This window comes from Falco punctatus (assembly GCF_963210335.1).
Source record: "Falco punctatus genome assembly, chromosome: 8".
NCBI lineage: Eukaryota > Metazoa > Chordata > Aves > Falconiformes > Falconidae > Falco > Falco punctatus.
Genome location: NC_137588.1, coordinates 52,782,225 through 53,345,105, shown reverse-complemented (window position 1 = coordinate 53,345,105; position 562,881 = coordinate 52,782,225). Strand labels below are relative to the sequence as shown.

The 562,881-nt window shown below is 50.7% G+C and overlaps 13 protein-coding genes and 2 long non-coding RNA genes across 60 annotated transcripts; 11 read left to right on the top strand and 4 right to left on the bottom strand.

Annotated features, from left to right (window-relative positions):
* The first annotated feature begins 7,831 nt into the window (after nt 1-7,831).
* ABLIM3 (actin binding LIM protein family member 3) lies at nt 7,832-63,959 on the top strand. 15 transcript variants are annotated; one of them, XM_080398041.1, is made up of 23 exons: nt 7,838-8,481; nt 39,947-40,087; nt 42,647-42,830; nt 43,253-43,365; nt 45,781-45,907; nt 46,040-46,133; nt 50,875-50,962; nt 52,748-52,806; nt 53,349-53,420; nt 53,777-53,932; nt 55,069-55,098; nt 55,677-55,806; nt 56,691-56,789; nt 58,212-58,262; nt 59,670-59,804; nt 60,058-60,122; nt 60,486-60,633; nt 61,339-61,368; nt 61,817-61,875; nt 62,395-62,455; nt 62,682-62,689; nt 63,258-63,338; nt 63,789-63,959. In XM_080398041.1, exons 1-23 carry the CDS (start codon nt 8,469-8,471, stop codon nt 63,900-63,902), a joined length of 2,058 nt encoding a protein of 685 aa, XP_080254167.1. In that variant the 5' UTR covers nt 7,838-8,468; the 3' UTR covers nt 63,903-63,959. The 15 variants fall into 15 exon arrangements, 1 of the variants encoding a protein (XP_080254167.1); XR_013929841.1 differs by having other exon boundaries at nt 7,835-8,481; nt 59,685-59,804; nt 62,682-63,338; XR_013929842.1 differs by having other exon boundaries at nt 7,835-8,481; nt 62,682-63,338.
* Nucleotides 63,960-64,094: 135 nt separating this feature from the next.
* AFAP1L1 (actin filament associated protein 1 like 1) lies at nt 64,095-90,745 on the top strand. 5 transcript variants are annotated; one of them, XM_080398040.1, is made up of 19 exons: nt 64,095-66,627; nt 81,095-81,223; nt 81,801-81,879; nt 82,233-82,330; nt 82,491-82,602; nt 82,989-83,087; nt 83,795-84,006; nt 84,359-84,538; nt 85,257-85,343; nt 85,603-85,696; nt 85,843-85,995; nt 86,460-86,671; nt 87,095-87,240; nt 87,597-87,675; nt 87,797-87,911; nt 88,125-88,289; nt 88,536-88,717; nt 88,982-89,110; nt 89,505-90,745. In XM_080398040.1, the coding sequence occupies exons 3-19, from the start codon at nt 81,813-81,815 to the stop codon at nt 89,526-89,528; spliced, it is 2,154 nt and encodes a 717-aa protein (XP_080254166.1). In that variant the 5' UTR covers nt 64,095-66,627; nt 81,095-81,223; nt 81,801-81,812; the 3' UTR covers nt 89,529-90,745. The 5 variants fall into 5 exon arrangements, with proteins under 5 accessions (XP_080254166.1, XP_080254165.1, XP_080254164.1 ...); XM_080398039.1 differs by having other exon boundaries at nt 81,796-81,879; nt 85,603-85,687; nt 88,539-88,717; XM_080398038.1 differs by having other exon boundaries at nt 81,796-81,879; nt 85,603-85,687.
* A 138-nt stretch (nt 90,746-90,883) lies between these two features.
* On the top strand, nt 90,884-104,647 carry GRPEL2 (GrpE like 2, mitochondrial). Of its 2 annotated transcripts, XR_013929849.1 has the most exons (5): nt 90,884-91,862; nt 97,183-97,351; nt 98,234-98,315; nt 100,356-100,806; nt 102,300-104,647. XR_013929849.1 is itself a non-coding variant. In XM_080398043.1 (4 exons), exons 1-4 carry the CDS (start codon nt 91,795-91,797, stop codon nt 100,709-100,711), a joined length of 675 nt encoding a protein of 224 aa, XP_080254169.1. In that variant the 5' UTR covers nt 90,884-91,794; the 3' UTR covers nt 100,712-104,647. The 2 variants fall into 2 exon arrangements, 1 of the variants encoding a protein (XP_080254169.1); XM_080398043.1 differs by having other exon boundaries at nt 100,356-104,647.
* A 1,931-nt stretch (nt 104,648-106,578) lies between these two features.
* Nucleotides 106,579-110,186, top strand: PCYOX1L (prenylcysteine oxidase 1 like). The gene is made up of 6 exons (XM_080398042.1): nt 106,579-107,090; nt 107,345-107,551; nt 108,043-108,217; nt 108,307-108,518; nt 108,620-108,760; nt 109,362-110,186. Exons 1-6 carry the CDS (start codon nt 107,000-107,002, stop codon nt 110,018-110,020), a joined length of 1,485 nt encoding a protein of 494 aa, XP_080254168.1. The 5' UTR covers nt 106,579-106,999; the 3' UTR covers nt 110,021-110,186.
* A 105-nt stretch (nt 110,187-110,291) lies between these two features.
* On the bottom strand, nt 110,292-114,167 carry IL17B (interleukin 17B). Its single transcript, XM_080398044.1, has 2 exons — nt 111,797-114,167; nt 110,292-111,564 (listed from the first exon to the last, which is right to left on the bottom strand). Exons 1-2 carry the CDS (start codon nt 111,931-111,933, stop codon nt 111,306-111,308), a joined length of 396 nt encoding a protein of 131 aa, XP_080254170.1. The 5' UTR covers nt 111,934-114,167; the 3' UTR covers nt 110,292-111,305.
* An 8,271-nt stretch (nt 114,168-122,438) lies between these two features.
* LOC308068083 lies at nt 122,439-131,680 on the top strand. The gene is made up of 2 exons (XR_013929850.1): nt 122,439-122,625; nt 130,883-131,680. It is a non-coding gene; the product is annotated as an uncharacterized lncRNA (long non-coding RNA).
* Nucleotides 131,681-147,290: 15,610 nt separating this feature from the next.
* CSNK1A1 (casein kinase 1 alpha 1) lies at nt 147,291-184,481 on the bottom strand (the record flags this gene model as incomplete). Of its 5 annotated transcripts, none has more annotated exons than XM_080398031.1 (11): nt 183,917-184,481; nt 182,969-183,075; nt 169,897-170,023; nt 168,079-168,177; nt 165,587-165,670; nt 162,116-162,255; nt 158,733-158,811; nt 157,627-157,701; nt 156,228-156,334; nt 155,244-155,356; nt 147,291-149,974 (listed from the first exon to the last, which is right to left on the bottom strand). In XM_080398031.1, the coding sequence occupies exons 1-11, from the start codon at nt 184,037-184,039 to the stop codon at nt 149,967-149,969; spliced, it is 1,062 nt and encodes a 353-aa protein (XP_080254157.1). In that variant the 5' UTR covers nt 184,040-184,481. The 5 variants fall into 5 exon arrangements, with proteins under 5 accessions (XP_080254157.1, XP_080254155.1, XP_080254159.1 ...); XM_080398029.1 differs by having other exon boundaries at nt 155,208-155,356; nt 183,917-184,479; XM_080398033.1 differs by lacking the exon at nt 183,917-184,481 and adding an exon at nt 183,176-183,842 and having other exon boundaries at nt 155,208-155,356.
* A 179-nt stretch (nt 184,482-184,660) lies between these two features.
* On the top strand, nt 184,661-217,191 carry ARHGEF37 (Rho guanine nucleotide exchange factor 37). 2 transcript variants are annotated; one of them, XM_080398028.1, is made up of 14 exons: nt 184,661-203,485; nt 203,807-203,869; nt 205,870-206,087; nt 206,510-206,633; nt 207,034-207,181; nt 208,092-208,291; nt 208,851-208,981; nt 209,570-209,674; nt 211,729-211,839; nt 213,071-213,400; nt 214,350-214,478; nt 214,838-215,033; nt 215,472-215,644; nt 216,022-217,191. In XM_080398028.1, the coding sequence occupies exons 1-14, from the start codon at nt 203,428-203,430 to the stop codon at nt 216,229-216,231; spliced, it is 2,196 nt and encodes a 731-aa protein (XP_080254154.1). In that variant the 5' UTR covers nt 184,661-203,427; the 3' UTR covers nt 216,232-217,191. The 2 variants fall into 2 exon arrangements, with proteins under 2 accessions (XP_080254154.1, XP_080254153.1); XM_080398027.1 differs by having other exon boundaries at nt 184,661-206,087.
* A 20,391-nt stretch (nt 217,192-237,582) lies between these two features.
* On the top strand, nt 237,583-294,403 carry PPARGC1B (PPARG coactivator 1 beta). 4 transcript variants are annotated; one of them, XR_013929853.1, is made up of 13 exons: nt 237,583-237,798; nt 273,291-273,464; nt 275,939-276,151; nt 278,047-278,163; nt 278,954-280,100; nt 280,720-280,756; nt 281,169-281,233; nt 281,672-282,443; nt 282,930-283,005; nt 283,837-283,958; nt 284,346-284,500; nt 286,229-286,521; nt 294,293-294,403. XR_013929853.1 is itself a non-coding variant. In XM_080398061.1 (12 exons), the coding sequence occupies exons 1-12, from the start codon at nt 237,715-237,717 to the stop codon at nt 286,330-286,332; spliced, it is 3,066 nt and encodes a 1,021-aa protein (XP_080254187.1). In that variant the 5' UTR covers nt 237,583-237,714; the 3' UTR covers nt 286,333-293,779. The 4 variants fall into 4 exon arrangements, 2 of the variants coding, with proteins under 2 accessions (XP_080254187.1, XP_080254188.1); XR_013929854.1 differs by lacking the exon at nt 294,293-294,403 and adding an exon at nt 293,966-294,034; XM_080398061.1 differs by lacking the exon at nt 294,293-294,403 and having other exon boundaries at nt 286,229-293,779.
* A 72-nt stretch (nt 294,404-294,475) lies between these two features.
* LOC308068093 (E3 ubiquitin/ISG15 ligase TRIM25-like) lies at nt 294,476-306,132 on the top strand. Of its 2 annotated transcripts, XM_080398096.1 has the most exons (7): nt 294,476-297,566; nt 298,200-298,295; nt 299,392-299,625; nt 299,721-299,743; nt 300,737-300,879; nt 302,064-302,160; nt 304,815-304,996. In XM_080398096.1, the coding sequence occupies exons 1-7, from the start codon at nt 296,943-296,945 to the stop codon at nt 304,849-304,851; spliced, it is 1,254 nt and encodes a 417-aa protein (XP_080254222.1). In that variant the 5' UTR covers nt 294,476-296,942; the 3' UTR covers nt 304,852-304,996. The 2 variants fall into 2 exon arrangements, with proteins under 2 accessions (XP_080254222.1, XP_080254221.1); XM_080398095.1 differs by lacking the exon at nt 302,064-302,160 and having other exon boundaries at nt 296,857-297,566; nt 304,815-306,132.
* Nucleotides 306,133-306,879: 747 nt separating this feature from the next.
* On the top strand, nt 306,880-339,273 carry SLC26A2 (solute carrier family 26 member 2; the record flags this gene model as incomplete). Of its 9 annotated transcripts, none has more annotated exons than XM_080398083.1 (10): nt 306,880-307,497; nt 309,444-309,539; nt 310,124-310,357; nt 310,474-310,496; nt 311,659-311,786; nt 312,256-312,286; nt 312,524-312,555; nt 313,152-313,303; nt 314,484-314,534; nt 315,318-316,343. In XM_080398083.1, the coding sequence occupies 9 exons, from the start codon at nt 306,880-306,882 to the stop codon at nt 314,484-314,486; spliced, it is 1,317 nt and encodes a 438-aa protein (XP_080254209.1). In that variant the 3' UTR covers nt 314,487-314,534; nt 315,318-316,343. The 9 variants fall into 9 exon arrangements, 8 of the variants coding, with proteins under 8 accessions (XP_080254209.1, XP_080254207.1, XP_080254208.1 ...); XM_080398081.1 differs by having other exon boundaries at nt 313,110-313,303; XM_080398082.1 differs by having other exon boundaries at nt 311,659-311,795.
* A 103-nt stretch (nt 339,274-339,376) lies between these two features.
* LOC308068089 (sulfate transporter-like) lies at nt 339,377-369,221 on the top strand. Its single transcript, XM_080398076.1, has 3 exons — nt 339,377-343,151; nt 344,095-346,855; nt 347,634-369,221. Exons 2-3 carry the CDS (start codon nt 346,211-346,213, stop codon nt 349,230-349,232), a joined length of 2,244 nt encoding a protein of 747 aa, XP_080254202.1. The 5' UTR covers nt 339,377-343,151; nt 344,095-346,210; the 3' UTR covers nt 349,233-369,221.
* A 503-nt stretch (nt 369,222-369,724) lies between these two features.
* On the top strand, nt 369,725-519,870 carry HTR4 (5-hydroxytryptamine receptor 4). Of its 5 annotated transcripts, XM_080398101.1 has the most exons (9): nt 369,725-369,854; nt 397,194-397,347; nt 412,182-412,263; nt 434,782-434,907; nt 435,916-436,116; nt 450,589-450,742; nt 452,630-453,198; nt 502,308-502,362; nt 502,643-519,870. In XM_080398101.1, the coding sequence occupies exons 3-9, from the start codon at nt 412,238-412,240 to the stop codon at nt 502,676-502,678; spliced, it is 1,167 nt and encodes a 388-aa protein (XP_080254227.1). In that variant the 5' UTR covers nt 369,725-369,854; nt 397,194-397,347; nt 412,182-412,237; the 3' UTR covers nt 502,679-519,870. The 5 variants fall into 5 exon arrangements, with proteins under 5 accessions (XP_080254227.1, XP_080254228.1, XP_080254224.1 ...); XM_080398102.1 differs by lacking the exon at nt 502,308-502,362 and having other exon boundaries at nt 509,540-519,870; XM_080398098.1 differs by having other exon boundaries at nt 502,308-519,870.
* On the bottom strand, nt 498,553-500,998 carry LOC308068103. Its single transcript, XR_013929859.1, has 2 exons — nt 500,887-500,998; nt 498,553-499,670 (listed from the first exon to the last, which is right to left on the bottom strand). It is a non-coding gene; the product is annotated as an uncharacterized lncRNA (long non-coding RNA).
* Nucleotides 519,871-522,700: 2,830 nt separating the features above from the next.
* Nucleotides 522,701-548,897, bottom strand: FBXO38 (F-box protein 38). 6 transcript variants are annotated; one of them, XM_080398056.1, is made up of 22 exons: nt 548,241-548,893; nt 545,378-545,563; nt 544,373-544,506; nt 543,076-543,239; nt 542,514-542,679; nt 542,026-542,163; nt 541,587-541,724; nt 541,073-541,166; nt 540,520-540,650; nt 540,029-540,199; nt 539,635-539,777; nt 538,530-538,752; nt 537,724-537,843; nt 536,462-536,641; nt 533,395-534,114; nt 530,239-530,339; nt 528,429-528,531; nt 527,210-527,376; nt 525,957-526,102; nt 525,017-525,120; nt 524,633-524,746; nt 522,701-523,342 (listed from the first exon to the last, which is right to left on the bottom strand). In XM_080398056.1, the coding sequence occupies exons 2-22, from the start codon at nt 545,503-545,505 to the stop codon at nt 523,164-523,166; spliced, it is 3,564 nt and encodes a 1,187-aa protein (XP_080254182.1). In that variant the 5' UTR covers nt 545,506-545,563; nt 548,241-548,893; the 3' UTR covers nt 522,701-523,163. The 6 variants fall into 6 exon arrangements, 5 of the variants coding, with proteins under 5 accessions (XP_080254182.1, XP_080254184.1, XP_080254185.1 ...); XM_080398058.1 differs by lacking the exon at nt 548,241-548,893 and having other exon boundaries at nt 543,076-543,163; nt 544,373-544,490; nt 545,378-545,537; XM_080398059.1 differs by lacking the exon at nt 548,241-548,893 and having other exon boundaries at nt 543,076-543,163; nt 545,378-545,515.
* Nucleotides 548,898-562,881: the final 13,984 nt, after the last annotated feature.

The following is a 562,881-nucleotide window of genomic DNA, read 5'->3' as shown; positions in this document are numbered from 1 at the left end:
CATAATCTGGAAAAAATCAGTATTTTTGGGCTTTCCTCTGGAAGAAAAAGGTAAATATTGATGAAGATATTAATTGCTTATGCTGATCCAGGGTTGTTTTTTTTTTAAGATTTTAATGATCCAAGCTGTTTGTAAAGGTGTTGGTCTTCATGCCATTTCCTTTTAGAAAGCAACAAAGCAACTCAGTGAGGCTAAGCATCTTGTTTTGATATTTTCAGAGTGGAACATTTTGATTTTTCAACTTACAAAGATTTGCTGCTTTAATTTTTTGAATATAAAGCCAAGATTGAAATCAGAATGAAAGCTTTCAGTTTAAGCCAATTAATCCAAACACTTTGATTCAAATCCCATTGTGTTTCCTCAGTTTTGTTCTCTGGGAATTTATTTTAAGTGTCTGCATTCCATTTTTAGACCAAGGTAAAAAAGAGAAGTGAGATTTCCTAGAAAAGAGATAACCCGTTGCTTTCCCGGGGCTAGCCATTGTGCAGTATTTCATACGCTTAGAAGTGTAAAAAGAAATTATCTTTTCTTAATGATGTTGCTTGGTCTCCTGAACTGCACAGGCAGCACGGTCTGGAGACCTGGTCTGAGATTTGCTGCCAGCCCCCAGAGCGAGGAGTGCCATGCTCCAGCCTGAAGATCCCCCAGATTCTCCTGGAATCTCCCTGATTCTGTTTCCCCATGAAACAATATGAGGAACAAAAGGAAAAACAAATTGTCGTGATAACAGCACTCCAGCAATAAGTAAGAAGCAGCATTTGCCAAGGCGACGTTGCTCTTTCTGAGAAGGTGGTGCTCCCTGAGGAGCTCTGGGAAGACGGGAGGTGTGCCAGCCAGCTTCCACGAGCAGAGAGGTCCAAGGGCTGGGCTTCTCACAGGCAGCTCGTGACGGCCAAGGCTGTCCATTAACAACATCTCGGGATCCTGCCCTAACGGCTGATGGGAGGGAGGATGTTTCTTCCTTCCATCAGTCTTCACTGCTTCAGGGCAACTTAAAAGGGAAAACTAAAAATAAACCCAACTTCCGATGACCTTTAATGGGTTGAAACATAGTTGGCAATGGGAAAGCAGGTCAGGTACCTCGGGGGCCAGAGCTGCAGCTGGTATAAATCTCCCTTTGCATTGCTTTGCTGATGCTGCTTGGCAGGAGCCGCCAGCCAGGCTTTGCCGGGCAGCTCTCCCCGGAGGGTCCCTGCTCACCCTGCAGCGGGGCCGGGAGCAGGGCTGCACCAGCATGGTGTACACCAGCTCAGCTACACACAGCGGGCAAGACGCAGCAGCCCGGAGATGCCTGATCTCAGGCAATAAGCCCTGATATTGCCCAGGAACCCCAGCCTGGCTGCGGGCCACAACAGCGTGCTCGTTGGCTTTTTCAGCACGCTGCTGTGGCAGAGGTCTGCACAGGGACATCAGCTCTCCTGAAGGGCTAGGGAGTGAAAGATTCTGGCAGGTTTTAGGACAAACACTGGTTTCCCATGTCCTAAGGCCTTTGCCATTACTCCTCCCTTAGGCAGGTCATGCAGCACCTCTCGTCTCCGGGTGTCCTGATCTTTCAGGCAGGGAGGAGAAGGCCCAGCACTCCTGACATGCAGGACGAGTCACTCTAGAGGTTCTGCGGCACTTGTTTTCACTCATCTGCTTTTGATTTGGGAACATTTGTTTCACTTGACCTAGGGACTCAGTCCCTGTGGTAATGAGATGGGTAATGCCAGAGGACCTGTAGCTCCTCCCGTGCATGGCGCAGGCATTCCTGCCTGGCTTTGCAGGATGGTTCCAGGTTACAGCTGGGCTACGGTGCACACCAGCTTCGCCTGAAGCAGATCCAGCTTCACAACCATTCTCCACTGTGGATATTTATTTTCTGCTGAAACTATTTGCACAGCACTAAAATTAATGACTGAAAATGTGAGTTTGCTTCAAAATAATCTATCATTTGATTATCGCTTTAATGCAGGCAGCCTGAGGAACATCTGCCTCTGCCTGTCTGTGTCTCCTCCTGCCGACACAGGGAATTGCTGGGAAGTGCTGTTGTGCTCCTGTGTAAACTGGAAGACAGCCAAACACTGGTGAATGACTTGGTGGTTGCTGGGACTGAGGAACAGGAGCGGGGTCCTGCGTGGGCTAAGGCACCAGCTGCGCTGTCAGGTCCCACCATAGCCCCCTCGTAAAACACCCACTGCCCAGTTCACTGCTCTGGTCCCAGTTGCTCTTCTCCAGGCACTCCCGAAGTAAAGTGACTATCTCCATCATCTGAAAAGTAATTCTGTCATCACTGGAAGAGTGAGTCGGGCTTTGCAGTGGGGCAGCAGGCAGCAACATCTGACCACTCCTGACTTCACTTCTGCCAGATCCCACCTCACAGGGGAAGCAGGGGACAAGAGAAAAATGGGTGGGGAACTGTCCAGCAAGGCGGAATTTCCTCCACCCCATGACGCAGACCATGAGCTGTGGTATAATGGGGTCTCCAGACCCCTTAGGCTTCTCTGCTGCCTTTTGGGAACATTGCAGCCCTGGACTTACAGGCTTTTTTTGGAAAATGTCACCAGCTTCCGATGAGTCAGAGTCCTGCTTCTCTGCAGCCTGCCCAGTGCTTCGTGCGAGGCAGCGGGCTGTGCTGTGCTGGGGTCCCCACAGGCATCTCGCTGCTGTTGTTTGGACTTAAATCTTCTCGCTAAGAAAGGAGAGCCTTTTGCTGCCAGCACACATGCAGGCACGTCTGCCAGGAGCTCGTGTTGGCAGGGGTGGGTTTGGCCAGCTGGTGCCCCTGGGACACACAGACACACTTGTGCTACGGCACTCTGGAGCAAGGGCTGCAGCTGGGATCTCTGGCCAAGGCATTTCCACTCCTCCTGAAACTGTGATTCACAGGGCCCAGCAGTGAAGGCTGTTCACCAGGATGACTACCAGTTGAAGGGGAAAGAAAGCAGGTGGAAGGCCTGGGGCTCCTACAGAGAGACCTCTGAAAACTGTTCCATGTGACTGTATGTGTGCGTGTTTGTAAACACGTATGTATGCATATGTCTGTACCTAGGGGTGCTGAAAGGGATGTTATAGCTTCAAATAAACCAGAAATGCCAGAGCTAAGGCTGCTGCTGAACCATTCCCCCTGGTGCTTTGGGGACAGATATGCTTATATGATCTTGTAGCTCTCTGACCTCTCCTAATCCTTTCTGCTGGCTTTGGGACCTGCTATCTGATATTCCCCTTGCAGCCTCTCCATTCCTCACCTGGTCCCCAAGTCACTCAGGAATGAGGAGGGATCCCCTTCCCTGGGCTTTTCCCCAGGCATCCCACTCTGCAGAAGCGGGATGGGACCTGCCCCTCCAGCCTTGAGGACCTTCCCAGGGACAGTGGCTGAGTGCAGCCTCACACAGAAATATGTGCTTGGTGGCTTCCCGAGCCACTGGTGAGAGAGGCAGTGAGCCTGGTATCTCCAAGTTCCTAGTGCTGGTATAGCACAAGATACATTTCGAGCCCAGCTCCTGATGGTTCCACATGCAGCCACCAACTTCCAGCTCTCTCAATGATGAGCCAGTGTCGGGGAAAGAAGAAAGACAGTTATCAACCAGGTGAGGAAAGTTTGGTTCAGGTCACTCTCTTAGCATCTCACAAAGGCGTGGAGGCAGGGAGAAGAAACCCAGTGTCCAGGGAAGCTGACAGTAAAATTAAATTAAATTAGCACTCTTCTGTCGAGCCTCTTACCCTCACCAGTGCAGTGTCCCTTTTCACTGAACGGTGCAGGGTCCTGAAGGCAGCAGCTTCCTCTGCACAGCCTGAGCTACGTGGCACATGCTGGGTACCGAATGAGGCAGGCGCCTTATGGGAAAAACACGCATCTAATAATTGCTGTGAAAGACCGTGTTGCAATGCACAGGCACAAAGGGATGAAAGGAGGCTGCGTTAACATCTTGACATTTCCTCATTTCTGACTTCTTGTCTCAGGCATCCCTAACATCCTTTTGTGACAGCTTTTGCAGCCAGTTTCCTCAGTCAAAGAAAAGGAAATGGGATTTCCAAAACACCCTGGGCAGCGCTGATGGTGAGGGGCTCCAAGCAGCACCCTGCACCACGGGCCCTTGCTGCAGCCTGGCTGGGGTCAGGCCCCTGTGCAGTAGCTGCTGGCTGAGGCAGGGAGGTGACAAGAGTTAGAGCTCCCTGCTGTCAGCTCACCGCTGCCAAAACCCAAAAATCCCATGGCAGGGGGCACCTGATGCCCTGCCCACCTCCCTACTGGCAGCACCCCCTCTCCCTTCCCCACGGCACAGTTCTGCCATGCCAGCACCACCCTGCTGGGAGGGGACCAAGGCGAAGAGGTTCTGCACTGGTGCCCCCTGAGCTCCGCCAAAGCACCCTGTCCTCCTCTGCAGCCCTCTGCAATCCCAGCCTGTCTGTGCTGGAAATTTCAAGTTGCTCTGAAGGCAGCAAGTTAACAAGATTTGGAAACCAGGTCAGCGGAAGAAGCTTAATTAGCTCGCTGAACCGTGGGGACCAGCTCACATCATGTCTGCTTTATTGACTCCCCAAATGGACATTATTGATACGATGGGTGTGAGCCTAGCTGCGATTGGGGTCCTGCGTTCTTCCTTGAGGAGGGGACACCTGGGCACTTGTCATGCACAGGGAAACTTCACAAAGGGCCCCAAATTAGCACCACGGGACAGCCCGAACCATCCTGCTGAGCCATATCAGCAGCACTGCTCTCTGCTTGCCTGTTCCCTCCAGCCCTGCTGTTCACACACACCCACTGCCTCTGGGAAGGGGACAGAGCCAAAGGGGACAGGCAGCAGGGCTTGCAGCGAGCTGGCTGTATCACCGGCAGCGCAGGCGTAGCTCACACGACCTGCTACCTGTCTTGTCATGTTACCGCAAACATCTGCTGCTGCAAAAAAAACAGCAAGAGAAAGGGAAAGCAAAAGGCCCTCTCTGAGCAGCGCTCCAGCCCCAGGAGCGGGAGAGATGCGGCGCCTGTCACGCTACATGAAAAACCCCTTTCATTAGCGGCACGATTGTAGCTTGCCTCTTTGAATCGCAGTGCAGCTTCTCGGGGGCTCCGCAGGCAGGGTGGGCACAGCCCTGTCTCTGCTCACATCCTGGGAGCAGCTCCACTGGGTGAGGCTTTATTCTGATAAATAGCATCTCACAAACAAAACAATGATCTAATGGCTTTGAAGCCCTTCCAGGAATCCTGATGTGCTGCTAGCAGAGAAGGCTGCTAGCTCAACGCATGGGAAGAGCCCCCCTTCTCCATCCTACAGCCAGGTGCCGTGCAGACACCCACAGCCCCTCCTTGCTCCTGGCATGGGACTGCCAGGACAGCTGGGGCAGGCAGCCTGGACAGCTGCTGGACGGGAACCTTGGCACAAGAGGAAATCCAGGTTTTAGCATCAATTGCTAAATGCCTCTGTCCTGGGACAACGTTTCTTTGCATGCTCAGCCACCACTGGGCCAAGCCCATGAGTGAGCAGCATGGGACTGGCAGCTGGCAGCGCCATGCTGGGGGGGAGCCCTGTGGGGCCTGTGGGGGGAGGGGTGTCCCAGGTGAGGAGGGACCAGTCCGGAGGCCCCGGAGCCGCAGGCAGAGCCACAGGCAGGGCAGCTGGTTGGCCACCAGGCAGGGCAGCGTGCAGGGTTGAAGGCAGGCTAGAAAGAAGGGCAGGGCAGCAGACAGGGATGGACCACGGGCGGGAATGCAGGCAGGGCAGCGCAGCAGGCAGGACTGGACCACAGGCAGCACAGTGGGCAGAGCCAGACCACTGGCAGAACTGCAGGCAGGGCAGGGCAGCAGGCAGGGCTAGATGGCAGGCAGCACTGCAGGCAGGGCAGAAGAGGAAGCAGGGCCAGCAGTGGGCAGCACTGCAGGCAGGGCAGGGCAGCGGGCAGGCAGGGCAGGGCAGCACTGCAGGCAGGGCAGCAGGCAGGCAGGGCAGGGCAGCACTGCAGGCAGGGCAGGCAGGGCAGGGCAGTGGGCAGGCAGAGCAGGGCAGCACTGCAGGCAGGGCAGGGCAGCGGGCAGGCAGGGCAGGGCAGCACTGCAGGCAGGGCAGCGGGCAGGGCAGGCAGGGCAGCACTGCAGGCAGGGCAGGCAGGGCAGGGCAGCGGTCAGGCAGAGCAGGGCAGCACTGCAGGCAGGGCAGGCAGGGCAGGGCAGCGGGCAGGCAGGGCAGGCAGGGCCGGGCAGCGGGCAGGCAGGGCAGCGGGCAGGCAGAGCAGGGCAGCACTGCAGGCAGGGCAGGCAGGGCCGGGCAGCGGGCAGGCAGGGCAGCGGGCAGGCAGAGCAGGGCAGCACTGCAGGCAGGGCAGGCAGGGCAGGGCAGCGGGCAGGCAGAGCAGGGCAGCACTGCAGGCAGGGCAGGCAGGGCAGGGCAGCGGGCAGGCAGGGCAGGCAGGGCCGGGCAGCGGGCAGGCAGGGCAGGCAGGGCCGGGCAGCGGGCAGGCAGGGCAGCGGGCAGGCAGAGCAGGGCAGCACTGCAGGCAGGGCAGGCAGGGCCGGGCAGCGGGCAGGCAGGGCAGCGGGCAGGCAGAGCAGGGCAGCACTGCAGGCAGGGCAGGCAGGGCAGGGCAGCGGGCAGGCAGAGCAGGGCAGCGGGCAGGCAGGGTAGGGCAGCAGGCAGGCAGGGCAGCGGGCAGGCAGGGCAGGGCAGCACTGCAGGCAGGGCAGGCAGGGTAGGGCAGCGGGCAGGCAGGGCAGCGGGCAGGCAGGGCAGCACTGCAGGCAGGGCAGGCAGGGCAGGGCAGCGGGCAGGCAGGGCAGCGGGCAGGCAGAGCAGGGCAGCACTGCAGGCAGGGCAGGGCAGCACTGCAGGCAGGGCAGGCAGGGCAGGGCAGCGGGCAGGCAGAGCAGGGCAGCAGGCAGGCAGGGTAGGGCAGCAGGCAGGCAGGGCAGCGGGCAGGCAGGGCAGGCAGGGCAGGGCAGCAGGCAGGCAGGGCAGCGGGCAGGCAGAGCAGGGCAGCGGGCAGGCAGGGCAGCGGGCAGGCAGGGCAGGGCAGCACTGCAGGCAGGGCAGGCAGGGCAGGGCAGCGGGCAGGCAGAGCAGGGCAGCAGGCAGGCAGGGTAGGGCAGCAGGCAGGCAGGGTAGGGCAGCAGGCAGGCAGGGCAGCGGGCAGGCAGGGCAGGCAGGGCAGGGCAGCAGGCAGGCAGGGCAGCGGGCAGGCAGGGCAGGCAGGGCAGGGCAGCAGGCAGGGCAGGGCAGCAGGCAGGCAGGGCAGCGGGCAGGCAGGGCAGGCAGGGCAGGGCAGCAGGCAGGCAGGGCAGCGGGCAGGCAGAGCAGGGCAGCGGGCAGGCAGGGCAGCGGGCAGGCAGGGCAGGGCAGCACTGCAGGCAGGGCAGGCAGGGCAGGGCAGCGGGCAGGCAGAGCAGGGCAGCGGGCAGGCAGGGCAGCGGGCAGGCAGGGCAGGGCAGCACTGCAGGCAGGGCAGGCAGGGCAGGGCAGCGGGCAGGCAGAGCAGGGCAGCAGGCAGGCAGGGTAGGGCAGCAGGCAGGCAGGGTAGGGCAGCAGGCAGGCAGGGCAGCGGGCAGGCAGGGCAGGCAGGGCAGGGCAGCAGGCAGGCAGGGCAGCGGGCAGGCAGGGCAGGCAGGGCAGGGCAGCAGGCAGGGCAGGGCAGCAGGCAGGCAGGGCAGCGGGCAGGCAGGGCAGCGGGCAGGCAGGGCAGGCAGGGCAGGGCAGCAGGCAGGCAGGGCAGCGGGCAGGCAGAGCAGGGCAGCGGGCAGGCAGGGCAGCGGGCAGGCAGGGCAGGGCAGCACTGCAGGCAGGGCAGGCAGGGCAGGGCAGCGGGCAGGCAGAGCAGGGCAGCGGGCAGGCAGGGCAGCGGGCAGGCAGGGCAGGGCAGCACTGCAGGCAGGGCAGGGCAGCGGGCAGGCGGTGCCCAGCAGATGGCGGCGGTGCCGAGGCGGCGTGTCCCGCAGCCGCCCCCCGGGGCCGGGCCGCCGCCGCCCCCCGCGCCGCTCTGCTCCGCGCTGCCCCGCCCGGCGCTGCCGCCCGCCCGTCGGTCCGCCCGCCGCTCCGTCCGTCCGTCCGTCCGCGGGCTGCGCCGTGGGGCGGGGTGGGCGGGGAGCGGCGCTGCGCGGCGCTGCGCGGCCCCCGCCGCGGCTCCACACCCCGCTATAAGAGGAGCGGCCGCGGCCGCGCTGCGCAGTGCATGGCAGCGCCTCGCCCGGTACGGCGCGGTTGGGACCCTCCCCCGGGCCGGTCCCGGGCGTCCCCCGCCTCGCGTCGCCCCCTCCCCGCCGCCGACACCCTTGACCTTGCCATCCGGCCGCTCGGCAGGGAGCGCAGCGGCGGCCACGGAGGCAGCCGTGCTGGGTCGCGGAGCTGCCTGGGGATGCGTTAGCTGGCGGATCGCACCGAAATATTTTTCCTAGGAAAGGGAGAGGCAGCCTCCTCCCGCTGACGGGGGAGTGGAAGAAAAAGGATTTAAAGAGCATCTTTGCCCCCTTTGTTGAATGAGGAGGACGGAGGAGGACCGGCAAGATGAGCACTAGCAGTAAGTACGGCTTTCCCTTGCCTATGCTTTGGGGTTGGGGCTGGTATGGCACTGACTGGCTGGAAGAATTGGAAAGAAAATGTCACGACAGGGCTGATGAGCCTAATGGGATGATTTGGGGGTTTTATTATTATTTTCCTGCCTGCCTTTTGCTTTCTGACAGGGTCTGGCTTTGCTGGCACCCTTATTTCATGTGAGCTAAGCCATGGTGCTTATCTCCACCGAGTACTTTTCTTGGCTTTATTTCTGGGGCTTGGAGGGCAGATCATGGACTAAAATGTCGATATGCAACATGGTGAGGAGTCTGGAGCACTCTTGACAGGCAGCAGGCTCACTTGCTGATGCTGCTGCCTACATATAAATGGACATGGGAGCAACAGCCAATGGGGAGGAGGGGCAGGGTAAGGAGAGACCCAGAAACCAGGGACCTGAGCAAAGCACAGGTGTAATCCTGAAAGACGTGTACCTTTTGCAGCTGGGGATGTGCGTGTTTCTGTTGTGTGAGAGAGACAGGGACAGAGGCACTCATGTGCTGTGTATGAATTTCTAAAGAAGCAGAGCTTGGAAATGTGCTGCATAGGATGAGAACTGGCACCTGGTACTAGTCTGGTTACTTCTGGTTTTGTGTCCTTGTTGCAGAGTCTGGAAAAATTGATCAGGGTTGATTAAGTGACAATCAGTTTTTCTTTCCTCACTGATCTGATGTGTGGTGGCTGTACCCACCTTGCTAGCACAGTTTTGATCCATTCCTTTAAAAGTGGTGGGCCCCCAGAGTTAACACTGATGGCCATCTGAGGGTCTTCCTCCTGGAATAAGTTGCCCTCCCTCCTGTAGGTCCTAGAGGCTTTGTGAAGAAAGGAGGACTCCCCCAGGCAGAAAGAGAAATGACTTCTCCATTGCATTGGTGTGTTGAGGTTTCTCAATCCGAGGGCTTGGGGTGGTTCCCAAGCAAAACACTGTGAAAAATGCCTTGGCATGCTGCAAAGCAACAGAACAGGTGATTCCAGCTCTGTTGGGCTGTGTCAGAGGCAAGAAAACTTTCCAGGTGCCCTCTGCACGAGCCACACCTGGGACAGGAGCTAGCCCCCTTCCCGAGGGTGCGGAGCTGGTGGTGCCCAGGTAGGAAACAATAGGGACTGATTCTTTCTGAGCCTGCTGGATGCCTGGTAACAAAGGGGCCTCCCTCAGCCTCTCTGGGTGATGAGCTTGGGTCTGGTGCAGAGGGCTGGGATGGCACACGGTGCTCGCTGGGGTCAGTGATCACAGCGGTCAGGTGGGACTTAGCTTCCTCTAAGCCAGTTTTGACAAATGCGTGTTTGTTCCTTTTGGGATTCCTTTCCAGCTCTCAATAGCTAGGCTGGCTGCTGGTAGCGATAAGGGTTGTTTATGGGACTGGTGTGTTAGAACTATCTGATTGCACCGCAAAACTCCTTTATTGGGTCCTCCCACACACAGATTGGTGCCAGCAGACCCAAACGTGCTGCCTGCCTGTTGCTCTGACATGACTCACAGGAGGAGGCCACTGGGCAGGCAGCGAGTGCACAGCTGGCAGTCTCTTGGGAGGTGCTCCTCCTTCTGCCACTGCCTTGCTCAGACCTTGGGCGCATCACTCAGCCTTGCCTCGGCTTCTGGATTTGCCAGCAGCAGGCTGCCACCACAGCGCTCGCCTAGCCGTTTGGATGGCTCGGCAATCTTTGCCTAAATATTGCCATTACTAAGTAGTTGTGTGTTTTAGTAAAGGTTTGGGAACTTTGTAATATCTGCTGATTACTTCCTGTGCTATAGGTTGGTTACTTGGGGTCCCAAAGGGACCACAGCTGCTACCAGGGCTGGGCAAACCCTGCAAGGCAGCAGATTCTACCCTGTTAGGCTTCCAGACTTCTTCCCAGTAGCTGAGGGGCTCAAAGCAGGGTTTGTCATAGCCAATGCTGGCTTGCGTCTGTTCTTAGCAATGGCATGATTCCTCTCCCAGCTGGTTCTGTAAGCAAGGCATGGGGTGTGGGGCACTCTCTTCTGTCAGCATGTTCTATGACTGGTGTGAATGTTGCCAGAAACTGTTTCCCCTCTTGCTGCTGCCTCACCCAGCTCAGTGCATCCCTACCCAACCTGTACCCTTCAGGTTTGCATGCCTGCAAGGCAAAAAAGGAGCCCAGGAGCCTTGTGTCAGGGCCCTCTGTGCCATCTCTTATGTTGCTCTACTGATGCTACCTGGCAGTGACCTGCAATGGCTTTTGCAGCCTTTTGCTAGTGGCCAGTGGCTCAGGGGAGCTCAGTGCTACTTGTTGGTCAGAGGCTTCCCAACCCTGCTTGAGGCTCAGCCTCCCAGGCATGGCCAGCTCTGCTGATCTCTGCATTGATTTTTTTTTTTTTGGTTTGTTTTATTCTTCCCTAGTTCCTGTCGTGGCTGAGGACTTGGATGTGGTAGGTTCAAGCCAGCAGGCTCAGTTGTACTCCAGCCTGCCCATTCTGGTCTCTGTCCTGGTGCACAGGACCCTAGCTGTGCAGATATGAGAGGGAGGTGCAGGAAGAGGATGATGGGTGATGAAGCTAGAGTGTGCATGGGGTGATGACATACAGGTGTACCTGCGGCTGCAGGACCAAATTTTGGGACTGGCAAACCAGGGAGGACAGCTGAGGATAAAATGCCACCATCCAATCTGTGAATTCCTACATTTTTTCCATTTTACTTGGTGCATTTTGATAACACTTCTGTCCTGTCTGAAGCTGATGTGAGTCAGGAAACCTGATGCTGTGGCCACAGCTATCAAACCACGTGGTTGTGAAAAACTGTGAGGCCTCTGGGGAGCTCCGTGCAGGATTTGCTGGGCTGTATGGGTGTATCTCCGAAGATGCCTTGTGCACAGCATGCCAGTCACCTGCCCTTGTTAAGGGAACAAGGGTTTGCTTTTCACCCTGGTATGGGTCCCAGGGTTGGAGGTCCCATGTTGTCATATCACATGATGCAGGGAAGGCAAAGCCATATGGAAATCTTGCTTTTAAGGTGAAGAGGCCCTTGATTTTTTGGGTGTGAACTCATATCCTGAGGCTGCAGAGCAGACCAGGTGGCCCTGAGGGTGCAAGGGCTGTGCTGGCCAGGAAGGTGGCCTGTCCTGGGCTTACCAGGTGTGCAGCAAGCATTTGGAGGGCAGAGTGTTGATATTTACATTAGCTATACTATTTATACCTCCCACTGGTTAGCACTGCTAATTGGTTGCACGTGGATTCATAATTCATAAACAGGTCTATCAGTGCTGCTCTGCATTTCCATTGAAGCTGGATCCTGTAGTACAAACCCTTGCCCAAGAGAACATCCCTTAAAATCACCCCTGAAATCTATGTTCTGCACTCAACCTCTCCCTCAAACTGGCCTGGTGCGGGGAGTTTAATGTGACCAAGGCTGTGTTTGTGCTCATCGAAAGGCAAAGGGTTGAAGCTGTCAAGTGCCCCAGGGATTTAAGATTCTCTGAAATGAGTGTGAATAATCCCTTCTGCTGCTTTGAAAGTAGCCATGAGCTCTGGGTCACTGCAGGTCCATGCAGTGAAGATGGTCTGTGAGTACCTGTGGGACCCATGGGACCCATTTGCATGTTGTCTCTTTTGACCCAGCTCTGTGGGGAGTGGGGGGCTGCTGGAAGTCTTGGCACTGGTCTTGTCAGGAGCAAGGTGCCCCTTGTTATGGGCAACACAGATCTGAGTGACTCCTTAGGGAGGTGAAATCCTGGCGAACTCCTGGGTCAAACCAAGGTTTGCAGGCTCTGGATCAGTGTTGCAATGGGTGATTGAAGCTGGTTCACAAACTAGATATTTTCCAGAACCCTTTTTGTCTCCAGTGTGCACCCCTGAAGAGGGAGACCAGAATCTGTCCCCATGGCAAGTTAATTCAGGGTGGAGGGAACCAGTACAATTGATCCGCCATCCTCTTTCCTCTGAGCAGCTGACAGCCTGTCAGAGCACGGAGAGCTCTGGCAGAGGGCTTGGTATGCAAAGTGGAAAGTTTCCCCAGACTATCCCAACCTCTGGCGTCTCTCATTCCTGTTTGGAGGCTCCCATAGTCTCAGAAAGCTGGGGAAGGAGACATGACAGGAGGCTGGCCAGCTTGGCATTTGGGCAGGAAGGCTTCATGGCAGTTACTGATGAATGTAGCATGTTTGCTTGGTTATTTTTGTCTTCCCTAAACCATGCTCCCTGTTACATGGTGATCCACTAAGCGTAATTACCCAGTAATCTCTAGGCACATGTGGTTACAAGGTGTTTACCAGCAAACTCTATTAAGTGCCTGTGTAATTAAAGAGGAATCACATGGTGCTGCACATCTCTGGGAGCTCTAGCTCAGCTCTGTACAGCTCATCAGGCATGGTGATTCACCAGGTCTCCCCACCCAGTGGGGTAGGACCTGCTGAGGAGGAACATGGTGTTTCTCCTGTGCTCAGAAAGTACAGTGAACCCAGAGGGACCAGCCTGTCAGTATGATGAGCAGTGTTGGTCTCCTCCCTTGGAGGAGGCCCTAGTGCTTGCAAGGGTGACACCAGGCCTGAGGGGTTGGGGTGCAGATGAGTCTTTCCAGTCATAGCATTCACGGTGCCTGGTCACCACTGGTTCCTGTTTCATCTTAGCAATGCTGGAGGCTGCCACAGGCATGCAGTTAACTGGGGACAAAGCACAGCTCCCATGAGGGAGGGCCCAGCAGAGCAAGATGCTGACTAGAGCAGTGGTGCCTGGGTCCTTGGTGAGATGACCTCTGGCTCTGGGTAAGCCCTTGTGCTCCTCACCCCTGCTCCCCCAAGAGCTTCTGAACAGGCTTTTCACATGCAGTGGCGAAAGAGGTCTCCAGTCAGAGCTCTTCCTTGTCTGGCAGGTTATGGAGGAGGCTTGTAGAAGGAGGAGAGCTTTCAGAAAGGCTGGAGTAGACTCAGTTCAAGGTGCAGGTGGGACAGAGGAGAAAGGAGGGACACAGGTGCAAGACAGTCTTGCAAGAGATGAAAGCTACCTTCCCACTATGTGCTCTCAAAACCCACCCATGGGCATGACCTACCATCTATGCCTCTCCAAAGAGGGCTCTAGCACCGTTTTGCAGAATTTGGGCAACAAGGGGAACTCCAGGTTCTCCACCCACATCTTGGTCCTCTCAATTAACACCCCAGCTTGACTCTGCTGCCACTACCAACCTGATACGAATTGTCCCCTCTTCTCCCAGGCTGCCTAGCAAAGGGGCGATCACCCGTTGCATTCACTTTGGTGCCAGAAAATTTGAAGCCCAGGCAGCTTTTCTCTGTCCTCAGGCTAGTGGATGGACTCTGTCCCCTCATCAAGCTTCATTCAGACTCTTCTGCAAACCATCTTTCTTGGCAGCCTGCCCTTTGAAGAACAGGAGCCATGGGAAGTGGCCCTGCAGGCCAACGAAGTGCATGCTGGAAGGTCAATTGAAGCAATTTAATTATTTCAAGGGCCTACCATGCTCTTATAAAATAAATAGCAAGTTTTCTAATGACAAAGTGACAATCAGTTTAGCCAGATAACTGTATTTGTGGTGCCAGCAGGCTGGACTAATGACAGACTGACCTGTTGTCAGCATGCAGTCAGTGTGGTGCTGCCTTTGCTCTCGGCTAAGCTGCGAAGGAGGAAAGGCAAACTCCCCACGTTCGTGCCAGAGCCTGCAGTCCTATCATGATGGTGCCATAATGAAGTGTTTGGAACATCTAATTGGGTATTTTTAAATTAAATACATCAGCACCTTTCAGTTGTGAACACTACGGCACCTCTAGAAAGCATCCTGGGGAGAGACTGGTGATGGCAAGGATTTGGGTGGAGAGCGATGGGGAAAGGAGAGAGCTTTATAGGATGAAAGGGGACTAGGAGTGACCATGGTGGCTGTAGGGAAGGCAGAGGCCAAGCCCAGATGTTTCAGGTCCAGGAAGTTTTCTTGTAAGCAGCTCGGGGCAAGTATGGCAGGGTGACTGGCAGCCTGCAGCAGGGAAGGTGGTTCTTGCTTGGAAGATGCCAAGGCTGTCCCAGGTCCCCCTGTGCCCAGCATCTGCCTCTTGAGTCTGTAGACTCAGTAAATCCCTGGGGAAGAAGAGCTTGAGCGCACTGATGCGCAGCCCTGATGGATATGCCTTGCTTTCTAGAAAAGGGCTGTCTGAAGCTTAACAGGACCAAACTGTTCTAGCGTGGCAGCCAACTCAGGTGCACAGTTCCCATTTATTTGACAGGGGCTCAGGTTTTTGGTAGGCCATAGTATATACCCACACTGAAAAAAATGCATGTGTAATCTTCTGAATGCTTTATCAGTATCAGCCATAAGCCCTGGCCTGGGAATTGATGTGCCTTCTTTGCTGCCTGCGGCAGAGATCTGAAAGAAAAAGGAGCTGGTGCTATGCTTTTCTTATGCAGCCTGTCTGACCTTCCTTTCTTCTTACCCTTTCTACCCTGGCAAGGTCCTCTGAGCCCCAGGCATCACTCATTTTTCTGTTCATGGACATTTTACTCCACTCCTGTTTTGAATAATCTTGTTCTTGAGATTTGGATAACTGGGAAAGTCCTTGTGGAGGGGAAGGTTTCTCTGAGAAACAGGACAGTGTAGGACAGGAGCATGTGCTTGAGGGTTTGAAGCAATCCTGTTGGCTTCTGTGTTTTTTTTCGTGGCAACAAGTGGCACATTCTGGAGAGCATTGTGCTGCTGTGAGGCAAGAAAGGCATTGCTGGTGCAAAGCCAACCCCAGAGCTCTTCCTCAGCCTGACTTCAGTCCACTGCAATCTAAATTAAGTCTCGGGGTTTGACTTATTCTCACAGCAATGGATTATACGACTGTTTCTCAGATACATGCAGCCAGGCTGCGGTCTGCTGCTGGACAAGATGAGCATAACCTAGACCAGGACTCGAGGTGTGAGCTCCCAAAGTGCACGTGCCAGGCTCTGCAGTACAGCACCCCTCACAAGCATGCTTATAGCATCTTGCTCGTGAAAACATATTGCAAGGCCCTTCCTGTCCTTCCAGCATCTGTCTTGCACTAGCAGACCCTGAAGATCTTGCTGCTTTACTCCTGGCATCCATCCCCCTGCCAGCCCTGGGGACCCCTTCGTGCAGAGGCGTCCCGGGGAGGACCGCCCAGCCCGGGGACACTTGCTGTGAAGGAGAGCTATTTTAAAATCAGCTGGGGGACAGGGTGGGTTGTTCCCTGGCTCAGCAGCACTTGCTGGGACATGTCGGGCGCCATGGTAGGGATCTCCCAGTCGCAGCTGCTCCCCAGCCTGGATTCTCAGCAGAGCAGGGTGGCCAGCTCAAGGTGTTTCACCCCACCCCAGTCAAGGACTTTTTCCCTGCTAAACCCTTTAAAGAGGAGGGAAGGAAGCTCTGTGGGAAACCTATTTCTGTTGCATGTCGGGAGCTGTAGCCCATCCATTGCAATCTAAATTTAAGTCTTGGGGTTTGACTTGGTTTTGGAGCCTGTTCAAGCCCCCAAAAGAAGGGGCTTTGGCTTCCTTGCCTTGGCCACAAGGGCTGGATCAGGGCTGGTCTGTCTGCCACTGCTGCCCTGCCTGTCTCCGGCTGCACTGAATGACTGAGTGCTCTTCCCAGGGAAAATAACCTCTGGTGGCTTGGCCACAGTGGTGCCCAGCTGGGGTGGCAGTGTGGCTTTCTCAGCAGGCTGGTGTGGCTGCAGGGTCTGCATCAGATGGGATGCCTGTGCATGACCACAAGCAAACATGTCTCTGGGCTGCCAGGAAGGACCTGCAGCTGGTCCCCATGGTTCATGCTTGCCCTCCAAACTGGAGATCAATGGTCAGGTGCTGAGTACAGCAAAGGCATGGGAAGGCTTTCTTGCCTGGCCTGAAGAAATGGGGGCTGGGGCACACAGAGGTCCCAGAGCCCCTCTGGAGGTGGTGCAGACCCTACTTGCTCTTGGAACTGAGCAAAAATGCAGCCCACATAGGGAGGCTGCCTGTGTGGGGCTGTGGCAGCCAGGTCTGGGCAGGCAGTGTGCTGTGCAGCTTGGCCCCAGCTTCTCCTGCCATCCAAGCGGGCGACTTTGCTCCATATTTTCCCTCTCTCTGCTCTTATCACAGCAGTCCTCGAAGTGTGACAGAGTACAGGCTTCCCCAGCTCTCATCTGTGCTCAGATCACAGCACAGTGCTGGTCCCTGCAAACCCCTCCCTCCCTCTGCCTTGGCTGCCCTGCGCTGTGCCAGGGGCTGGAGGGTTTCCTTCCACATCACTCTGCTTCCTCCTCTGCCCCTTCTGCATTAGTTCCTGGTCCTCAGAGGATGAAGAAGGTGGAGCAAGGTAAGATGAGTTCATTCTAACCTCCTACATGCTGTAAATAGCCATGTCACCTAAGCATCATCTGAGAGTGATGTCACCAAGTTCGGGCACCTGGGGACTTGCTGCTGCCTTTGCAGACACATCCAGCACTTGGTCAAAAGGGTTCCTTCAGGTCTCACTGGTGACACGGAGCATGTCATCGCATTAGCACACTGCCAGACACCTCTCAGGTTATGCACAGCCTAATCCCATCTGGCAGCTGCTGAGGCTGGCGTCCTGCGGCTGGATCAGCGTGCCCACACCTCGCTGGCAGCAGCAGTGAGACAGCTTGCACCAGGGAGCCTTCCCCCTGCAGCAGAGATTTAGAGAGCTGCCTTTGGCTCTTGCTGAGCTGTGCTTGGCGCAGGTGGTGTGGGTGGGCCAGGGCAAAGGGGTGTAGGTGTGTCAGGTCTCTGGCCAGACCATTGGGAGGGAATGGGGAGGCTGTTCTGTAGGGAATAACCAAATCGGGGAGAAAAGTGGGTTTTGTGGTGCTGGTGCAGTGCCTATGTGGTCCTTGAATCCTTCACTCTCTCCATCCAGGCTGGGCTGGAGGCTGAGCAGGTAAACTTTGGTCCTTGCTATCTGTCCAGGCTGTCACCAGAGATTCAGTTTCTGGGACAGGCTGTGCCTTTGGAGGGAGTTTTGCTGGCAGCACCAACATAACCCCAACCTCTTGACCATCAACCAGCATGGGAACCAGGCAGTACAGCAGCTTACATGTGTATGGGCATCCAGGGAGAAACGGCCATCTTCTCAGCAAGGAAGCCCTCCTTCTTCTGGTGGTAGATGCTGAGGCATGAAGCTGGATGATCCCCAGCTTTGGAGCCTTTTATTCAGTGAGAAAATCCATCCCTTTGTACACCCACAGATGCTACTTGAGAGAACTGGTGCTGTTGCCCCACCATCTGGCCCAGCTGCCCCCTTGGGAGAAGAGTGGGTTGGAGCTGATCGTTCCCCTCTGGGACCCGAGGTGCCCAGCAGTAGTGCTGGCCAGGGAGAGCTCAGGGACTGAGCGTGGATGTTCTCCCCTCCCCTCCCTTTGAAAAAAGTCACTGCCTGCATGGTGAGTTATGTGGTGATGACTGCTCGTGATGGGTTACATATAAAATCCCTCGCGTCCCTGAGGATGCTACCAGTTGAAGGCTTTTATGGCATTTTAAAAATAGCCACAGAGGGGGAGAGAATGAGAAGATGGATAGGTAGGTGGATCCCTAATAAGGAGAGGAGAGGAAACAGCTAGAGAGGGAATGGAAAGACTTTAGTGAACGGCATGTGAGTGATTACTGAGGGAGGGGGTAGTGTGGTCATACTGAGACACTGAGCCGCATGCCCAGCGGGAACAGGAAACCCTATAAAAAGCTTGGCTGTGAGATGTTCCTTGCACATGCTGGGGAGAAGGATGGGGTGAGCATCAGCTCGGGCTGTCTCTCCTGCAGGCGCTCACTGCTTTCTACAAGTAGCCATTAAAAATAATCCATGACTCTTGGATGGCTGGCTGCTGCTGCTCTTGCGTGATTCCCTGAACAGCTCCAGGCTCATCTGTGCTCCTTTCCTGCCTTGAGCCTCAGGCTGACGGCCTTGCTTGGGAGTGATGGATGAGGTTGATCCTGGCCCTGGCTTTCCCCAAGGTGGCCTTTCCCACCTGGGCTGTGCTCCAAGAAAAATGCTGAGAGCTGCCTTTCTGCTATGTCTTCTGGCTTTCTGCTGCCTGACAGCTTGCAGCACCCAGAGGCAAGATCTGGTGGTGGTGGGGCTGAGTGAAGGGGCAGTTCTCCAGTGTGTGGCTGGAGCAGCAGTCCCTGAGCCACTGTCAGGAGGTCCCTTCAGCAGGACAGCCATGCTCTGCGTTGTCACTGCCAGCACGATGTCTCCCCAGTCCCAGGAAGCAGCTCCAGGCCCTTCCCTGTGCTTGTGGCAGCGCTCCCCATCACTCAGGGAAGATTACACAGAGTGTCTCCAAGAAATGCTAATTGCTTTGGCTTGTGCTTGGTACGGCGGAGCCACTGGGCACTCGGAGCTCTTAGTCAGCTTAGAGATCTGCCAGATCCTTCCTCTCCCTCCCCTGGAGAGCTGGTGGAAGTCTGCTGTGGCTGGTCCCCGCATCCCTGGGCCCCAGCTGAGCTGCTGGCCCAGATCTGCAGTCCCAAATAGCCGGCAGCACAAGGCATGGTGCATTGTCACCGGGGCACTGCAGGCTCGGGGTGAAACACCCCAGGCTCAGCCCCGGGCAGGCACAGTGCGGGGGCAGATGCACCCCTTGTGCCGGAGGAAGGGTGGCTGTAGAGACACGGGCATTTCCCATCCTGGGGGAGGAGGATCTAGCTCATGCTGCAGCAGAAGCTATCAGCCCTGCTCTGATGTCTGTCCTCCCAGACCCCTCAGCTGCTGCTGCCCACCCCTGCTCTACCACTGGCAATTAAAGCTCTGTACAGCCGGGCTCATTTGGTGCGGGCTGCTGGGAAGCATTTCTTGGCTTTGCCCTGGCTCAAACTGCAGGGAAAAAACACTGCTAACAAGACTCCTCTGTCAAACTTGCCAGGCTGTCACATCCAGGCTGTCTTCCTCTTGCTTGCTCTCTTGTCTTCACCCCCCTTCCCTCGTCTGCTAGGCAAATACCCAGGGAAGCAGAGGCTGGTGATGGGTTAGCACTGCCAGGCTGGAGAATGGTGAAGCTGGTGAGCGTGTGCTGCCTGGTCCTTGTACTGGCCTCTTGCAAAGGATTGCCACTCACCCGTGCGTTGATCTCCCTGTATTTCTCAAGCCTGCAGCTTTTTTTTTTATGTTCTGGCATGGGAGCTGAAGTCCAAGGCCAGCCACCCTCTGCGGGTGCTGAGGTCTCTACCTGGGGCAGCCCCTAGGCTGGGGAGGGTGGAGAGGTGCCTCCTGCCCTGGCTGGCTGCTGCCGAGTCTGAGGAGCTTCTCACCTGGTCTGTAATAACATCTGGAGGAGCAGCAGGTGGTTCTGAGCCAACTGGGCAAGTTGCTGGCAAGTGCCTGTTACCCTCCCCAAGGTGGGGTACCCCCAGCCCCTGCTCCCACCTTGCCTGCCTTTAACTGGGCTGCGGTGAGAGCACCCTGTGGCTGTGTGGCAGAGCAAGGGCTTGCCAAGAGAGGTGGCTGCCCCAGCCCTTGCTCCCCGCTCGGCTGGTCAGGTGGCATAATGGGTCTGGTTTGGGAAATAATTCTGTTCCTTGGCGGGCAGTTCTTGGCTCATTTAAGCCAAAAGCATGTACAACAAAGCCCATGTTTGCTTTCCCCTGTTGAAAGCGGGCTTGTTCCCTGGAAAGTGCCGGCTCTGCTGGGCCTGTTAATTGTCACTAATGAGGAGCTGGGAGATGTGGCTTCCAGAGGCTACTGGGGACAGACTGTTGCTTTGGCTTGGGAGGCACGTCTCTGCAGGGAAGGGAACGGTGACCTCAGCATGGGGGAGTTATGCTGTGTGAATGGGTTTGTTACTGGAGAATGCCCCAATTGATGGGGTGGCAGCGCTTACCATGACTCCTGAGAGAGGAGAGCATGGAGGGTTAAGAGGATCTCTGGTGCTTACTGTACACACATGGATTTATTTACATATATATATATATAGCAGGGAGGTGGGATGTGGAGACCTAAACCCACCCTGTCCAGGAGGGAGGGTTAAATCTCTGTGGCTGGCCCTTGCTGGGAGCACAGGGCTGGCGGGTGGCAGGACCTGATGCCAGGGCTTGGCCATTCACCTCCAGCCTGATGGTTGAAGGCTTTTTTCCCTTGGCCCTGATGAAAGGCACCAAAGGCTTTTAGCAGGAGACAGCCACATCTGCCTGCCTGCCACTTCCCATGCTGGCAGCCCCCCCCTCCTTTTGAAGTTTGGTTTCTGGGCATATGCAAGAGCCAAGGAGAGAGCACAAGTGTGGGGAGGGGGTTATGTCTGTGCTGAAATCCCTCGTATGCTCCTGGGAGTTTATTGTTCTGTATGTGCCTTGGCCTGCCATGTCCCTCACTGTCCGTGGGCCAGTTTGTCCTTGCCCACACCAAGCCCTGTTCGGTGCCTCTTGACCGCATCACTGGGCCACACATGTGCTATCAGCAGAGGCTCAGGATGTGGCTGGGGGGCAGATATTAAGCTCCCTTACAGTGGTGCAGAGGTGTGCTTTTACCTGCCAAGACAGCCCCATGCCACAGTGAGGAAAAGTGCTCCTCTTCCCCCAGCAGCAGCAGCGTTCTGGGTGCCCGTTGCCTGCTGCCCTGCTCCAGCTGCTCCTGTAGCATCTGTGCCAATTACTTCGGTGGTTTCTCTCATCTTTGCCTAGCTAAAATGGCTGAGCTGTTTCACCCAGTGCTATTCCTGGGAGTTTTCTCATTCTCCCATTCCCACCAGGCTTTCATGTATGGCTAGCCCTGTCGACTACCTCCTGCTCCCCAGGTACCCACTCTCATCCCCCTCAGTGGGCTGAGACACCACCCCAGCACTCGCGATCTGCCTGCAAGAGGCTGTTTCTGTGTTTACTGTTCAGCTATCGCGAGGGCGGCTCAGCAGAGGGGGAGCTTCCCTTTGGGATTTGTTATTTCATTAGAATAAACAGTCAAGTGGGATGTTATTTTCCATTCCAGCTGAGAGAGGTTGTAGTTGCTGCTTTTTGACCCAAACCGTGATGTCTGTTTTTTAATTCTCTGCCTTTAATGAAGTGGGATGCAGAAGTGAGAGCAGAGCATGCTTTGGCAGTGGACGCAGCTTGCGTTCTTGCAGTACAAGGGCTTATGTCAATGTGCGTGCAGTTGCATCTCTGCCTCCTACTCCAGCCTTGCCTTAGGGATTCGGGTGAGCTGCAAGCCATACAACCGAGTGTACTTTGTCCCCTACTGCCTCCAGGCTCCTTTCATAACCAGCCATGGAGATGGCCCACCGTTGTGGGGCTGGGGCTGCTGGTTATTGCTCTGAAGGACCTTGTGCTCCACTTGAGGGGCTTGGTAGTCTGACCACCTTGGGGGTTCAGGGGACACAGGCAGCCCTGCTTCGCTTGGGAAGTAGCAGAACAAAGAGCTGGCACAGCTGGTCTGAAAAGTGGGCTCATACCTCAAAACTGAGGTGGAGTGGGGGTGCGGGCAGTGCTGTTGGCATGCTGTTTGATGTGCTGTGACCCAAAAGCTGAGCCAATCCATCTGTGCTAGTGGAATAAGGAAGGTGCTGAATAACCTGGCCCAAGATACTCATCTATCCATCACCTTAAGGGTCTCTTCAGCTGGGGGTTTGAGAGCTGCCCTGGAGCATGGGAAGGGCTCCTTGCAGCCTTCTGGGTGCCTAGCAGGGTGCTGCCTGCCTGTGCCACGGTGCAGCCTCAGGCTGCCAGCCTAACTGGCAGGGAGGACATGCCATGTCCCAGAGGGACGCTTTGCTGGGACAGTTGGAGCAGGTCTGACAGACAAGGTCTTTGTGGTGCACTCGGTGCACACCCTGGGTTGCCTTGCTGAAGGTCATCCCAAGGTGAGCAGCCTAAAGGCAGCTCTCCCTCTTCCACAGCACTATGCTTTCCCACCCCATCACTCCCTCCTGCCCCAGCCTTCACTCCATGACTCTAGACTGTTTCCCTTTACTTTTTTTGCTTCCCCTCACCACCTCTTTCTTTCCTTTTTTCTCATTTTCTCCTGTCAGCTTTGTTCGCCCCAGCTGTGTACCAGGGTTGCCATGGTGACTGCCAGAGCATCTCTACACCCTGGAGTAGTGGTCCTGTGCTTGCCCTGCCTATGGGGAGTGGCAGGGTACCATCCTGCCCCTCAGAAAGGCCAGCTGCTGCCACCTCCCAGCATAGAGGTCCTTGGGGACATCCCTGTGACACATCCTGGCGTCCAGAGAGAGGGCAGGGCATGGGGTGGCCCTCGCTAGCTCAGGATGGGGCTGTGCAGCACCTTGTGCAGGCAGCTGGGGGAAGACCTGGCAAGGCTGGCTGCATGGCACGGCTTTATTTGCCTCTAGCTGCCAGAAGTGATGATCTTCAATAATGTCTTTTAATGAGTGCGCACTACTTAAGAAAACTAGAGGAGCTGCTGTAGCACAGGCAGTCGCTTAGGTTTAATGGGGCACCACCACCTGCCAGCAGAGGAGTATAAAACTGTATAAATAGAGAGCTGTACCCTATTGCAGGACACGTGTACCTTTTCCTCTTGCTTTTGGCAATAACCTTCCTTTTCCCATCCTAGGAGCCATGCTATTTCTTCTCTTGATATCATCACCTGCCACCATGCAAGTGACTGTGGTGACTTGACCTTGCCTTGGCCAGGCTCAGGGCCCCAGGGTGCAAACCTCCCTGTGTCTTTGGGCAGAGTGTCACCTGGATCATTGATCTAGTCTTTGCCCATGACACGTGGCGGACTAAGGCTGGCAGATGGGACTTGGATGCAACCCCTGGCTGTGGTCTGGCGTTGGAAGACACAAGTGGAGTCATGGTTTGGAGGCAGTGTGGCTTGTGGCCTTCTGGTGCTGATTTGCAGACAACAATATATCTTTTCAGTATTTGTCAGAGCTTCTGTGCCCCTTTTATGAGATAACTAGGATGACATATTATTAGCTGATTACTGGAGAAACATAGATTTACTGAGGATTTATTCTGGAAACAACATTAATCTCCTGTATAGTTGCTAAACCCCCATAAATAATCTGATTTTGATAATCAATTGCTATTGCACACACACCCCCCACAAATCTCAATTAAATGCACAATTAATTCACATGAAGTTGCCAGATTTGCTTGTACGTTTCTGTCCTGCTGTTTGCCTTGGGCAGATGTCTGTATGTGCAAGCTCAAGTCTGTTTATCAGACAGCCTGAAACAGAATATGGTTTGCCAAGGCGGAGCAGTTACAGTAACAGCAACACTCTTCTCCTGTGGTCCCACATGGAGAACCCAGCACATCCCAGCTTCCTGCTGCCAGAGCCGCTCAAACACGAGTGCTTTGCAAACATCACTGTGCATGGCACTTCCCCGGCCATTGTCTTTGTGCTGGGGTTTGCGGTGAGGGCAGCAGGAACAACCATAGGAGTTTCTGCACCTGGAGTGATCCAGGTCCTGCGAGTGTGCTCGGGAGGGGCAGGGAGGAGAGGTGCAGTTGCTGAAACCCACGCAGAGGCTTTCAACAGTGCTAGCCTGGGATGGAAACTGAGGTCTTGTTGGGCTTGGTTGACTCCTGACCACCCTTGGGCCAGCCAGGGTGATTTTCCAAGCCTTAGTACTGCCAGATAGGTCAGAGGGGGAAGAAGTGGGGGCATCCTGCAAGGAGGAGGCAGCTGGCCCTGGACTAGTGGGACATGGTGCTGCCAGCATCCTTCAGAGCTGGAGGGAGATTCCAGGCATCATCTGAGCTCCATTTGTTGTCAGGGCCACAGTGACTTATTTTGTTGTATTGTTTTGGCAATTAGTACACAGCTAGCCGCAGTGGTGTGCAGCCTGGAGAGGGCAGGGAGAGCTGGGCTCGTTGTGGCAGAGCTCTGGAGGTGCTGGTGATGTGGGTTCATGCTGGGGGGACCTGGCAGGAGTGTGGCAAACCTGCTGCCTTTCATGGTGTGGGGTTTCAGCCTTCACCTGTGCTGCTTGGGTGCCGGCCCCTGCAGCTGCAGAGGCTGATGCTCTTTGGAGTGCAGCCTCCCCATCCCTGCTGCCTGTGCTGGGAGTGTTGGCTTGGGCTCTCATGATCTTGGTGATGGGGACTGCACTAGGGGAGCCATAAAAGAAACAATAAAGCTGTTCAGATTGCTGAGAAGATGTCTACTAAGATCTCCTCCTGAGCCTGGCTGGAGCCCAGCCTGCTAATTATGGTGGTAGGGGAAATACACAAACACACAGATGGCAAGAAGAACAAAAACTGCTGTCTTTTAATATCGAAAGCTCAGTTTCCGGCCAACTGAAACAGACACATGGCAGAAGCTAAGCGCTAACAGCTTTGGGTGAGATGGGAGCACCTTGCCAGCCTGTGCAGGAGCTCTTGGAGCCCTTGTAGAGCCCACAGGGGGATCTACCTCTCCCAGGGCAGCTGCCAGCTGGGAGGCCAGGCTGTGGTGGTGGCTGGCCGTGCACACCTGTGAGCACACACCTGCATGTGCTAGGAGACAGCCATGGGCAGGGCTTGCAGCTGCAGGCTGCCAAGAGCCACGTGCTGGCTCTGCACCAGGGGTGACCCGTGACCCATCCAACTTGCTCTGTCCCAGGGACTCGTTAGTGCATCCCTGCATTGCAGTGGCAGGGGTTTCCTCCCTCTGAACCCACCTTTCACCTCTGCTAGGTGGGTTAGGCAGTGGCTTGCAGAGAGGCTTTGGATGCTGCCATCAGGCACTTGTCACCTCTGTTGGCCAGCCCAGCATCACTGTGTTCAGGGGTGCTGCTGGCAGGGGAGCAACCCCTCCAGGGTATCTTTCTGTTGACCCTTGCAGTGCCAAGGAGCTGTGCTCTTCACAGCTTGTAAAAGATGCTCTGTCCTACAGGGTTTTGTTTTACCCGGATCACAGGCACTAAGGATGGGGTGGTCAAGACAGACATCAGACAGCCAGGGGCTGGTGATGTGGTGTTTAAGCGGTGCTTCTAGCATAGTTCTGATAAGCTGGTGGATCAGTGTGCCTGTCTGATGCTTTGCACCCTCCTGCAGCACCACAAGCACTGTTGGTGGCCATGGGGCTGTCCCTGACATGGTGGTGTCCCCCATTGTACCCCAACTGCACAGCCTTGGTGCCTTCTGTGCTCCCCTCTCTGCCACCCATATGCATGGCCAGGTGTCTCAAATAAGCTCAAATAATAAGGGGTGGGTGGGTGGGATGAGTACAATCTTTTTATGACCACTTAAAGGCTCCATTTGGTACCTTTAACAGAATTAAGAGGGGGATCGTGGTAGATTAAGAAAAGCAGTAAACACCCTCTGTGCTGCAGGGACCCTGCTGGGGCACTGCTGAGCCCTCCTCGGAAAGAGGGTTTACACAGTTTTTGTGGGAAGGACTGTATTAATTGGCTGCAGGTGTATGTTTTGTGTCTTTTTGACTCCACGATTTGCAGGCGGTTTGATGGTTCAGCAGGGCTCTAAGGGAATGTGGCAGTACCCTTCATGCTGCAGCCCTGGGCTGTGTTGCCCCCCTACCAGGAACACAGCTGTTGAGATCCCAGTTGTTTTAGAAAGCACCTTCCAAGGATATAAGATTGGATAGAGGAATTTGGAGCCTGCCATGGAAGCTCCTGATGGTGTTTTGCTGCCAGCCCCGAGGTGTAATTCATCCCCTGGAATGGGACTGGCTGGGGGGTGGTGGGTCTTGAACCTCCTGTCCCTCTGAGCACGCGCTGATGGCATTGAGATTGCTCTGTAACATATACCCCTTCCATGCATCCTAATTATGGGGAGATTGTCCCTCTGACGCCAGGGCTCGCTTTGCCAGCTGTCACCTCCAGTCCAAATTACCATTTCGTTGCATTAATATCTATACAGTGTCTCTGGATAGAGATTTGATTTCAGCTCCCTCCCTGGAGTAGAAGGAGTTAAAAATAGCAAATCCAACACCCCTCATTCCCTGGCTATGACGCAGTCTCCCAGGTTGGAGATACAATGCCAGCGTGAATATGGTTTAAAATAAAACAAGTGAGTGTACTGCACTCTGCAGAATAGGAGAACAAGCTCCAGCCTGGAGAAATGACACGGAGTAGTCTCTGGTCTTCTAACCTGTGCCTGCAAAAGGCAAGAATTTCTCTTCCTTGCAATGCTTGTATTGGCCAGATAAATGATGCTACACACAGAGTAATTAGAGTACTACAGGAGGTATTCAGCCCATCAGGGAATCAAGTGATTGCAGAAGAAACCAGGAGGAAATTAGCTCAGTGCATTATGGTTTGGGGCTGTCTTTCTAGAGCATCGCGTACAGACCACCTTGCCAAGTATGGCCGGATGCTGAACTGAATGATCGGGGCAGAGGGATGCTGGACTCAGCAGCACTGTGGTCCCTCTGAAATAGCAGGGTGCAGACGTGCGGGCTAACTGGGTAGATCTTCTCCCAGAAGTGGGTACCAGACTATGTAAGCAACAGTCTGCTGCAAGGTGGCAGGTTGCCAACCTGGCTTTATCTGTCTAATGGGGCTGTTTCTCTGATCTGGTATAGAAAGTCCTAAATCCTCACATTTTTCACTCTCAGACACTGCCCTAGATTAAAAATGCTGGCTCCTGACTCGCTTTGTAATATTTTAAATATAGCATCCTTTATGTTTTTGATGTATGCACCATATGTTTTGAAAACTGCAACAAAATCCATTGGGCTTGTGGGTGGAGGTTAAAGGGAAAAAGCATTTCCATACGGGAAGCCGCAAATACAAAACACAGCAGCAAACAGAAAATCTCTCCATGCATCAGCCAGAAATAAGCTCCTTTTCTGTCCTGGCTGTCTCCAGCGTGTTCGTGTGCGTGCAAGGAACCAGCCTGAATGTTTCCATTGTGTCAGCTCCCGTCCCGGACACCCTGGCACAGACTCCATAGCCCCCTCCAAGGCCCAGCAGGAGATGCCACTGTGTCGGAGACCATTTGACAGCTCCTTTGCCCTTTCCCTTCCTCAGAAAGACCCTTTTCTGCTTTCTGTGTGTTTTTGGGGTGGTTTGGGTGGGGTTTTTTTTCAGCTGGGGCTGATCCCTCCTGCTAAAGCTCACCTAGGCTGCTGCATCCCTGGCTGGTGGCAGCGGGTGGGCTTTGGCAGCAGCAGGGAGAGTCCCCCTGGGCTCCCTGCACTCCCACGCGGCACAGACTGCCTTCCAGCATTGAACACAGACTCTGTTTAGCATGGAATTTGGCCTCAGCAAAATGATGAGCTAATGGCTTTCATCTCTTGGCTAGGACCTCAAGTTTAGTCTCTTCTACCACACACATCTGGCACCTCTTGACTCTAGGACCCAAGGGCATCCTCTCACATGGACACCCCAAACCCATCCAGCCTGGTTAGAGTAGAAAACAGCATCGTGTGGGCTGGGGCTGGGTCCAACCCCAGCTGAGGCACGCTCCTCCTTGCATTCCTGCTGTCTGAGGCTGCTGGGTGAGCTGTTTGGCTGGCCATAGCTCACCCACTTGTCATGCCTCATGAATAAAATCCGGGGGAGGAGATGGGCTCCAGCTGGTGCCTGGCTGCCAAGTGGGCTGCCTTCCTCTGGACCACCCTGCCAGGTCCCCTCTCTGGCCAGCATCATCCCAGGTGAGCCAGAATGAGGCTGGGGTGGCCAAGGGCAGCAGTGGGGGCTGGTGGGACCCATGTGGCTATTGGGTGGCCTGCAACTTCTGCTGGGGGTGGCAGCTCTGGTTTGACCCTGCACTTGGAGGATGGATAGGATGCAGTGGATGTGTGTACTGAGTGAGGGGGATGTCATGGGATGGCCACAGGGGACGTGGGGAAGGCTTTCATATTTGTTCTTGCCCTTCAGCATCCCATTGCACTGGAGGTTCAGGGCTGGGACTGTGCCTCACCCCATGGGCCATGCGTATCTTGGGGATGGCAGCGTCCAGAAGCATGGCAGAGGGGGGCTGCTACCTAGGATTTGACTGTCTGCTGTGACATGGTGTTCTCCAGAGAACCTCCCATACCTGGGATCCACAGAGGGCCTTGTGTCCCTGATGGCTCCGGTGAGTTTGTGCTCACCCAGATACCAGTCCCAGTGTTGTCCCCAGCCCTGCTTTGGGACACAGGCAGAACTCAAGCCATGGACGTGTGATATGTCTGTGTGCAGGATGCACTCATCTACCTTGTGCCTCTTTGCTCATACACTATTTATTTGTATCTATAGCAGCTCAGGCAAGATCATTTTTTGTAAGATAAACCAGATGTAAGGATGAAACCTCATCTTCAGCCTCTCAGCAGGGATTTCTCCTCACCTGCCTCAAATAAACCTTCCTGCAGCCCAAAACGCTGATCTCTGAGATGCTGGACATCTGCTGGGGAGGTGGTGGCCGGTGGGAGTTTGCCAGCAGCGGGATCATCCCCAGTGTGGTGCCCTGGCTGCACACAGCTGGCTGGTGACCCATAGCTGTGGGTCAGGGCTAGGATGCTGCAGAATGTGCACAGGGGCCGGAGGGCAGAATCGTGTGTCAGCTCACCATGTCCCTGGCCAGATTGTCATTGGTTTTGTCTGTAAGGGTGGGGGTTGTGCAGCACCATAGGAGCCTGGCCTCACCTCTCCCAGCAGATGCTATGGAGGGCTCTGGACCTGGAGGGCTGTGACCACCCTGTGCAGGATGAGATGCACAGCATGAGGCCAGGGGCTCTCAGCAACTCCTCACTAGCTCCTGCATCTGTGTCACTCTGGGATTCACTCCTGCTGTTTATGGCTTCATCAGACCTCCTAAATTGTGGCTGACCCTCTGAATCAAGAGGCGATCCCTCAAGAGGGACCTGTTCTGGCTTTCTGGGCCCAGATCCAGCATCTTAGCAGCCTCTCGAGTGAAGAGCTGATGTGTGTGCATGCATTCATCTGCTTGGGATGCCTGAATGAATGTGTCCCCCCGTGGTGGTGGAGCACCTCTGTCAGCTTCTGCTGGCGTGAGAGGGAGAGAGAAGAGCTCTGGCCAGTGCCTGTGCTCTGGATTCATCCCCTGGGAATGCCTGTTTGCTGTCTGCATCCTCCATCTCTCCTTCAGCTTGCACACACTCCTCTCCCCCATGGCTTTACTGCTCCATTTTTATTGAAAGCTAAGCAAACAGATTGTTGTCTGTGCTGTAGGGTGGGCTCCGCGCAGCTCCCTGGCCCTACACCAGCGTGTGCTGCCACTGTGCCCTGCCTGGCTGCTGGCTCGGTGGCAGTCCCTGCGCAGCTTGGCTGGCTCCCAGACCACAGGTGGAGTTTGGGTTCCTGGCTCTGGCTGTGGGAGCTGCAGGGTGCTTCGGGGTGTCTGAACCAAGCCCTTGGCAGCCCTGCACAGCCTGTAAGGAGCGGCTTGTGGCACCAAGGCACCCAGGCTTGGGGTGAAAGTGCCTGGTGCAGGGACCAGCGGAACTGGGACCTGTTCCAGCTGTGCTGCAGTGATGCTCCATGGCCCTGGAGGCTTGCTCATGTGGCCAGAGCAGCTCTGATCTGATCCCATTCACCCCTGCTGCACCTGATACCTGTGCAAGTCAGGGTGCTTTCCTGGCCAGGTTGCTGTTGCAGGGGGTGGCAGCACAGGTCACCTTGTAGCTGTCAGGGGATGGAGACACATATCTCACATGCTGGGGGAAGAATCTCGCTTCCTAGCTCTGCTAGTCTTAAGTTGCTGGTGGGAACTTCGTACCGCTGCAGTGGATCTCAGTAGCAGTTGGATGGCCAAATGCTGGGGAGCTGCACCAGCAAGGAGCAGTCATGCTCACCCCAAAAGTATGCTTGAGACTGCTGTGGTCCTTGCTGGTGCCCCGCTGAACCTGAGCACTGGCAACCAAGAGCCTCAGCCACCTCTGGATGCTGTAGCTGGGGCTGGCCACGTGGACAGCTACCACTCCCCAGCTTCACCACTGGGCAGCTCCCCCTTCACTGAGATATTCTGGGACTCCTTCATGAGTCTGACCTCATGTCAGAGCAGGATGTGAGCTTCAGGGCTGTGAATAGCTAATGTCCTTGCAAAGATTGTAAGAGGAAGAAGGTAGCCACCTGGCTTGCCAAGGTGCAGAGCATCCTTGTTTCTGCTTAGGAATGGGCCAGAGGGGGCTGCTTGCAGCTGTCCTGCCAGAGACACCCTGGGGCAGGACCCAGCACCAGCCATGTAGCACCTGGGGACCACCATGCTGTCCCCTCCAGTTTGGCCTAACTCCTTGCTCCGGGCTCGCCATAGCTCCTGCCATGGACAGCCATGCATTTCAGCCATTATTAATTAAAATGCAATCTATCCTTTCTCTTCCTCTCCCCAAGACACCGAGAGCTGCTAAAATATTCTCAGGGATAATAGGGAGAGGAATTGTATAGTTACTGTGAAATTTCAGCTGTGCCTTTTGAAGATTTATTGCCATTCCTAGAGCCTGCGATTCCCTGTTGAATACTCCGTCTCCAGCCCCGCGCTCAGTGGAAATACCGTGCCTGCCTGGGAGACTGGGCACGCCGTGTAAGATACACAGGCAGCTGTGGCGCATTCAGCCTGCGTGCAGATATGGTGCACCAGGTGCTGGGGGATTTCTTTTCTACAAGCTGTCAGAGGGGCTGAACTCCTCGTCTCTGACCTGCACGGGTATCTGCAGCACTTGGTGTCAGTTTTGGGGTGCAGCCCAGGGCCCCTGTGGGACAGGCACTGTGGGTGTGATACTGCATGGTAGGATGAGTATGGTATTGCTTGTGGAAAGTGGCTCCCGGTGCAAGCACGGCGCTGGGAGCAGAGGTGGGGAGCAGCCAAGAGGATTTTGCCTGTAGCTCTGAGTGCTGTGCCCAGGAGGGTGACAGTGGGAAAGGCAGCAAGGAGGGGGCTGCTGAGTGCACAGCCCTTCTCCCACATCGCCCGGTTCTTCCATTCCTTCTGCAAATTGATGCTGGGGGGGACAATGTGGAAGCTGGGGAGCAGCTGACCCAGTGCAAGGGGGCTGAGCATCCCACAGACCCTATTTGGAGGGGTTAAAATGGGAGGAACTGCCTGGTCCTGTCTGTTAGTCATTGCAAAAAATCCACAAATCCCAACTGCATCCCAGTTGGGGACCAGTTTGGGCCTGGCACAGGAAGGCAGGCACTGCCCTCACTTGGGGGTCCCTCTTGCCACCCAGTTTGGAGGTCTGTGGAGCCCAGAGCTCTGCTTGGAAAGGGCTTCCATGATGTCTGCACACAGACAAACATGCTAGCACCAGGCATCTCTGCTGCAATTGCCGTTCAAGGAGATCTTGTTGCCATGACAAGCTGTACAAGTATTATCTGGGAAAAAAAGACCCCAGCAGTGTGTGTTGGAGATGGGAGAAAAGCAGCTAGCACAGAGGGCATGTACATACCATGCAAGCCATGCACTAGTGGGGCTGCAAGCACGTGTGTTCAACTGCACATGTTAAACTCCTAACATGCGTGACCTTCAGTGTTACACACCAAGACCTCCTGTCTTGCTCCAGCCCGCTCCTGAGCTCCATGCCCCCCAGGCTGCCATGCACAGGGGTGCAAGCCACACTCCTGGCCCCTTGCCCCCTTCCAGTCCCCACGCAGCAGCCCCAGCAGAGCTCTTGCAGGAAAGGGAAGATATTAGCGAAGCTCTTGGTCCCATGCTGCAGCACTTGCCAGGCAGTGGAGACTTGTGCCCACCAAGCCCTCCACTTCTTCATTTATTTAGTAGCAGGGGCTGGTGAGCACCAATTAAGCTTTAAATGATGGTTTCAGCGCTGGGAAGCAAATGCTGTTAAAAATGACGGTGCCTCAGAGCAGGTGGTGCTGCTGAACATCAGTAGCGAGGGGGTGCAGCACAGCTCTGGGCACCCACCCCGTGGCACAGACCAGTGTGGGACTGGGGATGCTGCCTGGCTTGCCAGCTCTGGGCAGCCCAGCTGCCAGGCCAGGGAAGCTTGTGAGCACTACACAAAGCCTCCTGTTGTGCTGCTCTGCACCAAGCTCTAAACTTCCCTGCAGCTGCAACAGCTAGAAGAGCAACTTTTTCCTCTTTTTTTTTTGGGTTTTTTTTTTTTTTTTTTTTTTTTTTTTTTTGAGAATCTGGAAAAATCAGGACTGCAGCAACTGGGGCTTTCAGCAAACCATCCTGGGTACCCTGGGGCCCCTTGCCTAGCATACCCCACAGCCCTGCTGCCAGCAGGGCTGGGGGTGGGGGTGCTGGCAGGGGTGTTCCCCTGGGGGTTACAGGTATTTGCAGGGGAGGAGGTCCCTCAGCCAGCAGTGGGGTCTCTGGGTTTCTCCAGCATGTTACAGCCCTGCCTGGGCTCCCTGTGCTGGGGAAGTAAACATCCTGCAGGCAGGCATGGGCAGCTGCCGGCAGCTGGGTCACTGTGGGGAGACAATCGCCAGCTTCCTCAGTGCTTGCATTTGGAGAATAATTTCCATGAATGCAGCCAGAAACAAACTCTGCTGTGCAGACAGGGCCCTCGCTATTCACTGCTCCATCTTTTTTTCCTTTTTCCTTCTTTCCCCTTTCTTTTTGTCTTTCTCTCCTTCCCTCTTTATCCTTCTCCTTTATCTCCTCCAACTGTGTTTTTGACCTCCCTCTTCTCTGTTTTCGGAGCAGTAGCAGTGTGTCCTCCCTACAGACCAGCTCCCACCCCAGCACATGGTCCTGCCATGCCTTTGCTGTTAGCATGAGGCTTTGGCACCCATTTGGGCACCTTCCCATGTCACTGGCCAGCCACAGCAGCTGCCACCACTTGAGTCTGTGTGACAGTGACAGTTCGCTGCCTCCTCCCAGTTCCAGCTTGACATGAGCTCTGGGGGAACCCTCCAGCACTGGCTGCTTTGCTCCCCAGCGCTGTGCCGGGGGCCTGGGGAGCAGAGCAAGAGGAGAGGCCGGTTCTGCCCATTCCACCCCTCAGCATGGGCAGCACTGATGATGCAATGCAAAGCACGGTGCTGCCAGCTCTCTGGGCTGTGCCCACCCCTCCCTGGCTTTCCCACCTGCCGTCCTGCCAAGGCAAGGCGTGAACCTTCAAGCATCCCAAGGTTCAAATCCTCAAAGAGCCACAGGGCTGGGAACTGGAGCAGGACCAGAGCATGTATTTGAGCTGAAGAGGAGCCTGTTGTAGTGGTTTCACCCAGCTGCCTGGCACGTGGGGAGCAGCAAGGGTGCCGCTATGGGGTGGGGGTGCAGGGCTGGCATCTCTGCCCACCATCCTTGACCTACCTCTGCAAAGAAAGGACTTGCACAGAGCTTAGCTGCCATTATCCTCTGTGATATCCAGCCATGCTTGTTAAGGTCCTTCCCCGTGATACCTGGATAAAGAGAACTCCCTGCCCTGTGCAATGCCAGCGCTGCCCCAGCCTCCCCGACTCAGCCCTGTCCTGCTGCCGGCAGCCACGTGCCCTCACCCATGCTGGCATCTGCCACTCCAGCTCTGCTGGCTGCCGTCCTTGCAGCACCCACGTCTTGTTTGTGTCCTGTGTCATGCTGAGGAAGGTGACGAGGTGCAGAAGTGACAGCGGTGGGGGGCAAGGGGACAGCGTAAGGCAGGTGGAAGCAATAATTGGTTGTGATCTAATTAGGGAAGCCTAGGGTTAGATTAGGAGCTGTGACACAGTGGAGGTTTTTTAGCCGTAAGCTGCAGATGGTTCTGCCTGAGAGCTGGGAGAGGAAAGGTTGGCATGGACTTGCTGGGGTGTTCGTAATCCTGCCTGCGTGATGCTCCATGCTGACTAACAGCACATGTTTTCTGATGGCTTGGAAATATCTCAGTGCTTGGTCTGTGTAAGGCAGGTGGTCTCCCTTGCTCCCAGCCCATGCTCCCCACACTGCCCCGCTCCCTGCCTGCCCTCCCTGCTGGTGCCCATCACAGCCCGCTCCTGCACTGCAGGCATGGGGACAGCAATGGGTGCAGCACAAACATTGGGAGAAGCAGCCAGAGCCGCTCCAGGCTCAAACTATCCCACAGCAGATCCATGGTACCTGCCCTTGGCCTGTGCCTTTATCAGGAGCACCTCACCTGCCCCAGCTTAAAAACGTAAATATTAAGTAAGGAGTCATGTGATAATTCTGGATTTTACTTAAGGGAAAGATCAGAAGAGAAAATACTTTGACCAAGGGTAAATATATAATTTTCTCCTTGATCAAAATGACTTTTATCTGTGGAAGCTGGATGGAAAGCAGTGGCCGGCAGCCTGAGCACGGAGATGGCCATGCCAATACCTCAGCAGGTATTAAATTTGCCACCAGAGCTGAGCATACCGACTGTTGGCCCGTTCCTTTATTTCAGAGGTAGCTCGACCGATCTTTCAACTGGGTCACCAGCACGGCAGGGTGCACGTGCCCACACTGTGCCCCTTGCCCAGCTACCTGCTTGCTGACAGCCCCCAGCGCCCTTCCCATCACCACCTCAGCAGGGAGCTGGGGCAAACAGGCAGCCACAGTGCTGGGGCCAGCTCGTTCCTGCATGCTGTGGTCGGAGGCAGCCCCGCAGGACAGCTGGCTGCAGCACCAGCATTGTTTGGCCCCAAGCCCATCTTTCCCTTCCTCCCCAAGGCGTTTTTGTGGCTGCAGCCGAGCTCTTTGGCCGCTGCAGGAGAGCAGGCAGGAGCCCTCGGCCCCGCTGATGATGAGAAACCCATATCCCGAGACCGCTGGAGCTCCCACCCTTCCTCCCCGGCCACCCTTGGAGCACAACACAGGTCCTGCCTGGAGGGGAAATCCTCCCTCTTGCCTCCCTGGGGGCTCGGAGCCGGCCAGGTTGCCTTGCATCCCTGCTGCGGCAAGAGGAGCTGGGGTGCAGGGTCCCGGACATCGCCTCTTTCCCCCCACATCCCAGCAGGGGTTTCTTTTGCGCTCCCTCACTCTCCACCCCCAGCCCGGCACACCGTGTCCCATCACCAGCGCTTCACCCCAGCCTCTCCCTCAGCCTCCCGTGCTTCCAGCAAAATTCCTTTCTGGCCAGTCATTGCCGCCCCGTGGCCTCAGCACCTCCTGGGCGGGTGCACTGGCGGGGCCAGGCTTCCCCTTCCTGAGCTGTCCCAGCTCCACCATGCTCCTGGCCCCTTCCTCATCTTCGCCCAGTGCCACGGCATCAGCCCTTCACCAGGGACACAAGGGCATGGGGTCTGCCAGCCAAGCGCCCCTCAGGGTTTGGGTGCCCAGCTTCCCTCACCCTCCCCAGAGCAGCCACGTCCTGCGCGCACCCTGTGCCACGCTGGTCCCACCAGTCCCAGTGGGTTTTTGCGAGAGGATGACTTACAGCCCCAGTTAGCGCAGGGAGCGTGCAGAGGATGGCTGTGGTGAGTCGCTCACTGGGAGGCAGTGGGGAGTGGGAGGCAGAGGCTGCTGGAAGGGGGCTCAGCCCCGTGGAAGCGTGACAACTCCTGACGGCATTGTCTGCCCTGACACACTGCTGCTGCTCTCCCTCACCACCTGGCACCCACCCCACCTCGGGTCTCACCCAGGCACACACCCAGCACCCACTGGAGCTGGACCCCACGCTGACACCCACAGCACCCAGCGGGGACATCGCCCCTATGTGCAGCCGGCAGCTGCACATGCCAGTGCTCAGTCCCAGCAGCACCCACCCACCTCTTGCTTCCCACAGTGGTACTGCCTCTCGTTATTAATTAAAGGATGACTGCTTTGCTTTTCCAACAGTCCCCTTCACCTGTGCCTCTCTGAGCATTGTGCAAATATTAATTACTGGTAATTAATTAAATCAGGCCTCCCCATCCCCCTGTGGAGATGCTGTCTCATAAACATGCTGACAGCAAACACAGTGTCAGGGCAATCTCTCCAAGCTGGGTGGGAACTTCAGTTACCTGTTGCTAATGATGCAAACCCCACCTGCAGCAGTTTTTACCTAACTGACCTTCCTGGAGGGCTGATGGGCTGGGAGAGAGAGATAGGTGGGAAACCAGCAGGACCTGATCTGGTGCTAGTAAGGGATGATGGATGGATCTTTATAAATGCTCCTGGGTGTCCTGTTCCTTGCTGCTTGTGTTCCTGGAAGCTGCTGGTTGGGTATGGGACTGCAGTTAGGTGAGGCTGGCTGGTAGGAGGTGGAGGGCCCCAAGCAGCTGGTGGAGCTTGCTTTGTGTCAGCCGTTCAGTCCTGAGCTGCCTTGTGAGGCTGTGCCCTGTTATTTGTGTTGGTGCTGAGCTACCATCCTTCCATGGTAGATGGGGATCACCTCCTGTCAGCTCCCTCACTGCCGGGCTCAGTGTTTCAGAGGCAGCATAAGACTTTGGCATTCCCTATCCCACAGCTCCTCAGTGGAGGGCTGGGACACTGTGCAGGAAGAGGACAGGAAGGCAAACAAGGTTGTTGACCCTCCTGAATCGGAAGGTGGGTGCTCGGGGAACAAAGGAGGAGGATTGCCCGGGGATGCACAGCAGGAACCTGCAGATCGCTTGCTGCAGCATAGCCTGGAGGATCTCTTGGGCAAGATCCCTTTTCCCTCCCGGGGAGGGGGGGACAAAGCTCCTCTATGCAGCCTTGGGTGTTGTCTGGGGGCATGGTCTCTCCCCCCATCCAGGTTGCAAGCTCGCTTGCTTGCGTATGGCTGCTGCTGTCTGTTCCTAAGTCTGCGCAGGGCACCGATCCCTGACCGGAGGTGCCGCCTTAATCCAGATCAATGGGAAATCTGTTGAGTGCCCACGCAGCCGGGTGCAGCCGCTCACTGCCTGGCTGCAGCGGCTCCTCGGACTCTGCGGATCAAGCTCCAGACAGGACACGGGGGCAGCCCTGCAGGATTCAGGGCCTGGGCAGCCTTTTGTGCTGCATTGTGGAGCACAAATGCATTAATCGCTGAATGAAACCAGCTTAATTTCCCACTCCGCAAGCAAAAGCGGGAGCAAACCAGGGTGAGATTAAGGCATTCCTTGGGCAGCTTCCACCCCCTCACCCTGACTGCTGTATCTCGGCCTGCGAGGCCACTAATGCTACTTACATTATTACTGGATTATTTTGGTGTAATGAGCTTTGCCCTGCTCAGCTGTCCCTCTGCTCAGGCGTGTTGTGATGTGTAATACTTCCTGCACAAGGCCACGAGGCGGGCAGCTGCCTGCTCAAAAACAAGCAGAGCCCCAGCAAAACAATGCATTAATGTTCCCAGAGCAAAATTCCAGCATGGGCTGGAGGTTAATCGCAAATCAGGGAGCTTTTGGCATAGTGCTAAACAAAGCCAGCAGGCAGGAGGGCAGTGGTACCCTAAGCTGGGTCCTGACCCATCTCTGTGGATGCAAATAGGAGTGACCGTATCAGTGTCATCTGTGCCAGTGGTGTAACACAGCTGTAAGCATCTCTTCCATCCTCAGCTCCTTTTCCTCTGCCTTCCTTCCCATCAGACCTGCCAGTGCAGGGGCTGGGCGATGTGTTGCTATGGTCACCAAGAAGTTTCCCCTAGAGACCACAAGCCCGGAATAAGCGATGCCTGCATTTTCTGACATTGATTTCCCCCCCCCCCCTTTTTTTTTATTATTAATGTTTGTTTAACTGTTGATTAATTCCCAGCCTTTCACCCCACCTCCTTCTGGCTTTTTTCTCCGAGCTTTGTGGATTGCCGTGGCTGTGTCCCAGGGCTTGGCTTCTGCTGCTTCTTGGGGAGGGTGCAAGCATGGGGTGTGTGGGAGGAAGTTTCAGCGCCGTAACTCTTGCTGTGCCAGAGACCCCTACAGAAGAGATCCCCCATTTACTCCAACCTGGGGAGGTCCTGGACACCTCTTCCCAGGGTATTTTCCTCTTCCCTGCAAAATGTTCCTGCAGAAGTATGGGTGGGGGTACCCTGCTTCCTTTGCAGGTGTCCCTCATCGTATTTGGGACCACAAAGTGATTTAGGTCTAGACTAATTAACGTCTCCACTGGTCTGAGCTCCAGGCCTGGCTCAGGTTTTACAGCTCCTCTGTTGGCACTGTGGTGCTTTTCCATACCTCGGGTACCCCTGTTGGCCCTGGGAGCTCTTGGGCTGCAAGAGCACCATCAGAAGTGAAGTCCCAGCAGCTCCTGGAAGTTGGCAAAAAGGCTGGAGCCTGAGCTTTGCTGGGGGGCACTCATAGGAAAGCACCCTGGCTTTCCTGGCAGCCCTCTGGTCGGGCTTGGTGAGGCAGCCAGCCCCCAGCATAGCCCCAGGGGATGGAGCAGTGGCCAGGGAGGGTCAGCCCATTTTCCCAGTGGCAAGAGTGCTGCACATCCACAGAGTGTGTCTCTGGGCACTTGGCATATGGGATGGGATATTACTGTGAGATAGTCTCAATGTCATTTTGACTTCTCTTTCTTTGCTTTCGAAGTCAATAATGGGCTGTTTCTGTTCCCTGTCACATGATCTGCCCCATGGTGAGCGAGGAGCCTCTCTAATGACTGATCTTCTCTGTCCTATGCCCCTTTCTCCCTGCTCTGGAGGGAGTTCACATACCAGGTTTCAATCAGCTGCTTCTCTTGTTCCTGGGAATGCAGTTCAGCACTGGGTCAGAAAGTCTCTGGTCCATTGAAATGCTGCCCTTCGCTGCTCGAGCTGCCCAGCTTGCAATTCCCTCTCTGAATGAAGTCTCACAGCAAACGAGTCCTTTGCTGCTTGGTCCCTGCTTGCAGCAGTTAGCATGGTTTGGCCAGCCCAGAGCTCCTGTGAGCAGCCTGTGCACTTGCAGGCGGGGCAGGGAAAGCAGGAGCTTCTTCTTGAAATGTTTTCTGTGTCTATTTGGGGATTGTGCTGAGGAAGTAGAAAGACCCCTTGCTCCATACAGTTCCTCCTCTGGAGCGTGGGGCGAGGCTGCAGAGCATCAGCCCTTCGTGGTGGTCTGCAGAGCTGCTAGAGGAGGACGAGGAGTGGAGGTGAGTCCCAGGACCATCTGCAGCAGGGGAAGCTCTGGGGGAGCCGTGCTGCCCTCCCCTCCCCTCCAGCCCCCTGCATGGCGCAGAGCCTGCACGCGACCGCAGTGCTACTCCGGAAGGAGCATCGGGGCTGGGATGCTGCTCCTTGCTGAGGAGGTGAGAGTCCCACCAGGGCCAAACACTCAATTGCTGTGATGTTTGAAAGCTCCTTGAAAAATGACTTCTTCATCGGGCTCCTAACCAAACAAGTGGAAGCTCCGAAAAAACAACAGTTCCTTCCCATGCTGCTGCCAAACCGGTGCTCGCTGGTCTGTTTCTGAGCAGGTCAGCAGCGAGCCAGCATTGCCTGAGGGCTGTGGGGAGCAGAGCCGGTGGGTGGCTGGTCCCTGCGTTGTCTTCTGCACCTGCTTGGGAGATAGGAGAGCATCCAGGGAGCTCTGCATGGCTTTGGGCAATGGTAGAGATGACCTGGTTATCCATGCAGTGACAGGGAGCATTGCCCAGGCCCTTGCACTGCACAGCACTTAGGACCGCAGACCTGAGAGCCAAAGGTGGGTAGTGGCTCTTTTGTGGGGACAGGGAAATCCCACATCCAGACAGGGATGTGCACCCAGCTCAGTCACTGGGTACCGGCATGGTCTCAGCTGTCCTTTGACCTTAGCGACGGCCTGATGTCCGGCTGCTGTGTCACAGTTGCTGGAGGGCCCTTCTGCAGCTACCAAGCTGAGGTCAGTGCCATGACACCTGGCTGTGTCCAAAATGCTAACAGATGCTTCCCCTCTTTTGCTTTTCCCTCCCTTCTTTCTGCCAGCAGTTCCCTATCAGCAAAACCCCTACACCCCTGGAAGCAGCTCCACTGTCATCCAGTGCTACCGCTGTGGGGACACCTGCAAGGGCGAGGTGGTGCGTGTCCAGAGCAATCACTTCCACATCCGCTGCTTCACCTGCCAAGGTAGGATGGTGCCACCTGAAGAGCTGCTGGCTGGGTTGCCCCACAACCTTGGGTGCAGTCTGGAAAGCAAAAGGCTGGGGACAGACCTACCTGGCCCACTGAGATGTGGTCACATGCCGGGGGGTGGCAGCTTCCCACAGGGGTGGATGTGGCACGGTGCAGGTGGGGAGATAACGGCACGGGGCTGGCACTGTGCAGGCAATGGCCCTGCATGATGCCAGGGCTGGCAGGCTGGGAACAGTGGTGGCCGAGACATGGGTACCATCACTGCGCTCGAGCTGCCTGAATGCCAACGGCCCATGCTGTGCCAGTCCCCAACATACCCATGGCCCATCTGTGATCTGGGCGGGCCACCACGTCCTTCAGGTACTTGCCTGCTCCCAAATCGGGGGGAGGAGGAGGTGTGGCCAGCCTGGCTGAGAGGCAGCAAGGTGGGGGAGATGCCCAGAGCAGCTCCTGGTGGGGCTGAGGGTGGGCAACAGATCACTGCCACCCATGCATGGGATGCGACCAAGATGCCGTGGGATGCAGCTGGGGCTCAGTAGCCCCCGGGGGCTGGTAGAAATAGAGAGGTTGCTCGAATCCTCCCTGAGCACAAGAGGAGAGCTGCAGAGCCGTAAAAGCTAACGGCCCAGAGCTGATGCTGAAGGGCTCCTTAGCGTGTTTATTAAAGCAGCAACTGTCAGCCAGGCCAGTGGCTGCTTCTGTAGGTTGTGGAGCATCCCATTACCAGGGCTTTTTAAAGGTCTCTGGTCTTCCGAGCTCCCAGCACCCTGTGCTAGGCAGGACATAAATCCCCATCCCCTTGGCCATGCTTTGCTGCTCCTCCCTGGGAAAGAGGGTTTGGCTAGAGGGGACTCTTCCCCTGGGCTGTCACCAGCCCTCCTGCAGCCCTGTCCCCCATGCTGTGGGCAGCCCTGGATCTCTGGGGCAGGGTGTGAGCCCCAGGTTGCCCTCAAGGCTGACCTACATGTGTGGGGCACCATGCTGAGCCCCCTGTTCCTTCCCAGCTTGGACATGGGGGACCGAGCAGGAGCTTTCGTGTTCAGACAAAGAGCTCAGACAGCCGTCAGCTTCAAAGGGTCCAGGAGCTGGCAGGGAGAGCTTGGCAGTGCTCGTTGCCTGATTTCCAAGTGAAAGGGAATAAATAATGAGAGGAAATCCTCCTGTCTCACCTTCCCTCACAGCTCTTACCCACTGCCACCTCCGGGTGGCTGCCACTGGCTTCCACACCAGCCCCGTGGCTTGTCCCTGACATGTCCCCAGGAGCCTGGCACAGCTAGGGATGTGCTATGGGTCCCACAGCTAAGAGGGCCCAGATCTACTTCAGTTTTTTCTTGCATCTGCTTCCTGATGCTGTCCCAGAGCTGGTGGCCTGTCCCTTGTTGCTTGACAAATAAGAACTGGCAGGCTCTTTTGGAGAGCAGCGGATGCTGGCCCTGCACCCCCAGCTATCTACCCAGAGCTCCAGGGAGCCGCTTTGCCAGGGGATGCTGTGTGGGAGAGGAGCTGCATCTCTGCCCTTGTGGGTCCTGCACCCAGCGGGTCCAGCTGTGCCCTGCGGAGGTGGCTGCTGTGCAGGCTGGCCCGTGGGTGCGGATGAAGTGTGCAAGGACAGGACAGAGAGGTGCTTGGGGGTGAAGGGTAAAGCAGAGACCAAGATGGGCTGTGCCAGCAGGTGCTCAGTTGCTCTGTAGTTTCCCCTCTCTACCCCATCACCTTGCAGGACAGGTGATGGGCATAGAGCAAAAGCTGCGGGACCTGGTCCCTGTGCCACTCCTGAGGTGCCTTCCAGGGTCCGATGCTCTCGAGGTCTCTCTGTGAATGGAGGAGACGTAGGAGGGAGATGACACTAAGGGCCAGGGCTTGCCACATCTCCTTGGATTACTCTGATGGGCTGTGCACCACCCACGGTTCCCACAGCAGGGAAGGAAGCAAGATTGGGCTGGATAGCTATGGAAAAACAAGCATGAGAGCCCCGACCCCAGTGTGTCCCAGGGTCTGTTCCTAGGGCACAGCTTCGTGTCCAGGCCAGGGAGTGGAGAGTGCTCATCACAGAGAAGGCCATGCAGCAGGGCGTGGAGAAGACCTCTCCCCAGCCAACCCTAGGGCATGCCCAGCTCTGCGCCAGTCCTGTTCTCAGCTTCCTGACATCATGAGAGTGTCAAGTGGAGGGGCTGAGCGCCATCCACATGCCGTAGGTCCAGGAGGGGATGCCACGGGCCCTCCCAGGCTGTTTGTGCATGGTGAGTGGGGACTGCAGGGGTTCCCTTCCTGGCGCTGGGGTTTCCTCTGGGAGTGCCCAGCCCTGGCTGTCCGGGCAGCACCATCCTGCACCCTGCCACAGCCCAACACTGACATCTTGTGGTGCTGGGGGAAGGCCCCAGCGTGTCTGGTGGGAAGGGAAACCCTCTGAGATGCCTGCAGAAAGCTGTGTCTTCAGAGATGCCCAGGGACCACTGCTGGTGAGGCAGCAGAGGTAGGCTCAGAGATCCCAGCCGAGCCCTGGGGCTGGACCTGCTGCTGCCCCCTTGACGGGTGCGTGTCCTCCCCCGGCAGTGTGCGGCTGTGACCTGGCCCAGTCGGGCTTCTTCTTTAAGAACCAGGAGTACATCTGCACCCATGACTACCAGCAACTCTATGGGACCCGCTGTGACAGCTGTGGGGACTTCATCACCGGAGAAGTCATCTCTGCCCTAGGGAGGACCTACCACCCCAAGTGTTTTGTCTGCAGCACCTGCAGGTGAGCTGAAGCAGCCACCAAGGGTGCATGCCCCCCCTGCAAGAAGCTCTGTACAGCCCTTGGCTGTGCACTGGGGAGAGGGCTGTTTGTTCCCTTGCTCGGCACCGCAGCCCCTTGTTCCCTGCTCAGCACCGCAGCAAGCACCTCCTCTGTGTTTTCTTAGCGGAGGCCCTTGGGATGCAACAGAATGGCTCCAACCCTTTCCTTTGCAGCCTGGAGACCTGCCTTAATGCCTGCCTTGGTTCTCCTGCCCCAGCACACACGCACACTTGCTGCCTGCCCTTGTAGCCCTTGCCTGGAACCCCTCTGTTCCTTGGCACCACGGGTCCTGCTGGCCCCTGGGGAAGGAGTGCGCAGGCAGTCCCAAGCACTGCATGGAGTGATTTAGCAGCTCACACCTCCCCACCTCTCCTTGGCCACAGGAAGCCGTTCCCCATCGGAGACAAGGTCACGTTCAGTGGGAAGGACTGCGTCTGCCAAAACTGCTCCCACTCTCTCATCAGCACCAAACCCATCAAGATCCACGGGCCCAGCCGTAAGTTGACTGCTCTTGCACTACGTGATGGCTGCAAGGAGAGGGGCCACGTACCCCTGGATGGTGGTTGGTGGGGTGATGGGATGGGCTTTAGGGCCAGCATGCAGCGCTGCATGGAGCTGCGGGCATTCGCAGAGGTTTTGGAGGAGAGAGAGTGTGGTCTGGCTCTAGCCAGGACTGCAGGTCACCCCTGGTTTCAGAAACTCCCTGGGCCTGTTTGTGACCTGGGCAGGTGCTGCCATGCTGGCGGGCACTGTCTGGGGCAGCAGCGAGGTTTTGGAGCTGGGTTTGTTCTGAGGCAGTGCCCAGGTATTGCCTTGTGTCTGTGTCCGGGTGCCAGCCCCAGGACTGCTTGCCCAGTTTTCCCAGCATTGGCATTACTCACTGCCTGTATGAGCACTGAAAGGCTTCTTAGGCTTATCCCTTTGCACTGATGAACCCAAGCTAAAACTCAGCAAGAGCAACGGACAGGCTCTTCTGCATGGATTTGGCCTTGCTTTTGACCCCAGGTTGGTTGCTGGAATACCTTCTCTTCATGCCATGCTTTGTCTCCCCTCGCCCCCCCAGTTTTTCCTTGCTGCAGGCTCTCTGTCCCAGGCCGCTGCAGAGCATCCTGTGGGTACTGTGCTTGGGGGCTGGTAGAGTGTCCCTGCAGCGCAGAGCTGCTGCACACAGGGCTTGCTTCAGCCCATGTCGGGAGCGAGGGGACTGCAGCATGAACGTGTGATCCATGCTTCACTGTCTCCCATATGCCCCGTGTTTACTGCTGTCACGTCCCAGGGGCGCTGTCTCAGCGCAGCGCGTGGGCAGGTGGCAGAAGGCAGGGAGAGCTGGGAGCTGTGCCACACCGTGGTGCCCAAACCCTGCCACGTCAGCAGGCTGAGCTGCGGCGGGGCCGGGTGGGAGCCCTTGCTGTTGGAGCTCAGCAGCTCCTGGAGCATCAGTGCCTGGAGCAGAGTCGTGCAGCGAGGACCAGACCCAGGACCATGGTGTCACCTGTGGTCCTCGTCACCCTGGTGGCACTGGTGGTGGCTGTTCGGGTTGAGTTACAAGCTGGTGCTGATGGGTCCCTGGGAGCCATCCCGAGCTGCCTCCCCCCAGCTCTCACCATGACCTCGATGGGGTTAAGGGATGTGGCGGGGTTTGGATGAGCCCCAGCCAGAGGACAGCACCCCACTGTCTCCCATAGCAGGGCCAGGGCAGCGGGCAGGGGGAGGACAGCTGCATGCTCTGCCTCTCTCCTGCTGCTTTCTCCCTTCCCATCCCCTTCCTGCCAGCGCTCCTCCCCAGCCAGAGCAGGGTTACCTGAGGGCACCATGCTTTATTCATAGGCAGCTGCCAGATGTAGCCTGCTGCCTGCATGTGCCCCTTGTGACACAAGTGACCCTGGCAGGGCCACCCAGAAGGGGTGGCAGAGGAGGTGTGCCTGCTGGAGCCCATGCTGGTGCGCTCTGCAGGGAGGACATCCCTAGAGGAAGGATGCTGAGCCTCTCCCTGAAGCCCCAGCCCTGTGAGCAACTCAAAAACCAGCAGGACCTGTGTGACACAGGGAATGGATCCTGGCTGACGTGAGCTGGCCAGCCTGCTTTTTGCCAGGGGTCAAAAATCCTCCCCCCTTAGCATTGCCCAGCAGGCAGGGACTTGGTGCAGAGCTGCCTGGGGGTGGGCTGAGTGGGAAAGCCTGCCTGGTCAGGCTGCCTGTGCTGCAGCAGGGACGGGGTTAAGGAGAAACCCCATGTGGGCAAACCTGCTGCCCAGGGGGAGAAGAGGACACGGAGGAGTCAAGGTCAGGGGTCTGAGGCCCATGTGCTTCCTGCTCCCAGCCCTAACAGGAGCCAGGGGAGGTGGGGAAGGAAGGGAGTCTCGTAAATAGTGCAGCGGGGCCGGACGCGGCTGCCGGAGAGCACAGCCCTTCCTCTGCTGCGCTCACTGCGGACACTTCCCACCACTCCTGCCCGGAGGGGAGCCCCCGGGGACCTGCCGAGGCAGCGTGGCCCCAGCAGCCCGTGCAGGACCCTGGCCCAAGCGCATCGCCCAGCAGGGGGACCTGGCTCTGTGCTGCGGTGGGTGCTCGGCCAGGGTGGCTGGGTGCCAGCAGTGCCTCGGAGGTTCCAGCTCCAGCAGGAGGCTTTCCTCTTGGCTCCTTTGCTGGGAATGAGCATATTCCCATAAAGAAATCATCCCCAAGAAACTGGCCCTGGAGTGGGCTCAGGAGCAGGGTGTTTATAACAGCAGCATCCCCTAGAAAACGGGGTTCTCTGGGCTAGAGCTTTCCTCTGGGTGCAAGAAGTGTGCCTCGGGTTAAAAGACCAGGGTGCCTCAGCATAGGCCAGCAGATGTGGGTGTTCCTGCTGCACCACCGAGCCCCCCACCAGGGAGCTGCAATGGTCCCACACTCCCCTTCTGTCCTTCCAGACTGCGCCGGCTGCAAGGAAGAGATCAAGCAAGGCCAGTCCCTTCTGGCCCTGGAGAAGCAGTGGCATGTCAGCTGCTTCAAGTGCCAAACATGCGGGATCATCCTCACTGGCGAGTACATCAGCAAGTGAGTGCCACCATCCTGGTGGCAGGCTTGGCTGCCCTGGCCATTGCGGAGCTACACCCCCTGGGGCTGCAGTGAGGGGGTGCCCAGCACAGCTCACCTACCGCTCACCCCCTTCTCCTCCCTCTCCCAAAGGGATGGCATCCCGTACTGCGAGTCTGACTACCATGCCCAGTTTGGCATCAAGTGTGAGACCTGCAACCGGTACATCAGCGGCAGGGTCCTGGAGGTGAGTCCTGGGGCCGTGGCCACCCTGCACTAGTCTGTAATAGGGACCACATGTGTCCTGCCCAGAGGTGCACACCTTAGCTCTTGGTGTGGGGGTTTCATCGTCCTACACACTTGTCATGGTTTCTTGGGGTCATGGCTTCTCCTGCAGTGGGTGTGTGGAGACAGTCTGACCACCTTCTCTGGAGGGTGGGGGCAGGAAGGAGCACCACCATGCTGCAGAACTTTAAAGAGATGGCTTGGGTACTGGACCTCGAGAAGCAGCCAGAGCACACAGTGGCCTGGGTCTGCTGGGACATGTCTGGAGTCCAGGATGTGGGGACACTAGCCTTAACCAACTGCTACCATGCCCAGCTCTGAAGTGTCCCCACCATGCTCACCCCAGCCTGCCTTCTGAGCATCCCTGTGCAGGCAGCCTGCCTGTTGCCTTGGAAACGCATCCAGCACGGCTGCCCGCTGCGGAGCCCATGTGAGGGGCTGCAGCACCCTGCCCATGGGCAGCCATCCCCATGGCACACCCCTTTGCAGGGCGACAACCAGAGCAGGGGGTCCCCCTCCCTGGGCCACATCCAGCGGCAGCTTTGTTCATCACGTTGCTGGCCAGCAGGATCTGCTCTGGCAGAGCCTCCGAGGGGTGCAGGGATCCCACGGGGATCCCACAGCAAGGCGTGGGTGGGTGCAGGTGGCCTTGAAGCATGTTTTGGGTGACGGTGGAGCTGCACAGCTGGTGAGGGGAGTGGGGGTTGTTGTTAGGGAGGGACAGATAAGTTTGTTAGGGCTGGTGCTTCCTGTCGTCAGGTTGTCAGGTCCTGGCTTGGTCCCTGCTCCTGGAGGTGAGGTGTCCCGTCAGGCTTTCTGTTTCTACCCCAGTGTTTGCAGGGGCAGGGGGAAAGCCAGAAATTCTGATCTGAGGTTAAACTAAAGGCTCTGGAGGCGTAGAGAAATATGTTAGAATGAAGCCTGTTGTGATTTTTAGACCCCCTAGTGATACTGTGGAGTTGGGCTGTGGCGGCACTGGCTGAAAGCGTGCTCAGTTACTCCCGAGACCTTCCCTTCTGCATGGCTGAGCAGGAGAGAAGTGCTCCCAGGGCAGCATTGGCACCCACACCTCTGCCACCTGCAGACAGCAGCAATAGGAAGCTGTATCCCAAAACCGGAGACAGCAGGTGCTGTGGGCTGGAGTGGCGGTGGCTGTGTAGATCTCCAGCCTGCTGAGAGCTGTTCCAGGACATCTCCAGCCTGTTTCACTCACAGCCTACCAAGAAGTGGTCACCCGCTCTGGTCCTGCCAGTGGGGCTGGCCTAAGAGCATCCAGCTGGCCAGGGAGCCTCTCGTGAAGCAAGAGCCCTCCAGCATCTTCCCCCCTCTTCAGGGAGCGGCCTTTGCCTGTGAAGGCTTTCTGCTGACTCTGGGCTTCAGCAGCAGTCCCAGCGCTGGCTTCTGTGAGCATGAGCTCAGCACTGCAGCGGCTGCCATGGGCTGGTGGATCATGGGGGTCACTTGGTCAGCAAAAGTCTGAATAGAGCAGGGCAAAGCCAGAGGCTCCCCTGACATCAAATCCCTGCCACTGCTCCCCTGAGCAGTCTGGTCCCTGATAACCCCCTGCCAGGACAGAGCATCCTCAGCCATCCGGGCAGGGCAATCAGGCTGGGTGTTAGTGGGATGCTCGGTGTGTGAGGGTGGGTGAGAGGAGCCAGAGGGGACCTGGCTGGCGCCATCGGGCACTGCTGACTCTGAGCCATTTGTTGCACTGCTCTCGGGGTTTTCCTCGCTCAGTGCAACCACATCAGAGTCAGGACAAGTGTAGGACGTTCCTGCTGCTGCACATCTAAGGGGATGGACAGAGAGCAGCTCTGCAGGGCGTGACAGATGTGGGGGTACCAGCAGCCTGGCTGCAAGCTGGAGATGGTCTTGGGGCGGTGATGAGGGAACAAACCTCCCTGCTCTGCCTCACCTCCATCTGCCCTGGCTCTTCTTCTGGCAATACCTCTAGGTCTTTTCACCTCCTCCAGTGCCCTCCCTCCCCAGCTTTGCTCCCAACATAGGCTTTTTCCTGGCTGGAGGGGCCAGCCAGCTCTGCCCACCCATACTGGGCCATGGGAAGAAGACGACTGAATCCCACGAGATATTCTGGACTGTAATCATCTCACATTAGCATCTTGTGTGCCGCACCCGTGCCTGGACATGGGAGACCTCCTTGTGCAGTGGGACTCTATGGGCTGGAAGCCACATGCCTTGGAACTGGTGTCCCCACGGGCAGAGCCGAGGTGCCACCTCCTTGTAAGTGCTGTCACAGAGTCGAAAGGAGCATAGGGTTTGGGTGCTGGAGGGCTCTGGCAGGCAAGCACCATGAAACCTGCAGGCACCATGAAACCTGCAGGCACCCTTTCCCTCCCTGCGGCCGGGGCTGAGCCCGTGCTCCCCACCCTCCCTGGTTATGCACCTGCTGGCAGTATTGAAAGATCTGTAAAACCAGAGGCTTTAATTGTCTTCTCTGGCAAAGCGTGAAATGGAGAGGGTGCCTTTAAATATTTTTAGGCCTTAAGGAGCCTTCTCATGCTATCCCGGCAGCCTCCAGGCTTTCCCAGCTGCTCTGAGCTGTGCAGCCAGGCTTGGATGATTAATGAGCCTTTAAGGGACCCCAAGTGATAACGAGCAGGTCTCTTCCCTCGCAGCTTCCCTACCTTTTATGAGCTGTAATATTAACCAGTGTAAAAGGAACAAGGTTGGTGCCTGGTTTGGAGAGTTGTTCCTCGAGGAGGAGTGGAGGGTGTTGAGATGCTGGGTGGCTTTTGGAGATCTGCATTGAAATGAAAGTTGGGACTGGCTGGTACCACTGGGGGAGCTGCCAGCCTCCCCCTGCATCCCCGCGCAGATCTGAAAAGCATCCCCTTTTGGCAGTCTGACCTGTGACAGCAGCCCATATAGTCTAGATAGGAAAATATGTATGTATACAGGGTTTTTTTTCCTTACTATCAGCACACCAAGCCTTTGGGGGTACTGTGAGGATCCAAGAGCACTAAACCCATCCAGATTCAGAGGGGGACTGGGAAGGCAGCACATCAGTCACCAGGGCCCCATGTTCCCTGCGTTAGCTGTCTCTGGCCAGCTGGAAATATAAGTGGTGGGAACTGCAGGCACGCTGTCCTGAAGTGTGTAGGAGCTGGGCTTTAGCTGAGTTATTTTTCATCTTTTTCCCTGTGTTTACAGCTGTCTCCTCCAATTGATGCAGCTCAGTGTGCTCGCCGTGGGTGCACAGCACTGGCTGGTGGGTGCTGACGTGGTGCTGCACTGGGCAGCTGCCCAGGCAGGGCTTTGTGTACAGGGGCTCAGGCAGAGCAGGAGGAACTGGACATCCTTGGGGAGCTTCTGCCTTGGTGGGGCGGTGGGTCACCTCCCTGGGGCAATGGGCGTGAGACATGATGAGCCCGTTGGCACAATGTCAGCAACACTGGAGATTCTAGATGAGGTTTTTAGGAGTAAAACTGGTTTAGAATCTGTATAGCCTGGATGTGTTTGCTCAGGCTGGTGAAGCATTTAGTGCCAGCTCCTGCCATGGGGCACTGCAGCTGGGCCAGGGTGCAGGGCTGTCCCTTCCCTGGATTGGGGTGCACTGCAATGAAACGTAGAGGGGCCCAAACTCTCCCATTCACCTCCCCTGCCTGCCCTAAAACCTTCCACTCAGTTTTGGCATAAATTGGAGGGGAAAAGCCATTGGCTTCCATCTGCACCCCAAAGATACTGAATTCCAGGTTGATTTTTGTGTGCAATCAACTGGCAGATTCTCAGTTATCTTTGCAGCAAATTTTCCTGATGATCCTCCCTGTTTCAAACCAGTTCCAGCCCCCTCTATCATAACCCCCTTTTATCAGCGAGAGCCTCATCTTCCCTCTGCCGCCTTAAATTATCCTCCTTCTTCTCTTGGATTATTATGGGAGTAAAATGTCCTTTGGGATTGAGCTCTAACTGTGCAGCCCAGATTCCTCCTACCCTGAGCCAGCTCCTGCCTCCCAGCCCAGAAAACAAGCCTATAATTGAAATGCTAGCAGACACTTTGAGTGGAAACAAGCTACCAATTAAAGCTATTATCCCTGTCAAAGAGCAAAGGGAGCAGCCCAGCTCCCGCTCAGCTGGGGAACAGTGTGGCGCTAGTGCTGAAGTTTGGGCATGGCTTCACAGAAGGAGAAAAGTTTCTTGAGGGAGAGGCGCTGGCAATGGTAGCCAGGGAGGATATGACAGCAAGAGGAAGCCTGTGCTTAGTGAGATTTATCTTTGGGGCCCTTCTTCTCCCTTTACCGCTTCCCTGCTGACATCCTGGGCCAAATTTGCTCTTTCTCTTCAAAGCTGTAGAGGGAAGGAGCTAATATAAAGCATGGCTGCTTGGCTGAGTGTTACTGCAGAGGGTCTCGGTTATTTCCAGAGTGCAAAGATGATTTATTAGGGTGAGGTTTTTAGGGGTACCTCCTGGATCTGTTTTCCTGCGTGTTGGATGGTTCAAGGACAGCAGAAGGTTCCCAGTCAGACTCTTAGTCCAGCAGGTCAGAAGTGTTAGTGATGAAGTGGTCTCTGGTGTTTTCCATGTATTGCAGTGGGCTCCGAGGCCACCCTGGGCAGTTTGTCCCATTCACCTTGTCACTGTCTGCAGCAGCAAGTGGTGCCAGGGCCACCTGTCCTCAGGGACGTGAGCAGGTCACCATGTCCTGCCTTGCTCAGGGGCCCCTTTTCTCTGCTCACCCTTGCAGGCAGGAGGGAAGCACTACCACCCCACCTGTGCCAGATGTGTCCGCTGCCACCAGATGTTCACAGAAGGAGAGGAGATGTACCTCACAGGTAGGCATCCCGTTGCAGCAAGGAGGGACTGCCCTGCCCCGTGTCAGGGCACGGACCGGCGGGGCCTTGCAGAGGTGTGCTGGCTGCGGGGCGTGTGGAGTTTGGCTCCTTACAGTGATCGTTGCTGAAAGGGTCCCTCTGTGCAGCAGTGCCAGAGGAGACCCCCTTGTCTGCTGCTCCCCAGCCCCTGCGCTCTTCCTGGGCTGTGCAGTGACAATTTCTCTGCCTGAAAGCTTCCCTGCCGCTGAGCTGGAGGAAACTTTGTTCCTTGTCAGCAGCTTTTTGCTCCCTGCAAGTCTCCCTGCACAGGAGAGAGGGAGCATGGGCGGGCATGCCTGGATGTGTCCCTGGCCTGTGCCCGGCTAATAGAGGCTGGGATGGGAACAGGGTGCCTGGCTCCCCACGCTCCCCAGCCCCAGGGGACCTCTTCCCCACTGTCCCCAACTCCCCACATCCATTTTTTCCTTACTGTCAGCACACCAAGCCTTTGGGGGTACTGTGAGGATCCAAGAGCACCAAACCCATCCAGATTCAGAGGGGGACTGGGAAGGCAGCACATCAGTCACCAGGGCCCCATGTTCCCTGCGTTAGCTGTCTCTGGCCAGCTGGAAATATAAGCGGTGGGAACTGCAGGCACGCTGTCCTGAAGTGTGTAGGAGCTGGGCTTTAGCTGAGTTATTTTTCATCTTTTTCCCTGTGTTTACAGCTGTCTCCTCCAATTGATGCAGCTCAGTGTGCTCGCCGTGGGTGCACAGCACTGGCTGGTGGGTGCCTGCTGCAGTGGGTGCTGGCCTGGTGCTGCACTGGGCAGCTGCCCAGGCAGGGCTTTGTGTACGGGGGCTCACTGCAAGCAGCACCAGAGGGGTTAGGCTTTCACTTGGCACATCCAGACAGTTTGGGTTTGGTTTCGGCAGGAGCTCCTCCTGCCTGGAGCTGCCTTAGGGGCTATTTCCAGCACAGAGGGAGGGTTTGTTTTGTCAGTAACCTGTGCTTACCCGCCACCCTGAGTCACTAATGATCCCATGGGTGGCAAAGGGGGAATTGTGCACTGAGAGTGAGTGAGAGTGGGGGTCCCAGCAAGGCCCTGTCATGGGCAGGATGATGGCTGTGCTCAGCATCCATCCTGGGGCACACCTGGGCAAAGCTCGGTGGCTTTGCTGGTTCCAGCCTGGAGGGTGTGGAGGGCTGTGGATGCCCTGGACTCGGTGTTACCCCAGTTTAACCAGCAGGAGCTGCCTGGCTGAGCACTGGCTGGGCTGCACCGAAAACACACCTGGGTTTGCTGTCACAGTTTAGTAGTGTTGGCCACTACACCTCAGTCTTGGGAGCCATTTCATTTCTCAGTACGGACACCCAGTCCCCGCTGCCCTGCCTTCCCAATGGCTACCTGCTTGTGGCCGTGCTATAGCAGAGAAGGCACCTGGGAAAGCTGGTGGGATGCAGCAGGTGAGCCCCTCATCCTTGGGGCTCACCGCCTCCATGCTGCTCTGCTCCTCCTGGAGAGACCCCAGTTCCTACCTCCTGCCTCTGCAGGGCCCCCCAGGAGCTGCCCCCCCCAGCACACAGGCACTGCGCTCCTGTAACACTGGTTGGTCAGTGCAGCTGCTGCTGGGCAGAGCGCTGCCGCATCCCCCCCAGGGGACCGCGGGTTGAAGGTCAGTGCTGGAGGCAGCAGGGATGCAGGGATGGGACAGGACTCCCCATGGCAGGTGGAGCTGGACAATCCCTAGCAGCAGGTGTGAGCTGCGTGCAGAGCTGAAACACTTTCCCTTTGCTGCGTTGCAGGCTCCGAAGTGTGGCACCCTATCTGCAAGCAGGCAGCCAGGGCAGAGAAGAAACTAAAGGTAGGCAGCATCTCTCAGAGGTGGTACATCCCAGGTGATGTTGCTCCTGAGTCCCTGCTGGAAGTGAACTGTTGTGGCAGTGTCCAAGCCCAGGGTGGCTTCCCGAGGCTGGCACAAACTCTGTCCCCACTGCCCGGAGGCTGGTGGGTGGCCATGGCCAAGGCTGTTAGGGGGGACCTACCTCCTGGCTGACACCAGCCCATGCCACAGCCAGGGAGGGGGCACAGCAGTCCCCCCACCAGCCCCCCACGCCCCTTGAGCTGTGCGCTCCCTTTCTGCTCCCGGCTGGCCATGCTGGTCTGGCCAGGCCACTCACCCGACTCCAGATCTGGCCCCAAGAGAGGCCAGGGCGCAAAGCTGGATGGCAGGACAGCCTGCAACAGCCATGGGCACTGGCAGCAGGTGGATGAAAGGGCGGAGAACCTGGGCCTTGGGTGAAATTCAGCCCCAAAACCAACAATGTGCTGCACCCAGCACTGTGCCTGCTCAGGGGTCCCTCCTCACCGTGCTCTCACGTGTCCTCCACCTTTCTGCCTCCACAGCACAGGAGGACGTCAGAAACCTCCATCTCGCCCCCCGGTTCCAGCATCGGCTCCCCAAACCGTGTCATCTGCGTAAGTACAGCTCTGCAGGATGGATGCTCTGGCCCCAGGGAAAGGTGTGGCAGTTCCTGGTGCTGCTCTGCAGTGTGAAGCGTCCCCCAGGGACAAGCCCAGCATTTGAGGACAGCACAGACAAACCGTTCTCCCTTGCCCAGGAGTGCTCGGAGGAGCACGGTCCCACCCTCCCAGCTCCTCTGCCCCTTCCCACTGCTGCCTCTTGGGCATCTCCTCTTACTTCTTCCTGCTGCTGGGGTGGCAATGGGCTCTGTCTGCTCTGAGCTGACTCCACACTGTACGCTCCAGCCTCCCCTTCCTTTTCTCCTCCTCTTCCTTTCTGTCTCTCTGTCTCTGTCTCTCCCTCTCCCTAGGCTAAAGTGGATAATGAGATCCTTAATTACAAAGACCTGGCAGCTCTTCCCAAGATTAAAGCCATCTATGAAGTGCAGCGTCCTGACCTCATTTCCTACGAGCCCTATCACAGATACACGTCGGATGAGACACTGGAGAGATATAGCTATGGGGAGGTACTGAGTCTCAATACGCCCGATGCCGGGCTGCGCAGGGAGCCAAGCCCCGGTTTGGGGCAACGAGGAAAGTTGCATGTGGGTTTGCTCACTCCAATGGGAATACTACAGGGAGGCAGGAGTGGGAGTAAGACCTCTCCTGGAGGCTCCCCATCACTGGGAAGAAGGCCTGGGCTGGAAGGGAAAACTTGATGCTGCTGCTGGAGAGTAAGAAAGAAACCAGTGACCTTATCAGCTGATGGCAGCGCCCTGTGCTGCAGACCTGACGTGCAGGGACAGGCAGTGCTGTGCAGGAGGAGATGTCACCCTCAGGAGTGATGTGGTAGGGAGCTCGCCCATCGTAGCATGCAGCAGGAGAGGAGGAGAGCACTCAACACACATGTATCCATCTGGGGTGGAGGGACAGGCAGCCAGCAGGCTCAGCCCAAAGCCTGGCCCCTGGCAGGCAATCCTCCTGGCCACCCAGCCCCAGCATGGCATCTCCAGAGCATGGCAAGGCTGCCCCTGTTGGGTGCTGTCCCCGCAGCCAGGGGAAGGGGGCTCGGTCAGTGCATTTTTGCAAACGTGATAAGATGATGCCCAAGCAGCACGTGGCGCAGGACTGCCCTGCCCTGCTCCCCCAGGCAGGCTGGAACTGCTGAATGATTTCACTAATTCCGTGGAAGAGGAACGAGCAGCTCACACAGAGATGGGAGACTTGGAAGAGGACTTTGCAATGGCCAGCAGCAGCATCTCTTAAGTCTCCAGTCCCAAGGCTTGTCCCAAGTCTGGTTTCCTCCAGCCCACGCGGTGATGGTGCAGTTGGCACTGCCATGCCCTGCTGTGTAGTACTATGGGGCCAGCAGCCACCTTGTCCCGCTTGCAGCTGCTCCAGCAAGGTCTCCAAGAAGGGGTCCAGGCTACTGATAGAGGAAAGGCCATCCTCACGCCAGCTCCCCTCCTGGCCGGGGGCTCCCTGCCCAGCATCCTGCCACAGTTTGGCTCTGGCTGTACCAGCAGCCACCTTTGCAGCCTGACAGCTGTGATTAGGCTGTAACATGGGAAAAACGAGCCACTGAGGGACACCAGTCTGTCACTGCTCCCCTTAACTGTGTACTGTCTCTCTTTCTCCCCCTTTTGCCTCCTGCTGCCTCCAGTCCCTGGGGACCCTCTCCCCGTACTCACAGGTAATGCCCTCGGCAGGCACTGGGGGGTCTGTCACCCGCTGCTGCTCAGCATTCCTCTGCCCAGGGATGCTGGGGCTCTGCTGAATGTGCCCCCACCTAGATGCTGCCCTGAGGTGTGGGGAGACGGGGGGACCCTGTCCAGGAGGGTCCTGTGCTTTGGGCCCCAGGGAGAGCTGCATGCAAGCCTTCCCTGGCAGAGAGGACCCAGGGTGCAGCTTTTTCCTTGTGGAAGGGGACACCAGCAATTGGGAACAAGCACAGGGAAAGGGGACAATCTTCAGGCAAGGGGCTGAAAGCCTCTGGCTGGACTTTGTCACCTGGTCCCAAACCCTGGGCTTTGTTGCCTGCATTTTGGCAGCAGGGAGGCAGAGCAGCCTGGGGACGCGCTCCAGCTGTGGAGGACACACATGATGCCCAGCATGTCACACCGCAGAGCATGCACCCTCCTGAGCTGTCACAAGCATGGGGACCCCCATCCGTGGGACACCTCCCTCAGGGCTGCCAAAACACTGACTTGCCTCATCCCTCATCTCGCCAGCTCTAACCCCACTTCTCTCCATGCTTTTCCCTGTCCCCAGGACATCTACGAGAGCTTTGACATGCGGCAGAGGCGAGCCTCCAGCCCTGGCTACATCGACTCCCCCACCTACAGCCGCCAGGGCATGTCCCCCACCATCCCGAGGTCCCCCCATCATTTCTACCGCTCAGGTGAGGACGTCAGCTGCAAACCCAGGCTGGGCTAAGCTCAGACTCCCAAGTGGAGCCGGGATCACCAAACTGTCCCCTGCTTCTCCAAGGGGACCTCAGTGGTCCCACCTCTGGCAAGCAGGCAGGAGGCCTGAAGGCATCCATGGAGAGCTGACAGCAACAGGAGCTGTGGGGCACTGAGCAATCCTGCTGTGTGCACCCTCTGGTTCCCCTGACTCTTCATCTTACAAGTAGCAAGGAGAGGCTGAGGGGGCTGTGCCCTGGCTCAGACCTGAGCTGAGGCTCATAGAGGATGGGGTGGGGAAGGAGGGGACCCCCAGGTCCAGTGAAAACCCCTCGGCTGGCTTGGTGGCTCTGGGAGAGGCATGCACAAGAGCGCTTGTGCCCAGCCAGTGCTGTAAGGCGGGTTCTTACACACACACGTGCACACCCTGGAGCATGTCAGGGGGAAGCAGAGTGTGTCTGTGCCGTATCTCCTGTCCTTTGGAGATGGGGAGGAACAACTGGGAAAATCCAAGGTCAGTAAGTCCGGAGGTCCCGCATTCCCCAAGTTACCCCCACGCTGCACCACCAAGGGCCCATCACCGTTTGCCTCTGCAGCATGCTCGGCTTCCCTCTCGCCAGCAGTGGGGCGGCGGGCTGCTCTGTAATAGCACCTGCACATGGGGTTTCCTCTGCATCCCACCTTCTTCCAGAGATGCGGGAAATCTCACCCTGCTCCATCACGCCCCATCCTGGACCACGGCCCGGCACACATCCTTGTCACCCCCACCACATGGGTTGCCCCCGGCTCTTCTAACACTGCTGCATTTAACACCCATTTTCTTCTGCCTCTTGTTCTCTCCCTTGGTCACTTATGGCTGCTTCTGCTCGGCACCGCGTAGGCACGGAGAGCGGGCGCAGCTCCCCGTACTATAGCCAGTTAGATGTGAGGTCCTCCACTCCAACCTCATACCAAGCACCCAAGCATTTCCACATCCCAGGTAGGCTCTGGAGCACACCGGTCCCTGGGGAAGCGCCGTGTCTGTGGCATGCCCGCATGTGCCGTCCCCGCTGTGTCGCATGCGTAGCTCCACCGCCTGCCTAGAGCCAGCTGGCAGCAGGATCTACCCCTGGTAGAGGCCATCCATAAACAGGACCTGCAGCTTGAACCCTCCTCCCTCCCCATCACCACCCAGACGTCCCAGAGCTGCCCAGAGTCTGCTTGATCCTTGCAAGGTCCCTCTTGTCCCTCCTCTTCCCTGACCTTCCTCCACCCTCACACAAAGATGAATCCCCTGCGGAGAGCCTGCCCCTCTCCCCTGCCTCCTCCCCAAGGTCATGAGCCAAAGCGTGTCTGCTGGAGGCCTTTCTGCACACCCATCCACTACAGATGACTATTTTATACTCCCCCTAGGGCCCGCTGCTCCCTCCCCCCAGAGTCTTCTGGGCTTGCCAGATGCCTGCTCCCCTTCTGCAGGGATTGCAGGGGGCCACCAGGTAAGGGCCACCACCCGCTCCCGGCCACGCAGAGCCCACGGGGACGGGGACGGAGTGGGCAGAAAGGGAGAGTGGGGAGGGAAGCAGGCAGAGCTGCCCATCCATCCCTCAGTACGCACAGGGGGGCCAGAGCCCCGGACCACCGTGCTCAGCTGTAGGCATCTCCCGCTGCACTCGTCCTCCTCCACAGTGTATAGCTGATGCCCTGGGACAGCACCGTGAGGACACCCAGAGGCTCTCCACCATGGTCCCCTGCTCCCACCCCATCCTAGCCAGGGTTCGGCCCTGCTGCCTGCCCTGCCCTGCCCTCCCGCTGACGGTCGGTGGTTTATGGATGGCCCCCTCCCTGCTCCGCCAGCTCTGCTGCCTGGCCCCTGCACAGGGGCTGTAGCTCTCGGCACCAGGCTCCAGTTCGCTTCCCTTCCCAGCTTGCTCTTTTCTCTCTCTGCTGCAGAAAGAGGCTTTGGCTGATGTTGTTTCGCCCCAGGTAGCTCGCAGGTGGTTCTTCCAGGCACTGGCAACCCCGAGAAACCGTGCCAGCATGAGCCGTGGGTGCATTGCTGCTGGCTGGCAGGGGTGGCCGGTGGTCCCTGGCTGTGCCGGTCCCTCCCGGGGCTGGCAGCACCCACGGCCCCACGGTGCATGCTGAGCTGGGGCTCTCACTGCATGTTCTCTGTGTGCACCCCTGCCCCAGGGCAGCCCTGGGACCGTGATCCTGCTGCCCTCCGGGAGCCTGCCTGGCCCTGGCCCGGTGCTGCGCTCCCGTGGAACGCGTGGACCCAGAGGCGGTTGTGTGATGGAAAGATGGCAAGGGGGTAGTGTCTCCTGCAGGACCTCTGTCCTGTCCACTCAGCATGCCCACGCTGGCCTCCCCTTCCTCCCTTCTTTCCTTCTTTCCTCCCTTTATTTCTTTCTTCTTCCACCAGCTGCTGGCGAGAGTAACATCTACCGGAAACCCCCCATCTATAAGCGACACGGTATGATGTGCTGGCTGCAGTGGGGCTCTGCCCCGTGGGGGAGGTGGGGCGGGGTACCAGCGTGGGGCTTGCTCTGGCTGAATGGTGTTTAGGGGCAGGGTGGGAGATGGGAGCCAGCATCAAGGCAAGATGTTGGGGTGCTGGGCTTTGCTGGGCTGATGCTCCTGCTTCCCTTCCAGGCAGCGGAGTGCAGGGTTCAGTGCAAGAAAAAGGAAGCTTTGGACCACACCTGTGTTGCAAGGGATGGAGGCAAAGGCTGTCAGTGGTGCTGGCACCAGGGACAGCTGTGGGAGGGGGAGCGAGGCCATGGAGGGATGCCAGAGGAGACAAGGGTGGCTGTTGCTTGCTGATGCCAGGAGCCAGAGCAGCCTCGAGAAAGGGATGAAGGTGGTCATTTGCAGTTTCATGTGGAGCTTTGGAGAAGAATCACAACCCATCTTGGATGGATGCTCTGGGGTGAAACAGGCCTGGGGGTGTTGAGGGATGGGGAAAAGGGGAGGGCAGTTGGTATCTCTCAGCGGGGCTGGCTTGCACTATCCCTGCTTGCTTCTGTGCGTAGAGGGATAGCAGCTCCCCTCAAGCAGTAACTGTGTCTCCTCTCTCTCCCTGGGCTCTTCCTTCCCACCTGCCTGACTCCTACTGCCCTGCTGCTGGCTGCACCCGCTGCTGTAAGTACCTGCCATGTGCAGGGTCCCCTGTGCCCGCTTGAGGTGGTGGGATGGCTCTGCCACACAGCCTGTCCTGAGTGTTCTTTCCCCTGCAAATCTTCTGGCATCTGGGAGAAAGGAGCAGAGCTCACTCGCATTTCTTACACGTGCCACCAAGGCTCAGTCCCCACTCTGAGCAGAGCTCTGTGTGGCCCTGCCATGGGGACTGAGCCCCAGCCAGAGCTGGAGCTGCTGGGGTCACCCCTCTGCTCCCCGCGGCTGCACAGCCCACTGCCGCCTTCCCCTGGCAGTGACCCACCAAGAGCCCTTTCCCTGCTGGGACTGAGCCTCCGTCCCCTGCTGCCTGTGCAGTTATAGCCCTCTGGGAGATGGGACAGCCTGGGGCACAGGGGCATGGTGAGGTTGGTGGCATTGGTGGTATTGGGGTGAGCACTGTGCAGGAGCCAGAGCTTGCGGTGGTGCCGAGTTGTTCAGGTCCTTTCACAGCCACATCAGTGACAGCCCCTCTGCTTGTCACCATCCCTACTGTCTGCCTCTGCACACTTGTCTCCAGGAGGTGTCAGCATTTTGAAAAGGGATTATTCCCAGCTCTGCTCCATGCTGTCCCGAACGTAAACTGCTGGAGGCCACTGGGGAGAGAGGAGGGAAGAGGTTTTGCCTTCATCCTGGGCTGGATCTTTGCAAGTCCTGCTGACAGGACTCAGGGTTGTTGTGACAGCTCTGCCTGCTCCTTTTGCAGACAACCCCCCTGCAGCCACGAAAAGCAAAACCAGCGAAGACATCGCACAGTCATCCAAGTACAGCCCTGCCTATTCCCCAGACTTGTACTACCACTCCGAGTCAGAGTACTGGTCCTTCCAAGGCTCCCCCAAAGGTAACAGCCCCCCATAGGGCTGGGGGAAAGGGAAACCCATTCCTGCCCCCAAACCCAGTCGTTCCCTGGGAGGGAACCGTGCCCTGAGTTGGGTCTGCACCTGAAGGTGGAGTTGGGCCAAGATACCTGCCAAAGTGACACCAAAATCCTAGCAGCCCTTGGGACTCGGCTGTCCCCATGCAGCTGGGGACTGTCTCCTCCCCACCTGCCTCCACTTTTGTCCCCATCTGACCCCCCACATGTCTCCTTGCAGCCCCCCGCGCCCGGAGGTTCTCATCAGGAGGCGAGGAGGATGGGTATGACCGGAGCATGCACAAGGTGAGCGATCTCCCTGCCCGCAGCCTTACGTGGGAGAGCCAGCAGCAAGCTGCCCCCGCCGGCGGTTGGCTTTGGGGAGGAGACCCAGCCAGCTCTGGCACCCAAGAAGGGGCCACCACCATCCCTGCTGCCCTCTGTCATCTCTCCCCCCTTGGCCACCCCCAACGTGAGGTCTGAAGGAGGGGGAGTGCACCCCCTTGCCGAGTCACCCCACCCCAGCAGCTTGTCCCTAGGGATGGGGGAGCAAATGGGAGATGCTGAGCCCATGCTGGGAGGTGCCATGCCCTGCTACCGTGTGCCAGCTGTCATGGAGGGCCAGACAGGGGAAGGAGGGGTGCGACGCAGCTTTTTCCCCCTGCCCAGATCCAGAGTGGCATCGGCAGGCTGATCCTGAGGGAGGAGATGAAGGCTCGGTCCAGCTCCTACGCAGACCCCTGGACACCCCCTCGCAGCTCAGCCAGCAGCAGAGAAGCCCTGCACACGGCTGGCTATGAGGGCTCCCTCAACGGCTGTAAGGATGACCCTGTCCGTCTGTCTGTCCTAGCCGGCATGGCTCTAGCCCCTGCAGGAAGTTTGCTGGGGTGGAGAAGGAACAACAGGGCACTGGGAAGGGGTGTGGGAGAAGTGCTGGGCACCGGAGTTGGACCTCAGAGGCTCTTTTCCTCTCTGGAGGGCTCCATCCATCCTCTGTGCCCTGGTTAGGTTTGGGCATCGCCCGGCGGGTGTTTGCAGCCTGTCCAGGCAGCCTGGTGAAGCGCCTCAAGGCGAGGTTGAAGGGTCCCTTGGGAATCTCACAGCACAGCCACACTAGGTTTGCTCTGACCTTTCTTGGGCTCATGCATGTGTACCTCCTCATTAATGGCACATCTGGGACCTCCTGGCCCCCCAGACCTGCTGACTGGCCCCAGGGTTGCCCTCCTCGCTTGAGCTGCTCTTGCTGCACAGCACCCAGGGCACCCAGCCGCTCTCCCTCAGGGCTGCAGGGTGGGCTGGGCATACTGGGGAATCTGGCAGAACAGATGCCCCTGCCCGCTCCATGCTCTCCTTCCTCATGGCACATCTGCCCTCGTGGAGCTGCTGAGGCTGTTTGGAGATGCTCAGGGGGCCCCTCAGCCCCTTTGGGCTCCCAGGAGGACCCATGGACTGGCAGCCAGGCAGCTCTGCATGGCACGGGGCACTTGGTCCTCCCTGACACCCAGCTCTGCTCTCCTTGCAGCTCCTCGGACGCACTACCTGGCTGACAGCGGTGAGTGTGTGAGCCTGCAGCCCTCCACGGCTGGTCCCCCGTGGCTGTGGGGTCCAAGAACCTGAGCTGGAGGAGATGCTGGGACCAGGAAGGGAAAAAAGGGAGAGAAAAAGGAGCTGAAAGGATGGGACAGGGTAGAGCTGAACCAGGGCAGAGCTGGTGGCAGTGCCAGGAAAGGGCAAGACGGAGAAACTGAAAGAGGAGACTGTTGCACTGAAGGGTGAGGTGGGATGGCTGCCGTGGGAAAGGGATTTTGGGAAGAGGAATATCAGCATGGGAGGAAGCCAGGCTGGAAATGAGTTGGAGCTGGAAGGAGACAGAGCTGGGTGAATGTGGAGCTGGGTAGCGATGTGGGAGCACAGGGGTAGGGTGACCCAGTGGGTGCTCTTCCAGGGTGTGGGGCTCACCCCTGCATTTTCCCTTACGCACTTCGGTGGCTTTTTTGCAGATCCCCTTATTTCTAAGTCAGCCTCCCTCCCTGCCTACAGGAGGAATGGGCTGCACAGGGTAAGTGTCTTCTGCCTGCATTCTGCTGCTGCCAGGCATCTCGGCACCCTTCCTTATTCTCCCCAGGCTCCTCAAAGCCCTCAGTGCTCCCCTTTCATGACTAGGGTGTCCTGCTTCCCCCTTCTCTGCACCCCAGCTGTCACTGCTGGTCTGTGCCAATCCAAAATGACCCTTACTGGGGACCTAAGTGCCCTGTCCAGGCACTGCAGGACAGAGGTGCCTGCCCTGAACATCCTGCAGAGCACGTTTCAGAGGGATGCAGGTGTTGCTTCCCAGCACATGAGCTTTATACCCTGGGGCAGCGATTGCTGGGGGTCAGCAGCCCTGGTCCTGCCTCCATGTGACCTGGGCTCATCACTTCACTGCCTCATGCCTCAGTTTCCCTGCTGCCAGGTGTGGGGAGTGGGTTCTGCTTTGGCAGGGTGGGTGCCTTCCCCATGCCAGGGACATGGGAGATGCCATGCTGAGCGTCTGGAGGGAACCCCCTCTTACTCCTCCCTCCCTGTGTCCCTCCTGCAGCCTCCCAGTGCCGAGCTTTTCCACTATGACAGCACGAACGCCGTCAACTGGGGGATGCGAGGTAAGGCGCGGCAGGGCTGGGGAGCAGTGTGGGCAGGGGACCCTGTAGGCACAGAGCCAGACACCATGGGGCTGCCTACTGGAGTAGGCAGCTCTGGAAAATGAGTTCCAGGCTGGGGGGACAAGTGGGGAGAGAAGTAGGGGTCCCCACAGCCCCAGGGGGAGGATCCTGGCAGTGGAGGGGTCAGTGTGGCTCATGTCTCCCTTGTCTTTTTCTCTCCCCACAGAGTACAAGGTAAGATGCTTCTGCTCCAAGAAGCAGCTGCCAGCTGGAGGTGCAAGTACCACCCAGAGGGAGTCCCACGGACATGTCCGGGTGTCCCCAGGCCCTTCAGGAGGAAGCTTTGCCCTGTGCCTGCAATGCCCACACCTCCACCCCACTCCTGACAGCCCTGTCCCAGGACTGTGGGGCTTGGACCAGAGTCCTTCAGCAGGGACTCTGCAGCAGGGTCCCAAGCACCTGGCCAAGCAGAAATGTCTCCTGGCTGAGGAACAGAGAAGGGTGGTTGTGCTGGTGGTTCCCTACTCACACTTGTCCCTGGGTCACTCCTGGTTTCTCAGAGTGAGCAGGTTATTCCAGAGCCACCAAGGTGATTCAAGGTGGATTAGGGTCACCCTGAGAGCAAGTCCCTGCTCTGCCTTGTCCCGTCCAAGCCCTGGAGGCAGTTGTGCCACCCAGACCCTGCTAAACATGGCAGGAGGAGGCTTTACCCTGGTGGCCCCTATGACCTTGTGCCCAGGTGTGCCCCAGCTGTCCTCTTCTGGCTCCAGAGCTACCTCGTGGTCTTCCTGTCCCTGTGCAGATATACCCCTATGAGCTGCTTCTGGTGAAGACGAGGGGGAGGAACCAGCTGCCCAAAGATGTGGACAGGACTCGGTTAGAGGTGAGGAGAGCCTTTTCCACCAGGGACAATCTCCTCGGGGCTCAGAGGGACCCAATCCCACAAGGTGTCCCCTTAGCCCTGGCAGGCAGCATGGGGCTGCAAGGGGCTTGTGGATGTGTGAGGAGCATCCCCATAGCTCCCCAGGGGTACGCGTGGGCCAGCACACTGTCACGGTGGTCCTGCTGCTCTGCTGGTCGGGCAGAGCTGTTCCTGTGCCATCAGCATGAGTGTGTTGGGCAGGAGCAGGAGGGAGCCAGGTGCTCCCCCCCTCCCAAGTGTGCACTGCTGGGGGTTGTAGCACCCCATTGCACCCAGCCAGACAGTGGGTGCCATCAGACCCTCTCATGTGCCCTCCCACCCCACTGCAGCCACACGGCCTGCGTGGTGACTGTTGGCCCCGGGTGGTGGCCGCAGTCCCCAGCCCTGGCTCAGCATCCTGTCTCTCCCCAGCGGCACCTCTCCCAGGAGGAGTTCTACCAGATCTTTGGCATGACCATCGCCGAGTTTGACCGCCTGGCCCTGTGGAAGAGGAATGAGCTGAAGAAGCAGGCCCGGCTGTTTTAAATGCAGTGCACTATAAATATATACATACCTATAAATATATACATAGAAAGATCTCTATACTGCAGCTCTGTATGATTCTTGGTGCTGTATGTGGCAGAGGCGCCCTCTGCACCCCTGAGAGTGAATTGGAGTCTAGCAGATCATTTTATGCTCTTTGTTTCCTTTTCTTTTCCAGCCCTGTTTCTGTACCAACCCTTGGGTTCTCCCAGGAGCTAAAGCCATGTGGGACCTGAAGCAGGAGGTGGCATCTGTCACTGCTGCCCCATGGGGGCACGGGGGGGGGGGACTTTCCTGCTGCAGCCACAGCACCCAGCGCTGGGGGAGGCTAGGGCTCTGTGATGGGGCGGGTGGGATGAGGGTGTCCCGTCCCCTCTGCTCAGGTGGTCTGTGTATTTACTTCTGGGTTGGAAAACACCCTGGGTACAATTGCAAGAAAGCGGGATCTCACCCTGGGCTCCTTAATGCCTTCCCTGCCTTTAACATGGCCATGCAAAGGGCGCACCTTCAGCCTCACCTTCAGCATCAGAAATACAGAGATTTGGGCAGGGAACAAGGAGGAGAAGTGGTGGGGACCCTACAGGGAGCAGGGTATACCCCCGTGGGTCAAGGTGCAAACACCTTTCCTGGTGTCTGTGGTGCTCCGATTTCCTATTTGCCTGTCTGGCACAATTTTCAGGCATGTAGCAGGACTGAGCAGTCCCAAAGAGGCCGGCAAGGCATGGGACACCTCTGCAAGAGCTGAGTCAGCAGGGTTTCTCCAAGGGGACAGCAAGGGTCTCACCTTCACTGTGCCACGGGCCAGCTCTGGGTCTGCCTGTTCTGGTCCTCTTCAAAACCTTCCTGTCCTGGTGTCTCCTATCAGGTGGACCAAATGCCCTCCCTGCCATCAGCACCACCACCATTGTGTGCTGAGGCTGCCCAGCTTTTTGCCCAAAAAGCCGTCACCGGGCTCCTGGGTGAGGCAGCAGGGGCGTGCAGGGCCCCTTATGAGGGCTTGGGGAGACCTCCCAGCAGCAGCCCCGGCTCTGGGAGCTTTGTGCTGCTGTGGAAAGGGGCTGGGGACTGAGGTGGAGCTGGCAATATTGCACTGGTAATTGCTTCTGCCTGCTTTAGTGCAGGAGTGAATGAACAATTTTATTTACAATGATTTTACTCATATAAACTACGTCTCCCTAAATCAAGCTCAACCATTTGTGGCTATAAGAAACTTCCATTTCCAGCAGCAGCTTCAGTGATAAAGCCTGGAGATTGTTATTATTAATAACACAACAGCGGGAGTCTTTTCATTTTCAAAGCATTTTATGGGCAGCAACTGTTTCCCCACAATTACCCTGCATGGCAAAGATGGGGAAACTGAGGCAGGGCCCAGTGCTACCTCTCAGAGCTAATGAAGCCTCTCTGGCCCCTGCCATCCAGTGGACACCCTGTGGGACCCCCACAGGCTCCCATTGCCCCCAGGTGTGCAGAGAGCACCCATCTGCATGGGGCGAGCAGCGGCGGGGGCGTTAGCTCCTGCCCTGGAAGCCGGCGCTGCCTCAGCCCATGCTGTCCCTTGGCTGTTTGTAAGTCCCCACCACAAAGCAGCCAGAGCCTGGCGTGCGGCAGCCTTGGCAGCCCTGCCTGTGGGTGCCATGTGCCCTGGCTGCAGCCCCGGGTTACAGGAGAAAAAGGAGGCTTGATCCAGCAGGGAGGGACCAGCCAACAGCAGCCGGGCAGGGAGCAGGCTCCGGGTTGGGAGGGCACGACAGGTCTGGCTCCCAGCTGGGCACAAGAGGGGCCACCGCCTCCGAACTGTCCTGGGCTAAGAGAGCCCCAAATGGGGAATCCCTCCAGGTCAGTTGCTAATGCACATCTAATATATCAATTATTGCTTTCCCAAGCGAGAGGTGGGTATGTGTGAAACCGAATCCCATTTCTGTCGTAGCCTGCTGTCCCCCGAGGGCTCAGCCGCAGCCCTGAGGCTGCGGGAAATTGTCCTGGGGGTGCCAGAGGCCGCTGCCACGTGCTGCCCACCCACGGGATGCTCCCTTGCACTCCCCGTGTGTCTCCCAAGCCCAGGTCTCCCCTATGGTCCTTGCTGGGGAGATTGTCACCATGGCCAGAGAGACACTGGGCACATGAGGGACATCAGGAGGGAGCAGACAGGAGGGGTTTTGGGGGGGCGCAGGGACAGGGAGCGGGGTGGGAAGGGGGAGCTGTGCTTGCTCACCCCCTGTGCGTTGAGATGGGGGAAATTGTTCCGGATCTTTGCCCAAACTGAAGTTGCCCAAAGCAACGACCCCCGTGGGCAGGCAGGGGGGACATGGCCGCCACTGGCCCCGCACCCTTCGCGAAAGATTCTGCCGGTGCTGCTGGGGGTGCTCAGTGCCCGGTGTGGGGCAGCACCGGGGGGAGATGCACGGGGTAGGGGGGGAACCCCCGGACACCCTCGGCCGTGCAAGGGGTTGGAGGGAGGTGGGTACCGCACACGGGGCGTCACCAGCCGTGGGACAAACCGGCCGCCCGCTGGCGGCGGGGACACCCCGGGCGGCCCGCCGGTGCCGTGCCGGGCCGTGCCGGTGCTCGGCGCTGCCGTGCACCGAGGGAGGGGCGGGCGGAGCCATTGGCCGCTCCGCAGCCGAGACCCGGCCCCGCCGGGCGGCCGCTGCCGGTGACACTCGCCCGCCCGCGCCTCCCGGGGCGGCCGGTGCTGCCCGCGGCTCCAGGACCATGGACCGTCTCAGCGGTAAGGGGGACCGGGACGGGACCGGGACCGGGACCTCGACCGGGACCGGCATCCCCTCACCCTGCCGTGCGGGGTGGAGCACACCCGGCACGGTGGAGAGGGGATGCCGGTCCCGGTCCCGGGGAGCTGGGGGTCGCACATCCCTTCCTAGCCGAGTGAGTGCAGCTCACCGGATCGATGTGGGACCCTGCCACCTGGGTGCTTTCGCCCCCCATGAGCCTTGTGGCAGGGCCAGCTGGGACACGAACTGGTGCCAGTTTCCCTTTGCTGGTCAGATGGGTGAAAAGCTGGTGTCTTGTAAACAAGTCTATGGGGTGTAAGCACTTGTTAGGGAAAATTATGGTTGGGGAAAGGGAGGTGACTGGTGTTTCCAGATGGAGCTGATTGGATCCAGAGAGCTTCCCTAGCTGGGGAAGATGCTGGTGGTCTCGTAAAGCCATGGAGGGCCTGATCCCCACCCTGCTGGGAAGCAGCTGCATTCCCACGTGTGTGATTCTTGCCTTCAGCTTGTGGCATCGGGCTCACGTAGCTGTTAGGCTTTGATCTGGGATATGAATAAACCTGCCAGGGCTTTGGGCCAACTTTGCAGAGAAGGTCCTGGCTTTCTGCTGGAGCTGGCAGGTCCCTGGAGGGAGCAGAGGAAGGCTTTTGGGGGATTGCTGCTTGCTGCTGCTGAACAGTGGCTTTGGGCTGCAGAGGAGGTGCAGGTGGTGGCATGGTGTGGCCTGGGAGTCCTGGCCCTTGATCAGTCCTCAGGTGCTACAGAAGCACCAGCCAGAAATGATAACACGGGGGCCAGGGGCATCACTCCAGCTCTGTGGGCTGGACCACGCTTCAGTCCCAGGATGGTTCAGGCAGTGCTGTGTCTGCAGCTCTGGGTCAGCACCAGAAAGACCCGAGGGTCAAGAGTTCCCTTTCCCGATGTAAAAGGATGGGGTGGTGTTTCCGCAGTGGAAGTACAGTCATGAGGAGTTTGACTCTTGGGCTGCAGCTTGTGGTGTCAGGGCTGGGAGAGCGGTGTCAGTGCCCAGCGGCACAGGAGGGGACAGGGACGACGGTGACAGGGACAGCCTTCCCCCATGGCTGTGGCTCACCCTGCCTGCCAGCAAGACAGGGTGGCTTTGCTAGCTCAGAAGGGTGCTGCTGCAGGAGGGGGATTGTCGTCAAAAGACATGCAATGCCAGAGCTGTCCTTGAAGGCCCCAGAAGACCCCCTTGATGGGGAGAGAGCAGATGGTCTTGGCTTCCCCATTCTTCTGCTGTACGAACTGGTGGGAGTCTACCCTGTTTGCATCCCAGCCCACACTAAAAATCAAACCTGGGACCTCACTGCAGGAAAGGGCAGGAGGTGCCTGGCATGCTGTGGAAACCATCCTGGACTGTCACAGAGATGGAGAGCATGGTGTGGCCACTCCATGGGGAAAGCTGCTCTGCTGTTTTATCCCTCTCACTGGTGTCTGCTATGGTAGCAGCAGCAGTGCCTGCCTACTTTGCTTTGAGCCTTGTAATGGATTGCAGTTGGCACTTGGATAGGTCTTTACCAATGTAAACCTCATCCAGACCCTCCTGCTCGTCACGCAGAGCTGCTGGATCCCTCTGGGGGGCTGTGGCTCATGGAGGGAAGGTGTGGGGGTCTCACCAGGCTCCCTTTCCCAGCACAAGGGGTGCTGATGATGGGTAGGAGCTCTGTGCCCCATTCCCAGCTTCTGCCTGCTCTCTGACAGCCCCTTTCCTTCACCTGGAGCTCTGCTCAGGCCCTGCATGTATCCTAACTTGCTCTTGCTTTACGATCTGCCAGCTTCTTCATCACTTTCTGTGCTCCATCTGAGCCTGCTTGCTTTCCTCAGCAGGCTGGGCAGCACCTCGTGTGGGGCTCAGCCTACACCAGCAGCTAACCAGGGGAACCGGTGCCCTCAACTGCTTGTGGAGTTGTTTCAGGTTGTGCTGATGGAGAAATGCATATATGTGTGATCTGGGAGGTGATCTGTGCCAGGAGCCTTTGCTCTAGCAGGGCTGTGCTTGCACATGGCTTCTCATCATTAGTGACTTTTCCCTGACCTTTTGTGCCACCAGAATTTAGGTCCTGCACCAAACTTATCTGGGGTCTAAATCCAGCAAAGCCAGTGGAGATGTGTCAGGGATAAACTTGGCTCCAGCTTGCCCACAGGAATGGGGAGGCCATGGGGTTGGTGGGAGGGAGGCCAGATCATTCCTGACCTGCTGCCTGCGAGCTGGCAGCAGGAATCCCACCCGCCCTGCGAACATAGCCCAGTGGAAGGGGGTGCAGTGGGTGAGAAACACAGATCGGGCCAGCTGTTAGTGCGCCAGGCAAGTGCTGAGCTCTCCCCCGCATTGCAGCCATTCCTTCCGCTGAAAACTCAGCTGCCCAGGCCACCGCCTGTTTATAGCCAGGGAGCGTGTGGGGAAGGGGGCTGAGCCCACCGCAGGCTGCCCTGGCCCCACCATGCCAAGCAAAGCTGGGTGGGAGGGCAGCCCCAGGGATGCTGATGCCGAGCAGAGCAGGAAGGCACTGGAGCTCTTTGCCCCTCTGCATCTTCCGATAGCCTTCTGTGTGCAACGCTGAACTTAACAGGGGGAAATGGGTCTCACTGTGGGTACTGGATCTCTGTTGAAGCCAGCCTGGCTGCTCTGGAGGGACACAGACCTGCCCTGCTGCGCACATCACAGATGCCTGCTGTGGCAGGGGCTGCTGGAGAGGGGAGGGAGCAGGCTGGTGCCCTTAGTGACTGCTGCAGGGGTAGCGTCCTCCAACCAGGGACCCTGGGGACTGTCCTATCTGCCTGAGCTGTCTGGAAAACCTGCTTTTTTCCCGCGTTTGCTCTTGACCTGGAAATGCTGTTTTCCGGCACAAATGTTCTGAGCTGCAAGGCTGACATGCCCTTAGCTATGGAGCAGCACCGAGCCCCGATGTGCCTGAAATCCCCTGGCCTGCAGCCGGTGGGTAGCTCTTATCCCAGCCCAGGAAAACTTTGTTTAAGGTTTTGAAAAAGTTGTCTCATCTCAAACAGTGGGAAGGCTTTTCAGAGGAGGACAAGGAGCGAAAACTGGGCTGGACTCAAGATTTGCCTGTTGTTCAGTAGCCAAATAACTTGCTGGGAACAGAAGATAACGATTTAGCAGAGTGAAGGCTTGAAGTGGTTTCTGGCATCCCAGGCTCAAGTCCTAACCCCTTAACCCTTCCCTACACCAGCTACTATCCGGTCTGGCACAGCTAAAGCTCTCCCCTGAGAAACACACATCTTCTGGATACAAGGAACCTTAAAATTAATGACACAACTGTCAGCCCTGCAAAATATCTATTAGATGTCACTCTCCCAGGGCAGCAGCAGGACAATTGGGTTGGAAGCCTCCCAAGGAGCTCTGCATTGTCTCTGCCAGCCCAGCCCCACCGCCATACAAACGAGGGGCTGGCACCCCCTGCCAGGGCACCGGCTGGATGAATAGAGCAGGTCCTGCCACCCGCGGTGAGGGCACCCACGCAGCCACCAGCAGCCTGTCTTTTGTCACCCTGCGGCGCTGAAAGCAGAGGCATTCGGAGAGCTCAGGTCCCTCTGCAGATGCTGTGCTGGCAATCTGCAGCCCCCGCAGTGGGGAAGGATGAAAATAACTTCTTTGGCCTTCCCTCCCCCAGGGTCGTGTCCCATCCGTCCCCCCACCCCAGCAGCATGGCTGCTGCACTCCCTTCCATTTTTGCTCCTGATATGCCTCCCATCGCATCAAAGGCAGGCTCTCTTACATTTCGTAACAGTTTGGAACGAAAACAGATCTTTGCTGCAAGGGATTTCCATGCTCAAAATACTTTTTTTTTTGTTTGAAGTGGGTTTTATGTGCATGTGATCCTGGAAGTGATAAGGGGAAGCTCTGGGAGACGCTGGTATTCTCTGATAGCTGGCAATTAACAGGAGATGTGTAAGGAACAGCTTGAAGAATGACTTTGACTTTCTTCTGGGTTTTTTTGAACATTAAACCCACCCAATTCGGTGATGGGGGAACAGCCCCTTTTTGGCTCCTCATCCGTTGGGTTCAGCCTCCCATTTTATGTGGTCCCAGTGTCATCTTATGCTTTGGGAAACCAAGGTTTTAAAGGACAGAGCCAGGAATAGAAGGTAGGTAGCAACAGGTCTGATAGCTGGCTTTTGTGTCCTGGAGTTAAAAGCAGATATGGTGAACCAGTCCCAGCACTGACGGAGCCATTGGCAATAACCAGACCAGTCACATCTTCCCCTGTGCTCAAGCTTGTCCTCTTTCCTGTGGGGATAAACTGGCTTTCCTGCTTCTCCACCCCTGCCCCGCAGGGGTTAAGCGGGTAGGAAACGCTGTCGGTGGTGGCCTTGCTGCTGCACCTGATGCTCCCGGCAGAGCTGGGCAAGGGAAGGAAACGGAAGGGCTGTTCTCAGCTGAGAAAATACACTTATCCTGCCCTCCGAGGGTCCTCCGGGGCAGCACGGCCCCAGTCCCCAAATGCAGGACTCTCTGCCATGCCCTGGCTCAGGAACATCGCTTTCCTGCAGGGACAGGGCTGAGGTAGCCACTGCGAGGGTCCCGGTCCCCAGCCAGGCAGGGGGGACTAGTGCCCAGCACAGCTCCCGAGCTCCTGGGCATTGCCAGGGGCAGGGCAGGGATGCTAACGCAGGAAGCTGGATGCTAGTCTCCCTCCTCCCGACTCTGTGGAGATATTTCTCCCACAGCGGGTCTGTGGTTTCTTCTCCCACTGCTTCTGAAAAGAGGGGTCCACATCATGCAATGCAGCTGAAAGCATTTGGGAAAGTGGAGCTGGCTGGTGGCTAATCCACCAGCTCCTTCCTGCAAATCCCATGTCGTCCCTGCCCAGACCCACCTAGGTGAGGGTCCTGTACCCTCCTTTGCTTCTGAGGGTCAAGGCACAACCACCTCGTATAACTTTTCTTCCTAGAATGTGTCTCCCTGACCAGCCTCCCCACGTCTCGCTCCTGCAGGTTAGGTATTGCATCCGAGATATTTTGGATCTGTGCTTCAGGGAATGGGGACGTACAGGACACAGAGAGCAGCCTTTTGGGATGCAGCAAGCTTTTCACCTCTGTCCGTGGGGCTGGGGTGTCCATTTTTGAGACTGGGGGGCTGGAGGTCCCATCCAGCCCTGGGTGGTAATGTGGCCGTGCCTGCCTGGGTGCAGGGCAGTGGGGGGGGCATGCCCGCAGGAGAGCTGTCATCAGCACCTGGGTGCTGAGTCAGTGGGTTCCCTTCCCAGCACCGTGCCTGCAATTAGCTGTAATTCCTGCTGTCCTGGAGACTGAGGTTTGGTGGAGATGAAGGGCTACAGAAAGGTGAGAGCTGCTGTCACCCCCAGCTCCAAGAGAGCAGCAGGCAGGAATGTATGACCCAGGGAGGATGCCCGGTGCTCTGCCCACCGCCGACGGTGGCTACAGGGGTGGGCAAAGGGCTGTGGCACCAGTGCCAGGGCCTCTCCTGATGCTGGAGGCAAGCCCAGGCCAACCTGCTGCTGTCTGTGCTGTGGAGTTTGTTTGGAAAAGGCCGACACCAAAATTTTGGTTGGAGAACACACAGTTTATTCTGGGTTCTGACTAATCCTAACATCTCCCCTCTGCCTGAAGCTTTTTTTTTATACATTACTCAGCAGGTCTCACCCCTGCCTGACTATTCCTTTAAAGGGCATCTCAAACCTCTCTTTTTCATTCATTATTTAAACACATTCTCTAGCCAGCAGCCTCTGAGCCCAGCTCCCTGGCTGGCCCAGCAGAGCATCTTGCCATACGCTCACTGAGGCTGGCACTGAGGTTTGAAGCATAGCCTGGAAGTACTGAACCTGTTCCACATTTATTTGTAGAGTTAATTGTGTTGACTGGGCTGAGCTGTGGCTGCAAACAACTCATACTCCTGGGGCTAGGAGCCCCCTGAGGTTCAGGAGTGCAGGGCAGGCAGAGGGAGGAGGCTGCCAGTGCCCTGCCTGGGGATGCAAACAGAGTCACTCAGCAGCATCTCACTTAGGTGCTTTTATTTGCTCAACTTCTTGCTGTGCTCGGCAGTAAGAAAGGACGATTCAGAAACCACCCCCTCCTCCTCCTCCGGGGTGGGGGCAGCTGCAGTCTCTTTAGGTCAGAGGGGTAAAGTTTGCTTTTGGTGAGCTAAAGCAAACCACCAGAGTCTTCTCCAAGAGGTGAAGAAAGGGCTGCTAAGCCATCAGCAGAGGGGGAGCAGCCCCTGGAGAAGGGGTCCTGCTGCAGTACGGGGCACTGGAGGGTCATTATCTGCCTGGGTCACAGAAGGTGTTTGTGGGTAATTTAATCAGCCTGTTAATTATTACCTGTACCACTTGTGAAGCTGCTCTGCTTTGATGCAAGCTGCTGTGAGGAAGGACGTACCCTGCAGCCCAGCAAGGGCTGCCCTGGGGGTTTCTTCCAGCAACCATACCAGTTCAGAGAGCCTTGGCCCCTCTGATACCCTGTGGCTGTGCTGGGGGCTCCCTGGGGAGGTGACACTCCTCTGTGAGTCACTGCCCCAGGGGACTGGGGCACCAAGCAGAGCACACCGGGTGTGGATGCTGCAGCCCTCAGGGAAGGCTACAGCACTGGGCATGTGGTTGCTGGAGCTGAGCGGGAGATTTTTCACCTGAAGCCATGCTCTGCATGTAGGCATCACCAGGAGACCCTCAACCCAGCTTGGGGCTTCAGCTGCAGAGCAGCACCCCTCCCTCTGGGCCGTGCTGCGAGGGATGGGCTGCTGGCAGAGGGCTGGGTGGGAAGGGAACTACCATGATCCCCTTGTCCTCCAGCTTCTCTTTTAATCCAGTTTTATAGAGAAGAGGCTTGACTGGCCCCACAGCAGTGAGCAATGGTTTCTGCCGTGTGTGAGCTGGCAGGGGTGTGAGTGTGGGTGGGAATCTTTGCCCTTTGCAAGCTCTGTCAGCCTGTAATTACACTTCTTTCTATTCAGGACTCCTGTTTTCTAGTTTAAGACTGTGAGGAAGATGTGGAACTCTACCTTCTCCAGAAAAGAGTGCACTAGGATAGGGATGTTTGGAGTCCTGCTTCTGTGTCTGATTCCCTTGTACCTGGCTGGGTGCATTGGGCAAAGCACCAACCCCAGGCATGCACTGCAGCTCCCCTTGCTCCTCTCCCCATTTTGGGATGTGGTGTGGACTCTGAGAAACCCCTTCTGTGCAGAGGGCCAGGGTGAAGCAGGAAGACTTGAGGAGAGCCTGGCTGAGAGGTGGCCCTGCTGCTTGGCCCCAGGTTGGACTTGCTTCTCGGCTGGTCTCTGCTGGAGCAGGCAAGCTGCTGGGAGCAGGGCCACGCGATAAGGCTTTCTGCAGAGCTATTTATACTGAGGAGATGAGCTACTGCTGGCAAAGGAGCTGGGCCAGACACAGGACCCTTCACACAAGCACTGCTGAAAGTGGCTGAGCTGGCTGTGCCACTGGAGCTGTGCTAGGAAAGGAATCCCTCCCCAAACTGGTGTCAGCATCGGGGTGGGCATCTGGAGCAGATGGGGCCGCAGATGAAGGAGGTTCAGCAGGCACAGCCAGGGCAGCCTTCCTGCTATTTAAGCTCTCTGGTTGCTCATCTCCCTGTCTCCCAGGGCTGAAGCAGGATGGGGGGGCCCTGCAAACCCTGCGGGCTCCTTTGTGTAAGGGGGGAAGCCAGCCGGGGTCTGCACTGTGAGGGAATGCTGGCGGGGGGACCTTCTGCTTCCTTGAGCAAGCAGGTTTCACGTTCATCTCCCGGGACTGATTTGCCAAGGTTATCAGCTAAGGATATTAGTTACTGCAAGGTCACGATGTTGAGAGCCCCAGGATGTGTGTGTCCCTGCCCTGTCTGCTGCAGCCTGGCTTGGCGGGGCACTGGGTGTGCTGTGGGGAGGTGGTTGGGAGGTGCTGGGAGGTTGGGGTTCAAGTTAAAAGGTTTGAGCTCACCTTGTGCTGTGCAACATTCAGGGATGCTGCAACGCCTGAGTTGGGAACTGCTGGGGTGCAGGGACATCTGCCAGGGTCCTGGGGCTAACAGCAAGGGGGTTAATCACAGCGAGGGGTGAGAAGAGGCACCAGCTGGGGCATTTGGAGAGCCAGGAGGGGTGGAGGGCTCCTGGCTATGCAGGAGCCAGCCCCAAGCACTCAGGCTCCTGCTGACATTGTTGGATTCAGAGTCAGAGGCGCTTCCCCCATCCACCCCACTCAAGGGGCCCTTGTTTCCAGGGAGGAGATGATTCATGTGCATTGAGTGGCCCCTTAGCAAATCTTCCACTGTTACGGGATGTTGCCAGAGCCCAAGTGTGAGCGTTCACAGTTGGCTGTTCTCTAAAAACCCTCCGGGCTGGAGCACACCAAATTGCTCCGTAGCTGTATGGGGGCAGCTGCACTGGGAGGATGAGGTACTTTCCAGGCTGGCATCCCTGGCCCCACCAGCCCATCCCAGTCATCCCAGTTTGCCCCACACACAGCTGGTGATGGCTGGCTGGGAAGCTGAGCCTGGCTGGCAGGGATGCCCTGCTTGCCCCTGGCACCTCCCAGGGGCTCAGCGCTGCCCTGCCCCTCTCCTGCCTGCTTGGCAGGGTGCTCCTCCTGCCCGCACCAGAGGAGGAGCGGTAGCTGCAGGCAGGGTGCAGGCAGGCAGCAAGTTTGTCCTCCTGTCTTCTGCACAAAGGAACAATTCTGGGAGCCCTGCGCCACCCCTGCCGAGGCACTTCCTTGCCGGCTGCATGCCTGCCTCCTCCCCATCGGAAAGAAACCTCCTTAGGAATGGGTATGGGAACAGGAACTGCCCCGGGAGCTCAGCAAAGAGCTCGGGAGGCCGTGGCCTTCCTCGGGGAGCAGTGCTGGGGAGCGCTGGCCCTGCTGGGGTGGGAAGCAGCATGCTGGGGCTGGAGGGGGCTGTCAGTACCCACTTTGGGCATCATCCCTCTGGTGATGCCCACAGCCCGTGCTGGGGGCAGGAGAAGGCTGGGGGCAGGCAGCGAGGTATGGAGGCACGTCCCAGCGCCCGGGTGGCTCTTGCAAGTGGGTCGACATCAGCCTGTGGAGAGGTCAGAGTGGTTTGTGTGCTGCAAGCAACTCCTGCAGCGCTGGGTCTGTTTGTCCCACAGGGTAGGTGACTTCTCTGCAGGGCTCCTCCTGGGGCTGGGGCGCCTCCACCACTGTCACTGGGTGCTGGGATAGCCCTTGACTATGCCCCCTTCCCTGGCCCACTCCCCACCTATTTATGGCATCCCAGGAGCTATAAACGTTTGTTTACTGCTGGTGGTGGTTCTAAGCAGCCCTGCGCAGGCAGCAGTGTCCCAGGGCCCTGCCCGCACCAACAGGAAGGATTTATTTTTGCTTGGTTTTTATTTTAGTTACAAACAATGGCTGTTACATCCAGCATCCGATTTCCCCCTGCCCCCCCTCAACCCCAGCCTTCACCTGGTGTTGGAGGAAGCATGGCTGGGGCAGGCAGAGGACAGGGGCCCCAGTACATATCCCACTGCAGCAGCCTCGCAGTGTTAAGATGCTGTGAAACAGCATCTCCCCTCCTCGGGGCTCTCTTCCAGGCTGCAGACCAGCTTTGCTTGGGGTGACAGCTCCACGTGCATTGTCTTATCCCTCCCCCTGCAAAAGCTGGGTCTGTACAGCAGGAAACTTCTGCTTTGGCTTGGCTGGAGCCTCTTCCTCCTCCTCCTCCTCCTCTTCCTCCTCTCTGCAGGTTGCTGGAGCAAGACCTGATTTTTGCTCCTGTGATGGAGCAGAGGCCAGGGAGGGGGAGATGGGCTCTGCAGCTGCAGGCTACACCCAGCCTCTTATCTCCATGCTGTGGAAGCAGGTCCCTGAGGCGGGGGAGTGCTCATGGGGTCTGAAAATAGAGCTGGCCTGGGTGCAGAGTTGAAAGAGGTGGTAGGGTGCTGCAGGGGACACAGCTCCTCTGCCAGCAACATGCCTGGTGCTGCTTCTAGGGCAGACTTTAGCAACAGAGGAAATGCTGCCTTGTCCTGAACGGCAGCAGCATCCTAGTGCTGGTGCCCCAGCTCACCCCATCCCAGCAAAGCTGCCCTGGGTCCCCAGCCCATCCAGCCCAAGTTAGCTAATGCTAAAGCCATCTGCTGCCACAGCTCCTGGCCTTACCAGGCTCAGAGACCTCACTGACACCTCCTCATCCTGCCACGGCAGTGAAACAGGCTGCAGAAGTGGAGTGGAGTGAGTTTCTGGAAGGGGATGCTGGTGCCTCTCCCTGTCCTGCAATGTCCGTGTCCGAAGCCTGAGCCCAGCAGAACAGTACAACCCCACAAGATTTCAGCTGCAAGAAGCTCCAGAAGAAAGCAGCAGGTGGAAGCCATTTGTTAGCACCAGTGACAGGCTCGAGGCTGGAGGTGTCCCACCAGTGAGGCAGTGGCTCAGCAAGTGGGGGACGCAAGGTCCCTTTTTGCCTGCATCACCTGCTCAGCACCTGCGGCCACTCTGCCATGCTGCCTTCCCCCCAGAAGCCCTTTGATGTCCTGCTGTCCCCTCGGTTCCTGGGCTCCATGGTTTCACACAGAGGTTGCCAGAGCCCCTGCGGGCAGGGCTGTGCACTGACACCAGCACCCACCCTCAGCACATGAGCCCAGTCCCCTGCCCGCCATGGCGTGGGCACGAATACCCGCTGGTGCGGGGTCTGTGCTCACTCCTGCCGGCTATTGCAGAAGTAACGTGCTGGCCCTTGATCTCCAGGTGACCCTGGGTTGGTCACAGTGCCCCCCCCCTCCCCTCCACAAAGCAACCCTGAAGCAATCTCCCCTTGCTTCCTGCAGTCACCCCATTAACCTTATTTAGGCTGGAAGCCTAACGAGCATAGGAAATTAATTCCTTCCCTTTCTCCACTCCCCCAGGCAGAGGCTGGGCTCAGCAGGCTGTGCACACTCCTGGGATCACAGGCCTCTTTGACTGCCCCCCCCCCCCCCGCCCCCGCCCCTTGTATTTTGGAGGATGTTTAACAAGGGAGATGGAGGGGACAGCTCAGCTGGGGGGAAACAAAGGCGCCTTCAGTGCTCGCCCCGCACCGCACCGTGCTCCGTGCGCCCCGGCTCAGAGCTGGCGCTTGGGGCATTGCTGATGAGCTCACCCGCCTGCCATGCCGGGCGACAAGCCTCACTTATCAGGCACTCTCATTTCTTGTGCACAGTAAGGTCTCCTCGCCCCCCTCGCCACACACGCCACCTGCTTTGTCACTATTAATTGCAATCTGCTTGCAGTTTTGCCCTCTGTTGGTCTGAAGCCTTGACACAAGAGCTGGTGGCTGTGATGGGAGATGTCCTGAACACAGCAGGGGATGGGGATGCTGGTGAGCGCCATGGCCTAGGTTTCTGTGTGTTTTGGGAAGCTGATGTAGGGAATGTGCATGGTCCTCATCTCCTCTGTGGGAGCTCATGGCCAGCTGAGAGCCTGCTGAGCTAGGGCGGCAGGAAGATGGGTGTCTCCAAGATGCTTGCAGGCACTGGGCAGACAGGGAAGCATCTTGCTTTTTGTTCCAGCTGCTTTCTTGCTGGTCCCCTGCCCTGCCAAGCCTCGCAGGGGAAGATGCTCACTTGGCCTTGAGACCACCGCACTGCTGAGCAGGAGTCTGTGCAGCACCAAACATCCCAGGGAGGATCTTCCCCTCTTCCCTTCCTGCCTCTGCAGAGGGACAAGGAGAGGGCCATGGGAGCCGAGTCCTCGCCCTTGCTCATCATGCACGTGAGGTTCTCATATGGCCACAGCAGGTCCCCAACCCGGTAGGTGCATGTTGGAGGGGGGCAGCAAGCAGACCATCACCAGGACCTAGGTCCCACAGCTGCCTGTCTGCTGTCGGATGTGTTTCCAGCTCAAGGAGCAGAAGCCCCATTCCCCCTGTGGTTGTCCTCTCCTTCCCTGTGGGCTGGGGGATGCTGCCAGCTCTCCAGGTTTGCTTGTTCCTTCTGGAACTGTGCTGAGGCTTCACCCCCTGCCTGGGGAATACCTGTCCTGGTTTGGCCTGCCCATGGGAGAGGGGCACCGGCAAAACTGCTTTTGCTGAAAGGGCTGAGGCTGCTGTTTAGCTTGGCACTGGGGAGGGAGGAGGAAGCAGAAGGTCTGTGGAGATAGAAGCCCATCAGCTGGGATGGCAGGAAGAGACTTGTGAGCCACATCCTGCCTTGCATCCTGGGGAGGCAGAGATTTGGGGCTGGGCACGCTGCCTCCTTGCCCAGAGGCTCATCTTGGCTGGGCGCTGATCTGCACCAACCCACTCATGTTGGGCTTCCCTTCAGCCAAAAACCTTTGAAACAGCAATTGGTTTTACTGCACTGGCGCAGCAGTGCTAGCCTGCTTCCACCAGTCCTGTGAGACTCGCTCCGTGCCATGGCTTGCAGGTGGACACCCAAAATCCTGGGTCAAACCTGTAGCAGCCCAGTTTTTGATGGGTGTTGGGTAGGGTGGATATGGTGTTTGGATAGGGCCCAGCAGAAGCTCATTAAAAAATATGGGTAATGAGGATCCCATCAGCTGCAGCAGCACAGCATCCTGCCCTTCCCCTGGGAAATATGTCCCATGCCAGCCCTCGCTGCTGCCCAGCTCTGCTCTGCTGGGCCCCTTTCCCTGGCAGAGCCCGGAGGAGCTGGAGTGGGGACAGGTACAACCTGAGCAGGGTGTCCCTGATGCTCCATGCTGCCAGGGCACACAACCTCCCCTCCTTGCAAGCAATCCCCATCAGTCAGCATGTCCAAGCTGCCTCTGTGGCCACCTCCTCCCCGGGAGACCCAAAGCCAGCTGTGTGCTGCCCCAGCTGTGCCGCAATGACTTTTTGTCGTTGCCAAGAGAAGGGAACCTGCTCACGCTTGCACTGGAAGAAACGGCAGCTTCCCCACACACACACACCCCAGCCCCTCCATAGTCTCCAGGGCTGTAGGTTTGCTGGTGTCCCTGAGCTTGGCCTCTCCAGAACAGGTCGTCTCCTGCAGGAGCTACCCCTGGATGCAAGTGGAGCTGGGCAGGTGCATGGTCCTGGGTAAAACAGGAGCTTGGCTTTGGATCCACCTTAGTTTTGTCTTATCCTGCTCAGAGAAGATAAGTACAGGAAGACACCTGGGATGAGGATGTCGATGAACATGCAGAATTGAGGCTGTGGGAGCTCATGAGAGATTTGGAGTCCAGAACTTGCCTTGTTCAAGTCCTTCCCATCCTTCCCATCCCTGGCCAACACGTTTTCCCAAAGCTGCCAGTCAGGTGCTGCCAGCACCATAAATACTGCTTTTAGTGATGAATTTCTTTTGTAGCCCTGCTCTGATATGCAAAAACCCAAGTGTGTTCTGGAGTCTTGCTGCCCAACCCCACAGCTGCACTGTGCTTTTGGTTTGTAAAAACTAACCCATGAGTCAGCATATCAAAGAGAAGACCCACAATTTTATGTGCTGTGCCTGTGATCGTGATTTGCAGTAAATCGTCTTTTCCTGCTTTTTGCTGGGCTCTCCCTATCTCCCCTGCCTGGTTCTACCTGCTGGGCTGATGCTGTATTCAGGTGTAGCAGCAGGCCAGGAGCTGGCGGGTACTGGGATCCCATACACTGAGAAGTGGATGAGTGGTGGCTTCTGGTGTGGTTCCTCTTTGCCAAGATTTCAGCTGCTCTGACCCTCTTGGAAGTCTCTGGGGCTGTGTGTGTTGGACTGAGGCTCAGCTAACACAGAGCTGGGTGGGGAAAGCCCCTCCTGTGCTGCAGTTCCTGTCCCATCCCCGGGGGTCTTTCAGGTGCCTGTGTAGGGCAGGGACTGTCCCTAGGGGCAGTGACTCCATGCCCGGAGGGAAGAGTGGAGTGGCCTCTGGGCAGTGTGGATGAGTTGAGATGATACAAGGGAAGAGTGACAGCAGGGCAGGGGAGCTGCTGGTGGTGAGCGTGGGGAGGAAGGCTATAGCCTGTGTATGAAGACCCTGTGGAGGTGGCACTGGGCTGGGGGATCATGGGCGGTCTGAGCACAGCAGGGGCATATGAATATTCCCCAGCAGGCAAGGGGTGGGAGGATGTCTCCCTGGGCAGCATTGCCAGGTGGCTCTGGAGATGGCATCTGTGTTTCCTTTCCTTCCTTCCTTCCTTCCTTCCTTCCTTCCTTCCTTCCTTCCTTCCCTCCATCACCACCCAGTGCCCATCACAGTGGGGGGACACCAGTAGCAGTACACTGTCAGGCAGACAGAGGTGTGGTTTTATCTGCATGGAACAACGTGTGTGCTGAGCCCTTTGATAGCAGTCCAGTAACCTGCAGAGCTGGTGTTTCCATTCACAGGCTCAGCAGGCTGCATCCCAGCGTCTGCGTGCAAGTGGTAGAGCTTGTGCATGGAAGGAGCACGTATGCACTTAGCAAACACCACCTCAACCATGCTGGACCAGCTGGCAAAGACCCCCATCCTGGGCTCTTCCATACATTCCAGACCCTTCTGCTCTGTCTTAACCCCAGCACCCTGACACCACCCTGGGTGACGGGCTTTTTCCTGCTCCCCCCAGTACTGGACCAGCTCGTGCCAGAGCTCAGTGTCTTGCTCAAGCTGCTGGACCATGAGTACCTGAGTGCCACCACACAGGAGAAGAAGCTCGCCGTTTCCACCATCCTGCAGAAGCTGCAGCCACCCACAGGTCTGTGTCCTGCTCCTGCAGCACCCAGTGGCTGTCCCCAGGGGCAGTGGGTGTTCCCAGCAGCTGCCCCAGGGGGTCCTGGCCAAAACCCCAGCAGGGCAGGGAAAAGCTTCTGCAGGGCAGGGATGAGCTGCCTCTGTGCCCAGCACCCGGCACCTGCTCAGCCCCCTCCAGTCACTTTACTCCCCACGCTTGCTTCCCAGCTTCTCCCCGCCCCGGGTGCAGAGTCTGGCGTCAGCCCTGCCATGGCTGCAGGGGGCTGCTCCCTGCGGAAAGGCTGCTTCGCAGAGGTCTTCCTGCCACCGGTTTCTGCTGAGCGCAGGGGTTTCCGCTGGAAGGCCAGGAGGGCTGTGCACCTGGGGCTTCACAGCCTCCCCACCTTCCTGCCCTCCTTGGGGCGGGGGCAGCATCCCTGGTGGCTTCTCCCCTCCCTGCATGCCTGCTCCAGAGGTGACACAGCGGGGTGAACTGGCCTGTGTCCTTGGGCTGGTGTTTGTGGGGAGGAGGAGTGCCATTGCTCACCCCGGCCGCCCTGCCCACCCTCGAGCTGACGGCATCCCCCTCACTCCTAGGGAAGGATGTGGACTACATGTATGTCAACACGGCATCCCTGAGCAATGGCACCAGCTTCGTGGAGTCTCTCTTTGAGGAGTTTGGTATGTGTGGCCAGCTAGGAGTGATGGCCCAGGGGTCCCACTGGGTGGGTGCAGTGCTGGTCCTGGTGTCCCCGGTAACAGCAGAGGCTCTTGAGGCACCCCAGGGAAGGAATGTGAAAGCTGTGTCCTGGTGTCTGGGGTGGGCATCATCACCCTGGGTGCTTGTTCCTCCTTCCCTGTAGCTGTTTGGCAGCTGGCCACAGGGGATCCATGCACCACCTGTGTTTACCAGTGGTGCCCATCTCCCAGCACCTTTCCAGTGAAGGGCCATGGGGGTCTCTGGAAGGCATGGCTGGGGAGGCCAGCTGGGGAGTTCCCTGCTCCCTTCACTCTCTTCGCTTACCCTTGGGCAGATTGTGACCTGCGGGATCTCCAGGACATGCAGGAAGAGGATGGGGACACCAGTGATGGTGTTGGCTTGGAGCTGGCGAGGAGCCAGCAGGCAAAAACTGTAAGTCCCTGAATGCCAGCCTGCGAGGTCTGCTCTGCACCTGCATGGGGAGGTGGCGGTGGCTGGGGCTGGGACCTCCTCCTGTCCCTTACCACAGTAGCTGCTGGGACTCTTGACCCTCTCCACTGCCGGGCTAACACCGGTGGTGTTTCTGCTGCAGGTTCCTGTGGACCCTGCTCCACCGCTGCCCACCACCCCCCCGCCCGAGGATTACTACGAGGAAGCCCTGCCCCTTGGCCCTGGCAAGGCCCCCGAGTACATCACCTCCCGCAGTGAGTCCCACTCTGCACCAGGGTGTCAGGAGGGTGGGAAGAGCCCCACAAGCTGCCCACTGCATCCCCCTGCCTGCCTGGCAAAGCAGGCAGCCTTTTGGCAGGCATGACAGCTCGTCCTGGGGAAGGAAATGTCGCTGCTCCCACCGGCATCGCTCAGTCCCACTCCCTTCCCATCCTGCTGTGCTGTTATTGCAAGGAGTTGTTTGCTCCAGCTCAGCTGGGAAGGTGTGATGTGGAGAGATCAGAGCCATGGGGGGACCGATCCTGAGATGCCCTGGGAGGATGTGCTTTGCTCTGCCCCAGCTTGCAGGCTTGCTGCTTGGAGCATGGTTGTGGGGGAAAACAGGTGTAATAGCCCCAGCTGCCCTCTGATTCCTCTGCAGACAGCTCCAGCCCTCCCAACTCCATTGAGGATGGCTATTACGAGGATGCAGACAGCAACTACCCTGTGACCAGGATGAACGGGGAGCAAAAAAACTCCTGTAGGTATCCCAGTGCCCTCGCCAGGGAGGGGAGAACTTCAGCAAAGTTCAGCCCCGAGTTGGGGACTTGAGCACTGGGCTGGGAGCCCATGGGGTTGAGGCTGGAGAACCTCTTGCATGTCAGAGAGCTTTTTGCTGGGCAAAAAGCAAGGAGCGTGGAGTGCTGTTTGTCATGCAAGCCAGAGCCGTTGTGCTGTGGAAGGGATGTAGTCAGTGCCATGTCTGTCACCAGCATGGGGAAGGGATGTCCCTTGCCTATGCAGCTCTCATGCCCTGCATGAGCTGCCCTTGCCACAGCAGAGGAGGTCTAAGGCAGGGATACCACTGCAGAGACCGGCTCCTCCGTGTGCAGGAGGTGTGGGGCAGAGGGCCAGCAGCTGATCCTCTGTTGCAGGTAGAAGGTTTAATCCAGGCTTTCGAAGTTTGAGCCTTGCAAAGAAATAAGCCAGCCCAGGGATTCGGATAGATGCACCTGGGACTGGCATTTGGCCCACGAGCATCCTGCCTGGTTTGGAAGGGAAATGGAGATGGCTGGGGTCAAAGTGCTGCTGTCTTCAGAGGATGACATGGAGTCCATCCATCCCAGCACCCAGCGCAGGCTCTGTGCTGGAGCCCTCTGGGCATGGGGAGCCCTGGTAGTGTGCGAGCGTGCCTGGCAGGCAGGGCCCCAGGGTGCCATTCGGGGTGACTCGCCTGCTTCCTTCCAGACAATGACTCCGATGCAATGAGCAGCTCTTATGAGTCGTATGATGAGGAGGAGGAGGAGGGGAAGGGCCAGCAGCTGACACACCAGTGGCCGTCAGAGGAAGCCTCCATGAACCTGGTGAAGGATTGCAGGATTTGTGCTTTCCTGTTGCGCAAGAAGCGCTTCGGACAGTGGGCCAAGCAGCTCACCGTCATACGGGACAGCAAACTGCTGGTGAGCCCAGAGCTAGTGGGGGACACAAACCCATTGGTGGGCTATGAGGGTGGTTGGGTCCAAGCTGAAGAAAAATAGCACTATCCAAGCCAAGACCCCACCACAAGGCTGCCGCTTCCCTGTAGCACATACAGAGACTGCCCTCACTTCCCTTGCAAACAAATGGAGGGCTCCCTTTTTTGGGATTCCGTGGAGTGAGAGGGCACCCTGCAGCCCTCCACCACCGAGGCAGTTGTGGAGACTGAACCACCTCTATCTGTGCCACCTGTGAGGGACCCCAACTCTGCCCAGCACGGCAGTGGGACAGGCAGGTTTTGGCTGAGCCCTGAGCAATTCTCTTTGCTTCCCCTAGTGCTACAAAAGCTCCAAGGACCGACAGCCACACATGGAGGTGCCTCTGGGCACCTGCAACGTTATCTATGTCCCCAAGGACGGGCGGCGCAAGAAGCACGAGCTGCGGTTCTCGCTGCCCGGGGCTGAGGCGCTGGTGCTGGCGGTGCAGAGCAAGGAGCAGGCTGAGGAGTGGCTGAAGGTACCACAGCTGCCCCACACTTCGCCTGGGGGGCTGCAGACTCTCCTTGGCATCCTCCCTGGCTGAGGTGGGGAGGGGACTGCCTTGGGAAAGGGGTGCAAGACCTCCCTGGCTGAGGTGGGGAAGGGGGCTTTGTTCCTGTCTCTTATCAGCTGGGGGTGGGGGTCCTGGCCAGCCACTTCCCAGGGCCTGGGCGTCTCCGGCGCTGATAGCCCCCACGGGGTGGGGATGTTTGCTCTCCTTCTCTTCCCCATGGCCCTTTCCTGCCTTTGTTCAGGGGCAGGAGGCGGGGGCCACAGGGAAGGGGCCATGGTGGGAAAGGAGCCTCTGTGCACACCACAAGCCTAGCTGTTACCCCAGATGTGGGAGAACAGGTTTATTTTACGTGGCCAGGGCAAGCCACACTGCGCCTGACTGAAACAGAAGGTCATGAGGTGTCTGTGCTGGCAGCGAGGAGCCCAAGTTCCTCACCTCTGAAATTTCCAAAACCTCTGACAAAATCTGCAAAACTGGTTGCAGTTTTGAAGGGGCCAAGGTGTGTGCAATCCCCCAGGCAAGCTGGGCTTGTGCCCCAAGCAGGGCTCGCTGTCCTGTCCTGCAGAGACCAGGACCTCTCTCCCCATGGTTCAGCCCCGTGAGATGGAAGTGTACTGAGCTAGGGAAAGTAGCCCCGGCCCTCGGGTCTGTTTTAAATGGCTGCTGGGGCCTGTCTCCGCAGGTGATAAAGGAAGCCAGCAGTCCGGCAGTGGGTGGGATGGAAGCCCCTACCTCCCCGGTGATGCCGTGCAAGATGGACCTGGATAAGGTAATGGTTTCTAACTGCCCTGCCGAGGTGCTGTGTGGTGGCTGAGCCTGAGGAATGTGGCTGGGGGAGCACTGAGCTCCTGGTGCTGTGTCAGGAGTCCTTCCCATTCTCACAGCAGCTCTGTGGGACCGATGGGGCTCCCCTGATGCCAGGGACACCCCAGCCTTGAGCAGAAGGGACAAGCGGCCAATGGTGGCCTTTGCTAGGGGCTACACAGGGGCACACTGCTGATGGGGTGCCTGCTCTGCTCCCCCCACAGCGGCTGTCGCAGGAGAAGCACACCTCCGACTCAGACAGCGTGGTGACGGGTGAGACCAGCTCCCCAGCGGCCCGCAGAGAGCCCAGTGAGCACGGTACAACCCCTTCCCCAGCCATGCAGGCTGTCCCCCTGGCTGGGGCAGCCAGCTGTGTGCACCACAGCTGGGGAGCATCCTCTTGCAGTGAAGGGGGATGCCGTGACACATGCCAGGGGCACACAGCTACCCTGTTCTCCTTCCAGGGAAAGGCAAAAAGAGTGGCTTGGCTGACCTGAAGGGCTCGATGAGCCGGGCAGCAGGGAAGAAGATCACCAGGATCATCAGCTTCTCCAAGAAGAAGCCTTCCCCTGAGGACACGCAGACCTCCTCCACTGATGAAGATATCCCCTGCTGCGGTTTGTGTGGGCTGGGAGCAGAGACAGAATTCAGCTCATGTGGGGCTGGGAGCAGTGGGGAGCTGCCATCCTTCCCCCCAGCCTGGCTATACAGGGGGCAGGAGAGGTGTAAGGGGGTGGTGGGGTCGGAGCGAGCTCACTGAGCTGCTGGATGGCTGTGACACTGCCTCACACTGTGAAATGTTGCCCAGTCTTGGGCTGCAGATTCCTCTGGTGCATGGGGAAGGGGCAAGGGGTCACCTGTGTCCCAGAAAACAGGGCCAGGTGACTATGTGGCACTAGGCTGGCACCTCACCTGGTCCAGGGTGTCCCAGCTGGCTCTCTCTGGGGAAACTGAGGCACAGAAGGACCAGGTGAGTAGGGAGCCATGCCATAACCTGTGGGCAGCCATGTCTTGTTAAAGCCTGCCCAAGGTCTGGCTGAACAGGCGCTGAGACCCTTCCCTCGGCTCTGCCACCCCCCAGGCTACCTCAGCGTCCTGGTTAACCAGTGCTGGAAGGAGCGCTGGTGTCGCCTGAAGGGCAACACCCTCTACTTCCACAAGGACTGCACCGACCTGCGGACCCATGTGAATGCCATTGTCCTCCGGGGCTGCGAGGTGGTCCCAGGGCTGGGCCCCAAACACCCCTTCGCCTTTCGCATCCTTCGCAACGGGCAGGAGGTGGCTGCGCTGGAGGTGAGCAGGCAGCAGGGCAGGTCGGGTGCGCCGATCCAGTGAGGGGGGTCGCCAAGCTGGGGGAGCATCTCCTATGATGATCAGCACTTGCATGCAAGCAGTGCCTTGTTTTCTCCTCTCCTCACATTCAGGAAGCCCAGGGCATCATTTGAGTGAGCCAGGGGCAGCCACAGGTGTTTGCCAGCTGGAGGCAGGGAGGAGGCTGGCAGGGCTGAAGCAGGCAGGGTACAGGGGGTGGCAGCTGGTTTGGGCCTGGGACCTCCTGCATGTGCCTTTGTACTTTCTTTTGGACCCTCCTAAGTCTTGCACATATGCTTCGTGTCAGAGAGTGCTCCTCCACAGTGGGGCTTTGCAATGGGAGGCAGGAGCAAGGGCAAGGGGCTGGGAGCTGGGCATGCACCCCAACCCTTTTCTTTCCTGCAGGCAAGCTGCTCTGAAGACCTGGGCCGCTGGCTGGGTCTCCTCTTGGTGGAGACAGGCTCGCAGACAGCACCGGAGGCCTTGCACTATGACTATGTGGATGTGGAGATGATTGCCAACATAGTGACAGCCGTGAGGCACTCCTACCTGTAAGGCTGTCCTCCTGCTGGGCCACGGGCTGGGGAGGGGCTGTGCTGGGGGCAGAGCCTTGGGCTGGGGATGGTGACCCTCAACCCTGTGTGCTCCTTAGGAAAGGCATGGGCTGAGACATGGTTTGTGCTGTGATCTTGGGGACAGCCAGTGTCCCAGGCGTTGGTGGTTCTCAAAGCAGGGCGGTTTCCCTTGGGCAGGATGGAAAGCAGGTGTGTAGGGTAGAGTAGGGTAGGGTAGAGCACTCATGAGCAAAGCTGGGAGAGCAATGCAGGAATCCCTCAGAGATGGAAGGGCTCACTGAGGAGCTGTCAAGGATGCCCTGGAATGGAAGACCCTAACCCTCTTCCTGCAGGTGGGCCAGCTCTTCCCAGGATCACCGGCCAGACTCCTCCCGTGTGGTGTACGATGATGTCCCCTATGAGAAAGTTCAGGTGAGTGCAGCTCCATGGCTTGCCCTCTCCCTCCACTGCAGAAGATGACCTGGGGAGCCTTGGCCAGGCTGTGATGGCCCTGCAGGCATTTCACATGCTCTCCCTCCTGTCCCTGCCGCAGGCCGAGGAGGAGCCAGGGCGGCCAGCAGGAGCCCAGGTGAAGCGCCATGCGTCCTCCTGCAGCGAGAAGTCACGGCGGGTGGACCCGCAGGTGAAAGTGAAGAGGCATGCATCGAGTGAGTGGGGGACCTCAGCCACAAACCTCTGTGGGGAGACCCTGGCTAGTGCAGGAGGATGCTGTTTCCCCAAGGGCGTCTGCAGCCAGGCTGGGGCTGGCTGGCTCTGGCGCATGGGTGATGAGTTGTGCTGCCCCAGCTCAGCTGGACCGCAGGTGACACTGGCACAGCCGGGGCCAGAGCCTTCATGATGGGTTCCCCTTGTGCATGCAGATGCCAACCAGTACAGGTACGGGAAGAACCGGGCTGAGGAGGATGCCAGGCGATTTCTGACAGAGAAGGAGAAGCTGGAGAAGGAGAAAGCATCGATCCGCAGCGAGCTGGTGTTGCTGAGGAAAGAGAAGCGAGAGTTGCGGGAAGCCATGAAGGGCAGCACGGGTAGGTTGGTGCCATCCAAGGGCTGTGGCTGCTCGAAGGCACTCTGGTGCAGGGGGAAGGCTGCAGAGCTGGGGTGGGATGGGGATGCTGGGCTGGCCACGGCATTGCGGCCGCGCTGGGCTGGCTACCGCGTGCTGCCGGGCTGGCAGCTCCATCTAGCGTCCCTGTCCAGGACGATGGGTGGCTTTTCCATCCCCATGGCCTCACGCCCGGGCAAAGGCGCTGAGCCGGGTGCGCTTCTGCAAGCAGGGACGAAGCTGCAGGACCTGGAGCAGCGGGTGGTGGTGCTGGAGGAGCAGTGCCGGCAGAAGGAGGAGCGCCGCGTCGACCTGGAGCTCAAGCTGACAGAAGTGAAGGAGCGGCTGAAGCAGTCGCTGGCAGGAGGGCCAGCCCTGGGGCTGGCTGTGACCAGCAAGGCTGAGAATGGGGTACGCATCCGTTCTTCCTCGCCCTTGTAGCCCCAGCTTCCTTCAGCAACAGTGCTTGGGGTGACAGGGGGAGCAGCACGTGGGGAAGAGGGGGCGTCCCTGCTACTTTGTCCCATTGTGGACAGAGGTGGGAAGCAAAGCATCAATTAGGTTTGGCCACATCAGTTTTGACCTCATGACAGTTTGTGCTTTTATTTTTCCCTGGCTGTCCTTGGCCTTGGAGTCTCCTAAGGCCTCCTTCTTCTCACTCTCCGTTTTGCACAGGAAGCTACAAACAAGTCAAACGGGAACCCCCCTGAGCACCTGGTCCCTGTTAACTGTGCAGCTGAACTGAGGAAAAGAAGTCCCTCCATCCTCCCTGCCAACAAGGGAAACGTGCTGCGGAAGGCCAAGGTCCTGTTTCACTCTCCCTCTCCTCCCTGGCCCCTTGAGAAATCTTGGCCTTCATCCTGTCCCCCCCTCTTGACCATGAAACCTGGGGACTGGGGATGCTCCCTACCCCAAGAGGAAGGAGTATTGCCAGGGTCCCCTGCATCCAGGCTGACCCAGCACAGTGGCACTCACTGCTGGCATGAGCCCAGCTTGTGGGGAGATCTGGGGGGACAGGGCTGGGGGAGGCAGGGGGAAGAGCAGCACTTCTACAATGCCTGGGGCAGCAGTGACCCCAGCCTTTGAAGATGTTGGAGCGGTCCAAAGCCCCCAGTAAGGAGGGATGCCCTTGAACGGCTCAGTGCTCGCTTCTCCAGTGTTGTGTCCTCATCCTCTGCTTTTTTTCATTGCTCTGCAGGAATGGGAAAAGAAGCAGACTTAAGCCGGGCTGCGGGAATGCTTGCCAAGCCCCTGACAGACACTGGGGCTCACGGAGGAGCTACAAGCCCCCTTTCTCTGAGGCGCTGGGAGGGTGCTGGGAAGGCATGGGGGAAGAGATGCTTTCCCACACCCCACCAACTGCAGCACCATCTGCCTTTACACTATAAACCATGGGGAAGGGGGCGGGAGGGTGATTTGGGAGGCGGGTGGGAAAGGGGAGTCCTTTGTGGATCAAGGTCGAATACTACTGGGAAATCCATTTCTGGGGGGAGCCTCCTCCAGGCCAGGAGTTCAGCACAAGGTGTGTGTGCCCGTGGTGGTGCATAAGGAAATGGGGGAGAGCCCAGGGGCTGGCAGTGGCACTGCCAAGCAGGTGCTCCAATTTATCACGATCAGTGTGTGCCATCCTGGGGATGCTGGGGGTCAGACTAACACTTTCCAAAGCAACCACGGACTTGCTGGGCTTTTTTTGGCCCCCTCAGCGTTGGAGTTCACAAACTGTTCAGGACTGGATACTTTGGAGACGCCGATCATTTGCCCCGCTTGCTGCTCACAGCTCTGCAGGATTTCATCTCAGGGTTTCGCATGTCTCAAGCTTACTATGCCTCAACCAAGTGCCCTTGTCCAATATTTCCTTCTTGTCCTCCAGGCAGAAAGGGTGAGGGCACGCTGGCTTCCTCTGGGAATGAACAAAGCTCAAGTGTCAGCATCTGAAAGCAGATCAACAGTGGACACCTTTCAACCTTGCTAAACAGCTTAGAAGTGCCACAAAGGGCTGAGGCTGGAGGCAGCCTGGCTCTCTCTGCCCTAGCCCCATGCTAGCTTTCGGGGGAGCAGGGCAAAGGACAGGGTTGTCTCCGGGCCAACAGTGCATTCACACTATTGCTGCTGGAGTCAGTCAGTTTGCCAAGGCATGTGATGAAAATGGAGCGAGGGGAAGTTTAATTATTTTTTTTTTTAAGGTGCTTTCAAATGCAGGATAGGAACAGAAAAGAGAAATAGAGGAAGGTCATTTAGCAGAGGCAGAAACAAGGGACAGGAATGTAAAGGAAAGACCCAGGCTTTTGTGCCGGGAACAAGGAAGCGGTCCCATCACCCACTCATCCTAATGACTGCCACAATTAACCTTTGGAGCTCCCTCTTTCAAAGCCCTCTTGTTAGTAACTAGGTAAGCAGCTTTTAATAAAAATGCTGGCACTGGCCGGCTGTAGGGAAGCACAGCGGGTAAACCACTCCTGCTCACAGTGAAATGGGCCAGGGTGGGCCTGGGGTGGGCTTGGCACCCCTGCAGCAGTGGCTGCCAGGGCAGGCAGGCTGGGTGAATCTCATACACTGGGTTAGTGATGGCAGCTAGCTCAGAGCTGTGAGCTTAGCTGCCTACTACCCAGGCTGGAGGGGCTCCCCAGCTCCCAGGGATGAGGTGCTCCATTCCCCAACAGTGCTTGTCCTCTTCTCGGCAGCAGCTTCCCTGTGCTGATTGTCATTGCTCTTGTCAATGTCTTGTCCCCTCTGGGACCAGGAGCCACACCATCCTGTTTCACTTTGAAAAGCGGTAAAAACCTTCTCTTCAAAGCATCACTTCTCCCACTAAAGAAATGAGGAGCCTATGTGCACAGCAGGGAGAAATGGAGCTAGAGCACCACAGCCTGTGGAAGCACGCCAAAGAATCATAGAACGGTTTGGGTTGGAAGGGATGTTGAAGACCATCTAGTTCCCCCCCCTGCCACGGGCAGGGACACCTTCCACCAGGGCAGGGTGCTCAGAGCCCCGTCCAGCCTGGCCTGGAGCATCCCAGGGATGGGGCACCAACAGCTGCTCTGGGCAGCCTCACCACCCTCACAGTGAAGAATTTTTTCCTCATACCTAATCTAAATCTACCCTGTTTCAGTTTAAAACCACTGCCCCTTGTCCTGTCACTACAGCCCCTAACAGAGTCCCTCCAACCCTTCCTGCAGGCCCCCTGTGGAGGCAGCTCTCAAAGGCACGCTACGCCAAGGGTTTAGGGGTTTTTTAACGCTTATCCACCACGAGGTAAGAAACACCGTGCCTTCCACCTCAGGCCGGCCTGCTGGCCCCGGCCTCTCCGAGTCTTAATCGCACGAGGGGCGCAGCCCGCTCCGCCAGCGCCCCAGGCGCCGGGCCGGCCGGGGCAGCCGCGCTGCCTGCCGGGACTCGTAGTCCGCGCAGGGGCTGCTGGGAGCTGTAGTTGGCGGGCGGTGCCGGCGCGCCGCGCGCCTCCGTCAGTCAGACCGTCGGCCTGCGGGGCGATGGCCGCCCGCTCCCTGCGGCGCTTCGGGACCGTGCTCCCCCTCGGCGGCGCGGCGCGGCGCGGCAGGTACGTGAGGCGGGCCGGGGGCGGGAGGGGGACTGTGGCGTCCCTCTCCTTCAGCCGTTACCGGCCGCGGCGCTGACCCCTCCCCTCCTGTGGCGGGCTCGCAGCGAGACGTGGCAGCGCCCCGGGCCCGGCCTGAGGGCCCGCCGCGGCGGGCCGGGGTCCGAGGCGCCCGCGGGGGTGCGGGCCGGCGCGGGGCTCCGCTGGGAGGGCGCTGTCCCCGCCGGAGGCCTCTGCTTTACCCCTCGGTTGGGGGGCACGCTGCCAGACCTTTGCTTCTCGGAAGGCCTGGAACAGAAATAGGCTCTCCATAAGCAAGCTGTTTCCTGGAAAAGTGACCTTTTGAGGAAAAACATTTTAATTTTTAGGGAAAAGCGTTTCTGAGGTCAGTAAGTCACGTTGTGAGGTCGCTTCCTGCCGTTAATGCATACCCACGAGTGGTTTATCCCTTCTTGCCCATCTGAACCGTTTATTCATGGACCGTATCTCTAATGTGCTCCTCAGGTTTTATTTTTGGTAGTGATGTAGCATCTGTACCTTCAGCATGTTTTGGATGGTCGAGGAGGGAGGGTCCATTTAATTGTCTCCATATTTAGACAGTAAAACAGCGTACACTCCTATTTTTGAATGTTGTGGAACATGGCTTATAAAAGGGAAACCCATAACAAGTGCTTTGGTTATGTGTGTGAAGTGTGGGCAGGTGAAAAGAAAAACAGTCAAAATGCATGTTAGCTTATTCTAGAGGGTTTTTTTTCTTCCCTGGGTGGGGGAAAAAAGCCTGAAAAGACCACTTAAAATGTGGTAAAATCAATCTACAACACATAATAGAAGCAACTGTGTTTGGGACTAAATGTAAAGTCTTGTGTCTGAAAGCTCTTGCTCTTATATGTGTGAAAGCTGCTTTGCTCCTCTCAAGGTGTGCACCAGGTTTCAAATGGGTGACTGATGGGAGCTGTGCAGCAGGCTTCCTTCTTGGAAGATCATCAGAACTTGCCGTCAGTGCGAAACTCCTCTGTACACCAGTTCTCTGCGGCTGTGCCTGTGTCACCCAGCAGAAGCGGCTCTGTACAGCAAAGCGATGGGTGGTGGGGCCCAGACACCGGTGCTGCACATGTCTCAGGGGCTTCTTAGGCTGGGCTCGCTGCCGTCTGAGAGCCTACCGCCCAGTTTACAGCCATCCCCCTTTAAGGTGCCCTGCACAAGCTTTTTCTCAGGTTTCATGGAAGAGGAATCTACATAGTATTAATCTCTGGTATCACTCCCTGATTAAACAGAGTGAAGTAATTGGGCATAATTAGGAGATTTCCATCCAAAGCACACTCATCCAAAGCTAAAACACTAACGCAGATGTTTCCGTGTGTCTCAGCATTTGCATGTTTTGTTATGCTGATTTGGGAGGAGGAGGAAGGAGTGTTTTAGGAGAGGTGGGGTAGGGGCCGTGTGTTCAGAAGGAAAGTGACAGAGTCAGTTTGGGATGTCCTTGTATCGTGCCTGTGCTCCAGAAAGAGGTGATACTATTGTTCTGGCCAGAGTCCTGTTCTCATCATTAAATTCATTAAGAGTAATTGGCTTAAACCATATGGCTTCAGTCAACTTCTCTGCTACATCTCTCTATTTGCCTTTCTGTGACATCACTCTGTAAATCTTTCTGTATCACCAGATTACTTGGATAAGCCTTTCACACAGTCTGGGGCTTCCACGTGTCTGTCACTTCAGGATGTGTCAACTTCCTCCAGTGGGATTTCTGCCTATTTTTAGGGCAGCTGTGATCAAGACTGGTTTTAGAAGATGGAGCACAGTGCAGTGGACAGACCATAAATAGCACTTGCCCTTTTTAGTCATGTGTTTCTTTCATCCTGAAGGAACAAGTAAATTGAGCGGCATTTTCAATTCTGCATAATAGTCTTTCTGAAAAATTCCTTTTGGAGTCGGTCTGTGGTTCTTGTTTCTTGCCTACAGCTTTTAAGGCAGTCTCATCTGAACGGCATCTGATACCCAGGGCATTTCACTGCACGAGGAAGTGTTCTGTGACTTGGTTTCACAAGCTGGAGAAAGGAGTCCATGCAGGCAGCTCTCTGCTTCACGTAGGCAGGTCCCTGTAGCTGAGGCACCAACTCGTGCATTCCCTTCTCCTCCTACACACCGAAACACACCCATTTGTTGAGTGTAAATCACTTGCAGAGGAGAATGACTCACTAACCTTTGCTCTTGGATGCAAAAGAGTTAACTCATTTGTGTAGTTTAAGACACAGGAGTCTAACCTGTGAAGTACCTAGCAAGACTGCTTTCTCAGCTGCATTTCAGGTTTTTTGGCTGATCTGTAGCATGGCTAATTTCCATCCCTGCAGCTCCTTAAATGAAACGCAAGACAGTGAAGGACAAAGCTTGTAGCTGGTGCTTACCATGGACACACCTTTTATTTACAAAGAAGGCTTTGCAGTTGTTTAAAGCTTCACAGATCGATTTTGAAGACTTGGTGGAGGGGATCCTTCTCTGTCCTCACCTCTGGTTTAGTCTACTTTCTATAACTGAAATACCAGTCAACAAAATGAGTGTGACAAGCATCTTAAAAATCATTCAAGATGGGCTTTTGTGCCCCAAACAGATCTCTCTGCAGCCAGGGATAAAATATGGAGTTTTCTTCTGTGTTGGGTTTCCTGGAACCCAGAAGTGCAGTGGCTGGGCAGCTTTTTGAAAAGAGCCTAGTGACCACCCCTCGTCTGGTTCTTTGAAGACCAATGTGAGGAACATCCTATTCTAGAGCAAGTGTACGCAGCAGAAGCGTTCAGGCTTCTATTTGGCATGTAATGTGTCAAAAAGGAGTGGTTTGACATACAGATCATGTTTTAAGTACCCACTTAATGAACAAATTGCATATGCAAATGTCTTCAGGTAGGAGAAGGAAGTTTGCCATTAATGTTGTAGGATGTTTAGCAACCTTGTATTAAAAATAAAATGAGGGGAAATTGGGCTGCTGAGCACAGATTGGTAGGAGATGCTTGATGGTCTTTGGGCTGATGTAAATCTCTTCAACTGTGCTTTGGTCATAGAGCTGAGCCAGTCTCAGCCCTGGTTGCCACTCAAAGGGGGACACCCTTTCCCCATATTCTCCCTCCCACATCTCACCAGGCTTCATGTGTTTGTCTTCTCTTTTGTACTGGCACTTGCTCTCATCTGATCTGTCAGCAAACCTATTCAGGGATACAGCCGGAAAAGCCTTTTTGTTTGTAGGGTTAGTTTTCAGCTGGTTTAACTCCTGAACCTTTATTCCTCACAGTACTGCAATAAGGGGAGCAAACCTGTCCGTTCCAGTTGCTGCTGTAAGCTTAGCTTCCTGAACTGCTGAACTAACACTTAGATCTCATGACCTATTTGAGAGACCCAGAAACAAATGCTGTGCACTTCTGCAACATTGTACCCGAGCAGTAAAGCCCTGCTGAAAAGTAAGAAAGCTTAATGGTGCAGGCTTGGTAATGTGAGCTCAGCTGTATCGATTCTGGAGCCTAAATTAGCAGCTCTGTGCAGTGTTGAATTGTGCTATATGAAGACAGACATTTGAGTCAGTGCCAGTGCAGTGATTTCTGTGCCATGCTGTGTTTCTCTCGGTAGATGTGCACTTAGTACATGCAAAACCCCTCTATGAAAGGGGATGTTGAAAGACCCGCTCAGTGGAAGAGCCCAGGTGTTCCCAAAAAAAGAAGACACCCTCCCTTCTTAAGTATATACTAAAATGTTTCCTAAATTGAGCTGGTTTGGAAGTAAATTGAACTTTCTTCTGCAGACTGTTCCTGGAGAGGGAGGTAGGCTGAGGCTTTAGCCTCACGTTGGCAGGAGTGGGGGCTGTCTAGGTTGGTTTGTAAAAGCAAGTGGAGTAGGAGGGGGAGTGAAAATGCTTGGTTTTGCTCTTGGAGTGACAGCATTGTTACTGCAGGTGAAGGGCTTTCTGGAAAAGAACAGAATGAACTGAAAAATGTTTTCTCTACTTTTCAAAGTGTCTAGCATGCTGGTTTTGATCATCTTCTGACCAAATGGTTTTCAGACAGACTTCTGTTATCTAGTCTTTGGGAAACCTGTGAGATTGTTACAGTATAGAACAGGCTGCTAAGCACCTAGGTGGTGTTTAGCTCAATCCAATTATATCTGACTCTTTGGTTGTTTCATCATTTCATCTGCAAGTTGTGGAGTCAGCCTCCTGGGTGAGCTCCACCTGCTGTATCAACACAAAACACGGGGAAGTGTGCTTTTTAGTTGAAAAGCATACTTGGGATGAAGAAGTCATTGAAATAGGGTAGGCTTCAGCACTTGAAGCTTGGGCTTGGTTTGGGTTTTTTGCCTTTGGGACTCTTTCATTGCCAGTAGAGATAAAAACATTTGAACTGCTTACAACTGTTGCAGAATATTAGGGACAATGTTCAGTCCCTTTTCCAAATACATCTAATAGAGATGTGAAGGTCCTGGCAGAAGGCTGCAGAATATTTGGGGTGCACAACACTTGGTCATGTCTCTTGACAGTTCTCATTGGTTTCTTAGACATGAAAACTTAGCAGTAGACATGAAAACTGGGCAGGAGTCTAGCGATTGCTACTTTGTAAGTAGAACTGGTTGGCAAAAGGTTCAAGCTCTCCTCCTCTTGACTAAATAGGAGGAAAACTGAATATACCAACTACTATGTCTGTTTGCACCCAGGAGAACGAATGGGTCAGAGCATCCAAGAACTGGATCATCCGTTAGCCAGCAGTTTGAGATGTATATGTCTTTCCTTGCTTGTTGAATTGCTCCACAGAAATCCACAGCCATTCCATGGTGTGACTTTCCCTTCTGTGATCTCTGCACCATCTTAGGTAGCAGGCTAGGCTCTGCCTGGCTAGCTTAAGTGCCATGGGCTTGCAAATCTTACAGAATTTTGCTCAGAACATGTAGGGGGTTTTAAATAACTGTAAAACCATCTTTATACTACCTGCCTCCTTTTTAAGACTACCTTGCAAAAATGTTTCCGAAGTTTGTCATTCAGTATTGACCACCTGTACTGGGAGGTCAGCAAAAATGCAACCCACAACTTGTGTTCCTGTGAAAATCTGAGTCTTTTCAAGGTATGTCAGAGAAGTGGTATACAGCCTCTGCAGTGACATGTAAGTCTAAAATAAAACATTTTTTCAAAACATCTGTCTGTCTTGCTGTACTAGTTGTCCATATATTCTGAAAAGAGCTGCAATTTTATTGAGAATCCTGTGTAGCTTTTTTAAGAGAGCCTGCTTTTAGTAATGACACTAAACTAGAATTCTTGTTGGCCTGTTGTTACTTAACTTTCCTTCTTTATCACTAGTTTGTATTTCAGGGAGTCCCCCTGTGTTTTCAGCACTGCAGCTCAGCAGAGAAGTACAGGAGACGAGTGTGGCCCAGAAGATCCCCGTGATGAGCCCAGGCATCCCCTTTCTGACTGTGCCTTAGAGCACAAAACCATCAAATTGGAAGAACAAGTCCAGGATTTAACTGTGAGTATGCTGCTGGTGGCGTCATGTTATCTTTTGTTCAGTCCCCTTGACTTGGTCTCTCTTTCAGCCCTAGGTTTTTCTGTAAGCCCTATGACATGCACACAGCACTGCTGTGCTATGCAGATGTGCTATGCAATGTGCTCTAAGTGTGAGAGGGTGCAGTGTGAAAGTACAGTCTGCCTTCCCCAGGAACACCACCTGTCAGTAGCACCTAGGAGCAAGACACTGACAGTATGATCGTGGCAGGCAGCACTGTACATTGAAGATGGTCTGGTCAATTCTTTCATTGCATTGTGCAGAGGGAATGGCAGTAGCTTCATCCTGATTATCATCACACGTTGTGTCACACTGGATCCAGATTGTCCAGGGAGGAAAGTCCTCTTTAGTGACAGTGATGTGGTGGAATTGGTAGGGATCATGTCATAGGGACTTCGAAGAACAGATGTGATTAAGGAGAGGATTAAATACCGCAGCACCAGGCAATTCTGACAATAATCACCCTGAGAATATTACTGCACCAAACGATAAATCAGGCAGTTGCAGATCTGTTGCTGAGACCACCAGCTTGCCTGCTAGAGAAAGGAGTGTCTCAATAGCTGCAATGAGTCATGCAAAAAGCAGCAGCCTGACAATGCGGTGTTCAATTGAGCTGTGCCTTGAATGCTTCTGGCCTTCACTTGGGTCTTTTGAGGGAGTTGCAGCTGTGCTTGATTAATCAGTAGGAGAGAGAATTCGGTTTGCCTGTAATGAGAATGCAAGAGCCCAGCCCAGCCTTCTGACATGAAGTGGGCTCCTTATAAAGTGTTTCTAAGAGATTGCCAGCTGTCAGGAGATGGGTTTTATCTCCTCGTTTGATGTCTCCCCTTGCTATTGTGGTTACAGGAGCGATACCGGAAAGCCTTGGCAGATTCTGAGAAGGTCCGGAGGAGAACACAGAAGTTTGTGGAAGATGCCAAGCTCTTTGGTAAGCAAAGTGAGGCAAAGCAATGTTGATTGCACTGGCCTGCCTGCCTGAGCATAAAATGCTGATCAACAGCTTTTCTCTCCCCCTGGGTCCTGCCCTCATTCATTGTAAAGTCTGGCATGATGTGTGGCCTGAAATCTTGGTGTCTGGGCTTGCTCACTATTTTTTTTGTATGTCCAGCTATGTCCTATCAGGTTTAGCTCAGTGAGGGTTTTGTACTTTTTTTTTTTTTTTAAATTAAAATAGGCCAGTGCAACTGAGTGTAGTTTGGCTGAAATTGCAGTCTCTTCTGTATGCTGAGAATTGGCTCTGGCAGGATGTATCTCATACTCTCAGCTGCGTCATCAGATTGTGATCTCCTTTACTATATTAATGGCCTCTTTGCTTCTGCTCTAGCTTTTAGGAGGTAGATCCTGCCTAGGAAAAAGGTTGTCAATCAGATATTGCTTAAAATTTCTGTAAGAAATATTTTAGCATCAGTGAAGTGAGCTGAATTTGTAGCTTTGGCAACAGAGGCAGGTGAAGGGGGAAGAAACTGCTGTTTAATCATTCCACTCTGTCAGCACCATCTCTGAGAATGAGAAACTTGCTCTCCACAATAGATGAATCTCAAAAGGTTTTTTGTTAGTTAATTCTAGTAGTTTTGAAATTAGAGCTGTTGTATTTTTCTTACTGCTCTACTTGTGCTATAAAATGACTGCAGAATTCTGGGATAATCAGCACCATTGGTTTTGGGGGGGTGGGGGTTGAGCTTTTTGAATTTTATATGTAGTATGCTTCAGATCTGAAGAAAAATCAGGTTCTTGATTAGAAGTTGCTCATGGAATGAGTCATGGGGGTCTGTAGAGCATTAGAACAGACTCCGGTGCAAGAGGAATACCTGAAAGGAGGTTGTAGCAAGGTGGGAGTCAGTCACTTTTCTCAGGTAACCAGTGATAGGACAAGAGGAAATGGCCTCAAGTTGCACTGGGGAGGTTTAGATTGGATATTAGGAAAAACTTCTTCACTGGGAGAGCTGTTAAGCATTAGAACAGGCTGCCCAGGGAAGCGGTTGAGTCACCATCCCTGGAAGTATTTAAAAGATACGTAGATGCGGCACTTAAGCCCATGGTTTAGTGGTGGACTTGGCAGTGCTGGGTTAATGGTTGGACTCAATGGTCTGAAGGTCTTTGCCAACCTAAATGATTCTGTGATTCTATGAAATGGTTGGTAATAGGTCTGCTTCTGTCTGCTCCTTTGTTGCTTCTCCTTCATGCTTCTTCATTCTGTGCACGTTTAAACATGTACATACAACTATAGACAACACCTATTGTTTCTCTTTCCCTGTTTTCCTAATGTCTTTCCAGTAAGTTAGTTATGGCATCTATGTAAATGAAGGGAGGCTGGTTTTCCTGAAATTTCTGTGCTGTGTAATACGCCTTCTGGAAGTGTATATAGTCTAAACCCATTTTTCTAATGAAAAGGACTGCATGACTTTTCATGACCAACTCAGGGACCATTTTGTCCAGTCCTTCCATGGTAGTTTTAACTTACGAAGAAAATTGTTGACATACTTTTGAATGGTCATGTATTATTTTTACTTCCCCCCATTGTGTTTGTTCCTATGTGCATGGGCATTTGTGTGAGTTGCTTGGAAAAACATTTATGCCCGTAAGACTGTATGAGAGGGTGTGGAACAGTGTCCTAAACAACAAGTCTTAGTTGCAATAACGTTTTGGAGTGAAATACTAATGCTCTGCTTTGTCAGATATACTAGAGAGAGAGAGATATGTTGATGTGTATAGTTGTACCTTTCCTGCATATACCTTGAGCTGGGGAGTCTTTAGATTACTACCCATGTAATACTCAAGCTTTAGCTACAGGATACAGAAGACACTGTCTGCTCTCACTAAAGTAACAGTGCAAATGAATTAGCAGCTTTAAAAGTGCCTTCAAACTGCTGTGACTTTGTGCCTGTCATTGGTACTGTAGCTGTGCATGTTCTGTAAACTGCACTTCATTTACTTTTTTTTTTTTTTTTACATTTCTTTGTGCCTGTAGGGATCCAGAGTTTCTGCAGGGACCTTGTGGAGGTAGCAGATATCTTGGAGAAGACTGCCGAGAGTGCCGCAGAAGAAGCGGAGCCTAGTAATCCAAATCCAACCCTGAAGAAAATCTGTGAAGGCCTCTCTCTTATAGAGGCCAAATTGCAAAGTGTGTTTGCCAAACATGGCCTTCAGAAGATGAACCCTGTTGGTGGCAAATATGATCCGTATGACCATGAAATAGTCTGCCATGTACCAGCCGAGGGAATGCAGCCAGGCACGATAGCGCTGGTGACTCAGGATGGCTATAAACTCCATGGTCGCACTATCAGGCATGCACTCGTCGGCGTGGCGGTAGAGTCACAGGAATGACGTGGGCTTACCCATTGGCACCTGGGACCTTACTGAGCTGAGGACCCCTCAGCACAGTCACAACTGCAGCTGCATGTCTTTATTTATTAAGCTAGGTTTGTATTGTATGTTGGCTTCTTTATAATGTGTGCAGTCATTTTGCCATTAATTCTAAGGTACTTCTGTATTTAATAATCCTTTTTGGAGTATGTGGCGTAGTACTAAGAGTCCTGCTATTTGTCAGAAACACGGCGCTGTAGCCCTTTTCTCCGTTGCTCATTTCTCCATTAAGACTTGTATGGGGAAGTGGAGAGATACGAGAGAGAAAGGGAAATTCTGTGAGAGCGAAGGAATCTTGTCTCCCGGTTCCATCTATGAGACAGACTCTTGTAGTGGCCTTCAGGAAAGTAACTTCTCTGCCTCAGATTCCATATCTGTATTAAGGGAATATAATAATACTTACTGACCTACCTCACAAGGATGTGGTGAGGCTTTTTCTTTGCAAAGCACTTGGAAGAGGAAAAGCCCAAAAGGCTGAGTATTATTATCAGACTGATTTTGGTGTCTTCCCTTGTCCCTAGACCCCTCAGGTGAAGTTGATCACTTGAAATGACATTTAGAGGCAGCTTTTTCTTAGTCAGTTCAGGAAAACAATCCAGAATTAATGAAATCTCTGTCATACTGCAGTTGAATAGGGATGAGGTTTTAAAGAAAAATCAGTTGTTAGGTCAGACTAATGTTAATAGTTGTTCTCCGGTTAAAATTGCAGCTTGCCTCCTTGCTCCTAAAGGTAAAACAAGGAGTTTTGGTTCTTGATGGAGCCAGAAAACTCTTCTCAAATCTCTTTTTCTCCAACCAAAAAGTCTGTTTAGAGGAGAGTAATTTCTCTTCCCTGATGGGTGTTTGTGCAGCTTTCAAGCATGATAAACTGTGTGCTTTTTGTTGCAGCTGCTGGCAGAATGGAGATGTGCCCTTAAGCAGGAAATCTGGACTTTTATTTTCTCAGCTCTGCAGTATTGGTACTCAGATAACAGTAATTTCCAGTTCACATTCAGATTCTACTTTTGCATGGTCATAGTAAATATTAAACCTTTTGGGTTTTGATGCAAGGAGAAAAATCTTTTCTACTAAAAGTCCCAAGTGTCCTTGAACCAATTTTAGCAGCGGTGACAAGAAAGCAAGAGAAGCAGAAGGCTGAGGAAGTGAAAGCTGACCTCAAGCTGTCCTCTTAGTTGGAGGCATGTTGTTGTCACAGCATGGCATATGTATTTCCCAGTGGTCCTTTTGCCTGGGAGTCCATTTATCTCAGCTGAAAGGATGCAGTCACTGAGTAGGATCGGAATTTAACCCTTTACAGAGCACCTATACAAGCAGTATAATGACAGAAGAGTTCTTTAACCAGCCTATGGTCTGCACTACACAAAACCAAGGCAGGAGTGGTTGTTGTCAGGTTGTTTCTTACTGATTCATTAATTCCTGCCTTTGTACTTTCTGGAATTGGATCCATGGCCTGACAGTTATTTGAGATCCACTTCCAAAAACTCTTTACTTATGGTGGATGCCATCACTGGTTTGGAAGAAAGCTTATTCTTCTCCCATTCCTTTGCAGGCTTCAGTTGCATAATCCTTTTGTGGTGGACTTCAAGATTACCGCAGCCTTCCATTAGCAGCTATGGACAGTCTTTCATCTGGGGAGACTATGTGCAGCTAGTTGGTTGTCATTCCAGAAATTTAAGGAAGATGCACATTTCTAATATGCTCCATGCAAGCTGCTTTAGTGACAACTGTATGTGGGTGACACAGTAGTGGATACTTTTTAAAGTGCAGTTTTCTGCCTCTGCATAGGTAGGTTTTCAGGCTGGTATTTCATATTTCAACCCTGAAACAGCGCTTCATGGTAGCATTAACGTTAGATCACTTTGGACAAACTTTTCATTCAATGTTCTTGTTTTATGACGTTGGAAATTTCAGAGATATACAGGACTTCCTGTTCATTGTTTTGCTGGTCTGCATGCTGACTGGGTCACTAGGTTATGCTGTTACTCAAGACAAAGAACAGGTAAAATACAAAATGTGTCAATGCAAGTCTTGCTGTTCTGCATCAAGACTGTCTGCGGCCTCTTCTGAGGAAAAAGTGTCTTCAGCTGGAAGGAGTGGCTGCGTTCTCTGCTGCTGCTTCAGCCCCTGCTATATCAGCTGAGTCTTTTTGCAATGTAAGGGGAGAGCTGGTTTTGGAAACTAACTTTGAATGTGAGACTTTATAAGGAACTAAACAAAATGAAAGGCATTTTACACAACAGGTGCGTTTTTGTCATAGAAAGGCTACAGCTTACCTGAGCCAGATTTAAAAGTAGTATGTGAACAGAAGTGTTGGGATTCAAATCCTCTTTAAACTGACCCACAGAGCCACTTGACTGTGAAAATATTTGGTCCACGTTTGGACTACTTGCCAAGTCTGCCTGTCTCCTCAGCTAGTATTCACCCATTTTTGCCTTAAAGAAATACCCTAAAATGCACTCCAGACCTTCTGTCTGTACGAAGAGGTTATTGATTCAGCTTGTATATCTGGGATCTGTTTTCTCTGAGGCACTGCTGCGTGGCCAGAGCAGGAATCTGAGGGATCTGGTTCCTGTGCAGTCTTTCTCACCCTCCCATAGGCCCTGTTTAATTACGGGCAAGCTATCTTCCCAGTTCATGCCCCATTTTTTTCAATCTCTGAAACTTCTAACAGGATCTTAGCGGGCTTTTATGATGATTACTGTTAAGATGTACCCATCGCTTAGAGACTCTTTTACAGATGTTACCAAAGAGATAAATACTGTAGCTGTTGTTTGTCCTAGTTTCTGCTTCCTTTGAATGGTGAAGTGAAAATGAAATAACGAAACCTGGATTCCATCACAGGATCCAGATTTCCTAGGCAAAATTTTATTCTCTTGCCTTTGAAGCACACTTAATGATCTCTCTTATCATGGATGAGATTGCGTAAGGGTGGATTGAATTTCTCCTTTGTAGGTTCTTGCTCCCTTGTCTGCCCTGTTTGCGTAAAGCTTGCACACTCAGCACGGTGGGGCAGAGTCCCCACTGGTGCAGTTCCGTTGCACTCTGCAGAGTTACGCTAGAGAAGAGGCCAACCCATGAGCTTTTTCTCTTCAGTCACTTTATTCAATGACTGTTTCATAGAACACAGGAGCACATTAGCAGGGACAGAACAGCAGAGGAGAGGAAGTGTCACATACCTCTTAGTCATTTCCACTCCGTTTGCCCAGCCATGAACTGAAGAGCTCGAGCTGGGAATGCAGACAACTAGGTAAGATGTGCATGTGACCATATCTGCGGACCTGCATTTCTGCTCTTGGGAAGTGGGCAGCCCCACTGAATGTGGGTATTTGCCTTGTTCTGTGACTTTGCCATGCCCTGTCAGTGGGATATCTCTGAGTTGAACTCCTGGACGCGTCTCCAGTGGCACTGTCTCGTGAGCGTGGCAGCATCTTAATTCTGACCCAGAGCAGTGCAGAATGTGAATGTTGCTTTGTGAACCTTAAATTCTCAGTGCTTCATCAGCAGAGCTTCTGTTGAGACAGCTGTGATAAATCAATAGCTATTATCAGTCCTTTAATTTTTTAAAAAATGTATTTAAGGTTTATATTGTGAATATTGTAGAATTTTTTTATTTTGAAAATTGCAATGTTTTGATATTACTTGCGAAGTCAAATGAACAAATGAACAAAGCGTTGCTAATCTCCAAAAATCTAGATCGATTTAGTAGGTGGGAAACCTGTATATATTGTGGGGTTTTGTGTTTCTGTGCTTTCTGTTTACCTAAAGCTTCTGGCTGATTGAAAGGCAAAGACTGAAGTGTGGGAGTGGTGCAAGTGATTGACAAAGACATTTGACTTAATGTTGGTTCCTTTAGATGTGCGGATACTGTCCATTTGCTAATTAAAAAAAAAAGAATCAGAGTTGCTTCTTTTTCCTTTTTTCCTTGCCCCAAACTGCTGCTCATTCCAACTGCCACTGTAATCAGGTGGAACTGCAAATTGAAAGGTTTCTCTCTGTTCTTGAGCCCATTGTCTAAAATAAGGGATATAGTCCATGGCAGTACTTTATTGAACACTTTATTAACAATGCTTTAGGTGGACTTCTGGAAATGCAGACGTGTGTGTGTGTGTGTGGTCCTTTCTCACACAGGTGAGTTGTCAGCAATTTCTGCACTGATAAACTGCCCGGGTGTGGTGTTCTGTGGTAGTTCCGTGCCTGCTTCTGTATCTATTCTAGTAGGTCTGTTTACAATGTGTAGAAAAATGCTGTCTGCCAACCTTTGGTGGTGGTTCATTCTGAAGAACGTTGCTAACAGTTTAGATTTTGATATCTGGTTTTATTTTTGCCCTTCTATCCTCCTACAGCTTTGCTTTGCTGCTTTTTTGCCCTTTTGTGTGTGGCGTGTTGTAGCAAGCATACTGTATGGCAGCTTGGTTAAGGATGGCTTAATATACTATGTATTAACGCTTGTGGTATCTGCAGGTGGGTTATGATTTCAGGGGTTTGTTGGAGAAAGCAATAGGTTTTCTCTGTAGGGGTGTGATTGCAGCAGATCTCAGTCTCTCTTCCCGCATCCTCTGCAAAAATAGCCAGGCCTCCATTCCTGGTTTTGCCTTAGTGACAGTTGGTGCCATGTCAGTGGGCCTTTGCTTGCCTTGTTCTCCTGAAGCTCTGAATGCCCCGGGCACTTCTCACGAGAAGAAAAACCTTCGCAAAAGACCATTTACAAATGGCCTTTATGGGGTGAAATCTGTGCTAAAGCCAAGTCCCCTTGTGATCACAGAGGTTGTGTCCCATTACAGGGGCTCTCCCTCATTCTGCCTAAAATGTGCAGGCATGGCTCTGCGTTCACTGTGATGGCACCACTGACCAGACTAGTCCGGGAAATATTGCTGCCTGCTGCTGTGTCTGTTAATTTCTGGCTCTGCTGCAACAGTGAGAGTTGGGAGTTCTCAAACCACAGGCACCGCCATCTGCAGAAAAGCATTGGAGTTTGTGAGCAAGGGGAAGAGCGCGGTATTGCAGAACGCCTGCAAGCAGGGCATGGTCTGCCATGAGAGGGGAGGCGATCAGGACCGGTACTGACCCGGACTCCTAGGAGCCTCGCTGTGTGTACAGCCAGATTTCTTGCCGCCCACAGCCATAGTGAAATCAGGCCGGTTAAGTAAGAGCTTGTTAAAACCCGAGGCATGCTGCAAAGATATTTGTGTGCTGTGTTTTAAGCTGCTTTGGGAATGTTGTCTCCCCATCTCTGTGGGTTGATACTGCACATTGTGAGGACTTGGGTGAGCTGAGCAACGGTACTTTTTGTCTGTGCCCTCCCAAAATGTTCATACCTGAGTTTCTGGGTTGTGCATGCTCCCCGGTGCAGGAACTGAAGTGGCTCCTCACTGGGGGAAAGGAGGAGGCCTGTGCTTCTGTTTCTCCTGAGACAAAGTTCAGATGACGGGTTCTCAAACTAAATTTTGTCACTTGGTACAGAGCCAGCCCTGGGCTACAGCAGGCTCTAGGTCTGTAATTACATGCCCTAGCTCTTCTAGAGCTTTTTGCTCAGTCTTTGCTATCCTTTGTAATCCGAGTAGCAGCAGGCTCCCAGGTGGGATCCCCATAGCACAAGCTGCTTGCTGCCAGGGCACCTTGTTTTGCCCAGGGCAGAAAGTACAAGCAGAAGCTTGAAATGCCCTTGCTGACGCATAAGCCGAGCAGGATGCAGCCTGCTCCCCTCAGCCGGGTCCCGAGCACCACGTACAGACAAAGCACATGGAAAAGGTGCTCTGGCAGCAGCCTGCGGCAGGAGGGGGGGGGGGGGGGGCTGGGTTTGGGCCCTCGGTTCGCCATCCAGCTGCTCCCCAGTGGGGTGTTGCCGGGTGTCCTGGTGGGCGAGGGGCCCAGGGCACTGAGGGTGGCCGCCCTGGCTGCGCCCGGGGCTGTCCGTGTGCCGCACCCAGCGCTTTTGGATGTGGAGGGTCTCCTCTGGCCCTCGGCGTCGTTCCCTGAGGCTGAGTGCTGGCAGATGAGCCAGGACACCCGCGCTGCTGTGTCCCCGGCCGGCCTGGCGCTGCCCGGCGGCGGAGCAGGGCTGCGAGCATCCCCCGGCGCTGCGGGAGTGGAGCCCGCGGGCCCGTTCCGGGGCGAGGCCGGGGCAGGCCGGGCTCCGCCGGCCGGGAGCGGGGCGGGGCGGCAGCGGCGGGCGCGGGGGCCGGGCCTGCGGTGGGGGCCGGGCCGGGGCGGGCGCTGCCGGGACCCGCTCTCCGCGCCGCCGCCCGCGCCATGGCCCCGCCGTCCGCCGCGCTGCTGCTGCCGGCCCTGGCCGCCCTCCTGGCCGCGCCCGCCGCCGCCCGCGCCCCGCCGCGCAGCATCGGTAGGACCGGGGGGGAAGGGGGGCGTGCGGGGGAGGGGAGGGGGCGCCCGTGCCGGGTGCCGGCAGCGCCCGGCCCTCTGCCCGCCTGCCTCCGGGGGTGGGAGCGGGGAGCTCGGCACCCCTCCGCGGAGGAGCGGGGCGTGCTGCGCTGCAGCCGGGCGACCCGGGAGGGCGGAGGGGTGGGGGGTGGGGGGCAGCGCGGCCCCCTGCGCTCTCGGGACACGCTGCTGACCCGGCGCCCCTCGCCGCCGCAGCCGTGGTGGGCGCCGGGCTGGGTGGCTCGGCCGTCGCTTACTTCCTGCAGCAGCACTTCGGGCCGCAGGTGCAGCTGGACGTGTACGAGGCGGCGGGCGTGGGTGGGCGGCTGGCCACCGTCACCGTCAACAAGCAGCAGTACGAGAGCAGGGGAGCCTCCATCCATGCCCTCAGCCTCCACATGCAGGACTTCGTCAAGATCCTGGGTGAGTGTGGGCACCGCAGCACGTGCACGGCCCCCCTCCCGCAGCTGGGGGGCTGGGGTGCCCCCGGGCTGTGCCCTAGGCACGGGGGGGGGGGGGGCTGCTTCCAGTCTGCCTCGGCACCTCTGGCATGCGGAGACCCCCTTGCTGTGTCCCTGTGCCCCCAGCCCTGTTGTGCCCTAGAAGAAAAAGGGACGGGGTGGTCCAGTAGAGCACCAGGGCAAGGGGTCCCGGTGGAGTTAGCGTGGGCTTTGTTCACAGACTCCAACCAGTTTGTCCCAGTAGGCAGCAGCAACTCCATGGGGTGCCCCAACATGCAGGATCTGGCTGGGGTCCCAGTGCCCCGGAGTCTCACGCTCCCTGATGCTCCTCCAAGAGCATCTTTGCCCACATCCCCGCTGCGGCAGTGTTTGGTGCTGGCCTGCGCCAGCAGCTGGCCAGCCCCAGGGAGGTGTGTGAGCCCGGTGGGGCTGGGGCCCCCCTGCTGCCCGCAGGCCTCAAGCACCGGCGCGAGGTGGCGGGGAAGAGTGCCATATTCAGCGGGGAGCACTTTGTCCTGGAGGAGACCGACTGGTACCTGCTGAACCTCTTCCGGCTCTGGTGGCACTATGGCATCAGTTTCCTGCGCCTGCAGATGTGGGTGGAGGAGGTGATGGAGAAGTTCATGAGGTAGGAGAGCCCACAGGGCTGGGGGGACATGGAGGGTCTTCCCTGGCATCGTGGCATCACCACGTGCCCTGTGCTCCTGTCTGTTCCAGGATCTACAAGTACCAGGCACATGGCTACGCCTTCTCCAGCCTGGAGGAGCTGCTGCGCTCCCTGGGAGGTGATGCCTTTGTCAACATGACGCAGCGTTCAGTGGCCGAGTCCTTGTTGGAGGTGGGTGTCACACAGCGCTTCGTGGACGACGTCATCGCGGCCGTCCTGCGCTCCAGCTATGGGCAGTCGGTGCTGGTGCCTGCCTTTGCAGGTGAAACTGCGGACCCCCTCTCTTCCTCCTCCTCATGTGACTCTCCTTAGCATCCCCTCTGTGGGCAGACTATTGAGCCATCCTCCTCTTCCTCTCCCCAGGAGCCATGTCGCTGGCAGGCGCCCAGGGCAGCACCTGGGAGGTGGAAGGAGGCAACAAGCTGGTGTGTTCAGGTCTGCTGAAGCTGACCAAAGCCAACGTCATCCCAGCCAGGGTGACAGGCATCTCTCTGCATAGCTCAGGTGAGTCTGGGCACGGAGTCTGCCCTGGGTGCCACTGGCCTGGGCGTGGGTCTGAGTGCACCAAGGTGGGAGGTTGGTGGTGGCAGCATGGCAGTGCTGGGGCAGAGGGGCAGTGTTGGCAGGCTGGAGAGCATCCTGGTCACGGTAAAGCATTTGGGTGAGGGCCCAGGGGTCTGTCCAGCTCCTCCTCTTGTCTGATCTGGTACAGGACTGCAGTACAGACCTCAGCACTGAGGTTCCCCTCTCTCCCTTCTGAGGTCCCTCAGGTCTCTTCTATGGCACCATCCTTGTTGCAGGCTGGCTCCTCCATCCAGTACAGCAGAAGGTCTGGATAGTTGAGGTCTGGGGGGTGGGCTGTGCTGCCCCATTCCTCCTTGCCCCGCTGGCCTGGGCTTCTCTCGAAACTTTCTCCCACAGACTTGATAAAATATTTCCACTGCCCTAAAGCATCAGTGACTCATACATAATGATCAGATGCTATGGTCCAGCACTGGTGTGTACTGGAAAACTAGGGGATGGAGGCCATGCTAGAAAAAAGGGGGCCAGGGCAATACCACCTGGGGCTTAGGGCCACTCCTAACTGTCCACCATCTTTTTTCAGAGGGGAGAGCCCTGTACCAGGTACACTATGAGGGCAGTGAAGGCCAGGGCTCAGCTTTCTACGACATGGTGGTTGTGACAACTCCCCTGCACCCCAGCAGGACCAACTTTACCTTTGAGAACTTCGAGCCGCCCATCCCCGACTTCCCTGGAGCCTTCCAGCCTTCCGTCACCTCTGTGGTGCATGGCTACCTCAACTCCTCCTACTTTGGCTTCCCTGACCCCAAGCTCTTCCCCTTTGCCAGCATCCTCACCACTGACACCCCTGAGCTCTTCTTCAATGCCATGGACAACATCTGTCCTGTCAACATCTCTGCGGCTTTCCGTCGCAAGCAGCCCCAGGAGGCTGCGGTGTGGCGTGTCCTCTCCCAGCAGCCGCTGGATAAGCAGCAGCTGAAGACCCTCTTCAGGTCCTACTACTCAGTGCAGGTGACAGAGTGGCAAACGTATCCCCGCTATGATGCTGCCAAGTCCCTCCCACCCATCGTGCTCCATGAAAACCTTTTCTACCTCAGCGGCGTGGAGTGGGTGGCTAGCTCCATGGAGATGATAGCGGTGGCGGCCAAAAACGTGGCCCTGCTGGCTTACAACCGCTGGCATCAGGAGCTGGAGAAAATTGACCAGAAGGACTTGATGCACAAGGTGAAGACCGAGCTGTGACACCCAGGGGAGGCGGTGGGCCAGGAGCTTCTGTGTGTAGTAGCTTGGGGAGTATTTATTGCCTTGGGGACACCAGGGTGTTTGGGGCTGGGGGAGAAGAGACAGGCTGTGTCCTGGATTACTTGAGTGTGTGTTGCTTTCAGGAATATAGTCCCTGCCCAGTGTTGCTGTGTGTCTGAGCCACGTGCCTCAGTTTCCCTGTTCCCCTTCCCCAGGCTCTACTGGAAAGGAGCCTGTGCCTTTTCCTGTGAAAAAGGGTCACTGTGCATCTGTCTTTGGGAGGGACCTCGGGGGGCTTTCAGGGACGAGACTGGCTGGCGTTAGTAGCAGTGGTTTCCCCCCAGCGAGCTGCCTGGCTCCTGCCACAGCCTCTCCTGCCTTCCTGGCTTTGCCCCTGGGAAACTCGGTGGTAGGGCTGGCCCCAGCTGGGGCGGGAGGTCCCATGGCCTCTCCCGTGCCGTGCGTTCATGGAGCCTAGTCCTGCTCGCTGGCCCAGCACCCCAGGGATGGGTGTGCGGGGTGGGCTCTTGCAGGTCCTGGCTTGCAGGAGAAGTGCCTGTTGCCAGGTGCTCTCTGTTTCCAGGGGTGTCTGGAGCTCCCTGAGCCTGGGACTTGGCTGTGTTTTGGGGGGCAGAAGAGACTTGCTGGGAGAAGGCTGGGCAGCACCCACCCCGGGGCAACCAGGGCCGGAGGGGCAGCATGATGAGCCAAGGCAGGGGGCGGCTCAGACGGCGGCCAGCAATGCACTTTATTGAAGACCTCAGAAGTTGCCCAAACCACCACTTGGCCCATTCGCTGGGCTGCCTGACCTGCTGCAGAGGATCTTGTAGCTAGGCTGGGGAGGACTGGGAAGGACCAGGGGCTCCCAGGGCTGTTGCACCGATGAAGTGAACATGGACAAATGGGGACTTCGGGGAGGGAGGAGGCTTGATCCTGCCCAGCCTGACTCTCTCCCCCAGCCCACCCTGCTGAGCTCCTCCCTGGAGGTGAGGGGGCTCAGGGTGGTGCCTCACTGCGAGGCCAGCTATGGCACCACGTAGCTGGGTGACTTGCAGGGGCTGCCCCCACACTGGGTGTCCCCGGAGTGGCTGCTTGGGCTGAAGCTGTGGATAGGAGTCTGCAGGGGCATTTTCGGGGAGCTCTTGGGGGTGGCCATCATCTTGTTAGGGGCTCTTCTCACCCTGATGCTCCAGGTGGCCCTCTCCCAGGGGGCTGGGCAAGCTCGGGAAGCAAGAGCAAGCTGGTTAGATGCCTGTGAGCAGCTGCAGGGGTTAGCCTTGCAGCCTTAGAAGATGCAGGTGCAGCCCACGGCAATGGTCTCCATGACCATCTGGTACTTCTTGGGACAATTCTTCTTCCCGGAGGGCTTGTGCCCCGCTTCACCTGGCGCCTGGCAGAGCAGCCGGCGGACAGGCAGCCGGCTGTAGATGGGAATGCTGGCCATGGTGCGGTCCTCCTGCATCGTGAAGGGGTTGATGCAGCCAGTGCAGAGGCATCGGGCTTCAGGGATATCTGCTGGGATCCGTGTTGCATCATGGTTTATGCTGGAGGAGAGAGAAGGTAAGACAAGGCTGGAGAGACAGCGAGATGGGGAGCAGTGGGCAGCTGAGGATGGGCAGGGCAATGCCTTTGCAGAGTGAAATGGGGTACTGCATTGCATTGCATTGCACTCCCAAGTAGCCTCTGCAGCCCCATGATGCTGGAACCGCGGCCACCATGGTGCTTGCTGGCACAGAGCCACCATGCACGTCCCCAAGGTCCCTGCCCCAAACTCACCTGTAGGTCCAGGGGGACAAGCTCCTCCGGTTGGACCTCCAAAGCCTCAAGTTGACCTGGCACTTGGTGTCACCTGGCTCAGAGCTGTTCCTCAGCTGGCGTACCATGTCCTGGATGCTGCGCTCATAGTCTGCCATGGTGGTATAGGGGTCGTCTGGGGCCCAAGCGAGGGCAGGGGTGGCCGTGGGGGGCCGTGCCAGGCCCCTTCTCCTGCCCTTTGCTGCCTTGCTTTGGTCCTTTGCTTCAGGGACCAGGACGATGGTGAAGATGCAGAGGAGAAGCTGAGGAGGAAGGAGAATGGTACATGACTATCTGGCCCACGGGGCTGGCGTGGAAGGGGAGCTCTCCCACCTCCCATGGGTCACCAGGTGACAACAGGACAGCATTGTCTTTGAGATGGCACATGCAACACCCAAAGGGCAACACTGGCCTGCAAGCGAGACCCGTGGGAGCACAAGGGCAGTTAGCGGGGACGGTGGGCACATGGTTGTGGTGAGCCCCTAGCCCAAGCCCTAGCTGATGTGTGTGGCTGCAAAGCCCCTTCCCCTGGTCGCAGCTGGCAATTTGCGTTGCCCAAAGCGCCCCTGCCCATGCTGCTGGGGCCGTGCCCGGTGTCTTCCCTACCCACCCCCAGGCACAGTGTGCTGGGAGGGGTGGGCACACCCTCAGCTCAGGCTGTACCTGGGCAGCCTCTGGTTTAAAAGGCGCTTTAGAGATGAGACAGTCAAGAATGGGATCTTTATCCGAACCCTCCTCTCCCTCCCTCTGTGCTCCAAGGACGGTAAGAGAGAAAAGATGCTTTTTCCTTTCCTTTTCCCTCTGGCCCCGCAGGGCTGAGCTCGCATGTGCTGACACCCGGCAGGCTGCCCAGCAGTGAACAAAGTTGCTTTCTGTAGTGCTGTTCCCTGCTATTTGTGTCCCTGCAGCCGGCTGCAGGCAGCCCCGCACCCTGCCCGCCATCCCACAGCCCTGCCTGCCGTCCCGCAGCCCTTCCCATGGTGTGCCGTGCCCAGCGGCAGGGACTGCTCGGCCAGGGCTGTTTTCCCCCTCCAGTGCCGGACTCTCCGATCCGACTGTCGTGGCTTTGCTCTCCGAGGCTGTTGCATCCTCACCGTGCCAGGCGTGGGAGCGATGGGCCTGGCAGGACACAACATGCATCTCCACAGCAAACAAACCCAGGTAGCCACCCGTAAACAAGCATGCAAGTAATTATATTAAAGAAAGAAAATGAGGAGCGAGCCCTGAGCCGCCGTGCAGTCACCTACCAGGTTTGGAGCCCGCTCCATCTCCACAGAGCAGCTGCCGGCTGCCGTCCTGCAGTGTGGCTGGCACCAACGAGCCAGGGAGCTAAAAAGGGAAAGCCCCAGCCCCGGCTCCACTCGGCCGGAGGTGTGTCTGGTCCCCGAGGTGCCAGGGAGCCTCGGCGCTGGCAGGGCAGGGGGCCAGCGTGGTCTGGGACTCGGCCACCCGCCGCCTCCCCGGGCACTGGCTCCACCTGTAGCTCTGGCAGTGGCTGTGGTGGGTTTCCCCCTGGACTGGGCAGCCCAGAGGGGCTTGCTGGGCAATAGCCTTCCCTGGGGAGGGGGTTTGGGCTCTGGCGGTGCCACCAGCTTGGTCACAGCCCTGCCTGGGTCAGGAAGGATGTGGCTGCTGGGCTGGGGGAGCAGGGGTGTGCAGAACGACTAGGGGTGGGCTGTGTCGGGCGCTGCCAGCAAGGTGTGCGAGTAGCCTGGGGCTGTCCTGTTGTCCCTGTGGGGACAGCTGAGAACCTGCCGTCATCTGTGTGCCACCACTAGCTCTGCTGTCCCCAGGAGCCACCAGACCCTTCTGCCCAGTGGTGAGTCGATGGCACCCATCACTTCCTGCACTGCTGGTCTGTCTGTCCACAAACCCTTCCCCTCCTGCTGTCCTTAAACCTGTCCCCAACCCCTGGCAGTGGGGACACACCAGCTCTGCTCACAGCTGGCCTAGGGGCTGAGCCCCAGAGCTGCAGGGTTGCGGGGCTTACTGGTGGGGTGCTGCCCCCAGCCATGCCCTGCTGCTTCCCAGCGGTGCGGGAAACTGAGGCACGGGGGTGCCGGCTGTGATGCCCCGTCCCGGGGGCCGGGGAGAAGGGACCTCTCCCGGGAGGGGGCTGGGCGTGGGCCGGGGCCGCAGCAGCCCGGCAGTGCAGGTCCCCCAGCCCTGGGCTGTCCCTGTCCCCGTGGCCAGGCAGCCGCTGTGCCACACGATGGTGCTGTCCTCCACTCAACCGCACCGCCAGCGCTCCGTCCTTCCCCTCTCCACCCCCGCTCCGCAAACCTCCCTCCCGGCATCCTTCCATCCCTCCCAGCATCCCTCCATCCCTCCTCCCCTCCATCCATCCCTCCCGGCATCCTTCCATCCCTCCCAGCATCCCTCCATCCCTCCTCCCCTCCATCTCCATCCATCCCTCCCGGCATCCCTCCATCCCTCCTCCCCTCCATCCATCCCTCCCGGCATCCCCCCTGTCCCTCCTCCCCTCCATCCATCCCCCCATCCCTCCTCCCCGCCCCCCCCCCCCCCCCCCCCCCGCCCCAGCCACCCGCGGAGTGGGGGTGCCCGGTGCCGCTCCCCCCGGGCACCACGGTCTGCCCTGCTCCTTTCGAGGGGCCCTTTACGTCGTTGGGGGCTGCTGCTCCCCGAGGCCAGGCAGATCTGGGGGGCTGCTCCACCTCTTTGGTGTTTTCAGCCTCCCCCTCCCCTCCCCGATCCCTCCCCAGCTTTTGTGGCAGCACTCGATGCTGAGCTTCCCTCTGCCTCTCTGTACGTCCCCAGCAGCCGAAGGCCCTTGTACTTTGTAGGGAGGTGGGAAATTTCTACCTCCTTTTCCCAGTCCACGAACTGGGCCTCTAGAAAACCCCGCAAACGGGGTAAAATTCACTGTGCCCCCAGCCGACACAGCCCCTTGCCTCCTCCCAGCCCCCCAGCCCAGGATGCAGCAGGGAGCACAGCCTGGCTGCTCCCACCCGCGGGGGAGCCCCAGCCCACATTAACAGCCTAGGGCAGCCCCAGCACAGCATTTCGGGGCTTTTGCCATCCCCTGGGGTGAGGTCTGATGCCACGCACAAGAGCACAGCATGTCCCTTTTGTTGTCACCTCGGGGGCTTGGCAGAAGGGACCTGGCCATAGCAGGGGTGCTGCAGCCACCTGCTTTTGCTGCACTGGGCATTGCGGCAGCACTTGGCCCTCTACCACCAGCCTTTTCTGGGGTGCCGAGACAGCCCCTGCCTGCACCCCAGTGATTTCACCCCCTGCTCCGTGATGCCCCAGGAAGGGCCAGTGAGCAGGCCCGGGGCACCCAGCGGGTGCTGGCAGCCTGTGTGCGCCGTGGCCGCCTGTGTTGTGTCAGCGCTCGGCAATGCTGTTTACACATGAGAGAGGCTCAGAGGCATCTGCGCCGGCAGCCAATTACCCAGTTTTGATCTTTTTTGGTGAAAAGGAAACCAGGGCTTTTCAGACATGGCCAAATTTGATAAGCTGGGGGAGGCAGGGGCGGGCAGCTTTTCCCCACCGGCTTCGCATGTGGGAAGGGACCAGGGTGCGCAGGCGGCTGGGTCACAGCCAGCCCCTGCCTCCCGGCTGGGACAGGGCACTAGTGGGCTCCGTGTGCCTGTGCTGGCTGTGGTGTGGCCCTGGTGGGAGTGGGGTGTGCTGGGGTCAGCCCTGTGGGGGAGGCGAGGGAGCGGGTGGCCAGGAAAGGCTGGGAACCCCCACCATCGTCCCCTGGCAGTGGGTTACCTGGAGAGGAGCGGGGATGTGCTTTCAGGTTTTGTTGTACATGTTCATCCTTGCTACCTCCCCACCACATTTCCCCACTGCCACGGGAAAACTGGGCGGAAAGCAGAGCCTGGAGAGTGGGAACAGGCCCCCAGACAGGGCAGGAGGGGCTGTGAAGATAGGTTCTACCTGTCCTGAGTAAAGCTGGGCATGTATTTCCCAGGGTAACCCATGGAACCCACTGCCGGCCCCCAGCTGTGCCTAAGCTGCCAGGATAGAGGATGCAGGGTGGCCACGCCGTGCTTGATGGGAGGGATGCACTGGCCAGGGAGCATGTGGCGAAGCATGTGGCAGCAGGTAAAGAAATGGGGGGAATCAGACCACAGTTACCATGTTGACAGAAAAGAGGTTTTTGCCTTTTTTCACAAGCAGGAATATCCCACCAGGGCAGGAGCTGCTGGCGTGGGGTCTGCGGTCCCCAGCACCCGCTGTGGGTGATGGGCAGCATCACTGCTGCTGCCAGGCTGCAGGGCATGGCCACTTCTCTGGGCATCAGGCTGATCCTGAGCCCGGATCCCCTATGGGGCTTGTGATGCCCCAGCCCACCTGAGCACACACCCACCCGTGGGCTGGGGGGGGGGGGCTGCTGGGAGGCTCCAGCACAGCCGCAGCACCTCCTATCTCTGCGTGAGCAACATTTTCCACTCATCAAGTGTCAGTGTGCTCTGGTGAGCTGGCCTGGCCAGAGCCAGCCCAGCACTGCAGTGGGGAGGAGGGCAGGGGCCAGGGCCCCCCGTGCCCCCCCGCCGCCCCCGGGCAGGTAGCGCCCGGCCGTGCTGGCAGCACGATGCTCACATCCATATTTGCACAAAGGCCCGCTCAGCGCGTGAGCAGCTCCAGAGACGCCCAGGCCAAAAAGGCTTATTTTAAGCTTGCGGGAAAAAGAACATTGTTTGGTGGGAATTAAAACTCCCCGTTCTCAAAAAAGGGAAAAACAAAAAGTGCTTAATTCTGCCGGCTCCTGCCCTTGCATAAACAGAGCCACAGCCCAGCTGGCGAGGGCGGGCCGGAATTCATGGCTGGCATTGAGCGGGGTGGGTGCCCTTCCCTGGGCAGCTGCCCTGGGACAGGGACCGTCCCCTCCTGCACCCCCAAGACGCCGATGCTGTCCCCACAGTCCCACCCTGGCAGGAAGGCTTTTCCCGTGGGGGGAAGGGGCATTGCCTGATGTGGATGCCGCAGCCACAGAGCCACCCTGAGGTGCTGGGGTGCCACAGGCAGGCGAGGTGACCATGGCAGCCACACAAGGGACTGGATGAGCTATCGGCAGCCTGGGGTTTCGCTGCGCCTGGGTTCTGCATCAAAGGACAGAATTATTTATATAGCCCTAATCCAGCTGTCTCGGCGGCCCTTCTGCCTCCTCAGGCGGGGAGCTGGGTGATGCTCCGGGCTGTCTGCAGATCATGCCCTTTGGATCACATGCGTGAGATAACAGCCAGGCCTTGGCGTCGGGAGGCAGAGCTGTGCAGGGTTGTCCTTTGGGGCTGGGGGCCGCCGGACCAGCAGCACCCCAGCCTGCCCGCCCCCAGGCAGGAGGCTCACGAAGAGCCAAAGGCATTGGGAGAGCAGCTGCTGGCAGCGCTGGGACAGTGGGGTGGGAGGGAGGGTGCGTGTCCAGCACATCCTGCTGCGGCCCCTTCGGCACATTCATCAGCCGCCCAGCGTTTACAGCACGTCACTGGTTACATGATCCAGACGTGCAGGTTCCTCCTGCCCCGCTCCTCTCCTGCCTTTTGTTTTCTTTTGCTTTCTGCTCCTGGAGACAGAGCACCTGATGGAAAAAGCCTACTCTCCTGCTCCCTGTGCTGGAAACACACGCTTCCTTCCGCCCCTGCCCGGCACAGCGCCCGGTGCGGTGCAGGCAGCAGCCCCACAGCTCCCTGCTCCTGCTGCCTGCACCACGTCTGGCTCACCCTGTGGCAGCAGTGGGGGGGGGACTGGAGGGGCCAGTTCGAGGCCACAGCAGGGACAGAACCTGGTTCCAGTGGGACCCCTCTGGGTGCTCTGCATGGGGCAGCTGCCCCAGCTCCCCATAGGTCAGAGCAGGGGAGAGCCACGTTCTCCAGGCAGGGAGGCTGCAGGGACAGCTGAGGCACCACCCAGGCACAGGTCCTATCAGCTTGGCAAGCCCGATGGGGCCCTAGTCCCTCCATGTCCCCTGTGCTTGCCCTCCTGCCTTCCCCAGACGTTTGGCTCCTGCCTGTACTGGTTGTGCCCCACTGCCCACGAGCACAGAGCATGGGCTGGCAGTGCTGGCCTTCCAAATAACTTGGGTTGCTTCCCTGGCCCCCCTAAGGCAGCCAACATGGGGGTTGGACACCAACCCCTGAGCGCTTTGGAGGGGTGACTGCATTTCATGCCAGATTGCAAAGGTGCGACATGGTCCTGCCAGGATGCCTTCTGCATCCCAGCTCCTGGCCATAGGATAGGCTGGCTCTCCAGCCCCGTGTGGGGTACACGGAGCAACCCAGAGCCATTCCTGCTGCTCTTCCTGCAGGGCCACAGGGCTGGAAGGAGCTCGCAGGGATGTGCTTCTAGGCCAGTGATGTCCTCTGGGTCTGTGAGGAGAAAGTCTCTTATTTTTAGGGCTTAGGGTGGTTTTTGCGTGTGAGGGGGCATCCAAGTTCCCAGCTTCCCAGGGCAAGGCGGAGGTAAATTGAAAGCTCAGCGGTGGCACTGACGTCTGCCCTGGTGGGTCATGCTGAAGTCAAACCTCTCCTCCCTGCAGCCCTGGGCACGGGGCCACTGCAGCACATGAAAAGAGCCCCTGAACTCCCGGGGAGTCATCTCCGGGTGGGAACCGGTGGTTTGAAGTCAGGCCAGAAAGTCTCTTGCCTTGGTCCCCATCCCCTGGCCCTACGTGCTGCTGTTTTAGCAGTCGGTCGGTACAGGGAAGGGGTTTACCAAAGCAGCACGGGCCGGTCCTGAAGGTCACCTTCAGAGCTGCTCCAGCCCCGCTCACCCATTAATCATGCCCCTGCAATGGAGGCGGCACGTCGTGGGGCCAGGGAGGCAGGGGCTGCCTGCTCTCGGGTGTAACAACATGCAGGCTGAGGGACACCCGCCTGCCCCCCAGCAACCCCTTTGATGTCAGGCAGCAGACAAAAAAAAAAAGCTGTAAATGTGATGTGTTTGGATGTTAGCGGGGCTTGTGGGAGAGGGGTTTCTCTTACTGCTCCCTGGGCTCTCTTATTCCCGGGAAGGTGGGAGCAGCCCCGAAAAGCCAGCCTGGGGGCTCCCCCTCCATCAGAGCCCCATGGCATCCCATGGGCTGGGAGCAGGGCTGTCCCAGCCACGTGGGACAAGCTGGGCCCTTCACACCCAGCCAAGGGGGCTGGAGGTTGACAGGAGGTGGGAAAAAAATCGCTTTTGTGGATACTGAAACTGACTCTGCCACGAGGAGGGATCACTGGGCAGCATCTTAATGAAGGAGTAACAAAAACTCGCGCCAAGGAATCCTGCTTTGCCCCAAATGTTTTTCTTATGGAGTTGTAATAAGACAAGAGTTGTAAAGATAGTAACCTCCTAAACATTACCTTATTAAGGCTTCTCAGAAACCACAGGGCATGACCCCTCTGGGTCATGGAACAAGAGAGCAGCATCCAGCGAACAAACAGAGGCTAACGTTACATTTTTCACTTCATTTAAGAAACCTGGTTTCTAATTATAGGGTTTGTTTAATGGCAGCAGTTAGTTGTGCTTCACTCAAAGCCAGCCCACTGAGAGCAGGGGCTGCATGGCCATGTGGAGGGGACAGGGGATGGAGGGTGGCAGGGGACAGGAGATGCCAGCTCCATGCGGGATCCTGGGGACACTGCTGGGCTCCCAGGGCACGGCACGGGGATGAGCTCGGTACCCACGGGCACGGGGTGCCCAGCACAGTGAGGGGTTTGGGGGTCGGAGGCAGCGTGGGAGGGCTCAGGGCCCAGGGAAGAGCACCGGTGTGTCCTGGGGACATGCCACACGTGCTGTCCCAGCTTTGTGCTGTGCACCAAGGCTTAACTGCAGCGGAGGGAGGGGGATGTCCCTGCTGTGGGGCAGCGTGGGCAGGGCTGCGCTCTGTGCCGCTCCCTTCACACGTCCAGCCTAGCCCGGGCTTGGCCCCGTGCCCCCGTGGCTGCAGGCAGACCCGCGGGACGGGCTGCTCAAGGCTCGTCCTGCCGCAGGGCTACTGGATCTCTGTGTGTGCAGGGACTGAAACAAGCAGTGAAACAAGCAGGGTTTTTTTAATTTCCCCCCAGTCTGCTGCCAGCAGCCCCAGGGAAGTCCTTTGTATTCCTGGCCAGGTACCTCGATGGTGGCTCTTGCTCCTTGGAGGACACCAGCTGCCTTTCTCCTCCAGGTCTGGGCACACTGCCAGCAGGTTTAGGCACTGCCACTCCAGTCCCTGCTCTCCTGCAGACGCTGAGCGTCCCCCAGGGCTGTGCTAGCAGCTGCTTTCCCATGTCTTGTCCTCAGCTCCACCAGGCAGAGCTGGCCTGCCAACCCTGCGCTCCCCATCGCAGAACGGGGAGCGGGGCTGAGCACATGGTGGTTCCTACGTTTACCTGGTTTGTGATGGCCAGGCCACGGTGTTCATTGCTGCAGGGTGCCTGGGGTGGAGCGAGATGTGAGTGTGTGCATCTGAGAGTGTGCGTGTGTAGTGGTGCAAAAAGCACAGCCTGCTTCCTTGTTTCTCCTTTACTGCAGCTGGCAGGGCAGCAACCTCCTGGACAACCCGTCCCCTCCCTGGGCTGAACCTTGTTGCTGGTACAACTCCTCCATGCTGGTTTTACTCCCCACTGTCCCCATCTTGCATCTCGGGGCACTGTCCCCAGAGCCAGCTGGCGTGGCTGGATGCTCCACAGCAGCCTGGCCAGCCGCTGCCTCTCCTTCTGGCCTCTTTAACACCCAAAAAGAATAGCCCACGCTTTCTCTTTCTAGCAGTGGGTGTTTCTCCAGCAGCTGAGCAAAGCCATCCCAGCCGGTTCAGAGCTAGCTTTGCCAGCTTGCTTTCTTCCACCTCCCCCAGGTGAGCTGGACAACTCTGAGCATCTGACTCCCTGCCAGCTGCAGGCAGCAGCGTGGCCTTTCCATCCCTGACCCTCCCAAGATGCCTGCAGCCATCCAGAGCTGTGCCAGGCTGGCGGCTGCCCCATTTGCATGGGCAAGGGGCTAATGGGGGGAGGGGGCTGATGGCCATCCACAGCGTCGGTATGGGAGGGGTGTCCCGGGGGGAAACGCAGAGGTGCTGCAGGGACATTCGGCTCCTGTAGCAGGGGCTTCATTGCTGAGGTGGTGCATAAGTCTGGGGGAGCAGGAGGGATGCCAAGCACTCCACACTGCTCCTCTACAAAGCCTGGCATGATCGCAGAGGCACCCTGGTCCTGGGTTTGGGCTGTCCCCAGCTCCCAGGCTCAGTTGTCTGGGGATGGCAGGACACCTCTCCTCCCATGGCTTCTCTGGGATGTGCTGCTGGTGGAAGTCCTGCCCCACCAGACTCTTACTCTACGTTTGTCCCCACTGAGGCTAAAGCCATGCATGCATGTCCCTAGGCACCAGAAGCGCTCTGCTGCTGATGCTGTGCCTGTGTGTGGCTCAGCATCGAGCTCATTCCCACAAGCCAGGGGACTGCTCAGGGCACGAGACCCCAGAGACCAGCCCTTTGCTCCCTGGAGGGAGTGACACCACCTTGGAAAACCCAGAGGAGAAGCTGCTGGTGACCCCAGTTGCTCCTCCATTCTCTCTCTGTTACCGCTTGCTGCAGAGGACCCTGCAGCAGCTGCTTCCTCCTCCTTTGCTGCTGCTTCAGTGCCCAGGGGCAGCCCAGCCCAGCCCAGCCCTGCCAGCCGGGGGGATCGCAGCAGGGCAGCAGTGCCTGGAGCAGAGGTGACCCCCTTCCTTGCCATGCCGGGGCTGATGGCCAGCGCCGGAGGATGAAGGTGCTTCACTGCTGGGTGTTTCCCTCCCAGTCTGCCACCCGGCTGCTCATTAACGGGCCCCAGCTGGAGGCCATACATGGACTCATGGTCCACTCAGGGCTGGGAGGGGCTGGGGCCAGCACAGCCCTGTTGTGATGGAGCTCCCACACCAGCTAAAACCCAGGGAAAGGTGCCACGTGCATCCAGCCCTGCAGCCCCGGCCTCGCCACCGTCCCATGGAGGTCCCAGTCCCACCGGCACTCGGGGATCTCACCCTGTGCACACAGCAGCCCAGCGAGAGCCCCACGGCCGCTGAAACGCCTTTTTTCCCAGGCCAGATGGAGCTTTTCAAAGTAATGGGAATCACAAGCCACCTCCAGCCGGGCCAGGGAGCATCTCCGCTTCCTTCCCCCCGCCGGCGGGAGCAGACGCCAGCACCACCCCCGCTCCCCAGCCCCATGGCCAGCCTGCCCTGCCAGACCCCCACCTCATTGGCGGTGGGATGCGCGTCCCCCCTGTGCGCGGTCCCGGGGCCAGGAGGAAGTCCGTTATTGCAAACAACTTTCTCCAGGCGGGATGGCCTGGGTTCCCAGGCGCGTTGCTGGCAGCCGGTGCAGCCCTGGCCGCTCTCCTCCCCACCCCCCCCCCCCGCTCCCCCCAGCCCTCCTTCCCTCGCTCCCCCTCTCTGACTTAATGACTTCCACATGGGCCTCTGGCATCCTGAGCCAAGCCTCCCAGCATTGTCTGAAATCTCCAAATTTAGAAGAAATATGAAAATTGTCAAGCGGCCCTTCCTTAGGGGGTAAAAGCAACACTCGGCTGCGCTGCGGCGGGTCGTGGCGGCGGGGCCACGTGAGGCACCCCAGCCAATGGATCCCCTCGGCGCCCCTGACAGCGGTGCCCATCGCAGCCTGGCCTCCTCCTGCAGCTCATATAAGGTAAAAAGAAAAAGGTTTTCCAGCTTCTGAGCAGCCTGGAAGGAGTTTTTCGCCGAGGGCTCCCATGCCAGCCACTTAAAAAACCCTGGCTGGCAGCGCTGGGGTCCCAGTAGCGGGTTATAATGTGCCGGGAGGAGGTGGCGGGCATGTGCCCACGCTCCTGCAGTGCCCCGCCGCAGGTGTGGGGCAGCAGGTAAGTGCCCGTGGGTGACGGGAGCGGGCGGGTGGGCATGCTGCGTGCATGGGGCAGCTGGCTGCTTGGGGCAGCGGGGACGCTTGGTGCTGAGACCCCCCCAGCAGTGGGAGTATGCCTGTGCTGCCCGATGCCTGCCCCGGGCATGGGCAGGGACAGGGAGGCAGGGGAAAGCACAGGGCTCCTCCAGCATCCCCCTCTGCCAGCCACAGGACGCTCAGCCCAGCCGGCTTTGGGGAGGTGGGAAGGGGTACCCCCGCCCCAGGTGCACGGATGCTGTGCCTGAGGAGGGAGGAAGGCAAGTGGAGCATGGCCACTGGATGCCAGCAGGGAAAGCCACTGGGCACGGAGCTGGCTAGGAGTGGCCTGAGCTGCCTCGGGGCCAGGTGGTCCTGAGCAAAGAGGTTCCCCAAAATCTGTCCCTACAGCTCCATCCTGAGAGGGGCTTGGTGGGGCTCACCCAGCTTCTCGGAGGTGGGGAAGGGCCCTGCTGGGGCTGGGGGAGGAATTGGGTTTTGTTCTGTGTACGTCTAGGATGGAAAAAATGGGAAGCCAGAGGCGAGCCCGGGCAGGCGGGCTCCCCGTGCAGCAGGGGCCATGGGCCGCTCGCTCGGCTCCTCTGGCCAGCCGTGCTGCTGCCACTTTTTGAGGATAACAGGCTGGGGAGGGGATGCAGCCAGGGCTGGAGGTTTGCAGGGTGCTGAAGTCACCCTACCCAGTGCACTTGCACTAACCAAGAGCACCCCACAGCCCGCAGCTATTGGGACCCCAGTGCCAACCCAGCCTGTGCTTCTGCCTCGCTCTGTCCCCTGGCCACAGCACCCCTGCTGTGCTCCCAGCCACTGGCATCTCCCTGGCTCTGTTGCTTACTGGGTGAATGGTTGCTGCACCCTCGAACCCCCGGGGTTGCAGCAGAGTGTGGTGACCCTGTGGGAGCCAGTGGCTGAGCCCTGGCCCAGGCACCGGGCTGGTGGGGAGGGTGCCGGGCATGCAGTAGGCAGTGGGGGGGCTGCCGGCCCCGTACGGCGTGAGGGGATGGGGATGGCTTGTTCACAGACAGCCTTCAGCCTAGGCCTTGCAAAGGCTCCCCCAGGCTCTCTGGGTCGTGCCTCCCCCCTGCCCATCCCTTGCAGGTTGCAGTGCTGCCTTTGCCTGGGTTATGGCTGGCTCCACGTGTCCCTCCACTCCCAGGGCACCGGCAGTGCCTGTCCCCTCCCGGCAGGTCACCTGGGGACACCATGCCCCGCAGGCATGTGGCAGCAAGCTGCCATGTCCCACTGCCTCCTTCCTCTGCTGGGCGGTTCTCACCAGCACAGGGACAACCACCAGCTGTCACTTGGGTCCAGCACAAGGACAGCAGGTCTGGCTGGGGCATCATGCCATCCCTGGGCATACAAGCTCCTGTATGGCCTGTATGTCCCTTTGCAAAGGGATGGTGACAGTAACCAGGGCATGTAATCTCCCAGGGCAGCTGTGGCCACCATAATCCCAGTCTGCCTCCATCCCGCTGTGCCTCAAGGGCTTCCCACCGTCACTGGCTGCTCCCAAGGAAGTCGCAGCATCTCGGCACTGAGTTGCTGCACATGGGAATGGGGAGCCACCAATGCGACATGGCATGTGTCCCCATCCCAGTGTGATGTCCCTGGCACAGGGCTATCCTGCCAGCGCCTGCCCCAGCTCCCCAGCCTCCGTGCACCGGCCAGGGTGCCCTGCTGAAGGGCAGTGCCATTGCCTCGCTGCCACCAGCTGATGGGAGAGGAGTTAATTTCCAACAAACACAGGCAGATGCCTCCACCAAAGATTTCCCAAGCAGTTATCAGCAGGAATTCGGGGAAGGCTGTGTCTAGACAGGCTGCAGCTCTGGGTGGCTGCTGGATAGAGTGGCATTTCCCTCCATGCCTGTCAAGAGGCAGTCTGGAGATGATTAAGAGCTTTTTTTTTTTTTCTTTTTTGTTCTTGGTCTCCTTTTCTATCCAAGAACAGCCTTGTTCCTGATCAGGCTTTTCCAAGGCTTGTTCCTCCACACCCCCAGCAAAACCGGCCTTTGCTCATCTCCGGCATCCCGCTGCTCCTCCTCTCCTGGTGCTGAGCTGGGGAAAGGCAGTGCCCAGGGCTGGGCAGTGCAGCCTGCCTCATGGCGAACAGGGCCACGATGAGCCATACCATCAGCCCGCGGCACGGTGAGAGCTCCTGCCGCATCCAGCAGACTGCGGGCACTGCGCTCAGCCCGTCCCCGCCGTGCCTTGGCGAAGATGATGGGCAGTGGCATGGCACAGGCATCCTGCAGGCAGGGGCACAGGCAGTGCAGGGGGCTGAGGGCTGGGCTGGGACCCCAGCGTGCTCCCCGGGGCCGCCCCAGTGCTTTAACCTGTGTGGGGCAGAAGCAGCGAAAGCTTTTTCTTCATGAGTTAAGATGGAATCGAGCGGCAAGCAGTGAGGCAACAGGCTGGAAATCTGAGAAACCATTTCACCATCCTTTGACCTTGGCCAGGAGTACACAGAGAAGGCAAGCGGAGCAGCTCCTGCGCGGGGGGAGGCTCCAGCTCGGGGGGATAAAGCCCAACACATGTCCTTGTGGCTGGAGGCCAGCAGATGCCGGGGGGCACTGCACTGCTCCTGAACCCCGAAACCCTCTGCCTGCCCAGGCCCACGTACATTCATAGGGCTCATCTCAGCCCTGCCCCCATGCCTGGCTCTGCCTTCCCCGGGCCATGGGGACATGCCACCTGCCCCACTCTGGGGATGTCCTGGGAAGCCGAGGCAGTGCCTATTTGCCAGCAGCACCTGCCAGCTGGGCACAGGGAGAGGGCAGGGGACTAGGCCTCCTCTTCTTCCTTCTCTACCAGCCACCGAGGGGGTCACTGGCTGGGGGGGTCCCAGTGCTCCCCTAGCCCCTCAGGGTGCCCTTTGGCTCAGAGCAGGGACAGCAGGTGCAGGGCCAGGCTCACCTGGCATGGTCACAGAGTCAAGGGGCAGAGGCTGGACTCAGACCCCCTGCAGAGCCAGGGACATGGTCACCTGGGGGGAGCCAGGCTTTTCTGTCCCACACCCCAGCGATGCCAGCCTGGGCAGGGAAAGGGACTGGTGGGTGATCTGGGCTTGCCCCAGGGACGGACAGGGACCAAAATTTGGCAGCAGCCAAATCCCCACTGTGCACTCAGCAGGAACCAGCAGAGCTGAGCAAGGAGCTGATGTGGCCATGCAAGGCTGTGGTGGCACCGTCCTGGGGCAGGGAGAGCCAGCGGCATCAGGGCAAAGCTGGCCTCTGCAGGGCAGCACAGAGGGAGCCCACTGTGGTGCTGGTGCAGCGGGGCCAGGCTCCAGCACCTGGGCTACAGCTGCTGCGAGCAAGCATCTTCCCACTGCTGGGTTGAGGTGAGGTACGAAGCTGCTTGGTGCTGGTAGATAAGCTGGGGATGGTCACGCTGCCTGTGGGGCTGGGGAGAGGGCTCCTGGAGGAGGAACCTGTGCCCACATTAGGTGAATGCTGTGTGTGGCTGTCAGCTGGGCGGGTGAACAGACACATGTTCGGCTGAGCGAGTGGCGGCCAGCCTGCCCAGGCTCTGTTTGATGTGAGACATCAAAGCAGGAGATGCTGAGCACCAATGCCTTCCCTGTCCCGCTGTCACCCAGGTAGGGAAGCATGGTGCTGTGCAGTGCTGGAGCCGCAGGAGATGGTCAGCATGCCGGGAGGCAGCATGCTGGTGGGGCTGCCCCGGGCACAGCCAGCCCTGCAGGGCACCAGACATCAGGCAGTGCCGCCTGTCCTGGCCATCTGCTCCCCGTGGATCTTGGGGGATTCAGCCCTCGCTAAGGCTGGCTTGGGATGGGGGTGCAACAGTGCTGTTAAGCTCCTTCCCCAACAGCTGCAGGGAAGCGGAACACGCTGGCAATGCTGGAGGCTTCCCACCCCAGGGCAGCAGGGTCTGTGTATGCCGGCTGGTGATGTGCGTGTAGCCAGGTCTTCATCTTGAGACTGCTGGGGGGGAGCACATTTCCCCTGCTCTGCAGGGACAGCCCTGTCATGGTGGGCAACACAGGGCCGCGAGGTGGATGGCACTGCCTCTCCTTGGGCTGAGCTCGGCTGAGAGATGAACAAGCAGCTTCCCTTAGACAAGGCACAGCAGTAGACAGGGCCTGGGGATGGGGCTGTGGGACCCACCGTGCTGCACATGGGAAAGATGCTTCCATGGTGGCCAACAGGTCACCCTGGTACTTGCTGTGGGACTGACTCGCTGGTCACTGGTACATAGGGCAACTTCTCTTTCTTCCAGCCTGGCCTTCTTACCTGGGATCCCTCATCAAAGATTTGCCTTTCTTTTTTTTCCCCTTCCCTTTTTAACCTTGTTTCTTAAATTTCATTTTTATTATTTCCCACCTCCAGCCCCACCATGCCTGAGCAGGGGAGCTGCACCGCTCGCCCCATGCACTGCGTGCCCCCCCGGCCAGCCTTGCCAGAGGGTCTGCCGGCACAAGGGAGCCTGGCTCCGTGGGCACTGCAGGGAAACAGCGCCTGAGTATCAGTCTTGATGTAACTTTTGTGCTCTATCTTTTTCCACATCTCATCTCCTGCTTGCTGGGAGCTCGACCCATTTAGGGCATTTTCTTTTAGTGTCTTTGGCTGGGCGGGCAGCAAGCAGGGCTGGGAAAGCTGGGGCCTGCGGGGGAAGTGAATTACTAACTGGGCTTCTCTGATGTCCAGACGATGCTGTACACATAGCCCCACTCCCCCTCTCCCTTGCTGGAGCAGAGATAAGATGATAAAGCCTGGATAAGTCGCCAAGAGCACTGGAAGCTTAATGAACTCCAGCCACACCACAGCTGTGCTTCCACGAGAGGAGAGGGAGCCTCGCTGCTCCCTGCCTGCTCCAGCTCCAGGTTCTTTGGTGGCCCTGCATGAGCTCCTGCATGCCCGCCATGCCAAGGAGCATCCCCCTCTGCCAGCTTCTCTGGTCAGCTCCGGCTGGAAGCCATGCCAGAGCAGGGTGAGGAGCAGAGCTCAGGGAGCAAGGAGGATGCTGGAGCAGCCGCCCCGCACTGCTTGGGAACAGTGTCCATGGGGAGCTCTCCCCACTGCGCTCTGGGTTCCCACCAGCCCTTCCCAGCAAGGGCTGGAGGCCGGTGACGTGATGGCCTGTCCCCACTGGGACTTCACCCCTACACCACTTCCTCCGGCCCGGGAATGTGACGTGTAAACAGAGCAGGAGAGCTGGTGCCGGCACCGCTCCCACGCTCCGTCTGCCCCGGGGCCAGCAGCGGGGACACCAGGCATTCGCCCTCCCTGCAGGCTCCTGGTGCCCCCCGCACACCTTCCAGCGGTGGGCTGGGGAGGGGGCCAGCGCTGTGCTGCCCTGTGGAGGTGGGGGCAGCTCCTGGGGGACACCAGCTAAAGATGGGGAGATGGTGGTCAGTGGGCTAGGGGCAGCGGGGAAGGGCTGAGACATGGGAAAGGCAATGACCGACCTGCTGTGTGCCTTGGCTCTTCGTTAGCCATGCTTCTTCCAGCCGTGAACCCCCTTCCTGCCACTCCTGCCCCTCCGGAGGCTCTTTCTCGCCCCCCAGCCAGGCTCTGGTGTTGCTGGAGGGTTTCATCCCTCTGCCGCAGCGGCGGGCACCTGTAGCTTTGCAGGAACCAGTGGTTCTGCGCGGTGGCACAGTACTGGGCACGGTGGTGGCCAGGCAAGGACAGGGGTCCCTGTCTTGGGGTGAGAGGGACATGGCGGCTTGCATTTGTAGCCCAAAGGTGGCAGAGGCCTCGTCTGTCCCTGGGGTCCCTCCTGCCACCGCCACCATGCCACCGCCCTGTGCCTCAGGGTGTGGAGGAGCCTGGCTCTCCGCAGAGACACCGATTTAGGCCATTTCTTCCTCCCTCCGGCACCAGGAGAGGGGCTGCCCGCCGGGGAGGAAGGAGCACAAACCAGATGCTCTCTCCCTTCTGCACCTATACCCTGCTCTCAGCCCCCCAAACCTGCTCCGTTGTTCTTGGCATTATAATTTATCCCAGCAAAACCCAGCGAGAAGGAGCAGCATCCCCCTGGGCCCCCTTGGCTCGCCCCCAGCATGGGAGATGGGGGCCGCTCGGTCTCCAAATCTGCCTTTTTGACCATAAAAGGGCAGGCACGCGGCCCGCCGGGGGATGGGAAAGGGAAGGCAGAGCTATTTATAGCTGAGCATCAGGACCTCAGCCTGAACCCGGGGTTAATCAGCCTGCGACCAGATTAGGATCTCCTTTGGCCCCTCCATTTTCTCATAAACCTTTGATTTAATACCAGCGCTGGTGAGGGAGGGAAGAGAGGAGGCACCTCTGCTCCATGGAGGCCACCATGATCTGGTGGGGGACGGGATGGAGATGCTGGGGATGGGATGGAGATGCTGGGAGAGCTGGAAGGCCCCGGTGGAAAGGAGCGTTGGAGCTGTCCTGCCACCAGCTTGTGCTGCAAAGGCACAGCGAGCAGCATCCCCGTATGATCGCTGCCTGTGAGGGACACCCAACAGCAGAAGGTGCCCTGGGGTCAGTCCCTTAAATTTCTAGAGTTGAGTAAGTCCTTCCAGCAAGAGCTCGTTCTCCTCCATCACCCCAGCCCTTGCCACCCACGAAGGGGGAGCTGGGGGGGTCCTTGGGTAGGTTTTACCTTGCCTGGTGTCACCCAGCAATGAGTCCCTCAGACAGCGGGAGGTGGCATCAGGGCTGCTTGGGGAGCTGATGACCAGAGCTGGATCAAAGCTTGGCTGGGGCAGGGATGGAGCCCCAACGGCTGGCGAAGACCAGGATTTTGGGGGCCAGGAGGAGGGGAAGAGGCACCTGCATGGGGCTGAGCATCGCCCAGTGCCTTCTGCCCTCCTCCAGAGAGTGGGGCAGCCCGGAGCCGCTGGCGGCAGAGCCCTCCTGGCCAGGGGTTCAGGCTTCCCTCAAAAGCCCAGGTCTGGCTTCACGGCTGGGGAATGTCAAGGAGAAAACAAATCCCAACTGCTATTAAAAAAGGACATTTCCTGCAGCGGCAGCCTGCCTGGAGAGGGGAAAGGGCGCTGTGTTGTAACCGTGGGGAGGGCCGAGCTCTGACTCAGCCCAGCGCCACGGGGGAGGCAGCTTGTGGCCACCGAGCACTCACCCGCCTGCTCCCATCTTCCCGGCACCCACCGGCGGTGCAGGGTGGGCCAGCAGGGTGGGCCAGCAGGGCACGCGGCTTGGCAGAGGCGAAGGCTGGAGGTGAGCAGCGGGCGGGAGCAGGGGCAGCGCTGGCGTGACCAAGAGCGTGCTGGGGGGACTGTCCTGGGTGTGCACGCCGTGCCCCAGGCGTGCTCTGCAGAGCTTCGGCTGAGGGGTGGGGTGGTGGCTGGTGGTCCCCCCAGTGTCGGCAGGGCCACGAGTCCAGCCGTTATTCTGGTTTCTCCTGAAGCCAGATGGCATGTTCATAGCCAATGTGAGCGAGGGGACGAGCAACTTGGGGCTGTAGCTCTCCTCCTGGCAGGCACTGCTCAGGGGACACTGGTGTCCCTAACATGGAGATGCCCCAGCAGCAACATGCATGCTGGGGAGCAGGGAGTGGTGGCCGCATGGCACGCTGGTGGCAGCCTCCTTTCCTCAGGAAACTGGGACAAAACCGAGCGGAGATAAGGGAGGAAGGGCAGGCCCTGCAGCACTGGCTTTTATGCCCCATCTTGGGGACATGTGATGGGGACATCAGGGGGAGGATGGGGGTGCCTCCCTTCCCCACAAGACCTCCCCTCCAGGGGCAGGGGCAGGCAAGCCCCAGCAGATGTTTTGCCTCTGACCCGGCAGGATGCGCTGCCCGGCACATTCCTCCAGCCTTTCTTGGTATTTCTTCCCCTCCCGCCACCTCCGCGGGGACGGCAGCTGAAGTCTCCCAGCCCCATGCCATGGGGACAGAGAAAGCTCCATTCCATCTTTTCCCACCAAGGCCAGGATAGTGGCAGGAGAGGACAGGGGCCATCCCCAGGCCCCCCGAATGCCTGGGGACCTGCTCACCACCACAGGGAGAGGGGAACATGCCCCACGCCCTTGGGCTTTGGGCACATACGGCTTCAAGCAATCAAAGGGAAGCCTTTGAGTGGCTATTGTAGCGTTTCTTGCGTACCCAGAGCTGTCAGCATTGATGTCCTCAGTCCCATGGGGTGCTGGGCACCCAAGTGGGCTCCAGAGCAGCTGCCCACGAAGAGACCCAGGAGCTTGTGGCTCCAACCAGTCCACACTTGACTCTGCATCATCACGCTGACTGCCATCCTCTATGTCTTGCAGGCTCAGCCGTGGGAGTCCCTGGGGACATCGAAGCTGCCAAAGGCATGTGATGACTGTACAGACCCAGAAACATGGCCAGCGGCGAGACAGGCAGAGCTGACATGCCGACACGCTGCCAGTGCGGACACCGCCACGTGCCCTTTCCCCGGGCACAGGAGGCTGCACGCTGCGGGCAAGCCTGACCCTGTTGCCCCCTGCCCGGCCGTGCAAAGGGGGGCTGACCCCCAGGGGCTGGCTCCCAGGGCATGCTGCGGTGCCGCACGTGGCTCCTTGCTGAAAGCATGGTGACGCCTTCCTGGGGGAACGCACGGGGCCAGAGTGCTGCCCAGCAGGGCCAGCAGCAGGGCAGAGGCTTTGCAAAAGCATAGGGTGGCAGGAAGGTCCCTGCAGCACCTCCCCTGGCTCTGGGTCCCTGTGGCTGTTCCCACACTTGGCTGGAGCTCAAGGCTGGCCTGGCCGTGGCTGGTATGGAGATAACCCCGCACTGGCCAAGGCTGCTCCCAAACCTCATTCCTGACTGATGGATGCCGCAAGCTTGAGGCTCCATGGGGCTGTTTCCCCCCTTCTTTCCTACCAAGAACCAGGGGCGGCAGACGGGGAGCCTGGCACATTGCATGGGGTGGTTTCTGCTCCGGTTCCCAACTGGGTGCACCCGGCCGGGGGCCGGTGCCGGATGCAGGGGCTCACGCCAGAGACACACCATCTGCTTCTCGTCAGGCTGCTGGGAGCGCCGGGGCCTGGCAGTGGGACGCGGTTGTGATAGATGGTCTGTTTATCACGTTTCAGTTCTGCTCAGGATGTTAGTGTTTGTCTGTGAAAGACATTTTTGGGCTCAGCCACTCCCTCCATCCTCCCTCTCCTCCTGCTTCCCCCCAGATCCTCACGCATGGGTCTGGATGGGCTGATACCTGTCCAGACCTGGGGGTGAAGCTCCAGGGTCTTTCCCCCTGCAGCCCCTGATCCTCATCCATGGGAAGGGGGGGCTTAGCCCTGCCACCCTGGGATAGGCTGGTGCCTGAGCTTGGGAAGCTGAGGTGCTGGCCAGCCGCAGGCTCTCCTCTGATGGGGACAGGAACAAGGGTGGGGAGGGACAGCAGGAACTTTTACATGCTCCTCAAACCTCGGGGTGGGAAAGGGACAGAGGGCAGGGAGGGATGCACTGTGTGATGCCCTCAGCTCCACACTGTACTGAGGTGTCCTGGCCCTGCTGAGTGGAAGTCCTGGGCCCTGGGGGGAGTCCTATTACCCTCACCCTCTCACCCAGCTCCACACCAGCTCTCGGAGAGGTTACACGGATTTGAAGGCAGAATCCCTTCATCTGTCCCTATCCTTCTCTGTCCCTGCAGAGCTGGGGCCAGGCTGAGCTACCAAGCCCAGGTCCGTCCTGCCATCATGTCTGGGCTGGGCATGGGGCATGTGGGCACATGGCTCTGGAGCAGGGGACACCTCTTTGCCTGCGCCCAGGCAGGCAGGCAGACACACAGCCTTGCTGTAGCATGACCCACAGACGTACTTCAGCTGCAGCAAAGGTGACCGCAGGCTCCTCGATGTCTCCCAGCCCAAGGTGCAGTGCTGCATCTCTGGTCAATTGGGAGTCTGAGATGAAGCACTGTAGCTCGGGAAGGGAGGAACTGCACACCCTGGGGACCACTGGGACCCCCCACCTGCTGGGACGAGTGACGCAAGGAGAGCCGAGCCCTGGATACGGGAAAGGGCTCACCCCGAAGCTCCTGATCCCTGCAGACAGCAAGGGGGGAGAGGAGGATGGGGAGGTTTCTCCTTGCAGCAGAGGGGCCCCCATGGCTGCTCGGGACCCCTGGCCTGGCGCTGGGCACCAGCGGGAGGAGTCACACAGAAATGTGGGAGCCTTGTGTGGTGGGGGGAGCAGCAGGGAAGTGGCAGCAGCACTCCCATCAGCCACACGCGGAGCCCAGCCAGTGGCAAGGATGCGTGAGGCTGGCGGAAAGCCCAGGTCGCCGTGCCCTCAGGGTCCAGTTTTCCCAGGAATCCCTTAGGCACTACGTTGGGGATTCCTGGAAATACTGTTCTTGGGGCCACGGCTTGGCGCCTGGAGACAGCCCATTCCACAGGGAGACACAGCGGGTGGAAGAGCTGGCGACCGAGGTACAGGGCCACTGGGTGGTGTGGGGGGGTGGCTGTGAGTGGGAGGGGGAGCCCCCTGGGTACCCTAAACTTGGGAAGGGGGGCACTCCAGCCCAGGCACCCCATGCCAGGGGGGTGATGGATGTCCCTGTGGGTCGCTGCTCACTGCAAGAGGATGCAGCTGGCAGGCAGGTAGCCTTGCACTCCTCTCCTGCCCTGCATGTGTCACCTAGCCACCCCGGGGGTCAATAAAGGTCTTGACTCCCAAGTGACTGTCCTGGCTGGTCCTTTGGGGGTGGGAGCCCTACAGCCTGGTGCCAGCACAGTTTGGGCACTACAAGAGCTGCCTGTGGAGCACAGCCCCAGGGGGCTGCTCTCTCCCTCCTGCTCCTACTCTTCACATTCCCCCAGCTCCCAGCCCTGCCATGCTCCTGCAAAGGGAACTGATGCACCATCCCTGTCCCGGCTGCTGCTGGGCAGCGTAAGCATCCCGGGCAGCGGCTGCCTTGGACAGGAGCTGGGATGTCTCCTTGTAGCCTCCCAGGCATTCGGGTTCACCCTACACTAATCACATCCCTGCCAGCACTGGAGCCCCTCAGCTTGCTGACCTGACGTGACCCCTAGCCCCGGAGCAGCAAGCCTCGTGGGGAGCGGGAGCTACCGGCACTGCACCCCTGCTCTGCCCTGCTGCCCACGGCCTGCACCGGGAGCCTGCCTGCCTGCACAGGGGCAGATACGGGCAGGCTCAGCATGGAGGCAGAGGAAGAAGACAGGTGCAGGAGGCAGGTGTGCAGGCAGGCAGGCACAGTATGAAGGTGGAGGAAGGAGAGAGGTGCAGCAGGCAGGCCCAGGCAGCAGGTAGGTGCAGGCAGGCAGGGAGGCAGCAGGCAGGTACAGGCAGGCAGCAGGCAGGTAGCAGGCAGGTGCAGGCAGCGGGCAGGCAGCAGGCGCAGGCAGGCACAGACAGGCACAGGCAGCAGGCAGGTGCAGGCAGGCAGGGAGGCAGCAGGCAGCAGGCAGGTAGCAGGCAGGCGCAGGCAGCAGGCAGGCGGCAGGCAGGCAGCAGGCAGGTGCAGGCAGCAGGCAGGCGGCAGGCAGGCAGCAGGCAGGTGCAGGCAGCAGGCAGGCGCAGGCAGGCGCAGGCAGCAGGCAGGCAGGGCGGACGGCAGGTGGCAGTGCTGCCTAGGCCGGAGCAGGCAGGCTGTGCTGCCCGCCCTGCCCACTCCTGCCCGCTCCTGCTCGCTCCTGCCCACTCCTGCCTACCCCCGGGCCCGTCCCAGCCCTGCAGTGGGGAAGCACCCTGCAAGCAGGCCCTGCAGGGGCTGGGGATGCCTCCTCCCCCCACCCCCGGCACCCTCACCCCATGCAGCAGCAGAACCACCCCCACGTCCCCAGAGAAGCCACCAGTGTCCCTTCCTTCCAGGCCAGGCCAGGCCTTAATCCTCCAGCCACCCCCACCCCCAAACGCAGACAGACCCATCCACCCACAGGGTGGAAAGACACCAGCAACAGGTCCTCGGGATGGCCATGTGATGCCAACACAGCTGCCGCCATGCCGCTGGCACGGCACACCCCGCACATCATGCATCCCCGTTCCCACCCAGCCCATTCCCGGCTCCCCAGCTTGTGCCGAAATGCCACAGGGCTAACCGCCTCCGCACCCATCCTGCTGAGTCAGCGGGGTGCAGCCGGCAGCACCCAGCCCACCCCGGTGGGGCTACGCTGACGCAGGGCTGCGCATCACCCGCACTCCCTGCGCCCAGCACCCCCCCGCCGGCACTCTCCCACGCATGCCCCTGTCCTGTCCCCACGGCTGGCAGGGAACAGCCGGGAAAGCCATGCCTGCGTGCCACGGGTGCTGCCTGCCGTGCTCGCTGCCCGTTCTGCCAGGACCCGGAGGCTGGCAGCCCACCATCATGGGGAGATGAAGGGGCACTGGGCTGGTGCTGTTCGGTTCCCCAAGGCTCCCAGTGGGTCCGGGTTGCCTGCGATGGGCAGGTGGATGGGACAGGGCTGGGAGGACAAGGAGATCCTGCCCAGAGGGGCCACCCATAGACACAGCTGGGAAAGCGCAGGGATGGGGAAGTCATTCCTGTCCCACACGAGGAGGAAAAGTGGAAATCACAAAACCTCTCTGGGTATGACAAGCCAAAAGCCAAACCCAACCTCTCCCCCCGTGACAGCACTGTTGGTTTGCCACGGCTCCAGCCGCTCCGTTTCAATCCTTTCCAAGCAGTTTGTTTTGATTTTGGTTGTTGGGGGGGGGGGTTACATGACATGCTGGTGCAGGATGGAAAGCCATGTCTCTCACACACACCCAAATTAAAAAAATACGGCGCTTCATTCAGGAAATGCCAATTCAGAGAGCTTTGATTATTTCCTTCTTTCTTCCCCCCCCCCCCCCTCCTTTTTTTCAGCCAGAAAATTTATCAGGGCTGACCCTGTCCCTGAAGGAGATTTAGGTTTGGAAAATATTGGCAATTTCTGACCAGAAAAAGCCCCTTACTTGAAGGATTCCTGACCTGCCCCTAGCCCACCTGTGAACCATCTGCCCCAGCCACTGCAGGGAAGCCCCGGTCTCCTCCTTGTCACCGAAGCAGGGCTGGGGTTCAGCTCCCTGCCTCTTGCCACCAGCTGCCAGCCAGGCGGTTGCAGAGCCCACCTGGGGGGCAGCACTGGTGCCTACGGGGGGGAGAGCAGGGAGCCCATGCTCTGCAAACATCCCCCTTGGGACTCACCGGGTGCCTCCGCCCGCCCTGTGCACATCGGTTACCCATGACTCCAGCAGCTCTGGGCGTAAAGCCTGGAATGCTGACCCACCTACCTGATAGGGAAACTGAGGCACACATCTCCTGCCTGCCCCTTCCCTCGGGAACAACACAGCCAGGGCTTTGCTACCTGCCCCAGGACGGCCAGGGGGAGGACGGCTGGGATGAGGATGGCTGCTGCATGGGATGGGGGAGCAAAGTCTTGTCCCTCCACGAAGCTCAGCCGGAGCCTCTGGGCAGCGCCGGGGTTTGCAGAGTGGGCACAGGGCAGTGCCGGAGTTGGGGGCCTGGAGGGGCAGCTGTGCCGCTCTGTGCCAAGGACAGCAAGGGGAGCCACGCTGCCCCGGGCGAGATGCCACCCCGGCATCACTCCCAGGCATCGCACATTCCCTGTCTCAGTTTCCCCACTGGTGAGGCGGCATTGCTGGGGAATGCTCAGACACTCAGCACAGCTCAGCCTCCACCAGCTCAGCACCGCTGCCAGCGCAGGACCAGCCCGCCCCGCGCCGCTGCCGGCTGTGCCGAGGCCTGCCATCCCGGGAAGGGTGTTGCTCTGAGTCAGCCGGCACAGCCGGCACCACCGGGGAGCAGCACCCGCTGGCACAGCCCCACGCCCCAGCACGGAGGAGGGAGCCAGGACACGGCAGCAATGGCAGAGCAGGGCTGCTTCCCCCAGGCCCACAGCCAGACACGGTCATTCCTCCCTTATTCCCACAGGATGAGCTCCCCTTGTTCCTTGCTCTCTGGAAAGCACCCAGGAGGGGAGGCCGAGCTGCCGTACTCCATTTTTTGGGCAGCTCTTCCCCCTCTACCCCCTCCAAGAGTCCTGCACGGTTACTGTCTTTGCAGAAACTCGGCAGCCATAAATCCTCCTCTGCCCACAGGGGCTGCCCGCTTCCCTGTCTTCTCTCCATCTCCTCCCAGAGACGTGTGTTACCTTCAAAAAAATATCGATGGTCTCTCGAGAAGAGGCACTATGCTGGAAGCCAAACCCCAGCACCCTCAGCCCCCCCGCCCCAGCACAGGGAGGCTCACACCCATGGGTGCCCAGAGTGGAGGTGGGCAGGAGGGTCCCTCGCGGTGTCCCACTGGGCCACTGAGCTGGGGCAGGACAGGGGCTGCCCACCCTCACTCCTAGAGGCCACCAGGGTGATGAACCCTTACAAGCTGTGGCAGCAAAACCAAACGGACTGGGGAAGGGGCAAAACCGCGTCCTGCCCTGCTGGGCTGCGGTGCCAGCCCCATGGCAGCCGTGCTCCCCCCGTGACCCGCCAGGGAAACCACAGCCGTGTCTCTCTGCTCCCCTAATGGGCAGCAGCAATCGGCTTAAAACTAATCCCCGTGTCCTGCGCTGGTCTCAGCACAGGGCCCCCACGGGGGCCAGGCGCTGCCACCCGCTGCCGAGGCCTGAAGGGAGACAGGGTGGTTTTAAGCAAGAGGGTGGCGGGTGCTGGTGTGACTGCCCTGGGACGGCCACTGGCATCCACACGCCTGCACCTCACCGGCACCCACAGCAGGGCATCCCGTTGTCCTCCAAGCGCCCACAGGCTGGTGCCAGCCCCCAGTGCCCAGCACACCCAGCATCATGGTGCCGTGCTCCAAAGCTTGGCCCCGAGGTGGAGTACCCCGCTTATCTCCTACCAAGGGCATGACACCCCTAGGCTGGGGCAAGGCCCCCGGGATTAGGGCTTTTTGCATCTGCAGATTTTTGAAGAGCTCAGCAGGGCAGGGAGGCGAGGGCGCGTGCACATGCACACACACACACACACCCGGCGAGCGGCAGATGAGCAGCAGAGCCCATCTACATTCCCAGGGGCCCTCCCATGCACCTTTGATCTCCTTCTCTTTGCACGGCCCTTCCAGGGGTCCTCCACAGTGCAAACACCACCATCCCACCCACCCCTGCTCTACACCCACCGCCTCCCTGGCTCAGAGAGCAGCCCCCCTGGCTCAGGCTGCCTGTTCCCCCCAGCTCCCAAGGGCAATGCTGGAAACACAGGGGTGTGAGCTTGGGCGGCTCCATCCAGGCAGGATTGTGTCCTTCAGATCTTGGGGGGGCTCACAGCATCCCAGGGCCCCCAGCTCAGAAGCTGTGCCTGCAAACCCAGCCCTGCCAGAGCTGAGCTGCTCTCGCTGAGCTGCGCTCGCTGCTGCAGTGGGACCAGATTAGCGTGTGTGTGGGAAGCTGGAGGGGAGAGGGAGGGAGCAGGCATGGCCCCCCTAGGAGCCCAGGCATGCAGGAGTCACGGAGGAGGGTGCAAGCGTGGGGGTGGCTGCCAGCCCACGCGCAGGGCTGGAGGGTGTGGGTGCTGTGCCCGCCGAAGGGCTCAGCCTGCCCAGCACCCCCCAGCTCCCAGCCTGGCTTGCAGCCACCCACCCTGCTGAGTCAGCACCCAGGAAGGTCGTGTCGGCAGCCGGCGCTTGCCAGGCCTGCCCGGCGTGCCTGAAACCTTGCGGTGCCAAATCCAGCAGGGCGGGAGCTTCGTCCTGCCTTAGCTGAGCAAAGCATAGGCAAGGCAGGCACGGTGCTGCCAGCACCGGCATCGCCAGCCCCTGCGTACCCCCACTCAGCCACGGCGGGGGCAGCACAAAGGTCCCGCTGGGAGCCCCCCCTGCACCGCACCGCCAGCCTGGGGAGCAGACCTGCCGGCACCCAGAGCCATGCCCAGCCCGTCCCTGCAGCAGGAGGCACGGCCCTGCATGCTCACCCGAGACCGACGCAGCGCCGAAAGCCCCTCTGTCAGCAGCTGCCGGCCCTCCCTGCCCTGGCGAGCTGGCCCAGCAGCTCCAAACCTGCTCAGCATGGTGCAGCACCCAGGCCGGCCGGCTCGCCCTGCCCCGCTGCCCTGGCAGCCTGGGAAAGCAAAACGCACGCAGGGAGGGAGGAGGTGGTGCGAGCCGATCACCAACAGGGCAGTTTCCCACCGCCTTTCCCTCTTCTCCAAGTCTCCTTGGGGCCTGGGACAGGGATTGGCTTTGATCCTCCTCTGGCTGGCCCAGCCCTGAGAGCAGAGACCGCACACAACTCACTGCACAGACTCAGCCCGGGCAGCAGCTGCCTGCCCCCGCGCTCCTCGTCGTGGTCGCCCAGGGGCTGTCGCAAACCACTATTGATTCAAAGCACAACTCAACCTCGGTGCCATGGGCCAGGCTCTGCCTTTATCTCGCTGCCTCCTCCTCTGGGGAAGCGGCCCAAGCCCTCCCACCAGGTCCCAAGGTTGCATTTACCCCTACCCTGGGGCTGGGGATCAGCCCCTGTGCAGGATAAAACAGCGCGGGGCTGCTTCAGCCACCCTTGGCCATCGAGGAGCGGGGTAACGACATACCCAGAGTGGCAGAACCCTCAGCTATGGCTTGTCCTGCTCCAGCAGACCCCTCTCTGGGCAGCAAAAGGTCCCGCAGCCACCAGGCAGCTGTGGCTGTGCTCCCAGCTGTACCTTGGCCCCTGGAGCCAGGAACGAGGGGCTGCAGCTGGCTCCCTCCGTCTGCCCTTGTTTGCATGGAAACAAGCAGGGAAAGCTAAACACACATACCCAGGCGGGGAGTCACAGCCTGCGCAGGGCAGGAGCGGGGAGCTGCCGGGGTGGGCCGGTGGGCAGCCCAGCCTGCGGTGCCCAGCTGCCCCGGGATCCCCTTACAGCTGGGGCACCTGCGGGGTCTGCACGGCACAGCCACAGCACACCACGGGTGAGGTGAAGAGCAAAGCTCTCCCCAGCACCGAGTCCTTGCTAGGAGCTGCACTCCTGCTCCCGCTTCCCCCAGCACGTGGCCTGGCACCAGCATCGCCGCGCTGAGCAGTTTTCAAGGGCAGGAACACACGCAGCACTTGTTTCCCCTCCGCCATGGAGGCACACAACCCCATCCCACCAGACCAGGGCTCCTCCCTTCCTCATAACAGCCACAACCCAGACTCCGGCTGTTATGATCTTCTTCCTGCAAACAAGCAAGGGTTGGGCTTTCGCATGGCTGTTGAGAAAGAGTCAGCCCCAACCTGCCATCTCCAGCTTCACGTAGCAGTGACCAAAGTCCTGGAGCTGGAGAATCCAGCCAGAGCTGCAGCAGCCAACGAGCATTTCATCACTCAGCCTTGCCCCAGGTCTCACGGCTCCTGAAGTGGGTCTGTCCAGCCTAGGAGGACTAGGAGAAACAGAACAACTTTGTACTTGCCCTCAATTAATGAGTGACCTATTTAGAGGAAAATCTGGGCTAAGAAAGAGCTGCAGCCAGCTGCTTAGGGGTGGCATGGCACAGACCAGGCTGAGCCCAGCAGCACCAGATTTGTTTGGGACAGAGAAGCCAGTTCAGAGCGTTTTAATAAACACCCTGAAAGTTTTTATAGCTGGGGAAGAGAAACCCAGTCTGGAAACAACCTCATGCTGCACCCTCCTTCCTGAGGCCATCAGCAAGGGGATGTCCCCTGCCACAGCCAGAGCGCAGCCAGCCGCCCGGTGCCTCAATGGCAGGCAGGGGGACCAGGAGCAAGGGGCAAGGTGGATGCATCGGCAGGAGCACCCTGTTCAGCATAGCAGGGAGGCTCTCAGCTCCGGGCCTGCCAGGGGCTGTGGTGATGCTCTCAGCTGGGAGGTGGGAGCCGGGGACTCCTCACAGTGCAGGAGCGGATGTCCCCCAGCGGGTGGAAGAGCCAGAGTACATGTTTGCCTGATGAAATCCTGCCGGCAGCCGGAGCGGTGTTTCAACTTGATGGCAGCTTTGAAAGGTAGGCGTTGGTCCGACCCAGCAAGCGTGTTAAAAGGAGAAGTGCTTATCTAACAGGACGTGCAAGTCAGATGGGTATCTCTCCTTCTAGAGAGGGTGCTGCCCGGAGCTGGCAGCCTCCCCTCCTGCTCTGCAGCCTGGGAAAGCCAACTGCCCCGGCCCAACCTCGGCAGGAGCAGACACTGCACCTGGGGGCCTTTCTGTAGGAAGGAGACTGGGTGGCAGCTCACACGTTTTAAGCCAAAGCACTTCCCACGCTGCGCTCAGCTTTCCATCAGCAACACCTCCATACTCCAGCTTACTGGGACAAAGCCAGACTAGACGCCAGGGATTTACCACACTCCTCCTGATGCAAGCTGAAGCAACGAGCAGCTTATTCTCTCCCTAGCTGAAAGAAAAGCAGTGTTATTCCTCAAGCTGAACTGTGGGGACCCAGGAACTGGGTGGGTGGGTTTGAGAGGGCAGCCAGACTAAGCTGTGGTACCTGGCAGATATAAAATGGTCCCTTTCCAATATTTCATTTTGAACCCACGTGCAAAGCACCACAGACGTTTGCCTATACCCCACATGGCAGCAGCCGGTTAGGCAAGCAGGCAGGCACACGGCTGATACAGCAGACCCAGAGAGGAGGCAAGCCCTGACCTGGCTCTGCCATGCTCTGCCTGTGCTGCCAGAACACCTGCATCCCCTTTACAGGCTCTTGCAGGGCAGCTGTTAAAATACTTCAGTCAGCCTCCAGCACCATTGCTAGCCTGGCACAGCAGCACCTACAACTCCTCCCCCCCCCCCCCCCCCCCGCACTCAGAGTGCTGCAGAAAACTTTTTTCTTGGGGGAGAAAAGGCATGGCAGGTCCCCCAGCAACCGTCCCACTTGGAGCACAGCTCCATGGACTCTTACAGCCCGGGCAGCCAGGCTCAAGGATGATCTTAAGGCTTCAGTTGCTTTGCGTTCACCTAAGATCATCCATAGGGGGTTTAGCAGTATCAGGGCTTTATCCAGAGAGGCAGCTGGTGCGCAGCTGCAGGTCCAAGGACAGCAGGGCAAGCCCTGCGGAGCCAGCCCTGCCAAGAACATCCCCAGCCTTCCTGCTCCCCTGGGCACGCTGGCACGCGGGCTGGGAGCAGAGCTGCCGCAGCAGTTTCAGTACCATCTCCGCAGCAGCTACCCCCATGCAGCAGGATGCTCACGGCTACTTCCCAGAACCAGGGTGAGGACCCAGCCGGGGCAGAGGGGTGCAGGGTGCAGATGGGACCAGGCTGGGCCAGCACCTTTAAACCCACTCCCAGAGCACATGGTGCGGGGCTCCATACTGGGGCAACACCCTCCAGATGCCAGCAGTCAGCTCCAGGGCAGCTGAAGAGCTGTCGAGAGAACTGACATGGAACTGGTTCAGCCTTTAGCTCCCAGGATGCTGGCAGAGAGGCTGAGATCAGGACTTCAGCCCCAAGCTCTTGATTACTGCAGTGAAAATAAAAGCAGCCATAGATCCACAGAGGAGGCTGTGCTGGCCTTCTAGAAATGGGGTTTGGGTGCAAACACTTCTTTCCTGGGAAGTGTTTCCTGGTGTTTTGGATTCCTTCCCATGCCACAAAGCTCCCCTTACAACACTGATCCCAAGTACTCCACATTCCTGCAGGACCATGGCTCAGCCACGTTAACAAACATCAGCAGCTGGCAAGCTATTTAGAGCAGCAGGATTGCTCCCAGCACTGTTTTCCTCTCCCATTACCTGCCAGAGGCACAGCCCACCAGCACGGGAGGCAACAGCCCCAGTGCAGCCCCACATATGCTAGAACCTCACAGCTTGCCACCATGGCCCACACCAGCCACCACGTCCTGCCTAGGAAGAGCCAAGTGTGCAGGAGGCTTGTCTGTGCCCCACTTGCTCCGGTATCTTGCATTTAAACTTTTTCCTAGAGGTTACAGAGAAGCTGCTGTGAACCGGGTGTTCGATAGACGCCACGGCCCGAAAGGATGCTGGCAGCTCTGGGACCCTGTGTTGGGCTGGCCAGCCCCAGCCGGGCTCAGCACATGGCTGCTCTGCCAGCAGAGCTCCTTTGGGCAGCCAGGCTGGATGCTGGGGTAGGAAACAAGCCAACAGCCCTCCAGGCTTGGGCAGGGAGCCCTGCAAAGGGTCACCGACATACACCACAGGCCTGGGGCTGGGACTCACGTTCCCAATGTTCAGTTCAAAATGCCCAAGCACGGGGCCATCTGCCCTTCAAGGCAGGTCCCTCGCTGCCACCCCGGCTGCCAGGCTCCGCTGGGCACAGCTCTGCCCCAGTTCCAGGAAGAGGGAGCAAAGGACAGCCAGCCCCCCCCGCCGCTGCCTTTGCTGTGTTTACCAGTCACCCAGCAACCTCGCCAGGGAAAGCGGCACCAGCTCCGCTTTCACTGCCTGTGGAATCCCAGGGAAGAGCAAGGCAGGGGAGAAGGTGGGAGGCCAGCGAGCAGACAGTACCAGGCTTTCCCTCGCCAGGGGACCGGGCAACTCCCCTGGGACTTCCCAAGGCAGGGGACACACCGGAGTCCTCTAGGAAAGAGCAGCGGGCAGCTGCCTGCACGCTCTTGGCACTGGGACCTGGTTTGCATTAGAGCAACTGCTTCCTCCCCCGGCTCCCCGCCCTGCGAAGGCCGTAAATATACTTAAACACACCCTGCACTGCATGTCCCGTGGGCACCCAGGTGTCCCTTGTCACCCGTGTTCAACTCCTTCCTTGGAAAAGCCAGCCCAGGAAGAGCTGTCTGCCACAGCCGAGCCAGTCTGTCCAGTGCCACCATTCTCCCTCTCCGCAGCCACCAGCAGGGTCCTGCCCACGCTGGGGCTCTGGGAGGCGCAGCACTGGGAGCAGTGGGCTGACAAGCCCCCGGCAGCCTCGCCCTAGGAGGGGCTGAGCACAGCGCAGACTGGCCCCCACGAGCTGTTTTACACGTTGGGAAGCAAAACCGAGCCACTTCCAATCAGCATCAAACTCCCCAGGCCGTGCTTTGCCTCGTGGGAACGTGCTGCCAGCCCAGCAGAGCCCGCTGGTTGCTGGCACAACGAGCCAGCCCCTGGCTCTGTGCCCAGCTCGCACCCCCCCTGTGCCACCCTGGCGCTGGGAGCCCCCCACCAGCAGGTACAGGGAAGGTCAAGAGGTGCAGTGTGAAAAGCTGTCAGTGAGAGGGAGAAAGGTCACCGAGCAGTGACTTACGCCCATAATCAGTTTATGGGATTTGTTAACAGCTTCAGGCTGGCCAGCCAGGGGCTCGCTACGACCACGTCAGCACGGCTTTAGCAGAGCAGCACCTTCCCACACCAGGGGTGCAACGCAAACAGGCTTTGTTGATGCTCCTCGGTTATCCAGATGCACGCAGCGCAGCAGGGCCATTGTAGCACAAGCCCAGCTAATGAAAGCCATTAATTAATACTTCCTGGGCAACACAAGGGAAGAATGGCCACAGCTGGGTTCCTTGCCTTTCCTCCCCCAGAAGAAAGAGGTCTCAGGAAGGCAGGCAAGCACTTCCAGGATGTGAGTCAGCAGGAGTTTCTGGCCGTACCTGCTGTTCAAACAGTGCCGTGCAGCTGGAGTTACCCGAGGTCCGACTGGCAGTCGGAGTGCCAGCCCTGAAGGAACACAGACGTGCTCCACTGTGCAAACACTCCTGATGCTGTCTGCAGGCTTCGCCCCACCAAGTAACCCCAACCCAGACCCATGTACTGCAAACAGGCCTGGCCCCACACCAGCAGCCACCACACCAGCAGCCACCCAGGAGGAACGAGCTCAGCACAAATCGGAGCTGTGCCCGGGGGGAGCTTTCGGCACACAAGAATGAATGTATTTGCTGCCTAAGTGATTCTTCTCAGCTCAGCAGACTTGCACCAGTTTGTAGCTTCACCTCTCTGCTCTCCTCCCCACCGCCCGTACACCCAGGCAGGCAAACGCTTCCTTGCTCCTCATTCTGCCTGACCTGGGCAAAGCCCTCCCTTAGAGCTGCCACCAGATGAAGATCTGGAAATGCTACCAGAGGCCAGCCAGCCTGGCCTGGCTGCGGGCCAGCAACAAGAAACTGGTTTGGAACACCGGAGGCAGCTGCAAGCCCCAAGGTGGTCCTGGGGTCAGGCCACTGCATCTACTTGGGGACAGCAGGGTTTGTGAAACACCAGTCCTTGCGGTCGTATAGAGATGGGCTCAAGGATCTTTAAAATTGCCCACGCTGCCAAGAAGGGGAGTTACCAGCCAGTGTACAAAAACCAAGGGAGAAGCATGTGCAGCAGCGAGGGCTAGCCAGGCACCGGGTACGCTATGCCAAGGAGACCAGCCTTAAACCCTGGGGGTTCCCACTGCGCTTTGGCATCAGTGTGTGCACGCACAAGGGACTCATCCAAGGTATGAGGAAGGGAAAGGGAAGGTTTGTTCGCTGTGCCCCTGGCCTGGTGGCCTGTGCGGTGCCACAAAGCACAGCTGAGTCACGCAGGTACCGCTGCCCCACCTCTGCCAGTTACTGAATTCTGCAGAGCCAAGCACCTGCCCTGGGCATTTACGAGGCTGTAAAGGACAAGGCGCTGATTTATCATTGCACACGGGGGCTTTGACTACAACAAGGAAAGCTCAAAAGCCAGTCCACCCTGTATGATGGCATGTGTACTCCTTCAATGATCTCAAATTGCTTTTGTTCTAAAAAAAAAAAAAAAAAGTTCAAAGTCCATCACCTGGAAAGTAGCTCAAGGCTCGGTATTATGTCAAGGGTGGTAGAGAACAGGGAGCAGCGCTGGGAGCCAGGAGCCTGCTCTTTGGGACACAAGCAGCGCGCACAGCGCCTCTGAAAGCTTCTCTGCCAGCTATGCGTATTGATGCTATCCTTCAATTTCAGAGAGGGAAAGAAATGAAGTTAAGACCAGCTGTGTTTACAAAAAACAATCTGCATTATCAACAAGAACAAAAGGTTCCTGGGGAGGAGAGGGAAAACAGAACAGTTAGGACTGAGTGTGCTGAGGTACTTCCAGCAGCAGCCCCTGATATCAAAATGCCAAGCTGTTCTCTGAATAAAAAAAAAAAAAAAAAAAAAAAAAAAAAAAAAAGCAGCTACATCACCTTTGCAGTTGTTACGGACAAAAATACCTAGAAACCTAGGAACTCAAGCCCGGTGTGAGAATACTCCCTAGCTCCTCCTGCTTTCCAGCTACCTGAATTCAGCACTAGCAACAGTCACATCTAAGAACGTCTCACATCATGCAAGAAGTCTAGTTAGCATCTTAATTTCAAAAGACTTCACACCTTTAGCATTGAGCTTTGCAAAGCAGTCAAACCCACTGCGTTTGAAAACAAGGACACGGTCTTGTCTTTTTGGACACAGCCTTCGCTTAGCACACCGCCTTTCCTTCGTGGCCAAGGACAACACAGTCCTGGATCTATTCTGAAAAGCTTCTTAATGCAACCGAGAATGACGAGCATCCTTGTGCCCCAGCACAACAGTCAATCTCAATTCTTCGCATACAGACCTGGTACCACCCTCCCCCCTTCCTGTTTAGCCCCAGATAACACGGATTACATTAAAGAGCCATTTCCCACATTAGAGCGTGCAGTGAAGGTAGTCTTTCCACTCAGGCCCCGTTAGGAGGGTCGGCACTTCCTCCGTCTTGTCCCTCGCCTCATGTTTCCAGAGGCATTAGTGCTTGGAGCAGACAGATCTTCCTCCCAGACCACTCTTCCTTTCTGTCTGGAGCCTGCCGGGCTCATAAACTTGTATTATGACATCAAGCTGATATGAAATCATGATGATTTCACTGCAATTAAGTAAGGCGCAGATGGGGCTGATAAAGCTGGCTAAGCAACAAATCTTCTAAATTGGAGAATGCTGTCAAGAGAAATTAAAGCCTTATACAAAAAACCAACACGGGATCACAGAAAAAAAATCCACCAGGAAGGGGTTGCCAGGAGGCATCTAGCCCAACCTCCTGCTCAAAGCAGCGCAGCTACGACTTGGGCACCCTCGCCCCTGCTGCTGCAGCCCGTTACAGGAAAAGCACAGCCCACAGAACACGTACAAGTTCCTGCAAGTTGTAAGCAACGCACCCCGAGAAAGCCAGCTCAGGGGAACAGGCAGAACAATGCAATAGCAGAGCAAGCTGACACGTAAGCTTGAAAAATAACCCCCATACAGACACAATTCAATAGAACTCAGCAAAAAAAAAAAATTAGGATGGCACACGCTGCACAGGCTTGACACACCTATCAAACATATGTAGCTTTCAGAGACTTGACTGTTCCCAACACAGCCAGGGCCTGAATCCATCACTTACTAGCAATACCCAACGCTGTGCAGAACAGCAGGCAAGGCAGGGCGCAAGAGTGATGTTACCAATGTTACTGGTAACCGAGACCTAGAGCAGCCTGCCCTTCTTTCAGAGCCTTTTATGGGAGAAGAGAAAAATGCTTTCAATTGCTTGCAACAACGGCTTAAATAGGTTAAAAATAATGAACCAGTATGCTGCACATGAGCACTCTGTGCTCCAAATTAAGCAACCCTTTAAAAGGTGGCCTTAGGACGCCTCTCAGTTGTTGTAAAGGAGGTTAATAAATTGCTTTGAAACCCTGTACACAGCTTAGCTAGGTGACTAAGAACCTGTTGTCACAGGCTAATGGCATTACCTGAATTCTAGCACTTTCCAGGGAGCATGAGGGTTTTTTTTCGTTTTTGTGCTTTACGGCCTCTGTTATGCTGATAATTACTTACAAACGGCCTGGGATTGCCTGCAGAAGTTCTTGACTTTGCATCAGGACAGTAGGTAAGAGTAAAACCTCCCAACACAAAACCTTTGCAGAGCTGCAACCAGAAGTCAAGATCCACATAGTTTTTAATGCTTTCAGGTTTAAGTCTTTGTTACAAACCAAATGGATTATACAGCAAATGAGTGTTCAGTATCACAGCATCTCTTTAAGGAAGGTTGCCATCTTGTTCGCTGTTCAGCATGCCTGGTGCAGGCTGGTTTTCTGCCAAGCAGCACAAGGCAGCTGATGGCTTAAGCTCACGCTTCTGTGCAGAAGTGAACTCTGTTAACACAGCATGTCTGAAAGACTAACTGGACTCCACGCTCCTCTGCGGGACAAGGCTTGCAGTCGTTCAGAACTACAAACCAATGCATTCTGACACACTAAGCGCATCAGCTGTTCTTGCTTACAGTGCTTATCAAGGGCAGATTTGTTTCTAAGACTTGACAACCCTCCTCAAAGTCTTGAACAAACTTTATGGACAGAGGAAATAATTTCTTCTCCTGAAACCACACGCTTTCCTCCAACTTTCAAATATCTCATGTCAAAGCAAGAAAAGTGGTGCCAAAACAATTCCAAGCAGCCACTCTGAAAACAGCTGCCAAGAATGCATTTCTTTGATGCTTCTTCCCCTTCTGCCAATGTATGTTATCAGATGCATTGCCTAGACAGTAGAAATCATATGTAAGGACATAACATAGTATTCTAGATACCAGTTCTTAGAAACATATCAGTTTTCATATGAGGCATTGCTTGTAAAGCATCCTTATTCAGATGGGGCAATACTCAAGAGTCTAGAAAAACCATCCTAGCCAGAGGAATGAGCTACATTTCTTCTTCCACCTTCCAGGTAACAGAGAGAGACCGCTCTGACTCAGAAAAGTTTCCAAATGTGCACCAGTATCTCTGAACCCAGCAGGCTTTCTGCCTCCCTGTACTCCCAGATTATCTATACAAACGTTTATTAGCACACAACGTTCTCCAGCTAAAGTTTAACATCTTCTCAGGGCAGATCCTTCTCGTAAAGAGAGTATGCATAGTGACCACACGAGACTGCGGCCTTGATCCAGATTACCACTCCGTGATGACAGAGAGTGCACAGTGATCTTGAAGAAATGGTTTCCAAAATGAGAGACCTTTTCAAACAGTAAAAATTTGAACTGTGAGCAGGAAACTCTGCTACATGCATGAAAACTGTCTAAAAAGCTAACATACAAACATTTACACAATAGGCATCTGGCAGCATTTTCAGACATTTTTTTAATTTATTCTGACATGCTATAAAGGAATAAATTACACTGTTAAAGAATTACCAGCAATAAAAGTATTTCTTTCTTTCAGCTGGGCTAGAATAGGAGTGAGAAAGAAGACAGCCTGGGGCAGTAACCAATGTGAACTCTGCGTGGTGCAAGGCTGTCCCCAAGAACAAGAGTAAATCTGGTCATATCCACTTCACAAGAAATTGAAAGAAAATGCCTTGGTTTAAAACCATCCAAATACTCCATTCAATTTTTTCTTAAAACTAGCAATCACAAGTCATTCCAGCTGATGCATGACATGGCAACGCTCGGAGGCTGCCAATACCAAGTCTGCAAAAGATGCCATTTCATTTTTAAAAAATCCAATCTTAGTACAGAGGGCTGGTCTCAAACAACAAGTTATACAAATGCAAGACTGCCCCTTCCCCCTCAAGGAAAAAATACAAAATTTATTTAAGAACAAAATGAGGAAGTTACAACACTAAATCTAAAATGATTTAGAAAGAAATATGACTTCTTTTGCTTAACAAATGGCCTCAAAACTTGGTTTAAAAACAGGGTAATGTAGATTTCTTAAACTGAATTAACAAGGCAAATTAAAAAAAATCTCATTTCCTTACAGAAACAGTTTTTAGTTTTTAATGAACTTGTAAACAAAAAAGCTCCCGCTTCAAAATAAAAACAAAATCCCAGATCATATAGATGTTTACAGTGATTACATTTATCTAAGCAACTTACATACAGGTTCAGTTGTAAGATGTTAACTAAATTTTGTGACAAATATGCTGTTTTTCCTTTTATACCAAGAACATTATAGAGTTAATGCAGAGTCCTAAAGATTATCTAGTAGTCGCTAAGTTTCTCTTAAGTCTTCACTTTAGATGCTGTTATTTCTAGCACAGGTAAGCAGGCAGAGTCTTTCATACGCTTAAAAACTGGAATCTTTGGTTACTACCATGTCAGCTGGCTTGGTATGTTGCACATAGAAGCCAACAACTTTTAAGAATGTTTTAAGTGTACAACTTTCAAAACCCAGGGAGGAATAACCAGAAAAGAGTGCACAATTGTGAGCATTTACAATTATCACAACTGTTGCCGAAGACTGTTCATGCCATTCTTCCAAAACAATGAGATCTCATAAGCAGTGTAGTTCAAAGTAAAAAGGTAACAAAACTTGGCATATGCACAATTTTCTCCACTTGTGTGTCAACCATTAGTTAACTTTTCCACTTGAAAAAAATGCAATAGAAAACTGGACACCATGTTTCACTATCTCAGTAATATTCACAATTACAGCTGCTACAACTCAAAGTGCAGCATCACTGACACTGCCCAGAGCCAGTTTATACTGATATTAAGTTCTTTACACCAAGTAAATGGTTGCCCACAGCCACTGGCAAGTGTACATATGAACTAAATTTCTAGGATTTGGGGAGTGACAAGTCCTGCTCCGATCTGCTCTGCTTTGTCCCATCCTTGCCATGCTCAGAAACCTGCAAGATAAACACAAGGGCAACTTACTGATACGGGATGAAAATGAGAAACAGCCTTCACAGCAGAAAAAAAAAATAATCAAACATCAGTTATGGTCATTCAAAGGGGAAAATGCTGTTCCATCTCAGAATTGCGGAGTTCCTGGTGTCCATTTCCAACACTAACCAGCATTGGCCATCACCCTTTAGCTCAAACACACACCTCTCTCTCACACCTACTGCTGCACTGGAAAACAAGCTCATACACCAGCTGGATGCCACATTCCTCAAATAGGAATTCAGACCAGCACTTTGAAAACAAGATGTGTTATTGCCACTAGGAAGCAGGATGTAATTTCATAGGATTGTTTTCTACTTGTCTGCAATGTCTCGTGTTTATATCCTTGAATGTCAAACTGTCATCTGATTGCAGTGGTGCTCTTCAGAGATGCAGTACAGCAGTGTCACACAGAGAAGGAAAACAAACAGGAATCACTTACCTTACAGTAACTGTTCGCTACATGCTCGCGTGTATGATGCCCTGGGGCAACCAGAACAGAACTGAGAACCTTTGACAGTGACTAGGAATCCAGCATACCTTCTGTCCTTGGAAGGGCAAGCGAAAGAACTCATGTGACAGGGGAGGTGGGGTGTGAAGAGCAGTTCTTTTAATGTTCAGTACTCCAAATGACAAGTTCAAGACATTGTGGAAAAGGGAGAGTAGAGGAATACACACAGAGATCTCGAAGAACCAGTTACTGCAAGCTAAGCCAGTCTTCCCTTCATGTGACTACTTATATACTTATTTCTGGTGACTCAGGTGGTAGCACTGTGCTTTAAAGAGGTAACAGGAATCTCAACCAAAGACTACTTTGCCAAGCAAGTTTCCGTTCTGGATGCCCTCCAAACAGTATGGTATTCTGCCGATGTATGAATTCATCTGAGCCACAGCTCTGAGTTTTTGCAGCAGAAATCTCCTCACAGTGAAATACAGACAAGGCTGACCTCAGCTATAGCTTGTGCTGTCATCCAAGAGAAGCAAGTGCAAACAAGTCTTAAACATAGCCTGACATTCAATCAAAAATGTATCTGGACAGCACTCAAAAGACAACTTTAACTCTTCCAGAACAGGCTACAAGTAACTTAGAGACTCAATACCTTTGTTTGAGCCCAGTCTTAATGCACTGAAGAACAACTCTCTTTACCCAGCACTAGCAATTCTAAAATTGACCACAACTCCACACCAGAATTAAAACAAGTCATTCCCACTTGAATGCAAATTCTCAAGGGAACCCCAGTGACTCCTTAGTTCCATTGGCATAGTTGTCCATAACCCTTACTTGATGCATACAACTGAAAGTTAAACTTTCCACTTAGTGTATTCAGCAGTAAACACTGACTCATCATTTGAACCACTTTCTCCATCAAAGCAGCCAAAATTAAGTCAAAAGGAGGAGTGTGCTTCCACTGTGGAAACAGACAGATCAACTCACTGCTTTAGACACCTGGAAATTTCAAATTAAAATAGGATCCCAACCCTGAGGATAAAGAACATGCTACAAATGATACACTATTTGTTAGAATACTTCAAATTGAAGGTATTATGGGCAGGAGTCTGACTCTACAGACAGCAATAGTGAACTGGATTCAACCCACAATATCCCTTGCAAGTCCTATTAAGACTACACAGGAGTGTTCCCAAACACACCCAACCACCGCTGTCCAACGAGATGCTGAGACATTCATGTAGTACACAAAACTTTACCAGTATGAAAAACATGCTGAAGAGTTTATGCCAGCATGTCTCTAACAAATCTTCACTACACAGGGCTAGCTCAAATCTGTACATTCATCACTCCTTGTCCCTCCAGGGTGTTACTTAAGTGTTTGATAATCTATGCTACGCAAGGGATACTCAAATTGCTTTATTATTACCATAGCTGCAGTTCTGATCAACAGGGGAAGAGTAACTGTACTACTATCATACTCCAAGAAGCTCCTCTACTTGCTCGTGTTCAAATGTTTTGTTCTATTAAGTAGCTGCAGAGACAAGCAGTGAAAAGAAGTTGTCAATTGGCCAAATCTCAAGTAGTAAACTAATAGCCTGTTCTGAGAAATACTGCCACGACCATAGGTGTCCAGTGAATGCTAATGGGCCTGCTGACAGGCTTACGGAACTCTACACTGGAGTGAATTAAAAACACTTCTCACAAATGGAACTGATAGACTTTATCCTGGAGATTGACTGCTTGAGTCAGTCTTATGACTGAGGGAAGCTGACTACAAATCACACCTGAACAACTGCTGCACCATCAAGAGATCAAGAGCTAAACTTTGCAGAGTCAGCAGAGAAGATCTGTCTGTTGAAACAGTTCACCTCTCCCAAGTTCAAAAACAGCTGATCTTGCTGTTACAAAAGACACTGCACAGGGTTCCAGAGAGGGACAGGGGGCCGGGGCGGGGAGGAGAAAGACCATTGACAGAACAGGCTACCCAGGAGCCAAACAAAATATTCAGCCTGAATAACCTTTAGGATTCAGTGAGATGGTTGAATATGGAGTTGTATCCGAGTTAAGGCAGCCAGGGATATCTACAAATGAGCACACTGTCCAAACAGCCTAGTGTCATGTAAGTCTCTGGACATTGCCTGAAAAAATTAAGATTTCACCACTCTCCCCAGACACACATCTTCCAGAGTACTTGCACTTTATACAATATACTGTAAGATTATAACCAATAAATGCACCTGTAAACTGGTATTTCCAGTACTCTTATTAAACCAGATATGGTTCCCAGAGGGGTATAATTTGATAATATGAAGCCTTTTAAGCCACTTCAATACAGGCTTTGCTACAGCAACTACCTGAGAATTTAACTGAACTCAAAAAAATACCTAGGTATTTCATTAATCTTCAATGTGACAGCAACATACAACCCATACAGCCTCCTGCTCGAGCTTAGCTGGTTTCAGAAAAATCTTCATTAACAGGCAGTATTTCCCACAAAAAGGCACATAGGATTTGAGAAATCTGGAATCTTCACTTTGACGAAGAGACTAAGCTAACTATTTTAGGAAGCTGGAAAAGTCTTCAGATGTTTGATAAGCACTACTTTAATGCTTTGGCTTACGTTACAGCTTGATTGATCCAGAGGTCACAAGCCTCTTCTTCATGATTGGGAAGGGAAAGGAGAGAGTCATTCCCCCAAAAGGCTGTTTCTCCATGCAAGAGCCAATGAAAGCCTGCTAGAAAAACAGCAACTTCTCCACAGCTGTAGCAATGGACCTCATTACCAAATGAGTGTGATGAGGAATGTTCATCAAGAAAAGGAATAGTCTACAAGGTTCAACTGCAAGACAGCTTCCCCGTTACTCATGCCTGTCAGTCAGCAGCAGATTTGCACCGTCATTAAATGACCACTAGAAGGTAGAGGCAGATAATCATTATGATGACCTTTTCTTTGCTTATGGTTCAGCACTTGGTCAGAGACCACCTGAGCCAGGAGGCTAGCACATTACGTCTCAGAATAGTTCAGCAAAACAGTATTTCAAGTGGATACAACTTGATTTTCAGGGTAGCGTCTGTTTACAGATTCATTACCTCCTGCAAGATCATTGCTTTAAGCATGAGTTATTGTGAAGAATCCACATTTTTGCTTTAGATTTATTTCCTCCTGCTCTAACAGCCAACTGCTCCAGACCCCAACATTAGGCTGCGTTTAGTAGTAGGTTCTGAACTTCAGTCAGAGCTTCTGTATTTCAGGAAGCAATCTAAGCCTAGGTGCTTAATCGTCACGTCTGCTATGTACTGGTGTTTCAGCTGAAGGAACTGGTTTACAGCCTTCCGTACTACAGTAACACCTGTCGGTTCCAGCTAAACAAGTTAGACAGAAAGAATCTGACACTTAATGGTGTCCTATGGAAATTTTTTTCTTCAAGAAACCATTTCAGACTGAGTCTTGGGGAAGACCAGCAGGTATTTTACTACTGCATTTTTCTGGATGAAGCATTATATTTTTGGATACCTATTTTGACTAGAGCCACATGGTAATGTTTGAATGCTGTCACAATACATGAGAAAATGTTTTGGTAACTTTATTGTAAATATGTCTGCATTTGACTTCCAATTCTACCATGTTAGCTTAATATATGATTTTATACATACAAAAGTGATAGTCAAGACAAGAATGTACTGAAGAGTAGCAAGTGCCAGCAATAAATAGCTCAGTATAAAACTTGAACATAGTTTCTCTGTTGTCACTTGAAGAACCTCATTAGCTTGAATTTTACCTACAGCTCATCTTGAGGAATCAATTACAAGACTGGCTGTAATGCTCAGTAGCTGTAGCTGTTTCATTCTGGTGACTTACTAGACTAACGCTGGCAGATCTACATCACAAAAAAAAATTAAAAGCTTCTAGAAAGCATTGAAAAATAAATCTTATGTGCCTTTTCAGAACTCAGTTTTCAGTTAAGTCTTGAACATTTCACAACATTTCCCTTTGAAACCATAACCTAGAAACATTAAAAATAGTAAAGAAATCTGAAACCCCTCCCCAGAGCACCCTGATACTTCAGAAAATTGTGACTTGGCAATCCACAGCAGTTCAGGGTTACTCCTTGATTTAGGCAAGGCATTTTGAGCTCACTGATCCTTTAACTCTGGACCAAATGTCTCAATGTAAAACCACTGGAGGAAGCCAGATCATTCACAATTTTCTGTTTCCAATGTTTGAGGCATACAGAACAGAAGCAAACCCACAGCACTATACCAGCTGGAACAGAGTAAAACCCAAAGTCTCTAGATCCTTACCTAGTTAATGAGAATTATCCCTTAAGAAGTGTTAGGTCTAGGATTTTGGATTGTATTATATATTTATATATATATATAAAAATATATATATGTGTATATATATAAATAAAAATAAAAATGTCACATTCCCAACACCAAGTCAGTTTCTTGTTTTTTTTGTTGGTTTTTTTTTTTTTTTGGAAAGTGGTTAATGCGGGAGCAAAAGATGCAGTGGTTAAAATGACCCAACATCCCCAGAAGAAATGATATGAAGAACAAGGACATTTTGGTATAAAGTTAGTAGTCAAATTCTCCAAGGACGTCTTTTGGTTTTGCTTTTTAAATTAACAGCCAAATATATTTTTTAAACCACCTCCTCGATCTAACACTTAAAATTGCTGACATTGTCCAAATTAGTGTAATTTTTTTTTTCTTGTAACGTCACTTGGTTCTTGGCTACTAACCTTTCATGTTACTCTTGGATTTGTCAGTTTGCTTGCCTGTGGGGGTTTGGGCCTGCTGCCCCTGCCCACTGGAAGAGGCTGCCTGCTGTGCTGCTTTCTGCTTTAACATTGTCCAGTCGAATGTGTAGTCATATTGGTGGTTCAAGGTCCTAGAAAAAGAGTGAAAGACTTTACCGTAACACATCATAACTTCCTTACTGCTAATACCAGGGCTTTGCTGAAACGCCTGAACTCTTTTTGTAAGCTGCTTTGGAGATTACAAAATGGTATATAAATGCTAAATATTACTAACTTAAAGGGATTCTTAAAGCAGGCCCAAATACCATAATACCATCAAGCATTTTCTTCACCATTTACGCAAAAGTCTGCGTTTGTAGAAGCACCTCTCACAACCCAGCTTACCCATTTGTCTGCACTGAGGTTCTCAGCTGTTGGTTTTTTTAAAATACATATAGTTTTAAGGAGACTGCAGTATTGTAGATCACTGAAAAAAAAACACGCTTTGAATTCCAAAAACTTGGAGGGAGACTGAGAGATCAGTACCAGCTCTTCTTTTGACAGATGCTATTCACTCTACTACACTGAGTTTATGTTCTGGTTTCTCTAACAAGCTCAATGTAACAGCACTATTCCCCTTCATTGAAATCCATCTCCTGGGCACCACTGCTAGTCACATCACCAATCTCCAAACATAAAAAACTTCAAACATTTCTACTGAGGAGTTGATTTCTTAAACTACTTGCAACAGAGAACTTGAAACATGAGCTCAACCCTGCAGCATTAGCGGTCAGATCATGCAATGGAAAACCAAAGGGAATCTTTTCCTTCACCTTTAAAATTGAACAGTATTTTTTAGGTCTTTTAAACAGCTTTTCAAACTCCAAAATGAAAGAAGGTCCCAGAAGAACTCCCTACACCACACACACAGAGAACAGCTTTCTGCAGTGTTAAGTCCCACAGAGCAGTTATCAACTGGTAAAGCACTGACAAATTCCTGTACTTTTCCAATTTGAAACTGACCTGAAAAGAATACGGAATAATTGCCTCAGATACATGTAATCTGGTGCCTCTTCAAAGCGCAGGCCACGACAGTAGTTCAGGTACATGGCAAATTCTGCAGGGAATCCCTGTAAATCAACAGTGTTAATCAAGCCAAGGCTTGCAGCAAAAAGCTTCTAACAACCCTACATAAGGCAGCAAAAAGCTGTATTTCTGTCTACAATGGCAGAGAAAAACTGTCTGAAGATTCATAAGTGTAAATTCTACGTTGCCTCTAGTTATTCACCTATTTTGTATTTCAGAAAGTAAGTTTGATCAGTGGGTTAGCAGGTCCATATTCTCTCCCTCCCCAGAATTGTTACTTGATGCATGTTTTGCAATCAGAAGTTCTCTGCTACCAAAACCTTCAACACACAACATATTTAGAGCACTTAATTCATCCTAATTAAACCTAGTTCTTATTAACTAGGTCTCTGAAATTAGTAGTAATTGTCTCTCCAAATTTCTACTCATGGCTCCTTGATAATCTACTTGAGCATACTAGAGGCAAGGTCAGTTACCACTATTAAATGTGAAAACTTAAACCATGAACACCTCCTTCAAAGATTCCCTGCTTTACATATTTATACATTTAATGCTATATATTAAAGCTTACATGTAAAGTAGGTAATAGCATACAGCACAGTGCTGTACTACAAGAAAGAAAACACGGGGTGTAATAGTTCAGCAGTTTGTCAGATCCTATCAGACTATAAGGGCACATAAATGTGAATGACTAGAAAGTACAATCCTTGGTGCTGCTGTTTGATGTGCAGAAACTACCATGTGTTCTCAAGGATCTTTGTTAACAAGCATGGGGCTGCTGCAGTTCAAGGGAAATCTTAAGACCCAAAGGATAGCACTGGAAAAACATCATCCTGCAACATGGCTTTAAAGACCACTTGACATCCAACTCCACTACAGCCTCTACTGAGATACACAAGGTAATATCAACGATCTTGAAGTGGCAGAAGCAAGTATATACTGGCAAGCTACACAGCTCTACCTTGGTTTTATTTATCCAAGAGGGCACACACAGAACTTTCACTGTGGAAGTTGAGGGTGAGACTTGTTCCTTTCTTAAGAGAGCTGGAGAACTCGCTCAACTGACAAGTCACCAAGAACCGGAACAATGATGGCATGAACTATGCTAAGAAATAGCAGCAAATGCCTGGCCTGTTACACACATTCACAGCCCTGCTGCACGGGCAAACACAAAGTACCCATGACTGCCAGAGAAGTATTATTCAGCAGCAAACACCCTCTGAGACTAATATATTGGCTCTAGTTTAAAAAAAAAAAAAACCAAAACAAAACCACAACCAGAACACTAAGAAAAGAACTTCCATTTCATAGCATGACATCATTTTGAAACTCTTACCTTACACAAAACCTCAACAGGAGTGGACATTTTCTTTTCACTAATCTTTTCATACTTTTGCTTCTTTGTTGCAGCCTGTGGAACATGTAGGTCACAATATAAGAGATACTGTGCAACACTGGATTAACGAGGACAGTAGCAAAAAAAATAAAAAAAATGACGAAAATCCTTTGGTCAACCGTAAGTATTTTATGTGAAATCTCCAAGTCCCACACACTTATTGCAAAGAGAATGAAGGTCAATCTGGTATTAAGATTTGGACACAGTTTAATACCATTTGTCGCAGTCTAATGCTTCCATCACATGGCACAGCTCGTGTAGTTCTGCTTTTGTCCATTAAATAGACCAGACTTGCATTTACATTTGCCAAAGTTGTATTAATTCCCACTCAGCACCCCATTCAAGGGCTGCCTGTGTGTTTCAGTAAGCAGCCATTACATTCATTTGCAGCTGAAGAGCTCTAGTTTCACAAGCTGCTTGTCTTTTTAGAAAACTTGCAGCTGCAACACTATTAAGAGTTACACAACTCTAACATGGAGGAAGAAAAACAATTAAAACATGAAAACAAATTACTGAAGTCCATGTAACAGAAATAAGAAGTACTTGCCATGCCTGTACTTGGCTACCACACATGAACATACTTGAAAAGTCTGTTGCAGCTAGTCATTATTCAGTCATGCCATAAACTGGACTAAGATACCAATAAAGCTGGACTTGCTAGCTGAGAGATTATTTCCATGCTCTCTACAGCAATTCAAAAAGCCACTAACAATGTTATTTTCTACTCTTCCCAAAAAGGGCCTCAGCCTACAACAGGACAATAATAATTTGCAAAGATGACGTAAGTTATTGTTTAGCATAAAATTTAAGGTAGTCAAACAATACACATTTTGCCTGCTACACGAGAAGCGGAAAGAACCTTTCTTCTAGCTTCTATATATATCATGCCTTGGGAAAAGCTGCTTTGTAGAACTGAAGGTAAACATTATATAAAACCACCTATCCAGACCAGCAGTCAGAAGCATGATACCCAAACATGGAAAAAAAATAAAATATAAAAAAAAAAAAGAGAAGGGTAGGGGGGGAAAAAAGGCAACATAACCTACCTTCAGTCCTTGCCAAGGCAGACTGGTTCTGTTAAAGTACATCAATACATAGCCTAAAGATTCCATGTCATCCCGACGACTGAAGAAAAAAACACAATGAATTACAAATTTTGCCTTTCATACTTTATTCCAAGTAGAGCAAGCATTCCAAAATTTAAAAAAAATAATAATCATTAAAGAATAAAACCTAAGCTTTGGCGCAAAGGAAGGTATCTTTCTAACACAGTTAAGACATCTAGGTGTTCAGAATTCCACTAGCAGGCATGTAAAAGCTCTTGAGAAGCAGGAAGGCGATCCTAATTTTTCAGGCAAGGAATAGTCAGTAGGTATTTGTGTGTAGTAAGTTTCCATCTGCAATTACATTATAATTTGGGAAACAAAACACTTTGGAACATAAGAAATGAAACATTAAATAAATGTCCTTCCCATTTAATTAAGTAGCTTGGATAGAAACTAAAGTTTTACCTGTAGGAACCATGGTATGCATTTTAAGAGATAAATGACATTAGCCTTAACTTCATTGGAAGATTTTTCCCTGAACCTTGCCTCAGTCTAGGACCGATACCGAACATTTAGCCCCAGAAGGGTGTAATTCCTTTCTTCACTTCTGTTAAGAGACCCTGAATTGTCTCTGATTTTTAACAGACAAGCAATATTTAGAAAGGTGCATGCATCAATCCGAGGTGCCTCTGTTTTCTTCCCACAAGAAGTCTGTTTTAAGACAGCTACAGAACTCCAAAGTTATCCATCCACAGACTTCACTGAGAATTTGCACGCAAACGCTCATCTAAAAGGCTTCAAATGTTTTCTGTACTGCATATGCTCCAGATCCACACTTCAGCCACACGAACGCCATCATACTTTGCTACACAGCTTTCATGATTACTAAGCCTAGTACAGTTCACTGAAATGGAAAAAATGCTCCATGATTTTTTTCCTCTTGGCAAAGCTGCCTCTTCCCAGCTGTGGTAGAATCAAATTTTTCCTCTGACTGCCTCTCTGCAGCTGACATCTATTTAAGACAGAGAAATAACTTATTTTTCTCCTCCCAGTTCCCTTATCAAGAGAACCTGACAGGTATTGCTGCTGCTTTGCCAGCCAGCCAGATCTGCAAGAAAAGCATTTAAATGGCAGCAGGAAAGATGACACACTTACTACCCCCACAAGGAAGCAAAAGGCTGAGAGCAGTATTGCAAACAGCATTATATATACGAGTGAGGGCAAAACAGCTCCCTTGAAGGGAGAACAAACAATTTGTAAGAACTCTGACAAATCTACCTCCAGATCTTGGTATGAGAGGAAAGAAGTCTTAGGTGATGTTTTGTATTATAGCCAGCCCAATATAACCACTAATAATCACCAGAATGGTCTACCCATCACCTTCTCAACTCATGTTCCAGCTCTCTGACCCTTTGAAGAACCAGTTCAGAGAGCTATCCCAGAAGAAAATCAGCTTGCCTCCCCTAAATAATTTCGCCACAAGGCCAAAAAAGCGCTATCTGTGCCCAGGGGCCAGGAAAGAGATAACTGGTTCGCTCCTCTTGACAGCAGCTAGGTCTGAGGTCATCTCAGCTATAACGTGAAAACACAGCCAAAGACAGAGGGATGAAAAATGATACAAAGACCATAAACTCCTGCAAAACCTGCTAATTCTATCAGAATTGCAGATCTTAATCATCAACAGAATTCACTGAACCGGTATCAGGCCATGATATAAAATTACATTTTCTGAGAAGGCAGTGGTAAATTCAGAAGTAAGAAAGGGACTAATAGTTTCCATCCCAAATCCAGTTCATTGTTTAAAAGTTTAATTTCATTATTTTGTATTAGGAAACACTGTAGTTCTGTAAAATCTGTAATGGATATATTACATGTGAGCATATACTGATCCAAAGTGATTTCCAAGATTTGAAAAACAGGACAATACCCTCCATTACTAAAACAAGAAATGGGTAACATTCCAAACAGCTCCTTGAGAACAGCTGTCATTACATGTAGGCAAACGTGTTCTGTAACAGTTAGAAGTACAGTACTAACAGTTGAAATATTCTGCCATCAGCTTCAGGACTGAATTCTCTTGATTACAGGAACATATTATTTGTTTGCCTCACTGTTGGCTTGATTTAGGCAGTTTAATAGCTTCCAGCATGCACCAAGCTACATTTCTAATTATTTTAGAATTCCCAGTACCAGCAGAGATGGCACAAGACCTCCAAGTAAATTCAAAAGCTGGAGCCCTTTGCAGCTCCCTCCCTTCATTGTAAGGTGCTAGCACAGCTATTCTCTTGCAAGAATGGCTTGGGCTCTACAAAATGTACTTACTTCAGAAACGATACCCATCATTTACCCTACCTGACCCACATGTCAAGTAGGCTTACATAATGATACTGACACACAATAATATACACTTAAGGAACCTTAAGGAAATTAAAGAGGAAGAAACATGGAACATTTTAAAGCACTAAATGTTTGTAAGTTACATGTTCTGTAGAAGTCAACCACTAGAAATTCTGTCATTCCCATCTTGATTAAATTGAAGGTCAGAGGCACAGACATTCACGGAAGTTTTAACTATGTCTAAGTGACCTCAGCATCATGTGGTAAAGCCACATTACACTTACACATTACAATATCTAGGCATAAAGGTAAGGAAGAGAAGAGAGGCATCACTTCGTATCTCATGAACACCTAAAATACACTTCCAAACAACCCGAAGTGCAATCTCCACTGGACCACTGCCAAGATACTGTAGTAGCAATATGCTTTTGATCCAGATGATAAAAATGTGTTTTTTGATTAAGCAAAGCTCAAACATATAAACACACACACGTGTACATATATACATAGAGCCACAACTGGCTGCATATACCAGAAATCAAAATACAGTGCAAGTGGAGTAGAAGATCTTTAAGTCTTGCTTGCAGGCAAAAGGATAAACAATAGTTTATTGTTGAAGGGAGAGTGAGGTAACAGGACACAGACACCAGCTTTAGAATACCTTTTCTGGCTACTGAACTGCATCTCAAGCCAGTCAGCAGCGGCATCAACAAGTACCAACACAATCAAGAAGAAAGTGCACCATTTTATTTGTGAACATCCTCTGACAGATCCACATGAAAGTATAGCTTATCCTTTAAAAAAAAACCTAAACCAACAGTATACAGAACATCCACCTCATGCTTGCAAGACTTAAAGACTCTCCAAGAAGCAAACAAGGTACTTGGATTTTTCCACCTACCCTTTCATAGGCAGCGAAAAAGAAAAGCACTTGCAAAGGTATATATACACTTATTCATACAAAATTAGTTCAGACACCTCAGAAGCTTACAAATAAGATCATCCTGCAGCCTCCAAAAGCACAGCAGTAATCTCCTTGAACTCACCTCTGCTCAATGCCAAGATGTGCATTGATACTGGCATATCGAGCTGTGCCAGTGAGATTTTTGTCTTCTCTGTATGGTATGTGTTGCCTTGTCCTGTTGTCCCGGTACTTTTTGGCCAAACCAAAGTCAATAAGGAATAACTTAAAGAAAAATGAAAATAGATTATATTCCTATACAATACAAGGAATCCCCAACCTCTTTCACTAGGCATTAACTACATTTTGAGACATCCACACAATGTAACAGCCTACAGTTAAGAGAAAGCAGTAACAATGCAGAGTCACAACTAGCTTTAACTAGCCAGTTAAAAAACTTAATAGTTAATTAGTTCAAGCTTTTTCCTCAATCCAGTGGAATAGATTAGATCGTGCTACTCAGCATCTGTATCTTAGTTCTCCAACTATTTTATGTTACTGTTGCAGTTTGTATCACATTAGCTCAGTAACTACAGTGCACAATTTAGGAAGGAAACTAACATGTGCAAAGGCACACTTCACAAAAACCCACTCACACTAAAGCAGTTTACACATACAGATAGCTAACGGCAGCTCAGCAGCTTAATGCAAATGATATACATTCTGTATTCTTCTCTCTGTCTCAAAGAACACTGGCCATTCTGCAGAGCAGAAGGCCAAAACCTTTAACAGCAAACAAGACATCTTGCATTCAATCATATGCTCATTTTAAGACTACCAGAACGCTACTCACAGCAGCATGACACACTTGCTGATGATATTAATACAGCCAGGAAGCTAGAGCCTAGTACATGGAATCCAATTTAGGTTTCTAATAACCCAGCTTGCCCAATGATTTGGTATTTAGCAACAACTGAGCGCGTGCTAATTAGCGTGCTAACAGACAGCCTATCTACAAAGGTTAATACAGACTGTACCTTCTTGTGACAAAATTTCAGGACTAGGCAAAAAAAGCTGAGGCAGAAGTACGTAAGGAACATTGCAGATTCTAGTAATCAGTCTTGAAGCTACAAATCATCAGGCTGAGCTCCTGATTCCAATGCTGGATTAATGCTACAGGATCAGGGACTACAACCCCCCCAGATTAACGAATACTGCAGAGTAACTTGGGTGGGGGAATGATATGATGGAAAGAAGACGCAAGGTTCAAGAAACTCTCAGTAAAAAAACCTATTCGGTATCACCTTGAAGGAGAGTCCAGAACATAAGATGCAGCTTTAAATGCAACCAAGTACCAGAGACTGATACGCAGGTATACCTGCATGCAAGACTGAAATAAAGGATCACTCTGGCACACTGGAAGTGCTGTGAATTATAAAGTGACACTTGACACAGAAGTATCACAGATGCTGAAAGAGTGAAAATTTCTGAATTGCATAGTAGGTATGTTTTAGAATTCTGACTGAGTATTTTCCAACTATAGCAGTCTATACAGGAAAAAAAGCTAAAAACTTCTTAAACTAGTGATGTTGGAGCAGAAAACCTTGAGTGGAAGTCTTGCCATGATTTATTCGCAACCACAAAGCAAAGTGGTTCTACATTTGATGTTCTAGTGAAAGTCACCCTTGGAAGCCCAGAATGCTTTGAGCAAGAGTATGTAAACCCCAGTTTAAGTCAACTACACTGGCCAGACAGTTCAGGAAAGTGAGGGTCTTTGGTGCACCCACCACAGCTACCACTAGAGGTAGTTTCTCACTTACTGGTAGTTGGAGGGCATGTCTGTGCACTAAATTGGCCGTTTTGATACTAAACTCCTAAAGCAGATAGTATAAAGCTTCTATGTGATTACTATACTGCAAATGCAACTTCCCTACAAGCAAAGCCTAAGATCAAATGCAATCCCTTATTTTCTGATTAAAGCTTTCTGATCTGATGACAGCCTCCAATGTGTATTTCTCAACAGCTACTTTTGCAGGGCCTTTGCCCATTAGTTTAAACAAAATACTATGCCCTGAAGAAGGAAAACCAAACACTATACACATCAGTCAAAATTTTTACTGCACATTTGGTTACAAACACTTTAAACAAGTCAAAGTCTCCGCATGCTTTCTGTAATCCTGGGGATCTTGCCATTAATTAATGGTATGAAGGGACAAAGTCACAGTTCATGAATCAAAATAGTTAACACAGGAAGTGTGCTTCTAATACATAAATAGCTGGCATCTAGCCCTGTTTAGCACACACAGGGTAAGACTATTTTCTTCAGAAGAGTTATAGAAGTAATGATATTCTGACTCTTCCACAGCTACTATGACCTCTCTATATGAGACCTGAACAAGGTAATTCTGCATTGTCTCAAGATGTATGGGTAGAACCTCTTAAAAAAAAAAAGAATACAGCAATGAAGACCTGTTTTATGCTAGTCTAGTAACTGGATATTATTTTACAACACTTGATTTATCTGGGGAAGTTTAATCTGTTCCCTAGCTCGAGCTCATTTTGTATTTCTCACTCTAGATGGGTGGAAGACAAAGGAGTAAGTCCATCTTGCAAAGCACGAAGTTGGAAGATACAGCCTGATTTGGATGAGCACAGAACGTACTGATGCCAGCCAGCAGGAACACAGACAATCCCACATATAACCTCATACCACCTTAATTCTGTTTGTTGCACAACCACCAGGAAACTGGATAAGTAGGGCAAGATTTTTGCCAAGAGCAACTAGAGAAGCAGATCAAAATCTGTGCCTCAACAGATAAGAAAGTTTCAGAAGCAGACAACAGAAACCTGTCAGCTTGCATACAGCAGCTAGCTGCCTGGGACTTAACACATGAAGACTATCACTGTGGAAAGCTACGGTCTGATTCTATGGCCCAACTCCTGAGCTATGATTCATATTCAGCAATTTCCAGCTGTCCTGCTATGAACTGGCATATGCCTTCATTTCTCTCCAATTCATCTCTTCTTAAAGTCAGGAGTACTACATTTAACACTACAAGATAAGCGCATGCTTCTCCAAGACAAGAGCTAGCTGGAGTCCTTTCATTTTATAAGCACAATGAATGAAAACAGGAGAGTCCTCATTACACATTTGGAAAGATTTTGAATAAAAACTGCAAGGGAAGGAGTCTGGCTGAAGCGATAAAGAACTTCACGTGCATTCAAATACACTGCTGGAATCCTACAGGAAGGCAAGCAGACAGCCCTACACAGAAGCCCTGCTACTTCACTTCAGTGGCATATCTATCCTTCAACACATTCAATATATTGCCTTTGAGTCTTAAAGGACAAAAATAAAACCTGCTTCTGCATCTGAAAGAAATCACGTACATTTAGCCCTTTTTAATATCAAGTTTAGAAATAATTCCACAATTTAAACAAGCGCCACAGGGAAACATCTTAGTAATGTTACATGTTTGCCAAGTATGTCTGAATAATGCCAACATAAGAGGTGCTTTTGCAAGGTCTACATTCTCCAGGAAAGAAAAAAACAAAACAAAACAAAAATAAAGCACATGAATTTGGGGTTGAGGTTGGAATAGGAGACAGTTCAGACCTGGTTTAATCCTGAGAAAGATGGGTCCTGAGAAGTACTAACAGTCATGCTTCTTTTCCTCTTCCCCACTGGAGATTCTAAACACTGAACAAACAATAGAGGGTGGCAGTGCATCAAACAGTATTGCTTACATTGCAACAATGGCCGGCGCAGACAGGCAACACCGAGGCGTTCGAGAAAGAACAGGGTAGCCAAATGCCATCCTTCTTCCACCAAGCACTGTAGTTTTCAAAAAATTATGTATGTTTGTATTTTTAGTTTTTATTTTATTTTTTTTTCCAAGGAGAAAATTTGAAAGATGTGGTAAGGTAAATTTCAAACTGTGAGCCGCTCCAAAATGGCACTGCCTTGACCAGGGATAGCAATGGTGACATTTGGCTCTATTAAAAAAGGAAATCGAAGTTTTGCTTACAGAAGCATCCTTTAGTTCCACAAACTGCCCTTCCCCCAAAAGACATTTAGAAAAAGTAAATCTTCAGTAAGGAAGAGGTAGAAGGCATTTAGTCACCTTAAAGTTTACTTTCATAAGCATGCAGGGCTTATTTCTAGCAGAGCTGAAAATTCATCTTTTAAGGTGGGAGCAAAGTTTCTCCCAAACACCAAATCAAAATTTGAAAAAAATTAATTTAACTTTTTGAAAAATATAACTGACAGGAAGCTACTGGAACAAGATTACCATGCTATTCTAGTTTTTGTGGCTGATTTTCTTTAAACTGTGTACAGTAATCTCTAAAAAACCCAGAAATACACTTATAAAAAGAAACAAAGTAAATACTGCACAATGGCAAGTGTTCCCTAGATAAAGCACTTGATTCTAAACGGAAGCAACCAAATCCTCACCTTGCTCATGTAAATCTATCAATTTGAACTTCCCTTCAAGAATTACCTCCCTAACATCTACCACCATGCAACAGTAACAAAGCCCCTGCCCACAGCGTTTACCACCATATCATTGTGTGGTTCCCTAACTAGTCTACTAATAGAAAAAAAAATATAATGGTTTACAGGCAATTTTGTTTTTTATTTCAGCTGATGCAAATCTAATGTGTTCCTCCACTAAAGTAAGCACAACAGCAATTTCTAGGCCATTAATCCACATCAAGATGAAACAGAGTGCAGCAATGCCAACCTAGCATGACTGTGCAAAAGTATAGAAAAATGGCCCAAAAAGAACTGGAAATCAGAAACTAAAGTTAGGGGGAAAAAAAACCCTGAAGTTTTAAGTTATACTCTAAGTCATGCCAGAAAATTAAGTAGCCTAACTGCTCTATACAGCAGAGAAAAATAGAGCTCTACAGAGTTAAAAGTATGAAACTTGGGAACAAGCAAAGTTTAACAGCAACAGGATTACATAAAGACTGTCTTTCAGCTGGACTTACAACAAGCTTTTCCAACAATGGTTGTATCTAAACATTCAGTGCAGTGCACCTCTTCAGACAAGAGCTGTTATCTCATGTTACTCAAGCTTTCCCCTTCTAATGTTCATGGCCCTGAAGTTGGCATTCATACAGGCAAACAAAGGTAAACATTTTAAATACTAGTAGTGCCTAAAGAGATGAGACAATCTCAGATGGCATATAGAGAAGTGGGAATCTTGCTTCCAATAAACAGCTTGATCACGTACATTTGTCCTGAAGTTAATTTCTATTAAGTAGCATGCTTAATGCATTGCCAATGCTGCCTGTCTGCCCGAGCTCGACATACAAATTGCAGGATTAAGCACATTTCACTCCCGAGAACTAAAAATAAAATAGTGTTTTCTTCTATATAAGGTTTTCAACAGGAAACATGCACTTCTGACTACGTTTACCCATCCAAACAAGTGCAAAAACCTCAGCCCACCCACCCCCCACCTTTTTTTTTCCCCCACAAAGTAAATTGAGAGCAGTTTTTTTCTTGTACAACATATTCAGGTACTCTACAACTTAACAGTTTTCCATCAATATATTTGCATAATTTCATTTATTTATAAAAGCAACTGATCTACATGTTGGCTATTAGTCATATCCACAATTCTGATGGCTGAAGAGTTCTCTTTACCAGTCTGTCACTGCAGGATTTAATGCCCTGATGACTGGTAGGTCAGGAGCTCCCACGTTGGCAGAAATTCTTTTCAACCCAGGAAGTCAGCCCCAAAGCCAAAGACAAGATTTGACTTTATCATTGAGGGGAAAAAAATGCTATTATAATAGTCATTTCTATAATGAAACTCCATCATTGAGAAAAGTAGCTAAGTATTCTCTAGGGTTAGTTTATGATCTTGTTGCAATCATCTTGCAATCAAATGCATCTCACAGGGTGGGTCAGAGACCCACATGTGTATGCCACTGCATTTAGAAGCAGACACTGAGAAACCCAAGTTCTCATATCAAAGCACGGTTTAGCATCAAAACCAGCAGTTTTAGCAATGAGTTTCAAGAAGGTTGTGCATCTTGAATCAACTAACATAGCCATTTCCTTTGGATCTTTTAAACAAACAGCATTAGACTAACCTTATTACAGTGACGCCCAATACCCATTAGGAAGTTATCTGGTTTAATGTCTCTGTGTATAAAATTCTTTGTGTGCACATATTCAATTCTACTGATCATCTGTAAAAAAACAGCAACAACAAAACAGGTAAAGTTTCAATGAGAGCAATACAATTCACTTAAACCTTCAATGAAAATACGAATTTTTAGTTTTACCTTCCTGGGGACCTTAAGTTTATATATTTGCTTAATGAAAACCAAGTCTTTTTTTTATGCTGTTCAAATAAATGTATCTTTCTTACATGTTAAGACTCCATAATCTTGGTCAGGAAATAGCAGATTAAATACCTGAAACAACTTCCCAGACATTCAAGTTGATGTTCTAACTATAGTGTCCCATTAGAGAGCAATTTCTTTTTCTTACTTCAAACAAAGGTTTTCTATACTTACCACAAGACAATTTTAAAGCTCCCTCCCTCCCCTGTCCCAGTTATTTATTTATCATCAAGCATCACTTGTCCAGGTAACAGTTTTCACAGAGCAAGGAACAACTTGATTGTGGCCCATACTGTCATGTCTAGGGTACTGTGATCCAGGAATAACAGTCAGCAGTGAAGGTGCAGAGAAACTCTGGCACATCTGTATCATCATATACAATCATGTGATTTCCTGTGCATGAGATCACAGCACACGCATTTACGTGGTACAGCTTTCCAGATACCAAGATACTCTTCATGCAGTCTTTAGTGCATTGAATTGTTACAACATCATACCCTTGACAGCTGTTCTACTGGATTATGCCCTAAAAACCATTTCCGTGCACTGATATCCTAATTAGAGTTCATCATCCAAAGGAATACTGCAAGAAAAACCATACAGATTCCCTGGAGATGCTCTAACACCCAGACTTTAGCTAACTGAGCAGGCAAATGGCTCTCTAAAGCAACCATACCATTCACTTAAGGCAGCTGAGAACAGGGACAGCTGACCTCATATCCACACAAATGCCGTGAGCTTCCTTGGCCAAGAGCCTGGGATTCTACAAGCATCTGGCTAAGTGACAACTTGGTACTAACGTCAATTACATAACATCAGATGAAATTTAAACTACCATTGAAAATTCAACTCAAGAAACCCTCACTGCCTTTCAAGTAGCTGAAGATAGCACAATCAAGCTATTCATTAAATAGCAAGAAATAAATATGGCTGGCTATTTCAAACGCTGTACTCTCATGACCACGTTGAAAAAATATCAATTGCTAGAAAAAGATTTAACAGCCCTCAATTTTAGAGGCCTTGACTAAGTTGGAGATAGAGTGGCACCTCCACTAACAACTTTAAGGACTGTCTTTAAGTACTGCATCAATCAAAACAGTATTTATTAACTCATGGTCTGGTACTAGAAACTGCAGGAGGTTGTGAACGCATTGTGACATTCATTAAGAACAGACCCACAGACTTGCATGTTGCCCACCCGTCACTGCAGCTGGCCAGCATACAACAGGTTTCTATTGAATCAGACCAACCGTAACTGGAGACAGCTTCAGACCTTACAGCATCCCCATGGCTGATACTGAGAATGAATCCATCCATATTATTGTCAATACATTAAAGTTACCCTCGTCAGATGTGCAACATCAAGGAGCTGGTATCTGTGCTGCCCTCCCACCACAGGCCTACATTCAGTCTGTATGTCACAGCACACAGAAGCCACCATTACTTCATTCCTTTATAGGTCAAGTGTTCACTTAGCTACATACAACACCATTATTTAACCCACTTAAAAAGAACCAAATATGTCAAGGTTTTTAACTTTCTCACAGTAAGATTTGTACATACCTGGTCTGCTAACATAAGTACTGTTTTCATTGTAAACCTGCGGGAACAGAAGTTGAATAGATCTTCGAGGCTGGGACCAAGAAGATCCATAACTAGAACATTGTAGTCCTTTTCTTGACCATACCACCTGCAACAAAGGAAATTCATTATTCAGATTAGCAGGAACCCTAATGCAGCCCACGACTGAGTACAACCTCAGTAAGTTTGCAGATGACACCAAGTTGGGCAGGAGCGTTGATCTGCTGGAGGGCAGGAGACTCTGCAGAGGGAACTTCCCAGTGGGAAAGGGCCTGGGGGTGCTGGCTGATGGCCAGCTGAACATGAGCCAGCAGCGTGCCCAGGTGGCCAAAGTAGCCAACAGCATCCTGGCTTGTATCCAAAATAGTGTGGCCACCAGGACAGGAGCAGTGATCACCCCCCCGGCACGGGCCCAAATCCGAGCACAAGACAGACACAGAGGTGCTGAGGTGTGTCCAGAGATGGGCAATGGAGCTGAGGAAAGGGCTGGAGCACAAGTCCTGTGAGATGCAGCTGAAGGAACTGGGGTTATTTAGTCTGGAGAAATGGAGGCTCAGGGGGAACTTTATTGCTCTCTACAGCTACCCAACAGGAGGCTGTAGGCAGATGGGGGTCAGTCTCTTTTCCCAAGTAACAAGCAATAGCACAAGAAACAGCCTCAAGTTGAGCCAGGGAAGGTTAGACTGGATATTAGGAAAAATTTCTTCACTGAGAGGGTGGTCAATCATTGGACCAGGCTGCCCAGGGAGGTGGTGGAATCATCACCCCTGGAAGTGTTTAAAAAACACATAGGTGTGGTGCTTTGGTGCTTAGGGACATGGTTTAGTGGTTGACTTTGCAGTGCTAGGTGAACAGTTGGACTTCATGACCTTAAAGGTCTTTTCCAAACTAAATGATTCTATGATTCTATACCACTAGCCCTCTTGGCTGCAAGGGCACATTGCCGACTAATGTTTAATCTTGAAAGCTAACCAAAAACTATAGTGTCTTATTTTTCCTGGAAACGAAGTCTGAGGACAAAACAGAATACAGAAGTGGCAAGTGTGTGTATAAATTTTCCCTTAATAGGGAACACTACTGTACTTCAGCAGCAACTGAAATGACAAACGGCAAAATGAAAATGCAATCAAAGCAGAACATCAATATACTGAGGTGCATGTACCAAGCCTGATGTGAAACTCATCTGCAGAACACCTTACGGTCTCATCATTTCCTGCATTATTTAACTTCACATAAACATCTTTACATGCTTTAGACTTTGTTTTTAGGTATGACTTCTCTGCAACATACAAAAGCAGCTTGTGCAGTTAGCTTATATACTACCTTGCTTCATTTATCCAAATTTAAACAAACAGCAATCACATTCTACTGTCCTACCAAGTAGAAGATAAACAACTCTTTACCAGGTTTTCAACATAATGAAGAGAGAATCACTTAAGTGTCATAGAAGTAAAAATACAAATGTAGCAAAGTATCAGTTGCAACCAAACACTGAAACCCACCTGTAAGTATCAGATATATCAATTCGGGGCAAAACCCCCAAACATTACCACTGCTGTGAGAACAAGCAGGAGGCCTCCCATGCATATTTTTCTTTCCAATCCATGTCTAGCATTTCCATCATAGTATTACTTTACGTATCTCTAACTGGGGGATAGTATTTCCCCACCTAAGCTGTCTGAGAAGACCTGGAGTCGCACCCTTCATTTCTGCAAATCTTGGCTGGGAATTTCCATACTTTAAACAGACACTGAAAGACAGAACCTGAACATTCTTCTCTACAGTCCTTCTGGACATTCCAGATCCCTTCAGTTAAGCAAGAGCTGTGTGAAAATCTGTTTATGAAGCTCTGCTGAGTACTGCTACATCGCTGGAAAGATTCACACCTTGTCAATCAAAGGGCTGCACTGTACCTTTGCTAGGCACCTAGTCCTTATGGCAGGGACCTAGTACCAGGTGTCAAAGGATAAGGCACTGACCAACTTCCTCCTGGAGATGTCCTAAGTTTCCAACAACAGTGATGCACAAGATATACCAACAATATACCCCATAATAAGAGTATGTAGATAAAAAAAAAATAAAAAATCAAAATTCAGCTCAAACACAGTGGTAGCTCGGGCTTAGAAGACCTATATAGACATTTTATTTCCACTTTAGGCAATGACTCCAGGAGACTAATGCATAGTTGTCTGGAAAATAGTTACCACTGATAAAGCTGACAAATTCCTTGGTACTCACAGGATTCCAAGCTTAGCCAGGATAGCAAAATAAAATGTTTACAAAATCACAGAGAAAATATTCTATATTTGGGTATGTTTCAGTAACTACTGGCCTGTACCTTCCTACTGTCAGGATTCTAGCAGAAACTATGCACTTTGTAATGCATTGTTATAAATTTGATGAAAGTTATAGATGAGCTATGGATCGTATTGTTTTACAGATCAGTCTAGTACCTTTAGTCACTCCCTGCATCAAGAGGGGATGCAGAAAATACGTATTTTTAAAGCAGTCATTCAAATGAAACATCAAAAGTTTTCCTCCATCATGTCAATGACCATACCAATACTATAAGCACTATTTTTATCAGTTTCTGCCTTCTAAAAATTCATTGAATGTACTATGATGTACAAAAATACCCCCAATTTACAAGTGACTCAACTAGGAAAGCATGCTGATGGTATTATTTGATAAAGTCTAATTTATGAAAAGGTTAATATCCACACTGCAACCTGACACCAACTCATGAAACACGCATTTTGAGAAAACCTGTCTAGCCAGGCCCTTTTAAGGAGTGATCAGAAGCTGATTTCAATTGCAAGAGCAATCAATAAAAGTATTTAAAAAATGCTACACAGAGATGGAGAAAAAGTAAAAATGAGATGCTGTTCAGATGCTGAGTGTAATTGTTCAGTACAGTAATGGTTCAGTGCCCAAGAGACTGCAGTATAAGGGAAAAGGATCAAAGATCAGTCTTCAACTGAGCTAAGAAAATTTAGTTACAGCATCACAGAAAAAGTGAAGCTGATGAAAAGGAAGCTTTTTAAAATGTAGCTCCCAAGGCAGGCATCTGGTTCCTCTATAGGGATCTCTCTGCTTAGTAAGTGCAGTAATTCAGGTTGATTGCACAACCTCCAATTGGCCTACTTCTACATATGCACAAGAAAATTTTAATCTCCTGACCATTTTGCACTGGTGGAAAGCAGAATCAGTTCTGCAAGACAAAAATAAGATGGGACCTCTTCACATTTCATTTTCATGCCTACCTGCATATAATTTCTCACAGAAGGTTGCCGCATCCATTTCACTACTGAAAACTAAAACTTCTGCTAGGGTACTGGAGTAACTTGTGCTTTATTTACTTTGCTAACACTGCAAGTAAATTTTCATTTCCCTTGGAATGTTTCCAAGGAAAACAGGATTAAGTAATAAAGGCTACATCATGTCCACTCAAAGTCTAGTAGCTGCTACTACTGGCATCTCCGAGGAAAAGTGCTGGAAGTCATGGCTCTTCTTAGGAAACCTTGAGTATTATGATAGGTAAGAGCTTGGCAAATACTCCTTACTCCCATATTTGCATATCAATATAAAATGGCATATAAGAACACGTTTTGGATGAGCACAAATTCAGAGCACTTTGGACATGCGAGTTTTAACACTACTGGACTAAAGTGCAAAACAGTATGGCAATAAACTGAGCACAATTCTAAAAAAAACCAATTACTGCCTCAAAAAAATCTTCAGAAGTTCTAATACTGTATCAGCCATGAAACCTGTAGTGAACTACTAATATGAAGGAATGATCCATACAAAGTCTTGGGCAACTGTTAGGTAACACTAACATCTCTGAGCACAAGCATCCCACATCCGTTAGAGCATCGTGGACTTTATTTTAAGCACACTTGGAGGTATTCCCTCATACTCAACTTTAGGAAGCAACAGCAGCAACACATTTTAAGCAGGGAAAGTTTTGCAGGGGAGTGGACAGTGGGAACAAGAGATTTAACTACTTGACAGTTCACTTTGGGTAGGTAATAACTCTGCATATAGTTATATATGGTGTATTATTTCAAAAAGAAAAATTACTAGGCTAGAAAAACTATTTCTCCAATTCATTTTCACTGTGCTGTATGTCCCCACTAGGACATATTTCTTAAATAGACAATTTTGATAGCACAGGTCCACTTACACCTACTCATGCCAAAAAGCCCACACAAAGTACGGATTATTATCAGCTTTCCTGAAGAACAGCAGTAGATTATCTTATTGAAGACTACACAGAACATTAATGGGACAGTATTATTATGAAGAGTTAAGACTTATTCTTGAATGGACGGCGTAACGCTGTAATACCTGACACAGCTGTTAAGAACCCCAGTCTACATTCATGCCATAAAGTGTGCCCAAGTTCATGCATGCATGAAAATGCTTTGTCACTCTCCCTTGCCTTATCTGTTTAAAGCTACAGGTAAAATTACTACAGATCAGTTAGAATACAGTAAATACCCTTTATGAAGCTGTCTGTCAAAGCATGGATAAAGATTGAACAGTGACCTTAATATGACTTCAGTGACTAGCCTAATTTGGAAGACCAAGATTCACCACATCAAGTTTCCAAATCACGTGGTTTAGCAGCCTGATGTATTGCCCCAGTATATGCACTGGGCTGAAATTCTGTAACAGCTTGATTTTCAGTATTTGTAGCTATATGCTGAACATCTAGGTCATATAACACAGGGGTCTGAAAGTATTTGGTTTCCAAATACTACATAGTAAAGTGGGTATGATGCCAGACCACATGACAAATGAATGCTTACTTGAACTCATGTGGCATGTTTTGTTTTGTTTTTTCATTTCCCTGACTAACCCCGAGACAAACAAGTGAAGTACTGCTGCACATCACTTAGTAACAAATCTAGCACTTAGTAACAAATACCATAGTTATGTCTACCCAAACTTAAGAATTCATTTGTTTTTCAGAACTGCATCAAAAAGTGTATGATGTCTACTTCAGCAATTGCATATTTTTTAAATCATGTCAATGAAAAATAAACCTTTGAGAAAATACTTGTTAATAGCTTGTTTTGTTTGGTTTGTGGTTTTTTTTTTAACTGATAAAATATTTAATTTGGTTATTATAACATTCTCTTCACATCCAGCATATCTTTCAAAGAAAGGGTCTGACTAAGGTAGGCCAACTAGCAAAGAGAGGTGGATGAAGGGCTAAAAGAATTCAGACGGGCCATGGAATTACAGTCCCAGTTTCAAATTACTGTACCACTTCAACAATTCTAGCAGACAATCGGTGGTTTCATCCATTACATTACCATTTTTATCACAACAAGGTAACAAACCCAACACAACTATCAGAGCTGTATGAGCTGGTCATGTGAGGAATAAAATAAAAGGCTTTGGAAGACTCACAGGGAAAAAATAATCTCAAATTCAGATCAAGATGAATTACTAAATAACTGTCAAGAAACCCCAAATCCCATGCATTCTGAAATCATGAAGGCAGTAAAGGCATTGTCACCATTAGCCTAATGGCCTCTCATTTTGTCTACAGCTTACTATATACAAAACCAAAACATCAATCAGCTCAGTGTCACAAGAAACTGTTCCTACTACCAGAGCAATAAGACTATTTTGTTCCAGCTTAATAAAAGCTCTCCTCAATCAACACCTGCTTTGCAAGGCAACCTATCCTTCACTAAAAGCTTCCGTTAATTCTATCACTGACTATTCCAGTGGAGGATGTGGCAACCTGGAATTACAAACAGAACTGCACAGTCATGCTTTGTGAGACAAAAAAAAAAAAAAAAAAAAATCTCTCCTAGTGTCTCACTGCAAGGAAGTACAATGTTTCTGTAACAAGACTTGAATGAACTCAAACCTTTAGACTTCCTGAAGCCCTTATAGTCAGATAAAAAAAAAAAAAGGCTGATTTTGACTTCTTCAACATTACATAAACTTTTGCCACTTTCATAACTCGTAGTATATGACCCTATGACCCTCAGTGTAGTCCTATGCAATTGTTTCCCAGCACTTGGGCTTTCAAACACCGAATAGAAGAGTTCACATGAGAAAACTGGAGACTGTCAGAACTACAGTGGATTACCAAAGCTATTAAAACAATAAGAATACGGTGAACAAGCAAGCTGGAAAGAACTTACGACCCGAATTACCTGAGATCACCTTATTAGTAAGTTTGACAAGTCAGCAGCCACACAACGGTGAATAAATATGCAAGTCTGGAAGGCCTAAAAAAAAGGATTCAGACAACCTACAGAAAACCAAATGACACTGAACTGATGAACACTCTGGAACTGTATTCCATTTCTGCAAGCACTAAGTCATTGATACAAAAGTCTCTGAACTAGGCATTAGTCAGATGCTGTGACTAAACAGAAAACACAGACCTCCCTATAATCATATAGCTCTAATATCAGACATCACTGGAAAATAGTAAGTAATCCTAACCAGTAAAAGTACAGGTATTCTACACAGAAACTGCAAAGCAATTTGTATCGATGCTTAAGGTACTGACGTGCAAGCCCTATCACCAACATTCAAGAGAGGAAATCCAAATCAAAACAGGGAGAGACAAGTGACTTCAACAAAGTTGGGAAGGCGGTGACCTCTGTGATCATGTATTCAAACAGCTCAGGAAGGCAGCTATAGAGTTATGCAACTATTCTTCATAGATATGGGAGGACTGTGATGGGGAGGTTATTAAAAAAACCTCAGAGAAGAAACAACTATAGGCTGACTGCATATGGGTACAAGGGTTTATCTTTAGGCACAGAAGCATGCTCGCTCTCTCTGTCCAACAACAGAATCATGAGCACTGCTGTGCTAGCCTAGAAAGTTTTAACACTGCACCTGATTGATTCACAGAAAGAACAGCATGTTGTCCAAAACAGGTGCTGGATTTGGACCAAAGTGGGTTTTTCTGGTCCCATGTTCCAGACTTCTCACGACAGACATCTCCTGACAAAATGGTGTTTCAGACAAATTGGTAAGTTTATTCTGCTGTAAAAATATACTAATTTGAGCCTTAACAGATACTGAAGCAATACAAATAAGAAAGGTAATTTATCATCACAAATTCATGCCTGAATTGACACATTTTATATTTCTAGTTTATCTCCCCTGAAGCTGGAAAATCACTTAACTGTTAGCCAGCTAAGAGTAATATAAATGAACTTAACGTAATATGGCATGACTGATATACTGAAGTGGAATATTTAGCAGGTGTCATCTAACATTAGTTGCCATGGTGAGTATGAATTAGGCCACCCAAGTACTAAATAAAGAAACAGCAATGAACACCCTACGTTATGAAGTTAGATAGACTCTATAAATAAAATTCTGTATCACTTTTTGTACAGTTATGAGAGAAATATGAATATGTGAAGTACAGCAGTGCAACTCATCTCCTAAGCAGTAAGGTCATTTCATCAGCTTAGTGTTATGTTGCATACATACTCCCATGTAGTTGTCTTACTGTTTTGCTAGCTGTTTTATGAAGCGCATTAACGCCTAAGTCAAGTTTCTTCCATAAAAACCAGAAGGTTCAGTTCAGTCAAGAAGGTAAGCCATTAATCTGCAACGGGTACAAGAAACGTCACTGAGGAAGACAAGTGTTTCAGTTGTACCTCTGCTGATCACCTGTTCCATAAGAGAGCAACACTGAACTGAAATGGCATACTTTTGCAGCTGTGTCTGCAAATGCTGAGCTAAGGCAAGGAGGAAAAAAAAAGAAAAAAACAAAATTGAAAAAGTTCAGCTTCATTTGTTTTCAAACTGTGGTCTCTCTTGGATGCTTCTAAGGAGTCCATGAAGACCAATTAAGACAGAAGTTTAGATAGCTGTAAAACATGAAATACATTTTGTTTAAAGACAATCTCTCAGTAGAAAAATTGTAGGTATTAATTTAAAAGACTAGCTTTCAATTTTACTTCGAGACCAGAACAAGAGGCTTCATCTTATCTGCTAGAATGGTTCTGCCCTTCAGTACGCAGCTTTAAGTAGTAACAGAAGGTTCATTAATAGGAGGTTCTATTGCTAGAACCTTCCTTCTCATTACTTGCAGACCTAGATTAAAGTATCAGTCTTACCAATGAAAAGATGACAGAAAACTTTTCAGACTTTATCTGACTACTAGTTTTGGGTTCAGGTTTTTTGTTGGGCAGGAGGCACTGAGAGGGCTGGGGTTTTGTTTGTGGGTTTTTCTGTGTGGTTTTTTTTTTTAGTGTGGATTGGGTTTTTTTAATGCTGCAGGGATTTATTGGGAAAACAGTTTAAAATGAACGTCTTTGAGAAGTGTATTTACAGATTTTTATATGCTGCTTAAAGAGATCAAAATTTCAAGTGCTCAAGGAAAAATCTGTTGTGAGAACAACCTAAGATTACCAAACTTGACCACATTTTTCCATTACACGTATTACTTTGTCAAGATGAATATAGGTAGAGTTTGTTATTAACAGATTATCTAGCAACATGGCAGTAACCAACCAGACCAAAAATTGTACATTTTTATAATTTTCTTTTTTTTTTTGCCAGAAACTTTACAATATACTTCACTATTTAGAAGATTGCGTAGTGATACATGTGTGACGATACTGAATTTCTCAGCATTAAAGTATTTGGCAAGAACTTACTACATTGAAAAGTTCAGAAGTGTAAGGATTTTCTTTTTCAGTTTGCAAGAGAACGTTGAAAAAAAAAGTGAATCTGGTAGCTTTTGGGTCTTTAACTCACGAACAACTCAATTGAATTATCACCTTGATTAGCCTCACACGCTGTACAGTATCTCTTCGGCCTTGCCCACACAAGAACACATGCAATATCTGTTTCACATTCACTATGCTCTCCCTCTTCCTGCTCTTAAGGAACACTTCCGATACATCACCAATAGCCACAGCTGGTTCCAGCACAGTTGTTTTCCATTTGAAACAAATAATGAAAAAAGTAATCCCATGATAATGTCAGAAGAAAAATATGAAGCCCACTTTTCTTTCAAAAGTACATCTGAAAGAGTACCTAAAGGTAACAGTCATAAAGGATACAAACAATAGTTGATAAAACACCATAAATGGCAAAAATCAAGAGTGACTGTCACTGGTAATTCAAATAATCGCTTTTGTCAAGAGTGCTTTAACAGTTACACTATGGACAAAACAACACACAAAAATAACCAGACTGCTGCATTCCTCCAAGCCAGAACCAAGAATCTGGGAATAAAGGTAGATAGTCCAAACTAATAGGATCAGTATCCAGTTAAAAAGATTACAGCTAAAAATGCTTTGTCACTGAAAAAGAGAGAAAAAAGAAAGAGACAGCTGATGGCTGAGAACAATGAGAATAAGCCCAGCAGAATACCACGGACTTTGCATTGTGTCCTAAAGGCAGATCAGATTGTTAAAATGTTAAGCTTGGTTCAAGAGCCTTTTGTGAAAAATGAAGGTAATAATTAAGCAAAATTTGTATATCAAGAACAAGCCACAGCTTAAAAATCTGTAGAGCAAATATTTATATAAGGTTTTGTGAAACTCAAGACAAGTTCAGAAACTTTGCTACTCTTCCAGGAAACAACAATGAGCAGCTAAGTCAAAGATTTGCAAGTCTAAAAGGGTTTAGAATATTCAGAGAATAAATAAAGCCATCCCAGCCTCAATTTTTGCTGTTTTATGTGCAAACAACATGTTCTGTTACAGTGGGAGTACCAACAGCACTTGTTCACCCTCCACGACAAGTAAAGGCTCACAGTTGATCCCACAAAATTAAGTAGTATTAAAAAACTTCTAACTCCAAAGCTGAGATTTTGCTCATTAGCTTCCCCTGCAGTCAGCCAGAAAGGCTATCAAATAAACCTTCAAGGCTATGAAAAAAAAAAAAAAGTAATTGCTTGCTTCTAGATAATTTAAGTGACACTCCAGATATGCTATCTTATCATTACAGAGTTCACAATCACATCTAAAGTGCAGAAATCAGTTTTAATAACAGGTGCCCAAAATGAATGAGCAAGCCATACTTCACCTATTATTTCAGCTTTGTGAGTCAAAGAACCACAGCAGACCACTTCAGCAAGGCAAAGCCACGTAATGCAACCTCTAGTAAGCTGACCTTGGCCACTGCATTGCTTAAGTAGATGAAAAAGAGAACAAGTCGTTCATGCTTGAATAACAAATGCAACATTACGCACCTCTGTTTCCCAGAAGTGTTGCACAGATAAAAATGCTATTGAGCCCAGCTTATACAACTGGAAAAGCTCAGAATGATTCCTTAATTTTCTATCAAATGCTCTGTTCGTGCTGTTGTTGTTTAAAGGTGTCGCATTACAGAAATTTTAACAAATATATTGAAAGACTTTCCTTCAACTTGATTCATCCTTCTACAGAGCTGAGAAGAGCTTATTCTGACTTGACAGCATATCATTATAAAACAATAGCAGAACATGTGTTATCAATTACACATGCAAAGTGACCTAAGTACAAAGTCATACATTCTCCCAGCTTCACTGCTGCCAAAAACACATCAGGAAAGCTTGAACTGTCCGAAAGAATATGCACAGTAATTTCACTTTGGTCTTAACTCTTTGCAATCACCTATTCAAAGGCGTATCCTTATTAATCCACCTCAGTGATACACATTATTTGGTAGGCCAGGTCCTCCGCCTTGGACTCTGCGTACCACGGGCTTAGTTCTACAAACATGTACATTCTAACATTTATCGCAAGAACTGTGTTGGGTTCCCTGCTCAGCATCCTCTTTCAGGAAGATAAAAATACTATTTTAGGTTTCTTCAAACATCACAAGGTACATCTACAAACATCACATCGTACAACTAGTAACATAAGCCTAGTCAAAGAACTTGTCAAGCAGCACCTGGTAGGTACAAACAGTATGTAACAAAGTACAAAAAAAGTATAAAAAGTTAACGCTGCTTCTGAAGACAATGAGAAAGGTGATTCCAAAAATTTTCTGACAGACACTATTTTAGAAAAGTGTTACTTAGATTTAACACTGAGAACCTGAAAGTGAGTAACTTTAAGACTCACTGACATTATCAAATAGATCACACACCTTTAGCAAAATGAGCCCATGAGAGTTGTTTTGAGTACTGCCTCAGCTGTCCATTCTATATTCACATTCTTGTAATCCTGTATTATTGGGGGTAGGGGGGACAGTATGTGTTAAAGAAAGGTTGTGGTTCCCCTGTAGTGGTGAGACTTCTGAACTACAGCCACTGGTTATACAGAAAACAAAGTCAAATACCAGAACACCAAACACAGAGGAAAGAAAACTTAAAAGATGATTGCTGCAATTGAAGCTGGAAGCAAGTTTCTCAACATGCAAGATTACTTCCAGTATTTCAGCTTTAGAACACTCTCACAGGGCATTTTAAACAAAACCATTAACTTAAAACAGTAATTCATGTCTGTTACATGGAAAAGTTGAAAAATTTGCAACTTAGCCTTTGTCATAGCACCAAATGTTCTTAACTATTTTAATAAAGTAAATGAATGTCTGCTTTTCCAGTTTTGTGATGAAACACCTGATATCTGCTTGCTTTGGCTGTTTTCCCAGTTATCCCTGTTTCAGCATGCAACTATACTGTGATAGCATTCCAAAATGCAATTTCTATTCCTTCAGTTGTGAAACAAAGGCACCCATATTTGAAGAAAAGGAAGCTGTAGCCCAAAATAAAGACTAAACCTGTTTTCAAGTAAGCAACTCTGTTAAAGCTGCAAGTATTCTGCTTAATTCAGGTATGTTTATTCTATTCCTGCAGGCTGTAGTGAATGAGGACAGATGGCCACGACAACACTGCCTCCTCCACTACATAGCCCCAGCTTACTTTCAGGACTACAGCCAGTGTTCAGGGGTGGCCATGGAAGGGGAAGAGCTATTAAACCCAGAAATGCAGACTTGGTTTGGGTTTTGCTAGAATTAATACATGATCTAGAATTTGTCATCGTTATAACCTTGCAATAGACCCTACAGGCCACTATAGGTGCGCATACAACAAAGTCTGGGAAGGGTTAACAGATTAAATGGAATCCACAGTTTGACCCCATATCCAAAGTGAAATAGTTTCTAGAGCTCAAGGAACAAAATTCTTTTATGACATAGTGCAAATGTAAGAAATACTAACTTTAAAAATAACTATTAACAAAGTTTCAAAAAAAGAACAACTTCTTGTACAAAGTCTTTCTGGAGAAAAATGAAGTTTCATTTAATCTATTTTGATGCATAGATTCAGTAGTTGGGAACGAACACAGCAGAACACCTCTGCCTCAAGAGAGGTAACTCCTCCTAGAGTCTGCTGCACCAGCGATTTTCTTCTAGATCAGGAAATTATTAAACACTATTGAAAGTTTCAGACAGAATATGAAACAAGGAAGCCGCATAAGGAGCAATTGGGAGGGATTAATCTTGGCACTTTTAACTGTACGGAAATCCTAGTGACGCATCTGTTGCGGGTAACAGAAAGGGGCTGCCATTTCATTCCTGGTTGAGGTTCTCTGCAGTCTCAAGCCTTGCAGCACATAACTATGAAAGGAAAAGATGCATGCCTGAGCACGTCCCTTGTCCCAACAAGAGAAGGGGGAGGGTTAATCACGTCCATCCGCCATTTTCTGAGCAGAGGAGGAAGACATGTTGGAACAAAAAAAAAAAAAAAAAAAAAGAAGAAAAAAAAGCAAGCAACAAAAGAAAGCAGCCATTTCCAGTACCGGCTCCAAACTCTCAATTCATCAAGAACAACACTGGCTCTAACTGAAAGAGTCTCTCACTGTTCTAATAACAGGAATTTCTCACAGCTCAGGAACTGCTAAAGATCTCACTTTCAAAGCACAGTACAAATGGACAAGACAAGACAGGGGGCTAGTGGGGAGAGCACCCAACTAGTAGTAAAGCTTAGAAAGAGAGCAGTTTCCCCCCCCTCAACAGCCCAATCCCTCCCAGATAAATCTGTTTTTAATGGCAATGTCCTGCCTCACCCGAACATTAAAGAAAAGTCACTGTACTGGCTTACATGAATGTTTCCTACCGTATATGTGGGATGCCAACTCCTCCCTGCAGAATCTTGTATAGTTTGCTTTCATACAGGAGCTGGGGATGTCTAGCCTTCTGAGACTCCAACTTTACAGCAACTTCCTACAGTGAGAGGGAACAAGGAGTCAGAGCAGAGTGTCCACCAAGCACAGCCTTGCCACCGAGGTTTAAGGGGCACAGCACTTCAATATTCCCCACACACCCCTGCTGCTGATTGAGGTATAATTTTTTAAGCTCTCAGTGTTCAACGTCCTGCATTTTGTTGTGTCTTCAAATAAAATCCGTATCGTGATGATTTGTACATTAATATCCATCCCAGGTCATGAAACTGAGCTGGAGATGTAGTCTTCAGATCCGTAAGTCAGGAAGAAAATACGTGGGTGTTTCTTCTTTACAGCTCAGAGCCGTGAGGGGGGAGGAAGAAAAAAAACCATGAAAAAAAGAGCTGAAGAAACAGGGGATCTTCTTTGTTTCTACTACTCTTGATGAAAATGAGATAAAGTGTTCCCCAACTGAGAGACAGACAGATGACTGGCGGGAGAGGGACGACTTTGGCCGCTCATAAAAGACAAAGTACATTTTCCCACAATGGGGGTCTCCTCTCCCTACCATTCGCAAGCGAGCTATGCACCACGACCGCACGGCTCTGCTGTCGGGAGGGGCAGTGCCACCCGCCCGGCGATGAAGGCCCTCGGACCGGGGGGAGCCCCTCACCCCCGGCTATGCACCTTCAACTCCCCCACCCCGCGGAGGGCGACTGAGCCACCCTAGCGAGCCAGGGCCGCCCGATGCCTCGCAGGCAGCGACACCGGGAGCAAGGGGAGCAAAACCACGCTTCAAGTCGGCCTCAGGAAGGTTATCGCTGGTCTCCGGTTCCCCCCGAGGTGCAGAAGGGACCGCGCCGACGGGCCCAAGGAGGCGAGGGAGTGCGAGCCGCCCTTACCTCCCCGTTGGTGATGTTGATCGCCAAATAGATGTCCCCGAAGGAGCCCGACCCGATCTTCCGCACCAGCTTGTATTTGCCTCCGACAATGAACTCGGCCTTGGAGCCGCTGCTACTCGCCATGGCGAGGGGCGGCTGAGGGGCCCTCCCGGCGCCGAGAGGTTTGGGGGGAGAAAGAGGGCTCTACCGCCGCCCCGGAGGGGGGGGGGGGGGGGGAAGGGGCAGGGGAGGGAAAAGAGGGGGGGAGGGGGGCAGAACAAGGCAGGCGGGTCCCCGCCGCTCAGCTCCAGCCGGGCCCCTCCGGCGGGCGCCCCCCTCCGCGGCTCTGTCCCGCTCCCTGGCCGGGCGGCACTCGGCTCTCAGAGCCCTCCAGAAAAACGAGAAACGGACACGGAGGTGCTGTTAAGGGTAGGAAAGGGCAGGGGGGAAGGGGAAGGGAACCGCGAAGCCCTCTGGCTCCGCCGGGTCCCGGCCGCCGCCGGTCCCTCACTCGGCCGCCGCCGCCATCTTGTCTCTCAACCGCTGCTATCGCAGACACAAAATGCCCCCAGCCTGCAGCCGCCGCTTCTTCACCGCGCGGGGCACGCTGGGAACGGGGCGGGGCGGCCGGCGCGCTTGCGCCAGGGTCAGGCCGCCTCCCTCCCTCAGCGCGCCTGCGCGGGGCTGGCGGGCGGGGCAGGGGCGGGGCTGTGACGCGCTTTCTACGCACGCGCACGCACCACCCGCCGCCGGAGCCAACGGCCGTCGTCGCTCCTCACCCGCCCCCGGCCCGCAGCGCCGGCGCCTGCAGCTGGGAGCATGCGCGCTGCGGAGGCCGGGCCCGGGCGGAAGCGGGCGGGGAGCAGCGTGCGTGCCCTCACCCGCTCCTTAAAGGGACAGGCGGCCCCGTGCCCCGCCTCGCGGGCCTCGACTGGCTTGCCCCGAGCGCTGCCCGGCTTGGGGCTGGGAGGCCTCAAACCGCGAGGCTCCCGCTGAGTCTCCCAGGTGTCCGCTCAGCCCGCCCGCCCTGGCAGCCCTCCGGGGTCAGGGAGCGCCTGGCTAGCCGGGCGGCTGCCCTTGCCAGCTGCGAGGTGGCTGTCGGGGTGAGGGAGTGGGAGATAAAGCTGGGTCAGTCACCGCCGTGACGCACGCTTCATGTCTCTTTCTGTGTGGGGTTGTGTCTGGGCTGCTGGCGCTGATTCAAGGTTCTTGTTAAACCCCAGGCCCCGCTCTGTGTGCGCGTTAGCACTCCGGGTTTGTATGTAAGAATCCACAACAACCTGTCCCTGTCCTCCCGCAGCACCCGGGCCCTGCGGTATCTGCAGCCTGGCAGGTTGCAGGCCTGGGCTGAGGGACTGGTGGTGGCTTCCCCGCTCCTGTACACACGACATCTGCTTCATTACCCTTCCCTGCTCGGCCTGCCGCGTCCGATTTATCCCTCTGACCTTCAGCCTCTGCCCGCTCGGATTGTGGTGTGCACACCGTGGATCCCAGACTGCATGCATCTCCTCCTGGGGTTTCTCAGTGCAGGTGAGGAGGCTGTGGCCCCTCACAAGGACCACACCATGGGCAGAGCCACCTGTCATGGCCACCTCTTGGCCCTGCAGCCCCCTGCTTTCACGTGGCTGTTACACACAGCTCCTCTCCTTCCCCAGATTGCTTTGACCCAGCAACTCATGCTCCAGGAGCTGTTTCTTGCTGTCTGTCAAAACCGAGATCTCCTCTGTTGCCCCCTTGCTTGGTGCTGTGAGTTTTTCCTTTGCAGGAACACAAAGCTGTGAATTCCCGGTGACTCATCATCATTCCCTGTCAGAGCAGCTTCTTCTGCTGTGCAAGCCTACATTTGGGAAATGATTCAGTCTGCAGGAGAAAGAAATGAGCTACAGTAATTCAGCTCATGTAGGTAGAAGGAAAGCCTGCTCAGGGTGTCTGTTTTTAAGGGAGGCAGTCAGAGCTTGCCTGCCTTCCAGCTTGCCCGGCACACCCAAAGCCATATGAATAATAAAGTTTGATTTTGACTGCTCTATGCACAGATTTCTTTGAATAGCTAACTAGTTTGGATAAAACTGAGATTAAGAGGTCCATGTTGGGACACTGCTATTATCTGTAGGAAGTTGTTCATGTAAAGGTAGAGAAGTCCTCTTAACAGAACAGCATCCACACAGTGATAGAGGCTTTTATTGCACTCACCATGTTGCTTTCTAGCTTGGCGAAGGCACTGTGATACAAACACTTTCTGCCTGCACAAGTGCAAAAAAGTCCTGGCTCCTGTCCATCTCACTGTTAGGCAGCGAGGAAAGTCTGTGATTTGCCTGTTTCTTCCCGAGGTGGACTCAGTCAGCTACAGGATGACTCCATAGTGAGAGACCAGGAGGAATGGAAAGGGAAGACGAGCAGCCAGCAGTGTCCTGCAATTGGAGAAAAAAAGAACTGCAAATATCAGCCCCAAGGTCCCCTTGTGTTTTAGGGACCTTAGATCCAAGGCTTTACTACAGGTCTTTCCACATCTTTAATACAAATAAAATGTGAAAGACTCAAAATCAGCCTGAAGTGTGCCAGATTGAAAATGATGCTCTGAGAGCAAGCTAGCCTCCAACTCATTCCCACCTCGGTTCTGTCAAGGAGCATTTGCGCAAGCAAGAATATCTGCACTCTTGTCACTCAAAGGGAATGTGGATCTTGTGCGGAGGAGCTCAGATACATTGCACACTAGTTAAGGGGGCTGGAGTTTCAAGGGCAAATGAGGTATCTAAACATCACACTCATTTCTAAAATCAGAGTCCCTGTGTCCTCAGTTGCCCTCAGACTGCTGTTGATGCTGATTTGCAGACAGCTTAGGACTGATGTGCACTTAGCGGCCTTCGGGGTTTTGTTGGTTTTAATGGTTGCTTTGGATGGGATTTGAGCTGTTTGGAGGCGTTCGGTTTGAGTCACGTATCCTTGGAGGAGCTGGAAAAACAGGTCTGCAGCTCCTGGCCATTAAATAGACTATGCCTGGGTACTCAGGAGAGCAGGATCTGCTGGGCTATGCAATGCTGCCACCTCCTGCCTGCCGGGGGACATCCCTGTGTCCAAGGGACACTGCCGGTGCCTTGGCCCGGGGAATATCACACGGGACCTCGACTGGCCCAGCTGAGCCCCGTGCAAACACACCCGGGCACACACCTTCCCCCAAATGTGTGCAGTCTAGGTGGGTGTTGTGCAGAAGAGGTGGCCTGAAATAATTTGGTATATTTTGTCTTTTGCTATTTTTAACACGCATTCACTAATGGGTCCTGCAGGAGAGGAGGGGGGAATGGGGGGATTCAAAGGAGGATCAGTCTAAGCAATGTGGGAAGGGCTGCAGGACAGGCTGGAGGATAGCAGAGAGAGGGCAGAAGTCAGCCAGCAGAAACCAAGCTAAAATCAGAATACAGAAGAGAAGAAAGACCTACCAGCAGAGCTGCAGCTCCACCACCCCTGGCCGGGAGCACTAAGGATACCTGTGAACGCCCTCCTGCACTGGCACCAGGAGTGTGGGGAAAACCTCCACCCCATCTCCAGCTCTGGATGCTCCATGAAGGAAGAGCTGGAAAGCCCCACGTGCCAGCATCCCACTGTTTGCCACGCCAAGATGACCTCAGCCTGTTTCCCATTTCCTCACTCCCGTGGTTGCAGGCTACACCTGTTTTTGGGCTGGGGACACCATGTTGGATCCTACCTTTTAGGTTTACGTCTCATTTGCTCCGGGGATCCGTTTAAGTCTCCACAAGGAGTAGCAAGGAAAGCTTTGTTCAGTTTCAGAGAAGAGGGAAGGCACATGTGTATTTCTGGGTAGGCAGATTTAAACCCAGTGAACAAACAACACTATCAGAGCATGAGGTTGGAGGAGACTCACAGCCTGATGGATCCTAGATGTCCAGAAACTGATCAGATCTGGAGGTGGGTCTCACCTTGTGTGGCATCCTCCCCCCATGTGAGGATGAAGTCTACCTGCGCAAGAGCTTTTGCTGGTTTTTATTTTGGCCAGTGGATCTGTTTGGTCTTGATGCCACAGTACAGGAAAATTCCCCTCCTAGACCCTTGCAGAAAACCACATCCTATGGCACCATGTTTGGGGGATGCCTCGCTGAGCGGTGACGATACTGACAGTCTGAAAGCTGTCTGCCCTTGCAGACATCCTCTGCCTTGGGGTTTGTGTCCTGAGTCTTTAAGAAAGCACAGAAATTGGTGAAGACAAACACAAACAATACCAAGATCCGTACAAACATAAACCCCATGGAGATACCGACTGGATTTAAAATTATATCAATTACGATGTACTGAAAATATAAGTTGTGAGGGGATTTTTAGGCTGTGGTTGGTTCAGCTGTCCAAGCCTACAGAAAATTTTCCTAATGTTTCTCTTGATGTTTTCTCTGGTTAATGTTCTGCCAGACTGGTGACTTGAATGGCTCAAGGAGTTCTAAGGGGACAGTGCAAGGGTTGTCCCCTGTTGGCAATGATATGCTGTCAGCCAAAACACCAAACAGGAGCGGTCAGATGGGAAAACTGAAGAAACACCTCCTGCTGCCTGGAAGGGTCTCTGCAGACCCCCAGGAGAGAACATGAGAGTCATTGAATTCACTGCTAACAGGGAGAACACCAGCCTCAGCACCACCACCAAAGAGGATGGGGTGAACTCGGACAGCTAAAGCATCCACAAGCTGTTCTTTAGCTCCTGTTCATTATTATTTTTCACATCTTTCAGGGTCATTGAGACAATGAAAATACGTTTATAGCTGCATCACTTGATAAAGTGAAAGGAATAAATCCCCTCTCTTCCCTTTCCAGAAGATAGGTCAGAAATCCTGCTGCACAACCAAGCCTCCAGTGTGACCAGCTCTCCTTGATCCCAGTGTTGCTCATCCTTTATTTGTGCTTGCTTTGCAACTGAGCATCTCCAAACCTCTTAATTTGATCCCAGCAAAGGAGTGTTTTCAGTGTAATAAACCAGCTGTTTGACGCAGCACTGATGGAGCAGCATCCTCTTTCCATGCTTGTAACTGTGTCAGCAAATACGTACTGCTGTGAAGTTGGAGCAGGAGGCAGCTGCTCATCCTCCTGGGCAGCAGGGATATCCTGGGCTCCTGGGGAGGGAGGAACAGTGAAGTGACAATCTAAGCAAAGTCATGCTTGAAAAAGTCAAAGGGCATGCAGTGCCTCGGCTCCAGAGCAGTCAGTTTGTGTTCAGGTCAAGGTGTAATCTCAGAGCCTCTCTGGAGTGGAGCTGCCATCATCCAGAGCTTTCTTCCTGCTGCTGCAGGTAGGACCTAGGAGCACCAGGGATGCACACCCTGAGCACTCTGCAATACAGACCACAGCGGGCAAAGTTGTGGAAGTTACGGACAGCAAAGGGCAAAGTTACATGGCACAGCTGAGCTAGGCTGACAGATCCCATGCCCTGCCGAGAGGAAGAGTTCTGCTCACTCCTGGCCACTCACTCTACCAGTCTGGCCCCTTTCTGAGCTGATGCACCTCCTGACCTGGCAGGAGACAATTGCCTTGTTTTGCCAGGCTAGTTTTCTAATGGTTTAGGGAATCAGATTGTCTCATGGCAAGGTCCAAAAATGCTGGAGCTGATGCAAAGGAAAAAGAAGAGTGGAATCAGCAGAAACCCAAGACCTTCAGAAGTAAAGCTACTATCTTTTGTCTTTTGGCTCATCCCTCCAACCACCTAGCACTAGCCCCTCTCTAGAGGGACATGTTTGCCCTGTGTACTCTGTGTAGCCAAGAAAAAGCAAGGTCCGTACCTTCAGCCCAAGGTCTTGTCTCTCTCTGGTGTTTAGTGTTTCAGAGAGATGGAGAAGCCAAGGCGGTTTTGCGCCCAGTTTTTCCTGTAAGTGAGCAAACCCTGGATGCACAAGCTGAGACACCACCAGTGGGTTTCACTGAGTCCTGGGCAGCCAAAGTCATCTCAGTATTTCTTTGCCCTTTGGCAGGAGGGGCAAGTGAGCTTCTGCCACGGCTGAGGGATTTGTGTTTTAAATTAGATCTGGGTTGCAGGTTCATAGACACAGCAGGTTGCTTGTCTGGGGCACCCATTCTGCTCTAGCATCTCCTCATGCTCCCCCTGCCCACACCATCACACCAGCAGTGTGCCCTTCACGAAGGGGCCTTTGCCCTCCCTCCTGAGCCCATGGGCATTGGCTTTGCACTGACCTTAGCTGATTCTCCATCCAGCTATTTTTAGCAGAGCTTACGGCATTTGGGAAAATAGCTGGAGAGGAGCAGCTTGTGCCAGTAGGAACCAAACCAGGCTTGTGCTGGGACGCCACGTGAGGTAGCTCACCTTTGGACGGTCCTGTCTGCATACCTGAGGACACCTCATGTGGTGGCTTTGCCACCCATCTGGCCAAACCCTGCTCCCCTGCAGGTGACTCTGGCAGAGCTGGGTGATGTGGGGCTCACCAGGGCATTGCAGTGGGGTGGGAGGGATCTGGTTCTTCCACATTCCTTGGGCAATGTCCTGCCTGACACCCACCCACACCAAGGGCATCCACAGGCACCAAAGAGGTGGCCCTCTGCCAGGGCCACTTGTCCCTGCCCTCCTGCTGCTCCCTCCCCTGTGCTGTCAGGGCCAGTCATGGGGCTGCATGGAGCCAGCCCAGGGAACTGGTCCAGGTTGAAAATAACTCTGTTTTTCTGGAGCAGTCTGACACCGGCTGCATTTGCCAGGCTGGCTCTCAGCACAAAGCTTCAATGCCAGTTCTGGCACAAGGCAAGAGGCACCATTATTTTTGGCAAGGGTGCCTGCTTCAAGTGTTCGCACATAACCCTCAGAAAGTTGGCATCCCTTGTGGTCCAGGGTTACAGCCAGCACCAACGATGCCTTATTGCATCAGAAAAGACATAAGCAGCCATGCCGTGTCTGACCCAGATCCTGGGATTTCATCTCTGGCACTGCTGCACGAGAAGGGCAAGGCTGGGGCGAGCCTTCTCCACTTATGCCAAACCCTTGCATTTGACCACATCGTGTCTCCAGATAGACCCCATCATCCACAGCCACGACAGTGTGGATGTAGCATTATGCCTTGCTTGTCCTGCAGCAGAGAAGGGACATGGAGAACCCTGGAGCTGGGGCACAGCTCTGGCCAGGTCCACAGAGCATGGCTGGGGCAGTGGGACAAATATTCTTGCAGTGCTTGAATTGAACCAAAGGTATCTGGGTCTGGGGAGAAGGTGTCCATAAGCTAACAGCACCATTTCCAAGCCTTGCAAGAAGTTACAGGGGAATTCTGCAGTCTGGGACGTTCTTGGCTGGAGGGAAGGTTGTTTTAAGTACTGCAGGAAAAGGGGGATTTTCAAGTAATTTTTATGATTCATAGGAAATGCCATTAGTGCACAGCTGAAGCTCTACCATTGAACTTGTTCCCTGGAAGACTCTTTCCTGCAGTTTCTCTAGTGATCATGATTGCCAAGCAGCAGTGTCTGCAGGCTGCTTGGATTGCCCCAGCTCTGCTGCAAAGCTCAGGCTACCAACCCAGGCGAAAAGGTTGAGACACGAGATCCCTAAAATTTCTTTCTTGATGGAGCTTACCTGATTTCCTTTGAGATACCTTGTTTTACTTTGCCTTAACTGTGTATGGCCACAAGATTTCTAAAAGTAGGTTCCTTCCCTAATCCAGTGCCAAGAGGCTGTGCAGCTCCAGAAGTGTTTGTAGGGAGATGAAGGAACTGCAGCTCCTTTCCTTTGGCACAATCGCTAGAGACAATTTGCTGAACGGGGGTGAAACTGAAGTCCAAACTTTGCAGTGATGTCAGATTTGAAATTGCTTTGGGTACTTGAGCAGATGCACTGGGAGGTGAGGCGAGAGACTCTGAAGAAGTCAGGGGCCAAAAAAAGATGTAAATGGCAGCACAGCTGATTCACTGCATGCCAAGTGCTATGGATAAGGCTTCAGCAGCAGTTTCTCTGGTGCTTTTGAATTAATTACCCTGTTAGTGCAGAGTACTGGTATTTGGCATCCAGGGCACATTTCCTCTGTGAGACAGCTTAAATCAGTCAGGTTCAAATCATTGAAGTGAGTCTCCTCTGACACAAAATAATTCAGCTTGTGGATGATGGCTGATACACCTTGAAGTAAATCTTCCCCTTAAATATAATTTCTTGAACCATTTTAGGGAACATGGGGTCTATACATGCCACGTGCTGTGGTTTAGGATGCCAGGGAGGATAAGAGGAATAAAAGCAGCTGGTGTAGAGTGTCTGCTGCTGCAGTAGCAGAGCAAGAGCCTGGAGTGTGGGATGTGGCCAGCTTGGTCTCGTCTGCCCAGCGCAGGTTCGGCTGTGCTGGGTGACACTGCTGCTCTCCAGTGGCCAAAGCCAGCTGAGCACAGTCCACCCCTCTTCTTGGGGTGCTCTGGATGTCCTTACACATTGCAGGAAAAATAACACAGAGCTATGAGCAGAGGCTGTGTTGCCTGTCCCCCAGGCCCCTCTGCAGCAGGGATGCTCCCTCTGCCTCCCACCTCCTCTTAAGATACCTAGAGGCTGCCTTTGGATGATGTGGGACCCAATCAAGGGCTGCTGAGTCGGGTGATTTTTATGCTAACGGCATGTCATGTGGTGGCTTTTATCAGCACCTCCTCAGGGGTCATGGAGTTAGCCCTGTGGAGTCAGGGCATTACAATTCCTTCCAATTTTTTTCCAAGCAAGTTGCTTCCTCCCAAGATTGGAAAGAAAAACATGTCTGAGAGCACCCCAGAGAGCCTGGTGCAGCGGAAAAGAGCTCCATCCCTCCTGGGGATTGTTTGTAAATGTCTCTGTGATTTTTAAATCTTATATTCCCTAGGCCACCCTCCCGATTTCTAAATCCTGGGGGAATTCAAAGGAGACTAGCTCTGATGGATGCTGAGTGCTTGCCCATCTCCCAGAAGCCATGCACAAGACATGGTACTGCGATGCTACTGGGCAAACTATCCCAGGATTTGGACTCAGACTGGAGTACCTGACTCCAGACAAATTGTAACTGGAAACCTGGGGCTCCAGCCTCTTCGTGAGCATGTCTTCCCAGGGGTAGGATCCCCTTATGTCTTTTCCCTTCCAACAGTCACCTGCAGGCCTGAACATCTCTACTCAATGGAGCAGCTTTTCGTGTCATTCAAAATCTGATTCTTGTTGCGATTAAAAAACAACATGGGCTGAGAGATGCTGTTTGATTATGCCTGATTTTTTGTCTCCCCTCCTGCAAAGATCATCACGAGCTCTGGTTCATTAGCGTTTGTGAAAAGCACAAGGTGGAAAGTGCCAGATAAGGGGAAAGGCTCATCACATGTTATTGTTGCCACAGTACTGGAAATATCACTAACAAATCAGACAGCCCCTTGATGCGCAAGGCCCTGCTCCACATCTCCTCTAGAGCAGCAGTCACGCCACTGGGTCCCACTTTATTATCTGAGGAGCAGATGAAAAGGGTGTAGGGTGTCCCGCTTTGATGCTCTTGAGAGTGAGCTCTTTCAAGGGCTCTTTTGTTGATGGGCCTTTGGCTAATTTTAGCACCAATGAACAGCAGCTCAGCACAGCTCAGGAGAGCAGGGGCTGCGGTTTTGCAGAAGCAAGTGTCCATGTTAAAGGCTCCAGCCAACATGTAGGTAGCCACAGAAAACAGCTCTGCGGGATCTCACGGGCAGCCCTGAGCTCTCCATGCCCGTGCTCCAAACCAGCCAGGGATGTGCCAGCTTCAGCCTCAGAGCTGGGTGTCAGCAAGACCCTGCGGGCACAGCTTAACTGGGGCTCTGTGGTACTGCAAGGCAGCTTTCGGCCATGGCTTTTTCTGGCCATAGACTGAACTGCTGCCTGCTGCTCAGAGACACAGGGCCAGTCATCTGGGTGCCCTGGGAAGTAGCTGGGTGTTTTGAAGAGTAGGGGCCTTTGCTGGTGCCCGTGATGCAAATCTGGGAGCAGCACCAGCTAGGTGCAAACCTCCCTTCTGCTCTGCACTGACTGCAGCTCTGGCAAAGCTCCCTCTGCATTGTCCTCTGCCGAGGGGGAGCAGCAGGCTGGTTCCTGCTGCTGAGCGGGGGGGCACCTTGGACAACCCAGGACCAGATTCATCTGCAGAGCAGCTTCATGATGGGAACACAGCCCTGCTAATCACTGCTCTGTGCCTGGCCTTGTTAGCATTGAGACTGGGTGAAAACACTGGTGTTTTATTTATCACTGCGTGAGGCTCCAGGTGCAGAGCTCTCACACCCATGCTCCTTTCTGCATCCATCTGCTTTGGGTCTGTGAGGCCACATTTGTGTGGTGGTGACTGACGTCTGGCAAAGGAATGTCACACAGCAAGGATGCCTCACCCTGATTACAGGTGCTGCTGGTTTGATCCAAAGACCACTAGCACCTGGGGAGCAGATTGAAATCTCATGTGACTCAGGCACAGGACTTATCACCTCCCTCCTAAGTGAGGCAGTTCCCTTGCTCTCCCAAGGTCCCTTGTGATCCTGCCTCCAGAAGGACACAGAGTCTGCCAGGTCTCCAGAGGAGAGGAAGGTGTGTGGTGCTGAGCCGTGGCTCCCCACAGCAAGTCTGTGCTACCCAGGCTGATGGAGCCAGGCTTCTAGGACTGGCATGCAACCTGCTGTCTGAAACAGGCAATTTACATCACTCTGAAGCTTCTCAAGAAAATTCAGACTTGTGGGACCTGCCTCCCCTCTGCAGGGAAACAAAAAATGGCCTGAGGCCAGAAGGGAAGAAATGAGTGTTTGTCGTTCACCCAAGGGTGGACCTGCCACAGCCATGCGGTGCAGCAGGTGACGGCATTTCTCTGTCCTATGTCACTGCTGGCCAAAAGGTGAGCGATGCATCCAGAGCATCCCTTGAATGCTGCAGCATGAACTGCAGCAGCAATGCATGAAGTCAAAACAGGTGCCAGGTCCTGGTTGGGAGCTCTCTGCCAGCCTTGGCACTGGATGTCCTCAGCATCTCTGTGCTGCTGTACCAGGATCATTTCTCATGGCAGGTTGGGGCAGATGCTACAAAAAGGATCATTCCTCCCTAGGTGTCCTGTTCAGTTCCCAAGGGTCAAGTAGCTTCCGGAGTGACCTACACTGTGACTGGTGTGTTCAGTGTCTGGAGCACATGAAGTCCTGTCAGTCACCTCTTCAAAAAACTATCCTGAAAACCAATGCTTCTAAAAATAGAAATTTCTCCTTGCTTCACCTCTGCTGGACCCTCTCTCATGCAACAGAGGAGACAGACCGGAGTCAGATCTTCCCATTAAAGCTGATGGTGTCACATCTCTGTACCCAGCAGCTGGTACCTGGCTTCTGAGGACTGGTGCATTGCAGGGAACTCCAGGCATATGACAGCATCCCTCTGTGTGCCCTTGCTGTGAGGTTTGTCTTATCACCCCAGGGAACTGGAGACAATGTTCTGAAATCTCCAAACTCAGACTGAATTCAGTAGTGCTGCCTGTGTGTCACAGTGATCAGATCATATCATCAGACCATGTGGCAGCAGGCAAACAGAAGACACTACAGTCAGCTGCTGTGTCCGAATAACCAGCTCCTGCCACCTCTGCGCTGATTACAACTCCTGCAAGCATTAAGCAGTGGAGACATGCACGCAGAGGTGCAGGCTGGTGAAAGAGGCGGGACTGAATCCTAACAAAAGAACTTTTTAAAAATTTTTTGTGACCAGAACATGTGTTGTGGTTTCCATGAATTCCCAGACTCTTTTCCCCTCCTCTGTCTCAAGGACATCACCAGACAGCTGTTAACAGCAGAAGTATTTGCTTTCGTTAGGCTGTATGCTGCCTGAAATCCAGAGGAGTCCAGGCAGAGGGATGTTCCCCATGGTGAGTCATTCCAAAAAGCACTTGAAGAAAAATAGTGAACTTCAGTTGATCATCATCAACAGTTCTCTTAAACCCAAAGGGAGCGGGAACATCTTTGTGATGGCAGGGCTGGTCTGGCACACGGCACAGGTGGGGCTGAGCCCCATGTGGGGCAGCCTTCCTGCAGAGCCTGTGACCAGAGCAGCCCAGGCTGCCCTTGGGTGAGGAAGCAGTGTGCCATGTTCCCAGCGAGCTGCCCGGTCTGTGGCTTCATCTCAGGGCAGCAGTTTGACAAAATGTCAGAGCCACGTGACAGCTTATCTAGGCCAATATCCTGGCTCCAGCTGTGGCCCATGGCAGAGGTTTACAGAGGCACAGAGCAAGGGCACAGCAAGACTTCCTGAGAATAGTCCCTGAGCTCCCACCAGTCCTCCAGCCTCAAGGAAGAGATGGTGGTTCTTTGTATTTAATAACGCAAAGGATTTTTCTTCCATGAATTCATCCAGTTCCTGTTTAAATGCTTTGCATCTGTCACATCCTGTGGCAAGTTGCTCCTCGCTCTAACTATACATTGCACCAAGAACCACTTCCTTTTCCTTGTTTTAAACTTCCCTCCAGGTAGTTTCGTTTGGAGCTTGTACTCCTGCACTGGAAGAGATGGTGAGTAATCACCCCTCCACACCCTCAGGTGCCTCCCAAGACGGTGCAGATCTGTATCACACCCCTTTCCATCATTCCTTTTCATGTCCATGGAACTGTTCCTCATATAGAGGCTGCTCCAGAGGTTGGGGCATTCCTGCCTCCCTTCTCTGAGCCTCCTCTGTATCCTTCTCGAGATGGAGGCAACGGGCAGAGCCAAACCCACACGCAACCTCCTGAGCATGGGCATATTGCTGGCTTATGCAGTGGCAAAGCATCCTTTCTCGTCTCCTGTTTCTTTCCTACTCACTTGCAGGGAATTTTCTGTTTTCTTTGCTCCAAACATTTTGGAAACATCATTCAGCACTAGCCCCAAGATCTCCTTGCTGGGAGGAGACGCACTAGTCAGCGCCCATCACCGGGCTACCAGCGTTAAGACAGGTTTGTGTGTCTGTTCTGCCTTCACCTGAGTTTCTTTGGCCACCTTGCTGTCCCACCGTTCAGGAGGATGAACCTGGCAGCTCCTGGCAGCCTGCCTTTGTCTGCTCTGCTCTGAAGAGCTCAGTGCTGGTGGCAAACATGGGCACTTTGCTATCTCTGCCCTTTTTCAGATCGTTTCTGGACACACTCAATGATCCTCCGTGGGTAACATCCCTTTGCTGTGAAAACTGACCCTTCGCTTCAGCCCTTCCTTCCCTGCCTGTAACAACTGATCTGCCTGGCAGCTCTTTCCCGTCTCTGTCCCGTACAGCACTGTGTCCCCAAGGGTCTGTGGTGGGAGACCTGGCTGGCCATCTCGCTGGACAGCCCACGTGAACCTGGTTTCATTCCCCACATCCTTGCTGGATGTCCCAGTGATCCCCCTTGGCCAGAGCAGGACCCAAGGCTGGGCAGAGAAGTCTCTAACTGGAAGGGCTCAAGGCTGGTGGCTCTCCACCACCATCGTGCCTATGCAGCTGGGGCGTAGGCTGGTGAGTCAAGGCGGGTGGAGGAGCTGGAGCTGGCATCTCATCTGCACATATTAATAATGGTGACGTCCTTCTGACGCTGCAGTCATCTTGAGGCTGGAGGGCAGGAGATGAAGTATTGGCTGCTGACACACAGCGGAGCTCTGCTTTCAGCCGTGGTGACTGACGGGCAGAACATGCCTCCACTGGGCGCTGCCTCTTTGGCAAGAAGCCCCATGTTGCTGGAGCCAGGATAACCGGACAGGAACGGGGGCGCTGAGCTGTACCCTGGGGTCTGGGCAGGTGCTGCCCAGGCTGCGCAGGAGGCTCTCCTCTCAGCTGCCAGACTTCAGTGCCACCGGCATGTGGGACTCCTGGCCATTGTTTTGTGTTCCACAGTATTTGCTGATGGGGTTTTCCCACAGCAAACTCCTCCCCAGAAAAATATCCTCCTTGCTAAGACATGAGGAGGTGGGTAGAGGAGGACATGTAGGCAACACCGTGGGCTGGTCCTGCAGCCTCTCTGCTGCTTCTGGACCTCTCCTTCCACCTCAGCCTCTTTTCACTGCTTCTGAGTTTGTTTGGCCACATTTCTCGGTCTTCTCAGCCTTGGCATGTGGCAGCCTCACCAGCACTGACCTGCCAGGTCAGACCACCATTCACACCAGGCAGCTGCCTACCTGCAGCTCTCCATAGCTGCCAGTGGAAAGGCCTGGTTCTCCCTGCTTGGTCATTTATCTGCTCGAGAACTGAAGATCTCCGGCATTAGGCTGCTCCCCTGAAAAGCCGCTTGGCTGTGGTCTTCCCCTGCACAAAGCTTGGGGGCTACCCACCCCTGCCCTCCCTCCCTCCCGGCAGTGCGTGGAGCTGGTGGCCTATGGCAAGGTCTTTGCTTCAGGTGACCTTACCATGCTGTGAAACACAGCACAGCGGCTGAGGTTCCTGGGCTGGGTTTCTGCCTTCAGTAATGAATCAAGCGCATGATGATCCCTCTCAAGGTGGCAGCTGTTACACTTGCCTGTGGTGGAGACACAAGCCCTGTCATGGCAGAGGCACTCCCTGTTGCGTCAGTGGAACAAGGGATGGAGAGCTTGCACACAGACTGGCTTGACAGCTTCAAAGGGCTGCTCTTGCCTCCCTCCCACCCTTTGTTTCTCTCTCAAGCAAGAGAAGTCAGCTCCTGCAACATCTCCCGCACAGGCAGCAGCTGCTGTGGTGACTCCAAGAAGAACCAGTCTTGCAAGAATTTGCCTGGATGAGCGGGTGCTGGTGGGACTCCAGAGGCACCTGATAGCAAAGGTGATGGTGAATCTCAAGGGGATGCACCTCTGCTTATCTTCTTGTGCCCCCACCGTGCGTAGGGGAGCAACTGCACCCAGGGGTGGGGTGACAGCAGTGGGGTGCCTGAGTGCCCTGGGCGTGTGGGTGGCCCAGGACAAAAGCGTGGTGTGCTGCTGGGAGGAGGTGGTGGTCACGTGGAGCTCCAGCTCCACGGGTGGGTGGTTGTAATCACTTAGCAGGAGCAGAAACTCTACAAAGTCAGGCAGGGAGAAGATGTTGGTTTGATCAGTGGAAATGACTAATTAGCATAAACCACCAGAATTTTCTAAATACTTCTTATCTCTCTTGTGTCTCGTTACTCCTCACGGCAGGCAGAAGATGCTCGGTGGGATAGCGCGCCTGCCCTGTGGATGCTTTGCACAAGGAGTGTTGTCATTGGCACTGCCCTGTGATGGGGTGTCACTGGCTCCAGCTGGGTCTGGGCAGTCCTGGAAACATTTGTCCTTCCTCCCAGAGCTGCAAAGTGCTGCAGATGCCTCCATCCTCCCTGGCACCCCTGCCCAGGTGCCCACGGACTGTGCACACCTCTGCGTGCTGCTCGGCCATGGCTTTCCAAGCCGGGCCAGGGCAGAGGCAGTGACTAAGTGCCTGTCCTGCTCACAGGTTTGGAGACACCAGCCTCCAGAAAGGGCCAGGTGCACATGTCCTTGATGGGCAGGGATGGGACACCTTGCAGACCACAGCTCTTATGAAATAACCTGTTTGCTAACTGAATAATTGTGCTCTCCAGCAAACTGTTATCCTTCACCAGCAGAGATACCAGCAAGAAAAGCAGCCACCAGCATCCGTGCATTAATGGAAGGAAGAAAAGAATAAATATCAATACTTCTTGGTCTGTTGAGCAAGAGATGGCAGAGGGCTCCAGCAGAGCACTGCTCCGCACTGGTCCTGAGAGCTGGCACTGTTGTCTGGGCAGAAAGGCAGCTACCTCAGCATTCAGTGCCCTCAAAACAGCATCTGGTTTTCTCCTCAAGCTGTCATCACCATCAGCTGGCTCAGCTGGTAACAGGGATGTGGGACAGATGGGTGAAAGGCCCAGAGTCACCAGCCCTGGGAGAGAAATGGAGATCTTGGGGTAGGAAAAGCAATTCAAGGCAGCAGGGAATCTGTGGGGAGAGGGAAGTACCACAGAGGCTGGTGGACATGAAGCTTCAAGCACTAAAATGTGGACAGAGGAGACCTGAGGTGCTGTAGCCTCAGCAAGGCTGAGAGGGGCTGAAACCTCCTCCACAAAGGAGATCTGCCTAAGACCCATAAATAATCCCCTCAGAAATAAAGAGCTGACTCAATTTATTCCACCTGGATCAAATTCTATCTGCTTATTTTTAGGCTGTGCTTCTCCTCTTGGTGCAGGCATTGCCCCTCCAGCCATGAGGCTGGAGCCTGCAGCTCCTTCCAGACCTCTGGAGATAACACAATTCATACTTGCTTAGAAGCAGGTGCAGCCCTGACCGAGTACATGGATGGGGTTATCCCAAGCAGGTACACACTGCCCTCCTTCCCTCCCATGGAGGCTTTAAGCACAGGTTACGTTAGCTAGGAAGGGAAGAAAGAAGAGGAAGGAATGACACCTATGTGGTTTTTCAGGAGTTGCTCATGCTGGGATAAAGACCTTCCATTTCATGAGTGTTTTCCTCCTTTCTCCACACCCCAGCTCAAATTCCCCTGCTTTCCACAGCATGCACACGCAATGGTGTTGGAGGCAAATTCCACTTCCTAGAACTGCAGTGTGGGAGGAAGTTTTGCAATTAGGACGCACCTGCAAGTACATTCTTGGGCTGCAATTTTTTCCCCCGTGTTTTCATTTCCACCGCGAATGGCTGATAGCGGCGTGTGGTCACAAAGTCCTTTCAAGACTGGAAAGAAATCCAAAGAACAGTAATAATGCAAAAGATTAAATAGAGGAAATGTTACTTTCCTGTGCAAACCCGCTGCTTGGAGAGGAACCCCCGCCTGTTCTTATTAGGCATAGCCTGAACTGTTGTGCTTTGCATGGCTGGAAGTTGTGTTTATTTTCTGTGTGAGCCCTGCCTAACTCACAGCTTGTCTGGTGTGTTCCCAGAGAGCCCCCTGATGGCTTTAGCTTTCATCCAAATAGTCTGAGCTTTAACATTTTGAGGAGCTAGGAAAATGCTTGTCAGCCTTCCAGGAGCCAGCAGAAGTTTGGGGTGAGATGTAGAGGGAAAATAACCACCTTTTTGGCTGAGATGGTACCTTCTCCCTGGGTGGCTGCGTACACGCTGGGCGGCCACATGAGCTTAGCTCAGGCAGCTGGCAGCCTCCTGCCCTGCAAACCTGCCTCCCTCTTGCTGATGCTTTTACTACAATGCCTGTTTGGAGCCAGAGCCCAGCACCATCAAGCAGGTGTTCCTCCAGCCTCTGAACTGGGCCTGTGGTCATCACACAAGGAGCATCATGGGGGTACCTTGTTTTACCGGCAGCTTGGGGTTGTGTTTTTTACTTAGATAGAAAAGAGCTGGCAGAGCGCTCCTGCTGTGGCAGTGGGTATGAAGATGGCCGGGCAGATCCGTGGAGGTGGCTCACCCTTGCTCTGTGAGAAACATCCTGTAACAACAGGTTTGCAATGAGGTTACACAAACCTGGGTCTGTTCTGGGAGAAGGCAGTCCTGCCTCCCTGCTGCCCTCCGCAGCGGCTGCAGGGTCCCACGCACAGTCCCATGCGCAGTCCCATGCCCTGCCACTGCTTGCCAGGTTTTGTCAGGTTGGGAGTGCTGGCTTCCCGCAAGAGTGCGAAATGCCAAGAGTGCCAGGGGACAGCCCACCCTGCTGGGACCCTTTAGCTTGGCATAACCTGAGCACAACGCCTCGCCCTGGAACACAAACAATTCTTCTTGACCAGCTGGCACCTATTTGCTTTTCCCTTGTAAGGAGAGCCAGACCAGGGAAGCCAGCCTACTCTCACGCCTCCCTGGGGAGCTCTGGAGTGGTGACAGTCCTGTGACACTGCTCCAGCTCCCCAAGCCACCCACGTGAGCCAAGCTGAGCCAAGCCAAGCCTAGCCACAGCAGCCCCAGCCCTGGGGCTGGACAGGAGGAGTGTGGGGTCAGCAGCATGGCAGGAAGGAAACGGCCATGGGGAAGGAGGTTTCAGCCACTCCCTGCAGCTCTTGGCGGCGAGGCCATCCTGCAGGGAACTTGCTGGAGCCAGGTTACCCAGCATCTGAAAAACCAGACTGGAATGGGAAATACGCCCAAGGAAACACCCATGGCATGAGCTGGTCAGGGAGAAGTGAGTGGCCAGGGATGCTGCCCTGCTGTGCCGGCCCCAGTGGGGCAAGAACACCATCCAAGGGCGGAATGGTGCCCTGCCAGGCTTCCCTCAGCAGCTGCAGGAGCGTGGTACCTGCCCTGGTGTGATCTGCCAAAAGATGCCGATGGCAGCAAAGCGGAGATGACGTACCTCAAGGGGCGACAGGTTTGTTGGACACAGCAGTAAGAGATCCTGCCCAGGGATGGAGCTGGGGAACTCCTGACCTGTGCGATGCCTGCACAAAGGCTGCCCAGCCAGGCGTTTCGCTGGTTCAGAAAGCACCTGGGCAAGGACTGAATCCCTGCTGCCACCTGCAAGGGAGGAAGGACAACGTCTGTGTCCCCAGGGCCACAGCCAGGTAAAGCCCTCACTGCCCAGCCATGTGCAGGTCTCTCTCGTGGCCATGTATCTCCCTAAATCCATATGGCGTGGGACAGCCTGGGAACCATTCTCATGCGATGGCTTTACCCCAGCCAGCCACCCAGCCAGGGGACATTGCCGTGCGTTGGCTTCTTCTCCAAAGACCTGCCTGGGCATTAATACTTCTGCCTCTTCCCATCCTTGGCTCTTCCTGCCACGTTGCTGCCCAGCTCATCCATCTGAAACCATTCCTGTGTGGTGCAGCATCCCTCCAGCACAGGGATGAGGGAGGCAGTTTCATGCTCTTGGCTCAGAGCCTGGCACAGCCCCACAGGTGGGATGGGATGCAGGCAGGGAAGGCAGTGGGGCAGGCTGCCCTTCCTGGCACCAGCAGCAGGTGGGAGCCAGCAGGGCAGGTGTGTGCGGGCCCTGTGCTGCCCTGCGCAGCCCACATCTGCCCCCACACCTCAGCTGGGGAGGGGGCTGGCTTGCACCCCCAGGAATGGTCCCAGAGGGAGGGTCTGCACCAGAGAGCTCGTCCTGGCCTGTGGGGAAGTTTGGCTTTAGACACAGGCACTGCCTGTGACCTGTGTGAGTCATGGGAAGACTCGGAGTCCTTTTTACCGTCACATTTTTCGGACACTGCAGGTCAGCATGCACAAAGCCAAGTGCTGCTGTCCCCTCCCTGTGGCCAGACCGAGGCCGAGCTCCCAGCTGCGGGAGCTGGCAGCACAGCACCATCTCCCTTCTCAACAGCTTGTTTATATGGATGCAAACACCTCACGAGCCAAAAAACAACTTCACACGAAATAGCCACTAACACCCAACGGCCAGCTCTGCGCAGCCACTTCCTCGGTTATATATTTTCGTTTCTGTTTGCTCCAAAGCCTTTTCCGCGGCAGATCAGCTGCCGGGCGATGGCAGAGCGGAGGGACGCGTGGCCAGGGCCATGCCTGCCCGCGGGGTAACAGGGTGGAAGCCCACGCGTGCAGGAACGGGCTGTGGGTGCACCGGGGCTCAGCTCGTGCGGAGGTGGCAGCCCGCTGCAGCCGTAGCAGGGCCATGAAAAGGCGCAGAGGACTTGTCCCTGTTTATTTATGGCAGGAGCCAGCCGGTGTGTCCCCGCTCTGCAGCCGGTGCCGCGACAGCGGGGCTGCCATGCTGCTGCCGGCAATGGGGGATGCCAAGGGGCAAGGCGGGGGCTGCGGCCGCCGTGCCGGGGGGTAACGCAGACCCAGGTACGGCGCTTCCCCCCCCCCCGCGCCCCGCACCGCCCCCCCCGCTCGCTTTCCGCATCCTCCCCCGCCGGGGCTGGCAGCGGAGGCGCTGAGCAGCCGCTGCCCGCCGGGCCGCCCGCCAGACCCCCCGCCGCGCCGGGCGTGTGCAGGGAGCGGCGCTGCCCATCGGCCCGGCCGCCCCGCGGCCACCAGCCCCCGCCCCGCGGCCACCAGCCCCCGCGTGGGTGCCGCCACCCCGCGCCGCGGGCTCGCCCCGTCCTGCCCACGCCGGCCGTGCCAGCGCGGCTGCGGCGCGGCGGGTTGATCATTAACTCCCCGCAGGCAGCCGGCGAGAGACCGCAGCCGGGCGCAGCTCCCCGGCGCCAGCCCCGGCCGCCTCCGCAGGTAAGAGCCGGGGCCGGGGCAGCCGGTTTCGGGGCGCGGGGGGGGGTGGGCGCGGCAGGGCCGGCGCCTGTCGCTCGGGGCGCGGGGTCGGGGGGGCCCTGCGGCTGCGGCATCCCCCTGCGTGCGGGTCGCTGCGGGCTGGCTGCGGACGCTGCCGGGTCCCCGCGGCGTTGGGGGCAGGGATGCTGGGAGCCACCGAGGCGGCAGCGACATGTCAAAGGCAGGCGGCTGCCTGGGAGCTGGGGAGTAAAACCTGCCCCCGCTCTCCCTGCCTGCTCCAGCGCTGCCCAGAAATGCTTCTTTTTGGTTTTGCGCGATTCCCTTGTTCCTCTGATGCGTCAGGCCGGGGGGGGGGGGGGGGGGGGGAGGGGAGAGAAAGAGGTTTCCCCAGCCTAGGGACCAGCCCCCAAGGCAGCAGCATGCTCTGGGGGATACTGGTGCGGGGACCAGTGACAGCCCAGCTCCTGCATGCCCCTGCGCTTCAGGACAGCTCCCCAGGCTTCGGGGGCTGTCTCAGATCAGGGCTTTCCACCTGCCTCTGCTCTGCAGCCATTCCTCTGAGCAAGGATTTTGCTTTCACCCCCAGACAGAGGGCTCTGGGCTTCTCCAACAGCCCTTAATGGGAATCCTTCTGCCTGGGCACCTCAGAAGCAACCAAAGGGGTGCAGGAAAGTGCCTCCTACTCCCCATGTCCCATAGCAGCAGTCAGGGGTGACAGCCAAATCTGCAGAGGTCAGGGATGACAGCTGGCAGGGTAACGTGCCCCTGTAAGGCAGGCGGAGGTCCGATACCTTCTCACATGCGTTTGCTTGCTGTGCCAAGCCCAGCTGTCCTCTGGTGCAGCAGTGGGCATATGCCAGGAGGGGACATTCACCCTGCCTGGTGCTCACAATTGTATCACCTGCTTGTTACCCAGACCCTTCCCCAGTGGAGGCTCGGGCTGCCCCGCCAGCCCCTCTCCCTGCTCCCACAGCTGTCACTGGCTGGGCAGGCAGCAGAGAGCAGAGGCAGAACCGCCATCCCAGTGCTGCTGCTTGTGCCATCTCACTCCTATCCTGCCAAGCCACCTCCATCCTGCCTTTGCTCTTCACGTCCTCCACAGCCTCCATGGACAGGCAGCCTGGCAGCATCTCTTTCCCTGGCTGGAGTCTGGATCCAGCCAAGCTGTGTGCTGCGCTGCTGTGGGCTGTGCTGTCTCCCTCTCAAGGCCTCCTGCCTGGGACTAAGTATTATCTGTGATGCTTTGGGAGTTTCTCCATCCTCCTCTGTATCAGAGCAGAGTGTTCCCTGAGAAGGAAATGGCATGAATCAGCTCTGATTTTTCATGCTCTCCACAGGCAGAGAGGAGAGGGGAGCAGGCTGTGCTGTGCAGGGCGCGGGCATTGCGCAGCAGGGACTGCAAGTGCCTCTGGCAGAGGTGCCTGCAGCTTCACCCACTTCTCCCCCCATCCCTGTCACTTTTAAACCAGCTCTCCCTGGCACAGAAACGCTTCTTGTTCAAGCACTGCAAAACACTCTTGGTACTTTGAATAGGACTCTTGAACGCGAGGCAACGTGCCAGGTGCCAACAGCCAAGGCAGGGAGGGATCAGCTAGCCCTGGCAGCAAGGAGTGCGAGGAGAGGTGGCAAACCCTGCTTTGCCCTCGGGGACCAGTCCCTGCGCAGCCCCAGTGCTGGGGTAGTGCTGCCAGGCCCCTGCCTGCACCCTGACCCTGCACGTAGTCGCTGGCGTTTGGGCACGTGTGTGTGGCAAGTCCACCCCTGCCTGCCGCACATGGGTGTCCATCCCCTGCAGCCAGCCCGCCCCTGGCTTGCAGCTCTTTTTATGGCTCTGGAGTGTCATCCACGCCTTGCTTGTAAATGCAGATGGCTTGAGTGTCCCCGAGGATGTGCTGTGGGGTGCTCCCCACACACAGAGCAGGGACCATGGGCATGGGGCTGGGTTGGGCACTGGAGCACCCTTGCACAGCCTGCCCCTAACCCCCTGCCACTCCCTGCAGAGTGCCCCACCAAGATGGCGAGTGCCCATGGGGCAGAGCCCAATGCAGAGGATGCAGCCGAGACCCAAGAAGCCATCTACGAGGAGATCATGCCCTGCAACAGGATGGAGCTGAGCCAGCAGCTGGCCGTGGAAGAGCTCATCACCACTGAGGCCAGCTACGTCCACAACATCCAGCTCTGTGTGTTGGACATCCGAGCACACCTCCAGAAGAAGCAGGTGAGATGGGGTATGTCCCCTTGCCCAGGGGCTAGAGACTGTAGGGTGAATCTGTCAAGAGCTGAGAGATACCCAAATCACTGCAAGGAGGTCACCACATGCTCACCTTCCACCTTCTTGGGCTCACCTCAATCAGCCAAGGTCATGGGTTGGATGGACATTGGGTCTGACCCAGTGCAGCCGTCCTACAGCTTTAACCCTGCATCTGTAACATGAAAAGGCCTCATCACCCCACTCGGGAGCACAGCCGCGTCTCAGCATACCCAGTGTCTCCTGAAACAAAGCACTGCTCCAGCTCCTCTGGTGTCATGTGGGGCAGCTGGAAGGACACAAGTGCTCAGGAGGGCATCTGTACCTCCAGAACACACGGTCCACCTGTCTGATGTATTTGGCTTACCCTGGGGCATCTTTGTTCCCTTCAGCTGCCTGATCTTGACCTGGAAGGACTCTTCTCTAACACTGATGACATCCTCCATGTCTCCAGACGGTTTCTGAAGGGGCTTGAGGCCACAGCCACCAAGGAGCATGAGCAGCTGCACTGCATCAGTAAGTGGTGCAGTGCCGAGAGCTGATCCGTGCCCACCGACGCCTTTGCTGGTGCTGGCAGTGCTGCTGCCCGGTGCTATGCCCAGGTGCAGCCTCCAGCCCACCTGCCCTGACACCTCCTGCACCTTCCTTGGCTCCGGGAAGCACTGCTGCCTGCACGCTACCACCCACACTCACCCCGGTGGGACAAGGCAGACCTGCCCAGCCTGCAGAAAGTGAGGGGGAGGGCAGCATCAGGGCCAGGTTAGCAGAGGGCCCGGGGTGCAGAGAACTGCTCCAGCGTGTTTGGCTGGCACTACTTTGCCAGCTTCACTCATCCAGCGCACTGGGGAGAAACCTCTGCCTTTCTCTGGGGCCATAGGAAAGGGCCATGCTTCCCAGCTTCGCTGTCCTTCCCCAGGCACCCTGTTCCAGGAGTTCAAGGAGGAGATGGAGACTGTCTACAAGATCTATTGTGCCAGCTATGATCATGCCCTCCTGCTGGTGGAGAGCTACCGCAAGGACTCCAGGCTGCAGCAGGAGATCTTGGAGACCCTGAATGCAACAGTGTAGGTGCCTGCTGGCTGAGGCCACCACGTCCCTGTCCCTGTTTTGCCTACTGGCCTTGTCCTTCACCTCTCTGGTCAAGCTGTCTGCACGGGGTATGTGCCCCCAGGCTGAGTGTAATATCATGGCTATGACCTTTGTGGCATTGCTCTGTCAGCCTGTCCTTCATCCTCGGGGCCACTTGCCGAAGGGGCATTGCAGGCTGGTGGTCTTTTATGGTGGACCCCAAAACAAGGAATGGGGTGGCACCCACAGCTCCTGCCCGCTCCATAGCCAAGAGGCTGTACCCACAGATGGCACGTGTATACCAGCTTGACCAGAGGGATGGGCTGGCCCCAAAGGACCTGCTGAACCTCTCCTGAACTATCAGGGGGGTCACAAACACTCCTGGAGCCAGGAGAGGCAGGTGCAGCAGCACAGGAGCTGCTGGCATTTACTGCTCTCTGTTTCAGGGCACGGGTGATGTGACTCCCAGCGAGCAATGCCTTGCGTGCAGGCAGAAGGGGAGTCCTGCCTGCAGCCGGCCCATGCTTTGCCCACACCCTCCCCTCCCCATTGCCCCTGGAGCAAGTGCTGATCCCGTGCCTTCGAGCTAGACAAGCACAGCACTGTTCAGGGAGGCAGGGCACCCGCCTGGGGCTGGCACTGCCTTCGGGGCTGGCAGGGACAGCCAGGGACAGCGTCCCCCTGCCAGTGCTCCCGGGGGGGTGGCCCTGCAGCTGGCAGAGAGCAGGAGTTCACAGCCAGAACCCGCCCCCAGCTGCTGGGCACAGCTTGTCCGTGGGTCCAAGGCAGCAAAGCTCCCCTGCAGCTGCAGAGGCGCTGCTTTCTCCCCAAAATGCTCGCAGAGAAGCTGGGGGAAGCGGCAGGGAGCCCTCCATGCCAACGTTAAGCAATTCCCCTCTCCATCAGGCCTCATACGGGCGTGTCGGATCTCAGCTTCTTCCTGGTGATGCCAGTGCAGAGAATCACCAAATACCCACTTTTGCTGGGGAAGATCCTGGAGAACACCCCCGCCAGCGCCAGTGCTTACCCGGCCCTGCAGGCAGCCGTCCGTGCCATGTCCCAGGTCAATGCCAACATCAACGAGTACAAACGGCGCAGAGAAGTAGGTGAGTGGTCAGGAGGCACGGTGCAGGCAGGGGGCATGGTGTCTGGCAAGCCCCAGCCCAACCCCATTTGTCTCCCCTCGGTCTTGTACTCATTCCCACTTCAATCAGTTCAAAGCTGTCCTGCCCACCACCCATCCTGCCTGGTGGAGCCACAGACTTGTGCGGGCAGCTCCTGGCAGTGCTCTGGTCCTGCAAATGTCACTCTGGGCAAGATCTAGAGGCTGCAGGAGCAGGTTGGCATGGCGGGGTGGAGCACAAAACTAGTCTGCCTGCATTCCTGGAACTGGGGAACAGGGATGAACAGTCCTGCCCTTGGCATAGGAGAAATCAGGCTCCCCACAAACGGGAGCTTGCTGCTCTTTTTGGTTTTCATAGTACTTTCCTCAGGGCTGCCCTTCTTTGATGTGGGTTGTGCTTATCCTGTTCATCAGGACTTGTCAGCTCTGGGCCCCTGTGCTGCTCGCCCGCCTTGCCCACTCAGGCTGCTGAGGCTGCTGCCCTGAAGTTTCCTCTTCTGATCTTTTTTTCCTCCTACCTTGTGTGCCCCAACCCGAGGCAGCCACCAAATACAACAAGGCCGAGCACCTGACACTGCGGGACCGCTTTGCACGCCTCAACACACACTCCATCGCCAAGAAGACCACGCGGCTCAGCCGGCTCTTCATGCACGAGGCCGGCATCGTGGCCAAGGTGGGCAGCGCGCACCCCACTGCCTGCACCCACGGACCTGCTGCCTTTCCTCAGGTTGTTTCTGGGGCTTTCTGCTGCCTCCCGAGATGCCTGGCTGGCTGAGCCGAGGTGGGGTGGCCAATGCTGACACCCAGTGGCCCACGCTGTCACAAGAGCCACAGTCACATTTTCGAGCAGCCTAAGGATGCCTCCCGGTCCTCCATCCCGAGGATCAGTAGGGTAGAAGGGATGCAGGTACACACCTCGCTCCTTGCCTCAGAGCGTTGTAGGGGAGAACTTTGGCCCCCAAAGGGTCTAGAGGATCCTTGGGCACCCCAGCAAAAGGAAAGGCACCCCAGTGTTCCCGGCACTGCAGCCACGCCAAAAGCCCTGTTTCTACCTGCATCCGAAGCACCCTAGATCTTGGCCCTTCTCAGACTCCTGGAGCCTCTCAGGGTCTCCCTTGCCCGTCCCCAGCACTGTGAGCTTCAGTAAGACGCCAAAGCGCCTGGCTGCTGTTTCTGTCAGCACCCAGCAAGGGGCATCAGCCCTGCCGGAGGCATTGCCTGACGTGCCCGTGCTGGTGATGAGCTGTCCCTTGCCTTGCAGACGGAGGACAAGGAGTACGACGACCTGGAAGAGAAGTTCCAGTGTGTGGTGTCCAGTGTGGCCATGCTGAAGGAGAATGTGGCCTCCTACCTGGGCCATTTAGAGGTAAAACCTTGACCACTTGACAGGGGGTTGGCCCCATCCAGGCCTCGGGACCCTTTTCTTGGGGTTGCAGAATACTTTCAAGCCCTGTGGAAACCAATAGTAGTTGGGGCTGTTCAGGGACTTGCATCTCTCAGCTAAATCGTACTGTTGTGCCAGGGACTTGCACAACATCCAACAATTGCTCAGGTCCAGGGGAGCTTAAAACAAAGTTGATGGTTCATCAGTGCAGTCTGATCTGGGTATCATTTGAGAATAATCTGTCCTTAAACCGATCATTATTTCAAGGCGTGACATGGCTGAAAAGGCTGAGTGTTGCTCAGCCTGGGAATTCTTGTGTTAGGAACAGGTATAAGGCAGAAATGCCCCCAAATCAGGCCTGACAACAAACTTCCTTTCTGAGCTCACCTGGGTCAGTAGCTGGTATGATTTTCTCATGGAAATCCCTTGGGGCGTCTGTGGAAAATGAAGTGATGGCAAAACTTGCAATCCCCAGACACAGTAGTATCAGGGAAGCCTCAGGAAATGGCAAAGGGTTCAGAAAGCAGCAATTCAAGGGCTGGAAAGACCCTGTCATGGAAATATTGAGAAGGGCTCCCCATTTAGGATTGTGAAGGAGGAAAGGGGGATTTAAAAACTCCCTGTAGCCCAAAAAGTGGATAAAATAGGGTTAGCATAGAAAGCATGAGGATAGTAATCTGTTTGCCAGTGAGACACGGCATCAGCTAGGGGAATGGGGTATATCTGTTCCTTGGGACATCATGTACTCCTGGGGACCTGCCTGGCACTGCCCCTCGCTGAGCTGCATCTCTAAGCTGGCACCTTGGCTTCAGCCAGGACATCAAGTGTCTGCAAATAGGCTGGGCAGCCTAGATAATAAGCTGTGGTTAGGAATCGTGCTGGAGCTTGGATGCTGCTTCAGAGGAGCTGCTGGTGGTGGAAGGTGGGGCTGCATGCATGCTCCACTTCTCTCCCTCTGAAAGCTTCTCACAGCCATCCTGAGGGCTGATGAAAACATCTTCTCATAGGACAGAGACAGTCTTACCTGACTTTGTGCTAACTGGTGGTTCCCTCATCTCTCTATACTGGTGTCCTCACCACAAGGAGACACAAATCTTGGTTCGTACAAATTGTCACAGCCACCTCTGCTTGTGTAAGAGCCCCTGCAGGGCTGGGGAGCAGCACAGGGGTCTCAGAGCTGCTGTCTTCCGCTCAAAGGGTCAATCCCCTTTCGTATTTCCATCTCCTTTCCCTCCTGTGGTAAGGAAGGACATAAAGGGAAGGTCTCCTAAACATAGCCACAGGCAAAAATAAGACGGGGTTTAGGACAGAGGTCAGGGCATCCTGAGAGACCCATGGTAGCAGTGGTTGATGGGAATGAAGCAGAAACTACTCCAGGACTAACTGCAGGAGCAGTGCTCCAAGCGGTAGCAAAGCTGGGCCCAGGGAAGAGAGCTGGCTTCCCTTGGCCAGAAGCAAGCTGGGTCTCAGAGCTCTGTGTTCCCTTCTGGTGGTCTAGGTGTTGTGGGTCAAAATCTCCCTGCAGGCTTGCAGGAGGCTGCTGCCCAGGGTTATCACTAGAGCAAAGCCTCTCAAAGCAGAGGAGTGCTTCCACCCAAACCATCCTTAGCTGCTTTCCTTTCCCGCCAGTCTCACTCTCCTTGCAGAGGTGGGGGGGAAGGTTTTGTGCACAAATACAAGAAACTCCAGGGCTGCTGGAACACCAAACCCAAATGTCAAAGCACCAGGCGACATCAAACTGGGGCAGGCCACCTGGGGCTACAGGGCAGCATTGGCCACCTTGTTGGGGTAGAAGTGCTTTACCAAGCCAGTGCGTGACTCCTTCCTGAGTCTCCTCTAGGTCTATTAACACCTGAGCAAGCTCCCTTGTCTTGCAGACAAGAGTAGCTAGAGCATCAGTCCCACAGAGCTGCTAGCACAGAGCACCCTGAATGGGACACCGGCGTGTCTTTGGGAACACGGGGATAAGCTATAGATGGGTTAACTAGTGTTGGGCAGCTTCTGCAGGTCAGGTCTGATGGCTTTCTCCCTTTCAGGTGTTCCTGTTGCCTGCTCCACACAAGTGCGAACTGCAGATCGACGAGGGACCTGCCCAGCAGTACCGCCGCTTTGCAGAGTACCTCCACGGCACCGTTTTCCCAGAGTTTGTGAGTGCTCCTTCCCTGGTCTCCTTCAGCCAAGCATATGCTCTCACATCTTCTGGCAGCTGCACAGCAGAGGCTGGCTTCTCCCCCAGGGCAGGACAACCAAGAGCTGAGGGGGCACCCCAGAGCAGGCAGCATCTGCACCAACAGGCAGGCCCCTGGGGCCTGAACATTGCAGGCAGAGCCGGGGGCAAGTAACAGGATCCATCAGCAGCCCCAGACACACAAAGTGGGAAACCAGCTCCAGAGTCCATGTAGGAAAGAAGAGACAGGGCCAGAGAGACAGCTACAACACAACTCTAAAGTCCGTCCAGGGCTGGAGACAAGCTGCAACATCTACGTGATGGATTCATCCAGGACCTGAACTACCTATAGCTGAGGTCCAAGGTCCACTCAGGAAACAGAGGCGGAAACACACCCATGGCAATATTCTGCAGAAACAGAAAGCCCATAGATGAGCTGTGAGCAGGGGTGGGGGTGGCCCCAGGTGAGGCTGGTCTGGGCCATTAAAGACTATTTGTGCCTTCAGGGCCCTGATGTTCAGAGCCAGCCATGCAGGCGGGGCTGTAGTGGAGGACAGGATGGTGGGAAGGCCAGGTGTACTGTTTGACTCACACAGGGTATTTGCCACCAAGCCCCAGTCCCACTTACACACATCCTGTGGACATCTGTGCTTACCTTTAGGAGCCCAAGAGACCCCCACCTGTCTCCTTCCACCACCCCTGTCTGGCTATCCAGGACTCCCTCTTGGGTGGTGGCTGCCGCTCTGAATGTCAACAGGGAGGTTTTCCGAGCAGTGAAGATGTGGCAGGGCAGCCTGAACCCCACACCTGGATGCTGGCATCCCCGGGGAGTGCCTGTATGGGGAGGGGGGATAGCTACGTGGGATAACAGACCCTGGGCTGAGGGCCTCTGTCAAACCAAGACGTTACAACTTGCATGGGACAGTCACTGCAGCACCCACCTTGGCCCTTGGGACCTTGTGCATGGGGGTCCTACCCGATCATTTGCATTTGTATTTGAATCAAGGTATGCCTGACTGCTCTGCTCGGTACCAACAGTTTGCTTTGGTTGGCATCCTGTGTGCCTTCAGGGAAGGATGCCTCAGGTGCTCCCCATTCCACACAAGCCCACCAACAGGTCCCCAGACCTTTTCTCCTCTGTACAACAGTGCCCCATGCAGACAGCTGGGCCTGCTTGGGGGCCTCACATTTTGGATTTTCTTGCCCCACAGAAGCAACGACTGGACAGGCTGGTCTGCCAGCCCCTCTGCAGCCTCTCAGACATGCTGGTGGGGCCACAGCAGCTGGTCAAGAAGCGCCTGGACAAGCTGCTGGACTACGAGGAGATCCAAGAACGGAAGAGCGAGATGGGCAGCGTGACATATGATGAGGAGGCAGCCATGAACACCTACCTTGCCATCAATGCCCTGCTCGTGGCTGAGCTCCCACGGTTCAACCAGACAACCGTGCAGCTCCTGGGGCAGATACTGTGCTCCCTCAGTGCCCTGCAATGGGACTTGGCTGCCCAGGTGCTGCGCCAGGCAGAAAAGGAGCTAGAGCAGGTGAGAGTGACCCCTTGGCGTGTGTGCCCAAACTGTTGCACGTGCTGAGCCAGGCCTGCCCCTGCCTTCTTCAGGCTTGAGACATCGCTTGGACATCGAGGCACTGAAGGTCTGCTGTAGCCCAAGCCTTCTCTTGCTGACACGCAGCTCCCTGCCTAGCATTTGTAAACGATCTCTCCTCCTCTTTGGCTGGGGAAAGCCAAATTTTCTCTTCTTCGCTGCCAGGAACTGTCCTGCTTTCTCTTTGAGAACACCACTGGTAATTTATGGATGTGCTGCCTGAGAGATCAGTGTTAACTCTGTGAGAGCTCTGTGCTGGGAAGGCAAGGAGGAGAAAAACAGCTTCTGGCCTGAGGAATGAGCATCCCTCGACCCCCATCCCCTGGGAGATGTCTCCCAGCACTCCTCACTGCACAGTACTCTCTGAGGTTGACGTTTGTGAACATGGTGATCAGGCCAGTCCACTGCCCTGGGGTAGAGCATGGCCCTGGCCTGACCCATTACAAAGATGAGAACAAGATACAGCCACGTGGAGGTATCCTTTTAGGCACTGCTCCTACGTACCTTGTCATGAGGGTGGATCCCCCTTGCTCAGTCTGGAATGCTTATGCTGCAGACACCTACCCTGGAGCTACATCTACCCACCTCCCTTTATAGTTGGGTGGGGTGGGGTGGGCTGTGGGCTTGGGGCAGAACAACGGGACCCAGGGACTGCTCTGGTGGGCTGGGTGCAGCCTAAGAGCCCCATGTGTGATGGCCCTGCTCAGGAAAGGTGGCTCAAAGACAAGAGAGGAGCAGCTTTGATCCTAGATTCAAGGTGCATCTTTAGTGACCGGGTCTGTTCTCTTGCTTTCTCACCCTTTTTCTTCTTGCTTCTTCTCTTTTGACCCTACCCACAGCTCTTCCCCTCCCCAGGGCCCTCTCTCATCTCCAGAGTCTGTCTCCACAGATGCCCCATGGCCACATGCCTCTGCCCAGTTTCTGGAAGATGGTGGAAGACAGCTTGCAGCAGTCTGGTGCTCAGCTCCGTACCTTCTGCCAGATGTTTGAGACAGTCGTGCCAAGCCCTGTGACACAGGTAGGAGCTGGGAAGGGGATGTCTCAGACCAGCTGGAAAAAGAGGTTCCCTGGTGCAGAACAGCTCTTTGGTGGGTAAATTGGCTCAGAAAGTGGCCCAGGGGCTTGCTGCAGCCCCAGTATTTCCCTCAAGCCCCTGGCTACAGCTGGGTGGGAATAACCAGGGATGAAACAGTCTTAGCTCCTCTAGTACTGGACACTCGTCTCCAAACCATGAGGTAGAGCAGATAGTGTGAAGGAGTTTCTCCTCTAACCTCTCACTGGGATGTGAGCCTGCAGAAAGCAGAGCACGCGTATATGGAAGGCCTCAGTCTCCTGCATGTCTCATCAAATGCTCCAGTGTCTCTTGCTCCCCACCAGCCTCTGAACCCTGCTGAGGAGCGGAAGGTCCTTTCCCTTGTGAGCAAGCACGGCCCAGACAAACTTTACCAAGTGACAAGCAACATCAGTGGCAGCAAAGACCTGGACTTGACCTTGCAAAGGGGACAGATTGTGGCGCTGCTGCAAAGTGTGGACACTAAGGGGAACACGAGCAGATGGCTGGTGGATGCTGGAGGTACTGTGAGCGCTATGGGGAGCCTCTCCCTGCCTTGGCACCAGGGTCAGAAACCAAACCCAGACCACATCCTCATCTTGGATGGCCATTGCCTCCCAGGCCCTCCCTTCCAGGGTTTGCTCATCCCAAACCCACCTCTGCTTTGCCAGCTACGCCCGTAGCCATTAGCTGTAGAGTTCAGGTTTCCCCATTCATTCCCCAGGGGAGCACTTGTGATGTGTTGTAGCTGGGAAAGGAGAATCCCATGCATACAGAAACATCTTGAACCCCCTTTTTGGGTGGTTTTGCTGCTGGGTATCCCCTAGCGGTTGACCAGTTTGAACAGGGCTGCTGTGCCATGCCAGGCAACAGCCCAGTTGTCATTCCTCTCTCCTGCAACCAGTCCTACATGTGCCAGGCAGCAGGGTCCCATGGCCTGTGTGTCTGCATGTCCTCCAGGTCCCCGAGGGTTTGTGCCTGCTGGAAAACTTCAGCCCTATTGTCCTGTACAAAGCCAGCAGCCCAGGATGCAGATGCCGGCCCTGGAGAGTGGCACAGAGAGGAGGCGACATTCATATGCATCACCTGAAGCTCCCAGGCCACAGATGGCCACCTTCACCCCCACTTTCCAGGTGAGAGTGGGGGACACCCCCCAGGGCCATTCCTAGCAACCTCACCAGCTCCATGCTAGTCCTTGTGTGTGCAGCCTGTGGGTGGGAAGGTGGCCTTGCTTTTCCAGCACACCTGTAGTCATACGTGTGCAGCCACGTGCCTAGCAGGGGAGTGTCGCATCCCGTGGCCCAGTGTCCCATGAGGCTGGTGTCTGCCTTGCTGAGACCTGGGGTGGACGGAGCAAAAGTGTCCTTGGTGGGGTCCCCAGTGTCCCTACATCAATGGCACTGCTGTGCTGCCCTCAGAAGTGGCCTGCTGGCCTGCCATGTGTGTGCTTTCCCCCTTTGACTCTCCTGTCCAGCAAGGGCTTCCTCCCTGCTTCCCCCACCTTTTGCAGGTGGTTGCCGGCTTCTCCTTCGCAGCCAGGAGTCCACAGGAGGTGAGCCTCCAGGCAGGGCAGCCCGTGGTGGTGCTGGAGCCGCATGACAAGAAGGGGAGCAAGGAGTGGAGCTTGGTGGAGGTGAATGGCCAGAGGGGCTATGTGCCCTCCAGCTACCTGGTGACCGTCCCTGTGCAGGAGCCCACAGGCTGGAGCTTGCCTGTGTGAGCACAGCCAGCCCGCACCCAAGGGCACAGGCTTCGTCAGATGAGAGCGATCCGCTTGGCACCCAAGGACTCGTGGCAGGAGATGCTGAAGGGCAGTAGCCCTGGGCCAGGGAGGCGGTGGGAAGCAACTGGCAGAATATGGCCCAGGGAACATGGGTGTGAGGAGGGATGGCTGTTGGGAGGCACTTTTTGGTGGGTAGGCGTGAGGATGCCATGTCCCATACATGTTTGCATGAAGGAAGGCAGTATGAGGGAGTGAGGGCAGGTGGCTGCAGTTTTTCAGGAATTTGTTGAAATCGATGTTAGTGACAAAAGTGTCCTTAGGGGTGATGAGACAACATTGTCCCCAGTTAGATCAGGACTGAGCTGCAAAGGGTAAGTGCTGCAGGGGGGGTCTTCAGCCTGGCTTGAAGCATCTGGGGCTCTCGGAAGGGGGCTCTCGGAGCAGGACTGGTGAGAGTGCAGAGGAGCAGCCCTGGAGACGTGGTTCCCTGCTACTCGCCGGGTCACTCTGCCTACCTGGTTGCCCGCCCCTGTGTGCCATTGCGGTCCCTTTGGCAGCACAGCCTTCACGTCCTGCTGAAGGGCATGGCGATGCCAGCCTGCGCCTGGCTGCACCATCAGTGATGGGAGAGCGTGGGGCTGAGGCCCACGGCCGGCGTCCTCCCAGGCCCTCCTGGCCACGTAGCCCCACTCCCGGCCTCGGTTTCCCCCCGCAGCGGGGCTGATGCTACTGACCCACGTGAGAGGCGCTGAGCTGTGGTGACCAGAAGCGCTCTGTAACACCGCCGATGCTGTTCTGTGTGACGGACTGATGCGCTGGCGTTGTCGTGTGTGACACCGCCGGTCTGCGCCAGCCGTGCTGACGGGCTCGGCCCCCCGCGCGGGGCTGCGCCGCGGCCGCCAGGTGGCAGAGGCACCGCGTGTGCCGGGCTGCGCCTCGGGGGGCGGGGCGGGGGCGGGGCTTCAGCGGCGGGGGCGGGGGGAGCGCGGGGCTGCGGGGGAGCGGGGCTGCGGAGAGCGGGGCTGCGGGGGAGCGGGGCTGCGGGGAGCGGGGGCTCGGGGGGAGCGGGGCTGCAGGGGGCTCGGGGGCTGCGGGGAGCGGGGGACTCGGGGGGAGCGGGAAGCGAGGACCGGGGCTCCGCGCTCTGGCAGCGGGGGGAGCAGGGAGCAGGGCTCGGGGCTCCGGCAGCGGGGGCAGCGGGCACCGGCGAGCGGGGAGCAGGGCTCCGGCAGTAAGGGGAGCGGGGATTGGGGCGCGGGGTGCCGGCAGCGGGGGGAGCGGGGAGCGCGGCGCAGGATGTCGGCAGCGGGGCTCGGGGCTCCGGCAGCGGGGGCAGCGGGGCGCAGGCGGGCCGTGGAGGGGTTTCACGGCTGCGGTGGAGCGTGCGCGTCCCCGACGTGGGGACAGCCCGCGGCGGCAGGGCTGGCGGTGCCGGCGGAGCACGGCTGTGCCGCGGCAGCGGCTGAAGGCGAGCTGTGCCCCGCGGCCCTGCCGGCCGCTGCTGCTCGGGCAGGGGTGCTGAGCACGGCTCCTTGGGGCGCTGGGGACACCCTGTCGCCCTTGCCCACCCCCACGAATCAGCAGTTTGACACATGCACGCTCCCGGGAAGCACCGGCCCCGTGGAAGAGGTCATTGGGACAATCAACCTGTGTCAGTCGGGCCCTGACCTGAGGCTTGGTCTGGGGATGGACACCGCGCTCCCTCCCACCACTGCCTGAGGTGTCTTGGCTCTGTGCCTCAGTTTCCCCATGGCTTGCTTTGATGCTGTGCTGTCATGCGACGCTGATGGGGCTCGGGGCTGGAAGCCATGCCCACACCAGTGCTGACATGGTGTCAGAGGGGAATTCAGGAGCTCCCAGCTGCAGCCCTCAGGAACTGGCACCACATTCCCCCCACAGGAGAGCTCAGCCCGTAGTGCCACACTGCCCACCCCTCACCCACCATGGGCAGTGGAATACGGAGGCACCCGCCGGTGCAGTAGCCTGGCGGCATCCCGACTGCCCTGGCCACCTGCCACTTCCCGCATCAAAGGTGTGATGGCTCGGCTGGCGAGCGCTGGCGTGCCAGCTCCTGCACCCTGCCCGGCAGGGAGGCAGCACACTCGGCTGCCCACAGGCTCCCCGCAGGACGTGCTTTGGCGGCAGGGTGGCTGGGTGCAGGTGCCCACAGTGCTGCCCTGCGGCTGCGGGTTGGGCAGAGGGGCAGAAGTGGCATGTCCTCATCCAAGCTTGCACCATGTGGGGAGGGATGGGGTGGGTGCCAGGCAAGTGGAGACAAGCCCCAGACACTGCTCTGCTTTTGCTGTGCACCCCACATGTGGGTCTAGGGGCCTGGTTTGAGGCAGAGCTGCCTGTGAAACTTGCCCTGCTTTGTACCTGCAGGGTCCTGAGGCTTTATCTGCTGGGAGGCTGGGGGCTTGCTATCTCCACCGAGGTGCCATTGAAAGCCCCAAGCAAATGCTCACCCAGATGAAACCTTGGAGAGGATGGCAGTGCCAGAGCTGGGGACATCACCTGGGGATGGTCCCAGCCTGGGGAAAGGCCAATAGGCTTCTCCAGATGGGCAGGCTGGGGGGACGAGGGCCACCGTGTTCGGTCTGTGTTTCTGAGGCTCACCCATCCAGCCCCAGCCCCACAGCGGCAGGGCTTACATCTCCAGCTTGCTGCTGATGGCTCCTCCAGATTTTTCCGTTCCTAATCAAATCACATCAGGTCGGATTTCCCTCCTGAATCACCTTCCTGCCAGCTCAGTGGGGTGCAGAAGCAATCAGCCCCGTGCCAGCACAGGCAACGGCAGGAGTCAGTGGTTCGGGCAGGTCCTGCTCTGCAGCCCACAGGTGCCCAGGACCCTTCAGAGGGTGAAAGGTGACAGCAGGACAAGGAGCACCAAGAAACAGCTGCTGCCTGTGCCCTGATCTGCCCATTGGAAGGAGACCTGGGGTGGGAAGGACTTGATATGCAGCTTATAAAACCAGTTGGGCTTTCCCTGTTCCACTCACCTGGACTCTGGATTTCATGTACTCTGAAACAACAGCTCCCCTTTCCCTCCATCCAGCCACTGCTGATGCTGTCTGTGTGTCAGTGCTGGCCAGAAGGAGCTGTTTGCCCTGCCTACAGCTGGCACAGGGGGTGCAGGCTGATGTGAGGTGCCCTAGACCCCTGCTGCCTCTCCTGGGTCCCTGCTCTACCCATCAAATGACCATCTACCAGTGCTTGCCAGGGCTGATGGGCATGAAGAGCAAGATGGAAACAGCCCATGCACATCACACCAGGAGATGGACATGGGCCACACACCAGTGATCTGCAGAAGGTGGGAGCACACTGGGGACATGCTGCTTGCGTCAGGCACCAGCTGCCTGCCCCCCGCCAGGTAATGTGGTTGTGCTCCAAGCTGGGTACAGCCAAGGCACCAAGAGGCTCCGCTGTACGGTGCTGAGCCAGCCAGCACCAGCACCCGGCCCAGTGGTGGTGGCAGCTGTGCCCTGCCTACCCCAAGGTCCCAGAAGTGGCTGGAGCACGCTGTGGATGTCCTTGCTAGGAAGAGGGAAATTAGCTCGTGCCACTCCTTGGGTCTTCGGATCCAAAGGGGTGAACTGGGTTCTGCAGTACCCACCAGCCCTGCTGCCAACCTTGGTGACCACGGGACCTTCACCGTGGGGTCTATTCCCACGACATGGTCTGGTACTTTGTTGCAGGACATGGGGCACCAATATCCCGTACTTTTCCCATGATTTCACCCAAACTCTTTGCACCTGCTGCTGCCCTCAGCCTGGAAGTATACCCCCTCGGAGTCACCGAAGGGCACGGGGCTCTTCCACCCTAAACACGAGGGGTGTAAAGGGCACAAATGTGCCTTTAAATAGCCCGGTGAGGACAGGCTCTCCCAGAAGGAATGCTCTGGCTGGCATGGTGGAACATGCTTGTGGCTGGGGGCACGGGGGGACAGCCAGGCAGGGACGGCTCCTTGCCAGAAGGTCAGGTCAAGGTTAGGCATCGCCCCGGCCAGGCGCCAGTGTGCCGTGGCTTGGAACCACGGGAGCAGAGCTGTGCAAGGGGGAGGGAAATGCATGCCAGGCCGGGGTCTTGCCATGCCTGGGGCTGATCTGCAAGGTGACAGCGGAGCCGGGCAGGTGCTGCTGCCTGCAACCTGCCTGCTGACCTGCAAGGGCTTTGGCACCAGCACAGCCTGGCTGCTGGAGCAGTCTGCTGGGCAGCTCGGGTTGTCCAGGAGTGGCTACTGCACTCCTGTCTGAGCTGATTCATATCCTAGACATGCAGGCATTTGGATAGCATCCACCCCTGGGGTGTGACAGTGCATGGCCCCGTCCCTAAGGTGCAGGGCACCAGCCCAGCTGCACCGCTGAGGGCAGGATGGTGGCAGCTCAGGCTCTGCTCTCCCCTGCTTTGTGGGGCATGCTGGTCTCTGGGGACATGGCAGCGGCTGTAGGCAGGGTGAGGAGCTGCAAAGCACATCTCCATATGGAGGCACCTGGATCGCAGGGAAGATGGCTGCATGCCCAGGTGTCGATACGCCCGCTGGTTCTGCTGGGGCACCCAAGTGGCTGGGAGGCATGAGGAGAAAACAGCTGCCAGGGAAGCGCCAAGCCTGGCCTCCCAAAGCCAGACCCATCCCCTCACCACAGGGTGCCAGGAGGGGAGTCGGGGTGCAGCAGGGCCGCAGTGGCCGGGGGAGGAGGGGAGCAGGGGGTCCCAGCAGGAGCAGGGCAGCTGTCCTGGGCTGAAGGGCACAGCCAGCCTGAGTGGAGCTGTGCTTGCAGGCATGGTGCTTGAGTTCCCCACCGCTGCCAGGCTGAGCTGGCTCTGAGCAGAACCAGCCTGCAGCTGCACTGCTCCCAGGCACCAGCCCGTGTGCGGGAGCAGGGTGGCCCATGAGAAGCAGCCCGCAGCCCTGGCACCCTAGCCCCCGGCAGCCCTTGCTGGCCCTGCTTGCTGTGCCACCAGCTGTGATCAGCGTGGTGCTGTGTGGCCTGAGGGAGGGCTGAGCCCCACAGAGAGTGTCCCCAGGGCTGTGGAACAGGAACAGAGGTGTGAGCAGCAGTGCTCGCTCCAGGCTTGAGCAGCCGGCACCTGAATTGTCTAATAAAGTGTGAAATTGCTTTCATGCTCTGCTACCTTTGCTGAGATGGACCGTCATTACGCCCCCCCCACCCCCGCTCCTTCCCAGCCAGCAGCCGGCTGCTGCTGATGTCCCTGCTGTTACTGCACTGCCAGATGAGCCCCTTGCTGGACCTGTGCCTGGCACGGCTCTGCAGGACCACTAGGACCACTGTGCCAGGAGCTGCCAGGTGGTACCCACCGTCCTGGGGATGAGCACCCTCCCCGCCCTCCTCAGCCTTTCCACTGTGCCCACCCCATGTAAAAGCACAAGCTGGTGGGTGCATCACCCTGGATGGGGGCAAATCTCTGCCATGGGGCTGGGGGCTGTGGAGTCTCTGCCTTCCCCCCTATCGGGTGACCTGGGGGTGCAGGTGTCAGCTCAGGTTGGAGCCCTGCCCTGGGGTTGCTCCGCTGCCCTTTCCCAGGAAGGCCTGGTGGGAAGCACGCCTGTCGGATACAGCCCACAAAGAGATAGGGCTCCCTCCAGCTGCGCCAGGAGTGCCAGGAGCCACCTCAGACCCTCACTCGGGCAGCAGAGGGTGCCCACCTTGGCAGGGACAGAGGCGCAGCCCAGCCCCCTCCCCCCACCAGTGGGTGACTAATTGCTCTTGAATCACCTGGATGTGCACAGAAACCATTCTCCAGCCTTAGTAACGATAATCAATCATCCTGCTCTGGGCAGGGGCTGTGGAAAGCTTTCCAAGACTGGGGAGCCGGCAGGGCTGGCAGGGGGTCCATGGTGCCAGCGGGGGGGCTCCCCTCAAGGGGACGCAGAGAAGTCTCTGCTCTGGTGGTGGCTTTCCTCCTGCATTGCCTGCCGTGAGGGCAATCCATGCCCAGGTACACCCTACAAGGGGAAGTGCCAGCTCCTCTGTCCTGGCACTGTGCCGGTGTGCCCGGGTCTGTGCAAACCGTGATTTTGGAGGGAAGATAGGGCCAGCTGGGACCCCAGGCTGTGTGTGGGGCACAGGGTGCTCCCTGGCCCAGAGGGTGCCCGTGCTAGAGGGCCAGATGCAAGCACCAGGGATCTGCTGAGGGGTGCTCAGGAAAAGGAGCTGCATCTGGGATTTCTGCAAGGATCACAATACTTTGCCCCAGGGAGATGGTGCCACATTTTTCCAGCCACTGATAAAGTTAAACCCTTGCTCTGGTTAAAGATTTAGCCCACAAGGCAAGCCTGGGTAGGACAACAATGCTGTTAGCATCACTGACTTGGTGACACTTGGCCAGGCAGAGGGGACTAACCCTGCTGCCCCCCTGCCTGCGGCTCAGGCCTCCTGTCCGAGCACATCCCCGCAGCCAGAACCTGCTGTCGGAGCACATCTCTGCAGCTGAACCCCACCATCCCTGGGCTGCATCCAGGCCCCCGCATGGGCGATGGAGCTGGAACATCCCCAGGCACCAAGCTGAGGCTGGGCAGGCGAATGGCATGCAGCCAGGGAGGGAAGCATCCCGCTGGGAGCTGCTCTTTCTTTGGTGTAACCTTATAACCTGTGTCCCCCGCCACCTGCCCTGGCCACAGCTTGGCCCAGTGCCACCAGTCAGGGGGAGGCTTCATGCCGCTGGGAAGCCAGCCTGGCCCTGACGTGACATGAGTCAGCTGGAGCGGCTGGGCAATACTCCCCACTGTGAATAGCCTGGCTGGCATGCCAGCCCCTGCCCCACATGCCCCTGCCCCACCGTGCCCCAGGGGGTCCCCAGGCAGGGACACTCTGAGCTGGCGGTCCCAGGGTGATGCACCCTGTCTCTTGGGGCTTGCTTAGTCCTGTGGCATGGGGGCTTCATCCACTTGTCAGCAAAAGGCAGATCCCTGTGGGCTTGTCCTGTCCCCAAGGTCACTCCTCTGGCTGGACAGCGCTCCGGGGCTTTCCAGAGGTCACAGGAGTTAAGCAGTGAGTGTGGTGGGGAGGAGGTGCAGAGCACCCTCCTGCCTTCTGCCGGCTCCTGTGACAGCTGCCCTTTCCTACTGCCCAGCCTGGCAAAGGGCACAGAGACCCACGGCCCCAGCTCTCCTGCAGCCCTCGTGCCTGCATCCTCGGGGTGGCTGCACACAGTTGTTGCAGAAGCACTTGAGACTGCAGAGGTTCTCCAAATACATCCCTGCAAAGGCATCCCAAACGCAACCCTGGTACGTCTTTGGGGTGTTGCTGCCCCCCAGGCAGCAAAGGCAGCCCTGCCTTGAGTCATTTTGGGCACAGGGGCTCTGGAGTCCAGCTCTGCTCCCCTCTCTGTGGGTGGGCATGTGGCCTCCCCTGCCTGGATGGGCTTGCTGCCCCAGGGGGAAGCTGCGTGTGTGATCTCTGCATGCCACCAGGCACTGCCGTCGTCCCCTGCTGCAGCTAGAGCTGCCATGGCTGGCCGTGCTCCTGAGCCAGGGGGTTTCTCCCTAGCCTGAGCCCTGTGGCTGCAGCCCCCCACACCCTGCAGCTCTGGGCGCAGGTTTTCCCTGTTATATGGGGAGGGCTAAAGGGACTGTTGGGTCCCAGACAGCCTGGCCCTGTGGTTTCATGCCTCCTTGGCCAGCTCCCAGCTCAGCTGGCTGCTCGCTCGAGGCATGGCCCCACTGGTGCGTGTTCTGTGCCGCTGGGGAGGCCCCACAGGCAGCTTTTTGCTAAAGCAAAGGCAGAAGGTGCAGGTGGGAGGCAGGGATGGAGAAGCTCAGGTGAGCATCTCAGGGAATTGTCCCTGCCTGCAGGTAGGGAGAGGGCAGAGGGGTCGTCCTGCCTTCTGCAGACACGGGGCTCCACGGGGTGCTAGCTGGCATGCCACGGTGGGGATAGCACACACCTCTTCTGCCACAGGCCCTTTCAAATGGGCCACCAGTTCAGTGTGAAGACCCATTTCAAAGCCCTCTCCTCTCCTCAGTCACTGGAGGCAGAAAGGCTGGCTCATTCCCACCTCCCCTCCCCGCTGCCCCTGAGCCATCCCATCTGCTAGAGAAAACCAGGAGCTGGGAGCAGCCAGGTGAACCGCGCTCCAACCCTGCAGCATTCCCTAGCCCTCCTTCATTGACATTCCTCCTCTCCCAGCCTGCACAGCCCGTTCCCGATGCCTGGACTGTTAATTGAATTACTTCCCCCAGAACTGCCGCAGCTTCAGCTTCGGGGATTCGAGCATCTGCATATGCCATGGGCAGCCAACTCCGTGCCGGCTCAGCCCTTGCCCGCACTCCTGCTTTCCCTGCAGCTGGCTCATCTGCACGGAAGAAAAATGGATCTGGCAATGGCAAATCCAGGTTGGTGTGAAGGTGCAAATGGTCCCATTGCAAAGGCTCACAGAACAAAGGGAGTTGGAGTCAAAGTGTAAATCAGAAGCCTCAGGGGCTGCGGGAGCCCCCCAGTAAGGTCTGCAAGTGTTCAGCGGGCTGAGCAGGGCTGGGAAATGTCCTGCTGCTGCTGCAGCCGTCGCTACTCCCGCTGTCGGGCAGTAGTCCATCAAGCTGTCAGTCCGAGGCTGTTACTGCATCTCTACCTGAGGGAGGTGATGTGTGGGTCTACAGTTTGCCTCCTTTGGGCTGCATCCGACTATAGCTACAAGCTGCAGACACAAACCCCCTTTGTGTGCCCAGCCCGCATCCTGGCTGGGATTTACCTAAAACAGCCCCAGGGGGGAACAGCTGGGTGGGGACAGGGAGGGGGTGGGATGGGGAGGAAGGCTGCCTGGTGTTTGTTTTTACTAATGAAGCCCCATAATCAAATCATTTCAATTTTAATTGTAAAGCCAGCAGGCAGATTTCTGTCTCCAGATGGGACGTGATAGGAATAGTTGAAGGCTGGGCACGTTCTGCTGCTCACCTTAATACTTGGAGCAAGGCCGATGGGAGCAGCCCTGGGGAGGCTCCTACCCTGCCTCAAAGAGCCTGTTTCTTGACGGGTGTGAGGACCATATGAGCCTCCTTGGCGTCATTCAGAAAAAAGGACCAAGGAAATAAACCCTAGGGAAAGAGTTGTTCCTGCACCCCGAGCCATTCCAGGGTGGAAGTGGAGGCACATCCAGCCACAGTGCCAGCAGAGCCTGGGGCTATGAAGCTGAACCTTGGCAGCGAGGTGTTCCTTGGAGCACCAGCCCAGCGAGCCAGCATCCCCTTTACACCAGCCTGGGACCTCATCTGGCCCAAACCTCCCCGCACACACACGGGGGCAAAGAACACCAGAGCCCATGGGGTTGGACAGGACAATGTGGGACTTGAGCTGGGGTCAGCCCCAAAGCATCTCTTGCTTCTCTGACCCGGGGAAGCTAATGCCGGGGAGGATGTGCTGCTGCTGTACCCGGATCCGAGCAGGGGAGGCGGGAGCCATTTCCCTTGCTTTCATCTCCCAGCTCTGTCAGGATATGTGAAATCTATTTGTAGCTTCCACTTGCCGTCTCATTTTTTGGGTGCTTGGACGTTGGGAAAAGAGAAAAATAAAGAAACTGGGTCATTTTCTATTTAGATAGAAAAGCTGAAATGTTAGCCCTCCAGCCGCAGAGATCTCTGCTCACGTTTCTGTGGGGCTCGACACACTTGGAAGCAAGCAATGCGGGAGAGGAGAAACCTCCTCATCACCACAGAAAATGTGTGTTTTGCTCAGCTCCTTGTTTAGGCTAGGGGTCAACTGGGTGCAGTGCGATTGGGGTTGACCTCCCAATCTAAAACAGCTAATTCAGGCTAAACACATGTGTTTGTTTCTCGTGATGGAGAAATGCAGCCAGGAGGGGCTGGGTTGCTCTGGGACTGATTAACTCCCCCAGGTTGGGATATTCCCTGCTGCTTGCCAGCCCTTGGCAATTGCTCAGTGGTAAGGGATGGGCAAAGAGGTTCCAGCTGGAGGTGTCAGAGGAAGGAGAAGATCTCCTCTCCTCTCTGTCGGAGAGGTTTACTCCTCCCAGAAGAGGACAGAGTCAGAGGGCTGGAGTGGTACAGCACGATCCAGGCAGGTCATGCCATACTGGGCTAGTGTGGTTGCCATAGCCATAATGGGGCAGAGCCCATCTCTTATCAAGGATGGCTGCTTCTGCTTTCACCTCCCCAAGCTGCTGCCCTCCCCATGCCTGCAGTCCTGCTCCCAGTCCCGACAGCATTTCTGGAATCCCCTGGAAGGGATCCAGGCCGGGGGGATGCCAGGCACTGAGAGCCACCAGCATCCCTCCAGCCGGGCCTCTTTGCTCTTATCTACTTTCCCTTTTTGTGCCTGAGTCATCAGAGACAAGACCATCAAATCAGAAATAAAGTCATTAGCTCACTAAGCAAATACAGATGAAAATCCTCACTTTATTTTTTTAAATTGGAGTCCCAGCTCCCTGGGGCTTTAAAGAGTGTCTTCCCTCCTCCAGCCTTCTCTCGGCCAAGTCTGTTCCAGCCCCACGTACACCCTGGGGGCAAGGAGAGGAGGGAGAGGTGGGTGCTCAGCTTTCCCCACAGCAGCCCATGCACTCGCCATCAGTACAGCTCTCCAGCTGGGATGTGGGGAGCCCTGTGCCCAGTGCATTCCCTTGCTGATCGACTCCAGCTACACAAAACCACAGCAGCTCTCCCAGCCCAGGCTCGGCGTGCTGGGCACATCCAGGGGAGGTGAGGTGTCCCTCTCCCCACCCTGAGGTTCCCATCCCTGCTGTCAGCGCAGCACCCTCTGCCCAGGGCTGGGCACATCCCTGCCAGCTCGTGCCTCCCATGTGGCTGCAGCTCAAGCATCCCCATCCCAGTCGATCCGTGTCAATCCATGATTTCACTCTTCTTCCTATTTTTTTTTTTTTTTCACCATGTACAAATGGGAATTAAATTGAGGCCACTAAACTCATTCGCACTCGCAGCTGTAATGGGGTTGCAGGCAGCATTTCATCACCAGCTCTTCACAGCAGCTGCCTGTCTCCGGCTGGAAAACCGCAGCGTGCTCGCTCCTGCTGCCGGTGCCCAGCGTGCTGCTGCCTGCTCCCTGCTGGGCCCCCGTGCTGGCAGCCCACGCGGGAAACCAGGGCTGGGGTTAAACCCAACCAGACCAAAACATGCACGAGCAATTTCTTTCTCATGTGAGCGTGCTAGGGGCCAAAAGGCACCGCTCAGCTCCTGCTTGGGCTGCCACGGCTCCGTCTGGCCCAAAGCCCCATCACACTGGGTTTACCTGGTGTCCCAGGGGTGCACCCTTGTCTGCACCCCTGCCCCAGGGAGCTGAGTGGGCTTCAGTGTGGGGGGGCAATCCTCCCACCGGAGCCACACGGTGTGGTGCTGGAGGCCCCACAGTGTGGGTCAGCCTCAGGGTGTGAGGCACCATGGCGAGGAAATGGAAATGAGTCAGGGCCCGGGAGGCAGCTGCGAGGCACCTGTAACTGGTGCAGGGGCTGGGGGTGCCGGTGAGCATGGGGGGCTCAACCTGGGGGCGAGCACCCAGCCGGCCCTGCATGACCCGCTGCACTGGGACAGGGAGGAGATGGAGGAGGAGGAGGAGGAGGAGGAGGAAAAAGCCCCTGGAAGTGCCTGTGGGCAGCAAAGGAAGGCAGGCATGAGTGTGCTGGAGGGAACAGCTGCTGGGAATTTCAATGACCGCCCATGAATGCTGGTTTTGTTTTGTCCCAGCCATGACTGTACTCTGCTCCGGCCAGGCAGCATTCAAATACAGCCGCTTGTGGGCTTGCGCCTGCAAATAAAGCTGGTTTGGAAAACCCAGGGAGAAAATGAGCTTGATAGGAGCCCTGGAGCAGCACCCTGCCCCTGCCCAGCCCTGCCAAAAGCCATTGCCCCGCAGAAGAAACCAGCGGAGCGGGACAGAGCGGGCAGAGCCGCCGTGGCAAGGGTGTGCAGGAGCCAGGCTGGGCTCGCCCTGGGGCCTCCGGTAAAGCTTTATTCCCATCTGCCAGAAAGAAGAGTGATGGAAGGAGAAAAGATGCTCAGGAAGTGAGCAAGGCGTGCTTCCTGCTTGCTTCCTGCATGCTTCCTGCTCGTTTCCCTCTCACCCTGCCTGCTGGACACTGCTGTGGGGCTGGGGCTGGGGACCAGAGGTGGACTTTTCCAGGGAAAACCTCAGGGTGCAGATCTCAGCTTGGCCGCCAGCCTGGGACATGGAAGCTGCCCCGTGACCCACCATGGCTCCCTGGGCAAGTGGAGATGCTGCCAGTCACCGCGGTTTGTGGCCTCAGCCACACGCCGACTCGACGCACGCTGCCAGATCTATGCCCTGAAAATCTAGTTTCATATGGATAAACAGCATTTCTTATTACTATTGTTAATGCAATGTCAGCACATTGCAACATAAATATTTTAATAATAGATAGTTCTTTTAATGAAGAGGCTTAACAAACTAATTTACTTTCCAGCATTTGTATATGTCATATTTGCTAATTTATTCATGCAAGAAATGAAATTAAAGTTACTAAATATTTAGAAAATAACGAGTATATATAAGAAGTGCACCTGTGTATTAAAAAAAAGGCAGGCGCTGCTTTTCCTGGCAGAGAGGCTGCCCACAGGCACACACTGCCGAGTGTTTCCTCCTCCCTGGGCAGCAGCACAGGCTGGAGGGGAGCGCAGCCGGGCACTGCCAGTCCCCCATTTCCCAGGCATGCTGACATCTGTGACAACCACTGCATTTGTATTTTTATCACCCCAACAATATCACTGTTTAGATCAGCTTTTATTAAAAATAAATAATGCTTTTTAAAATGAAGTTGGCACTGGGGCACCAAACTGTGACAAAGGCCAGGGAGGCGTTGCTGACGATGATTAACGTGATTTTTCCAGCCAAAAACTGTAGCAGCTCTCCCATGTCAAGGGCTCTGCCGGGGGCTGCGAAAAGGATGAAGGCACTCAGTGCTGCTTGCAGCCCGGTAGCTTGTCTGCAGATGGCACAGCCCGCGCTCATAAGAGGTCTGACTGCAGCCTCGTGCTCTCCCCAGGCTTTGGTGGGCACGTGCCAGGCAAAGGCAGGAGGTTGAGGCACGGAGCCCTCCCAGCTCCTTTGCAGGTCCTGGCTCTGTATCCCTTCCTCCTTCGGCTCTTGTCCCCCACGCTTGCTTCCAGCAGACCCATTTGCCCGAGCCAAGCTGGGTGATGAACACCGCTCATCTTCAGGGTAATGAAACAGGACAGATGGTGTATCCTGACAAGTGGTGTTTGCTATCCGTGGGGCTTCGGTGATGGCGTATACCCATTGCTTCACCATGCTGCCCAGGCACAGAGTGGCCCATGCCAGGCACATCCGTATCACATATGGAGACTTCCCTCATATTGCGGCTTCCAGTGCCTCAGGAAATCTGCCAAAGGCTGTGCAAGGCCAGGCTCGCTTCCCTCGGGCACACTCAGCCCACTCGGGCTTCCCAGGAGGGTGAACCTCATCCACCCCAGCGCAGATGTGTTTTACTGCGCAGAGCACCAGTGCAATGACCTAGCTGCCACCACTTATGGTCACAGGGACTGGGCTGCAGCTGCTGCCCTGGTGTGACAACCCCAGCTGCAAAACCCTTGTAGCTGATGAAGCTTGTGGCTGGAGGCCTGTAGCCCTTGCTTGGAGCTTGTCCAAGAAGTGCTCAATGCCTAAGTTTTCCCCTGCTTCCTGCTCACAGCGACCAAGTAATGAGCAAAGTCTTAGGCAAACATTTTGGGAATCAAAAAATCTCACTCTCTGAGTGTGGTTTGGCTTAACAGCTTGATGGGGGATGGCTCACAGTCAGTGTACAGATCAGGAGATGGAGATGCTGCCCCACCGAGCTTGCAGTTATCTGCTCCATCACGGAAGGGAGAAGAGCTGCTGCACGTTGTTGCTTTGTTCCTTTTGTCCTGGTCCCTTCCCTGCCTTTCCAGGCCAGAGCATTTTCCAAACTCTGCTTTATCCCATCCCTGCCGCTTCCTTTCTAGCACTACCAGCATCACTAATAATAACAGCTCTAAATCCTCCTCGCCTGATGCTTAGTCGGTGGCAACAGGCGCTGTGCTGCCTCGTTGCATCTCTCTGTGTCTCCATTTGGTCTATGCCTGTGTGTGCACCCTTAAATACATGAAATGTGTGGGCAATCGCACAACACACCCTCCTCCCCCAGTTGTGCAATTCAAGTGTTTGGATGCAAAATCCAACCCCCTGGCTCTTTGCTCATGGGAATATCGTGCCTGTCCCTGTGGCAGGCAGAGTAGCTAGGCGGCTGTATTCCTTACCTCTTGAAGGAGCTGGGAGTGCAGAGAGAGCTGGAAATAGCCCTGGCTGACACAGATACCTGTGCAAAACAGCAGGGGCCTGCACTTGCCTTGGTAATTGCATACTGCATGGCGATGAGTCACCCGTAGCCCTGCTCCGGCGGGCAGCACACGGCCTCCCTGCCTCCTGCTGCATGGTGCAGGCAGGATTTGCCATGCTCAACTTGGTACCGCTTGCCTGGGAAAGTGATGCACCCCCCTGAAGCACAGGCAGTGAGCAGCAAGGATAGCAGGAAAAGGATGGGAATGAGAGCATCTTGCAGCTTTTTAAGCTCTCGAGATGCTTTCAAGTGCCAGGAAGACTGTGTGAGCTGTGATTTTGCTGCATTATTTCTGTTGCTAGCCATCTCTGCACGGGGAGCTCCTGTGTGCGGAATAACTGCTTGCAGCAAGCAGGCATCTGTGCACTGCCTGATCCGGCAGGGGCTGAGCCCTCCGGCTGACATCACCTGCAAGGGACCAGGGACCACCCTGGGACCAGCCCTCAGCACTTTCCAGGATGGTGACCCGGGGCCTCTGCCACGGGCCCCCCTTATCTCAGCCACCAGCACAACTGTAACTGAAGCAGCCAGGGAAGGAAACCATGTGTTGACTCACGCTGAGCTCCTTGGCCATGGCAAGGCCCCACCAGCAGAGCCCTCCATCCTCCTCATCATCCCCCTCCCCATGGCAGGGGGCTCGGGGGCTGCCTTGCTGCTGGCAATTGCACTGTCAGGAGGAGATTAATAAATAATTAGCCGGCAAACTTCCACCGGGGAGCTTTGTTTCTTCTCCTCCAGCAATGCCGCCTGTTCAGAGAGCAAAATCCAGGGGAGAGCGGCTCTCTCAGGGGGAGAGGGTCTGGAGGGGGTGGCATTTTCCTCACCAGGCTGGCAGCTCCTCGAGCTCTTCTGCAGCTGACTTCACATATCAAAGGGACGCAGGAGGGAGGAGGAGGAATAGGTATAATCAATGAGAACCTATTTGGTGGGGTAAAAGAATGTGGTTTTATTTATAGTGCTGGCTGGAGCTAGAGTGTCTCCTGCCTGGGGACACGGTGCTGAGGTGCTGAGAAACAGCAGAGCGGTGTCTGTGTGGGGCTGGGAGATGTGCCAATGCCTGCTGCCCCAGCACCCCGGCCTCGAGCCCCACTGAGCCCATGGCCCCCTCCCTGATGCTCCCCAAAGTGCTGCGGGCAGCTCCGCTTGCCAAGCTGGCAAGGGGAGCAGGAGGGGATGCCTGTGGAGGGGTTTCTGCTTTAACACCAGTGCCTGCAGCTGGGGGCAGCTGGGACCTGACAGCTGGCCCCTTCCAACACCACTGGTGCCTCAGCCAGGGGTGCAGTAGCTGTGGACAGTGATGGCTGGTCACTGTGAGGGATGCTTGGAGGAGAGCTGGTGAGGAGGGCAGGGGTGCTGGGGAGGAGGTGCTGTGGGACGGGGTCCCAGGGGCAGGCAGGGCAGCCTGGCTGCCAGTTGCCCTGGGCAGGGAGCCACAAGGCAGGGAGATGCCCACGAACATCCCTGCCAGTGACAGCTGGTTGAGGAACAGCAAGTCCTTGCTCAGCAGTGCTGGGGATCCAAAGCAGCTCCCGTTGCTGCTCACCCCCTTGGCCAGCTCTGCTGGTGCAGGGGGATCAGAACCTGCTTGGATGATCCTGGTGTGTGTCTGGGAAGAGGCAGTTAGAAAGGAAGAGGAAGAGAAAATATTGATGGCAACACCCAGTCCCTGAGCAGCTCCCATGGAGAGGCAGGAGGAGTCACCCTGCTCAGAGCCAGGGTCAGCAGAGGAGGATGAGGTTGGTTTGGGTCTCAGCCAGCATCTCCTCTGCCCCTCACTCCTCCTAGTGAGCAGAGCAGAGAAGCAGCTGGCAGCAGGATGATGGGGATGGAGGAGACACCCCAGTTCCTGATGCTGTCCTGCCAGACAGGGACAGGCAGGAAAGGGAAGGGAGGCCATGCAGTGCTAGCAGGACCAGAGGCAGCCCAACAAGCAGGGATGAGGCAAGCAGGCTAGCAAGGGGACAGTGGGGAGACATTGATGGGCTGTGACAGACACCATCAGCACAGTGTGAGAGTCACCAGTAGCATGGTGTGGCAGAGAAGCTGAGTTCAGCCAGAGCAAGAGTAAGCACGAGGGACATGTGCTGTAGGTGAGGCTCCCTTTGGTCCCCGCACAGCAGCTGGCTGGTGCCAGCGCACCAGGCTGCCTCTGGGGCGGCACGTGGGGACACTGCTGGCAAAACTGGGAAGGCTTGTGCCCCCATGGTGGGATGTCAGGCAGTGCAGAAAGAGCAGTGCAGGGTCTTTGACAGCAGGTTTCTTCCCCTAGATAAAGCGAGGTATGAGGTGAGCTGGGTGCCCCAGGCTGCTGCCAGGCTCTTGTCGTTGGGCAGAAGGGGCCAGCTGGCCCCGCTGTGCCAGAGCAGCCTGGGGAGGAGGACAGGTTGCTTCAGCTGCTGTGGGTGTGCTGCTTCCCGCAGACAAATGAGTCACTGAAAACACCATAAGGAGTCAATGGGCATCCTGGTCTCCTCGCTCAGCCCACACAGCTGGTGGGCAGCATGAGCCGTTGCACAGGAGCCTTCCCTACCCTCCACCGTGCTGCCTGGCCACTGCTGCTTGCTCCGGGAAATTCCCATCTGTTTCAATAGCTCATCCACAAACGCCTTCTTACTCCTTTGTCACCACATTTCTTTCTTCATAGGTTTCCTCTGCAATAGCTGCATGCCTTTAGCTCCACAGCAAGGCTGTAGTTTTGGAGAGGAGCAGGCTGCAGAATCGGGCAGGCTGGAGCCCTGCACATCACCCTGTGTGTGTGCACCCCCCCAGCCCTCAGTGCCAGCCCTGGGCTCCTTTGCTCCAGGGAAAGACAACTGCAGCTAGCTGAGTTTGGTGGCACAAGGTGGGGAGGGACCCTCTGCTGGGTGCACTCCAGAGAGGGGACTGGGGGGTCTCTGCCCCTGCACAGGCAGATATGGTGCCTGTGTGTGCCTGCATGATGGGCTTTGCTGGCATGTTGGAGTATCGCTCCCTGATGATGCTTGGGGATGCTGGAGTGAGAACGGCAACCTCTGAATAAGCATTGCCATGGCTCTGCTCCCTGGACAAGCTGGAGTTCAGAGCAAGGAGCCCAGCCAGCACCTACGTGTCTTCTGAATCCACTCTTTTTTTCCACAAAAAATCTCCAGGTCCTCTCCAGCCCAAGAGACCACGTCCTCAGCCTTGTGGCAAAGAGGATGTCAGACTGAGAGTGGAGGGGCAGTTTCCAAGCAGGCTTGAGGGGAACGAATGTAACCCAGCAGTGCATTTCCAGAGGTTCACTCCTTGTTCACCATTAAGCATCACAGAGCCTTCATGTCACAAACGGAGGAGGAGGAGAAGGAGGAGGAGGAGGTAGCAGGAGCTCCCCCGGGTGAACACAGCTGATCATGAGCCACTGGACACAGAAAGCATGGAGGAAAAGCAACACCAGGTCCCTGTGCTCAGTGATTTCAGGTGAAGAACAAGGCTGAGCTGAGTGCTGAGTGGGGTTGAAGGGAAAGAAAAGCAGAACTTGTGGAAGGGAACCAAGCAGAGAAACTCAGCAAAACCCGGGAGTTCAGCACTGCTAACCACTGCTGCCCTGTGGGAGCAGGGCCTGCAATTAGCAGCCCACATGAATGAAGATTGTTTTAGGGGAGGACTTTGGGAGAGCCTCAGGGGCGCTTTCCCCTTTGGCTGCCCCCAGATTACCCAACCACTGCCTCCAAGAGACCCAGCCGACACAGACCCCTGTCGCCCGGGTCCCCTGCGAGAGTGGCCACCGGGGTGGCCATCCTGGCTGCCACGCAGATTTTCCCCAGGGCTGCATGAGTGCCACAGCACAGGGGGCTGGCCAGGACCCACCAGCGGCTGGGGATGATGTAACTCAGAGGAGCCCCATGTGCCGCTGCCTCTCACTGCCCACGCTGCCCAGCCCTTACAACATTTTCCCATGCACAAACAGGAGCAGCTGCAACGCGAAACCGAAGGCAGCAGTTTGCAGAGCATGGGGTGTCTCCGGCCCTGCCGCCGCTCATTGGCTCCTGCCCCACATTTGCCCTTCGCTAGGCTCAGGGTACCTTCAAACCCTGTCCCCTCCTGACCGCTGGCCTACTGACATTACTTGCTCTCTGCTGTTTTGAAAGGGCATTTGTAGACTTTTCCTGTTATAGTTTACCTTGGTAATATTATCCTCAGCCCCTCTGGGCTTAGCATCGCATTGCTGCAGCCGGCTGCAGCGCCGGCGCAGTGCCACAGTGCCATGGAGCCCTCCGGCTTAGCCAGGGTGGCCGGTACGGGGTGGGCACCAGCGGCTGATTTCTGCCCGACTGTGGCTGACACCTCTTTGGGTATATAAATACGAGGAGCAGTAGAAGCCAAAGCTCTGGCAGCTCTCCCGCTCACAAAGCTCAGGTTCTGGTTTAGGAGGAAAGCCGTGAAACTGCACCGTCACCCTGGGCACAGAGAGAGAAGGGTGCGTGCACATGGAGAATGTAACATCCCATTCACACCATCGCATTGAAGTACTGTGGATCAGATGCCCTCTCTGCCCACCGCGGGTATTTCTGAGGCTGCCACGTGACTGACTTCTAAGAAGGTGGAGACAATACCAGCTATAACATCTTGTCCTCCTTTGCCTCTCTCCTGGTGCTTTCGAAGCCCTTTTTATGAGCATTATTCAACCAATCTCCCCAGAAGCTCCAGGGCACAGGGAAGTGGTGTGATCTCCATTCTATAGGTGAAAAAAAAGCCCAAAAGACACAGAAAAATATTTGGACTGTGCAAAAGTCCAGAGCAGTCAGGAGCAGAACTTGGTTGGAGCATGTTAACACCAACTTGCAGCCATGTGAACAACTGTACTTCGTCCTCTGGGATTCCATGGAAACCCTGAAGCAGCAGCAAGCCCACCCCTCTGAGATGCCCCTGTTTTGTTTCATCTCTGCTGTCCTCTGGCCCCTTCCCAGCACAAAGGCAGCCTGACCCCAGCATCCCATCCAGTTTTGGCTATCTGGCTGAAAGAAGCTCTAACCATCCTCCATCCAGAGGAGAAATGGGGCAGCGTGGGCTGAGCTTTGCTTTCCTCACGCTCTGTGGTACCTGTGGCTGCTTGGCCGAGCTGTACTGCACGGGTGGCTGATGCCAGGGTGGGTGCCCTGCAGGCTTCTGGCGGCTGGGGGCTGGAAAGGGCTCATCTTGGGTTAGCAAGGAAGGAGGAACTGTGCTTGCACAGACACCAGAAGGGAGAAGGTATTTCTGAAACACATGGCTATGCATAACATGATTTTAGAATAACCATTCACAAGTAATTCCCATGAATGGTTACTTCCTATTTGAGTACAACTGGTATGAAGGCAATCACGAGATAATCAAGTGAGAACCTTGCCTTTTGTGCAACAAATCCCTCACAAACCACTAATTTTATGGTGGGGCCTTCTAGTCCTGCTTTTTCCCCTGATGGGGAAAGCGTCCCTCCTCTTTGCAGTTCACCTCCTCTCTCTGTAGTGTTCAGCGCTTGCGTCTTCTGCAAAGGAGGGACTGGGGGGAGGAATGCACTCCAGATCACCAGCCAGCAGCACCAACTGGGAATTCAAGTCTTGGCCTGCAAGGAATTGCACATGCTCCAGAGCAAGGCAATTTCCTTTCCCGGGCCCTCGCGGTGCAGTCTGGCAGCGCTGTGCTCCATGCTGTGCCTGCTGTGAGCTGCAGCTGTGCATCCCAGCAGCGGCGTTTCTGGGCCCAGACCTCCCACCCACGGGAAGAGAAGTTTCATCGCTGGCATAGCAGCTTGGAAAGCAACTTGGGTAACTGTTTGAGAACTTCATGACAGTAATTAGTAATAAAGTGCCGCAGCAAGGAGGAAGAGTTGGCGGCTGTCTGCTGACATCTTCTTTTGGTGCAAAGCTTGGGATCATCAGGGAAAATCCAGTGTTGCTACATTGCATGGTGTTTACAGCATGTCCTGGACCAAATGGAGGCCAGAAGGTACTACAGAGTGGCTGGAAGCAGCTCTCCCTTTGAAACAAAAGCAAGGCAAGCACGCTGACGGGCAGCAAGCCTTTCCTACCAAAGAAGCACCTTCTGTTCACCCACCGGAGCCTGACGCCGAGCTCTCCACCTCGGTCGCTCTGTATTGCTTTGCTTGGTCAGCCGTTTGCACTGATCCTGCCCGTCCATCTGAGGGAATTTGAGGATCTGGAGCCCTTAGGTTGCAGGTGTTGCCACTCGGTTGGTTGTGTATCAGCTAATTCAAGCTGCAGTGCCAAGCCCTGCTCTTACCCATGTAATTGCTACGAGTAAGTAAATAGAACATTCATGAGATTTTTGGTCCTATCATTAATTATTTCTGAAAGGGCTTTTAGTATATGCCTCAAAACCCCAGACAGAAACATGACGTGCGTGATACCGAGATGCTTGCAGCAACAGTGGGATAAGCATTGAGAAAATAAACGAGGGAAATGTGAAAATCTTTTGCTTCTTGTTACTTTTTGCCCTCAGCCACCCGGCCCCACTCCAGTGCAGACACACCGAGCCTGGAAGCAGACCCTCGGCCCCACACATCGCACTCTGCGTTGGTGTATCTCAGTGCAGGGTGACTGGGGGGCTGTTAGTGGTGCCCGGTGATGCTGAGCACCCCCACTTTTAAGAGCTGGTGCTTCTCAGGTGCGCACAGCGGTGCTTGAAGTGGGTGCGCTGGGTGAGTGCACGTCCAGTGGGAAGGTGCTGGTGCCACACGGGTGTCTGCAGGCCCTGGGGACACTCTGCAACTGTGGGGAACCCCCCTCCCCGAGCCTTGATGTGACCCTCAGCCCAATGTGCTGCACTCAGGCTGTAGTATCTCAACTCGGGGTGATGTAGGGACCGCCCAGCGGTGCTGGCAGCCCCCGGGGTGCCCCCCCGTTTTAAGAGCTGGCACTTTTCAGGTGTGCACAGCGGCGGTTAAAGCGGGTACCCCGAGTGGGCACGCGTCCCGCGGGAAGGTGCCGGTGCCCCGCGCGTGGCTCAAGCCCCCACGGGGCACCCTGCAGCGAGTGTCCCCCCTGCCCGGCTCCCTCCCACCCCCCGGCCCGGCCGCCCGCCCCGGCTCCCGCAGCCGGCGGGCGGGGGCTGCGGGCGGCTCCGCCCCGCCGGCCGCCCGGCTCCCCGCCGCCGCCGCCGCGCCTGCTGCATGCTCGGTGCCGCCTCAGCCCCAGCCGGAGGTGGAAGATGGCGGAGCCGGGGCCGGATTGCAGCTCTCTGCTCGACGAGGATCTTTCCTCCTTCGTCTTCAGTTACCTCGCTGACAGCCAGGTAGGGAGGGCGGCGCAGGGGCTTTGCTGTCCGGCTCCCCAGCGCGGTGCAGCTGCAGGGGGGAGAGCCGGCAGACCCCCCCCCCCTCCCCCGCTTCCCGGGGCACCTGGGGAAGGAGCCGGTCTCTGCACGCACCGGGGTGTGCGGGGACCGGCTCCTTCCCCAGGTGCCCGGAGGATCTGCGGGGGGTCCCGTTTACTCCGCGGATGCGCGGAGGGGGAAATGCCGGGCGGGGGGACGCGCGGAACCCTGCCGCCCCCGCGGCTCTCTGCGCGCCCCTCCCCGTGGCTTCGGGGCGGCCCCGGCGCGGTACCAACCCCGCCAGCCCCGCCGGCGCTTTCAGCACCACCCGCACGTGGACTCCCGCGTCCCCCCCACCCCCCACCCCCCCCACCCCCCAGTCCACCCCCGCGTCTGCTGCAGGGAATTTGGGGGGCGGTGGGAGAAGTTGGCGGGTTGATCGGCTTTGGGGCACACACCTCCCTTTGCAACAGACCCCCCCCACACACCCCCCCTTGCTGCAAAGGTGGGGAGGGGGACGCCGTGGTGCAGGGCGGTGGGGGTGGGGGTGGGCTCCGCAGGGGGCTGCGCGGTGGGGGCTGATAAGAGCCGGGCTGTGGGATGAGTCATGCCGAGCGTCAGTTACACGCATACGGGCTGGGATCTTGGGGGATGGAGGTTTGGGGAGGGGGGTGGTTGGCAGGGAGAGGGGGTCTCGGTGCTGCGAGTCAGCAGCTCCAAAATCTGGATGGGCTCCCTTTGGGACGGAGCTGGGTATTAAAATCAGATTAAGGCTCCTTGGCAGCTCCTGCACGATCACGAGAGCGAGCTGTGCTGGCTATAGGGCTTGCATGCTTTTCCATTTTGGGGGGTGGAAGAGCGGCGCTATACAATGAGCCGGGCAGTAGCCAGAGCTGTGACTGATCTGGAGCACAACCGCGCATTTCGCAGTCGGATTGATGAGGCTGGTGCAAGTGGGGAGAGTTTTCTGTAGTTATGTATCAGCCCTCCAGCCCTTCACTTTCATAACCACAGATTACAAAATAGCTTCGATTGTGAAGCTAGCACATTCATCCCAACCCTTGCTCTCTCACCAGTTTAGCTCCGGGATTGCAAACAGCAGGAGCATGTGTGTGGGGAATGGGATGGGGACTAATCCTGCTGTTTGGGTTCAAAACAAGTAAGGTCTCAAGACTCGGTAAATCAGATTTGCCCCTGGTGCATGTGCCAGACAGAACCAGGCAGGTCTTGCCACCAGCTAGGCTGATGTAGTCCCAGCACCTCTCCTCGCCTGCACCAGCTCCAGAGCACTCCAGCTTGGCATGGGACCCGGGCGGCTTGCTGGGGGCAGAGCAAGGGGGAGGTGGTGGCTTCGGTTGTTAACGAAGACCTGCTGACAGGTTGATTACGGCAGAAGGGTCAGGAAGGGTGAGAAGTGGGCTGAGAAGATTTTGTAAGCAGTTTGCGTTTTCTGATTTGGACGGATTTATTATTGCTGAAAGAACCGTCAGCTAGAGAAGAGGAGGCTGGTTGTGTGGGATGCCATCCCTAGGAAGTATGGCAGAAAGGCTGCAGCTCCCACCGGCCCCATTGCTCCCTGGGCAGGTGAAAGTTCTTGGCTCCACTTCCCTGCAATAACCTGCCTGTTCTCCACGTGCTTGACATGAAATGAAAAGCTTGTAATGATTGCAGCATGCGTCTGAAGGTTTGTTTCCTTTCTGCTTTTTGGTCAGTGTTTGATGTGCCAATTTAGGAATGTTATTCCAAAAAGGGATTGCTAAGGCAAGAAAAAAAAAAAAAAAAAAAAAAAAAAAATCCTGCAAATTTCCATCCTTCCCTGGTGCAAAACCACCATGTTGTGAACATCCCCTGCAAAACTGGGGACTCTGAAATGGCCTGAGATCTAGTAAGACCGTTCTGGCATCTCCTGAAATACAGTTTGCTCTGCCTGTCCCCTCTTTTTCTCTCCCTCTCCCATACGTGCACTGTATTGGAGGGTGCGGTGTAGGTACGCGCACAGTTAGTGCTAGTCTGATGTCTGTGGGGTGTATAACGTGTATAATCTTCGCAGCCCGCTGCAGGCTCCCTCGGCAGCGGTGTGCAGCCTGTGTTTGCTCTCCCGCCCGGCGCCTGCTTTTGATAATTGCATTTCCTCTCTGTCCCCACGTGCGCAGAGGGGTGAAAGGCTGGGGTAAAAAGAAAAGAAAAAAAGGAGAAGGGAAAAAAAAAAAAAAAAGCAGCTCCCCCCAGCTATGATTTGCGTGCATTTGCTTAAGAAACGCCTGAAGTTGTAAGCTTGTGTTGTGCTTGTACCTTAACCTCTGATGAAACTGCAGGGCAGGCTCCAGCCCTGGCTGCTGTCACATGCCTGCTTTATAAGTCGGGGCGGGAGGCGGACCCGGGCTGGCTGCTGACGTCTCTCCCCATTACTACTGTACGAGCTTCTGCTTACAACTGGGTTACTGACTTCTCAATGAAGCCCGAAAGCTACTTCAGCAAAGACCCCAGTGCTCCAGCACAAGATCAGGTTATCCTGAGAGGCTACAATGTCAGGAGGCCATGAGATCATGAATATTAGCCGTTTCCTTCGTGGAAATCTTGAGGAACTCTGACTCTCCTCCTCTCTCCCCCATGCTCCTCCCCAGTCCTTGCTTTTGCAGTAGGTTTGAAGAAGGGCGCAGTTGGGTGCATGCAGGTGCCAGGTGATCCCTTCCTCTCCAGGGGAGGGATCCTCAGAAGAGCTCTTGGGGAGATGCACAGTGGAGGTCTTACATGGATATTTGCATCAGTCCCTTAATTATATGGGCTTGTGCTGAGGATGCCTGCTAACCTCTATTTACATATTGAGGACAGCAATGATTCACGTGGTACCTGCATTGCTACAGAAAGAAAATCAGGGTTTTTCAATTGATATCAGCCTTTCTCCTGCCAACTCCTTTTCCCTTTACAACAACACAAAAAGTGGTTTCATTTTGCTGTGACTCAAAACCTGTCATTTCTGGGCCCGCTTAAACCTTTTTGTGCAACTCTTTGCTGCTCAGAGGTATGAAGCTGGTTGTAGCTGGTTCGTCTGCTGGCACCAGGCACTGGAGAGTGCCAGCCAGGCAGCTCTGCCGTGAGCACCGCGGAGCGGCCGGCGACTCTTGGCATCCCTGCGAGAGGCAGCAGCGGTTTGACTCTTACAGTTTCGATTTGTTTACAAACCCCAAACAAAGTGCAGTGGGGGGGGGGGGGGGGGGGGGAACCCAAAACCCCAGGCTGTTTCTCAGAGAGATGCTTAAAGATCACATGAATGGAAATACAATATTCCCTTTAACTTCCCAGCCTCCTGCTAACAGCTTAATCCACTGATGAGTGCAGGAGGCACAGGGAAGCCCTCAGTGGAAAAGCGATCTGTCGGGTGGGTTATTACCGCTAGAACTGGAGAGGGGAGATGCATCCCTAATTTCTGATAGTCCTCACTGAGCAGACCGATATTCTGCTTTTTCTGCGGCTCTTCTCTCAAAGATTTGGGAGGGTGTCTGGATGACTGAGACAGCCCAAGGGCCTCTGCAAAGTGTGTCTCCAGCCTGGCTGCATTGCTGCAGCTTGGGTTGAAGGGCTGCTGCATTGCTGGGGCTGGAGACCCTCCTCGCTCTCTCAGGAAAGCACTGCAGGGTGGCTGTGGCACGGTGGCAGTTATTGCCAGTGGCAGTTCGCCGAGGCCATGCCAGTACGTTTGCAAAGCGTGGGGCAGTGGTTGCTGGGGATGCCAGCAGCTGCCTGCGCCGCAGCGGTAGCTGCGGGAGATGGAAAGCGCGGCATGCTCCTGAGCCTACTGCTCTCCTGAGCCTGCTGCTCAGAGCCAGGAGGGAGCAGCGGGAGGGAGCAGCAGCGGGGGAAAGGAGGGCTGGCCTGATAACCGGGCCGCTTGGAGAGCATCCCTGCTCACCTGCCTGCCTTCACCCCCTGCTTTTGACTGGGTCCCCTGGTGCTCCACTGGCAGGCCCCAGGGCTGCCCCACGCTGTGGGCTTCCCTCCCTCCTGCCTGCACATCCCTGCCCCACTCTCATGCTGTAATGGAAAGGCACCTGTCCAACAGGTGAATAATTAAGGTCTCAACCTAGTGCCTCCAGCAAAGGGAGCTTTGTGAGGGAGATGGATCTCTCTCTCACATTAACCTTTCCAATGTCAAAAGCCTCTTTGTAGTTAGAAACTTCACTTGCTCCGGCACTTCAGTGCTGTCGGTTGTTCAATGAAAAATGCCCAGGGGATGCCCTTCTTGCCCCAGACCCCATCCTACCTTTGAGGAATGGGTCCTGTGGTCCCCAGCATGGGGCTGGAGACTGGGATGCCGTGGGCTGGCTCCTGGCAGGTGGTTTGCTGTGCTGCTGGCCAGTGCTGCCTGCTGCTCCCGAGGTGCAGAAGCCTGCCAGTCTCTGCAATCTCCTTTGGCGGTGCTGGGGACCAGCTCACGGCAGAGCGTGGGAGCCCTGCATCTGCACTGCCGGCAAGCAGAGTGCTGGCAAGGGCACGCATCCCGCGGCCGGCATCTGCCAGCACCCATGGGAGCTCGGGGATGTCGCCCGTTTGGCTGGGGCAGAGGCACTGCACAGGAACAGTCTGTGCCTTTGCTGCCCGGTGCCTGTGGGGCAAACCCCACCAAAGCCACCACTGCTTCTGCCTGCCCATGGCCTTGGGGAGATGGTGTCACAGGGCGAGGAGCACCGTCCCTGCAGGGCATTGAGCCAAGCACCCGTGGGGGTCTTCAGTATGGAGGGGGCCCTGGCCCTGCCGGGTGAGGGAAGAGCTGTCCCCAGAGATAAGGCTCTGCCAGGACCACGCACGTTGCACTCGCTTGTTGCCCCTGAGGAGCTGGGGACACGAGGTGCTGGCAGGGCCTTGGTCAGCAAACACGTTTGCCGGAGGAATCAGCTTCGGGCTCCCGCGCCGAGCCCCGCTCCATGGCAACCCTGCGCGGGCTTATATTTCTCGTGACTGCTTGGCAGCATGAAGTGATTTAGCAGAGGGGGAACTTTGTACGCGCTGGAGCTGCCACTGCCAGCGCGGCCGTGCCGGGCCAGCCGCCGCAGCCCTGGCCACATGGCACTGCTCCTCCCTGGGGGGCACGGGCTGGGGCAGCCCCTTGCCTGCACCCCAAGGGTGGGCAGCTGGCTCCCCAGCCCAGGTGCCATGCTGGGAAGGGACAGGTTCCCGCTGCCTGGCCAGCTACCCTCCTGCGAGCACCTGGAGAGGATGTTGTAAGCTGCCTCTGCTTGTAGTAATGAGCCAGAGACTAAAGGTTGCAGTTAATGGGGTGGGTGGTCAGGTGAGGTAGTGACCTACTTCCAGGGGCAGCCGCGGTGTAGGCACCGGGTTATGGTCCAGCCAATGTGTTTCCCTTCTCTTATCGCTTGGCTGTTCTGCTTTTCAGCACTTTTCCTGAGCTCTGGCTCGCAAATTATTATTTATTTATTTATTGCTTTTTGTAATGGGAGCTTCCAAGAAATACCGAAGGACTTTGCACAGATCTGGCTGTGCTCAGAGTCTCGTCAGCCCTGTCCCTACCCTGCTCCATCTTGGTTCACCTCCCCAGGCAGAGGCAACAGCCAGGGGTTGAGCAGCTGCAATTTGTTAAATTGAGCCGGTTCCCTTCAGAATTAAGATAGGGAGAAATAAAAGCTGGAAATCTCCTTTGGCTCTGTAAGAGTTGGACATCCCACCCCCCACCCACCCCTCCCCGCCCCCGGGGAGAGCGTCCCCATGCAACAGGTCTGGTATCTGCTGGTGGGGGTTGTGGAAACTGTGGCAGCCCTGGGGGCTCTTTGTGATGGCCCCATCCAATAGGCAGACTAACCTTCGATTGCTGCTGGCTCCTGGGCAGCAATATGGGGCTTAGGGAAAATACTTCTCTTATCTTGCATCCCTGCTGTCCCAAGACAAAGCCGGCAAGCACTGGGTGCCGGGTGCCTCCCCAGTGCCCCCCATACCCCACGAGCTTCGTCGGGGGAGCAGGATGAGGGTCCTGCTGAAGTATTTATATCTTCCCGTGGGCACCCACCCTTCCCGTGGCACCCTGCCAACCCACGCAGCGACCGGGCAGGCATTTGCCCTCATGGGCAAGGGGAACCTGGGTGATGGGGGCTGAAGCAGGAGAGCCCCCGGTGCGCTGGGAGGGCTGATGTGACACTTCTCCCCTCCCGTGGGACTGAGCCGTACATGCTTTATATGGATGCTTTTGTGCTGAGGTGGTGGAGGATAAAATGAGTGCCTCAAGCTCTTGCAGTGACCAGGGTTGCAGGGCAGCGTATCTTTACTGAGATGCATTTTCTGAATTCTTCCTCTGCGCCCGCTTCTGCGCCCTGCGGTCGCTGCAGGGCTGGGAGCACACGGCCGAAACAGCCCCTTCTGCTGAGCCAGCGCCGCTGCTCAGGCTTCTCGGTTCCTGTTTCAGTTTGCAGCAAGTTCATCACTGCAGTTGCTTCTGCTTCCCTGGCCTTTGTTTGGGGAGGCCGCAGGACCCTGTCCGACCCCGGGATATGGGGCGGCGGGTGAGGGGTGTGGTAGGTGTCATCCTTTCCCCCCCCTCCCCGCCACAAGCAGCCTTCCCCACCTAGTCCCTGAGGAGCCCTCATTTCCTAATTTTTGTGCACATCAAGAGCAAGGAAATCCTGTGTCGGGGGGAGATGGAGGGGAGAGGGCAGAGCATCCCGGCACAGGCGGGGGGCTGAGCTGAGCTGGGGCTGTGCTGCAGCCGGAGCAGCGTGCTGGGGCGGCCGGCTGTGCCTTGCAGACGGAAGGAAGCCCAGCTGCCTCTAACCGTGTTTCTTCTCCTCCCTCCTGCCCGGATGAGGGGGGACTGCAGGTTTCGAAGCCTGCATGTGACAGCTGGGGACCTGGTTGTCCTGCCGCAAGGGGACCTGCGGCCGGAGCAGCCCCAGCTGTCCCTCGGTGGGCAGAGCTGGCATGCCGGGGAGCTGCTGTTGGGAGCAGGCAGCATGGTCCCTGTCCCCGAGCCTTAGCAGCCTTCCTGCTGAGCCCTTTCTTGCTTTGTTTTTAGCCAAAGTGCCTAGGTAGGAGTGAGTTACGTTATTTTTTTTATGAAGAAAGTGCAAATGTAGCCATGGAGTGTTCCAGGAAATGTCCCAGTGGGACACCGCTGCAACCTTCTGCATGCACACGAGACTGACAGGGCTGAGCTCCAGCCGGCCCTGCAGCAGCCGGGCTGGGTTCAAGCAAAGAGCAGTGCTGGTCACAGCCGGGTGATGGTTGTGCATGCACTTGGATAGCAGCGAGGAGCTGGAGGTGTAAAACGTGGCACTCGCGCAGCTCCCCTCGAAGGCCAAAGCAGGGGCAGGCTCTGGCTTCTCTTTCCCCTGCAGAGGCCAGCCCCGCTGCCACACGGCGTGCCAGTGCCGCTGGGTGCAGGGCTGGGGTGGCCGCGGTGCCTTGGCTTCTCGCACGTTGCCCGGGCAGAGCACGTGCTCCCTGGGCTCGGGGCAGAGGGCTGAGCCGCGGCGTGTGTGCTGGGAGGATGGGAGCTCTGCCTGCCCGCGGGCAGCGCTGGCGGAGGGCAGGGCAGGACACGGGGCTGTGCGGTGGCTTGTGCCAGGCGAGCTGGCAGTGCCCTTTCCTGCCACACAGAGGTTGCTCACCTGGCACCCGGTAGTGGTAGGGCTGGACTTTGTTCCAGCTCAAGTCCCTCTGTCCTGATTTCCCCGGGACTTGCATGGCCTCGGTACAAATGTTTCCAACTTCCATGGCCCTTGGCTTCAAGCTAATTAAACTTTGCATTCCTGTCAGCTTCCTTTAAACCGCAGCTGCTTGCCTTTCCCCCTCTGCTCTGGGGCCTGCAGCCCTGCCAGCACGAGGTGTGTGCGGCTCGGAGCCACCTTCCAGCATCTTAATGATGGGAGGATTTTTAAACCTTCCCTTGAACAGCATAAACACCAGAGCTCTGCATAGCTGGAGCTGGAGATTTAAAGCAACCAGCGTTGTTTCTGCTTGTGAGCAAGCCTGCACACAGATAGTCACGACCTAACCAGGCTAATAATGAAAAGAACAAATTGCAAATGTTTTTCTTAAAAAGGAAGTTTCTGTCTTAGTGGGCCCCACCAGGAGATGGGCACATGTGGGTTTTGGGTGCTAAAATCCATTTCCCAGGTAACAGACTCAAGCTTATGAGAACTGCATGGTTTTCTCAGGCTGAAAGGTTGGATGGTATTTGAACTGCTTTTTTTTTTTTTCTTCTTCTTCTTGTGGCCATGTCCTTTTAGGAAAGAATAAGTATGTCTATTTATATATATTTTGAAAATGAAAGCACGTGGTACACGTGTCCTCAGAAACCCCCATGGTGCATGTTGTCACCTAGTTCTGGTGGGGACACTGCTTTGCTGATGACCAGCAACCAACCCTCCGCAGCAGCTCGCGCCGGCAGCTGAGCTGGGGAGCAGGAGCAGCCCCGGCCCCGCAGCCCCAGCCTTGGGGCGAGCAGCGGTGGGTGTGTGGGACACACTCACGCACGTCCGTCTCCTTTCCTCATGGGAACAGGAGCTTTGGGATGTGGAAGTGGATGCAGGAAAAAGGAAGCTGGCAGCTGTGTGGGGAGGAATGTCGTGGGGGGACTGTTAGGACAGGCACAGATGGGGAGGGCTGGAGCTGCTCCGTTTATTTACTTCTTTTGACTCATCCTGCCCATTCTTTCGGCCCTGCAGCCTGGCCTGCCTGCAGTGATGGCTCCTCTGTTTTTCTGTTAGTGCACCCGAGATGCAGTGCATGGGCAGCCCCCAGGCCCCTGCCTCCCTCTGGTGACCAGGGGCTGCCCGTGAGGGTCCGCTTGCGCAGGCTCCCTCGACTCGGGTTGCACCGCTTGCCTGCAGCCTGTCTGCCCAGAGGAGCTGGAAACCCGTCCACACATCCAGCTGAGTCAAAAAGAAATGAAAGGCAGATTATCGGGGGGAGACTGTCCCTGTCTCTGCTGCTTGCTTATGGCAGTGCAAGGACCTGGAAACACAGCTTTCAAGTTTCTCTCTGTATTTATGTAACACAAACTAACTCTTTTTTGGAAAAAGCCACTCTGTCTCATTTAGATACCTAAATATAGCAGGCGCTCTGGAGGGAGGATTAGCCTGCGAGTGCCCTGGTGGGTACAGGACCTTTGTGGACCAGTGTTAGGGGGACTGTAAACCTCATTCAGTCAGTCCCCGGGGGTTATTCCCCTGCCGTTAGCAGGGTGGGCTTGCAGCGGTCTTGGGGGAGTGGGGAGCTGGTGGCAGTGACTGTCTTCACAGGCTGGCAGGGAAGCAGGAACCTGTAGAGATGTGGATTGCAGGTTTTTTTCTAAGCGTCTCGATGTCTTGTGGTGCCAGAGTCCATCTATGCCCAAACATGCTGTTTGCTAACGTGCCATTGCCTCCCCTTGGAGGAAGGCACCAAGGCACAGAAGCAGAGCTGAGCTATGGGGCAAAACCTCCGCGTCCTGCCCTGCCAGGGGGGCCCACCAGACTGCAGCACCCCGGGGGGATGGTTCAGGGCTGCTGGAGAGGGGTCACTGCTGCTTCGTGGGGTTGGGAAGAAAGGCAAGGAAGGGCAAAGGTCCCTCTGCCCTCAGGTGTACCCAGCACTGCAGGCGTCAAAATCCTTTGAGCTCCTTTAGTGAAAGATGCGGGGCCAAGCCTTTGAAATGCCGAGCCAGGGGATGGCCCACCCGTGCCATTCCCCTTTGCCAGGGCTGTGTGCTGCCCACCCTCGTGGGCACTGGGGCCCAGACACTTGGCCGAGACACAGGTGGCGGCAGGATCTGGGTGCTGTGTGCATCCCATGGACCCATGTGCGCTTCCTCCTACACACAAGACCCCTTGTTGCCTTTGGAGTGAGCACAAGAGATGGGTTCACCTGGGTGATCTGACCACCTCGCTGGCCTGCCCACGTGGCATGGCGGGACTCTCTGGGATCAGCAAGGCTTGCACGTTGCACCAAGTATTGATGAAAACTGAGTTTCTCAAAGGTGCTCAGGGTGGCCCTTGCTTTTGCCTCATGACATCTCCGACTGCCCTGCAACGAAGGTGCCGTGGTTCCCTTCCAAGGAAGCGGGGAGCAGCTGTTTGCACTGGTGTCCCAGGGACTTGGGGCATGGGACACATGCTGCTTGAGTCTCTGCAGCTGTCTGTTCATAAGCATATGGAGGGGGCACCCCCCTCTGCTCCTCCCTACTTTGCAGCACTGACAGTGAGAGTCCAGCTGCAGGGGCTCCCTGATCTATCTTGTGATTTGGGCCCTGTGGAGATGCACAGGAGCTGCCTTATGTTTTCTGTGGGAAATCAGGGGGTCCTTCAGCTATCTGAGTCTTCATCTCTGTGCTTTTCTTGTTGCTTTCTCTGCACGTGGTGGCTCTGTCTCCCTGCACACCTCCACACCTCCCTGCTGCCCACCCCTGCCCCTCACCGTGCCCTCTGCCCAGCTCGGAGCTGTGCAGCTTCGTGCCAGCACTCAACCCAGTGTGCAGGGTCTTCTGCCACCCTTCCTATCCCACCAGGGCAGGAGCCACCTGGCTAAACGGTGGGACCCCCGGGGAGGTGTTGGTGAACACAAGCATGCCAGCTTCCCACGGTGCCCTTGTACAACCTTGCCAACACCGGCACGATGCCCCCTTGGCTCCCATCACAGCGGCAGGAACCAAGCAGGTTCAGCATTGCCCCGTGGCAGCCCCGCTGGTCCCTGCTGGGCAGAGGTGGCCTGGGTCTGAAGAAAGGACCCTGCTGTTTTGGTGATGCCCTCCTCAGGTCTGTGTTATTTGGCCCTAGGAAGGTGGAGGTGAAATAGAGAAGGTAAATGCTGTGCATTGAAATGGGAGGAGGCACTGCTGGAGATCTGGCCAGAGGGCTCGCAGCGTCCCCAGGATCCCCAAGCCGCTCCGGCAGATGGCTGCAGCCCTCCCGCCCTGCTCTAAGGAATACAAATGTGCGGCAGATACAGTTACCCAGCCCGGAGAGCAGTGTTAGCTTTCATCTAGATCGATATCCCTGCCTGCCTGCGTCTGAGGGAGCACTCAGCTGGCAACCCAAGCCTGGCCAGGAGGAGACACCGGCCAAGGCTCTGCTGCCTGCTCCAGACCCTGCCTGTCTGTCTGTCCATCTGCCTTGGCGTGGAGGCAGAGCCAGCACCAACCGCAGCACCGTTGCTGTGCTGTCGGACTCCATCATGCGTAAAATGTAATAAATAGGGCCATAAGCCTTTTACGAAGTCTATTTCCACTCTTGGATCCGGGATTTAATGCATGGCTGCTTAGAGAGGCTGAGGATTTCAGGGGTCAGCAAGGCTAATTGCACTGCTGGAATAAAAGGGCGCGCAGCAGGATCCTGCGTGTGGGCAGGAGGGGGTGCCGGGGGTCCCAGCTGCCTGCCGTGCTGCCCCTGCCCTTCGTGCTCCCTGCCAGCAGCCTGGGAAAGCAGCGGCCACGTGCAGCGGCTTGGCAGGGGATGCAGTCCCTGGGGAGCGCTCCTCGGCTGGTCACCAGTGGCTCTGGGGCTGGGGGGACCATGCCAGCTGGGGAGTCATATGCTGTAGGTGTTCGGTTCCCCACCGCTCCGTGGTGTCCCTCGGTGTCTGAGCACGTCTGGCTGAAATGCTTGATCTTAGATTACCTGGAAGCCAGGGAAAGCCTGTGTGGGGACCAAGGGCTAGTGAGGATCAGGGCTGTCCTGGTGCAGGCTGGTACTGCCAGGCACCAGCTTGGTCCCAGCCTGCAGCATCTCCTTGAGCTGCAGAGGGGAGCTGGGCGCTGGCCCTGCCAGACTGCCTGCTGTGCCGGCTGGCCCTGACACCGCAAGCTGGGGTGTGCAGGCACGTGTGGGCTCGGAGGTGGTGCTGCCGGGGAGACAGCCCCACCGGGAGTGGAAATGCAGCACTGGGGTGAGAGCCAGGGGCACGAGCCTGGCCGGGTGCTGTGGTGCTGGGTGTGCGCCGGGACAGCGTGGGGCTGGGGGTCAGGACCTGGACTGCACTTCCATGGAGGTGTTGGGGAGGGACCGATGGGATGGGCAGGCTGCGCTTCACGGGGACAACTGGCAGCCAGCACATGCCCTGTAAGGCAAGGGGGACCCAGATGCCCGGAGGCTCCCAGTGCTTCGCCCCATGCCAGCCAGCCACGCAGGACTGGCAGGGCTGTGCCGCCGGCCGCAGCAGACGGAGGACGCCAGCTCCGCTCGGTTACTTTCCTGGCTGATCCTGTCATCTCCATCTCGCGCCAAGTGCTGAAGTCGTCATGGAAACCAGCATGGTGGCAGCCTCGCCAGCAGCTCCCACGCGGGATCCTCGGTCTGAGTGCCCGGCCGGCACTGGTCTGCAGCGGTGGCGGGTGGCCGGCTCAGTCGGCCACTTGCTGCTGGTCCTTATTCCTTGAGGGTATCAGCCTGCTGCTGGGCTCCAGTGATGCATCCCTGGCATCGTAGCAGGGCCCAATCCATTAGCATTCACCAGTCCCAGAGAGCCTTGCAGAAAGCACAAACCCCCCCAATCCCTATAGTACTGCTATTAATAGTACCTGTTCACAAAGTTATTTTTAGCAGCACCGTTCCCACCTTCATTCATAACAGCCATCGCATGGGCCTGATTCTTCTCCCTGCTGCCCAAGTGGCTTTGAGATAACCCCGACCTCCTGGGGTGCCCCACTCCCCCCGTGCTTCCACCACTCGTCCAGCATTGCATTTGGCTGTGGGAGGAGATGGTCTGCAAACCTTTCCCTGTAGTGGGAAATGGAGCAGGACTTTTTTTCCAGGGTTAATTTTTCTCTGGTGACTGTAACTCTGAACTCTGCTTGCCTTTGCCTCTCCTCCCACGTTACTCCTGTCCAGCAGAGCTGTGTTGTGCCAAAGGCTTTCTCCCTGGAGCATCCCTGCTGGAAGTCTACACTAGTGCTGGGATTTTGCTTGATCAGTGGAGGAGGCAGAGCCTGAACTTGACTATTGGGGATGGAGTATTTTCCACTTGTATTTCAGTGGGTGTTTTCATAGGTTTCAAGCTATGGTCCTTCCTTCCCAGCGTCTTCTGTCTTCGAGCTCATGCAGACTCCTGGGAGGGTGCAGGGCTTTGAAAGGGCTATGAGGATTCATGGGTTCAGCCCACTGCTTTGAGGCAGCATCTCCTACCACTGTCAGGGAAAGGCCTATTTCTCCTATTCTTGAACTCGGCAGTCAGAGAGTTCCTTGGGTTCCTGGGCTAATCTGTTCCTGCCTTTAATGAGCTGCCTCATTAAAGGGTTTTTCCTTAATAACCAACCCTCTGGGCTAGATGAGAGGCTGGTGATGTTCGACTGTAGACAACCTGAGACCTGCGGGCTGCAAAGGGCTTTTCTGGCTGCTTGCAGGCATGCTGGATGAGCACCAGCCCTCTCTTCCTGTGCGGTGCCAGCAAGGCTGTGAGGAGGCAGCAGCCCAAAGCACCCCGTTCCGTACCTCCCCTGGGCTCCAGCACCAGATTTACTGGACCCACAAACTGTAACAGGGCAGCTCAGGGGGGCAGGTTGCACTGGGGAAGACATCTGTCCTTGGGGTGCAGCAGACTGGGGGTACTGGGGTCGAACTGCCCTGCTGCACAGTCTTCCTGCACAACATCCTTACCCAGTGATGCGCTGCACTGGGGCTGCTTGCTGTCACCGGTGAGCCAAACCTGTGCGTGCATGCTGCTGAGCAGGCATGCCTGTGCGCCTCGGGCCCAGGAGGTGTCTGCCCAGCCTTAATGAGGCCTTTTGAGCTTGTTGCCTTAATGCTTGGGAGCTGGGGCGGCTGGTTTTCATAAATGGAAGTGGAAATCTCCCTCCTGGGGGCCTGCTGTGTGTGGAGGAGTATGCACACAGCTTGCAGCTGTGGCCTTCTTGGAGTGTCTGTCCGGTGGACGTTGGTCCCACTTGGTCCCCCCGCCTCCCTTGTGGCTGCCATGGCCAAGCGGCCGCAGGGCTATGAAGAAGCAGGTTCAGCAGTGCCTCTGGCGAAGGAGCAGGTTCAGCAGTGCTTCTGGCAGTGTGGCAGCATCTTGTGGGCTGAGCCAGCCCCGTCTCCAGGCCATGGTTTTTAGGGTGGCAATGATGCAAGGCAGGAAGGTGCCTGGTACCAGCGCTGCTGGGGCTGCTCCATTTATATATAGCTGACCCACTTGCTGAGCGGGGGCTGCCGGCCCCTCCTGGTGCTGCACTTGGTGCGTGCGTGCACCAGGCTGAGAGGGGCTGCACCAGCATCAGCCTGGGAGCGCGGAGCTGTGTGTGCCTGGGCTGTCGTCGCCTGCAGCCTGCTCTGTGGATGGGCTGCAGGAACTCTCTGCTCACGGGGTGCAGCTCTGCTGCCGGCCACTCAGGGGGTGCAGGCTCTGTAGCCTGCCTGCTTCCTCAGCACCTCTCCCAGCCTCACCCACCCACTGGCACCCCAGCTCTCCCAGGGAAGGAGCAGCCGCCGGTGCCCCAGCAGAGACTGAAGCGGGCAGGAATCGCTGCTGGAGGCACCAGCTGTGCCTGGTCTGTGGCGGGATCCCAGCCCAGGGCAGTGCCCAAGCCCCCATCCCGAGATGCAGCCCCGTGTCCCATGGGGTTAGCTTGCCTCCTGGACGTCCCCTCCCTCCAGCCAGGCCGGGGTGTCGGGTGCTCAGCAGGCAGGGAGTTCGGGTGCTGGAGCAGCCATGTCACTGCTAGCCCCAGGTCTGTGTGAGCAGGTGTGCATGGGGCCTGCGTGTGCATGCGCCGGTGAGGCAGGAGCTGCAGCACACCTGCCGGGGCCAGCGCCCACCACGCGTGCTGGGTGCGTGCCTAGCCAAGCGTGCCCTACGCCGTGTGCCGTGTCCCACTGCCCGGCCCCTGCCTGCGCCAGTAGGAGGGTTCCTAGCCAGTGGGCAGGTAGGAGTGCTGGGGTGGCTGGGATGGGGTTGCAGGTACCTTGTCCCTGTGCCCTGGTCACCGGGGAGCTGTGCTGCACCCCAGGGCTCACATCGTCTCACAGGCACAGCCTGGTGCAGTGCGGTGGCCTCCCGGCTGGAGTTCCCACGAGAGACAGAGTACAAGGACGGGGCTGGGCAGAGTAGGGGGCAAGCACGGAGTGGGCTGTAAGAGGCAAGGAGCCCGGCTATGGGGCCAGAGGACCCAGGAAATAAAGGAGCAATAACCCACCGAAATTCATGCCCCGGACCACAGAGCACAAATCTTGCATCTCCTCTCCTGCTGGTACCAGTGGGGCTGTCCTGGTGTCCCTGCACTCCCCAGCCCCAGCTCACCCCTCCAGCTGCCTGCTGCTGTTTGTGGTGGGTGCTGCCGGTGCCCGAGGGGCTTGGGGGAACTCTTGGAAAGCACTGGGCTGCTAAAGCAGTGCCTCTCCCTGCCAAGCACCTGGGAGCCAGCTCTTCCCCAGGATGGGGAGAAGATAAAAAGAAAATTTCTCTCCAAGTGCGGCTGGTGGGACACCCCACCACGCAACAGCATGGTGCACAGGCCACCTGGGCGAGGGCAGGAGGAGGCACCAGTGCTCCGAAGCCTGCACCTCCATGGGCCTTGGCCAGTTTCTCAGGGAGGAGAAGGGGGTGCAGAGCCACCCGCTTGCGCTGTGGCCCTCCTGGTCACAGGTGGGAATGGGGTGAAGTGTCAAGGGCCAACCCCTTCTAGGTGGGCTCGTAGTGCTGCTCCTGTGGAAGGGTGGTCAGCCAAGTGGGCTGTGGTTTGGCAGGAGAGGAGCTGGGAGGCTCCAGAGGCAGCAGTTCTCTGCAGTTCTCTGTGCGGAGCCGTCTCCCTGCTGCCCCATCAGTTTTCTGCCCACCCAGAGCCCGGCCCTTGGGGCAGAGCATTGTGGAGGTGACAGCAGGTGTAGGGACAGGGTCTGGTGCCAAATGGCCTGTCACACGAGGCTGCAGGTGACAGCGTGCCTGAGCTGTCACCCACATTGAGCCGCTCCGCCGCAGGATGCCGGTGCTGGCACAGGGAGGTGGGTGCCATAAGAGCCGGGGACACAGCAGCGGGTGTCATGGGAGCACGGCAGGGTGGCCCTGGGGAGACTGCGGGACTCGGCCCGTTAACCCTGCAGCTTCCTGTCCAGGATCAGGGCGTCTGGCCAGGATGCTTTCCCGAAAAGAGACGCTATCCATGCGTAGTTGCGTCTGACAGGCTAGAGGGGACATGGTGTTCCCATCCGATGGCCTCTTGACGTCCCTTTGGCTGGGTGTTTCCAGAGCTGTTGTGGTTGGCACACCTGGAGAAAGGCAAGTCCCCAAGGTAGGTCAAAGCAAAACGCTTGCTGCGGAAAGGGAAATTAATTATAGGCGCTTTGCTGCACTCCAAGCAACTGCAAAGGCTGATGGTTCTCCTGTTGGCTGATAAACTAATTGTAATGACAAAACCTCAACAAAAGCAACGCTCTTAAATGCTTTCTTAATTAATAATTCTCTGTAATTACTTGACGTCAATGACCAATAAAAATTTCGGAGAAGGGAAGTTGCTGTTAAGTGCCCAATACCTTTGCTCCTCCAGTTGCTGTGCCTGGGTTCCTGCAGCTCTGATGAATCCCACAGAAAAGAGCAGGGAAGGCCAAGCCTGATGTTTTTAAAGGAAAACATTAAGCAGGAAAAAAGTGATTATTCATGTGCATGTCCACAGGAAAAAGAAGAGGGAAGCTGAACAATCGCTCAGCCCTGCTGCTCCCTGCTGAACAGCTAGCAAGGGATGGCAATGCTGACAGATAGGCACCCAGAGGGGTGGCACCCATGGGTCCCCATCTTGTGCCCCTCCAGTGCTGCTGAACCCTCAATGGGGTCCTTGCCTGGGGACAGCGTGACAGGGAGGGCACCTTCCCAGGGAGCCCATGTGCAAGGGGGCTTCGAGGCACTGCTGAGTGTCCCGCACTCGTGGAGGGCCACCTCCCTCCCACAGGCATCTGCTGCTGCCTCCTCCTCCTCCTCCTCTTCCTTCCCACGGCCAGTCTGAGGGCAACATCTCCCATCTCGGCACTGCCAGGCCTCAAAGCATCACCAGCTGCATTTTACTGGGTGGGAGCTGGGGAGACCTCAGTCCATCTGCTGTTAAGCAGAGCCTCAAGAAACCTGCCATTCGTCCTCACTGTGGTGCTCCTGTCTGCAGTGCAGTGCCGGGAGGGTTAATGTCCTCCTCCTCCTCCTCCTTCTCCTCCTCTCTGCTTCACAGCCATCTTAAAACCGCTGGAGCCGGAGCTGTGCAGTCCCTGTTCCCACTCCTTTTACAGTATGGGCTGGCCAGCCAGCCCGGGAGCCCAGCTGGCTCCTCCATCCATCCGACTCCTTTCCTTCTTTGGATGTCCCCTGCGCTTGCTGCCCAGGCACAGCCTCCTTCCCGCGGGACAGGGACCGGTGCCCCTGCCGAGGGGTGATGGCCAGGGTAGGGGGCTGCCCAGGGGCTGGGGGGCAGCAGGCACAGGGGCGATTTTTGCAGAGGTTTCTCCAGGACAGCGCTGGGTGTCTGCCAAGATGGATGCCAGCCGGCTCCCCGGCACGATTAGCACTTAGCGAGCCCTTTATACCTGCAAATCCCGTGGCGGATCACAGCAAAATCCTCCTGTGGGGAAAGGTGGGAGAGGGTTACTGTCGTTAGCCAGAGGAGGGTGGCACAGCCAGGGGACATGAGCTGTTTGGGGCAAAGGAGCCTGTGCAGAGCGTGCCATCAGGGATGGGGACAGGGCTCCTTCCAGGAGGATGGCAGCAAAGGCTCACCTGGCCCATGTCATCGTCCAAAATAAGCTGCAGTCCTGGGGGGGCAAAAGCAGTGATGCCACAGGAGGCCCCTCCAGCCTAGAGAGCTGCAGGCGGGCAGGCTCTGCTCCCCTCTGAGCTCTCCCTCCATCACCCCTCACATCTGGACTTGGGGGTCCTGAGGGTGTTTGCTGGCAGCCGTGGGAGAGCTGCTGGAGCATGTGCTGCTGCTGTCCTGACAGACGGCCGGCCGCAGCCATGGCTGGCCAGCCATTAACGGCAGCACGTGCTTCTGGCTCTGCATCCCCAGTGCTCCATGGCCTGTTACCCAAATACCAGCTGCTGCCCAAAGGTTTATGCCCCCTGTGAGCCTGGGGAAAGCAGGGGAAAGGCCTCTCAGGCTGAGGGGGGAGGTGGAAGTAGGGCATCCATGTGGCCCCTCTTTGCTGCTTCAGCAGATGTTGGCACAGGGAGGAGGAGGTCATCCAGAGATCACGTTTGGGGATATTTTTTGGCTTGCTGGAAGTTTTTGTGCGTAGGATGGTCCCTGATCAGGGAACAAGGGGAGAAGGAGGAGCAGCCTCCAAAGGCATGGGGAGGTCTCTGATGTGTTCCTGCCTCATGAGCCCAGATACTGCCCCAAAAGAAGAGCTGGTACCATCTGTAAGGCCTGGCTGAGGAATGTAGCATGGGACTGGTCAGCTCACTCTGAGCATGGGGATACGGTGAGGGCTGGACTGTTTCAGGCTTCCCCACACTCTGAAAACATGGTCAGAAGATGATGAGATTTGGGGGGAAAGGGTCAAAACATGTCCCTGTCTCTGGTCCCCAAACGGGGACTGAATGGGAATTTCAAGACTGGGGGCATCCTATTGTATCCAGGGTTGGGCTGAGGCATGTTCATGGTCACGGGTCTCCTGTGGGCTTGTAGAGTCTTAGCTCCCTCCCTGCTGTGCCGCTGCAGGTCCCTGTGGGCCACTGATAGCAACAGTCTTGCTGCAGCCCACATGGCAGCAGCGACACTCCATACTGGCCAAGGACCCGTCAGTCAGAAGGTGGCTTTTTTAGCTGCCCTTCACGAGCTTGTGCCTTATCCTGCCTGTCCCTGTGTGGGGACAGCAGCCTGGCATGTGAGCATCCCTTGTGTCCGGGGACCTCTGGCTGCTTCTGCAGCCACCCAGCTCAGTTTCCAGCCAGCAGCTGAGATGCTCAGGAGCAGGGGGTCACCTCTGCCCCTGCCTGGGGGATGCTTGGGGGGTTTGCATTGCACCCTCCCCGTGCTGGCGATGGGTGGGAATGCTGCAGGAGAGTGTGCAGTGGGTGTGTGTGTGGTGGGAGGTGTGCGATGGGCGGCTGTGTGATGGGTGGGTGTGTGATGAGCAGGAGTGCCGTGCAAGCCCGGCAGCTTCCCAGTCCCCATGTGAGCGGTGGTATGGGTGCGGTGGGTGCCATGGCTGCCTTTGCTGCTACCACCGTATCATCCATCCAGTTCACCCAGAGGAGCTTACACTGCCGTCCCCACTGCTGGTGGGATGAGGCAGACCCCAGCAGACCCCCGCCGCTCTGCAAGACCCGTGGGTGGTCCCAATACCAGCATGTGTGGAGTGTGGGACTGGTGCCCCTGTGGGTGCCATGGGCCGTGGGTCCAGCCACTCTCCAGCTGGGTTGATCAATGGCTTAACTCCTTCCCTCCCTCCCTACTTCCCAGCCTTCCACTTGGCCAGTGGGGTGGCTGTGGGGGAAAGGCAGGGTGGGCTGCGGGGGTGGAGGGCTGTTTCCTTTGGCTGGAGCTGTGTTCACGGGGCAGGAGCCATGGACGAGGCCAGCAGTGCCGGCAGCAGGGCGCCCTGGCCACCCTGGGAGCAGGTGTCCCAGCATGAACCGGCCAGCCGGGAGTGCCGGCGGCAGGAGGCAGGATGCCTGGAGTTCCCGTCCTGCTTGGCCCTGTCTCAATGGGACTCAGCGCCAAGAGCAGGGGGATGGCTGCTGCGAGCAACCAGCAGCGCCTGGCCCAGCCTGGCTTCCCGGCTTGGGGGCTGTCTTGCGGTGCATCCCCTCTTTTGAGCCATTTTTCCCCAATGTGGTGAGGGAGGCAGCAGGCACGCAGCCTGGCTCCCTGCCCCTCCTGCCTCCTGCGCAAGTCCCCATCGGACAGCAGCAGGAAGGATCCAGGGAGCTTGCTGTGCCCGGGCAGAACAGGTCACACCAGCCCTGCATCTCCTGGGATGGCTCTGACGGGCTGTCGGCTGGGGTCAGTGCTGGGGTTTTAGCGAGAGCCCCTTTGGGCTCTCACCGAGTCCCACCTCTGGAAGCTGCAGTGAAGGGGCTCTGCAGCTTGGCCTGGAGTGGGGGAGCTGCTCGGGGCAGTGGCCAGGGGCATGGTGCTGCGGCACGGCAGCTTGCAGCTGCCTGTGGGGGTGGGCAGCAGGCAGCAGCGGTTTACCCCTCTTGTTCCTGCCTGTGCCTTGGCCCCGTGGCAGCTACCTTCACACCATGTCCCAGAGCTGAGTCTGTCAGGATTTTGTGCTCTGCTGGGCATGTGGGATGCAGTCTCCATCCTCCCCTGCCTGCCCTACCCTGAGTGTCGACGCCCCCCCCCAGCACCACATGTCCCATCACTGAACAGGATCTCTCAGGATAACCTTGGCAAGGAGTCACGGAAGCTGTAGGTCCCCAGCAAATTTTGGGGCATATCTCCTTCCCTCCACAATGTACAACAAAGGGACAAATCCTGGTGCGACCTGCGTGTTTGGCAGAAACGATCCCTCACCTGTAGTCCCAGAGAGACAAAATGTGCAGCTGGGTCAAGCACTGGCCTCTGTGGCTGGTTTGGCGGGGAGGCATGCCTGCGTTTCATCCGTAGGGAAGCCACAGGAAAGCTGCACATCCTTTGCTGGGAGGCCTGGGTACCACTGCTGCTGTCACCAGGAGCAGGGGGAATCCCTTCCCACCCAGGCAGGACAGACCTGCTCATGCCGGTGCATCCCTAAACCCCTCCAGGATGCAAAGCAGGGGATTTGGACCCACAGCATTATACCAGCAAACCAGCCCTCTTTCTCAGGAGACACCCAGGGGGAACGCTTATGGTTTATTTTATGCTTTGCACCTTGTAGGAGCCAGTGTGAGCTTCTGCACTTGATGTTTACAGGCAGTCCCCACCTGCGGGCAAGGGGAGTGTCAGCGCAGCCCCCCAGCTCCTCTTGCACCACATCCAGCAGCCGGCAGGGTAATAAATGAGGAGTCTATATTTAGATGCAGTGACTGGAGAAGCATCACAGCATTGCCAGCGGGTTTTACAATTCAGTGCAGGCAGGTTTCCCCGCTCCTCCAGCTTAATGCCACCTTTGTGGAAAAGCTCATCAAGGACATCCAACACCAGCTGGAAAAATACCCCAAACATAAAAACCAACACCTGCGACAAGATCTTGGCGCCCACCAAGGAATGAGTGGAGTGGAGCATCCGAGGAAACCTTGGAAAGAGCTGGCTGGGGGCCCATTCAGTTTGGCAAAGGCCTTGTTTTGTTGCACAGAAGTTTGTAGTAAAGAAACATGTTGCAGGGATGAAGCCATCTCTTGTGCCACCCCAGCCCGTTGTCAGCTCCCTCTCCCAGCGCTACTGCTGGTGCAGCCAGGCTGGCGTCTGTCTTCTCTGTGTGCTGGCTGGCTGATTGCTCTCCATTTTCCAAGGACTGGCACAAAGCACTTCTCCCTCTCCATATTCCCACCCGGGCTCCCTGGGTTGGGCACTGTCCGTGGCAGGAGCGCTGCAGCCCTGGTGCAGGCAGGTGGCTGGCTTTATCCCATCCTACGTTTCAGCACAGCGTCCGGAGCTGCTAATCCATACGGTGCCTAAACCTCCGGCAGCAGCCTGGAGCTGCTGGGAGCAGCCGCGGGTGTTTAGGGAACGTTTCACTGCCAGAACCAGGGCTGCTGGGCCCTGCTGACTCAATCGGTGGCGTATGAAGTTCCCTGCGATCTGTGTTGAAATTTAAGGAGAGGCCAAAGTGTTGTGCAAAGGATGAAGAGCCCTGCACAGAGCCGAGCTGCAGGTTTCCTGCTATCCCGGAGCGTGAGATAGGTACTGGCTTGGGAAGGATGAGATTTGCCTGATGCTCAGATCTGGATTTTTTCCTGTTTTGCAACACGTTGGAGGCTGCTCAGAGCAGATGCTCTCTGTGTGCTGGCTCCTCTCCCCTCTTAGTCTGGGGAGGATTTCTCCAGGTAAAGCCAAACACTGAGCCGTTGCCATAAGATGTGAGCATGGCTGAGGCAGCTAGTGACAGACATGGTGACCAGCTCTGCCAGAGGCCCCCTTTGTGGCTCACAGCACCATTTTATCCTGGACCTTTCCCAATTTTGATTGCAGCAGGTCACAGGGAGCAGTTTGCTTGGGTCCCTGCACCGCACTAAGGACGCAGACAGGGTGGGAAATGCCAGTGCTGGCCACAGTGCTGGGCAAAACTCACCAGCAATGGGGCAAACAGCCCCTTCCCCACCTCTGCTGCACCCTGGGGCTTGCACGGCCCCAGCTCCCTGCTGCCAGCCAAGCACGATGGGTGTCGCATGGGTGCGAGCTGAGCATGGACAACCTTTCCTCTGATTGCCCGTGGTGCATGCTGTACGTTGGCAGCACCGGGACACTTGAGGACACCTCAGGGACTGTGAAACCTGCTGACTGGGCTGGTTCACAGCTGCGCTGGGGGATAACAGTGCATTGTGCCGGGGGATGGTGAGCCCCTGTGCCTGCCCCCACCTCCCGGGGTACCCCAGGGAAGGGGAGCCCCTTGTTCACAGCAGGCATGGCGTGGTCAGTGTGAGGATGGAGGCACCCGCAGGAGCCTGGGCAGCTGCCCACAGGGGACTGGCAGCCGTTTCAGGAAGAGGAGGAGAAGTAGGAGGAGGAAGGCACCTGACTGCCAGGCAGCAGTCCAACTAGTTGAAACAGCTCCCTTTGCGGTTTGCATAACCAAGCATGGCTCGGCTGGGTCTGGGTATGCGCGGCTCCACCCGGCCGCCCACGGTTGGAAACCACACTTGGAGAGGGGCGCTGGATGGAGGGACCGAGGGGTTCGCTTGCTGCGTGCCGCATCTTCCCTACCCGCTGTGCCCGTGCTGCCAGGGGCCTGGACATGCAGGGTGGCTCCAGCAGCAGTGGGACGGTGTGGAGCCAGCTTTGCCTGTGGGCTCAGCCTGTGTGGCCCGGGCAGGGTCCCCCGTGAGGTTCCCCCACCGGTGCCATGCTGAGTGTGGCTGCAAGCCTCACTGCCCTGCCTCCCTGCCAGACCCGTTGCGCTCCCCTCCAAGGTGACATTGGAGGCTCTGCCTGAGGACACCTGGCCGTGCTCCCACATGGCAGCCCCGATGCGGGGCCGGGGACGGGTGGCCTCCATGGAGCAGTGAGATGGATGGGATAAAAGCGAGGCACAGAGGTGACGGTGGGGCCAGTAACTGGAGCTGCTCACATGACTGGGGAGCGGCTGCCAGGCACTGGGACTGTTCAAAGTATGTGAAGGTGGCACACCAAGCAGACGCCTTAACCCTGCGAGCTCTGCATGGGGATTTGGGCCATCTGCAACATGGCACTGCCCGGGTAGAGGTGGCTCCCCGGGCTCAGCTCTGATGCTCTCGACCTGGAGGTGGATGCTGGGTCAGACTAGTTCCTGAGCACCAGGCTGTTGCATCCAGATTTCAGGTCTGGATTTCAGGCCAGCCTGCCCTGGGGGCTCTGGCTGTTGATCCCTGGATTAGCTAGGGAAATAGGTGGGGACAAGGCTTGGGAGCAGGCAAGCTCAGGGCAGGGTTGTGAGGGAGCTGGCACTGGACACAGAGCGGGTAGAAGGATCTGATTTAAGCATAGGAGGTCATGTTTGTGGGCTTCAGCCCCACGGGTACGGGGGGAGGAGAGGGGTCCCAGCCCCCAGCCGCTGCAGCGGGAGCAGCCAGATCCCACTGGGTGTGCAGCTCCCGTGTGCCCTGTCAGAGCCTCTGGGGCTGGGATTCTGGGGGGGGACAAGGTGTGGTCCTTCCCAGGTAGGAATTTGGAATAGCGCGAAGCTTTGTGTATGTGGGTGATCGCCTGGTTTGCATGTGCTCCCGAAGGAGCGTTTTGCCCTCGGAGGGGGGTTTCTATCTGGAGATCTTGGAGCAGTTTCTTTCCGGGGTGAGTCAGTTGTTATGTGGGGGGGAAGAGGGGAGCGCCCGGTCCTGACACTGGGGAAGGCTTGGAGGAGCAGCCGGGTTGGTAGCACCGGCTTCAGGCTGCGGCTCCCAAAAATGCTCCGGCAGAGCCCAAAAGCCCCAAGTCCCCAGGGGGCCTGCCTGGGACCCCTGCCTCTTCCCGGGACGCTGGCAGTGCTGTGGTGCGGACCCATGCACAGCAAAGCCTCGTGCCGTTTGGTGCAGCACCGGGAAATCCCCAGGCCAAACAGGTTGTGCTAGCGAAAGTGCAGCAGGCGCGGAGCACGGCAGCCCCAGAGGTGCTGCTCAGGGATCACGCCTCCACCAGGCACCTTGTGAGCTGTGTACATAGCCCGTGGTCACGGGACCTGCTGTAACCTGCTCTCATTTCACCTTCCCGTGGCTCAGTTTCCCCGCTGTAATAATTGGAATAGTATCAATACTATTGCTCAGTTAATTCTGCTGATTTCCTAGTACTGATGATGCCCACCTGGAAAATGCCCAGCTGTTCAGCATCCCCCTTGCCCACCACGTTTTTAGGTAGTCACTGAAGGGGTGACATGGCTGTGCCAGCTCTCTGCAGTTTTGGGATGCTGGGGCTGGCACAGCCCTCTCTGGGCAAGCCCAGGAGGTGGCAGTGCCCCCACCATACCTGCCCACCAATGCCCATGCTCCCCTGATCCCCCCCTCACCAGCTTTCCCAAGGTCATGCCACCACAGAGCCAAGCGGTGACTGGGCTGAGTGGCGATACATCCCCTCCAGCCAGGACACCTCCAGCCACTATGCAGAAAATGGGCAATAATTTAATCAGGGAGACTGCAGCGCCTGGCTGATGTGCTCTGCCGGAGCGGGGAGAGGAGTGAGCCCCCAATTCAGGAGGAAGGGTGGGGGGACCCCTTCTTGCTCTCACAGGGGACCCAGGTGATGGGGAGCAGTGAGGTGCAGGCAGCGTGGCCCACCAGCCTGGCAGGGGAGGCTGGGCTGGGCTGGTGCTTCCACCCTTGCTGGGATATGGGCCCAGGCATGCAGGGACTGGCCTGGCAGGAGGGAACGGACAGCTCTGAGCAGTTTAGCCCTTTCCGCAGCAGTTTTCAACCTTTGAGGCCTTGCGCTGCCAGCTGAAAATTTCATTTTTCATGTGGAAGCTGGGTACAGTGGGGGGTCCCCCAAAGAACCCCAGCATGGGGGCTAGTGCAGCCAGTGTCTGGCAGGAGAAAGGGTCTGTGCCTCGCTGGAGTGTGCCTGTGGCAGCAGAGCGCCAGGGCTGGCCCCATAGGTCAGGCTAATGTGGGAAGATCCTCCTTGCTCCTTCTTAACCCCAGCTTGAACCTTCCCCGTCTCCTGCTTCGTCTTGATTAGCGCTAAGAGGGTGCTTTGCTGCCGGCGGCACGGGCAGCACCTCACAGTGCAGGGCATTGCCCTGTCTTCCGTGGCGGGGAAGGTCTCAACACCTCTCCGAGCTTCAGTACAAAACTTGCAGGCAGGCAGGCAGGAGGCATGCTTTCCTCCCTCCCCTGCCTGCCACCTCCTTGGCAAAAGGGACTGGGAGTGCTCCCGGCAGGGGACAGGCTGCCTGCGCAGTCCCTGCTCTACTGGGGATGCATCAGACGGGAGCATCAGTGAGGTCCAAAAAGGTGCCTGTGGCTCGGGGGGGGTGAAGAGCATCCCACAGATGACAGTCACAGACCTGGCAGAGGGATAACATCAGGCTATGGTGTCCGGCACTCGGCAGGTTCTCTCCACCCGCCCATCAGATGTGTATGTAATGGGGCAGGATTTGGGCTGGCTTTAACCTCAGCTCCCGTTTCACAGCCATGGACCTGCTGACGTGGAGTGCCAGAAAGTGCCGGGAATTACAGCTCCGCACCGAGCGTGCCAGAGCCAGGCTGCGTGCCGAGCCGCTGCCTCCTGCTAACTGCCACCCAGCAAGCCCTCTGTTTGGTGTCCCAAACCCCTGTGTTTGGTGTCCCAAGCCCTCTGTTTGGTGTCCCAAACCCCTGTGTTTGGTGTCCCAAGCCCCTGTGTTTGGTGTCCCAAGCCCTGTGTTTGGTGTCCCAAACCCCTCTGTTTGGTGTCCCAAGCCCCTGTGTTTGGTGTCCCACCCAAGCCCTGTGTTTGGTGTCCCAAACCCCTCTGTTTGGTGTCCTAAACCCCTCTGTTTGGTGTCCTACCCAAGCCCTGTGTTTGGTGTCCCACCCAAGCCCTGTGTTTGGTGTCCCAAGACAGGGCAGGAGGATATTTTAGTAACGACAGTTCTCCCTGAGCTGGCCTCCCCTCCCCTGTCATTTCACAGCCTCAAGGCACCAACCTCAGAGCTGGTGGCACTGCAGGGCGAGTAGCTCCAGTGCAGCTGAGAGCCTGCCCCGCCAGCACGCTGGCTGCCCACCCCCTGCCCCTAGACCCCCAATGCCCCCCAGCTTCCCCATGCTGCCTGGGCCAGCCCCTGAGAGTAGCTCAGAGATTCCCAGGATCACAGACTGCATCTGTGGCTCCTGGCAAAGCCAAGAGGAGCTTTCCCAGCACAGCACCGCGGATGCTGAGGCTGTGGCTGTGGGTAGGGAGGACGGCTGAGGCTGGGCTCGCCTGGGCAGCTCTGGAGCTGGAGCGGGAACCTGATGTGGCACGGCACATGGGTGTCTAACACAGTCCCTCTGGGCACTGGCTCTGCTTTCCTCCTTGTGCTGCTGCAGGCTCAACCTCACTCCTAGCGTAGGGAGCTGGAGGGCCAGTTGCTCGCTGCCTGCCAGCAGGGATTTGCTCTTAGAGCCAGCTGAACGAGGTGAAGAGCCGCTGGTGCCAGGGCGAACGGTGCCCGCGGAGCGGAACTGGTATTAGCTGCGGAGGGCTGCACCACAGGAGGACATTTGCAGAATCCTCTGGACAGAAAGGGCCTCATGGAGCCCCACCAGCCCACGAGCTGGTGGCCAAACCTCCAAAGGGGCCGGTGGCTGGAGCAGGACAGGGGCAGGGCTGCTCCTCCTCTGGCCCCTACAGCCACCCCGACCCCGGAGGAGCCTCCTTGCTGGTGTCCCTTTGCCCACAGTGGTCATGTGGCTGCTGGCTGCCAGGATATCAGAAGAGGAAGGTCTGAAAATAATTGCCCCCTCATGTTTTCCTTTCAAAAGGAGGGAGTTGCCATCGTGGGGAATTTTTGTGACCAGCAGAGCTGGCTAATCATCAGCTCCATGGTGAGTCAGGTGCTTGCCCCCTCCCACGGCACAGCTTGACCCCTCAGTGCCACCAGCCTGGCTGGAGCTTGGGGACACCCCCTCTCCCAGGGCTCCCCAGCCTGTCTCATGGGGCCACAGTGCTTCCTGCCACCTTCACTTTCAGGGTCTTGATGGTCCCACTGGCCCTGGCCACAGCCCCCCCTGCTCCGTGTCCCGCTGGGCATTCTTCTGTGGGGCCTTTGGAGACCGCAGGGCTTGTGCCACCTCTGCTCTGTCCTTGCCTCGCTGGAGAAGTGCTGCGGCGAGGAGCTGCCTGCCTCTGCTGATGGGACGTTTCAGTTCCCAGTGTCCTTTTGTACCCAGCTCAGCACGCGCTGGCTGCTGTCTGTTGGTCCTGCCTTTGGTTTTGGGGCAGATAACAAGGAATTTCTTAGAAACCACCACCAGGGTTCAGGACCAGGCCCGTGCCCTGCCTGGCTGATGCCATCGAGCAGTGCCAGCGCCGCTGCCTGCAGCAGCACCCATCGGTGACTGAGGCGAGGCTGGCAGCAGCCGCGGGCACGCGCGCGTTTGGGCATCAGTGGGCAGTGTTTGCTGGGCTGGCTGCTGGCAGGGTTGGCATGGGGTGCTGCTGTTTGTCTCAAGGGGTGCAGGATAAAGCTGTGACACATCTCTTGTTATGGGAGACACTGTTATCGGCATGCTGTGCGTGCCTCAGTGTGCTGCTGCTGCTGCTGCCCAGGCAGCCCTCTGCCTGGTGACCGTATCCTGAGGACATGGCAGCAGCAGCAGCAGCCAGCATGGCATGGCGCTTGGCAGCAGCCACAGTCGGCAGGTGCTGTTTCCATTAGGCGGTGTTGAGAGAAGAGCGTCCCTCTTCGGGAACTGCCTGTTCCCCACTGCATCTACCTGCCGCCCCCTCTCCTTTCACCATTGCTTCTGCCTTTCTGCCCTTGCCTGGTGCTTGCTGGTGCCGCCCCAGCAGCGGCTGTGCCAGGGGGTGACGGCAGTGGGGGGGTGTGCTGGGTTCTGTGCAGGGCAGCTGGGGCTGCGGGGTCTCCGCGGCTTCGCTGTGGCACTAGTGGGTCCTGCAGCTCTGGGCTGGCCCATCCCAGAGCTCAGGCAGAAATCAGGTGGACTCTGTAATTTGGAGCCCAAATAAATGGCTGCCAAGTATAGTATGAACATGCAGCAACGTAACCTGTGATATACTTTGCTGTTGTCCTTCTTCCTAAACCGACACACCTTTGTTTGAAGTGTTCCAGCAAAGCGTTGTTTATTCAGGGCATTATTGCCAGTATCTCAGGCTCCTTTCTTCTGCCCTGTGACTCAGGGATAGTTTAGTGCAATTTCTTCCATCTTTCTTCCATATCAAAGATATCCTGGCAAGTTTGTGTTTATTGTTTGCAGTTAATGTTTAATATTTCCTATTACTGGCATCTCATGATTGATCTTAATTACACCCTTCTAATGTAAGACAAAAGTCAGCAAGCGAGACCGTGTTCGTGCTCAAGCTGTAGCTCAGAGCCTGGCACCAAGGTCCTCTTGTCCCGCTGGTGCCGCCGGGCTGGGTGCCCGGTGCTGCCTGAGCCCCCTCCCCTCGCCCACCCCGCACTGCCTGGGCTGTGTCGGGACGGCGGCTGCTCCATGCGTGTCGGCGCGGGGTGTCCGGCGTGGGGCTCCCACATGCTGTGGCAATGCGGCCAAGCAGCGGTGGATTTTGAGCAGCTGGAGTGGAAGAAAGGATCAACCTGCTATTTATTTTGTCCAGGCTTTAAATGCTAGGGCTGATTTTACCTCTTGCTGGCTAGGCTGAATTGTTAAAACGGATCAGTAGAAATTAAAAAAAAAATTAAAAATCAACAGAGTGCAGAGGGCAAAATGCCCTGCTCCTAGCAGGACAGCAAAAATGTTGCATGACTCTGTGCAGACTTGGGAGCCTGGAAGATTTGTGTGCTCCTTTTCCCCCAGAATTGGGAGGTAGATGAGGGAGCAGCAGCGGGATGCTGCAGAGCCGTGCCTCTCCTCTCCTCGTGCCTCTCCACTGTGTCACAGTGGTGGGCTTGCAGGCAGGGTCCCTCTGCCGTGTCTGCCTCCCAAGGAGGGACCACTCACCCTCTGCTTTGGGGCTTTCAGGCTATAAATATCAGGGGGTGGCAAGGGGTGGCCAGGCCATGGCACAACCCGACACCACCTCTCCTTCATTCACAGTGACATTTTGTCAAATGCCAGCGGGGAGGGGGGTTGCTTATCTGCTGGCACATGCTACTGTGACCTTCACAGCTCTGGCCAGGTGCCTCCTTGCTGTATTTACACTTATTTATAGCTCTCTCCTCCATCCCCACCTCTGCCCTCCTCTCCGTTACTGGAAGGTTGCTGCCTGCCCCATGGGGGTCCCTCTGGGCCAGGAGGGCTCGGAGGGAGCTGGTGCATCCTTGGGGATGATAAGGGGCTGGCAGCACCTTGCTTCACCTCCCAGGGTGCTGGTGGCCTGACCACATGGGGACTGCAGGGTGGGAGCCACCGGGACGGCAGGGTGTGGATGGGGGCTGGGTTTGGCCCCCGTGTGGGTCACAGTGGCTGCATGCCCCCGTTGCCTCCCCGCACCAGTGCTGGGGCAGCTGGGGAGAGTGCTGGGGGTCTGCAAGCACCCATCCCTGGTGCCTGCAGATCCAAGCATCCCACCTGTCCGAAGCAGCTAGTGTGGCAGGCAGCCGTGCCCACCATGCACCAGCCAGGCTGCTGCTGCCCACCTGGGGAAGAGTTCATTCCGGTGAAACTGCCGCGCGGTGCCCGTCTCCCTGCAGGGCTGTAATCCCTGTTTCAAGCAGTCTGCGATTACGGATTTCCCTGATAAGCCCGGGCGGCTCTCTCCAAAACCCCTGCCCAAGGATTTTCTTTCTTTTTTAAAGACAAGCCTGGGGTGAGGGTGAGGAGGGGGAAACTTGCCAGCCGGCTGCAAACGTGGGCACCAGGAGCCGGCGCTGCCCGTGCCACCGAGGGAGGGCTGGCAGGAGCTGGCACTCTGTGTTCTCAGCATTTCTCACCTTCTGCTGGTTTGGGTCCCAGCCTAAACGCTACCGGCTAATTTGGGGCTCTGTCTCCAGCGCGTGTGGATGTATATTTATCCCTTAGTGCTTTGGGTAGGCGCTCAGCTGTGGGGAGGGAGGAGGCTCCATGCGGGGCTGAGTCACTGCTTTGGCTCCTCGCGGAGGAGATGGGCTGCCTGTTTCTGGCTGGATCCCTCGGCCCCTCCGAGGAGCCGCAGCTTTCCTTCCTTTTTTCTGTACAGCAAAGTGGCATGTGAGTGACAGGGCAATTGCAAAGCATCCTGGGGCCGTGTATGCAGGCGGCAATGCAAATCTGGCCTCTCAGGCTTAAACAGGATTAAGTTCTCGCGAAGGCGCTGTGCACGTCCAGCAGCGCTTTCGCACCGGCAGACTTCAGAAGCTGAAATTTTGCAGCCTCACTAAGCATGAGCACAATGTGTGTGCCATCGCCCGGTGCGCTTGGAGCCTCGCTGCGGAATACTTGGCCGCAACTTCAAGGAGCCGGACCCAGGGGTTCTGCAGATAAGGGAAATTTCTACCGGTGTTGTTGTCAGGGCTGTGACAGAGGAGAGGACCTGCAGGTCTCTTCGTCATGGTCACTGGCATGTCCCCAGCCCCTCTGAGCCAGCTAAGCCCTGCAGGCAACTGCCAGCTGAGCTCTCTTGCTTGCCGGTGGTTTAGGTTGCTACTGCCTGGCAGCGGGGCTGCGGTTCGTCCAAGAACCGGCGTCTGGCAGCGGCATCGCCCCTTTGCTTCTTTCCCAGGCTTGCCACAGGGAAGGCAAAACCCCAGAGCATCAGCACTTGCCTGCAGGCTGCGGAGCTCTGGGTGGCAGGTGCCTGTTTTCAGGCTGGCAGGCAGGAGGGCAGTGCTGCCTGCTCCCCAGGCAAGCTGGCTGCACACACTTGCAGCCAAGGTCTGCTTTTGGTGGGCTCACCAGGTACGGCTGCCCCCAGGAGCCAGCAGCCTGGCCCCAGCTAGCCTCTCCAGCCCTGCTGGCCAGGGGGGTTATTCTGAGGAGCCTAAGTTGACGCTGAAAAGCAGAAAACATTTCCTGTCTCGCTAATCCGATGTTTGAGTTAGAGTTGGGCTTGGAGAGGAACTTCATGTCTCTGCAGAGATAAGACCTCACATGCTCCCGCACCGGAGTTCATGCTGCTCCAAAGGGAAATGTCCCACCTGCTGTCCCCATGATGTTGGGAGCCAGCACTGAGCTGTGCTCAGCAGGACACCCTTGGATGTGGCTCCAGCTGGTGGCTGCCCTCACGCTGCTGCAGGTCCAGCCCAGGACATGTGCCAGAGCTGCTGAGGACACTAGAGACAGCTGCCCACATCAGCCACCTGTATCAGCCACCCTCACAGATGATGGAGCTCACCCCCATGCCAGCTCCTTGTCCTGCCCTGCCTTGCCACTGCCCCAGCAAGGGCAAAGACTGGGGGCTCTGCAAGGGGACGGGGGGTCGGAGCAGCAGGTGCCCTGGTGGGTGCAGTCCCCAGAGCACTGGGAGCTCTTCCATTTGCAGCCCTGGCAGACAAAGGGATGCTGACCAAGGAGCCACCAGAAGCTCTCAGACTGATCTGCTTGCATGGGGTTCCCAGGAGAAGGCACCGTGCAAGCTGGGGGGGAGATGGCCCCTCCTCACCCACAGGGCTGAGGGACAGGGCCTGCTGGTCCTTCTCTGGAAACATTGAGGTGCAGTTGAGGCTCTGTGGGACGGGAGAGTTGGTGAGGTGATCTCTATACGTCCTTGACTCCCACTTTGGAGACTGTCCGTTGCGCTTTCTCGATGTTGCCGGCTCCGCCGTGGCAGCCACGGGTGCGGGGCTGCAGCGGAGCGGTGCAGCCGCAGCGGGCACAGAGCCCCCTGCGCTCCGGGCTGTCCCCGGGCACACACGGCACTGCCGGAGCCAGCCAGCCTCCGCAGGGGCACGAAATGAGCACAAACCCTCGGTGCGAGGGTCCCTGCCAACCTCCTGGGGCAACCCCTGCTCCCACGACTGAAGTTAATAAACCCCTCGCAGCAGGGAAGGGCTGTCCGTGCTCAGCAGTTAATGAACAAAAACGTTAATTCTCTGTCTTCCCAGCCCAGCAAAGCCTCTGCAGAGGCGAAGCTCCTTGCAACATGCAAGCCAGTATCAGCTGCCTCTTTGTCCTGTAATTGCGATTGCGTTTCTGCTGGGGCTGAGGTCAGAGTTGGTTCATGCTTTAAAGAAAGCCGAGGAGAACGTCTCAGAACAGAGGCTGTTCCCTCCAACGCCCTCCACCTTTTAGCTTTGGCTTTCAGGTGCAGCTGCCCACACGGTGTTGCTGTGGGGTGCTCCTGCTGCTGGAGGGGATGCCCAGTCTTGGGACTCTGCTCCCCAAAAGGATGTAGGTGTGTGGCATGAGGGCGCCCGCATAGCTGCCTGGGCATCTGTCTCTTCCTTGGAGCAGGGATTCATCAGACACGTCGCAGTGAGCTGCCGGCAGCTTTCTGGTCGCAGCCACACTGCAGCGCGCACGGGCCAGGTGTCTGGGCTGGAGGATGCCTCCGAATTTTTGAGCATGTCTCCATGGGTGTTTGCTGGCTGCACACCAAGAACCCATGGCTGATCTTCCTACAAACTCCCGAGTAAAATTAGAACAAAAGTTCACTCCTCTCCCAAGGCAGCAGGAAATGCAAAGGGTGGGAAAAGGGAAAGTCAGAGCAGATGAGGTCCAGTGCCCGCAGGCAGCCTCCCCATCACTGCTGCCACCCCCTACTCGGGTGGGGGGCTGGGTCCCCCCCACCCCTGCGGCCAGCCCAGAGGGGCTGTGCTCTCAGCACTCAGTGCGGGGGTAGCAGTGCTCAGAGTGACGGATTCCCTCTAGAGACTCAAGCCCTTGGTGGCTGGGCCAGTTAAATGACACTTGTAGCCGAGGGGGCTGGCTGGAGCTGTGGCTTTGCACTGGGATGTCCTGCTGGGTGCCCGTGGGGGCGGCTGCGCTTAGCAAAGGCTCTCCCCACTTTTTGCAAGGAGGAGAGGGAATGAGAGAGCTGAGTTCTTGGGCACTCCTGACCTGTGCTAGCTGGGAACCTGGGAGCACCCACTGCCAACCACTGCCTCGGGATGGCTGCACACAGCGTGACAGTGCCAGGGCACTGCTGCCTCCAGGGTGCCCAGAGAGGGCAGCTCAGCAGCGTTAGATTGCAGGAGTTTATTTTTACCCAGCCCTGTTGCCAGTGGGGACATGTCACATCTGTGGAGTTGATCAAAAGACATCCCAAGCACTGGTGTCAGCTGCTCCTTGTGATCTCAGCACCAGGATCTTTTCCCTTGTGGCATATCAAAAGGAGCAGGAGAATTTGACTGCTTTGCTATTTTTAATTGAACGCACACACGCACACACAGACACATATATATATGTATGTACGGCTTTTCTAAAAATAAAAGCCTTTGCCTGTGTTCCCATGGGAAGATTTGGGGAGAAGGGGGAGCCAAAGTTGTTGCAAGACTTTTTCTAGAGCAGGCGCAAGAGCAGTGGCAGGAAAGCAGGGACAAGCCAGAGCAGGTAAGGGACACATCTGAAAGGCCTAGGGACGTCTGATCCCAGAGCAGTGCAGGATGCCCCAAGCAAAGGGGACGGGAGAGCTAGGGGAAAGGTAACATCTGTGTCTCCCAGAGCTGGCAGTGGTGATGGCAGGGACCCTTGACCTGCTACATGTGCTCTGACAACCCAGAGAGCAAAGGTTTTTGCAGGGCAGGTTTGAAGAGCCCCAGCCCTGGGGGGCCCACGAGGAGTACCCGGATCCCAGAGCCGCTCAGGGGTTTGCTTAGATTTTTTCTGTACCCGATATACTTGGTGGCACCACACTCGTGGATGTCTTCCTGATACGCCTCCCTCCAGCAGCAGGATGGAGGGAGGACGCTGGGGAGAGCGTCACCCTGGGGCTGGGGCAGCGTCAGCAGCTCCCTGCAGCCCCCAGCCCCGCTGTGGCCATGGGCATGGCTGGGCTGGCAGTCTGTGGCTCTGGCTCACTGTTGGGCTTTGAAGCTGCTCTCCCCTCCCCTTGCTGCATCCTTGAAACTGCTTACCCTTTCCTCCACGACCCCTGGGATGAGACAGGGTGGAAAGCAGGTGAGAAATATGAAATGGGAGTGGGTTTGTGCACAGGAGTGTCCTTTGGTGTGGCACAGGGTGTCCTAGACCTGGTGGGGAGCATGACACACAGGCTCCTCAGCAACCAATAATCCCAGATTATCCCAATTACCAAAAAAGAGAAGAGAACGAGAGACACGCTTTTTTCCATTCCTGCAGCTCAGTTTGAAATCCCTTCTCCTTCCCGTTGATTGTTGAAGGAGATCCTCCCAGGGCACTTCAGGAGGGGAGGCCCCCGCATTCTCCTGCCCCTGCAGCCACTCTCACATGCTCAGATGTTTGCCTGCTCCAAAATCCATTTGCTCTGTAAATAAACTTGCTTCCCTCATCGCCAGAAAACTCCCCCCGGGCAGCCAATACCAGGAGGAGTCACACCAGACCTTTCCCCTCTGCATTTGAACCTGGACATCGCAGGGCAAAGCCGAGCCTGCCCGCTGGGGTGGGTGCAGGCAGCGAGTGGCAGCGCAGGCAGGGCTGTGCCGCAGGTCCCAGAACCTTTCTGTGGTTAAATGAAGATTTCTAGCTTGGTTCCTAGAGCTCGCGTCGATCCGTGTGTGCCCGGACATAGATTCGTTTCCATGCTGTTTTTCTCATCCTGCACATGCAATGCAGGGACCAGGGTCCACATTGCTCCGGCAGTGCTTTGGGACATGCAGGACGTGCAGCTTCCCCAGCGGGACTGTCCCTGTGTGGTTCAGTGCCATGTGGCAGGGACAGGGATGGGGTACTGAGCAGCCACGGGTACTGAGCAGTCATGCTGACCGGAGCCTGGCTCCGTGCGTTGCTGTGTCATGTGTGCCCAAGTCTCTTGCCTTGCTCTGTTATTGCTGATCTCCAGGGCAGGTGGATAAAGCTGGATGGCATCCTTGGGGCACCAAAGGCAGGAATGGCTTCAGTTTCCCCTAAGAGCACCAGCAGGTGCTTTGCCACAGTCCAGGTGACTGTGCTGTGCCCTGACCTTCTGTTCACCAGAGATGAGGCTCTTCCAGTGCAAATGCTGCTGTTCTGACACCTGCCACAGCATGGGATGTGAGAGGGCTGGTTTGGTGGCAGTTGTGGGGCAGCTGTCAATAACCAGCAGTGCCAGGCGGTGCAAACCCATTCCCGAGATGCCCAGTGCATCTCCACACTCTGCACTGCTGCATTATTGCTCCTGGAGCCCCTTGCCAAAGCTTATTTGAAAGAGGATCTGAAATGGGCTCGAGCAGAGGTGGCTCAATGTGGGGAGACGGGCTGTTTCCACAGGTGGTTGCTGCTGCCTGCCCCTCTGGCGTGGTGGGTGGCTCACCCGCTTGCTCTTCTCTCCCCAGTACGAGGTGTCTGGCGAGGAGCACCTCTACTCTGACTTCCCTGAGATTGATTTGTCTCAGCTGGATGCCAGCGACTTCGACTCAGCCGGCTGCTTCAGCGAGCTGCAGTGGTGCGGGGAGCACTCGGAGACTGACTCCAGCCAGTACAGCACCGATGACTCCGAGCTCTTCCAGGTACCCCCATCCCCCCAGCACAGGGGGCCTGGGGCTGGAGGTAGGGGGAGGGGGGAAAAAGAGAGAGGAACAAGGGGGCACACACAACTATTAATAGCTCCTCCCCAGCTGATTAGTGCTCCATTAATTTGCACACCGGTTTTAAATGGGGCAAGTGGAGTAAGGCTAATCAGGTGGTAGAAAAAGGCTGCTGGCTCAGCTTTCCTGTGATGCCTTAGTAAAAAGGAATTACAGCTGGTGTGCAGCACTTCCCATTCAGTTCCTGGGATGGCGAGGTGTGCCAGGGTGGCAATGTGAAGGTTTCAGGTCAGTCATGCGGGGTGGGAATGTTTGCTTCCCAGCAGGTGAAAGCAGCCCCCCTCTCCTGTCTTGCTGGCTTTGGCATCATCCCTGTGTTTGGGGTTGGGGTCCCCCGGCAGAGGGTGGCTGACTTCTCCCCTCACCTTTGTGCTGGGATGGAGCCATTGCTGTACCAGCACCTGGGACCACACGGTGCAAAGCAGTGCTGGGGCAGAGGATGTTCCCAGGTACAGGCAGGGCTGGTCCTTGTCCCTTGGCACTGTTTTTGCCTTTCCTTGCAGAAAAGCTGAGCATCTCATGGAGCTGTGGTACCAGGGCAGGGCTGTGAGCACAGTGCAGGCAGGTTGGAGGCAGGGAGCTGTGGAGACTGCCTGGGGACTCAGCACAGAGCAGGTTGGGTAGCCCTCTCGCCTTTCTCAAAGCTCATGCTATGCCCTGGATGTGTCCTGTCCTCAGGGGCTGGGGTCTTGGTGCCCTCCTGAGCAGCACCTAGGCACTTACCCCCTTGGACAAGGAGACTGTGATCCACTGTTCTCTGCTAGTCACCAGTTCCAGGTTACATTTTAGGAGGGAGAAGGATTTGTATTTAAACAAGGGCAAAAAAAATAAAAAAGCCCCAATATTTCTAACCTGGCCATGATAACAACCCTCTGGGTTTTATGCTGTGCTGATGCTGTGCTTGAAAATGGTCCAGTCCAGCTGAGGGACCTTCATCACGAGATGCATATTTTCCGCTGAACTTCCTGGGGAAAAGATAAACAGAAAAGAAATGCAAAAGACGGGCCCATTAGGAGCAGTGGAGTATGATGAAATGTATCCCACTGAACTTGTATGCACAGCGGTCTCGTGCCAGTAACAGGAGGAAAAGAAATGGAGCCAAAAATGGAGCATCCTGCTGCCTTTCCCTGGAGCCTGCTCTAGTAACTGCGAGCAAGGTTAGGGCATGGAACAAAAGATATTTAATTTTCAAACAAGATGAGAGAAACACGGGAGGCTGTGTGCAGTCAACAGTCCTCCTTGAGAGCCTGAATTTACCCCTGTGCCAATTTTATAGCTGGTGGTAGCCTGCTTCTTGTTGTATATGGTTTATGTTCAGAATATGATGGAGGAGGACTAAAAAGAAGGAACTCCTGGCTCTCTTCAGCCATTCCTCAGCTTCTGCATCCTCTTCTGTGCTTTTGCACTGTATTTCCAGGCGGGAGGGGGACTAGTGGGAAGCTGTGGGCTACTGGGAGGGCTGGAAGTGCATCAGCTGAGGTGAAGCCCAGATGGAAAGACAGACCCAAGGGGGCAGGGTGGGTGGTAGGCAGGGAAGAGGCAGGAGCAGCCCGTGGCCCTGTCTGGCCTTGCACAGCCCCAGCCACTCACCGTCTCCCTTCAGCATCCCCAGATCATGCTGTCTGCCAAAAAAAATGGATCAGGGAGCTGTAACGCAAGGCCCATTTTGTTCTGCCGATAGGGTCCCTCGCAGAGCGCTGGGTGCAGCCACCTTTAACTGTGAGGACTGAGAGCCCCTGTCAAGCTGGGGGTGCCCGTGTTTGGGGGACTTCAGCGAAAACAAACCCCATACTGCTTGTTGCAAGCTGTGTCATCTGGCCAGCAGCGCAGCCTGGGCTGAGCTTCCCCTGGTGCTCTCCCAGGGGTCCGTGCCCTCTTGTCCACTGGGCAGCTCTGGGCTGAGCTTGTGGCTGTGCCCCGCTGGCCTCCCAAGCCTGGTGGAGGGCAGGGGGCTCCCCCTCCCCGGGCTCCTGTCCTGGCTGGCTGCTGCTCCAAGCCCCGCTCAGCAGTGCTGTGGTAGCCAGCGCTGGGGGGACTTACAGCCCGGAGTCAGGAGGATTTGGATAAGGAGCCTTTTAATCACAGATCCTTTATCTGCTGCAGCTTGCCTCATGATGGGCTGAAGGTGACTACTGGGAGAGAAGATGCTCTGATTCATTGTTTTCCCACTGGGGGAGCAGGGGGACAGACTGATGCTGCTTTTCCAGTTGGGTCTCTCTTCTCCTGATCCCATCCTAGTGCTGTGCTGGGGAGAAGCTCTCCCAGGTCCCCTGCAGGGTCACGGGGAAGTGTGGGTGCTGGTGTGGCACCGCCGGCTCCTCTTCCCCCCTGCCCAGCATCCCCTGGTCCCTCTGCCCAGCCTAACTCCCCTTCTCTTCTTTGCACGTTCCTTTCAGATAATAGACAGCGAGAATGAAGCGCTGCTGGCAGCCCTCACCGAGACATTGGATGATATACAGGGAGATGACATGGGCCTGGCTGCCTTCCGAACTATGGAAGAGGGGGACACGCTCAACCATGTCTGCACCTCGCCTGCCCCCTCCCCCAAACCCACCGCCCCGGTCATGGGGGGGCCGCCCCCGGCCCCCGAGTTTGATGAGCTGTCTCTAGTAAGAACCCACTTCCTACTGTTTAAGGTGGATTTGGATGAGCCCCTGATAAGCCGGCTGCATGGGTATGATAGGAAGCAAAGGTCTGAATTTTTTCATTCTAGGCTTAAAACTCTCTTTAACCGTCAATACCAAAGCATATACTTGTATTGTATACGTATACATGTTCTGCATCATTGCTGTCACCTCCATCACCATCCTCACGGGAACAAGTTGTGTGTATACAAATATATATATGAAGTGGGTGGGGGTGGGTGTCAAAGGGGTGGGGGCTGCTTTGGCAAGACCCACAACTGCTTTTAATCGGATGTGTGGATGTGGGGCAGCCAGGGGTCTCCCTAGTGCATCCCAGCCCCGTGCCCATGGGCAACGGTGGCTGCTCCCGCCTGGCTCTGCCTCGGTGCCAAGCTCCCCACTGCTCTCGCCAGAGGGACAGAGGGGGCTCGGTTGGAGTGTCAGACAGCCCATGCCCTTGGCTTTCAGCGGGAGGGTTTGACCCTCCCATGCCTTCCACCACACCCCCTCAGGGGCTGCGTGGCCTCCAGTCCCTGCAGGCTGGGTGGCTGGAGCATCCCTCTTGGTTCCCTCCGATATCGGGGCTTCAGCCCCCCTCCCGCTGCTGGCCAGGACTAACTGGCAGCATTTGCTGCAAACCACTGCCGTCCCCGGGAGGTCCCCTGGGACAAGGTACCCAGCCCGCTCCCTCCTGGGGCTCACGGTCCCTGCCAGGGACCCCCAGCCTGGCCCTGGGGTCTCCCCAAAAGCTGGGGCTGTGGCGGGGAGGAGTGACATCCAGTGGTGAGAGCGTGCATTTCCACTGCCCACACCCTGCGCAGGGGGGTATATATCACACACAATATGTATGTGTATATATAGGATGTATACGTTGCAGGGGTGGGGGGGAAAAGGTGCTGGTTGCTTCCACCAACAGGAGCTGCACGCCTAAAGCTGTGGGTGCCCCGGTTGACGTTTCCCAGCAGACCCTGACCTGGGCACCCCCGATTTCTATCGCCCCTTAAAACCCCTATGCCTGCCGTGAGGCTCCGTGCCCACCGGCCAGGGTGGGAGCCCCCCCAGTCTGTCTCCTCTGTGCAGTCCCCCAGCGCCTACGCAGTCGTCTTGCTGTTGAGCTGTTGTCACTTCGGTTGTTAGTGCAACATGGGTAGAATATGAAATAATGTTGTTGCTGGGTGTGGGGTTTGGTTTTTGCCCTCCCCCTAACCAAAAATGGTTTTGAGTAGAAGAAAAATGGTATGCTGGCCTTGCCATTGGAAGTGTGGTGGCACTGTGGGTACCCCAGGGGAAACCTCACCCCCACCACTTGTGGGCTTGGCCGAGTGTGTTGGGGAAGATCCTCAACAGGGCCCACAGGGGTTTGCATCTGCTGCAAAAAGCCTTGAAAGCTCATTAATGTGTCGAGGCCCTCTTTGGATGTTTTGGCTAAATACGTCTTGCGCAGCAACCCCAGTGAGTTGTCCAAACCCGTCACTCGTGCCGATTTCAAGTCTCTGTCACCTAAGGGAAGAGCCGATGGAGTGAGAGGTTTGGATGCCACAACAGCTCCTGTGTGTCTGACAGGAGTGGGGGTGCCCCTAGGAAGTAAATTCCCTCAGGTTGTCCCCACTGTTCTGACCTTCTTGGGGGTCCCTGGGAATATGGTGTGGAGACAGCCCTGACCCCTGCGGGGCTGTGTGCGGCCGGGCGCCTCCCCCCACAGTCTCTGGGAGGTGGGAAACACCTCCCTGCCTTTTTATTTTTCCTCCCCCATTTTTGGGTCGGGAGGTCAGCGATGATGTGCTCGGTGCAGATGTGACCTGAGGGGCTGCGGCCCCACTGGTGCTTTCCCTTGCCCTCACTGCGATGCCGACTCCTTTTCTTGCTGCTTCTCTTTGCAGCTGAAGAAGTTGCTCCTGTCTCCGTCACACGTGCCTCTGAGCTGCGAGGCTCAGCGGGATGGGAGTGCCCGGCGCCCGGGGACCCCCAAGTCCCGACTCGCACGGCCCTGCACAAAGGTACTTCCTTGGCGGGCAGAGCTCGAGCCCACCCAGCACCCAGCTCCCGGGAGCCGTCCCAACAGCCGTCACCAAAGGGAGCATCGGGGAGCGTGGGCGGCCTCAGAGCTGGGCTGGGGGCAGGTGGGGACCGTCACCCCTGGCAGAGCAGCGCATGGTGTTCCCGTCCCTGGCTGTGCCAGGGCTGCAGTCCGGGCTCAGCAAAACCTTCGGACTTCATGCTGGGCTGAGAAATGTCTCGATGTCATTTGGAGCCAGTGGAGTCAGGTGTCTCCCAGCTTCCATGAGTGCTGGTTTGTGAAAGCCCCACGTGTTCCCTGGCCGCCCCCTCCCCGCTGACTCGCAGCCCAAGTGGGAGCCATCGGCTCCCTGCATGCCATGCTGCAGAGCCGACCCCAACACTTAAGCTAATCTGAAACCCAGCAGAAGTTGCCATCAAAGATTTTTCTACTTTGCTAATAGTAATTGTGCGGTGCATTAGGTCCGGCAGGTTAGATTGCCTGGGAAGAGCAGCAAGTCTCTCCTGGGGAGAAGGAACATCATTGCATGGCGGCTGCTGGAGCAGCAATGCTCGGGGTGGTTGGGCTGCCAGCCCCACATGCCCAGTGGAAACCCCCTGGGGTGTGGGGCTGACCCCCAGTCAGGTCAGGATGCTGGTGGGCTGGAACTAAGGGGCTCAGGGATATGGGGTGACTCTGTCAGCCCAGGAGGCTTCTCCCTCCGTGCCTGCTACTTATGTCAAGTCGTGGCTGTGGGGCTTGGGGCTGACTTTCTCCTCTCTTCTCCGAAGGTGGAGGGTCCCCGGGACAGGAGGGCGAGTGTCCCACAGGCACAGAGCCGCAGCTGCACCGAGCTGCACCGGCACCTCACCTCCACCCCACCTTGCCCCCAGACCAAAGCCTCCCAGACATCTGAGGAGTGCCCCAGCAGCAGCCACCACCCATCCCCAGGTGACTGCACCCATCATGAGGATGACAGTGACTCCAGCGAGGACTCACTGAGCTCTGCCGACTTGGTGACCCCCCCTTCCTCAGCGGAGGATGGCTCCGGCAGACAGTTCTCCTGTGAGGGGGAGATGCACTCGGTGGTGGAGCTCATCCGCTACATGCACACCTACTGTCTGCCGCCACGGAAGCTGCCTGCCCGCGATGCCGCTGACACCAAGCCCCAGCCCTGCAGCAGCCCCTTCAAGAGAGTCAAACCGGACTGCCCCACACAGCCAGCCCCCCCTGGCAGCGCCCAGAGCCGGCCGGGCTGCACCTGGCAGGTGGCTGGGGGCTGCAAGAAGCCTGGAGCATCCTTCTCCATCCTTAAGGAGCTGCTGGCACGGGACCTGCTGTGTGACGTGAGCAAGCCATACCGCCTGGGCAAGCCTGTGTACGCTGCCCTGGCCCGGCCGCCCGGCTACTGCTCCCCTGTGCCACTGGCCCGGGATGGGGAGGATGCCAGCGGGACCTGCACATCCAGAGCCAAAATGGCACCAGAGAAGAGTGAGCTGCAGCAGAGTCCCGGGGCTGAGGCAGAGGCACCGCAGGAGCCAGGTGGCTTCGAGGACGATGCTAGCAAGCATGTGGGTGCACTGGGCACAGCTGCGGGGAAGGTGGCCCGCAAACAGGAGAGCACCGTTTATGCCGTTCGCCGGTCCAAGAGACTCAACCCCGAGCTTGGGCACTGGCTCTCCTTCCTTGATGAGCCCCCCCCAGAGCCCTCTGTCCCCCGGGAGGCAGGGGACAGCCCCCAGGATGCCCTGGCCTGCAGAGAGCCCACACCATGCCCAGCACCAGAAGGCTTTTCTGCTGAGGAGCCCGCGGCCGAGGTGGAGGTGGGGGGCGCAGCGCCACTGGCAGAGCCTCAGCCCCTCTCCCTGGGCTCCCCAGGGGATGGTGAGGTGGGCGACGGGGCTGAGAGCCGGCGCTGTGCCCTCCTGGAGCAAGCAGGTGAGAAGGGCTGGGGGCTGTCACTCCATTCACCCCTCGCCGGTGTGCCCACGCTGCCTGTGCCGCTGCCTGTGCCGTCCCTGCCATGGGCGAGCGCTGCTGGCCGGGCGCCTGGCACTCAGTGAAGCTGTGAGCAGCCCAAGCACAGCCAAGCCCTGACCCATGTGCTGGCTGGCTGAGGGGTCCCATGCATGGGGAGTTGGGGGCCTGTTCTGGTTTTGGGGTGTGATTTCAATCCACAGGGGCCTTCTGCCTCAGTTTCCCTATCTTTACAACAAGGTGAAGGAGCTGGTGTAGCACTAGCCCAGCAGGGACTGGGCTGCCCCATCCCTCCAGCTCCCTCTTCCCTGAGGGCTCACCCTTGCACACCGGGGTGCAGCTGGTGCCCCGAAGTCGCAGCTGTCCACAAGCGCTTTGTGAGCACCAACGGCTCAACCACGGCGGGGTTGGCCCTCCTGCAGACGCTGCCACCGCGCAGGCAGGCAAAGCCCACGGTCCCCAGCCCCCTGCCAGGCCAGGGCAGGGCAGGCAGAGGGGCCCTGGCTCCCACCGCGAACGCCGCGGGTGCTGGATGGAGCACAGCTCCGCTGGTAACCCTGCTTCTCTCCCTGCCTTTCAGAAACACCCAGGTGTCTCACGCTGTCCTTGGCACAAACGTAAGTGCGCGCGGGGCTAAATGAACCACGCTGGGGCTGGAAAGCCACCTGGGCTTGTCTGGCTGGGCTTGCATCTGCAGTGAGCAAGCCAAGCTGCTTTTGCAGAGCAGACCGAGCCGTGCAGCTGGGTGCAGGGCTGTGGGGAGCCCCAGCCATCACTCGGTGCAAGGAGCTCAGAGGGCCCCAGGCCGAGGGCAGGGCATTCCTGTGTGCCAGGGGAAACGTGCCGCAGAGCTCTGGCTGGGACAGGGAGGGCACGCTGCTCGCCCTGCTGCCCCTCGCACCCCTCCGTGGGTTACTCCGTCTGGCTCTGACCATGGTGGGAGGGCTCACTCGTAGACAGTATTTTCTCAGCTTCCTTTCAGTTTTTGGGACCTACAAAATTTCTCTCTCCTTATTTTCTGCTCTTCAGTGACCCAGCCTTTGGGAAGAGAAACTTTGAGCCAATGCTGACTGTGGAGCTGTGTGGGACAGCAGGTAGGACAGGATTTTCATTTTTGATTTTGCAAAACTCCTCCCTGCGAGGGGGCAGATTTACCCTAAATTTAGCCTGGAGTCACCAGCTCCAGCCCAGCCCAGCCAAAGGGGCACGTTCATCCCCTGGTCCGGGACCCCTCTTCACACTGCAAATGCAGGAGACTTCCCGTGCACGGTCTCTGCATCCCAGCACTGCAAGCAGCTGCTCAGGGGTCCCCTGCCTGAGCCAGGAGGGAAGGGGGTGTCCTCTGGTCTTCTGGTCCCTGCTGGGATCAGGCATCCTCCTTTTTCCCCAAGTGCTGCTGGATGGATGAGGCTGTGGGGGCTGAGCAGCCTCCTCCCTCGCAATACCTGGTGCAGCCCAGGCGCTGGGGTGGGACGGGGCAGGATGGCAGGGGCAGAGCTGACTGCTGCCATTTGTTTGGGGGGGGGCTTCAGGTCTCACGCCGCCCACCACTCCGCCATATAAGCCCGCTGAGGAGGACCTGTACAAGCCAGACATCCCCCAGGAGGCAGGGAAGGAGGACGGGATGGCCCCCAGCCCTGGAGGTACAGGGGACACGGCAGCCTCCCAGAAAGCCCCCAGGAAGCACCCTGAGAGGACAGAACTCTTCGCCCACCTGAGCCGAGCCGCCGGGCGCCCTGCGCTCCCCGAGCAGCCGGGCATACTCAAGCGGCCCTTCTCCCGCTCCTTCGGGGACCACGACTACTGCCAGGTGCTGAAGCCCGAGGCCACCCTGCAGAGGAAGGTGCTCAAGTCATGGGAGCCCTTGGGCCACGTGGAGACAGAGCACAAGAGGAGGGTCCCAGCTGCCCACTACCAGGGGCTGGAACTCGGTGGCAAGGAGGCGGGCGGTGAGATGCTGTGGAAGGACAGTGCCAAGCAGCTGAGAGACCAGGAGATCAGAGCCAGCTTAACAAAGCACTTTGGCTTTCTGGACAGTGCTCTTGATGATGAGGACATGGTCTTCTGCAAGACCCCTGAGTACGACACTGTCTTTGAAGACAGCTGCAGCGAGAGCGGCTCCCCCCTGGAAGAGGAGGAGGAGGAGGAAGAGGAGGAGGAGGAGGAGGAGCATGGCGACACCAAGCTGTGCCTGCGGAGAAACCCCCTTTCCAGAACCAGTTTGCATTACTGTTCCCGAAGCAGGTCCAGCTCAGGGTCTTCGTGCTGCAGGTCCCGATCACCTGCAAGCAGACGCACCTTCAGGTACAGGGGGGCTGTGGGGAGGGCACTTGGGACTGTTCTTGCCCCTGTGTTTTTGCCCCGGTGCGTGGCAGCCTCAGCTCTCTCTACTTTGCACAAGTAATAAAGATGCTGCCTAATAAAATATAATCTATAGAAATAATTGGTAGTACATCAGCAGCTGCTGCAAATGTCAGCCATGGCCAGAGAAAGCAGCACCGGCGGCAAAGCAGCCAGGGGTTTCTGTGGTGCTGGGAGTGGTGGGGCATGGGCAGGGGCTGGCGCTGTGCCTGGGAAGGGGCAAGCACCAGCTGGGAACCCTGTCCAGCATCTATCGGAGAGGACTTTCCAGTGTTTCCAGAACCCCATCTGTCTTCTGCTGCCAGTGCTCTGGACTGCCCGCCCGCTGCTGCAGATGCTGTGTGCCTCAGCTTCTCTTTGACGCTTGAAGCTTTCCTCACCGGATCCCCCCCACCCTCCAGGGCTGACCTCCTCTCCCTCCCTTCCCAGGTGTGAGAACGGTGAGCAGTGTCAGGGCAGGAGCGGGCAGCGGGGCCAGCTGGAGAAGAGACGGGAAAAGGCCATCGTAAGTGAGCAGGGACCTTGCTCTGGGAGAAAGCAGTCCCCAGCCCTCTGTTCATCTCCTGCTCCAGAAAAGTAGTGGTGGAACCCATTAGCCCTGGCTTCAGCATCCCTTGATGTGAGGCCAGTGCTAAACAAGGACATGGGGGGTGGAGGGGGGAGAGAGAAGAACTCGATGTGAAGTGGAAGCTGCTGGCAATTGGCAATACACGGAGTCCTTGGCAGGAAATGCCCAGAGCATCCTACACGGGTGCTTCAGTGCAGTTGGCATTGGCAGTTAGTGGGGTGAGCCGGGGAATCCCTGAAGCCGCTCAGCCGATGCAGATGCAGTCCCTGCAGAGGCAGCCTCATGCACCAGGAACCTGTGGGTGGCAGCTGGGGTGGGGTGGGCACGCAGGGAAATAACATGCTCCTCCGTACTGTTGTGCGCGCGCACTCACACATGCCCCTGTGGTATTTTTCACCTGCAATGTAACTGAATTTTGCTCCTAGCAATTCTTGGGAATATTTCCCAACATCTTCACCAGGAGAAGCTGAAAAAGCTGCAAGAGTGCAGGAGAAATTTAAAAGAGAAGGGGGTGGTGGCTGCTTCAGCCTGGATATGGCTGTCCCCAGCAGCAGTGGTGTCCTGGGGGTGACACCCGTGAGCTAGCTGGAGCAGAGACAGCCAGACCCTGGGGATGTCAGGCTGTGCCTGCCGTGGCATGGCCCTGCTGCAGCCTGATTCCTGGCGCTGCCTTGCCGGGGCTCCTCCATGACCCCACATTTCCAGCGCCCGCCAGCAGCATGCAGGTGTGGGGTCCCGGAGCCTGAAACCTTTCACTTGCTTTGCCAGGGAGAAGGCCGGGTGGTGTATATCAGAAACCTCTCGAGCAGCATGAGCTCCAGTGAACTAAAGAAACGCTTTGAAGTGTTTGGAGAAATTGTGGAGTGTCAGGTCCTGTCCAGGACTAACAGGTGAGTGGGGAGCAAGCTGTGGTCCAGGGCTTCGGCAGCTGCAGACGGTCCCTCTCCCCAGGCATCACCAGCACTGCCAGGTGGTGCAGGGTCACCCCTGCACACAGCTGTGCATGTGCAAGTGATGCAGTGGTGCTGGTGGGGTGAAGTGCTCTGTGCCGTGCCAGCCCCCTCAGTCATCCAAGCCCCTACGATCTTGGCTCTTTGGGTGAGGAGATGCGAGTCCAGGGACATGGGGAGGGCTGGGGGGATGGAGAGCCAGAGGGATTCAGGGCCAGTGGGATGAAGGGACAACAGGATGGGGGGGCAGGGGCACAGTGCTGGGCAGAGCCATGTCAGAGGGGATGCGGGGCCCATCACATCTTGAATTTTTCTCTGGTTGCTCAGGGGGGATAAATATGGCTTCATCACCTACCGGTATTCAGAGCATGCCGCCTTATCTCTGAAGAACGGCACCTCGCTAAGGAAGAGGAACGAGCCTTCGTTCCAGCTCAGCTCTGGTGGCCTCGGGCACTTCTTCTGGACCAGATACACTGACTTGGGTAAGAAAGCAGGAGCTGCTTTTTCTGACACATCTCGTTTATCAGCACAGAGCTGTAACAGCACATTGCACTGGTGAACCCTAGTCACGCAAGGATCATAAGCTCTTTAGAGCTTGCAGGAAAAGCCCACTGGCTCTCCTGTGGCTCATGTAGCTGCTCTTCGCTCAGTCAGATGGCTTAGGAAACTGGGACGAGAGGAGAAAAGCAGCTGGTGTGAGGACCCGGAGTGTGTTGGCTGCAAAACGTAGCATCACATCCCAGGGCTGCTCGCTCTCAGCTGACCACAGCCCATCTTGTCTGCTGCATTTCTGCCCAGCACTGGACGCGTTCCAGCAGAGAAGTCCCTTCCCAGTCGTTAGAGACAGCAGTCAGCAATATCTCATTAGCTCAAGAGGTGATGTGGGTGGTTTGCTGCTCCACAGGATGGATTCACCACGCTGCACATGCACTTTTGAGCCAAAATGAAGGCACTGAAATGTGCTGTGGTCACATTAACTCTTTGTGTGCTGTATGGGCTTCTGCAAGACCTTCTGCCTCACTTGGTGACCACATTAGCCAGGGTCTCGCTGGGCCCCATCCCTCCACAGGGACAGGCTGCAGCCTGAGCTGAGGGGCCGGAGCAAAACCCTGTGCTAGTCCTGCAAAAGAACTGTGATCCAGGCTTTGCTAACCCCTTGTTGCTGTGATCTGCAGGTGTTTCACAAACCCTGCACATTTATTTCTGTACCCTCTGCAGGGGGTGAATTGGTACCAGTGTCCCACTTCATGCACGAGAGACTGAGGGCCTGAAAATAAAGCCCTAAGTCTTGACTTATCTCTAGATGTCCATCTGACAGTACACAAGTACTGTCTCATCTTTTAGCACCTTAGAATCTCTCATCTGCTCAGAGCAGCAATCCCTCTGACTTTGGTTATGGGTGCAAATGGCCATTCATCTAAATAAATCCCAGGGCCTCTCATTTTGGGCACGAAGAAGATAGAAAACAGATAGCACCCTGCGATGAAGATGTTGGCACATGGCTGAGCAGCGCTGTGAGAGGGGGGGGCAAAGCTGCCCCCCCGCATAGCAGCACCCCCCTCAGTGCTCCTCACCTGCAGATTGCAGCAAGGCCAGCAGTCACCCCCTCGCTGCTCGTTCCTAGAATCCCGCATGCCCTGGAACAGGATAAGATGGGGAGCCCACAGGCAGGGGTGAAACGCAACCATGCCATCCATGGCTCATTCAAAAATATACACCCAAAAGGGTTAAGCTGCTGTTAAATTAAGCAGCCTTATTTCTGGCATTTGCTGAATTTCCCAGGCTTTGCAGTGGCACTGTTTGTTCAGCTTCTGCCGGAGGGCTGGGGAGCGCGGCAGGCAGGCAGCCCCCTCCCCACGACCCGCACAGCTCCCGCAGGGCAGCCCTGTGTCAGCCCTCAGGATTCAGCTGCAGCCGGCAGATTTTTGCACAGCACCTGGAAACGGGTGTCTGCGGAGTGTGAGCTGCTGGGCTGCACACCGCTACAGCCCCTCTGCCCCGCAGCTCCTTTCGGTGGGGGGGACAGCACCGTCCCTGCTCCCTTTCCCCATCACCGCCCCGTCCCGGCTCTGCGGTGCCAGGCTGCAGCATGCCGGTGGCGGGGAAGCTGGCAGTGCCCTGCCGTGCCTCAGTTTCGCTCCCTGCCCAGCAGCGAGAGAGCTCCTGCCCCACTCCCTGACCTGGCTGCCTTGTGTCCCTGCCGTTCCCAGATTGCAGCGCGGAGGAGTCCTCCCCAGCTCCAGTGAAAAGCAAGTACGAGACCATGGATTTTGACAGCTTGCTGCAGGAGGCCCAGCTAAGCCTGCATCGGTAACAGCCTTAACCTTGGAGGAATACCTCAATACCTCAGTCAAGGCACTTCCAATATGTTTACGTTTTCAAAGAAATTATTCAGTCTATGGAAAGCAAGAGAGAGCGAGAGAGAGCGAGAGCACGCACGCACGAGAGAGAGACTGCTGTCCCTTCCGATCGATGTTTACATTGAACAAAGCTGCTTCTGTCTGTGAGTCCCCATGGTGTTGATGTCTCACTGCCACACGTTAGTCCCTCTGCTTCTGACTGGTTGTTTTAGGGTGAGCCTAGGAGCCCCCCAGCCCCTCTCCCCCCTCCCAACCCTCCTCCTCCCCGTGCTCCCGCCGCGGAGTTGCAGCTGTGTTCACCATAACATTTTTTTGTCCGTAGTGTGTGATGATGAAATTGTTAATTGTGAATAGAATCAGGATTATAAACTAATTTTTAATAGAAGAAGAGAAAAAAAGTATATACTTAAAAAAATGTATTTATGGCTCAGATGTACTGTAATTCAGATTTATTGTACCGCTTCCTTGATTTTTAACTATGCACTGTAATGAGGCATTTGCCACTCAGCAAATGGGGGGTCAGAGCAGAGTCACGGAGCTGGCATTCGCCTGTTGGCCACGGAGGCACCCGCCTCCCCTGCTGGCAAACTGGGCTGCTCGGCAGTCACTTCGGGGTCACCCACTTTGCTGTCAAAGCCATTCTTCTCGCTGGCGTGGCCCAAGGCCCCCAGCCCAGCTGGGTGGCAGCACCCAGATGCTGAGATCGGTCCTGGCGTGTGATGGAACCAGCAGGCGATGGGGCACGCCAGCCCCCTGCCCTTCTCGCCATGGGGCCAGGCAGCTTTGCAGGTGCAAAGGAGAAGGGTGGTGGAAGGATGCTCTGCCTGGGGGACCGTGGGACCAGTGCTTGCCAGGCAGCACTGCTTCAGCCCTCCGCCGCCTTTGGAGCCAGTGAAGAGGGGACGGAGCTGGCCAGGCTTGATCTGGCAGGTCCTGACAGCGCAGCCTGCGGGGTTGGTGCCTCCAGGTCTGTGCGATGTAGCTGGCTTCCCTCTGGCTCCTTGGGCAGCTGGGAGACTGGCTGGGCCAAGCGGCTTGCTCCCCGCTCGCTTCCACCGCCTGCAAAGCAAGCGGGGTGAGAAGGACCCATCTGTGATCCCCGCCTGCCCACCCACCCAAACCCCAGGGCAGCGGGAGGGGGCACAGCAGCCGTGCCGAACGCCTGCCCCAGCCAGCAGCCCGCCTGCGCTCTGTCCGGTACCTGATAAGCCATACCCTTCCCCAGCACCCAGTTGGCCCCCAGGATCCGTCCCCCATGCCACCAGTGCCCCATGGCATGCTTGCTCACCCTGCCTCGGGCCAGGGGCCCTTGGGGCTGCCCGGCAGAGCTGGATTTAAGGCATGCTCAAGCAGCACCCCCCTGAAATCTGCTTGCAAACTTGCCCTCCGTTTCCGAGCGAGGTGGGCAGGGGGAGAGCCCACCACCGGCTGGAGCAAAGCCCATCACAAGCCGGCCAGAGGTACTGTTTTCCTGAGGCAGCGGGAGTCTTCCTGCTCCTCAAGCCATTGCCATCGTCTCCATTTATTTTTCAGACCCAGAGACCACTAGGGATTCAGCCATCCTATGTAGATAGAATATTATAGCCTTAACTCTGCCAATAGATAGATTAGAGTCTCCTGGGGTCTCCCCTCAACATGACTTAGGGGTTTTATTCTCATTTCCCTGGCGTGGGTACTGTTTTGTCTTGCAGGGAGTATGACCAAAGCCTTCGAAATCACGCAAGATGTGATGCCAAGAGCTGGAGCCCTGCCGAGGTGGCCCTCGGCTCCAGGGCCGTGTACGCAGCTGGTCTCTGGCAGGAGCAGGAATGCCGGCAGCACAGATACCAGCACAGTTACCTGGCTATTTCTCCCTGCTTTCAGGGAAGCTGTGGTTCTGACAACAACCAGCCTGGCAGTGCAAGGGCCACCGCAGGGTTTGACCTGCAGGTCCCCAATCTGCCGCCGGCGACAATCCCTGTCAGGGAACAGTCCTTGTGCCATTTCAGGCTCAGCAGCAAGGTTTGGCATCTCTCCTGCCACAAGCTCCCCCCACTTGTCATCCTACCTTAGCAAACACAAGTAGCTCTGACCGAGACTGAGCATCTGCTATTGGCAATTGCCTCATTGTAGCTTTGCCTTTTTCTGTCCTAGTATTTCCTCACAATGATGATGTTTACATGTGATTGCTATAGAGCTTATGTAGAATGTATATAGCGACACATTTAGGGTGGGTAGTACTGTCCTGTGCTGTGCTGATGTTTTCCAGAAAACGATCAATCCAAAAAAACAAACAAACAAAAAAAAAAAAGCAAAGTAAGTGGAATTCTTCCATCTCCCGCACAGCTCTGGGCACCGAGCCCCCCCGGCCGTGCCCCGCTGGGGATGCATCAAGCGTGGTGGAGGGAAGGGTTAGTGCAGAGCTGGGGGGGACCTCTCCTGGGGGGTCACTCAGTCACTGCCCAAGCATTGGTTTCAGTGTACCCAGCTATAGAATTTCGCACTGTTTTCCTGCAGCTGGGTGCCCCGGGTTGGCCCACAGCCCCTGCCCATGCCCGGCTTCTGGATATTGAGGCCGGTACTCGGGAAGGGGAGGGCTCGTCCTGCACAGAGCTGATCAGTACTGCACCCATAGGGTAGAAAGAGATGCAATAAGTGGTCTTTCTGGTGCCTGAAGCCTATAAGTGGGTTTGGGGTTTGGGTTTTTTCTTTTTTTTTGGTTTAGGGTTTTTTTCTTCGTTGTTTGGTTGGGTTTTTTTCCATTAAATTGGGATGGTTTGTTTTCCCTCCTCCCCCAAGAAATTTATTCAGGATTTGCACACTATGCGCAGAGGTGTGCGAGGTGCAGAGGTGCAGCCGTGGCTGGGGCAGCCCTGTGCCACTGCCCGTCGCTGCAGCAGGGGAGAGCAGCGGTCAGGTGCTGTCACCCCAGGGCTGTGCTGTCACCCCAGGGCTGCGCTGCCTGCCCCAGGGCTGTGCTGCCTGCCCCAGCGGCTTCCCCCAACTTTTAGGACTGGGTGAGAGTGGCGGGTGTTCAGCTCAAGAAGCACAGGTCTGCTGGGTTTAGAATCCCTCACGCAGGGTTTGTAGTGAAAAATAGGTTTCTGTTTGATTATTATTATTTTTTTTAAATATAGTTGTCTTGAGCTGGCAGTGCCCGAGTCCGCAGAGGGCCAGGCAGGAGGGCTCGGGCACAAGGGCAGGTGGGAGCTCACTGCCTGAGCAGCCTGCGACTGCTTCAGATGCTCATGGGGAAACGGGGCAGGAGCAAGGCGCTGCCCGGGCGCTGTGCGGGAGAGGCAGCCCGTGCTGCTGGGGACACCCAGCCAGGCCACCCAGTCTGTGGCATTGCAGCGGGTGCCCCAGTGTGGGTGCAGCTCAGAGCTGGGCACCCTGAAAAGGGAACCCTTGCACCCCAGCCCCCGTGGCGGCCCCGGGGAGCTGCCCCCCACCACCTGCAAGGGCTGGGGCTGCAGGTGGGCAAGGAGCACTACTTCAAAGAGAAACTGGGAGCAAAAGGGTACGTTACCATAGGCAGTAAGTAAGGAGGAGATCTATTTTTTTAAGAATATATAGTTTCCTGCAGGTGATGTGGGGAAATGCTGAATGTGAAGAGTTTTCGTGATAAAATGCCCCTTTGCTTTTTTTGCACAGATTCGCCCCAGAAAAGCTCATTGTTCAGGACGGGGTACTGGGTTTCTGGCTGGAATCCAGTGGGTCCCTGGGGCTCCTTGGGATGGAGCACATGTTTCTGAGTGTCTGGGCTGAATGCAGAGGACAATCCCGGTTTTTAGATTCAACGCTGCCCCAACGAATCCCGATCCCTACTCAGCACAGCTGGCTGGGTTGCACATCTCCTTTAACAAAGCAGCAGCTCAGTCACCATGTTACAGTCCTGAGTGTCTGATTTCAGCACTGGTCCATGCAAAGGGGTGTTGCAATCGCAGACCAGCACTTTTCTTTTTTTTTTTGGTGGGTTTTTTCCTTTCTTTCTTTCTTTCTTTTTGGAGGTATGCTGAAGCTGAGATACAATGTTGTTCGTAGCTGTGCCCTGACACCCCTTCTGTTCTAAGCCTCGTAGTCCATCCCTGACAATCTCAAGCAATATAGAGCCAAATGCAGCCTTCGGGTTTCATTCCTCTTCCCTCGCCCACCCTGGGGTCAGGGGCGGCAGCAGCCCAGGGCCCACGGCCACAGTGCCGAGCCGAGAGCCATGCTGCAGTAAACACTGAGTTGGGGAGGGAGTGTGTGTATGCATGTGAGAAAGAGAGAGAAAGATTAAATTGATGCATTTCTTGAGAAAGGTGTAAGAATTTCACCTAAAAAGGGGCACATCTGCTTTGTTATTTATAAAAAAAAAAAAAAAGCTAAATTCTGTCTTTTTCTCCTTTTTTTTTTTTAAGTAAAAGGACACTGCTCATAATTATTAGGGGCCAATTCTGCCTCCCTTCCTCATACTGAGTAAGTACTACTTAACTGCAATTTTCTACTTGCAGAGTAAGTAAAAGTAGCAGAATTGATCCCTTTGTGATTAAGAATCAAGTTTTTAGTCTGTTGTTTTTTTTTTAATTGGTAGCATTTTTTTATATTTCACTTAATTTTTTCCCCAGTTCCGTTCTGTTGTGTCCTTATTTATGTAACATACTTTAACCTTAAAAGATGGCATGGATTCTTATGCCTTTCCTTTATTATTATTGTTATTATTTTTAAAAAAGAGATTTATTTCTAGTGTGATTTAACTGTCTACCTTCTAAAACGAGAGAACGTTTTCTTGTATTTTTACATTGTCAGATTCTATAGTTTCATAGATAATTTAACCAAATCGCTCAATGTATTATCTATATCTATCTGGTGGGTATAAAAGTTCTATTTTAAATTGTGTAAATACTTCAGAACTGGCTTCTTTTTCCAGACTCCCCTGCTGTGGAGTTACTTGTTTACATCAAAAAGACTGTAGGATCTCTACGCTCATGTACTGTAAATAGTGAAGTGATCTGCCTATAAATAAACGATAACATATACACTATAAAGTGGAAAGGAAAAAAAAAAGGAACAAGTCTGTGCTGCTAATACTTTAGTTTATTAGTGCAAACCTGCCCTGGGAGGAGGCGTTTTGCTTTGCAGAAGGTGCTTTCCTGCATCTGTCTGGCAAGCAGTGGGATGGTGGGGGCACAGCTGGGGTCAGGGGGGTGGCGGAGCCCCCCAGCTTGCTCACACTGACACTGCACCACTGCCAGAGATGCAGCTCCCAGGGGGAAATACCTCTGTATATTGCTATTTTAAGTGTGGCTTCTTCCAGTTTAACTTGTGCAGGAAAAGCCTGCCACTGCCACAGGACCCATCGCAGAAGAATGAAGGTTTAAAAATGAAGTGGGGCATGCACCTCGCGTTTGCTTGAGTGGGAGTAAGAGAGCAAAGGGCTAGATTGCAAGAAAAAGTGTGGAGAAGACTCCAGATGGTGGTGCAGCAACTGTACGGCTCAGGATGGTACCTGGATAGCGGTACCAGGAGAGCCGTCACCTGGGAGCCACCCTGCTCTCCCAGAGACACAGCCAAGGTGGCCAAACTGCTCTTTGCCAGCATAGGGTGTCCTGGTCATCATGGGAGCCTGGGAAGGGATGGGATGGAAAGCCTAGGCAGTCAGCAGCAGCCCGGGGGCAGCCACCCCACAGCATGCAGGAGCCCAGGGCCCAGGGCTCGCCGGGTCGGAGACGCTGCACTGAATTTATCTGGAGCATGGTGCGGTGGTGCTGCTGGGCAGGAGGACCTCAGCAGCCCGAAAGGAGGAGGTCAGCAAGGTGCTGAGCTGTCCCAGCTATTTTTTTCTTTGCCAATTTGCACCAATTTAGGTAGTTGCCTTAGACCTGCCCGTACCCAGCGCAGCACAGTGGGTGGGAGCCCAGTGTGGGTCCCCCTGCCCAGCCACAGAGCCAGAACCAGCCTCCCCCCCTGAACCCAGCCCCTGGTCCTTGCAGCTGCTGCACCCTTGAGTGGCGAACTGGCAGGAAGCCTATTTCCCAGCTTCTTTCCAAAAAAACCAGGCTTCAGAGGCACCGATATTTTTTTCTAAGACACATAAGGGCACAATGACACTGCCAGTGCCAGGACAGATTAAAACATGAAATTTCAAGGAGGAAATTTGGGGATGCAGCTGGGGTAGCCAGTGTCAGGGTGCCCAGGGTGGATGCAAGCAGGTGCAGAGGCACGGGAGCGGGGTCCCTGGCTGGCAGGGCTCCAGGATGGAGTGGAAGCAGATGAAGGAAGGGGTCTGCAGGGAGGGGCAGACCCACAGCTAAGGCTTGTCCTCCCAGCCTGACCTGTGCCGCCCAGACCTGCCTTCCAAGGCAGCTTTCTGGAAAATAAAAGGCTGATAGTGTTTATTGAGGGCTATCCTGCAAGCAGACCTAGAGACTGAAGGGACCTGTTGGTGAATCGCCACATCAGCTCTGCACCTCCGTCCCAGCAATTAGTCCCAGAAATTACTTCCAGCCATTTGGAAAAAAAAACCAATAATGCGACAGTTTTCATTTTGGTATAACGTTATGGTACAACGGCTTTTTTTCGCACAGATGGGCACTGCTTCGGTAGTAGCTTCTGTGGCTGCTCTCCAGCTGCAGGAGGGAAGGGAGGCGGTGATACCTCCTGGGACAGGCATACCGTGCCTTGTGGGAGGGGAAAATAAGTCAGTAACAGGCTTTTGTGAACAGGGACAGCTTCCGTTGCTTACCATGGCTGGCTGCCACCTGGCAGGCAGTGTGGGCAGCAGGTAGCGTGGGCAGCACATGCAATGCAGGCAGCAGGCACAGCAGGGGCTGCAGGGCCAGCGTGTGCAGTGTGGTGGTGCCCACATCTGCCCAGCTGAGATCACAACTGCCCCCAGCTCCACCAGCTTGGTGGGACCTCCCCCTGCCCCACGGGCAAGGGCCCACAGAAAGGCTGGTGGGCAGGCAGGGGCACAGCAAGGCAGGCTCATGAAACGCCTGTTGCTTGGGTTTTATTTCACTGCCTGGTGAGCTGTCCTGGGCTGCCCTTTGGAGTTTCTGTTCCCACCTGTGCCCTGGGCAATGGCATCGGACAGCAAATCCTGCTCGGGGCTCTGCTAGGCACAGGACCTCCCTGCTCCCTGACATGGACCTCAGCTTCTGGGCCACACAAGGTCTGCACAGAGGACCCTGGAGGACATACTTCAAGTAATGTACGCATTTGCCCACTAAACATTTGTCAGCCCGGGTCCATGCAGGTGTCTTTTCAGGGAGGAATAGGGACAGGCTTGGTTTTTTTGCTCCCTGCCATCTCAGGGACCTCTGTGCCTGCTGGTCCCAGTGTACTGGCCTCCTGCCTGCAGCAGCTGCCCACAAGGGACTCCTGCCAAGCCCTGCATCTCTCCCCCTAAGGCACCTGCAACTCCCACCTCCTGTGTTTGCTGCCTGTCTTTATGCCGGTGGAGAGCTTTCTCCAGGTGCTGCTGGGTTTGTGTCCTGCATTCTCTGTTCTTTCTTTCTTTCTCTCCCCCTCAGTCCTTGGCTGGATATGTTCTAATTTTTCATACGCCATCTCTGTCTCCAAATACCTTTTCAAACTCAGGCTTGGACCCCTTGTGTTTCTCAGCAGCCTCCTGCAGATAAGAAGGCACCATCCTCTCCCCACCAGCTTTTTGAGCACTAATGCTGCTCTCCCAAAACCTGATGACCTGCTGACTCTGAGGGAGCGTTTCCAGCTCCTTATGTCCGCAGGCTCTTGCTGCCTGCAGTGCACAGTGGGCCCCACTCGGTGGTGGCTGAGTGGACCCTTTGATGACCAGGGCAACATCCTCCCCGGCAGCAGGTGTGATGGGTGAGATGCTGGTGCAGGGGTCTCAGAAGGCCACCAGCTCCACGCAGCAGTGCTGGGGCTGCTGCATCTCTCCTTCTCTAAGTCTCTCTTCTTCCCTTTCAGCTTGACATGCACAAAGCCTCCTCTTTGCTCCTGCAATCCTGCTTTGATCACCACGAGCAAGCAGGAGGAGGCTAAGCACCAAAGGAATACCAAACGGCTGGAAAGACCAGGCAGCTCAGGTTTGCCAGGAGCTACCCTCTGCCTGCCTGCCTGCCAGTCAACAGCCTGAGGAGCAGAGGGAAAAGACGTCCTCGTTGCCTTAATAATAGCAATAACTGTAGAGGAAGACTCTCCACACTGCGGTAGTGCACACAAGCATGCGATGCCCCAGGCTCTCAGTAAGCCCTGAAGCACAAAGGCTGACTGCCCACACAGAACCTGCTGGAGAAGAGCACTGAGAGTGCAAAGCTTGGCACAAGCTGTCTGTCATCTGTATCTGCTCGCACTGGTTTTGGAGCACGCAGAATCTTCATCGCAGTGGATCTGCAAAAAAGCAGTGTCTGACCGGAGAGAGGCAGGGAAAGGATCTGGCTCACCACTGCTGAAAGGGAAAACTCTTGGGTGAAAGCCCTGGCTTTCATCACCATCACCTTCTCCATTCATCACTGCCAGCTACTGAAAGTCAGCCCCAGGCAGGACCTCAGCAGTCCAAGGAGGAAAGGCAACTCCTGCAATCCCCCAGGATGTGGGGCTCACCCTGGCGTGCTCACGCAGCGGAGGGAGGGACACAGCTCTGAGCATCCTCACTTCTGAGGTTCAGCTCACCTTCAAGTTTACTTCCAGGAAACACAAGTCCAGGTCTGCTCTGCTGGGTTTTTCCAATTGGCCAAAGCCAACCAGCACTGAAATACTGTTGTATTTAAAAATTACATAGAAAAATAAATGTATCTGGCAACTAGCTATTGCTCTCTCCATGCTGCTTCCAGTATAAGCTCTGTCCCTGCTACTGAATTTACCCCATTCCATGCTGCTGGGGGGGACCCCAACATCAGTGTAGCTGTGAGACCAAAGGGAAGAGTTAAAAAGCCAAACAGGCTGTGGCTGTGCAACCATTTTGCCACACAAGCTGCCCGCAAGTGGCCCAGGAGATACCAGCAGGTTATTTACAGTGGCCATTACCTGCAGCTTCCAACATCTACCGGCCATTCAAACTCCTGAAGGAAATAAAGGAAATTATTTTTTCTTCAATGAAAGGATTAAGAACTTTAATTAATGAAGGGTAAAGAAAGAAGATTTTAGGCTAGACGATTTGCAGGCAGCACACATAGCAGCAAGGCTGCAGCTGGCCGCAGCAGCATGCAGCAGTGGAGCAGCAGCTTGTCTCAGCCTCTGTCTGCAAGCAGGGCACAGTAAGTAACCCAGAGCCATCCACAAAATCCCCGCAGGCACCCACAGGGAGCGAGTCCTTCTGCAGCCCTCGTAAGCTCCAAGCAGATCAGAGGATTTTTCCTACGCAGCACCAGGTTTTGCGGTTGGGATGCACGCAGTGGCACGGCAGTCAGCTGGTGCCACGTGCACTAAGGGCAGCGTTCGCAGGTGCAGGTTGCGCCACACTGCAGGAGGTGGGGAAGGGCAACGGGAAGCAGCATTTCATGTGCTTTGGGGGAACAGCAAAGCCAGGTGAGCTCTGCATACAGTATTAGTCACATTTGGGACAACTGTGGAAAAGGGATTAGCAGGAGTGGAGTGTAAAGCCACAAACCCCAGAGAGTGGAGAAAAATAATGATGAAGGACACAGTGTAGCAATGAAAATAGGAAACATCACTTGGAAAGTACAGCCAACATCTGAAACCTCTCCATCCAGCAGGCCAAGGTCATTACAGAGCATTAGGGAGCAGGTAATAGGAGCTGAAAATGAGCTTGTGCTCTGACATGGAGGGAATTATTCTACCTACCCCCAGCAGGTGCATCGTGTTGGAGAGGGCTGAGAGGTCAATATCATCAGGAAGAGATTTGTATGATGAATTCTTGTAAAATAACTAAAATAACTATTGCTTCTCTGGGCAGGTAGCCAAGTGCAGCGCCCTTGCCTGGACAGTGGCTCAGGAGTCTCGCTCGGTTCCAGGAGGGGGTGTCGAACAGGTCCTGGGGAGCCCAGGAGCAGCTCGAGCAGCCCAGTAACCCCAGTCTCTGAGCGACCGCCGGCTGTGGGGCTGTGCCGCGGGGGTCGCGCTGGGCTGGGACAGTCACCGCCAGCGTGCCGGCTGCCAGCACCCCCTCGGGAGCTTCCTGGAACAACGGGGCAGGGAGAACAGAGCGAGTCGGTTTTAAACTGGCAAAAATAAGTTGCCTCCATCCTGCTCTCCCCCCTGCTCCTGCGACGGAGGGGTCTTGAACTCCCTCCTGTTTCTAGAAGAAACCGCAGCTTCGGGCGTAGCAACCCCCCGGCGGGACGGAGGGGGCTGCCAGGGCGCTGGACCGCGGGACCCCCGGCGGCAGGTAGCCGGGAACTGGCGTTATCCCTCCCGCTCGCTTCGCCCCCCCCGCCGGCGTCCGGGCGGGCGAGCGCCGGTGCAGGGCGGGGGCCGCGGCAGGGCCGGGCGGTGCCGGCGGCGGGGCTGGAGGAGGCAGCGCTACGCGGGGCGGCCCTGCCCGGGACCGGGGCTGCCGGCGGGGGAGGCGGGGCGGGGGGGCCGGCACTGCCGCTTTCGGTTTCTTTTCCCCTCGGTGCGCGCCCAAAGCAGGACCCGGCTGGGCGGCCCGGGCGCCATGGCTGGGCTGGGTGCTGTGGCCGGGCTGAAGGAGGAGCTGACCTGCCCCATCTGCCTGGGCATCTTCCGCAGCCCCGTGTCCCTGAGCTGCGGGCACAGCTTCTGCAAGGGGTGCGTCCAGGAGGCGCGCAGGGGCCGGCAGGGCCCCTTCAGCTGCCCGCTCTGCCAGGCCTGCGTGGATCCCCCCGCGGACCCCCAGCCCAACGTGCAGCTCTGCAGCATCGTGGAGCGGCTCCTGAACGCGGCCCCTCGCACGGGGGAGGAAGGGTGCGATGCGCCACGCGAAGAGGAGGGGGACAGCTCGGGCCAGCAGGAGGTGACCCTGTGTGATTTCTGCCTCTGGGAGCCACAGCCAGGCGTGAAGACCTGCCTGACCTGCGAGGCCTCCCTGTGCCAAGCCCACCTGAGCAAGCACACCACGAAGAGCCCCACGAAGGACCACGTACTGGTGGAGCCCTGTGATGCTCAGTCCTTGGCCGAGAGGAGATGCCCCCAGCACGGCAAACCGCTGGAGTGCTACTGCCAGACAGACTCGGTCTGCATCTGCGTGCTGTGCTGTGTCATCGGCTCCCACAAGAGCCATAAGATCATCACTTTGGAGAAGGCTTTTGGCCAAGCGCAGGTAAGAGGCTGCCAGGAGAGTGGCCCAGGCGTGGGTTGTGTTTAGGAGAACCACGGGGGGCTGTGGCCCAGCTGCCTGCAGCACGGGGATAAAACATCTCCTGAGCCTCGGATCTACAGGCTCGGGATGGGGCTAAATCTCCATCTTGGGTCACTGAGCTTTTATGCCTAGTTTTGCCCCAGATTCCCTCTGGGCTCGCCCCTTGGGGTATAAAACGAGATGTTATAAACACTTTCTTCCCATCCTGAGGAGCCAGGCTGGTGGGACTGAGTGCTTGTGGCTATGCTTTTAGTTCTTGGTGTACTTCCAAGCTGGAAGATCAGCCTGAGCTGCGTTTACGGGAAGAAAATGAATGACAGAGCAACAGAAAGGAAGCTGTCAGCACTGAAAGTAGCTTTATGCGTGGCCGTTGCACATGAACAGTTTTCAGTCTCAAATTTCTTTCTTGTGCTCAGAATTGTTATTATTTGTTCAGGGATAAAATCTTCCAGTTAAACTTTATGTAGTGATTTATCCTGAGAGCATGCGGTGAACAAACTTTTTGCAGGTCTAGCTTAACCCATTTCCATAAAATTGCTGATCTGGTGCCCATGTGTCAGTCCTATCCCGATATCTCTCTGGTTATTTTTATAGAATATTTTTCCTAAAACTCTGGAAACAATGAAAACACACGAAGCCGCACTGGATCGAAGCATAGCAAGCCTGCTGGAACAACAGGAGCAAGTAAAGGTTTGTTCCAAGGTCCCGTACTGCTTTGGGGATGGTTGCTTGCTGGTAGCTGATGAGATAAAGTTTTGTTTTGCCCTTCCCCAGATTGTTGATTCCAAAGCCTTTTTTCATTCTTGTGTGGTTTCTCAGATGTTTTCTAGGTTTCTTCTCTGAGGGAGGATGATGAATAACTTTCTTATCAGTCTGGGAAGTATATTCTTAGTTTCCAAAGGACTTTTGAGCTTGAAAGTTGCTGTTAAGTCTGTGCCTCCTGATTAGTGGGTGGCGGTTGGCTTTCCTTTTCCCAACCTTATTCAATTGGCAGGGTCTAAAACATTTCGGAAAATATTTAGGATAAATAAATTTATAGATAGTAATTTTGGAAAATATTATGGAAAAAACCCAGACCATGTTACAGTGATTTTATTCCTTTTTACAACAAGAAATCCCTTTAGGTTAGCTTGTGGTTCTAAAAAGTTGGTAGGAATTAGGTTAAATGATTGCCCCAAAGTGTTTGGGTTTTGCTCCTAGCATGCAGTCACCTATCTAAAAGCTCTGAAAGAGCAGGGAATTTAACACAAGTCTCCAAACCGTAGCTCATTCTGCTTAGGCAGAATTGGCACTTGCCTTCCTCCACAGGGAAAAGTGATGGGAGCAGAAGTCCTGGTGCTGGGAAAAGGAAATGTATATATTCTAGTATGAAGATGAAACTTTACCTGTTGGCAGTGTCCTGTCTGGCAGTATAGCTACTTTCACACTGTGAAGGAAGCTGGGTGGAGGTAGTAAGCAAAGAAACTGTTTCCTCACCCACCCTTAAAAGGACCAAAGGCAATGTATCCCAGAAAAACACCAGTGCAGAATAAGGAAATATATGCATAGTGGAATGTCTTCAGCAAGCATCATGCAAGAAGCACTACTTTTTTATCTTTTTCTGGTCAGTTGCCAGATGCTTTCTGCTGTCAGTGGGACATCTTGATTTGTTGTCATATGGAGCGGCACTAAGTTAGTGGTTACTTCTCTCAGCCCGGAAAAGACCAGGCTCTTTTCTGAGAGAGAGAGTTAGTGTGGAAAATGTAGAATTCAGTCCCTAACAGCTTTGAAAGTGTTTTCTTCATAGGCTAAGGGGAGTCTGCAGAGGGATCAGCTGAAGAGCCTCTTTGACGAGATGCGTATGCAGCTAGAGACCAAAGAAGAGCAGGTCTTGAAAACTCTCAGTCACAATGAGGAGCAAGACCTTGCTGAGATTCAGACGGAGATAGAAAAACAGAAAAAGGAGAAGGATGCTGTCAGCCGTGATGTACAGGAGATGGAGGCTCTGAGAGATCAGAAAGACCTACTTCTTTACACCAAGGTACCTAACAGCATCTCCCTTCCCAGAGATACTCAGCTCTTGGGCTGGCCTTTGCCTGGTCTATGCTAATTCTACTTTCAAAATGTCTTTTACAGACTTTTGCAGCGATTCAAGCAAGGTAAGCTCTTCCTGAGGTGGTGTACTATTGCATTACACTTTGTTTCAGGTGCCTGGTAGTCTACTAGTGCGAGTCTGCTAGCCCAGCCTGCATGCCCCGGCCCCACAGCTCCCTGGGCTTGCCCTGGCTGCCCCCTGGGCATGCTGACTGCACACTCTTGAGCCTGGCTTTGGCAGAGACCTGGAGAAGCCCCAGAATATTAGCAGAGGTCACGTGTGACTCTTCATATGCAGCATGGCTTCTTTTGCCATACTCTCCACACCTGTTCTCAAGACCCATTCTGAGGGCAGTTCCTGAATATTTAGGTCCCTGAGTGGGCATGCAAAGGGTGGATGAGCTTAGGTATCCTGAGTCATCCTCCAGTTTACGTTGCCTTCTGCTTATAAGAAGCAAATGTGGCAGAAGCCGAAACGTGCATGAAGGAGAGGCTACAAAGTTCATGGCTTTTCTGCTGAGCTGTTCCACTAGCGCCTGCCCAGCGCTGTTCCTCCACCACAGCCCACCGCTGCATGCACACAGGCGGCCCCAGCCTGGTCTGTCCCCAGCCCTGCCTTTCAGGTGCAGCAGTTGCCCCTTGGCTGTCATAATGCAGCACCTCTGGTTTGCTGTCCCAGCATCCCAGCAGCTGTCCCTGACACCTCATTAGCTCCCGCTGTGGGGACTTGAGGACTGTAATCGCAAACATGATGCTAGGGCATGTCCTGGCAAAGCTGGGGCTGAGGTGGCTGAGACAAGGTTCCCTGGGGACAGGTACTGTCCATGAAGTGAATTTCATCCTAACAGTGTTGAAGGGATTTGGGGTTCTGGGAGAAACCTGCTCAGAGGGGGAGTCCCTGGTAAAGCTGCAGAGGGAGGGGAGGATAGAAGCTGCTTTCTGTATCTCCCATCGAGGCTGCATGTGGAGCAGAAGAGGCAGTTGTTGGCTCAGGGATGGGTTTTTTGATGGTTTTCTGACAACTTGCTGGTCTTCTGATGTCTTTCTGTATGTTTTAGGAAACACAAGCCAGTTCCTAACACAGCTGGTGTACAACTACCACTGCCACCCATTATTTTGAATGAATTAACAACAAACACTGCTCTGAGGTTTTTCCAGCAATTTCTCTCAGACATGCAGTCCTTATTTAAAGCACTACCTGGTAAGTGATCATTTTGCTACGCGACAAGCAAGATGGAAAACATATTTTAAAAAGAACTGTAATAAGACACTGAGTACAAGTACCTCTAGAAGAACTGATTAATCACACTTACTAGACAATCTTTAAGGTCCTTCCAACCCATTCTATGATACTCTATGATATGATTGTATTTTCACATATGTGTACATAAAAGGGCCTCAGGGCTTTTGGGTGTGCTCTGAATACACGCTGTTAAAGTGGGCTCTGGGTAAAGAGCTGTGGATGTCCTAGGAGTTCTCTGAGAGGATTAAGACTAGCAATGCTTCTTCTGTCTGTAGCATGACTTTGATTCAAAGCACAAGGAAAGCTGAGAACTCTTCAAAGCAGCAGCAGCAGCAGGTGGAGTTTGTCTCACAGTGTAAAAAAATCTACTCTTTTGTAAGATCAACCTACTGTCCCAGTGCTGTGCACAGTGGGATGCTTGTCCAATTGAATCAAAAATATTAGGGTTCCTTTGTTATAGCTCCCATGCTGACAGTGAGCCTAGGGTCAAGACCGAGAGACAGCTGGGGTGGGAAGGCTCTACCCAGGGCACACGTGACAGTGCGCACACCTAACTGGCTGCCGCCCACACAGCCTTGGGCGCACCAAGAAGCACACTGCTCACAGCTGCTCCTCAGCTCTGTCTCTGCCATCCCTGTAAGCACAGCCCAGACCTATTCTGGCTAGAAAACCTCAGATCCAGGTTTCCTAATTATCTATGCCACCTGAGCGGTTTTGGTTAGTTGCCCAAGTCACTGCCGCTGTTTCAGTTTCCTGAAGGAGTAACTTCCAGAAAAATGTCACTATATTGAAATGCATTACATGCAAGAGAAGGTCTGAATAACAACATTCTTCAAATTCCTGAGTGTAGAACTCACTTTTTGTTACTGGCCATGGTAAGAAGTTTTGAGAGTTCTAGAAAATAACTTCACAGTATCACAGACTGGTTGGGGTTGGAAGGGACCTCTGGAGATCATCCAGTCCAACCCCCTGCTCAAGCAGGGTCACCTAGGGCAGGTTGCACAGTCTCATCCAGGTGGGTTTTGGATGTCTCCAGAGAAGGAGACCCCACAGCCTCCCTGGGCAGCCTGTTCCTGTGCTCTGTCACCGTCAAGGTAAAGAAGTTCTTCCTTCAGATTCAGATGGAACTTCTTGTGTTTCAGTTTGTGCCCGTTGCCCCTGGTCCTGTCACTGGGCACCACTGAAAAGAGCCTGGCCCCGTCCTCCTGGCACTCGCCCTGAAGATATTTGTAGCCCATGGTAAGATCCCCTCTCAGCCTGCTCTTCTCCAGGCTACACAGGCCCAGCTCTCCCAGCCTTTCCCCACAAGGGAGATGCTCCAGTCCCCTGATCATCCTTGTAGCCTCCGCTGGCCCCTCTCCAGCAGTTCCCTGTCTCTGGAACTGGGGAGCCCAGCACTGGACACAGCACTGCAGACGTGGCCTCACCAGGGCAGAGCAGAGGGGGAGGATCACCTCCCTGCCCCTGCCGGCCTCGCTGCTCCTAACGACCCCGGGACACCACTGGCCTTGGCCACCCGGGCACACGGCTGGCTCACGGGCAACTGGCTGCCCACCAGACCTCCCAGGCCACCCCCAGCCTGTGCTGGTGCCTGGGGCTGTTCCTCCCTGGGTGCAGGACCCTACACCTGCCCTTATTGAGCTTCATTAGGTTCCTTCCCACCCAGCTCCCCAGCCTGCCCAGGGCTCGCTGAAGGGCAGCGCAGCCTCCTGGGGTATCAGCCGCTCCTCCCAGTCTGTATCAGCCACAAACGTGCTGAGGGGACACTCCGTCCCTCCATCCAGGTCGCTGATGAGTAAGTTGGAGGATGGGACCCAGCACTGACCCGGGGAACACCACGAGCTACAGGCCTCCAGCCAGGCTGTGCACCGCTGTTCACAGCTCTCCGAACTCTGCCATTCGGCCAGTTCTCAGCCCACCTCACTGTCCCCTCATCTCACCCACATGTCCTGATTTTATGCATGAGGCTGTTATGGGAGACCCTGCCAAAAGCCTTGCTGAGGTCAGGGTAGACAACATCCACCACTCTCCCCTCACCTACCCGGCCACTCATTCCATCACTGAAGGCTGTCAGGTTGGTCAGGCATGATTTCCCCCTGGTGAATCCATGTTGACGTTCCTGATGACCTTCTTTTCCTCCACATGCTTTGAGGTGACCTCCAGCATGAGCTGTTCCATCACCTTTGCAGGGACGGAGGTGAGGCTGACCAGCCTGTGGTTTCCGGGTCCTCCTCCTGTCCTTGTCCTTTTTGAAGACTGGAGTGACACTGGCTTTCCTCCAGTCCTCAGGCACCTCTCCTGTTCTCCATGGCCTTTCAAAGATGATGGAAAGTGGCTTGGCAATGACATCTGCCAGCTCCCTCAGTGCTCACGGGTGCATCCCATTGGGGCCCATGGATTTGTGAGTGTCAAGCTTGCTTAAGTGATCTCTAATGTGATCCTCCTCGACCAGGGGAAGTCAGCCTTTCTCCAGACTTCCTCTCTTGTCTCCAGGGTCTAGGAAACCAGAGGCCTGGCCTTGGTGGTGAAGACTGAAGCAGAGAAGGCATTCAGTAACTCCACCTTCTCTGTGTCCTTCATCACCAGAGCACCCACCTCATTCAGCAGCAGGCCCATGTTTTCCCTAGTCATCCTTTTCCTGCTGACGTACTTGGAGAAGCCCTTCTTGTCCTTGACCTCCCCCACCAAATTTAGTTCCAAATGGACCTTAGCCTTCCTGGTTGCCTCCCTGCATGTTCTGACCACATGCCTATATTCCTCCCAAGTGTCCTTTCCCTCTTTCCACATCCTGTAAACTTCCTTCTTCTGTTTGAGATTTGCCATAAGCTCCTTGCTCATCCATGCAGGCCCCTTGCCTTCTTTGCTTGATTTCCTACTCACGGGGATGCACTTATCTTGAGCTTGGAGGAGGTGATGTTTGAACATTAGCCAGCTCTCTTGGACCCCCCTGCCTTCTAGGGCCCTAACCCACGGGATTCCTCCAAGTAGGTCCTTGAAGAGGCCGCAGTTAGCTCTCCTGAAGTCCAGGGTTGCAGTCCTGCCTACTGCCCTGCTTCCTCCACGCAGGATCCTGAACTCCACCGTCTCATGGTCACTGCAGCCAAGGCTGCCCTCAACCTTCCCATCCCCAACCAGCCTTCTTGGTTTGTGAGCACAAGGTCTAGGAGCACACCTCACCTTGTAGGCTCCTCCACCACCTGCATCAAAAAGTTATCATCAATGCTCTGCAGGAACCTTCTGGACTGCCTGTGCCTGGCTGTGTTGTCTTTCCAGTGGATATCAGGGAGGTTGAAGTCCCCCATGAGAACCAGGGTCTGTGATGGTGAGGCTACCCCCTGTTGTCTGTAGGAGGCCCCACCGGCCTGATCGGGTGGCCTGTAGCAAACACACGACGGTGTCCCCCATGTTGGCCTGCCCCTTAATCTTTACCTGTAAGTTCTTGACTTGTTCACTTTTGAAGCTTCGAATGTTCCTAAGCAAATAAACATTTATAAAATGGCTGTGCTACTGTTCACACATTTCTTGTACGTAGAATTTTCTAAGAGTTTTTAAAAATGCCTAATGAAGCTCTGCAGAGGACAATGATAGAAAACTAAAATTGAAGAGTTGCTGTAGTTGGAAACAAAAAAGGAAAAAGACACTTCAAAATTGTGAAAGAGCAGCATTTCTTGAAACGTGTTAGCAATCCCCTTTAGAATTACATAGGAGCAGCTTAGAGAGGTGCTGAGGGTGTTTCAGTTAACATATGCTTTTAATGACTTGGATAAGATGACTTGGATTGACTTTGATGAGTTGGATTGGGAAATCCAGCTTTCAGCAACAGCAAAAGGGATGTGTGCAAATCTGCACAATTATTAATTAACAATTGTAATGTGGTTTTTTTCTTTCTGCAGTTCATCAACATCTGACTTGTGCAGCTGCTCACCCTGACCAAACAATCTTTGACTCCTCATTTGGTTGTTACACATATAGTATACCACATAACCCATATTCTTTACCATACGTGCGGAGTCACCAGAGCTTCTCAGAGGGCTGTCACTTCTGGGAGGTGGACACCAGCAATGCGAGATGCTGGAAGCTCGGAATCATTCACAAGAAGATTGAGTGCTACCTGTGCATGTGTTGTGATTACCTTAGTGTGTTCCTAGGCGAAACCATGATCACAACTGAGAACTTTTCTGCAGGCTTCAAAGTGATCAGGGTAGAGCTAGACTGTAGAAGAAATACACTGTCATTTTATAACATGTCTGTCAAGGGTGGAGGTCCTGCTGAGAGACTCAAGCTTATACAGGCAGTAAGCATCCCTTCAAACTACCCCGCCTATGCTACCTTTTTTGTGTCAAACGGCTCTTTGAAGCTCCTGTAGTGATGGGGGGACAAGGTGCTGGTTTGTATTTCCAGGCCTAGGTATTGGGAGTGCTGCTGCATGGAGGCTGTGCTAAGCTGGCGTATCAGCAATCAGGGTTTGGGCTGCTGTGACCGCTCGTCTGTGTGACGGCAAGGCCTCTGCGGGGTATAGCGCAGCACACCGCCACTTACTGCCACAGCTCCTGTCTTATTAGTCCTGTGAATCACTATGAAAATGCTGCTGAGATGCACTTTGTTGCATTGGATCAAATGCTGTGTTGGCTGCATGTTATTAGTGTAGTTTGCAAAACACAATGGCAAGTTGGTGTATAAAAATGTCGACAGCACAACATTAACTGCTGCAGAACTGAGCAGCAGCAATGCTTATGTTTGCTGTAATGCATCAGCTTTTACCCCTGCCTTCCTTCACCCATCCTGCAGAACCTGAGCCGTCTGTTGCAGAAGCAGAGATGGCCTGGGAGGCAAGCAGAGACTAGGCAGTGAGACAACTGCTCTGCCTTGCTGCCGTCACCCCCTGCGAGCTCTCTGATACATCACTTACCTGCTTCTTGCCACCATTTCGATTTTCTCCTCATGTATGCAAAAATCTCACAGCAAAGGGAGTAACGAGGAAAACTCATGTGCTTTTAGCCTCTGCCATATGGGGCCTGGCCCAGTTCATTACGATTGTCCAAACACCTTGGGGAGGAAGAGATGATATTGCTGCCTTCTGACAGAGCCAGGGTATTTGCCTGAAGAGGTCCAGGCAGGAGCTCTTCACCCCAGCAGGAACAGTGAAGGGCCTTAACGAATGTTACAGTTTTGCGGATGCTAAAATAAATCCTCGTTCAGTCTTGAAAGAAAGTGGCTGTGTTTTGTCTTTTGCATTTTATGCACCAAAATGATACAGAAGACCATGTGGGCAGAGCTGGGTCTCCCAAATGCGCCTGCAGTGGCTGCTGCTCTGCCCGGTCTGGGGTGGTGCAGGCGCCAAGTGAGGTAAGCAAGGCTCCTGAGATGGTGCAGGGATGTTCCTGCCCTAAAGCACATTTCTGAGAGCCTTTCCAGCCCGTTTCCCTGTCACCTGGCTGCAGGTAGCAGACCAGCCTCAACAAGTCCCAGTAAAACTTTCCCCTGGGTTCTCCCTATTTTACCTACAGGTAACCTGTAACTGCTGTGGAAAAGAACCAGACAAAGCAGAGGGAGTTCCTGGCTTACCCCTGCTGGGCTCGTGCTCTTCTCATCCAGGGCTTACCTTTCATTTGCTGTCCCTGGCATGGGATGGAGAAGCTTTCTGGGAGGGCAGAGGGCTGCAGGAGAATTGTCCATCTCCTGCCCTCCCCAGCACTCACTGCTCCCACCAGTCTGGTGGTGGTGGCTCATCCTTGGAGCGATGCTGCATGAGACTGAGGGCAACCATCTCAAAGCGGCTGCCACAGTTTAGAGGAGCTGCGTGTGGGTGGAGCCTGGGACGGGGGTGTTATCTCTGCTGTCCTGTCACGAGGACTTGCATGCAGCCTCTGTGCTGGGTCTCCAACCATGGCACAACGCCAAGGTCATCTCTTTTAGTTTCGTTTCTCGCAGGCCAGCTAACACACCATTTCTCCAGCCATGGCGAAAGCCAAGGAAGGATATGGAAGGGGTGCGAGCCTGGAGGATGAACTCAGCTGTCCCATCTGCCTGTGTCTGTACAGGGACCCAGTGCTGCTGAGCTGTGGACACAGCTTCTGCAAGCAGTGCATCCAGAAGGCGCTCAGTGCCCAGCAGCAACCGAAGGCCACTTACTCCTGCCCCGTATGTCAGCTCCAGCTGGGGCCCATCCTGGATCTGCAGAAGAATTTCCAGCTGTGCAGCATTGTGGAGGCATTTCTGGCCACAACTTCCAAAGAACAACAGGACAAGAGCTCTGCAGAGGAGAAGGAGGTGGTTCCCTGTGACTTCTGCCTGGACTGGTCCCAGCCAGCCGTGAAAACCTGCCTGAACTGCGATGCGTCCTTGTGCCAGGCCCATCTGAACAAACACAACGCCAAGGCTTCCCAGCAGGACCATGTCCTGGTGGAGGTTGGCGCAGGCGGTCTGGTGGAGGAGAGGAAGTGCCTGGAGCACGGCAGGCTGCTGGAGTGTTACTGCCAGGATGACGGGCAGTACATCTGCATGCTCTGCTCTATCGCGGGATGCCACAAGGGCCACAACATCATCAGCCTGAAGGAGACACATGACAGACAGCTGGTAAGGGGCTCTCCTCTCCCCATGGCCCCTGCAAGGGTTGCTGCAAACTCCTGACCTGGAGGAATGGGGCAAGCTGCAGGAGGGGCCAGAAGGATTTCACCGGGGAGTGGGGATGGGGGCAGGCAAGGACAGGCAGGCAGCAGCTCCTGGGATTTCATGCCCACCCCGGCAGGGACTAGCACATTGTGCTGGAATTTGCTTTTCATTTCCTCCTTTGTGGTGTCAAAGCAGCCCGGCAGGCTAAGCAGAGGAAGAAAGGCAGAAAACGGTGTTTGGGGCTGCCTGGGACAAGGGTGGGTAAATCCTGCAGTGTGTGCTGATGTGGGTGTGCATGTGGGTAAGTGGGCGAGTGGCAGGCGCAGGGCTCCGCCGCCCCGGCTGCTGCAGTGCATACCGGTCGTGCACAGCCCCATGCAACTGCAAACTGCCACGCACCAGGGCGTGCCTGGCTGCAACTGAGAAGTATTCTTGCAGGGGTTAAGAAATTTCTTTCTCCACAGAGCCTCGGGGACCCCACCACTGCTGAACTTTGGGTTGGGAAACAGGTTTTCCCACTCTTCCCTCTGGCTCCCTACTCCCTCTGCCACAAATTTTGCTGAGCTAGGGTCCCAGAGGGCACAGAGATATGGGCCCTCATGTCCTTGGCTTTGAGTCCAGCTGCTGTCCTTGAAAAGCTCCAGAATCAGATGAGACTGAGGAGTTAAAATGTATTTTCCATTCCTTTCCATAAAATGCTTGCTCACTGCTTGCATTTGAAATTTCTGGGCTCAGTTTAAAGCCCAAACAAAACACCCTGCAGGAACCCAGTGCATGGGCAGGAAATGCCTGGCTTGCTCCCGACCTCAGGACAGGTCACAACCTCCTCAGGAATTAGCAGGAAGCATCCTTTGCAGTTACACATATTGCAAACTAACTTTCTCCCCCATGTTACATATAAAAAATTCAGGGCTGCCAAACAGGAGTGAGGTGTCTAGGATAGTAACCGTTCCCTTCATCCCTGGAGCTGGTAAGGGAGCAGTAGTGCCCTGTCTATGGGGAAGCCATCTCCATGGGTCTCAGCTGCATATTCCTCTTGTTTGCTTGTTTTTTTTTTAAACTCCCCAAGATAGCCAGAGGAATCAGGAATACAGCTTTTTAGAAGGAATTATAAAAGGGTTTTGGTGCAAGTAACCTCAGCTGAATTTGATTATTTGTCTTTTAATTTTTCCAAGAGTAAAACTTTCCAGCTGTGACAACTATCTCATGGAAAACCTAAGTTTTCTGGTATCATTTTTATTAAAGAAACAGGAGTCTAGCAGCTGTGTTTGCTGTGGCCATTCTTGGGTGCTCAAGGTGTGAAAACTGCTGGAGGCAGCCAGAAGCAACCAGAACCAAAGACTGTCTGATCCCCAAAGAACAAAGTTTAATGTCCCTTCTGAAATGTGTCATTGTGCAGTATATATAAAGCACTCAGTGATAGTGGTATCTGTTAAAAGAAACAGCTGGGTGAGTAAGTACCGCTGTTTTGCTGATCTTCAGAAAAGATGGTTGCTTATTACCTTATCCTCAGATCCCACAGCTGGTGACAGATGTGAAAACTAAGGATTTGGGTCACGTTAGGTACATGTGAAGATTCTGGCAGGAACAGAGCCTTAACGGATAAATTGAGATGTAATTATTTAAAGTGAAATTTACTTATTCAAAGGGAAAGTTGTTTACTAACCTACCTATACAAAGTTACACATCTATAAAAATTAAACACTGACTTGAAAGTTTTCAAGGTCATGTCAGTTTTCCGTTATGCCCTGTCTTTATGAGGAGGCGTTTATTATAGGACTTGCTGGTGAAAGCAGGAAGGTAGAAGGTACCTGTGCCATTTTATCAGCTCTGCAAACTGCCAGTCTGGTTTAAAGCTACCTGTGCTGCTTCCCTGCTGCAAAGTACAGTGCTGCCTTTCCTTCTTCTAGGGTGAACTCATGGACATTGTGACATGGCTGCAGGAATGTAAAAGCACTTTAGGTACTGCCCTAGAAGAGCTTCAGGAAACCAAGAATCAGCTCAAGGTTGGTACTCAGATCATCACTCACTCAGAGCATCTTTCCTCCACAATTTCCCAGAAGTAAGTGATGGCAAATACACTGTTTAGAAGCAGATGAATAGAAAGAGATACAGTCCAAAGCAGGGAGAACACCGGTGTGAGAAACTGCCAGAAGCCAAGCTTTTTCACAGCTCCCCAGCATAGCTCTACAGGAGGAACCACCTGGGAGACTCTGCCATATATTGTGGTTGCACAGATGAGGTTGCAGGACTGGCAGACCACAGATCATACCTATCATTATGTATTTTTAAAGTTCTCTATCTGTTAAATGAAAGAAAAACAAGTTGAGTCTACAAGTGGGATTCTCAGCGTGTACCAATAGAGTTCTCACATTGCTAGCTGGATTTTATCTGATTTTTTTACTATATCAGGATTAATTTTCATAACCCTGTGCTTAATCAGATATTCTAAGCAAATGTTTATTGTCTGCTTCCTTCTAAAGCCAGTGCAAAGGATAGATACAATTAATAAATAATTCATAAACAGGGACACTAAGCTGAAGTGCTGAGTTCCTGAGCCAGTGCACCATTTTCTTATCTGTTCATTTAGACTAATACAGAAACAGTGACTTCTCAGCTGCAAATGCTGTTTGAAGAGATGAAGACAGAGATGACTCAGAAAGAGAAGAAGATCCTGAGTGACATTGAATCCAATGAGAAAGAACAGCTGGCATATATTACCAAAGTGAAGAAGAAAATGGAACAGAGGAGACATAAGGCTGAACAGCATCTTCAGTCTTTGCAGAAGATGAAAGAGCAAACGGATATATTCCTCTTTCTCAAAGTAAGCAGCAGTACTCTGCTTTTCTTCATGAATATCTCTGTTTCTCAGCCAGCTGCCCTTTCTGGAAATCACATTAACAATTTTTTTCCTTTTTCTTTTGGCAATCTTATTTGTAGGAATTTAAACTGGCCAAGGACAGGTATGTTCCAACTGAAAACACTTGTTTTATTCTTTGAAAAAATATGGTGTTGATAACTGGGATCAAACCCACTGCCTGTCTGTCCCAGAACCCTACGCTGCAAAGCTGCTCTCTATTCCCGCTGAGCCAGAGGGCACCACCTCCACACAAGTAATGAAGATGCAGAGATACCCGCCTGCCATCCCAGAGTTCCCTTTAAGTTTCAGTTTCCTTGGCAGCTACATGGTTGCTGGATTCTGATGAAAACCAATGGTTTTTGTTACCAGAAAACCGTTTTTATCAGAGATTAAGCCCATAGGGTTCAGTTTACAGCAACACTCTCTTGGATGGGTATTGGTGCCACTCCTGTATGTAGGTCCCAGTGAAAAGCCTTCGGCTGCAAAGGTAACTGGCTCATTTCCCACTGAGTTTTGCTTCTGCTTGTGGACAAGCTTAATAGCTACACAGATTTATTATCCTTTCCCTTGCAAGTGATACATTTGACTTATCACATCCTAATTGACACCTGGGTGTCAGCTGCAATTCAATGGTGCAAAATCACACCAACAGTAAATTAGAGATCCACAAGAGGTTTTGCTGCAGCACTGAACTCCCCAGCCGCATGAAGGGCTAGCTCAAACATCTAGGTGGATTTTAAGATGTCATCTTTTTAACTTGTACAAATTAAAGCTGAGTTTGAACTTGGATTGTAAGGATAACTTTGAATCACTGTGTACCTAGGGGGTGTGCTGGCAGCAGCATAGTCCATTACTCACAGCTGTGCTACAAGTCAAAATCTAGACTGTGGGATCAAAGTCATTTTCCAGAAGCCTGGACACCATTTAATACGTTTGGCATTTTCTTTCTATCAGGATGGCAGTTGTGCTAGAACAGTAAGAACCTGCCTGCAGCAGGTCAAATCACAAGGGTATTAGCAAAACTCCTTCCCCTTTCTCATTTCCAGCATTTGAAAGTTCCATCCAGGTTTGGTAAGCAGAAGGCATTGCCAAAAAAATAACTACATAACAATTTCAACTCACTTAACCTTATCAGAGAGCTGTTTACATGATAATTCATGTTGCCAAAGCACCCTCCTCTTTTGTAGAGTCCTTCCTAAAAAAGGATTTGTTAACTTTCTAATGCTAAATGGTTTTCCTTGGTGAAATGACTGCCTACGCTCTAGGATTCGGAGTCAGAATTTCTGCGTTGAAGGGACGGACATGGTGGTGGTGCAGCTGGATCAGGCCAGGATCGATTGCTGCCGACGCCTGATGTGGGACTTCATGAGTCAACTGGGCTCACTGCTGGAAGATGTGCACAGTGAGTGACCTGCCCCGACCTGCCGGCCACACGCTGCCGAACCCAAGCAGAGACCACCAAGCCCCAGGGTTCAGTGAGCAGGGCTGATGGCCACTGAACGGTGGCTCCTTTATACGGGGCATGTGCATGGCCTTGAGGGGCTGATAAGGATTCAGATGGGATCTTGGGGTGTTGGAAAGGGGAGGGCAAAAGGGGCGGAAAGACTGTTTCTGGGGATAACAAGAAAGAGGTCTGCTCCTAACCAGTGTAAGGACAGCTCCTAGCTGAGGTGGTTTCCTGCTCCCACCTACCTCCCGAGTCTTTGGGTGTGCAATCATGCTTTTGAGAAATGGCCCCTTCGTTTGCCCACCCCTATCCCCACCTAGTTTACCCCCGACCATGAGATCCAGGGACACAGTACCAAATCCCAACTTTGAATGCATTACTAGCTTTGTAAAACATTCTTCTCCATCCTTCTTAGGTGAACTCACCAACCAAATTAAGTGGAACAGGTAAATCCTTTTCTTTACTTACAAAATGTTCCCTGCAAATTTCTCTAACAGTTGTTCATTTAAGGACCGTATGCCCTGTGCTCCTCTGCTTTGGTCTCAAGGAGAGCCCAACAGTCTAGAAGGCTGTCCTTCATCTCAAAAGAAGGGGTCAGATCTATTCACATGTCTTATCTTGTTATTAGCAAGATGTGATTTGTGTTTTATGAGTCACTAACATTCAACACTATTTCTTTACAGTGGGGCTTCAGACACTGGTACCTCTTCAAATTGTAAGTGTTCAAAAATACTAGTTATTCCCCAGGACTCTGGCCTGGGGCTGTGAGTCTTGCAGAGAAAACCTCCCACATAAAAATGTGAACATGCATATCTTCTCCTTGCCAGAGGTGAGACAAGCAGGCGTGCAGCCTCAGGGCACAGCTCTCAAAATCTGCCGTGGGCAAAAATCTCTGGGAACTCACCAGAGGAATCATTTCTCTTCAGCCTGAGGGAGAGATTGGGTTTGCTTCAGTATCCAGTAATCTGAGTCTGAGCTTGCTCCAAGGAAAGACCATGTAGGGTGTGCTGGGTTGACCCTGGCTAACACAGGTGCCCACCACAGTCACTCCATCACTCCCCTCCTCAGCTGGACTGGGGAGAGAAAATAGAACAAAAGGCTCATGGGTCGAGATAAGGGCAGGGAGATCACTAAGCAATGACCATCACAGGCAAAACAGACTTGATTTGGGGAAATTAGTGTTATTTATTACCAATCACCAGAGTAGGGTAACGAGAAATAAAACTAACATCTTAAAACCAGCTTTCCCCACCCCTCCCTTCTTCCCAGGCTCAACATTTCTCCCTATTTTCTCTCCCTCCTCCCCGCCAGTGGTGCAGGGGGACAGGGAACAGGTGCTGCGGTCAGTTCAGCACATGTTGTTTCGTCACTTCTTCCTGCCCGGAGGGAGGGCTCCTCACTCTCCCACTGCCCCAGCGTGGGGTCCCTCCCACGGGAGCCAGACCTCCAGGAACTTCTCGAAGGTGAATCCTTCCCACAGGCTGCACCTCTTCATGAACTTCTCCAGTGTGGGTCCCTCCCACAGGGTGATGTCCTTCAGGAACAGGCTGCTCCAGCCTGGGTCCCCCGCGGGGTCACGAGTCCTGCCAGGAGCCTGCTCCAGCCTGGGCTCCTCTCTCCATGGGTCCACTGGTCCTGCCAGGAGCCTTCCCGTGGGGTCAGAGACTCCTTTGGGGATCCACCTGCGCTGGCGTGGGACCCTCCCCGGGCTGCAGCTGGGTACCTGCTCTCCATGGGCTGGGGGCACAGCCTGCCTCACCGTGGGCTTCCCACGGGCTGCGGGGGGATCTGCTCTGGTGCCTGCAGCACCTCCTGCCCCTCCTTCTGCACTGACCTGGGGTCTGCAGAGTTGTTTCTCTTACATATGAGAGAGTGAGACACTCTTCTCTTTGGCTGCAGTTCCTCTGATATTTGGGGTTTTTTTCATCTCTTCTTAAACACATTCTCCCAGAGGCGCCACCACCGTCTCCGATGGGCTGGGCCTTGGCCAGCGGCGGGTCCGTCCTGGAGCCATCGGGCACTGGCTCCATGGACACAGGGGAAGCTGCTGGCAGCTTCTCACAGAAGCCACCCCTGTAGCCCCCCGCTACCAAAGCCTTGCCGTGCAAACCCAGTACAAGGGTTTCCCACCAACTGAGCAGGAGCTGGAGCAAACCCAGTGCCTGAAAGGTTTCCCAGACAAATCCAAATGCTGCAGGTGATATTAAATCTGTAAACAGTATTTCTCTTATGATAGTACTAATCTGATGCTCAAATAGATTTCTGCTGGGTACAGTGGTGTATCCTTTCTACATGCTTTTTCTAAGAAATGGTTTTTATAAGTTATTTGAAAGATTTTTTATATTTTTTAATTGCTGCAACAGAAGTTCTATTTGCAAACAAGTTTTTCTTAATTCATAAATTCAAAATAAAATCCTATCTTCTTCACCCCTTTTTAATTTTTGGAGGGGAAAATTACTCTCTTCTGACAAGCATTTCTTAGAGACATGTTAATGGTAAAATTTTACTTGGGAAGGGATGTGTTTGAGAAGAGCTGTTCATTGGGGGGGTTGAGAACAATGTAGTCTTGCCCTAAAAGCAAACATATTTGTTTTACCAGACACATTTGAAAAAGCAGAAAAAAATCTCGTTTTCTTTTTACAGTAATTCATGTAGCTGATGATGGCTGGAGAGCACAACAGGCATGTGGTGCAGGTAAGCAATTAAAAGGAGGATTAATTACACAGCACAGCTTAACAATACAGTTACTTTCACTTAGAATTATAGAATCATAGAAATTTTTAGGTTGGCAAAGATCTTTAAGATCATCAAGTCCAACTGTTAACCCAGCACTGCCAAGTCCACCACTAAACCATGTCCCTAAGCACGACACCTATGTGTCTTTTAAATACCTCCAGGGATGGTGACTCATCCACTTCCCTGGGTGCCTGTTCCAGTGCTTGACAACTTTTTCAGTGAAGAATTTTTTCCTAGCATGCAATCTAAACCTCCTCCGATGCAACTTGAGGCCATTTCTTCTCATCCTATCAGTTGTTACCGGGAAGAAGAGACCAACCCCTACCTGCCTACAGCCTCCCTTCAGGCAGCTGTAGGGAGCGATAAGGTCCCCCCTGAGCCCCCTCCTCTCCAGGCTGAACACCCCCAGTTCCCTCAGCTGCTCCTCATAAGACTTGTGCGCCAGCCCCTTCCCCATTAACATAATGTCAGCCTGAAATCTAGAGGTATCTTCTTCCATCAGTGTACGTGGCCATTTATTTGTCTTGTGAGCTCAGTCTTCTTCTACAGACATATTCATGTCTGTGTTCTGTACAGAACCAGACGGTTACTCAAAACAGGGGAGCAAGAGGAAGTATCTTTTCTGAGGCAATGCAAAGCTATACTTGGAAGAAACTTGTCAAATATGTTATTAGCATAGCGATAAAATATTACTTTATTATTACAGTAAGTGAAACTTTTCCATCTTGTGTATTCCTACAGCACAAACCCAACGATTGGTGCGCTTCAAGTGGCACATGTAACAAAGTGTATGGTCCACGTATGCCCAGAAGTAAGGGAGAGATGAAAAAAAAGAAGCCAGAACTGAGATGGAAAGAAAAAGTTAAATATTGTCAAAAATGCCTTCTAAAAATGGGGACCTGCCAGATGTCTTGACCTCCCCTGCATACCTGCAATTAAAAGCAATTCTGTAGCATATGCAAATTTGGAAAAGTGCTAAGAATGAACATAAGAAAATCTCCAACTGCTGGACTATATCATCTCATGGTACTAATGATACTTGTGTATTATTAGTTGTGGTGACTGTGTTGTCATTTTGTGGTTGGATAACAAAAGAAATGGCTATAGATACAGATAAACAAGGCTGGCTGATTTCATGCCATCACCAGGAATTAATTGTTGAGAGCATTGTTTGTGGGTGGTTGCAGTAGGAAGCTGTTCAGGACCATGCCACAGATTTGGATTATCACATTTAACATGAGTGATCTTTGGAGCAAAGAATTAATTATCTGTGTATGAGTTAGCCTCTAAGCCACATTTTAACACTTCCGCAGAGTGCTCAAAGAGCCATGCAAAATACACAGTCAGCAGCATACGAAGATGCTTTACTGGTCAAATCTTCATGTGTTTAGATGTTCTCTTCTGATCAAGCACATGCCGTGCTTTCCTGATGTAGCCCTTATTGCACCTGTCAGCTCCACCAAGGGATTTCATGGACACTGACAGGCAGCTAGCTCACTCTGCTTTTGTGGGATGCTCTGTGCCTAGCTGTGGTTTAGATCCTACATGCAGGTTCACAACCTGGGTGTTTCTTCTCTAAACGATAAAAATCTTTTGCTGCAAATGTGAGTTGCCAACATCAACATTTTTAAGAAATAAAGGCTAAAGTTCTGAATGCTTCTGTATGAATTAGAATTCATGGCTACAACTCTATTGTCACTTGTGGTAATCAACATATACCTAATTGCAGTGATTGAAAACAATAAACTCAGCAAAATCCATCTTGGATTTAGTGTAATGTCTCCCTTCATGGTTTAGATGGACTCACCAAGCTGTAATGGATCCTAAGCAGCCCTTGCTCTGCTGCATACATCAATTGTCAGCGTAACAGAAAGTGCATGGCCAAATTCTGGGAGCTCAGCAGTAGCTCAAGGTGACTTTGCAAATATTCCCTACTGCTCGAAGCCAGTGAGACATGAAGGACAGCTGCTCTCAACCACTGAAATGAGGCAAAAGAAATGAGCCTGTCCTTCAGCACTTTTGTGTCCTGGTCTTTTCTCTGGCTGCCAGGTAGTTATTGCTTTCACCCCAGGTGAAAGAGCCATGACCAGCCAATGCAGTTCAGTGCCGCTGCTGCATACAGCAAGTTATTGCACTGCTATAAATCACTACAGAGAGATCTACTCAAGCACGGTATCTTAAGGCACTCCCTCCTCTCCATCTCACAGCACGTCTTATGTTTGACTACATTTAGGAAACGTCAGCACCTCTGTAGCTCCTTCTGAAATACCAGTTTAGCATTTCCTCAGTGAAACCCATATTACAAACATGTATTCCCACACCTCCAGCCACAGGCTGCTGTGGGAGAACTGGAGCACCACTCTCCTCACTAGCAGAGGGAAAGGGCAACTGGCAGCAGTGTGCTGAGCGATTCCTGCACTCCCAGGCAGCTGCCCTCACCAACAGGTTTCTGGATATATGGCTACTCCCTTGTCCACAAGCAATTGTCATGTTTTTAACACCGTTTCTGACAGTCTTGGAGAAGCCATGGTATTTTCTTCTCCCAGGGAGGTTCAGGTCCTGACTTCACCTTTCCTCCAGTGCCAGCCATCAGCTCCCTGAATCTCTGAGCCCCTGGCAGAAAAGTCCGTTAACTGGTTAGAAAAGGGTCCTTCCAGAAACCTTCACCACAGGCAACCATCCAGGTTTTCACAAATGGAGCCATATTCATAAGAGGCTTTCAGAAGGGTCAGGAGCGGTTGAGAAGGGAGTATGTCTGCAGCTGGCTGGGTTGAGGCCATTCATGCTTGAAGGAAGAGCTCCACAGCCCACACTAGACAGTTGTTACGCTGCCTTTGAAGCATTGATCACAGATAACACAGTATTGCACTAAGACTGAAGTACTTTGCATAACTAAAACCCAAGATCAATGAGATTTATTGACAAAAACAAAGATAATAATTGTCTGGATGGAACTTGCCCAGCATCTAATTTGGAGGGAAAAGTGCATGTAGCTCTTTACTGCTAGGTTTATCGGACTTGAATTTGGGGTTGATGTTAAGCATCTGCCAAAATGAAGCAAAAAAGGTAATTCTATTGTAGGCAAAATTAATGTGATCCAGGAGATAAAGACCTTATTATTTCTGCTATGTGGCAAAAGCAAAGGGTTTCATTTCAAGTAGATTGGAAAAAATACTTTTTTTAATACTGCTGCAGGCTCACAAAGCTTCTGGAAGAAAACGACTGTCTAGGAAGGTAGATTTTCTGAGTTAGATACTAAGCTGATGGTGCAGTTTATTTCCCCCATACGTTTGCCTGCTATAGTATTAGCAAAGATACACTCCTCTGAATTTGAGACTTGTTGTATTTTTAATATTCCATGCATTAGCCTTGAGGAAGCAAAGAGAGGTGAAAAGACTAGGTGAAAGCAATGTAAAAAACCACACTGAAGTCCAACTAAGCAGTCTAACCCACAACAACAATGAAAATTTTAACACCTTATTAGTTTTTGACTCTAGGAGACATTATTGGACCATGGCATACATTCAGAGTATAGCAATTCTGTACAGATATTTTTGCAGAACACACTTTCTTGATAGCAATATAATTGTGAGATATGTAGTCCTGAGCTATGAACAGAGCTTATTTTTTGAGCTTATTTTTTTTTTATATCTTTATGGCTTAGGTATTTTGATTACCTCAGGACTCTCATTCATTGTGTCTTTCATTATTTATTATGCTCTCTTCCCTCCTCCTGCTTAATTTTTGCTTGGCATTTGTCTCATCCTTGAGGAAAACCTTTAGAGGGGAGGAAAGCGGAGTAGCTGATTTTATGGCTCTTTTTTTTTTTGCATTTGCCAAGTATTGCATGATGTAGCTGAATTTATAATCAAATGCATAAATAAAATAGATTTCAGAAGCTAGGACAGGCTTCTTTCTGTTACTCTAGTCTGATGGGTCTTCTAAGTAATTCACACACACTACATCTAGACCTTTATGTGTCTGACACCTAAGACCAGCAGGTTAGACACCAGACCCCAAGGATACCACTTTGATTTTACATGCTGGACACCACAGGAGGTCTTGAGGAAAGTTGTCCTAAGGGTCCTGATTGCTCCCCACAAAGGCTCAAGTTCAAGAAGCTCAGAGTAGCTCCACATTGCTTCTGCTTTTTCCCTATTTCCTGGCTTAACGTGCCTGGATGACCAGACAAGGTGCCCACATGGGGAAAAAGGTTTCTGTGAGCTCTGATACACTTTCTCACTTTCTGGGCAACAAGCTAAGCAGCTCCCACCTTCTCTATCTCCAAACTTCATGCAACATTTTGCAAATGCAGGCCTGATTCTCAGAAGACAGCAAATTGTACAGGGAAGGAAGGAAGGACAAGGAGAGAAAACAAGTTTTTAGCTGCTTTCACCACAGCCTACCTGCCCTACCATGGACTCACAGAGCCAGTGGGACCGAGGCAGTGGGCAGGGAGGTAGCAAGAGGACATCACTGAAAGCAGGAAGCTCCTTACTTAGGGTTGGGAACCAGGTGGCATAAACCAGCTGACAGCTGGGGGAAATCAGAGGGTGCCTTATCTGCTGAGTGATAAAGCAGAGCTGAAAGCCCAGAGAAGAGTCAGAAGAACCAGGGGGAGTCATTGCACACGGAGGTTTTGTTGACAATGCGGAGAGGGATGATAACACTGTCCTATGCAGCTTGTAGAGCTCTTTGCTGGGGGGACCAGGGCACAGCAGGGCTGTATGAAAGCTACTGGGCAACAGGCAAGGTGGAAGGGCTTCCCTAGCTGCAGTGTGCAGGGCTGCCCAAGAGCATGAGCCTGGTGGAACAAAACCAGTGTTTTTCAAGACTGTTTTGTAGTCTGAGAAACTGGTCTCTGGAGACTTGATATTATGAGGATGATGGGGCAATCTGGAGAACTGGAGGCAGTGGGTTTGACAGGCAGACAGAGTGGGATGGGCAGATGGCACAAACTAGCATTTGTGTGTCAGCAAGCCCCAGCTCACTGTTCCTTGGCAGGAAATTCTGGAGTGTGAGGAGCCCAGAGGCACATTTCTCCAAGGCCAAGGTCCCCTTAGCACAGAAATACATGAACCATAAAACTTAATGTACCTCGAGAAGAGGAAAGCAGTTAGAAGCTAAATGATTTACTTATCTTACATATTTACTTGGATTTCCCCCCCGCTTCTTAGAAAATCAGTGTACAGTAAAAAGAAAAAAGCCTATCCCTGATAACAGCAGTAATTCAGAAAAATATTAATGCTTGGGATTTTTTTTAGTGCCATGTTCTTTGCTTGGGCTCCAAGAAGGTATTATTTCCCCTCCATGAAGACAGGATGTCTTTGATGATCCAAGTTGTTCCACTGCCAATGCCTCTAGAACCACAATGAAAATGCTATAATGCCCACTGCATGTTTTTGTGGTTTCTTATGAGGTTTCTGCAAAATCCCCACACAAAAGGCTTCTCTTAAGGTTTTTGTCAAGATGTCACTCCTCACAAGAATTTGCTCTTGTAGTCTCGGAGTCACCATATACATCAAACTCAGTGAAAACTCCTGTGGAAGTCCCTAAGAGGACTGTGAAGTCAGATCCACTGATGCTTTTGATGGTGGGTAGCCAGAGGAAGGGAGGGTGCTCTTTTATTTCCTTAGCAGCTTGCCTGTCCTAGTTATGATGGCATCTAGTTAAACCCTTGTCGAGAGGGTCAGTGTTTGCTACTGGAAATATTCTCTATTTCTACAGCAAGATTTATAGCATTTGCCTAACACGAAAAAACACGAGCATGGATTCTGCAGGCTGGAAGCTGGCCTCGCTTTCTCCAATCATGTATTGATGGGCTTTTCAGCAGCTCAAGGTTCCACCTGAAATGCAAATATTAGGCAATGTTCGGTTTCAGACAATGTCTGCTTTTTGCACAAATGGTGAAGGCGAGGCAGAGGAGGCCAGGTACAGCCCCTCCAACCTTGAACCTCCAGCCCAGAGATAAGAGCAATGAACAAAACCCTGGTATTTTTAATACCAATATTGTCAAAGATCTCCTGTCCTTCCCAGCTGGAAGTACTCCCAGACAGATCTGGACACCAGAGCAAACACCACTGAGGGATTTTAAAAGGCTGTTTTTCACACATACTAGTGGCACCCCAAAGCAAAACGAGGGCAATTTCGCCGTCAAAACTGTTACGGGTTCCCCATCTGTGACAGCCATGGGGAGTTTAAGGTCACTTTACCTCAGGTTACCAACACAGAAATAACCTTTTAATTCAAAAGCGTCAGTACGACTGAACTGAAGCGTGGACTCCCCGTTAGAGCTCCCGCCGCTCGCGGCTCCTCAGGGTGGCTGTTTTCCTGAGGTGAGGGCCCGGGGCAGCGAGGCCCCCACAGCCCGCCCACCCTTCAGCGCCCGCCCGGCACCAGGCGATAAGCGGGGGCGGCCCTGCCCGGCCGGGCCCGGCCCTCCGCGGGCGGTGACGGAGGGGCGCGGCGGGGGCGGCTCTGCCCTCCCCCGCCCGCCGCTCCCGGCCCCTCGGCGGGGAGGCGTAGGGCTGCCGAGCCGCCGGGCGCCGCTATAGCCGGTCGGTCGCTCCCGCCCGAGGTGTGTCCGGAGCCGCCGGCGGCCCCGCGGTGAGTGGGCGCCTGCGTGGCGCGGCGAGGCGAGGCGGGCGGGCACGCCGGCAGCGCTGGGGGGGTCTGGCTGTGGGCCCGGCCCGGCTCCCCGCGGCGGGGTCCCGCTGGTGGGGGCGGGGGGGCGGCGCGGCAGACGGTGCCTCGGAATAGGAAGAGACTAGAAAACGAAAGGCGGGCGGCAGAGTGCTCGCTGCCGGGGCGGGGGTGTCTGCCCGGCGCGGGGGCCGGGCCCGGCGGCACCGTGTGGGGATGGAGGGGACGGAGCGCAGCGCTGTGTTACGGGCGTCACAACTTCCCCTTCCCTGTGCGGGGAGCCGAGGTGCCGGGTGGCTTCCCAAGTGATACGCAAGCTCTCAGCCAGAATCCACAATTTCAGGAGTATACAAAGTGCGTGGGTTTCCTCCACGTGGACGCTCTTCTTGCAGATTTTAATAATAACAATAAAACCCCCCACACAACCGTCTTTCAGGCAGCCCCTCACCCGCTGCCAGCCCCGAGCGTGGCTGCCTGTGGGGGCGGGCGCTGCCGCAGGCCGCTCGGCGGAGCGCGGGCAGCCCGAGCGCGGCCCCGGCCTGAGGGGGCGCGGCGGGGGCAGCGGTTGTCCCCCGTCCCCGCCGCCACAGGTCCCCTTCGCCGGCTAACGGTGAGGGGGAAAGGCCGCCCTTAGGAATGGCTTGCTGACGGGACTGCGCTGTGACACACCCGGTTCGGATGGGAACGGCCGGAGCGCAGCGGGAGGCCGCAGCCGGCTCTCTCCAAGCGGGATCCGCTTCAGACAGGGCAGCGCAGCCGTCCCAGCCGGTGCGCCCTGCCTTTCGACCGTCCGCCGCCGGCCCCGGGGGGGGGAGCTGGCTGCCGGGGGGCCGCCCCGGACCTTCCTGGCTGCTGGGGGGCCGCCCGCTGCCCCCCGACCTTTCCCCGGGGGGGGGGGGGCTGGCTGCCGGGGGGCCGCCCCGGCCCTTCCCCCGGGGATCTGCGGCCGTGCCGCTCGGGACAGCTGACGTTTGAAACGGGAGATGGAATATTTCACGCGAACAAGGTGCTAGTGTCCGGCTTTGCAGGTTTTCCCGCCTGGGTGACTGGCTGGTGACGACCGTGCCGGCAGTAAGGTCGCTTTGTTCCCAAAGGTGTTGCTTAAGCGTGGTGAATGTGGTGTGGCCTCTTACGGCGCTTCGGCGTTCGTCTGATTTTAAGTCTCTCGTCGAAATAAATGTTTGCACCTTGAATGTTTTAATTAATTAAGGATTGAATTGTTTTAATTAAGGATTTTGTAAAAAATCCGAATTTTCTTCCAAAGTACATACAGTGCGGTTCCAGTGCCTGTCTTAGTGTTATCGTGGCAAGATTGAATTTCCTTGTTGCTCCACAACAGTTATGAGACTATTTTGAAAGGGTGTTGTCCAACAAGAGTAAGGACAAAGACTTGTTATCTAAGTGGGGTATGCTTTCCTTTTATACTCCTAGGATGAGATTTTCCGAGGACCCAGAGGTGGTAGCTCAGATCCAGTTCAGTTCACGTGGAACATGGTTTTCTGATTCCCCTGCTGCTTCTTCACATTTCTTCAAAAATTGTTCGTATCTCTTTAGATTATGTGTTTATGCATTAGGTTTAAAGTGCATGCAGCTTCTCATGTCTAGCAAGTGGGTACGTGAGGGTGGGTAGTGATAACATACAGTGGCGACTCATGCACGTGAAACTTTGAAAAATAATCTGGAGCACTGAGATTGGCATTGTGGAAAGAACACACTTGCTTTAGTTTCTAATCTCATGTGCTCACCTCGGAAGTTTAAGCTTGCAATACATTCCTTCATCAGGTGAGTGAGCTTCGCAATCCGTTCTTCTCTCACCGTCAAGGTGGCTGTCATCTACAACGGAGACATGAACTCCGAGCCAGCAAGCCCCCTGCTGCAGGTGGTGGTTCCTGACAGACAGACGCGAGCTCACCTCTGCCGTGTCGTGTGATCAGTAAGAAAGGCCCGGATGGGATCCAGAATAGTCTGTAAAAGTCATTAGAATGCAGTACTCTCCATATCTTTATTTTATGGCAGTCACTTGATAACAGAGAGATACCGGACATTTCCTCAGTGCTGTGTTGTAGTCTTCTTATTTGTATCTTAAGTAAAGCTTTGCAGCAAGCAGACACTCCCTTGTGATCCTGCTCCGGCCAAAAGGAACGAATAAAAGTGAATTTTAGGCATACAAATCAGTTGTACCTAAATAGCAGCTTTCAAAATAAAAAATGAGTAGCTCCTTTTCCAAGTTAAATATACCAAATATCCTTCAGTATACTGAACCAAAGGGTGGTGTGTGGGTTTTTTTTCTTTTAAGAACAAAATCCAGTTTTGCTAGGCAAGCCTGGGCTAAACGGTTACAAAAATAATACAGAGCAATGCTTTCAGACAGAAAAGGGTGAAACGGGTGTTGGAAATTGTGCCATTTCCTAGTGTCCTGACATGGTGAGAGGCAGTGACACTGGGATGAAAAGCTCTTTTCATGCCACATAGAGAAAGCTGTCATGCAGGTCAACACAAAGACCCAGTATATGCTCAAGAGTTTGGTAGCCAAAAAGATTTTTACTTAGAACGTTTCTCTACTGTCTAGACATGACTGAAAAAACAGGGGTATACTCTAATACGCACGTTTTACGGCACTGCGCAGAACTAAACCGGACTATGTGGGTTATCTGTTGGAGTTCCCTGACACATTAAGAAAAACTCCCAGTTTTGAGTGAGCTGTCTGCGAGTCCTGGATGAGGGAGAGGGGAATCATTACTGATATTTTTGCTAAAAGCTCAGAAAACAAACTAACTCAAGGAATTTGTGACACATTAAAGTAGTCTGGGGTAGCTTTTCCCCTCAGCTTTTACAGTATTGATTTGCTGGTTTTTGGCTGAAAAGTTTTTTGGTTTGTAAATGTGCTTGTGAAATGAATTAAAACTGCTTGAGCAAATACAACTATAGAATGTGCTTATCCTGAGTACTGCAGACATATGCTTTTGTATGCTATATTCACTTCATTCTCATTGTGTAGTGTCTGCTCTTTTGTTGTGGTTTTTTTTTGTAGGTGCTATAAATAATCCCTGAGTGGACTTTGCAATACTGTACAGGTGGGAGAGATTAGATATCTGGAAGGTAGGGATGGGTTCTTCTCCTAGCGTGATCACTGCGATTTTGAGTGTCACTTCTTGCAGTGCACATTTTCTCATGGTAAAGATCCTAATTCTTCATATGGCTCTTCTGAGACTAATTATTCTAAAACACATCAAAGATTACTGAATTAGAAGGCATTAGCCAAGGGAAGATCGTCATTATAAGGTGTATATAGGTATATGATACAGTAATTCTGTATGGCTAGGAAGCTGTAACGTAGAAGTTTGGAATAATCAAGAAGGCAAGTAGACAAAACTGAAGCTCTTTTCTCTTACCTTCTGTTGTACTAGGTGATTGACTTGTCTAACAAGAACAAATATAGAGACAAATAAATTTGAAAATTAAATGTTAAAAATGTATATGTATTAAGAGTTCTGGGTAGACCTCTTTGGATCCAGAGCTCTCACAAGGACCAGGACGAAAAGAAGGACATAGATAGGAGAAACAGGACTTGAGTTCAAACTGTGGAATTTTTCCCTTAGATCTCACCTAACCCAGCAGTGCATTAAAGCTTCATTTTTCTTTTTTTGGAGTCAGACTTTCCCTAGGCAGCTCCTCTGCCTATGCTCAGAACAGGAGCCACAAAGTGGCACGATCTTACTGCTGTTTTCTTCTTTCTGGTTTGCAGACTGCCCTGCAGACCTCATGTGCGATTTGGAGGAATTAAGCATAGAGTTAGAAGTATAGGAATATGGAACAGGGCAGGAGCTGGAGAAAAGCCTTGATACATTGCTAGAAATAATCTGGTAGGTGTGTAGGTAGGTATTTATAAAGTATCTCACACAGAGCGTGAGACCTAGCAATGCTTCTCAGTCTGCTCCAGTGTGTAACAGAGCACGAGTTGTATAGATTATGGTGTCGTAACAGAAAGGCATACAGCCCTGATCTTATGCAGGAAATCCATTGCTGCTGATGCCGTGCTCATCAGTTTTGGAGCCAGGGAGGTCTCTGTTTGAAGCACAGCTCCCTTTCAGTAGCAGTCCTGTGGCAGGCTAGCAGAGTGTGCTGGGTTTGGTTATTTGAAAGGATGCAGGAGCTTACCCACCAAAAGAGATGCTCACTGTCTCTGGGTCTGTAGTGAATGAAAACACCTTTTGGGTGTCCCAACATGGAGCAGAAGATAAGATGTGAGCCTCTGCCTCTGGTATTTTCTGTTGGCTAGCTTCTGTCATCTGTCCTGTGTGTTGACTTTAGATAGCCCTCTGCATGCTGCAGCCTGGTAGCTCTAGGGAGAGGTATGCTACGGTGTAGGGTGGAACAATAGGATTATTTGGGCATTTCTAATTCTAATTAAAGCTTTCTAATTGGAAGGCTGTCCTAGAAGTCTCTGAGTATTTTTGTATGGAAATAGAAGCCAGTTAAATGCTAAGCACTGTAGCTGCTTCTGCTCTCCTGTGCTTTCCTTTGGTGTGGTTATGATCGTTTGCTTAGGCTGCTTTAAGACAGTAGGTACTTGGGTTCATACTGTCTTTCTAGCCAGAAGAACAAAGGTAGTTCATCTCTGTCTGAGCTAGCAGACTGGTGGAGGTACGACTGTGTGTAAACCATTACACAGGGCTGATGCACAGTGCTTTGGATACCTCTGACAGCATCGACCTGGAATAGAAGAATGGAAATGGTATGCTCCAGCCAGCTAGACCGAGGTGTAAGAGAAGGCATTTCCTCTGTGTAGCTGTGGGATCAGTGCCTCGTAACGGGCTACTGGCAGGAGAAGCAGGTAGTTTAAGCACCACACTTAAACTCACTTCTTTCACTTCTCCCATCCCCTGTTTTTGGGTGACTCACACTGAAGTGATAGTAGCAGTGAATGTTTTATAGCTACTTGTGAGATGATGATTAAATAAACAAATTTTGAGACAGACTCTTCAGTGACATCCTCAGCGCTGCTAGCTCCAATACCAATTTGGTAATTAATTCAGTGGTAAACATTGCATGGAACATTAGTTTGGTTGGTGTTTGCACTGCACAGAGAAGGTGTAATTAGCATATAAGGGATATATGTTGTTATTGGCACTCCAGGACTATGAGGCAGTGTTGGAAAGGGAAGCCTGGGAGTTAAGACTTTTCAGGGTTCTGCTGCTGCCTCTGGCCTTGACTCCATTGTAGTGGCAGATGATTGGGTTTCTGGCTGAAACGTATCAACTTCAACATACTAGTGGTAGCAGGTACTGTGGCTGAAAGAGTTTTCTGAAGGATTTGGGATGTTTTCTGGAAACCAGGAGTGCTGTATGAATGCTGGCAATCACCATTGATACCAAGTTTCATTAGGGCCTGTCTCATCAAGACTTTGCTCTTTCACATTCAGACAATAAATTTTCAATATTAGACGTGCTTTGATGTAATCACCTTGTTCTGCTGTCTGTAGGCAGATTGTACTAGAGCATACATTCTAGTAGAAGTGTTCCACTTACATTGTGCCCATTAATATGTTTTCCACTTGTGTGTATTGTTTTGGTCAGACATAATTTACTTGAAAACCAGCTTTTAAAAAGTGTGAAGAGCATTCTTTGCAGTGTGTCATTGAAATAAAGCCACTGTGTAAAGACGGCCTCTTCACAGGTAACAAATCTTTACAATATTTCGCAGGTGTAATCACTGCATTAAAAAAAAAAACTAAAATACATAAATGGGATTTAGACCAAGATGTACAATCCTAGAAGTATACGAACTGTAGTTAATTCTCAGCAACTGAATTGAAGTGACGATTGGACTACAATAAACCCTGTGTCTATCTTTGCATGTTGGAACAGGCTGCAGATAGCGATTTTATCAAGGAAGCCTCCCAGAGGGACAGTGCTGCTGCATTCTTTTCCATTTCACAACATGGCCAGCAACACGTTTATTCTACAGGATACCAGCTTCCCTCCTAGGGAAGGTGATTATTTGCTTAACAGGCAGGCTCTTTACAGCTTTGCTTGGAATTTGCTTTCTCTGTGCTGAACTAACTTTTAGCTCTTGCTTTTCATAAATACTTACTCTATTAAAAGGTCTCACGTAGCGCATGCATTTATGGTTTAATGCAAATGGTCCTTCTTCATGTTTTTAGGGAGTCATTGAGATGGCGGCAATGGCAGAATTCAAGAACATCTGTTCAGTGACTGAAATGCCAGAAGGAGACGATACTAAACGCAGTTTCCATCACAGAATGTTCTTGGAACCCCAAGAGAAGAAGAGGAGCATGAAGGCTCTGGTAGTTAAGCAAGCAAAGAAAACTTGCAGCTGCACTCCAGCCAAAGTTAAAGACTGTGTTTTTGGTTTCTTTCCCGTCTTGCAGTGGCTTCCTAAATACAAGCTAAGAGAGTACCTACTGGGAGACATAATGTCTGGTGTGATTGTGGGGGTCTTACTAGTCCCACAGTCAATTGCCTATTCTCTCTTGGCTGGACAGGAGCCTATTTATGGCCTTTATACATCTTTTTTTGCTAGCATTATTTATTTCATATTTGGAACCTCCCGCCACATCTCAGTTGGCATCTTCGGTGTGATTTGCCTGATGGTGGGACAAGTGGTGGATCGAGAAATACAGAGGGCTGGCTATGACTTAGAGCCGGCTGCACTCAGTGTCCTCACAGGTACAACAGCGTATGTGAACACCACCGTTTTGCCTGCGAATCAGACGTCACAACAGCTGCTCTGTGATAAAAGCTGCTATGCAATTACAGTGGGAGCCACCATGACCTTCATAGCTGGAGTTTACCAGGTAAGAGGAGGTGGACAAACAGGTATTATGTGGAAATAGTTTTAATTCTCCTTTAGGTGATTGTCCACATGAACAGCCTGTTGGGCTTGCATGTGTCCTCAGTCTGCATCCCAGGGGAGCGGACACAGGGAAGACTGGAAGTCTCCAGTTACAGTGCTGCCATAAACTTGTCTTTGTCCTCTCCTTTTTTTAATAGCATTTTGTGCTTGCATTGCTACTGTGTTGGGGACTGTAAGAACCAGCACATAGCCACCTGCTGCTCTCACATGATCTGCTCACCACCTTCCTCGCTGTGGCCTGAAGCTTTTTTTTTTTTTTTTTTTTTCCCCTGGCTTGTAGCTTAGGCCTCTGTCTCATTGGAAAAAATGTGGTGTGTCAACTTTTAATTCCAGGCTTCAGTCATTTGCCTTTTCTTTTATCAAAAAGTAATCTGGACAGTAAAAGTATCTCCAGTTTCTTTTTATTTGTCACTGTGCTTGTAAAACTTTGCTGTTTGTGCATTCAAAGCCAAAATGATGCCACTGTATGAAAAGGGTAATACTGAGATTGTAAAATATATTTGAAATAAGTCTTCTAATTATTACCGTATTAAAATATATTACTCAACAATATTTTACTCTCTACTTACTTCCTAGAACTCACTGCATGCTGAAATTAAAGCAGATACCTTTGTTTTTAGAATGTCATGCATTAACCAGAATGGATTTAGTTTTAACAGTACTTCAGAGCTGTGATATTTCTGTTTGTAAGTTCACATTAATTTATTCTTGCAGTGACTTCCAGGATGATAGCTAATCAAACTGTACAGGAGTAGAAAAGGAAACATACAAGTGATACTCTAAACCACTGGTTTTAGATACAGCCTGGGACTTTTTCTTGTACTGCAAATTAGTGTTAAGTAATTTCAGAAGTATTCTGGGACTCCTGAGGTACACTGGATTTTGTGTTTCATCACTGTAGGATGGATTCAGTTTTGGAATTTTGAATTGTGCTTAATATGCTTTGCAAGTACAAGTACAATTAAATTTCTTTATATGAAGAAGTCAGATTACTTTAAGTGCCTCTGAATGTTAGGCATATTCTGCTTGCTGTGTCTCTGCCTGCTACCCAATAGGTCTTCACACCCTCAAATACATTTTTATTGGAAGCTCCAACAGCATCACATATTCTTTGTATCAGAAACTTTCCAACCAAATGACAGAAAGCAGGCCTGCTCACACCAGTTGCCTACAGTGTAACTAGGTAAGACAATTATTGCTAATGCTTTACAGTTAGAAAAACCTTGAATTAACTTAATTACCAAGGCTGTGAGGGAGCCTTTTTTAGAGCTGGGCTCTGAGCTGATGTCCAGTCAGTCCAGGTCTCAAACCTGCCTTCTCTTCAGTAATGCTTCGTGGTTTTTGTGAATTTTCTAGCCTTGATCCCAGGCTTCCTTGTTTTGCCTTACAACCTAATAGGATACATCAAATCGACACTATTTAAAGTTTAATACCTGTAAGTTTTGGCCTGCAGTCTTCAGGTAGCAGTGTAGACATACCTGTTCGCCAGCGCAGAGAATTTAAAGGATTCTAGCAAACTGCTGTGAGAAGGTCCATGCTCCATTTGGCATGAGGGTTGATGACGAGGAAGGGACATCTACCAGGTGTGAAGACACATATGTAGTGGAGTAGGTGTCCATAAAACCAGTCATTCCCATGAGAGAGCACCAAGGATTTGTCCATTCAACTAGCTTTACTAAAAATGAATGACAAAACACTTCAAAAATTTATCTCTATTTATATAATCTGCATCACAAGACTTTGCAGCTGATATACTTTCTGAGTCAGATGCACCAAACTTTATACAGTGCCAAGTAGAGCTGTTAGGCCATAAGCTGTATTTTTATTGCAGGTTGTGGGCTCCAGTGTAAGATAGACAAAGACAATTTGGATTGGAAAAATTTTGGATCCCTGCAAAGTTCGCAGAGATTGTAAGAACTTGGGAGAGAAACAGCAGCAGTAGCCAGTATTTCAAGTGCTTTTTTCCCCAGGCTTTCTTTTTTGCCCACTTGGGTAACTAGAATTTACAACTGAACGACTGAGCAAACAGTAACAGGTTCAGAGTACAGAGACCCCCCCAAAAAGCCTGCTCTGTGTTAGAAATGCATTTTTTTTAAGTGCGGTGCACCAGGAGCTGCTGAATCCTGGAGACTCTTTTTTTCCATGCTCAGACCATGCCTTGTCCTCCAGGACTGTGCACAGTGGGTGTTTTTATCCCACCTTCCTCCAGAGCCCCGCAGTGATGACATCTGCAAAATTTGCATCCTAATCTGTTGTGTGTTGTTGATTCCTTCCAGGTAGCCATGGGTTTCTTTCAAGTGGGCTTTGTCTCAGTGTACCTCTCTGATTCGTTGCTGAGTGGATTTGTCACGGGTGCGTCCTTCACCATCCTAACGTCACAAGCCAAGTACCTCCTGGGCCTGGACATTCCACGGAGCAGTGGCATCGGCTCCCTCATAGCCACGTGGATAAACATCTTCAGAAACATACACAAGACCAACATCTGTGATCTCATCACCAGCTTCTTGTGCTTTCTTGTACTTATCCCAACCAAAGAGCTTAATGAACATTTTAAGTCCAGGCTCAAGGCTCCAATACCAGTTGAACTAGTCGTGATTGTGGCAGCTACTCTGGCATCTCACTTTGGGAAGCTGAGAGAGACTTACGGCTCAAGTGTTGCTGAACACATCCCAACTGGTTTTCTGCCACCCCGCCCTCCAGACTGGAACCTGATTCCTAATGTGGCTTTGGATGCTATCCCCATAGCTATTATTGGCTTTGCCATCACTGTGTCCCTTTCAGAGATGTTCGCCAAAAAGCATGGTTACTCTGTGAAGGCCAACCAGGAAATGTATGCCATTGGCTTCTGCAACATCATTCCCTCTTTCTTCCACTGCTTCACAACAAGTGCAGCTCTTGCCAAGACTCTTGTCAAAGAGTCCACAGGCTGTAGGACACAGATGTCTGGCATGGTGACTAGTTTGGTAATCCTATTAGTCCTCCTTGTGATTGCACCTTTATTTTATTCCCTTCAGAAATGTGTCCTTGCTGTCATAACCATTGTAAACCTCAGAGGTGCCTTGCGGAAGTTCAAGGACCTGCCAAAAATGTGGCATTTGAGTCGAGTGGACACAGTGATCTGGGTAGTTACTATGGCAGCCTCAGCACTCATCAGTACTGAGATTGGTCTTTTGGTTGGTGTTTGCTTCTCTATGCTCTGCGTCATTTTCCGAACTCAGAGACCGGAGGCACCGCTGCTTGGCTGGGTGGCAGAGTCTGAGACATATGAATCTTTGTCTGCTTACAAGAACTTGCAGACCAAGCCAGGAATCGTGGTGTTCCGTTTTGAAGCACCCCTCTACTACATCAACAAAGAGTGCTTTAAATCTACTCTGTACAAGCAAACAGGGGTCAACCCAGTCTGGGTGAAGGCAGCAAAGAAAAAGGCAGAAAAAAGAATGCTTAGAGAGAAAGAGATGGATTCTGGTGGCAACCAGACCAGCATCTCCATGGATTTTGTCCCTGAACCTCTAGGGTTTCACACAATAGTGATTGACTGTTGTGCAGTTCAGTTTCTGGACACAGCAGGAATACGCACGCTCAAAGAGGTCTGCAAGGACTACAGGGAGATAGATGTCCAGGTGCTACTGGCCCAGTGCAATCCTTCAGTGAGGAGTTCCCTGATCCGAGGAGAATTCTTCAAAGAGGGGGAGGACCACCTTCTCTTTCACAGCGTGCACCAGGCTGTGGACTTTGCATTGGGTGCACAGGGGCACAGTGGGACCAGCACTTCTAAGAACTAGTTGTGGAAAGGCAGCAAGTTGGAACAAAGCCTTCGGAAAAATGGCTGTGGGTCTGTATGTCTATGCAATATATATGCACTCAGAAAAAAAAAGAAGCAGGGTTGTGGTTAACACACAGGTTAATATGCAGTCTGTTTTGATGCTTTAAATTTGCCTGCCAGGTGTAGTGATTCAATAGGTGGTACCAAATGAAGACAATCCTTAACTTGATTATGGCCAATCTGTGAATCTAAGAGTTTTCATCAGCTTGTTCATCTCATTTCTCTTTTCTCTGGAGCTTTCCATGTCTCAGTTCCCCTCTGAGTTTTGATCGTCAGCATTGAAGTCTTTATTTCAATCCTGTCTTTATGGATGGGATGGGAATTTGAAATAGTTCGGGCATCCTGTCCAGCCAAATGATGAGAGGCAGCTGATTTCTTGTCCCCATTTCTGCATTGCTTTTCCGTATCGCCACAGCCTTTTATTTTCTAGGGAATGGCTGACGGGAATGGTTTGCTCTGGTCTTTACTGTGGAGTGATTGGTTGGTGATTTTGTACCCTCCCTGAATTTGAGACGGATAGAGAAAGAAAATCTAAACATGCATGTAAAGGTCTTAACGAATAGCTTCTAACTACCTGTCACCTCCACAAGCTTTGTCATTGTCTCCTGAGAGCCAGTGGAGGCATGGTTATCTCATTTCTACACAGGCCTTTTATGTGCCAGGAAACTTTGCCTCTTTAGCTTGATTTTTTTTTTTTTTGACTGATTTTTATTCAGAGGTGACTGTTTAGAAGTCTGATTCGTGCTTATGGTCAGTCATTTATTTTCTTAATATTTAAGAGCTCTTTAGAATTGTGGACATTAGATGCAGGAAAATCTCTTAATTCTTGAGTTTCGACAGAAAACAGCCCCTTATAGCCAGTTTTATGTAAGAGGCAAACAATCACAGGCACCAAAATGAAAAGGGCCAAATAGATTATCCAACATCTGTCCAAATCCGTCCATGTCGTACAGACTTCATGTGTGAATGCAGGTTTTATTGACCATAGACCCTTTAAGCATGCTCTGTCATGGACTTAGGTAATGGGGGTGGACAGGCCAAGAAATGCAGCCATTAGAAAAGGAGCCAGAGAAATTCTTTGCTGAATATTTTTTATTTACCATGTGAGTGTAAATAAAATGTACTTTGATTTTAAGTTATGCAGAACAGTAAAGAGTGCCTGTTCTTCATGCAATACAAGCACTGGGTAGGAAGAGGTTCTCTTTTCTTGTACCAGTAGAATACAATTATGAAGGCAGAATTGAGAGAGTAACAGTTTTCACTGAGTACCAGCTATACATAGCACACAGTACATCCTTGGAAGATGATGGTTTCTCCCAGGGGAGTTTACAGTCTGAATTGCAGGTTCTTCAGAGCTTTTAAAAGGGAAAAGGTGCTGTATACAGACAATACTCTCATCCTTAATTGTTCAAAAATAATGAGCCAGCAGTCGAAAAAGGAATAAAATGCAATATGAATTGTGAAACATTTGCTAAATAGAAATACATTTTGAGTTTAGGATTATTTTCTTCTTTTTCTGAGCTAGGACCAGTAACTGTTCTTTCTATGAAAGCTGAAATGTCATGTATCACTTCACTCTAGGTGCTGGGACCTCGAGAGAAGGACTAAATGGGAGAAAGATGAGTCCCAGGACCTGGCAACCTTTGTATGTTAACTGAACTTAGTACATTTTTTAGGACCTCATAAGAGAATATAGAAACACTGGGGGAGGTGGCGGGTGGCTGTAGCATATATTGAAGAAGAGCGCATAGCTGAGGTCTGTTCTAAAACTGGCGTTGTTAAGGAACCAAATCTCCAAGTATCAAAGAGAAAACGCTAAAGCTTCTGTAGTATTCAAAAACAACAAATACTGTTCTTTCTCAGCCTTAAGACATGTTTATACAAGAGGATGAATCCCAAATAGCTACTGCTGAAATTTTTCTTTTCTGCAGTAACCTCCTACATGAACTTCTTTATTCTGGGCTAAGAATCCCTTCTGCTGTTTGGATAATTACAATTACTGAATCGATATTAGCAGAGTGGATTAGCCCAAGCCGTGTAAAAGCAGTGAGTGGGGTTAACGCCTACATAGGGAGTGAGTACAGGATAGAAATTAAGATTTAATTCCTCACCATACCTGTTTTGCACTGGGTTCCCATTCAGAGCCTCTGGGTTGGTGTTGAGAGAGAGCTGGCACACTTGTGGCGGCTCCCGCAGCCAGGTCCAGCTTGGGAGGGTTTGTCAGGGGTTTGTGCCTGACCATGGTGAGCTGGCTGGTGGCAGGGGCGTGGGGCAGACCCGTACACGTGCATTTAGCTGATGGCAGTGCCATGGCCTGGGGGAGGCCCTTTTCAGCACAGTTTGTCCACATTACCAGAAAGCATCTCTAGAACTTTGACCAAAAGGCTCGATACCATTTATAAACGCTGATTTTTAACTAATATTTTTCAAGATAGCAGAACAGTGCTAAAAGCAGTGCCTTCTTCTCAAAGCCCTTATGAAAAATTACAGCTCAGTGAGCAATAAGCAGTATATGTTACTGCAACTTACCCACAGCTACTTGTTCTCACCCCTTTGCCTCTTAGGCATGGGCAGCTGAGAGGGAGAGGAGGAGTGAGCAGCTGGCCAGGAGACTTCCTCTAGGGCAGGTTGGCTGCTTGTGGGGTTACAAGTAAAGTCAAAATTGCTCTGGGTGAGTCTTTCCCATTTACACTCACAGCCTCTCTCTCCTGTACTCTTGCCACGCTGCCAAGGTGGAGACTTTTTGACCTCTCACCGCGCATAGGTTTGTGTAGCTGAATTCTAACTGAGAAGGGAAAAACAGTAATTATTCATTAAAAGATTTTTTTTTAAAATCCATTTCTGCCTGTGCCAGGAAGAGAGGAATAGCATTGTTACTTCCAAGAAGTGTGCACTTTCCACTGCTAGCAGGATTCATATTTGTAGCTCCTGGGTATTTGTTTACATAAAAGCACAATAAAACAGCCATAAATTGATTTTTCAAAGAATTAATTTAGATTACAGCTAGAAGATATACTGAAGTGATTTATGTTTAGCTAGAGCACACCGTATTTGGCCGCATTTTGCTGTTTGTGCAGCCACAACTGACAATATAGCCTCCAAATTCCATTTCAAGCAAAGCATAAGAAATGGTATTAAAATGCAACAGCAAAAGCAGCCAGCCAACCAAAATAACAACTTCTAATGTTCTTATTTAAGATAATGTCCAGAGGTCATATTATTAATAAGTCTATATTAATGCACACAGCCATAGTTAAAAGGTAACAGAAATAAATGCTGTTTGCCAGAGAGTTCAGTATAATAGAGAGTCCTTTGGAATTAACAAAAGGTTAGAGCTTATCATGGTTGGAATTTCTTAAAACAGTGGGTTTTCAGCCATTTGCATTTTAGGCCTAGAACAGTTTTTTAACAGAGACATTAATCTGATTCAAGCCTACTGGTAAGAAGCACATTTTGCTTGAATATATTTAAGGACTCTTTAGAAGTAATCCAATTTCATCTTTAGGAGTCAAGGACCACTGACTGAAAACTGTTGCCCTAAAGAATTTGTTTTATAAAGGCATTTTATATATCCTTATGTACACATCTATTTCTGCATATGTGTACGTGTATATATATACCTTTTGCTGCTGTATGACAGATGCAGCAGCTATATCTATCCAGTTAGGCTTTTGTGATACTCCTGTTTCTTCCTGGAAAGGGCTCTTCTGCCTTCTACTGTTTCAAATGAACAGTGGAAAACGTATCAGATTTTACAAGGGGAAGCCTGCCCTACTCACTGCCTTCTACAGCTTCTCTTATCCCTGCCTCACAGCTTTATTTGTAATCGATGGAAAGAAGGAATCTCAGAACGACTGTTTCTGGGTTTATGCATCTGTCCAGAACAGGAACGTTCATCCCAGGTGCAACCTTCAGAACCCCAGGCCAGACTGGAAGATGACACTAAATAAGTTGATCTCCATTCCCAAATGTATTAATCAGCAATTATCAGTCTAAATGAAGAAGATTAAGAGATCATTAGCACATGAATTAATGACAACAACACAGCATTATGGAAATTACCAGTCTCTGCTATACTAAGGACTCCTGGAAATGTCTGCAGTAGTCTGCTAAATGTCAGGCTCGCTCTATACGTCTATTGCTGCTATAGGCAGTGGTGTCAGTTCCCCGTAACGTGGCAGTTGCACTAATAAATGATTCACTTATGTGAATGTTTTGACATGGGAACAATTTTCCGTTCACTTCATAGAACAGGGAAGGATACTGCAGTGGGGCACATGGTGCTTATTTTTGTGTTTATAATGACATTGCCAACCTTAGTCTTGTGTGATATAGTGATCCCAATTCCCTTGTAAGCCATTGCAGCTTCATCTGCTCCTCTCTAATTCCCTGCAAGACCCACCTCCACCTCCTTGACACTTCTGTGTTTAGTCATAAGACATTGCATATGATTGACTGTAAATAGAAGAATCACTGCCTTTGTGTATGTTGCTATTATGTGTGACCTGCTACTCAGTTTTCATGCCAGATCTTTTGATAAGGCTAAAGCTCCTGAACAGGGAGTGTAAAACAACTCCCAAGACCCCACCAGTCCTCTGGGTGCTGGGGCTGGGAGAAAGGGGGCTGTGGGCGGCTGGCAGGGAAGCACCACTGTGCATGCCCCGTCGCGAGCACGCTGGAGCCTTAGCCTGGAGTGGGGCTGTGTGAGGGTTTGTGTAGCTGCAGGAGTAACGGTGCTGCCCAGGGATGACAGATTAACCTGGAGGTGTCTTTATTATGGGGCTACTGCGACTCCGTGGTACGCAGCCATGTGCCTGTCTCCATAACAAGTGTAATAATAACGCAGGACCTAGTTCTTGTGCAGTGCTGCTGCATGAGTCACTGTCCTGAATTACATATGTAAGGGATTTCTGCTTTCATGCTTATTTATTTTTATCTAATTTTATTCTAAGTCTGCGCATGGCTCTCCCAGCCGTGCTGGGAGCAGAGCTTCCATGACTGCTGTGCTCCTTCCCTGTCAGGCTGCAGTGATGAATGGAAAAGTACTCTCGGGGAAAAAGCAGTCATTCCTTCATCTCCATTCACTTCTGCTGGCTTGTAGAATCCCCTGCTGATGGGTCTGAAGTGCAGGGGTGAGGTGCTGCAGGCAGGAGAGCATGCTGGCTGTTGCACCAGGGGTTTAAGCCAGTTGATACCCAGCTGCCTCCCACAGATTGTGCTGAGTTTGGTGGTGAATTCTGCCTGTGCCAGGTCCTAAATGTAGGTGATACCTGGCGGGGTCCAGTCTTTCTGTGGCCAAACCTCCCTTGAGAAGACCAGCAACACTGCACATCTCCTCGGGTCCAGTTCCTGAACCTTTCACCCAAGGGCTGTGCTAACTCACTGTTCTCCACCAGGCTTAGCTACCTGCTGTCATCTCCAGTGCTGCCGGTGCAAAGCTTTTAAGCAGGTTGAAGTCAGGTCGCCCACGTCTCCATTCCAGACATGGTACAGGAACACTCATGCTGGCCTGGACCTTACCCTCCCAGTGCTCCCAGTGCAGCGAAGAGCACGGCTGGGTTGTAGGAGACTTCTGGTCTAGAACAAGATCATACTAACTGGAATGAGAAGAAACCCTTTGAGTTGAAGGTGAAACTTTTCAGGCAAATAGTTTGTTTCAGGGCATTATCTTCTGTTGTGATTTTATTTTCACATGCTTTGGGAAGGTGATTAAATGATTGAGGTGATTTACATTTTTAAATTTTCTTTTACTGACACGGCTAAGCTAATGAAGCTGTGACAGATAGTTGTCTGCTGCTCATGCCATACAAGGTGCTTTGTATCTGTGCAGCTTATTTTGCTTTGCTGAGTCTTAATGTAGGATACTGTTGTCAGACTTCAATATTGATGTAACTGCCCACACTGGAAGGGCTTTGCACTTCTACTATGCTGGCATAGATAAAATGAGCAATGCTTTTGGTGCAGACTTTGCACTGTGAATGGCCTTGTTAAGTCCCAAGAATTACTTGCACTTGGTTATCATGTTTGTAAGCTTTTGTAGGATCAGCTGCTCATGTGAAAAACTACCTGATCTTTACTATTTTAGTGAAATTCCACCTGAAGTGGAAATAATTCTGAGTCTTGCTTTTTCTTTTGAGATAATTACAACGCTACAAGTGAGGATTTTGTTTAGGTAAAATGGCAAATATTTAATATATATATATATATTTAGTTCATAGTATAATTAGTACCTTTCTATTTTGTTTTCTAGAGATTGTATAAGCTAAGGCATATTGCTGTTTTCTAATGTGCAAATAAAATATTTCAGCAGTGGATGGAGAATCAAATCTCCATTGAGAAGATTTACTGCCAAAAATATTTAAATTCCTGCTCTCTCCAGCTCTGAAAGCACTTAGCGCTCAGCCTGGCCCCCAGATGATCTCAGGACTCCACAGAAAGATAGTGAAACATTTTGCTGGACTTGGGTCCATATTTTTTATGTGTCATTTTTGACTTAAGGAAGTAAATTTTATGTATATTTGAAATGCAGCTGAAACATGGTTAAGGAGAGGTAAAGCCTCACTTTTTCTGGAAAGCACACGATGCTTTGAGTTCATCAGCCTCTTGAGTCCCTGACCATCATGTCTGGTACCTTGGTATATTCTGGGTTATGAGTTTTGGATTATTTTAAATTGAGAATAATTTTAGGTATTAGTGACTTAATGCTTTGCAGAATAAACAAAATGGCAAATTTTGCCTGGGGTAGTTTTTTCAAGTTGGAGAATCAGTTTAACCAAACAGGGACCTCAGGAATGGAATAGATCACATTGCTTTAGATCACAAGATCAAACCAGTTTACAAAATAGTTTATTTGAATAAAATGTGGAAAATTTGTATAGTATGTATAAAAGATCACCTTACTTTTTACTGTTACTTATCTGTGCAGTAAGGGTAGGATACAACATTTCCCCCAGTTTGGTGGTGGCTTCCAGGGCGCTGGGGAGTCACCTTGCTGTGTGGCATCAGTCCGTGCTGGATGGGTGTTCGCTGACACGGACTTTGCCTTGTGCCTGGTGTGGGGAGACGTGTTGCCATCAGCTTGTCATTGAGTGCTGCACTCACCGGCCAGATGTTTGTGGTGGAAGTTGTATTTTATCATTGTCTTATGTCCTGCCATCAGCTGTGGGGTGTAGCCTCTGCATGTTGCTGACCCTCCTTTACACTGTCTCTGTTAGATCTGTATCAGTTGTCATTTTGAAATTATAATGTGCCTTATTGTCATTGTAGAAGATTTGCTAGCACAAAAATTTTCTGTCAGATACGGTAAAATCTTTGGGATTTCTTTATGAGCATTAAAAGATTATATTTATGGTTTTATCTGTTGTCGGACATATGCTTGATACTTCAGAAGGTGCTGCAGCTATAAATTTTAAAAAGGAAAGCCACGCACGTTTGAGCAGTGAGTGCCATCCCGCTTTCTCCTGGCAGTGGTGCCCAGCCCGCTGCAGAGCAGGGTGAGTACACAGCCATGCGCACCCTTCTGCGCGGGGTGCGTACCGTGCAGGCACGCAGGGGAGGTCCCTGCCAGCGCGCACCAGGCCACTGACAGTATGTGGCTTTTACCTCGCCCTGACTTGGGTGCTCTGTGCAACCAGGCTGCAATTTGTCTCATGAATAGTAAGTCATAAGCAGTGTGATGACCACGATGTGCCGGTGAGCAGCACCCTCCTGTGGGCCAGGTCCATATTCCCAAGATGCAAGAAATGACACATTTGGTCAGGTTTAGTGCTAATTGTACTTTACAATATGTGTAGTTATAGCACATGGTATTACATATTCAGGCTTAGAAACTTGCTGCCATGTATTTTAATGCTACTTGACATAACAGGTTATATGACTTGGTCAGGTCACGGCCAGTAAGAGTCAGAACAAAAATTAGAGCAGCGCTGGGTACAGTTCTGAGCACTTACTGCGAGCATTATCTCTGCACACATGTCCTTGAGTTATGCAAAAGGTTTTCTTGATCCGGCGTGGCTCAGCTTTTACCTGAGGATGCCTTTTACCTTAGGAGACCTCAGCACACATGCTGTAATTTTTGTGTTGGTGCCAACAGAGTGGTAGGAACACTCAATTACAGAGAATGCCAGCACGAGCTTTCTGCTCTCTTGAAAAGCACAGGACAGCTGTTGCCTTCGGTGGAGTCACTCTGATTCCTGCCGATACAGAGCTGAGATAACCGGCTCCAATCAGCAGCACCCTTTACCCATGCTAATCAAGGCTCTACCTGACCTGGGGACAGCTAATTCTCAGTATACATGGTCCTGTACTAGATGGGATCCCCCCAGCCCTGTCTCCTGTGTCACAGCGTGGTGGAGGCAGCTTGGGAAAGGTGTTCCAGGGGTCCAGCCCATGCAGAGCCCTCCCGGCACCCGGTAAGCAGCAGGCTAGAAACTTCCTGAGCACTTAGACCTTTGTTACAGCTTTTGCGGCACTTCAGGAAGCTTCATAACCCCTTTTCTCAAACCTGCTGACTCCCATCGCACGCTGGCAGTCCATCCCACCATTTGTGTCGTGGGGAAAAGCTGCTCATGTTTAATAGCACATCCGATCTGGTTGTGTGGCAGGTAGTGGGAGATGGGCTGTGGTTTCTGGGCTTCTTACCCACCTGCTGGAGCTTCTTTCTGTCCTGTGACATTGAGATGTGACCTCTGTAGGATCCTTCCCCACTGCCTTGGTGCACAATGAACTGGTGTGGGATGGCTGCTGGTTTCGCTTGGGAGCTGGTCACAGGGCTCTGCTCGACACAGAGCCTGCTGTGCTGGGCAGGGGGGGGGGGGGGCAGGTTGTGTTAGCTGCAAATAGGGTGACCCTGTGAGCCAGCCAGCAGCTACAGAGGGAAGCAGCATCCCACCAGCACAGCCTCAGTGCCATGAAGGGCTTGTAGGCAGCACACACAGGTCAGGCCTGAAACAATGCCAAATAGCCTGGGCTGAGGGCCAATTCAGTATGAAATAGAAATGCGTCTCCCCATTTTTATTCCACTGTATTTATCTGTAATCAATTTAGTCTGTTTACAGAGCCATTATAGCGTTTTTAGTTATTAGCTTGAAAAATTGGAAAAGGATTATAAACACTGGACATTTATCATGCAGGGAAAAACATGAAAACAGCAACAAAATGCCGCAAAAGTTGGCAAGGAGTTATTTTCACCCTCCTTATATAAACTGGGAATGCTCCCCAAATCTTCTTGCTGGTGTGTTTGGAAGTGCTCTTTTATTCTGTCTTCTAGCAGTGGGTGTCAGTGCTGAGAGAAGGGCTTGTAGCAGAGCATTAGCAGGGTGGACCCAGTCTGCGGTGTCCTCGATGGCTGGACAGTTGATGGGTGGTGTGTGACCTCTGCAGCCAAAGATACTCTTCCACATCCTTTTAGATGTGCTACCTCTGCACTGAGTCTCTTTCCAAGGACGTACGTTCCATCTCACACCTTTCAGAACACACTAGAAAATGTTCCTTGTATGTCTGCCTTCATGGTTAATTGCTGGGAGCAAGCAGTAGCTTAAATAGATGCTCCTTATCATTATTTATTTGTAGGTTCCTTGATCCCTCTCAAACTTCAGTGGTGTGACTGCATTGCCGTGTGCAGTCACAGGGTGAGCGACACTTTTAGGCTGACAGTGGTTATGTCTGGAGAGAAGTTTATCTTTGCCTTGCACGCTGTGCTGTCACCCCTGCACATCAGCATAAACTGCCCTGCCAAATAACAGGAGGCTGAAAAAACTTCTATTTTCTGGGATGATCTAGTGTACTGCTTTCCGTATTGTCTGGTGTTATCTCTTGCAGAAATGTGAATAGTTGCTTTCCAGGAAACCATCGGGGAGGTTCTGTTCAGCCTTTGTGTCCTGGGGCACTTTTGTTGCATTTTGCCATATCTCAGCAGTGGGACTGATTCTGGGCTTGTCTCCTTTTCCTTGTTTTTCCCTTAAAAAAAGGTGATGTTCTGCAGATGCCTACTTATTGAAAATCAGTTTCCAAGTGGAACTGAATCAGCAGCCTTCCAATAAGACTGTCAAGTTCCAAATCTGAAGGGAAGGAAAAGCATCTCTCTTAGATACCTGACTCCACTACCTGGCTCACTTGCCTTTTGTTTGGTAAAGTTGCACGTGTTCTAAGTAACTGCGGAGCAGTGGGGTGCAGCCATACTAAGTCTGGGTGGCCCATTTATGGAGCCAAGACACCTGGGGTGCTACTTGAAAGGCTTCCAGAAGCCAAATAGTCATAGGTGTATGTGCAAGCTTTAAAGCAAATAAAAAATCCTTGTGCAGTGAAGTTAGCTCTGTTCCAAAGAAAACTGGAGATGCCAGCTTGTCCTGTTAAACAAAAACTATGCGTTGACGCAGCAGCAGAGATTTGAATTCACGACACTTCCCTGCTGCAAAATGCCTGGGGAACAATCACAAACCCAGGTCATTTCATGATTTTTTTCTACTGTAGGCTAGAAAACTGAAATTCCCGCTATTGCATTTTCCTTGAGCTTGGGTTCCCACCGCTCTGTTTCTAGCTGGCTGCAATGGCTGTTGCCTAGATGGATGTTACATTGCTGACAATCCATGTCATAAACAAAAACTTTGGATTTCATGGTTTCTGCTTGGATTAAAAGCAGAGGGTGCCATGTTACTGGCAGGCAACATCCTGTCTGCACTTGCATTGTTCAAGCTCACACCATCTGTCCAACCCAGCCTTGCCCAGAATGGAGCTAAACAGCAAAGTGAGTTTATAGTGGCAATAAAGAACAACCCTTGAAGATGCATTTGAAAACAAGCGGTTTCAGCAGGTAGCTGTGGTGACCTTGCATTTGGAAGGCAGCTCAGCCTTAGCCAGCTCAAGGTCACATGAAGTTCCGCTGGGGGTTTCTTTTTTTAAGCTGTCTGCTATACGTTTGCTAGAGGAAATGTGAAATGTCTGTGGTTTCTGCCCTGGCCTCACCTCATGCACTAAAAGCGATTTCAGAGATGTACACAGTGTTCAGTGTCACCAACTATGTTCCTACATCCTTTCTGCTGGGGAGAACATCAAATGGGCTCTCCTCAGTGCCCACAGCCTGCGTTTCCAGCACAGAGAGGACCATGCAGAAGCTGCCCTAGTATGAAGGCTTGCTGTTCCCAAGAAGTCAGTGCACAGAACTGAACATGTGGAGAAGCCAGCTGGAACAAGGGCCTTGAGAGCATAACTGCAGGGGAAGCGTGGAATATTTTAAAGTTGAGTATAAAAGCAACTGGGAGTTTGCACACAAAAAAGGGGGTGAAAAATGTGTGGGGAAGGGTGGCAGGGGAGGCACGGAGAGAGAGGAATGAAAAAAAGAACTGCTCACCAAACCTGTGCCTTGGAGAGGTAGAAGAGCATGGCTATATCAAGGCTTACCAAGGTATATCAGGTGGTAAAGGAAATCGTAACAAAGAGTTCCAGAATGTATAAGTGAGGATGGAAGTTAGAAGGAAAAGCAGCAGCCCGCAGTGAAGGCAGGGTGGAGGTTAAAGGTAGTCTAGATACTGTCACAAATGGAATAAGTGCTCTGTCCCATTTTCGTGGTGGAGACATCAGAGATCCAGAACTGGAAATAAATGCTTCCTAAATAAGGTCAAAACCCAAAGACGGATTGTGCTCAGATGTGTTTCATCCCAGCAAACCAGATGACTTAAAAGACCAGCCTGGCCAGCTCTTCAGTGACTGAATTTCAAGATGAAGGAATAATACAGAAAATGGAAATTTGGGTCATTTGCTAAGGAAGAAGATGGAAAAGGAAAATGTGTAGAGACAACATTAGACAGACCAAGACACAAAATGAACTACAACTAGGAATGATTGTAAAGCATATGAGGTGGTCATCTTTTAAGGACGGGAGGAATGATGAGTCTTAAGGAAAGATACAGTTCGTTACTGAAAGAAGGGGAAGGGAAAGGGGAACTATCACCAGATGTACCTGAAAATACATGAGCTGTGGAGGAATGGCAGAGTAAAGAATTCATATAAACAGATAAAACCATGGAGCAGCTGTCTCCCCTACCATGTGCTTTTGTTTTTTCCTGCTGTCAGAGAGCACTCATGCTTCTTATTTATTTACTTCTAATTACTGAGATACAGACTACCACTGATGAGATAAATGTAGCTCAGGATGCTGATCTTCCCCTTCTCTTCCCTCAGGGTGTCTCCCCAGCATCTAAATCAAAGCTTTGTGGAAATGCCATCCCTCCGTGCCCCACACCATCTCTCCAAACACCGTGGGCTCTCAGCCCGCTCCCCAAGCCCAGAACACAGTCTGTGCCAGGAGAAGAGGCAGGGGCCAAGCTGCCATGGGGCAATGACACGTCCAGCAAGATTTTAGAGACTAGGTTGGTGGAAAATAGATGGAAAAGAAAAAGTGGAGAATGAGGTGAGTGGGAGTATGTGCTGAGAGGTCTGATGCAGGTTGTTGGCAGGGGTCACAAGAACAGAACAGTTCCAGCTGGTATTTATGAGGCTGCTGTTTCAATTCAGGATGATAAAACGTTACCTTTCCTCCTGGCCTCTAATCCAGCTGTTCACCTTTACCTACAAAAGAAATGCAACCTTGCACTTACTGGATTGTGCTTATTTCTGCAAAGCACAATCCCTTGCTCTTTGTGCTACAAAAAAATTGTGCTGGTCTCTAAAAGACATGTGCAAGATGTGGATTGTGCAGATTTGACACGTACCGAGTTCTTCTGTCTCCTTAGAAATCACCTGTGTCACACTTCTGACTTGGCAGACCTCTGTTTTGCGAAGCCTGGGTGCAGCCCGGCGTCGCTGGTGTTGTGGAAGCGGTGAGCGCAGCGTGGCCGAGCAGGGGCGGAGGCGTGGGGAGCAGGCAGCTGAGCAGGGCCCAGGGGCTGGTGGCAGCACGCTGGTGGAGAAGCTGCCAGGAAAGAAAAGTCATCCTGGAACAGGTTTGGCTTTTTGATTGTTTTTTTTTTTTTGAACACAAACTTACACAGAATAGATGAAAACCTGAGCAGAGAAGCCTGGCAGGACTCAAGCAGTGATGCTCTCTCAGTTCAGGGCGGGGCAGAGCAATAGCACACGCAGGCAGATTTCTTTGCATCGTTCCTCTTGTTTTGCAAACACATCTCCAGATACCAGCAATACTGTTACCTGGCAGGAGCACTGCTCTAAACCCCTTCAATCATTCTTAATGGCCAGAACAAGTTTTCATCAAAAATACTCTCTCAGAACAATGTTTGTTTTCAAAACACAGCTCTGTTTAGCCCGCTGCACCATCTTCATCGGCTGGAGCAAGATAAAAGGACTGATTTCTTGGCTGAGAAACTTAGCTCTCTTCTCAAGGGAAGAAGCACAATGTCCAGAAGGAAGGCAAAGAAAACAGGTTTGCAGTTGTTCGCCTCGTGCTTTCTCTGTTCAATGCGCTCTGCAAGGTGAGGAGACGGGTCTGTCCACAGGGGACAAGCCCCAGGTAGTGAGAAAACACCCAGCATCTCCTCACAGCCAGAGGTAAGGCATTTGGGTTGGGACTAGTGGTGTGAAATGAACCCATGGGGCAGGGGAATGGGATTTCTCATCAGCCCAGTTCAATTTCCAAAGTGCAGCTGCTCTAGGTCTCCTCTCAGGAGAATTTCTCTCTGTGTGTATTGTTGTTTTGACAAATAGGTATGTTTTGTTGCAGCTGCATTTTGACTGAAAAACTCAAGAGTAGCTCTGGAAAGCGTGTGTGTTACTTAACCAGACTGAAAAAGCAGGATGCTTTCATTCTGCAGATAGGAACCCCTGTGGTGGGCCTGTTTGATGCAAGCCAGCAATGTAATTTAAAATTTTGAAACGTTAAAGGAAAACTTATTTTGAAAATTACCTCCCTTACCCAGGTGTTACATTCCTAAAGCATCACTTGGAATTTCTCAACATTTTAAAAAAGATTTTTGCTGAAGTGGAAGTGTCACCAAGAAATGCAGAGTTCCTGAAGAAGTTTTGGTTTCAGTGAAATAATATGATCTGATCTTAACCCATTCTGCTTTCCTCTTTCAGAACAAGAGGTATGTTAGGAAGGAGCACAGGGATCTCTGTAGCTCTGCTCCTGACATGGGCATCTGTGCCGGTGTGAATGCAATTTAAAGCATGGTCTCAGGACTGTGGTTAATCAGGTCCATAAGTGAAAACGAACTGGCACCATGGGAAAGTGCTTTTCTGTTTGATTTGTCTGAGGTTATTTTTCTTTATTTTATTTATCCATGCAATGAGCAAGAGCCCTGGAGCTAAGCAAAGTGCATTATGTACATGACTGCAACACGTCATGGCTGCCTGTTCTCCTGCCTTAGCAATGGAGGACACATCAAGCCAGAAGTCAGGGCAAAGCAAAGACGCGCTGGGCTCCGTAACGCCAGAAGAGACTCTTGCCAATTTTATACATGTCAAATTGGAGGAGTATGAGCCTTCAGGCTTCAGCACCAAGGAATTAATCCTACAGAAAGCCAGAGAGGTCTGCACATGCAATCATCAAACCATCATCACCTTCTTCTGTCGGCTGTTTCCAGTGCTGGACTGGCTTCCCTGTTACAATGTCAAGACGCAGTTGCTTGGGGATGTCATATCTGGGCTCCTGGTGGGGATAGTTGCCATCCCTCAGTCCATTTCCTACTCCCTCTTAGCCAGCCAGGATCCCATCTACGGCATCTACACCAACTTCTTCTGCAATATCATTTACGTTGCTATGGCCACTTCGCGCCATAACTCTGTGGGCTCCTTCGGTGTCCTGTGCCTGATGATCGGGCAGTCTGTGAACCGGCACCTCCAGCAAGCAGGGTACAGTGACGACAACGCTGGCTCTTTGGTGGTGGGCAACTCTACCTCCTCCACTAATGGGACGGGTGCCTGCGACAGGAGCTGCTACGCCATCACTGTGGCCCTTTCCTTAAGCTTTCTGGTTGGTCTTTACCAGGTACAAATGTTTGCTGTTGTACTGTTTCCCCTCCGTCCTTTCCCTGCTAGGAACTTCTCTGAGCTAAAGGTCTCTAAGCTCCAGTCTTGGTTCAGACTTACAAGTTACAAGAAACCTTTCCTGATGTGACTAGACCCTGACGCCCTTGAATCAAATGTAGAGATTTAGAAAGCTCCAAACATGGCTGAATGTGGGGGTTTGTTTCCCCCCCACCATATAACAGGCCATGTCCTTGGGTGTGTCTGAAACATCCTTAGGATCACACACAGCAAGGCAGGAGAAGGAACTGTGGACCACCTTCCCACCAACCTCAAGGACCTTGCCATCAGCAGGGGCTCCTTCACCCCTGGCAGCGTCCCCACCACCTGAGCCTAGCTGTCCCCAAACAAGCTCAGGCTCTTTCTCTGGAACAACTAAAATTCAGTGCATCACACCAGTTTTATGCCGCTGAGTGATACTTGGAGCCTATTTGATGGGGCTGCTGCCGGGACTTGCAGTGCTAATTATGTGCCCTTATTGCTTGTAAAGAGGCAGCAGAAGGGACCTTGTAGGCTTCTTTGCATGGCATCTCTAGCTACGGATGAGTGTTATAGGTAGGTTTCTTTAGTTTTTCATCCCCCAAATTAACTACTGAAGACAAAGCCCTCTGCCTCACACTGAATGCTCAGCAGACAGAATAGCCAGAGCTGCTGAAGTGTAAGCAAAATGACATAAATTACCAGTTACCTCTTCCAGCCCTTCTCATTGATGCTAAAAGTATGGCTGTCTTGCTTTTCAGATCCTGCTAGGGGTTTTGCAGCTGGGCTTTGTGGCTGTCTACCTGTCAGAACCTCTCCTCAGTGGCTTTGTGACTGGCTCCAGCCTCACCATTATCACCTCCCAGATGAAGTATCTCCTAGGACTGAAAATCCCTCGTCATGAAGGAGTGGGGTCCTTCATCCTGACATGGGTTGACCTTTTCAGATACATTCGGAACACGAACATCTGTGACCTGGTCACCAGCCTGGTTGCTTTGGCTGTCATAGTGCCTGTCAAAGAGGTCAATGAGCGGTATAAGGAGAAGATGAAGGCCCCGTTCCCCATAGAGCTGCTGGTGGTCATTGTAGCCACAGTAATATCTTACTACTGCAACTTTGAAGAGCGATACAAGTCTGCTGTTTGTGGGGAGATCCCCACTGGTTTCAGGAAACCCACTCTACCAGATATAAACCTGTTCTCCAGCCTGGCAGTTGATGCTCTGCCCATTGCTGTTATCGGTTTTGCCATGACCGTCTCCCTGGCGGAAATCTTTGGCAAAAAGCATGGCTACGCTGTCCGTGCCAACCAAGAGATGATTGCTATCGGCATGTGCAACCTGATCCCTTCTTTCTTCTACTGTTTTGCCAGTTCTGCAGCGCTGACCAAGACTCTGCTGAAGGAGTCCACGGGGACCCAGACCCAGGTCTCTGGCCTGGTCACCTCCCTGGTGCTGCTGCTAGTGCTGCTGTGGATCGCCCCACTTTTCCACTCGCTGCAGACCTCCATCTTGGGGGTGGTCACCATTGTCAACCTGCGGGGGGGCCTGAGGAAGTTCCATGACACCCCCAGCATGTGGCAGCTCAGCAAGCTGGACACGGTGGTGTGGTGGGCAACCATGCTGTCCTCCACACTGATCACCACGGAGATCGGGCTCCTCACGGGCGTCTGCTTTGCTCTGCTTTGTATCATCTTTCGCACGCAGAGACCCAGGGCCACGCTGCTGGGCAAGGTCAGCAACACGGAAATCTATGAGGACCAGTCCACTTACAAGCAGCTCAGCAGTATTGCCAACATCAAAATCTTCCGCTTCGAGTCGTCCCTCTACTATGCCAACAAGGAATATTTCAAGACTGTTCTCTACCAAAAAACTGGGGTAAATCCTACCCTGCTGGCCGCTAAGCACCAAAGGGTGGGGGCCCAGGCAAGTACAGACACAGGCAACAGCAAGAGCTTTTTTGGCACCAGGTGTGACTGCCTGAAACAGGCCAAGAAAAGGGCTGAGAAGCCTCCAGCAGATGCCTGTCCTCCCTCCACAGACATGCACACCTTAATCCTTGACTGCAGGGCAATGCATTTTATAGACACTGTGGGTCTCTCTGCGCTGAAGGAGACACGTCATGACTATAAGGAGATTGGTGTCCAGGTGCTCCTGGCCAACTGCAACCCATCCGTCCGCCACCGGCTCCGAGAGGGTGGCTGGGCTGGTGAGATGGACAGTGGTGGCCAGCTGGCTTTCCACAGCGTCCATGCAGCAGTGCAGTTTGCTGAATGGTGGTACCATGCGCAGCAGGAGGAGAGCAAGGAGAAAAAGGGTGCTCTCCCGCACCCCGAAGACCTGAACTTTCAGGTGTCTTTGTAGACCTGAGTGTGAGGAATGATTTCTAATGGGGATGGGCTTAGGGTGTGCTGGAGAGCTCAGTCTGAGCGTGCGAAAAAAGAATCTGATGAACTGTCAGCAGCAGGCATGGGGCAAAAGGACTGGGGAAGGCATGGATGTCGGGAGTGGAGTGCCAGCAGCTGAACGGCCTGAGCGGCGTTTCGGGGTCTGTCCCGTCGGTGAGGAGCCTGGACAGCTTCTAACCCTTCTCCTTGGAAGGGGCTGCGGCGGCAGGAGGTGCCGCGCAGGGGGACGGCACGCCGAGCTTCCACCAGCGGCTTCCATTGCAGGGCTCCCCCCGCGCCTCGCCGCGCCGCCGGCCACCCGGAGCCCCCGCGGCCGGGGTCGCCCCGCCGCTCCCGCGCGGGCCCGTGTCTCGCGTGGGCACTGGGGGGCACGAGTGAGCCGCGCTGCGCGGCCCCAACTGCGCTGCGCGTCCCCGCGGCCGCGCCCCCGCGCCCCCCCCCGCGGCCGCGCTCCCGCCGGCGGCTGAAGCGGCCCCCGCGGTGGCGGGCAGGGGGCGCGGAGCGGGCGGGGGGGCGCGGAGCGGCTGGCGGCGGCCGTGCGCGGCCCCTCTGCTCTCGGCGTGTGTCGGGGGAGGCTGATCCCGGCCCCCAGCCCGGGCAGGGCGGGCTGGGTCGGGGGGCGCCGGCCGGGGCGCCCTGTGGTGGGGCTTGCGCGGCCCCTGGGAGCTCACCCGCCGGCCGGGGGTCGGAGCGGCTGGGCCCCGCCGGCAGCCCGGGACAGCCCTGCCCTGTGCTACGGGTGCTGCGCGGCCTCGGGGCGTCACCGCGGGGGGAGGCTTCGCAGGGGTCTGTCCCCAGAGGTCTGTGGGCGGCCCAAGCTTTATGCCTGAAAATCCCATTTCCCGTGGCCCCCTGGCGTTAAGCACCACCTGATTGCTTTTGGGGGAGGGGGAGGGTCGAGCCGGGACACTGAGGCGAAGGAGAGAGGGGCTGCGGGCCAGGTCTGCCACCTGCTCCGGGGAGGAGCCCCGGTGGTCCCTCCCAGCCCCCCACCAGCAGGCACAGCCCAGCCGCTGTGAGCATCTCCCCTGTGCTGCGCCGCTCTGTGTGCACCCCCAGGCGGGAAGGGGCTGCCCCCGGCTCAGATCCCCCAGGAAGGTTCACAGACAGAACCGGAGCTTGTTACGTGGAGTTTCCTTCTATGTGCAGCTCCATGTCCGTATACTGGCCCAGTGCGGAACAACCAGGGAAAGAGAGGATGCCAGCAACCCCTCTCGTGGCACAGTCCCTTGACAAATTGCATTGTGGAGAAACGTGCACCCCAAGGCATCTCTGAGTGCAAGGCAGCAAAGCTGCTCCCCTGCCTCCTGCGATGTGCGGCTGTGGGGGCTTGTGGCCTGATGCCATCGGGGACGAGAACCACCTGTCCCACCCACTCCTTCACTCGCTAATCATCTTTTGCCACCTTCATTTTGGTCTGCCCTTCTCTTCCTCCACAACCACCCTGAGTCAACGCGGGAAATGAATTGAAGCAGCTCATTTATTTCCTAAACACCCTGTGGCAGGGAGTTTAACAGCCCCTCAATGGCCACAAAACAACAGCAACAAACCTGGCAACAGCAAAGCACTTCCCTTAAAAACAAAGATATTTCGGAAAACTGTTGGGAGTTTGTTCAGCTGACAGTTATTGCTCAGGCCCTGTGTGTTGCTCAGGACGGTCTGGCTGCAGGGGAGAACAGGTACTTTGCCCTGCTGTTACTTACAAACCGGGGTTCACATGACTTCCATGGCTGAAATCACAAATTTCCTCCCTAAAAAAAGGTATCTGAGATCACCAGCTGCTGTTCGTAAACTGTAAACTGGGAACACCTGTGCCACAGCTTGCAATGGCCGCAGTTCTCCCAGTGTTTGGCAGAAGCTGTGCTGCCTTCCACATGCATGGCCGGACCCTGGCTGCAGCTGGGGACACAGTGCTGTCACTTGGAGCGGTGGGACAGGGCTGCCTCGTGCCTGCAGCACCGCTGAGTGCGCAACTGGAGGGAGCCTCAGCTCTGAAGCAGATGGGGGGACCTGCCCTTTCTGCTGGGCTGGGGCAGGCAGCATCCTGCTGGCTCTGCTTCTGTATCCCAGTGGTGAGTCCTTGCTCTGAGCAATGAAGGCTCAGTGGTATTGCCAAGTACCAGAATAGCTTTTCTTCTGCAAAATCCATCTGTAAAACGCCTTCTGTGTTGCATATTTAATAGGTGACTATTCCCCTGGCCTCGCCCAAGAAACGCAGCACCAAAGATACCTTGCTGAAGGGAACTCTAGCTTTGGCAGCTGCTCAGGAGCCCAGGGACAGGAGACTGTTGTAAATAAAGTCCATGGAAGAGGAATCCTACTGGCTCTGCTCAGGGAAATGTCTTCTTGTGGTCAAAATACTATTTCCAATGGATTAAAGAGCATGGTATGCCCACCTGCTTGCAGGTCCTTGGAGCAAGGTTGTACGTGTCAGGTGAAGCTAAATTGACCGAGGAGGCCAGTAAAGCTTTGCAGGGCTGGATGGACAGGCATGCTCAGCGTGCCCTGGGTGCAGGTGTCAGCAGGTGGGAGCTGCAGCACCTCTCTCCAGGGGTCCTCACAGGGCATGGCAGCATGAGGCAACTCCCCAGGGAGGTTGCATCAGCCATGGAGCAATGAGTAATGGGGCAGGTTTGTGTCTGAACAGCAAGTCGGTAGAGAAGAAGTCTTATTACCTGCAAGGATTATGACCTTCCTTCCCCTTTGGAATAGCATTGCCGTAAAGAGCCGTTTATGGACAAAATTAAATTATTTTAGTTAGACTTTAGATGCATTTATGATCTCAGTGGGGTCATAAAGCCATAACAGGAAGTAAAACCAGTGCTGATAATTCCTGGGCACAGCTTGGTGCAAGATAGCACAGATGAGATTACTGGCAGAGCAGCAGCTCCCACAGCCCTTTGCAATGGGATATGGCTGTTTATATGAGCAGTTTTTGATCAGAGCTGGGACAGTTGTGAAAATGTCAAAGAGATACCCAGCAGTTTTTATGGGATGCCTTCCCGTGGAAGGGAGAACTGAGGTGGCAACCTCGTCAGCCCCGAGCCGCTGGATCTTGCTGGCAGTCCTTGCACAGGCTGCTTGGCCAGGTCTACCCAGCCCATCGGCTCTAGTATCACCTTCCAGCCCACAAATCAGATTGCCAAGGTAGATCAAAGAATAATTGCTATTTTTATACCGGTTCCTATGAAGAGGCCCTGGGTTGTAAATGACACGGACGAGAGATGAGGAAGGACAAATGACACAGTAAAAGGTCAGCTTATAATCAGTGTCACGGGAGATCAGGCTGGCCTCTCACCACATGCATAGGCCTGGTGGAGACAGATGTGAGGGAGAAGGGACCACAACAACTGTGGACCAATATTCGGTGATGAAGGGGTTCCTGGTGAGGGCACAGGGCACTTGTCTGCCCCAGGACCTGACTGCAACAGCCCGAGTCCCCCCATTAGCCGAAGGGCCTCAATGTCTCAGCTGGGGGCTGACCCACTGCATCTCCCACCCAAGAGGACCTGCTGCTGCATCCCACTGCTGACAGGCTGCACCCCAGGGCATCTCGCGTGCCCGTCCCCTAAAGCTTCACCAGGGGCCAAGGAAATGCCACGCAGCTGAAAGCAAATGTTATCCCTCCTGGTAAGCAGCTCACCTGTTATTCTCCTTCTTTCTCTCCCGCCCTGCCGTGCTGTGGATCTATAAATACTCCGGGAGTGTGATAAATAGAGGATTGCTGCTAAGGCTTTGTCAGCTGCAGTTGGAGCTGACTGTGCAACTGTTAATTATGCCTCAGCAGCAGCCGGACAGGTTTAAATCCTTTTGATGCTTTGAAATGCTCCCTCTGGGGAAGTTTAAGGAATAAAGGTTGTCATGGCTGATGGGTGTTTGCTCCCCTTCTAGAAAGCATACGAGACGCTGATTGCTGCATTGAGGGCTGTTCTTCTCACTCCTGTTGCCTGTTCCTGGAAAAACACAGTCTGTATAATGGCAAGAAGTTGCTTCTGCAGATCTATAACTGCAATAAAGCAGTTAGCGTGCTGCCAGCACATGCATAGGGTTTACCCATGTAAGCTTTCCCTAGCAGACAAAACTGATCTATAAGGAGAAAGCTGTAAGCTACAACCAATGGCACTGGATTTTCTGAGGAAAAAAAATAAAGGTTATGGCCAGCATTAATGCCTCACTGGAGATAACTTGGTGATGAGGGAATCAGTGGACAGCGGCTTGGGCTACCATTCTGTGGGTGAAAAGAAGTGCTTTCCACGCTTACTCTCCTCTTAGAAGATTGCTCTGGGGCACTGTAAAGCACTGTGAAGTCCTTGTCATAAACAATAGTCTGCTTTCACAGATATTTCTTCTTGGACGTAGTCTCCTTCCAACCATGATGACTGCGGGCCAAAGGCTGGATGTGATTTCTGTTGTGCAATCGAATAAATGATGTTGCTGGCAAAGGACACTGCCTTCACCGAGCCGGCAGCGTGTGCAGGTGTGGGTACCCTGCTACACCAGCCTGTATACACACGCATGCACACGTGTTTCCATGCCCAACCTCGTAGGTCTCACCCAGGTACAATGCTCCCGCACCATTTCCGAGCCCCAGCTCTCAGGCTCCTTGTGTGGAGCTTTCAGCATGACCTGGCTGTGATAATTTGCCAGCAAAGCCTGGAGTCTTTTCCTGCTATAGTCACATGGAAAAGAGTCTCCAGCCCCCAAGTCTTTAAGTCCTTCCATGACATTTGGACCCTGCTGTGAAGGCTGCACAGGTGGTGCAGCCTGAAGGCGAGAGCCTGGAGAGCTGGGGGAGGACCACAGCACAATGTTTCCTGCTCCATCCTTGGCAAGTCACTGAACATCCAAACCCTGTTTGCCTCGAGTTCCCTCCCTCTACCTGCTGTAAAAGGGAAGCAATAAGAATCACATCCCTGAAGGGAACTGCCAGTGCTCAAACCAGATAGCTTTGCAAGTGACGTTTTTGGTAGCATTGCCAGATTTTCAGAGACCAAGGACAGCAAGGGGAAGAGACACAGCAGCTTTTGAGATGCAAAATTCCCCATATTACTTGACTGGGAACGTGCTCAATTTGTTTTTTCCACAGTGAATCTAAGAGATGGGGCTTTTCTCAGGGATGTTCTTGTGAATAGAGGATTATTTTTTTTTTTAAAGATACGGTTCAGTATCCTCAGTTTAATCAGCCCTACCCAGCACCCCTGGGTAGGAGAAGGAGGGGTGACAGGTGTCTGTCACCAGCCACTGGCCTCCCAGCAATCCTCTTCTCCCTTGCTTACAACCAGCCTCTCCTCCAAAGGAGTGCAGATTTGTATTAACAGCGTCAGTGGCACCTCTTATCTCAGCAGCACCTGGAGTGATAAGGGCAGTTGCATGAGTGATTAACATTGATGTCCAAAGAAGCAGAGAAGCTTCCTGGAGAGGTTGAGAAATGCTTCCTCGTGTCTACTGGGGGAGCTGGTGCTGGCAGCAGGTTCCTGCTTCCCGTGTCCTGGCAGCATCGGCCTGGGCAGCGGCGCTGAGGCTGCGATGATGTCTGGGGCACAGCCACGTCCTCCAATTTTAGACACGCAATGGAAATTCATCTTTTCAAACCCTGCTGCTCAAGACAGAGATGTTTCTTCAGACATGGAGTTGTTTCTCTAGAGAGGAGTTCAGAGCCCTTGGAGGGAGTCTGTCTTTTCCTGTGGCTATAGAGGGGGTCCAGGGGGACCTCAGCATTCTCAGCAGGTCTCTAGGGAGAAAATGGAGCAAAGACCCTGCCCGCTTTCCCGCAGGTGTAATAGCAACCTTTGCGTTACACACCCAATGCTAGGTGCTTTCCTGAGCACTCAACAACCGTTTCCTCAAACAAATTAGCAGCTGACACATGCAGGTAATTGTACCTACAGATTGGGAGATGGCCACTCTGGAAAAATAGACATGGGGAGAATCATCTCACCTCACTCAGGCAATGCAGAAGTAAATAGGATTGGTAGGATCCTGTGGCACTGATGAAGAGAGAGGATGGGAACTTCATCCCGCGTGAGGTGAGTGCCAAAAGCAGAGAGGGTGACTTTTGGCTGGACATGTCCTGGGGATCCCAGCTCATTGCACAGCCCAGTCTGGCTGCACGTGGGGAGAAGGTGTCCTTATACATCCCTGAAAGGGAAAGCTGTGCCATCATCCCACCACCTGCACTGCTCCACTGGTAACAGTCTCATCCTGGTTCTCATATGGACCAATGCCACTCCAAAGGGAGAAACAGTCAAGTCTCATAGAGGGAAGGAAAAGTAGGAAGGACAGAGATGAAACAAGCTGATAAGGAAAATCACTCTGGGCAAAATTCTTGGCAGTGTCCAGGATACTTACAAGCAGCAGTTGCTGCTGGTCTCTGTGATCTCCCCAAAAATAGTTAAGTCAGCCCAGTGATTGGAAAATCTTTCTGCACTTGGTGGTTTGCTATTGAACTAGTTCTATTCTTTGCCCTTTTTTCATCCTTCCTTGGAGAGGAATCGGATGGAGTCAATTTGCTCCACTTTCTGTCTGATCATTTTCTGTCTTTTAATCAGAAATTCCGTCAGGGAGGGGAGGCAGATCAAAGCACCTCTATTTTACTCATCACTGCAAGTCCAGGGCCCTGTGCTGCCCAGCTAAGGCTCTTCAGTGACAAATGATGCTGCCTTCAGCCATTGCTCAGGAAATGACAATCCGCCCCCCTCGCCTGGTGGTGCTCCCGCTCCCTCCTGGTTACAAGCGGGTGCTCTGCTTCTTGACATGCCATTAGTCACTTAGAGGCTCACATCTCACTAGCTCTTGGGAGACCTTATTGGGGAAAACAGCTTCATAGTTCCAGTTCCTTGCAAGAATGATGACTCTGGCTAAAAGCAGTTTTGCAGCAGGCAGTTCCCTGGCTGCAGCCTGACCTGCGAGGACTGCTGCGGTAAGTGCATGTACTGCTCACTGCCCCAGCAGGCTGAGCTGCAGACATTGCTTTGCTGAAGACCTCAGCTGGGGGTACTGCAACACCATCCCAAAGCGCTGGGGCTCGGCTGGCCTTGGGCGGCATCTCGGTTTGGTGACAAGCATCTCCCGAGGGCCCGGGTAGGTAAGGAAGGTGCATGGAGCAGGTCTGCCAAGCCCTGTCCTCCGCCAGCGTGGGCAAGCCTGGCACAGCAGACCCCCCGTGGGAGCTTTGCAGAGGCCAGGGAGCAGCGGCACTGGTGGCAGCACGTGCACGGTGCCCATGCTGCCTCCATGCATGCCCTGCCCTGTCTCAAAGGGTCAGATGTCGCTGCTTCCCCAGGGATCGTTTAGCAGAGAGGAAAGTGGTGTTTCCAGACTGTGCTGTGTGTTTGTCCTGGGCCAGTTCCCGGTTAGATAGGATGTGTTAGGGGAAGAGTAACCCACTGAGGAAAATCATCAATGTGATGGGCGGTTGGAAGAGTAAAGGGAGGATTCTCAGGGATGATGAGGGAAGAGCGGGGCTCTGCTGGTCTAGCACAGCCAGAGCAGCTCCCGAGGAGGGGACACGCACTGCCTGGCCACCCGAGACATCCCAGCTATTAGCTAACGAACTGGCTCAGCTGCTGGCGATTATGATTTGAACAGTCCAAGCAGGGAAGCCTGTGCCAGTGAGACTGAGGAACGTGAGGAGGGGGCAGCAGGGGAGGGGGCAGGCATGGACACGCACCACAGCCCTGGGAGTACTGGGCTCCACGGTGCCTTCTTGGCAGTTGCCATCTGGCTGGCTAATTAGCGTGCATTATAATGTCCTTTGAGAGTTTGAAGTACTTGTTAGCAATAATAATAACAGCGATAATAGTCAAGATTAAAAATAATTAAGGAAGCAAACCACAGAGGAGATTGGATGCTCAGCTGTGGGGATAACTGAGGGGTCTCCCCCGGGGTCCTTCCCTGGGGAGAAGGCTGATGCTACCAGGTGATGGTCGTGGGTCACCTGAGCGGGACAAGGATTTGGAAAGATTTCAGAAGCACCACCAAACTTTCTCTCTCTGCTATATTGTTACTGTCTCCTCTGCAGGCTGTTTGCCCCAGAATACTTCAATTTCAATGAAAAGACAGTGGAGGAGAATTGACAAGCAGACCCCCGACCGTGGGGACCTTAGTATCAGGGCTGGAGAAACCAGTGAGCAGCTCAGTGCTGATAGATCTGCTTGCTCCAAGTGTGGCAATCAGTAGGTGACAGCTTGCCATGATCTAGGGGGTTAGCAGCCATGTCGTGTTGGCACAAAGTGGGGGATATTGGAATAGGTGAGTGATGGCCCAAATAGTCTGCAGCTGCTATTACATCAGGCTGTGGAGGCAAATGATGTTCCACGGAGGTTGGTGGTGTGAGCACAGCTAAGTGATGGAGTTTCTGAAATTTTTTATCTAGCAATATTACAAGTCTCAGAAACTTGGAGAGAAATGCTTTTCCTTGGTGCTGTCATCACTGAAAAAAGATGAGGAGGATAAAATTGTTTTTCAGTGCACCCCTAACAGGCTGTAATCCCAGTTTCTAGCAGCCATCAGACACGCGGCGCGGGGACACTGAAGGCAGGTCTCAGCTCAGGTGGCGAGAGGCAGGAGGTGGCATGGCGTTATCATGATGGGCAAAATAGGAGCAGAGAGAGCTTTGTGTCCCTTTGGCTGGCAGCAAGGAAAACCTCTGCGATTCTTGGCTTTCAGGAAAGCGAGAAAAGGCTCAAAGCAAGGCAGGAAGATGGTAGAGATAAATGGCAAGGCAGAGAGGGGAACTGACATGAGCTTCGTTTGCTTGGTCTAAAAAAACCTGAGACACGGAGGAGGTAAGCTTAGGGTGTGTTAAGCTGGACCCCAGTTCCAGCTGCACCGGGGCAGCTCCGGTCATCTGCTGTCCTTGGCATCTACAGCAAAATCCTGTAGTTTTGTCAGGTCTCACAGTTTTGGGACTCTTTGGTGGGTGCCCAAACAGCCCTGGCTCCTGGGAATCACTAAAGTCTGTAAAGATATCTGTTGCATCTTTAAAGGAAGAATATATTGCCCACGTAGTCATGGAAAAAAGTACAGCAAAGGTGCTTTTTTAAGCCTAAAGGCTGAAAAAAGAGAATCCAACAAGAAGACCTTTATTTTGTTTTCTTTCTTTCTTTTTTTAGTGACTGAGAAGTGTGTTTCAGCAGGTATAGTTGTGGTTCTTTATAAAGTAGAGACAAGATTAAATGTATTGTAAAATACGTGCCAGGCCAGACAGCAGCTGAGACTCACAAAGCAGGTAATGGGTAACAGATATTAAAGTTCAGTAAAGCAAAGGAGAAATAACAGCGGTGAATGCTGACATCTCAAAGTTGTTTCCATTTCAAACCATCCTTGTCACAGAATCTGTTCACCACTTTTCCACCTTAGGCTGATTTATTCTTTTAAAAGGAAACAATGTTTAATCGAACCTTTGAGCTTCCACCAACTGCTGGCCCTCTCTTCCACATCAGTATTTACTCTAAATGCGGCAGCTGGCAGGCCAAGTGCTCCCCACCGCCACTGCTCCCCTGCGAGCGAGTGGGCAGCTGGTGGGGGACAGGGTGACGCAGGGATGGGGATGCTCCACTTGGTGCATGTGCTGGTGGGAGAGCACTCGGGCACAGCAGGAGATGTACCGTGGGTGGTTAAGTCTGGAGAGTGTTTATTTTGAAACGAAGCAGTATGCCAAAAATAAATGAACAAAACAAAATCAGGGCAGGTGAATGTCGTCCCGGTTGCGGTGAGGTGAAGGTGGGGGGCGGGGGGGTGGGGGGGGAGCGCGGGCTCACCAGCCACTGGATGGCATTGTTGGTTCATATGGATAAAAGCTGTGGAGCTGCCCTAGCCCCTGGCCTGGAGCAGCTGCCGCAGGCTGGGCACCCATTTTCGATTTTTGGGAGACTCTGGTTCCTCTGACCGTGGTACGAGGGTAGCCATGGCCCGAGTGACAGCGCTCACTGGCAGATCTGCCGTTGCAGGGCAGAGTGTTGGGAAGAGCCTGGTCTGTGCCATGCTCAGATGTCCCCTTGGGTGACCTCGCTGAGGCAGGGCTGGTTTCAGCTCCCTGCCCACAGAGACTGGCTGGAGGGTTCGTATGGCCGGGGGCACTGCCCGGGGATGCCCTTCGGTGGGGCAGCCAAGGCTGATGGAGGTGTGACCGTCCTGCATGTCCTTTCCCATCCTGGCACAGACCAAAGGGATCTAATGCCATTGTTTGGTGCATTTGGGAAGAGGGAGGACTTGAGTTCTGGGAGATGAGCAGCCATGGCTTGGGTCAGCCAAAGGTTAGGGGCTGGTGGCATTCACAGGAAATATTGTGAACACATTGGAGCCCTCTGTGGTTACTCATGTCCCATGCCCACCTCATACCACCCTTCCTTCCACCCCCACCTGGCCAGGCCACCCTGTCTTGAAAGCCACGGGGTTGTTCTTCTCCATGGTCTGCTCACAGGAAAGGAACATCTTGCCCTTTTCCACGGGGAAGAGGCAGCTCAGCCAGTGTGGAGGGAAGGTCCCTGCAGCGGGTGGGAAGGTCCCTGCAGCGGGTGGGAAGGTCCCTGCAGCGGGTGCAGCAGATGATGCTGAGCAGGTAATGTTTAAAGGAGAGGAAACTTGCTCCTCTTGGTGCATTGCAGAGAACGGAGTCCTGCAGCTTGCACCTTCATGTGCAGATCGGGGGAAATGAATTTTTGAAAAGAAAATGTAGGACTGGAAGCCTTGAAGCTTTGTTGGTGGCGTGAGCTCCTAAGAGCGCTTCCTTGGAGCGTGTAGGCAGGCCTGCTATTAATACTGCTTTTTAACTACCTGCATAAGCAGCTCCTGCTTCTCCAACTAAGACCTGTACCTGTTTATAGGCTCTTAGAGCTGTCAGGATCTCTACAGCTAGTGCAAGCTGAAGCAAACAGGAACATGAGTGCGTATTAAAGCGTTAGCTGCAGGAGAAGCCCCTGGGAGTGCCTCTGTGTTTTTGTGAGCAGGGCAGGACTGTTCGCTGCTTCTTTCCACACAAGTAGTAGAAAGCACCAGGTGAAAGAGGCGTGAGGCACACTCCAGAGATGTGAAAGGGCGCTTCACAGAAGGGGTAATTAATGCAGGAACGCCTTGCTGCCAGATGCCAAAAATGTGTTGGTAATGTGGCGGGAGGAATTAATGAAAGAACAATTAACTGAGGCAGCGGTGTCCTCTCTGGCTGAGGGACGTGTTTAACTGTGGATCGCTGGAGACTTGGACAGTGTCCCAGGGATGCAGTGAGCTTGCCTGAGCCTACATGCTCAACTCCCTCTTAACCTCTTTCTTACCTAAGGAGTAAGCTCTTAGTAGCTCCTATAGGCATAACATATGGTATTAAGTGGACCACTTTTACTTCCCAAGCACTCGATAACTGGGCTGAATACTGCTGGGATGCTTTAGGCTGCTGTGGCTAGACCACAGGTAGCCATTTCTTTCTTTTCATCCATTTGTCCTCCCCCCCCGCTCCCCCCCCCCCCCGCCTTAGAAACTGTGTTCATGAAAATAACTCACTGTGTGTTGCCTTGAAGAGGAAGCGCAGCAGCTGCTGCTGCTGGTGAAAGGTGGTTTCCTCTTGCCAAGCCCTTCCACCCCTGTGCCCGGCCTGACCTACTGTGCCCGTTATTTAGCTTAAAATATCTGTTGTGTTCAGGAAGCTGCATAATGAATTCCCCTTAGGATGTGTGAATGTTGCAATATATTTTGCCAAAACCAGTGTGGAAACTGCAGAAAGAAAAAGTGAAAATGGTTGAAGGTTAAACATGGCACAACAGGTGAGTTACTTTTGGGTGAGGAATTTCTGATATTTGTTCTTGGAAGTGAAAATACTTAGTTGCCTTCTGCATTTATTAGCTCTCAGGCTGGTTCTGCATCCCCCAGCCATGGCTTTCAGTTGTAGCCCTGCAGGAGGACCAGCCGCATGTCTGTCTTGTCAAAGCCCAGCTGAAACATATGGGTATCACTGCTCTGAGATGGGCAACTCTAGTTTAACTTTTGTTCTGCTGAGCTGATGCAGATTGCTGAGTGTCATCCTGGAAACATAAAAGCATTCACCACTGTGTTTGAAAAAAAAATGTTTTGGGAAGTGCCAGCCATCACAGCTGCCAGGGTGCCAAAGGCTGCCATGGGCTCAGGCACTTACTGCACTGGGGTGGACGTTGGCTGTAACTGCTAATTGAGCATCCAATTGCCAGAAAGGGTTTGCAAACCACCTGCAGGCTGCAGTGTGTTCTCCTCTCTTTGAAGAGCTCTGAGTAAAGAAGTCTCCTTTTTTTTTTTTTTCTGTTGGTTTTGAAGATTTTTGATGGGGAATTAATGGTCAGAAATCATGTTGCTTCACTAAGCAAGTAATGGACTTAGGAAATAGGTTTTCCATCTCCAACAGGGGCCTCGATTTTCCTTCCTGGGTAGTTGAGGGCACCCCAGAGCAGTGATGGGCTGCTGGCTCCCCTCTCCACTTGCTAAATGGCCCTGACTGCAGTGGGCTCCCGTCTCAGTCCTGACCTGAGCCAAGCCGGCTGTGTTTCTGGGGCTGTGCAGTGCAGCATCAGCATGCGATGCCCTGAACACCACTGCTGCTGTTCATGCAGCTCCAGCAGTCCCAGGGAAACTCGGTGGGAAAAGCCACAGCAGCAGCCCAAGTTTTCCGGCATGGGAGCAGACGGTGAAGTCTCCCCAAAGGCCATGGAGTGGGAAGGAGAAAGTCACTCTCCGGGTTTATTTTTGTTTGTATTTTAATAGTGGGGCTGCTCACAAGTGGAATCGTCTACATGCTGCCATGTAAACAGCAGCCTTGGTCCCCAGCACAGTTCACAGCCATCTGCAAGGGAACAATTGTTGGCCTGTTTGTGTAAAATCATCCGGGGTGGTGCCAGGCGGCGTGCGGCTGGCCAAGGGGAAGCCACACTGAGACACGACAGGACGTGCTTGTCACACTGAATAATGGGATGTACAAATGCCTGCAGACAGGATTGGCAACGTCCTGTCTGGAGAAGAGCTGATGTGCAAAACCAGTGTGAATCAAATTGGTTTGAATAGGTGTTTGATTCCCAGGGGCTGCGGCACTTTGTGTGAGATGCTCGTGGGCATCCGCGCTGCCGTCTTTTTGGTTTGTGGGAACACGGGCATCTCTGTGCAAGCGACAAGGTGCATGAAGAAAAGTCTTCTGAGAGGCAACAGTGTGGGAGCACCTAGCAGGCTGCTGCTCCTGTGGAGCTGAGTTTTGACTGCTCTGGGGTGGGAAATGGAGCCAGGTTAACTTTCTGCATATGGATAGTTTGACTGAATGCACTGGGCTTACAAAGCTCTTGGCATGAAGCATGTACAGAGGACTGAGTATCAGCCAGCATTTGCCAAAACTGCTGGGAAACTAGCTCCTGGGTTTACTCAAGCATGCATTGGGTTTCAAATCTGTGAAGAGCAGGTTCTGTTCCCAGGCAGTTGCCCTACCTGAAAAGAGATGCACATGAAAAAGAAATGCATGTGAGAAATGGCAGAGAATAACCCGATCCACACTAACCTCCTCCCTGCTTGGGCAGGACTGCTAAGCCCAGGGTTGCTCTGCTGGCTCGTGACCTAAATGTGCTGGGACACACTCTGATACCACGGGTGCGTGTCGCTGAAATGTCACACAGATGCTGTGTGGAAAGCCACTGGAGAGCCCTGCCAGAGGAAGGTGTCCTTTCTCTTCTAGGAATGGGTGAGGGGATGACCCGCCAGCTGCCGGCAGAGGCCAGCTCTGCCCTCCACCCTTCAGGGGTCCCTCAGCACCATCGGTACCCAGCCCTGGCTTGGCTTCCTTCATCCTTGTGATCTGCCTGGGAGGTCAGCACAGGCAGTGCAGATGCTCAGCGCTTTGCTTGAAGAGTTCACAGAGGAGCCAATTTCCCCTTGTTGGCAGAAAGAGGAGCTCAAACAGCCTCCTAACATGTGTGCGTGGAACCTGCTAAGCTGAGCTTGCACACCCGCAGTCCTTCCCCCACCACCCTGGCAGCAGAGCGCAGCCCTGCCTGAGCCCTGCTAGCTGGTGAAACGCCTTCGTTTCTGCTTTGCCCCTGTTTTGAGCTTATTTTCCACTGAGATCCCCATGACTGCCCTTTACACCTGTGAATGTTCAGGGGGAAAGATTTTGAAGCTTCTAGGTTCAGATGCCAGAAGAGAAGACTCTCTTTTCCTGGGAGAAGTTGCAGTGGTTAACCTGACGGCAAACATCTCATTCAGCCAAGCAAAGAGGAGAAAAATTGCTTGGCTTTAATCTACTTCGTCTTCAGTCATATTTAATAAAAGAGAAAATAGATTCAGGGGGGCTTGTGGGCATCCTGAGAACAGAAAAAGAGGTAAAATTAATCCTATCAATAATCCATGATGAATGATTCACTCAGCTCCTTTATTCACAGTTGCATATAGTTATCCTTATTCATGTGGAGATGCAGTACTCATGGAAATATATACAGACTCATATGCATATAAATTATGAAGCCCAGCGAGGGCTCCTACGCAGCCGGGGTTACAGCTCGGTGCAGCTCGCACATCGCACACGGCTGCAGGGACCTGGCTCCCGCTGGGCTGAGCACAGGTCGCCGAGCTCCCTCTGGGCTCTTTAGAGCTTCAGGAGGTTTCTGCACAGGCTCATGCCAGGGCTCAGCTCCTTGCTGCTTGCATTTTCACCGCAAGTTTATCCACGTGCTCTAGCAAGGATGAAGGATGGAAGGGGTCTGGGTCACCCTCCCTCCTAGCCTGAGGGACTTACACAAAGAAGGGCTATAAAGCCAGCACAGCTCCATGCAGCTCCCCTGTGCTGAGGCTTCCCTCTCTTTCACCAGTTTATACCAGAATCTCATCTCTGGTTTCAGTGGTGTGGTCCCAACCTCCAGGCAGCAGCAGCCAGTGCCTCCTGCGGTGCAGAAAGAGAAACACCTGACTGTCCTGTGGAGCTGTGAGCCGGGAAGCTGGCTTCTCGCAGCACTGGGGGGATGGCAGGAGGCAGGAGATGCATTTCTCCCTCCTAGGCAGATCTTTTTCTTCTAAAATTTTGCAGGAGAAAAGAACCAAAGGGGAAAATTTTCGTTAGAAATAGGATTTTTAAAAACCAGTTAAAAGAAAATGACAAAAAGTTCTGTCACACCTCTGTGCTGTGCGCAGGGAGGGTGGAGATGGCCCAGGGCTCTCAGAGCCTTTCTCAGGAGGAGCCAGAGCAAACTCTGGGCGATGCTGAGGAGCAGAGGACACAACCTCATCAGTCACAGCCCCAGCTTGGGGAACACCATGAATGTGTGCATTTGAGAGGAAACCCAAAAATGTACACAGAGCCAGCATCAACGCCAGCCTGTGAGGACAAGCCTGTGGGGACAGACATGGCTTTACTGCAGGGAGGAGAAGAGACAGCCTAGGAGGACACAGCCCCAGCACGCGCACTGCCCCGCGTCCTCCCCCAGGTGCAGAGCTGTGGCAGCACCAGCACTTCTCCAGGTACCCACATCTGCTCAGGATGAAGATGCTTTGTTATCAAGAGTCATTTCACCTCTCTCATCCTTAAATTTCTGATTATTTGTTCAGTAATTTCCATCTCACAGACTGTAAATGTAGACCTTGTCTCCAAAACAATTATTTCTCATAAAAAAAGGGAGACAAACTGGTCCTCTGATATCAGACTTATTTAATATTCCACCTTGTATGACTAGAACCAGGAAAGGGGTAGGTGGTCTTAGATGTCTTTGGCCATTTAAAAGCTGGGGCTGTGTAGTTGATGGAGAAAGGTTTTTGCCAAAGACAGCTCAAGCCACCCGTCACGGAGGGGCTGCCCTGCTCTCCAGAGGGGACCCCCTGTCCCGGTGGCAGCAGGCAGCTGCCTGCCCCTGCTCCAACTCTGACTCTGGGTGGTGCTGACATGGTTGCCCCTTGCTTTGGTTTCTTCTTTGGTCTCAAGATAATAAATACCTCAAAGGGTCACTCTGAGAGGGCATTTCAATGCTTGCAAAATGATTTGCAACCCTCAGATGAAGCCTGAATTAGCAATGTCTGTATTATTGAACAGTGATAGTTGCACTGTTTAAAAATAAATGCAAATGTTCTCCTTTAAAGCTAAAAGTCAGACCTGCCTTAAACTAGATTTTAGATTGATATATCCAGGTAGTGTTATAAATAAAGTACAGTGAATAAATCAAAGTGTTCTGCAGACAGTGAGATTTCATACTATAGATGTCAGCTTGATTATTTAAAGGCCTGTTTGTTTAGGTGTCACTAGTGTGACCCTCCTCTTTTTGATCACTTCAGTTTTGAACTGCTTCCCACCTGAGCGCTTTTATCACATCTGGGATCCTGGATGGACGGCAACGCTGTACCATCCAGAGCGCTCCCTGGACCGAATAATGAGTAACGTAGAGAAAGGAGGTGGTGACAACAGTGAGATGTATTTCTAAGTAAGGACCAGCATTGAATCAGCTGATGCTGTAAACCAGATTTAGGCCAGAATCTTCCTCCTGCCTCACCTCTTCACAATGGTTTCCCTCGCAAAACGGACCGTGATCCAAACCACTGAGAACTCTGAGGTGTTCAGCTACTGCATCCGGACTTTTCAGCTTAGGTCTGGGTACCAATAGATGCCGTGGCCCAGGCAGAGCGCTTATTTCAGAGGTAACCTCCCAGCAAGACCAGAGAAGCTTGCATTTAAAATGGAATAGAAAGAAGTTATTCCCCAGCAGAGTGGGAGGACTGCATGATCTAATGGCAGGTATAACCCTAAGAAACTTAATTTATTCATGCTCTCTTTTTAATAAAATCCATCCCACACAACTGGGCAAAGGAGACCATGCTGTGTTCAAAGGGAACACACTGTGCACACCAAAAAGCTTCTCTGTTAAGTTGATTTTATCTCCCTCTCTCCGCCTTATATCTGTGCTTGAAAGCACAGCCAGTGATCTAAAGCAGCGACGGAGTTACTACTGCAGAAGCGAAGGCAGTGAATTCCACCGCATAGTGACTGTGATTCAGTCCCGATGAATCACTCAGCCACTTTTTTTCTCAACTAGATCTTTGCTTTATTATTGTTACAGAAGGAAAAAAGGAGCAGGAGGAAAAAAAGAGAAAAAGCCTTATCTCCCTCTCTAATGCTTTCCAACTTTTCTTTTCAAAAATTTAATTAAATTATTGTAGGCATCCCATTAAGGCTGAATAAACTCTTGATAATCCTGGAAGGGAACCTGCATTAAAAGGAGGTGCGATGCAGTGTGACCAAAATTGATGACAGCCCTGGGGTTTGGCATGACCTGTTTTCGGGGTTCAGAAGCACCCAGTGATGGACCGGTCTTGCACTCTGCCTCCTCCATGCATCAGAATCCATTCCCCTCACTTCATCATGGGTTGCACCCGGTAAAGCAAAGAGAGCGGCAGGATCCTGAGACCAGGGCTGCAGAGGAACAGTGGCAGGCAACCTTGATCTCCTCAGGTGCAAGGGGCTCCGTTTTGTTCAAGCTTCTGCAGATGACTCCCTCAGCTCTTGATCCACCTGGGCTGCTCTGCAGACAGCAAAACAAAACACTTTGCTGCTGTAGGTTTTGCCTTGACGAAGAGATGGCTCCTTACACACCCGATACTGGTGGTGTAGAATATTACTGTCCTCCAAATATTGGCAATACGGGCATGCCAAAGGGTCAGGAGGCGAGGAGTTGGGTGGCAGACAGAGCAACCAGGACCCCGTGGCTGCACAACGGGTGGGCGCAGGCTGGGCTCTGCCCCTCCTCCAGCAGGACATAACCAGTTTCCCACCAGCACAGAGTGGTTTACCTCTGGCTCTCACCACTGGGGCTAAGGAGATGGGGGGCCTAAGATGTCAAGACCCTCCTCTGACTTCAAGTTTTGCATCTGCCTTCTAGCATTCAGATTTTCAAAGCGCATTTCTCTAAGAGCTGCTGCAAGCCCGGCAAGGCTGGGGCAGGAGTTTGCGGCAGCACCAGCAGGAGGGGGACGGCTCAGTTCTCTTTTCCATCGCTCTCCAGCCTGACAGATGCAGATGGGCAGCTTTAATCCTGACCCACAGGGCTGCTGGTCGGCGATCCAGTGAAGCATTTAAACACCTGCTAGGAAAGGGCATAAACCCGTTTGACTTCAGTTTGCCTGCTCATGTGCAAACTGCGGCATGTGCTTGGCTTAGGGCTCTGCGCTCCGATGTTTTCCCTTTTATCCTATCAGGTTCATTAGTAGCTGCTGCTGGAGATCCTGACTCAGAGCGATGGTGAAGGTAAGTAAGCAGCTGCTCTTAGGACTCAGATCTTGTCAGGATGCTTGCTCCATGAACAGACATCAAGCCACATATGTATAAATTTAATATTAAAGCTAGAGGCTATGATAATGAGCTGTCCAGAAAGCTCAAGTTAGTACTATGGAGAAGAAAGTGAAGGCAAAATAAAATTGTTTGAGGGACGTTTTAACTTCCAGTTTTAAAAATGACCCATCTCAGGTCCACGCAGACCAGCCTCACCCACTGTGTCCTCAGTGGTGCAAGTCTGAGAAAATCCAAACTATGACAAGGAGTTTCTTCATGGGTTTGATCCCAGTTTTACTTTTCTTAATGTCATTCTTTATCTGTCCTTCAGTTACTATAGTGATGAAGAAATGCATGCAACAAACACGAGGCCTGGCAGCCTGGGAAGGCATGTTTGCCTGCAATGGCTGAAAATACCGCCAAAATTTTTTTGAGAAATCAGTTGAAAGATCTTTGCCAAAACCCCTCAGAATGGGTGCTATCAAACATGTTGATAATGAGTTGTGTTTAATATACATTTACAATTACATAATATACATATATACAATACTTACATTACAAGATACATACTTTATGTATCTTGTCAGCAAGCAACATATATTGTAACTTGTTGGGTGCTCTGGTTTCTCCTGCACCTACACAATCGAAGATGTCTCTTTTCTAGGTGCAAGAACCTCAGTTGTGGTTAAAGGGCATGAAATGGATAGCTACACACCAAAACACTTTTCTGAACTTGTGCTCTGGATCACCCCATTCCAGTGCAGTTCTGCTCTGAGAAACAACAGCCTGAGGAGTTCACAGTGACATCCCTCAGGGTGACACACAAAGCCCAGGAGGCATTATAGGAGTGCAGCAGTCTGCCTGAATCCGTGCCATAGGGCTCACTTAACAGACTCAGTCTCTTGGAATCAAATCTGCCAACGTTTGTAGCCAGAAGTTGCATCCAGATGGAGAGGTCAAGCCAAAGGGCCCTGTGGATTGGGTTTCAGTTTGTAAGCAATCCACACCGGGGTTTCAGTTTGTGAGCGATTCACACCGGCAGTGGCTGTTGGTCATGGTTCTTAGGGTACAGCGTGGGCTCCACACAGTTATGCAGCACGGATGGAGGATCCCAGTCTCACACAGACCTGGAGGTACTGGTGATGGAGGGAACCCAGCTAGACCCTGGAGCTGCAGCTGAAGCTAACTGCTGGGAGCTGGAAAAATACCGCTTCATTTCCAAGAGGAGGTCTGGTCAGGAATCCTCCCTGCAGCTGTTGGTACTGAGCCTCCTGTTTACACGAGATGTTTATTGAGGCACTTTCCAAAGGTGAAACTGCAGAACGGCACTGGGGCTTGAAACCGCGAAACCCCAAACCACACATCCAGATGTGTACGCACCTGAAGGCGGAGCTGCTCAGATCCTGCTTTTACGCTCAGTCGCATATTGCAATAAGTATTTTAAAAATTCAGATGATGAGCCAGTTGTGGCATCCACCTCTGCGAGGCTGAGGTTCGTTAAGGGTCACAGGGTCAGATTTGCAGCTGCGAAAGCTCTAATAACGCCGAAGGAACTGGGCTGATGGTGCAAGCGAAAAACGCACTTGCAGTGTGGCTCCACTTCCCTTCTGCTGTTTCGGCACGCACCCCACCCCCCCCCCCCCCACCCCCCCCTCCCCCGAGGCTGGCGTTACAAGCCGAAAGGGAGGGAAGCATCAGGACATCTGTGCCGGGATCAGGGCAGGTTTGCCCTCCCCAAAGCGCTCAGACAACTTGGGGAGCAGGTGTCGGGGAGCTGCGGGAAGCGACGGAGGGATGAGGCTGCCGGGGGGGCGGGCAGAGCCACCCCCAACCCCCCCCGGGCAGGGCAGGGCAGGGCAGAGCAGGGCCCCCCCGGGCAGGGCAGAGCCACCCCCAACCCCCCCGGGCAGGGCAGGGCAGAGGCGCAGCACCCCGGCCTGGCCCAGGCGCGTCGCGGCGGGACGGACCCAACTTTTCTCGATGCGGGCTGAGAAGGGGGCGCCGAGCTGTCCCCCCGCCACCCGCCCGCCAGCCCCCAAGCCAGCCCCCCGGCAGCCCGCTGCCCCCGGGCGGGGCGGGACGGAGGCGGGCGCTCCCCGCGGTCGCGGAGCGGCAGGGCGGGGGCAGCGGTGCCGCCGCGCCTCGGCAGGCAGCGCCGCAGCCCCGCGGGCGGCGGGCGGAGAGCGCGGCCCCCCCGCCCCGCCCCGCGCCGCACGGCACCGCTCCGCACCGCACCGCAACCGAGAGCGGCCCGGGCGGCCCCGTCCTGCCCCGCCGCCGCGATGAGGAGGCGCGCCCGGGCAGCCGCGCCGTGCGCCGCGGGGCTCCGGCACGGCAACGGTAAGGCGGCCACGGCGGGGCGGGGGGCGGCGCGTACCTGGCCCGGCCGGGCGGTTCGGCGGAGCGGGGGCTCCGGCGGCGGCGCGGTCCCGGGCGGTCCCGCAGCGCAGCCCCCCGCGCCTCGGCGGGCGGTGCTGGGAGCCGCGGGCCGCGCTGCTGACCCGGGCTGCGGGGAGCGGACCCCGCCGCCCCGGTGTGGCGGCTGCGCTGCCGTCCCCCTCGTTCGGCGCTGTCCGTAGCGCTGCGGGGCGGGACGTGCCTGGGCCGGCGGCGGGCGGTGCGGAGCCGGCACCCCGGCGTGCCGTGCCCGGCCGTGGGGGCTGCGGGGCCGCGGCCGTGCGGGTCCCCGCGAAGGGGCGGCGGAGGTGGTGGTGGGGGGGTGTTGGAAACGCTGCACAGGCGCCGGCTGAGTGCGATGTGATTGTACTGCTGGGGTTTGCTGCCAGCCTGCCGGGGTCGGTGCCGCTGCGCCTGTTCAGCTGGCGGGATTCAGCAACCGGCTGGAATTACCAGCAACCCGCTGAAATTACCAGTAACGACCCGCCGGAGGGGCAAGAAACATCCTTGCGGCTGGGACAGAGCAGGAGCCCGGTGCACACAGAAAGTTCCCAGGCAGAGAGGCTCGTCGGGCTCGGCAGGGTGGGAAACTTCGCTGCAGGAAGGTGTTTTCCAGGAACGGAGCTATGGGGGTTCAGCCAGCTCCGTGCTCCGACTGGCGTGGCCCAGGGTCCCTAGTGCAAGGCTTTCCCAGTCACATCCAGCCGAGGTGCCCGTGCGCTGTGTCTGTCCCCAGCTCGTGTGGCTGAGGGTTTCCGTGATGCTGAGCGCCCGCCTCGCTCAGACTTACTCCGAAGCCGAGGAAAGTTAGCGGGAGCCCGGCTCACGTCCGAGTGCTTTGGTGCGGGGCCAGTCTGTGGGTCTGACGCCAGGAGAGACAGAGCTGTGTCTGTGAGTGAAAGCCTGGTGTCATTTCCTCACCCCCCCGAGGCAGCTTTCCTAGCTCCAAAACAAACCTCCCCCAAGGAAACTTCATAGAAGGGTGAGTAATTAAAATATTACACAGCTGCAAGTTTCTGCGGCTTCAGGGCGGCGAGGAAGGCGCTAGGTACTGGTTTGCCAGCTTTAAGCTCCCAGGCAGCAGTGGTGGTTGGCTTGGACCATGCTTTGAAGTGTGTGATGTCATTATGACTTCATTTCTTTTTAAAAATAAAATACTTTTAATGGGAATATTTCCCTGTGCTTCTCGAAGGAGAATTATTTTCTCTGTCGTGTGTTATGGCAGTTGACTATCTTTGCTTGGGATAGCAAAGGCAAGGTAGGGGGTTTTAGGAGATTGCTTGGATTTTGTCATTGTAGTGGCGGAGGGTGGGTAGCCCGGCTGAGGCAGGTCTCCGGGGAAAGCAGCTCGGGATTTGCAGCGCTCTGTGCCCTGCCGCTTCTTTGGGGAAGACCAATGCTCGGGAGCCCGCAGGTGCACCCATCCTTACTCCCAGGCAGTGGGGACCCGGGGGCCTGGCTTGGCTTCCCGCGGTGTTCCCACCGGGAGGGGGATCTCCTGTGATGTGCAAGGAGGAGCAGCAGCCTTCCCCTCCTCTGAAAAGATCTTCACTGCTCCTTTTCTGCTCTCCCAGCCTGACCTTGGCACCGTCAATGCTGTCCAGTAATGCCGTTGAAAAACAAACAAAGAGTGAACCTGTGTATTTGCTTAAATAATAAGCACTTACACACTAAGGTATGTTTATCTTATTTCCTTAAACAGTCCCCTACTGGGGATAGACATAAATAGTTTCATTTCCCCAGGACTTTATAAACACTGATTTAAAAGTGAGAGGAGCGAGTGCACTGACTGCGCTTGCTGGCTCATTAAAGCCCTCTAGGAAGTCTCCAAATCGTACATGCAGCTCCTCTGCACCAACTGTGTTCCTGTGAGTGCCATCAGTGGTTGTCCCCCACCTCCTCCTCCCCATCCTCCCACCTCCTTCTTCCTCCCTGTCCTCTGGAGCCAGCTGGCACACCTCGAGTTTTCCACGTTTGCTCCCCTTTTCCAAGTAGTCCCAGCTCCAGGAAATCTGAGGCAGGAAATCTGAGCAAGGTACTCCTCCAGGTAAGAGTGCCTGCCAGCGTGGGTCTAAGTCCTTTGGGTGAGAACTGTCTGTTTGGACCTGGTGGAAGGGGCTGCCAGATGAATGCAAGGGAGATAGAGCTTGACGTGGGACAGAGGACTCAGCAGCCTGTGGTGACAGGGGTGCTGAAGAGGAGGAGGTGGGAATTCCCTGCCTCTCCTTTGAGGACACCTCAGGTCTCTCCTGCTTTCCACACTCCTCGGCTCCTGGGCTGGAGACAGCAGGAGGCAGTGCCTGGGGGTGTGTGGAGGACAAGGGGGAATCCAGATCCTGGTGCTGTGGTGCACTGGGATGGAGGAAGGAGCTGAGCACCTTGAGATGAGGACCATGGTGTCCTCCGTGGGGACTGGCCGTGCCGCCTACTATCTCCCACGCTGTAGGAGCAGCAAGTGAAAGGTATGGAGCATATGCCAAGAAGGTGTGAGGAGGCAACATACTGCCTTGCAAATCCAACTGTCACACTGCACAGTATGGAAATATTTGTGGGTTTGTGTTTGAAACCAAGGCTGTCATTTGAGTGAAAAGCAGCGGAGTGCCATCCCTCCAACACTTGCTGGTGTACAGAAGCGGAGAAGCGCCGTAGGATTGCCCCATGCTTGGGTTGGTTCATAGATGCAGATGTCGTGTAAATGGAAGTAATCTCAGTAATTTCATTGAGGAGCCACACTGATTTAAGCTGCCTGGGGATCTAGCACAAGGACTGCAGTGCACTTTGGTATAAATACTGAGAATTCTGCAGGTAAACATCTGGGGTGACAGTGTGCCAAGTCGATAGAGCCTCCTGTGTCAGGGCATGATGATCGCTAAGCTCCTCATGGGAAGGCTACTAATTAATTATCCTCTTATGGCTTCCCTAGCCCATTTGCTGAAAAAGACGATGAGTGCCAAGTTAGAGGCCGTCCTCTGTCCTAATGTTGTCATTCCTGTGCTTCATCCTGCAGGTAGTCTCTCAAAAAAATGTCCAGGTCTAAGAGCAATACACCAAATTAAATGGTATAGGCATCTCTTTGGAAACCCAGTTGATTCCTCTAGGAAACTGAACGCTGACTACAAGGATGCTGAGGAGCTGGGGGACCCTTTCTGCCTGCCCTGCACTGACTCCCAAAATTTTCAACCTACTTGGCAACTTCTACCTTCTACCTTCAGGCCTGCACTTGCCCTCAGCTCTCTGGTCATCTCATTCTTCCTCTGCTCTGATGTAGGAAAAAAACCTGTGTGGCATCATTTGTCACCATGCATGAATTACACCTAGGATGGGAAAGCAGAGCAATTCCTTCAGGTCTCCAGAGGACTGAACACCAGCATGTTTTCTGCTCCTGCTTGCTGCCCGCGTGTAGGCATAAAGTCCTAGGAAAGGTAAAATACACAATTAGCTTAGAGCCAGCTGCAGCTGTGAGGTTGCTGCCATGTGGGCACAAGCACCTGTTGGTATTTAGCTGGGCGGGCTGCGTTTAGTTGTGAGGATCTTTGTTGTGGCGCAGTTTATGGGGAAGAGGGGTGAAGTGCTTCATGGGTTTCACATTTCATCTCTGTGCACTTCTGTTTTCTGGGGTTCCCTGTTCTCCCTGGTGCATCTTGTCCTGGGGCTGTCTTTTTTTTCCGAAAAAGTTGGTGCTTGTCAGCATGATCTAACCTTCGCCTCAGCTGGTGCAGAGGGTGGATTACCTCCCACAGAAGCCTTAATGTGTGGGGTCAGGAGATGGGAGAGGGATGAGACACATGCTCCTTCTCTCAGCTAACACGAAACTCAAACCAGTATTTTCAAAGCATCTGACTTTAATCTGGTCTTGTGGTGTAATTCCATTAGACTTATTTTTATTAGAATAAATAATCTAATTTGGGCCTCTCCTCAACCCTAATGTATTCGAGTGGCTGCAGACACGTGGGTAACGGTGAGACACAGCCAGCAATGCATGGCGGAAAGCAAATTACTCTGTAAGAAGACAAATTGAACTTTGACAATTTTATGTGATTAGGGGAACAATTAGAGAAAATAGCTGGAAGTGAACTCGTCCAGTGGTTCATGCGCTGGTGGGGATGGGTGGTGGGGTGGCAGCTGCTCTTGAGGGCGAGAGTCATCCCTTGAGCACAGGGCACAGTGGTGCCAGGGTGCGGTGACAGCCCACCCGAGTCCTTTCTCCACACTGCACTGGGAAGATAATGGTGACAAGCCACTTGCTGACCTCCTGCCCTGGTGCTGCTGGGGTGTTTTTCCTGTGTCCTGATGCAGACAGGAGGGTTTGCTTATTCGCAGGTGACCTGGGTTTTACAGAGCCATGGTTTTACAGAGTCTGGTGCAGCAGGGGTTGGATCTGGACCTAGAACTGGAGAGCATTTTCTTCTGTGTTCTCCCCTTTGCTCCCAAGATCCCTGGTCTGTATTTCACAGAGCCGAGGCATGAGTTCAGTGCCTTGCCTTCAGCGTATGTCATCCCCACCTACTCTACCCTGCCCTCATCTCCTCTGTCTGTAAAGGTAATCACACTCACAGTATTGTTTCAAGTCTGCGAGCTCTGCGTAGGCTCAACACCTCCAAAAATCAGGCCTGCGTGGTCCCACTAACACACGCACCCCTTCCTGGCTGCATCCCCACGCACCCTCTGCCTCCCTCCCTCTGCCTCGGCATGTGCCTTCCCATCTCTGGCTGGGCGAGAGTCAGGTTTGGCCGCACACCCGAGCCGAGGTGGCGTTGGTGGCTGCTGCTCAGCATCTGCGTTAGGGTGGCACAGCTCACAGCCACACGCACCAGAGCTGCTGTTGGCTGGGGCAGAGCAGCAGGGTCAGGGCTGCGTCCGAGCTTGGAGCACGTGGAGCAAAGGGCTGGCGTGGGGTGACGGCAGGGCATTTGCTCAGCCATCTGCTCAGGCTCCGCTTGCTCGGAATCATGTTGTTGTGATGGTTGTTGTTTGCTTTGACTTTTTTTCCCCCCTTTTTGGTTTGAAATGGCACAGATAAGTTCTGCCCTTATTATAGCTCCCATGGAGACAGATTTGATGCTGTACGTTGAAGTGGGGTGAGGCACAGTCAGCTCTTGCCTGGGCCAGCAGTTCCCCCCGTTCATTTGCACAGCATCTCTCCCAGCAGGAACCCAGGCTGAGGGTGCTTCGCAGGTTCTGTGTCTTCAGGAACAAAACGCTAAACCATGTCCTTCTGTCTTATTCTTTGTGCATGGGACACAGCAGGAGTGTCTGACTCTTGCTGCCATTGGGCTCTGGCACCCCTGTGGACACCTACGCTGTGTCTAGTCCTGCCTGAAGGTTTCCACCTTTATGCTTGAAAGTCCTTGAAATGAGTAAGCTTCGACAGTATCCCTTTCAGCATCTGAGCAGCCACTCTCATAGCCTCCGTGAAAAGCTCACAATACTATTTTCAGATGCAGGAGGATTGATTTGGACTGATGGAGGGCAACAAATAAATCCATCTATTTTATGGTGTACTGTGGCTGCTTTAACATTAGGAAGGTCACAGATGCCACCATTAAAGCCTTTCTCAGAGATATCTCTGAGAAGACTTGAAGGATGCAGATGAACGTTTTGATCCAACAAATGAACTCTTCCGTGCCTGAGTCCTTGCTCATCAGGCAGGAAGGTGCCCTGACTCTTGTGGGGTACCTCAGATGAACAAGAATGTGTACGACTGGGCCCTTGTAGTGAAGTGATTGGCAAGGTGAGATCCAGGCTGGTTTCATATGGACCAGAAAAAGTTGGAGGAGAATGTTTGTGGCAGTCTTCTGAAGTGCTGGTCACTTCTGTGGTGTGCCATGGCTGCTCTGCTTTAACGTTACTGAAGTCAAGTCTGCCTGAGAGGACTTGAAGGATGCAGCTGATTTTAGATGAGTCAAAGCACTGGCGTGTGCTTCCTTTTTATGGGTCCTCCATGGGGTGTTACAAAAAGCCGTTTTCCCTAACAGGAAAAACTACTGAGCAAAATTTTTATCATTCAGCAGAGAAGGGAAAAAGGAAATAAAATAAAACCTCCAAACCAGTCAACATTGTACCCAGAAAAATAAAGGAAGGTAATAGCAATGAATATAAATTAGAAGTTAGAACATGCAGGTGTCTGATAAGGGAGGCTAAAGGAATCATTGAAATAGTAATGATCAGGAGGGTTAAAGATGAAAAGAAAGCATCTTCCAATAACATTAGGAGTCAACAGAATGCTATATCCAGCGTAGCTCCTTTGCTGGGTTCAAATGGGAGAGTCGTAACAGGAAAAGAGTGTGTTAAACTCCAGCATAGGGGTTATTCTCCAGATCACCCTTCTCCCTGGCAAGAAGTACCACATGCTGTTGCTGTCACCAGACTTCCAGAGAAAAAGTATTGGCCAGGTAGTCAAGGAACATAAATTATCATTATAATAATACCTTGGTCTTAACCTAGTGCATTTTTTACTCTGTACACTTTACTGAAGACAGGAATGCTGTTATTTTATTTTTTTAGAAAGGCTGTTGAGAGAAAAGAGGAATTCTCTAAACCAGTGTGGGTGATTGGCAGCAGAACCAGGTACAGCCCCCTGTCCTGCAGTGCCGCAGCTGCTTGCCTGTGGTGTGACCGTGTCCGCGGTGCAGGTGATGTACCCTACGTCACTGCACTGATTTATGCCAGCAAAAGGGGGCTTATCCATGGAAAAACAGGTTCCCAAGTTGAAAATCTTGCCCACCCTGAAGCTGACAGTAATATTATCACTAAGTGAATCTGTGGATTTTTAAAGACGGAAAAGGACTTCTCTGGTTGTCTTGTTCGCTCTCGTACCTACAAAAGAAAGACACAAACAAAAGAAAAAACATAGCGAAGGAAATGTCTTCCTGATTAATTCCAAAATATCAGATGGGGAATAATAAAAAAGAAGGAAACCGGTTGTTTTCTTTAATAATAATAGAAGACAAAAAACCCAACCCAACCCCAAACCCTGTTTAAATCCTCACTTGACTGAGAATTTCCAAACAGCCCATTTAGCAGCATCTGGAAGGACAGAATGAAAGGAAATGATTTCAGGCAGTGCTTTGACCCCACCTTTGCCTTCTTGGGGCAAACTCCAGGCTGTTCCTGGGAGTTTTGTTCTGTGAGAAGACACATGGTCTTCTACTGGCTTGTGCAGTGCCAGGTGGAGCACATACGGGGAGAGAAGGGAGCAAGGGCTCGCTGCTGGAGAGCAGAGCTGGCGTGCTGCATTGTGCCTCGCCGCATGAGCACGGCTGTTAATTAGTAGGGCACCTTGGGAAGTGAGGTCCTATTTAATGCGCAGAAGATTAATAGGGACCCGTGGGAATAAAGGTTCCTTATCGCCTTCTACAGCTGCCTGAAAGGAGGTTGTAGGCAGGTGGGGGTCGGTCTCTTCCCCCAGGGAAAAAGCAATAGGATGAGAGGAAACAGCCTCAAGTTGCACCGGGGGAGGTTTAGATTGGGTGTTAGGAAACGTTTCCTCACTGAAAGGGTGGTCAAGCACTGGAACAGGCTGCCCAGGGAGGTGGTGGAATCACCATCCCTGGAGATATTTAAGACATGTAGATGTGTCACTTAGGGACGTGGTTTAGTGGTGGGCCTGACAGTGCTGGGTTAACGGTTGGACTTGGTGATCTTAAAGGTCTTTGCCAACCTCAATGGTTCTGCGATTCTCTGATTCTAAGAACAAAAGGGGATGCTGGCACTGCGACATCCCCAGGGGTGGGCAGGGTGCTGGAGGCTGCGTGCGCTGCGGAGGAGCGGTGTTTCTGATGTGGTGAGCTCCCAGAGAGGAGCCAGCCTTCAGAGCCACCCTCCTGGGCAGCGATGCCGTCGTCCCTGCCAGCTGGGCAGCTCCTTTCCTTCACTGCCTTCCCTGTCCCCAGTGTGCTTTGTGCCACTGGTCACGTGGGGCTGAGTTGGCTTTTAAACCAAATTTAGTACAAGTGTCCACATGCAAAGTGTTAGAAACCAAAAGGTCCTGACAGACGATTAAAGAAAAACCTGTCTGTGCTGAGTGGATTCCAGGACTTACTCTGAAGCCAGTGTTTTCTGGGATCAACCCAGGAGAGTTAACTCATTGCCATGGCGATGGTGTCCACTGGAGACATTACCTGCTTGATGTCTTAGGAGGATATCACAGGTTTGTCCTGACTAACCTTAGGCAAATAAGTGGTATCCTGCTAGTGCCAGTGAGAATCAAACTTTGATGCTTCAGCTTCTGGCTTGAAATGTGGCAGGAAGAGCACAGCAGCTCCCCAGCAGCGATGGGAATGCCCACACTGACAGCCAGCAAGGGTGGAGCTGCCAGGTTCACCTCGCAGCATCGTGTAATGCCGTAAAACCCCACGGTGTGCATGGGAAACAAAGTTTTCTGGGCAAAAAAATAAATTGGTAAATACTCTGATGTGCACAGCCTTCATGCCTGGAGGGGCAGAAGAGGGAGTAAGTCAGAGACGGAGTGGGGCAGATGACTGAATATTTGGGGCTTGTAGTGTTCTTAATTTTGGGAGAATTCTAGGAAAATAAATACTTTCTAGAAAAAGTGGTTTGTTTTTTTTTTTTTGAGAAGGGAAAATATGTTCAGCACACTGTGGGACACTTGTAAGGTACAAGAAACTCTTCTGGGTTGTGTTTGCTTGTGATGTGCAGTGCTATGGGTCACCCCTCTGCCCTCCCTTTGAGGAGGGTGGGTAAGATTTTGGTGAAAATAAAGCAGAACCTACGGCAGAGGGACCCACTGTGCAAGCATTTAAGATCCACTTGAAGCCTGTTGCTGCTGGTTAAAGGTAAAGTTCCCTTTCCCTACTCCTCTTTTCCTTCATCAGTGTTCCATTCTGGAGTTATCCATGTTCTTGGATCTGACTTTCAGGTCATGTTGCACATGGACTTACTCTCAGAGACACAGGCAATTCAGCATCTGCAGCTTTGGAAATCTTTCAGTAGTAGCCAGGCTAAATAATCCACCCTCTCTGTTACCATAGGGGCATATCAGAGAAGTGCAAAGTGGGCATCTTGTTGCTCGTATGAGTTTAAGAGCCTTGCTGGTCAGGAGTAAATCACAGGAGCTGATTAAAAACTGATTTTTAATTATGCTTTTTATGAGTGCATGATTTTTTGTGCACTCTGTTTGGCTGCGTTATCTTATTGATTGGATCGCTTGTATTACATATAACTCGTGAAAGGAAACAACCAGTCCTATCTGCACTTCTGTTTACATTTAATAAAATGGAGCAAGTGTTGCTTGCACAATGATGATTAAAAAATAATCAGGGGAGTAAGAAATCAGAGGAAGAAGGGAACTTTGTTTCTTCTGCCCATTCAGTTCAGGATTTCCCTGATCCATTGAGTAACCATTAGCACTGAAGGAAGTAACTGCTGAAAGAGAGGAGCAAGAGTGGCTTTTTGTGAGACACCGCGGTGTGTGAGCCTTGTGGATAACAGTCTGTCGTGAAGTCAGGGCTCGGTGAGTGCAAATATCTTCAAAGACCTATGTACAAGGTAAATTACTAGCTCATAGAAGAAAAGCATGTCAGGCAGCCAGCACTGAGCATTGGCTCTCTCCTTTCTTGTCCCCACCTCTCTCCTTTCTTATCCCCATTGGCATCACAGAGCCTTGATACTAAATTCCCCTTAATACTTGCAGCTATCCCTTAAAATAGGGGCAGCGTGTTGTGCTGTGGAGGTAACCAAGTGAAGCAATTTACCCAGGGCAGCCAAGGATACCGAGGGCGCAGCAGAGACTCGAGTTCTGCCTTTCCATAACTAAAGCTAGCTATTGACCCCTGAGACTCTCCCGTGTCCATAGCTGTGATTGTCCTCAGTCTTCCGTGGCCCTTCCCTGGGCAGCTGCCAGAACACCCTTCCTAAATGCTGGGCATACACCCGGCCAGTTTCTCTTTACATCCTTCTTTGTACATATTAAAGCGCTCCATCGGGGAATATCTCCTTCTTTTGTGGCTCCCTAGAGCATCAGCTCTTGTCCATGGGTCTATGATGGGTATGAGATTGTCAGTTCAGTTTTAGGTCAGGCACTACAGGGACAGCAGAAGGAGGGATGTGAGATCTGGTCACTGGGGATTTTTGCAATTCAATGCAACACGCATCTTGCATGTGATGCTTTTGGGGTCATAACCTTGTGCTTTCCTGAGGTGTCTATTTTTGATTTATAGAGGCATGTTAGAAACGCTGAATTGGGATTTGGGTTGGTTTTGCCTGGAATTGTTGATTGCTTCTTCAACAGTGACTTTAAAGTTTTTTATTCTGAAATTATTGCCGTAGGGGGCCTGCAGTGATGTTTTATATTACAATGCAATGACAATGGGATGCCAATAAACTGCCATTAAATTCACCATAGTGTCATTGTTTGATGTATTAAAGCTGATTGGTAAACATACATTACATGAAAAAAATCTGACTGCGCTTACAGTGAATCGTTTGGGAGACATCATAGGGCATTAGGGCTCTATTAGGGTCTAGCTTCCTCAAATTAGCTATTTTTTTAAAAAAGAAGGATTTAGGGCAGGGACTTTTTTCAGTGTAAGAGCTGAAATCGTGAAGGAAGAACTGTCAAAAAATTGGAAGACTTGACTAAATGTGTTTGCATTCGAAATGGGTTAGTGCTAGCTGGCAGCTCGATTCCTGAAGTCGAACTGAACTGCAAAACGTGTTAGTCCAACCTGCCCTACTTGGGTGGAGAAGGAAAGGTGAGAACGCTTGAGCACCTTTTTCACCTCTTCCCTTTCTGCTAAATGAAGATTTCCCTTTTCCTTGAGCTACCAGCTGTTGTTCCATTACGTTTCCCTGCGAGGGCTCAGTCGTGACCCAGGCCCGTGCTGCTGGGGATGCCGCCCACCATCCCTTTGAGCAGGCGATGTTGCTCGAGCCTCCCAGTGAGGAGGGTGGTGGGTGCTGGATAAACAGGTCTCTGGCAGAACAAGGAACAGCAGCTCATGCCATCCTCTTGTTCATCGACCACCACGGTCTGGAGCAGGGCTTTTCTCATTGTATTTTAAATGAGTCGTTGTTCAGGCAAAACTCTTGGAAAGGAGGCGATGCTGGTTCCCACCTCCCACTGGTCTATGAACCAGGAAGAAGAAATGTGTAGATGGAGCTGCTGCCAGGCGAGAAGACAGCAGTGCTGGGGAGCTCTCAGGCCTGGAGCAGGGGGACCGAGGTGATGGGGTGTGGGAGCTTCTCAAGTGGTGGGAGCAATGCTTGTGTCCTTTCTTGTGAGTCCAGAGAGGTGTTTGAGAGTGTGTATTTAGTCAGGGAGGGTTTCGAGATGGACTTGGTGCCGCTGCTGCTGCTATCCCGTGTATGCAGGGGGGTGGTAGCTGCCTCTCAGCTGCTTCTCATCATGAGTTCTCACTTACCCCCTCTGGCAGGTGCACCCACGTGCGTGGTGACCCCCATGCCTGGGGTTAGGACCCCAGGGTTTACTTTGCTCAGCCAGGACATTGTCCTGGTTTTGCTTTCAAGCTGACAAGGTCTCAGGGATGAAAAAGGCACTTGAGCTGCCTTTAAGAGGGGAAAGGATCTTGGGCTAAGGAGGTAAGTCAGGGATAGCTCCGGTGTGCTCCCAGGTATCATTCATACTTTGCCAGAATGATGGACATCACAATAACTAGGAAAGGTGGTAAATGAAATAACTCTGAAAGCAAATACTGGCAGAGAAATGCCAGTGAAAGATCAAATGCTGCACCTTGGTGCCAGGAGATGGATATTCTATTAATACTAAAAAAGATTAGATAGAAGCAAGAGTGTTGCATGGGGATTTTCATCTGGGCTATTATTCTTCAAGATAGTAAATGAAGGAAAATACTATTTGGCAAATAAACAGGATTTCAGCTCTTACACCAGCCCTCAGGCAGCGCCCTGAGATTTTGCCAGAAGACCCAGCTCAGGAAGGTTTCAGCCTGGTTTATAAACTGCAGTGTTGATGAACAAATCTCGTGTCTGCAGGTCTGGTCAGGGATGGATTCTTACTGCAGTCTAAGCAGAAGACTAGGTAGATAGGGCAAGAGTTGGACTTAACTGTGGTGTAACAGAAATTTGTTCTGAATTGAAAAAGATTTGGTTACTTCTACCCAGGGAAACCCAACTAATTCCATTTTCGGGTATCGCTTGGGAATCACATTTTCCTGTCTTTAAAACATAGTCTTTGGTAAACATTGTGGAAACTAATAGATGGACCGCCCTATGAAGTGGTCAGTCCCAAACCCCAGCCTTCCAAGGCTTTGTAATTTTATCATTCACTTCTGCCATGTGCAACAGTTTGCCTCAGGCCTGTATTTAACACCAGCTATTTACAGCCGTCTCCACAGATTTTGCCTTGCTGTGATAATGCTGTTGCACAGGACTGACTGCTTGATCTCCTCTCCCCCAGCCCTTCTGCTCACACCAGCCTCACTCCTCGGTGTCTGTGCTTTGTGCACTCACATCTGTTACTGCGAAGGAAGCCGCTAGTAATGGTAGTACGCAGCTATGACTATAGTAATAGCGGGTGTCCCAGCGGCACCGTCAGTCCCTCACAAAGGCGGATTTATGGCACTGCAGACATGGGTCTGGATTGCTCTGGGTCTCCCTTTGCTAGTTCTTCCTGGGCTGACATGCTGAAGGCAGAAGGTGAAGGAGCTCTCATTTGCTGGGGCTTTCTGGAACAAGCGTGGGCATTGCTGAGTAGTTCTAGGAAAAAACAAAAATTAAAAGGTGGGAAGGAGGTTGTGCACAGCATGGGATGCATACAGATGGGCAGAAAGCTCTGAAACCTCCTGGAGGGGTGGGTAAGTCCTGGGACATAGTGTGTGTGTGTGTGGGATCCTCAGCATGGTCTGTGAAGGAGAAGCTGTTCCTCTTGAACAGGCAGAAGCTTCCTTAGCATCTCACACATTTCCTGAATTATCTCAGGGAAAATGTCCTGGTCAAAAGAGGGTTTCTGAACACATTTTTTGCCTAGCAGTGCTGAAAGCATTGTGAGGTGGAGGATGGGAGGTGGACAGGGGATGGTGCCAACTTTAGCTTCCCGGCTCAGGGGTTTGAACAAGGCTGTTAGCTTTGTCTTCAAGGAAGAGTCTTCAGCTTTTCTTTAACCCCATTTGGGGGAAGAGCTTTGAATTCCAGAACAGGCTTTAGGGTTGTCTTCTCCAAAGGACAGCGCTGGGTACCCAGCTGGCATCTTGGATGATTCTAGGTTCCTCCCATTTGCAGAGCATGTCAGGGTGCATGTGCAGTAACCGCTAAGCCAAGCCTGCAAGCCAGGGGTGGTGAAATGTGCTGGGTGAGGGATGGAACAGGCTTTGAAAGCTGATTTACATTTCAGGTTACTTTGTAGTTCTTGGGTAAATAGATAACTGCATGGTTTGCATTGGATGTAGCATAGTCCCAGACCTTCCCCTGTCATCCACCTACACTCAGTGGCCCCCTGGGGAGGATTTTGGAGCCCTTGCCTTGGTGGGTGGTTGCGGGGGTGGGGTGGGGGTGAGGAGGCACAGTCCACATACTCCCGTCTTGCTTTGCTATTCCCTGCATTGCGCTGCACTGCCAGAGCCAGCTCCGCACCCCGATCCCCTTGGCCAGGCAGAAGGGCAAGGGGAAGGCTTTGGGGCAGAGGAAGGGTTGCCGTGTGCCAAGCGTTCCTGCTGCATGGCACTTGGAAGATAAGGGCTGTGGGCTGCGAGCGCACTCGGTTGTTTATTATTAGAAGAACAGTAACGGTGGCAGCAGATTGACTGCTGCTGTTTGGCTCATCTGTGTTTATCTGCATCCCGAGAACTCCCTGCCTTCTACTCTCGGCATCGCTGCCTGACAGATGAGCTGTGAGGTATTCTGGGATGTTTGGCTCTGCAGTGTTTCCCAGTCAGTTCCTCTCTCTTCCACTGCCACATCCCTCTTCTTTAACAAACATCCGATCCTTCACCATTCTTTGCATCCCCGGACATTTATTATTACAGCTTTTGTTTATTTAAAAACAAACACACAAGAAAATTTGCAACGAGAGCCCAGATCAAGGCTCCAAAAATAGGGAACCCAAGAGAGACTGAAAGATCTAATCTTGGCACACAAAAACATTTTTAGGTGATGAAGACTTAAAAGAGCCCAGCTAAAAGCAACAACAGCACGAAAAGCAGTGCAAAGACATCTGCGAAGAAAAATGGCAAACACAGCACACACTGATTATCATCCTTCACTGAAGTTCAAACCCCAGGCAAAAACAGTGTCAGGCACGGGACGCCACGCAGCACAGCCAGTGCTGCATCGAGCAGCCAGCGCAGCGGGATGGTGTGGGCGCACCTTCCCAGCTCCGCATCCCTGCCTGCGCCTCCCGCCTTGCTCCTCCGGGAAAGCATCCCTTGGTGGGGCTGTGTGGTGACAGCCCTGACCCTCAGCACCCCGTGACGGCAGCTGGGGCTGGGTGTGAGGTCCTCCCGGGACTGATGGCGGTCGCTGCAGCACGGCTGAGCGAAGATGTGGAGAGGGAAGATGAGAAGCTGCGTTTCATTTCCCCAGAGAGCTGCGGCACAGGCAGGCACGCAGGAGGCGTTCTGCAGCTCTCGCTCCACCTGCAGAGATCTGCCCCGGCTGCTGGCCTGCCAGCTGCAAGAGGTTGTCTTCCTCCAGGAGTCTGTGTCCAGCCGGTTTCAGGTGGAACTTGGAGCCCCCATGAAGCACTCACCCATCTCTGTGTCCCGGGGAGACCTCCTCAGCTCGGCAAAGGGAAGAGGGGGTGCACCCTGTGGTTGTGGAGCTCATGGAGGAACCTGCTTGTAAAGGCGATTTTCTTCCTGTTAAATAGGGAAGTAAGAGATGGGTGGGCAAAGCTAAAAAGGACTTATGACTTAAACCCCAGGGAATTTGCAGGGATTGTGGAGTGTGGAGCAACACCAGTTTCTTCCTTTTACGGCAGTGAGACGGATTATCCACATTGCTTGTGGGGACTTTGTGGGGAAAGGTCTTCATCCCTTCTACTTTACTCTGGCCATCCCTCTATAAAAGCATTACTTAAATGGTAAAAACCTAGCTAGAGTTCGAATTCCTTTGCCCCCCTGCACCGGGAGTGAATGAGGATTTCTGTGCTACTTGACTAAGGCAGGCAGGGGCTCCTTATCTGCTCTGGTGTTAATAGGGGAGGCACTGCTAGACTATCTGGAGCCTCTTCTCCTGTAAACTTGTCTCCTCCTCTGTCTGGCCTTTGAGGGCAATGCTAAGCCATAACAGAAGCCATTAGCGGTGCTCAGAACGTTGACAGAAGAGCATGGTCGGGAACATCGCCTCCCAAATTCTACAGTAAACAGCTGTGTGTAGGACGTAGTTACGTGTGGTAAAGCTGTGCTCCCACGTGAGGATGAGTTCAGGCTGATGACACTGAGTGCCCTGTTAGAAATGCAAAGCACAAAGTTGCTGCATGCCCTCTCAGTCATCTGAGTTTGTCAAAACACCCTTAAATAGCGTGGGGTTTGTCCTGGCAGGCTGAGTACTCAGTCAGGTATTGTGCGTCCTCCAGCCAGTGCAGTGCTGGCGGTGGAGTACAAGGCTGGTGGAAGAGTGCTGTCACGTGCTTGGCCATGTAAGGAGGATGAGATCATGGGCTCCTAGCTCAACGTCAAGATGCCCTTTTCACTGCTGGGAGTGCATGCATCTCCTATGAATGAACATGAAGCCACTGTCATACATCCAGGCTTGATTATAAATACAGAGAGTTTTCCTAAACAGATGTTAAGATCGTACTGTGTCAGGGTTCCTGCTGCGCGTTCCCTAGCACGTGGCAGGCTTCCCTCTGGGGAGTCAACCATGTCTGCAGAAATCTGCCACTTCCACTGGCACGTTGGGTGTGTGATGGCCTCTGCAGTCTGGTCCACCCCACCTGAATTCAGGCATGAACCATGAAAATTTGCAGGGAGTTGCTATGAGTCTTGGTGACATGTTTTCATACCCCAGATGGCAGGGATGCACGTGTCTCATGTCAGGAACGGGGTGCAGAGAGCCTGCTTCCTATCAGCTCTTGGTGGGGGTCAACCTTATCACACCCGAGTGCCCACATCACCTGGCTGAGAGGTTATGAAGATGGATTGAGTGCAAAACTCGGAAATCTCTCTCCTGAGACTTTTTCTAGGACTCATGCTGTATTCATCAGAGTAACTGTTGGGGAAGGATCTTCACAGGCAGCATGATGGATCCTATGACACTGAGCTGTGCTTAGGCAGGAATCACTGACTGCACAAGAAGTGGATGGAGGGTGGTTGGTTAGGAAGGTATCGCATGGGAAAGGACATGGAAGTTATACACAGAAAGCAGGGAGTCAGCAAAACCCACCAACTACGGCTGAGAAAGAGCAAACGCAGTAGCAGCGCTCGGTACAGAGGAATGTGATGTGTCAGGCGGGGGAAGGAGTCCTTTCAGCACTCTTTTCAGGTTTGAAAGCTGCACTTCAGGAAAGGTACAGGAGACATCAGGGAGGGCTGTTGGAAGCCAGCAGGAGAGAAGACCAGAGCTGGGGCAGGCTGGGCTCTCTCAGTGGCAGCGTGGCCGGCAGCAGGTTCGTGGTACTGCTCTTCAGGTGGAGGAGCCTCTGCAGAAAGGAGAGTAATAAGGGTCTGTTGGGGGTAGGGAAAGAAGTCACAGCAGTGAAACGCAGAAAGAAAGATTTAGGATAGACCCTAGAATAATCCCTACATGTACTCCCCCTGGGAGACTGCATAAGGAGAACGTGGGATCTCCATCCCTAAATGTCATCTACAGCAGGTTAAAATATAGTTGGGTCTGATTAAACAGTTCATTAGGGTCTTTCTCAGCCCTTTTGCTCCATCTGATTTTTCTCTCCATGGCCTAAGAATCTGTTTTACAGTCTGTCTGAAAAGAAATATGGAGCAGAAACAACTACATGACAGACCTAGCAGATTTTCTTGGGAGTGGTTGTTTTTTTCAAGTGACAAATGGAAACTTCTTGTGGGAAAAGCATGTTTCCAGTGTAATCTGTTTTTCTGTGAAAAAGCCAAGATCACAAAGAAAACTCATGGGGAAAACCTGTTTATTTACCAGATCTGCTGACTTGATAGTGGTCAGAGATTGTATTGGATCTGCTAAGTTGGTGCTGATGAAAGATTTTGCTGCTGTTTTCCATTAGGATATTCTTCCTTCGGATCAAAAGCGTGGTTAAATATAATAAACCTAGGATACAGATAACAGGGGAGGAGATTGTCTGAGTTCAGTGTTTCCTGCTTCCCTGTACAGAGGCACTTTACGCTTGTTGCCACAGGTGTTTTTAAAGGGTATGTTGTAACCACAGGTACTCCTGCCCTCTTCCTCAGTGCATCCAGGATGCGTATCCACATACTTCTCGGTGCTTATTCACACACGTTTCCTAGCAGCTTCCCCCTCCCTGTGAACCCAGACCTACCGGGGAGGCCAAGGAAACAAAGACAGACCTAGTGCACAACAAGGGTTAATCTTATTTGTGCTACTTTTTTTTTCAAGGTGGACTTTGGCAAAGCCATTCCTCATTCTGCCTGCAGCTGGCTCCTGTCCCAGGGCAGGGGGACATTCTGCCCAGACGCTGGCTCCCTCGAGCAGGCGGCTGGGGAGGGCTGGGGGCTGCGGGAGCTGCATTGCACGTGAGGCTGGTGGAGGGAAAAGCTGGGGAGAAGAGCCTGGGCACTATTTGTTCAGCCAAGATAAATGCTATGATAATTTACTTTCCACTTCTCTCTCTCCCTGTAAGATGGATTTTTTTTTTCTAACGTTCACCATCATTCACTAGATAGGGGGCTTTTATAAGAACACATCTCTAATTTCTATCATTAGCGACATATGTGCAGATGCAAGGTTTTGGGTAGTCACCAATCACACCACTTACTGCTTATTGTAATGTCCCAACACTTCCCCTCCTCCCTCACCATCCCAAAGCAATTAGCAGGAAATTCAGCTGCTGCCTGAATGGACACATTTTCAGCAATCTTACTTAATTCTTTATTTACTGTAAAATAAGCAGGAAAAAAAATTGCAAAATCAGTTCCTCTTCTGAGAATGGATTAGTTTTCTTTCATCACATCTCAGACTCTCTCTGCCCTGCCCTTTCCCCATGTATCCCAATTTCTGATGAGCTGTGATGAAAAGCAGGCAGGAAAACATTTGATTGCTGCCCATGAATTCCTCGAGTGAACATGTTTCGGAGGTAACTGGTGTGACAAGAGCTGAGCTATTCTCAATCAGCACTTGGAGCTGATAGCCTCCCTTCCTGCGTTAGCAGTGCCTTGTACTAAGTGAGCTGAAACTTCTGGATCATTCATAGCAAGACCTGATGTAATTTCATGCAGACAAAGAGAAAATGAAATGCCTGATCTATTATTTTTATTAAGGAAGGTTTTTAGCAGTGGGAATGGGGTATGGTGAAACAGCAGAGGGACTGGCTGATGGAGGGGGAAGCAGCAGATTGATGGAGAGAGAGAAGCAAGCTGGTGTCTGCTGTATTGACTGATATCTCCCTCTTTAAACAGAGCCTTGAACATCACTGCTTCAGGAGTAAAGTACTCCCTAGTGTGAGCACAGACATCAAAACCTGGCCTCACAGAAAAGGGATCTCAGAGGTTTCCTTTTGATGCTCCGCACAGTCAAACAAACAGCTCACAGGTCTGTGCAGTCACGGAGGTACACCTGTGGGAGCACCTTCCCCTGCTTTCAGAAAACAAGGAGGGGATGGGGAGGAAGATGTCTGTGTTGCTGAAAAGCTTTAATTCAGCTCTGAAAGACTCAGAGGGCTCTCCCCTTGCCGGCTTTCAGCCTTCCCTCCTTCCCCTCCTGCCTTCACTCCTCAGGTGGAGCCCAGGCTGGAGAAGGAGGAGGAGGCAGAGGTGGAGGAGGATCGGGGCTGCACCAGAGCAGGGCTGCAGGCTGGCACCAAGGACTTCCCAAGGGCTTCTGGGGAAAACTGGGGCCATGCTTGTAATCCAGAAAGGCACCTCTGGCTGTCTCTGCTGAAGAGATGAGAGCATCCACTCAAAATGTCTTCTCAGAGGTATATAGACATTTAAAGGAAAACATAAAAGTGTTTTGCATTGCCTGGGGCGCAGCCCACCGGTGCTTCAGCCCATAACTGGGTCTTCTTCACCTCCTTCCCCCTTTCCTTTCTCAATTTAGATTTGCCTTTAGACATGCAGAAGGCTAGGTCCTTATTCCCAAGGCGGGTGAAGGGGAGAAGAGTTGTTTTTCTGAACAAAATATGCAATTTGGAGTTAAGCAGCTCTGGTTTATCCTCCCAGTGCTGTCTCAGCCTCCGTCTCTGAAACATGTATGCTCCTGACCACCCTTCTCCTGGCTGTTCGGCCAGTCCGGCAGAGAGCTCTGAACTGTACAGACAGCTAGGGCTTGCTGTTATCGCTTAGAGCTGTCTAAAACCCTTCCAAAAGAAGCTCTTCTGGTATCACTGGTTGAACAGGGTTGTCTGGGCTAGAGCTTTGTCTTTTTTCTGACCCAGGTCCAGGCAGGACCTCCCAAGAAGCGTGTTATTGCCCACATGTTCCTAACCCTCCACCACATCAACAGTTTGTATTCTTTTAATTGGAGTAGCTCAGAGAATGGTATGAAAAGAGACATAAATGGGTTAAAAAAAGACACCCCGCAATGTTAAAGCTCAGACCATTCATGCCTTTGAAAACCTTGAGTCTGCGGCTGTAAAACAGCCATATCACCACATTGCTGGATAACTTACCTGTGTAGGAATGTTTTATGGGACTTAATGGCTCGTGTTCCCCGTGTAAAGACTGGGGAAGTAATTACCTAAAGCTTGTTACCTGTGCGGCTTTTGCATGTGACTAAGAGCCGCATGTACCTCCAGAGAGGGTGCAGAAGTGAAACTGGTTTGGGGAAGTTAGTTCCAATGCTGCCAACGCATTTGGGATCTCCAAGGTCAAGGGTAGGAAGCATGCAGGCTAAGGTTTGAAATCCCAATGAGACACATGCACGGATTGTGATATTCATAAATTCACAGTCCATGTGGCTCTTAGTCACATGCAAAAGCCCTACCCTTAAAGCTGCACTGCAAGTGATGTAGTAACCTTCATAAGCCTTTATAGTAAGTTTTAACAAATCCGACAAAAAATGGTTTTGTGCATCAGTGGGGATGCACGTGAGATCTCAGGGAAGTCAGGTGTGCGGGAAGGTTTATTACAGAAGATCCGATCAGTTACAAATCACAGTGTGACCTTCCCTTTCCCTTCCCAGCCTCTGCTGTAGACCATATGCTCTTCAGTCTTTTTTATTATTATTTGTCTTTTATCACAGTTGTTTTAAATCATATTGTGTATGTAGGAGCTTCCTGAGTTAGATGAGAGTAGCGTGATTGTTTGAAGGCAGCTCTGTTGTGCCGCGAAGAGCCAGGAGGTGCAGCATGCTGTGCCCGGGCAGGGGATAGCTGGTGGGCAGGGCAGGGCAGGCAGCACTTCTGGGTGGGCAAAGGACTAAAGGCTGCACTGGAGAGATGTCCCTAGTGCAGCCGAGGACAACATTCCTGTCTTTTCCTTGTCCTGAAAGTCAGTGGAAAACAATTTTGCTAATACAATAAACTGAAGGACCTGATTCAGTTGGCAGTTACTTAAGGGGGCTGTTATTCATGAGCATCTTCCAAAAATCTGGAAGTTTCATGCATTAGTATGAACTGATTATGTATCTGAAAAAACATTTTGGGAAAGAACAGTATTTATGCATTGTGTAGTTTACCTACATACCTTTACTGTTTTACTATTTATTTATTTTCTGGGGAAGAAAAAAAAAGTTTGAGGCGACCAGCTTAGTTATTGTTAAACTGTTTTAAGCTCTTAAGTGGCTTGTTAGGATTCATGAATTCTTTTGTCTTTAACCCTTCCATGCTGCTGAGCACAGAGAACAGACACAACCCAACGTGAGAAACTGATGAATGAGAAATGATGAATATAAATGTTAAAGTGAATACATAGTCCATTGTAATCACGTAAACCTTTTGTGATGAATGCATAATATTAACATCCACAACTATGATAAAAGTCAATAAATCGATACCAGCATTCGAAGATCTGTGAGCTACAATTAATTTCTTAGGGATTTACAGAGAAGTTACAGCTGGATCTCTTGTGCTGGTAGAAATCATATTTAATTCTAATGAAGGAAATGGAAATAATTGATGTAGTGGGAGAATCAACTCTATAGTTAAGATTTTTATTTTTTTCCCTCCAAAGGAGTAATTTCTTGAAAAGGCAAGTTAGGAGCCAGGGAAAAAATGCAGTGTTGCTGGAGCCAAGAGATTTTAGGGTAAAATAAACTCTTAAGCAGAAAAGTTTGTGACAATAAATATATGTGTGTGGAAGGATCTTAAAAGATTGCTGAGAGCAAACATCTTGTGTGCTGCTCAGGGACAGAGGTGATGGGAGAAGATTCCAAAGAAGTATAAATCGGACTTTCCTTGGATCCTTCTGGAGAAAATTACAAGTCTTTTCCTGGGGAGTTTTCCAGGAATGACAAATAGGAAGGAAAAAAAGACCAAAATGACAAATTATTAGTTTTGAGTGATGGTGAAGGCTCGCTTGGCTTGGAAGTAATTTTTACACGTGGTCATTTTGTCTGTTTCCCATTGAGGGACCATAGACTTGTGTCATGACCATATAACAAACCATACATAACCTTCTCTTTTTTTTGACTTTGTGTTGTAGGGAAGAGATGGCAGTTTTCGAGTTGGTATCTAGTAGTAAGATGTGAGATGAGCAAGAGCATGGTCATGGGAGGACTGTCATCTCCTGCTGCACTTGGCAGATCCTCCATAGAGGATATCTATTTCTTGACCCTCACTCAAACCGTTCCGTGTGGTCTGGCGTTTTGTATTCTCTAGCAGGGACCAAGCCAACTGGTGGAAGCTGATGGCGGTGTTTCTACCAGCTTGGCTTGGAAGGGAGTGTGGCTGTTCTTGCTGACTTTTCAATGAACAATGTAACCCAAGACGAAACTATTTTTTGAACTTAAACTCTGGGAAACAGCTCGTGAGCCCCAAGAAGGGTCTGGTCACATACTGCAAACGAACCGTCCAAGGGTGTACCTTAGCACCAGGATTTACCAGCTTTTCAGGTGTTTCTGCACCAGGACACAAAACCAGATCAGCAGGAGAGATTCAGCAAGCTTTTTAGCTATGAAATATGCAACTAAACCATATTCGATAATCTATGCTTGAAGGAATTGTTAATGAAGGCAATCTCCTTGAGGCTTTTCATCCAGTCTCATCTCTTCCAAATGCAGTGCGATTCCTTGCACTGTGGCGCAGCATTGCCGCTGAGAGCCCATTAGCCCCCTTTACACATGCTGTTGTGAGGAAGCCCCTTCCACACTTTTGGGTTTCTCCATCCGTGAGTTTTGGCAGGTCTTTAGGGCGCAGGAAGCTCAGGACGCTGCCAAGTGCTTGTGAACTGAATTTGTCATGCTGCCACTCACACGCATGTCCACCAGGGTCCCGGTGTGTAGGAATGCATGTGTGGAAGCACACACACACGATGCTGCTCTGAACTGAGACCACCAAGTACAGCTGGTGTAGGCTGCTGAGGCACTCTCCTGGTAGCAGTGATACTTCTAGCTCCATGGTCTGCTGCCCTGTTTGGACCCATGGGGAGAGACTTGGTCTTACCTGAAGCTCAGGTGAAGTTCTAACCTGCCATAACTTTTAAGTTCAAGTATTTTCTTCATGTTTTTGTTTCTCATAAGATTTCCCAAGGAACACAAGAAAAGTCATAAGAGGTTTGTACTTTTCTCCCCTCCTGCTTTTGGACAAATACAACTCCATTGCGTAGTGTAGTGATTTACTTTTGCTTAAACGGGAAATAAATCTTAGTTAAAAGCCTGCTATGCAGTTGTTTTAGAGAATCCTCCTCCAAAAAAAATATGTTGCTGTCCAGAGGATAGAAATTAAATTATATTTAATAACAGAAGTTTACAAAGTCTTATAAAACCTTCTTAAAGTTAGGTAAGTGTTAGTAGCCATAACAGATCCAAAGCAGAATTTCACTTGCTCACAGAGTGAATAAATATTTTAACACTTAAAGCCATCAAGAGCTGTGCCAGTATTTAGTTTGTTTATATTCATTTGATCAGATGGCGTTGAATTTGGAAAGTCTTTGCTCGGTGCAGCAGGGTAAGCTGTGGCCACAGGGTGTGAGCTGTGTGGCGATCAGACGGAAACCCAGCATTATAAATTCCAGTTGTATGGTGTAAAAAGGTGCTGGGAGTTTATTCTGGCATCCCATGCTCTAATACTGGTAGCAATTTAACACAGAGATTTACTGCCACACCACCTCTGCATTGCAGGAGAGAAAGGTTCTGATCATCTGTTATTTTGGGTCGGTGACAGACCTATGTGCAACCTTCCGAGTTTATAGTTTTGGGGGACAAAAACTACCTTCAAGCTTCAAGTATCTGCCAGTTGGCTCAGTGGAAGTGAAGCTCTGGGCAGGTGAGCCACACCAGGGAGCATCTTTTGTGGTGTGTCTGGAAGCTGTATCTGGCCAGCTCAGCTGATGGAGGAGCTTGGGCAGCTGAGCTGATGGAGCAGCCTTGGGCAGCGAGAGCCAGGAGGGCTCCGGGCAGGCAGCCGGTGGCTCCCAGAGCAGCGGGCACACAGAGCCAGCCCAGGCGGCGTGTGCCAGGCTCCTCGGCACGGCCCCGCTGCCACGCGCCAGCCCTGGCATGGGGACCGCATCTGAACTGCCCAGGAGCCAGATGTTATACGTAGCTGATCTAGAGGGTGTTAATAAAACTGTGCTGCAACCATGGCATCCTCTTTTCCATGGTTGATTATCTTAATCGGAAGACAGTAAGGCCCAGCAGGTGACTTAAAGGCACTCAGAATCTGCAGTCCTGTTTCATACACTTCAAAGGAGAGGATGTTACCTGTTAGCAATGCAGGTGTTGTGCAGGCTCAACGTGCTAAAAAGCTGATTTTGAATCCCAGCTCTACTAGTAGTTTGATTTTGTAGTCCCGGTCATGGCCTTTAACCTCCCTGTGTCTGGGTTTCCCATGGTCTACATGAACACAGTACTGTTAACTTCCTTCTCTTGCTAAGTGTGTGGAGCAGTTCCTGTCTGTAATCCTGAAATGTATTTAAAATCATCGTTATGACGGTCATTACACTTTGTGTGGTGCTGGAGATGGGAAAGGGTGTTATCTCTTCTTCCCACTTAGACTAGAAAACCTCAGTTATGAGACAGGCAGGATGAGGAGGACAGGCTGGAGAGGAGCTGTACCTGGTTTGCCTCTGCAGCTCTTTGAGAGATCTTTGCTTTTGTTTATATTTTTGAAGCTATTCTTACTTTTCCTCATTTCTTTTAAACACTGTGATTTCCTCTCAGATAATTTATCCAGACACGTGAAAAAAACATTTCAGCCATTGCGGGGAGGGCTGGTGTAGGTTGGCACCAGGGCAGTCGGGCATGAGATGTGTGTGGTCCCAAAGCTGCCTCACTCTACTAAGCGTGAAAAAACCCGGGAGGGTGGTCTTGAGTGAGCACTTCCAAAAGCTTCAAGGCTGGAGTGATGTAAACCCATGGGCTTGAAGCATCATCAGAGCTAACAGAGGCAAGTTAGTGCTTAGCTGTGTGGGTGGCAAAGCAGTCGTGGGTGAGACGTGGGGAGCTGGAGGTGCAGCTGGGGTAGGTGCTGTGCCTGGTCATGCCCAGATGGATGTCCTGGAGCAAACAGAGCACACGCAGAGCAGCTCAGCATGCACCCAGGGCAGCTGAACGTGCACAGCCAGAGCAGCACGTGCATGTGCTTCTCTTGCACTGACATTGCTGGGTTTTTCATGCTATAGATAAGGCTTCTCCTTGCAGACAGGTCCATAACTTTCCTGTCTTCTACATTATACAAAACAAGGAAATAACGTTTTTAAAATTCACCTTATAGTAACGCTTGTTTAAGCTCTCTGTATTTAAGCTGACTGAAGGTCGAATGAATGTTGCTAACAATGCAGTCATTTCAGATGGTAGGTGATGCTCCCCAGATGCCCATCTGCAGACAAGCTCACAGAATCACAGGAATGAGTTATCTCCAGGATAACAAGGGATACCTCTGGGAAGAAAACTCTTCTCCAAATGGAAAAGCAAAAAGCTTTTGTACTGAGCATAAAGAGGCTCATCCTGGCACCTCTGGGGCTTGCAGACAGATGCACACTGATCACCTCCTGGGCAGCAGCTGCAACATATTGCCAACAGCTCCCCAGTGAACCGAGCACACCTCCACCTTGGCAGGACCGGGGGAGCTCCAGTCCCTGTACTGGTGACATTGCAGCACAGAGCATGGGGCATCTCACACTCAGTGGCGGCTTTCATGACCTGTACCGCCTATGCCACGACTGTGTGAAGGAAACTTGGTCTGTACAGGACCTGGACAGGAGCTGGCAGGAAATTTTGGGTCAGCCACTGCCAAGTTTTGAATAAGAATCATGTGTGAGAATGATTTGTGTCTGCTGCCAGATCACCTCTGAGGGCTAGCAGCACTTAGGTCCCCCGCAGAGAGAGATGCCTTCTCTGTGCCCAGTGCGGTGTTGGTGGGCTCGGGTGCCCCACAGCCTCCTCCATGTACACCCCGCTGGTAACTCCCCATGACAAAAACCCAGAGGCCAAAATCAGATCCCTCAGTTCTGCTCCACACAAGCAGCATAATGTGATTAAAGAGTGGCAGCTGTTGTGGGAGCTCCAAGATCAAGGTCCCTGCCTGGGCCATGGAAGTGATGGAGGAATTGCAGGTTGCCCCAAGAACCCTTCTCAGGCCTGATGGATTCACTGTCTGCCCTGTTTGGTTTCTGGTGCTTCAAGGATGCCAAGGCTGCACTGAACACTGTGCCATCTCTGACAGGTGTTGAATCAAATGGTTAAAAAAGATGGAAGGGGAAATAGGTACTGAATCCACAAATTACTTCCCTAAGGGTGCAGGAGAACGATCAGATACATATGTTGTGGATAAACCTGTCCTTGTAATAGCAGGTGACGGAGGGAGGAGAGCTTCTGAAGGAACTGCCCAGCTGGTGACTTAGCCACCTTTTGCCAGCAGCACTTCTTGGCCGTGCATAAGAAAGATGCACATGCAAACCCCCCGTTTTCATTCTTTCCCTGTGGCTCTTGCTCTGGTGTCCCAACTCTGCTCACACCCATGTCCTAAAGAAGTCCTGGCAGGGACTCCAGATTTCCCATTGCCGTCATGTGAACCAAGCCCCCGTTGACTTTCCCTTCCAGCCCTGGGCAACACATCTGGGGAGTGTGGACAGAAATGCCTCTCAAGCAGTTACCGATTTAGTTTCAACAACAGTAAAATTTCATATCCAGGCTATGTTGTGGACCCTTAAATAATTCAGCTTTGGATGAAGAGGTCTGGTAGACACACCTGGAACTTATTTCCCAACAAGAACATTTATTTTTGGTTGGTTTAGCACTTGGCAGCTTCTTAGGACAAGTAGATTTTTCATCTTTACTTTATGATGGACTGTGTAAGTATGAGTAAAAGTTGGTTGTTTCACTCGCAGTGAAGAAAATAAAATTTATAAAAAGATCTTTTGGCAAACACCCACATTGGAGTTTTTAAAAGCAGTCTCAAAATACTAAACTGCATCTGTAGGCTGCAGTTACTCCTCCACCACCGTGTATCCTTGTACTCCATAAAGGGAGTACAAATTGACAGGAAATCACAATAGCAACTTTTAAAGCCTTTTTTTTGTGTTTTTAGAAATAGCTGCATAATTTGCAGAGCAGTGCTGTGTTGTCCCCATGTATTGCCATACCGGCAGTACTGCCATGGATGTGCCTGGAGGCAACAAGGAGGAAAGTATAGGCTGGAGCATCCTACAGATGTGCTGGGCAAAGTGTGAATTCCCCTCCGCCTCTTCTTAAAGGAAATATGCCCATTTTGGCTTTCCTGTTTCTATGGTGCAATTCATAGTCAGCAGTTGTTCAGATCTGGTCACACACAGACCCCAGCTGGCGCGTATTCAATACAAGGGTTTAGCATGAGTACCGAGACCATGAAAGAATGAAGCTTGAACAGTTGGATGAAAGTAAGGGAATGTTAGTGAAAAATAACAAAAGATAGCTTGTAAATTCAGAAGACTTACAACCTCCAAGGCCAGCAGAAGCTCTTTCCTTACATCAGATTTCTTCCCCCAGATGAATCCACAAAGGACAAGTACATCATATTTTTCGGAGACAAAAGCTGAGAAATTTGAGGTCTTTCTTAAGCTGGTTTATCTGGTTGTGACCAAACCTTTTTCTTGTTTTAAACTACAGAATTTCAAAACAAAGACCTTCATTGATGCTGCTTGTGCCCTGATGCCAAACTCTTCCCAGTATCACAGAACATCCCGTCCATACATCCTTGCAGTCTGAGCATGTTGCAACCTCCAGACTGATTTAGCACAGAAGAAACACACCATGAGTCCAGGTGAGCTCAAGAATAAGGAGTATCTAATTCCCAATAACTATGGAGGGTATGTGTTTGAATACCTATGTTATCCTGGATAATTTTAGATGTAGATCAATTTTAGATTAAGAAATATGAATGATAAACTCTGCTGACAACATGCAGATTCTTTCCTGTACTTATTTTCCATTTGTGGACCATTCATTGCAACTTTTTGGTTTCTGATATTGCAGCTATTTTTTGCTAAGTTTCGTGGGACATACTAGTTGCATACTGTTGATTCCTTCACCCAGTTGCATTATCTTAGTGACTAAACCAGGTTTTCATTGCTAGTCCTTGCCATTGCAAATCCAGAATTTATTTTTAAGTAGTGCACAATACTCAGTCCCTCTGAGCTTTCTTACAGATTAATTTATTTTCTAGAATATTTACAGTGGTGACTGTAACTGCCAGAAAGCCAGCAATTCTTTGTACCTGGGAATAAAAAGTGGAAATTTCAAATCTTCTCATGAACAACATGAGAATTGCAAAATGCTTTCAAACTGTTTTTTAGAAGTTTCTTTTTGAAAATTTAAAAATGAAATGGAGTGTGGCAGTCATCCCTGCTTGGGCGATGAGGAGGTGGGAGGTTGGGCATTGAGAAGCGGTGGCCAAGTGGAGACAGGGTTTTAAGGACTCCTGGCAGTGGTAGCTTTGGACTGTCTCTCCACAGGAGACAGTCTGGAAAGGCTTCAGTCCTTCAATCTGAGCAGGTCACCAGGGAAAGTGGCTGGAAGGCATGCAGGCCTGGACCTGCCAGCTGGATTTGATCAACAGTCTTCCCAAAATGCATATGTGGGATGCAGCATCTGGTGTTTGATGATACTGGTGCATTGCCTTGAAAACATCATGTTCAGAACCCCCTAACCTGCTCCCAGACCTCCAGGGCACGTGGGACCCTCGGCACCTCCCTTGCAGCCATGTCAGTCCATGCTTCCAGCTCCGAGGACCTCAGCCTGAGCTGGTGGTTTGTTGGCCAAGGTGGTGGCTGTCACCTTTGCTCAGCACTCTTGTCCATCATGACTACTCACGTGTGAGGCAAGGCTTCCCACCCGCTGGGTCCGACTGGAGCAGCTGGTGTCACTGGGGACTGTTTACACCTTCCAGTCAAGGCTGAATGGGAAATCCGTTCAGTAAACACTACCAGGGGAGAGTGGATATTATTTATTTAGTGTGATAATGTAACAGCAGTGGGTTAGTCAAACAGTAATTAGCAACAGGTCATGCTATAATTAGAGAGTCTGTTGCAGTTGGCTACCCCTTACTGAATGCCACTAGTAAGTCATCAAGTGTCTGGGGTAAGGGATTAGTTTGGAAAGCGAGTGCTTTCAGGCAGTTAGGACTGTTTAGGAACATGCAGTTCTTTTTATTTCCCTCCTTTTATCCTGGCAATTAATGTAACAGAAGGCTCTAAAGTGGCACTTGCTTTTCTCTTAGTTGTGAGAAATCCTGAACAAAAGCTCCAAACAGTTCTCTTGAGTGATTAAATCGCATTTGAATGAGCTTGAAGTCTCAGGGGGTACAAAGGAGTAATTCTTTTCTCTCCTCTTACGGAAGGGGGGAAATGAAAGTTCTGCTTCTCAAGCACAGGTTTATATTTTACATATTTTTTTTTCCTTCTTGCTGTTCTAAGAATCAAATTTCCACGATTCTATTGTCTGAACATCAGAAGTTTCTCTTGCTTAGACAGGCAGTGAGATTCTGGCATCTCATATGTGAAAGGAAAAAAAAATACCTCAATCAGTTATCTGCATTCTGGTTTTTTTGCTGAATCTTTTTTCCACTGAATGATTTGCTGTGTTTAAAGAATGAAAGACTGAAATCAGTGACTAGAGATGGAAGATAACTACTAGGTAAATGCCATGCACATCACTCTGGATACATTACTCAATCTTCACACCTTTGGATGCTCCTGCAATGCCTTTACATTGCAATTTCATCTTTACAGTCATAGCTTTCCCCTCCATTAGCCTGACTGTCTGGAGAGGCACCCATTTCTTCTCTCTGTTCAGCAGATTCACTCACAGATTTTGCTTTGCCATTATCTGCAGAGATTTGCCTCCCAACAGGAGTGTGTTTTGTTGTGCTGCGCTGTTTGACTGCAGCAGTCGTAATCAGTGCAAGTCAAAGATATGCATCTTCTTGCTTGTCTGAATTTGCTTGGTTTCACCTTTCAGCCCCCAGAATGTCTTCTGCCACCAGGATTGTCCTGTTACCAGTGACCTGTTTCTTGAGTATGTCCTTGCAGGACTCTGGACTTGGCAGCGCTGGGTTAACAGTTGGACTCGATGATCTTAAAAGTCTTTTCCAACCTAAATGATTCTATGATTCTTAATTCTATTCTCCATCTTTAATTCTTGATGAATTGCATTCTTTATGATCCATTTTATTATCATGCTGGATAGAGATTGCTAGAGCAATCCTGGATTGATAGGCTTACAATTATCTAGATTATCCACCTTATTCTTTCAAAATACTGGTACATTTTTTTTGTTAACTGTGATTGTCCAAGTTTACTAGAAATCAAGATCAACCATGTGTAAGGTTCCTTATAGCTCTCTTAAAGGTCTTTCTAAAGAAAAATATATCATTATCTGAACTTGCTAATTTTGAAGTGTCTAACATTAGTAATTGCTGTTTAACATTTTGTTTAATATGTGCAGGGATGGAAAAGTTCATCAACACATATTATGGCTCCTAAAAATATGACAGAAGTATTTACTGGTGGTGTCTGCTTTTCCTGAATCATGGTCAACAACTCCACTGTTTTCCAGCTGATTAACCTAATTTTTTATATTTCTTTTCATTGCAAAATGCTCAATTCAACCTCTTCTGCAGCTTACAGATTTGTCTACAACTGTTACTGCTTTCTGACCATTCTCCAGGTTTTTACTATATATCCACAGCTACCAGATTCCCTTTTCTTCTCGTTACAGTATTTTGTGTATTTTTTTTGTCAGCTGTGACATCTGACCCGTGCCTCCCTACGGGGCTGTTGGCACAGAGGCTTCTCTGTTCTGCAGGTCTGTGACCTAGTGGTTATCGCTCTTATCTGTTTACACCCTTCCTTCTGTTTTAACTCACTGTTTTCAGGGGTGTTAAAAACATTACTGTCTAAACTTTTTAATGCACATCTGTCTTTTCATGTATTCCTGCTTTGTTTTTTTTTTTCCTGTTGGTTTCTCAGAAACATAGAGAACTGCTGTGATCACCATTTCTTAATCCGCTAAACATTTCCTCTTGGTGCAGCACCATGACATCCCACATAGAAGCCTTGGCCAAATGTACTCACGCTCATCCTGTCTTCTACATGATGCATCAAGATGAGGGAATAACCCACAGAGCTCTGCGGAGCTGATGCCTGGTCCAGGGTATGAAGCAGAAGATGCTGCTTCAGCACATCTCATCCTCAGTGGGATGCACGTCCAAGAGTCCTTCCAGTATCACCAGAAATGAGGGGTGAAGCCTTCTACATTGAAGGCCTGCCAGATTTTAAGTCCCTTCCTTCCTTTGGAGAGCTGCTGATTCCCTGCAGAGCTAAAGCAAGCAGGGGTGTTAGGAAGCCTGCACTTCACTAGCAATGCAAAGCAGGATGCCATTATCGTGCCTCCCTCACGAGGGAAGCAATGGCAAAGGGTACATCACAGATGACCTGACAGAAACCAGCCTGAGGACATTTTTCAAGGATTAATAGCCTGAGATGTGCAGAACTTGAAAAATGCACTTGTTCAAAGTATGTGTGCTGGTAGAAATAACTGTTCTCTGAAACTACTGAAAATGAGCCACATGACATCTCATAGCTGCCAGGTGTCTGGTATCAGACACAATTAGTGTCTGGACAGCTTGTTTTACCTGAAGAGTCTGGCTGATGAGAACTCACAGCCCACCTAAGGCATGTCCTGTCACTCTTACTTTGGAAATAACCTTTTGAAAGCAGTTTATCCTCCAAGCTCATTTATCCTTTTCTCTCTTCCCATCAGGAGTGCCGTCAGGCTTTCAGCTTTAGCCCACCAAAAAACAATCTCCAGGACCAACTCTTACATTCTCACAGCCTCAAGTTTATTTTGGTTTCTTCACTTCTAATAACCTGAGAAGGATTCAGTAATTTAATTTAAAAGAAGTTGAAAACATCAGCAGCATCTTGGGAAGTACTGAGCTCAGCATAGCTAGGTAGGGAAAAACCCAACTTCTGCTCAATCCCTACCAGCACAGCTCTTGGCCCTGACTTACAAATATCTGCTCTGTGGTGGAATCACCTGTGGCTCCCACCTGGGATGATGAGTGGTAAAAGCCTGCAGCTGGTGCACAGGCTCTTGTTTGAGCCCCTCGACCCAGACTGCTGCTAGCAGTGCACGGGGGGTAGCGCAACCGCCAGCCCAGCCTGGTTAGATACTGACCCCATGGTGACTGTTTTAACTTCTTTCTCTCAAGAAAATTTGCATACTCCAGTTGTTCCTCTCTGACCACCGCCAGAGAAGGTTGCGGTTTTATTGCTGCAGTATGTAAGTACCTACAATCATCTCAAAGTAATTCTGTTACTGCTATCAAGTATTTGGAGCAAGCTCTTCTGTAGGTAGCATCAGAGCCGGTGTGCTGAGGAGGTATTAAAGCATGTTCCCTCTTGCGTCATCTCTGTCTTTTAGAAAAGGAATTAATTAATTAACCTTTTGACTTTCCCTGATGGTATCAGCTTCTTAAACAGAAAAGATGGTGGCTGTGCACTTTATATGTTTTGCACAGATCTGGAGAATCACATGGTCTCTTGGGGACTGTGATTATTTTAGCGTGCTGCTCAACTAATTTTTTGAAGGGAGCCGGAGGTAGATCAGGTTTAAGATGAACATACTCAGCCAGCTTTCTCTCCAGAAGCTGTCATCTTTTAATGGAGTGTGAAGAAATGGCAGCAGAGGTATGAGTCAGCTGGGTTGGTTACGTATATCTGTGGCTCGGAGCTCTGGGGATTTTGTCTCTGCTTGATTTTCTAAGATGTCCCATGAGGCCATGGCATTTCCACCCCAGCGCAGGGGCAGCAGAAACCTCCTGGCTCTGCTCTGTCAGTGGCAATCAAGAAAGTTGATGAGAAAGTGTGAATGTGGTGCAATGAGCTAAACTGTGTGGGATCAGCGCTGTTGCCCAGAGAGATATGTTGGCAACAGCTTCATGCTTGTGTTGGTTTATTTTTCTTAACCCCCCGTGTTTACAGAGTTCTGGGGATTTTATTTGGGCCTTTTTTAGCAAGGGCAGTGCTCAGGTCAGAGCAGGTCTCTTGGCACCCTTGGGCAGGAGTGGGTAAGGTCCGTGCCTGTAGGCTTTCACACCATGGGTTATAAATTTCCATATAAATAAAGCCTCTGTGAGATTACTGCTGCAAAGGTGTTCAGACAGAGGCACCCCAAAGCTTCCCGTCAATAGTCGGTTCGGTCAGACAGAAGTAACAGGAAAGCTTTAATGCTCGAGATTTAAAGCTTCACCTAAACCCTTTGCACAGCCGAAATTACAGGGGACATAATTCAGCACAACCCTACCGATTTCTTAATCATAGTTACACGGAAGTAATAACAATGAACAAAGATACCTTGGCCAGGAAATACTCTTGTTTCTGCTGAAGTCCAGGGGTTGCAGAACCATAAAGACAGTGACTGGCACGTCTCGGCGCTGGGCTTCAAAGCAGGAGGCTGTTTCCTGCTTGTGTTTCGTAAGCTAGAAAAGCACCTTATGGCAGCAATAAAAACAAATCAGGAGGATTTTATTCCAACACAATAAAGTTATAGTAATGCGTGACCTCCAGGTGGGGAGTGCAACGTGTCCACCACACGTGGACCCACGTAGGAAATCAGGCAGGCGTGGAAGGTAGTGCAAAAAACCAGTGACACTTGGGTCCCTTTTATTGTGCTGTGAATGAATCACGGTGCCCACGGTGTGGTGGCAGCCTCAGAGGGCTCATCTACAGAGCACCATGAGGAATCTTTCCTGGCTTGCTCATCTGCTTTGACTCATGGTCCCCCTCTGTGGCCTGGGTGACGCAGTGCTACCCTAGTGGTTTTGCAGGCAGGATGGGAATCCAAATGAGGAACAAAACCAGGTGGGAAAGGCTTGCCTGCACAGCTGGCAGAGCAAGGACCAGTACCGCTCTCCCCGTGATGTCTCTGCTCTCACTGCTCTTTTCCTCAGCTGTCTCAAGGTGCCAACTGCCGGCACATGGTCATTAGCAGAGCTCAGAACAGCGCAGCACTGTGTCTTTGTGACAAGATGAACGCCCATGGTAACGTGTGTTTTCCACGGGTCATTTTCTGTTTGCTTTGGAGCAGGGTGGCTTTTTAAACCAGAGCCTGGAGCCTTGGGCTGCTGTAAACCAGAGAATTGCTGTGGAGTGACATGGTCACTGCCCGTCGCTGCTGCGGTGTTCTTGCTGGAGTATGAGCTAACCCCTGCCACGAGACCACCAGCACTTATCTCTAAAGTTCTTTTGCAGTAGGAGGGCACCATGCTGGCTAGTAGTTTATTAAAGAATTGGTAAAAGCAAGGATCTTGTGTAAAGTGTAGACCTGCTCTTGACTGCAGCGAGCAGCAGGTCGCTGTGTGTGTGGCCATCTGTAGAGGCAGAGCAAGTTAGTGATGGAGCTGGGTGTCCTGTAGCTCATCCAGGAGCTGTGAGTTACCTTCAGGACCATCACACCATGTCAGAACTGAAGGATTTCTATATTTACTAGCATTCATAGTGTACATTTCTCTGCTGTGTGAACAGAGTTAAGTTTTTTTTGAGTGCAGGCACAGAAAACACAGCTGGTGCCTTTCTGGGGCAGTGGTTTCCACACCCTGGTGTATGTTGGCAGGAGAACAAGAGTAGCTGGAAGGTGTGTTTTCTAGAGAGGGAAAATTTACAGTGAATTATTTGGAAGTTTTATGATACGTGGGTAAGAAGGAAACATGGTAGCCCTGTACAAATCCCCATCAAACACACCTATGGTTTCTAGTCCCTTGTGGTGATGAGGAGCACTAACATTGTGGCTTGTCCTTATAAACACAAACCCATTTGTGAGTGTCATGGGTTTCACGCCCATCTTGTGTTTCTGCCCACACTTCTGATGCACTCGTTGAACTCAACCACCATTCTTGCCTTCATTTGTTGATTGATATCTTTTACTGTATCTTGGTCTTTTTAAGAGGCCCACAGACTCAAGCTGGATGTTTCCCTTGGCTTCCTATGCTGAGGGTTTGATACTGCATTCAAAGACTTGGGAGTGTTTTGGTTACCAACTGATGATAATTGCTGAAGGTGAGAGGAGCAAGTTGTGAAGTGTCATAGTACTACTGTCATAGTAAATAACCCCGCAGGTTTTATAGCTGCTTTCTGTCCTCAGAACTCTTACACAAATGTAGCGTGGTGTAAACAAGGATTTTGTACAAGTGTTTCTGCACTGGATAGAAAAAAAAGTCACCCTTGAACAGCCCATGGAAACTTGACTGCTGTAAATATTTGGTCCTAGAGAACAAGTAGGCAGAATTGCTTCCACATGCCCTTTCCAAAGGGAACAGCCCTTACATTGTGCTGTCTGTTAGTATTTTTTGGTACTCGAACGTGGGATTTAAACTTTCGTTTTTGGAAGTGCAGAATGCCTTGGTGTAAGATTGACAGGGCACAGAGGTTACAGCTGAGAGGCCATGAGGGCCAGATTGATGTGAAGAGAAGCCTGCCTGCCTGCAAACAGGAGAGCACAAGGTGCTGGCTTCCTCCATGACCTGTGGCCCACCTGCGACTCCTGCATCCCCCGGGAACACGAGCCCATTAAACCCAGTGCTTGTGGTTTGGGTTGTCAAGCCAGAGGCTCTCTGAATTTAAAGAACTGTTTTGAAAAATAACCCTTCAGTGAAAAGACATTTCTTGTGTCTTTTTCTGTTTAAAGCGGGACTCCAGTTTCTTCTTCAGGTGATGTGTCATGTCTATCTTTTTATTTTTCTACGTTTAAGCAAAGTGTTGTGTTTTAACCTGCTGGAATGACATTTGATTAAAATCAGTTCAGCAGTCTGTCTCTGCTGACAGCTGAGGGACTTCTTATCAGCTTTGTCCTTCGTGGGGAGAAAAGAGACAGCAGTGACAGAGAAGGCAAGAAGTGCTGTGGGAGGAGGCAGTGCCTTCATCACCCTAATGGGCGGTGGAAATGGAGCTATTTCATCCGGGAAAAAACAAGTCTGATCACTGGTATTTCCTACTGCTCAAGTGTTGTCATGGGCAGGATATTCTCTTGCGACACTTGGAGGGTTTTGGACTGCTCTGCAGTGATGAGCAAGAAATTGTCTGTGGGTTGAGGTGGCTGTCGCTTCACAGCATCGGTTTAATGCAGCCTGGGAAGATCTTGTCCAGTTAGCTTCTGCTAACAACTTCTCTTTCTCTGATAATGATGAAGGTGGAGCTACGATAAAAGTCACAACCCAAAATGTGAAATGCGGTGGGAATTGAGCAACAGCTTTTTTTTATTCAATCACAGCTTTAATTTGGCAGATGTTCACTCCAGAAACTGAGGAGCCTCTTGAAATACCAGATTCAGATAGCAGCAGTAGTAGTAGTCTTTATTTATGCTAGAGTGATTCCTCTGGCCTCAATCAGGAATCGCAAATACTGGATGAAAGCTAAATGACTCCCTGTACTTGCAAGAACTTATACTCTGAGTTGTAGAGGACAGCAATTTCTATGGCAAGGCTAAATAGGCTTTCCAAACATCTGAGACATCTTTTTTTATCAGTCCACTGCTCCGTGTTACCCCAAAACAACGGGCGTCTGCAGGATGTCTACGCTGAAGTGGGAGGTTGCATCAGCTCATCATCGCTGCACACCATACCCTGCTCTAAAAAGACAAAGGTGGCCAAGGATGGGGGGAAAGGGCATTTTTTTACCTTATGTTTGTAAAGAGAAGAGTGAAGTTGGAGAACTGCAGTGATAAGTTCAGTTCTTCACAGGGAGCATGAGACACTCAGGAACTGAATTTAGGGTTACCCCTGTCTCCTCTCTGGTGCAGTAGAGCAGAAGGAACATATTCATCTGTATGTAAATACATATTCATCTGTATGTAAAATGAGATGGGCTTTTGAGACTGCTCAGTCCACCCTAGAAGCGGCTTCGTTTAAGATGTCAGAAATGATGAAGCAGCACAGTCCAGCACTGCAGGAAATGGGGGTGTAAGTTTTTCGGAATGACTCAATTCCTCTGTTGTCATCAGCTCAGCAGTGACAGAAAGTGGAGCTAGATGGGCCTTGAGTGGGATGGAAACGAATTGGTTGAAGAATGTGTCAATGTCTCAGTTAATCAGTGCCTTGCAAGGAAAATGTCTTGGAAGACTGGCGTGGCTATTGCTGTCATCTGGTGGAACATTTTCATCTCTACTGGGCAGACCCAAGGCCATAGAGCAGATGAGCTGATGGTCACTTAAGAGACAGAATTAGTTGTTGGCCACCAGCTAACTTCTTATGGTCTCTGAGAAATGAATTCTTTGTTAATACCTTACAGCCACTGAGTGAAGTTTCCCCGAGACTCCCTACAGCTTGGTTGGGAAGATACATCAGTTTATCCATCTTCTCATTGCATTTTCCCTTTCCTATCCCCCACCACTGTGGAGGCGAGGAGGAGAAGGGGCAGAGGTAGAGGAGCATCTGCTAAGGTGACTCGGTGGTGTGTCAGGTGAAGGAGTGAGGCACAAGCATGCAGCTGATCCCATCTTGACAGATGGATGTCTTCTGACTTCCCTGAACCCCATCAGTGTGGCCTTGCTGAGGCTTATTACTGGATCACCCTTCCCAAGCCGGAGCCAGTCTCCTGTGCAGTGATGACTAAGGTTAGTCATACACACGTGGTCTGTCTGTCTTGCTCTTGGTGGCAATGATTACTGGAGAATAAAATGAGTTCTTGTCTCACAAGGAAAGTCTATGGTGCTGTCATGTCAAGCCTGCTGGAGATTCTGGGCGGGTATTTTTTTTGCATTTAAAAATGTTGTGCTTTGCTGAAGTGAAAATACTAACAAGAGTACTGACTTCAGTTAAATTTCACTGGGCAAACAGTTCTTTGCAAAGGCCTTTTTTTTTTTTTTCAGTTTGGGTTTCTGTTAGAGAGTTCCATGTTTGATTTGTTGTTGTTGTAATGTAGAAAGCTTCGGTTACTGTAGAGGTCTCCATGATAGCATGATGGTACAGATACTGTGTAACTTCAGTGCATATTAAAATCACAAAATTCTGCAGGAAAATCAAGCAAACAAGGTGAGCCCAAACTGGAATTTTGATGTACACAATCACTGAAAATTTTTTCTTCCATTTTGCAGGAGTTATCAAAATTAATTTTGTATTGACACCTGAAAGAGTGAAGCAATTTCTCTTCACTGCCTGAATTTAGCCCTTCGTGGTAATCGAAGTCCTTAGGTAGATCACTGTGGTGAGCTTTTCATTGCAGCCCCTGGTACCAAACCTGAAGAGGACACACACAAGAAGGCTCATTTGGGTGCGCAGCTGGAGTGCGGAGGCTCAGCCTGACTCTCCAGTCTGGCCAGCGGAGCGGACCTGTCTCCGGGCAGGAGCCCGAGCCAGGAACCAGATTCACAGGAGAAACCAGAGCCAGAGCCCCAGTCAGGTTCTGCAGCAGGTTGTGAGCAGGGCTGCTCTCGGCAGACCCATGATGGAAAAGCTCTGGAGCCCAGGAGAGGAAGACCATGGGTTTTCAGATGGGTTTTCAGGACCGTTGCCCTCAGCCCATGCTGTAGAGCAGGGACTGCCCGTGAGCTGTCGGAAGCTGGATGTTCATGCTCAGGGACTATGACTTGGCCACAGGGATGTGCGTGGCTCCACGTGCCTTAATCCCCATCACACGCAACGGCAGAGCCGCTCTCCTGTGCTGAAGGGAATATTTGTGTGTGATGGAGGGTGTAAAGGTTGAGTTAGGAGGTCAGTGTTGTCTTTCTGAGGCAGAGAACAGCTTCCTAATTGAGTATGAGTAATCACTTCAATAACAAAAAATAGCACCAGGTCCTCTGTGTGAGCCAGACACATTTACAGAATAATTTGTGGAGATTTTTTTTTGTTGCATGGTATTGACATTGCTTTCTTTAGGTCTGCAACAACTACAAGTAACCACTGCGGTGTCATGGGGGGAGCAAAAGGGGAGGAAGATCCAATTTTAAAATCCAGTATGGAGAAGCTGAGGAAAGCTGAATAAAGTCATTTGCTTAGTGTCCTTCCGTTGTATGTTCATTATATGCTTCATCATAAGTACTAGCAGCCCTTCAAACACCGCGGGTCTCCCGTGCAGTGGTGGGAGGTTTCCCATCCTGGGGGGCTGTGGGGTGTGAGGCTTTAAAGGCATTGCCCGTTCAGACCCAAATGGTGCCTGTTTGTGGGGAAAGAAATAATGCTTGTGGGGAAAAAACAAATGTTCTTAGGGCTGCAGAGCTTAGGAATATACAAAGAATGATAAAAGTAAACGGTATACGAGGTGCAATATAAGAAATGTGGTCACAGTGTATGGGGTGGCTGCCAGAAACACTAACGACAGTGAGATGTAGCCAGGTATTTGTGTACAAAATTCCTAGTTTTATCAAAATCCTTAAAACCTTCATTTTTTTTTGCTATTTTGTGCCGAAAATGTCATTTCTACTGCATATATAAACACAAGACAAGTGAAGAAAATACAAATGGAAACAAAAATATTTTCTTGGGTTTTTAAGTGTCACACTCGCTGTGACTGAAGGACCAGCAGTGCTGGTGGCTGCGTAGAAAAGTACATGCTGATGAATAGGTAGGACAACAATCCTGATTGTACCGAAATTGTGAATTTTGCTTGTTTTAAAAAGTTTCACAAGGTACCTCTTAAACCCTGATACTGAAGGGAGTGTGGGGGACGGTGACGGTGCAGATAAGTGATTTTTATTCTGTTTTCTCTTATTCCTACCCTCGGCTCTTGCTGGGTCCCCCTGCTTTTCCTTGTAATTCAAGAACTGCAAAGCAGTTCCGTAACTTCCCACTGCAGCAATAAGTGAGGAAGCCGCTCTCCTTCGACGCAGCCAAGGAACAATTTCCCCTGAGTCGGTGTCAACAACATTTGAGCAGATTTTCCTTGTGACGTACCTGTGCTATCTCAGTGCTAAGATCAGTTTAATATCTATATCTTATGCCCAGGGACTGCTTCTGCCGTGCTCTGCGCCCTCTTGGTGGAGATCAGTCAATCTCATTGTGCCTCCCCAGTAAACCGAGACAACTGGCTTTCAAAGGATGCTGTTAGGCAGAATTCACCGGTGCTCACAAATCGTTCTGGCAGCCAGAGGGGATGGGTCAAGACCTCATGGGATTTGTTGCAGTTTATAGAATGGTCTCTTCGGTTCTTATTTATCCTTTTTGAAATGACAGGACAGGGAAGAATGGATTCCTGTCCTCATGGAAACAAAGCACCATATCGGACCTATTCTGATAGATTTGCGTCTGAATTAACTGAAAAAAATTTAACCTATATGCTGAACAAATGAATGATTTGAAGCAGTTACTTAAACCTCTTTGCAGATGAAATAATTAGGTTTCTTGTTGTCCATTTGAGCTCAAAGACTGTTGATTGTATTTTTACATCCCCAAGACCATATTCCAGGATATTCTTCCTGCATCTTTGACAGGCAGCCATCCCAGCAGCTTGCGAGGAGGCATTTTGTGCTATGGAAGTTCTCCAGAGCAGGAGTGCAGGAGAGCTTTTTTTTCCCCCCCAAATTAAAGCTGGAGGTCGGGTCTTAGGGCCACAGAGGTGGCTTGATCAGAAACTCTAGACCTCTCACCCTTGTATTTGCAAAATACGGCAGTAGTCTTTAAGTCACCAGATTCCAGAGTGCCCTTTGAAACCACTTGAAGGCTTAAGCTGTAAATAGTGGCCAAATTCTGAAGGTTTCCACCTTCAGATAAAAATGCCCTTTTGACTCGAGTATTTTTTTTTTGCTTGCAATACATGTATAGTCTATACGTACTGAAGTACTAATTCTGGTAAACAGTGAACCAGGCCTGGGTAGTGGGTGTTCGTTTGCAGTGCAAACCTGGCATCGTGTCTAGGAAGTCTGAGTCAGTACTATTACAATCTTAGCTTTGAAGCCAAGCAACCACAATGGCATTATTTACATTTGAGTTGTTATTAATAGCGCTGTGGTGGTGGCGTTATCCTTGGCTCTCTAGAGGCACAACACAAGGGGCAATCAACAGTCTGAAGTGCTCTGAAACGTTTCCTATTTTTTCCACTGGATTAACAGCAGCAAATACACAAATTCTTTATTAAGATGGTACATTCATTTCTTTGGAGTCATGATGGAATCTTGATAGAATTAAAAATCACATTAATATTTATATCACTTGGTGTTATTGGGAGTAAGTATATTTATTTTAACTTGGGCTGCAAATCATTTAGTTCTCTGTAACTGCTAGTACTGCTATTAAGTATTCATAAGGCTGTACAATACAGTGTCACAGGAAACCTGTTTTAATTTAGTGGTAAGTCAATGTTTTAATTTTGTGTGAAAACAGAAACTAATTTACCAAGCACTCTTACTTACGTTTTCCCAGCCAAGTTTTGCAAGCCTTCTTGAGCTGACTGTATTTAAAAAAACTACTTTTTGTAGCTTTGAAAGTTTGAACATTACCATGAAGATTCTAAGCTACATGTGTGCATGCTGTCACGTGTAATTTTGAATGTAAGCGTAGGTGGGAAGGGGTCACATATCACAGTGCTCAGCTCCTTGGTGTCACCAGAATTGCAACATAATGTTTTTTCATAAGCTTCATCAAAAGTTGATCTTGGAGATCAGGTCATGAGAATGGTGCCTACATTAGTAATTGACGTTGCTGGCATTTATTTCTAGAAATAAGACTGTTTCAGGTGTGAGAGTCCTTGACAATATATACACATGGATCCCTCTGGGGTCATTGGGAGATATAACTTGCAGAAGGACAGGATGGATTGACCAGGGGTATTTTTGCGTGTGCCCCTTCCCATATCAGCACCCAGAGCTCACTGGGTACACCCTAGTATGCTGTGTGCACTGGTATAATGCTTCGTGTTTGTGTCTTTTAAAATTATTTTTCTATTAACTCATTTGTGGTAATTAGAGGGAAGGAGCTGCTGCTGTTAGAGGCAGCACTAGAGAGAGTGGCGTTTTTCAGCAAGTGACACGAGATGTCTACAGAGGGCTGTGACAGATACAGTCTTAGATGTGATCTGTATCCTATGCATGGCGTCATGTGACTTTTGCCTACGCAGCTTCTCCTCACCCCTATGGAAACTGAGCATTTGTCCAGAAGAGCCTCTTCGCTGTGCCAGTGTAGCAGCCCTTACTGCCTTGCTGCAGCTGGAACTACCCTCTGGGAATCTAAATCCCAGAAGTTCCCAGGAGAAGACATGATCATGGAGTAGATTAAAGGCAGATCCTAGCTCATAAAAGGGGGATTTTTTTTTGTTGTTTTCAGTGGAGCCAGTGTGCCACTGGGACATTGAAGCGCTCTCTTAGCCCTAAGTTACGGGTGGCGTATGCACGGCCACAAAGGGCTGTCTGTCACTTCAGCTTGATTTTGTGCTTCCAGGCATGCACCTTGGTGTGAGATAGATATATGTTAGGGTAGAAAACAGAAAATTGTGTTATGACAGCTCTATGCAATGGTATGACTTCATCTTGACATGCCTACATAACTTCTGCTTTCAAGAGAAGCCAGGCTAGAGGGACAGAAACGCAGCGTATGGGCACCTTCACTGGGGTAAATGTGCATCTGTAAGAGATCCTGCAACTTATATCTGTCCTTTCTAACTCTCTCCGCTGCAGGACGAGGTCTTTTCTATGGACATTGAACTCCCAGCTACCTATGCCTGTTGCCTGTGATGGAAGAACTTGACGTTAATGTGAGGTAGGATAAACTACGTGGCTCCTCCTATATCACGTCTCATCCAGCTGGTGAACTTAATGGGAGCAGCAACCATGAAATGTGTTTGCAAAGCTGCAGGGTGGTATTTTCTGTTTGCCTGTAAATTAAGGTCTCTGCTCGTGAGGTGATGTCTAGTTTGGAGCTTCTGTGAAGGTGTAGTGTCTCCCTGTTCCTTGTGTAAATGTCAGATGTGGCATAGCCAAGTCAAAGACTTCTTGCAGTAGGATGGATAGAGCCCCATCAAGGACCAGGAATGGGCCTGTCAGTGCCTGCTGGAAGTCTGATTCCAGATATTTTTTCTTTTTGGTGCAATGGCCTAAAAACTTACCACCTCATCTCTGCTGCCTTATACTGGGCAAGCAAAAAATGATATCTCTGAAATAATTTCACCCCCCGGGCACGCTACTGGTATCAGTGAGAGACAAACTTCAATGTGGAACATTTTGATCCTGGAAGCGTGTTGCCAACAGGAATTGTTCAAAAAGGCGAGAAATCCTGTTTGCAGCTGTCCCTGGGACACAGGGCTGGCATCAGCGCTGCCATTCTCCCTCAGGTGTGATCTGCAGGGTCTTTCTGTAGGATTAGCATTTGTCCCTTTTGTTTCTTGGCCTTTTGACTGGCCAGGCTGCTGGTGATGCTGAACTGGGTGGGAGGAGCTGAACTTAGAGACCCGCCAAACCCACTTCACACAAGGACATCAAGCTTCTGACCAAACCCATGTTGCTGGCCCAGGCACAGGAGGAGGCAGTATTCAGTTGCAGTGACAGGTGTATGTTTCCACAAAGAGTTTTCTTAAAATCCACTCAAGGCCTAGTTTTTTGATGTTTCATGTTTTTATTTCGGGGGGTAATTCTTCACCCTTCCCCTGCCTGGATGCTCAAGTGGCACATACATGGGGAAATGTCTCGGAGAAAATTGCTCTGACAGAGAGAGATCAAATGCATGTACTCTGGTCTTCCAGGAAACCTTTCCCTAAGGAGCTGCTGAACAGGGATCAGGAGGAAACAGTACAGAAAAGAGGGGAGCAGGGTCTTACACCTCGGAGAGGATCTGTCATGCCACCCTATTGTCACAGCTTCCCAGCTCTTGGGCTTTCTGGTTGGGATGTGCTCTGTGCAAGCCACAACCCGTTCTCTGCAGTTGCGTGCACAGAGCGAGAGAATACATTTTCAAAGACAATTTCTGTTCTTAATGAGCCTCCTCAAAGTGCTGTACTATCAGAGAGAACATCTCTGGTCTTCATTCACCTACTCAAGTGTCACGAAAGACACCAGCAATTCCAGGTTGCTGCTTTAATGCACACTTAGCAGGTCGGATTTATAACCCAGTAATCAATACTGAGAGGTAATGTGTTTTGCTTAATGAAATTTGTCTTGCCTTTTTAATACCAGAAGTGTAGTTAAATGCGTAGGCTACTGCTGTTTCTCTGTAAAGGGAATTAAGGTGCTGACACCAGGCAATTTTCCCTCCAATCTTTTCCTTCCTCTAAAGACACTAGTTAAAAAAAATCTTCTGTTTCTCACTATGGTGAAAAAAATCCCCCAGTATACATTTCATCATTCACAGAAGGAGAATCTGTCAGTTCACAAACACCGAGGGGCACAAAGAAACTGTCTCAGCAAGTGCCTGAACCACAAGTGCCTGGACACAGGGAGGCTGTATACCAGGAGGGAAGCGTGACATATCTTTACCTTACCCATATATTTTTGTCAGTCGTGCTATTTGCCACTGATGGAGACAGACACAGAGTAGGTCTGACCAAGCATTGATGTTTTGAAGCGATCTATTGGGAGTTTTGTAATTTGCTATTTGTAGGAACTGACAGAACATTATGTCTGTCTTCCTATTTTTGAATGTTGCTATAATTCTAATCAGCCCTAATCCTGGTCCAAAAAAAACCCTTAGCCAAAACCTCACCCTTCTCCCAAGCCCCCCCAAACCAAACCCAAATAAAACTGACACCGATCAGAATTAGACTTTCTCTTCCTACGTGTGATGCTTTCCTGTATGCGTAGTAGCCTGAGTGTAGTGAGAAGTGCTTGGGAGGGGGAGGGTTGGGTGCTTGGGGGGTGCCGGAGCATGGGCAGAGCAGGGGGGTCTCCTTTGATCAGCTTGTTGTGGAAAATGCCCATTGCATGGGCCTGGGGAAAGGTTTTTTGGAGAGTGCCTCAAGAGGCTGCTTCTTCTGGAGACTGGTTGGTGCAGGCAGCTGCTGCGGTCTGACCCTGGCAGGGCAGTGGGAGGATCTTTTGGGGGGAAATTCTCATCTGGTGAATTACTTCATCCAGCTTCCCATTTAGATGTTAAAAGAGGCAACACAAGCTCTTCCTGGGGATCTGATGAATGAAAATCCATGTGAATTTGAAAGCTCTCCTGAAGCAATATTGATTCACTGCTCCCCAGCTGTTTTGATCAAACACTGCGGTCAGACCTCACTTCGTTAGAGCAGGAATGATTTTATTCCTTTGTTCCTAGGGTCTCCTTCAGAGCTGGACTGAGGCAGTTCTTCATTTAGTGTGACGGGTTACATAAACAGACTTTGTGGTAGGCACTTGATTTTATTTTGGCTCCACACTTTTCCAAACCATGGGTTTTTGGTTTTGAGAGTTTTGCTTGTCAGCTACCAGCAAGAAGCTGATGTTTCTCCTTTGTCTGCCCCGATTTCAGCCTTTTTGCTGAGTTGTGAAATACCAAATGTTTTCTGTTTGAGCCAGAGGCTTCCACGTGTTGTTTTCCAGAGCTGCATATGGAAAACCTGAGAGGTGGGGGCACCTGGGTCCCCTCTCCCCATCCCAGCCAGGGCTCAGGGATGCTCCAGAGGGGAGCAAAGCTTGGGGAAATGGGAGATGCTTTGACAACACGAGGGCAGGAGCAGCATGGGAGGAGAGAGAGACATGTTGACTTTGTTTAGACCTGAGCCCTGTGGAAGCAGCATGTCACTCATTGGTTCAGAGCAACAAGTGCCACAGGTGTCCCACTCCAGCCAGCTGGGCTGGCTGTGGGCGCAGGGATCCTGCCCTCAACAGATTTTCACGAGGTGCCCCAGAGGGTGCCAAGTGATGGCATACATCATCTGTAGACAGGTGTTTGTGTTACATCTCTGTAGCTACCTGAAGCGCTGCAGGCAGAGTCAACTGTACAAATGTACAAAAATTTGGCCATGAATGTTACAAAGGCTGCACTGTGAGGTTAGAGAGACATTCCTGGAAATTTTAGACAGTCTACTTTGGGACTTGCATTTATCATGGCCGAGGGGGGTGGCAGACCTGATTTGCTCTAATTCTAGTGTAGAAAAATAAATGACATCACAAGTATTTCCAATTTATATTTTACAGAATTTTTTAATTTTGTGTGACTTGGTGATTGTTATTGGACACATTTATTATAGGCAGCAAGTTAATGAGATGCTGTCAAGTGGTTTGGAACTAAAACTCGAACCCTTGGATCAGTTAGAATATGGGGGGGAAAAGATGTTCCCTTTATTCTCTTCATTTCCAGCAACTTTATAAAAAATGTTAGTTGGGCACACTACAAACAGGAGTACAGCAGTCCTGACTGACCTGCTCTAGCACAGCGGTGGGCCATATGCTGTTTGCTGCTGCTGCCCTCCGGCCAAGGGGCAGGAGCTCCTGCAAATCCCTCCGGTGCTGCCCTGGCTGGCACAGACCTCGTCCTCCCCCGAAGGTTGTGGCACACCACCGAGTCCTCTGTTCGGAGCCAGAGCTGTTGCAAGAGTTTTAGCAAGCAGGCTGCTGCCCTGCCTGCTCCTGTCAAGGTGTTTGCCCATGGTTATTGTAAATGTCTACAAACCTTCAAAACACGTTTGCGCTTCTCTTTTTTTTCAGTTTTTCTGGGGTTTGGTGCGTTAGTCAATTTTACTTTCATACAAACGCAGTGATTTTGACAGCCTCAGAGAAAGCGGAAGAAGGCTGAATCTCTTTGAGGATTATACAAAAGGAAAATAGGCACAGAGATGGCTTTGCTGCAGTTTGTTTTACTGTGCCTACCCTTACATTTCAGTGCAGAACAGCAGTAAGGTGGATGCCCTGGTCACCCCACACGTGGTGTATCAGTTCAGACCACGTAGTGCTTAGCAAGGGGACTGAGGAGCTACATTTCTCTTGGAAGGCATTTAACCAGCAGCTCTGCACCACGCACTCTGCAGCCACAATGAGGACTACAGGTTTTGAAGCATGGGCTCAAACCATGCAGCTCGCACGTTCAGGCGTGGTGGGGACATTCAGGAAGCGAGACCAGGCTAAATCTAATCCAAAATACCCCACCATGCCCTGCATAGAATGGAGACGTAGGGGCCGCAGCACCAGCTGCTTTTGATATGCTCCCATTGTGCCAAATTACCAGTGAAACCAGACATAGTCTGTGTGTACAGAAGTCACCTGGGAGTCCATGGTTTCGCGTGTACAAACCAGGCAGTGGGCTTTACAGAGTGTGGGTAGGTACATAATAACTCTGCCCGTGACAACCGTGAGAGGAGCTTCTGTGTACCAGGAACAGCACCTGCGGACCTTGCTGAGCCACCCGGAGAGGGCTCTGCTTCTCTTGGGCACTTGCCAGCGTAGTTTGCAAATGTGCCACACACAGTGAGTGAGCAATGGCCTTATTAAAGACTATTAAAGCCTTCTAGACCTTTGCTAAGACTTTCATCTCACTGCAGTGTGTTCCCGCTACCCGGGAATGAAGTAAAGCTCACTGTTGGTGTGCCAGTCCCTCCTTATCTCACGGCAGCTAAATGTGACTCCTTCACATTGCTGGGAGCTCAGGTGACTCGAATGTATGTCAGTTCTGAATGGTGTGGTTGCCCGTTCTGGTGTGTTTTCCCTTCTTTGAGCTCCAGCACTCATTGTTGATTCATTCATCCCGTTGCCAGGGGTGCAGCCAGGACTGGGAGAGCAGAGCTGTGGTTCTGCTGGCTGGAGCTCTTGCGTTCTTGAGCAACAAGGGCAACCCTTTGCTATTTGAATGGGTTGCTCCTGAGTGTGGTCAGAGCTGTTCTGTGTATGTCACACTGTGTAAAGGTTTCTTGCTTCCTCAGGTGTTGGTGAGAGGCTGTTTTCGCTTTTGAGAAATAAGCTTTTGAAAAAAAAAAACCCAGGAGAACGTTGAGTGCAAGTAAATAGCTCTTATGTAAGCCTTTTGGTTGTAGCTGTTGGTGAAGGCAGACTCCCTTTGCTAAATCAACTATGGAGAAACAATGTATTATTTGAGTTTGTCACAACAGTAACTTCTTTTAATTCCTAAGCCGAGCCCCCAAAGTAGCTGAATTTTAGGTTGATGTTAATTGCTTCCAAACTTGGCTTTATCAACTTTATACTTTCCTTAGTTTGCGGCTGAAGGTATTTTTGTGGCTTGAAGTACTCTGAAAAATGCAGAGCCCTCCAGCAGTCATGTGGGGTTCATTAATCTTGTCTTGACTTTGAGAAATGAGAAGCAAGGTGAGGGAACAAGGAATCAAATTGGTTGAATTAGCTGTGTGTCTTTGCCAGCAAAGAAAATATTCCGTTATTTAACCCAGCTGCTGTTTTCGAAGTCCTCACACAAAGGCATAGTGAACACTATTTCTGACAACAGACCTTGATGATATGCCCTTTTGAGTCAGGTTCTATGTTTGAGTGAGTCCCAAACCCAGAGCCTTGCTGTGTTGGCTTAAGAGGCTCCTCTTTCCGTGGACCGCAAGAAGCGATGCTGTTGATAGCTGGCTCTAGGATGGGTTTGTTACCTAAAGCTGCTACGCTGGCGGGATGGCTGACTGCAGAAAGAGGCAGAGAAGGTCTTTGGTCTCTTCCCCTCATCCACCCCTGGGAGGAAGCAGGAGCCATAGTCAGTAGCAGGAGAGTGAGTGACCCAAAGAGCTCCATCCCTGAAGCCCGGGAGTAACTAAGGGATGTCCTAAGAAAGGAGTCGGCGTGTGCCTTTGCTCCCTGTGTTCCCCTAGCTTAGGACGCTGGCAGCCAGCAGTGAGGACCGAGGGGACCGGGAGCTGAGCTGTGAGGCAGGACAGCCAGAAAACCAGGCTGGAAGCAGAGATGGCTCTTAGGGCAAGGGCAAAGCTGGGTCCTGAGTGGCTGGAACTAAGGAAGTGTCTGATTTAATGACCCAAAGTGTAGAAAACAGAAGGGGTTTAGTAAAGAGCTTGTGTGCTCCGAGTGCCCTGCGAGTGGGGATTTGTGGAAAGCAAACAGCTTAAGATTCTTCCAGGAAGTTGCAATATAAGTGTTTATTCTTATATATACACAAGCTCTTTTCAAAACCTCTCCAGCTTCTATGCTTTGAGTCATTATTAAATCATTGTTTATCTCAATGACTTTGATCATATTTCTGTTTAGGTGAGAAATACCAGGCTAAAATGCCATTTAACAGGCCAGAATCAGCCTAGAGCATTCTTCTTTTCCTAGTCCCTTTTCTAAAGGAAGATCAACTCTAATAGTCCTGTAATACTTGCAGCATCCATCCAGAAAGGTATCTGTGGAGACAGACATACTGATTGAGAAGGTTTTCTACAGAGCCCAGTCTTCTTTGCCTGCATCCCCCAGGTAGGAACAGTGCTGTGATCAGAGGAACATGTAGATGAGAGCTGAGTGTCTTTATCCCTTGGTATACACCTGATATAATGTCCCATTCCACTTGCTGAGCTGATGTGGATGAGCGTGCTTACTCCTGAGGATAATGGCAGGCAGAACACACAGTGCCAGAAAAGAGCAAAGTAAAACTGTACGGATCCTTTATGAGGAAAAACGTAACAGTATTGATTTATGTCAGCAGTAGAGACGGCCATATATAAGCTGTGCTGTTGAACAAAATAAACCATTTTATAAGCTGCCATTCAAAAGAAGGCTGGTTGCCTGGTTTGTAGGGTTTGCCCTCTGCATGCCTGGGGGTGCTGGGGTGGTGGGATGCAGCCGGGGCACCTAGGAAGGAATCCGCAAGCTGGGAGCACTAAAATGCATGGGGCATTTCTCAGTCTGCAGCCACAGACTCACAGAGCATTTCCCATCAGCCGACACTGGGTGCAAGAAGAGGGGCGAAACAGGAGGGCACGGGGAAGCGAGACCTGGTGTAGAGGTTCATTTTTCATATTTTTGTGCTACCAACCAGAAATCCTTGGTAGCCAAAAAAGCCCTGCAAAAGAAGTTCCCTCTGCTGAATGCTCCCTACAGCCCAGACACCGCTCAGCAGCAGCGATAGCTGTTAGCAGCCTGGGTACTTTTGTATTGTTCAACTTCTTTCTCAGTTTCTAGGGAAACACTTTATAGCACTATATATATATCGGAATGTCTTTCCAAACACCTCCGCCAACACTTAATTGGTGGAATTTTTAAGCTGGCTCCAGCTTCTGCAAGTTAGTAGTGTGCTCCCTTACAGCACCTGGGGAGCAAGTGAGACATGTATACTCTCTGAAGGAAGTTAGAGGGTGCAGAGGCAAGGGGGGAGCTCCACTGCTTGTCTGCGTGTGCTGAGCCTACCCAGGGAGGTCAGGCCATCGCTCACCCCTGTGAGGTTTCACTCTGCGTGTGTTAGTGTGCCCTGAGGAATCTGCACAGATGGAAATGCCCTTGACAAAGAGCTGGGTCATAAAACCTAACTTTTGGGTATCTTTCAGCATATCCTTTCTTTAGCTTCAGTGTCTCTGCACAGGGTGGTAGCTAGTGAAGATCTGGAAGCATCTGTGGAAGGCTGTTAAAATAGACCCAAAGCCTAGGATGTCCTGGGGCGGATCTGGCTCTAGGGCTGGGCAAAAATGGGCAGCTGCCCCAGACAGCCACAGGTTGCCCTGAGCAGGGGAATGGGCTGGACCTTGCTGCCAACTTTTGTCCACACCAGCTGCCTGGAAGGCCAAGGTTGGCAGCTGCAGTGCCAGGGCTTTCCAGGACACTCTCCTTGACTTTTCAGGGCTGATCCTTAGCATTAGGCTGACAAAATTCAATTTGTGTCCATGTTTGGGATTTCTTGAGCCAGGCGTGCTCAGAGGTTGTGAGCAAGGAAGCAGGGAGGAGGTATTAGGGTGTCTTGAGAGACAAAACTGGAGCTGTGCAGGAGACACGGGACTGGATTAGCTGTGTCAGGGTTAGTAGGGCACCATGAAGTCATACTGAAGGAGCTGTGTTTCCTTATAGAACAAACGTGATGCTGTGTCTCAGAACCAAAGGGTGGTATTGGCTGTAGGTGGAAGTCTAATGGTTTTTGCACCCCTCTCAGTGAGTTAAAATTCCCTGAGCTGCTTTTGAAGAAGTGCAGAAAGACAGTCCTGAGGTCCTGGGTAGATGTCTCTTCTGGGAATGCTGTCTAGGGAACAGGGCTGCGATGTGAGAACTGCTGTGAGCTGTTATATACTCCAGATCCTGCTGCAATAGCGTGTGTAGCTGCAGAATGAGCCGTTCAGTGCTTGGGAAAGGGCATTTCTACTATCTCAGATATGAAAGATTCTGCCGCAAAATATTTCATGCTGTTTGCTTGGCCATGTGTATAGGACCTGCTATCTGGTAGTATAAATGATTGTTGATAGACTATTACCCTGGAGCAGAGTGCATCTGTGATGCAGGTAAGAAATGTGCTCGTCTTCGTTCCTCGTTCAGTCTTTCCACTCTTTGTGTTGCCCTTACTGTGGCAATGATGTGACTCCCTGGTCTGGCAAACAGCCAGAAGCCCGAACCTCAGTCCCTGGCTGAACTTACTGTCTTGTCCCATCTGTTAGCCAAGGACTTGCCATCACGTGTCCTCTAAGCAGCAGCCTCTGCCTCCCAAAGTCAGAACACTAAGTAAAAGCAGCTGTTACCTGAACACAAGCTTTGCCATCTGGTGGACAGAAGCCCTGTGGAGATGAGGCTTTCAGGAAACTCTTTGGCTGTTTGGGGGTGAATCTACTGTAGGGCACGCTATTTAAAAATAAAAGGAAAAAAAAAAAAAAAGCTTTTAAAAAAAAAGTCAAAATAAACCCCCCAGCTTCAGGTGTGCTGAGAAATGTAGCAAAGCAATGGGCTCCTCCTCATGCCATGGGGAGACAGTGACATTAGTGCTGTGAACTTCTGGGTCGTATTTGCAAAAGGACTTGTTCTAAAGAGGCAATTTCAGTGTTTGTGCTTGTATCCCTCAATGCAAACTAAGTAACTGGAGGCCAGACTACCCTACCTTCCAGTGCATGAGTAGGAGGTGAGTGGTAAAGGGTCTGCCTGTTGCAGGTGACTTTTTGCAGTTCATGCAGTTTCTGCTCTGTATGGAACCACTGAATCGTTGAAAGCTTAGTAGGGCTTCATGCAATTCAAGTCCACCCCAGGAGATGATGCCTGGACTGCAGAGGCATCCTTGCAGAACAAAGCATTAGAAACAGAATATCAACAATGGAGAGGGCTGCTGGGGACAGAGGGTGGGTTTCTGGCTCTGTGCCAGTATACATGTGACAAACGGACCCGCAGCTGACCTTTCAGCTGCACACTGGCGTGGCTGTAAGCTCAGGGAGGAGTGCAGGAGAAAGAAAAGGGCTCTGCTTGCTGCTAGTGGGAGGTGGGATGGGGTGAGCAGGATGCTGTTAAATGTCTGGCTATCCATCTGTTGAGGGGTCAGAGTGAAGGGGGGTGAATTGTGCCGGGACCTTCCCTTCCTGGTGCACGTGAGCTCATGCCTATGTAAGAACAGAGGAAACGTGTCGTGGCTGTTTTGGGGTCATGCCTATCTTCTGTCGCCCCTCCCAGGTTGGGCACTTGCCTCGTAGCTCATCTCTAACTGGCCCTGTGTATAGGCACAGAGTATTTCTCCCTAACAGTAGGCACAGACATTTTCCATGCTCTTCCAGTGCCCCCGAAGCTTTAATGCCCCCAGTATCTGCTTATTCATTCGCTATGAGGCTTTCCCAGCACAAGCGCCTTCCCTGTGGGAACGCTGGGTCACTGCTCCAGCAGGATACCAGACAGAGGTAAAAGCAGACTCTAACGGTCTTGGTGTTGGGCAAGAGCACGTCCTGATGGCTCTGTGTTTTTAGAAGAAGTCAGTTCCAGATGTTGGATATGTGTAAACAGTTTACTTCACTTAGCCCCCAGTTCCTTAGCCTGATCTGGAAAATCACCCGAGCTCACAGTTTGCTTCTAGAGCTCAGATGATACTTTTTGTTCCATCTTTGTATCTCCAGAGTTGTATCTATTTACCTTTAAGTTTTGTTCAACTTTGCCTTGAAGGCCAGGACCTGAAGAGACAAAGTCTACTTGTTTCCAGAGCCTCCTTTCCACAGTGGGACCAGAGGGCAGTGGTGATGGGGCAGCACATTGCTCATTCTTGGTAGACCAGTCCGGAGACGTGCCCAGAGCTTGCTCTTCTCATGAACTTCCTGAGAGCTCTGAGGCCTTACCTGAGAACAGGCTGTTGCCTACTCGACAGGGAGTGTAAAAGGAGAATAAATAAATCCCTCAAAAGAGGATAGGCAGGAAGTACTTGGTTCGTGTTAATTTAGGCGAGAATTTCTCAGAACTGTGACCTGAGTGGTGAGGAAGCTGCTCAAGAGCTGTTACATGTTTCTGAGCAGACTCAGCTGGGGGGTGGGTATTTGGAGGACTAGAGCAAGTAGAGGACCTCACAGGAGTCCAGACAGATTTTGAGTTACTCTTTGGAAAGGAGATGGTGGGAGGCATGGGCTGTTCCCTGCAGCCTCTGCCAGAGAAGCTTCTTCGGGGCTTGTGCATCAAGATACAAACATCCTCTTGCATCCTCTTTGCTGGCAGACATCCCTGGCAAGTTGATAGACTCCCTTACTTCTTTTGGAATTAAACTGCTTTTGTGGTATTTTGGGCCATGCTAGAGTGGAAGAATGCTTTTTTGGTTGTGGTTTGTTTTTTTTTTTTTTTTTTTCCCCTCCCCATTCCCTAGCAGCTGGAATACTTTTGGTCCCATTACTGCCATTATTTGCAATTTCCATTTTTATGGGCCGTAATGGGGATGTGATTTTCTGGCAGAGCTGGCAGCTACAATGAAACAAGGGGGTTTTATTTCTTCAATTCAGCTACTGTTCAGTATGCTTTCCTGAGCCCAGCAGATGTGGGTGTAGTCCGAGGCAGGCACCTAAGTGTTTTTGTAGTGCTTTTACTTTTCCCTGTAAGCCATGCTCAATGCCCCATCCTTGCAGCAACATGAGGGTCTGTTTAGAATTACTCTGGGTGACACACTGTAAAACAGAAGTTTTCACTGGACCTCAAAGCTGTAAGCTGATTCAGCTAACAGCATCCCTCACCTGAAATACCTGTTCAAGTTAGTAACAAAGTTTAAATGGCCAGAACATTAATCACAAACAAACTTTCTGTACTCATTCGCAGTAGAACCTGTGGGGGTCCATATCTGATGCCACTAAGAAACCTCTAAGTCATTTCACTCGTTTGTGGGGAGGAAGGTCTCTCCTTTCTCATTGCTCTCTCCTCCAGGAGTGGCTGTTCCTAGGAATCTTTATCAAGGGCTTCTACAGATGAGCAGGGTGAGACATTGCTCCTTGGAAGCTCTTGCACTTGTTAGCCAAAGGAAATGACAACGAACAAACACTTCCAAAGCTGCTCAAGCTGACCTCTGAGGGATGTACTGGTGGTGACTGCGGGGTAGGATCTGGGTTGCACCCGAGCAGAGTGCCTGCGCTTACCGTCTGCAAGGCAGTCCTGGCTGTTTGCTTTCCCTCTGTCCTGCTGCTTGCCCAGGCTGACATCCTCTCTTGTTTATCTGAAGGGAGAAAGACGATCAGGCTTTTGTGGCAAGTCTTCAGAACATGAACTTAGCTGCGAATGTAGAGGGAGGTTTGAATAAAACAAGAAATTTAAGCACTCTGTTCTTGAAGCAAGGACTTCCCATGTCCTTGCTTAGAAAGGACACCTATCTGGAGCCTAAATACAAGAGCGAGTTTCATACAAAATGGGCTGATGGACACGTATTCTTCCACATAGAAGTGGAAGGCTTCTGTCTGCCACCTCAGGAATAACTTTACCAAACTCTGGTCTTTATGGTAAAGCTCAAATTGAGGTAGCAGAGTTGGACATGTATGACATCTCAAAGATGACTTTTATCCCACTTGACTGATGTGTTTTGTGTCAGGGTACGGTGGACTGGTTGGTCAGTTCAAAACCTGTGGTGCTGGAGAAGGGACTACGGAGACACACCATTCCCTGGGGACACACAGCGCTCACTCAGTCAAACACTTCAAGGGACACACACCTTGGGAGCAAACAGATGAACTCCACTATGCTGTGCCTTAAAAAAATTCATTGGGACATACAGTCCTATGTTGTCTTCAAAAAAGAAGTGAAAGTACCTCCTGCTATTTTAATTACCTGCTATTGTCTGGTAATGAATGAGCTGGGAACTGGTTTTGTGTGGCTCAGAGCCACACGGTGTCTAGGGATTGTGTCAAATAAAATGTATTCCAGAAATCAGTGCGTTATCTGTGCCAAGCCTTCCGTTAGCAGGGGTAACAAGAAGAAACTCTTCCATTCCTCTAGATTCTTGAAACTGGGAAACTATCCAGGAAATATTGAATTTTACATAGCCAATAGCTGTATTTGTCTTTTATTGTCCAAGGTGTAAACGAGCATTGGGAAAAGCACACAGCCGGGATATTTTAATATACAGGCTGATACCGGGACTTTTTCACAGGTCTTGCCTAAGGGTCTCTTATTTAACAGTATTTCCCTTGCTGCAAATCTTGCTTGCAGAAGCAGAGCAGGACCTTCATGCTTTCTGATTTGGAGGTCTTGCAACTTTCAAGCTTTCGGCAAAGATGGGAACCAAGGTTCTCCCTGATTTGAAAATGAGAACTTGGTATGAGAATGCCAGTAGAGACCAAGAACTGCCATTATGGTGTTTTGAGAAAGAGTTATCTTTGGGGAAATACGTGTGTGGGCTTAGGCCAGGACTGACTTTTTAGGTTTTATGGCTAAAATTATAAGACAGGGAAACATGCTTTTAGCCCAGGAGCAGCATCTCACCCTTGAAGAGCAGCAGGCTCTGCTTGATCAGTCTCAGTGCACCCCAGTTTTGCACCTGGTTGTTGCAGGAGGCATCACATGGATTTCTGTGAGAAATCTGGGCACTCAGAGTGTCTTTAGCGTGAGTCTAAACCTTGATTTTTCCAGCTCACTCCTGTGCCAGAGGAGGTTATGTCACAGATGTGCATCGAGTTACTCCCTGTTTCTGAACTACTGAGATAAAGCTTGAGATAGTTGCACACGTATGTGTAATGGTGATGTTGCTTATGTCTCTGTCAAGTAAAATTATTTTGTGCAATAACTGGATTGCAAATATTCTTGTTTGAAAGTGCATACTAGACTCTGTCTTCGACATTTATGGAATGTGGAAGTGAAATGAATGACAATTAATGGGAATATTGCTGGGAAATAAGGTGCTTCATCAGTTCAGATTTCCTGAGCATAGTTATGTTGTATTTGTCATTTGAACATACAGCCTGCTCTGCTAAGACTTCTGTATGACATGAGATAAGCAAGAGCCACTTATCTGGAAAATATCAGATAATCACATTATTAATATGGAATATACACCAAAAGTCAAGTTTATTTTTGTGCCTCTTTCATCATCGTCTTTTTTTCATTAAACTGACATGTAGTTTGGTAGATGCAGCGGGCTTACTTCTGAGGAGCAATTCTAGTTAGGAACTGATCAAGACATTTCTGATTAAAGGCATTTTGATCTTTGGTTTTATTCAGCATTTACAAAGTAGAAATGATTGTTACAACATTGCTGCTGTGCTTTGTAGTGTACCTAAATTCTTACCTACGTCTAAGCCAGAAATTTGGTTTTGCCATAGTGGTAGAGTATTTGGTAACCTCATTAAAATAAGCAGACCCTGCGTATCCAAAAAGTATTGTTATGTTTATCTGAAAATAAAAGGGGAATATTCAACATGTGAAGGGAGCTTTGGGAGTAAAATTTAAAGACTTGGAAATATTTTATAAGGAACAAAACATAGTGCCAAGGTCCTGCAGACTCCAGGTAGATGCACAAGGTTGCAATCTGTGATTGTATAGGGCTTTGCACGAGAGCTCTCCTGCAGCAGTTGTTTGTGAATCCCAAAGTAATTGTAGCAGCTGCCCTTCCTCCATGCAAGTAACTGTGATCTTAGTCTAATGCTAATTTCATAAGTTAATTTTAGCTTATATTTTAGCTGACAGTCTAATAGTTTTTAAGGATTGTATTTACATGCATCAGCCTTGCAACAACATCCATTCAGATGTGGGTGTAAATTCTGTAATGCCTGCTCTGCTGCCTGGGAAATAGCAGAGCCAGGTTTCATCCTTCATTGTGTGAAGAGCAGAGACAGACGCGGCTGCTGGATGCCCACCTAACTTCCCTGCAAGGGGAGAGCCCCTAAGGTTTAGGCAGTGCCCGGAGACTCCCTGGGTCTGGATTTGTGTCCTACCTCTGTTGCACATTTCCCATGTAACTGTGAAACTGCTGCCCCTCTCTCTGGAGTTCTCAGACCTTCATCTGTATGAAGACCATGGTAAAGCATTGCATTGTTTGGGATCACCGTGCAGCCCCAGATCCAATTTGCATTCAGGAAAGGCAAGAGCTGCTGTTGTAAGCTAAGGAAATTGCATGGACCAGCAGAAAGCTCAGGTTTTTTTCTGGGTTTGTTACTTGGAGCCCCTCATTCTTTGCCTGTCAGCCTGAATCTGGGCAGTCTGTAAGCCTGAGGTGGGTGCTCTGGTCCTGAAGTCTCCCGAGGTCCCGTGGTGTTTGGCAGCCCCAGCACCCGCTCCCAAACAGCAGAATGCTCCTAGCACATACTGATTGCCTGCACAGCCCACACCTGGCAATTTTTAAAATATTTAAATAGCCTATCTTCCTTGCTTCATCTTGACAATTGATTTTAATCAGTATTATCAGCCGCTTAAAACACTTAATTCTCTGAAGCACTATAGCGTTCAGCCTCCAGCAGATACGTGGAGCGGAGGTGCAGGATCAGTGATGTTATCGGTAGTTTTGTTTCAAACCGGCATAAAAGGAGAAAAATCTCATCCCTTCCCACCCACCCCACTACTGCAATTTACTTGGTTAAAAAAAAAAAAAAGGTACTCAAATAAACTAATCATATGACTGAGTTATTTTGATATGTGGAATGCTGTTTATTTCTGGCTTGTCAATACTTTAATTAATTTCAATCTGTTTCTAAAACAGAAGTTAAGTACATAATTGATTTGAATCTGTTAGAAGTTGTCCTGCCATCTGCACAGTCTGAAGTGAAGCAGCACAGGCAGTGTAGCATTTGAAGGCATTAAAAGAAATTATGTGCTTCTGGATTAATGCTGACTTCTGATTAATATTTTTGGGAGGCAGTAGAGAAGAATATGGTAACAGCTGGAAAGCCATAGATCAAATAATATCTTCCCTATTGTCATGTTTCTATATTGAGACACGTGTTGTTAGGTTTACTTATAAAATAATGTATCTTGATTTTTAAGTGTTTGACACTCAGCCTCTGATTTTATGCCTAGAAATAATCAGGGGAGTAGAAAAGAGGAGAGGCAAATGACAGCTTATTTGTAGTTAAAGACCTACATGAAATATCATGTCAGCTGAAGTTACAGAGGGACAAACCGTGGCATGGTTGAAAACAAAGTGGAGTAGCTCTTCCGTGTATTCCCCATGCACTGAGGCCACTGTTAAATCAAGAAGAAAGCTTTTTTTCTAGGCTCCCACCACTTTTCAGTGAGAATTACACACGTCCCTTGTTACGAAGGGATCCCTCCTGCAGTCCCTGGCTACCTCGAGGAGATGCTCCAGGTGACCTCGGCAGGCAGTTATTCCTCTCCAGTTTGGAAACGGGCCATCCAGCCTCCTTCCTATCAGCTGTGCTCCTCTGCCCCCCAAAGCAAAGTCTTATTTATTCAAGCCTCAGCCTTTTCCATCTCTCTCCCTCTGGCAGGAGTGTCTGTGCAGTGCCCAGGGTGCTCTCAGCACTGAGCTGTTTATGAGGGATTTTTTCCCGCTGTGGTGGCGGGGAGGTCAGGGTGTGTGACATGTAACGAAAGCCAGGGGAGCAATGTGCGTGGTCTTACCAACATGACTGATCTGTGCAGTTTAATTGCTGCATAAAATATGCAAAAGCATTGAGGTAATTTAGAAAAGGTAAGGTGTTTACAGGAAAGTAGAAATTGAGCTTGAAATAATAATTACACCTTTTTTTCTTCTCGTTAATGACTATACAGAAGAGCCTTTTAAATATGTCCATATGTGGGTTTTAAGCATTCATTCCATACCAGTATTTCACCTTTTTCCTTAAGTGGTTTCTGTATTCTTACTAACCAACAACCATTTTGTCTGAATCCCATTTCCTCATAATAGCAAACCCATCAATCCCTGCTTTATTAAACAGGGAAGCATGCTTAGAAGCCAGAGCACTCAGATTTGATCAAACATGTTAGGCAAACCATTGATTTTAATTTACAGCAATATCCACTTCTTCCATTATTAACAGCTTTGAATTACTGAGACTGAATAATTAACAAATATTCCTACTGGATGATAGGTTATTAAAAAGGCAGATTTACAGAAACATAGCCCAGATGAACATCCTTCCTGCCCCCCCAGTGATGCATATGCCTATTTAATGTTCCCCAGGGGAGCAATGCAGCATGGCACGAGCGAAATGCTCTTTGGAGAGATCTCCCAAAGGCTTCCGAAACCATTATCACAGCAAATGCTCCATAGACAAGTGTGCCAGTGTGTGTTTCTGACCTGCTGGTGCCTGTTCAGAGCCCTGGGCTGTGGCCAGCCAAGTTAAATGATGCAGACCAGGATGCCAGTACTGTCAGGGCAGGGTTGCCTGTGTACACTGGGTGGGAAATGTGGGCTTAAAACATTGCCCTGCTTCTTGGCTGAAGCACCCCTCAGTCTTCAACCAGGGCAACATCTGGTGGAACGTGGCCCGGTGCTGGCCTCCTCTGGCACTTCCAGAGATCGTTTTGATGAGTAAAACTCAAAATCTCTGTGCACCAAGGACCTGAGGAGGGTGGTTCGCTTTGTGTTTGTTGACTTGCACATCTCTCTGCAGCTGATGAGGCTGGAAGGGATGGAGGTCTGTAACGGGCAATAAGCTTGTTCGCGGAGGAAGATGCCTGGGAGCACAGAGCAGATCTAAGTCTGTGCCTGCTGTTATGGTCCCTATCCTTCTTCAGGAGCCCAAATGAGAGGAAAATGTCTGGGATTCTTACAGAAGGAGACGACCTCTACCTGCCTAGCAAGAACAAATCTCCCTTCCATCCAAAACCACAACCCTGCAGTCTGGGTGTCATTGCTTAGCAATACCCAACCGAAATTCAGTGTCGGTCTTCCACCCCAAAGCACCAAACCTAGCCGGTTACAACTTCCTTGCAGCTGTAGGAGTTTTCTCTTCAATGCAGAAAATCCTGCTGCTGAGGAAGAGCATCGAGGTGTCTGCAGCTATTTCAGTCCTAGCTGCATGGCGAAAATAATCATTCCTCTCCACCTCCAGAGCCCTTTTCTCTGGCGTCCCTCAAGCCCCCTCCTCCCCTCAGTCGCACAGAACCGTCCTGAGGGAAGCAGTGTGCACTGGGGGGTCAGCAGCACGTCGGGGTGCCCAGCTTGCCCCTGCTGCGCTGCCTCACCCAGCTGTGCGGTAGGTGGATGCTGCCACCGCTGGGGAGGCGGCAGCTGATGTGGTATGAAGAGCTTATCCTGGTGCTGGGGGACAGGGCATCCTTCTGGGGACAATAGCAGGTGGCAGCCTGGGTGTTTGTCAAGGCTTGCTGTATAGGCACAGCTCTTTCCAGTGTGAGATGAGTGGGCAGTTCAGTTCACCCGTGCGTTTACTACACGTTGTATTGATTACTGTGAAATGTTTATGTCCGAGTGCAAGCCCATTGCCTTTAGGATCAGAGCAATTCAAGGAACAGGTCAAATCCAAATGTTTCACTCCCTCTCTCTACCTCCCTCTGTGGGACGAGGCCCCAGGGCATCCTTGACACCAAGCACAGCTGCTAGCCTGAGAGCCAGTGTCCCTGCTGTGGCGGGGGGACAGGGGTCTCTCAGCAGGCAGCCTCACAACCCTAAGGCTTCCCCTAAAAAGGAGCCAGTGGGCTCGGTCTCCTGCCCCCCTCCCAAGGCACTGCAGGGGGAATTGAGAAACCTCATCCATGGCTGATGGCCAGTTCACCCCCCCGGCAGGGCTCGGGACGAGGGAGGTGTCTCTCCCCCTCTGTACATGCAGAGTGCAGATGCAAGGTGCTCAAATAACGCAGTGATGAGAATTGCTTAGGAACAGCAGAAGGACGGGTGAAGCTAAGATAAGACAAAATATAAATCTAACTCAGCCTGGCTCTGCATAAACTAAACCATCATCATCCTCTTTACCACTGTGCCAGCATGTATGTGCTGCCATGCTCACTTGGGAGGAAAAGGAACATCTTTTGTATGGTGCTATTCAGTGTGGTTTGACATTTTGTTCCACAGATGCAGCCACGGAGCAGTGTAGCCTATTGTGAAGGCTTATTTAGACAGGTACAATTACAGCTTGGCAGCGAAGGTGCCTTTGATCCCAGTATCCGCATTGTTCCTGAGGCTTTTCATCCCACCGGGTACCCAGCTAGAAGGCACGTGGCTGAGACCTGCCTTTGAAGTTGTTTCTTTTCCATTTTGTAGATTCATAGAATCTTTTAGGTTGGAAAAGACCTTTAAGATCATCCCTTTAATTTTCATGGTGTCTTCTTCTGCTGATGAACATTATTAATGAAGGCTCTGGCATTCAGTTGTGCTCAAAATACTGATGCTTGGCAAGTGTCTGACCTTTCCCAGCTCTGCAGCAGCTATCTGCAGGAGGAGGGCAAGTGGGGGCACCCAGAGAGGTCTGTGTGGCTCCAGCAGAGGAGAATCGCCTTGTGCATCCTGCTGTGCAGGGTGTCCATGGTGAAGGACCCGCTCCCGGCTGCTCATCCTTTTCCGAAGGGCTTTGCTGCAGTGCAGGTTCATGTGTCAGCAGCTCCCAGCTTCCTTCCTACCAAAATCTCCAATGCAGGACTTTGCTTCTGAGGAAAAATGAGATCTGTCAGATCGGATGTATGTGGAGATGGATGGGAAAGAGGGAAAGTTATTTCTGGCCGGGGTGGGAGGAGTGACATCCTATTCTAGGAGCAGCCATGTGGCCAGTGACCAGTTCTGTAGGGTGGCTTGGGATTTTAGTGTTAGGATAAGGAATTAGATGTCAGTTACCTTCAGTTTTGAGGAAAGAATCTCTGTATACAATTTGGAGTGGTCACTGGTGATTAAGCAGCACAGAAACTGATGCCATTTGCTTGATTTTATGTTTAGCTTGTTACTACAAGACAAGGAGGAAAGCTGCCCAGAGAAAGTGTTCACCACGTACTGAGAGTTTGAAAGACAGACCAGAAAGAGGAAGGCAAAGGAATCCACTAAGAGCTGTTAAACACAAGCCCATGGTGACACAGATGTTTGTGGCATGAGAGAGCATGCAAAAGAGGCACTGCTACATGCATGTAGGCATTTCATCTCCTACTGGCCACTGTCAGACAGAATGATGGATGAAGCAGATCCTTTTTGATCTATTTTCTTCTGTTAAATGTGAGGAAGTATGACTGGACCAGCGTAGGCAAATTGCAGGCAGCAATTGCAGTGTAATGTAATTGCAAGAACTGCAAACACAAAATCCACTCGTTGCAAAAGTTGTCCAAGAGCTAATGACCCAAGGTGTCGGGAAGAAATGCTTTCCAGTAAAAGCTGGTAAAGCCACATTTAGTTCAGACAGAGCCTTGTCAACATTTATGAATGTACCAAAGGATTTGTCCAGAGCTACCGGCTTTTTGGAGCCTTAATTGTCCTCATTGAAGTTGTGCTAAGTGCAAACTCCTTCAGAGGCTAAGTAAAAACACATCTTGACTTTGCCTTTCTCCTATTTTAGCATCTATAGTTGGCTTGAACAAAAGTGTCTTGCTGGATGCAAACCCATGGTTATGTCTGACCCCTTCAGCAGAACCCCAAGGACTGTCCTGCATTGAGCAGGACTGGATTTACTATTAGCACTTAAAACTGGCAGGGCAAAAGAAGCAGTCATGCCTTTGCCTCTGGGCTGGGATCATTCATTCCAACACAGGACAACCCCCTCTTCCTTACCGGGTACCCTTCACCCTGAGCCACCCCTCTCCTGGTACACTGGTACCCCGGCACCTCCAGAAGGATGCCTGCCTGGCACTGCTCAGGGATTTTTTTGCCTGAACACCTGGTGGAGAGGTGGGGTACACCCAGCTGTTCACTCTACATGACATTTTATTAATCTCTTCGTTTTAACACAGGAGATTATCTGGAATTAAAAGTGATCTGTGCTCGCACAGGTGAGAAAGCACTGCTTGGCACAGGGACACAGATTTATGAAGCCAGGATGTGCAGTTGCCTTGGACTTGTTTCTTGTTATAGCCATATAATTGCACTTGTTTTGAGCCTGCATAGATCTGCCTGGTGCTGTTTTCTCCTACAAAAGTAGTGTGAGGCCAGGGCATCTCCTTTCCTCTTCATTTACTCATAAACATCCTCACCCATCTGGATGAGCTTATAGCTGGTGATGTATTTCCTTGTAAAACACTGGAAATTGAAGAATTCCTAAGATACTGTTCGTACTCAATATGAAGAGTCCAACTTCAACAGGCTGTGATCTGACCCTCTGGTGCAGCTGGCAGTGGACAAAAAAGTCATACTGAGAGCAGCATTGCTGTTAGGGACAAAAACGGAGACTGGGATTAAGTGGTTGTGCCACGTGCAGGCTCAGGGTGAAGGCAGTTGCTAGAAGCTTATTAACATGGCACAGGTAGTGGAGGCAGGACTTCAGCAGCTTCTTGCCTTTTTTTAGCTTTGCCAAAATCAGGAGAATTCAGTGAGATAAAGTGTAAAAGTCTGAAATGCATTTAGTAAATAACAAGCGACCCCAGAGGAAGTCATAAAACAGAGTCACAGTTCATTTTTTTCAGTTAACGGAACAATCTCACAACATTAATCCTGGTGCTGAATACCAGCTCCGTACGCTGTGAAGAAATTTCCCTGCTGAATTAGTGTCAAGTGCTGCTCGTAATGCCAGTTTATTTCTAGCCACCCTCGATAACACAAACACACTCCTGTTCTCACCCATCTAATGTAAGAGGGAAAGTTACCCAAGCAGGCGAAGGTTTAGGACGCATTTTGTTCTGGATACGTAATTAGAAATAGCTTTAAAGGAAAAGTGGCTCAAAAGTTTGCAATTAAACCAATTTTATGAGGAACAGAACACTATTAATTGCAAGTTGTGTATGACCTTTGCAGGCTCCAAAAAAAGCCCCAACAACAGTTTTTGAAGCTTTTAACATCATACTTGTAGAAATGCAGACTCCAAATATCTCCAATGTTGTGTTGTCGTGTTATCCTTCCTTTTTGATTTCTTTCTCTTCATTAACTGAAAGAAATTGTGGATGTCAGGGAGGAGGAAACTGGGCACTTCCTTTAAAAAATAATTAAAATATTACAAAATAATAAAATATTTAAAAATATTAATAGAATATTTATTTTATTTTTCTTAATTCTGGAAAAGTTATCAAGTGGGAAAAAAAAAGCGCCACACTGCCTCTTGTTCTGTGGCACCAGGTAAAGGGAAGAGACAACAAGGGAAAAGATTACACAGAGGGTTTCAACATTCAAGTTGTAAAGTGCTCATCTTGAGGAATACCTTGGGGAAAAAAAAGGAAAACTGAAAGGAAAGAAAACCAAAACTGCATAGAAAATAACATTATTTATTGGGGTGAAAAGAGAATGAAAACATTTTTGTCTAGAGGCTCTGAATTGGAAGGGACTTTCAGAAGTCAGGCATGGTTCACTCCAGCTCTTGGGAATGGGCTCCTCCACGGTGCGCATCGGCTTATCCACCACGGGGAGACCTGGGTGGCCACGGGCGTTGTGGACATCCTTTGCCTGTAGCCTTTCTGCTGATGAGCACAAGCCTCAGATTTCCCCATAAATATGAAATGCTCGTTGTTGCTGGTCTGGGTGGGAAGGCTGCCTTGCTGTGGCAGGTGTGTGTGGGGATGCTGCTCTGATGCCCGCCCAGAGGAGTGCCTGTGCCTGGCACCTCCCTGGACCATCCCCTCCTGTAGAGGGATGAAGCTGGGTTAATTATCATTGATAATATACAGCTGTGGGCTGGCTTCAGGGCGGTGGGTTGGGCGATGTAGGTGAGGTGCAGCTGTGGCTGGTTCCTGCTAAGAGGTTGAGAGCCAATGAAGAGGGGCAGCTGAGGGGGAGAAGGTGAGAGAGGCAGAAGCAAGAGGAGAGAGAACACGTGCTCTGGATGAGGTGAGACGAGGAGAAGGCAGCAGAGGGACTGTATGAAGAGTGTGCTGGTATGAGGTGGTAAAGGATCTTGTTGCAGCTTGATAGTTTGGAGAGTGCTGCGACACCCTCCCAGTGCTGCTGCAGCTTCTTTTCTTTTCTCTTTTGTTTCTTTGTGCTCCCCAGTTCGAGTGAGGGCTTTGGCATAGCGGAGAAGATTGTGCTGCTCACCTTCATCTCCGCCGTGATACTGATGGCTATCCTGGGGAACCTGCTGGTGATGGTGGCCGTGTGTCGGGACAGGCAGCTCAGGTGAGCCCACCCAGCCGGGCACCACCTGCCCTTCCATGTGGAGGCACAGGGGGAAATCCCCACCTAAACCCCCCCATTCCCACAGCTGAGGGCACAAACTGCTGCGGTGAAGGGTGCCCCTGGCCATGCGTCGCACCGCGGCGATGTCAGGCTCTTGCACTGGCCTCAGTGCGTCCCCACTCGGGTTTACATTGCGGCAGTGGGATCATTTATTATCCATCCTCTACATTTTTAGCACGCTCAGTGTAAAACACCCAGGTAAATCACTGAAAAGCAGAGCTAAGCAGCAACTCCTTGGAGAAGCGGGTTGGCCTCTTATCCCTTTTCTGTCTCAAATTTCTGAACAATCCTAACATCGGAAAACCACACAGATCAAGGTCCTGTTAAAGTTGTGCTGCATTGCTGCAGCTTGGCAGATGCTGCCAGTGATTTGGGGGGGGGGGGGGGGCGGGCAGGGGGCACAGGCAAAACTCCTGTCTCAAGGCTCGCTGCTACCCCTGGGAGCTGTCAGACCAGCTGCAAGAGCAGAGTGAGATATTCAAGAGCCTCTATTCATATTCTGTGTGGGATTTTTAATGGATTTAATTCTATTTTATTGTTATGATTTAAAAAGTACTCTTCAAGTTAAAATTACAGTTTCAGTCTAGATTCCTCTCAGTGCTTTCTGGAAGGATTTTCTTAATTTGCAAGTTAAAATAAAATCCCCCTCCTCCACCCCAAACTCTCCAATGCAAGCTGTGAGGCTGAGCCACATGCAGAGGCCTGTGAGCATCTATTTGCCTCTTTTATGTGAGCAGAAAGATGTGTTTGTGCAGGGAATGTGGTGGATATTAAGCTGTAAAACCAGGAACAAGCTAGGGATGACCCTGTAATGGGAGGAACACATTATAGAGGACCTTTTAGTGTGATGGAGCAAATTAGGTGCAAACAGAAGCTGAAATGTCTGTCCACATGTAGAGGATGCTGCACTGAAACTATTCCACCCTGATTTTGTGATCTTGTCTGCAGGAAAATCAAGACCAATTATTTCATTGTCTCCCTTGCCTTTGCTGACCTGCTGGTGTCAGTGCTGGTGATGCCGTTTGGAGCCATTGAGTTGGTTCAGGACAACTGGATCTATGGAGAGATGTTCTGCCTGGTCCGAACGTCCCTCGATGTCCTGCTCACCACAGCGTCAATCCTGCACCTGTGCTGTATCTCTCTGGACAGGTATGAACAGAAGGGCATTGAGAATAATTACAGTTGCTTTCAATTTCTTCAGTGTTGTTGCTCATCCAGCAGTAGCCAAAGGACAAATATGAACCTGCTGGGTACCACAGAGCAATAAATCTCTCTCAGTAGCTGGTTTTGGAGAGAGTTCTCTGAATCCTCAGGAGTGCAGAAAAACTTTAAAAGGAATGAGATTTGTACCAAAAGAGCAAGCCAGGTTCTCAGCTGCTTTGTGGCAGAGCTCTGTTTACATTACTGATCAGACGTAAGAAGTTTCTTCTTTAAAGTGAAGAAAAGACACCTCAAAGATGTACCCGAAGGGAAGACCTGCAGCTGTCACAGCTGGAGGTGCATCCTGCATCGCGGAGGTGCATCCTTTTGGCAGGGATGTTGCTCCCTGCCAGGGGCTGCAGAGGGGGCTTGGCTGGTGAACAGCTCGATGTGTGGTGCTGACCCCCACCTTCCCAGGGACTGAAATGCTAAATTACTTGCCTTTCTCTCTCTTGTCCAAAAAATATTGGACATGCCTTACAAGTGCTATCAAAACTACTGTTCCTGCTATTAGCAGCCATATAGGTAGATGAAAACCAATATTACTAAGTGACGCGTTGTGCTTTGTATTACTAGATTATATGGAGAAAGAGCTAAAAGAGCAGCCCCCCCCCTAAACGTTATGGGATATTTTTCTAAGGCATCCATTTGCACATCTCTGCTAGTGAAGGCTAACAAGGAGGTAAATAAAGCTGGTGAAATGGGTGCGTAGGCTTTGTGGGAGATCCTAAAAACTTTCTTTTCTTTCAAACTTTTCTTGAAAAATTAAAATGAGGCCAATATCCTAAATAACTTATGGCAAACAATTCTGTTTTACTGTTGTCTGCGGTTTTTCAGGGTAAATGGCAGAACTTTTCATACAGAATATCAAGAATTTTTTACTAGGTAAATACTTAGAAGAAATAATTTTGACCGTCTATTCTAATAAGCAATATTTAGAGCTTTTATTTGAGTTCTGTGCAGAGATTTCAATACCTTTAAAAATACTATTACTTATTATTACTAATGTGGCCAAAATAACCATAATCATACTCATCATCATGACAACTGGTATTCAAATAGCATCTTTCGTCCGGAGTCTGTATGCAGCCAGACTTCAAAAGATACTTGATTAACTTCTCTATTGATGGGCAGCGCTCCTTTGTTGTGGGAGAGAGGGGCACCGGCACATGCCGTATTGTATCCAGAGAGAAGCTGATGTGCAATAGCTACAGCACGTTTCCTTATCTGGAAGTTCAGATGGCTGGAACACAAATAGGAAGCTCATTATCTTAAAAACGTTGACAAATTGCCACTTTGAGCCAATTACCAGTAAAGCAGATGTTAGGCACTGCACTCTGGATGTGGCCTTGTTATATAAAATGTTGGAGTTCGATTCTCCGGGCTTTTCATTAAATGTGGTGGGCTGTGTAGACAAGGAGACATGAAGGGAAAATATTATTTTCCCCCCTCCCCTGCACACCCTCATCTCTGGCACCTGCAAGGGATGAGGTACCCCGTGTGGGGTCCACAGAAGGGAAACTCCCCCCTTTCTCCTGCATATGCCACCCTCATGCAGACCCCTGCCGTGTCATGGGCTCTTGCTGCTGCTGCCTGTGCCCATCGGTCCCCATGTTCCTGGGACAGCCTTGTCTGGGGGTGGGGAAGGGGTTGGGGCTCCCTGGGCTCTATGACTGTTGAAATGTGTGGCTCAGAGTTAATGTGTTAGGGATACAGAACAGAGATTACGGTTTTATAAGGAAAATTTTCTTTGTAAACAGATCTGAGGCAGAGTTTGCAAACACCCAGCTCAGTAGAAGAAGCTGGAAATGTAAAAAATAACCCAACCAAAGAAAGCCCTAAGATGAGATGGATTAGATTATTCTGTACTAAATGAAACATTCGGATCAGAATGTAAACACCTGGAGCTCTGCTGGTCCCTCTATGCTCTTTGATTCTCTGTCCAGAGTCATGAATTCTCTCCACCAGGTGCAGAGTTGCTGTAGCAATGGGTGAGCATCACTGCCTACAGTAACACATAGGTGATTCCCCTTCTTTTGGACAGAGAGAAATGGGGAGCTGAGTCTGGGGATGCCCACTTCACACACACACACACACACACCCCCATCCCAAGCCAATGCTTTAATCACTAGACTACTACACAGAAGAGGAGAACAGCTGTCTTGAAAGAAAGCAGGGGTTGGAACGGTGTTTTGGAAGAAACTAATTCTCTAGGTTTGTTCCACATGTGTTCTGAGAAGGTTTTGGGAAGGTGCAGCACCCCCTGCCCTGGCATCTGAAGGTGATGGACGCTGTGCTTGAACGACTCCCACATCAGCATTGCTCCATTGAAGTGCCTCGTCCTTCTGTGATAATTTTATCCTGCTTTTAAAGATTTCTGCTTACTGAGTGTGCATTTGAGGCAATTGCTGCAACAGAAACATTCTTCCTATTTCTTCAGGATTAAAAAGATTCTTTACAGTAGAATTAAAAATTGACACACACGCTGGCTAAAAAACCCACCCACATCCACCAATCTTGGTGCCAAATTGATTGAAAAAAAGTGCTTAGAGCTCTGAATTTGAAGGTCCCAAAAGCTGAGATCATCTTAAGTGTTACAGCAAAAGAAAAATCTTCCCCAAAATGCCTGCAAACTTCTTCCCTATGAATACACTGACAGAGAGGGATCCCTCAATATTTGCAGTCCCCCTAACATGAGCCATATTAGACTAGGCAGTAGTTCAAATTACTTGAAAATAAGCCGAGGATGAATTAATTAGTGAGTGATGCGTGTGCTGAAAAGCTCTGCAAGTTCAGGGGTGAGGGAGCGGAGCTGTGTTATCTGGGATACAGAAACACAGCAGCAATTTTTGACAACTGAGAAACCTGAAATTGCCAGATGTCTGGGATTTATTTCAGGACACACAAATGCTCTTTCTCTTTCGCATGTGTTGACCATACATGTGCTGTTCTTTGCTCCCAGGCAGAGAGATAGGAAAGGTTCCCAAAGCTGGTGGCTGGATGCAGCCTGACATGGATAATTATCGCAGCCTTTATTGTTTGCTGCCTTCACGCTGAAGAATGATGCCTCTGCAGACTAGCTGTAGAGCTGAGCTAAATTTTAGGTAATCTCTGGTACTGTGTTTTTCTTGTTTCTCTTCTCAAAATGACTTTATTGAGTGCTTGTTAGAGCAGTGACCACCACACACAACACCATGAGCTGAGCACTAACAGCAACATCCCCGAGACAGGCTGCTCCTCTCCAAAGGAGGATTTGCCACAGAAACTTTTCTCTGTCTTCTAATCTTTGCAGGGCATATATAGCTGTCCTAGCCATTCAGTCTTGCTGTAGAAGCTCGCCTTGGATGGTATTTTGACTCCATGGGTAATCATTTGGAACTTTGCCACTGGCATGAAAAAAGCCAAGATTTCATCTTAGATGTTTCAAAATGCATGTTTCTTCTCCCAGTACAAGAAGGCACAGTTAAGTCTGTGTTTGCTGACAGTGTCAGCTGAAAGAGAAAGCCCAAGATCTCTCTGTCTCATGTGAAGAAGAGAATCCCAAGTGTGGCTCTCATCACTCTCTGTTTGATCAGACACCGCGTATGAATCTGATTGAGTCCCAAGACTCCAGGCTTCTGGGTTCTCCCAGGACCAAACGTCAAGTTCAGACTACCCACCACGATGCTCAAAACAGACCAAGGTGCCTCCTGGACTAGCTGTCCTGAACTGTTGTAAACAAAACTATTATGGAGGTGGGTCTGTCCCTAGTCATCTTCCTCTCTTAAAGCAGTATTTCTTCCTCTGATTGACTGACTGATTTATGTGATTTTCAAAATATGGCTTAGTAGGACACCAGTAGGGTACTGTAGCCATCGCTGAAGTTGTTTAACATCCACCTGGACATCATCCTTGAGCACAGAAACAGTCCTAACCTGACCAGGAATTTCTGTGCTCATTCATGAGCTCTTTCATGTCCCAAACAGTCTATTAGAAAGACTTTCTTCCTGAATTAGCCGTGTATTTTACATTTCTGCAGTGCTTGCTCACCGGCATGGTCAGAAAACATGTTGTATAGAAGAAGTTGCTTTCTACCATAAAGCAGCAGACCTCGATGCCTGCAGTTCCAAACTCTGATACCCCTCACACCTAGCAACACTATCAGGTCTAAACATTCACAAAGACCAAGGACATTAAATATTTTTCCTACCGTGCTTGTCTAGTAACTGTTTTCTGATTGAAGTGAAACATGGGGTCTTTCCCTCCATCTCTCAGAGGAGGCATTTTGATGGAAAAAGACATGGAAAACATAGACATTTTGATTCTGGCTCTTACCATGTTCTTAAGGTTGTCCCATGGTCTCCTCCTTGCTACATTGAGGGGGGTATTACTGTTGTGCCATGTCATGCTGCAGGTCACCTAGAGCCAGTGACAGTCCCACTTTACTCCTGTGTCCTTTTCGCAGAGATTAATTCACTTTTGCTGCCATGAATTTGGCTGCTGTTCCAAACCAGCTCAGCAAGCAGGACAACAGGGATTTTCAGCACAGCTTGGATGGGAGTGGTGGATACAGAATAATAGATCCATTTTCCATACTGAAAGAAAGCTATACCCAACCTTTTAAATCCGCCTTTTTCTCCTTCCTGATGTACCAGTCCCTTGCTGGGACTGTCCTGGGAGCATCATCTCCAGGTATGTTTTGGTCTGTGACCATCCTGAGAAGGGCAAGGAGAAAATCTTAATCTCACTTCATGTCAGTGCTAGAGATGAAGAAAAGTAAAAATATCCACACTTTAGTCATGTTGGAATACATAACAAGTACAAAAAACTACTAAATTGCACCTATTTCTTGAGCACTTTGCCAGTTTTTAAAACCCTTTTCCTTTTGCAGACTGAACTCAAAAAGTTGTGCTGTTCCTGGTGCGTATTAGTTAAAATGTGGGTACCTGATGGAGCAGCCTGATAGTGATTAATGACTCGATGGAGTAACCATCCCCTAACCCAGATGAGCGGTGTACTCAACATGTACTGCTCACAGCTAGGATTTAACACACTAGCACAGTCTCCTCATTTCTAGCTGCTTGCACCAAATTTTCCATTTGGGACTTGAGATACCGGCTTTCAAAGTATACCTTTCCCTTGTCCTGTGCAAATATTAACTGAGATTTGAAAAGACTTCCAGCCGGTTTAATTGTTGCAGTATTCTGCAGTCATCTTCAAGAAACTTTCAGGTCAGCTCAAAATATTCACTCTGATATGAGCAAGAGCACTATGTCTTTCCCCCTTTTGTCTGCAGTCTCAGACCTAGGTTATAAAGGTTTCTGGCAGAAACTTGAATTTCTGTGACCATTTTTGCTTGTTTTGGGGTGGGTTTTTTTTCTTTTTTTTTTTCTTTTTTTTTTTCCCCACGGTGAGAACTGACTCTTAAACAGTGTTAAGAGGACAGAGTAGGTGAGGAGGTAGTGGTGGATATCCCTGAAATGTCAGAGCAGGTAGATGGATGCCTGGGTTTCTGTGCAGGGAAGGGTGACTCAGCCCATCGTCGACCTGTTCTCCATCCCCACTGCCTCTCCGATCCTGGCAGCTGGCTTGGAGGAGCACTGACAGCACTGCTTCCTTCCCAGTATTTTATTTAGTTTTTGCTAGCTGTTGCTCTGTGTTCATTTAGCGTTTACGGGAGCATGCTGCTTCTAGCTGGTGTTTTTTCTGTGATTCATGTATTTGCTGCCTTCTGTTTTATTTCAGGGCATACAACTGTGGGGTTTTTTTTAAGAAAACTGGGTGGTTAATCTAACCCTCAGGACTTAGTTTGGGAAGTCATTCTTTTCAACACTTTCAGAAAATGTTGCTTGAAAAGACTTTTATCTGATAATATCTTGTATCCATTTCCATTATGGCCTCTGAAAAAGAAAGAAAGAAAGAAGGCATTCAGGCTTTAATTCTCAAAGGCATTTGAGAAAATTTGGAGAAATCACCACAGGGTAAATTGATTGTACTGGTCAGACACAGGGAGCAAAGAACTTCAGAGACTTAGAGACACTCTCAGTCTCATCTGAAAAAGTTTTTGTCCAAGGTGTCAGAGATAGCTCAGGACTCACTGAATCTGAGTTTTGCTGTCACTGCATTATGCTTTTTCATAATCTCTTTGGTATTCTAATATGAAAGAAATATTTAGCCTTGAATTATTTATTTGTTGCACGTTTTATGCATACTTATCCATTCTTTGTCCTTATGCAATAAAAATAATTGCACTGCCTATAAATAGACCAAGAAGCTATGATAGAATCTCCAAATAGAGTTAACCTGTCAGGAAAGGCAATTTTCTTCTCTAATATTTGCAGTAGAATTTGCAGTAGAATTACTTCTCAAAGTCTTTGGGGAAAAAAAAACCCAAAACAACAGAGAAACAAATAGGTCCTAAATGTCTGTATTTCTGGGCTTAGGTGCACATCTGGCACCTCTGGTTTTCATGCAACCAAAGCATCCTGCACCCTGTCTCTGCCTCCTCCAGCCCGGGAAGCTTTCCTCCAAGTCTGCGTCTCTGCTGGGCACTAGGTACACTGTTTGCCTGGCGTGTGCGAAACATTTGCAATTTGCTGTATAACACACAACAAAATGGACCTAACTGTCTGTTTGTATATTCAACGCTAATCTTACTGGGATTCAAACATACCCCATAATCACTGCTAAATCAAGGCTAAAGCAAAGCAGATGTATCCAAAGAGTGTTGGAGCACCAGAGTGGCAGATGCTTGTTGCGCCATTTACAAACATTAATTAACATTAATGTACTGTTCAGACATCAAATTAGCATGATCCCTTGAGAGAGATGATGTTTTCGAGACTCCCAAAGCCCGGTGCTCTGCCGTGGCAGCCCATCTGGAGAGGTAGTCCTCTCCCTGTGCCGGGTGGGAGGGCACGTGTGGGGGGCAGAGGAGCGGCGAGGTTGGGGTGGTCGCTGGCTCTGCCCACCCTGCCTGCTGCCTCCAGTGCTGCATCACATCGCTCCCCGTGCTCGTCTCTTTTGCACGGTGTCCCTGCTGATGCAGCTGGGGCACGGCAGGATCGACTGGCTCACCAAAGGGCTCGAGGTCCAGAGCGTGATGTCTTCCTCAAGGACAGGAAGAAAGCAGCTGAGCCAAACAGTGCTCTGTGAAACATCTGCTGGCTGGCCAGGGGCGGGGGGAGCTTATTAGTGGGGAGACTTATTAGGTTTTAAATAGCTATCAGTAAGTAAAGATTAGGCAGTCAGCAATCTGATTATATGACACAAATTCCAGCTATAGTTTTGAACCAGGCCATAAAGCCCCCATGCCCTTTTCAGCTAGAAAGGCATCTGATCTGGTACAGCTCCCAGGTGGAGGAACAGAGAGGCAGCGTGGGAAGGGGCTGAGCAAGAGCAAACAGAGACTGTCCGCAAGGGCTGCACGACGTGACACGTAGCTGCAGAGTTATCCCTGTCGTTGTTCAGCTCGGCAAGAAAACTAACGTGGGATTTGCAGAATTCAGGTCTGAGAGCATTAAGAAAAATAACAGAGCAGATGGCCGTGGCACAGCCGGAGGGATGCACTGTCCTTTATTAATCTTTACAAACCCTCTAGAAATATGGTAATTTATTTCACCACTGTTGCTGCCAATAACCCTCCACACACACTGACCCACATGGGGACCGTGAAGGAGTCCTCTGTCTCTGTTTGGCAACATACGTTTGTTTGTATTACTACCTAAATTTATCCAGTTCCAATTAACTGCTCTCTTTAGCATTTTTCTCAGTGTAATTATCTCAACACCAGCAGGCCGTTGTTTTTTTCTAATAATAATTTAATTTTGTTAGATGTAATCATTTTAGGACATTTTTTCTTTCTGGACCAGCGATGCATAACTTTGTTTTATTTGGCACACTTAGACACCATAGCTTATTTGCTCGGTGGGAAAAGGGAAAAGAAAAAAAGCTGTTCTCTCTCTCCATCTCTCTCTAAAAAAAAAAAAAAAAAAAAGAAAAAGTAAAAATCTGGTTATGCAGAGGCCAGAATCTGGTTTCACTGAAATATCAGCAAAGCCAGTAGTGCTGTTTTAATTTCACACATGAACAAGTCAGCTGAACCCTAGCTCCTTAAGTTCACCACTTGGTCAGGGTTCAGCTGAAGACTCTGGCCCAGTCTGGATTCGCGGAGGGAGTGCAGGAGTGAGCAAACCCACGCTCAGGTTTGGGCTTTGTGGAGCGCGCCAGAGCAGAGCTCTGAAAAGGCAAGGATGGGGATTTTCCAAACTAGCCTAATTCTTATGTATAACTTGTGTCCTGCTAGGAGAAGCGGTGTTTTTCTTCTGAAATAAATGACCCTGTCGCCTGCGAGAGTTTTCCATCAGTGCAGTTCAGCGCCTTCAGCATCGGAGCTGGCTGCCGGGGGGGAGCAGCCCCTGGAGCCCCTCTGCCGGGCTCAGCCTCCCCCCGGCTGTCGGCTCAGGTGTCCCCTGTGGTGGCAGCTGGCCGAGGCTGGCTGTCTTCTGATGGCACGTTTTGGCCTCTCTTGCCTTTGGAACTCACCGACAAATCATTCCCACTTTGGTGTTTAAGATGTGGTTCAGCAGACGCACAGAGGCACCGAGCCGGTACAGGCATGGCTGTTGCACCCTGACTTCGGGAGAGAGCTAACAGCACCCACGGTTTTCCCACCCTCTTGTCTTCTCTTTTCTAGATTGTTTAAGGGGGTTTAAAAAATTACTCAGTATGAGCATTGAGTAAATTTTCCTAGGCTCGTTTTGGCCCCAGTGATGATAAAACATATGGTATGTAAATAATTTTATACATGCACATGACACCAAATGGTTTTAAATGTGGGCCACCCACAGAACCAGTCTGTTTAGTAAAGACTGGGTATGTATTTGTCTGTCGGTGATATCTAAGGAGCTTCTTGCAGGCTAGCGTCTACGTACCCATAGCTCAAGAAAAATTGTATTGCACACCGGGGAGGTACTTTAATTTTTCTCCAAGGGCAAGGAATTATCTAATGCAGCTAAGTAATTATATTTCTATAATGCCCAGAAGGCAAGGAAAGAGCAGTGGTGTGGTTGGAGCATCCCTGACTCCAGGACTGCTCTCTGGACATATGCCGGGGCAGCTTTTCCCTTTGCCATGGGCCTGAGGAGCCGCTTGGATGTCCAGGCTGATGGGTGGCCAGATGTGCTGGCTGCTGTATCACCGCTTGCTTCTCGCTAACCACAGAAACTGATGTATGTTAATGTTATTGGCCCAGCTTGTTATCTAGGTTTTTGGACCTTTGATTTCAGTCTTGACCACAGATTCCGGTCCAAATGGTCACCAGCATCGTGTCCGTGTTTGATGAGTATGCATCACTACCACAAATAGCCATCCTTGCCACGGACCACAGCTAAACCGTGCTGCTGTCAGATCTAGGTCACCAGTGTGTTGGGATGCAATGCTGTTCCTCAGTCTTAGTCTTTCCTTTTTGTTTACAAGAACCCAGAAGCTATAAACTTGTAATAACTACAGGTGTTATCATTTAAAAGTTGATGTGCTTTCCAAGAATCTTTCTTTCCTATTTTTTTTCTTGGAGGAAAGGCAGGGCGTGATACAAGGAGTGTGCATGCATGTGTGTGCATGTATGTGTAGGATTTTTCATACAGGCAAAATGGCAACAACAAACACCCGTGACTTACAACACTTACATTTCCATGAAAGCCTTGGGCTGACACAGCGGATTCAGCGTTCAGTTATACAAGGCAAGACTATAACTGAGGTTCATTTTCTGTCTATTTTCTCTTTGGCTTCACAGCTTCCCTCTTATCTGCCATCTCCTGTCGTCACATATACACAAGTTTAACATTAGGCAAGCTGTCCATGATCCTGCTGCCGAGGAATGTGATTTATGTCTTCTCCACCCAAAGTGCTGAAGGCTGTTAGGTACAAATGTGTTGCTGATGTACAGTTCACCAAGCGTTTATATCTGCTTTCTGGTTTTACGCATAGCGCTGACTGTAAAGAGGAGCTTGCCGGCAGGCAAAGCGCCAGTCCTGTTGGGAAAGGATAAAACATTTGGATCTTACAGCTCCTGAACGCCGTGTATAGGAGTGACTGCAGCAGCTCCTGCTGGTGATGCCTGTAGGAGCGTGGAGGAGATCACCCCGCAGACTGGGGCACTGACTCACCGAATCTGCGCGGTTTTTATAGCTTTTGTGAACCAGTTAGAAGTGTACCCGCAGCCCCTTGGAGGTGCTGGGAGAGTGTTTGTAACGCAAGGGCTCTGCTTTTGGGAACTGATCCACGTGGCCCTAATCAGTTCCCCTCTACACCTATATTGCTGGAACTTCTACTGGAAGAGCAGGGAGCATCACATTTATGTTCCTTGAGACAGAGTCGGGCCACTGCACTGTGTCACAGAGCCACCAGGTGATGCTGGGCAGGTCACAAACCCTCAGTAGGCAGACATATCTGCAGTGGCCATAAGAGCTGTAAGGAAGACCATAGGAGCTATGGATTTCTTCTTTTGAGCCGTCTTTTAAACTGTTAGCGCTTGATTCATTCATGTGGCAAATGTGTAATATGGGAAAGGAAAAGTATTATAATAACCTTTGCTTTATGGAGCTAGTTGGAAGATCTACAGCTCCAGGAAGGGATTCTTGTATTTCCCCTTCAGCAAAGAATGTCATAACAGAGGTGGAGGGGAGGGTGTGTTTCGTATCATCTGCTCTGCTGTAGGTAACAGGGACATTTTCAAGGAACTGCAGAAACATGGGTCTTGGCTGAGAGTAGTAAGAATTATTATTTAATTAAAGTTGGACATCATATTAATCATGTGTATGTATTACACTTTATATTCATCCATCACACTGTCATACCAGTAAATAATAGATATTCTTTATGAGCAGAGGAAAACAGCTTTAGCTTTAAAGGAAGCAGAGAAGCAAAATAAAAAAATGCCTTTATTTCAGCTTTTGACTAAAACTATTGATAATCCTAGAGATATAATTACTTTTCTTCTCAGTGAATAAATAGCTGCTTAAATGCCTCAACCATCACATACATCAAATCACCAGCTACTGCAAAAATTGGTGTGACTTCAATGACTTCTGTTAGCATACAGAGATTTCAATTATCTGACTGTCAGGGCCATTGAATGAAAATCCTGCTGAGCTTTGGAAAAGTGGACGGTGGGCTTTGCTGCCTCCTTTGCCATTAGCAAAACTGTCACCCGCACTCTGATTGCAGAACCTTGTTGCTGATAACAGTGTAGGGCAAGAGGAATGCAGCTCAGCTTTCTGAACACAAGGGAAATCACAGTAGCAGCAGTTAGCAAAAAAAGAAAAATTAAAAAAAAATAAATAATAATCTTTTGACATGTAAGTGGAGGAAAATTGCTGCTGAATCACTGGGAAGGAAGAAATATGAGAGCTTAAGATGTCATTTTTACAGGCATAATTTTTACTCTAATGGCCTTTAATAGCATGTACAAGTCAGTGTAATGCTGTCAGCTGCAGAGAGAGAGGAGTACAGAAATGTAATAACTCAAACTGCTTGGAAGAATTGTTTTCCTGCTGCAGTTAATTAGCACAGCATCGTGGTTTTCCTTTTCTGTTTGCTTATTCAGCTTGTGAAATGGTAGCTGGTTTCTTGGTTGTTCTTTTCTGTTTATTTATTGAATTTCTTCTTTTGCCCTTTCTGCAAATAAATGTCGTCTCTTGTGACTTGCCGTAACTTGCCATCAGGCATGTCACAGGAATCCTTTGATGTCCAGCACTGGGTGGCACTTACTAGTAGGTGTCTCTCAGGCAGTAAACAGTTAAATATGCCGGATTATATCTCCCTTGTGTTTGGAGTTGAAGAGCAGTTGCAGGTAATGCAAGAGAAGCACCATCTGTCCTAATAAGCAGTCAAAAACATTACCGAAAATACCTGTTTGAATTCAAAGGTCAGTTTGTTTCCTAGGGGAAGGAAATCTGGAGAGCAGGGGGAAATCCAAAAGCAATAAGCTGCAGCAACACGGGACAAGGTTACACAAACATATTGTGGTTGTCACGAGGAGGGTAGTTATCCTAGGAACAAAGAAAATATTTATTCTATCCTCTGAAATCATCAAGATGCTGAAATCTGACCACGATGATCCTCATTGTCTGATAGACTCAGAAAAATGTAGGGTGGAAGGGACCTCTGGAGGTCTCTGATCCAGCCCTCCCCTCAAACCAGGGGCCAACTCAAGCTTAAATCTGTCTTGCTTTGGTTAGGTCACTCAGGGCCTTACCCGGTTGGGTTTTGCGTATCTTCGAGGCTGGATACCCTCGCTCGTTGAAGTCATGACCCAATGAAGGCAAGCTCCACAACTAAGTAAACCCTGTTCCCGTAAACTATCCAGCTTCTCCTGCCCCGCTGTGGGCGGGCTGGGAGGGCCGTGGTGGGGGGGACAGGAGCCAGACCCACGGACTGCCATGGCTGGGCGGAAGGGACATCAGCCCTGTGCTCTGAAGGAACAGTTACTGTCAAATATGCCATTTCTTTGCAAGTGAAACTGTTCAGAGGAACAGGCTGATTTTCATGCACTCACGAAACCAGAAGAGAACGTAGAAATAATGAAATTGAAATAGTTGAATGCTTGTTTCAACATTTTCCCCCTGTGACATTTTGAATCTTGTTTCAAAGAGACTTGTAAAAAATGTTTTCTTTTGACACTTTGATATTATTTCAACCCTTTGTGTGGAATATATCATCTGATTTTATCAAAATATAGCAATTCAGTTGACTCCACATGACTTTAAAAAAAAGGTCTTAAAAAAATTCATAAATCCTTAGATTTTTGTGCCTGTTTAGCATGAAACTGTTGGTTCCCACTCAAACCTTGGTGAATTAAATTGTGCACCTCAAGGACGTCTTTCTAATACATACGAATAAAACATGTGGATGTGTGCATTCACATATGTCTAATGTGCTGCTGGCACTTAGAAATTCTGATGGGCATCTCAGTTTAGTGGTCCAGCGGTAGTTGTGTTTGCTAATTTAATGTTTCTAATTCAAGCTTCTGCTAACCTCATAAAATCGACTTTTGCTGGCATTCAGCAGTGAGGCTCTCTCTACGTACACATCATACCTTGATGTTGGGGCTTGACTCAAAAAAATCCCTGTCAGGAGTTCATTCGTTCCCTTTATAAATAATTATTGGAACTGCGGCCACTTGTTCAGTGCAGTGCTCGTCTCCCATGGGGCGCCGTACCGCATCATTTCTGTGCTTACCCCATCTGGAAATGACATCTGCCAGCTGATCATTATTCATTCACTAAGAAAATGTATTAATCAGGCACATAACTGAATGATAGAGTTGGTTATTTAGAAGACCTGAGAATTTATGAGCTCTTGTGTCTCTGGACCTTGGTTCCCTGTTGCAGCTCTGGGAGCATCAGTACTGGCCTGTTCCTACACACTGAGCTGAAATCCAAAAATCTAAGGGTCACAAATAATTCATTTGGAACCTGAAACAGACTTTCAGGTCAGGACCACCAAAAATCTGCGTCAGGATGATATGGTTGCTCATCTGCTATGCTTATGGGCGTATATTAATTTCAGAGCAATGAGATTTCCAGGTTTAGGTTCGATACAGCTTCCTGATGTAGAAATCTGCTAGCAGCAGGGACCAGACAAACGGGAGATCCGATTTTTTATTTTTTTGAGAAGAAATTTCTAGTTCATAACTAGTTGTTGTTTTAAGAGCGGGGACCTGTTGTACTATGAATACGTTGGATGGATCAGGACGAGAAAGGAGTGTGCAGGGCAAGTCCCCTTGATGATGAAAAGACGAGAAGCCCCATGCAGACATTTGCCCTGTCTTTGTGGCAGAAGGTTCAAGCCCAGCCAGACAAGAGGCTGATTCCTGAGAGGTAGAAAAGGAGCTTGGTTACGGAAAAACACACTTCATTTTACTGATATTTTCACAGCTTTGAAGCACTTTGTTAATTTGCAATAACAGCTTTTGCAGTCTTGTCAAAATAAATGTCCATTGCAGTTAGGAAAACCCCAATATTTACTCAGTTACGGCTAAATGGAAGGAAGGTGTACTCATTCATCACGGTAAGGAGGGTGCAGACAGCTTTGTGACTAAGTAAGGAGGGAGAGGAAGGCTGAGTGTGAAGTCACTCCCTTGCTCTGCGACCTCAGACAAACCGCAGCATTAAGCTATGCCTCATTTTCCCTAGCTGGAAAAGAGAAAATACTGGCTTTCCCCTGCCAGGCACTATGAAACCTTGTTTACTCATGCTGTGAAAATATCCCAAGTTCCTTGTGTGAGAGGCAGTCAGTGGAAATAGGCTGTAGGCTCATTTTTTTTTTTCTCTTATTTTGAAAGGCAGGAGAAACAAGCTGGAGAAAATGCTTTACAGTTTTATTTTTAGAAGAGTTGGAAGTCTCCTTTGATGATGGCTGTTCTCGCTTTTCTCCTTGCAGGTACTATGCTATCTGCTGCCAACCTCTGGTTTACAGGAACAAGATGACTCCATTGCGCATTGCTGTAATGCTTGGAGGGTGCTGGGTAATCCCAACATTTATTTCTTTCCTTCCTATCATGCAAGGCTGGAATAGCATTGGCATCATTGATCTGGTGAGTAGCTAAGGCGGTATACCAGCCTGGTATCAAGTATATTTGGTGCTGTATATTCCTCTTTAAAAAGCAATATTCAGAGAAAAGAGGGCAAGAGAGGCTGAAGGAGAAACTTCTTGTTATCGATGCAGAGGGGCTGCTGAATTTCTGGAGGATGTCTTTAAGGGGGGTTGAAATGTCTCTCGTGGAAGAACTGACACAAAGAGAGTGGTGGCTCTGGGAGAGGATTTTACCCCCGTCTACTGATCAGTTCAGTGAGTAGTCCTTTGGAAACTATCCAAGCCCCAGCTGGCTCCCGATGGGCACCTTGGGAATCCCTGGTTCCCCTTGGCCTCTGCAGCTCTCGGGGACATGCTGACCACTGCCGGCTCAGCCCGAGGGTCCCTCCTTGCCGTGCTAGCAATCTTTGGAGAGCTAGGAAGCCCAGACTTCTCCAAAAGGGATGGTGCTTTGGGCCAGTTCCATCTGTATCCCCTTTCTTGGTGTGAGCCTTGAAGGCTGGGAGAAGGTGAAATTACCCTGTGCGAGTCATTGCAGCAGGAGTCAATGTTCCCCACTGCAGACTGGCTTCACTTGCAGGATCCCATTTACAGGGGAAGGAGTTCAGAGCTGCAGATCTGCTCCCCTTCCAGTGTAGAGAGGCAGGAATTAAAAATGGCAAACTGTGAAAACACCTTATTTAGAAAAGCTTGTTTAAAGAGATGTGACATCTTCTATGCCAAGTCTCAGTCAAGGAGCTATGAATACTTTTTGGCTCATGGAGAATAACAGGTGCAAGCTGCCAAGCCTCTGAACAAGGCGATAAAGCCAAAATTGCTTCCAGACCAGCACTTTCAGGACATGCAGCTGGTAGAAAGGGGAGGTGCATTTTATTTATTTAACAAACCGTGTCAATTATCTGATTTCTTCCACTGATTCCTTGCCCCCGCCACCTTTTCAGAAAAGACTCGGCACCCAGCTTTTCCAAACACTGGTGCAAGCCCTGCCCTTCCTTGTAACTTGCTGACATTCACCGTGCAGATTTCAGTAGCTGCATGCTGAGAAGTGGTGCAGGGTTCAGACATCACCTACTGAAAATGCTTCATAGTTTAGTTTAAACGTCCTTACATGCCCAATCAAATAATTTTGATATTAGAGTTTTAAATAGGAGATAGTGTTATTCTGGTGTTGAAATAAGCACCAGAAATTATAAGCCTGCAGTGCACCTGCAGTGATGTTGTTTTGTAGCAAGAAGAGCCTCAGAGAAATCCCGTCTGTCCCAGTTCTGCCGCCTGCTCCCCAAACTCACATGCAAGACCCCTTTCTTCATCTGCTGTCTGCTTCTGTCACAAGTCATTGACCAGATCTCAGCCTGCAGACGCCTCCTGCCCAGGCTGCTGCCCACAGCCCCTGCGTGAGCCACAGCTCAGTGTTGCACCCCAGTCTGGAGCTGCCCCCCAGCTGCTGCAGCCCCATCCCTTACCTGTCCCTCTGCTCCTTCCTTAGTGTTCCCGTGGGACTCGGCTGGGTGAAATTTGGGACATCCTTGGGGTAAAACTACACCCTGATGAGCAGGGCAGTGAGCACTGCAAAAAAGCATGGCGCAGAGTGAGGTTACGCTGCTGTGTCTGAACTGGGGAGCTGAGCTGATTCCACTGGCCAGGTTGAGGCATGCTCTGGGATACCAGAGCTGCAACATGGGCTGGTCCATCAGGGCCAGAGAGCCCATGGTGTGAGCACAGGCAGGAGTGGCAGCGGTGGGTAAAGCAGGTACTGCGAATGGGAGGGAGGAGGGAGAATCAGAAAATGGTGGTGAGGTGTCCTGAAAAACCCACTGCTGGTATTGGAGGAGAAGTGCTGAACTTTTCTCCTTCTTCTTTGCCCCTGTCCTTCCTTCCCTCACCCCAGATTCAGCAAAGGCAGTTCAACAAGGCTTCCAACTCCACCTACTGCATATTCATGGTCAACAAGCCATACGCCATTACCTGCTCCGTGGTGGCCTTCTACATTCCCTTCTTCCTGATGGTGCTGGCCTACTACCGCATCTACGTCACGGCCAGGGAGCATGCCCGCCAGATCCGGGTGCTGCAGCGTGCGGGGGCCCCCACCGACGGCCGGCAGCACCACCCCGACCAGCACAGCACGCACCGCATGAAGACTGAGACCAAAGCTGCCAAAACCCTGTGCATCATCATGGGGTGCTTCTGCCTGTGCTGGGCCCCCTTCTTTATCACAAACATAGTGGACCCTTTCATAAACTACACGGTGCCGGGGAAGCTGTGGACAGCTTTCCTGTGGCTGGGCTACATCAATTCAGGGTTGAACCCTTTCCTCTACGCCTTCCTGAACAAGTCTTTCAGACGTGCCTTCCTCATCATCCTGTGTTGTGGTGATGAACGATACCGAAGGCCTTCCATCTTGGGGCAGACGGTTCCCTGTTCCACAACCACAATAAATGGATCAACTCATGTACTGAGGTGAGTGTTTCTCAGATGCTGCAACATGCCTGGGATCACTCGAGAGAGTACTTCTCTAGAGTTTTCATAAAGGGTTGGTTTCACTTTGCATTTGAAATATCTGACTGATTAAATATTTAAAAGGGAGAGAGCAAGAGGAGCACACAGAAATCCTCAGGGTGCTCAGACAGACCTGGGTTTGTAGATGACAGATACGTGTTGGCATGTGCAGTTTCTCCAGAGGTGTGTTGAGGCAAGAGCTGGGAGAATGCAGAAGTTGTGTGTATGTTTTGGGAAGTCCTGCTGTTCGGTCTGAGGGGAACAGCTGGACCCCACAGGGTCAGGAGGGCACCTTGGGGTAGGCTGCCTGCTCTATTTTTTCTCGGAAAAGCATCATGATACCCCTCCATTGCCCCTTATCATGTTCTGCTTTTGTAGGCACACCAGCTGCATCTTCTGAGCTGGTGAAAGGCAAAGGATGAACTCCTCCCATCACGCTGACCCCGCTGGGGCACCTCAGTGGCTCTCTGGGAGGAGGGCTGCTTGCCATCTTGTTTCAGCAGCCCAGAAGATGCTGGGGTGCCTGCCTTTTACTGTAACCTGGCCAAAGCCTGCCCCTGCGCAGGGCAGCGGCACCCTGCTGTGCAGGAGCTCTGGGGGTGAGCATGCGTCGCAGGGCCTGCAGGGCATGGGTGGTTTGGTGTCCCAGAGGGTCCACACACAGCCCACCCTTCACCGAGTACCACACAAGAGGAGAGCGTGTGGGCTGTGTGGTTCGGAGGGCTCTGTGCTGTGAGACACCCTCCGCTGTTTTCTCACCACACAGAGCAGTGGGAGGCAGGCAGGGAGAACAGTCATCTCCTGTAGGATCTGCACAAACCGCAGTCTGAGTAAAACCATGGGTGTTTCTATGCAGCCGTCTAGAGGAGATGTGGTTCTTTTGGTAGAGGTACTCGTGGCGCTTCACATGCAGATATGGATTCGGTAACCACGTTTGTGTTCAGAGCTGGACCCACACGGAGACTGTATCAGACACTGAGCACTTCCCAGCTGAGCCTGATCTGCTGGTTTGCCGCAGGGAGCAGCCCTTGCTGGGCACAGCTCTCCATCCCGCAGCTGGTGAGCCGTGTCTGGCTGGGGAGCTGCAGGGGTGAACGCTAGAAACGCATCCCTGCGTGGGGTGGGAGAGCTGGCTGCTGTCCCTGCTCAGCCGTCGTGGCTCTGCCCTCACACAACTGTGCCCAGCCGGTGCAGGGGCCAGCCTGGTGGCCTCAGCACAAAGAAAGAGAGAGTGGTGTCTGCTCTAGCCATTAAGCACAGCAACAAAATGCTTTTTGTTAAGTACACAAGGCAGAGAGACGACAGGAAGCCTCTTAGGTGTGGGCTGGAGCTGCAGAGGGCAAGGGAGCACATCAGCCCTGAAGGCAAATTGCTTTGGTCTGTGTGGACATTTGACCTCCAGGTGTTGCAGAGGGCAATGCCGGTGACTCCCCATGTCTCCAGGTTGTCTCGCTGCTTTTGCACTAAGTTCTCTCTCTGAGACATCACCGTCCTGCCTGTGCGCTGTGGGGCAGGCAGGCTCAGGCCAGCACTGCCCTGGGGATGCTGAGCGGTGGAGACGGGCTCCCAGGCGAGCAGCCGAGGAGGCTCTGCACACCTCCAGGAGGGCTGGCCTGCTGGTGGTTGCCTTCATTCTCTGCTGAGTGTCCCTGAGCTGCTGACAACTCCCACGTTTTAAGACTCTTTTTAAATGCACCGATGACCCTATGGTAGCCAAAGCGAATGTGAAGAGTCGTTTCTCCCCCAAAGCTAGAGGTGGCCATGGCCTTGGCCGCCCCGGCCAGCTGGGGAGGCTCTGGTGGGCTGCAATAAATGGTGACTCCCACCATGGAGCTGAGACCAGGCTTTCCTCATTTCCAGCGTCTCCCTCCCACTTGTACTACATCCCACAGAGAAATTAGCCATGGAAATGTGTAACAACCCTGTCAGTCTAAGTGTGACAGCCGTTGCAAAAGGCTCTGCAAGAACCAAACCTGCACAGGGCATCTTCTCCACTTCTAGCTTTTATGAGTACTTTTATGGATAAGAGCGCGTTGCCACTCTAACATGCTACATGTACAAGTCAGATCATCTCCTGCCTTGCCATATTGCCGTAGCTCTGCAGAAGGCACTTGCTTCCCACTGCTGCATCCCCTCCTCCCTCTGCATGCTGGAGGGATGCGGCTCTGCACATCAGCACTTCAGAGGGAAGTTATTTTCTGTTCTCCTCAGCTTTGTAACTGATAAGAAAAGCATCATTTCTTTCCCTGGTGCAGATTACGCACTGATGATGATAGAGGTGTGGGGATTAAAGCAAAACCAACTAACTGTAGTCTTTGGATAGTTAATCTCACTCGAGGAATTTTTGTTTCTTCATCGCTTCTCTCTTAAGGTGCAAAAAAGGTTGGACCAGCATGGATGGAAGAGAGATTTAGTGAGGTTCCCTCAAGATGCAACGTACGTTTCTTTACTAGCTTGGAAATGCAAGGGGTTTGTGCCCAGCAGCTGAAATACTGAAGGCTTCCTGTATGGGCTGGCTTCACGCCACCTGAACTGGAAGCTGCGTAGGGGCTGGACCTGGCTCACACACTTCTTTTCCAACCTCAGAGTTGTTTCTTCCAGACCAAGAGCTTCTGCAAATGAGGAAGTTGTGCAAGTGGGATTTTACAGCTGCTTTTTGCACCCTGGCAGGGAGAGCAATGAAGAGAAGGGCAGACCTTGCGCTGAATCTAGGGCAGACTTCCACCCCCAAAACCCGCAGGGATTTGCAACGTTGTGTTAAGCTGCTGTGAGTCATTTGGCTTCAAAGGGAGTCAGGAGGGGTAGACAGTAGGTCTGGGGTTTCTAACTCCTCTCCATTTCCAGTCTTGAGAAGATCTGAACTTTCCTTCAGCTCTACCTGTCCAAACCTTTCTGTCCTTGCTCACAATCGTCTGATCGGTGCACTTGCAAGCGCAAGAATATGTTTGTCACTATTAAAATTCAGGCTCTTGCTCTTGGATGTGTCGGACCTGTGAGAGTACCTTCCAGGGAGGGAAGGCTTTTCTTCTTTTTTTCTTCTGATAACTTTAGTGTCAAAATGTTCTGACATTTTCATTTTGGGATTTTTCACATTTATATTAGGAATGGGAAAAAAAGAAGAAGGAGGAGCGGAATGCAATAAAACACGACAGTGAGAAGAGGCAGACGCCCTCACCACATGCAGACTGAGAGACTGCTTGGGAGACAGTTCTCATTCCTTCTTTTTTTTTTTTTAAATTTATTTTTCAAGTGATTTGTGAAGTCTGTGGTGCTCTGGGGGACCCAGGCAGGGAGAGGCTTTTTACAGCTCACCTGAGGCCACAGTGGCGATGGGGTGGAATGAGGGTGACCACAGCTTTCTTAATCCCCTGGCAACAAACCCACTTTTATCCTTAAATTACAACCAGAAGATGAGGAAACGATTTCCTGGCACCCATTTTGTTCTTGAACTGTCCATCAGCTGGTGCGGGAGACACCTGTTCCTTGGGCAGAGTAAAAGGTGACGCAAAACGTGTTTTGGAGATGTTGTGAGCAGCCAGGAGATAGGGTTTGGTTAGAGCTGGAGTTAGAGCTTGATCTATACGTGAGATTAAAATTAAATATTCAGCTTTGAAAGGAAAATTTCATTTGCCTGTTTTCTAGGTTTGCTTTCTGCAAAGTGTAGGAATTGCCAGAACCCCCTTTTTTACCCCTGGATATTCACCTATTTCAATTCTGATGTGTACCATCAACTGCAAAATCCAGGCAGGACACATGGAAATGGTGAATTGAAATCTGCAGGTGTGGCTACAATCTGAAATTCATACCCTATTCATTTTTCAATGGCTGAGATTGCAACTCACATGTCATATACAAAGGTTTGTTTCTCTGGCTGCAGCACAAATTGTGTAATTCATTATAAATATTTGCAATTCATAGTTTTAATAATGTATGGTTTGGAATATCATTCATTGAAAGGGCTTGGGAACCATTCTGAAAATGAGTGGATAGGAGAATTTACAATGAGCACTCAACTAACGTATGGTAAAAATTAGTACAATAATTAACTGCAATAGATATGGGTTTCTGGATGGCTATAGCATGTGTTCAGGAGTTCTGTGTACCATGAGACTGAAAGCAAAATGCCAAAATCATCTGAGAAGTGCTGTCTTCCCCTTTAAACATATTGCTTGCATATCTTTTGTCATGCATAGATATTTATTAAACAGAAAACAAGAAGCTCATGCTTTCATGAATCATTAAACTCTTGTACTGCACGAGTGGATGGGAACCCGGGTCAGCATTGCTTGAGTTCTTGGATAAAACAAGTTCCAAAATTTTGCCACAGCGAAGATGACTTTGGGTAAAATATATTATTTGAGCAATGATCAGAGTAGACAAACTGTGGAACGTTTGGGTCAAGGAGGTCACTTTGGTATATTCCCCACTTCCTCAGAAGTGCACTGTTCAGCACAGTGCAGTGTATTAGTCTCTTCAGTGAGTGGTTTATTTACTCATTTTCCGTTGTGGAGAGAGGTCTTCTCAGACAGGGCTGATGCCAATTTATTTCTCCAAAGTAAAACACATCCCGATTTTTGTTTTAGAAGAGCCAAGTGCAACAAAGTAGGGAAAAAAAAAAAAAGCAAAAAAAAAAAAAAAAAAAAGCATGCACCTTGGGGGCTAGAAGTCTTCATAAATACAAAATTAAATCAGCCCGTACTCATGTTAGCACTCTGAAGGTGCACCAAAGGTGGGGAGAAGCACGCAGTAACTCATGGTGTGCAACACTGCCAGCACCACTGTGGAGTCTTACTGGTCCCTGCAGGGAAGATGAGTAATTGTGCCAGTAAATCTGCAGAACGGCGGTGAGCCCCAGTGCTTCCTGGCTGCTGGTGGAGCAGGTGATGCAGCAGCTGGCTTGGGTCCTGCCCCATGGCTCGATCCCCTGACATCCCTCCTGCGGTGCTGGGTGCCCCCCCGGCACGTGCATACTGTGAAACGCCTGCTGTGGTCTGAGGGGAGACCCATCGCGGCGCTGGCGGTGTGGGCACAGCGCAGGGAGCTCCACGGGTGCCCTGGGCACCCGCTGCCCTGCTGAGCGCAGCCAGACCCGCCTGTTGCAGGGGTTTTGATGTGTGGGGTTGGCAGAAGGATTGGGGCTTGAGGGCAAACTTGCGCCGGGGTTTAGCTTTCTGTTGCTATTGCCAGGCTGTAAAGGCACAGGTAGGAGCTCTTCCTTTCTCCTTGCCTTTTCAAGGCCAGGAGCAGAGGAGCCTTTGGGCTAGAGGCCACTACGTACAGGCAGGGTGGATGGGTGGAAGGCATTGCATGACTTTGTGCAGCTTTAAAGCAATGAGTAAGCTAAAGAGACTTTACCCCTCTGTTTACAAGGTAGCTTTTCACAAAGACGAGCAGCCATCCTGAAACCCCCCTGGGTTTGCAAGGCTGCCAGCTCAGAGCCCCATGTCCCCATGCTCCTGGGTTCTCCCCGACACCCCAGTGCGGAGCACCCCCCTGCCTGAGCGGCATCCTGGGTGCCACCTGCAGCAAACACACATCAGGATGCCCATATGCCTGCTGCTGTGGAAGCAAAGCAATCTGTGCCTTTTTAAAGATGATTTTGAATGGCCATGGCTTTTCAACAGATTTAATTCCACAAGGTCGTTAACTCCATCAGTGCTCAGTCACCTCCTCACAGGACAAATCCTGGCGGGCCAGATGTCCCTGTGCCACCATGCACCATCCCCTTCTGTGGAGTTACCTTCAGGGCAACGGGCACATTTGGTGGCTGTGGCATTACAAATCCTCTGGCTGTTCCTGAGCACCCAGGCTCAGAAACGGCTTCACGAGCTGGGTTAAAGAGTGCTGTGGTTTTCCTGTGCATCCAGGCAGTGAGTATGGGCTGAATGATGCAGCGGGTTCAGTGCCCGGCGTGGGTCATTTCACTTACGTTCACAGGGCATGGATGGAGCAGCGATCTTGTCTTGCCTGCGATGGTGGGATTTCATGGACTGCAGCTGCAGCTTGACTCAGAAAACAGAGAGATGAGTTAGTCAGAGCTGCTGTCTTATGGTACTGGCGGGTCTCGCTCAAGGATCTGGGTTTACAAGTAAAATACCTCCCCCTGTTCTGCCTCCTTCTGTTCCTCTTGTCTCTCATCCTTCCTTAGGCGCTAAGACAGCAGAGACCGCAGAGCTTCCTGAGGCAGAATAACACACTTGCTGCCGGGGGTCAGAAAGCCCCAGCAGCTCCCACCGCTCCGCAGAAGCAGCCTGGGCTGGCACCAGCAGTGGGGCTTTCCCAGTCCAGCCCAGTCCAGCCTCCAGCCCGACTACCACAGCCTCCCTGTCCTCTGCTCCGTGCCTCTTCTCCAGCTCGCCCGAGGCAGAGCCATCCCTTGGTGTCTGGCAAGCTGAAAGCTCTCACAACACGGCTGCTCTGTCGGCAAAGGTGCATTTAGCCTCAGAAGGGGGGGACACGCGCCTTCGTTATCGCACTTTCCCGTGGGACAGCGTGGTGGCTGCTGGCACGGGCAGAAGGAAGGAGGGACCGTGGCACAGTGCGAGGGGACAGGTCGGGCACAGGACAATATCTCAGCCCTCCCTGCTGAAGTCTCTAAAAACCCTTTCGGTAGCAGAAGAGGGATCTGAGCCTTGGTCTGCTGCTGCTACGTGACGCTAAATATTTGTGTCCTCTTGTGTTTTTCTCTCACGCACATGCACACATTCATGGAAATGACTAATTATGAAACCTAGAGGGAAGTTACTTCTGGACAGGAGATGCTTACAGGTGGTGTGATCAGGGAGGTGTTACACCCTGCTCTGTTCGGGATGTCGGGAAGAGTGCAGCGCGCAAGGGCTGCAGCGAGAACCTGCTATTCAGCTCCAACCAGCCAGGCTGGGTGAGGAAGGGCTTCAGTACTGCTTTATAAAAAAAAACAACAACAAAAGAAAGAAAATGAGATATTTCAGTACATGCCCAACTTCTCTTGGACAAACTTGCAAAAGGCTCTGTTCTTCAGGTGGCCCAGAAGTGAAAGATTAAGGTTTGGGTTCAAACTCTGGGTGTCCTGACTGCCCTCAGCTCCGAAGCTGGCTATTTGCATTCCTCATCCACTTTGCCAGGCTGCCTGGAGGCTCCACCAAATTATCAAATTTACTGAAGGGTAAAAATCCATTATTTATTGGTTCTTCCAGAGTTTCTGAAAGTCGGTTGGTTTTGCTCTTAAGGAGAAATAGGCAAGCAGTAGGTAGCACCTGGGTGCACAAAACTCATGGACAGACCTTGCAAGGGAACAAAAGACATCAATATAAACGTGCTATTTTAACTTGGTTTGACCAAATTTGAAATTGGTGTGAAAGTGAATCTTCATTGTGACTTAGTTTTTAAACACAAAGGATGCGCGCCTTTGATTTATTTTATTATTATTATTATTATTATTATTTTAGCACTAACTACAACATGAATACCCTTCTAAAATTTTTTTCCCCCTTTACACAAACTCGACAGATTTTTCTCTAGATGTTTTGTGATCTTTTTCTTATCACTAACATATCATCTGGAAAAGAATTCCGTTCTGTAAAGAATTCTACTGTCCAAAGCTATACAGTTATTTAGAACAAAATCAGGACATTAGAGTTAAAATTTCTGACTGGCAGCAGCTGCCTGGGAATTTCAGTGATCCTGCAGGATGGATCAGAGCTTGACATATGTCTTCATCTCCTTCATCTTCACGGCAAGTTTGTTAGCCCCAAGAGGGATCATTCAGACTTGGTCTGCCCTTTCCTTCCTTGCCTCATTGCTTCCTGTTTCACACTGGATTTCCATAGGTCATTTTGGAGGCACAATGTAAGCAGTATATATTTTGCTGTGGTTGTGAGACTTGGAGCAATTACAGGCTGCTAAGCTTTAGGACGTGTGTTGTAATTTCCCCAGCAGTTGCCTTATTAATGGGACCAATAGGCAGGAACGTCACCCCTTTGTGAGTGTGCTGATAAAGCACATCCCCACTAAGCTCTTTTTAGGAAGTTTCTGAGCAAAAGCTTGAGAAACACAACAAATGGTGACATCCCCTGACATCTCCATCCCCTGCAAATTTTGCTTTTTTTTAATGTAATGACTCTTTTTCACAGGATTTTAGTGAAAAACCCCTGTTGAGAGACACAAATAATTTTTGTTTTCAGAGAAGCTGCTGAAATACTGTTAGGGTGCAGCTAATATCTTTGTAGCTGTTTGGGCTGGGATTTTGATTTTTGTCCTTGATGTCAGGGAATTATTTTGCTTCATCTTAGCAAATAGATGCAAATGTTGTGTTTGCATGCAAACCATCGTGCTCCTGTGATTAAATTACTCTGATTAGCGGGCCTGTGGGCAGCCACCCTCAGCTGATGGTACCCTGCAGGTGCATTACCGCATCGCTCAGCAGTGGCTGGAGGACCTGAAGGGACGTCCTCATCTCTGCCTGGAATGGCTCTGTCCTTAGGGACCCTCCTGTGCTTGGAAAGAGGCACAAGATAAGCTAATGAAATTTTTCATTTAATAGGTATAAATCTTGGTAGACTTGACTTTAATTGCAGTAGTGTAAATTTTCATCAGCTGCACGTGCCTGAACGAGCAATGGTGACATCCTCAGCTGCTGTCAGGCAGCCCTTTGCATCAGTCTTGCACGCTTTCCCCATCACAAGCCTGCAAGCAGAGCACGTGGCATGGCCAGAAGCATAGCCCACGTGTTGTAGCTTATGATGTGTCCAAACCTCAGCGCAGCACCTGAGGGACCATCCGCTCTCAGACTCTCATGGAGAGGAAGGCAAAATGGCAGTTTATTGAAAGACACAGGCACTTATATACTAGTAGCAGAGCCAGCCCCTTTGTGGGTGGTTTTCTACGCAGTTCCTACGTTTCCGTCACAACACGTGATCTTCCGCATCACCACATCCCTATGCTACTACACCCACACTGCATGAGCGCTGCTGGGAGGGTATCGAGCTGGTGGCTCCATGGGTCACCCTGGAGGCTGTTCTTTGCGCCTTGTACAGAGCCACAGCAAGGAGAGAAACCCATGAGAGCTCTTCATCCCAAGGCATGAAATATTTTATCAACCAAAACATTTAAAACCAGTGACTTCAGAGGTGGCAAAGACTATTTCCTTCATTTTGGCACAGCCCCAGGGCTGATCCCTTTGGGCAGCGCAGACAGAGATTGCTCAAGATGTGGTTTTTACTCCGATAGTTTCAGTTGAAGTATCAGTTCCCCATGCCGGCAGGAGCATCCCTGCATGGCTCTGTACTACAGCCCGAGCACGGCTGGCTCGTTTTGTCTGGCAAAATGGAGGCGAGGAGGAGATCTGATTGCTGCCTGTAGATACATGAGGCGGGTAAAGACTGTGAAGGGAGAGCATTATTTAAGCTAAGGAGTAATGCTGTCACAAGAACAAATGGGTATAAAGCAGCCAGGAATAAATTTAAGCATGGAATTAGACAAAAGTTTCCAGGCATCGTGGCAGTGACAGTTTGAAACAACCTCTTAGTAAGACTGGTGGGGAAAAAAACCATCTAATCTTTAACAAGCTGAAGCTTGATGAATTTACAAAATTAATCTCATTATATGGTATGACTGTGACAGCAGGGAACTGCCTCAGGACCACACAAAGCCCCACTTCTGCCTTAATTCTGACCCCTGTGGAAACCAGAAGTAGATCTGAACCACTTTAAGTCTTGTTGCTACCTGACCACACTGCCTATGTAAAGTGCAGCTTTCTCCCCCATCCTGCTCATTTTGCATCCACCAGGGAATATTGAGAGAAACAGAAGTTGTGCCAGTTTCCCAAAGGACCTCATGGTCTGGGTTCCCGTGCTTCCCACCTCACTGTTCCCCTCTGGGCAGTGGCCGCAGTGCAGCATTACCCACTGGCTGGGAAATGGGCTTTTCAGACGGTATCCCTATGGATCAGCAGTTTGTTATCCAGAAGTCTCATTCCCAGGATCCAGGTTTGGCACAGAATTGCACCCACAGATAAATACAAAGGAAGGACAACAGGAAGGAAGGACATGGTTCTTATGTGATAGTGTTCAGACTGTTTGATCTAGAAATATAAATATAAAAAAAATCTGAAAAGACAGAGTAATGTCTGTACCACTGGTAAACATGAGGTTATGAAAAGCAGCTCGCAATTCTCCAAAGTAATTTTATTTTATGAGGTTGCAATTTGCAAGGTGTGACATGTTTGACATGGTACCTATATCAGCGTGGCACGTACTAACTAGATCACCCCCATAGTTTGTAAATCGTAATAAAATTACCATCTTCTAGTGGATGGTTAGGACTCTTAAGGAATAGGTCTTGGCCATAAGCTGTTTACTTTTAATTTCCTCTCTAGAGAAAAACAAATAATTGCTAATAACATACGCAGATAGCACAAGATTAGAAGACTAAGAGCAGTAAGAGTGAGCAGCACAGGGCTGCCCTGCACTGTGAATTATTTGGTTAACTGAGCACAAGCAAAATGTTTCCACAGAGTTATAGAACCATGGTCCTTATAGCTGTGCCTCTTGGCGTGCTTGAGCACAGACCGCAGGCTAATCTAATAAACAGCCAGTGTGAAAGAGGCTTCGACGCTGAACAGCAGCTCCCACTTGATCCTGAGCCTGAAGGGTGGCAGGAGCCGGTGCTGCCCGTGTACCCAGCGCCGGCAGGGCTGGCAGTGGGGTGCTGCGCTCTGGAAGGGGGGCTGGGAAAAATGGCATGTGGTTGAGGGTCCCAAAGAGAGGCAGTAGCAAAGCAGTCCTGGCACAGGGTCTGTTTATCTTGTACTAGAGAAGGTAGAGAGACAGTGTCCATCTGTGGTACAGACGTCGAACGCACAGATGTGTAGCAAGGGAGAGACCTGGAAGTTTAAAGTGCACAAGCTTGCGTTAGACACACGGTGTTCATTTTTAAAAGTGAAAATTGTAAGCCATGACAAGTAGTTATCACGAGCAGCTTTCCACCACTAGGTATTTGTGTAATAACCTCTCTAGTTCGAGAACAGATACTGACACAAGAGTGAGTTCAGGGAAGACCTGCAGCCTGTGTCATCCAGGAGGTACTGGGTGATGATAAGAGCCTCTGCTGGTTGACTGACCTGGTCTCCAGGATGAAGGTGCCCTCAGCCCCTTGGCTTTCAATCCATTGCTTTGTTGTACTAGCACTGAGGGCACCCAGCCAGGGGCACGTTCACCATTTTGCCGAGTGCCACACACTTTCCGAGGGGAAAGCAGCCAGAACCGCCAGCAGCCGTGCCTAGGATGAGCGAGGGGCAGGCGGTGGCAGCTGGGGAGCAGAGGGACACTGCGTGGCACTGAGCTGGCAGGCTGGACCAAGGTCTAAGCCCATCACCTCTCAGCAGCATGTGGCTCCGTAAGTAACCAGAGTGTTCTGTTACAGATTAGTGTGGGGCGATGAGTGCAAGAAAGGAGAAAACAGCTTCCACCTCTGTGCCTGAAATATTAGCAGAGGGAGCACGAGTGTATTGGTTTGCATTCGATTCAGCACAAGGGCTCTCAGTGACCTTGAAATAACCTCCATTACTTCGCTTATCATGTTTCTTTTGTGCCTTTGCTCTTATTTCCCAGTTTCTTCTTCAGAGTGGGTGTGTGATAGCATGTACAGTACATACAGACATCTCATCTCATTCTGCCATTTAAAGCTAGACCGGACAAAGTAGTTAAAAATAGTACAGAGGACAATCATGTCCCAGGGAAAAGGCTCAGACTGGGGAATTAGAGGAGAGCACTTACTAGGACTTCTCCTTTGCTAATGTTGTTAATCTTAGTCAAGAGATAATTTGGTTTTCACTTACATTTCATTAGCTGCAAACCTGAAAAGGTATTCTATAAAAATACAGGAGATCATTAGACTCAATAATAACTAAAAAAAGAGTTTTGTCATTTCTTGGAGGAGCTTTCCTGTATTTTTTAATGAAGCTTTGCCAATATTTACAATCAAACTTATGTTTCAACTTCCTTGGCATGATTTTACAACTTGGCATCAGTCTTCTTCACAGTATCAGCCTTCTAGTGTAGCATTCACAAATAGTGTGACTGGGAGTTGTGAAGGATCATGAGCAGGGTACAGAGAGCTATAAATATCAGGAGGTACATGATAGCTCAAGCAGGAGATACGGCTGAGTCAGGAAGAGCAGGGTGAGATTGCACAGTTTGCTATGAAGGATGCAAGAGCAGAGAAGCCCTTAGGTCTGGGAATTTAGCCATTCCACAACAGCAGAAGTTATCACCGTACATAAAAATAGAGTTGCACAAATGGCAAAGGGCTTGGCTGTGTGTTGTTCTATGCAGCGTTAAACCACCTACAAACTAAAAGATGGAACATCATCATCTGCACAACTGTCTTGTCCTTCCTTTCCCCTCTCCCTCATCTGAAGAAAGATGTGTGCATTTCTGTATCTTCTGACTTCTACAAGGAGGTGACTGCACAGGGCACGTGTGGCAGCTGGTGGCACACAGGGCTGCTCCAGGTGGCTGATGCGCTGCCACAGAGGCTGAATCCACCCTGGGCAAAAGCATTTGCAAGGGTCAGGACATACATCCAGCATGGCAGCATGCACGGGGATGTACAGGCGGCAAAGCAGCCGCAGCCAGCCTGGTGCGAAGGTGCAGCAAGGGCCCCTTCCCCTTCCCATCCCACCCCATCCCACCCCTTCCTGCTATTTCCCATGCCAGTCACCTGCGCCCACATTGCACTGGTGCTCCCATCGCCAAGCCTTGGGCCACTTGACCTTCTCAGCAATTCTCCAGCAGCTTTCTTCTCACTGTTGAAGTACAAGGGTTAAAAAGGAAAAGGGGGGGTGGGGGGGTGGGGGGTGGGGAAAGGGTAGAGAGCCAGGGCGAGTGTTACAGCCTGGCTGATTGCTTCAGCTGGTGAAAAATGCACCGCGCTTGTAGCTGTGCATCAGCAGGAGCTGGTGCCAGCAGAGGTTTGGGCCCCTTTTACTTAACAGTGTCACATCTCCAGGCTTTCTCTGTGGTACTGTAACGTCACCCTGAGGGGACGGAGTAGGAGCTGCCGGCTCCTTGGCACGGTGTTGCCTTTGGGCTCCTGCTGCACAAACACCCTGGGCAGGCAGCGCCGTGATCACGGGCACCAGCCGCTTCCCGCGTCATTGAAAATCCAAACGTCAGAAGAAAGAATCCCAAAGGCCAAGAGCTGCAAAAGGGGAAGAGAGAATCCAGCACGGTCTGGAAAATAAAGAGCGGGATTTGCACCGTTAATTGAAGCTGGAAAAGCTGTGTGTGGGTGGGAGCTAATGGCAAGACGTGGTAGTCAGGAGCTTCTCCGAAGCTGTGCTCGCTGCCTAAATACAGCCCCTGCTCGGCCCCTGATGCGGTTTGGGAAGGCAGAGCATGTCTGTGCTTGCTGAAGCAGCCACCAGCACCACCGCATGCAGTGTGTCTCCAGCTTGCACGGGGGCGGACTTATTTTTTATTGTGGGTGTTTTCTAAAGTTATTGCTGAAGCCTCTCCTTGTATTAGTAAATGCAATAAGCTTTTTATTGAGGTTGGGTTATCCCCAGGGTAGGAAGTCAAGACACTAATTTCTTTTCTCTCATCTGTCATCTGTGAAGCCTCGGGTAAGGTTCCTCCTCCCACCCCTTCCCTGCTTTTTCTTTCCTAGGGATTTGTGCTAAACTTAAAGCTAAACAGTTTTAAGGTTTTTTTTGTGTCTTTTGACACTTCACAATTCTTCTGCAAAAAGGTTAAAGTCTAGGGAAAGGGCACGGGGTGACCTTGGCTCCCCTCCTCTGCTCAACATCACACGGGCTCCCTGGGATGGTGAAGCGCTGCTGGCATCACGTTGGGCTCTGGCGGGGCAGCACATGGGTGCATTGCCCCTTCCCTGCTCCTCCTTGCCTGCACACCAGTCCCACCCGCCAGCTGAGCTCCGGAGCAAACTGCCTGTCCCAGTACAAACCAGCTCCTACAGGGACTCCTGCCCTCAGACCGCTCCACTCCTGCCAGCCCGATGCTGGCACCTGCGCTGCAGCCTGTGTCGCAGGAGGCTGGTACCTTCCTCTCCCCAAAAAGCACGTGGCTTGCATGCTCAGGACCCTGCTGAAGCCTGGTACACAGCTCAAAAAATGCCTCACCAAGAGAACTTTTGATAAGAGAAAAGCTTCTGGTAATTGTACAGAGTGAAATCAAGATATTTATCTTATTTCCTGCAGAGGAAAGAGGGGATTAGGGTTTTAAAATACCACAGTTTCCTTCAGTTTTAGTAAGGTAATCTCTTTCAATATGTCTGTATATTGGAAAAGGAGATTAGAGCCAAGATAAACCCCTTTTTGTTATTTGGCCTAATATAAGATTCAAGATCAGAACTTCTGCATCGGTTTGTTTCTGGTAGGGAAGCCAAGGCACCAAAGGGCACCTTGAGCTTGGAAGTGACTGAAATATAATTTTTGCATTTTTGAAAAAACTCATTTTTGTTTATTTTTAATTGCATGACTGGTGCTTTGCATAACAAAAGCGATTAATGTGTTCTGGTGGGGCAGGATCCCAGTTAAGGCTTCCTTTCTGGTCTGAGATTTGCTGCTTGTTGGCCTGGTTGATATCTGCCCAGGGAATGCCTCACCCCTGGCTCGGTACCTCCCTGTGGCAGTATGACCCATATGATTTGGCGCTTTCTGGGAGAGCCCTTTCTGCAGGAAACAGTGGGGATCTCCTCTGTGGGCCATGCCGGGAAGCTGGGCTCAGTCCAGTAACCCCAGACCTGCCAGCTGGCCCGTGCCACCCTGCGTCCTGCTCAGTCTTCGTATGCATCACCAGCAAAACCTACGTCACCAAACCCCTGGCTCAGCCCTGCTGCTCTCTGCAAAGCTTCTCTTAATCTTTTTCTTGTTTCTGAAAAGTGGAAAGCAGTCTGGTTTACAGCGATCTGCGATGGTCCGGCTGACGGTAGCCCCTCCAGTGCTGTCGGAGGATGGTGCTGGAAGGAAGGTGCCATCAGGAAAAGCAGAAGAGGGAAAGAAGCCACAAGGATGGCTAGTGCTGCTGCAGGTCAACATTTCTTCTCTGTGCAATTATTGGGTTTCATTTCACTGTCTCTCTTATTCAAATGGAAACTTTAAGTAACTTACATTAATTGTTGTCTTTTCCAATTAAATCTCTCTGGTCTTTGACATGCATGACTGTTTCTTATTTCTCTCCGCTTTGTGCAGCCAGTTTGCATAATGAACAGCGTGCCCCCAGAATTTTGCAATCACTGGCCTGGAACAGGAACACAATTTGCACCGGGAGCCCTGGCGAGCTCTGCCTGTGCTCTCCCAAGGGCTTCAGAAACCCTTCCCTCGCTGCAAAGCCCTGGTACCTACTGCCGTTCTCCCATCCGCTTCCCTCCTGCCCAGCATCTGCAGCTTTCCTCGAAGTTTCCTTTCCCCTCTCCTGTAAATGATAGTGCAGGGCAACAGCAAGGGAGTGCATGACAAAATAGGAAAGTGGTCTGTCTGGTGGGACTCACTCAGTAAAGATGGGCTAGTTTTCCCACACATTACTTCATCCTTCTAGGTCCCTACCAGTACAAGCAAGCAGCTCCTGATCTGCACAAAGTGATTTGAATGGTAATTTTAATTGGTTTGGAGGCCTTCGTGACAAAGCAGGGCATTAGCTGTTGAGAAAAGCTCTAATCTGATTTCACTTGAGTCCTTACCGATATGGAGCAACATTATTGGACTGCCTAATTTAATCCCAGCTCTGCATCCTGAATCAATGACATAATGCTAAAGTCTTATTCAGGTTTATACACCTAAAGAGGAAAGCTGCTGCTGAAAAATGAATTCTTTCTCATGTAGTGGTATTTAGCTGAGCTTCTCAGCAGCAATGTATCCTGTGTTGGGAATACAGGGCCAGCTGAAGAGCTAGTGCAGGGAATGGTGGTTGGGATGGATGAAGATTATCTGCCTTCCAGCTGTATTTAGGAGTCCATCGGCTGTCGCACCAGGAGCTGGGACACATTGCCCAGAAAGGAACACTGCTGGCCATAGCACTATGGTCCCTGCAGCTGGGCTGCTTGACATCTCCTCCCGCACATGGCAAAGCCCAGACCTGTTAAAAACATATCACTTAAATAATTGAACGCAACTTAAACAGTTACATTTAGGTAAACATATACATCCCTCATAATACATGCTGACATACTGAATTGGTTTCCAAGTCCTTTGGGACTCTCTCCATTCATTCCAGAGGGCCAAAAGAGGCTTTAACAGTAATTTTGGTACCTGAATAAATTCCATCATGGATAGGCATTTACTATCTACCTGCTTCCCTTCTGTTTCAACTGCATAGCTCCCAACCAAGACCTTTGCACATCTATGCTTAATGTGTTGGGCTGTTTCCCTCCTCTCCAGAGATTAATAAGTTTTATCAGTTGAAGTGTTTTTAGACAATGTATATCAGCGTTTGCAAAGAGCTCCGTGTGCCTTAGGGCTAGAAATGCTGTATAAATCTAAGCAATTACTGTTATATGCTATTATTGATTGTGGCAGCAGACATCTCTCAAACTCAGGGCTAATTGTTTTAAGTGCATTTTAATTTTAGTTTAACTTCTTTTTTTCTTTTTCATTTTTCAATAACCCTCTTCCTTTCTGATTGCTGTAGGAGAATTTATTTAAGCATTATACGCACCACCTCAACTCACGCTGTGGCAAAGCTTCGCTTCTGAGGCTTTTGGTGTGTCTGTGGGAGAGAAGACCCCTGTTATTTTCAAGACATTTTGGCCAGCTCTTTGGTATTTCCAGGAAGGTGTCAAGGACTTTCAGTACATCTGCTGTGATTTGATTGCCTTTTGCCATTTTGCCACTTTTTGGATCCTTAACCATTGCCTGTATTTCTGACCACTGGCTGGCTGCTAGGGCCAGCGTGCCTCTGCCACGTGTTTCATCAAATTCGGGAACCTGCTAAGCCTGCTATGAGCCTGCCTGCAGTGCTCATCCGCCCGTGGTTTCAGTTCTTAGTCAGCTGTAAGCATCTTTCCATCTTAAACTGCACATTTTGAAACAGTAAATTGGCCATTTTGAGGTTTTTGGGTTTATTTATTTGTCATAGCAAAGATTATAGCTGCTAACATCTGCTGCTCTGTATCCATTTGCATCTTGAATACATGACCTGACCTGTGAATTGATATAGATGTGTTTTTCTTCTTGGTTTTGCTACCACTGAAGATGCAATATTTCTTTATGTATGCCTTTGGGAGTATGTAATATCTTGCAAATACTACATCAATCATTACATATGGCTGAGTAAGGCTATTCCTGCATTAGCTGATGATTTCCAGTCCTTACTTTTGCATTACTCTTTCTGTTCTTTGGCTACCACAGGCTACTTCAGTGTTACTGTCATCCATCACAGAAGACAGCATTTTTAAAATTTAGGTAGCTATATTTAGGAGGCAGTTTTGGAACTCATCTTTGTTCTTGTTATTATGTTGTGCTTTATGGTTGCATCTTTATCAATGAGATGTATACCTGCCATATGATGCCTTCATTGATTGCAACCCTATCAACAGGTGATTTTTCTGGATTCTCCTTTTGATGCTGTGTCTCCCTTGTAAGCTAATTAAATTACACAAATTCTCTTGCTTAAAGAGCTTATTGAACCACACATGTTGCCTTTCTCTTACTGAAGACAGTAAGTGTTGTCCTCTCCTTTGAGATGTACAAGCTCCTTAATACCTGAAGTATTTTTTCTTGCATTGCAAGGATAAATGTACGTGTATTTTCTTACTACTGATGTTAAACCATCTAAATCCTATAATCTGAAGACTAGTTTCACTATGAGCCTTCACATTTTGCAGGTGTTGTAATCAGAAGAATAGTCATATCTTAACATGCAAGATTAGTAACTCCTGGCTGAGGGAACCTGTGACTGACACGTGTCAGAGTCCCAAATCTGAGCAGATTCCTCACCCTTTGTAAGGAACACTTTCATATTTTCTAATAGCTTTCACTATTAAGGTTTTTAAGTTCTGTTGCTTCTTTGAAAATGACTCTTTAATTTCTCCTGTTACATCCAGTTAATTCATTTACTAAAAATTCCTCTCTCTTGATGCTCTTATCCATGCCATCTTATACCCAAAGTCTACATAAGTAGTTAGTACAAAGCAAATTAATCACATTCTATTTTACAAATTCATATTTGAATTTAACCTGTGGCCAGCAGGCCCAGGGCAGTGCCCGACCCCTGTGCTCGGCACTGGTGAGGCCGCCCCTCCAACCCTGGGTTCGGGTTTGGGCCCCTCACGGCCAGAGGGACATGGAGGGGCTGGAGCGTGCCCAGAGCCGGGCACGGGGCTGGGGAAGGGGCTGGGGCACAAGTGCTGGGAGGGGCGGCAGGGAAACTGGGGGGGTTAGTCTGGAGAGTAGGGGGCTCCGGGGGGACCTTATCGCTCCCCACAGCTGCCTGACAGGGGCTGTAGGCAGGGGGGGAGTCGGTCTCATCTTCCAAGCAACAAGACAAGAAGAAACAACCTCCAGTTGCACCAGGGGAGGTTTAGATTGGGTGTTAGGAAAGTTTCTTCACCAAAAGGGTGGTCAAGCATTGGAACCTGCCCAGGGAGGCGGTTGAGTCACCATCCCTGGAGACATTTAAAAGATGGGTAGATGTGGCACTTAGGGACATGGTTTAGTGGTGGGCTTGGCAGTGCTGGGTTAACGGTTGGACTTTATGGTTTTAAAGGTCTTTTCCAGCCTAAATGAGTCTCAGATTCTATAAACTACTTCAAATTCATAACCTATGAACTTCCCAAGACATCACTGAAGCATAGAAAACGTTACTAGCACACTCCACATTAAATGTAATTAATTGCACTGTGCAATGCCAGGAGAAGGGGAGACTGGCCATAACCTGTGTGCAGCTAGAGTGAACTTTACTAGTAAAGTCTGCTATTTTGTATGAATTTAACTTTTTACAGACCAGAGGCAACAGGTGAGCAGGCACAGCATAATAGATCCAACTGTGAAGAGTATTTGAACTTTACCGATGTGCTAATCTGCATTAAAAGTCAGAGCTTTCCTGAGCAGCGCTACGAGGCTGTAACCGTGCCCTGGCAGGAGCCTGCTGCAGGGCTCCAGACCACCAGCAAAGAAGTTTGTGTGTGGACCAATTTGTTTGGACCAGTTTGTTTGGATGAGAAGGAATAATATCTTCTGGAAGCTGAAGAGCTCTGTGCTGGTTTCCCTGATGTCAATGGTAACTGATAAATCCACAGGGGGACTCAGCCATCACTGTCTGTAGAAAAAAAGTACATTTTTTTCCTGAAAGATCATTCTGAGGGAGTGATAACATGTTTACATCTGGTCATAAAGAGGCAGGCTACTTCCTCCACAGATGTCATATACTTGGATCAAAATGAGCTTCAGCATTTTCTTGTTTATAAATTAACTCTCAAGCACAGAGCCATTCTGACCCTGGAGGAGAAATGGCGTAGGCACATTCAGATGCAGAACTGGCTGAAATTGCCTCAATCTCATACTTCCACTTCAGAAAATGGAATTTTTGAGAGAACAGCTCCAACAGTTTCCCCTTCTTCCTGCAGAATGGAAAGATATCCTGTTAGTGAGGGAGGAGTTAACTAGCAGATGGACTAGCTGATATTTTTCCTTTTTTTCTTTTATCCATGAGGAAGACATGTTAGCTCTAAAAGAAGCTCAGTTTAGCTTTGTTTGCTTCCACATATAGCAGAATCAGGGACACCTTCCACGGAGTCTTCAGATGGACTTTCTTTAATTCCAGCTGAAGACACAGACACATTACAGGCACAGGTTTTGAAGCGAGTTTTGCACAACAGCAATCCTTAGGACACAGCTGAGCTGCATTTTTTTTTTCCTTGCTTGAACAGTACTGTGCTGGAAAGGAGAAACATTGCTGTGGCCCATCCTGCATTCTTCCTTTTCTCTGATCATAGAATGGGTTGGAAGGGATCTTAAAGATGATCTAGTTCCCACCCCCAGCCATGGGCAGGGACACCTGCCACCAGGGCAGGGTGCTCAGAGGCCCCTCCAGCCTGGCCCTGAGCATCCCAGGGATGGGGCATCCACAGCTGCTCTGGGCAGCCTCACCACCCTCACAGTGAAAAATTTCTTCCTAATACCTAATCTAAATCTACTCCCTTAATTTAAAACCATTCCTCCTTGTCCTATCACTACAGGCCCTTGTAAAAACAGTCCCCATCTTTCTCATAAGCCCCCTTTAGACACTGGCAGGCCACTGTAAGGTCTCTCTGGATCCTTCTCCAGGCTGAACAACCCCAACTCTCTCAGCCTGTCTGCACAGGAGAGGTGCTCCAGTCCTCTGAGCATCCTCCTGGCCTCCTCCAGACTTGCTCCAACAGGTCCATGTCCTTGTGCTGGGGGCCCCAGAGCTGCACACAGCACTGCAGGTGGGGTCTAACAAGAGCAGAGTAGGGGGAGAATCACCTTTAACCTGCTGGCCCCACTGCTGTCAATGCAGCTTTCCCTCATAGAAGTCAAAATAACCATCTTGCTTTGTTAAACCTTTCTTGGCAGTGACTGAGCCAGTCATTTCAAAGTTAATTGTGTCCCTCAAGGAAGTGTGTTGATTCTATCTGACACTTGTTAAGTGTCACTGTCACTAACAGTCTTTGAAGAGATGCTCCTGCAGACTTAACAGGAGGGATGTTAATTAGGCTGCTGATTTGTGTTATTCCATAGGCCCATCAAACAGTATGTCAGTCAGTAACTGAAGATGCACATGGTACTAAAGAGCATTTAGCTTTTTCTGTAAGTGCTATATTACCAGGAAGAATGGTAGGTCTGAGCCAGTATTTGTTAGGTGGTGTTGTAGAAGCCATTGCTGCCTGCAGGAGCCTCCTTACTGACATCAATTGCACCAGCGCAGTGAGGACACACTCTGAGACACATGCAGGCAGTTGGATCACCTGCAAATGCTGCTACCTTTACTGTGAATCCAAGTGCAACTGGATGCATTTGCTTTCAAGATCATTAACTTTGGCCTCGTTCAGAAAGGTGCTCTTCCAGGTCAGTTGTTGATCCTTTTGAAGCTAATAAGAGGATTTGTTAGTGAGTTGGTTCGGTCCCAGGAGGCTTCAGTGTTGCAAAGGACCACTGACCCATTGGTCACTAACCAAGCATTAGCTTGTCTACCTGGAAAGAGGCAGGTAATCATGTGGCCCATAGCATCAGCCAAGCATTGGCATGGCATTTGGAAGGACATCAGCATGCACTTTGCACTCCCCTGGAAGAAGGTAGGGCAAAATAGCTTGGGAAGCACTGCTGTAAAGAAAAGTCCTTTCTAGACTGCATTCCAAATCATCCAACACAAATATGCAAACTTTAGACTGAATTTAGCTCATCTTCATGTACCTCCACTTGTATGAAGGGAAAAACAAAAAGGTAGTTCACATCTACTTACATCCCATCATATTTTTTCTCCATTTTTATGCTTTGTTTTGGTATTATGTCACACATATATAATGTGACATCCTCACAGTAGGATGATACTGCCTTGAAATCCTTACCTCTCTCAGAATGAAGTATAGAAATTCCTTTAGCCTCAAAGTCTCCAAAGGTCTGAGTCCTGTCCTCGCAGCACTTTTTCCACCACCGAAGTGAAGCCACCTCTGGAAAGATGTGTAGCAACTGTTTAAGTGCAAACTAGAGTAATATGCCTTTTTTAAAAAAAAAAAAAGTGAAGGAAGCATTACGGATGTGTCACTTTGGAAGGATGCAGTGTTGCTGCATGAAACAGAGCGTAGCCAAAACAGGCTAACTTGAGTATTAGTACCAAAGGAAAGAAAAATCAAGAAGCCAGTCAAGTCTTATGTTAATATTATGTATGAATAATTTTATAATTGATTGATCTGTCATCTGCCTGGTAGTGCACAGACAGTAACAGTTTACATTAATATATTAAAGGCACATATAATTTTTTTCAGTGAGATTCATGCCCTATGGTGCTTTTTTTGACAAGTTTTTATAGCACCGTAGTTCGTATTTATTAGCAATGAAAGCACTTCATAACACTTTGATACAATATTTGAGACAAGAACTGCACAAAGCAACTACTTCATAGGCGAGGAGCAATTATGAATGACACTTCAAGAAGCGTTACCAAGAGATCTTCAAAGAGCTCAGTTTCATACCATCAACAACACAGCACCCGGCAATGGCATAGGGCTGTCAGCACAGAAGATGGGAACATTTGTTGAGCTCCACCCCAGCACAGGAGTGTCACAGCCACCTCCCCACCCAGGAGATGCACCTTCTGCAGTGCCTCAGCATCCCTGGAGCTCCCTCCTTAGATACAGCCCCGTTCAGCCTCTGTGATCACATGATACAGGAGGAGTCCATGAAAAAACAGCTCAAAGATCTTAGAGGAGCGATGCACTTCAGTTACACACCATTTCTTTTTCTGTTTTTTAAAGAATCTTTGTTCTTAATAAATTTTAAAACAAGACCATGAAAATCCTTTAAAATAAGCTGTAGGCTAAATTAATTTCCTTAAAAATCTCTTTCCTCTATGCGTGGGTTCACATGGGTTTGCCTTGGAAAATTCAGCTGTAAAATGGCATGTGCTTACCTTGGGATTTTTATTGTCAGCTTAATTAATGGTTGAGCAGTACAGACTGCTGTGCTCTTCTGGAGCCGTTCTACCTCACACACACATCTTGTTTGAAGTCAGCAGGCACATGCACGTGCACACACACACAGAGTTTTACAAGCAAATATTTCAGAGCACCCCAGACTCAACAAAAGGGCTTTGATTTTCAGCAGTGCTTCTGTTGGCTTCTAGTACAGACCCGAGTGCTGAGCATTTCAGAGGCAACTAGATCCTCATGATCTGCAAAATCCATATATGCCTTTAAGTAAAAACAAACAAACATGTATTAGGAAGCAGCAGGGAGGTAGCTGGACAGATAGTCTTTGGAATATTGCTCAAAAACATCAGACTTGTATTAAGGGACAACTCTAAATTATACTCCCATGACTTAAGGAAAGCCATCTACTTCAGATGACTTTTCAGATGCCTGAAATCTGGTTTCCTCACCAATCCAAGTTCTCAGCTGTTGTTGCCACAGTTTTTGTCAAACTATGACACAGACGACAAGCTCAGAGAGACATTCCTTGTGGTTAAATTAGCCTTACAAAGCTTTCCTGCCCAATCACAACAATAATTTTCAGCTGCTGATGTCATTTCCACTGATGCTACTTAACACCACTACTGCAGCCTCCTAAGCCAATTCAGTGGCTTTTAGGGGAGGAGAAACAGGCCAGTCAAGCAAAATCCAAGTGTCTGGTTGTCAGAAACAAGTCTCTTCTGCAGAGGCAGGTAGAGGTCTGAGATAGTAGCTACAAGCCTGCTGTTACCTGCAGTGGGTAGTCCCACCACCCCAGTTACAGGCCTAAACTGGGATGTCCCTCTTGCTCCAGAGAACTCAGTGAAGACAGACAAGCTCATCCAGGGAGGAAACCCAGAGTACCAAATGCCTGAATGAGGCTCCGTAGCTATTCCACCTCGGCAATCAGGCATATCACACAGGTGTTGCAAAGCCTTCCCCCCCAAACCCCCTTTTTAAGTCAGCAGAAGGAGAATAAAATCCTGATCGAAAGATCATGCAACTCTTGGTATGACACTCTTAAAATACTTGACAGTTGCAGAAGTGTAAGGGTATTGTTGGACTAAAAGGAGCTGTTATTAAACTGGAGATGTAAGCAAACGCAGAAAATAAGCCTGGTCTGCTAATGGTTTGTGCAAACCTTTTCCTCCTTCTCAGTTTGCCCTGATGTGTAATTCTTTTCCTCATCATTCAGTGGAGCTGCTAAGTCACTTGTGGTTTACACTAACCTCTGCGTCTTCCACGGTTTCTGAATGCTTCTTCAAACCTGCAGAGTACTGACTGTTTCTTTACTTGTTTCTTTTCTGTTTGGCAAATAGCTCTGACTGCACACTGCTGTTCGCATACATACTCCTTTATTTCTCATTGGGTTTTCTTTTTTTATAATTGTTGCAGCATAAAGTCTTGATCTGCTGCACCTCAGAAAAATAAAGGCTGCAGCTGATGCTCACATTTTTTAACAAGTATGGGATAAAACCTCACCTTCTCATCCCATGACTTTCTGCTCAGGTTCTTGGAAGCATACCTGGAATGACCTGAATATACAGGTAGAGATAATCCCCCAAGGCTGAAAAGGCAAATTTATGTAGCCTTCATGCCACTACAGCTATATTTCAGCTCCCTGCTTCTCTTAATTCCCCAAAACTCCCTTTCTGGGCAGGTGTTGGAGGATCAGAGTCCCCTTTTCTGATTCCCATAAGTTGTTTGTAAGTGGGGGTGTGTAAGGGGAAGGGACAGGTCTGCAGGGGATGAGACTTGTAAGCAAGGACAGGCAGCTGAGCACCCCATGGGTCAGGAGGGAAAAAGGTTCTCTTCAGTCCACAAATGAAGAAATCAAAACTATATCAAGTAGAAATAAAATGACCTGTTTGACATGGTGTGGTCACAGGTTGCGCTGTAGCCCGTTCTGATGTGCCCAGATCAGAAACATGGGGAAAAAAAAATCAGAAAATTTAGGGGGAATGAAGGACAAAAGGAACTGAAGTAGCTGAAAGCCTGCCTTACAGTGAGAAATTCACAGATGATCTCTTACCTGGTGCTTAGAGGAGAAGCTGGACAATCAAAGACAACCTTTAGTATAAAAGTCAGTGAGAAGAAGACCCTGTGACTGAGAGCTGAAACTAGAACATTTGTATTGAAAATAAAGCGCAGATTTCCAACAGTGAGGGTAGTTATTCAACAAAGTCATCAACTGTAGTGTGGCTTTTCTTTTGGTTACATCTTAAGAAGCTGAAGATTTCCCCCGCGAGGTTACAACTGGTTGAAACATTTAGCAAAGTCTGCACTGTGCACAGGGAATAGGGTGGGTTGTTATCTCTAGGGCAGCCCAGGTGAAGAAAACAGTGACATCAAAACTGACATCAGAATCTACAGCAGGGACCAGGGCCTGCCTGCAAACCTCCAGGCACCTCGCCAATTGGGAAAAACCCCAAACAAATCCCTCAAATCCCAGGAAATCCCCTTTTATGAAATGATCTAAGAAGCTCTCAACATCTCCACATCAGAACTGCTGCTGTTTACATAGGAAATTTTCCTGCTCCATTTGCACTTCATCAGGTCCTTGTCAGCTGGTCAGGAGAAAAGTGCCAGACTAGGAATGGGAGTTACAGCTGTTCGGTGCATTAAGCAGCGCTGGTAATTATCAGTTACACTTCAGAGGGTTGGTGAGGGACCAGTAGTACCTTGTTCACAGCTAACAGCAGCATATTTTAAAGTTAGTACCAGGTGCTGGCTAGCAGCCAGGTATAGTTATAACTTTACTAAAAATTAAATAGTAACTGCTGTATGCCTGCACTGCAGTCTGACAAGATCAAGGAGCTCAAATATTACTCCCCTGTTTGCACTTGAAAAAGCGGACCGACATTTCCAGCATGCTAGAGCTGCCAAAAGGCTCGAGGATCACCAGCCAGGGATTTATGGCAGGTCTGCATTGCCTCCATAAATCAAATTTCTTAGCAGTAAACGTGTCAGTTATCATGAGTAGATATTAAGGGACCTAGTCACTACTCCCTTGACTTTTAAGAGATACAGGTGGCTTCCTTAATAGAGGATACTCATTCAGGCCAAACGGGCTAGCAGTACTCATGAAATTAGCAGGAGGAAGACAATATGTAGCTAACAAATCTGCTCGTAGAACAGTAAGGAAATGCTTTTGGAAAGTGGCCTCAGCAGAGGCCTAAAATCGTATCAGAGACAAGAAAGGATGTTCTTGAAAAACTGAAGGATTTCCAAAAGCGTTTATGGAAAAAGAAACCCACCTGATGGCTCATGCAGGTCTAAGCCAGTTACCACCAGTACTGTAAGTGGTAGTAGGGGAGGTTTGGATACGTAGCTCTAACTTTGACACTAGTGGAATATAACTTCTTGGTGTTTAACGTCGGGCTAGCAGGAAAGCCTTTTCCTATTAACGGTTTCTGTTTTTTCCTTTCTCCCCTTACTACCTCATTGTTTCTGTCTTTCCTCCTTTCCACACTAAAAGTGGCTGTTCCTCTGTCTCCAAGCTGCTCCTGCTCTTCTGCAGTAGACCAGCTCCTGTCTAACCATGAACATGCTCTGTAAGTCCTTTCTTTTATTACTGCTGCTCTGTGTGTGTGTCTGTTCAGTGTTTATTTTAACACAACTTAAAGCCTCATTTGATGTAGAGCTTAAGATTTGTGGGGTAGAGGCAGAAAGCCCAGCTGAATGGGGATGGTGTCACCCCAGGACACTGGAGGTGGCTGCTGGCTGCCCGAGCCTGTGCACAGCGTGCAGGAGTGCTGCCTGTCGGCGATGGTTGTTCTCCCTCCAAGGACTGTTACAATAGTGAAGGGTCTACCAGTAGGTACCACACCAAAGAGCGGAACAAGGTGCAAAGGGCAGTTAACAAGCTAGGATTAATTTCACATTAGAGCTGGACCACACCATATATCACAGACCATGCTCAGGACAGAAGAGCTCTCCGTGGCCCTTGGCTGGACCAAGCCTGACCAATGCATAAAGTATGCAGATCTTTTAATAATTCCCAGAGTTTTGATACAGACATGAGAGGCTGTTATAATGATGTGGAAAAGTCTAGTACCTGTCTTAAGTCAGTTGAGACTTCTCTGAGGCTTCCTCCTCCCTCAGATGGTGTGTAGGGTTCCAGCTGGGTTCCTGCCACAGTGGACAAGCATCATGGGAATGCTCCAGGGGCCAGGTGCTTCCAGACACACAGCTCCAGTTAGCTCAACATTAATAAAAAAAAAAAGAAGGAAAAAAAAAAGAGGGTATAAGTGGGAAAATTACTTCCTGCTCATGTTTCTGTAAAGAGGGTAGGGAAAAGGATCAGAACTCATTTCAGGACTAAGAAAGTCCTGGTGGTCAATGATAATCTCCCTACCTTGAAACTGGTATGACAAGTCACAAGAACTGATACTCGACCAGCCTTTTGTGTCTTCCGTCAGGAGACACACAGAATATACCTGGCCCTTCAGTGTCCCACCCCCACAACTGCTCCAGCATCTCAATGTTACCGATCCCTCCCACCTGCTCTCCAGACCATGCTCTCTGCATCCAGCCAGTAAAGCTGCAAACCCTGGGGAGATCACACCTCCCAGTACCCACAGCACTTTCAATTATCCCGACAGATTTGTGGCAGGCAGGGCGTTTCTCTCTTTTTTTTTTTTCCCCTTTCAATGCTTTTGTTTACTCCTCATCATGACACTCAGATATTGAGGAGAGGCAACAGATTTCAACAGTAGCTTTCAGACAGCAGAATTCAACATGGAGAACACAGCTTCTGTTTCTGCCATCTGTGACTTTCCGTAGCCAGGTTCCCTGGATAGGACACAGCATACGCAGAGTCAGAGCTGTGAGCAGGCTACAGTCTGCTCCCTGCACTGGCGCTCAACCTGCTTTTGAAGTTTTGCACTGCAGAACTCCCAGCCACTGATGGGGAACTGGCATCGTCCTTTCAAAGACTCTAAGAAATAAGGGACACTCCTCAGCAGCAAGAGGTTGCCAAAATGCCTGTTTGAAAGCAGCCAGTGAAAGCTGCTGATTGTAGGCTAACATGAAGTAAGGACCTCAGGCGCAGAAAGAGCATCCCTGGCTAAACAGAAAGTGAATGCTGAGCACTTCTCAGAGAGCACATTACCAGAAGAGAAGCCTCAGGAACTTCCAGCATCCTCCAGTTCCCGGCCATCACTCAAACCCAAAGGATTAGGAGGAGACTCTGGGGTGTTTCAGAGCTGGTTGGACTACCCCCTGGACACACTTGCAGGTGCAAAAGCACCCATGAAACAGAGCTCCTCAGAGGACATATCTTCTTACCCTTTGCAGTGTCCAGGGCAGGGAGCGCAGCCTCCCAGCATCCCCCCACACCATTCATCCCCAGCAGGCTCGGTTCCTGTGCCTGAGATGCCATGACAAGCAGCTCTGGCTCGCAGCAACATTCAGGTCCTTCCCCAGCCTCACAGCCACTGCAGCCATTTACAGATGGACAGGCAGAGAAGTGCTTACCCTGGAGAGAGGAGAGGCAAAGAGAAGCACTTGGAAGAGCCCAGATACAAACTCCATAACTTCCAACCCCCAAAGTTGAAATAAATGTCAGTGAGAACAGGATTAGCACAACCCTCACTCCTTGTCATAGCTATAATACCTTTCCCTCACCTTTTCAATGCTCTCCAGGATAACCAAGCTGCTAATAGAGCTCCTTTAATCACTACTCCCACTCCAGCACCCAGAAGTGCTGCTCTCCCACCCTTGCTCTTTTATTTCCTCCTCTCCAACAAGGCACTTGGTGCTAATGAGGCTTCTTTGGCTTCCTGCTGCCCTCCTCATCACCCTGCTCAGCAGGGACAGCTGTGCCTGGTAACCCTCCCCTGGCCAGACTCTGTACACAGGCACCCTGCAGCCCCATTTCAGCTATCAGAAAGACACTGTTCTGCAGTATTGAAGGACACTAAACAGGCAACATCTCCGTTCAGGGAGAGCTCCATTGCCTGCGGGCTCTCTCACTGAGGATTATGATTTTGCAATTTGCTCCTTTACCTAAGCCACTGCCTAGGACCAGCTGGCTGTCTTCTTCAACTTATTTCTGAATGTCGCTTGATAAGCATGCAGGTAGTGCAAGTGCATTCTCAGGCCGTCAGACCCTTTCACCATGTCCTGTCGCCTTCTGCAAGGCCCCTGGGCTCCTTCATGGGGGGGACATGAGCTGTGCTGGCCCACAGGGCAACAAGAGTGAGGTGGGGTGAAAGAAGGCTCGCACTCTGCTGGTCAGACTCCTTTGAGATTTTTTTTCAGAAGGAGGTGCAGAGGGCAGGTCATCCTGGTTCTTACTTGCTGATGTGCTGTACTTATGCAGCCAGTGGCTTAGGAGATGGCACTCCATCTTCCTTCTCCTAAGCAGGGTCATTAGTCACAGAAGTCAAGAAGTCATCGTGCACTGAGTGCATTTGTAAATACTTGTGCAGAATGGAAAATCCCCAACAGAAAACACGAGCAAGAATCAGTACCCAAAGGCAGTTACTAGTCTGGAGGTTGTGGGTCACTGGAGGATGGGGGAGAAATGAACTTGATTCTCTGGGAAAAAAAAAACCCGAAGGCTGAACTCTAAATCCCTTTCTGCTCACTAAGCTGCTGTCTGCGTTGCCAGCCTGTCTGAGCTGACAGGATGGTGCTGGAAAGCTGAGGCTCACTCAGACCGAGGTTAGGAGGTTCCTGCAGATTTTGCATGAGGCAGGTTCATAGCTCTTCTGGGTTCTTCACATTGAGGGATCTAAGGGCCTTTACTGCACACTCATAATTAGATGGAGGTTGAACAGTGTTCAAAAGTCTGAATTTCAGCCTTAGATGTCCAAGGTGTTTGTTATTTCTTCAGTTCTTTGTGTCAGGTGTTTGTGAAATGACCTCATGTGAGTTTTTGTGTCTGCTTTCCTCCCTCTGGCAATTTCTCTAGTGTCATTTCCCATCGTATGGCCACATGCTCTTATCCCTACACAAACATTGCTCGGCATGTCCATCCCTGAATTGTCATCTGTCTTGGCTGCAGTTCTTCCAAAAAGGTCAGCTGAAGGGAGCAAACTGCCCAGGGAGGCTGTGGGGTCTCCTTCTCTGGGGACATTCAAACCCCACCTGGACATGGCTCTGTGCAACCTGCCCTAGGTGACCCTGCTTGAGCAGGGGTTCGGACTAGTTGACCTCCAGAGGTCCCTTCCAACCCCGACCAGTCTGTCAGTCTGTGATCTACAGTCTCCATGCTGCTATCTCTGCTTTACGGTGAAGTAATTAACTGCCTGGAACAATCCAAGCTAACCGAGGCGCTGCCAAATCCTGTGACCCACTAACACTTGAACATAACACCTCTCCACTTGCTCTGCTAGTCACAGAGAGGAAAATCTTGATTTTCTGTGGTATAGTCAATTGTATCTATGCTAAGCAGTTACAAAACCTTACCAATCTGGCCTGGTAGGATTTTACACTTTTCTGATCAAAGGGAAAAAATACCTCCCTAGAGATCAGGACAACAGCGAAAGTAACTCTGTTTTGGAAAGCAACAAGGAGCAAGGACAAAAAAAGCAAAATGCTGTTGGCACATGCTGGTTTATCCTTGTGTAAATCAGCACAGCCCATTGCCTCTTACACTGCTCTCCCTAACTAGCAGCAACAGGGCATCCGACCCCATAGCTTGGCAGGCTCCTTCACAGGCTGGATGATCTTAAAGGTCTTTTCCAACCTAAATTAATGTATGATTCTATGATTCTATCCTGGTTGTGAGATGTGCAGAGCTTTATTTCACAATCTGATGTTGATAAGACTAGTCCTTATTTATCACAGTCTTTAAAGTCACCACTACTTTGATTAGGGTCCACAAAAAAAAACCAAACCTGCAGGCTGCCAAGGCTGAACCACATGATGCATTCAGAAGAGAATTTAGCTGTTCCAAAATATAGAATTGTGAAGAAATGAGAAGCCCTGGCAGGCTGCAATGATAGAGTTAGTTAAGAACAGTATTTTGATTGAGGCTGCCTCTCCGTTTAATGTGGATTACTCCATTTCTTTTGTTAAGAAGGTGGGTGACTCTGGCTCGGTGTTGGGGGTGAAAGATAATGAGAGGTTCACTTTGTGAATGAGAGCAGAGAGCTGGAGCATTGGGGCAAAACGAACCTGTACTACAATATTTTGGTACAAGTAATTGCTGTTAAAACCCCCCTTGTTTCTCCTTTGGGCACGAAGCTACACTTTATGGGATCTCCAAATGGAACTCAACAGAAATGGTCAAAGGGAGAAGTTTTCCAACAGATTCATTAAGCTGTTGCTGAGCTTTGATGATTACCTACAGAGCCAAAGCAACACAAACACACTCCTACATTCCTGGTCCCCTACACAATTCTTTACAAAGTTTTCACAGCATACATTTCCTAAAATACTAAAGAAAGCAGATCCATAGCCCCTAAAAAATTGTAGTCGAAAAGGAGGGCTGACTGAGCTTCTGAACAATGATTTCATAAAACAATACAGCACCTTGCTTAAATGTATTCCCTTTATGGGCCAAGGAAATTCAAAGCATTGCCAAGTCTTTAAAATCAAATTAACACTTAGAAAATCCATGCTCAAACCTATGCAGATGTTTTCTCTGAGATAGTGTTGTCCTTTAGAGCCCTTCGTATTATAACATGAACAGAAAATGAAGTTGTCTGTATTTCTGTAAGATAAATGGACTCCCTAAATGCTATTGTAGCCCTTGCATTAACCTTGTTCAAAAAGCCTAAGTTACTGATGATGCCACCCTGAATTGTTAAAGTGAAGGTAAACAATGTACTGGTGGGGCTGTGCTCTCTGGGTGAGGACGCCGAGCTTAGGGAGGGCAAGCAGCTGCTGCTAATGCAATGAATGAGGCCGTGGGGTCCTCTGGTCAGTCCCCAGGGCTGACGTAGGACCGGCCTCAGAGCTGTGCTGGAGCATCATGTCCATCCCAGCCGGCCTGAAAGCCCAAGCCAATACCCAGAGGGCTGTCCCAGCTGGCGAGCACTTTGGCTTTCCTCCTCATGGCCATGGCACAGGGAGCCCTGTCAGAGCGTGGCAGTAGTCCTCGGGCCAACCCTATGAGCCACTGTCACCCCCTGATACAGGTTGTATCAGCTCTGGGCCCGTTTAGCCTGGGCTAGAGATGGAACTGGGGGGTAAAACTGCCTCTCGTTCTTGTGCTTCTCTTTTTGTCCTTGTTTCTGTCGCCCAGTTGATTGTGTCACTGTTGTTATTGATGAGATACCCAGTGAGGCTGCAGAAAAGTTATTTGAGATCCTGCTGGTTTGGGTTTTTTGTTTTGTTTTTTTTTTTTTTCTTTTTTTCTGAGGCTTAAAAGCACCGAGAGGAAAGCTGTCAGCGCCCGTCGTAGGAACACAGCTGATTTAAATGCTAGATATCAGAAAAAGTATTTTCAGCTTGTAACACAAACCTTTTCCCACAACCATCCTTGGAGACTGCAGGTAGGATGCCACTGCCAAGGAGAAGGAAAAGCTCCTTTTTCTCTTTCTTCCTACTTTAACAGTGCATTAGTGTGATAAGGATAATCTCTGGTGGGAGTTATGGCTGTAGTCACACAACAGTGGTCTTGGAAAGATGTTTCAGCAACACAAATGAGGGACTGCACAATTTTTCAAAGCATAAACCCTTCAATTTTGAAGACTGCTGTCAAAGAGCAACTAGAAATACCCAGCCTAGAACTGGCTTCAAGCTGGAAAGGGCAATCATAATTATCAATGCTTCATTGCAAGCGGCGCACTGGGATTAATTGGAAAGTGGATATCTGGCAATTTGCTCAGTAGGTGCAGCACGCACATCATGCCCTGTGAATGTCATGTGCTTGTTCTCCAGGAGAAATTAACATCCAATGCTGTGCAACATTTACTAACTGCTTCGGGAGGGGGGTGCAGTACACTTCCACCACAACGTCTTGACTTTAATCAAAAGTGAAGGAAAGAAAATATGCCACTTTATGGAAGGAATCAGGAGAGAGAGGAAGGCTTTCCCTTTTTTTTCCTGTTAAACTGCAGGGTAAAAGAGGAAACTGCACGTGTGTGTGTGTGTGCACATGTGTTTGTCGCTGTATTCCACTTGACCACTGCACCAGACTCTTTAGAATTCACACGGAATAGCGTGCAGGGGGCTGCTGCTTCCCCGACTGCCAACTGTAGCAACAGCAGCAGAAGACTGTGCAGCCAGCACCTCCTTGGCTTTTCCTCCAGACGACTACAACGGGAACTCCAAGGGTGCTTTTCATAAAGATGGCAGGGATTTCTCAACTGAAATCACGTCTCCATTCTCATTTATTTCAACTAACGACCCAGGAGTTGCGCTGGTTTGGTGGACTTGGCAGTGTTAGGTTTACAGTTGGACTTGATGATCTTAAAGGTCTTTTCCAACCTAAATGATTCGGTGATTCTATGATTCTATGTGTTTTAGCAGGACACTTGAGCCCGTAGAAGAGCAGGGCACAGGATGGGTCCTGCTGCAGAGTCACGTCCTGGGGATGAGAGCCGCTGCACCATGGTGCAGATGGCAGCGCCATTTTCAGAGCTATAAACAGTATCATTGTCATAGCTCTTTGAATGGTACTGCCATATGTACCGGAAAACCAGCTTTTATGCTTGTAAGGGCCTTGGGCCAGCTGGATTTTGTCCCCCTTTGGATGAAGCCGATTCCTGAAGTATGAATGAAAGCTGCAGGCTGCTTTGGAGTAATTCCCCCTCAGTACTTATTTCTGAGTCTCCAAGGATCATCACATTCTCATCAGCCTCCTAATCCGCAAAACCCAAGTGTCCTGCACGTGGAGAGATTGCTGATGCACCTAAACCTCCCTGCTTGGTTCAAGAAGAAGCAGAAAGTTCATGGAGATTTTGATAGCAAACCAGTCAGGCTCTGCATGCTTTTCTTTAGCAAATATTGTACTTTAACGGTAAAGTGTATTTGACGGGGTGTATATCTCTGGGTGGGTGGGTGGGTGGATGGAGAGAAAGTGCTCGTCTTAAACCATCAGTGCTCAGGGGTTGCATACCTTGCCTGCTTGCCCGTGCAGCTCACGCTGTGGTCCCCTCCATTTGTATTGCTGAAGGAATGACAGCAATGCGCAGCAAAGAACGAAAAGCATGACGGCAATGGGTGCCACAGGTCACATTGACGAGCAGAGCAGAGCCCAGCGGAGCAGCAGCGTCAGGGCCACAGTGCCCCGGGAGCTCAGGGGCTACAGTCTGCTCAGGGGAGTCCCCTGCCTTTGCTCACCTTTGTCCTGGCTGCAAGAGTTTTGCTGTGATATTCATTTCTTTGCTGACCCAGCTTCTTTTTGGCAAAGAAAAGGGGGAGGTCAGCAGCTCTGGGCTCTGTCAAGAAAAGAAAATGGTATGGCCCTGTAAAGGTCCACAGGCAGGGGTAGGGAAGGAAACGACCTGTTGCCCTGAAGCCACTGCAAACACTGGGATGCTTTTCCAGGAGCGGTGGTCCTTCATTGCACTGGTTCTGCTCCAGCACGAGTTCATGCTGGTGTCCCAGATTTCCCTGGATAATCAGTCCCTTCTGAGAGAGGGCTCGGGCCACAGACCATGGCTGGGGATGTGGAGAGGGAAGTAAATGTTTATGGAACAAGAGTGAACCTGTAAATCGCCTGGGCTGTGGCCAAGCCTTTCAATTGACACATGCCAAATATCTCTATTTAACTTTAGTCTGATTCCTACGTCAGAAGAACCTACAGAGATCTGAGCGCCATGGAACCAGGCAACGCGCTGATTCTGTGTATATAATATGAGCAATAGATTACGATGACTAACAAGTCCAGACATTTGTGACAAACATGCAGTTTACTTGGCCATCCGTTTAGAGACGTATTCTCAGAACTAATTATTTCTTTCAGTTTTTGGATTAAACTATTGTGCAAAACATCCCATCAAACAGAGAACATTATATGGTGTGTTACTGTAATTAAATAAAGAGATAACTGAGCTCAAGAGATGCCCACAACACTTAATTAAGACTAATTAAGCAACATGATTTACAGCTGGAGAAGATGAAACCGAGCAATTCAGAACTGGCTAGACAAAGCGGCTGTGACATGCTGAATTCATGAAGGCGCATACTGGGAACATGTTCAGTAATGCTGCCACGGCAGCCTCACCGCCCAAGTTTATTTAATGAGGTTGTGTTTAGCCCCTGGAACACACCCTTTGTTTTGGCCAAACACAGGAAAGCCTGTTGAACAGCTAGGAGTTCAGACCTTGGCAGCTGGAGACTCAGTAGCGCAGATAAAGCGCTGCCAAAATACACGGAAGACTTCCTAAAGCCTCTCTGAGACAGCAACTAGATTAGTGTGTTCTTAATTTCTCTGATCTTTTACTCTGATAGCAACACAGTTTTATCTGTGCAACAGAATTATCACACTCCAGGCACAGCAGCTGTATGAAATGGCTGGGAGAAATTAGCATTTCTTAGCCTATTCAGAATGAAAGGATAATTCTGGTAATCGGTGTCATCAGTTCTTACTGCAGGAGAGAAATCTTGCGTCGCCTCTCCCATAAAAAGAAAGCCAGAAGCTTAGTTGGTCTGGGACAAATTAAAAATAAAAAAAAAAAAATAAAAGCAAGATAGAGATTTTTTTTTTTCACAAGAACTGGGGAATCCCTGCCCAGAAATCCCCATTTAACTTATTAAAAGTGTCACATGTTTTTGTGCCTCGGCTGCGATGTTCTCTTGCTATACGTGTACTCAGGGCATGCCCATATCCCAGGCAGAAATCCGCATCTATTTTGGGGTCTCCCGATACATTTTTTTTCTCAGCTTCAGTTTTTGCAAACCTAATGCCTATATGCTAGATGATCTCAATAGACAGCCTCTCTCCATATTTTATTTCTCAGCCACGACAGCCTCATTTTTTTAAAATGGCTCTTTTGTTGAGCCATGCATCCTCCTAAATAGTCTGAGCTCTCAGTACTGCAATGTCCTGGGTTTGTGTCCTCGTGGCGTGCTCACAGCCAGTTTGGGAATTCCCACCAGAGTTAAGTGGCAGTATATTACCAAGCTGTGTAGCTGAAACCGTGTTTTTCAGACTGTTATTAATCGCTGTAAGATCTTGCTTAGTGCTTTTCAATCACTCCAGAGCTGTAAAGCTTAGCAAGAAAAACACTCTTTGCACCAATATAGTCAGCTGAAATAACTTTCATGTTGGTAACTGGATTGCTTTTTCAGGTGGTATATGAGGTGATGAGTCTACCTGGAGCCACCAGCTCTGTCAGCCTGTTTGAAAGTAATTTCCTGACTGCTCAGGGTCAGCACAATCGCCGTCTGTGCTTGCTAAATAAGGCTTCTTTTCCAGGTAACCCATCCTAGAGTCCTCTGCCACACTGTTAGGGGAAACACTGAGAGGTTTGGCTGCAAGCTCGGTGTGGAGATCGTGATGTTGCAATAGTAAATGGTCTGGGGTGAACCGAGGAGGTGAGCTGCCTGTTACGTGAATGACCGTGATCGAAAAAATTGCTTGTCGTTTTAGGGTGTCTGATCCTAAAAATCTTGTATTTCCCTGACATAATTGGTGTGGTTTTCCACTGAAAACTGTGAGTTTTGTGATCATCTGTCTCCTTCTAATCCTTCCCATCACCATGCAAGTAATTACTGAGGGATCCTGGGGGCTGGTTGCTCCGTGGCTTCCAGAGGAAACGAGAAAGTCCAGGTTGGCTGGTTTGACAAGGTGGCAGGAGGAGCTGCCATCTGTGGCCAGTGTCTTCAGCATCCCAAGTCCCTCACAGTCTTCTGCCTTTCCATGTCGGTGAATTGTAAGGGAGAGACAGCAGCGAGCTCTGAGGCTCTTTCATTTGTTTTACCCTTATTTTACTGCTGCGTACTCTGCCCAGAGGTTTCAAGTCAGCTCACCCAGCTGCAAGCTTAAGAGTCAACAAGACATACATCATGAAAATTGGTGTACTGACCTCTGTGACAGGTATATTCAGCTCTCGTCACGCTGTCTCTCAAACCCTCCAAGCCCCAAGGTCCCTTCTCTCTTGGCAGTTTAATTGCATTTGTGTATTTTTGTTTAGAGAATAGTAGAACATAGAGAGGGATAGGCTGGGTGCATCTCCTCCTTCAGGTCAGCATTAGCACACGTAACTCTGTATTTTATTAGTGTCTCCAAAACAGTACATACTCCTTTATTTTCTTGCTCTGTAAAGTAATAATGAGGTTTTATTTTCTCTGTGTTAATCCTATGTTCAAATCTAACCAAAATATTTCCTCCCCCCCTCTCTCACACTGCAATCACTTGCAGTCTCATGCCTCCCTTTCATCTTTCACACTAAAATAATAGGCTAGACTAGACTAATTTTCAATTGGAAGGGAAAATCTTCTGTCCTGTCCTGTTCTGTTCTTTTCTTTTAGTGTGAGCGGCCGGTGTAGAAACTCGGAGCTCTCAGGGCCACACCTCGCTTTGAAACAGGAACATTTCACCAGGAGCTCAGCGTTGATATTCTCAGTATCACAAGGGATGTTTGGAAACTTTTAGTTTCATTGCTCCGTATCGCTGAAATCACACTACTCAAATGTGCTCATAAGCCGAAGGTGTGGCAATGTCCTCCCCAGATAATACTGTTCTCAGGTATTAGTTTTAAGATAGCACAGTTCTGGATGGAAACCAGTGCCACAATTTAGACACCCAAAGGTAAATATTTGTTTTTGCTCACTTATAAATCACAAGTGATTACTAGCACAAGCAAAGGGCTTAGAGGCGCAGCGTGCAGAACCATACACTGTGGCCAAGTCAGAAATCTCTGCTCTAGAATAAATAATTTCACTTTAAAAAATAATTAGTACTGTCAGACCATTCTAAGAAGTGCAAGCAAAGGATTTAGGATAAGCACTGACAAAATAATAAGTGTCTGCAAAGTCCAGCACACCTCTTCTTATTTCTCTTGTAAGGGCTAATACACCTTCACATTTTTAAGGAAACAGAAATGAGTTTACATTAAAAGAGGGCAAAACCTTGTTGCATTTTATACCTGTAGCAAGCATCATGCTAATCATGCAGGTGTGTGATCTTTTGCTAAATTATTGGGCAAAATGCCTCTCAGACTGCCTCACTGTAACACCAAGAATTGTAGGTACAAATCTGGGTTTATTTCATAAGAGAATGGACCGGTGGTTGCTGTACTTGAGCCAGAACTTAAGTCAGTCACATTTGAAACTTGGGGGCTAAAAAGCAATTTTCTGTTCCATTTGCTACATGTATCATTGCTTTGCTTTTCCTCAAGAAGGGCAACAAACATAAATCTGAGCAACATTTGTTTACCAAAGCAGAGGCTAAGGGGCAAAGATTTATAGACTCTGTCATCTCCTCTGAAGCAGAAAATACAGAGGCCCAGGAGCGACTGACGAAGGGGATATCACAACCTTCAGAAGTCTGAACTTGTTTGTTTCTTCCCTTTAAATCTGGAGCCAATGTATAAAGCAATGGATGGATAGGGTCTGCCAGTGTTGTGAGCCCTGATAGATACTCATATCTACAGAAGGACTAAAAGAAATCACAAAATAGCAAAAGTCGCCGGTGTTAACAGCAGGTATATGCAAATAAAGTACTTACAGACAGATACAAACACAGAGGCACGGAGGGTGGTGTTCCACCAGCTTATGCCGAGGCTCAGAAAAGCTGCAGTGCGGTGGGTTCAGTGATGCTTCTGAGCTGCTGTACAGCATAGGACTGGGGTGCTCTGAATGTCAGGTCCATGGGCTGAAGGGCTGGGGCCACCAGTAAGAGGTTAATTCTGTGCGAGGGGAAAGAAATCATCTCTGTGGTTAGCCTGGCTCAGGAAAAACAGCTCTGCCTGAAGGAATCAACCTCCAAGGCAGCACGTGCAGATATTCTCACTGTGGCAGCAAAAAGTGCAAAAAGGCACAATCTGATCTCTCGGAAAAAGTTTAAGTCCTTATCTGAATGTTCCAGCATGTTTTCATAGCTACGTTTGACTGCCAGCACAGCGTTTTCTCTTGAAACATCCTCCTTCTGTCTGGCAATCCCTCGGGCAGTAGCAGCCTCCGAGGTGCCCTTAGTGACAAAGACGGGGCAGAGCAGAGCCAGGTAAGCAGGAGCCTTCAGGGAAAACACTGCAAGGACATGGGACATGGACAAGGTCCCACCCTGGAAACCTGACCGATACAACCTCCTTGGCTCAGGCTGAAGGACCTAAACCAGCATAAACTGAGGAAAACCACAGATGGGGTTTTGCTTACTTTATGTCTGGTTTTGGTTTTACATTTTAAACATTCTTTGTTTAAATAAGATATTGATATTTCTTGTGCTGGGTAGACTATGAAGTAATTCCTTCAGTAAGCTAATAATCATCCTCATGTAGACACAAGTTCCATTTGTGGATCGAAGGGAGACTTTGCACCTGAGGTTTGCTGGGACCATCCACTCTTCTTCCCAGGCACCTGTGCTGGGGGCCCTGTGCGCTCTGAGCTACTTGTGCTGCGCAGAATGGGTGTACCTGCGCAAAGAAGTGATGAGACTTTGAAAAAGCTGATCTTGCAGAACAGAATTTCCCACAAGATTTGGTGACTTTGGGCTTATCTGTTCCATCTGAAGCAAATCAGTCTCTGATTCTGATTCTGTAACATGTTTAAAACTTGCAATGACTATTGCCGCAGCACCAATGACAAGTATATTTATGCCAATGACAAGTATATTTATGATCTGTCTTGACAGTTAGCATTCAGATTTAGGTACCACATACTGTTACGGTGATTCTCTGTCATTTGCAGGTGTAACTATGATATGTGACTTGAATGCCAATGAAAATATTTATTCCACAGACCCATTCCAACAAACTCCAGAGCTTCACATATGCTTAAAGGGCTCAAACTTGGCTGAGTCAATCCAAAGACTTAAGATTCATAAAAAAACATTTTTGGATTGTTTTCTGCCAGCATTTCACTTTACATCAAGTAGAATAAATGCTTAGTTTGACATGAAGCTTAATTTCCCCATTTCCTCACCTTGTATTTCTGCAAGGAAACCGAAAACTTAATTGTGTCAGCAGGGGAAGGAATATGACTTTATGAGCGATTATTGTGTACCTTTCTCCAAGATGATTGCCAGATATTTTGACTGTACTAGTTACATCCTCCTATGATCAAAATCAATACATTGATCAACACAGCTTTTAAATGTCATGTTCCATTCTACAAGGCATTTGTGTAACAGAAGGTCTCAAAAGGGATGCCCTAGGGCTCCTTTCACTTTATGAAACCCAGCAGAGAATAAATATCTGCTTTGATTCTGCTCCCTAGTTTCTCAGATCTCCCTCAAACTCTCCAAATTAGAAAATGTTTGCAGCTATGCTTTGTTCTTCAGGTTTTTGCCTCTACTGACACTTGGAGAAGCATCCTTGGATGTAGTGTATTCAAATGGGCAGATCGAGCTTAACTTTTTTCTTTTGGACATCTTCAGAAGAGGCAAGGTTCTGCTCGCTATGATGCTCAGACGAGAAAATTTTTTCCCTAGGTCTTTCTTGCACAGAGAAGCTCAGAGGGTGCCTGAGCCTGGGCGGGGGGAGCCGTAGCTGGCATCACTTGTGTGAGATCCTCGCTAGCAGATGTCCAGGAACTACTCCTGTTGAGATTGGAAATGCTGAAGTCACATAACAGGCTACCATCACAGGATGTTTGGGGATATAGCTAACAAAAAATGGGGACTTAGCAACCTCTGAATCATATTGAAATGAAGAAGCTGTCAAAGGCACCTCCTGTCCTCCCCAGCACACTCCTGAAGACGATCTAACCTAGCTGTGAAATAGCTCTTGGCAGGGGAGGCGGATGAGCAAAGGAAGCATCATCCTTCCTGGAGAACAGGGAAATGAAAACACAGCCACCAAGCAATATGTACTTATTGGCTTATTTTGGTGTCGGCTTTAGCCAAGCTAAAAACGAGGAGAAACTCTATGAAAGTGATGCAGGGAATTAATGTTTGCAAGTGGGGGACATATGGGAGGACACAGTAGGATGGGGAGCATGGAGGGTCGGCTGCTGCCCTCAGCGCACTGATGGAAAATGTGGTGTGCGTTCACCAAACCAAGGCTGTACAGAGAGGAACACGGAGATTTTACTCAAATTAAGCACCGACTTCCAATGTCACCATCTGTAGTATGACATTTAATCCTAATAAAATGCTTACAAAATAGGACTAGTTATGAGCACAGCTTAAAAGTTTGCCATGTTAATATTTTTCATAATACGACGTATAAACTTCTACAAATTCATACCCAGTGGGCTGTAAGAGAGAAACAGTCTGAAGTCAGGAGCGTGCTAGTAAACGCCTAGAAATATTGATTGGAAAACCTTAAGGAAGAAGGAAAGAGGAGTGGCAACTCCCATTCAACACAACATGGTGAAAGGTGGTGTTTGCTGTCCGACGTGTCCTTCCCCAGGGCCGGGATGGATAGCTGAGAGAAGGCAGCAGCTACTGGAGCCGAAGAAGCTTTACATTAAGTTAGTAAGAGTTACTACAACTTAACCTAAACCAACGTAGACACTAGGTGACATGTTAAAGGCACCAACATGGATCTTTATTATTAATTTTGATCTTAATACTGGTTTTGGGGTTTTAAATTTTGTGCCATGGTTCCATTACCAGAAAATACAAATTCCAGACCCTACCATTAGGTGCCTTAAGACATGTCCAGCTTCACACCACCACTGTCAAGAATACCCAGAATTACCAGGATACAAAGCCATAGGCATTGCATGGGCATGTGTGTGAACTGGCCCTACAAAAGGCAGGAAAGCGTGGTATGTACCCTGGTGACCAGAAAACTTAGCAGCAGGCTGCAGTGTAGGAAGGAACATGAGTGAGCCCCAGATGCTGTGAGGGAGTTTGTGATAGTTTGCTATTCCGAAAGGAACTGAAACTAGTGACTGATATTAACAATGTGCATATGCTAGACTTCCATTATAAAGCACCTAATTCTTTATAGAAAGTTTTGTTTTGATACAAAGAAGTTTTGCTTTGTAGACACATGAAATGATGAAGAATTTTTTGCCAGAAGATTTCAACAAAGTGCAATTGTCAATTTTCACAGGATATTTTGCCGCAGCAAAGCCACCCGTTCCCCAGATAGCTGCAATTCTAACACTGCAGCACGTGCTTGAAGCCTGATGAGCAAAAGTCACTGGGGGCTCATGGCTGCTGGGCTGCAATACAGTTGGAAGTTGTGGCGTCTCCATTGCACAAGGAAACAGCTCCAAATGTTTTTGCCACTATTTCATTCCACAGCTTTGACAAATGACTTGTGTTTTTTTCCTAGCAGATGAAAGATCTAATTATGCCAGTTGTGAGACCTCCATTTATAAAAAAAAAACAACATTCATTATCTTCCATCTGAATATCCTTAATTGATCCTGCTTGTACTTTGGTGATTGAAACACCTTACTTAAAAAACAATGTCTATTATGAGCTATCCCATCTGTGGGTGGTTATAAACCACTCTTAATGTGATGCTGTGCATTTCTAATGTAAGCGAGCACTTCCAAGCACTCTCCTAATCATCAGATTTGGGCCTCTTATGAATGTTGTACTAATTATAGTGCAAAAATGAACTGTAGGCCAAAATCTGCAGGTAATTAGAGCATATAATGTAGTGCCAAGGCTAACATTAATGAGAGAGAAATGGGAATACAGAGTTAATGTAAGAAAAAGGGGGAAATGCCCACCTTCTGCAGCATGGCATTGAATGGCCTCACTCATTTGCTTACTTATTTACCCTGGTGTTTATAATTAGCAAATAGATTTAGGTCACTGAAAACAAATGGCTCCTTTGCTGATTTTAAAGTTAGCTTAGTTTCTGTCCTCCAATGCCCAAGTTTCTGTTTCTCTTGTGGAAACATCAACTATTATAGCATGAACACACTGCAGATCTGTGACGGAAGAAGTCAGCATCTCTGGACTGACTCCATCATCGTGGTTGCTATGTGGATCCCACGTTTTTCATCAGCAGGCATTGTCACATCTATGTTCATAATATCCAAAGTCCATGGCCTTTTACTAAAGTTGAGCAGATCTTCCTGCAGTGGAAAATAGGGAAACTCATAAATGTCATTCAGGTCAAGCAGCTGAAAGAGAAGTGTAAGGAGACTGGGAAAAGTGAAAACCTTAGGCTGGGACATCAGACAAGCATAATTCAGATGACTCTCAGCAAAGCTAGTCAATGCTGACATCTGTTAGCGCATGAAATAGTCTCTCGAGGGAGCCATGCAGAGGCACCCTTCCAATGGCCAAAATTAGGATGGATAAAGTAATGGCAACTGGTACAGCCCTGTATCAGCACATATGAGGCTGATAATTTTTAAAGTGAGTTTCACTGTTTGAAATCTGCCACGTTTGACAGCTCTGGAAGGCACAGGCACCTGCTTGAGCATGAAATGGAAAATGCAGTCAGGCCACAGGAGCACAGGGGCAACAGCAACGAGATTTTATCAGCTCCCTGAGAAACAGAACCTTCATTCTCTGTTGAGCATTGCTGCTTGGGTCAGGCTGACAGCAGAGAACAACTTTGACAACAGTGATGGCATGTTTTGGCTATGTGGTTATTTGGTTTGTATCAGGTCTAGTTGAGCCCTGTTGGCTCATGTCTGAAAAGCCACCGAGCCACCAGCAGCTCAGTGATTCTGGCGCACAGAGGAGATCTGGTAACCATCTCCCAAAGTATTAACTTTCTCAATGGTGACACTGCTTAATGCTGAAAAAATTTAGCCTGTTGAACTGCGTGCTGCTGAACGTTTGGTTTCATAAGACAAGAGTTTGGACGGGGACAGGCAGGAAGGTACACAAACACAGTCACAAACACACATGCTCAAGGGATCACGTCCTGTATTTCTCACCTCTTCCAGGGGCCCCACTCGGAGATTGTTTGCTGTCCTTACTTAAAAAGTTATTAAAAATCTCAGGCATATCTTAGCAACATCCGTGTTATAATTAATAAGGGGCCAAGAGTGACAAATATGAGGCGGACGTTCAGAACAATCTCCACTGGAGGCAATGGAAAATAAACTTGTCCAGTGTGGGTCAGCGCCAACAGGCACAGTGCCTGGCTAGTCTCAGCCATTCCCCTTGCCTGAAATTATGTCAGGTGAAACCCAGATGCTGAAGTTTCAAACAAGACAGCAGCATTACACGGTCAGCAGGAGAGAGCACAGGTGCCGGTGGGTGCAGAGGGGGCGTCCCGTCCCACCGCCAGCTCAGCATCACAAGCACAGCGCTGCAGAGCTGCAGCGTGACCGTCACAGCCAGGAGCCTTCAGCCTTTTCAGTAAGCATGGCTAAAAGAACCGGAGGAAAGGCGCAGTCTAATTATTGTGACTGTGCAATGAGAAACAGAAGGTACAAACCAAACGCAGTCATCGCCCCGTTACTAGTTTGCCAGCCTGAGAGTATCCTTACGGTCAGTGACCCAGAGGCAGGATATTCCCAGCTTCTGAGAGTATAAAGGATTTAGTGTCAGAAAGTTCTTCAATAATTAAACCACCTTTCCTGCAGCTGTAGGTTGTTCTGTCCTAGAAAGCATTTCCAACATTTTGAAATCAAAACCATCTAGTTTTATTTAAGTGACTAATTGCTGCTGCTGGAGCACCACAGCGCTGAACCAAGCTACAATTTAGTTGTGCCAGACGTGTATCTTTATGAAATGACACGATGCTTATTCTGAAGAGGCTAAAATCTAACGACAAGGCATACAAAGGAAGTCTTATTGCCTCTATTTTATCCACAATGAAAGAAGGCCCAGAGAAATGGCATGGTTTGCCCACAATCAAACAGGAATTCTTGGAAAAGCCACTTCTGCAATCTTGAGGTGTCCTGAGTCCCTTTAATCTTCCATCAACAATTTCTTAAAATAGCTCACTGAAGAACTTAGCTGGTCTTTGTTGTTAGCATATGTTTACCGTTTATCTGTTTGCTTAGCATTAAAATATCTGTAGTCATGTTCCTGTTTTTAATTTTTGATGTCTGTCAAGGATGTTATTATCATCTTAAGAGGTTATTATTCAATACAGCGAGACGTCTTTATAGAATCATAGATCATTTAGGTTGGAAAAGACCTTTAAGATCATTGTTATAACATCATGCAAGAGGTTTTAGCCAGTACCCAGAGACAATGACATATAAAATTGTGTTCCTTCAGCCCAATTTTTTATTGAATTCAACTCTTTGCTTCTTTGCTGATCTATATGAAATGCCTTGGCTGACTCAGGCCAGGCTTCTAATTAGTTATCTTTATTAATCAAACTCTGTCCAATCTATTTCATGTGCCAAGTGAAGGGCTGTGTCCGGCACTCTACCAGAGAGACCAATGTGGTTTTCCTCCATTCATGGAACAAGAGGCTTCTGAGCAAAGGAGCAGTGTGCTGGCATTAGCTAGTGAAGTTGAAATAGCTCAGATGGGTTCCTATAAATTTTTGTAGACCAAATTCATTAATAGAGCCTGGCAATAAAAAGAATAAAAAAATGGAAGATGTAATGAACAGTTGCAGTTCCAGGGAAACAAATTGATTGGACAAACTGACAGCTCATCCTGGGGGTCGTCTTGAAGCTTGTGGAGGAAAAGGTCATCAGGGAACTGCTGGAGAGGGGCCAGCGGAGGCTACAAGGATGATCAGGGGACTGGAGCATCTCCCTTGTGGGGAAAGGCTGGGAGAGCTGGGCCTGTGTAGCCTGGAGAAGAGCAGGCTGAGAGGGGATCTTACCAAGGGCTACAAATATCTTCAGGGCGAGTGCCAGGAGGACGGGGCCAGGCTCTGTTCAGTGGTGCCCAGTGACAGGACCAGGGGCAACGGGCACAAACTGAAACACAAGAAGTTCCATCTGAATCTGAGGGAAGAACTTCTTTACCTTGAGGGTGACAGAGCACAGGAACAGGCTGCCCAGGGAGGCTGTGGGGTCGTCTTCTCCGGAGACATCCAAAACCCACCTGGATGAGACTGTGCAACCTGCCCTAGGTGACCCCGCTTGAGCAGGGGGTTGGACTGGATGATCTCCAGAGGTCCCTTCCAACCCCAACCAGTCTGTGATACTGTGAAATTCAGTATGTGTTTTCAGCAGGAGAAACCAAAAAGGAAACAAAATGCTGAAGTGTTATGACATTTTCTTTCAAAATCATATTTCAGTTTATTTTTTGCCTGCACTTTTAAAAGGAGTTAAACAGCCTCCTTAAAAAAGATATACTGTAAACACAGAAATACATGAACTGGAGGGGATTTTGGTCTTGTTTTGCCAGAAAAAATATGAAACTTTTCTATTGCACATCAGCCTAAAGCAGTAGTGCCTGTGTGTCAGTGCGGTCACGTAACCGCTAGGCACTGCGTGCGCACCTCCGCTTTTGCAGATGGGCACATCCCTCGTGTTGCTGCAGCGACTTGCCTTGTGCTGTGCGGGGGTGCCTTGGCCCATGTCTGACTGAGACCATCTGGGAACGTGTCCTGGGGCTGCAGGTCATTAGAGCAAGCAGCAGCCAGAGCTGGCTTGCGAGAGTGAGAGAACAGGTGACCTCCAGCTGAGGAAAACATCCTGCAGGGATGATGGAACAATGGAAAAATAAAGGAGATAAACAAATGTATTGATAGATGCTTGCTTTGTTTTCTGTGACTTGTCAGATACAAAGAAAGTAGATATTTTTTTTTTTCCCCAGCAATGTTTCTCTCAGTCGAGGCCTTCACTTGCTTGGAGAACTGTCTGCTCATTTTAAATCCGAGGAGGCATGTAGAAAACTTGCAACATGCACTGAAGGCTGGATTATGTGGACTGGGACTGGAGACAGCTGTTTCTAAAACCTGTAACTGAAATTTAGTAAAGATTGATGAGTGCTTAATTCTAGCTCACAAGGTCTGAACAGCATTATTTGATTTAAAAATGATTAAGATATTCAGCAGAACTGCTCAAAAGTGGGGAAAAATAAACACTCATCGTGAAATAGAGACAAATTTCTATTTAAATTTGACTACAAAGGACTTTAAAATCAACATCGCTGTCATATCCATATAAATAATTTAACAATCCAAATATTCTCCTGAGATCTGGATTTTCACCATTCAGCTGCAATGGGAAAATTGAACGTTTTATTGTATTTCTGTTGATTTTACCCATGTTTTCCCAAAGGACTACATCCTCTCTAAGGAGGAATTGTCCACTGATATTTGCTCCTCTTTATTAAAAAAAAAAACCTAAAAAAATAAGTAGTAAGACTAGGACGGACTTCCAATTTGGCTAGGACATTTTAAGAATTTAGGAATATTCTCTTTTTGGTGATGATGCTGCTTGAGACACCAAGTCCACTGACTAGGTTGGTTTTGCACACGGATAAATGATGATCCCTCCCCAAGGTGGGAGTAAAAGACACTGAAGGCAAAGGAAGGTCCCTGTTGTAAGGCTCGCTGCAGAGGATGGATTTCATTTTCTTTCCCATATTACTGTGCTTTCCTGGGCCTGGCTGCAAAGGGACAGAGATACCGACCGTGCCTGGTCAGTTGTTTCTCCACCAGAGCTCCAATAGGCCATTTAGCAAATCACGTACCCCAGCCACTTTACTCAGATGATCATGCCATATCTTTATGGGCTCTGCAGGCTGTCAGCTTGCAATGAAGAGAAATCGCCATGGGAGGAGGGGATGGAGACACTTGTCTGCCGTTCAGACTAACTCAGCTCCCCGGCAGAGGCAGAAGCAGCAGCCGGCTGTAATGACGGCTTCACCATCCCCATGCCGGGGTTTGTCTGGTTTGGCATCCAGCTTCCTCCAGCCCGCTGGGGTGGGAGCCCCGCACGAGTCACAAACACTAAATGTATCTCTACAGCGTTAAAGGAATATATCTGACATTTGAGGGAGTTCTCTTGGAGCAGTTCTCATGGCGTTTTCTGACTTCATGCATGCTTCTTATATTCATGGGTTTCCCATACATTTAGAAGATAAATTCACTCTGGATTGGCTTCTATTGGACGAAGCAGATCACAAGTAGTCATGCACAGGTGCAGTGAAAGACCTGCCTTTAGCAAACTCACCTTAGATAACACGCTGGTCTTCTCTGGGTTGCAGGTCAATCAGGTGCAGCACAAGGACGATTTAAACCTTATTGCGAGGAAACCTGGCAAGTGTCTTGCTCACCTCAGAAACAGGCAGAAATGAGAAACCCACAAAGAAACAACAGGAGCTATTCATCCTAGAGATATTAGATATATTGCTAGTTTTGCAGCGTTGAATATGAAATCGATCTGTGTTGTTCTGCAATGTTGATCCATTGCAACAAAAAGAACAGGCTTGTGATTTCTGGCTCCATTTTACCCCAGGAATTGGGTTGAGTATGTAGAGGGTGTCCCTCTCACCCTGCTATAATGATTTTCTACTGATGGCCACGTTCATCTTTAGTGGCTGGAAGCATGAGTCATTCAGCCCAGAGATTACAGAGTTACTAGAAAGCTTTTAATTTTATGGGGTCTATGAGCCTGGTAATTGTGAGAGAGGGACAATTCTGCACTGACCTTTTGAAAACTAAATATGCAGCTGTATTACAATCAAATGTGTCATGAAAATACATTTAATTTGGATTATTTATATTTATTTTTTTAACAGAAAATTGGAATGAAACAACATACTTTGTTCACATTTCATTTTGATATCTTGTGTATTTCAGGTTAAAAAAAAATAAAAATTGCCTCTTTCAAAATGAAAAATGTCATAGACTAGAACAGCAAATTCCAGAGATTTTTTGGATTTTAATGTTTACACTCTTCTCAACTTTCTGAGTGTTTCCCAAGATTCCTCAGTTTTTCCAAAATGTTAAAAGCTTCTTTTCAGGGAGGCAATAGCATTGCCCTCTTTGCCCTCAGCTCCTGTAACACGGCAGAGTACTCCAGTGCTGCAGGCTCTTTCCTGCTGTTCTGAAAAACACGCTCAAAGTTTATCCCTGACCCATGATTCAGACTGGTCTTGTGTGATCTTTCTTGGGTGCTGCCATCATAGACACGGCTAAACGGTGTCAACTGGAAACTGTACCACACTTAACGGCATCTCTATCATCTACAGGCAATCACGTACCGTAGGTTAGTGACTGCCATAAAATGCAGAATTAAGACTGTGTTCTGAAACAGGAATAAAGTAAGCAGATTCATCACTGCCTGGAATAACTAACAAACAGTCATCCTAAGCTGTTCTCTCTTTCCCTCTCTTTTATAGTGCATTTATGAATTATGTTGTTTGCATTTATAATTATGGGACTGAACAGATGGTGGAAGGCTTATACCAGAATGATGTGTTCATTAAAATAACCTACCCTGGTCTGCCAAGTGATTGTTAGCTGTAATCCCAATCTGATATTGAAGAGAGTTATTTATTCTTTCTAAGTCCATCTGAACAAAATGGAGCTTTGAGAAATGAGCACTGTATTGAGCGTGAAGCTACAACAGTGATGTTGTGTATATTCCAGACGGAAACCGCTGAAGAGGGTTCCAGCCATGACAGAAAGAAAAACGCAGGGAAAGGTAAATTGTGGACCAACACGGTTTTCAAATCTGAGAAAAGTTTCAATTCTTTATTCAATTTGGAAGCTCTTTATTCAATTTTGAAAGCTGCTTAAAAGACACTCCAGTCAGCTTCTGCCTATGTGCAAATTCTTTCTATGCTCTGCTGTCTTCGGTAGCTGAGTACGATAACGGTATTATTATTAAATCCCATTATTAAAAATGGGACTCCTTGCTCAAGCAAAAAGTAAATCTTCACAGTTTATCACATCTTACATAGAAACATCTTGTCTTCCTCTAGTCCCAACAAGTGTTTACTGGGTGCTTCTGCAAATAACAAGAGGTTTTGTGATGTGACAAGGAGCGATCGCCACCTATTTGCCTTCCTTTTTGGAGATTTTATTGCACCAGCTTCACTTTACCAGCTCCATTATCTTGCAAGACGTAATGGATTCTGGAGACAATTCTTTGCGCTTCAACTCTTTTGCAGTATTTTATTTCTGAGATGTCCTGCCCCACTATTTTCACATCAGGACTTCAGGATCTGCTCTAAACACAGATGGAAGCAGAGACACTCTGTCAAGGTTTCTTTGTTGAGATTGAAGGAGTGTCAGTTTCTGCAGTTCTGGCCATTATCCAGGCTGTAATTCCTGGCCCTCACATCTCCTTGTGGTATGTCCTACCCAGGCTACCTCAAGATGCCACTTGCAGCAGATCTTCACCCATTGAGCTGCTTGAGGACTGTGTTGCTGGTGAGCTGCTCAGAAACACAGTTTACAGCTCCCTTATGCTGAAAGCTTTGCTTTTGTGCACCGAGGCAATTGGCATCACTTGTACCCCACAGCTGTGGCACAGCCACGGGGTCATCAGAATCCTGCAGGCAAAACTCAGAGGGAACAGTGGAGAACAAGATGCAAAGGTGCAGGACTCCTGTCTGCTTGTCTGAGCCTGCTGGGAGCAGAACCAAGGTGGGAGGAATGGGAGATCAGTGGAAAAGTTGATTTTGTTCACTAAGAATAACCAGAAATAGTTGTGTTTTCTGGCTTCCCTCTACAATCATTGTCACAACATTCAAAGATGCAAATTGGCTGTGCAAAAGCTTATTACTGAGACATTTTCCAGGATCCTGGAGGATGTTTCTAGTTGTGTATGAAGGAAGAAATATATTCTACATGTTTCATTTGGCATGCCGGCCATCAACAACTGGAAAAGGGAGAAAATGAAAGAGACGGGCAGATGAGTGCTCACATACAAAATTTCCACTATCACAGTGGTTAGATCAGTCAGCTTGATAAAAGGCAGAAAAAGACCTTGAACATGAATTGGAGTCTGCTCTTTTTTCTTTCCTTCCCTTCTCTGTCTCACGAGAAGTTGTAGCCTTAGTCCAGATCAGAAATGGGGAAAATATTTAAAATTGTGAAAACTTCCAGAGAATCGGGAAAAGCATATTCTATACCACTTTGATTTTAGCTTGAAACTCATTATTTCTGACCTAGCAAGTAAGTCTTTATAATTGCATGTTTCTCAGATGCTCTGACCTTCCTTAAACATTCAACCTACTAAATTAGCCTGCACATTTTTTCAGGGCATGCTTTGTCTTTAAAAGGAGCTTGCAAGAGCTCAGCACAACAGATTTCTGCTTTAGTCTGGACTACAGTGTGCTACTGTCAGGAAAACATTAATAGATTTAGACTTCTCAGATTTTTGGTTTTATTGAAATCTAATGTTCAGTTTAATTTGAAATCTTTCATTTGAAACACAAGCAATTTACAACAACAACAACAAAAAAGTTAAAACAACAATATCAATAATGGACACTTCTCCAAAACAACAACAACAACAACGAATTACAATACCTTTAAATGAAAGATTTCACTTGTAACTTTTACAGAATTATTGCTTTTTAATTTTATTTTTAAAGAAAAAAGTCATAGAAACTGGCACAGACTCAGGAAAACTTTCAGTGCCACAAAATCTTCACTTTTTTTTTTTATTATTATTTCAGATTTTTAAGAGTATCACAGTTAGAACTTGCCCCTTGCCTGGCTGCCATGCCTGAGCTTCCTCCATCAGTCCAGGAGGGAGTCACTAATGAACTGCCAGCAACACCCCCCAAATCCCAGTACAGGGGTGGCCGAGGACCGCAGTCTGGTTTCAGTTAGGGGTAATTTTCCTGAATCGTGTGAGTGTGGGTTCAACAGCAGACTCACAGCCCAGCACACCTGTAAGGTCACTGCTGCAGCCAGCGGCAGAGTATATTACAGGCTTCAAACAATTTAATGTGAACATCTAAGAACAGCGCTGGTTTCACAGTGTTTGATACAAGGTTTTTATCTTCTATTCTTGCATTACAGAGGGTATTTAGAAACTCTGGCAGTAAGTATTCTGCATTTATAATGTAAAGATTATCAAAAAGATTTGCAAATACAAAGAAACTTGGGGCTTATCAGCTTTTTGTACAGTTCACATCTAAATTTTCCCAGACTTTGTGGCCTTTTGTGTACCCACCTGGGACCCGGGCTATCCCAGCAGAACCAGTAACAGACATACCCATAAACGCACCACTCACCTGCTTCTGCAGCAACATTGACCTCATGGCATCTGAATGCGTGTGCAAAGTTCTTCGCTACCCAGTGACAATGTGTCCTTCTTTTTCCAGGCAGAGGGGGAGTGGATTTAGGTGGCAAAAGTCCTGGGGAGCAGAGTTAACAGCTCCAGTACCAGCCCCCCAAAAAGCAAACCCTTCCCAGGGAGAGCTGCAAAGCCGCACCTCGGTCCCAGAGAATGTCAGGGTGACAGGAACCACCTTCTGTCAGTTCAAAAACGGAAGCAATTAATAACGTGAGCAGGTGTGTGAGGAAAGGATTGCTGAGCAGAGAGCAGAGACAGCTGCGCACCTGCGGCGGGTTTGGGATGGCTGTGGCTTCCCCCGTGCCAGCCCAGCTGAAAGCTTTCCCGTGCTTGGGCAGGCGTGGGCATTTATTTTCTTTTATTTTTTCTTTGCTATGATTGTGACCCTTTAGGTAACATTATTTCTCCTGCCAGGGTTAAAGGGACAGAAGCTGCTGAGGGAACGCTAAAGCCCCATGTTTGTTCAGAGGCTCTGGGAAGCACAGGAGATGCAGCCCCACAAGTCCTTTAGCCCATTAGTGATGCAGCTGTAGCTGGGAAAGGCTGCCTTTGCTCTCGTTTTGTCAGTCTGTTGTTAATGAGCAGTCCCTACCACCGTCATGCAAGCCCTTGCAGCTTCTGTACCTGTAAGGGGCCCCTTGCCCTTTGCAGCAGCCACCAGGATTAACTGCCTGTGGGCTGATGAACTGGGGTTTGCAGGGAGCTTAGGGAAGAAGGATGGATACGAGCGATCTGAGCAAGGACTGCGGTTAAAAACCAGGGGAGTAATTCACAGGTAAAACAGCTGCAGAACTGCTGAGCTGCCCAGGCGCTTCTGCTGGTACAGAGGAGCCATAGGTATGTGTAAGCAGTATAGGCAGCGTTACACGGATACTGCAAGCATGAAGCGTTGGGTAGAAGGCATTTTTGGGAAGATACTTTCCAATTCTTGTCTGTTCCCCCTGTCCAAAGGACCCCAGGCATCAACTCCAGGCAAAGGCTCCCTTCTGGAAACTGGATCGGTGGCTGCGAGCTCCAACAGAGGAGTGGCCCACACACCATCAGGATGTTGCCTCCCCTCCTGCTGGGTCATGTTCTGCCGCAGAAATGGATGCAGTTAGCTTTTGTGTTCAGACCCAGCAGCCCTGCCCCAAAATGACATTGCTTTCTGCTTTTCAGCAAGACAGGTATGAACCTGGGGGACAGAACTGGATGCCAGGGGTTTGCTCATCAGGAGAGAAGTAAGCAGGGACCTCAGGCTCCATGCAAATAGTGACTGTTTTTCATCATGGTTGCGGAGGCCAAAGCCCAACAATTTGTTGGCTTTGCTTCCTTAATAAATTGTACAATCTGGCGTGGGAGAACGAAAGCGGAAAGATCACAAACAGCCACTGCATCCCCTTGGTGTCTCCTCCCCAGCTCTTGCCGATTTCCCAGAATAATGCCGCGGCTCCCTGTTGTACTTGTGGGCCTACAGAGGTTAAAGCTACACAGCTCCCCTCTGCTGTGCTGAGAGCTAATCCAACCAGTTAATTAGAGAGCCCGTTGGACTGTCAGAAACAGCAGGAGATGCAGAAGCAATTATCTCCAAATTGGTCATCATCACAATTAAAGTTCCATTTGGCAAGTACGTGAGTAGCCTGCAGCAGGGTCCCTTTATAGGTGGCAATTCCTTTCCATCGCTGGGCTTCATTGCTGGGTGGCGGTGGTGGTGATCCGAGTGAAGCTGTCAGGTGAGCTGACAGTATCACTGGTCCCCAGTCTGGGGAGGAGCCAGCTGCAGGAGCAGCCTGGGATGCCATTTGTAACTGAGCTTGGTAGCTTAACGTGACAGCGTGTCCAGATCCCCTGGAAGGAACTCATTACGGGCAGGAAAGCTAAGCAACTAATTTGCTGCAGATAATTTATTTAATGCATTTAATTATTTTAAACTTTTTTTCCTGCTCACATATTATGGCTTCCTCAGATGTGTTCATTACTCAAACCTACTTGATAAATTTCTCTTGAAACATTCAGCCCACACGTGCAGGGTCCGAGTCTTGTTTTCTTCTTGTGGTTGGGACGGGAAATGCTGCAGTGTTTGACTCCCGAGCTGGGTGACAGCCGAGGCACGGTAGGTGTATGCTCCTGTAGGTGAGGCAAAAAATGAGTTTCAGGTGCTGCTGTGCTTTCTCTCTAAATCTTGCTTCCCGTAGATGCCGATACCTGAAAAATTCATTGTATGCTCAAAGAGCAGATCAGTTAAGACACAGCGGTGTGAAAAAAAAGCAGGGATGTTGTAATTGTGTCTTTTATCTGACATTAAATTGGTGCCCTGTAAGTTACAGGTAGCTCTGAAATTTCATGTAAAGGGAAAAAAAAATGTGAAAACAATCCTGGTAACAAAAATCCTGCCAGTAGAGGACTTCTTTAACAGTTTCCTGGAGATGCTGGTAAGACTTTTAGGAATGATGTGCCGCTAGCAGAGCAAGCCATCACTCCTGCAGTGCAGCTCTGGCACCCTGCATGTGAATGCTCTTTCCTCCTCTCCTACCGGTCCTCTTTCCCCACAGGGTAAACAGCTGAAGTGTTGAGCTAACTGCCAGAGGCTTCAGACAGCCACTTTGTGCCACAAGAGACCCTGGGACACCTTAATGACTTCTCTTAAAGCTTAATGCATCTTTGTAACAAACGGCATCACCTGCTAAATTGCTGATCTTGCACTACTGTTTTCTGACTACCGCAGAAGAAGCAGCAGCAAGGTTTGGCTCTTTGGATATCCTGTACCAAGTCAGCTTTGGGTGCCTGTCTGTTGTGCTTCCGAGCCAGTCCTGAGCTGCTCTGCGCTGTGTCAGCCACGTCCGCAGCGCAGGGGCTCTCCTGGCTCTCATCCTCTGTGTCACCATTTGTAGCAGAGCCTCTGCTGCGCTGGAGGTCTCGCTGGTGGGTTGCCTCACATCATGTGCCATGTCTGACTTGGTATAAAAAAATTAAAATTCTGTTACGACTTGTATGCTTCATGATCATCTAATCGGAGTGCCTGTTCAGTGTTAGATGCAAAATGTCTTTTCTTGTTTCTTACATCAAGTCTGTATCTTGTTGGAAGAATGATCACATTTTTTGAAATTTACAATAATTATTTAAAGTGATGGAGTACGAAGGTGTGTTGGATGGATATATGTATCTGCACATAGAGTGACCTGTATTAAGGCAACCAAGCCTGACCATGTTGACAACAAGCATCTAGTACACTAGAGGGTAAATTCCTCCAGGAATACTCACCACGGCAAATTCAGACAGGCAGTACAGTTTATACCCTGGCTTTCATTTTAAGTTTTACTGGAACTAACGGACACGTCATTTGTAGGATATTCAGATCATCTACTTCAGACATCTCAGTGGCATTATAAGCACCTTAATTAGGAGCCTAAGTCCCAAGTATACTCAGTGGAGAAAGAGATGCATCCAGATTAATAATGCCAAGTAAATTGATGTCATAGTATCAGTTTTTGAATATGTAGACGGTGTGGAGTTCCTGACCCTTTTTCTAATGGTTATTCAAACAAATCTGGAGGCTGATAGTGCTTCTTTTCCCTCTGCTAACAGCAGGAGAACTGATCTTTTCTTAGGCTTTTTTCTTCTTTTAATCTTTATTGGGATGTGGATATTTCAGGTATGTCTTGTATATTTGTTACTAAGAGAAATAATATAGCTATAATCTCTAAACACTCAGCAGAAGAAAGTATTCAGAAGAAATCAGATACCTGATTTCCCTGATATGCATTTGGACTAGGGGAAAAATATGCTTTTACAGTTATTTTTGCAGCTTCCTACTTTTGGGCTTACTCGAGGGATGGTGTGGTTCAGCTTTAGTTTAAATGAAAGGGACTGCCAAGGGAAGATACCTGGCTTGCTCTGTACCCTTCAGGGGGTTTGCAAGCAAGAATGATTAGATGTGACATTCTAGAAAGATGTGCTATATCAGTTTTATTCCAGTTAGCCAACATTTTTGCTATCACCTCAGATCTGCTGGTTCCTACTAAGCACTGCGCTCCACTTAGGAAGAAGAGCTGCACGTCATTAGCAAACTAAACCAACAGTTATGTTCAGAAAGTCACGTTGAGATGGGCAGCAAGAAAGGGGCAGGTAGATGAGGAACACGTAAGAGATAATGTGTAATTCCTTACAGCTGAAATGGTGGTCTTGGTTTCATCTTACACAGCATTCACGTCCCAAGGTAGTCTCAAATGATTCTTTAAACGCTCACATCGAAGACATTAGCTGAAGCGCCTTCAGCCTAGTCCACCCACAGATGATTGGTGTTTCTTAGTTCTTTGGTCTGGTTTCCTCTCGTTACCAGCTGCACCTTAGATACATGAAAACCAACAGGTTCTTGGTTTTCAGGGACTGCCTTGACCACATCATACTGAAGATTTGGTTTCCTGTCATGAAGAAAAGTAGGGATTCACATTTGCTTCATGTGGGATCTGGATATTTGGAAGATGTAATGTCTTAAGATATACTTCAGTGTTTTCAAGAACTCATTTTACATAAGCCTGTCCTTTTAACTGGCGCTACCAGATCTTCCTTTATGTTTTCCCATTCCTAGGTACACTGTTCTGCGTAATGGGCATCATCAGGAACATGAGAAGCTTCCCATCCACAATGACCCTGAATCCCAAGAGTCCTGCTTCTAGTCATGGTCCTAGAAGAGGAGTGGCCCAGGTGAAGGAACAGATGCCTGTCAGGATACCCAAAGGATTCACGGACAGCAGAACTTTATGGAAACTCATTCATCTGCATTGTCATGACGCTTTTTGCACTGACTTCAAATGAATGTCCAGCTGCACATGTGTAGATTGGTGGGGGCATGGGAAGGTACATGAGCAGAAGAGCTGAGGACTTTCCTGTATCTGCAAGGACAGCTGGACTGTATGACTGCATCAGAGCCTTACTCCAGGAGCGAGCTGATTTCCGTCAATGTAAGGAAACAACACGGATACAGACCACCCAGTGCAAGGAGTTCTATTATTCCTTTCCAGCTGCCACCTGTGTACAAGCCACCTCTCTGTTCTGTGATAATCATGATCTTAAACATTACAAGCTCTGGCTTCAGCCCTAGCATGATGTGAGACTAAAAGCCTGCTTCACCTGCGCAAGATGCTGCCCAGTAGTGACCAGATGCTGTCAGGAGACAAACAGCGCTGTCGTCTTTAGCAAAGTAAGAGGAAATGTTTGCTTTTTGATTAGTTACTGGTGAGAGGTCAGCACAAGCTGCTGGTTCACCCTGCCCTGCAGAGCTTGCTTTGTGAATGCTTTTATTGTGTTTCCTGGCCAAGTTCACTGGTAGAAGACTCATGGGGTGCACACAGTGCCTGACAAGATGGAGTGGGAGCTACAGAGACGTTTCACTGCTAGCGGAAGGCCCTGCAAGCACCACTTCAAACCAGGCCAACTGCTAAAAGACAGTGGCCATCCTCTGCCATTCGGAGGCCAACGGATGGGACGTGGCTCTCAAACTCCAGGCAAGCTGCCAGTGCCGTTGTCATCTGAGCAAACTCCGGGCATTCTTACCAAGAAGAAAGGTTGGCTAAAAGACAGAGTCAGTCTGTTATAGATCACTAAGTGCCATCTTGAAAAATATACCATCTAAAAAACTTTTCTAGCTACATTAGGAAGACAGACTTCTACTTACATTTTCCATCTTTATTTTTCTATTTGTTTCTGTTCTCTTCCAGTTGAGACAAGAAGTTCCGAGACTTCCAATTATCACCATATGCGCATCTCTGTTTGCAAAGATCTCAGTCCTTCGCTGCTTCCTGCATGTAGATGTTGCTATGTTCCTTGTGAGCTGCTTCCACATTGCATGGAAAGGATAAGCAAGGCTACAGACTTCGCAACTTTGGGAAAATGATTTTCATAAAGTGGGAAATATGCAGGATCAAGACTATGAGGCTCTACTCTTTTAGATGAAGATCTAACCCAGAGATGCCACCCCGAGCCTAGAAAATAAAATTGTACTTAGTTGTATTGTGTAATCATGTACAGATATTTTTAATGTAAAAAGAAAAGGTGACATTATTTATTATTTTTTATCAGGAACGTGGTTTTTTTTCATTAAAAGCTTCTAGACCCAGGAGCTTAACATTATATGTATTATTATTTAGTAATATTTCTGTTGCTATGTGACAGGTATTTACTGAAACAAACAAATCCTGCTTTGAACAAACAAAAATGTTGCTCGGTTGGGGAAAAGAAATTGTGCATGATAAGAACAACTGGCTTCCTTGCCATAGTGTCTGACTTCTTTAAATACTTCTTCCACATAAAAGTCACTGATAAAGCTTCACATCTTTTTCCTTTAGGATTTGAAAGGACAGTGGGCAGAAACAGCCCTAATTAGAAGATGCCAGACACTTACCAACACAGAAAACTGCTAGCAGTTAGAAAGAGACAAACTATGGTTGTTTGTGGCGATAGGTGCTGATGGGAAGAACAAGAGCTGTTTGAAAAGAGAGGGTGAGATAGTTTGAACCAATTCCTGGTTCATCATTAACAACAGTTCAGCAATGACCTGTTTTTACAGGGTAGTGTTTCCAAAAGAACTCATTATCTGTTCAACTCTATTGTTGACACAAAAACGGAGCAATGGGTGAAAGTTTGGAAAAAACCCATCCAGGGCAGCTTCAGTCCTATGATCTACAGCTCTTGGAACTGCTTGCTTGGGGTTTTATCTGGATTTGATATAAAAGACTGCAGAATAGGTTGTCTTAGTTTCACCTCGGGTATTAAATTGCTTAAAGGAATTCCAGAAAAGCATTTCTTTGTCCCCATTAAAGGGCATCAAAAGGTTGGTGTGAAATTTCTTGGAGTGATACGGAACCAGCAGCATGGGGATGCTATAGTGATGGTGTTCTTTGTTTCCGCTGTTGTCCTTGACGTGTTGTTTTCTCCTATATTTTAATGTGCTTTAATAATATCTCTCTTCTTAATTTTAAATTAACTTCTCAATGCTGCATTTTACTCACAGGCAATGTTCAGAAGGCTCTATCAATGGGATCAGTAGCTCACTAGCCAAAATGGTCAACGGTTCAGATTGGAAAAAAGGCTCTAATTCCAAACACCGTATTTGAATGAAATACCAAACAAGAAATGTCCATGTTCTGTGTCACCTCTGGCTATTTGCTTGTTGGACTAAATAAACCTGTCACGAACCACTTGGCAGCTCCTGCTTTATCAGTGAGTCTGTAATCTCAGCAATGCTTCTGTGAACGCAGAAAATGGCATTGTCCACCATCAATAATGTCAGAACTTCTGTGGAAAAGAAGCTGTCTCATGGAAAGGACCTTTGCTAAAGGTAGCTGCTCCTGTAGCCTCTGAGTTCATCTTCCCATTGACCATTTTGGCTAGCAGTGTCAGAGTCTTTGCCTGTGCTGAATAACATGTAACGCATTGGCTGTTTCTAAAAATAATAATAAAAAAAATCCTCTATGTACATTGCAGTAAACTCAGGCTCATACTCATTTCTTGTACTGTTTTTGCTCAAAACATACAATGCTAACAAATAATACTTGCCTTACGATACGCTCAAACAACTGTAACAGCAAGGTTACGGTTTGTAACCCCCATTGCTTTGGAAATACCAAGGAGCTCTTGGGTTATAATACAAGTTCCTAATGTTTATCTACCAGAACAACCCTGCCTGCTGCACCCAGTGCTCGTGCACTGGCTCTCTTCCTCCCCACACCTTCACTTAGATCATTACTGAGCCCTCCTTCTCCCTCACCTGTTCTGTGCCCACCTCATCTCTCACTATCTACACCAAGAGATGGCACTGCCATGGGCATCACGCTCAAGACAGGCATTTGCAAAGGGGGAGTCAGATTTAATTTTGTGCAGCTCTGTTTCTCCAAGCTTCCCAGTGAATCTGACTGAAAAAGGATGCTCCTTTCTTCCTTCCTTTCCATCTTTTTCCTGACATCTTTCACAGATTCACTCCAATAACTATACGTTTATTCCTTCACATAAATATACTAGTACTCATCAGCAAATTATCACACCACCACATTTGTGGTCTGGGAACATTTTTTTGAATGCAATAAGCATCAGAAGTGTTAAGCATGATGCCTGCTGTAGCTTGGATTACAGCTGATTACATTTTTCCACGCCAGAGGTAATGTGCTAGCAGAACAGCTAGCTAACAAGAAATTGGCTGGGGCTTTGCTAAACTGTCTTTGGGAGGCTGATCTGTCAACACAGCTACATTTCCATATTTCTGTATTTTTCTAGGCTCCAGAAGCATTTCTGAGATCTTGCACGATGATTGACAGTAGGGCATGTGCCCAGACAAGCAAATCCAAAGATGCACTGAGGTTACTTGTGCTGAAGGAAGCAGAGCAACAGGCTGCCTACTTCCAGAGCCAGGTTGAAAACAGCCCAACACTAAAACTTGGGGCAGCTCACTTTAAGTGGGCCCTAGACAGTGTCAGGGTGCACAGCACCATGGGGTGAGCCACCCTTTCCACTGAGCAGCTTTCCACGCCTCTGATACTCAGTTTACTCATAAACTAAGTCATGGTCATGCTGCAAAGTAAAATTTGGAGACATAATGAACACATCACCAATGGGAAGCTGTGTTCGCAAAACAGAAGCTCCAAGGAAGAGTGCAGAAGCAGCAAAAGACTTTAATTAGCTGATGATCAAGACTGTCTGGAGGGATGTGAAGCAATAACTGGATGATACACACTCTGTAAATGTCAGTGCTCGAGGCAGTCAGCAGCTGCATTACTGAGGGAGATGTATGGAGATATGGCTGCAGCCCAAGTGTACTAACAGGTCATGCTCATAAACACCATGCAGACAGATTAATCCTTATGGGGAAATGTCCCTTCCACATTTATCCTTCACACTTCTTTCAACACTAACTATGTTTTCTGTTTTTAGTCTTGGAGAGGGCAATGAAAAAAAAAATAAAAAAAAAAAAGGACAAACAGTATCTCAGCAGAACAATTAGAAAAATGCTTTCAATACATTCTCAAAACCCTTTCCATTTAGTTCAGAAATGTAATACGTGACTTGCTCCTACCGCAGGATCTTATGCCTAAGCAAAGTGAGAAATGAAAACATTTACCACCGTGTCTTAAAAATGAAGACAACAACTTCCACTTGCATCACACCACAGCACACTGCCTGTGCCTCCACTCCAGCTGTGGGGTATCAGCAGAGCTAGGAAATTGCTCGTGGTGGAAACAGAGGGACTGACAGTGTTGGAGCTGAGGGGTATTTGTAAGGATGCGTGGGAAGCTCTTACTCACACATAGTGCCTGGTTCCAATCTATATCGTTTCCACATTCAGCTTGTTTGAAGGCTTAAAATCCCCCCCGCCCCGCTCTCAAAGAGAGATGTACGCTTCAGGGAGAGGCTGTGCACACAGTATGCCCATGCAGGGGACCTGAGTGGGGAAAACAAACCCAGCCCACTGAAAACCTGTCTCAGTGCTCTGTTTGCTGCATGTTTCTAGCCACAAGCAGACAGCGGGGCACAAGCAACCACTGTTTGCTTACGGAGATAGTGTCATATTAATAAGCTTAATTCGTTGTTGGTTACAATTTACTTGCAGTCATAGGAGCCCGCACGTTGGCCTAGCACATCTGCCTGAGGGAGCCTCACGTTCGAGGGTCACTGCGATGCTGGTCTAGCTTGCAGAATGAGCGCAATCGAAATGGACTCACATGAGCAATGAAAACCAGTACTAGGGTCATCGTGATTTTGAGTAGTACGAATCCCTGGCTCCAGAGAGTCTCTTTCTGTTTCCAAACTCTGGTCCTCTGTGGGTCTGTTATAACAAAGGACACATCAGGGAGAATGTATATTAGAAATGTGTTTGGTAACCACCGAAAACTTGAATATGAGTCAGAGCTGAGAGAGTCAAATGATGCCTTGCCTTTGATTTCAGTGCACTTCAAAATGGCTTTTATTTTACCCTGCCTTCTCCTGCCATCTAAACGGGATCAAGAGCTCTGTGAATAATCGGTAACAGTGTATTAGTTGTACTTAAATGCTTTTGTGCATCTCAAAATACCTCTCAATTTAGGTGTTACTAACTAAATAACCTCAACCTGAAGATCATCTGCCCAAAGGATTGTGGCTTTTAGAATGGAATACATTCAGAAACGGCTCTGCTCAGCAAAGATGAGAAAGAATCAAAAGGTATGTAAGGTATTTACTGACGTCAGCCTGACTTAATAGTGTGCAACGGAACTAACCAGTTGGGTCCAAATTATGTCCATTTAATTCCTAGCACAGATGAAAAATACGTAACAATGCCAGCAAAATGATAGTTTCTTGGAGCAGGCAGCCCACATGCGGCAGACTCTGAGTCATTCTTGAGTTTTCCTCACCCATCTTTGTAAACGCTAAAGCCAAGGAGAGCATTTTCATTCTGTAACTGTCAACTGTAAATCCTTCACTAGGTTTGGATCCAATCTTTTTCTCTGCATTAGATTTCCTGAGCCATCTCTGAGTACTATCCTGCCAAAAGGCAATAAAAACGTTTTTTCTACTAATATGAACCCAATAAAAATATCAAAAGTTTTTAGTTCTTTCAGTTTTTATATAGATTAAGCCTTTCTGAATCTGAAATAGTCACATATTCAATCAGCATCTGAAAGACTTACCTTATAACAGGAACCTTCTCATTTAGTTAAAAAAAAAAAAATAATAATTTAACTAGAATTTATCCAGTACCTGAGTTCCACTGCTTCCTGTTAAACTGAACTGAAATTGCCCATGTTATTAGGAGATCTAGTAGATTTCTTGTCAAATATATGATTATTACTTAAAGTATTCCAAGGATTTGGCAGAAGAGCTTATTATTATCTTAGCATACATTATTTGACACTTTACAGAATTCTGCCATTTTTAAATTATTTTAATTGCTCTTCTGAAGTTCTTGAAATTAATCTGTAAAAAACCCCAGAGAGACCCTAAATATCTCCTCTGGACCCCAATGGAACGGGAATGCAATGCTAGCTGATGTTCCTTACACAACAGCTGTAGTGCCAAGGTCTGTACTCTCTAAGCGGTATTGTGAGGGGGGCTTCTCAGTCCTTTGGGACAAGAGGAAAATTTATTTCCTTGCAGAGTAAGTAGCACATTTGGCTTCCTTGAAGCTTTCTTCCACATCAAGATTAGGGAGGCCCCAAATGAGGAGGACCTCCAGCTGTCACAGGGTGTGTTTGAGCCAGACAATGATCCAGACAGAGTATCAGAACTAAATCCTTTTCCAGCAGCCTCAGTAATGAATCTGTTTTCATATTCCTGACAGATGAATCCCACCCACCAAACAGGGCTCTTGACATAACAAGTGTCTGAAAGGGCTGTCAGATTTTATCAACGGTCATCTTCGTATCACTAAGCTCTAAATCCAACCCTACTTAAGGGCATCCCTCTATCTGTAGAAAACAGAAAACACAAAGGAGAGTATAGAGCATTATTGCAATAACTACTGCCAGTGGCTGAACAACAGCTATTAATCCAGGGGTTACTTTAATGACTATATAGATTAACACAGATACGTTTACTCCATACTAGTTTCCATGACTGTGCCCCACTATTACACTCCATCATTACTCTCTGTGAAAGAGCCAATTCACTTGCCACCACCTTTACAGCCCTCAATGGCAGTCCCAAGATCATTACTGGTAATCATCTTTACACAGAAATTCAAGCTGTGAACATCTGTGCTCCTCTTGCATAAGCTTAGAGCAGCCAAAAGAGGAGTTGTCTCCCCCTGGGAGCCGACACAGAGCTCCACGTCGGCAGCGCTGGCTCCCCGTGGACAGCCTCACCTGAGAGCACAACTCATTTGCCATTGCAAACGGCCAGATTTTTTGCCCTTTGCTAGACCAAGCACGTTTGCACCCCTAACCTCTCCTTGCTTGCTCCCTTCCTTGCTCAGCCAACGAGTTGGAAAGATGAGTGCAGCAAAGACAGAGTCCAACTTTAACATAAAATCTGTGATTTTTGTCTTTGCTCCTGGAAGAGGAAAGAGGTTGAGAGAAAGAAAAGAAGATTAAACTACATTGGAAATATTCTCAAGCAGAAATCCACCTTAGTTACGGATCCAGCCAGCGTAGACCACCGAGAAACACGACTTATGTTTTGAAAACTGACTGAAAATTTTGCTGCTTATTTTTATGGCAGAAGTGTGGCCCTCATCTAATAAACCCTAAAAGATGATCCCTGCCCTCCCTCCACAAACAAACAGCAGCAGCCAAAGTGGGACTGTCATTATGCTCTCTCACCATTACCCTCAGCCTCTTGTCTGCAGACCTCCAGTTCAGCCACAGATCTGGTAGCTTGTCCACAGAGCACGTTACATGCAGCAGATAAACCCTGCCACCCCCTCTTCTGCACCACAGCTCCGATACACAGCCTCTCATCTGTCCTTTACAGCTCCATTTGTGAAGGCTCACGTTTAAACTGAGGACCATCATGGAAAATATTTGCTGAAGGAAAAAGCTGACCTATCCCCTGCTTCTCAGACATCTGTCCTGTGGAATCGAGGACATTTTTTAACAGCTTGTCCTGTTATAATCCTGAAAATTTTCTTGCAAATGACAGTTCTGCAAGCACCTTCCTTACCAGACATACCTCCATGTCTCAGGCAGCTTTTCTTAAGAACGGCCTGTTCCTGAAAGCTGGTGGTTGCTGGGGGTCTTCATAAATGAAGCACTTCAAAACAATGAGTCATTGTAGTGAAAGCTCCCAGCCAAAGCTTGTTTTCTGAGATGAAGCCAGGTTTTGGGGTGATACCTCCAGAAAAATTCAGCACTTCTTGTGCGGCTTTGCTAACACGTTTCATGTCCCTGCCTCACCCTTCTTTGGAAGGGTGTGATACAGCTGGATCAGCTAAACCAAGGCCAGCATCCACAGGTCACGCTGGGTATCCCAACACTGAGATGTCTCCTTCCCCCACTCACAAACAATGCACACCTATGCATTCGTATGTATCTCACACTCTCACACTAAATGGCATGTTTCCAGCTTAGATGACCCCTTTGGAGGCATCGTACCACAGGAAGCAGAAGTTCTCCCCTGCAAACACAAAGCTGGTGGTTTTGCTCTGTAAGAAGTCTGCAATAGAGAAAGCTTATCTCATCGCAACACCTAATGACTGCTAATAAGCTAATGGAATCTCTCCAGTTGATGGTGCACTAGTTTTGACTGTGTTATTATCACACACAGTGCCTACGCGTACAAACAAATGCCCCATCTTCCCCCCACAATGGATTAAATTTGAATTGCTTGAACTAGTAACTCGGAGTAGATATTGTGGGCAAGAGCAGGAGTATGCAGCTGCTTCTAACACACTGGAAAGCTTAGAGACTAGCGTGAGGCAGAAGCAAAAATCTCCATCAACTCCTTATAGCTCTTCCTCAAATAAAAAAATATCTTCAACATCGTTTTCTTTTCAAAACCCAGACACTGATTTCATCTTTCTCCCAAATCAGAGAAAAACCCAAGAACCGGCATACTGCCTGTCTCTGAGATATGATGTTTTATGCTCCCCTCTCCACAGTGCTCACACCCCAAAGCATGCCTTCTGCTGGATCTGTTTACCCTATGTACTCTCTGTTTAGACGGCATTTCTCAGGCACTGAAGCCACTCCCAGCCACGGCCACCGCACCCTCTTTCAGGAACATCTGTTACCCCTATGTGCTGTGGGGAAAAAGAAGCCCAAAGTGGTTCGTTCCAGCACTTGCCTGCAGTGGCACAAGTCACCTCAGACCCACTTTTTAATTAGCAGCTAGTCAATACCTGCCTTTGGCCAGCTGGGTAAGGCCCTGGGAGCACTTATTTCTCTTCCCTGTCTGCAAGAGGAGACCCCTCTGACTAATGCCCTTGCATACAACAAGGCATATAGATCTATACACAAGGCATAATAGTTCTGACAATGGCAGAACCCACCCAGGAAGCATATTGTTGACCAAGGACTGTTAAGTCAGAGCTAAGCCAGGGAAGATAACCCTTCCTGCTTAATTCTGTCCCTGAAGACACACACATACAAAGCACCTGAAGGAAGCAGGGGACGTTTTCCTCACCTATCAGATTTAGTGCTTGTAAAGCTGCCTTTGAACTCCAGCAAACAGCTTGCTTTGATACCCAGATGTAAACATCACTGTTTGTTAAGTGGGCTGTAAACGGATTTCATAGTTCAATCCGAAGCTGCCACAGATGAGCACAGTAAAGCTAAAAGTCCCAGCTGGAGCTGTCTCTTGCAGAAAGATGAACAGTGCAGGATCACTCGGCCATCTCATTTGCAATGACAGCAGCCTGCTCCTCCTGTCAGAGACCAAAACCAAGGTGTCAGACTGGACTTCAGCGTGAAAAGGGAAGCCTGTCATATACAGACAGAAAGCATCTGGGCTGCTTCCTGAGGAAAGCTCAACACCTACAGACTGATGGAAACCTTTCTCGCCCTCCGTGGCTTGACATGGCAATTGAATAACAGACTGCCCCAAAATGAAGCAAAACAGAAAAAGAATGGAAAGACAGGGGAAAGCTCAGACACAAAAGATCATATCCCTTTGCAACCTGGAATACACAAACCAGAATTTCTCAAGATTAGTATCTCTACATCTGCTTCTATAAATGTGGTAACAGTTTTCCGAATGGTATATAGGATCTTTTGGAGATATATGTAGGACTTAAGAAAATGAAATGGATATAAAAAAATCACTAGGTACTTTTTCTAGGTACTACATCAAACTCTCCTAAAAGAGATTGTCAAAACACTGTAGCACACAAGGGATTTGGCATGGTACAATACCCAATATTTTTAAATGTCTAAATATACTCTACCGTATCATTAGTGACCTCCCAGAATCAAGTTCCTTAAGCACCAAAAAAAGGAAAGGAAGCGATTGATTTCTACTTAGTTTACCTAGAGCTCTGACAGAAGGGTATTTATTTATTTATATCAGCTGTTCTTTGCTGATCTTAGCTGAAGAGGAGGTTATGAACCCGTATCATGAGAAGGACTTGCATCTCACACAAGGAAGTCAAAAGTGTTTCTGAAAGAAAGAAGAAAATCAAGTTCCATTTAAAGTAAAAATAAGAGAATAATACTTGACTGTAAATGACTCCATTCTAACCCTTCGCTTCCCTTAAGCGGTCAAAACCGTGATGCTAGAATGCCATAAAACTAAAGTATCTGAAGCTTTGCAAGAGATACTGCTTTATAGAGACAGCGCGCCCGCCTGTGCGCACGAACCTGCCTCCCGGGCTCGGTTATACAGAGACGAGCGGGCAGGACCGAGCCAGCCCGCACAGCGCCCCCTGCCGGCCAGCGCCCCCAGCCCGCACAGCGCCCCCTGCCGGCCAGCGCCCCCCGCAGCGCTGCAGAGCGTGAAGCCGCTCTATTTCAGCTACGTTACACGGGCAAACGATCTTCAAAATTCAAAATAGCTCAAATACAAATAGCGTGTAGGTCTGAAATCTCGCAAAGGAGAAGCAAGCCACGTGGGAAAAGGTTTAGTGCAACACAGAAATCTCAGCGGTGGCTCAGTGCGTGGATGAGGGATACACACATCCAGCTCACGCTGGTTACCAGGTTCCAGTCCCCTTGCTCTCGCAGTAGCTGCTTGATGTGGTTAACCGTCTCCAGCTGACAAAACCCCAAAACAGTTTGCAAAAGAAAATACTCATGACTACTGCACACCCCATCTGCAAATCCGGGCTGATGTCAGAGCACTCTTTAAACACACAGCCCCTAGTGCAGTGACTCAAGGTTCTACAGACGAAGAAATCAGAAATCCCAGATGAAAGCTGCAGCTTTTTGTTCTTCGCTGTGGAAAAGAGAGACATTTTCAGCCCTTACAGTTGGGACAGTACAGAGAGTACTGAGTGCATGTGCCCGCCCCTAGCAGAGCACCGCTGAAGCCAGAGACCGCCAAGCAAATTATTGTTTGTACAGCAGCTCCTGCTGACACGAGCTATACCCGTTCATGTACTAGTAATACTTATTTATTCTTTAAACTAATGAGGGTTGAGCAGCAAAATAATTGTCATCTGCTATGCTCCTTTCCTCAATTTCAGATACTGAACTGAGTGAAGAGAGCAGGCTTCCCAGCCAGATCCCAGATACAATCTCAAATCACCCAGAGCCCTCACGAGATGGACACAATGAACTTAGTCATTAGGTTACCACTATGTGTAAAATGAGTGTAATCTTTGAGAGGTTAAAGCTACTGCAAGGTTCAGTTGCTTACAGAATGAAATGTTGACTATAAATAAGTACATTATTTGTATAAATACTTCTTTCAAAAGGCTAAAGTTAGAGATACCAGATGGAGATCTGGTGCAATACTCTAGCAGTAACATTTTCCTGTACATGCCGTATTAAAATGGTAAACATGACTGAAATCGTTGACTCAAATTACTGGAAACACTTCTAGGAAGGGTCACAATTACGTTTTGTCTGAATATCACTGAATATATTATCTATGTTTAAATACATTTGTTACAACTAAACCATTAACTTTGATCTTGCATTAAAGCAAATTTAACCGCATTCACACCATTATCTGGTATTTAGCATTCCACCTCCAGGTAAGAGGTAGAGAGAGCGCATGTGAGAAAATGCTACGGTACCAAATCTCTTGCTTCTTCCATTAGGCACCACTCTCTTCCTCTTAGATATTACATTTTCAGTTCCACTACCTCAAGAATTTCCAGAGGTACAGATGCAGAGAAACTAACACTGGCTTTGCTGCGTTCAACATTTTGCCTCTTCAATTCCACAGAGCTAAACATCATAGAAATCCTCACTAGTCACATTTATACCAAAGTTCAAAGACTTAAAATCATTAACAATGACGTGTAAAATTGTATAATGGTATAAATGGATGTACTCTATGGCTTTTACCACAGTAAGTCAGCAAACTCATTTGTTAGGCTGGTAACTGCAACTTTAAAAAAACCCATAAAATGATAAATCAAGCCATAGCTGATCGCATGGCACGTCTGAAGGTCCGTTTGTGCAGTCACAGCCGTGTGCGCATGCAGACACTGTTTCACAGAACAGCAAATCAGCCTTTAAGAGGTCTCCCACCCCTGCAGGGCACAGCACTAACAGCACTAACAAGCCAACTAGTTTAATACTAACTTGTGTATTTTTATACTTATATACTGGACTTGCAGCAAAATCTGGACATATACACAAAATACCTAGGAATATTGTGGGACACAGAGACATTTTCTATATACAATAAAAACCAAGTATTCAGGGGCAAAGAACAGCAGTATTTACTGACTGCATGGAAAATCTCTATTTGTGAGTGAGCATGAATCAGCCTGAAAGCTCACTGGCTGAGTCAGAGGGATCCTGTACTGACACAGGTATAACTAAGCAATTACATATCCCTTTTCCTGCCTGTCTCAAGAGAAAATTCAGCTTTCAGCCAGTTAACGTGTGCAGATTTATGTTAAAGAGAGTGGAACCAGCAATTGGCAACTTATTTTTCATGTTACACAGTCAAATACACTATTAACATGAACCCTAATGGTACAAAATACTTTAGAAAGTTATCTTGTTTCTAAGGTGCTAGGTGTGGGGTTTTTTTCTTTCTCAAGAAACATTTTTAATGAACTCTAGAAACTACCACAGATCACCAACTTCGCTACTTTTTTTCCTGCTCTTGGCTGCCTTTGTAACAGCTGCAGGATAATTCTCTCCCTTTGAAAAATGCACACAAGACACAAAGATTGTGCTCAACAGGTTTACTCAGACTGGACTCTTAAATGCTCAAGAAAAAGGCACAGATTAAAGAGATTCTGATGACTCTTTTGAACACAGCAAATGGGATTTTGTTTATAAGAAAAAAAAATACTGCTATGAATTGTATGGGCTGAAAACTCAAATATTCTTCTCCATTTCTAATTATTGGCCTTCATTAAAATGGAATTTAAATTAAATTGTATAAACATATGAAATAAAGTCTCAGTATTAGGAAGTTTTTCTTTTGTTTCCTCTATGTACAAATCTTAGTATACAATTTTTACTTTTCATTATACATTTACTACATACTCTTTTCCAAACTGTGTGACAGCAACTGCAAAGTATGTGTTTCAAGAAAATGCTTTGCATTTGGAAAGAATCCACCTGCTTTCTTGGCTAGCAGTGCCAATCAGAATTTAGAAGAGATGATGGGTTAGGGTGAGTATCCACTCAAATGTAATCATCCTCTACCGGTTCACCGTTGACATCGCAGTAATGGATGAAGATAGCCACCACACGTTGGAATACACCTTTTTTCATCTGGCGCAGTTCAGAGATCTCTTCCCCTATTGTTTCCATACAGATGTCTGCAGACAATTGTCCTTTCCTTCGGGGCGCATAAATAGTAGCTGCGGAAGGCACATAAGAATAACAACTAGATAATCTTTCCTATAAAGAAATTCACAAGCAAATCTGTTTTGCATTAAATGTCTTGGAAAACAAACACAGAAATCTTCATTGAGCAACCACAGTTAAGGAATAATAATCAAGCAGAAATAGTATTCTGCCTTCCCTGTATTTAAACCTTTTGACAGCTCCAATACTCATTTAATGTACACAAAGTTCATATGTCTGAGAGTGAAGGGAATCCCAGTGCATAAAAGCCTTCCCCTGAGACTTATCTGACGTGCTTTCAGGTTATCCATTTCAGTGATCACTTAAATGTTTTATAAACAAGAGCAATTAAGAATAAAGCAGCAGTTTTTTATTTATTTTCTTTGGCTTTAATGTTTAATCTAATTACTCTTTTAAATCAAAGACATATCAATTTTTTATAATTCAGAGTAAATACTGAACTATAAGCACTGAAGTCTATGAATCAATTTCAAATAAAATAAATACATAAATCAGAGAAAGGTATGGCCAAACAAGATTTCTTCCTCATCCTTTTGAGCTTCATCCCCTTGAACTGAGTTAGATAAGAATATCCCAAATTACGTCAAATAAAAATACCTCTAACGAAGGAGATTCCAAGATTTTCCTAATTAAGTAGTGGAAGAACATCTTTTTCTTCTGCTACCAAGCAAGTTTCTTAATTGAGCCCTAGGAACTGCCTGCTATAGTATTTTATAAGACAAGCTCCTGAACAGAAAGAGGCATATGCATCCTAAACTCTCACCCACATCATCTCTATTCCAGAGTTTTCAAGTCCAGTTCTTTCCCCTTTTCTCCCAAGTTTCTATGAGTCTCAATTGTCTTTGCTGGATCTGTTCAGCTTGCCTTAACAGCCTTTCATAAAGCAATGCCAGAGGCAGCAGTCCAGCTGAGTCCCAGTAAACTCCACAGAACAAGAATTGCTGGGACTACACATCCCAACATGGGTTTTCTGTGGTTTAAATGCTCTCATTCTTCTGGATATCACAAATGCATCACATTTTTAGGCTAAGCACGAGACTGGCTCTCTGATTTGTGGCAGTATTAGGGGTCTCCAGCTGGCTGATACACTGTTATAGTACTATGGCCCTCTCCTCCGCTGGACCCCCTCCTCATCCAGTTTCTAACACTGCTACAAGTAGTTATTTATAGTCTACCCAAAATAGCATAAGAATTAGAAAACTGAAAAATAAAGGAATGCATTGCCATCTTGGGACCAAGCAGCAAGTTAAAATTCTTTGAATGCATCAAAAACAATTACTCACTTCTCTCATCATCCTCAAAGTCATATCTAGCATAGCTGTTTGGCTCTGCTGTTCTCAGTGATCTTAACCATGGGAAGTCAGTAATCATGGAGTAAGGGGCACCATCCACAATGCCTAGAAGACAGACAGGATGAGGACACGAAGAGGACAATGTCCCTCCTGCAGCATCAGCACCCTTCATCAAGTAAACTTCACTGGTATCACATAGATTGGTCACTCTTAACACAGGAAAAGCACCTCCTCATTTCAGTTCCCCCACTCTGTGCTGAAGATCCCCCACTTTCCTCACAAGAGTTATTATTCACGTCTCTTGTAACTTAATGCAAAGTTACTTATCTTAGCAAGAGACTGAGCATCAGCTTTCAGCTCTCTATAAACACTCACCTTCTAGAGTGTAAATATCTCGTCCCCAAGGGTACTTAGTGTATTTCTTCAGGTCTTCGTCAGTTCGTGTAGCTTCAGGGAAGAACTCATATTTAATAAGCTCTCTAGAGAGGAGGAGGAAGAGATTACAGACAGTAGTGATAGGAAATGTGAAAGTGTGAGAGAGAAAAACCAAATGGGAAATCCTGCCACACTGCCTTTCCTTTAACGAACCTGAACCCAGAGAAACAACCCTCTGAGACCCTCACACAAACTCAGTATGCAATCCCTCCAATTCTGAGAGTAAGTCAGAGAGAATATGTACAGTTTAGATGAGAAACCAATTAAGCTACCTTTCAAGCATAGCTTTCTATCTGTAAGGAACAATCCAACGTGGCTGCAACTAAACAAAACTTCAAAAGTTAATGTGTTCTCTTAGCCATTTTGGTGAAAAATGAGGACAACAATAATACTGGTTTAAAACAGCTGGATGACAGCCACTGTATACACTTCTCTGCTGCAGGGAATTTTTGCTCCTCAGTCAGAAGCTGATGTTGATTGCACATCACCTTCCCCAGAAACTAACATTATTTCTTGGAATAGATCAGTCTTTCCCTTTTGTAATAAAAGAAACTTGGTTTCAGATTTGAAGGTATTCCTCAGCTATTCTGACTACTTCAATGTTTAACCACATTACTGCTGGATGGAATAGAACTGGTGAATTCTAACAGTATTTTTCATATACTTATGAAAGCTTATTTAATCCACATTTTGTATTAGATCCTGACACTGAAATTCTACATTGCACTATAAATTCAACCTTCCCTAGTCAACAAACGTTTGGTTTTTTTTTTTCATTTGACTAACAGAATATAGCAAGTCTACAGCTTGACTGAAGCTGTAGCTGCTAAATCAGGATTGAACACCTTTTCTGTAAAGTTACTGAAGGGCAAGTACTCACTGATTGATATTTGCTATAGTGTCCATCCAGCTCCGAATGCGCACCTTATTGCGGACATTAGGTGGATTACTGAATTCATGAATTATGCAAATGTGGTATGGATAAGGGCCACTAAATATCTTTTGCTCAAGAGTCAACGTGTCAACCTGTGAAAGGCAGCAAACAAAGACTTGTAAACAAGGGAAATAAACCACCTACCAAATCCCCCAAATTCTGGGTCCAGTGAAATGAAATTTTAACAGCATACATAAATACATGATTAAGCAGAGTAAAGCTTCCTTAGCGCAGCTTTGCCAACAAATATTCTCAGGTAGTGGAATTTGATGGGAAATGTCTGTTTTCTGGTTTCACAACTCCAGTATGTAAGTAAACTTTCATAAAACTACGTAATGGTCTAAACTACATTCATTTACTCAGAATTTGTCTCTGGCTTAGCGGAGGGATTGTGTTTTGGGGTTTATTTTGGGGTTTTTTTTCCCCGCAGTTGTCTTACCATTGTCCTTCAATAGCTTGGTTTCAAAGAAAAGCTGGCTTTTATATGAAATCAGCCTCCCCTATTTGGTCAGGCAAACCAAACCAGAAAAAGCATTACTTTGCATGACAGAAGCAGCATCACAGTCTAATACAGAACGCTCTGCTGAAAGTCAAAAAAACATTCTGAACCTTAAATTAAGCCTTCTTAATTACTTGTCAAACAACCTCAACAACTCACTAAATATCAGTGCTTACATCTCCTACATGTAGTCTGGGGAAAGGGTGGCTCCCAGTACCACAACTGTCTTGCAACACTGTTTAGCATCAAAAGAGGACGCAGCTTTCAGCAAAGCAGTATTCAAAACACTAACTGCTGTTACTAAATCTAGGAGGACGTGGGTTCAAGATTTCAGATACCTATGGTTATGTCATACTTCTGCTTATATATAATTACAAGCTGACTTAGTAGCATCTAGATTCTTACAGATATTTTTAGTTCTTCAGTTTGGAATGAATTAAATGCATCATGATTTTTTACAATATCTTCTAACACAATGAATATTGGAGACAGTAACATTAAGTCTTAAAATTCTGTATCGTCCAAGTTCCAGATTCTGCAATAGAAGCCCTGACAAGCTGAAGTTTAATAAGCAAGTTTCTCAGAGATGTTATTGTAACGTTTACATTTTTTGTATTAAAAGACATGAAGTCAAGAGTGCTAAAAGAATACAGGCAGAACTTCAGATCTGTTTGTGATTAAATGTAAGTTGGTTGTGTACCTGCTGCATTGGACGAAGATAAATGATCCGGTTTCTTTCTGGTGGCATCCTTAGAATCTGATCCAGAACCTGATCCATGTTTAACTTCTTGCACTGGGCATAGTCAAACCGATTGACAACTGGTGCATTTTCCACTTTTAAGTGTTTCAATACACGGCACCTCGTAGCTATAAATCAGCAAGCAAAATTATTAGGAGAAGAAATAAAATACTGAAAAGTCCCTAGGAACCTTCTGTCAGAGATTTTCAAAGCCAACTGTTTCAAAAGAAGGCAAACAAGTAATGTAGTAACAGGCATTTACTGATGGAGTTTGGATAGCTGGCAACTTAAGTATATTGAAGAAATAGACAAGTTGTTTATTTCCTCCACATTATGATCAAACTTCTAGTTTGAGAACTTGTAAGAAGAGTCCTTTCAAAAGGCTATGTCAATTTTAATCTAACAATAACCTTTTTCTCCCTTTGTTTCCTTTTGCATAGGCCCCTGAAATGGTCTGTGGACTGCCACAACTGAAAACCACTGACTTAAAAATCTGATCAAATATAGAGTACTGTGAAGCCACACAATGTGAAATAAAGCTATTTCCTTTCCAGTAACACTGCTCATGTAATCAAAATTTAGTTCAAAATTAACGTATGTTCTGAGAAGTATTCTGGAATAAAGAATGTCTTAATCCTCAGCTAAGTAGAGGTACCTAATTTCAGAAAAAAAAAGATGTTCAGTGTAGATGTTCCGGAAAACAATATATGACCCAATGCTTCAATACAGGACTGGTCACAGACCTTGGCATGTGCATTTAATGCAGCTTAAGTGCCATCATTTAAAACAGACTTTTATCATATCAAGGAGGAAAGTATCATTATGTCAGCTGAATAAACTATGGAAGCAGGAAGAAATCAAAGAAAAAATCAGGGTACTCCAACTCATTTCATCAAACTCCAATTATTGTATTATCACTCTTCAATAAACATCTCATCTTCCTAACTGTCATATAATTTCATCTGTTGTTTCAGATATTAATCTTTATTAAACCTGTTAACAACATATAAGGAAAGAAGCATTCAAACTGAAAAGCACTATTATTTAGTGTTCCAAGCATCAGTCTGACATGTAGCAAAGCAGCTGATGAAAACAAAATAAGCAGTAGACTGAATTTAACTCTTTCAGAAATTTTTAATAATGCCAGATGGAGGAGGCATGCATGACATTAACTACATACCATGTATGAACATCATTTTGGGGCAGTCTTTCAGTACCAAATCTGTTATTCCACAATTGGTCAAGGTGATTCCAACGAGGTTTTTGGACTTCAAAGTCAGTACCTGGTGAAATTTTTTTTAAAAAATGATCAATCTATAATAGAGTAAAAACAAAGAAAAACTAAAATACACTGGATTTTAAAAGATGCTGCCAGACACAGAAGGATAGTAACCGGATGCTAATCAATATAATATAGCTTCTGTACAGAAGGATATTAACTGGACACTAAACAATATAATACAGCTTCTATTTGAAATGACTAAGCTACTGATAGCAATGAGGAGAAGAAAAAAAAAAAAAAAAAAGGCTTCCTGCTGATCAGCAATGTCACAACATGCCAAAGAACGTCTTCACAAGATTAAAAGGGGAGTCATACCAGAAAGCACAATCTCTATCAGAAAACCTGAGCATCATCTCTCAGAAACTTCAAATTCTCTACTATTCCATTTCTACTTTGTAACCATGATGAAAAAAATAGCAATTCTGGAGAGTGACACTTGTTTAAACACAGAAAGATGGTATGGCAGAGAATCATTGTTTGAACTTCCCATACCAATGTATTTTATCAACACTATCTCAGAGGAAAACCTCACGTGGCAGGTTGGAAATTACATACATAACCTATTTAATCTTCTATGTCCATTATAGTGTTAGAAGAATAAAGCACACATCAAGCTCAAGCAGAATCACTTCCAATAGTATGGACACAGGGAGAATGTAGTAAGAAAGGATCTTTTGGGGGTTTTATCTGAATTTTCTAATGTTTTTCACTAAAAAAACTAGTAAAATTTAGCAGCCCAAGGACGAAGCTGACCAATTACACAAAGACGACTAAAGAGTTCTAGTAAAAGAAAGTAAACACATATAAAGAGAAAATATAAGCATTCTGCAACAGGTTCTTTCAGTTCCAGCAATTTAAGCTATTTCTGTAGCTACAGATAGTTAAAAAAAAGATTAAAAACTCACAATACTGTTTTTTTTCAAAATGGTGTGTTTTAAGAAAAAAAAAAATCATGTACCCCAAAATAGCTTTTATGCTAATTACAAAAGCTGTAATGTATCCTAGTAACCAGAAAAAATATTGTGGGACACATTCACAATAACTGTCTTAAATCAGTGAGGCCAAGTTCTTCTGAGATTGGGGAATATAAACATAGGCAGGTTCCTCTACAGCATAACTCAGAAGACACGCTTAAGTTAGATGTTTAGAGTCATCTTCTGAAGCAATCTCATGTGTGGCTAGAACATGAGCCTTGGGTAAACAGCCTCAATACAGCAAAACTAGACCTTGCAATTGCTCCTCCCATGACTAATCTTCACCGGAGAAGAATTAACTCATGTTACTTACATACTAAAAGAACATCCAGCCTGCAAGGTAACACCTGAGCTGCTATGTCCAGAGGTAATTATATATCCCATGCTTCTTTTAACAGCAGTAGCCTACGCTGTCATTGAAAACTAAATGCCAGAGAATAATTTTTCCCCCTGCACAGCAAGGAGGACACTGAGGGAATGCAGGACATCATGCAGCACTATTAGCCATGAGCCTGTCACAAACTTCCAAGTTTAGCTTTAGCTTATGCTTTGCTCTTCTCAGGCCAGTTAGAGTATCACTGCACCTAACACGTACAGGGTTATGACCAAAGAGATCAGTCAGATCAGTTAGTACTTGTCTAGCTCTACATGGAAGACAAGCTTGTATAATTACATCATTGTTCATGAGCATCTCCAGCTGATAAACCTGTAGCAAGTGAAGAAAAAGACCTTACTTGAACATGATCATCTTCAATAACCGGGTCGCTTGTACTTGTGGACTTGTCAGCTGTCCTTTTCCGCTTTGTGGTTTGCCGTGGCTTTGGCTTAGCCACCTCTGCAAAAAGAGAACCAGAAAAATCTTTCCTCTGTTTACATTTCAGGATAACAATACAGGCATTCCCTAGCTGAAAACATCTAACAAGATATATAAGCAGCTCAAAATACATGCTTGGTTTGAAGACAACTGTATCTCTCTTCCTTGCACAAAAACCACTTCCAGGTTTGTTGCTCAGAATTATTCATAACTAATATATAACTGTAACCTAAATAACTTGGGGCAGGGGAGTGGGCTCTTGATAAAGACATAGGAATGATGAACCTACAGTTTCAGTATCGCAGAAAAATGTGAAGCCAAGAAAAGAACTAAAGATGGTTTGTTAAGTTATACACTTGGTTCTCTGCAGCAAACAGAGCATTCTTGACAAATATAAGAACCAAAATAGCTTTAATGTTTTAAATAGTAGAAATAATCTCAAATTGCTTGGAAGTCTGCTCTTTATAACTGTCACTACACTAAGTTTTTCCTAATATTAAAAAGGATGTCCAGATATAAAATACTCTGATATTCCCAAGCTGCTTCTTACTCCATTTCATGTACCAGTGACAAAATTCCTGCTTGATTTAAGATGAAGCTTTGAGAAGAAATTATGATAGATGACCACCCTTTACTTCCGACAGTAAGGGAAAAAAAAAATACCCTAGAATTAATTTTCTGTGATTAGCAGATCAAAACAACACATTTTACTAAAATTAAGCTTCCTTTGACTTTTTTGTTAAAACATATGCTGTGTTCACAAAGATTCACAATCAAGATAAGAGGTGCAAAATATTAGAGACCTATGAACTTTTCCATGCTATAGTATCATTAACATTAAAAACCATCTCTTTTCCTACTTAACATCATCATATTCTACCAATACATGTAAACTATTAATTAAATGTGACATTCAGGGGCCTTCTGAGCTCCAGAATTCAGGCTATGGCTTTAGGGGATCCACATGTCGAAGTACTCAACTTGTGGCACCCATGGATCATCATCCCCAGGTAACACTTTTTTGACAGTTCCTAGAGTATTTACAGATAGCAAAATACTTCCTAGCCATATTATAGGGAAAGTTTTCCAAGTTTGCGTTGAACTGTTCAAGGTACAGCTCAAGGCCAAAAAATCTTTACGGAAGGTTTAACATAACATACATTTTAAAATGTGAAAAGCTTGCTTCACCACAAATGCAAACAATGAAAGTTTTAAAAACCCTCTTTATTATAAGAAATACTGTGGCTTACATTTTTGCTGAAGTAAAAATCAGAATTACACACTTGAGTAGTCCTTCAACGAGCTGGTCTGTCTGTGGTGATAATGCTTTTAAAATTTCATTATCTTTAATATTTTACTCGTTACACTGTTTAATATAAGTAAATAATTTAGGAGGAAAAAAAAACATACTTCCACTATCAAACATAGAATTGTTACAGAAGCCAAAAACCACAATGACATTTTGTCATTTATGCTAGAATAAGAGAAACCAGTCATATTCAAGGCAAATTTTTAGACGATTTATAGAAAAAACATTTTCAACTCTGTAACAAAATGTTTTCAGGTTATACTCTAACACGTTGTATATCCCATCCTAGTGAAGAAAAGCACTGTAACAGCCAGGCAGAAGACGCCTCACTGTCCTACGCATTGAACACAAACTTAAAAGATAAAAACGACACATGAAGTCTCATACTCTGCCTCAAGCATCAGCTAATATCTGACGCTTCAAAGAGGAAAATAAGTGCATAAAGACATACGCATTAACTGTATGAAGTTGGGAAAACAGTTCTGGCTTGTGTAGGCTAAATATAAGAAATACAGACATTTTTCTCCACAAGCAGAACATATCTTTTTCCTGACTAACAACTGAAATATGAAAGCAGAGGGTATCTTTCTGAAAGACAATCTAATTTAATACTTAGATCTGACTGACTTCACTTCATGTTTTTGTAATGGATGAGGATAGAGAGTATTTTCTTTTGATTTTTGTAAACTAATTACTAGTCACAATGGGGCAAAGTAGAAAACAGACATTTTAAATTTAACACCAAGATCATTTCTCCAATCTGAGATACATCTGACTACAATATCCTAGGTGATTCTGGTTTTGCTAACACTTGGGAACATTAAGATAAAGTGGAAAGACACCAGGACACCATGTTTGAACCATTCCGTGTATAAGAGAGATACGAATTTGTTGTTAATCTTTTCTGCCTCTAACAAATGCAGCTCTGTAACCAGCATATTTCATTTTTTGGTTTCACTTTACTTGCCAGACATTCCCAGCAAGGAATCCTGGATATATGAGGTAATTATAAAGTGTGCTATGTCCAACTAAAATCATTATTTTGGAAAGTATACTTTGAGGAAACGGCAAGTTCCCCTTTCAAATTTCCCCCAAAATTTATGGCTTCATTCCAGCCCTTCAGAATTTTGTTTTTATTTTATTGTTTTGCTTGTTTTACATGATGTGAAGCATGAAACTAATAAAAAGACAATTTTCAACAAGTTTGATCACCATGCCTTATACACTTGGAAGTAGAATCCAATACGCAGGTGCACAAGCTTGGCTCAATTGTAATTATGCCTTGCTTTATTGGTTGATAAAGTATCAGTTATTAACTTTTGCCTTCTTGATAAGATCTGAGCATACCTGCTGTCTTCTTCCTTTTAAAGGGAGAATTTTAATGGGGGAGACAGTCTTATGTTTCAATGAATAACAGCCTTCACAGGAAGACAGAAGCTGTCAAAAGAAGTTGCATTTGGTTTTCAGATGAGTAAATCAAACACCGTTTAGTATGTATGGATAACACATACAGAAATACTTGCATGGAGAAAAAAAAAGTAACTGGCACTCTTTCAGAGAGATCGGTTATTTTACCTAGCTGTGGCAGCGAAGTCAGTCATTTCTGTTCCATCAATATTATGACCCTTTGATCACTTAGTTTAAAATTATTGACCGATAACTTCACATTTAACTTCGGTATTATCTGTGGGTGTTGCAGTTTTTCAATACTGTCTCATGCCAGCACAGTAGTTTACTCAGTAATTAATATATGCACATAAGTCATACCTGACTCTGACACCAGAGGGACATGGGACAGCTTGCTTCTAGCTCTTGTTAGTGGTCGGCGAGGATACTCTTCTTTATACTCAATCTCACAGCTCCTTCGCTGTGAGCCTGTGCTCTCCTCCTCACTGGCAGGCCCACAGGCACTCCCACTAGTCCTCTCATCACCTGTCTCTCCCGAAGGCCCACAGTTTGGCAGAGTCCTAAGTGCAAAATCTGACCCAGCGCTGCTTGGTCCATTCCTGCAGGCTCCACTCGTGGATGGGCATTCCCCATCACAACACCCACTAGTCCTCTGTTGTGTGTCCTGTGGCTTGTAGCAGGAACACCTGGAACAAACAGAGCTCTCCTCAGTCTCTCTCTCACTGGAACCTTCACTTTTACAAGGCGAGCAGACACACTGCCTGGATTCATCTCCAGTTGCTGGACTGTTGCCAGCAGAGTGGCTATTAGCTGTCTGTGCAGAGTCAGGGCTAGGAGAAACAGCACTGCAGGAGCTGGATGTTCCCGTTGATCCTGTAGCATTACTGCAACCTGGGTAAGAATCTTTGCTTTTGTTCCTTTCAGGCATGTCACTTGCTGCTTTCATGTCTGCTTTAATCTGCTCGCTTGTTACTTGACAACCTTTTTCACAGCTGCTTTCCTCAGTACGAAACTGCTTTGTCTGTCCCACTTGGTTGGCACTGCATCTCTTCCGCAGTGGTGTCTTGCCTTTACCGCTCACTGCAAGAGTTAAGCAAGAGAGAACAATGAGACAACCAATACACAGCTTAAATAAATGCTTAGTACTACTCTGTTAGAGATTACTTAAAACAGAAGGCAGCCCAGAGGCTAATGACAAATCTTGTCAAGACCATGCTGCTATTCACATGTTATGGGAATTAATAAGATTTCTAGCAGTTGCTGAATCTCTGTAATGTCTTGCAGCTATTTTTGCAGTGATATGCTGTGGTATTTGTCAGTAAATGAGATGGATATTTGCCAGAAAGGCTAATATTTTCACAAAGCAGCTAACTGGTTAAAATGGCCAAAGCACAAAAAGATGAAAACCACATGAATAACAGAGTTCTTTTTTCTCAAATATGAGGAATAAATCTGACAAAGTAGTAACATAGGTAGGACAAAAGCTTATGCTTTCAACAGCAATCCTTAGCTCCCCCTCCTGGGTAGGAAAAGTGTACATCGGCAACAGTACTTTCAGTTTACAGACGAATAAAAAAAACCTAGCAAATAGTGTACAAATCACAATTGGAATTTAATGTCTAATGTCTTAATCCTCTCAGCTAATTATACTAAATCAAGCCCGAAAAAACATTACTCGCACTACAGAAGTTTATGCAAATTGTCTCCAAACACAGGTTATTTCAACCCTCAAACCAGAACTAACATCTACACTACAAGCACTGCACTCTACAGATTTCCAAGTTGAAACTACCAGTCCTGTTGAAATGTACTAAAATGACGGGGGGACTGATGTGTACAGACTATGCTAGTTACAACAGGAAGATACTTAATCTATTACAGCTTTGATATGTCCCAGGTTTTGCAGAAATTAAACCAGTACCAGACCAGTTTCTCAGTTCTTCACAATGCAGGATTTTTATGTTAACTGCTTAGCTAAATATTCATTAAAGCTTAATACTGTAGGCACTTCATCTATCAATTACTTGTAGATTACAATTCAACTTCCTCCTTTCCTGTGTATGTATAGAACTACTTCACTTAGAATACAAACTACAGGGAATACCACATCATCTCTGTTTCTGGAAAGACTGTACATCACATGGCACTGGACCCAGGACTCTGACTTCGTGCCACAGATGTGCAGCTTGTAGCTGTAAACTCAAAAGACAGGAAATGTCCTTTTCTATGTCTCTCTGTAGTTGTCATACTACCATGAAGTTCTAGGCCTTTAACTCTGAATGAGTTGTAGTAATACATAACTTGATACTACTAATAATACATACACACACATATACACATGCTGTAATAGTAAGTGTTGTTCAGAAGAGAAAGTGACCATACTGAACATCACCCTGAGAATTCTAACTAACCTCCAAACCTCTCACCAAAGTAAAGTTGATCTTAAAGAGTCTCCTTCAGGACACTCCCACAGGGAGCCCATAAACCAAAAGACAGCTACAACTCTCATGCATTTGCCCCAAAGGTCACATTTTGTTTCAGCAGCAACCGTTTGACAGATGAATCATTATGCTGGTTTCATCTAGGATGGAGTTAATTATCTTCTTAAGAGCTAGTACAGTGCTGTGTTTTGGTTTTGATGTGAGACTTTTCAGTTGCTCAGGCCTTGGTAGGGAAAAGGCTGGAGGGGCACAAGGAATGGGGAGGGGGGACACAGCTCCAGGCCAGCTGACCCAAACTGGCCAAAGCGGTATTCCACACCATGGGATGGCATGCCTGGTATCTATACCTGGAGGGTTGGCTGGGATGGGCAGATCGTGGCTCAGGGACTGGCGGGGCATCGGTGGATGGGTGGTGAGCAGACACATTGTGCACCACGTGTCTTTCTCGCTTTCTCTCTGGATTTTATTCTTTCCCTTCCCCTTTTCATTATAACTGTTATTGTCATCATTGTTATTATTGTTCTTTCATTTATTCTATTTCAATTATTAAATTGTTTTTATCTCAACCCTCTAGTTTTACATTCCTTTCCAACTCTCCTCCCCACCCCTCTGGGTGAGGGGGGAGTGAGTGGGTGGCTGCGGGGTTAAACCATGACAATCATATAGACAACATAGCTGCAAATTTGGCTTCACAGACATGATAAATTCTGTGCACTTGGAAATTCAAAAGAGAAGCTGCAGGTTTCTGCATGCAAGCAGCACAGCACCACTATTTCTACATTTCTGTACAGCGACTCTGTGATTTAAGCTCAGAAAGATATGTCCTTACACCTTCATTCTAGATTTATAACAGGAAGAAAAGAGTAGGGGGCAAACCAACAAGCATGCGTATTACAAAGCTAGAAATAAACCTGAACAAGACTGAAAGACTGAAGCTTGAGAATAAGTTTGGCTTAACAGCGCCTAGGAACCCATCTGTTCCACACCTGAAGGTTCTCTCATTTCCACTGGATCTCTGTTTTTTTCTTCTCCATCTGAGTAATTCTGTGCAATGGTGTTAGAGATGCAGGCTCTTGAAGTCCCCATGTTTTCTTCCTCATCCTCACTGTCTGAATCATGGACAGTAATAGGCGCTGCTTTTACAACAGGCTGAATGCCACTTGGCCCTAAAAACAGTAGAATGCCAACAGTTCATGTAAAAATAAGCCAAGCGCAGATTAAAGGGCTGAAGAACTTTTAGACCTGCTTCAAAAAACTACAGGAGATTAATTTGATTCAATTTGGCCACCCATTCTGTGGCTCCCTCATTAAAATGCAAATACAAGAAGGGCAAAACACTGCATTTCAGCATTAAAGCATTCTAGTTTGGAAGGGGAAGAGTATCACAATGTAAAACAAAACAGAGGTTTTCTATAATCTTTTTTCCGCTTCAGAACAGCTTAAAGATTCTTCCACCATAGGATGAGTAACTGTACAACTATATATTCTAAGCAGTCCCTGAAACCTCCAACACAAAGACAGAAATGTCAGTCAGAAGATCTGCAATTATCCTTCTAAATCCCACCACTGGAAGCAGGAAGGAGAAGCATGAATTATCAAGCTTCTGTATAAGTGTGCTTTGTTAGTAACCTCTCTTGGCTACTAACGATAGCCAATCACAATGACATATATGCCTGTGAATAACGTAAGAAATAAACATGAAGTTAAATAATGTTTTCAGGAGTTATCTTGAAAAAGTGAACAGATCCAGCACAGATGTATGTTACTTCATGGTGTTGGCATATTTAGTAGAAAATTACTTTGTCCAGCAAAGACTGCCTTATGTGACTAATGTGTGTCACTAATAATGTCACTAATACAAATTAACACTGGAACAAGTTTTTCTGGCTTGAAAAAAAAAAAGGGCAAAAAAGAATCCATATGTTGCAGTGAAAGAAGTGAGGCCATTAACACCAACAGGAAACATGACAAGCTCATTCAGGCCCTTTGAGTCTTATTATACTGGGCTCAAAAATAAGGCTTTACAATCAAGGTATTTTACTCCGTATGTAGAAGAAAACTCAGAACTCTAAAACAGACTTTAAAACAGAACAGATTTCTTCACAGCAATAAGCTGTGCTAGCATGATTATTCCACACACACTAGAGAACACAGCTGAAGGAAATCATCCAAAACCAGACTTATACTGAAAAATTTAACCCCTCAAGAAGGGGATACCCAAAGGTAATTTCTTTCAACAAGCAGTTACCTGCTTGCTCTTCGTCCACCTCCATAGGAACAACAGCCTGGCTATGACCTGGGAGCTCATTCTGGCCCTGCCCAGCGGCCACCCCTTCTTCCTGTGCCACCTCCTCCATCTCATTCAGTGCTGAAAAGATTAAGATGAGGTCAAAAAGAGGAAACAGAAGGAACAGAGCCCCTAAGCATAGAAGGAATTCAACTGGTACCCACAGAGAGTCAGAGAATCATTAAGAAGTAATAGCTGCCTTGATTTCTTCGGTAAGTCACTAGGTTGCACAAGTCTCTCACAGATTTGTTTTACATCTCTTTAGCCAAGCCCCCAGCCTAAGCTCTGGGGGTTTCTTCTCCCAGATTTTCCACGTCTTCTCAGAAGTTTTATTCTACTGCAGTGAGCAGCATAACTAGGATTTACATGTTCATTCCCTCCAAGAGACATCTGCCTTTGCTGGAGAAGTTTAAAAATATACCATCCGACACTGATGTACTCCCAGCTCTGACCAGAGCAGCCCAGAAAACACTTGACACTTTCACAGAGGATTATCACATGAAACTCCACATAGCTAACATCCATACTAACATGTATCACTGAACTGTAACGTGCCTGTAACAGCTACTAGATACAATACACAGATAGCTTGTATCACACAGGTATCAGAGAATGTGCAAACAGCCTTCAGAAAAGATTGGTTACATAACAGGAACTAAAAGAGTAACAAGCTTTCAACATATATTCATATCTCCCCTAGGACCCTACCTAAGTGGCAATGCAAATAAAATCCCTCCCTACAAAGGTTCCCGAAGGTCGGAGATTACCCTCAGCTGCAATCTGCTGCTCTTCAGCTTGACCATCTTGCCGCAGGTCATTCTCCTCATTCTGGTCATTTGGGTGTTGGTGATTGTTGTGGTGGATGTTTGGATTATTGTTATTCTGGTGGTTATTGTTGTTGTCATTGTCATTGTTAGAGTTCTGATTGCTGACTAGAGCAGATGAGACGCCAATTCCTGTGCCTGCACTTAGGCCCACACGAGCACAACCCTGAAGACAAAGAGCAACTATTAAGATTTGAAAATACAGACACATTTTATCAATAACATATCCCAACGCCAACAGAAAAAGCATTCTGTCATTAGTACCTGGGATAGCAGGACAATATGTACATGAAGAATGTGGAAGTTGTCCCTAATAATTCCTCATGCTACACACTGCAGAGCCCCATCTTAAGTATGGCAACCAAGAAAATTTACACTCCGCTAAACGTCTAATGAAAGGGAACTCCACAAAGCATATAGCCTTACATTATTGAGTTGCATTTCATTTGCTATGAGATCATATTAGAGCAACACAAATAGCAGATTACACGGTCTTCCCAGAACACAGTAGCCTCAAGATAGAATTAATGATCAAAGAAAGCAGTTTTTTTACATAGGCAGTTTTCATTATGTTACAACAGCTGTTAAAATGATTTGTGTTACAAGTGTGGGAGAGGGAACAACATGAAGAAATAAAATTCCTAAGCTTTGAAAGCACTCCAACAGGTGAACAGCACTCCCATTTCCCCCACTACAAAATCATAAAAAACCCTTAGCATTGTAAACCGACTCTCAGCATGAGAAATATCATATAGAAAGCAGACGCAAAATGAAGTAGCAGCAGACTTCAACAGAAACACAGAATCAATATGAGTCTTATTTCCTGGTCACATATTCATACAAGATCATACCTTGCCACTGCTCCAATCTGCAGAAAAAGTAGCATTCTCCCTAACATATGATAATAGCAACTGCAAACCAAAGTCCTTTACTTACCAAGCTATTTAATTAATTACAACTTCTAAAAGAATGCCTAACAGGTGGAGCTCACCATATTTCCAATGAGCTGGCAACAACAAAAAGTAAAACCATTCCCTGAAAGACTCACCTTAGGAGGTTCACGGAACATCTGGTCCAGAGAAATAAATTCTAAGCTTGGCAATAACTCAATGAACTGACTAAAAGAATCTAGCTTTATTGCATGGCATCGCACCAGGGTGAGGTCAACCAGTCGGGTCCACCTTGAATGATCTATGGAAAAGAAGAGATGCATTTCCTGAAGGATTCCTGTCTCACTTTTCATTATATACTTTTCAAATTTGAGAGCAGGCATTTTCTGTACCTCCATTCTGACTGTTAGCAGCATCATTATGGTTCCAAACCAAGCATCATCTACTGTACTTACTAAGAAATAGAACAAATGGTACTACAAGCAGAAAAATTCTCTTTTAATATCACAGCAATTCACATAATATCTCTAAAATTTCAAAGGTGTGCAATACCTGTGATCCAATTATTTGGGTTATGTAGATGTGGGCAGTTGTAAATGACCAGATATTTGATGCAAGAAAAAACTTCATTTACAGCTTTCATACCAATATCGGTAATAATTCCTGGATTTTCAACCACATCAGCCAAGCCATACTTCACCAAGTCTCCATTCGTCATTTTACCTATGAAAAAGATCGTAGCAAACTCAGCAGTAAATTTCAGAAATGTGCCTTTTATAGCATGATTGTCTAACTCCCTATTTTAGTCCAATTTTACAAAATGGATCAGATTATTACTTCAGCTTAATAAAGCCGAGACTTTCACAACTTCAGTAAGACTTTCAGGGAGTGAAGAAAAACATATTTGGCAGTATGAGGTCACCAGCCTCAATATGGGTACATTAATATTATTTTTAATCACTCTTAGAACATGACTGAAAACACAGAAACTTGTTTAACACTTATATTTTGCAAATTATTTATGTATATAAAAGATGTCATACACTGTAGTAAAAACTCATCAACATATCCTAGATGAAGAGTTTCAAACTGTGGAAATTCCAGTTCAGCCATCTTCAAAGCAGAAAAAACACCGTCTTTGGTCAAGGAAGGCTGGATCCGCACTTCATGCAACCTGAATGCAATTAAGAATTGTTACTATTAAAAGGCATGCCAAAACACAATTGCCATAGAAGCTACTCAGGTTGCTCTTTCACAATAAAATGAAAATATTCTTTCAACAATGGCAGGATTAAGAGGATATTTGTTGTATCTTTATAGCAGTATTTGGCAGTTGCATATCAATATAGTTGTGAGACTAACAGGACCACACTGTTCAGATATAGGTCTAAGGTGGCAGCTTATGACACAAAGTGATGCAGAAACAGACATAACACCAGTTACTGTAACTGCAGAACACTCCTGTTACATAAAGTTTAAATGTATATTCCTTAAAATTTTGAAGGCTGTTCTGCTTCTTCACATTCTTGGACTTCATTACTAACACGCTTATTTTGAAAAAGGAGAAGGAAGAAAAGAAAGATCTGAAGGACATACCTTCGTGCAGCTGTTATGATGAGGTAGCCAAGATCCACTTCAAGTGCATTCTTGCAAGCTCCCAGAACTATAGTGTGCAAATTCCTAAAACCACCTGATAAATAAAAAAAACATTCTTTCACACTTCCATCACAGATCACAACCTTAAGACTTATAAGTTTCCAACAGTATTGTCTTGACAACTGAATTAACAAAATGCATCTTTTTTTAGAAAATCAATAAAACACTTATTTGCACCCAACTCCCTCCAATTCTGCTAGTTCTACTCACCAACAAATGCAACTGAAAGGTTAGCTTATCAGTGAAGAGTTAATTACAGTTAAAAGGTCAAAACAATTCTCAGAACAGAGCTATATTTAGCACCATAACCATAGTTCCAAACTTGATACCTTTAAAATAATGATCAAGAAAGGATACGCTACAGACTAGCTAAGCTTCACGTCTCCAGTTATTTGCCAATATTTTTATTTATTTCTTTGTTCACTTGAAGTCTGAGGGATAAGAAGTTTCATACCTGATCTCCAGCTATCTTCTACTACATGCTGGATAAGTCCTCCAAGAAATGGAACACGAACCAGTTCTAAATGCTCCAAATTTCGAGCAGAAGCCAGGCCCGTCACTAGAGGAACATACTTCAGAGAATTTGTGGGTCCTACATAGAACAAACCAATACAGACGAAGAAGGTTGTTCACTTAACAGCAAATATATCATGTTTAAGAATTTTAAAATGTTCACATACATCCATCTAGATCAGGAAGTCAATAGAACCATGTAGCACCAAATAACGTACAGGAGAGGTGTACATTTTTACCCAACACCATCAATAAAACAAAGACTCGTTTCAGAATTTTCTATTTCAAGATTTCCATTCCCATTTGTTGCCTATTGAGCTTTAACAGAATTAGATTTCCTACATGCTAAACCATCCCCTCTATATATGAATCCTTCTTACCGGCACAGTTCCTCATGACAAAAGCACGTAAGCTGATACAAAGGAAATCTTTAAAAGGCTGTGGTTTGGTGAGTCTCACCCACTTCAAATAAAGGTGCCTCAGCATTGGGATACAAGGAATCTCAGGGACATTCACCCCTAACAACACACAAACAAAACAAACATTTTAAGCAAGCTTTAAACTATAAACCCTAGGATAAATTTCTTTGGATTAACATTCTGGCTTTTAAATGGAAATCTTTTCTTTGCTATGTGGCATGTGAGAAAAGCTGTAACCATTATAAAACACAAGTTCCTCACCACAGTTTGTCAATGCAATTTTTTTAGAATTTGCTTTTTGGAACTGCTAACATATATATAGCAACTAGTATTTCAAAAATGCCACATTCCAAATTCCCTCTCTTAAAAAGAATTACAACCTTGCAGAGTTTCAAAGCCTTTAAATTCACCTGTGTTTAAGCCAATTACTTCACCATTACCACACTCACCTACTAAGTGCAAAGTCTGAATTTTAGCTCCTATAGGAATTTTCAGCTTGTTCTCAGGAGGAATTGGAAAAGCACCATTACGATTACGAAACTTCCCTAAAATGTGAACTTGTGGCATGTACGTCCAAATAGCTTCCACCAGCTCTAAATGAGAGGTCTCAACACCCTGGATAAAAGGAAGCAAAGCAGATGCTCTAACACCAGTTCAAGCAACAATATCCTCTTAACCACATAAACGTCTCAATAACACACTATACATAATGCAATGTGTTATTTCACTTTTAATTTGTAGAAAGACTTGTCTTTTTAACAGAGGGATCAGAATTTTAATTCATTTCTGAACTTCAGAGCACATGTGATTCCCAGTGGTGAAACTAAAATAGTACTCATATGCAAATATGTCACAATTAACTGCTATTCTGTACAGCCAGATCTGAATATGCAGCCCAGGTCTGAACATGAAGCCCTGTAAGCAATGAGTCCCTGCCACATTTCTTCTGCTCTGTTAACATGCATCATCTCAGCTGCCAAAGGATGTTCTTTCTTGAGTCTAACCACTCACCAGCAGATTTGGGCAGGCTTGCAAAGCCTCTAAAACTCCAGGAATGCTGAAAGCTTCATGGCCACGGACTCTGCGCCTTTCAAGGTACCTGGGATGAAGACCATAAAGTTGTTCAATGTCTGGCATCTTCCTCAGCAGCGTTAGGAAACTGGAATCAGTGAAACCTAAGATGACAACAAGAGATTTGGTATTTGTGTGACAGCAGACACCTATCTGTAAAGGGAAAGCCAAATAAGTTGTTCTTTTTGTACAGTAATATAAATTCTACAGTGCTGGAAGATGTACTCAGTGAAGCAATAGCTTGTCTTCTACTTAGAGATTCTAGAAACCATGACCTACATACTCTCTTCTGCCTTGAATTTTGAAGGCTTTCTATAGGTTTCCTTCAGCGTAGTTGCATGGCTACAGGGTTAACTATACTTTCTCCCTTCTCAGATGGAGCACCTCTGCAGACTGTCAGGCTTCCTGTCTCTATCTTTCCTGGAATTCCATTTATCAACTACACGGCTCAGAAATGCCCAGCTGGATCAGTTGTATGCAGTTCATCGCTATTCATACCAGCTCAAAGTTCTCAAAGACGACAATTTCTTAAAGCAAAGGATTATTTTATTCTAACATAAGACAACATATAAAAAGTACTTTAAACTAGTAAGTTACCTGTATTCTGTATTTACACCTATCTTAGGCTAGGCCTAACCATCTACCTGATATCAGCCCTACTAAATCCAACTTTGCAGATCATCTGACTTTTAGAATTCACTCATTGTAGCTCTCTCCCCCAACAAATCCCAGCAGTGTAATTTAAATCCAACAGAAATCCTAATACTCACAGGGTTGACCTAGGTTGCCAAATTTATCTATTGATCTGAAGATGGCTTGAGGTGTGACATCAAAACTTATTTATTCTTACATTAAGTGTTGGTAGATGAGTTGCTCTCTCATTCCATTGTATTTTTTCCTGCCTGCATGCAAACAGCCTCTTCTTGGATTAACCCTTGGATAAACTCCCTTACAATAATCAGACAAACACAGATTGTATTTACAGATTGCTACAAAGGAATCCCCATTTCTGCTACAGTAGTATCCAAAATATATATACACACAGACACAGATAAATTTTCCAAACCACATACTCAAGGAAGCCACCCAAATCTCACAAAAGTCAAAAGGAATTAAACATCTAACTCCTTTTACTGCTTTGGAAATTTAACCTGAATATGTCATTATAAATACCAGGATAGTACAGACAGATCTGCTCAATACCACTTTAACGCCATATCTTGAGTGCACTACTCACCAGTGGGCATGTACTCCCACCAACGGCCTGCACACAGATCCACAACCTTCACTACTCGCAGATAAAGAGTAACAGCTTCCTTCAGCTTCCGGGACAGGCATTCCATGCACATAATATCCTGCAAGGGAAGGTACCTTTGGGAGAGGAAAAAACACCCCTCTGATTTATCAAAGGTGGATCCTTCTTGACTTTTTCCAAACTAAAGAACATCCCAAGCATGACTACATGAATTCATATACTTCTAACACCTAATAACATTAACTCAAACAGAATTTTCAGGCCATACTCTAATAACAGTGTGAAATTTTGCTAAGCAGAATGACTCACCGATTTCTGACACTGAATATAGGATATTTAAGGTAGAAATACAATATTAAAATGGAGAGATACTTTAGTCCTCTAATAAATACTGCTGACCAAACTATTTCCCACAATAGTTTCTACATGGTTTAATTAAAGGTACTTTCATTTTCTAGTACACACTAGCATGCTCAATTTGCAGACATTTTGGAAAGCTACTGTTTTTAAAGAACTTGTTGGTAAGGCATTATGTTTTGAATATAATAGGCATGAGTGAACATCCTGGAGAAGGACTGTGCTGTAGGGAAGATTATATGTTCAACCAGGTTCCCTTCTGCATACTATGCAGCAGATGCAACAATTTCAAAACATGCACCTCAACTGCATGCTGTGTGAGACACATTTCTGCACTGAAATCAGTATTTAAACACTAGTTACCACACACTGGTGAAAGGAATTAAATCCCTTATTTCTTCTCATTCCACCATTCATGATATTCACACAAATTAATTTTCAAAGTATTCAAATGAATTCTAGGACTGAAAAGAACATTTATCACCCCTTTTTAATCCAGTTCGTATCCACCTGTTCACTCATGGTACATCTACACTTTCTGAATATGTGACATCAATGCAGGTAAGATTGGGGAAAAGTTGAAAACAATGTAATAATAAAACCCAAACTGATTTCTGACAAGCTGCTCACCTAAAGATGTGGCACAGCACTTCATGAGAGAGTTGGTTCATGTAATCTTTTGGCTCATCAGCTTTGGTAGACTCAGAGCCTTCCCTGTTCACTGAGCATGGTTTTACATTTTTCCGCCGGGGACCCATATTTGCAATGATTTCTGATGAAAGGAAACGTTCACAATGTTGTGCAAATTCAGGGCAACTGAAAGAGAAAAGTGACAGAGAGTAGAGGGGGACACACCAGTTAAGCCTTGTTTACCCCCAAAAAACCAGCAAAATCTGCCAATAAAGACAAGCCCCAATAGAGCTGAATTAAGTTAACTAAGAAGAGAAAAATTATTCCAACAAGTTAATAGTCTGCCTAACACATAAGATCTCAGACATAACCTGATGATTATTAGATAAACTACAAAATCCCTTTAAGCTAAAGGAAATTGACAGAGAGGAAAATCACCATAGGTTTAATCAGAGATCAATTCTTTTGCATGAATAAGATGTCTTCAAAGATACCATCCTGTGATCAACATAAATCACAGGAAAGCCGCGCAGACATCACAGAAGTTACAAAGCAAATGCCAACTAGACATGTTCCAGTGAAAAAGAAAGTCCAAAGCCTCTGTCTAGCAGAAAATTAAGTCTTCTTTTAGAAAAAATGGCCTCCTACTGATCATTCCCCAAAAATGCCCTATTAAAGGTCCTCGAACTAGCTCTTCTTAGAGGTTAGAATACCAAATAAAATATTTAGGTTGCTTAGTTAAAGATCAAAGCCACAGCAAAACTGAAAGACCTTGCCTCAGCAGCAATATGCAGGATACCCTCTCCTCTTTCACTTTATTGAATTGTGTTTGTGTCTATATTGTTCCTGCAGCACACATACAGGCACAGAAGGACTGCAATAACAATGTATGTTTCATTTAAAAACATACAAATTGATTACAAGAAATAACAAATAACAACTCAAAAAATATACAAACAATGTCGACATTAGAAGAACTGTGTTAAGACCGCATACAGATGAACAGCATGAGAAACATCTTCACTACTGCTATTTAGCTGAGGAATGCTTTCTGGTAAGTAGGGTAAAGCAACATTAACTCAGTAAACCTGTTTAACAGGTTGAATACCAAAATTTGGTGGATAAGGAGAAACAACTTTAAGAAAAAAAAAAAGCAGATTTTGGAAAACTCATTAGAGGTGCATCTGTTACAGCATTCACTGTCATGTAAATATACCATAGTGTTTGCTTCACATTATGTGGATATGGCAACTGAGAAGGAAAACAAAGTACTTCATGGAAATCAAAAAGAAAAATTTTGCATTCTCCAACACAAATTATTTATATGCTGGCATAAAATTTGACATATTGATAGTTTCACTGTGATCTAATTGTTGAAAAACACGTGCCTTCACACATTTTCTTATGCATCTCAAATTAACAACTGTATGTTGTCATAATTGATTTTATTTAAAATGGTGATATTAAAATAACTAAATTGGCACCTTCTGCCTGTGACTAGCATGAAACATATCTCTGCTCCTTTGGATTAGCAGGGACTTCTTCAGCCAAAGCTACAGGCCCTGAGTTTGTTGCCCATACCCATATTACCTTTCTTTTTGGTGCACAGTGGAAGGGTTTAGTATGTTCGTAATACTGCATTGTAATGTTGTTCAACTTCATGAAGGCCAAAATTCACTTCAAACTACTTAGATACTGGATCTGAATGAAAACAAGTATTACATGGATTCCCAGTGAATGTCACCTGATGACTCAACTTGAACAGCAGGCAGAATACAACATAAGAATTTCTAGATAGATGCAGACACATGATGGAGTATAATACAGCAGTATTTAAAGGACAGCATTAAAAGGACTGTGATGTAAGGTAAGAGAAAAAGATATTAACAAACAGGCCAGCATATAGGGGGAAAGTCTGAAAAAATCCTGTAAGATTTAAACGCAATGCACACAACCTGCCCTCCGAGTTTCAACTGCAGTGTAGTTTGTCTCCTGCCATTAAGTAAAGGGGAAAATGTCTCTTATGAGGCAGCAGTTTCTGTAAGATACATACTCTTCCTGATACTATTTTGAGATAAAGCACGCAGCTTTAAAATCTCATTCTACACGAAGAAGCTGACCCATTTAAAGAAAAGAAAAACCCAAAACAATCACAAAAGAAAAAAACCAGAACAACCAAAAACCTTCAGGCATTTAACAAAGCTGATTTTTGCTCCCCAAGAGTCTTTCTATGAAAGAACGGCTCGAAGTGGTATCTCCCCGATTAAAAACTACTACACTGAACTTAAAAAACTTACAAAGCCACGGGGAGACCCGCATCCCCCGCAGAAAGGACAGCTTTACAGGGAAGTGCAGAGAACAGCTAGGCACGGCCTGGTAAGTGCTAATTTAAGAGGGGTGTTTCCTTATGGTGAGAAGATGCGGGGGTTGGGGGGGGCGGGGGGAACGGGAAGCGCACGTTTATTTTTTGCTTAGATAAGCGATATAAAAGCAGGTTTCCCCACAGCCCTCCTCGCTGCAGCCAGCCCACACGCCGCTGTTCCCTCAGCGGGGGGGCGGTGGCGGCAGCCGCCCCTAACGCGGCATCTTCAGGGCTCCCCCCTCTCCGCCGCAGCAGCAGGGAGGACAGTTTTCCTAAGGGCCTGTCACTCCGGGGAACGGCCCTCGCCAGCCTCAGGCCGGGCCGCCCCGAGGCCCCGGTGCTGGACAACGACAGCCCCAGCCGGCAAGGGGAACAGCGGCAGCGCACTGCCGCTCCGGGCCCACCTGCCCAGAGAACACGGGGGGCGACAGCCTTCGGCTCACCGAGCCCCGCCGTACCGCTGCCGGCTCAGCCCTCCGTTGCCGGCCCGTAGCTCCTTACCTGCCCCTCAGCGCCGCCCTGTTGTTGTGGCCGCGGGTGGAGGGTTAACCCCGGCAGCCGCTTCCTGCGCGTCCCCTTCCGCCAGCGCCGCCGCACTTCCGGCCCCACTTCCGGCGCAGGCCGGGGGCGGGAGCCGGGACGCCCCGCCGCCATCTTGAGGGTAGCGAGGGGCGGGGCCTTACTGCCGACATCTTGGGTGCGGCGTCGCGTCCGCCATCTTGAGTGCGTCGCCCAGGGGCCCGCCATGTCGGTGGCGCCGCGGCCGCCCCCTCGCAGCCCGCGCAAAGGGTCCCGGCCAGGTCTGACCTTGCCCCGCGATAGCGGCAGGACGTGTGCCTGCAGGCCCGGTGACAGGGCGGAGATCTTCAGGCCAGGCCCCTGAGCATGTTAAATGCCAGCTGAGATACAGGGACATAAACTGGGTGATTGGAAAGAGAAGGAACTGAGGAAACCCTGAAAGATTGGTGGGGAGTTCTAGCACAACAGCAGCAACCACACATACATGGCAGCGTAACCCTGAGGTGTTGTGGGTTGAAACAACTCACAGGCCACTGTGACTCTCTTGAGATTGCTTTGCACACATATGGAGAGGAATGTAATTTACAGCAATTATATCCCAGCCCACAGTTCTGTATGAACTGATAGGTGATAGTGATACATTATCTGCAGAGGCTTTAGCCTGGCCACAAGAATCTTGCTAGCTGCCGTTGCTGGTGTGTTTGCAGCATTTTGTGGGCCTGTATTTAGGCCATCTCTTAATCAGTGCATTTGGATTAATCCCAGTAGAAATCACAGTTTACCAAATACCTTGGAGGCACATTTCATGCAAACCCCAAGGAACTGAGTAACAAAGCCCATTTATTACTGAGCAGGCTATTTGTGGCTTATTTTTTTGTGAAGGCCAACATGCAAAGTCAGTTACTGGTCTAACAATCATCCCAGAATGATCCACAACATATTGTAGTGAAATACGAAGTAACAAAATAAGTGGTTAGTTTGACTTTGCAGAATGAGCAGAGTGAGTCACAGATAAGCTATTAGGAAAACCCATGTTGAGACCACCTCTTTTGAAGGATCATACAGCAAATGCATACAGTAGTATTCACACTTGGCCTGATGTTCCTCTTATTTAACCTCAGCTGTTAAACAGCTTCAGGAAATGTTCCTGTTTAGCTTTTCCTCTGGACTACTAGAAGCAAGTCTCATGAATGCAAAATCAAGTAACTGCTCTGTCCAAATCTTGTTTCTCTTCATCTCTCAGCTAACTTGTCACATCATCGCTGCTACCAACAGCAAAGACAGCAGGAATATCTGGTGGCTAATACCTCATACAATCTACTCAGAACCTGGCACATTTAATTCCTGTAAGATTCTTTCAGTACAGAGAAAAAAAAAAAGGAAAAAAAAAAAAAAAAAAAGCAGAAAGCAACATACAGCAGGAAAAGAATGACCCAGTAAAATAAATACATGCAGGATAGTCTGAATTTAAGCTGGATTGCTAAAGGAGAGGAACTGGTACCACCAATGCTATGACTGAACCTAGAACAGTTGGTAACAGCTGTGCAAAACAGGGTTAGACCCTGTTCTTGAGAATCAGTGTGGATTTTAGATGTGTCAACAGCAGCATCCAAAAAAATTTAGACCCCAAAATATGGGGGAAGTAGGCAAGTGAGGCCTCCTCTGAAAAGAAAACGAGAGAAGAGAAAACAGAGAAATAGTAATTCATTCAATAGCAGGATTCAAGTCTAGTGATGCTTGTTGGTGCCCCCCCCACCCCGCCAAAGGCATGCAAAGAGAACAGAGGAGAGGCAATTGCAAACAGGACACAAGAGACTAAATTGAACGAAGGGATTTGGGCAGGGCAGTTTGGTTTAACTGTCATTTAAACTTACATATAAACAGTCAAAGTATGTTAATGGTTAGGTGGTTACAAGATAGATGGCAGAAACCAAAACCACCCTCTTTTTTCTCTTAACAGAAACCCAGTAACTTATCACATAGATCAGTTATACATGGATCCTTGATGGTAGTTTGATGGCTCTTTCTTTCTCCACTACTACATATGAGAAAGTTTAGAGTTTGAGGCACTCAAGGATATCTAAACTAAAACCCAAAAGCAAAACAATTAAAAACCAGAGATCCTGAATACCAATACTGTTCTTGATCAAATTTGAGATTAAATAGCACGCTGCATTACATATAGCAAGCTACTGAAGTCTACAAAGAGACCAGTGTTTCTTAAACTAACAGTAGAGCATTGGCTTTACTTCCTTTTATCCAGGGTGTTGAGACCTCTCATTTATTGCTGGTAGAAGCTATTTGGCCATACGTGCCAGAGGTTCACATTTTAGGGAGGTTTAGTAATCTTATTTCTGTGACACAAGTATTATCGAATCAAAAATAAGAGACCTGAGGAAGTTAATGCATTCCTTTATGCTTGAAAGAAAAAAAAAAGTCTACAACCTACAGACTCTCAATACTTTCTAGTCTGCCAAAGATGTGTTTCTAAGCTTTAATCTTCTGAGAAAATGAATGCTCTCCATCCTAGCTGATGACAGAATTAGGCACTAACTACATATGTAGCAGCTAGCAAAAACCCATCAATGTTTCAGAACTTAAAAGCTTCTACAGGAACAACTTATTAAATACCCACCTAGCTCCTAGCAGAAACCTCACGCTGAGAAAATCTTCTAAACCCAACACATTTACTATAACTCCTCATCAACAATTTATGTATCACTTTTCTTCTACCTAGTCCTACCCCAGCAATGTAACTCTTAAAAATAAAATAAAATAAAATAAAATAAAATAAAATAAAATAAAATAAAATACCTTAACACACCCTAAAAACCAGGAAAACTTCCAGGAACAGTCTTTCTCTCTGTATTTGTAAGAAATTGGCACCTAACGTGTCTCATCCGCATCACTGAATCAGTACTTAGAAGCTGTTCTCTCCACAGCTGATACCTGATAAAAGTGAATCACAGGGATTCTGACATACAGGGTTCCTCTTACATGTCAGTACTATTTTCACTAGGTTTAAATATCTAGCCTTACATTTTTGTGTCTTCTTTACATAGAAATACTTTTTTTTAAACACAGTTAAACTTGGAAAGTAGTTCTATTTGGGAAGTAGTTCTATTTTCTGATACGCACATGTCCCTCTTCACTCTGAAAAAGCTCAGTAACATTTTATAAAAACTTTGGGATTAGCATAGCACTGACACTGTAAAAATATTTACTTCTTATTGCTAATTTCTCCAACTGTTTCACTGAAATGGCACCGTATGTTACAAATATTACAACTCGTATCTGCACCAGCCATGAGACATAATTTAAATATAGAGGATTCTGGGATTACATGTCTCCTACCTTTAGGGAAGGTGGTCTAAACTTGGACAATTACATACCTGTTTGCAATACTAAAAAGTTACCAGATCCATAATGCTCTTAGCAAGTCCTTGAGGTTAATGAAGTCGTGAAATCACTTCCCACTAATTCTTTAATTATGGAACGATTTATGGAAAAAACAATGCATGCATTTGTAAAACTTGGTGCTGTGAACTTGAAGTAAGTTCATTCACAGGAGAAAGTACCTCTCTAGTGGCACTTGGACCCTTCTGAATTATATTTACAGTTTCATAAATGGGAAGTCCATCTGCTGCCAAGGTGTTCTGGTTGCACTGGTCTTCCCTGAATATCAGCCACCCAGGGCTGTCTTCTGTTGACCTGGCTGATGGAAACTATTGTGGTTTCCTCCAGTGAGAAAAAGGCAGTTCAGCTATCCAGCGAGCACGTTCAGAATAGCCATGTAGTGTGCTTTGGTTGCTTGAAAACATGCAGGCGTTGCTTAGAAATTCATATAAACTACTGGCTGTTCAATTTCACCCAAGTGACAAGGGCTATCAGTTTTTCTCAGTTTTGTGGGAGGATTACAGAGTCCTTTGTGGCAGAATGTGCTGGTGGCATTGCGAGGTGTGGTCTGCTAACAGTCACCAAATGCACCTCTCCTCTCCTTCAAGAGGGTGTGGAGGCTGTTAAAACAACAGCCCTAAGAGGCTGTGCTGCAAGACAGAATTTAAAAATAAAAAACAGCTTCCAGAAATACAATAAATACCTAGTAAGATATATAACAAAAAAATCAAATAGTATAGCGTCTCAGTGTCTGCACTTTTCCCTCAGGCAGGCATGGGGTGAAAGGCAATAGGTACAGGGGTGATGGCCTTGTGATTTCACAGATTTGCAAAGGGAACAAAGGAAACTGTGTCCTCCCTTGGGGTTCTGATCTCTTTTCCTGCTCAGATAGGAAAGCTACGGTAAGCACTGGACTCAGAGGGGAGCTATAGTTAAATGTATATTTGGACTTGGGAGGTGGAAAGAATTTCACAGCCCTGCTTCAGGTTAGGTAGGGTTAGGATTGGGTAGGGAACTGAGAGCCTTCAGGACTGGAGTTACACTGGGTACTACTCCTGGTGGGGACAGATGAGAGCTGGGGCCACAGTGAGCTATAATGCAACACTTCCCAACAGGGAGGGAACTTCCTTGTTTTGTCATTCCCTGTTCAGGAGGGGGTGACTCCTTCCTTACCAAAATCCTCAAGCCCTCCTGTGAAGTTGCACTGAAGTGTAGTCTATGGAAGTGAATGCAGCTTCAGTCCTTCCAGTGATCGGCTTGTTCAATGGAAACCAGCCACGAGAGTGGATACAGAAGCAGAAACAAACCCATCCTTTTTTTGTTATGATCTGTGTAACATGAAATCGTCTTTCCAGCTGTGCTCAGAAAGGGCAGAGCTGTGCTGGGGGGAGGCCAGCAGCTGCGATGTGCTGTGCTTCTCCCAGGAGGTGGCACCTCAGCGGTATGGGTGGGAGAACAGCCTTCCCCATGCCCACATTCCTCTACCTTCAGGTGCTGCTTCTGGGAGGTCTGAAGGAAGACGGTCACAGCTTGGACAAATTAGCGTAAGGTTTATGTGCCATACTTCTCTGTCAGGAGAGGCTGCTGTTCTTTGAGGAATCATTAACTTTTGTGACTGTGATACTAGAGCTGTCATGCTTGTAGCTGATGTATTCTGATTTCCTGCTTTATCTGAAAATATCTAGGCCTAACAGGGGGAAAGCTTCATAATTAGTGATCCCTGTGACCATATCATGCTGGAATTTTAAAGCCCAGTTAAGAAGGGAAAGAACACTTTTTAGATCTTTTCAGTTTTTCAGATTTTAAATGTCTATCTCCGTGTATTTGCTTGTGTCAATAGTTTAATACACCTCATGACCCACAAATTGGAAAAATATCCCTTTATGGACAGTTGATAAGTTAATGCATGTAATTAATAGTGTATATTACTTGCATACAAAGCTTTACATTACTAGAAACTGTCCAAACTGTCAAAGCATTTATATTCTTTAATATAGAAGTTGAAAACCTTGCTGCATGCTTATGAGTTGTCCAAGGACAGATAGATGCACAGTTTGGATTGCTATCTGAATTTGATCATGTCTCCTTCTGAGTAATTCCTGAGGAAGATTGTTACTGCCTCAGTTTCCCAGTTCCTCAAGGAACTGAATCCCAGAACCCAACTGTTATCAGACTGTAGTTGTTTTGATTATGGTCTCTTTATCTTCTGCAAAACAGAGGGGATTTTTTGCTTCTTTAATGATTTTTGCAAGGAAATCTGTAATATTTGAAACTGAAGAAAAGGGGGAAAAGCAACCAAAATTCTATATATGGAATCTGTTCAGGCTTTAGTCCAAAAACCTAAAGTCATCAGGTATATTATCACAAGTAAGGATGGTGTCATGGTTTAACCCCAGAGAAACTAAGCATCACACCACCGCTCACTCACTCCTACCTAGTGGGATGGGGAGAGAATCGGAAAAGTGAGAACTTGTGGGTTGAGATACAGTTTAATAGGTAAAGCAAAAGCTGCACACTCAAGCAAAGAAAAGCAAGGAATTCACACACTATCTCCCATGGGCAGGCAGGTGTTCAGCCATCTCCGGGAAAGCAGGACTCCCATCACACACAATGGTTACTTGGGAAGACAAACGCCATCACTTGGAATGTCCCTTCTTTCCTTTTTCCACCAGCTTTATACATTGAGCATGATGTCATATGGTGTGGAATATCCCTCTGGTCAGTTAGGATCAGCTGTCCCAGCTGTGTCCCCTCCCAAATTCTTGTGCACACCAGCCTCCTCGCTGGTGTGGTGGTGGGAGAGGCAGCAAGGGCTTTGGCTCTTGTGTAAGAACTGCTTAGCAGTAACTAAAACATCCCTGAATTAGCAAGGCTGTTTTCAGCAAAAATCCAGAACTAGCCCCATACTAACCGGCTGTGAACAAATATAACTCTATCCCAGCCAAATCCAGCACAGGTGGTTCTTACCAGGTGGTAAGTTTGAATAACATTCTCTGAAGAATATCACCGTTCATTTAATTTCAATTCACTTTAGTATTAGTCTGTTCTGTTTAACACTGGTGGTGGCCTCTGTTGGATTCGAGAAAGAAAAGTAAGACAATTATTAGAGTTGTCATAGTGATAGATGAAGTACGAAAGCCTGAACAGAACAGAACTAATGAGCTTCATGCCACAGAGAATGGTTGGAATAGCCTTTTGGGGAAAGGTTCCTAGGCAAGCCTGTCTCTCCCATTTCTTGCGGTCATCATGACTTTTTGTTTGTTTTGTTTTTCATGACAGATACATAATTTTCTCCATGTGGCTTGTTAAAGTCAGAAGAGGACCCTCTCTCTTTTAAGTGAATATGTAGAATCCTATAACCATTTTTTCTTAAAAAAAATATGTTTCCTCAGTTACCAGTTTCTTTTCCTGCTCCTTGCTGAATACATATTATGTGTGTTGACTGTTGCACATCACAGAAGTACACAGCTTTGGTACTCTGATGTTCTGCATTGTAATTTTTAAAACTTTGGGGAGAGAGGGCAACATACCTGTTTAAACAGAGCATGTGGAAGTCTGCATGTTTTGTGCAGAAGTAATGTCATAGCAATTTCAGTCTCCTTTACTGTTAAAGGTGTCAAACCTGGTAGGAAAAGTTACTTTTTTCTGTCTTTTGCTAAGCTTACATACTAATGGGCTCAGAGGTAATTTAGCACCATATCCTGGTTGTTTAACCATTCCTTTAGCTCAAGGCTTGATTTTGATCCTCTCCCATCTGTTTTTTTATATTGGAGCCAGCTGAAGAATGTTCCAAAGCAAGGGATTGCCATGTAAATTAAAATTCAATAAAAAATTAAACTTTTAAGATGTGTCCTCCTCAACAAATGGCTGAAATAAAGAGTGCCAAGTTTTGAAAACATCACTGGTATTTTGGTGGTGACACTTTCTTTTTACCAGTTCTCTTTGCAGCCACAAATTACAGTCTTATGGAGTAAGACTTTATGATCTTATGATCAAATAGTTCAAAATGTCTTCTGCTTACATTCTCTAAGTTGAGACAGTAAGGACCTGTTTTTTTTCCAAATACTTACTATTATTAAAAGATTCAGAAAAATAACTGTAGTAACTAGAAACACCCAACAAGCATGAGATAACCTTCAAGCTATTTAGTGTAAACAGTCTGAGCAGTATCACACTGGGTTTAGAGCATGGATAAAATGCAGTTCTCCAGGATGACCAAGCACTGATACACTACAATGAAGCCAGCTGAATGGGAATTATATTGCATTACACTTCACCAGTCAGTCACCTGGTATTACCTTCAATCCAGAGACATGGGATTCTTGTCTGATCTAAAGAATGATTTATGAAATAGCAGCTGTAGAGCACAGCTGGCAACTTTTTATGGTGCCCCTGATGTCTTTAAGAAAGTAATGCTAGTGTAGGAGTCAGGAAACCTGGATGTCAGTTCTGGCTCACCTATATATCTCTGATATATAAGAACCTTTGATCAAAGTGGCCACCTTCCCTCACAACAGTTTGCTTTCCAGGTCAATCTCTGAGGTCTTAGGGTCAGGGTTTGTCTCTTATATTGAGCACACGGAGCAGCAGTGCTCTTCATTTGTTGTACTTACATGCTAGAACAATGACAGTAACAAAAGTACTGGAAAATAACAGTAACAACGATATCAGAAAATACAGTGTGGGCTTTATGAACAAATGATGTAGCTTTATTATAGGACTGGCATTTTCTTTTTCAGGAATCCAGCCTATCTGATTTTCAGGCCTGTATTTCACTACCTCTTGTCACAGAAGTGAAAAAGAAAATGTTGTAAGACCTTACTGTGAAAACCCTTCCTTCTCTTCCACACATATTTAGATACATCAATGATATACGAGTACCTTTTCAGTGCATAGTTTTGAAAACTCTAACCCTCAGTGAGTGCAAGGAGATCTGTTCTACTCTTCTATTCAGTGTCAATATCTTGCTGCCTCAATTTTATTTTCTAGCAAGCAGGATCTGAGCATGTTTCATCAGCTCACTCAAGCTATATACTTTCTTCCTTCCCCATATTTCTATGCCATTGCTCCATCACACAAACTAGACTGTCCAGATTGTCCAGCCACTTCAGCATTTTCTTCAGATGTTGTTTACAGCAATTTGCAAATCATGTTCTTTGCTCTGGTATGTGGCAAAAGCTGCTATGTGTCTCAGTGTTATCTGCTGCTGTGGGCCAGCATATGATGCTAGCAGGAGATGATAAAAAGCATGAACACTCCATGTTGGAAAATATTGCTCTCCAGCTGATCTCATCTACTCTTTCATGTCAGAAATTATCAGAAACAAAGTAAGTCCCAGGGATCTGTGGGGGATTATTTTAGATCTCTAACTTAAAGGGCTTTGAATCACCTTTGTGGATATGCATTGGCTGCATAGGAAACAGTGTCTTAAGTTTCATCCACAGACACGATCAATTAAATATCTCAACATACTAAAGCAGATGATGTGACTATCCACTTGAGCTATAACAAGGCAAGATAGAAAGCAGAAAATATCCCCAAATTGTCTGCTTGATTTTCTGACATCATGACGAAACGTCAGAGTTTGGCTTTGTTTTCTCATTTTGATATTTTGATCTTTCTCAGTCAAGACGCATTCAGGGTGAGAGGACCTGTTGTGAGGACCTTTTTAGGTTAACTGTGCAGACCTGTGAGCCTCTGAGCTATGAGAAACTTCTACAATATTACCTTGCTCATTTGCATTCCTACTGCTAATTGCTGGGACCTGGTTTCCAGATAAACAGAATTCATGATAGTGGTGGCTTTAGTCTACATCCTAGGACAGACAGAAGAATTTTCTGCCAATGTCCTCCATTAATTCCCCTCATTCCGTACTAAGATAATTAGGTTCCTTGCTTTTCTCAGCTTGTCTCTTTTAAGAGTAAAGATCTTGAGCTGACAAACAGTAACATTTCATACTGGCAGATTTTTTGTTGCCACTCATTTACCTTCAGTTGCAGTACCAGCTGACACCCTCATGCTTTATACATGTCCCAATCCAAAAGATAATAGTCGGAGCCATCTGACTAGCCTCTTTCACCAGACCATGCACACAGCCCTTAAGTCTTGCTGTTCTTGCGCTAGAGATCACGAGCACTTGTGGCTCTAATGAACAGTTTCTTATTACCTTAGCATAGCTTTACAAATTGTTTCTTTACTAGCAACATATCTAATTAATGCTGGAGGTACTAATGTGAGCAGTCTAGCTAAAGAAGAAAATCAAAATGCTTTGGAAGTACCTGAATAGTCTGGTGACCCAATGGAGGTTTTTTATTGTAATGCTTTCCTAGTCAGATGTCTTGCCTGCAACTTCAAGACATGGCAACTGTACTAGACTCTCAAAGATTTTTTAGAAAATATTCCAATGGTATGTGATGGCCCATCTTTGGCCAGAGAAAAAAATGGAAGAAAGCCTCTGATGTCAGTTTATATCAGTATTTTCATAATATATGCCACCATTCTGGTGTTCTCCATCATTTATTCATGGAAGTTCACACTGGGTTGAAAAAGAGTGGCAAGGCATCCATATAAACCACTAAAAAAGCCCACGTGACTTTGTGTTACAGTTACAAGAATTCCCAGCCTGTCACAGCACTCTCCAAACTATCATTACACAGTCTCATAATCTGAAGGGCCTCACCCAGGGCACCAAGTGTCACAGCACTCTCCAGACTATCAAGCTGCAGCAAGGTCTTTTACCATCTCATACCAGCATACCCTTCATACAGCCCCTCTGCTGCCTTCTCCTCACCCAGGGCACACTCTCTTCTCTCTGCTTCTCCCTCAGCTGCCTCTCTTCATTGGCTGCCCAACCCTTAACAGAACAGCCACAGCTGCACCTCATCTACATCACCCAACCCACCACCCTGAAGCCAGCCCACAGCTGTATATTATCAATGATAATTAACCCAGCTTCATCCCTCTACACTTCCCCCCCTTTTTTTTAAATTTTATACCTTATGTTTTTAACAATCATTACAATCTTTTTACAAATAATTTTTTCATACAGTCCTCTATAATTCCTCTACAATTCCAGCCTTTGTATTTCATACAGAAGAGAAAAAGATGACATCTGCACCTAACCCTTTATTAGTGTTTCCATCAGCTTGCACGATTCTTGGGTACATGGTTTAGCTGAATACATGGAGTCTCTTCCTCCAAGCAATCACAGGAAAAGCAAGCAGGCAGTATGTTCAATGTGTGTTTCACTACAGATTTTTTCAGATAACAGATGTGACCTTAGAAATTGGCAAAGGTTATATTGCTCTGATTTGTGCATTGAGATAAACCTGAAGAGATAACAAGGAGAAGGAATGGACAAGTGCTCTGCAGGTTCTTGTTTTAGAATCTTCCCTGAGTTTTTTTCTCCTGAAGGTTTCCTCTCATTTTTCCTAAGATTTGTAGTATTTGTTATATTTCACCTTTAGCTTCCCGTGTTGTGATAAAGTATTTTACCTTCCATAAAAAATAATCCTCTTTGACTTAATTCCGTTGCTTCTCAGCATTTTTATATTAATCTCCAGTATTGTCTGTCTACCTTTTGTCTTCCCTTTCTCTTTTAGGGGTCAAGGTGGAGGCTATTGGAGTGGAAGAGGTGAACAAAATTCAAGAGATCTTATGCAGCGTTAAACTCTATATGTGTTGATTTCTGTTTTGGAGAGATTCCTGTATCATTTTAAAACATGGTCCATTGGTTCTGCTTGATATTCACCCATCTGTCTGTGGTGCTGTCACTGCCACCATCTGAAAATGCTTGAACGTGGCAAGTTTCATCACCTGTGACTCGTTGCATCCATTCTTCACTAATGTAGAAAGAATCTCTGCTTTCCAAAGCAACCATGAATACAAATTACATTTGAAAATGTGTCATTCTGATAACTTGCTTCAGCAGTTGGCACAGTGTCATGAAAAAATTATTTTAAATATATCCATCAGAACATTGGTCATAGCAATGTAAACTTCCCACAATCAGAAAATATTAGTCATGGAGGGACTAAATAAAGAAATATGCATGATACGTGAACCTCAGTTGAGGTTCTCTTTTTTTTTTTTAACTATGAAATGAGCATTTGTTTTCATGGAAATGGCCTTTGTTAACAAAATGCAAGCAAGAAGAATGTAAATGAGATTTGTTCTGACAGCTTTTTTTGAATAACATTGGTAAGTTGGAATCATAGGGAAATATAGCTTGCTTTTAATGAACTCCGCTTTTTCTGTTTCATGAAGAACATGGCCCCTGAAGATGAGCCCCTCCACCACTTCTCCCCACCCACACCATACATAAAGTCTGAGTCTACTGAGAGAAATACACCAAGCAGAAACACAGTCTGGGAGGTGCCACGAAGAGAGTGACCACACTCCTGGCTCTAGGAGCTTTATGTTCCTCACATAACTGTGGGATCTCGCATTCAGAACAGTAGTCAGGCCTTTGAAACATGAGGACACTAATTAATCCTGACTTCAGTTACAAAGAGAAGGGGGCTGTGGCCTATGCAGAAACTCTTCATCCATCTTCATTAGTCTCAATGTTTAAGTTTCCAATGTTATCCTGGCACTTGGCCAATACTGTTTTAAACTGATAACCTCAATAGAACATCAAACATCTTCTGCTTATGCATCACCTAGAAAACATGCCCATTTTCTCCTTCCTGAAAGATAAGAGTTAAAGCCAAGGTCACAAGTAGCCTCCCATCAGTTTCAGTGGCCTTTGAATGATCTGGAGTGTTGAGTAGGTTTTTGATGTACTAAGAGAACCACTGTCCCTTGCAAATGAGTCCAAAGCCTCCTGCAGTGGGGAATAAACACCACTCCACCCCACAAACAGTCCTTAGGGTCCTGTTCTACTATCTGTGGTTTCATGGGACACACCAATGACTGGGAACAGCACATAATAATGTTAAGAAATCCATCTGGCCAAGATTTATATAACATTCAGTAGCTACTGCTATTTTGCCCAGAAATGCAATGCACCAGGGAACTGTACAGTTAGGAAAAAGAAGTCCTTTGTTAAATGCACTCATTATTTAGTGTGATTTGACATAGAAATGCAGAGCATTTACTTTTTATGATGTTTTCTTGGTTGGAAAATAATGCTCCATTTACATGCTTGATCTAGCATTTCATTAATCCTTGATTTTTCTTTTATTTTTTTGTTGTTTTCAGCTTTATCATTCTGCCAGATGTTCCAGATGTACTGAGTTTAATAGACAGTTAGCACAAGAATAGTTCAGCTAGTTCACATTATAAATCAAACTAGAGACTAGGGTTACATCAGTGTGTGCTAGCAAATTAAACAGAGCTGCTCTCATCCAGAGGCCAGCACGTTGACTCTAGTCACGTCTCTGCTATGAAATTATTTTAGCTTCCAAAACAGGGCACCTTCATCCAGTTTCCTATTCGGGAATGGTCCCTAGACTCCCAAGATGTGCCTGAGAACTGTTGGGAAGAATTTCAATCCAAGACAGGATAGGATCATGCCAGGGCCATGCCAACAATTTCAAAGTAAAGATGATGGTGTTCCAGTGCGCACAGCTGTTTCCTGGCACTGTTTAATTTCTTGGTAAAAAAGTAACCTGTGAAAGACTCTCTAGTTGTGGATCAGTATCACATAAAATGCAACAGTCTCTTCTCCTCTGCAGGGAACAAGGGTGATGTTCTCAGCTTTGCCAGGAGAAAGAGCACATACTAACTCTGTGGACAAACAAACCCTTTTGGTCCTTCCAGTAAAGAATGGAGTCTGCCTGATGCTACAGCTACATTCAGCCAGTGTTGGAATGGCTAAGCTTTTTGGTGTCTTGCCCTCAAAGGCAGGGACATGAGCTTCTTCCCCCATTTTCCATTCTTTTGAAGCGTGTGTCTTACTCCAGCCCAACTAGAGTACCAGACAGAAATGATCAGAAGTGATACCCACATTCCAGTTCCAAAATTTTCTTCCTGTGTAAGGCCACTAAAGTCAGTCATTCATACATTTTAATTCTAAGAAAATGTATTCCCTTGACTGACTATTCAAATGTAAAAGACATAAACTAGATTAATAATGAAGATAATAAGAAGATAATAAGGATGTAAGAGCAGAACAGAAATTTCTTCAGGTCTGAAAGCTGCCATTTTATCAGAAGTGAACAGAGGCATTAATGATCACATTGAAATGACAGGATTTAACAGAAACACTGCTATGAAGCTTATACCGTCTTACGATTTACCAGATTTGTTTCATTTGAAGGAAAAAAAAAAAAAAAAAAAAAAAAAAAAGAGCCAGTTTGTAGGGTAAATTCCAGTAACATGAGGCCATCTAGTGGAAGACAACGTTTGTCTTCCAGGCTTTGGGTGTTTACCTCTGGCCATAGCTTCTGCTCTATGATTATTTTCTGTAACTTGGGAAATATCTCATTTGTGAATCATGGATGCGATAAAAATTGTCTAGAAAGGTCACCATGGACAACAAAAAAAGAGTCAACGTTTATTTTTATAAACATGCAGACTAAGTAGCTAGACAACTTATGTTAATTAGAATTGTACAAAGTTAGAAGAAAAACAAGCGTTTAATGTATAGCTACAAAACATTGCCTACGAAAGCTGAAAGTTTTGAAAATAAAATATCTGCAAAAGTTTCTGGATAAATGAAAGAAAACAGTTCAACAAGGACAACGGAGTCATTACCTATACTGTTGCATTCACTAAGATCAGGTGGCATTTACAGAAGATTTGAAATTTAACTGTGGAGGAAAATACATGATGAAGGACTCGTGAAAACCAACTTGCTACAGAACCAGGAATGCTACTGAGACGCCCAAGGAAGTGTTTTGCAGGGGGGACAGAAGTGTCAATCCCAACGCCCTGGAGCAGAGGGAAGCAGCAAATGACAGAGCACAGCTGAAAAGCCTACGTTGTGCTTTTTTCACCATTGTCAAAACAGGCAGGATAAATGAAATTAAATTAAGAGATTGTGATAAGGCAGTGTAAAGCTGTTCTCAGCACTCTTCTCTGTTATGCAGAATTCATTCAGCATGCCCCTGCTTGCTTCATGTGTAAGGCACCTCGGCTTCTCCTGCAAAGGAAGGACATAGGCATTGCAGACAGTAAGCTTAGCAATATGCACTAAAATCTCTCTGAAGTCCTCAGCTAATAACTTGCTAACAGAGAAGACACTATAAACAGAGAAGGCGGCACTGATCATTTTTCTTTTAAA

Bases quoted from the DNA above. Each gene is read 5' to 3' on its own strand.
- ABLIM3 (XM_080398041.1), top strand. The intron at 40,088-42,646 runs GTAGGATGGTGC...CTCCCCCGGCAG, and splicing joins CCGCTGCTTCACCTGCCAAG to TGTGCGGCTGTGACCTGGCC. The intron at 55,807-56,690 runs GTGAGGACGTCA...GGCACCGCGTAG, and splicing joins CCATCATTTCTACCGCTCAG to GCACGGAGAGCGGGCGCAGC.
- AFAP1L1 (XM_080398036.1), top strand. From the start codon at position 66,297: ATGCACGGGGTAGGGGGGGAACCCCCGGACACCCTCGGCCGTGCAAGG. The intron at 81,880-82,232 runs GTATGTGTGGCC...ACCCTTGGGCAG, and splicing joins GTCTCTCTTTGAGGAGTTTG to ATTGTGACCTGCGGGATCTC. The intron at 88,290-88,535 runs GTAGGTTGGTGC...CGCTTCTGCAAG, and splicing joins AGCCATGAAGGGCAGCACGG to CAGGGACGAAGCTGCAGGAC.
- GRPEL2 (XM_080398043.1), top strand. From the start codon at position 91,795: ATGGCCGCCCGCTCCCTGCGGCGCTTCGGGACCGTGCTCCCCCTCGGC. The intron at 91,863-97,182 runs GTACGTGAGGCG...CTTTATCACTAG, and splicing joins GGCGCGGCGCGGCGCGGCAG to TTTGTATTTCAGGGAGTCCC. The intron at 98,316-100,355 runs GTAAGCAAAGTG...TTGTGCCTGTAG, and splicing joins GGAAGATGCCAAGCTCTTTG to GGATCCAGAGTTTCTGCAGG.
- PCYOX1L (XM_080398042.1), top strand. From the start codon at position 107,000: ATGGCCCCGCCGTCCGCCGCGCTGCTGCTGCCGGCCCTGGCCGCCCTC. The intron at 107,552-108,042 runs GTGAGTGTGGGC...TGCTGCCCGCAG, and splicing joins GGACTTCGTCAAGATCCTGG to GCCTCAAGCACCGGCGCGAG. The intron at 108,761-109,361 runs GTGAGTCTGGGC...ATCTTTTTTCAG, and splicing joins CATCTCTCTGCATAGCTCAG to AGGGGAGAGCCCTGTACCAG.
- IL17B (XM_080398044.1), bottom strand. From the start codon at position 111,933: ATGGCAGACTATGAGCGCAGCATCCAGGACATGGTACGCCAGCTGAGG. The intron at 111,565-111,796 runs GTGAGTTTGGGG...TCTCTCCTCCAG, and splicing joins TTGTCCCCCTGGACCTACAG to CATAAACCATGATGCAACAC.
- ARHGEF37 (XM_080398027.1), top strand. From the start codon at position 205,194: ATGCTCTCCACAGGCAGAGAGGAGAGGGGAGCAGGCTGTGCTGTGCAG. The intron at 206,634-207,033 runs GTAAGTGGTGCA...GTCCTTCCCCAG, and splicing joins TGAGCAGCTGCACTGCATCA to GCACCCTGTTCCAGGAGTTC. The intron at 213,401-214,349 runs GTGAGAGTGACC...CTGTCTCCACAG, and splicing joins CAGAAAAGGAGCTAGAGCAG to ATGCCCCATGGCCACATGCC.
- PPARGC1B (XM_080398061.1), top strand. From the start codon at position 237,715: ATGGCGGAGCCGGGGCCGGATTGCAGCTCTCTGCTCGACGAGGATCTT. The intron at 276,152-278,046 runs GTAAGAACCCAC...TTCTCTTTGCAG, and splicing joins AGTTTGATGAGCTGTCTCTA to CTGAAGAAGTTGCTCCTGTC. The intron at 284,501-286,228 runs GTAAGAAAGCAG...TGCCGTTCCCAG, and splicing joins GACCAGATACACTGACTTGG to ATTGCAGCGCGGAGGAGTCC.
- LOC308068093 (XM_080398095.1), top strand. From the start codon at position 296,943: ATGGCTGGGCTGGGTGCTGTGGCCGGGCTGAAGGAGGAGCTGACCTGC. The intron at 297,567-298,199 runs GTAAGAGGCTGC...TTATTTTTATAG, and splicing joins AGGCTTTTGGCCAAGCGCAG to AATATTTTTCCTAAAACTCT. The intron at 299,626-299,720 runs GTACCTAACAGC...TGTCTTTTACAG, and splicing joins ACCTACTTCTTTACACCAAG to ACTTTTGCAGCGATTCAAGC.
- LOC308068089 (XM_080398076.1), top strand. From the start codon at position 346,211: ATGGCTGCCTGTTCTCCTGCCTTAGCAATGGAGGACACATCAAGCCAG. The intron at 346,856-347,633 runs GTACAAATGTTT...CTTGCTTTTCAG, and splicing joins TTCTGGTTGGTCTTTACCAG to ATCCTGCTAGGGGTTTTGCA.
- HTR4 (XM_080398098.1), top strand. From the start codon at position 412,238: ATGGAAGAACTTGACGTTAATGTGAG. The intron at 450,743-452,629 runs GTGAGTAGCTAA...CCCTCACCCCAG, and splicing joins GCATTGGCATCATTGATCTG to ATTCAGCAAAGGCAGTTCAA. The intron at 453,199-502,307 runs GTGAGTGTTTCT...TGTATATTCCAG, and splicing joins GGATCAACTCATGTACTGAG to ACGGAAACCGCTGAAGAGGG.
- FBXO38 (XM_080398056.1), bottom strand. From the start codon at position 545,505: ATGGGTCCCCGGCGGAAAAATGTAAAACCATGCTCAGTGAACAGGGAA. The intron at 543,240-544,372 runs GTGAGTAGTGCA...TTGTCATCTTAG, and splicing joins GTGGGAGTACATGCCCACTG to GTTTCACTGATTCCAGTTTC. The intron at 540,200-540,519 runs GTATGACATCTT...TCTTTTTCATAG, and splicing joins TGATGAGTTTTTACTACAGT to GTAAAATGACGAATGGAGAC.